This window comes from Rhinoderma darwinii, chromosome 2, assembly GCF_050947455.1.
Source record: "Rhinoderma darwinii isolate aRhiDar2 chromosome 2, aRhiDar2.hap1, whole genome shotgun sequence".
Lineage (NCBI taxonomy): Eukaryota > Metazoa > Chordata > Amphibia > Anura > Rhinodermatidae > Rhinoderma > Rhinoderma darwinii.
In genome coordinates, this window is record NC_134688.1 from 191,873,239 (window position 1) to 192,449,954 (window position 576,716).

A 576,716-nucleotide genomic window follows, 5' to 3' on the forward strand; every position below is an offset into this window, starting at 1 on the left:
CATAAGAGCTCATATCACAAGGGTACCTGAGATATTCCAGACAATGGCAGAGGCACTGCCACGGATGGGGCTAGATGTGGCAGGTTGCGCCAGACGTGGCGGATGGTACCAGGAGTTGCAGATGACACCAGACATGGTGTATACTAGCAGGCGTGGCAGGTTGCGCCAGACGTGGCAGATGATATCAGGTATAGCAGGTGACACCAGACGTGGTGTATAATAGAAGGCGGCACAGCACGACTCCAACACTAGACAGGCTCAAGAACTAAACACAACACAGGATACAGGTAGCAGGGCACAGGAACACTGGGAGCAGGTTAACATTAAGGGACTATTTGCAATATGAACATGGGAAAACTACAACAACGCTCAGGCAAGGAGTGGAAGTGCAGAGCTCTTTTTATAGTCCAGGGTGCTCTGAGGTTAGGTTAGGGAACTTTTTAGAGAGTGTGCGCGCTGTCCCTTCAAGGCCGGGGACGAGTGTACACACACCCTACCGCACAGTACAGGATGGGGAGGCCGCGCTAACTGGCGTCACCGGGGAGGAAGACGCTGGCAGACAACTAGAAAGTTGCGGTTGCGGCTGTTCGCCGATGGGGAGTGGCAGCGGTCCGCAACTGCAGTCATAACAGTATCCACCCCCTTACGCCCCCTCATCTTGGGTCTGGAGCGTAAGAGGAATTTTTTTAATGAGGGTAGGTCCATTAATGTTCTCTTCTGGCTCCCAAGACCTCTCCTCAGGACCAAACCCTCTCCAGTCCACCAGATAGAAAGTCCTCCCTCTTACTCTCTTGCTGTCCAGAATCTCCTTCACCTCGAATACATCAGAACAATCACTGGGGCAGATTCAAGAGCTTTACTGTAGCGGTTCAGAACCACAGGTTTAAGGAGGGATACGTTGAACGAGTTGGGAATCCCGAGAGTAGGAGGCCCCCCCCGAAGTTCATAGGATACAGGGTTAATCCATTGTAGAACCTTCAAAAGAAACCTGGGAGCAAATTTGTGGGAAGGCATCTTGAGTCGAATGTTTCTCGAGGACAGCCAGACTTTGACTCCAGGTGAGAATTGTGGAGGAACTTTTCTTCTTTTATCGGCATACTTTTTCATGCGGTCCACTGCTTGGAGAATCTCAGCCAGATGTGAGTAAAAGAGCCAAAAGAAGAGTTAGCTGCCGGTACTTGAGTCATGGCTGGCACAGGAAGAGGAACTCGAGGATGCTGGCTGTACACAATGTAGAAAGGAGATGAGGCAGTAGTCCAGTTTAGCGTCTAGCAGGTTGTACAGGACTCTCCATAACTTGGATGTAAACAGTACACCCCGGTCCGAGACAATATGTAGATGAAGTCTGTGTAGCCAGAAGATGTGCGAAATAAACAGACTTACTACACGAGGAGCAGACGGAAGACCAGTCGGTGGACTAAAATGTGCCATTTTAGAGAAACAATCCACTACTACCCAGATCGTAGTACACCCAGCTGAAGGAGGAAGGTGAGTGATAAAGTCCATAGCGATATGCTGCCAAGGGGCATCAGGAACGGGCAGTGGGTAGGAGCAGACCAGCAGGTCTGGAGCGGGAAGACTTGTTCGAAGCACAGTTCGTACATGAAGAGACATAGTCCGCAACATCTTTAGGCAGCGTGGGCCACCAGTACTGACGGGCTATGAAGTCCTGAGTCTTTCGAACACGTGAGTGCCCCACCAATTTGGAGCTGTGTCCCCAGCGTAGAATTCTCCTCCTTTCTGCAAGGTGGATAAAAGTCTTTCCAGGAGGAATGTCTCTAATTTGCAACGGGCTAGCAAAAATAATCCTAAACAGGTCTATAATATATTGTGTAATCTCAGAGCCATGAGTCTCAAGTGATCGAAACAGGGCGTCAGCCTTCACATTCTTATCAGCAGGACGGAAGTGAAGCAAGAATTGAAATCTAGCGAAGAACAACGACCACCTGGCTTGGCGAGGATTTAGTAGTTGTGCTGACTGTAAGTACGTAAGGTTCTTGTGGTCCGTATAAATGATAATAGGGTGAACCACGCCCTCCAGCAAGTGTCTCCATTCCTCTAATGCCAACTTGACGGCCAGCAACTCCCGATCCCCGATGGAATAGTTGCACTCTGCCGGAGAAAATAATTTTGAGAAGAAGCCACAGGCCACCATCTTGCCCTTAGAATTATTTTGACATAGTAGTGCTCCATCACCAACGGAAGATGCGTCCACTTCCAGAAAGAACTGCCGAAATGCATCAGGGTGATAGAGAACGGATGCTGAGGTGAAAGCGCTCTTGAGCTTAGTAAATGCTGATTCTGCCTCTGGAGGCCAAACCTTGGCGTTCACCGCCTTCTTGGTGAGGGCCGAGATTGGAGCAGTCAGAGATGAGAAGTTCGGGATAAATTGCCAATAGAAGTTTGCGAATCTCAGAAATCTCTGTATGGACCTAAGACCCTGTGGACGTGACCACCCTTGATGGATCTCATCTTCTCTGGGTCCATCTTGAGGCCACAGTTAGATGCAATGTAGCCCAGGAAGGGCAGAGAGTTTCTCTCGAACACACATTTCTCAATTTTAGCATATAGGCGATTCTCCCTCAACCTTGACAGAACTTGGCGAACGTGCTTCCGATGTGTCATCAAGTCAGGTGAGTAAATCAGGATGTCGTCCAGATAGACCACCACACAGACATACAGCAGGTTCCGGAAAATGTCATTTACAAATTCCTGGAACACAGCTGGAGCGTTATACAGTCCAAAGGGCATCACAAGGTATTCGTAATCTAAAAGAGAGGAAACAAAACACGGCGCCACATAGTGAACATTACCCAGGAGAATTGTAGAGACCAGAAGAGAACATAAAATGTGCTCACCTTGTAGTGTTCGTACTGGCAGGTACAACACTGGGAATTGCAGATAACTATGGGGATAAATGCTGCTGCCTGGTCCATAAAACACAACAATTGAAGTTGTTGCCAATACATAAGCAAAAAAGAGGGGGGAAAAAAAAGGACCACAAAAGGCGCTGCTAATAAGAGGGAAATTTAAAATGAACGGTGTTCATAATTTTAATAGAAATATAAGTCGACAAGCTATGCGTTTCAACGCCGGACAGGCGTCTTCATCAGGCCGATACATTTGTGGCGATTGAAAGCAGTTTAAATACACAGCAAAATACAATCAAGAAAGAAAAAATATATTTTTTGAAACAGAAAAAAACGCCAAAAAGACAGGTCAAAGATCACTCACTAAATCACAATAAATGTAAATCCCAAAAAGTATCAAATTTACGGTAAAAGAATTTAGATAACCACATAATAATATTTTGTCACTGAAATATAAGATACTTTAAATTACCAAGGTATGTTCAAAACTACAAGATTATGAAGAATGGTAAGTAGATCGGTACTTAAAAAAACTTTAAAAATATAAAAGTATCAAAGCAACAAAACATCATAAAAAACAGTATATGGAAATACTTAAAGATTAACACACAAAGATAAAACACAGGCGGCGCTGAAATAGCGTCCCTGGCGTCAAGGCAACTATGAGTATACGGTGGCCGAGGTGAACCAAAAAGGATCATGGAACGCAAATTGACACGCAAAGGGAAAAATGAAGGGAAAAAAGGACTGAAGGATTATGCTCGTACTAACATAACGTCTTTACCTATTTAACTTACCTATTTTCCTTTATGATTATCTGCCTCTGGTCTGAGCATTTCTCTACACCTTCTGATGTAAATGTTATGTTAGTACGAGCAAGTCCTTTTTTCCCTTTCCCGTCTGTGTTTTATCTTCTGTCTTTTTTGGATCATATGTCTCCTTAGATCGTCTATACGAATACCATTTTGGGTGAGCTTTATTATTATTTTTTAATTGTGTTAATCTTTAACCCCTTCCCGCACCTTGATGTAACTGCACGTCAACTTCGCGCACCTCGACGTGCAGTTACGTCTGTACTCTGACAGTTAACCGCCGCACGGCACTACACCGCAGCGGCGGTTAACTGCTTAGGGTGTATGCCCTGCATTCCCTGTTGCCGATCAGCGGCCCATCGCTGCTGATTTCAGCAGTTAACCCCTTCGAAGCGGCGGTCGATTACGATCGCCGCATTTAAGAAGTATAGCAGAGATCAGCAGCCCCCATGTGAAATCATGGGGGCTGGCGATGGTACCCATGGCAACCGGACGCCAGACAATGGCTTCCGGGCTGCCATGTACAGAAGCCTATGAGGACCAGCCGGAGGGACAAGTGGGACAGGTAAAAAAAAGATAATAAAAATGTTTTATAAAAGTTTAAAATAAAAGTTACATAAACAAAAATTGCTTTTTTTCCCCTATAATAAGTCTTTTATTATAGGAAAAAAATTAACACGTTAAAAAAGTACACATATTTGGTATCACCGCGTTCGTAACGACCCAAACTATAATGTTATTTTTCCCGCACGGTGAACACCGCAAAAAAAATATGTAAAACACTATGCCAGAATCACTATTTTTTGGTCAACACCCCTACCAAAATATACAATAAAAAGTGATCAAAAAGTCGCATGCACACCAAAATAGTACCAATAAAAACTACAACCCGTGCCGCAAAAAACATGCCCTTACACAGCTTTTTTGACTGAAAAATAAAAAAAAGTTATGGCTCTCGGGAATATGGTGACACAAAAAATAAATGATTTTATAAAAAAGTGATTTTATCGCGCAAATGCTGCAAAACGTAATCGTATCGACCTGCAGCATAAAGTAAAATTGTCATTTATAGCGCAGGGTGAACGCCATAAAAAAAAAAAAGAATAAAAACCATTGTCAGAATTGCTGGTTTTTGGTCACCTTGCTTGCCAACAAATGGAATAAAAAGTGATAAAAAAAACCCGCATGTACCCCAAAATGGTACCAATGACAACTACAGATTGTCCCGCAACAAATAAGCCCTCACACAGCTTGGGTGAAGAAGAAATAAAGAAGTTCTGGCTCTCAGAATATGGTGATGCAAAATGTGCAGAGTGTTCAAAAGCGGATAAGATTGGGCACTATTTATCACTGCGACAAAGGGCACATATCTGCAGATTATTATTTATTTACACCATTATTATACCCTCTTATTATACCCCTGATGCACTCTGCCCAGCTTACATATGCCCCCACATTATAAACTGAAATACCAGCAAAAACGCCAAACAGTACTACTACCAAGCAAAATCTGCGCTCCAAAAGCCAAATGCCGCTCTCTCCCTTCTGAGCCCTGCAGCATGCTCAAACAGCAGTTTACATCCACCGATATGGCATCGCCATACCCGGGAGAACCTGGTTAATATTTTATGAGGTATTGGTCTTCAGTGGCACAAACTGGGCACAGTAAATTGTGCACTAAAATGGCATATCAGTGGAAAATTGTAATTTTCACTCCGCACTACCCGTTACGCATTAACCCCTTTGTGCACCACAACTTAATAGCATGCCGTGGTGTGTGTGGGGGGGGATGTATGAAGCGGGCTCACGCACTGAGCCCGTGCCATACGTTGCGGGTGTCAGCTGTGTATTACAGCTGTCACCAAGGACTAACGGACAGGAACAGCGATCGCGCTGTTACAGGCGCTTGTAAAAATTACAATATACTGCAATACATTAGTATTGCAGTGTATTGTCCCAGTGATATAATGATCGCTGGTTCAAGTCCCCTAGGGGGACTAATAAAATGTGTAAAAAAAAAAGTAAATAAATTTGTGAAAAAAATTAAATAAATATTTAAAGTCCAAAAGAAAACCCTTTTCCCAACTTTTTCACTAAATCAATATAAAAAATACACAAAATTGGTATCGCTGCGTCCGTAAAAGTCCGAACTATTACAATATACCACACGGTGAACGCTGTAAATAATAAAGAATTTAAACTTGGTCACTTCAGCTCTAAAAAAATGTTAATAAAAAGTGCTCAAAAAGTTGTATGTAACAAAAAAATGGTACCAATAAAAACTACAGTAGGTCCCGCAAGAAATGAGTCCTCACACCACTTTAGTGACAGAAAAATAAAAACGTTATGGCTCTTGGAATGTGGGGAGTGAAAAACGAAAATAAAAAAGCAAAAAATGGATCAGTCCAGAAAGGGTTAATTAATTTCTAATGAAAAAAACATTTAGGACAACATGTGGGATATTCCAAAAAATACAATATTTGAAGCAGCACAAATCCCATTATTAGGAGCGGTGTCATGCTGTAAAATCAGACAAACCCAGTCTGACGTAATGTAATCTTCAGAAAAAGCGTGGTTGAACAGCAGCACACGTCTCCCAAGTTTTAATCAATATGTTCTTTTATTGGTCAAACATCCAGTAAACAAATGGCACCGTTTCGACCCGTGACAGGTGGAGGGTCTTTCTCAAGCCTGTCTCAAGCCAGGCTTGAGAAAGACCCTCCACCTATCACGGGTCGAAACGGGGCCATTTTTTTACTGGATGTTTGACCAATAAAAGAACATATTGATTGAAACTTGGGAGACGTGTGCTGCTGTTCAAACATGTGGGATATTGTCATACTCGTGAGAAATTGCTTTACAAATGTTGGGTGGCTTTTTCCTCCATTATTCTTTGTGAAAATGAAAAAATTCAAAATTTTAGAGGGAATAATGTTGATATTCATTTTCACGGCCTAATTGTAATAAATTCTGAAAAAGACCTGTGGGGTCTAAATGCTATTTATACCCCTAGTTAGATTCCTTAAGTGGTGTATTTTCCCAAATGAGGTCACTTTTGGGGTATTTTCACTGTTTTGGTTTCTTAGGGGCTTTGCAAATGCGACAGGACACCCAAAAACTATTCTAGCTAAATCTTAGCTTAAAAAGCCAAATAGCCAAATAGCGCTCCTTCACTTCTAAGACCCGCTGTGGGTTCAAACAGCAGTTTATTACCACATATAGGGTATTTCCGTAATCGGGACAAATTGCTTTACAAATGCTGGGGCGTTTTTTCTCCTTTATTCCTTGTAAAAATAAAAATGTATACGTTTTTTCAGAAAAAAAGTAGATATTGGTGTCTCCAGTTCATTGCAAACATGACACGGCACTGAAAACGAATCCAGCAAAATCAGCGTTTCCAAAATCCAAATGACGCTCCTTTTCTTCTGACTAATTCAAATACGTTTAGCATAAAAACTGTAGGGTCAAAATGCTAACTATACCCCTAGATAAATTCATTGAGGGGTGTAGTTTCGAAAATGGGGTCACTTTTCTTTGTTTTCTTTATGTTTTGGTACCACAAGACCTCTTCAAACCTGACATGGTGTCTAAAATCCTCTAGGTGCTCCTTTGCTTCTGAGGCCGGTGCTTCAGTCAATTACCACACTGGGGCCACATGTGGGATATTTCTAAAAACTGAACAATCTGGGCAATATATATATTGAGTTGCATTTCTCGTGTAAAACCTTCTGTGTTACAGAAAAAACTGTATTACAAATGAATTTTGGCAAAAAGAAATGAAATTTGTACATTTCACCTCTACATTGCTTTAATTCCTGAGAAACGTCTATGGGGTTAAAACACTTTCTGAATGCTGTTTTGGATACTTTGAAGGGTGCAGTTTTCAAAATGGGGTGAGTTATGGGGTCTTTCTAATATATAAGGCCCTCAAAGCTGCTTCAGAACTAAACTGGTCCCTGAAAAAATGCGCTTTTTAAATTTTCTTGAAGATATGACAAATTGCTGCTAAAGTTCTAAGCCTTGTAACAACCTAGAAAAATAAAAGAATGTTCAAAAAATGATGAAAACAAAGTAAACATATGGGATATATGAAATAGTGACTATTTTGTGTGGTATTACTGTATGTCTTACAAGCAGATACATTTAATTTTAGGAAAATGCTAATTTTTTCAAATTTTCTCCAAATTTTGGTGTTTTTCACACAAATATTACATTTATCAACCACATTTTTTTACTAACAAAGTACAATATGTCATGAGAAAACAATCTGAGAATCACTTGGATAGGTAAAAGCATTCCAAAGTTATTACCACATAAGGTAACACGTCAGATTTGAGAAAATCGGCTTCGTCCTCCAGGCCAAAACAGCCTTAGTCCTGAAGGGGTTAAGTATTCCCTTATACTGTTTTTTATGATGTTTTGTTGCTTTGATACTTTTATATTTTTACATTTTTTCCATGTACCGATCTACTTTCCATTATTCATAATCTTGTAGTTTTGCACATACTTTGGTAATTTAAAGTATGTTATATTTCAGTGCCAAAATATTATTATGTGGTTATCCAAATTCTTTTACTGTAAATTTGATACTTTTTGGGATTTACGTTTATTGTGATGTAGTGAGTGATCTTTTTGGCGGTTTTTCTGTTTCAAAAAATTATTTTTTTCTTTCTTGATTGTATTTTGCTGTGTATTTAAACTGCTTTCAATCGCCACAAATGTATTGGCCTGATGAAGACGCCTGTCCGGCATTGAAATGCATAGCTTGTCAACTTATGTTTCTATTAAAATTATGAACACCGTTTATTTTAAATTTCCCTCCTTTTTTTTGCTAAGGTATTCGTAATGGCCATCTCGGGTGTTAAATGCTGTTTTCCTTTCGTCTCCTTTGGGGAGACTAATCAAGTTATATGCTCCGCGTAGACCCAGCTTTGTGAATACCTTGGCCCCACAAATTCTATCAAAAAGTTCTGAAATGAGCAGCAGGGGATACTTATTATTAACCGTAATTTGGTTCAGACCCAGGTAGTCAATACATGGACGAAGAGATTCGTCCTTCTTTTCCACGAAGAGGAATCCGGCCCAGGCCAGGAGGAAGATTTCCGGATGAACCCTCTCTCTCGAGGTTCTCCTTAACAGAGGTGGACATGGCTAGGATCTCTGACAGGCAAAGAGGATAAACTCGACCTCGAGGTGGTGAATCATCAGGGAGTAAATCAACAGGGCAGTCATAGATGCGATGAGTAGGAAGAGTCTCTGCTTCCCTCTTACTGAAGATGTCCGCAAAACTAGCATAATGAGATGGTAGATCGGAGACTGACAGAGGCAGTGGAGATAAAACAGGTCGAACCTAAGGCATCTGATGTCCCTATTGGAAGACCTCTCAAGAATTCCAGTCGAGAACCAGGGCATGTAGATGAAGCCAAGTCAGAACCAGCAGGACAGGATAGATAGCTTTTGGCAGGACGAGGAAGGTGATCCTTTCCGAGTGAAGAACTCCGGTTTGTAACGTCAGTGGTTTAGTGATAAAGACAATAGGGTTGGGCAATAGTAGTCCATTCACAGAGGCAACAGCCAGGGGCCTCTCCAGAAGAATTGTGGGCAGATGTAGACAATCCACTAGCTCCTGCTGGATGAAATTTGCAACTGCTCCGGAATCCAGATGAGGGGTGTGATGTCTCTCCAGAGATGATGGTCACAGGAATAGATATTTTGGGAGAGGCTTTGACGTTTGGCGTCGTCCCACTTAGGGTTGTCTCCCCAACCAAACCCAGGCACTGGAGTTTCCCGACTTCTGTTGACATTGGCGCACGAAATGCAGACACAGGCCTGAACAGCGTCTTCGCTGTTTCTCCTGTTCAGACAATCTGATTCTGTCTACCTGCATAGGTTGCTCAGGTAGGGCGATAGGATGGGGCAGTAGTGGTCTGTGAAACGAGAGTGCCAGTCTGTGGGAACGTTTCTCCCGACTAACCTCCTAAACACGGTCCTGGGTCCTCATGTCGACCCGGGTAGCCAATATGATGAGAGCATCCAGGGTAGAAGGAAGATCGCAGGCTGCTAACTCATCCTTAATGTGCGAGGACAGTCCTTGCCAAAATGTCGCCACCAATGCCTCATTGTTCAAAGCCAACTCTGCTGCCAGTGTGCAGAAGGAGATACCATACTCTCCCGCCATGGAATCTCCTTGCTTGAGAGTTAGGTAGGTTAGAAAAGAGACACGGCGCCGCAAATGAATATCTGGTATTGTCAGAGAAATGGTGAATGCGGTGATTCCGCTTACCTCGGGTGGTGGACACCTTAAGGTGTCAGTAGAGCTTGAAAAGCTGCAGCCAGGTCCACGTCACAGTCCAAGCAAGTTGCTGTCAATGTTAATAGTGCGATGGGGTTTGAGAAAAAAACGGGACCAACGGCGCTGCTTAGTTTTGTAATAGTAAATCCACAATTATTCCAGTGGGTAAAGGATAAAAAGGATTTATTGGTAATAGGCTACGCGTTTCGATGCCGCACCGGCATCTTCCTCAGGCCTGACAGCAGGCGGCACAGCACAACTCCAACTCTAGACAGGCTCAAGAACTATCCACAAACAAAATAGAGACGAGGCAGCAGTCTCAAAATAAATGGAAATTTATTCACCCACCAGTGCGACGTTTCAGTCCAATCGGACCTTTCTCAAGCATGTGAACATACTAGCAGCAACAATATATAATGTATAAGGACTCATAGAGTCATAAGTGCTCATAATACAATTAGTACAAAATACTTCAAAATAACATGATAAATATAATAAAATATATCATATCGTGGATATTAAAAGATACACAAGATAAGTATATCAAAGGTGTATAAAATAGATACAAGGCTACTGCACAATATACACAAGTAGTTTAAGTGTCTTATTAAATCCAGGTGCACATAAGTGAAACATTAAAATTTATTGTTACATACACTTACGTGTGTGGACTTCCTACATCACAATCTCGGCGTCTCTAACATATTACTGTGCATGTCAATTAAAAACATCTACCACTAGGGGGAGCAGAAGGATCACACGATGCATGCGTGCCAGACAAACAGAAAAAAATTCTGTATAATATCATCTTGACGTCACTGACCTGAAGCACGCGCTGCTTAATCAGGGGTGTACCCGACGCCAAGAACTAAACACAGCACGAGATACAGGTAGCAGGGCACGGGAACACTAGAAGCAGGATAACGCTAAGGGACCATTTGCAATACGAACATGTGAAAACTACAACAACGCTCAGGCAAGGAGTGGAAGGGCGGAGACCGTTTTATAGTCCAGGGTGCTCTGGGGATAGGTTAGGGAACTTTTTAGAGAGTGCGCGCGCTGGCCCTTTAAGGCCAGGAACGAGCGCATGCACCCTATCGCACAGTCCAGGACAGGGAGGCCGCGCCAGCCGGCGTCTCTGGGGAGGGAGACGCAGGCAGATAGCCAAGAAGATGTGGTCGCGGTCGTTCACTGATGGTGACCGCAGTCATAACAATCACTATTACTACAACACTACTACTACTACTGAAAAAACAGAACAACAACAACAACAACAACAACAATACAACAACACTACAACTACAATACTGATACTACTACAACAACAACATTACTACTACCACTACTACAACAACAACACGACTACTACTGCAACAACAACAAACTAATACTACTACAATACTACTGCTATTACTGAACCACTATTACAATGACGATGACAGCAACAACACTACAACACTACAACAACACTACTACTACTACTACTACTACTACTACTACTACTACTAGAACAACAAAACAACAACATCAACGCTGCTGCTACTACAACAACAAAAACACTACAACAACACTACTACAACAATACTACTTCCATGGCCGCGGGCCGTCGGACTCGCTCACCTGCTGACGGCCGAAGCCATGGGTCTGCGAGCGCTGGACCCAGTTTCCTCCTCAGGAGACGCCAGCACTCACTTCCGCTTAACTCGGCCGGGTCCTCGTGCCCGCTCCTAAAGGGCCAGCGTGTGCACCTGAAGTTAATGTCAAAATTAGCCCATGAGTACCCTGGACTATCAGAAGGGCTCAGCCCCTTCCTCCCATGCCTGAGCGTTGTTGTCGTACCCAAAGTTTGTCTAAGCAAATGGTCTCCTAGTGTTTCTCAGTTCCCCGTGTTCACCCGTCCTGTACCTGCATCCTGTATCCCGTGCTATGCTGGTTAAGTACTGTGTTGAGCTAAAGTCGTGCTGTGCTACACCACGCCTGATGTCTGCCTGCTGTCTAGTCCCAGCCGAGCCTGTCTCACTACTGTCCGAGCTGCCACAGGTACACTATACGAACTATAGACTGTGACCTGCGTCCTGTTGGCAGCTGCCATACCATCAAGGTGGTACGGCCCAGTGGGTCCACGTACCCAACGTGACCGTACGCTCAGGCCATGGACCCCGCTGGTCGATCCAAGACCAAGATGACGTCACAAGAGATGCGGATGGATATGCTAGACCTTCGGTCTCGACAGGACCAACTCCTCCAGGCCTTGAACATTCTCGCACATCGGCAGGAGGTGCAAGCTGCCATTCCTCCTACTACACCTCCTGGCAGTGTTGATCCTCTGACTACACCTCCTGGCAGTGTTGATCCCCGATTTTCTTTGCCACTTCCTGATCACTATGATGGAGACGCAGGGACCTGTTGTAGATTTTTGAACCAGTGCCAGATCCACTTCAGCCTGTATTCAAGGGCATTTTCGTCTGATGGCGCAAGGGTCGCTTTCATCATCACTCTCCTCACTGGCAGGGCTCTTGCATGGGCGAATCCTATCAGGGAGAGACAAGGACCAGAGACCCGTGACTTACAGTGGTTCCTCCGGACATTTCACGCGGTGTTTGAGGAGCCTGGACGAATCTTGTCTGCAGCCGCCTCCTTGCTGAACCTACGCCAAAGAGACACCTCCATGGGCGAGTACACCATCCACTTCCACACCCTGGCGGGAGAACTGTTGTGCAACAATGAGGCCCTGGTGGCTACATTCTGTCAGGGACTGTCTCCTAAGATTAAGGACGAGCTTGTCGCTCGAGATCTACCGTCTACCCTGGATGACCTCATCCTTCTGGCCACCCAGATTGATATAAGGATCCAAGAACGGCTCCAAGAAGCTCGTCGGGAGGGAGGTCTCCCTAGTCTGGTCTCTACTTTTCAGCAACCCCTGCTGTCATCAGATGCTGACCCTCCTAAGGAGTCTGTGAGGATTGACCAGTTTAAGCTATCTACACAAGAGAGACAACGCAGATGCACCTCGGCACTCTGTCTATATTGCGACCTCGGAGGCCATCTTGTGCGTCTGTGTCCCCAAAAGCCCCAAAGCCTAGGGTTGGTAGGAGAGACAAACTTGGATAAAGAAGGACTTTCATCTAAATTGTCCATTCCCGTGACCACAATGTCCGGCGCAAAAATGTATCGGGTCTCTGCGTATCTGGACTCTGCAGCTAATTTCATTCATAGAGACCTGGTGGATCTTCTTCAATTACCCACTGCCCATCTGGACAGGCCGTTGATGGTTGCATCTGTAAATGGACTACCTCTGCCAGACCCAGTTGTAGCTGTGACCAAGCCGCTGAGACCCCAAGTAGGAGCTCTCCACTCCGAGCTTTTGTTCTTGGTCTTGTCCAAGGCTGTTAACAATGTGCTCCGACTACATGCCCCAGTCCTGGACTGGAACTCTGGAGAGGTTCTCTAGTGGGGCCCCGAGTGTCTGAACCGTTGCCTGGCACGGATTTGTTCGGCTCAGCCTCCTCTGCCTCGGTCATTGGCGGGATTGCCTGGACATTATGCTGCATTTTCGGGCGTCTTCAGCAAGAGAGAGGCGGAGACGCTGCCCCCACACCGAGCGTATGACTGTACTATTGAGCTGATTCCTGGTGCATCCCTTCCCCATGGTAGGGTATACCCTCTCTCCTTGCCAGAGACTCTGTCCATGACCGCCTATGTTAAGCAGAACTTGGAGAGGGGCTTCATATGGAAGTCTTCCTCCCTGGCAGGAGCCGGGTTCTTCTTCGTAAAAAAAAAAAGGATGGTTCCCTGCGTCCTTGTATTGACTACTGGGGTCTCAACCAGATCATGGTGAAAAATAAGTATCCGTTGCCTTTGATCTCAGAACTGTTTGATCGTATACGTGGTGCCAAGATTTTTTTCCAAACTAGACCTGCGTGGGGTTTACAACCTAATCCAGACTTGCCGGGGTGATGAATGAAAGGCTGCATTTAACACCCATGATGGACACTATGAATATCTAGTAATGCCCTTCGGCCTGTGTAAAGCTCCCACGGTCTTCCAGGAGTTTGTTAATGACATCTTCTGTGATATATTTTGATGATATCTTGATTTTTTTTCTCCAGTTCACCTCTAGGTTCTGGAGAGCCCTCTGTAGATTCCTCAACGTGAGATTGGACTTTTCCTCTGCCTACCATCCTCAGTCCAATGGTCAAGTCGAGAGGATCAACCAGATCTTGGAGAACTACCTACGCCACTTCATCTCCAAGCAGCATGATGACTGGGTGCATCTTCTTCCGTGGGCTGAGTTCTCATATCACAATCACACTAGCGAGTCCACAAAAACCACACCGTTCTTCATTGTCTACGGCCAAAACCCACAAATTCCTCTCCTGGTGCCCGTTATGTCCGAGGTACCAGCAGCTGATTCTGCTTTTAGAGACTTCCTGCAGATCTGGCAGCAGACTCGATCCTCCAACCTACTGGCAGTTGACCGCATGAAATGGAAGGCAGATACGAGGAGAAGAGAACCTCCTCAATTTCTCCCTGGCACGAGGGTCTGGCTGTCCTCCAGGAATATAAGACTGAGGGTGCCATCATACAAATTTGCTCCCAGGTTCCTCAGACCCTTCGAGATCCTAGAGCAGATCAACCCTGTCGCCTACAAGCTTCGGCTGCCTCCTACCCTCAAGATCCCCAACTCCTTCATGTCTCCCTTCTGAAGCCGGTAGTTCTGAACTGCTATACCAAGACTCATAGCCCTGCGGTTGCCTCCAGCGGTCCTTCAGACACCTTCGAGGTTAAGGAGGTCTTGGACACTAAGAGAGTGAGAGGAAAAACTTTTTATTTGGTGGATTGGAGGGGATTTGGTCCTGAAGAGAGGTCCTGGGGGCCAGAGGAGAACCTCAATGCTCCTACCCTTCTGAAGAAGTTTCTCTCTCGCTCTGGTCCCAAGAGGAGGGGGCGTAAGAGGGGGGATACGGTCATGTCTATGGCCGTGGGCCGTCAGGCTCACTCACCTCCTGACGGCCGCAGCCATGGGTCTGCGAGCGCTGGCCTCATCTCCTCCTCAGGAGATGCCAGCGCTCACTTCCGCGTACCTCGTAGGGTCCCGTAGGGTGCGCTTGCTCTTAAAGGGCCAGCGCGCACCTGAAGTTAATGTCAAAATTAGCCCATGAGTACCCTGGACTATAAGAAGGGCTCAGCCCCTTCCTCCCATGCCTGAGCGTTGTCATACCCAAAGTTTTTCTAAGCAAATGGTCTCCTAGTGTTTCCCGTTCCTGTATCCTGTGCTATCCTGGTTAAGTACCGTGCTGAGCTGAAGTCGTGCTGTGCTACACCACGCTTGACGTCTGCCTGCTGTCTAGTCCCAGCCGAGCCTTTCTCACTTCTGTCCGAGCTGCCACAGGTACACTATACGAATTATAGACTATGACCTGCGTCCTGTTGGCCAGCTGCCATACCGTCAAGGCGGTACGGCCCAGTGGGTCCACGTACCCAACGTGACAACTATTACAAAACTTATATTATAACAACACTGCTGGTGCTACTACTACTACTACTACAGCAACACTACTACTACAACATTACACCACCACTACTACTACTACTACTACAAGAACAACAACACTACTACTAATACTACTACAACACTACTATAACAACAACAACACTACTATAACAACAACACTACTATAGCAACAACAGCACTATTACTACTACTACTACAACAACACTACTACTTTAACAACAACAGCAGCAACAACACTACAGCAACAACACTACTACTACAACAAAAACACTACTACATCAACACTACCACAAAAACAACACTATAACTTGTCACGGTGGGTTCGTTTACCCACTGGGCCGTACCGCCTTGGCGGTATGACAGCTGGACAACAGGGCGCAGGTTACAGTCTATAGTTCGTATAAGGTACCTGTGGCAGCTCGGATAGTAGCAAGGCAGGCTCGGCTGGGACTAGGCAGCAAGAAGACGTCAGGCGTGGTGTAGCAGGACAGGCGTGGTATACAGCACGAAACAACAACTGCTGCTGCTGCTGCTGCTACTGCTACTACTACTACTACTACTACTACTACTACCACAAAGACACAAACAAAACTATTACTTCAACAACACTACAAAAATACTACTACTACTACTACTGCAACAACAACACTGCTACCACAACGACACAAACAAAACTATTACTTCAACAACACTACAAAAATACTATTACTACTACTACTACTACTACTACTACAATAACAGCACTAGTACAAGTATGACAACAACACTACTACTACACCACCACTACTAATACAACACTACCACCACTACTACTACAACACTACTACTATTACAACAACACTACCACTACTACTACTACAACTACTACAACACCACGACTACTATAACACTACTACTACAACAACAACACTACTACTACTACTACTACTACAACACAACACAACTACTACTACTACTACTTCTACAACAACACTAGTACTACTACAACAACACTACTACTACTACAACAGTACTACACTACTACTACTACTACTACTACAACTACTACAACAGCACTACAACAACAACAACAACACTACTACAAAAACAACACTACTACAACATTACTACTACTACAAAAATAACACTACTACAACAATACAATAACAACACCACTACTACAACACTAATACTACTACTACTACTACAACACAAACAACACTATTACTACAACAACAACTCTACTACAACAACAACACTAGTACAACTATAACAACAACTCTACTACTACTACAACACTACTACTACAACAACAACAACACTACTACTACTTACTACTACTACAACACCACTACTAAAACAACAACATCAACACTACTACTACAACAACAACACTACTACTACAACACCACTACTATAACAACATTACAACAACAACAACACTACTACTAATACAGCACTACTACCACTACTACAACAACAAACCACTACTACTTCTACTACTACACTACAACTACAACACTACTACTACTACAACAACAACACTACTACAACATTATTACTACTACTACTACTACAACACTACTACTTCAATACAATAACAACACTACTACTACTACTACAACACTAATACTACTGCTACAACAACACTACTACTACTGCAGCAACACCACTACTATAACACTACTACTACAACAACAACACTACTGTAACATTACTACTACTATTACTACTACTACTACTACTACTACAACAACACTATACAACAATACAATAACAGCAGCACTACTACAACAAAAACACTAATACTACAACAACAACAACAACACTACTACTTCAATACAATAACAACACTACTACTACTACAACAACAACAACAACACTACTGCTACAACAACAACACTACTACTACTGCAACACCACTACTATAACAACACTACTACTACTACTACCACTACCACTACAACACTACTACAACATTACTACTACTACTACAACAACAACACTATACAACAATACAATAACAGCAGCACTACTACAACAAAACCACAAATACTACAACAATACTACTACTACTACAACAACAACACAACTACTATACTAGAACTGCAACAACAGTGCTACAACACTACTATTACTATAAAACTACTACTACTACAACAACACTACTACTACTACATTACAACAACCACAACATTGCTACAACACTACTACTACTACTACAATAACAACACAACTACTACAACAACAATACAACAACAACAACACCACTACTACTGCAACAAAACTACTACTACAAAAACAACACCACCACTACTACTACTACTACTACTACTACAACACTACAGCAACAACACAACTACAACAATACTACTACTACAACAACAACAACACTAATACTACTACTACAACACTAATACTACTACTACTACTACTACAACACCACTACTATAACAACAACACTACTACTACTACTACTACTACTACTACAACAATACCACTACTACTACTTAAACAACAACACCAGTACTACTACTACTACTACTACAACAACACTACTACTACTACAACAACACTACTACTACTAATGCAACAACATCACTACTATAGCAACAACAACACTACTACTACTTCAACAACACCACCACTACTACTACTACTACTACTACTAGGTCAGCAACACTAATACTACTACTATAACACTTCTACAACACCACCACCACCACTACTACTACTACTACTACTACTATTACAACAACACTACTGTCACGATCCGTGGGTATGTGGACCCACTAGGCCGCGCCACCGTAGCGGAGTAGCAGCTGGCCAAACAACAGTCCTAGTACAATAGTACCTTTAATAGTCCAGACAGTAATGGAGGCTCGGCACAGATGAACCTGTAGACACCAGACGTGGCGTATATCAGCAGGCGTGACTAGTTGCACAACACGACTCCAACAGGTTAAGGCACAGGAACAGATTTAGCATGGGATACATGACTTAAAGGAACAGTGTCATCACAAATTATTTTTTTATATGTTAAAGATGTTAGTGCTTTATTAAAAACGTTTATATTCATTTGTGTGTTTGTGTTTTACTTTTTCTTATTTTTACACTTTTTCTTCCCTATGGGGGCTGCCATTTTTTGTTCCATTTCTGTATGTGTCGATTAACGACACATACAGACATGGAATACGGCAGCCACAGTCCCATAGGGACTGCGAACGGCTCCCGTCCCATTGACTTCCGTGTACGGCGTCTGTGTGGGAACTGTGCATGCGCCGCTCCCACACAGTCCAATTCGAAATTGGCGCCGTCCGGCGCCATTTTCCTGTGGACCGGAAGTCGCGGCCGGACAGTAATATTACTACTTCCGGTCGCGGCTTCCGGATTTGTGCACTTGGACCAGCGGCAGCAAACGGAGCGGACGGGCCGGAGGGAGCCGCGGCGGCAGGAGCAGGTAAGAGATTTCAATGTATGTTCGTGTTTGTGTGTGTTTACTACTGTATGTAAACCTACTACACTGTGTGTTAGCTCAAAAAATGGCGACACACAGTGTAGGAGGTTACACCGTTCAAACCCCTAGTTTATCCCGGCACTAGCCAGGATAAAGGAGGGGGGATGCTGAGAGCTCACTAGAGCGAGGGCTTTTAACCCAATGTTGCAATGCTGCAATTTTGGGAATAGCTCCATCTAGTGACCAAAAATGGGTAGTATTATAAATTAGAATTAATTTATAATATTTCCTGACTCGTGAAAAAAATAAAAAATTTTTTAACAATGTTTAATCACCCACACACTAAATGTTTAATTTAAAAAAAACAAACATGTTTTTCTGGCAACACATTCCCTTTAAGGACAGTAGATTCCTACCGTGAACCTCCCTCCATATTCCCCACTTACTAATAAAACACAGTCTTCACTTTGGTGGAAAGGCCACAGCAGCCATTTTATTAAACACAATTTTATATACAACAATTCACGTATATAAAATAACATAAATATTATTATAAATAATATTATAATCAACATTCACATTATAATTAACATTATACGCTTAAATGATGAGGAGTCCTTGAAGGCAATCACACTTCCTGAAATCCATTAAAAGGCCTATGGTCTCTGCCCTCAGCCGTACTGCACCTAGCCTGAAGACCCATTATCTTCCAGACCTGCCCCCTTCCTGGGGACCCTGCCCACAGGAATTTAACCAACGGGCTAGGTAAAAACTTCCCCAAGCCCAAATTGCCACCATCATTATTCCAATTTCCTTTACCTCTACCTTCAAGAACTCCTCATACTCCTGCTGCTATGACTAGTAACGTATCCTACCCCCCTGTCTACCTCGTATTAAATTTAGGGCGGGTGGGAAATTTCTTCTTCAGGGTCTTCCTCTGTTGGAAAGAAACCCTCCCTAACTATTCTTTTCCTTTTATACCTTCTACAACTCCTCCTACCCTTGTTTTTTTAAATATCTTATCTTAGTGCACACATTAACCCTTTCTTAACTTTATTTAACACTTGAAGAGGCTCTGTCACCAGATTATCAAATCCCTATCTCCTATTGCATGTGATCGGCGCTGCAATGTAGATAACAGTAACGGGTTTTTTTTAAAAACGATCATTTTTGGCTAAGTTATGAGCAATTTTATAGTTATGCAAATGAGCCTTTCTAATGGACAACTGGGCGTGTTTTCTCTTATTTCCAACTGGGCGTGTATTGTGTTTTTAGCAACTGGGCGTGTTTACTTCTTTCACTGCACAATCACACTGTGCTGTGGATCATGCTGGGCTGGAACAATGAGAAGTGTAGGACACTGATTAGTCACTGATTGGTCAGCATCATACACTCCTCTGTACAACTCCTAGTTGGTAAAAAGTAAAAACACGCCCAGTTGTCCATTGAGAAACTCATTAGCATAAATCTAAACTAGCTCATAACTTGCTAAAAAAATGATAGTTTTTCAAAATAAAAACCACTGCTGTTATCTACATTACAGCGCCGATCCGATTATGTAGGAGATAGCGCACTTATAATCTGGTGACAGAGCCTCTTTAACTCACTACTCCCTTTTCCATGTGTCCCCCTACCCTATGTGTTCAGCTCCTTTCCGGGGTCTTACTTGACCTAAGGACAGTAGATTCCTACCATGAACCTCCCACCATATTCTCACTTACTAATAAAACACAGTCTTCACTTTGGTGGAAAGGCCACAGCAGCCATTTTATTAAACACAATTGTATATACAACAATTCACGTATATAAAATAACATAAATATTATTATAAATAACATTATAAATAATATTATAATCAACTTTCACATTATAATTAACATTATACGCTTAAATGATGAGGAGTCCTTGAAGACATTTACACTTCCTGAAATCCATTAACAGGCCTATGGTCTCTGCCCTCAGCCGTACTGCACCTAGCCTGAGGACCCATTATCTTCCAGACCTGCCCCCTTCCTGGGGACCCTGCCCACAGAAATTTAACCAACGGGCTAGGTGAAAATTTCCCCAAGCCCAAATTGCCACCATCATTATTCCAATTTCCTTTACCTCTACCTTCAAGAACTCCTCATACTCCTGCCATGACAATATTGCATGACTCCCTTATGCCTGATCGTCCCTCCATACACCTAGGGCCCGTTCGATCCCCTCTTGCAAACCCAAAGTCCAGATATCCAACCCCATGGCATTGAGATGCACGCCATCCGGTCGCATAAAAGATGTATCCACCGTCTCCAAGTCCCGATGCCACACCACAATTCCCCCATTACGGGCAACAAATCGTCCCACCGCTTTTTTTACCTTCACCCGTGTCCGGTTCAACGCAGAAACCAATCTCGCCTGATGCCTAACTTTTCTGGGCACTAAATCCGACCAGATTAAGATAATGCACTGATAGGCCACCCATAATCGCAACAAGTCAATCTTGATGTCTCTCACTAAATCCCATGACACCCTGGCACCCAAGTCATTCCCACCTGCATGAATGAGCAGAACGTCCAGCGCCCTGTCCAAACTTGCATAAAATTGCACCTCAGGCAAAAAACGGCTCCACAATAAACCCTGCACCCCTAACCATCTGACCTGGGCCTCCGATCTATCGAACCGCAGCTGGCATCCAACCGGCCGCACATCAGCTCTCAAGCCACCCCAATACACGTACGAGTGTCCCACGATCCACACCAGACACGGTCTGATACCTGAAAAAAACAGAAATTTGAACGACTCATCCAATCACATCCCTTCAACTAAATGAGGCCTTACATACAATTTGTAACGCTCCGACTCCCAACGCCCCATTTTCTTAACCACATCCGGGGCCATTCCCCACTTGGCTGCTTCTGTTACAGCCCCATGCGGAATGAATGTGACCTGTAACTAGCCCCGTCCACCCCAACCCGCCCAAGCACTTCAGAAACTGGTATTTAGACAAAAACAAACCATCTATATGCACCAATAAAGGAAGACCCCCTGTAGGCCGAACTGCAACATATCACAGAAAACACAGGACTGGGCACATATCCGACCCTTCTAGTTGCCTTAAATAAATCATAACCCCCCGCCCTCGCTGAGCTGTCTCAGATCATAACAAACAGCGAGCACTGACCCCTCCAATGACATCCCCAAACAGCAAACCTCCAATTCTTGACCTGTTAGGTGCCACCAGCTCTGAAATCCTGAATGCCCCAAAGAAAGCCAACGAAAATGCCAAACAAAATAAACACGTTTCAAACCTGTCCAAACACACACTCAAGAACTTGCGTCCCAAATGCTCCAGCAATGAAAAAGAAACCAGACGTCTAAGGTCCCTGACCACACAACCCTTCCTAAAACACTTCATGGCTTGCCTAACAAAAAAGGCCTTAGTCACGTCCACTTCGTGTCTACTTTTAAACCTAAATGACAACGCTGACAACTTGCGGCACATTCCCGAGGAAGACACCCCAGAACTGTACGCCCTACCCAGAAAATACAGAACACATGACTCCCGGTCACCCGAGTCCCACCCCATGCTGTTCAACACTGCCTCCCATTCCAGTCAAACCTTGCTATAAGCCATCCACGTGGCTTCACTAACAGACCCGCGAATCAACCTCATTTCTGCGTCTACACCAACTGCCAAAGACGTTCTGGACACTGAATCTCCTCTCTGTCTGCTTCCGGCACCAACTCCCGAAATCTGTCCCACTGAAACCGAGAAAGAGAATCAGCTACCGAATTACAGACCCCAGGAACATTCATTGCCACAAACTGAGCATTCATAAAGTCAGGCCCAACAACACTAAGTGCCGTAACAAGCGAACTACAGGTGGAGAATTTGTGGTCTGGCTATTCACTGCCTGGACCACCCCCATATTATCACACATGAAACGCACTCTCTTATCTCTCAACCTGTCGCCCCATATCTCCACTGCCACCACGATCGGAAATAGTTCTAACAATGCCAAATTCGAACACCACCCCTTCTCTACCCAAACTACCGGCCATCGGTCCGCACACCACTGTCCCTGGAAATACTCCCCAAATCCTTGTGCCCCTGAAGCATCCATGTACAACGCTAGATCTACATTTGACACTGGGCCGCTCATAATAACCGATCGACCGTTATACTGTTCCAAGAAACGTTCGCGCACCGCCAAATATTCCTTCAAAGATTCCGGTAAACAGATAAAATGCAAAGGCGACGGCACTCTTGCAGTCGCCATGGCCAAACACCTGCAGAATATACGGCCCATGGGAATAATTCTGCAGGCAAAATTAAGTCTGCCTAGCAAAGACTGCAGTTCCCTGAGTCTAACCTTCTTTGCCCTGTGTGTGCGTGGCACGATCGACTTCATTTCCACCAATTTGTCTTCTGGGAGGCGACATTCCATTCGATCCGTGTCTATGACTATCCCTAAAAACCTAACCACAGTCGCCGGGCCCTCCGTCTTATCTGGGGCCAAAGGTACCCCAAAGTCATCCGCAACCCTCTGCATAGTGTGCAACAGAACTGAACAAACTTGCGTATCAACTGGCCCGACAAACAAGAAATCGCCGAGGTAATGGATTACAGAAAGAATCTGCGCCTCCTTGCGCACCACCCACTTGAGGAACGTGGTGAACGTCTCAAAATAGGCGCAAGATATTGAGCAACCCATTGGGAGACAGCAATCCACAAATTATTTGCCCTGCCAACAATACCCCAACAAATGGAAATTATCAGGGTGGACCGGGAGCAAACGAAATGCCGCCTCAATATCAGTTTTTGCTAACAATGAACCCCTACCAAATTTACGCACCCACGTTAACGCCGAATCAAAGGAAGTATACGATACTTTACAGAGTTCCGGGTAAATACTGTCATTCACCGACCTGCCTTCCGGATACGACAAGTGATGAATCATGCGAAATTGGTTGGGTTCTTTTTTGGGCACTAAACCTAATAGAGAAATACACATATCCGTTATCGGTGCCTCCGCGAGAGGACCAGCTATGCGGCCTAACAAAACCTCCTTCTGAAGCTTTTCAGAAACCACAGCCGGTCGAGCCAACGCAGTCGACAAATTACGTATAATCCCCCCGGAGCTGGTGACAAACTAGGAATCCGAAAACCCACTTCAAAACCTTCAGCTAATAGCGCCGCGGCGCATCTATTTGGATGCTGCCTTAGGAAAGGCAGCATCTTTTGCACCTTCACTGGTTTCGCCGTTCTTCTGTGTCAAACACTCCTCACTTGCCCCTGCCCTTTTTAAAGCAACGCGACAAACCATGGGATCCTCCACATCCTGAGCACTCATGTTTGTAACAGCAATCTGACCTGAATTTACAGTGCCCTTCATTATATTGCCAACAGCAACCTTTCACGGATGCCGCCGACCGACCTGTTTCTGAACCCGACACGCCGGCTGTCCCATGAAAGGGCTGATTTGGTCCCCTGGGCGCCGCCATAAGTCTCATCCAAAGACTGATGTCTTTGTAATCCCAATGTAGCGAAGGCCGAACGGCCTTCCGTTGTCTAAAATGCTCATCGCATCTAAGCCACGCCGTACCTCCATAAACCCTGTACGCCTCCCCCACTGCGTCTAGATAACAAAAACACTACTACTACTGCAATAACACTACTATAAGGGGGGAATCACACGAGCGTGTATTCGGTCCGTGCGGGCCGCGTGGTTTTCACGCATGGACCAATACAAGTCTATGGGGCAGTACAGACAGTCCGTGCTTTTTGCGCAGCGTTTGTCTGCTGCGCAAAAAGCGCGACAGGTTCAATAACTCTGCGTATTTCGCGCATCACGCACCCATTGAAGTCAATGGGTGCGTGAAAACCACGCAGGTTGCACGGAAGCGCTTCCGTGCGAACCGACTGAAACAGCGCACCCACTGTCAAAAGGATGAATGTAAACAGAAAAGCACCACGTGCTTTTCTGTTTCCGAACATCCAAACGGAGTGTCTTTGCGATGAGCGAAGCCGGACAACTTCACCGGGTTCGGCCGAACTCGTTTTGGCCGAACCCGGCAAAAAAATTATCGGCACACGACGTCAGGAGATAGTCACTGTCCATGGTGCTGAAAGAGTTAAACTGTTTCAGCACCATGGACAGTGACTTCCGATCCCAATATACATGAACCTGTAGAAAAAAAAAAACGAAGTTCTGACTTACCGATAACTCCCGGCTTCTTCCTCCAGTCTGACCTCCCGGGATGACAATTCAGTCCAAGTGACAGCTCCAGCCAATCACAGGCTGTAGCGGTCACATGGACTGGCGCGTCATCCAGGGAGGTGGGGCCCGATGTCGAGAGGCGCGTCACCAAGGACGCGTCACCAAGGCAACGGCCGGGAAGTTCTCGGTAAGTACGAACTTTTTCTTTTTTTTCAACAGGTTTTTCGATATTGTGTTCGGCATTCACTGTCGAGGGTGCTGAAAGAGTTAGCTCTTTCAGCACCTTGGAGAGTGACGTGCGTCGACTAGCCTCATCTCTATGATGGCGGCTGCGCGAAAATCACGCAGTCGCGCATCAGACACGGATGACACACGCAGCTGTCAAATGTTTTTTGCGCGCGCAAAACGCAGCGTTGTTTGCGCGCGCAAAAACGCAACGTCCGTCTGTATCTCCCCTAACTACAACAACAACACTACTACTACTACTACTACTACTACTACGACAACACTACTACTGCAACAACACTACTACTGCAACACTACTACAACAACAAAACTACTACTACAACAAACACTACTACTACTACACTACAACAAAACTACTACTACTACTACAAGAAAATTACGTAGGTAATATATGGGAGACCACCTATCACACATGGAGTATGTGAAAGATAGACCACATTGGTGTAACGACCTGAGTAAATATATGTAGTAGGAGGGAAGGGAAAGAGGAAAGTATGTGATCTAACCTTTATTAGTATGGTTAAAATAAGCAAAATTCTGATTAAAATACCAATGGTGCAATGGGGTATGTGTGAGTGACCCCCAAACTCACGTACCCTGAGGCCAGTAAACAGTATAACAATAATATGTCACTGTAAATATAACCACAATTAAGTATGTACTGCCATGCGGATTGCAAGCAGCGCAGTGTGAAAGGACTCCAGCCAATTGATCTCCCACAGTGGTGCTCCCTTAGTGGAGCAGCAATGTGGTGGGTACTATTGGGACTGGATTGTAATACACTGAGACTGATTGTATGCTACAGCGGCGCCTCAGCAGGGATAGCTGGGACAGCGATGCGGGACAATCGTCCGAGTAATAGACTGTGGTCCGGACAGTGCGGGACCCCGCATCGACGCTGTGCCTTGGTTCGCAGTGCGGCAGTGCGGTTAGCGATGTCCGGAGAAGGAGCGAGATATTCTCGCAAGAGTAAGCCAGCCAAGACCACACTGACAGGTGAGCGGCTGCAGCGGCGCCCCTGCAGACTGGTGGGGCAGCGGTACAGGAGAGAACGTCCGGTGGGATGGACCTGGAATATCGTTCCACAGTCAGTATTGCAGGTAAGCGCTGAGTCACGCTTAGCTGCTAAAGTGAAGCACAGCGGGGTTGCGTGTCAGTTTCACAAAGCTCCGCTGGTGCACTCGTGGGACAGCTGTCAGCTTGTCCAATTTTGGGATGAAATTAGCTATGTACAGACTGGTACTGTACTGAATAGCTAAGAGCCATGTTAATACACCTTGTATTGTTAAAAGTACTAAGCACCCGATGTGCGTTTCGCCAGCATTCTGGCTTCTTCTAGGGGGTGGGGGACCGCCATTACACTGCCCTATAAATAGGGTTAGAATTGATTGACAGCCAGATCGCCCAATCACAGGCCTGAAATACAAATTGATATATAGTTAATATCAGAATGATAAATGACTGAATTGAATGAAGGAATATTTAATTATAGAGTACCATGGTTAGATCAAGGATCAAATAGTGACATTTTATGCATTCATTAGGAACTGTTCAATACGATCAAGGATGCATGGGAAAAGGAAAAGAAAGAGGAAGATTGCAAAGAGGGGCCAGAGTTATAAAGGCATACCAGATCCCTATATCCAAAATTTTCAAATTTGTCCAGTTTAGGTTATACTTGACTTTAAAATGTCTGGCTATTGGAGTCGGGCAAAATGGTTTATTTTTTAACTGACAGTCACTTTGATTTTTGTCGTAATTTACGATAGAGTTAATGTGTTCTCTAATACGAACACATAGTTCCCTCACTGTTTTGCCAATATACTTGAGGCCACAAGGGCATTCAAGACAATAGACCACACCAGGTGTGGAGCATCTGATGTGGTCTATTTCTAAAAGAAAATAATTGTGTTTGAGAATGAATTTAAGTGCACGTAGGACAAAGGTCCTGCGGATTGGATTGTAATGATCTTTCCTTAGTAGGAAGAATTCAACTGCTGGTGTAGAGGGACTCCACATCACATGTAGTTAACCATTCATTTTCCTCCAGGGAGCTACCATCTAGATCTTTAAGGATTTGCATAGCATCTTGGTACTAAGCCATTTTTCACGAGATAACAGGATCAATTCAGCTCCGAATCCTGGTTTTTATCCCTGCAAAATGTGCAGAGCTTGCAGAATTTTGATAGAGAAAAGACAGTTTGTAGATGCCTATGGAATTAACCATCGCATCAGAGACCACATCAGATGCTCCACACCTGGTGTGGTCTATTGTCTTGAATGCCCTTGTGGCCTCAAGTATATTGGCAAAACAGTGAGGGAACTACGTGTTCGTATTAGAGAACACATTAACTCTATCGGAAATTACGACAAAAATCAAAGTGACTGTCAGTTAAAAAATAAACCATTTTTCCCGACTCCAATAGCCAGACATTTTAAAGTCAAGCATAACCTAAACTGGACAAATTTGAAAGGCTAGACTTTGTGTCAAATACGCCTCGGCATCAGAAGGGGAGATTTCGATTTGACACTTCTTAAAAAAGAGTGAATGGATTTTTAATTTGAATACAGTCAATCCATTTGGACTCAACAAAAAATTGGGGTTTGGCTGTTTCCTCTAATTTTGGATATAGGGATCTGGTATGCCTTTGTCACTCTGGCCTCTCTTTGCAATCTTCCTCTTTCTTTTCCTTTGCCCATGCATCCTCGATGGTATTGAATAGTTCCTAATGAATGCATAAAATGTCACTATTTGATCCTTGATCTAACCATGGTACTCTATAATTAAATATTCCTTCATTCAATTCAGTAATTTATCATTCTGATATGAACTATATATCGATTCGGATTTCAGGCCTATGATTGAGCGATCTGGCTGTCAATCAATTCTAACCCTATTTATAGGGCAGTGTAATGGCGGTCCCCCACCCCTAGAAGAAGCCAGAATGATGGTGAAACGCGTGTCGGGTGCTTAGTACTTTTAACAATCCAAGGTGTAATAACATGGCTCTTAGCTGTTCAGTACAGTACCAGTCTGTATGTAGCTAATTTCATCCCACAATTAGACAAGCTGACAGCTGTCCCACGAGTGCACCAGCGGAGCTTTGCGAAACTGACACGCAACCCCGCTGTGCTTCACTTTAGCAGCTAAGCGTGACTCAGTGCTTACCTGCAATACTGACTGGGGAACGATATTCCAGGTCCAATATAAGAAAGGTACAATGCACACCAATTTTTTTCGTTATCCAAAGATAGACTTTTAATATTTGTAATTATGGCAGTTTAAGTGCGACGTTTTGGTCATCTCTGACCTTCATCAGGCACTGTAATATCCTGGGTTCTGCGTAATGGCGCTTAATGTATGGTGGCTTGCCGCATGTGGAGGCGAAGGTCAGAGATGACCGAAATGTCGCACTTAAACAGGCATAATTACGAATATTAAAAGTCTATCTTTGGATAACGAAAAAAATAAAATAATAATTTGCTGTGCCGCACTGTCCGGACCACAGTATATTACTCAGACGATTGTCCCACATCGCTGCCTCAGCTTTCACTGCTCAGGCGCCGCTGTAGCATACAATCAGTCCCAGTGCATTACAATCCAGTCCCAATAGTACCCACCACATTGCTGCTTCACTAAGGAAGCATTACTGTGGGAGATCAATTGGCTCGAGTCCATTCACACTGCACTGCTTGCAAACCGCATGGCAGTACATACTTAATTGTGGTTATATTTACAGTGACATATTATTGTTATACTGTTTACTGGCCTCAGGGTATGTGAGTTTGAGGGTCACTCACACATACCCCATTGCACCATTGGTATTTTAATTTTGTTTATTTTAACCATACTAATAAAGGTTATATATTAACTAGATCACATACTTTCCTCTTTCTCTTCCCTCCTACTACATATACAAAACTACTACTACTACACTACAACAACAACAACACTACACTACACTACTACTACAACAAACAACACTACTACAACAACACTACTACAACTACTACTACTGCTGCAACCACAACAACACTGCTGCAACCACAACAACACTACTACAACCACAACAGTACTACAGCTACAACAACACTATAACAGCAACATTGCTATAACACTACTTCTACTACTACTAATTATCCGGGTCTGCACCAGGACCACCTCTGGAGGTAGCGACATGGTAGTCTTCCCGCAGATAAGTCCACATCCACATATGGGGGTTAAAGGGTGAAGACTGGGGAGGCTACTTAGATAGTGCCCTTAGAGGTGGCCCAACGTCACACCAGTGGAGTATCACAGTGGGTCCTCAACCTGCTGGTCCTAACCATACAGATGTACTGTGGATCCATATTACACTACAAATTCTCTCATGAGAAACAAGCCTTACATAATTGCACATAGGAGCTGACATTAACATTTTCAGTAGAATGCTGGTTTGAAATGTTCACCTGACATACAGTGCTGTGTGTATGTCCCCCCCCCCTTACAGATATCCAATATAATTGCATATTTCTCATTTAGAATCATCAAATCAAATATGATCAGAGTTGAGCTTAGATTCACGTTCAGAACAGGAGGGCTAGCAGACTGAGCCTACAGTAAGCCCAGCTGTCGGGATTGACACTGAACGACATTGAGCAATTTGCAATGTATTGATATACATGCAAATTGCAGAAGCAAATTACAACCAGAAATTGACCTGCGGTGCGTATTTTTCGGACCGCAGCATGTCAATCTCTGCCGCGGAAAGTGGACCGAATTGCTGCGTTTTTCAGGAGATGTCACCATCTCCCAACATGGAGAAAAACTCAGCAAAATCTGCACCATTCTCTGCAGTAAAAAAATGCAGGAAATGGTGCGTTTTTTCCGCAGCGGAATGTCTGCTGCTTTCAACGGAATTGCTGCAGAAATCTTCTGCAGCATCTCCGTTATATGCCTTTTGGTGCTTTCTATAGCTTCTGCCAGCTACCATTTGTACAATCTCTTCAAAAATGGAGTTTATCAATTTGAAGACACATTTTCCTGGCTTGTAGCCAAAAATAGGGAGGGGGATGTGTCTCCCTCCCACATTTACAGCAGCTGTGAGTCAGGTTACTTTGCCTGATTCACCTTGCTGAAATTCTTGGAAGTGCTCCCTCTGGTGGCCAACATAGCAAAACATGTCAAATTATTACTACATTTTTAATACCTCCCACATTATGGAAGAAAAAAAAAATACACAGAAAAACTAAAAAAACAAATAAAAATAAGTAACTTACTTTAAAAAAATGTTTTTATTTGCAACACATTCCCTTTAAGGGTGGCAGTACAGTTAAAACACAAAATTCTGCATCGCCCATAACAAAGCCCCCCCCCCCCCGTTTAAGATATCACAAGCCCCCGAATGTTCACAAAATTAGTCGATGGCTCATCTCCGAGAGCAGGACATAGTTATTGTACCATACCTTGCCGATTTTTTCTGGTAGCACAGACAAGACCCTAACTCAAAGCTCAGCTACATTCAACTATCAGTATCCTGGTAAAACTGGGTTGGGAAATAAATTAGGAAAAATCTTACTTATCCCCCTCCCACCAGTGGAATTTCTTGGGAATTCTATTAGATTACAAAAAAACAAGCTTGCTTTCTACTACAGCTAAAGATTTCCATCTTGTTGCAGAAAGTGTCAGACCAAGCTTCTTCCACTTCATCAGGGATGCAATGTTTGTATTGGGGGTTATGATGACATGCATACTGAAGTGAGATGGGCTCGATATCATTCAAGAGCACTTTATCAGCAGATCCTCAAGATTTGGGGTGGAGTACCTGCTACCCTAGATCATTCCCTACCCCCACAGGTTGTGGAGTCCGACTTGATGGTTGAACCCCAAAAATCTGGTCAGGGTGTTTATTGTATATGAAAGATCAATTCATAATTACTAAAGATGACAGCCCAGAGAGCGCGTGGGGGGCTCACGCGGAATCCTTTTTCGTTCAGGGGTCCTGGGATCAGCTTCAGAAAAAGGAATCCCAAAATTCAAGGGAACTTGGGGCAATCCTCTTTTCCCTAGTGGGTTCGGTCTCTGTAATAAGGGATTACCATACAAAAGATTCTGACCGTGCTATAAAAGTAGCATATATCAACAGCAGGCGGAACCAGATACTGCCCTACTAATGAACATAGCAAATTGTCTCTTTTCTCTTAGAAAATTAGATCCGCTCCCTGACTGCAGTACATCTCAAGGGCTCGGAGAATGTGAAAGCAGATTTCCTGAAGTCACTCTGTAAATCAGGGCGATTGGTGTATGAATCAGGAGCTATTGCAACAAATTTAGAGCTATGGGGAGATTTACAGATAGAACTCTGCTACCCGAGAAAACAATAAGTTTTACTCTGAACCCTTGGGACTCTCCACTAGGCGTAGATGCCCCCTCCCAGTCATGGCCAAAAACACTCTCCTATGCACTTCCCACTATATCTCTGCTCCCCAGGGTCATTCAGAAGATTAGGGAGGAAGCAAGTGTTGTCCTGATAGCTCCCTTTTAGCCCAGAAGAGTCTTGTTCACCTGGTTAAGGAAGTTGTCAGTAACTGGTAACACCCAAGAATCCATCAGAGTGGATCTTCTCAATATGGGCCCTTAATCCAGGACTGTAAAGCCTCCATCTGACAGCCTGTAATTTGAAAGACAGTGTCACGATCTATAGGTGTGGATCCACTGGGCCGTACCGCCATAGCGGGACAGCAGCTGGCAAAACAGTGTACCAAGTCAATGTCTATATAGTCCAAGCACAAGGGTACCTGTAGCAGTTCATACAGTAGTAATGGCTAGGCTCAGATGGGACCTTGGCAGGAGGCACCAGGCGAGATGTAACACAGCAGGCAACTGGTGGCACAACACGACTCCAACTTTCTAAGGTACAGGAACGGTAGCACGGGAACAGTCTAACACTAAGGGACCATTTGCAAGACTAACATGGGCAAACAACAATGCTCAGGCAATGAATGAAAGGGCAGTGCCTTTTTTTATAGTGCAGGTTGATCATGGGCGTGTGTGTGTGTGGGCGTGTGTGTGTGTGTGTGTGTGTGTGTGTGTGTGTGTGTGTGTGCGCACACTGGCCCTTTAAGGCCAGGCGCACCCTACGGGAACTAGTACAGCGATGCAGAAGTTGAGTGTCAGCGTCTCTCAGGAGGGAGATGCCGTCCGGCGCTCACTTGTCCATGGTCGTCGGGGGGGGCAGGAAAGCATGATGATCCGCGGCGGTGGATGTTACGAGCAGATTTTAGGAGAAGCGGTTATTTGACCAAATTATGTCTACTTTACTGGCCAGCAAAAAGAAAGTTACTTCGAATATTTATCGGAGAATTTGGAAGGCTTGGAAGATCAGACCTGACCTGGCCTTTTTATGCAAGGTGGTCTCCACCTTCTATTGCTCCCAAAAAATAGTTCTTACTTTCTTGTGTCAGAACCCTACAAATCCTAGTAAAGCTTCTCAGTTTAGATGTGAAGAGATGTCTTATGAAATATCTAGACGCTTCTAGCAGCTTGAAGTCCTCAGCTTTTTATTCAGTTCCATGACTCAAAAAAAACGGAGTAAACCAAGGATCAATGGATTATCAGAGCTCATTAATCTAGCCTAGCCTACAAATCAGCAGGAAAGGATCCTTCATCTGGGTCTGGGGCAATCCTACTCGCGCTATTTCGACATCATGGGCAGAACGCATGCCTCCATAGGACCAGATCTGTAGAGCAGCTACTTGGAGTTCTCCTAATACTTTTTTCAGGCATTACAAATTGGATCTTCAGTCTAATCATCAATTTGCTTTTGGCAGAAAGGTTCTGCTGGCTGTGGCCTCCCTAGTTATCGAGTCTGCTCCTTCATTGGTGTAGGGGAAAGATATTAGTTTTCCATGAGCTCATGACAGCAACCACCTTAATCCCTCCTTTTGAAAAAACAAAAACAAACATAAAACGATTAATGGTAAGTGTAATCTTTTCTTTTTCAAGAGTGGGGGAGGACGTTCCTGACACCATTACATACAGCTTGAAATGTAGACAGCAAGCCGTACTAGCTGTTCTAAACTTACCAACAGGCGGTGGAAGGAACCAGGGTTAATCAGACCAGGCTACCTTTTGCCAAATAAGTTTTATTGCTCACATCACCTTTAATTTGGACAAAATAAAACACCAATTACAGCCAATTCATAAATGACTTGTATGCACGGACCCCTGTAAGGTGGGCAGGGAATGGCTATAGGACTGCATTAAGGACCTATATTCACTCCATATGTTGCCATATGGTAAATCTACTAGGAGCAATGCTTTTAAGACAATGCCTTTGTTATATTGAATGGCAGAGCGCTTGCTATATATTTTTTTGCCTCATACACTGGACAGATTGCTTACATATATCTCTACTTCGGCAGCTTGTGCAAGGTCTGTCCTGTGTATAGAGCTTGTGTGAGCCTTGTCTATTCAGTAAGGGCTTGTCCACACGTAACAGAATTGCTGCAGAAAATTTCTGCAGCAATTCCGTTGAAAGTAGCAGACTTTCGTCTGCCGCAAAAACTGAGTTTTTGACTGCAGAAAACGCTGCGTTTTTCACAATGCTGGGAGATGGTGACATCTCCTCTGAAAAATGCAGCAATTCAGTCCACTTTGCGCAGCAGGAATTGACATGCTGCTGTCCGAAAAATATGCACCGCAGGTACATTTCTGCTCTGAGTTTTTATGCAGTGTGTGGATGAGATGTTAAATCTCATCCACTATATGCTGCTATTGTATTCTGCTGCAAATACGCAGCAATTCCGTTACGTGTGGACAAGCCCAAGCCCACCATACAGCACCAGTCCTAGCCCGGGCACTACTTTTTGAATTTAGCATTTTCATTTCAGCATTCAATAAAATGAAAACTCATGAGCTGTATTAAGATTGCACCAGTTTTAACAAAAAACAAGCATGAGCTATGACAAATTTATTAAGAGGCACACGTCAGGAGCTGGCCTAGAGTTCCGCTATATTTTATGCCAGTTTCTGGTGTAAAAGAGTAAATGCGTCGGGTCTTTTGCCAAGTTCCGTCCACGTTTTTTTTTTTTTTTAATACTGGCGAGAGAGGGAGAAACGATCCAAAAGTGATTTTTTTTTAACGAAAACTGGTGTAGGAGTATTGTGTTCGGACTGAAGCACCCACCTAATAAACTATGGATTTAAACTACAGGAGATTTGTTAAGTTTTTCACGTGAATGTGCAGAAAGCAAATAAGACAACATATAGGGGTTTATTTAATTACCTATGGTAAAGATGGTTCATCTCTGCTTGACATACCAGATATTGCAATAGAGCAGCTTCCACACTTATACAGGGTTTAGGTATTAGGGTATGTTAACACGTGCACATGCCATTACGGCTGAAATTACGGAGCTGTTTTCAGGCGAAAACACCTCCGGAATTTCGGACGTAATGGCATGTGCAGGCGTTTTTCGCAGCGTCCATTACGGACGTAATTGGAGCTGTTTTTCTATGGAGTCAATGGAAAACGTCTCCAATTACGTCCCAAGAAGTGACAGGCACTTCTTTGACGCGGCCATCTTTTGACAGCGGCGCGTAAAAAAAAAAATTACCGTCTGCACAGTACATCGTAAAACCCATTCAAATGAATGGGCAGATGTTTGCCGACGCTTTCAAGCCGTATTTTCGGCCGCAATTCCAGGCGTAAAACGCCTGAATTACATCCGTAAATAGTGTGTGTGAACCCAGCCTTAGGGCTATGTTCCCCAACCTGTAACAGTCCACCAGTTAAAAAAAAATAAAATAAAAAAAAAATACAATACAACTCCCATCATTGGCATCCTCTGTACATTGGAGAAATGCCTAACCCTGCAGCAATGTTACCTCTTATGGTCACTGACGGGTCCTCTAGCTTGACAAATTCAGAGACATTACATTTTGTTGCGGCCATGCATATACTGTAACCCGTGTCTACCATATGTTGTGTCATTACTGTAAAAGGGTTTCTGTACACTCTTCTATTCACAAAAGTAACATGCAAAGGAAAAATCAGATTAAAAAAAGTAGACAATGATTTCACTCTGAACTTTATTTACAATACTAACATTTAAAAAATAGGGCTGTGTTCTTACAAGTGCACAAAGAAGTTTACACAAATGAAAATCTATTTATGGTTACTTGTCTTTATTCTGGAAGGATACAGGGGGCGTACTTCTGAAGCACAACTTTGATTGAAATCTAACAAGGGCCCGTCACCGGATGAGCCATAGAATGCTCGATCAGCGGCTTTGCAATGACTTTTGTTGATCATTCAATTAAGACATTTTGTAGAATCCTCTGGCATTCCTCAAACGTTTTCTGGAAAGAATCAGCCAACTCCTGGGTTTTGAATCTGGCTGCAAGTTGCTCGATCCTTCCTTCTTCTCCTGTAAAGGTAAAGTTGGACAATTTAGAAGCTTTGTCGAGATGTTATTCTCTGCAGAGCACGGGGAAGGGGAATCACGCACCATCAATTTATTACTCAACATTTAGATACACATTGGGGAGAATTTACGGAGACTGGCGTTTCATATACACGCCTCTTAATAAATTTGGCGCATCTTGGGCTGTCCACGCACCCCTTTCCGCTAACCCTTACCCATTTTTGTTTTCTTTAATGAAAAGTGACAAGAGCGACATAAGTGTTTTGTTTTTTTTTAAATAGTTTCAAATCTATGCGCAAAACAGGTGTGAACCAAAGAGTTTTTGTAAATAATTGTATTCCCTGTGAAATAACTATTTCATAGGAATCATTTGTTAACGGAACATCTTTTCTTAGAACTCTATGTTGTGCCAATCCTGGTATTCCTCCTAAAAATGTATAAATTAGGCTGTGGTCTCAGATTTTCATGCAGTTTTTTTTAGCTAAAGCCAGAAGGTGTTTCAAAAGGATTAAAAATAAAGGAAGAACTTATACTTTTCTCCTAATCACGATGTGTGAACATAACCTTAAAGGGGTTGTCCGAGATACCATCATATTTTCAAAAACCCCTTTAATGCCTGTAATTTGGAAAATGTAAGTATAGTACAAATGTATTTACATTTATAAAGTGGCCCCGTTTCCAGATCCTGCCGTGTGGTACTTGACGGGTGACATCACTCTCTGCCGCTTTGTTGATCTTGAATTATTTTCCGGGTATACGACACGTCACTTGTCACGTGGTGGATATCGGCTTGTTCTTTTGCAAAGCGCATGCGCGGCCCCTGCTGTTATCTCGAAAACAGCAGGGACCACGAGAACAGCATTGACAGCGCATGCGCGTTATGGGCTGTGAAGCAGAACAAGCCGATATACACCACGTGACAAGTCGTATACCCGGCAAAGAATTCAAGATCAACAAAGCGGCAGAGCCAGTGCAGAGAGTGACGTCACCAGTCAAGTTCCCCACGGCAGGATCTGGAAACGGGGCCACTTTGGAAAATGTAAGTATATTACAAACGTATTTACATTTATAAATTACATGCATTAAAGGGGTGTTTGAAAATATGATGGTATCCCGGACAACACCTTTAATGGACAACTGGTACACACACACACACACACACATATATATATATATATACATACACACATACACCTATTCTTCCCCATTTTTCCTTAAAAGTAATGAAAAAACATATGGATTTAAATAAAAAAACACCGAAATAGCTGTTTTTTGCTCACGACACTTCTTCAAAAAATTTAATAAATAGTGATAAAAAAAAAAAGTTCTTATGTACCCCAAAATGGCACCAATAAAAGCAACAGCTCGCCCCACAAAAATAAACCCCCCACACCTGTCAATTGAAAGAATTATCAAAAAACTGTGGCTCTCAGAATATGGCGACACAAATGTAATTATTTTTTTAACAATTAGTTTTTTCTTTGAAAAGCAGCAAAAAATAAAATAAGGAAATTTGATATTGACCCGCAGAAAAAAGTTAACATGCTATTTTTACCGTACGGCTAACGCCGTAAAAACTAAGTGCAAAGATAAAAGGGAGGAATACAATTTTTTTTAATACCAAGTTTCCCAGTACATTAAATGGTATAATAAATGGAGCTGTGAAAAGCCACATGTCCTGCAAAAAAAAAAAAAAAAAGCACTCAAATGGATATAAAATCGATGGGAAAAATAAAAAAAATATGGCTTTTGGAAGGTGGAGGAGGAAGAAACAAAAACATGAAAAACGACTGTGGCAGCATGGAATTAAAACAGGAAATCTAGTCAGAGAGCCGTGCTGTTTTTCATTGGACACTGGGCTGTCGGTTCATAAAAAGAATCCCTCTAACGCAATCAAAAAGAGGTCCACCCTCACCCTTTGAATTCCGCAAGCAGAGTTGATGGTGGCATTCAAAGGTTTCTTTGATCTCCGCCATTAGAGCAGGGTTGTGGCTGTGTATTACAGTTGATGCCACTCTCCTGATCACATAGGTACACGTGCAAAATAACCTACAGCCTGAGGGATGCCATGAGAAATTGAATTCCCTGCATCTGCTCGGTTTCCATCAGTGCTTCTCAAGTATCACCATGTTCTGCTTAGTAAGGCCCCAGTAGAAAAAGTTTGAGAAATCCTGGTTTACAGGGACTAACTTTCAGCAGTAGTAAATTAAAGGGGTTTTCCAAAAGTCATAAATTAATTCCTATCCACAGGATTGGTGATCATTTTCTGATCACTGGGAGTTCCACTGATGGGACTGCTGGACCACAGTGAGGACATTGAATGGAGCGGCGGTTGCGCATGCAGCTGCGACGCCATTCAATATCTATGGGAATGATGGAAACGGCAGAGTACAGTGCTCTGCTTTTTTCCATCATTCTCAGACATTGAATGGAGCGACCAGCGCATGCTCAACCGCCGCTCCATTCAAGCTTCCCCTCACTGCGGGGGGTGCAGTGAGAAGGATCTAGGGGTTCGGGACCCCCGTTGTCATTATTGGTTTATGCCCCAGCAACTAGAAAATTTTCACCTATCTAGTGGATAGGTAAATTAGGATTCTGGGAAAAATCCTTATACTTAAATTTATATGATAGAATTGCTGATCATTAAGATTTATTTTGGACATGCTTCCTTTTCCAGCAAATACTTACCAGAATAATCCTGTGCTGTCCAGACCAGCGCATTATTAGACGTGTTTAAGGGCGCCAGTTTTATTTCTTTTGAGATCACGTGGTTAGCACAAACTTTATGTACTTGATCTCGACGCATCAGAATACGGTAACGCTTCATCTCTTGATGGAAAAGGATTTTTAACTCCCCTACTCCTCTCTCCTTCCACTGATTAACATCTCTATCCCACCGGTACAGCTTTACTCTTTCTTTAAAAAGAATATCTTCATCTTCTTCTCCGGACTTAACTTCCACCTTAGCAAATCATAGAAAAAGCACAGCGGTTATAGTGTTTTGTAGCTTAAAGGTAACAATGTGATAGATCTCCCAATCTTAAAGATTTCTCCTCCCCTATTTGTACAAAACACAGTACAGATCACAATGCTAATCATACGATATTAGCCATAAAGGGGTTTTCCCAATTAGAACAACCGCTAATTGGCAAATTCTAAACCGATCCTGAACACTGGGGCTGCTTTGACCCCACTCCTCATTGGAGAAATGGCTGTACATGCTGACACTTTCCATTGGAACAATTAGGAATAACTGAATCCTGCTCAAAATCCGAGGTCTGATCTTGGCTGGGGTCGGATTAACGTGTCATAAAAGTCTTACTTAGCATTTTGAAGAATTTTCCGAACGTATTCATAGAACCAATTTAGATCAGTTAATTATTGGGTTTTCTAATGTCTGACGTGGCCTTGTCATGTGTTATCATCACTATGGGCTATATTTTCTGATTAAACCATTTCTCTTTGATAGTCTTTTTTTAAATGTATCAGTAAAAAACAAGAAAGACAAACATACTATTTTTTTTTAAACTTATTTCCTTTAAAAAAATGTGTATTTAAAGAAAGATTCACATTTTTACTGTAACGTGTGCAGTTGATATCCGTGTTTAATGAGTAAAACATTTGAATAGCAGCTCCACTAATAGGGAGGAAAACAGGACTGGCAGGTTTCATGTTAGAAAAGTACATTCAATATTACCTCTGGCAATGAAACAATGGGCTCGAAATGCACATCATCGCTGTGAGCCGCATCTTCATCACTTTCACCTTCATTTTCAGACTTTTGACTCTGTACAATAGAGCCAAACACAGCTGCTCCCGTGTTTGCCCACTGGAAGTTTGTATCTGCAAGTATTTAAGACAAAGTTGACAAATATATATCTATATTTTTTTTTCAGAAATATTAAACACAATTTCATATGCTACGGTTTAGATTTTCATTATAGCATATAATGGCTGAAAACTTCAGTGAAACCGGAAAAGTCAGTGAGTTAGCTCACACTTTCACAAAAAGTTCAGCCGCCCCTCTGGAATGCTTATACGCATCCAAGCAGTTCTGAGATTATTTTCTCGTGACACATTGGACTTTATGTGAGTGGTAAAATTTGGTTTATATATTCAGTGTTTATTTATTTTATGAAAAATAGCAACATTTTGAGAAAAATGAAAAAAATAAGCATTTTTCTGATTTTAAACGTATCTGCTTGTAAGACATAGTAATGACACACAAAATAGTTACTAGTTCACATTATAGGTCTACTATATGTTGGCATCATTTTTTTGAACCTTCTTTGATTTTCCTAGGATGCTACATGGCTTAGAACATAAGCCGCAATTTCACTTTTTTTTTTAGGTACCAATTCAGTTCTGAAGTGGCATACATATTAGAAACCCCCATAATACACCCATTTGAAAAAGACCCCTCAAAGTATTCAAAACAGCATTAAGAAAGTTTCTTAACCCTTTAGGCGTTTCACAGGAATTTAAGGCAAAGTAGAGGTGAAATTTACAAATTTCATTTTATATGCAGAAAATCCTTTTTATTCAATTTTTTTTTTGTAAAACCGGTGGTTATAAAAGAGAAATGCAACTTAATATTTATTGCCCAGATTCTGCAGTTATTAGAAATATCCCACATGTGGTCCTTGTGCGGTACTGGACTGAAATGTCAGCCTCAGAAGCAAAAAAACACCTGGTGGATTTTGAGGCCTCCTTTTTTTAGGAATATATTTTAGGCACCATGTCTGGTTTGAAGAGGTCTTGTGGTGCCAAAACCGTGGAAACCCCCCAAAAGTGACCCATTTGGCAAACAACACCCCTCAAGGAATTTATCGAGGGGTATAGTGAGCATTTAGATCCCACAGGTTTTTTTTTTGCTGCATTTTGTGAAATTAGGCTGTGCAATTGATAAAAATTTGTACCTTTATATCTGAAAAAATGTAATTTCAAGGAATAAAGGAGAAAAAGCATCCCAACATTTGAAAAGCAATTTCTCCCGATTACGGAAATACCCCATACGTGGTCATGAACTGCTGGTTGGACAAACGGCATGAGTGCTATTTGGCATGTAGAGTTTGCTGGATTGGTTTCTGGGTGCCATGGCACATTTGCAGAGCTGAGGTACCAGTACAGGGGAAACCCCTTTTCCATTTTGGAAACTAGACCCCTTGAGGAATTCATTGTAGTTTTCTTGTGGTGCATGCGACTTCTTGATCGAGTTTTTAGTCTATTTTTTATTTATTTTTTTAAGAGGCGTGGTGAATAAAAGACCGCAAATCTACTATTGTTTTTAATCCCTTTTTTCTTACAGGGTTCACCATGCGCTATAAATGACATTCACTTTATTTTGCGGACTATAGTTTTTTTTAATGTCTTATGGCGTTTGCACAATCAAATACTTTTTATAAAAAATCATATGCTTTTTGTGTTACCTTATTCTAAGAGCCATAACTTTTTTTTATAGTTCAATCAAGAAAGCCGTGCGAGGACTTGTTTTTTGCGTAACGAACTGTAGTTTCGATCAGTACCATTTGGGTACATGCAACTTTTTTATCTCTTTTTATTCCATTTTTTGGGAGGTGAAGTGACCAAAAATTTTTTATTCTGGTATGGTTTATTATTTTCATATGGCACTGACCGCGCGGGATAGATAACAAAATGCTTCTGCAGTTAAGTCCATTACGGACGCGGCGATACAGATTATGCATAGTTTATTTTTTTTTAATAATAAAGACTGAATGGAAAAAGGGGGATTTTTACTTATGAATCTTTATTTTTATACAACTTTTTTTTTTGTCCCACTACGGGACTTTAAGGCAGGAAGCCCTGATCGCACATGCGTAGTGCAGTCTATTAAAGCGGTCAGCTACTAAAAGACAGCAAGACTTTGTCAGGACCCACTAGGCTTCTGTAGATGGCATAGCCGGAAGCTATTGTTAGGCCTCTGGTTGCCATAGCAACCATCGGCGCCTGCGATCATGTCTGTCAGATGGTGTTTTAACCCCTAAGAAACTGCGATCGCTATTGAACGCGGCTTCTAAGGGGTTAATCGGTCCCTGCTGAAGGAGGTGCGGCAACTGCTTTACGAGGCAGCAGTTGTCACAGCACCTGTATGTGCCGGGAGGGGGCGGAATGGCCACTCCTCCTGTCAAGGTACTATTAGATCATGGAGCGTGAACGATGCGCTCATCCTGACCTAATAGTACGCCCAGGAGCGACATCCACGGACCGATGAGAGCGATCGCCGTCTTCTCTCATTGGTTCCGGGCCGGCAAGCTGTGCTCCTCTGCAGTCTCAGACAGTGGGGATTACAGCCCCTGTTCTCCCGCCGACTCATTTAAGTAGGACATTGCTCTGATTGGTCCGTGAAAATTCACGGACCAAATCAGAGCGATCGCCGACCCAGGATTGCTCTCATTGAGAGCAGTCCCGGGCCGGCTAGCAGTGATGGTCAGCTGTCTGTGACAGCTGTCATCACATCTCTGTCACCGTGCACTAAGACACGGTGACTATGATGTCATAACGAATATATTCATCATGGAGCATTAAGTAACTCTGCTCGTAGATTCGTCACGGAGCATTAAGGAGTTAAGAGATCAAGGTCACAAGACCCAAGAATCAGGGCCCCAGCGGACAGTATCACACATGAGATACAGGGCCCAGCAGACAGTATCCATTTACTTAACCTGCTTGCTCCAAGTCGGGTCCTCTTCGGCTTATGTTGCAGGACAAGCTCCTGATGCACTTCAGTGTCGCAACATTATGTGAGCCGCGCATACAACATCCTGAATAGCGTCAAGATCCAAGCGCCGCGCCCGGAGCTGAAGAGGACCTGACTCAAGAGTGATGTGGGTAAGTATATGGAGGAGTTACTGTAGTAACTGGGCTTGTGTGGCTTACTACATGGGCACCAGTCACTTCAGTAATTGTTGGGAGGGCCATAACTCCCCTTGGCTACAGGGCCGGTCGCAACTGCAACCGATATATAGCTACGCCACTGTATACATATCAGTATTTACTTAATCCTGAAAATTACATTAATTCATAACCTACCTTTGGAACCAAAAGCAAAATCCCCATTATCTGTTGCCAATTCTGCAAATGACATTCCTGATGTAGTGGTTAGGCCAAAGGAGAAGCTGATAGCTGACAAAAAAAGCATACAGACATAGGTAATTAAAGTCAAAAACAAAAGATTTATACATATCAACACAAGAACAATAAGTCACAGCTTGTAAGGAGTTATGACCACTTAGATTTTACTTTATTTTTTTAACTGGTCTAAATGCGTTTGTTTTTTTAATACATTAACCCCTTAGTGTCTAAGCCTGTTTTGGCCTTGTGGACACAGCCGATTTCTGCAAATCTGACATGTGTCACTTTGTGGTAATAACTCCAGAATGCTTTTGCCTATTCAAGCGATTCTGAGATTGTTTTCTCGTGACATGTTGTAATTTATGATACTGAAAAATTTCGTCGTTAAATTCAATATTTATTTGTAAGAAACGCCAAGATTTAGAGAAAATTAGCAAAAATTAGCATTTTTCTAAATTTAAATGTATTTACTTGTAAAACAGATTGTAATACCACACAAAATAGTTACTAGTTTACATTTCCCATATGTCTACTTTATGTTTGCGTAGTTTTTTGAACATTCTTTTATTTTTCTAGGACGTTACAAGGCTTAGAACTTTAGAAGCAATTTCTCATATTTTCAAGAAAATTTCAAAAGCCTATTTTTTCAGGGACCAGTTCAGTTCTGAAGTGACTTTGAGGGCCCTATATATTAGAAAGTCCCCAGAAGTCACCCCATTTTTAAAACTGCACCCATCAAAGTATTCAAAACAGCATTCAGAAAGTGTTTTAACCCTTTAGGCGTTTCACAGGAATTAAAGCAAAGTAGAGGTGAAATGTATTACAAATGAATTTTCGAAGAAAAAAAATGAAATTTGTACATGTTTTTCTGTACCACTGAAGGTTTTACCCAAGAAATGCAACTCCATATTTATTGCCCAGATTCTGCAGTTTTTAGAAATATCCCACATGTGGCCCTAGTGTGATAATGGACTGAAACACCGGCCTCAGAAGCAAAGGAGCACCTAGTGGATTTTGGGGCCTCCTTTTTCTAGAATATATTTTAGGCACCATGTCTGGTTTGAATAGGTCTTGTGGTACCAAAACAGTAAAGACCCCCAAAAAGTGACCCCATTTTGAAAACTATACCCCTCAAGGAATTTATCTATGGGTATAGTTAGCATTTTGAACACACAGTTTTTTTGCTAAATTTATTTGAATTAGTATGTGAAGATGAAAATCTACTTTTTTTGTGAAAAAACGTAGAAATTTAAAATTTTTGCAAGGAATTAAGTAGAAAAAACACCCCAACATATGTAAAGCAATTTCTTCCGATTATAGCAATACCCCATATGTGGTAATAAACTGCTGTTTGGACCCACAGCAGGCCTCAAAAGAGAAGGAGCACCATTTGGATTTTGGTGAAATAGTTTTCAGTGCCGTGTCGTGTTTGCAATGCACTGGAGGGATGAAAACCGTGGAAACCCCCCAATAGTGACCCCATTTTGGAAGCTACACCCCTCAAGGAATTTTTCTAGGGGTAAAGTTAGCATTTTGACCCCACAGTTGTTTTGCTGAATTCATTGGAATTAGTCTGTAAAGGTAAAAATCTACTTTTTTCTGTAAGAACTTAGACATTTTTAATTTTTACAAGGAATAAAGGAGAAAAAGCACCGCAACATTTGTAAAACAAGTTCTCCTGATTACGTAAATACCCCATATGTGGTAATAAACTGCTGTTTGGACCCACACCGGGGCTTAGAAGGGAAGGAGCGCTTTTTGCCTTTTGGAGCTGGAATAGTTTTTGGGTGTCATGTCGAATTTACAAAGCCCCCGAGGGACCAAAACAGTGGAAGCCCCCCAAAAGTAACCCCATTTGGGAAACTACACCACTTAAGGAATCTATCTAGGGGTATAGTGAGCATTTAGGCCCCACACATCTTTTGCAGAATTTATTAGAATTAGGGCGTGTTATTATTTCCACTAAAATGTTGAATTTTTTCAATTTCACAAAGGATAAAGGAGAAAATGCCGCCCAATATTTGTAAAGCAATTTCTCCCGAGTACGGGAATACCCCACATGTGGTCATAAAATGTTTTTTCATTAGAAAGTAATTAACCCTTTACGAACGGATTCATGTTTTGCTTTTTTCTTTTTCGTTTTTCCTCCCCGCTTTCCGAGAGCCACAACTTTTTTTATTTTTCCGTCAATAGAGTGGTGTGAGGGCATAATTTTTGCGGGACGAGCTGTAATTTTTATTGGTACCATTTTTTGGTACATAAGACTTTTTGAGCACTTTTTATTACATTTTTTGGTAGAGCCAGGGTGACCAAAAAACTGTGATTTTGCCGTTTAAAATTCTTTATTTTTCACGGCGTTCACCATGTGAGTTAAATAATGGTATATTGTAATAGCTTGCACTTTTACGGACGCAGCGATACCGATTGTGTATTTTTTTACATTACTTTAGATAAAAAATTTGAAAATATTGTTTTTTTGGACTTTAAATATTTATTTAATTTTTTCCACTAATAACTATTTACTTTTGTTTTTACATATTTTATTAGTCCCCCTGGGAGACTTGAACCAGCGATCGTTAGATCACTGGTAGAATACACTGCAATACTTATGTATTGCAGTATATTGTGATTTTTACAGGCTCCTGTAACAGCGTGATCGCTGTTTCTGTCCGTTAGTCCCGGGTATCAGCTGTAATACACAGCTGACACCCGCAGCGTATGGCGCGGGCTCAGCGCGTGAGATGGTCCATATATCACCCCCCACACCACGACATGCTATTAAGTCATGGTGCGCGAAGGGTTTAATGCACAGCGGATGGTGCAGAGTGAAAATTACAATTTTCCACTGATGTGTCATTTTAGTGCACAATATGTTGTGCCCAGTTTGTGCCACAAATACCACATAAAATATTAACAGGGTTCTCCCGAGTATGGTGATGCCATATCGGTGGACGTAAACGGCTGTTTGGGCATGCTGTAGGGCTCAGAAGGGAGGGACGCCATTTGGCTTTTGGAGCGCATATTTTGCTTGGTAGTAGCTCTGGCGTTTTGCTGGTATTTCAGTTTATAATGTGGGGGCACATGTAGAGTGGGCAGAGTACATCAGGGCATAATAAGAGGGTATAATAATGGGGTAAATAAATAATAATCCACAGATATGTGGCCAGTGTCGCACTTATAAATGGCACCCGATCCTATCCGCTTTTGGAACGCTCTGTACATTTTGCATCGCCATAATCTGGGAGCCGGAACTTTTTTTATTTTTTCACCACCGGAGCCGTGTGAGCGCTTATTTGTTGCGGGACAATCTGTAATTTTCATTGGTACCATTTTGGGGTACATGCGATTTTGTTGATCACTTTTTATGCCATTTTTCGGCAAAAACCATCAATTCTGACAATGATTTTTATTTATTTTTGACGGCGTTTACCCTGGGCTATAAATGACCATTATATTTTATTCTGCGGGTCGGTACGATTACGGCGATACCATATGTATATAAGTTTTTTTTATGTTTTGCAGCGTTTGCGCAATAAAATAACTTATTTAGAAAATAAATTATTTTCTGTGTCACCATATTCTGAGAGCCATAACTTTTTTTATTTTTCAGTCCAAAAAAGCTGTGTTAGGCTATGTTCACACGGAGTATTTTGGGGGAGGAATATCTGCCTCTAAATTCCGTTTGGAACTTTGAGGCAGATATTCCTCTCCCTGCACGCCGATTTTCGTGGCGATTATCGAGCCGTTTTTCGCCCGCGGCCATTGAGCGCCGCGGGCATAAAACAGCGAGAAATACGTTCTCCTGCCTCCCATTGAAGTCAATGGGAGGTCAGAGGCGGAAGCGCTCGAAGATAGGGCATGTCGCTTCTTTTTCCCGCGAGGCAGTTTTACTGCTCGCGGGAAAAAGACGCCGACGCCTCCCATTGAAATCAATGGGAGGCGTTCTCGGGCCGTTTTTGCCGAGTTTTGCGACACGGTTTCCGCGTCAAAAAACTCGGCAAAATACCCCGTGTGAACATAGCCTAAGGGCTTGTTTTTTGCGGGACGGGTTGTAGTTGGTATCGGCACTATTTTGGCGTACATGCAACTTTTTGATCACTTTTTATTGCATATTTTGGGAGTTAACTGCTGATCGGCAACGGGGAATGCAGGGCAGACACCCTGCACAGTTAACCGCCGCTGCGGTGTAGCGCCGCGCGGCGGTTAACTGTCAAAGCACAGACGTAACTGCACGTCAAGGTGCGCGAACTTACTGCTCACCTCGACGTACAGTTACGTCAAGGGGTTAACCCCTTAATGACCAGCTAAATTTTTCAGTTTTTGCCTTTCAGCATTTTTTCATTGACGTGGCTGTATGAGGCCCTGTTTAATGAGGGAAATTTTTTTCTTTTTTTTCTTCGTGGTTGGGGGGGGGGGGGGGGAGGGGAGTTTGGTAGAAAAAATCCCTGTGCAAGCTATGGAATTTATTTTTACGGCGTGAATATAGGAAAGAGCGATTTTCGTCATTTATGCCGTTCACGTTTCACGCTGAACAACCTGTACAGTTAATTATTCAGGTTATTATGGTCGTGTAAATACCCAATATGCAAAATAATGACCTTTTTGGACATTACTTTTTTTTAAAATCCCATTAAGGGATAACTTTATCCACAAACAATTTTTTACTAATAATGTATTAGCATACTCTTTTATGCTAATACATTACACTATGACACAGGCATACTGAGAAGACAGCCTTGGGGTCCTTTTTGTAGGTCCCCAGTGCTGACTGCAAACGGATTCCCTGGTCTTCGATCGCGTCACCGGTGACGTGATTGAAGAGTGGAGTCCCCTTTGATCATGGCGCAGACACGGACCGCAGTGATTAAAGGGTTAAGCAGCTGGGGTCTGAATGTTTTCCTGTCTCAGAGGCGTTCAGCAGGCGGCTCTAAGTTCAGGAGCTGTTAGTTACGGCTCCTGCTTAAGAGGGTGAGCACTCACATGAGCACTCATCAGCATTTTCTACAGCGACGCCAAGAGACGTCGCTGTACACGAAGCACCTGCACCGACTGCTGTCAAAAGACATGGGCAATCGTTAAGGAGTTAAAGATCATATCAGTACTGTATATCAAGACATTGACCGCACATCCAAAATATACACTTTGATCTATAGCCTTTAGTCAAAATTTATAAACGTGAACATGAGGTTCTTTAACATTTAGATTAAAAACTGTATAAGCCCACTTGCCACTTCGCGGTGACCCCTTTAAAGTGGGTCCCCATCCTATTAGTTGCAGCACCGCATGGCAGCCACTGCACCACCACTCCTGCAGAGGGAGCAACTCAGAGGCCCAAAAGCACCAATGCTGCCAGGCCAAGCCAGCTTGGCTCTGAGCCAAGTCCCCCCACAAGTGCAGCACTACAGAAACAGATACCACAACACAGAACCACAACTTGACCCAGGTGTTTTTAAACAGCGGGAGACTGAATAAGGGTTTCTACCTGTTTGTTCTCAAAATGGCCACTGAGACTACAAGGAAAGGTGAGAATTTTCCATCTGTTCAATTTTTTGTGTTGTGTGGCAATCTTTGTTACTGTGGTGCTATATTTGTGGGGTCACGTGGTCCAGAGCCAAGGTGGCTTAGACTGGCAGCATGGGTGCGGTTTGTCTAATGGGTTGCTCCCTCTGTGGTTCTGTGTTGCAGCGACACTGCTTGCCATGCTCTACTGCACTTGATAGAGTAGGGACCCACTTAAGAGGTCGCCGTGAAGTGGCAAGCGGGCTTATACAGTTTCATCAAAATGTAAAACATTTTACAAATTTTGCTGAGCAGCAATAGATCAAGTATAAAGTGGATGAGCGGTGTAGGTTTTCTTCTCTCCCCTTGTAGATTTGTTAAAGGTGTGTGCAAAATATTGATGTAAACTACGCCAGGCATGAGGTGGCGTAAGGAAGAATATAATATGTCTATCAAGAGGCAACAAATTTGTCATACAGTGTACACCATGGTGATAAATTTGGCTCCGTTTCTGCCTGTCTGCTTTAGGATTTATACTCTATCTTTAAGACCGTATTAATAAATCTCCATTATTTCTTTTCTACAGACTATTAATGAAACTAAAATGAAATTCATAAGACATTCCCTTTCATTTTCTAAGGACTGCTATTGTACTTCGGCGTTACCATTCTAGATATATTGCTCTTTGTAGATCACCTTACATACCTGGGGTGGTAGAATCGGGCTTCGTGTCTTCGGGTTTTGTTGAGAAGTCTACAGGTTGCGGGGCAGAGGGGTCTGGCTTTTCTTGTGCGGTGGATGACGTGATGGCGGCTGCAGCAGCTTCATTATTTCCCTTAGTTTCTCTGGTTTCCTTCAATAAACAAGACAAGAACAAAATCACATTCATATAAGAAGCTGCAGTTACACAATGGTCTTCAATGTATACCATTAAATTACATTTCTCACTACGCACAAAATCCAGCTGCTGGCATTTCTGAAGTGTTCAAGTTTACCAGGCAGGGAAGCGACAGGAGAAATGTGTGCATTCATTAAAATGGCTATGCCAATGTCGGGATTAATGGTCATATGTCAATCATTTTGGATTTGGAAATTTACATCCTACAATTATTTTAGATGGCTTTCATTACCAACCAACTTTAAAGTGCAGTTTCCCCACTGTGTATAGAGAACGGCTTCATTAGCATCTCTTATATACTAGATCTTTACCACAGTTGCTCAATTAAAAAGCAGATCTTTATAAACATAAAATATATTTCTATATTGATTGATGGTGAAGAAAAAGAATGACTCCACAATCCCTCTACTATTCTGGATTCACAGGGGACGGAAATGCTGAGGCAGGTTACAGCTCCAGCCATGTGGATGAGATTTTACAGTGTAGCTAAACATTTGACAAACTTCTGACATGTCATAGTGACATGTCAGTGCTCGGACCCCCACCAATCCAAACTTCTGAGACCCCCACCAATTGCTAGAACGAAGCAGCAGAAGTGCTTGTGTGAGCGCTCAGCTGCTTCGTGTCTGTTCGGCTTTTTCTGGAAAGCCGATGTATCAGAGTACGGGCTCATAGACTTTCTATTGAGTCCGTACACCGATACATTTATTTCCGGGAAAAGCAGAACAGACACGAAGCGGCTGAGCGCTCACACAAGCACTTCAGCTGCTTCGTTCTAGCGACTGGTGGGGGGTCTCAGTGCTCGGACCCCCACCAATACAAACTTCTGACATGTCACTATGACATGTCAGAAGTTTGTCAAACGTTTAGCTACACTTTAACCAGTTTCATCCACATGCTGCTGAACATTTTCCGGACGGAAATTAGAGCACGATGCAGAAATGAAAATCCGCGACATGCTCAATCTAGTTCTGGATGTTCACCACTTTCAAAGTAGAAAATTTACGTTCCACGTAAATCCAGACTATTTGCAGTGCCTGTGTGCCATACGTACCAGGAAAGCTATTGATGCAAACGTTACCCAACCCATTCACCCTACAGAGGCCAAGGGCGTCCTTTTGAACTTTTCGGCTGTAAATCCATATTCTCTAATCCATACAGAGACATTTAGTAAAAAAACAAAAAAAACAAAAACAAAACTTATACCAAGCCTATGGGTGATGGATTCCACTATATGCCTATACCATGGTTTCCCTGGGAGGTCGTGTGAAGACCCCTGGGGGGTCGCGAACCACTGACTGATGTCTCGGTTTCAACTGTATCTGCGACATTAAACTGTGACTGTGTGGGGGCAGCTATAGGGGCATTATCCTATGGGGCAGCTTTATGGGCATTATACTGTGTAGGGGCAGCATGTGGGTGTTATACTGTGTGGGGAGACACTATACTGTGTGTGGGCCACTAAAGGGTCATTATACTGAGTGGGGGGGGTCCAATGGGTTGGGGCCCACTCAGATGTGTTTCACCCCCGTTCTAAACCCTTAGCTACGCCTCTGTTGGCCACTAATGGATGGGTCGGTCACATGACCCACCATCAGCAGTCAGTCAGGCCTCCGTGACGCACAGCACCTTGAGCCCGCCCCATTCCCCCTGCACAATTGTTGCCTTTTTTGATGTTGCATGGACTTAGATGCTGGCGCTTAGCTCCATTTGAAAACTAATTACGAATGATGTTGACATACAGTACATCAGACGAAATGGGGACAAGTACGGTAGCGGGGGGTCCCAAACAAAAGTCTTGGGCAAAAGTGGGTCCCAGCCTCAGAAAGTTTGGGAACAGCTGGCCTATACAGTTGCATCTATTGGATGTATACTACAGTAAATCCTCCCAACATATACTTCCGACGAAAGCGGAAAAAGTGTGAAAAGGGTCTAAGAGTTTGAAAGATTTGTGTTGTTAGTTAGGAAAAAGTAGCTGGTCAATAATTATAGTATTTTTTTTTATACTGTCCTCTATCCAGAGTGCAAGACGTGATTAACACACAAAACAGGTATCTTCTTTTTCATGCTAGTAAAGCGCTGTTCACATACATTTTTTGGTTTAAATTTAGTGTGTACGTCGGTAAAGCTCCCGATGTATACGCTAAACGCGGATCTAGGGCTCCGTCTGGTGAATATATGTCCGCACACCTCAAAAAACCTATGGTACGAAACGGCTAAGACTACGTTATTGCATTCCACGGAGGCCGGTAAGAAAACAAAAAACATGTTCAGCGCATGTATTTTTATTTTATTTTATACACAGTAGCCATTGGATGACTGATGCCACTTTATGGCATCCGTTAAACAAATACTGAAAAGCTTAAGACGTATCCACTAAAGGGGTTTTCCCATCAGACATTAATGACATATCCACAGGATATGTCATAAATGTCAGATAGATGCGGGTCCCCATCTCTAGAACGGGGGCCCCCTAAACCCCGTTCTACTGCTCTGTGTTGTGGCTGCCGCGTGTAATTCACTACCATGAATTATGGAAATAGCATGGCTAGCATGGTACACTGCTTCCGCAACTGCCATTCACTACTATGGGAGTTAAAGAAACAGCCTAGCTCAGCAAGTTACATTGTTTTCGTAATTCATGGTCAGGAATTCCACGCGTCAGCCACAACAGAGCGGTAGCACGTGGTTTAAGGGGCCCCGTTCCAGAGATAGGTGCTGATCTGGGACCCGCATCTATCTGACAATTATGACATATCCTGTGGATATGTTATAAATGTCTCTGATGGGAATACCCTTTTAAACGGAGACCATTATACCCTATAGGTGACAGATGCCACTGTTCGGCATCTGTCACAGCCGGAGTTTAACGTACTGTATACGCAGCAGAAAAAAATATCACGTTTATGGACGTACTAAAATCTATCCGCTGACCCATAGTTAAAAACATCACCTAAACCCCCTGACTATATTTGGACCAATCCTCTGGACATCACTATCTTAAACGGGATTCTGTCACATTGAACAGGCAGTACGGTCTGCAGGCAGCATGATATAGAGTAGGAGAAGCTGAGCAAATTCATATACAGTTGAGAGGAAGAGACGCAGTATAACCTGTATTTTATTCACGGAAATACCTGCTCATTCTGGGCTTAGATTCCAGTGGGCGGTCCTACTCACTGATTGACAGCTATCTCTGTATAGTCGCTCATACTGGAAAGACTGTCCATCACTATACCAATCTGCTCAGGTCCTCCTGCTCTAGAACAAGCTGCCTATAGATTTGCCAACATTTTCAGCTGGACAGGATCCTAAAAAGGATTTGCAGATGTTAGACCAAACTTTTATAGTACGAGTTACATGGAAAGGTTTAATAATTGGGATGTGGCCTACTTGTTAATTTTGAACAATGATAGACTACTGCCTGTGTCAGTGATAAGACCAGGAATCGTATTTTAAGAGCTAGCGGACTCCCTGGATATGTGAATGTACTTGCAGTATTTTCAGAACATTGAAGGCAGGTCACTACAGCTTACGCTCCATCCGGAGCCCTCGTGATTTGACAGGAAGAATATTGCTGCATGCACTGCTATTGCTCCCATTAAAATGACAGATCCCAACATGGAACAGGACAGCCCCCATTATAAGTCAATGGGTACAGTTGGGCACTGGTGGTAACCGTTGCATGATGGATTTGACACTGCGTCGAGATTTCCGTTATAAATGGAAACCACAACGCAGATGTGATCAGGGAATGGCTTTGAAAAAGTTCACTGCCTCTAGTCAATGGGTGAAATGTATAAAAACTAGTGTCAATGAAAAGTGGAATAGTTGACCCAGGCAACCAATTAGGTCGCTTTTTTTTTTTTTTTTTTTTTTTAGAAGGGGTTTTGAAAAAGCGATGAAATCTGATTTTCTGTACACAACTACTTTTAAATTGCACTACATTTGATACATCTCCCCTAATGTGTGTTCATTTTTAAACCAACCAGTTCAAAAATGGGGATTACTGGCAGAAACCATTCTAAGTAATATTGCTATCTAGGTCAGTTCTTCGTCCAAGGGCTTATAGGAGAAAAAACATTTTCTGCTTTGAGAATGAAATCAAGCCTGTATTAGCTTGCTTTTAGGACCCATCTTTCAGCTGGCGGGCAGGTAAGTAGCAGAGAAATTGCTTTTAATACAAACATCTAAGTGATGTAAGTAATACAGATGCACACAAGCATCTGTAGAGAGGATGGTAACTCCACAGAAGACAACTGCATCGGTTTCTTTGTTTTGTTTTTTACATTTGCTCACATAAGCAGTGTGTCCCTCATTTATCAAAACGGTCATAGAAAAGACAAAAAAAAAACCCCTGTTCTTGTCCCGCATAGGAACCAATCACAGTGCAGCTTTGATTAAGATTCAGTATAACTTGTAATTTATTTATTTATTTACACCTCTGGTAATTCTGAGCTTAGGAGTCCAGTGGGTGGTCCTAATCACTTATTGACAGCCATCTCTGTATTTACACTCATACAGGGAAGGCTGTCAATCACTGTGTAAGACAGGCCAGAGTGACCAGGGGTTTAATTGAATATAAGAAACAGTAGAAATGATCCAGCGCTAAGTCCAAATGGTAATTAAAAAGGAATCGAGGTTCCCATCTTTATTGGAGTAGTATGAATAAAATAGAAGGAAGACGCAGTCCCAAGAGAAAAAATACGAGCGGGCAACTGTGTGCTAGCCTACGCGTTTCGAGCAGCTCCTGTGCTCTTAATCATGGCAAAGAAATGATTTCTTTGCCATGATTAAGAGCACAGGAGCTGCTCGAAACGCGTAGGCTAGCACACAGTTGCCCGCTCGTATTTTTTCTCTTGGGACTGCGTCTTCCTTCTATTTTATTCATACTACTCCAATAAAGATGGGAACCTCGATTCCTTTTTAATTACCATTTGGACTTAGCGCTGGATCATTTCTACTGTTTCTTCTATTGCATACCGCCAGCCGTAGCGGGGATCCGAGCAGCAAGTCAGGAGACGCAACAAGCTGGTGAGCTGGAGGTTTCCTCCCTTTGCTATTTCTTTAATTGAATATACTGCAAGGTATACGGACCCTTTTGTTACAAAAATATACTAAAACCAGCACACCTACTTCTGTTCTCTAACATGTTGCTCGTAGATTGAACTGCATTTTCAACTTAACAGGTTCCCTTTAAGGTCCCCTCCGATTGGCTGTTCTGGGTAACCAGGGCAGTTTTTATTTTTGCTTGAATTTTTATGAGCATCTAAACTGACAGTTAATTTTTCTATTGGTGACAACGACCCTTTTCACAAAATTCCATGGGAGGTCGTTATGGACAAGTAGTGGGCACCAAGACCACTGATTAGTAATTGTTCGACATGTAATAATCAAACTAAATGATATTGTATGCAGCATCAAAGCCCATGGCAACCATAGCTCTGCTTTTATTTTCTAAACTATAGAAAAAAACAAACTAAAGTGTGGATGAAGAATGCCATGGTAACAAGATTATTACTATCCGAAAATGCTTACATTTGGCCCCCGCTCACAGCTTTTTTTTTTTTTGCATGCAGTTTTGTCAAAACTAGTGGTGGATCCAAAACAGTATAAGGCTGAGTTCACATCTGCATCGCCAATTCTGTTTTTCTGCTCCATCATAGGAGCAGAAAAACTAAAATAGACGGATTGCCGGACTTGTCGCGTGATGGACTCCAAAGCACCACTGTCGGACCCAATTTACTTATATAATCAGCGTTGTATGCTGCACTACTCTTACCGTCAAACAGGATGCTGCTTTCGACGCAGATGTGAACAGAGCCTAAAAGATGTATACTTTTTCTCCTACCACATCCTGCTTTCGGCTGAGAAAAAAAACGCCGTCCTAGAACAAATAAGTTACTGTATCTTGAAAGATGTTCCAATTAGGTCCCCGAAATGTCACTTAGATATTGTAACGTCTGCAGCAGGGGTCTCGGGCACTGTGGCCCCATCTACAGAGGTCACTGTGGCGCCATCTACAGAGGGCACTCAAAAAAGGGGCTGCCCAATCTTTACATTATTGTGTCTGGCAAACGCTTCCAACTGAGCAACCAGACTGCATTTAGCGACAATTAAACTAGCAAATTTCCAGTAAGTTTAAACCTAGCGCTATGGTTCTAGTCCTGTACTATGGTTCTAATAATGTAGTACAGTTATAGTAATATAGTAGTGTTATAGTAGTTCAAATAACTAATTCATTAACAATAATTTTGTATTGTATCAAACGTGAAAGTAATGCGGCCCGTCAACTTAAATTTTTTTTCTATGTGCGGCCCATTTAACCGGCCGAATTTGAGACCCCTGGTCTACAGACACACCTGATATATTGAAGTCTATGTCACAGCGATAGAGATGAACGCAATGCCAGTCTTTTTAAAGTAATTGAATTAAAAATAATCAGTCACATCAATTGCAACAGATTTAGGTATCTGCTGCTTTTTTATTTAGAATAGTGAACACTAGGTACAACTTGTGTTGTCCAGTAGTCTACACTGCATTTCCAGACAGGGACTTGTTAGGGAATATAGGGCATAGTACCCTCAAATTATAAATGGCGTATCCTGGAGGATACAATAGTCTCTTACCCTCTGTGTATAAAACTTTATAAAAGACTCCACTATACTGCAAATTATATTATATGACTTCATATTTTGCCAAGAACACTTTTAAAGGAATTAAAAGTGCATTATAGAAAGTACCTGCAAGAAACAAAAGCTAAACAAGGAAGGCTGAGGGAAAACCAAAAGTCTCAGAAAGCAGGTAGAAAACCGTAGGAACAGGAAATTGTGACGAGAGAGAAAAAAGGACAATAGATAAGGGAAATAAATCTTTATTCATAGATAAGCAGGTACGATGGTATACTTTTAACATTTACAAGAAAATTGTGCGTATAAAAAGCAAGTAGTCGTCCAAGCCAACTTACTGACCGATCAGCTAATCAATTGCGTTAGTTTTGGTATATTTGTAAACACCAAAACAAATTAGAAATAATAGCTGAAGAAAAAAGCAAAAGGAAAGTTATTATAGTGGTAATAGCACTGCTATAAATAGCAGCCAAAAAGATAATCCAAACTTGTACCGTTTTATTTGTAAACAAACTGTATGAGGGGACATGCACCCCTGAGGGTAGGGACACACACAGCGGCAGCCGAACAACGAGCCGACGTGCAATTTTACAGCAAATTGGCGCAGTGATTAAACAATTGTTATTGCACACACGTTTTGGCATCTAAGCAGCCGCTCAACCTGCAAAAAAACGTGTGGCTGGGGTTCTATGGCTACATATTTTGGGATCTCTTCCCAACCCTACTAGCACCACGCCACACCAAGAGGAGTGCATCCCAATACTTATTCTAGAGGTTTTACATTACACTGCCAATCACTTACGCCTTAGGGAACTTAATTTCTATACATTACCTATAGTCTCTCAGAACAAAAAAACAAGGCGGTAGATTAGAACTGCGTATTAAGTCTGGCAAGACCAATCCGGAGCCACCAAATTCGCGGGAATGCCCTCACCTCTTGAGCACTTTGGGCAAGAGTGGCAGTGGATGGAAGCGATCAAGAAGAAAAAAAGCTCTCCATGGTCTGACCAGAGCATCTACTGTGACGGCCTTGGAATCAAAACAAAAACAACCACATCCGGTTAGTACTACCTCCATTGATTAAATACCCTATGGGTAAAGAAATTACTCTCCCAGATCTAGTCACTCGGCTGATAAAATCTGAGGCCCAATTTTCTACTCTTGACATTTGGACTGCAGACAGCACTGGAATATCTTGCTCCCCGCACTGTAGGATTCAAGAGCATTTCAACAGAGAGTTGTCTAACTCCTGGTGCCCCACTGCGAGTTCAAATAAGCATCTACCCTGGAGTTGTTATTCTGGATCCTAACCATCTAACCATGAAGAAGAGAGTCCAGTGGAAAAGGGTTTGGAAGATTGCCATAAATTCCGGCAGCCTGATCTGCAAGGACATTTCTTCCTGCCACCATGTTCTCTGAACTGCGTGAGGACCAAAAACTGCACCCACGCAGACTGGCATCTGTTGAAATGACCAGCCACTGGAGGGGGATGAAAAAAAACCAACCCAAATCGAGATGATCGGTGAGGTCTGCCACATTCACAACTCCTGTTTACCACGATTAAAGAACTGGCCTTATTTTCCTGGAAACTTTTATTCAAGAAATATATTTCAGTGGAGGAGGGACAGCTAATTTGTTGTGCTCACCTGCTGAAAAAGACAGGCCCTTACTGACCTTATATCACTTCTTGATGACCAAGAAGAAAGAATAGACCCTGGATTACACATGCATCTGTGCCAGCGCTCGCAACCCCCCCCCCCCTATTTGCATTATGCCCTATGGTATACATTTTTTAAATTAGTGAAGAGAGACCTTGAATTTGTCTCCAAAAAGAGATATTATTCCAATCTTTGCTTTATTCAAAGGAATGCAATTAAACAACTAAAAAAATCTTAAAGTAGTAGATATAAAACCAGCAGACAAGGGGGGGTAATGTTAATATTTGGCCAGCACAGATAAATGAGCGTGAGGAGTTTCGCCAATTACCTTGTGACCATACTTTTCAAATGTGAAAATGAATTAGACCTACTTCAATGTGGTATTGACGAATGAATCAAATGCAAAGCTGAGGTAGGGTCTGATGGTAAACTTTCCCATTAAGCCTACACATTACCTCTTATCTAATGTCCACAAGGATCCCACCAATCTCCCTAGTCGTCCCATAGTCTCTAGCATCTCTGCTCCGGGACTCCGTCTCTGGGGAAGCCCCTGACTTCACGGTCCATATATGGTAGCGCTCTGCCCGGGACTTTGGCTCTGGGGTTGCCCCTGACATCACTAGCCGTATATGGACAGTGATGTCAGGGGCTTCCCCAGAGCTGGAGTACCGAGGCAGACACTTTACTAGCACTTTGATGTGTGGAGCAGAGCTGAAGTCCCAGGCAGAGTGCTAGTAAAGTCTCTGCCTCGGTACTCCAGCTCTGGGGAAGCCCCTGACATCACTGTCCATATATGGCTAGTGATGTCAGGGGCAACCCCAGAGCCAAAGTCCCGGGCAGAGCGCTACCATATATGGACAGTGATGTGTGGAGAAGAGCTGAAGTCCCAGGCACTGTCCATATATAGACAGTGATGTCAGGAGAAGAGTAGGAGTCCCAGGCAGAGTACTAGTAGTTTTCCTGCCTCCCTACACCACAACTATCACTCTCCACCATGTCTCAGTTACGTTGGTTACATCGATCCTTTGAGTATCCTTCTCATTTCCCCAGCATTTTTGGTGTATTGTCTTGTAAGCATTGATACACACCAGTCGTCATTTGACTGGCTGTAACGTTTACTAGCTACCATCCTTGCTGGTGTGATTCTCAACTTTTATACTTACTTTGCCCAGTCATTTATATTCTAACAATAATAGGTCTTTCCTGGTATTAGACATGTATCCACACTTCATTATTTTTGTTTAATTACTCACAATTTCTCTTCGTACCAATTCTATCTTGTGCAGTATTATTTATGGATATGTTATAACTGGTAAAATCCCTTTATTCTGCCAGGTTCATTGATTACGTCGGCTTTATAATTATGTTTGGTGGATTGTAGGTTGTTCTGTATACCACTGGGTATTACCCAACTGTATATCTCTGTACATGGTCCTCTTTTTAACAGCTTTTTAGCGACTATGTATTGTTTTTAATAGATATTTAATAAAGATTTTCGATTTTGCTATTTTTCTGCGTTTTGGTCCCTTTTGTTTGTGTATAGGCTGTATACTTGTAATTCAGGAGCCCTGCAATATTGTATTTCTTTTTGTTTGCGGTAGATAGTAGGTTTTCTACATGCACAACACCTGATAGTGGGCAGGAAAATCAATGTGTATCAAGTTTTGACTTGTCCCAGTGTGAAAGGATTGCCCTCTAAAAGGGACTTGGAATAGAATTGTGCATATGGAATTACCTTAAGGGTGGATACCTTTCTGCACAACACCCTCATGCAAAAGCAGATAGATAAAAGGAGTGTTCTGGCAAGGAAGAGCCACCTCTGTTCGAATGGAGGCTACCTTGTCAACCAGAAGAAAGACCCTTGCTGTCCTGAGGTTTAGCATCATTCCCAAAAACATTTTCTGGAGTTGGAAACAATGAGTACTTTTCCTTATTGATGATCTATCTGAAGATCTTTCTGGACATTTTGAAAAGATTCAGACTAAAGATTATTCTCTTGGAGGCCGGCCGCCTTCACCAAGAGGTCGGCCAGGAAAGAAAGGACAGCGACTCCCCTGGCGTGAAGACCCGAGAAGACTTGGCAAGCCAAAAAAGGAGAGCAAAAAATTGGAAATTCAGAAAAACATTGGTGGGTTCTAGCGATAGGAATATGGAGGTTGCGAATGTCTATGAAAGAGAGGAATTCTCAGTTACAGTGATTCAATGACAGATTTAAAGGATTCCATATAAAAACCAAAAGTGAACAAAGCGGTTCAAGATCAAGTACAGGATTGGACAAAGATCCGTCCTTCTTAGGAGCTGTAAAAAGAGTAGAACCCTTAAATTCATTCCAGCTGAGGAACTGGTACAATAACTACTCTCCGCAGGTGAAGGGAACACAGTTTGAGAAAATGCAAAAGTTCTATCCGGAGTGCAACATGGAGTAGAGAGAAAGAATCTTCAAAGAGGAAGTTTTAAAAACTAATCAGCACCAACTCTCAAACACCAGCATTGTCTACATAAGTGAGCCAAGTCTCCAAAAAGAAAAGTAGTGTCTCCCCCCCCACCTGGACATTTGCAAAAAGTGGAGACACCTTCATGTTGCTTGTTACACGGGGGCATCCGGGGCCTGGACCGCAGGTGCCAAGCCGGTCTAGGCCTGAAAGATGGCCGTCTGGAGTCATACATCTGGTTCGTCCTCCTGTCTGATTTGAAAATGAAAATATGATCTCCGCAAGTAGACATTGGGAAAACAGCGTAAGCAATGCCACCGGACAGAAGGCCATGTATGGGAGAGGGTGATTCTGATGTAAAGGAGAGCTCTTCTCGCTTGTAGCCTCAGAAATAATCTCAACCAGATGTGTACCAAAAAGTCTGTCACCTATTAAGTGAAGGCCAACTAGGGAATTCTTAGATGCTCGATTCGCTACACAAGATTTAAGCCAACCCAAACACAGGTTGGAGATAGAAAAGAGATGCACGTGCATTGAAACGAGGTGCCTCAAAAATAAACAAAAGCATGGATAACCTGAGGAGGGAGTTCAGGTAACTTCTGCTGCGGCGCTCCTGATCGGATGCCAGAATGAAATTGCTTCCCACATACTGAGCAGGCCTTGCTCAATCAGGCAATGAAGAAGCCAGATGCAGAGCGAAAAATGCAGTAACAAAAACAGATTTAGCTTGAAAAAAACCAACAGCTTGACTTCTTGCCAAGAGGGTAGCTGAGAGAGCCTGCCTAAGCTAGCGGAATAGTAGCGGTCCTTGATAGTCTAGCAATAGGCAGATCGACAGAAGGAGACAGAACACAATGAGATCAAACCACGTTAAACAAAACATCTGTCCAGATGATTCCACTCCTTGGTCATTTCTTTCTCAAATTCACTATGGTTTTTGACAAAAGCTTGTGAGGCCGCTGTAAAGGTGTGCTCCCTCCTGAGAATGGGAGATGGAATCAAGGGTGTCTTCTATAGCAAGTATTGACGCCTACATAGCAGCTAAGAACGGCGATTCCTATTCACACTCTAAATCAGAAGACACAAGTAAGGAAATAGACTGATCCACATTGATCAACATGATTATTGAATACTGCAACGGCATCCCCCTGGAAAGAGCTGGACAAGGAAAGAGACCTGTCCAAGGCACCCCTACACCTCTTGTGGGATCTACTGCGAAAAGCAGACTGAGCATTATCCAAAAGGAAAGGAAGAAGGGTCCCGGAGCTCAGTCACCATATGGGATGGCAAACGCACCAAAGACTGCTCCATGGACTGAGATAGTGAGAAAAGTCCTCTAGGGCCTAAGCAAAAGACATCACCCATTTAGGGGGTGCCACATCCTCTGCAGAAAACCATCTGGGGGTACAGTATAGAAGGCACTGTGGCCAGAATGCGGTAGGCTGGCCATGAGTAAACGTTACCACAACAGCCACAAGCATAAAAAGTATCCTTGCCCACCTGTATAGGCTGATTGGTAACCAGCAGCAATGGAGAGGGAGGAACAGAGGAGGACTGCCTGATTTTCTGACACCCAGGGCATAGGCTGACAAGCTGAAAACTCAAATGCCACTAAGGAAAAAAACAAATGCAGCAGACCTGTGAATCAGGTCATATCTGCAGGAAGGGTATGGCCTGGCTTTATTTACCTAGTGTCGCCTTTAAGTGGCAGGAGAACATACTTCTGGTACTGCGTTCACCAATGACTAATGATAAATAAAATATCGCACTATACCGTCACATGCACACGATGCGTATTACATGCACAGTTGCTACACTATTTTCCTGCGGTAAATCCGCAGCTTAATATAGCACCAGCAAAAGTAAATGAGATTTCGATTGATCTCATCTACACGATGTGGAATATGCCCTCATGTAAATTGACCGGTGGTGCAGATATTTAAATAAATCAATTTATCTTGTGGTTCGGTCTCAGAATTGTATCTGACACGTTTATGAAAAAAAAACAAAAAAAAAAAACAAAACGCTGCAGATAATCCATACCTGTTTCCACATTAATGGGGTTGAATTTTTTCATACTGATTACCTATCCACTGGATAGGCCATCAGTCTATGTTCAGAGGGTGTCCAAAACCCAGACCGATCAGATGTTCTAGCTGCCTCCGGGCACTGGAAGTTATGCAGTGGTCAGCGCCGGAAGCAGATGGCTCCGTACACTGTATTGAGGCTGTGCTGCAGCTCTGCCGCTATACGGTGACAGAAGACATCGGCTTCCGAGACCGACCACTGCATAACTTCTGGTGGCTGGAGGCAACTAATCGGTGCAGGTTTCGGGTGTCTGACCACCACCGATCATAGACGGATGACCTATCCAGTGAAAAAGTCATCAGTATGAAAAACCGGCCGATGCCTGCACAACCCCTTTTAAGTGTAAAATCCGCCTCTAAAAATGCAATTTTAAGGGCAGATTTTACCTGCGGTTTCAATGTGAATTTTCCACATCAAAATCATGTGCATGTGGCCTTATTTAACCCCTTCCCCCTGCTTGCATTCTGGGCCCAAATGAGCAAGCAATTTTTATAGTTTTTCCATCATCACATTCGAAGAGCTATAGCTTCATTTTTGAGTTGACATAGCTGTATAAGGTCTTGTTTTTTGCAGGACAAGTTGTATTTTTTAATAGCACTATTTTGGGGTACATATTTCTTTATTAACTTTTTTTTTGGGGGGGGGGGGGGAGAAAAAAAAGCCTGAAGCTTCGCCACCCTTTTTTGCGTCCTAAATCTACGCCGTTTGCAGTGTGGTATAAACAACACAATAACTTTATTCAACGGGTTCTTACGATTGCAACGATACAAAATTTGTATAGATTTTGTATGTTTTACAAATTTTACACAGTAAAAACACTTTGTTTCTCAAAATTTGTTTGTGTCTCCATATTTGAAGAGCCATAACTTTTTTTTATTGTTGCGCCGATGCAGTTGTACGAGGGCTTTTTTTTTTTTGCGGGAAGACTTGTAGTTTTTATTGGTACTATTTTGGAGTAGATTGCGACTTCTTGAACACTTATTACATTTTTTTTTAGTCAGGATTCACAGAAAACAGCAATTTTTCCAGTGTTTTATTTTATTTTTTACTGCGTTCACCGTGCAGGTTAAATAATGTAATTGCTTTATAGTCTGGGTCGTTACGGATGTGTAACTTTTTTGCTTTATTTTGTTTTTTTTAACAGTAAAGTGGGTTTGTCATTTTTTTTAATTAACTTTAAAAAAATGTTTTTACTTTTTCTACAATTTTTGGGGTGTCTCCCCCCAGTGGCACAAGCTGGGCATGAAATATTTGCCACTGAAATAGCATATCTAGGGAAAAATTGAAATGTTTACTTTGCACCTTCCGCAGCGCAATCATTCATGGAAAAGGCCTGTGGGGTGAAAATGCTCACTACACCCCTTAATAAATGCCTTGAGTGGTGCGGTTTCCAAAACGGGGTCACTTCTCAGCAGTTTTTTATTATTTCACATCAGAGCCCTGCAATTGTGGTCCACTACTTTACCATGTAAAATTAAGGCCTAATTTGGCAATTTACACTGTTTCACTCCTGAGCCTGGTCGAATGTCCAGGCAAAAGATTAGGGCCACACGTAGGGTGTTTCTAAAACTGGGAAACACAGCATAATAATGAGCGGTCTTGTTATGGTGGCACAAGCTGGGCACCACATATTGGCATATCTATGGAAAAAAAAAAATCCCATTTTCACTCTGCAACATCGAGTGCACACCAATTTCTGCCAATCACCTGCGGGGTTAACATGCTCACTACACCCCTAGGTGAAGACCTTGAGGGGTGTAGTTTCCAAAATGGGGTCACTTCTGGGGGGGATCCACTGTATTGGTCCTACAGGGACTTTGCAAATGCGACATAGCGCCCAGAAACCAATCCAACAAAATCTGTATTCCAAAAGCAAATGGCGCTACTTCCCATCTGAGCCCTACTGTGTGCCCAAACAGCATTTTATGACCACATATGGGGTATTGCCGTACACAGGAGAAGTTGCTGTACAAGTATTGTGATACTTTTTTTCATTTATTTGTTGAGAAAATGAAAAAATTTCATCTAAAACTAAAAGTCTTATTGAAGAAAAAGGATTTTTTTTATTTTCACTGCCCAATTCTAATAAAATCTATGAAACACCTGTGGGGTCAAAATGCTCACTACACCCCTAGATGGATTCTTCAAGGTGTGTAGTTTCCTAAATGGAGTCACTTTTTTGGCGGTTTCACTGTTTTGGTCCCTCAGGGGCTTTGCAAATGCGACGTGGTCTCCGCAAACCATTCCTGCTAAATTTGAGCTCCAAAAGCCAAATGGTGCTCTTTTCCCTTCTAAGCCCTGAGTGCCCAAACAACCGTTTATGACCACATGTATTGTTTTACTCGGAAGAAATTGCTTTACAAAATGCTTTTTCTCCTTTAGTCCTTGTGGAAATTAGAAAAAAAAAATTGCCAAACCTACCTTTTCTTTGAAAGAATGTAGATTTTCATTTTCACTGCCTACTTCCAATAATTTTTGCAAAAAACCTGCAGGGTCAAAATGCTCACTATACCCCTAAATAATTTCCTCAAGGGGTGTAGTTTCCTAAATGGGGTCACTTTTGGGGGATTTCCACTGTTTTGGCACCGCAAGAGCCTTTCAAACCTGACATGGTGCCTAAAATATTTTCTAATAAAAAGGAGGCCCCAAAACCCTCTAGGTGCTCCTTTGCTTCAGTCCATAAGTGCACTAGGACCACATGTGGGGTATTTCTAAAAACTGCAGAATCTGGGCAATAGATATGGAGTTGGATTTTCTCGTAAAACTTTGTGATGAAAAATTAATTTCTGCCCAAAAAAAAAATAATTCAGAATTTCTCCTCTACTTTGCCTTAAAGAGGCTCTGTCACCACATTATAAGTGCCCCATCTCCTATATAAGGAGATCGGCGCTATAATGTAGGGGACAGTAAGGCTTTTTATTTAAAAACAACGATCTGTTTTCACCACTTTATTAGCGATTTTAGATTTATGCCAATGAGTTGCTTAATGCCCAAGTTGGCGTGTTTTTACTTTAGACCAAGTGGGCGTTGTACAGAGGAGTGTATGACGCTGACCAAACAGCATCATTCACTCCTCTCCATTCATTTACACAGCGCATAGGGATCCTGATAGATGCTTATGGGCTGTCTTATACTAACACATTAACAATACTGAAGTGTTTAGACAGTGAATAGACATTCCACGGGATGTCTATTCACAATCTCTGCACTTCGTTACTGTGTCTGTGGTAGTTACAGCAGAGGAAGCGTAATCTCTTTGTAACCTGTCAGTTACTGCGTAATCTCGCGAGATTACGCTTCCTCTGCTGTGACAACCACAGAAACAGTAACGAAGTGCAGAGATTGTGAATTGACATCCTGTGGAATGTCTATTCACTGTCTAAACACTTCACTATCATTAATGTGTTAGTATAAGACAGCACATAGCGATCTAAAAGGATCCCTATGTGCTGCCTAAATGAATGGAGAGGAGTGCATGACGCTGATTGGTCAGCGTCACACACTCCTGTACAACGCCCACTTGGTCTAAAGTAAAAACACGCCCACTTAGGCATTAAGCAACTCATTAGCATAAATCTAAAATCGCTAATAAAGTGGTGGAAACAGATAGCAGTGCTTTTTATTTAAAAAAAAACTGTCACCTACATTATAGAGCCCATCTCCTTATATAGGAGATAGGGAACTTATAATGTGCTGACAGAGCCTCTTTAATTCCTGTGAAACGTCTAAAGTGTTAAGAAACTTTCTAAATGCTGTTTTGAATACTTTGAGGGGTGAAGATTTTAAAATGGGGTGACTTATTGGGGGTTTCTAAAATATAAGGCCCTAAAATCCGCTTCACAACTGAACTGGCCCTTGTAAAAATAGCCTTTTGAAGTTTTCTTGAAAATGTGAGAAATTGCTGCTAAAGTTCTAAGCCTTGTAACGTCCTAAAAAAATAAAAGGTTGTTCAAAAAACGATGCCAATCTAAAGTAGACATATCTGGGATGGTAATTAGCAACAATTTTGTGTGGTATTACTATCTGTATTACAAGCAGATACATATAAATTTAGAAAAATGCTAGTTTTTGCAATTTTTGGCAAAATTTTGCCGTTTTTCACAATTAAATACTGAATGTATTGAGAAAATTTTGCCAGTAACAAAGTCCAATGTGTCACGAGAAAACAATCTCAGAATCGCTTGAATAGGTAAAAGTATTCCGAAGTTACCACATAAAGTGAAACATGTCCGATTTGAAAAAAATTGGCTGTGTCCTGAAGGCCAAAACAGGCTGTGTCCTTAAGGGGTTAAGGCTCAGAGCCCATTTTGTCAAATCTGACGTGTCACTTTATGTGGTAAGAACGCTGAAATGCTTATACCTTTCCAAGCGATTCTCAGATTGTTTTCTCGTGACACATTGGACTATGATAGTGGTAAAATTTGGCCGATCTATTCAGTGTTTATTTATGAAAAATAGCTACATTTTGAGAAAAATTTAAATTCAGAAAAATGCTAATTTTTCAAAATTATCTGCTTGCAAGACAGTAAGGCCTCATGCACACGACCGTAAAAACTCCCGTTATTACGGGTCGTAATCACGACCCGTAATAACGGGCTCATAGACTTCTATTGGCGACGGGTGCCTTCCCGTTTTCTCACGGGAAGGTGCCCGTGCCGTTGAAAAAGATAGAACATGTCCTATTTCAGGCCGTAATAACGGCACGGACAGTCCATAGAAGTCTATGGAGCTCTCGTAATAACGGGTGGCTACATGTGTGCACCCGTCATTACGGCAGCGTTGCTAAGCGACGTCAGTAAATAGTCACTGTCCAGGGAGCTGAAAGAGTTAACTGATCGGCAGTAACTCTTTCAGCACCCTGGACAGTGACTACCGATCAGAATAAACCTGTAAAAAAATAAAAATAAAAGACTTTCATACTTACCGACAACTTCCTGCTTCCTCCAGTCCGGTCTCCCGCCCGTTGCCTTGGTGACGCGTCCCTCGCGACATCCGGCCCGACGTCCTGGATGACGTTTCAGGCCATGTGACCGCTGCAGCCAATCACAGGTCAATCACAGGCTGCAGCGGTCACATGGACTGCCGCGTCATCCAGGGATGTCGGGTTGGATGTGAATAGAGGGACGCGTCACCAAGACAACGGCCGGGTAAGTATGAATTTCTTTAACTTTTATTACAGAAAAGGCTGTCCCTTCTCTCTATCCTGCACTGATAGAGAGAAGGGGCTGCCGATTAGTGCAGTGCTATTTTGCCGCCAAAAACGTGCTCGTAAATACGGGTGGAATACGTGTGACACCGGACCCATATTTACGGGCACGGGTTCGTAAATACTGGTGCAAAACGGGTGGAATACGTGTGACATCGGACCCCTATTTACGCCAGTATTTACGGGTGGGAAAAAATACGGTCGTGTCCATGAGGCCTAATACCACACCAAATAGTTACTAGTTAACATTTCCCATATGTCTACTATGTTTGCATTGTTTTTTTGAACATTATTTTTCTAGCACCCTACAAAGCAACAATTTCTCAGATTTTGAATAAAAAAATAAAAAAAAGTACCAGTTCAGTTCTGAAGTGGTTTTGAGCATCTTATATATTAGAAACCACATAAACACCCCATTTTAAAAACTAGACCCCTCAAAGTATTAAAAACCGCATTCAGAAAGTTTATAACCTTTTAGGCGTTTCAGAGTAATTTAAAGCAAAGTAGGTGACATTTACAAATATTTTTTTTTTTGTCAGAGAATCATTTTTATTCCATTTTTTTTCTGTAAAACAGAAGGTTTTACCAGAGAAACGCAACTCAATATTTATTGCTCAGATTCTGCAGTTTTTAGAAATATCCCACATGCGGCTCTAGTTTGATAATGGACTGAAGAACAGGCCTCACAAGCAAAGGAGCACCTAGGGGATTTTGAGGCCCCTTTTTTATTAGGCACCATGTCCAAGAGGTCTTGTGGTGCCAAAACAGTGGAAAATCCCCAAAAGTGACCCATTTGTCAAACTAGACCCATCAAGTAATTTATCGAGGGGTATTGTAAGCATTTAGAACCCACAGGTTTTTTTGCTGCATTTTGTGGAATTAGGCTGTGCAATTGAAAATCACATACTTTTCCGATAAAAGGTACACATTTTTACAAGGAATAAAGGAGAAAAAGCACTCCAACATTAAAAAAGCAATTTCTCCCAAAATACCCCATATGTGGTCATACACTGCTGGTTGGACAAACGTCTGGGCTCAATATAGATTTTGTTGGCTTGGTTTATGGGCGACAAGTCACATTTGCAGAACTTCTGGGGTACCAGTGCAGGGGAAACCCCCTTAAAAGTGACCCTATTTTGAAAACTAGACCCTTGAGGAATTCTTGTAGTTTTTATGGGGTGCATGTGACTTTTTGATCAGTTTTTATTCTTTTTTTTTTATAACGCGTGGAGACTAAAAAAAACAGCAATTCTACTATTTTTTATTTTTTTTTTTAAAGTGTTCACCGTGCGCTATAAATGACATTCACTTTATTTTGCAGGGCGATACTATTACGGCGATACCGAATGCTTCGTTTTTTTTAGGTCTTATGGCGTTTGCACAATAAAATACTTTTTATAAAAAAATCATTTACTTTGTGTTACCTTATTCTAGGAGCCATATCTTTTGTATTTTTCCATCAAGAAAGCCGTGCGAGGACTTGTTTTTTGCGTAACAAAATGTACTTTCGCTCAGTACTATTTTTGGGTACATGCGACTTTTTGATCCTTTTATTCCATTTTATGTGAGGTGAAGTGACAAAAGAACTGTGATTCTGGTACGGTTTATTATTATTTTCTTTTATGGCGTTCACCACGTGGGATAAATAACCAAAGAGTTTTGTAGTTCAGGCCGTTCCGGACGCGGCAATACCAATTATGTATAGTTTATTTAGATATTTAATAATAAAGAACCGATAAGGGAAAAAGGTGGATTTTAACTTTTAAACAACTTTTTTTTTATCCCACTAGGGAACTTGAGGGCAGGAGGCCCTGATCGTAATTCTAATACACTGCACTACATGCGTAGTGCAGTGTATTAGCGCTGTCAGCAACTCACTGACAGCAAGCATAGTGGGTAGGCTTCCGTAGATGGCATAGCCATAGGCCATTGTTAGGCCTCCGGTTGACATAGCAAACGTTGGCGCCCGCGATAATGTCGAGGGATATCAATGGTGCTTTAACCCCTAAGTAGCCATTATTGCTATCGAATGCGGCTTCTAAGGGGTTAATCGGCAGGGACCACCGCGATCGGTCCCTGCACACTGAGCTGTGATACCTGCTGTTTCCGACAGCAGGCTATCAAAGCTCAAACACACGCCGGGGAAAGATGGCGCTGTGTGAAATCAGGTCAGTACTATTACCCAGCTGAGCGCGAACGATGCGCTCAGCATGACGTAATAGCACTGAGCAGGAAGGGGTTAAACAATCACAAAAGTAGCTGCTTACATCTAAAATTAAATACATTCCAATGCTCTCAGAATGGCTAGGAGTTGAACCATTGGCATGATATTAATCAAGCACAAAGACAACAGCAGCGCGCTTTAGCTCAAATGTCCGACACCTTTCAGGCTTTTCCCTGCTCGTCAGAAGAGCCTCCTCTTTACATTTACTACTCAGGAGCCGGCCAGATGAAATAGATTGTACTGTACCTATTGATGGCAGGCAACAAAACATGTAATATGCTGGAATATATTTTCTCCACAGCCAAACTATGCGTTATTTCACTTACAAAAGGGACTTTTACACCAATACAACATTTAAAACACACGCACGGAATGCAATACAGCAGCAAAAATCAGATCCAAAAAAAATGAAGAAATGTTTACGCTATTCACCCAAATAGAAAGGGCACTACAGTCCTTATGTGAGACGGAGGTAGCTTTGGTGCCCAGTATAACTTTTTCCAAGGGATATAAAAGAGCCAGAAAGAATGGATTTGTTAGTCCTATTAACAATTTGTTCATTTAAATCAGTACTATGGTCTAGATCGAACTAGATCTAATTTATATTGTGCAAAGAGGAGAAGATTTCAATTGGTCAACCCTGTGTTCCGCTATCCAGTCAATCTCCATATCATTGCATCAAGTCCTGTTCTAGAACAGTTACAAGCTTTTTACAATGAACTGGAATATTACTGTGCAACAAGTGAACCTATGCGGACTTCTATAGGGAACACAAGTAAGTTTAGCATATCTCCTGAGAACTCCTTAAGCAAGCTACATAAAGCCAGCACACACCAACGCTTGACACCGGAGCGGAAGTGCTCACTGCGCAGCAGCCTACGACAAGTGCCAACAAGCATAGTGCTTACTTCAGACTCCTTCACTTTCCTTACTTCTGAGTTAAAGTCTTCAGAATTCTCTTTATCATCATCCGTGTCACTGCTCACTCCACAGAAAAACGTTGGAGGCAGTTTCAAATGTTCGGCCTTTGCTTTTTCCTTAGCAGTGGGTGTCTTTTCCCAAACAATCACACACTCTCTCTCAGACCCTGCGGTGGCTTCTTCAGTGTAGTCTGAAAAACGAAAAAGGGGGAGAGGAACAAAATGGTAAGTCACATTGAACACTAAGTAAAAACGACTCATTACGGTTTCATGATGGTCACCTATACAGAAAGCTCAATGGCTCACTTCGTTAGATCGGGTTTAACATGCTTATTTTTCATTTTTATTAAGGCAACTCCTCTTCTATTACCATTTAGTGTAATCTAAAACCAGATCAGTTGGCATTAGTTAACTATACCATAACTAAGGCTTCGTTCACATGTGTCAGGGCTCCGTTCCTGGGTTCCATCGGACCTTTCCGTTTGCATTGCCATTGATTTCAATTGCAACGCATCTGTTGCAAATGGTTTCCGTTTGTCACCGTTCTGTAAGGCTTCCGTTGTTTTGACGCAATCAAAACCGTAGTAGACTGTGCTATTAATTCAGTCAAAACAACAAACCTACTGTTTCAGTTTACGGGTTCCCCTGACGGAAAAATTCGATGGAACCCATGAACGGAGTCCCGACACACATGTGAACGAAGCCTAATAGAAAAAAACACCCCTACCAATCAGGGCTTCGCTTTTTTTAAACTGCTCGGGGAAAATTAAAAAAAAAAACTGTTCTGTCGTCGGTTGCTATAGGCAACAAGGCCAGTTTTTTTCTGACAGACAGCTTTGATAACTGATGCCCGATAAGGTGTTAAACTAAAATGGTACTTGTGCAAGACTACAGATGAGAGAAACTATTTTACCCGATTCTAATTTATTACTAATTTTTCTAAAGTTTCAGATTTTAGTGAATCCGAAACTTTTGGTATTTGTCTCGCACAAATCTGTTCAAACAGCCGGCGCTATTTTACAGATCAGGTGGTTTAATAGGACCTCAGGTGGCGGCCCAGCAGGCCACCGCAACCTCTAACACAGCCAATCATGAGGGGTATAGGGTGTGAGTCACTAATGACTCAGTGGATGACCGTGAACGTTGCGTGCGTTGCGGATGGTGGCTTTGTGAAGGCATCTCCCATGTGGCAAATTTTCTCTACATCGCTGGCCGACCATTGCAGTGTGCAAGCTGAATAAGTCATGACTATTCAGGCCAAATATAGGAACTACAGCTCCCCTTCAGCACATGAAGTGGCATCACCTGCTCACATGTAAGAATCTAGCTGACCAGCAATGTCTCTTGTAGCCAGGCCACATCCACAAGTAGTACATGGGCGTCGTTTTATACCGCTTCTGCTGCTCCACCCCTACTCCAAATATTCCTCCTCCTCAATTCTAACATCAGTCATCCATAATTGAATGCCTAGGCAGGAAAATATGCCTCAATTAATCCACTTGTGGCCAAGTTTCTGCCAGTGCAGTCGCTGCAATTGCACTTAGTGGAATCCACCGCCTTTAGGAAACTGATCACATGCGCTCTGCCTCGATGGAGAATACCTAGCCGCAATTATTTAATCAAAGACGGCTGTTCCCCCTGCCTTGTACTCACGTAGTGGTGAATGTGGGCCACTGCATGAAATTGTCGCCCACTAGGTTAATGTTTTGCGCAGCGGCGGTGACAATGCACCATCGAAACAATGGCAGGTGCTAGTGACATCTATACGATTGTGCAGGTCTGATTCCGACACCACACTTCATCTCCTCCACAACGGATATCGTTCCGACCTCAACAGCAACAGGGCATAGCGTTGCCTCCACTCCCCCTCTCTCCTTTCATGTGTAAATTTAAGCGCTGCCATGCTCTCATCCACCTGATGGAGCCTGTGTGAGAGAAGCCACACAATGGCTCAGAGGCCTTTCTGCATCAAATTTTCCGCTTGAGGTCTCCCTGCCTACTGCAAATGGGCAACGTAGTCCATAGTGGCTGCACTGGATTTGGGGAATAGAACGCATGCTCCCTGCATGGCGCACATCATAAATTTGTTCACATCATAGTGTTTTTTTTTGTAAACTTAGCCTGAATTGTAGGCTATATCCAGGAGAGTGTCAGAATATTTAAGCTGTTATGTGGCTTAGAACGTCCTATTGGGCTTGCACCGACAGAACGGTCTGCCTTTGCACCGCTTGACCTGCAATTTTCCAGCTCGCTGGAATTCCATTGTGTATATGCTGGACCATCTACACGAGCAGCGTAAATAGGTCAATGATTACATCATGCACCCGACCAACAACGCAGGGAGCATATGCTATTTTGAGTTCAGGCAGTGACACGTCATCAGGGATGCGTGTCGCCTACTCAGGGCTTTCGAAGAGGCCACCAGGTTTGTGAGTAGAAACAGCGGCATTAATAAGGTCATCCCCCTGATATTTATATTTCAGCAATCGCTCACACTGATGCAACAAGGGATGGAGCTTTCACAGACTATGTCCCATGTGGGAGGACGAGGAGTTAAGACTTGAGGAGAATAAGAAGGAGTTGGTGCTGTAGGGGGATAGTGAGTTTCCACAGGCACAGTTAGGGGATGAGGCTGACATTCATTGGAAGAAATGACGACGACACTGGCCATTACCAACAATCGCACTGCGGGGCGTAGAACGAAACATCTGGGTCCTCAGGTATGCTGGTGAGCATGGCAAGCTGCCGACTACGTCACACTAATCCGGGTATAGTCTGACGTAATCTGCGCAGTAGAGCCAATTCGACCGGTGAAAGTCCAGTGCCGTATCTGAAGCAGGGGCGCGCTCAGAAGAATGCCTGACCCTGTGAAATCAGAGAAGGAACGGACGGACTAGGGAGAGAAGGTAGAGCTGTTTGAAGCAACGGTGATGCGCTCGTTGCTCCAAACAGTTAATTTGCATATAAAGAATAAACTTATATTTCTGCAACAGAGCCACTCATCTGAAAAAAGAAAACCACATTATATTCAGGTGAGGCTACACTATATTACTGTGCTGCTGCTTTTACAGGCCAATTTCTGGTGACAGTATTTAATAGTAGCCTACGCTGCAATATATAGGCAAAGGAAAAAAAAATGCTTGAGCGCTTATACAAGGAGTTTATGAGGGGTTGAATACAGTCCTAGAAGACGCCAAAGTGTTATACACGACTTTTCAACGATATCAAGCCACTTAATATATGACAAATTTGGATAGAATTGGATATTCAGTTAGATAGAATCAGACCCGAAACGCATCTCAGGAAATTTGCTCATCTCTAAAAAAGCACTGTTCTCAATTTTGATATATATTTTATAGAATATATTTTTTGGCTTCAAGTAAACAAGGTTGTTTATTTCTAAATAAAACAACTTCTAAAGAAAATGTGCATTTTTGTTCCAAACTTGTTTTCTGCTAGTAAGATAGAAGGTTATACAGTGCCAGTGAAAAGTTTGGACATCTCTTTTCATTCCATTATTTTTCTTGTTTTTTATTAATGTATTTTCTACATTGTAGAATCATATTTAAGGCATAACTAAGAAGGAACACATATGGAAGTGGTAGACAAAAAGGTTTTAAACAAACCAGAATTAGATTATTTTAGATTCTTCAAAGTAGCCCCCTTTTGCTTTGCCGACAGCTTTGCACTCTTTACCTCATGAAGCTTATTGAGAGAAGGCCGTCACCTGGAATGGTTTTCAATTAACAGGCATGTCTTGCGAAGAGTTAATTTGTTGAATTTCTTGCCTTCATAATGTGTTTGAGACCACTTGTGTTGTGCAGAGGTAGGATTGATACACACATCCTAATGTGGATTCGAACATTAGTTGTATAGGGCTAAACACTGTATGGAAAAGAACCAGTCAACTAAGCTTAGAGAAACGACAGTATCATTATTTTAAGACATTAAGGTCAGTCAATCCGGTAAATTTCAAGATCGAAGGTGTCATCCTCAAGTGCAGTCATGAAAACAAAAAGCTATGATAAAACTGGTTCTCATGAAGACCGCCCCAGGAAAGGAAGACCAAGAGTAATCTCTGCTGCAGAGGATAAATTCATTAGTTACCAAAGTCCGAAATCACAAATTAACAGCACCTCAGTTTAGAGGCCACATAAATGCTTCACAGAGATAAAATACCAGACACATCTCAACATCAACTGTTCAGAGCAGACTGCAGCAATTTGACCATAAACGCCTGATTCTCGCAAAGATGCCACTGCTGAGGAATAACAAGAGGAGAATTGCGTGGGCCAAGAAACACAAGGAATGGACATCAGACCAGTGGAAATCTGTACTTTGGACCGATGAGTCAAAATTTTAGATTTTTGATTCCAACTGCCATGTCTTTGAGAGACAGAAAAGGTGAGTGAATGGTTTTCTACATGTATGTATCCCACCGTGAAGAATAGGTGGTGTGAAGTTATAGCTTTCAAGGAACACTTAACCAGCATGACTACCACAGCACTCTGCAACGACATGCTATCCCATCTGATTTGCAATTAGTGGAACCATAATTTGTTTTTCAACAGGACAATGACCCCAAACACACCTCCAGGCTATGTAAGGGCTATTTGACCATAAAGGAGAGTGATGGAGTGCTGCGTCAGATGTCATGGCCTCCACAATCACAATTGAGATGGTTTGGGATGAGTTGGACCGCAGAGTAAAGGATAAGCAGTCAACAAGTGCTCAGCACCTCTTTGAACTCCTTCAAAATTGTTGCCAAACCATTCCAGGTGACTACTTCATGTAGATGATTGAGAGAATGCAGTGTGCAAAGCGATCAAAGCAAAAAGGGGGCTACTTTGAAGATCATAGAATAGAAAATATTCTGGTTTGTTTACTACTTAATTCCATATGTGCTTGTTCATAGTTCTGTTATGTTATATTAAACACCATATACATCACCCCATATTTAAAAAACAGCAACTTTTTCCTTCTGGTGAAACGACCAAAGGGTTAAGAAAGTGAAGGTCAAATTTAAACACATCGTTTTTTGCAGGAATTCAAGTCATCCTTTCTTTTTTGTAACACAGCAACTCAATATTACACTGAATCTGTAGTTTCTTTGAAATATCCCACATGTGGTCCTAAGTAAGATAACTGACTCAAAAAGATGCCTCAGAAATGGAGAACCTTGTAGATTTTGGGGCGAATTTTTAATTGCAATGCTTTCTAAGAACAGAGGTTTGCAGAGGCCTTGAAATGCCAAACATACCACCCACCCTATTTTTGAGACTACACTCCCCAAGGAATAAAATCAGTAGAATTAGGCAGCGAAAATAAAAAATATATATTTTTCCAATAAGATTTAGTTTTAAATATTTTGTTTTCACAGGGAATAAAGGAGAAAAAACACCACAACATTTGTTAAACAATTTATCTTGAATACAGCAATATCCTCTGTGGTCATAAACGGCTGTTTGGACATATGGTAGGGCTCAAAAGGCAAGTAGCGTCATTTGGAGAACAGATTTTACTAAAATTGTTTGTGGACGTCACGTCGCATTTTTAATGCCCCTGAGGTACCAGTTAAGTGAAAACCCCTGAGAAGGGACACCATTATATAGTCCATGTAGTGAGTATGGGATTCCCAAATATTAATTCAGTGGACACACAGAATGGGCGTAAGCCCTAAGAAGTACAATTGAAAAACACAAAAAGTAAATGTCTTGTTAACTGTATTCTGATGGGGCAGGGGGTGATCCAATTATGTCGATACTAAATTTATAGTTTCGATTTTACAGCTTTTTCACAAAAAAAAAACATTTTTTAAAAATAAATAAATAGAATATGGCTACACAGAAAACAAATTTTTACTAAGAGCCATAACTTTTTTACATTTGCATCGCCAAAGCTGTGTGAGGTCTTGTTTTATGCAGAACAGGCAGTAATTTTTTTGTTGGTACCATGGGGTAAATGGCGATTTTTGGACTTGAAATACATATATATATATATATATATATATATATATATATTTATTTTTTAGTCCTACTAGGGGACATCACTATTTTAATACATTGCACTACTTATGTAATGCAATGTATTACAACTGTCATTTCTACACTGACAGCCAAACTTTTAGGCTCGCCTCTGGCAGGGCCTAGTAGGCTTCCGTACACGGCAGACCTAGAGGCCATTGTTAAGCCTTTGCGGTTGCTATAGCAAACATTTGCACCCCTTCACTCACTTCACAAGCCACAAAACCACTAAGATGCCAGGGTAGCTATTGACCAATACTGGTCGTTACAGCAGAGTGGCAGCTGTAATATACAGCTGACACCTGCTGGTGGTGGCGCAGACTCAGCTTCTAAGTTACTGTATATTTGACAGATGTCAAGGGGTTAACGAAGTGCAAAAGAGGAAGTCGTGTTTATCTCAGGGGTAATCTGAGGTGAAGCTTGAAGACTTGTTCAATATAAAAGCTTTGATTAATCACATTTAGGCCTCTTTTTACACGAACGTGATGCGGGAGCTTATTTGCACCCGTATTATGGACGCAATACCCACACTTCCCACGGTTCACCAGAACGTGAGGTTTATGCACCATATTGGTTATGGTTATGTCCATGCGAAAGCGAACTTACGTTTTTTTCCCCCCACAAACCAGTAAGGGTTTTCAATGATATATTCTAAGGGGGCTGGGCAAGGGCGGATCCTCTAACAAATTTATGTAATTAGCCAGTTTGATTAAAAAAAAAAACAAAAAAAAAAAAACAAACTTGCAATTCAGGAGGATCAGTGTACTATATAATTCTAAAAGGATTGGTTCCAAAACAAAATTTGATAACTGGTGTTTTTTTTTTTTTTATTCAAATTATAGCAGTCAATATGAACAATTTAGAAGACCGATAATTGGGATTACCTGATGCAGCGTGTTGATTTTTGTCTCTCTTATTTTCCTGGTAAAGTTGACCATTTAGTTTCTTTACAGCAGACTCAAAGTCCTCATCTGTTAAAAAGGCAACAGAATATGTCGAATATTGTACAAATAGCATGACTTTTCTTTTTTTACAGTGTATGCTTCTTGTTATAAGGCATGCTTTATACATGGAAGTTTACGTGGTCAAATGTGGGCACAATTAAAGCAGTGAACAGGATATCTTCAAACTCCCATACACACTTGATTCCCATGACTGATACAGTACGCAGCATTGCCACTTATTATATAATGTCCACAAACATAATGAAACGCCCCTGTCTTTATGTGGAGTCAGGCTGTGTGTTTCCTCTGGGAAACACGGGAGGATGCAGTCGTGTTTAAATACATCACGTAAACATTCAGGACTTTTAAAGATGAGAAAAGTGGAATGATGCCAGCAATTGACACTATATAGACAGAAGTATTGGGACATGCTTCCTAACCCCTTCCCTCTTTGGCAAATTTTGACCTTCCTGACTGCCTAATTTTTCAAACCTGACATGTGTTACTTTATGTGGAAATAACTCCGGAATGCTTTCACCTATCCAAGCGATTCTGAGATTGTTTTCCTGTGACACGTTGGACTTTGTTACTGGCAAATTTGCTCGATCCATTCAGAATTTAATTATGAAAAATACCAAAATTTAGGTAAAAATTGCAAAAATTTGCATTTTTCAAAATTTAAAATTTATCTGCTTGGAAGACAAGCGTGGATTTTGCTTGGTAGTAATTTTGTTTGAGTATTACTGATATTTCAGTTTAGAATGTGGGGGCACATGTAAGCTGTGCAGAGTACATCAGGGCATAATAACAGGGAAAATAAAACTATCCGTAGATAGTAAAGCAATCTGTTGTGTGCAGGCCGTTGTCGCACTGAAACTATCCTCTTGTCCCTCTTTTGTAACACTCCACTTTTTGGGGGACTTTCCCTCATTTGTAGTTTGGAAAATTTTGCTGGGAAAGTGTTGCCCTGGTATAATACAGGCACCCTCGCTTCCAGCAGATGTGCTATGTCCCTTCCCGGTTCCTAAATACTAGGGCCCTGAAACTGAAGTAATGTTCCCCTCCGGCCTGCACATCGGGATATTATAGGCTTCCGTACAAGGCAGAGCCGGAGGCAAATGTTAGGCCTCTGGTTGCCATAACAACCACTGGCAACCCAGCGATTATGTTGTGGGGCTGCCGGTCGGCTCAAAACCCCTCAGATGCTGTGCTCTCTTAAGCACAGAATCTGAATGGTTAGTTGGCCTGATCAGAGACTAGCTCCAGTCCTAGACGTTACAGCTGACACCCGCCAATAATGGTGCGGTCTCTGCTTCTGAGCCCGCACCATCACCGCAATGTAATGGTACTGCGCGTTGTGGGAACCCGTGCCGGACAGCGCTATATATATATATATATATATATATATATATATATATATATATATATACACACACACACATATATATATATATATATATATACACACACATATATATACACACACACACACACACGCCTGATTTCAGGAAGGGGTTAATCACCGAATTCAGGCATTTCTTTGAGTCCCATTGCCACAGGTGTATAAAATCAATTGCCAGGCAATCTGCCTTTACAAACATTTGTGAAAGAAATGGTTAGTCTAGAAAGCTCACTAAATTCAAGTGTGGTGCTGTAATATGATGCCACAGTTGCAACAAGTCAGTTTGGGAAATGTCTTCCCTCCTAGATATTACACGATGAAGCGTGAGTGATATTATTTCAAAATGCAGTTACAGGGCAGGGTCGCTGAGTGTGTACAGTGCATAAAAGTCGACAGCGTTTTGCTGACTCAATAACTTCAAGGTTCCAAACCTTCTCCGGCATTAACATCCACAGGACTGTGCCCCAAGAGCTTCATGGCATGGTTTTCCAAGGCCGAGCAGTGGCATGCAAGCCTTACATCACCAAGCACAATGCCAAGCATCAGATAGAGTGGTGTAAAGCACACTGCCACTGGTCTCCGGGATATTGCTATATTTGTTTTTCAGGGGGTGGCCTAGGCCCTCAGTTTCTGGGAACGGAAGTCTTAATGCTTCAGAGTAGCAAGACATTTTGGACAACTGTATGCTTCCAACTTTGTAGGAAAAGTTTGGGGAAGGCCCTCTTCTATCCCAGCATGAATGTGCGCCAGTGCACACATGGTCCATAAATGCATGGCGGGTGAGTTTAGTGTGAAAAACTTGACTCCCGCAGAGCCCTGACCTCAACCCCTCTCGTCCAACATCAGTGTCTGACCTTACAAATGCATGGCAAAGGTCGTCACAGAAGCTCCTGTAGGTGTAATATGTTGGTGACCCAATGCTTTTGTCTACAGTGTATAATAAATAATTAAAAAAAAACAACTTAATACATATGGAAGACATAAGGTAGTATAAAGATGCATTTAAAACAGATGAGCAAATTAGTAACACTCACTGATGTTACATACTGCATTGTCAATAACGCATTTTGCTTATTTGTAAGTAATTACCATCTACATCACTCTCGTCACTGACATATCCAGGTTTATTCTTGTAGCAATAAAATGTTGGAGGGAGCAGGAGTTTTTCTGCTAATGCTCTCTGCCCTGCTGTCGGAGTTAACTCGTACACAATCAACACATCCGGAGGGCTGTCACATCCAAGATCACTGCTACTCTTGACTAAAGGAGAAGGAAAAAAGAAATATATATCACTAATCCAGAATGGAATGCAAACCACAACCATTTTTTATTAGTAAAAAGGCACCAAGTAGTGTTAAATACAGGAAGTAGTAGGAGGTTAACCCCTTAAAGACAGCCAATTTTGGTCTTGTGGACAGTCCAATTCTTTCAAATCTGACATGTTACTATGTGGTAATAACTTTGCAATGGTTTTACTTATCCAAGTGATTTTGAGATGGTTTTCTCCTGACATATTGTACTTTATGTTAGTGGATGCCCCAGATTCCTATGCCCCGGAAGAAGCCGATCCGATGAAACCCAGGATCGGGTTGACTTGGTATGCCACTTTTTTTTTTGCTACATGCGGTTTAAAAACTTTAGTTTGAGAGTACAAATAAACCTTAAATTTACTGGCAGGACTACTCTATTGCCGTTCTTTCCTGTAGTAGGCTCATTTGGAATATCTTAAAGGAGCCCGGGGCAGCAGTACAACTACTGTTCCCAGCAAATCTAGAATCATCCAGTTTACATCTATTGTGCCGGTATATTGTATTATCGTCTTTCCTCAAGGTGGAGTAGAGAAAAAGGAGTTTATGTGGATTGGACTTGTTTGTGAACTCATTGGGTCATCAGAGTGACTATCTATAGCTTTTTTTTTTCTGAGAACAAAACTACAAAAAAAGTAAAAAAAATATATATGTTCCACTATCTGGTTTGAATTAGTTAAGAAAAAAACAGACATTCCCTTAAGGCTATGTTCACACGGAGTAAATTGCAGGCAGAAATTCTGCCTCAAAATTCTGTCTGTGGAGATCGTGCCACACACACACACACCTCCCTCTAGATAACTTTATTTGGGCTCCCTGTATGAGTGGAATCCTGAGCCAGAGCATTGCTGACGCTTTGGCCAGGGATTACTCTGCTGGAAGAGCACCTGACGTCCCTGTCCAGAGACAGTGACATGAATGGATCGTCCTGGACCGAAATGTGATGTCAGGGGCTCCCCCAGAGCCGGAGTTCCAGAGCAGAGCGCTACCAGCACTCAACCTGGGACTACTGCTCTGTTCCTGACATCACTGTCCATATATGGACAGTGACTTCAGGGGCTCCTCCCGCAGAGGAATGCGTGGCCAAAGCTTTGGCAATGCTCTGGCTGGGGATTCCACTTCTAGAGCGAACCCCAATAGAGCCATCTACAGAGAGGAAGGGTGTAGCCGTGTCAATCCCCCTGGGGGGGGGGGGGGTGCACTATCTACAGGGGGCTGTGTGAGAGCATGAAGGAGCACTGGCGCGCTCATCCTTCAGACTTCTCTCTCCTCTCTCGAGGGAGCAGATAGCAGTCTCAGGGGTCGTATGTGGCCTACCTGTGTGAGACCCCTGCTCTATACAGAGCAGCTGTATGTAGAGCTAAATGCTTTTCCTGACTGGTTCCGTGACCGTAGGTCCTGCGTGTCTGACACGCCGGATCCACATGTAATCTATCACATCTAAGTTCATAACTTACAAAGATCAGCAGCACTGGACAGACAAATTTGGTGGGTGCACACCTCTTGGGTCTTAGTCCAATGACCTTGTGTCTCAGTCCAATGACCCTTCAATGTAACAAGCAAATAGACCATGAGACAGCACTACCAAATTTATATATAGTGATCCTCTTTAATTCCACATGCAACGTTTCAGTTCAGTGTGAGCCTCTCTCAAGCATAACAGTTTAACAAAATTATCAAATATATATATGCTTCACAATTACAAGTCTCGTTAAGAGAATTGCATTTTCACTATTTTTAAATGAAAAGTCTCAAAACCAACTTTACTGGGATCATATGGAAATATACAAATACACATTAAAATATATTAAAGTGAAATATTCATAAAGTGCTGTAGTCAGAATTAAAAATAAGGCCACACAATAGTATTGGCAACATACATGTAAGCAAATGAGATATATATATATATACACATAAAAAAATCATTTATATTTGGTAGTGCATTCTCTATTTACTTGTTAACACACAGGACCCGCTGGCATTGAACCAGTCAGGTGCGCGCCTGACTGATTCAGGTCATAGCGAAAAATACAGCTGCTCTGTACAAAGCATACAGAGCAGCGGTATCTCAAGAAATAAAATACATTTTTTATAAAGACTAATTAAAAAGTTATACCTAACACACTGACTGACCTGTTTATTAAAAACTTAAAGAGGCTCTGTCACCAGATTTTGCAACCCCTATCTGCTATTGCAGCAGATAGGCGCTGCAATGTAGATTACAGTAACGTTTTTATTTTTAAAAAACGAGCATTTTTGGCCAAGTTATGACCATTTTTGTAATTATGCAAATGAGGCTTGCAAAAGTCCAAGTGGGTGTGTTTAAAAGTACAAGTCCAAGTGGGTGTGTATTATGTGCGTACATCGGGGCGTTTTTAATACTTTCACTAGCTGGGCGCTCTGATGAGAAGTAACATCCTCTTCTCTTCAGAACGCCCAGCTTGTGACAGTGCAGATCTGTGACGTCACTCACAGGTCCTGCATCGTGACGGCCACATCGGCAGCAGAGGCTACAGTTGATTCTGCAGCAGCATCAGCGTTTGCAGGTAAGTCGATCTTACCTGCAAACGCTGATGCTGCTGCAGAATCAACTGTAGCCTCTGCTGCCGATGTGGCCGTCACGATGCAGGACCTGTGAGTGACGTCACAGATCTGCACTGTCACAAGCTGGGCGTTCTGAAGAGAAGAGGATGTTACTTCTCATCAGAGCGCCCAGCTAGTGAAAGTATTAAAAACGCCCCGATGTACGCACATAATACACACCCACTTGGACTTGTACTTTTAAACACACCCACTTGGACTTTTGCAAGCCTCATTTGCATAATTACAAAAATGGTCATAACTTGGCCAAAAATGCTCGTTTTTTAAAAATAAAAACGTTACTGTAATCTACATTGCAGCGCCTATCTGCTGCAATAGCAGATAGGGGTTGCAAAATCTGGTGACAGAGCCTCTTTAAAGGGAAAAAAAAAAAACCCTCATAGGTGTACATAGCCTATAAGATGAAAATAGGAGGCTTTGGGCAAAAACAGGGGCATACTGCAGGGCACCGCCTTATCTTGAAACATACGGAGCGTGACAAGACAGAGCAATCAGCTTGGAAACGTTCCAAATGAAGGTCACCAGTAGGAGATCAACCGTAACGAGACGTCCCGAAGAAGCTCAAACGGAGCGGACTAAAGAACTCAAGATGAAGTTGAGTGGTCAATAGGGAGGGCAATGTACACGCAATCCCTTGCAAAAAGGTTCGGACATCTGAATTGGATGCCAGAAGCCTGGTGAGAGAGAAAAAAAAAAAACCGCGGCCACCTGTCACCAGATTATAAATCCCCTTTTTCCTACATAATCGGATCGGCGCTGTAATGTAGATAACAGTGGTTTTTATTTTTAAAAACGATCATTTTTGAGCAAGTTATGAGCAATTTTAGATTTAGGCTAGTTTCTTAATAGACAACTGGGCGTGCTTTTACTTTTTACCAACTAGACGTTGTACAGAGGAGTGTATGACACTGACCAATCAGCGTCATACACTTCTCATTGTTCCAGCCCATTGTTACAGTGTGATTGTGCAGTGAAAGAAGCTGGGCTGGAACAATGAGAAGTGTATGACGCCCAGTTGGTAAAAAGTAAAAACACGCCCAGTTGTCTATTAAGAAACTAATTAGCATAAATCTAAAATGGCTCATAACTTGCTCAAAAATTATCTTTTTTTAAAATAGAAACTACTGCCGTTATCTACATTACAGCGCCAATCAGATTACGTAGGAGATAGGGCACTTAGAATCTGGTGACAGAGCCTCTAAATTCACGATCCAACTCCTTCTGGAGGAACGCCAGTAGCTGGGGCAAGGAAAAACGAAGTGGAAAGAGAGGTTTATCCTCGATTCACTGGATAAACGTCGGTGAGAAATACGTGTTGAAGAGTGTTTTCGTGCCCAGAGACGTCAGCATCGCAGCTTCAACAGCTACGCTTGGATGGTAGAGACGTTCATGAGAAAGCAGATCGTGATAGTGTACCAACAACACGGCCAGTCCGGAAAGCCCAGAATGATCGGAATCCCCTCCGCCCTAAACGGCCTGAGAAATTAGAAAAAAGGCATCAGCAGGAAAAACCAAACAACACACTTGTACATCAAGCAGAAATGAACCCAGGGAGCCACCGAGCATGCCTCAGTATCCCGACACTCCAGCAAATTTACATCCCACCTGGAACAAATGCGTGGAAGCACTACCCACTACCCGGAACAGAACTTAAAAATTTGACAAGCCGTGACCGAGATGTCAACGGGTGAACTGCTGAGAGAGCAGTACCGTGAAGCTATGCCCACGCCACATTCTTAAAAGCCTGCCGACAGCGCGGCCGAAATCCGGATCTAGTTTTGGAATTTGAGGTAGGCGAATGATGTGACTTGAAACATGCCGATGGCCAGAAGAGACACTCCGTGACTGAGGAAGGTCGCTCTCCGTTTAAAATGTTGATGGGGACACCAGCCTACTGGTGGAAACAAAGGCTCTGAGCCGTGAGATTTCGGAAGGCATTTCAAAAATCTTTTAGTCTGGAGTCTGCTGAGAGGACCTGCCAAAGGAGCAGAAGAGTAGTGGCCTTGGGTGATCGCGAGGAAGAGCCACCAGAAGAGAGACCGGACGACTTGAAAGGGAAAAAGAATTCAGTGTACCAGAGAATGCAGAGAGCGCTTCCAATGGTAGAGGTTCGCTCCTTGAAGAGGATGAGTATGCAACAAGGCAAAAGGGATCGCCTTGTTGGAGGCTAGCATGGCACCCAGATTCTTCATACAAAAAATAGTAGAGTTTGTAGCGCCCTGCCACATAGCACAGACCCGCTGTTACATGGTGGAAAGTATCACCGAAGCTACATCTGATCCAAGATGGTGTCAAACCCCACTACCAGGAAGGAGAGTCTCAGACAAGGAATCAGACAGGATTTGGAGTGGTAGTCAAATCCATCTGAAACGAGCCAGGGTATCCAGTATAATCTGTGAGGGTCACACCTTCAGGCTTGAATTTTTTCTGGCCTCAGACTTAGTCTGGGGGCAGGGGTGCCTGGAGGAATAGAGCTTGAAAGGAGGCCTGTTCTTGGACACTAAGATTTGATCAGGGCTCCGAGGAATCTGTGAAAGCGACAAAGTCCTGAGTGCCTGGGGTTAGGAACACGGCGGGCCATAGTTTGGAGGTAGAGGAGTGCACTCTCTGTGGCTTCCGACGTTGTACCAGCCCTTTAGCTACACGTCCGGTGACTAGGGAAGAGGATGCACTAGCCACAAGGCGAGCTGTAACCAGAGAAGATTTGCAGAGATACTTGGTAGCCTCTGACAACTGTTAAAAATTCACTAGATCTTCACCAAGTGCTTCTGAGAGGAGACAAGGGCCGAGTTTACGAAGCCACTCAGAGGCTCTGTTGACCCACGCAGTAGAAAAAAAATAGACAGGAAGGCTAAGACGGCATCCTCAAAGGAGGCTTTGAAGAATCAATGCAGAGGTCTAAAGGATCCCAAAGGGAGACAGTCTGCCATAGGTATCGTAGCTGTATTGGCCAGACAGGAGGCCAGAAGATCCACCACTGGAGACGTAGCCTCGGAAGAAACATTTTCTGGGAATGGATATAAGAGATCCAAGCAAATTTCTTATCAGGATGTTTACATTCCTTGGGGACTTTCAGCTCTGAGTGGGAGGGGGAAGCGCTTGTGAGGTCACCTGGGACAGCAGAAGGTAGTCAACTCTGCTAGGAAAGATGGGTCCCTGTCAGTAACAAGTGGAGAGGAGACTGTCCACCGTAGAAGACAGCTTGGAGGAATGCTCCCCATCGAGCGAAGAGTTGGAATCAAAGCTCCTCCTCGGATAAGGGCTACATGTAAGAGAGAAGAAACAGTGCAGAGGTCCCCAAGAGGAAAAATTGATGAGGCAGATAAAACAGAGGTAGGAGGAGACCGCACAAATCGGACCTGCTTAGGCATTCTGCAACAGGAAGAATACAATGACAGGGCCTCCCCAGAGAGTTGGTCGGCAAGGCGAACCAAAATGCCAAACATGGACTAAGAATCATTGAAGAGGTCACTAACGATGGTGGTATACACTACTCATCTGTCCTGTTAAGTCCACTTCATCCTAAAAGCGTAGAACAAGCAGGGAAGTCCCCTGTGTGCCAGTTGCGACGGGAGGTTTTTTACGCGGCCACTTGAAAAAAAACGGCGCATAAAAAGAAGAATAAAAAGTGATCAAAGTGGTACCAATAAAAAGCTATAGCTCGTCCCGCACAAATAAAAAAAAAAGCCCTCGTACCACTACATCTATGAAAAAACAATGGTGTCAATAAACCAGGAAATAAAAAATATGCAGTTGTGCAGGCCTGAGGGGAACATCTTCTATTTCACGAGTCGATTTATCAAGGTCCTAAAATTAGGAAACCAGAAAGGGTAGGGCCCAAACATATCTGCTGAAAGCGAGGATGCCCATATTATATCAGGACAACACTCTCCCAGCAAAATTCCCCAAACTGCAAAGGTGCAGAGTGTGTACCTATAGCGGGATAAGAAAGACCACCATTTATTAGTGTGACAATGGCCTGTGCATATAGGATTGCTTCACAGCGTAACACATCTATGAATTATTTTTTCTTTTTACCCCATTATTATGCCCTGATGTACTCTGCCCAGCTTACATATGCCCCCACATTATAAACTCATTTACCAAAAAAAAATTCCAAACAAAAACTACCACCAGTGAAAATCTGTGCTCCAAAAGCCTAACTGTGCAGCCTCCCTTCTGAGCCCAAATAGAAGTTTACCTCCACATATATGGCATCACCATACCCAGGAGAACCCTTTTAAAAAAAATTGGGGTGCGTCTCCTGTGGCACAAGCTGGGCACGACATATTTTCCACTGAAATGGCATATCTAGGGAAAAATTGCTATTTTTACTTTGCACCATCTGCAGCGAAATCATTTATGGAAAAGACCTGTGGGGGTTAACAAGCTCACTACACCCCTTGATAAATGTCTTGAAGGGTGTAGTTTCCAAAATGGGGTCACTTGTCAGGGGTTTCTTTTATTATTGCACATCAGAGCCCAGCAATTGTGAACCAATACTTAGGAAGTTGCCAAATTAGGCCTCAATTTCACATGGTGCTCTTTCGCCCTTGAGCCCTGTCGAATGTCCAGACAAAAGATTAGGGCCACATGTAGGGTGTTTCTAAAGCCAGGATACGCATAATAATTAGAGAACTGTCTTTTCATAGTGATACAAGCTGGGCACCACATATTGGCATATCTACGGAAAAATGCAATTTTCACTCGCAACATCAAGTACACTAAATTCTGGAAAAACCACATGCAGGGTTAACATGCCCACTACACCCCTAGGTGAATACCTTGAAGGTTGTAGTTTCCAAAACAAGGTCACTTCTGGGGGGTTTCAACTGTTTTGGTCCCACAGGGGCGCTGCAACTGCGAGATAGTGCCCAGAAACCAATCCAGCAAAATCTGCACTCCACAAGCCAAATGCTGCTCCTTCTCTTCTGAGCCCTACCGTGTTCTCAAACAGCAGTGTATGATCACATATGGGGTATTGCCGTACTCAGGAGAAATTGCTTTACCAATGTTGGGGTGCTTTTTCTCCTTTTATTGGTTGAGAAAATGAAAAAATTTTAGCTAAAGCTACACCTTATTGGAAAAAAAAAAAATAGTTATTTAGTTTTTATTTTCACTGCCCAATTCTAATAAAAACTATCATTATGGGAGCACTATAAGGGTATGTGCACACGAGAAGTGGCCTTTACGTCTGAAAAGAGACTGTTTTCAGGAGAAAACAGCTGCGTCGTTTCAGACGTAAAAGCTCCTCCTCGCATTTTGCGAGGCGTCTTTGACGCTCGTAAATCTTGAGCTGCTCTTCATTGACGTCAATGAACGACGGCTCAAATTACGTTACAATGAAGTGTCCTGCACTTCTTTGCCGAGGCAGTCATTTTACGCGTCGTCGGACAGCTGTCAAACGACGACGCGTAAATGACAGGTCGTCTGCACAGTACGTCGGCAAACCCATTCAAATGAATGGGCAGATGTTTGCCGACGTATTGTAGCCCTATTTTCAGACGTAAAACGAGGCATAATACGCCTCGTTTACGTCTAAAAATAGGTCGTGTGTACCCAGCCTCACTATTGCAGGCACTATGGGTTGCACTGTTACTAATGTGGGTAATCTGGGCTAACATTAACCCTATTGGAGGCCACTATCACTAATGAGGACACTCTGGGCAGCATTATTACAATTTATGGAACTATGGTGGGTACGGTTACTAATGGGAGCAATGTGGGGGAGCACTTTTACTAATAGGGGCACTCTAGGAAAGCATTACTACTATTGGGAAGAATAATGGCAGGCAATGTTAAGGAGGCTCTGTCACCAGATTTTAAGTGCCCTATCTCCTACATAATGTGATCGGCGCTGTAACGTAGATAACGGTGGTTTTTATTTTGAAAAACGATAAATTTTGACCAAGTTATGAGCAATTTTATATTTATGCCAATTACTTTCTTCATAGACAACTGGGCGTTTAACTTTTGACCAAGTGGGCGTTGTAAAGAGAAGTGTATGACACTGACCAATCAGCGTCATACACTTCTCACCCTTCATGTCCATTTGTACTCAGCACAGCGTGATCTCGCGAGATCCCACAGTAACTTTACCGATGTGTCGGGAGTGTGAATAGACATCGCGTCCTGGCTGGAGGTGATGTCTATTCACTCTCAAGACACTTCAGTAACGTTAATGTGGGACTTACTCACAGCACAGCGTGATCTCGCGAGATCACTATGTCGGAGTACATAAATGGAGAGAAGTGTATGATGCCGATTGGTCAGCGTCATACACCTCTTTACAACGCCCACTTGGTCAAAAGTTAAAAACCGCCCAGTTGTCTATTAAGAAATGAATTAGCATAAATCTAAAATTGCTCATAACTTGCTCAAAAATTATATTTTTTCAAAATAAAAACCACTGTTATCTACATTACAGTGCCGATCAGACTATGTTGGAGATCGGGCACTTATAATCTGGTGACAAAGCCTCTTTAATAATGCAGGCACTCTGAGGGAGAATTATTACTATTGGGGGCACTATGGGGTAGCGCTATTAATATTTAGGGAAATCTGTTTTGGACCATTATCTTTTAAAGTATTGGTTGAGCACTATTACCATCAGGGGCACTATATACTTACCAAAATCATTTTTTCAGGGTATTTAGTGGACTATCACCTTAGCACAATTATTTTTGGATTTCACACTGGCACTATTACTGTCAAAGGCACCAATTACTGGGCAAAAATATTTTTTAGGGCATAGTGTGGCACGAATTACTGTAGGGGCCACTATTCAGGAGGATTCTGTAGTACAGTATTGGGGGCATTGGGTGTAGCAGAGTATTAGAGGTAGCAGCAGGATGGCACCGTTAGGGCATCAAGATACGGTGTTTGTGTTAAGGGGAGGAGGATGCTGGAAAAGTGAAGAATCTAAGATATCAGTACAGCAAACAATGCAGAGGAGAGTTGTGGCTGTAGGTCTGGGCGATGAAGATGAGGAAGAGAATGTCTACTATTGGCAAAGACGTCACCTGTGAGTTACTGTAATTGTTTTGTTTTCTGCTTGTGACTCTGATCAACATAGTATTCTCGTGTATGTTCTGCTTTAAATTTAAAAAGTAATATCCATCCAGGGACCATGTAATTTAAGACAGTCTTTTTCGGGCGGTCACGTTGTCTAAATTATACTTCAGAATGTTAAAAGGTAACCGGTCATGTTGAAAAAAAAAAAAAAAGTCCCATCTTCAGGCAACATATAATAGAGCAGGATCTGAGCAGATTGTTAAATTGTTTTGATGGAAAAGAATCAGTATAGCTTGTAATTTATTGATCGAACCTCTGCTCCTTTGCTTAGGGGACAAGTGGACTGTCCTAACCCATGATGGAAAAGCTTTCCTGTACAAATGTGAACACAAATAGCTGTCAATCATTGAGTAAAACCGCCCACTGGACTCCTAATTCCAGACTGCGCAAAGGTTTAGATACAATAAATTACACCTATGCTAAATCTTTTCCCTCACAGCTATATAATCAATCTGATCTGCTCTATAGCATTTTAACTACAGATCAGACTGCATATTCAACAGGACTGTTTCCCTTATAGTCAGTATGGACTAAACATCTGCTGCCTCTACTTTTTTCGCAGCACAACCAAATGATATTTAGTCACTATTCACTCAGTGCACAAACCTCAAGGGTACTGGAGAAGAATGTATTTGGCAAGTATATTAAAGATTTCTTTTCCTGGTTCTTAAAAGAGCTTGAAGCAGTTGGAAAATACAATGTCAGAAAATATATTTTTGCAGAAGAAAGAAACCTCACCTCTAGCTGGAACGTGCGGTTGTGGTCGGGCAGATGCTGTAGCAGATGACGAGACCGTAACATTTTGCAAAACATGTGGGGATTGCTTCTTAAAAGCTATTGTAGAATCTTTGGAATTACTAGATGGTGTAATTTCTGGAAGCGTTGAACTAGGTTTTGATGGTTGTTTTTGTTGCTCTTTATTATCGGTCTTTGAGGCATTGAAGCTGAAACCAAACATTGTTCCAGCTCCTGAAGAGCTTCCAAATGTGAAACCCTGCTTCTCTGTACCAAAAATATTTTTCACAGCATCCGACCCAAATACAAACTTAGGAGGGGACACCACAGCTGTAGTGGTCATCTCTGATGAGCCGGGGGTGTTAAATTCTGCTTCTGAAGCAGTGGATGTTACAGATGGAAGATCTGTCCTCTCTCTTGTAGTTTCTTCCAATATGGCCACTGCTGCCTTTCCACATGGCGAAGCTTTTGGAGTTGTGACACGTGCCGAAAACGGAGCGAGCAAACAATTTTTACTTTGTGCAACTTTTGCTTCTTCAAACACTTCTTTGAACAGATCAGCAACTTCCTGAAGCTTAAATCGTACAGCAAAACACTCTACACTACCTTCACCTTCAGCAAAGTCACGAGCTGTCCATGCCCACTCTCTCTGAGATCCAGCTTTCATAGGTTCAATGTGTAGATCAGGTGTTATACGGTGATTGGCACAGAGTTTTAATACTTGATCTCTTCTCATCACTACTCGAGCAGATTTGTTATCATGGTTCTGCAAAATCTTTAAGTCTCCTATACCCCTCTCTTTCCATTGATTAGTACTTTTATCAAACCTATAAAGCTTTGCTCTGTGGCAGAAGAGAGTCTCCTCATTTTCTTCACCACTGGTGACTTCAACTAAATCAGGTAATGGAACCACAGGCTCAAAGTATTGACAATCTCGCTCCTCCTCCTGTGTCACATCTGACTCATCAGTCCCCACAGATACTCTGCTTTGATTTAATTTGCTGGGAGACTTTCCAGGACTTGGGGACGGCTGAAAACTAAAATTGAAACCAGAAGTAGATTCACCAAATCTAAAAAGATTCCTTTTCTCTGGGCTACTTGCTAAAGGTGATGCATATAAAGAGTCATCCAAATTGCCTTCAAGGGCACCTCCCCTCATGTCATAACTGTCCCACTCATAAGTATTAGCTTCTGTGTATTCTGGCATTTTCTTAATCTGGTCTATAGAATCATTGAGATTTGTATCCTCGTCTCTAGGTTTTGTCTGGTCAGTTAAAAAGGTTTTCAAATTCTTAAGTCCACTTTTCATTTCCTCTGCTTTCTTTATCAAGTGAGCAGTCCTTCCAGTATCTACGAGTTTATGAGGAGTCTGAAGAGGTATGTCTAAAAGCAGGCGCTGGCACTCTTCAAATTTGTTTTTGAACTCTTCTGCTTGCGCAGCGGTTTTAAACTTTGCAGCCAGTTGTTCTAACTTTGTATCTCCGTCAGAGAAGTCACTAGCCATCCACATCCAGGCACGGTCTGAACCAGATAGGCGTTTTAGGTTCATGGTTGTTGTGATCAGGTGGTTTGCACACACTTTTAGCACTTGTTCTCGTCGCATAAGCATTCTCAGCTTACCGTTTACTGCGTTCTTAAGAATTTTTAGGGTGCCAACCCCACGCTCTTTCCATTGACCGATTTCTGCATCAAAGCGGAATAATTTCACTCGTTGTGAATAAAGCACAGTCTCATCTTCTTCCCCAGTGACCATCTCCACTTTGTCAGGAAGGTGCACAATGGGCTCAAAATGAATGTCATCACGATCATCTGTTTTGTACAGCTCCTCTAAAGCACCTTGCTCAGAAGAATTTGCTTGTTCTCCTTTATCATTTTTGGAAGCAAACAATTTTTCTCCTGCACGAGAAAACTCCTTTAAATTGGGATCTGTGCTGCCATATGCAAAGCCTTCAGAATTTTTAGAAGGCTCAGAAAAAGAAAAGGTACTTTCAGTCTGACCAAATGCTATTTCACCACTTGATTTTTGCTTACTTTGTTCAGATAATCCAGCATCAGTTCTAGAAATCCCATTGCTATCTCCCATAGCACTCGTTGCATCAGTAGATGCCTCTTTTCCTTGTTCATCTTTTGTATTTGAATCTGCAAGTCCAAACTTAAAAGAACCAGGGTTAAAAGGCATTGTAAAGCCAAAACCCCCAGATTTTTTCTCTTCACTGTTACTTGGTGCTTTAAAAGTAAAAGATGGTTTATCATCACTTGTGCCAAACTTTAAACCTTTCTCTGAAAAATTACATTTAAACCCTGTTGAAGGTGGGCCAAATGGTTCAGAACTTCCTTTTAGTCCAACTGTGAAGGCTGATTTGGTCTCTGATGTTGTGACATTGCTTGCATTTGGATTGCTTGCCTTACAGGCAACACACTCGATTGCTGAACCATCATTTCTAACAAGACACACAGAACAGTCCCACTGACCCACCTTTTTCTGAAACATTGCTTCCAGACTACCATTTTGGACATTGATAGAACTGACGTTAGACTGCTGAATCGGGAGCCCTGTCACATTGCCTGAGGAGGTTGCTTTTGAACTTTCACAAGCGATACATTTTGAAGCATTTGCTTCATTCTGCAGCAAACACGTACTACAGTCCCATTGTCCTTCCTTCTTTGCAACAAGAGACCCAAAATCTTTTAATGAACCAGTTTCAGAGTTGATAAATTTAAACGATGAAGTTTGTGCGGTCGTCTGCAATCTGCTGGATGAATTTGGAGCATCACAGGCAACACATTGTACTGCAGAAGGCTCATTCAGTACTAAACATTCATCACAATACCACTGTCCAGCTTTCTTCAAAAAGGCTGAGCCAAATGAACTACGCGGTGTGCTTGAGACGGTTTTTAATTCAGCAACAGATTTTGGCGTGGCTGGCACAGTTTTTCCATCATTCGGATTTAAAGCGGGACAGTTCATGCATTGTTTGCTAGCGAAGTCATTCTTGTTTGAGCACTTACTACATATCCACTGTTCTCGGCTATTTGCAAGTTTCTCATTTGAACTGGACTTGCTTATTAAAAGGTCTTTATTAAATGAGAAAGCATGTGCCGACAGGTTTAAAGAACTTGCTCCTGTGTGAATAGGTTTGGTGTCTTTTGTAATGGAGATTTCTCTTGAGCATTTCTTGGGTGCTTGGCAAGAAACACATGTAACTGAGGTATCTTTATTCTTTAAAAGACATGTATGACACTGCCATTCCCCTGGTTTAAAACCAAACTGCAAATCAAGGGAAACAGGCTTGGCCCTTATATCCGCTTTTAAATGGTCTTTACCAGGTTTAGTTTGGTCATCAGCATGGTCTTCTGTAGTCTGGAGCAATTTCTGTGCCGCTTCAAATTTCGTTTTGAAACGTCTGGCCTCCTCTGCAGTCTTAAAACGAATTGCAAGCTGCTCTGACTTTGGCATCTCATCAGCATAATCATAAGCATGCCATACATAGGATTTATCAGATGCAGAAAGTGGTTTTAGCTTCATATCTGCATTTATATAATGGTTTGCGCAAATCTTCAAAATTTGTTCTCTTCTCATCAGCAGACGTATCTTGCCAGATACCCGGTGTCTTAAAATTTTCACATTTCCTAAACCTCTTTCTTTCCATTCTTTCGAGTCTACATCAAATCGGAAGAGTTTTGCTCTATTGCAGAACATTTCTTCCTCATCCTCTTCTCCTGTTTTTACTTCAACCTTCTCTGGTAATGGCACTACTGGTTCAAAATGTGGCCCTTCCTCTTCAGCAACATATTCACCAGATACTTCAGAATCATGACTTTGGTTATGCGCTTTCATTGACGGTATATCAAAAGGTGGAGGCACAAAGCCTTTCTTTGCAAAGTTTTGGAAGATAAATCCATTATCCCCTTGCCCAAACACTGCACTGCTTTTATCCGGATTCTGAATTGTTCCATCACTGTAGTTGTTTACAAAGTTCTCGCCAAACCTGAACATATTTCTAGAATCTGTGGCATTTTCAAATGTAGCAGATGGTTTTCCTTGGTCTGCAGTAAGAAGTTTTAAGAGACATTCATTCCCAGCACTTGATGGGGTACCAGATTGATTAGAGGAAAATGTGAAGTCTCCATCATTTGATTTAAAGTTAGAATTAAACTTGAAAGTAGATGGAGTAGACTGCAATGGTGCAGAAAACGGAGCTTGTTTTGATCCTTCAATCTGAATTGGCTGAACAAAACTATTCTTTCCCAACTCTATCTTTGATCCTTCACATTTGGTTGGCTGGGATCCAAAAGTAGTATTTGTGAAATAGCCTGGCTCTGGCAATGCTGGATTTGCAGTGTTTGGAGGTAAACTGTAGTTATAATAACTTTCAGGTTGGGGAGACGAAAGATTAGTTGCAGGTGATTCGAAATGTAACGCAGGGCCAACGATAGCAGTACTCTGTACTGGTGGTGTATGCATGGCATACATGTGTTGAGTTGCCATTCTATTCACTGGATACACAGGGGTCTGTGGGAGAAACAAAATACATTATAAGATGGCATAGCGTAAAAAAAATAAAATTATGTTTTAACCCCTTTATACTAAGGATTGGGTAGTTTATAGATGCACACACAATAGTGCTTCTCTATCTTTTCTACCATTAATCTAAAGAATTCTTATAATATGGAAATACATATTAAAGTGAACTACTCAAGCATCATTTTTGATAACTGGACAAATATAATCTTCCTTATCAAAGTGCTATGCAATTACGGAAAAAAAACACATGTTTAAATTATACAAGACAAACATTTGAGAGCAAAGTTAGTTGGTAATTTGGTCAACTATTTCCATACTAAAATAACAGGATACGTTTGAGTACTCCCGTAAAATCCTTTTCTCATCTAATTCATTGGGGAACACAGACCAGGGGTATATGCTGTTGCCACTAGCAAGATGGTTACGAAATTCTAAATTGTAGCCCCCTCCTACAGGATATACCCCACCTACAGACACTTAGTTAGTCTGTCCGTAAACCGTAGGAGAAGCAAAAACAAGGTAAGTAAAGATAAGCGAAAACGATAGAGGAGAATCCCTCTACTTGACAACTATGAGAACTTTAAACAATTGAGTGTGTCCATCAATGAACTGGATGAGAAAAGGATTTTATGGAGAGTACTAAAAATATTCCTGTTTTATAATTTGTTACATTGGGGGACATGGACCATGAGTACTCCTAAAGCAATCCCCAGAGGCAGGAACAGATAGAGGCGACATGGTTGCTTACTCCATTAGATACCTGCAAGACCTTGCATCAAAGGGATACGTCTCAGGAGAAAAGGTGTGAACCTGATCGAACGTGACAAAATAAACAAGAAATCCGACCTCCGGATGGAAGCTGTGAGAGAAACGTGAGTCTGCACAGTGTGGACAACATCCGGGTTGAGGAGAGAATGACTGGGAGACTGGCAAAATTACGGCAGAACTGACCTCATTCAGATGACAGGCTGAGATCGGCTCCCCAATCAATGCTTCTCAGCCTGGACGCTGAGAAAGCATTAGGTAGAGTCTCCTGGGCGTTCTTAAACTCCTCTTTGCAATGCAGAAATTTTGGGCCTATTTTCTCTAATTATGTACAAATGATGCAAGCTAAAGCATGCACATTCTTCACCATAAATAGACTAAATACTGACCCCCTAAGACTTCATAGAGGGACTAGTCAGGGCTGCCCGCTTTCCCCCCTCCTTTTTAACATATCGCTAGACCCCCTGCTACGCTTGATATATTCTGATGAAGAGGTCCAGGGAATAAAAATAAAAAAACTCCCGGGAAACTCGTATCTTGGCATTTGCGGAGGACGTATTGCTATTTCTTTCCAACCCCAGAAAATCGCTCCACTCGGTCCTCTCACTTATCAAGACATATGGACCACAAATCAGCTTTCACCATTAACTTACAAAAATCAGAAGAATTACTCCTTAACCCCTTAAGGACGCAGCCTAGTTTGGGCCTTAAGGCTCAGAGCCCATTTTTCAAATCTGACATATTTCACTTTATGTGGTAACGTCGGAATGCTTAAACCTATCCAAGCGATTCAGAGATTGTTTTCTCGTGACACTTTGGGCTTCATGTTCGTGGTAAAATTTGGTCGATATATTCAGTCTTTATTTGAGAAAAATTGCAAAATTTAGAGAAAATTTAGAAAAAATAGCATTTTTTAGAATTTAAATGCATCTGCTTGAAAAACAGACGGTTATACCACCCAAAATAGTTACTAGTTCACATTTCCCATATGTCTACTTTAGATTGGCATAGTTTTTTGAACATTATTTTATTTTTCTTGGACGTTACAAGGCTTAGAACATAAACAGCAATTTCTCATATTTTTAAGAAAATTTCAAAAGCCTTTTTTTTAAGGTACCAGTTCAGTTCTGAAGAGGCTTTGAGGGGCCTATGTATTAGAAACCCCCATAAAGCACCCCATTTTAAAAACTAGACCCCTCAAAGTATTCAAAACAGCATTTAGAAAGTTTTTTAACCCTTCAGGCATTTCACAGGAATTAAAGCAAAGTGGAGGTGAAATTTGCAAATTTCATTTTTCTTTCTGAATTTCAATTTTATTCTATTTTTTTTCTGTAACAAAGAAGGTTTTACCAGAGAAACACAACTAAATATGTATTGTCCAGATTCTTCAGTTTTTAGAAATGTCCCACATGTGGCTCTAGTGCGCTCGTGGACTAAAACACAAGCCCTAGAAGCAAAGAAGCACCTAGTGCATTTTGGTGGTGCTTTTTTATTAGCATATATTTTAGGCAGCATGCCAGGTTTGGAGAGGTGTTGAGGTGCCAAAACAGTAGGAATCCCCCAAAACTGACCCCATTTTGGAAACTGCACCCCTCAAGGAATTAATTTATGGTTATTGTTACCATTTTGACCCCGTAGTTTTTTCACAGCGCGTATTTGAATTGGCTGTGAAATTAAAAGAATGACAATTTTTCCAATAAGATGTCATTTTTGATCAGAATTTCTTATTTTCACAGGGAACAAAATGCCCCATTTTGTTGCCCAATTTGTCCTGAGTGCGGCAATACCCCATTTGTGGTGATAAACTTCTGTTTGGGCCCATGGGAGGCCTCAGAAGGAAAGGAGCGCTGTGTGTTCTTAGGAGTCCAGATTTTGCTGGATTGGTTTTCGGGTGCCATGTCGCATTTGCAGAGCCTCAGAGGTATCAAAGCAATGGAAACCCACCAAAAGTGACCCCATTTTGGAAACAAAACCCCTCAAGGAATTTATTTATGGGTGTTGTGACCATTTAGACCCCACAGTTTTTTCACAGAACTTATTTGAATTGGGCTGTGAATTTAAAAAAAAAAAACTTTTTTCCAATAAGATGTAGTTTTGGCTCAAAATGTCTTATTTTCACAACGAATAAAATACCCCATTTTGTTGCCAAATTTGTCCTGAGTGCGGCAATACCCTATTTGTGGCCATAAACTGCCATTTGGGTCCATGGGAGGGCTCAGAAGGAAAGGACCACCATGTGGCCTACTGGGAATTTTCTGGTGCTAAGTCGTGTGTGCAGAAGCCCCTGAGGTACCAGTACAGTTGAAACCCCGAAGTGACCCCGTTTTAAAAACGACACCCCTTAAGGAATTCATCTAGAGGTGTAGTGAGCATTTTGACCCCACAGGTATTGTGTAAAAGATAATGCGCAGCAGATGGTGCAGAGTGAGATTTGCAATTTTCTATATATATGCCATGTCAGTGTCCGATATATTGTGCCCAGCATGTGCCACCGGAGACATACACCCCATAAACTGTAATGTGGGCTCTCCCGGGTACGGCAATACCCTACATGTGGCGGTTATCAGCTGCCTGGGCACACAGCAGGGCTCAGAGGGGAAAGATGAGGAGGGGTAAGCTGTGCGAAGTGGATCAGAGCGAGTAAAACTGGGGTAAATTAAAAATAAAGGGATGGATGATAAATTTTAAAACACTTTCATACAGAGCTCTGGTTTTTCGGGACACGCGTCACATTGATATATTGTGTCCTTCCTTATCCCCCTCTTATAGCAGACTCTGCACCTCTTTTGACTTTTTCCCTTCTTGCCAGTTTGGGGAACTTCTCCTAAAAAGTGTTGCCCTGGTACGATGCCTGTGGCCCCGCTTCCAGAAGTACTGTAAGGCTTCAGGACTTGATCTGACAAGTCCACCCCTCCCATGTACCTATTGTAGTCCAGGATGCAGTCTAGTTTGGGGGTCCCTGTACTGGTACCTCGTACAGGTACATGGGTACTGGTGTGGCATCTCCCTGGTCTTGTACTTGACACACAATATGTTGCTGCTAGATTGTGCCCTGCTCTCACCCCTTCTGAGTGTTTGCCCAAGCAGAGTCTTAGGGAGGCCTCTCAGGTTTCTTCTAGCAGTGCCGCATGACTTCTGGAAGCGAGGCAGTTGAAGAGTGGGACGCTGGTATAAAAATTATCCAGGTAGAGGTGGTAACCCTGGTCCAGCAGTGGGTGCACCAAATCCCACACAATTTTTGTATTAACTCCCAGTAAGGGGGGGCATTCTGGGGGCTGAGTACTGGTGTCCTTCCCTTTATATATCCTAAATTTGTAGGTATACCCTGATGCACTCTCGCACAGCTTATACATCTTCACGCCATACCTTGCCCTCTTACCCGGCAGGTACTCGCGGAATTGAAGCCTCCCTTTCAAATGTACCAGGGATTCATCTATAGAAATACACTTCTCGGGGGTAAATGCTGGGAAAACCGGGCACTGAAATGGTCTAATAGGGGTCTCCGTTTATACAAACGGTCAAAACTGGGGTCATCTCAGGGTGGGCACGGCTTATTATGAGTATAATGTAAGAAGCGAAGTATTGCCTCATTTTTATTTTATTTTTTAGGTTCCAGTTCAGTTCTGAAGTTGCTTTGAGGGGCCCATATATTAGACACCCTTATCAAACACCCCATTTCAGAAACTAGACCCCTCAAAGTATTCACAACAGCATTTAAAAAGTTTATTAACCCTTTAGGTGTTTCACAGGAATTTAGAGCAAAGTAGAGGTGACATTTAATTAATTTAATTTAATTTATTAGGCACCATGTCCGGTTTGAAGAGGTATTGTGGTGCTAAAACAGTGGAAACCCCCCAAAAGTGACCCCTTTTTGGAAACTAGAGACCTTGAGGAATCCATTGTAGTTTTCTTGGGGTGCATGCGACTTTTTGATCAGTTTTTATTCTATTTTTAGGTGGCGTGGTGACTAAAAACACAGCAATTCTACTATTGTTTTTTATTAAAAAATTTTTACAGCGTTCACCGTGCGCTATAAATGACATATTCACTTTATTCTGCGCGGCGATACGATTATGGCGATACCAGATGTTTATAGTTTTATTTTATGTCTTATGGCGTTTATATATAATTTACTTTTTGTGTTACCTTATTCTAAGAGCCATAACTGTTTTATTTTTCCATCAGGAAAGTTGTGCAAGGACTTATTTTTTGCGTAACGAACTGTAGTTTCCATCAGTACCATTTTTAGGTACATGCGACTTTTTGATCTCTTTTTATTCCATTTTTTGGGAGGTGAAGTGACCAAACAATTGTGATTGTGGTACGGTTTATTATTATTTTCTCTTACGGCGTTCACCGCGCGGGATAAATAACGACATCGTTTTGTAGTTCAGGCCGTTACGGACGCGGCGATACCAATTATGTATAGTTTATTTGTTTATTTATATATTTTTATTAATAATAAACTGATAAGGGAAAAAGGGGGACTTTTACTTTTATTACTTTTAAATCTTTTATTTTCTTATTTTTACACAACTTTTTTTTACTTTTTCACACTTTTTTTACTTTGTCCCACTAGGGGACATGAGGGCAGGAGGCTCTGATCGCTATTCTAATACACTGCACTACATACGTAGTGCAGTGTATTAGAGCTGTCAGCTGTTCGCTGACAGCAAGCATAGTGGGTCCTGATTTTGTCGGGACCCACTAGGCTTCCGTCGATGGCGTAGCCAGAGTCCATTGTTAGGATTCTGGTTGCCATAGTAGCCATCACGGCCCGCTATCGTGTAGCAGGCCGGCGATGGCAGCTTAACCCCTAAGAAGCCGCGATCGCTATTGAACGCGGCTTCTAAGGGGTTAATCGGCGGGGACCACCGCCATCGGTCCCTGCACACTAAGCTGTGATAGCCTGCTGTCAGAAACAGCAGTTATCACAGCTCAAGCACGCGCCGGGATTAAATGGCGCCGTGTTTACTCAGGTCAGTAATAGTACTGACCTGAGCGCGAACGTTCTACTTAGCAGGACGTACTATTACTGACCTGAGCGCGAAGGGGTTAAAGAGGCTGTCACCAGATTATAAGTGCCCTATCTCCTACATAATGTGATCGGCGCTGTAATGTAGATAACAGCAGTGGTTTTTATTTTGTAAAACGATCATTTTTGACCAAGTTACGAACAATTTTAGATTTATGCTAATTCGTTTCTTAATAGACAACTGGGCGTGTTTTTACTTTTTACCAACTGGGCGTTGTATAGAGGCGTGTATGAGGCTGACCAATCAGTGATCAATCAGCGTCATACACTTCTCATTGTTCCAGCCCAGCTTATTTCACTGTACAATCACACTGACAATGGGCTGGAACAATGAGAAGTGTATGACGCTGATTGGTCAGACTCCTGTGCAACGCCCAGTTATTAAAAAAGTAAAAACACGCCCAGTTGGTCATTAAGAATTCAATTAGCACAATTCTAAATTTGCTCATAACTTGCTCAAAAATGAGTTTTTCAAAATAAAAAGCCCTGTTATCTTTATTACAGCGCCGATCAGATTATGTAGGAGACAGGGCACTTATAATCTGGTGAAAGGAAAGAGCCTCATTAAAAGGGCCCATCTCCGGCTTCCTGGGCTGCGAGATTGCCACTCAAATGGTCGAGATCTCACATCAACTATTCAGGGACAACCCTTACCAAAAAAAACAAACAAAAAAACACAAATTGTACGCCGATAAACGCACATAAAGAACATCTAAAACACCCATCACACATTTGGCAGTCTTCCACCCTCCCCTTCTCAGGCAGAGCCAACCTAATAAAATCTGTGGCCTCTCCAAAACTCCTATACTTGATGCAATCCCTTCCCATATATTTAAAAAAACGAAAAGACGAAAAGGTAATCATGGCCCTCTAGAGAAAATTCATTTGGAACAATGGTAGACCTAGGATAGCCATGAGGTTCCTCCAGCAAACAAAATTCAATGGCGGCTTTAACTTTCCAAACATTCACGATTATAACCTGGTGGCTAATCTGAGAATTGTGGCAGATTGGAGACAACACCTCGCACTACTCCGAACCTTTCGTGGAGACGCAATTTGCCAAACCCCAGTCTTTATTATACATCTCCCTATTGACAGCCTGACAGACTAGGTACGCCTTAACCCTCTCCTCGGTCATCAAGACATGGCAGGTTGTGCGCAAAAGAGCCGACTTGACTCCCCATGCTTCACTATTGCCATTTGTAAGTAATCCTGACTTTCAACATGGACATCCTGCTGGAATATATACTGGCTGGGAGGTCTGAGATGCATCTCCGATCTATTGCTGACGTATGCGTCCCATCCACTGACATTTGGGGAATTTCAAGACAAATTGCATTTCTCCTCTCAGGCGCCATTTCCATTCTTGCAGGCTTCTAGTTACGTTAGAAAAATCATACACCAGATCTCTCCTGATCCCTCACAAGGCCTAATGGTTGACATAATTCTCAAAACGAAAAATACCAAGAGAATAAATATCATTATATAATAATTTCCTGAGATCTCCTATTGGTTACATTACCCCCACAACAGGTGCACATCCCTGGTTACAACACTTTCCCACACTATCCATCAAGGATATTATGGATAGTTTATACACCGCACGCATCAAGACCTCTTCCATCAGCATTTTACTGGGATATGGCACTGCAGATTGTCTATAGGGCCTACATATCCCCAATGAGAAACTTCTTAATGGGCAGAATTCCCACATTAGCTTGCCCCAAATGTTCTGAAATGAACGCTGACCTCTATCATTGTTTTTGGGGCTGCTCCATTGTCCACCAATTTTGGAAAAAAAAAAAAAAAAAAAAAGAGTTGAAGCCTTTGCATTACAACACTTAGTTATCTTTGTAGCACACTCCCATTCTTGGGCAGTGTTTGTTATTTGACGCTCCTCCGTGCGCTTCAAATGCGAAAAAAAGTTTTAGTTTCTAGCGCAGCCCGTAAGACCACCGTAGAGGAATAACTTTTGCCTCAGGCACCACCCCTGAAATGTTTTTTAGATAGGCTCTCATTTTTTAGGATGGACTGGGTGGAGGCTACGCTGCACAAAGAAACGAGAGATAAACTTATTTTACTTATGGGAAACCTTTTTTGACACACTCCCACCCAGGATAAAACACTTAACACCTGTTTCCAGTATACCACATGGCATCTTGAACAGTCGGTAGCTGGTGCTCCACCAATTACCCTTTCTTTGTTTAACGGTTGTGTAATTGCCTAAACTATACTACTCTAATGATTGCGCCTTTCGCTTGCCTATTAGTGACTGGTGCATCTCATTAAGATAAGCCCCCTCTCCATCACCCCAGTTATCGATATCTACCTTAATGACTCACAGATCTCATCTCTAGATTGAATATGTTGAAAACATCTACATATGTTTCGGATTATCTATTGTAGTGCTTATACTTGGACCTTCCTAATCTGATGGTCTTCCTGAATGTGATGTCAGGTTGCCTACTGGATATGTAGATGTACAATACCAATGACGATTTGTGTCTTCCCACCCTCTGCTCCTCTTCCCCCTTCTTGTTATACTTAAAATTTGTTGAAACCAAATAAAAACATTTACAAAAGAAAAAACCTAATCCAAAAGTCCCATAGGTACAATCCACAGAGAGAAGGCAGCTCAACCAAAAAAAGTGGAATTTATTCACCCACAAATGCGACGTTTCAGTCCAACAGGACCTTTCTCAATATGTGAACATATCATGAAAACACAGTATATAAGGACTAAAAGACATAAGTGTCAATAATACAATCAGTACAAAAAGTATAAAGCACATTACAAAATACATCTCAGTGAATATTAAGTTATAGATATTAATTATACCAAGAGTGCATGTAAACAATGTAAGGCTTCGTTCACATCTGCGCTAGGGTCCCGTTCTGACGGAGCTTTCTGTTGGAACGGGACCCTGACTGACAAACTGAAACCAAAGGTTTGTTTCCATCAAAATTGATTTCAATGGTGACAGATCTGGTGCCATTGGTCTCTGTTGTGCAAGGGTTCCGCGGTTTTGACAGAATCAATAATGTAGTCGACTATAGTATTCATCCTGTCAAAACGACGTGCTCTCCAATACTGCCTCCTACACGCTCACGAATATGGCAGGGACTTTTGGGAGCGCACTAATACACATATGTTTGACTTCTATGCATATAAGTGTCGGTGCTATCCCTCTCTTTGGTGGTTGGAGACTACGTTTACGGTTCTCTGACCTCCTTCTGTCCCTTGCGCTCTATGAGTGTAATTTCCCCCTATTGGATTGTAGCCGTCTTTTGTGTACGGGTCCCGGTGATTAAATAACACTTCAGTGCCTGCCTTCCTATACTAACCTCAGTGGGTATGCATTCACCGTACGCTATTAAAATAATTTCATATAAATTGGCACTTAGTGTTGCGTTGAGGTATGTGCCCTCTTGTTTGCCATTTCAAGATCGCGCCCGCATTATCTATCTACTTAGTACGCATGCACGAATTCACGCTATACATCCGGGACACCGTAGTATTCAGCCAGTTTCCGCGCATGCGCAGAAGCGCCTCGTGGACGCTGCCATTGCGGCGCTATGATGTAGTCTCCTCAAGTGATATAATTTTTAACCATTATTACACAGGTGTAGGTATCAATGGTTATTGATACTTTACACTTCTTACACGTTCCTGCTGGATATGTTTACATTTACTACTGTTTGGTCACTACTGCATCTAATTCACTCCTATGGGAGTACATGATGAATGTCATTTTCACATTTACCTTGTATTTTGATAATGTATGTAACGGATTACTAATTTTGTAATTTTTGATTGGCACTGTTTTATACTGCTGTGTATTTACATGTCTTTTGCTTGAGAAAGGCTCTAGTGCTTGGAGCTGAAACGTCGCACATGGGGCAACGAAGTACCCTCTTTTTCACCTTATACTACGGTGTGCTGCCTATTTTTTTGTTATATATATATATATATATATATATATATATCTCACACATATACACACACACAGATCATATACACACACACACACACACACACACACACACACACACACAGATATCCTATTAGTGCCTGTAGTTTAATTTGCGTTTTCTGCCGGCTTTCTCGGTTTAGCGTCCTGTCCTCATAGTTACCAGGGGTTTGGTCGAATGATGTCTCCTGATTGGCCGGCTACCAGCCTATCAAGAATACAGCGTCTTAATGCACCATAGTTACAGGGGCCGGCCTGAGCTCTGGCCTCTGATTGGTCGTCGGCGCAGCTACCAATAGTAAAGTGAGGCGTCCGTCCTTGTGCTCTTGATGTTAAAGGAACAGTGTCATCACAAATTATTTTTTTATATGTTAAAGATGTTAGTGCTTTATTAAAAACGTTTATATTCATTTGTGTGTTTGTGTTTTACTTTTTCTTCTTTTTACACTTTTTCTTCCCTATGGGGGCTGCCATTTTTTGTTCCATTTCTGTCTGTGTCGATTAACGACACATACAGACATGGAATACGGCAGCCACAGTCCCATAGGGACTGCGAACGGCTCCCGTCCCATTGACTTCAGTGTACGGCGTCTGTGTGGGAACTGCGCATGCGCCGCTCCCACACAGTCCAATTCGAAATTGGCGCCGTCCGGCGCCATTTTCCTGTGGACCGGAAGTCGCGGCCGGACAGTAATATTACTACTTCCGGTCGCGGCTTCCGGATTTGTGCACTTGGACCTGCGGCAGCGGACGGGCCGGAGGGAGCCGCGGCGGCAGGAGCAGGTAAGAGATTTCAATGTATGTTCGTGTTTGTGTGTGTTTACTACTGTATGTAAACCTACTACACTGTGTGTTAGCTCAAAAAATGGCGACACACAGTGTAGGAGGTTAGACCGTTCAAACCTCTCGTTTCTCCCGGCACTAGCCAGGATAAAGGAGGGGGGGATGCTGAGAGCTCACTAGAGCGAGGGCTTTTAACCCAATGTTGCAATGCTGCAATTTTGGGAATAGCTCCATCTAGTGACCAAAAATGGGTAGTATTATAAATTTTGAATTAATTTATAATATTTCCGGACTCGTGAAAAAAATTAAAAAAATTTGAACAATGTTTAATCACCCACACACTAAATGTTTAATTTAAAAAAAACAAACATGTTTTTCTGGCAACACATTGCCTTTAAACTGATCTCATGTTAGAGGATTTATAACAAAAATCTTGTACCCGCCATAGAAAAAGAAAAACATGAGAAAAGACACACACACACACACACACACACACACACACACACACACACACACACACACACACTTTTAACCCCTTAATGACCAGCCTATTTTGGACCTTAATGACCAAGCTATTTTTTACGTTTTTCCATCGTCGCATTCCAAGAGCTATAACCTTATTATTTTTGCGTCGACATAGCTGTATAAGGTCTTGTTTTTTGCGGGATAAGTTGTATTTTTTAATAGCACCATTTTTAGGTACATATTATTTATTGATTAACTTTTATTAACTTTTTTTTTGGGGGGGGGGGGATAGAAAAAAAATCTGAAATTTCACCACTCTTTTTTGCGTCCTAAATCTACGCCGTTTACCGTGTGGTATAAATAACACAATAACTTTATTCAGCGGGTACCAAATTTGTATAGTTTTTGTATGTTTTACTACTTTTACACAGTAAAAACGCTTTTTTTTCAAAATTATTTGTTTTTGTGTCTCCATATTTGAAGAGCCGTAACGTTTTTATTTTTTCGCCGATGCGGTTGTATGAGGGCTTTTTTTTTTGCGGGACGACTTGTAGTTTTTATTGGTACCATTTTGGAGTAGATGCGACTTTTTGATCACTTTTTATTACATTTTTTTTAAGTCAGTATTCACAGAAAACAGTATATATTTCCATAGTTTTTTATAATGCACGTGCGGGTTAAATAATGTAATAATGTAATACATTTATAGTCTGGGTCCTTACGGACGCGGCGATACCAAATATGTGTAACTTTTTAACTTTATTTTGTTTTTTAATAGTAAAGCATTTTGTAAGGGGAAAAGCTGGGTTTTTCATTTCTTTTCACATTTTTTTTTAAAATTAACTTTATTAAACTTTTTTTTCACTTTTTTACTAGTCCCACTAGGGGACTATAATATGCGATTCTGCGATCGCATTTATAATACACTGCAATACTTTTGTATTGCAGTGTATTACTGCCTGTCCGTTTAACACGGACAGGCATCTGCTAGGTCATGCCTGCGGCATGATCTAGCAGGCATTCACTCCAGGCAGCCTGGGGGCCTTTATTAGACCCCCGGCTGCCATTAGAGACACAGACACTCGGCGATCGTATCGCCGGGTGTTGGTGGGAGAGAGAGGGAGCTCCCTCCCTCCAAAACCACTCAGATGCGGTGCTCGCTATTGCGCACCGCATCTAAGGGGTTAAACGTGTGAGATCGATACTAATATCGATCTCACACGGCAGAGCAGGGACGCTCCCAGCCCTCAGCTGCCTCTAGCAGCTGAGAGCAGGGAGATCTGACAGCTCCCTGCTCTGTAAACTTATTCCAACGTAAAAAGTCTATGGCATCGGAATAAGGCCCGTTAGTGACCGACGTAGAAACACGATGGGTCGGTCACTAACGGGTTAATTCCCCTATTTCTATCCTTTTAAACCAGATGTAATTAACAATGTAGTTGTAGCTTTTACTCATGATCATACTTAAATTGTTATGTGCACTATTTGTATTGCCCGTTTTAACTGCTTTTAACTTTTTTTTTTTTCCTTTGTAGATTTGTGATTGGCTATTGAGACTGCCACTCATGACGTCATTACGTGTATTTTGGAGCCTTTTGTATATTGGTCTGATGAAGACGCCACTTGTGTTGAAATGCGTCACCCCATTAAAACTGGAATAACGATTCATTCACTGAATGACTTCTTTCATTTGTGATTAAGTAGCGCTAGTTGGCTGCCATTTTTTTCCTCTGGATTTAATGCAAGTCTACGCGGTGGAACCCTGCTGTCCCACCTGTTAGGAAGCAGCTGCAACTACATCATTCATTGCCTGCAGCCAGTGTTGTGCCTTGACAGCGCACAACTTGCTCAGGTGAGGTTCACTCCTACACCTGTATCATGTTTCTTTTAAATTGCATTGCGCTTTCTGCACCATGAGGCGCTTTTTTCTTTAATTTTATTACAGATTATCAAGTGTTCCAAGAGTCATAACTTTTTTTATTTTGATGTCGACAGCCATAGGAGGGCTTGTTTCTTGCGCGACGAGTTGTATTTTTCATCTGCTTATCTTTTAATAATAATTTTTTTAAAGGGAAGGAATAGAAAAATAAACGCTATTCCAGCAATGTTTTTTGCATTTCAAATTGACGCCGTTCACTATGCGGTGTAAATAACATTTTAGCTTTATTCTATGGGTCAGTACGATTATAGAGATACCAAATATGCATAGGTTTTCTTTGTTTCACTACTATTGCACAATTAAAACACTTAAAAATTATTTGTTTTTGCATTGCCTCTTTCCAAAAGCCGTAACATTTTATTTTGGCCGTTGATTTAGCCATACGTGGGTTTGTTTTTTGCGGGACGAGATGACGTTTTTATCGGTATCACCTTGGGATACATGGGACTTATTGATTAACTTTTTGGTGGGGTGAATGGGAAAACAAAAAAAAAAAAAAAACAGCATGTGAAGTGTTCACCCGGCAGTTTAATTATTGAGTTAACATTTTTATTCGTGTCGTTGCGACCGCAGCCATTCCACATGTGCGTTTTTGTTTTTTTTACACTTCTAGTAAATAAAAAACACTTTATGGCGAAAAAAAAAGTTCTCTTCTATTTACTGTATTTTTTTTTTTCTTTTTAAAAAACTAACGGTTTCATGTTTTTTAGTCCCACTAGGGGACTTGACAATGCGACCTTCTGATCACAGAAATAATGCTTTGGTATACTTAGTATACCAAAGCGTTCTTGCCTGTGAGTGTAAAACTACATGTACGTGATTCTGCGCCAAGGGCTTAATGAGCTAGTCTAACAAGACATCAAACAGCAATCCCTAGTGAGCTCATGGGGTCAAACTATTTCATGCACGGTAAAAAGTAAAAATGAACTTAAACCTAAAACATGTAATTTTGTAAAAAGATGCTAGACGTTAATAAAGATTGAAGGTTCACTTTAGCCATATGATATTAATGGAGAAGGAAAATGTGGGGGTGTGAGGGGTCTTATTCAAAGGTCAATAGCCAAGTTCAATACTGCGGTACATAATACAGGAGGCCTTTCTTTTATTGATCAACATTTAGGCATATTAACCCCTTCCCGACATTTGCCGTACATGTACGTCATGGAAAGTACTGACTTCCCGCATCTTGCCGTACATGTACGCCAAATGTTTGGGACCGGCTCAGAAGCTGAGCCGGTGCCATCATCACCGGATCTCAGCTGTATCTTACAGCTGACATCCGGCTGTAACGGCGGGGACCGAAATTAGCTTCGATCCCCGCCATTAACCCCTTAAGTGCAGCGCTCAAACGCGATCGCTGCACTTAAGGTGTTTGCAGCTCATCGGAACCCCAGTAATGAAATTGCCGGGGTTCCGGTGGCTGCAAAGGCAACCGGAGGCCTAATACTGGCCTCCCGGTCTGCCTAGCACCGAAGCCGGTCAAGATCCGCCCGGCGGCGGAGCCTGATCGGCTTCCGTAGCTGCAGGCAAGATGGCGCCGGGTCAGGAGCTGATCCGGCGTCATCAGCGGTGGAAGTCAGCTGTACTGTACAGCTGACATCCACCTGTAACGGCAGGAACCGGAGCTAGCTCCGATCCCTGCCATTAACCCCTTCGATGCAGCAATCGAAAGCGATTGCTGCATCGTAGCGGTTACTAGCAGATCGCCAGCCCTGACAGGCAATCGGGACTGGTGACTGCTGTTATGGCAACAGGAGACACAATGGTCTCCTGCTCTGCCATTACGGAAGCCGATTTAGGCCCCGCCGGGAGGCGAAGCCTAATCGGCTTGCTGTCAGTGAATGACTGACAGATCTAATACATTGCACTACATAGGTAGTGCAATGTATTAGAAAAAAAAAAATCTGACCGTTGGAACTTCAAGTCCCCTAGTGGGACTTGAGAAAAAGTGTAAAAAAAGTATAAAAAAGTGTAAAAAAAAAGTGCACAAAATAAAAGTTTGAAAACAGTAAAAGTTTCAAGTAATCAAATAAAACACAATCCCCCTTTTACTCTTATCAAGTCCTTTATTATTGAAAAATAATAATAAACCATATGTATTTGGTATCGCCACGACCGTAACGACCGGAGGTATCAAAATATGATATTATTTATTGCACGCGGTGAACAGCGTAAAAAAAACCGTAAAAAACGTTACCAGAGTTTCTGTTTTTTGGTCACTTTGCCCTACAAATATTAGAATAAAAAGTGATCAAAAAGTCGCACGTATCCAAAAATGGTACCTATAAAAACTATAGCTCGTCCCGCAAAAAACAAGCCCTCATACACCTCCGTCGACAAAAAAATTAAAAAGTTATGGTTCTCACAACTTGGCGACAGAAAAAATACATTCTTTTTACAAAAGTAATTTTATTGTGCAAAAAGTTGTAAAACATGAAAAAGTTCTATAAATTAGGTATCGCCGGAATCGTACTGACCCGCAGAGTAAAGTTAACATGTAATTTATAACGCATGGTGAACGCTGTATAAAAAAAAAACCGAAAAAAGCTGTGCCAGAATTGCGTTTTTTTGTTTACCTGGCATCCCAAAAAATAGGATAAAAGGTGATCAAAAAGTCGCATGTACCCCAAAATGGTACCAATAATAACTACAGCTCGTCCCGCAACAAACCAGCCCTCATACCGCTACGTCTATGAAAAATAAAATTAGTTATGGCTCCAATAAGTCAGGAAATAAAAAAATATGCAGTTGTGCCCGAGGGGAACATTTCTTCTGTTTGAAGAGGCGATTTTTCAAGGACCTAAAATTAGGGAACCAGGAAAGGGAGGGCCCAAACATATCCGCTGGAAGCGACGGTGCCCGTATTATACCAGGACAACACTTTCCCAGCAAAATTCCCCAAACTACAAAGGCGCGGAGTGTGGACCAAAAGGGGGATAAGAAATGACACCATTTATCAGTGCGACACCGGCCTGTGCGGAAAGGATTGCTTCACAGCGTAACACACATCTATGGATTATTTTATTGTTTTTTTTTTTACCCCATTATTATACCACCTGACTATGCCCCTTATATACTCCGCCCGGCTTACATATGCCCTACATTATAAACGGAAACACCAGTAAGACTCCAAACAAAACTACTACCAAGCAAAATCCACGCTCCAAAAGCCAAATGGCGTTCCCTCCCATCTGAACCCTACAGCGGCCCAAACAGCAGTTTCCTTCCACATATATGGCATCGTCATACCCGGGAGAACCCTTTTAGCAATATTTGGGGTGTGTGTCTCCAGTGGCATAAGCTGGGCACGACATATTTGCCACTGAATGGCATATCTAGGGAAAAATATAAATTTTTAATTTGCACCATCCACAGCGCATTCATTTATGGAAAAGATCTGTGGGGTGAAAATGCTCACTACACCCCTTAATAAATGCCTTGAGGGGTGCAGTTTCCATAATGGGGTCACTTCCCAGGGGTTTATTTTTATTATTTCACATCTGAGCCTCTGCAGTTGTGAACCAATACTTTGTAAATCGCCAAATTAGGCCTCAATTTTACATGGTACGCTTTCACTCCTGAGCCTGATCGACTGTCCAGGCAAGAGATTAGGGCCACATGTAGGGTGTTTCTAAAACCAGGAAACCCAGCATAATAATTAGAGAGCTGTCTCGTTATGGTGGCACAAGCTGGGCACCACATATTGTCCACATATCTGTGGAAAAAATCCCATTTTCACTCTGCAACATCGAGTTCACACTAATTTCTACAAAACACCTGCAGGGTTAACATGCTCACTACACCCGTAGGTAAATGCATTGAGGGGTGTAGTTTCCAAAATGGGGTCACTTCTGGGGGGTTTCCACTGTTTTGGGCCCACAGGCACCCAGAAACCAATCCAGAAACATCTGCACTCCAAATAGCGGTCCTTCCCTTCTGAGCCCTGCCGTGTGCCCAAACAGCAGTTTATGACCACATATGGGCTATTGCCGTACTCGGTAGAAATTGCTTAACAAATGTTGGGTTCTTTTTTTCCTTTATTTGTTGCGAAAATGAAAAAATTTGCGCTAAAGCTACGTCTTATTGAAGAAAAAGGATTGTTTTTATTTTCACTGCCCAATTATAATAAATTCTATGAAACATCTGTGGGGTCAAAATGCTCACTACGCCCCTAGATGAATTCCTCAAGAGGTGTAGTTTCCTAAATGGTGTCACTTTTTGGGCGTTTTCATTGTTTTTTCCGCTCAGGGGCTTTGCAAATGTGACATGGCCGCCGCAAACCATTCCTGCTCAATGTGATCTCCAAAAGCCAAATAGCGCTCTTTCCCTTCTAAGCCAAGCCGTGTCTCCAAACAGCCGTTTATTACCACATGTGGGGCATTGTTTTACTCGGGAGAAATTGCTTTACAAATTTTGTGGTGCTTTTTCTCCTTCAGTCCTTGTGGAAATGAGTAAAAATAAGCTAAACCTACATTTTCTTTGAAAAAATGTTGATTTTTATTTTCAGGGCCTACTTCCAATAATTTCTGCAAAAATCCTGTGGGGTCAAAGAGCTCACTATACCCCTAGATAATTTCCTCAATGGGTGTAGTCTCCAAAATGGGGTCACTTGTGGGGGGTTTCCACTGTTTTGTCTCCTCAGGGACTTCGTAAATGTGACCTGGCCTCCGCAAACCATTCCTGCTCAATGTGATCTCCAAATCCAAATAGCGCTCTTTCCCTTCTCAGCCCTGCCGTGTCTCCAAACAACCGTTTATTACCACATGTGGGGCATTGTTTTACTCGGGAGAGATTGGTTTACAAATTTTACGGTGCTTTTTCTCCTTCAGTCCTTGTGGAAATGAGAAAAAATTAGCTAAACCTACATTTTCTTTGAAAAAATGTAGATTGTCATTTTCAGGGCCTATTTCCAATAATTTATGCAAAAAACCTGTTGGGTCAAAACGCTCACTATACCCCTAGATAATTTCCTCAATGGGCGTAGTTTCCAAAATGGGGTCACCTGTGGGGGGTTTCCACTGTTTTGTCCCCTCAGGGGCTTTGTAAATGTGACATGGCCTCCACAAACCATTCCTGCTAAACTTGAGCTCCAAAAGCCAAATAGCGCTCTTTCCCTTCTCAGCCTCGCCGTGTCTCCAAACAACCGGTTATTACCACATGTGGGGTATTGTTTTACTCGGGAGAAATTGCTTTACAAATTTTACGGTGCTTTTTCTCCTTTAGTCTTTGTGAAAATGAGAAAAAAAATCGCTAAACCTACATTTTCTTTGAAAAAATGTTGATTTTAATTTTCACGGCCTACTTCTAATAATTTCTGTAAAAAAGCTGTGCGGTCAAAATGCTCACTGTACCCCTAGATAATTTCCTTGAGGTGTGTAGTTTCCCAGATGGGGTCACTTTTGGGGGATTTTGACTGTTTTGGCACCGCAAGAGCCCTTCAAACCTGACATGGTGCCTAAAATTTATTCTAACAAAAATAAGGCCCCAAAATCCACCAGGTGCTCCTTTGCTTCTGAGGCTGATGCTTCAGTCCAGTAGCACGCTACGGCCACATGTGGGATATTTCCTAAAACTGCAGAAACTGGGCAACAAATATTGAGTTGCATTTGTCTGGTAAAACCTTCTGTGTTATAAAAAAAATTGTACTAAAAATTTATTTCTGCAAAAAAATATGAAATTTGTAAAATTCACCTCTACATTGCTTTAATTCCTGTGACATGTGTAAAGGGTTAAGACATTTTCTAAATGCTGTTTTGAATACTTTGAGGGGTGAAGTTTTTAAAATGGGGTGACTTTTTGGGGGTTTCTAATATATAAGGCCCTCAAAGCCACTTCACAACTGAACTGGCCCCTGTAAAAATGGCCTTTTGAAATTTTCTTGAAAATGTGAGAAATTGCTGCTAAAGTTCTAAGCCTTGTGAGGTCATAGAAAAATAAAAGGATGTTCAAAAAACGATGCCAATCTAAAGTAGACATATGGGTGATGTTAATTAGCAACAATTTTGGGTGGTATAACTGCCTGTCTTACAAGCAGATACATTTAAATTGAGAAAAATGCTAATTTTTGCAATTTTTCGCTAAATTTTGGTGTTTTTCACAATTAAATACTGAACATATCGAGCAAATTTTGCCAGTAACATAAAGTCCAATGTGTCACGAGAAAACAATCTCAGAATCGCTTGGATAGGTGAAAGCATTCCGGAGTTATTACCACATAAAGTGACACATGTCAGATTTGAAAAATGAGGCTCGGTCAGGAAGGTCAAAAGTGGCTAAAGAGGGAAGGGGTTAATGAAAACAATACCTTCGTTGGAGTAACATTTGCAACTGGTCGGAGAAGTTGTTGAGGATTATACACCGGTGACTGAGCATAATAGCCAGGATGAGCAGTTGTAGAAACTAAAGAAGAAAAAAAATACATATTGTTTCTTAGCATTACATTATTTGACACAATATTTGTAAGGAACGTAGGTGGGGAAAGAAGTGTTCCCCCAGTCTGCCTACATAAGCAGTGGATAAACATGCAGTCTCAGGTGAAATCGCATCAAAACAGTCATGACATTTTTTTGCCCTATAATACAGAGGTCAGCTGGACAATTATACTAAGTCACTTCAAAAAATATAGGGAGACTATATTAAGGGGTAGTTCAAACTTGTTGCCAATTTCGACGCAGAAACCGCATCGGAATAAGCCCCAAGAAACGCCCCAAACGGCCATTCATTTCAATAGGAGGCAAAGATGGTTTTTTTTCTTTCCTGGGCGGCTTTTGGCCACTTGTGGAATGTTAAACACTTTTGTAAAAGTTTGAAGCTTGCATATATAATCTTTATGGTTAGCCAATAAAGGTATCATACCTACAATACTTCTCTTTTTTTGACACAAAGTATTTAACATTGCATATTGTGTCTGGCTAACACGGTACTACACAATTTTTTACTGTAGCCCGCTTGTGGAAAAATAGCTGCATGCTCTTTGAGCGGTTTCCACCTCTGCGGCACTCGTTTGGGACTTTTTTTTGCATTACTCAATGCCATTAAAAAAAACAAAACAAACCAAGGGAACAATCACAAAACGTAAAAAAATGCTGGCAATTACAAATCTGCAGCTTTTTTCTGCATGACAGAAAATGCCATGTGAACTTGTTTTAAGAATGACATTTCATACACCACTCAAACTGAAGTTGAATGCACAAAAATTTAAAAAAAGACACACACCTTTAATAAATTTAGCTCATCTTTGACTGTCCAGTCTTTCGTATTAATATTTCTTTAAGAGTTGATCATGCCCCTTCCCAGTTGACCCCACTGATTTCTCACCACTTTTGAACTGGCAAATGGTGAGAAAGCAAATTTTAGTGCAAAACTAGCGCAAATCGCTTGATAAAATTTCCATCATAGTTTCGTATGGAAAATAGCCAAGAAGAAAATACATCAGACTCTATATCTGCATACTTATTTAAAAGAACACTCCCATGCAAACAAAAAGTTTATTATATATTAACACGCTATATGTGCAAATATATGCAATTTAACATAAAAAAAAAAAGGATAGCAGACTTTCATGAAACACTTTAAAATTCTTGCCATGTAATCTACTTAGTGTCTTTTCCCTTTAAAGGGAACCGGTCACCAGCATTATACCTATCGAACTTTACTTATCCCTGGCTGGCTGCTATAAAAACTTAATTGCAGATATCCTCTCTCCTAAACTCCTCCTCCGACCGTAAATAATGGTCTGCAAACATTTTGCGCCTTTTATCGTAATAGTCCGGTGTCCCTTTGTGCGCTCACCCCAGAAGAGGACATCAATGCACAAGGAAGGCGAGGAGCTGTCAATCGAAAGTAAGGAGGCGGGGTAAACGTAGAAAGACTTGAGGAACGAAGATCTGACTCTTTTCTTCTCATTAGCATACGGTGTGGGAACACAAATAGTGAATACTAAAGCTACAGAGCCGACTAAGAAGACAATTATAGGTTATATAGAAATGATTTTTCACCCACAACCACCAGGTATTGCTGGTTTAACAGGTGAAATGCTGGTGACCGGTTCCCATAAACTACCTCTCTGTATGCACGGTTAGCACGATACAGTGGATTACTTTACAAATTCTGGTCGACCAGAGAGAAGTTAGGGATGGTGACTGAAATAGAGCACCAGACCTCCTCTCCTTACACTGGCCCAAGCAATGTGGCTACTGGAGAACATGGCCAAGCTCAAGAAGTAGGGAGCTGCGAGAATTTATTCAATAGTATGATAGAGGGGTTCTTGTTACTTTTCTGAGAACTGTAAGGGTATGTGCACACGCAGTGTTTTCAGATGTTTTTCGGGCCGTAAACGCCCCGAAATATGGCTGAAAAATGGGAAGCTGAACGCCTCCAAACATCTGCCCATTGATTTCAGTGGGAAATACGGCGTTCTGTTCCGACATGACGCCCACGAAAAATAAGTGCATGTCACTTCTTGGGACGTTTTTAGAGCAGTTTTTCATTAACTCTATAGAAAAACCGCTCCAAAAACGTCAGTGAAAAAAGTCACGAAAAACGCCAGTTTGTTTAAAAAAACACCTTAAAATCAGGAGCCGTTTTCCCTTGAAAACAGCTTCGTATTTTCAGACGTTTTTGGTTAAACGTGTAAACATACTCTTTGATTGCAACTCCAGGAACTCACTCATATAGCCCAGAAAGTGCAGTTTAAAAAACAGAAACCAGGGGGGCGTGGCCTAGCGGTGAATGTGAGAGGACGTGTGTGACCGGAGCTCCTGCTGTATTCATCCTATAAGGTCCATATATCCCGTAAAATTCGGGGAAAACAGCTTCCCCAGGGTCTTACCAGAGTCTAGAGGTGGAGGAGCACGAGTGCCCGTTCATAATGACGCGCTCAAAGAAGCAGAAGTCGCCGCCAGCGAGTCCCGGGTCCCGCGCTCAAGATGGCGCCGAGGAGAAGGAAGGCCGCAATAGAGGCCTCCGGCAGGAAGTAGTGGAGAAGCTGGAGAGGTTCGCCCGCACGCCGAGAGCAGGGGGGGCGGCTGCACAGCAGCGAAAGTCGGCTGGAGATCAGGCAGCTGGAGGCTCATCTTATGGATCCAGGTACTCTCCTTTGGCGGGGGACATGAGAAGTGAGGAGGAGGAGGAGGAGGAGGAGATGAGTGGCGCCATGCAGGATCAGCCAGGTGCTGGAGGGAAAAGTGGAGCAAGGAAGGAGGAACCCTCCCTAAAGGACATTTTGGCAGCGGTGAAGCAAAATTCTATGGTCCTTAATACCTTAGCAAGCCAGATGGGTGGATTGAAGGAGGACATTTTGCTGCTCAGGAATGATTTGCAAAAAGTAGCGGAACGCACCACTGCCGTGGAGGGGAGAGTCTCAGACATGGAGGATGCGATTCCTCACATAAAGCAGGATGTACAGGCACACTCGCAGGCAGTGGCGACATTGCTGGCTAAGACAGACGACATGGAAAATCGGCTGAGACGGAATAACGTTCGCCTAGTGGGGGTTCCAGAAAGAGTGGAGGGAGCGAATCCGGATGATTTTTTTGAAAAGTGGCTGATAGACACATTTGGCAGAGAGGAATTGACCCCTTTATTTGCGGTGGAGAGAGCGCATAGGGTGCCGACCAGACCCGGCCCTCCGGGAAGGCCGCCGAGACCGGTGCTGATAAAGATTTTACATTATAAAGATAGAGACAAGATCCTGAGGAAAGCTAGAGAGCGTCAAGACATCTCCTTTAATGGGGTGAAAGTGTCCTTCTTCCCGGATTTCTCTATGGAAGTACAAAGGAAAAGATCACAGTTTATGGATATAAAGAGACGCCTAAGGGCGTTACAAGTGCAATATTCAATGATGTATCCTGCCCGACAGAGTGGTGGCGCTGGGCACAACTTCCTTTTTTGAGACACCGAGAGAAGCGGTTAGATGGTTGGATAGCCATGAAAGTCAGCTGAGACCGGCAGAGGGTCGGCGTTGATCCGGAACAGACCGGCTGACAAAAGGAGGCTGGGGATACGGGACTGAACCAGGTGTCGTAGAAAAATTGCAAGATATGGCATTGAGGGTTCCTGGTCATGTTTGGACTTGGAGTTGGAGGGTATGGTTGCGGTGAACGCGGAAGACCGGAAGAGGAGGAATGTGTTAATGGACATTGAGGGGTACCGATATGTTGAAGGGATGGTTGTTTATTTGCAAGGAAAAAGGCAGCGGGAGGGATGGTCAGTTACGCGGGAAAAGTGAATAACGAGTTATGGTATTGTTGAATGTACGGTGGGCGGAGTTGACCTGCCGAAGCTTGTTATGGGTAATGGCAGATACGTTCTGTCGCCCCAACCCTTGGAAAGGGGTAGGTTTACGGGGGAGGTTACAGGGGGGGGAGGGGAGGGAGGGAAAGAGGACCCAGCCGGTCGGATATGTAAAGTTGCGAGAACAGGATAGGATGTGTTGGGATATGTTGAGGGATGATGGGATCACTTAATTGTTTGTCCTGGAATGTACGGGGCCTGCGGGAAGCCAGAAAACGACAGGCGATATTTGATTTTATTAGGAAACAGGAGTCGAGGGTGATAGGACTACAGGAGACACATATGACTAGGGATTCAGTCTCCATGATGCATAGGGCCTGGGTAGGCCATAGTTTTCATTCATATCATACTACATATTCAAGGGGGGTGAGTCTTCTCATACATAGGGCAGTGCCATTTATATGTCATGACTCCTTCCAGGATGGGGAGGGGCGGTACGTGGGGGTACACTGTACGATGTATCATTGGAATTGTGTGCTGGTGGTGTTGTATGTCCCCCCTCCATTTTCTAGCGGATGTATCAAGAAAGTGGTGGAGGAACTGGCTAGGTACCCGGAGGTGCCGTTACTAGTGATGGGGGATTTTAACGCAGTATTGAATACCAATATGGATAAATTCGGCATGACAGGGGGAGGTTTAACAGCGTTTGGCCATCTTGTTGCTGAAATGGGTTGGCGGGACATATGGAGGGATAAACATCCAAATAGCTTTCAGTATTCTTGCGCGTCTTCCACATATCAGTCTTTATCCAGGATAGACCTAATCTTGTGCTCACCGGCAGCGGTACCATTTGTAGCCCAGATAGAGTACTTGCAAAGAGCGTTATCGGATCATTCTCCTTTGGTAATGAAGATAGAGACGGAGGGGAGGACAGGGCGGGGGCAAGGGTGCTGGAAACTCAATGCCTTTTGGCTGAAGTTGATAGATCATAAACAAATTTTAGACCTCATAAAGGAATACTTTCAATTTAATTCGGGAACGGTACCGCAAGAGATACTGTGGGACGCGATGAAGGCGTGGCTGAGAGGGGTGTTCATCCAGCACATTTCGGCAGTAAAAACACGGTCTAGACAATTAGGGGAAGCGCTGTTGGAAAGGGTAACAGAGACAGAAAGATTACATATAGCAGATAACACACCAGACACACTGAAGCATTGGGTGGAGGCGCAGCGGTTGTTAAAACAGCATCAGTTGGAGAGGGCAGATAACAAAAGGATGTTTTTAAAACGCCAATATTATGAGGAGGGGGAAACCACTGGACGGTTACTGGCAAGGATGGCGCAGGCTCAGAGGGAGAATAATTACATACACACTATTAAAGGGGAGGGGGGGAAGTTGGAGACGGATACAGGACAGATTTTGAAAGTTTTTCAGCAGTTTTACTCGGATTTGTATGCCTCTAGGGCAGAGCACACACCTCAACAGCTGGAAGAGTATATAGGGGAGATAGAACTTCCCAGGTTGGGAGGGGAGGAGAGAGGGACATTGGAGGAGCCCATATCTCTGGAGGAGCTCCAGGCAGCCATAGGGATACTAGCCAGTGAAAAGGCGCCGGGGCCGGATGGGCTTCCGGTGGAAGTTTTTAAGGAATATGGGGAGGAGCTCGCACCGCAGTTATTGGCCACTCTGGTAGATAGTTTTGATAGGGGGCGGCTTCCGGAAACAATGTACGAAGCAACTATAGTCGTTCTGCCTAAAGAGGGGAAGGATCCCCAGCTCCCGGGCTCCTATAGACCAGTTTCTCTATTGACGGCGGATATTAAAATCATGGCGAAAGTATTGGCGCTTCGACTAGCTAAGGTAGTGTCTGGGGTGGTACATGAGGATCAGGCCGGATTTATGCCATCCAAATCGACGGCGGTGAATCTGAGACGGCTGTTCTTGAATTTACAAGTTCTGCCGGATAATCATGGGGGGAGAGCCATTCTGTCCTTAGACGCGGCTAAAGCATTCGATTGCGTGGAGTGGAAATATTTGTGGTCAGTTCTGGAGAAAATGGGATTTGGCCCTAATTATATAAAATGGGTAAAGTTGTTGTATGTAGCCCCGACAGCAAAGATAAGGGTGAATGGGGTGTTATCGGATCGGTTCGCGCTGGAGCGGGGAACGCGTCAGGGATGTCCATTATCTCCATTGTTGTTCGCGTTGGCGGTGGAACCCTTGGCGTGCGCAGTGAGACAACATGAACATATTCAGGGGTTGAGATATGGGGGGGGGTGGAGGAACGAATTGCATTATACGCAGACGATATGCTGTTATTCATGGCGGATACCGAGCGCACACTACCGTTAGTGATGGCCCTAATTAAGCGGTTTGGGAAATATTCAGGACTACTCATTAATTGGTCAAAATCGGCTCTAATGCTCATGGACCCGGGGGTTATCCAGACTGGGGAGGAGGAGGTGGAGATACCGGTGGTCACGGAGTTTAAGTAATTGGGGGTTAGGGTGACGGCGAAAGCACAGGATTATATGTCCCTTAATGTAATGCCACGGTTAACAACGATAAAAGCCAAAGTAGAGGCGTGGAATAAGTTACCACTATCGGCTCTGGGTAGGACGAATCTGATTAAAATGATCCTTATGCCCCAGGTGCTGTATGTCCTACATAACTCCCCAGTATGGATCCCCAAATATTGGTTCAGGAGGTTGCATAACCTGTTTAGGGACCTAGTATGGAAGAAGGGGGTACCTAGGATTAAACTGGAAAAATTACAGCTGCCGAAAGAGGAGGGGGGCCTGGCTGTGCCCAATGCTTGGGTGTATTATTTAGCTGCCCAATGTCAGCATTTCTGGGGGTGGGAGCAGGAAGAGACATGGGGGTCCAGTGCGCGCATCCTATCATATCTGGGGGGGGGAGAACCCGTTGGGAGGACTGGAAGCGCACAGATATAAACGGATGGCGAGTACCAGACCCACTCTGCTTCTCATACACAAGGTGTGGTGGCAGTGCAAGCAATTGCTGGGGATAGGAGAATGCACTAAATATACACCACTCTGGAGGAATGCTTATCTGGGGGAATTGGGTAAATTGGAAGGGATGCAGGGGTGGGAGCAGCAAGGTATAATACGATTGAGTCAGTTGTACGAGGGAGGCATACTCAAATCCTTTCAGCAAATGAGGGAGGAGTTTCAGCTGGGCTCCCGCATGTTCTATCAGTACCTGCAGATTAGGCACGCTGTGCAGACACAAGCGGTCAGTGTAGACATGACAATACATGCCGCGGGGGTGTTGGAGCATATTGCAAAAGCAGTAACGTCAAAAGGATTAATTTCATTGGTTTATCGCAGGTTATTGGTGGAACATCTGGGGGATCCTATGGCACCAGTGAAAGCTGTATGGGAGAGGGATGTGGGTCCTATTACAACAGACCACTGGGAGGCGGTATTGGCAGCAACATGTACTTTGTCCATTAATGTAGCACAACGAAGATCACAGTTGTTTCTGATACATAGGGTGTATAGGACCCCGTGGGTGCTGAAACAAATGGGATTAAGAGCAGATGCCAAGTGCCAAGTGCCCTAGGTGCCCGGAGGAAAAAGCAGACATCCTTCATATGTTCTGGACATGCGGGAGGTTGGGGAGTCTGTGGACGGAAATATTGGAGCTAGTGGGGAGAGTGTTTGAGGTACAGATTCCATGGGATCCTGTGGTTATGCTGCTAGGGTATGTTGGAGATTTGGAGGGGGTTAGGATGTCAGGGTTGGCAATCACTAAAATACTATATCAAGTTAGGAAAGGAATAGCAAAGCACTGGCTGGATGCGGAGCCACCATCGAAACAAAACATCATAGGGGCACTTAACTCACAGGTTCTGATGGAATATAGGATATACTCTAAGAGGGGGTCCAAGGCCAAGTTTGAAAAACAATGGGCTAGGTGGATTGATCAATCTGGGTATGCTTCTGTGGAGCTAATGACACTACGGTCACACGTTCAGGTATAGGGCTACTGACGGTGGGGTACACACGGAGAGCAGGCGTAAGATGGGGAATGGAAAAGGGGAAGAGAAGGAGATAGGATTGAAAAAGTGGTATTGAGAAGACCGGCTGGGGGGATACAAGGGGGAGTTGGGGGGAAGGGAATGTTTGGTTGGACATAAATAATTGGGTCTGTGGAAATTTGCTTATACACTGTATGAGAAAGTACAATGACCTGTAAAAATGTGAAGTTTGTTGAATAAAATTGAACTAAAAAAAACCAAAAAAAAAAACCAGAAACCAGACCCTCTCTACATGTGTTGGTATCTGAAATCATAGATTCCCCAGGTGCTGTAGCAGATTTTCATAATATAAGGCGCTTGAAGTTAATATGTACTCCACCATCAGCGCAATACACCAATACTGCGTGTTTCTGATAAAAGTTGGGTTAGAGCAAATAGGTAATTCATTATGGACTTTTTATACACCGCCATATATATGATATGAGATGGTTGGCCAGTTCGTTGAAATCGGCAGGAACGGTCAACATTCGTCTAATATGTATGGCCACGTTTAGACACTGCTTTGCTTACTCTATACGTTTTCTAGTTAATGGTTTGTTCTTGTCATTGCCCTGGTCTGTTAATCTAGGTCTATCTAGAGAACAACTGAGCGGTTATACCAATCCTCTGCCCTACTGTTTAGGAGTTATAACCCTTTGTGAACATTGTGAGAACTGCAAGAGAAATTCTGCATTTTAACATTTATATGAACAGTACTGCCGAAAGTGTACCTTTAACCCCTTCCCGACATTTATTGTAAGGATACATCATGGAAAGATAGTGCTTCCCACCTTTTACCTTATCCATACTACAAATGCATGGCACCGGCTAAGAAGCTGAGTCGGTGCCATCATCGCCGGATGTCAGTGGTGTATTACAGCTGACATCCAGCTGTAATGGCAGGTACCGAAATTAGCTTAGATCCCCACCACTAAACCCTTAAATGCAGCGGTCAAAAGCGATCGCTGCATTTAAATTGTTTGCAGCTCATCGGCACCCCAGCAATGAAATTGCAGGGGTTCCAGTCGCTGCAATGGCAACTGGAGGCCTAATACTGGCCTCCCGGTCTGCCTAGCACAGACACCTTCCAGACCACGCCCAGAGGCAGTGCCTGAAAGGCTACCGTAGCCATCGGCAAGATGGTGCCGGCTCAGGTGCCGAGTCTGCATCATCAGCTGTATGTTACAGCTGACATCCGACTGTAAAGGAAGGACCCAGAGCTAGCTCCGATTCCTGTCATTAACCCCTTAGACACAGCGAGCGCTGCATCTTAAAGGTTGTTAGAAGGTCTGCCGACTGCTGCTATGGCAACAGGTGGCCTAATAATTGCCTCCTGCTCTGCCATTACAGAGGCGGATTAGGCCCCGCCGGGAGGCAAACTCTAATCGGGCTATAAAAATAGTTATTTATTTCACGCGGTGAACAGCGTACAAAACTATACCAGAATTTCAGTTTTTTGGTCACTTTGCCCTACAAATATTAGAATAAAAAGTGATCAAAAAGTTGCATGTATCAAAAAATGGTACCTATATATACTATAGCTCGTCTCGCAAAAAAACAGCCCTCATATAGCTCCAGCGATTAAAAAAAAAAAAAAAAAAGTCTAAACTTTATGGTTCTCAACTTGGCGACAGAAGAAATACATTCTTTTTACAAGTTATTTTATTGTGCAAAGTTGTAAAACATTTAAAAAAGTGCTATAAATTAGGTATTGCCGGAATCAGACAGACCCGTAGAATAAAGTTAACATGTAGTTTATAACGCATGGTAAACGCTCTATATATAAAAAAAAAAAACTATGCCAGAATTGCAGTTTTTTGGTCACCTTGTCCCCCCAAAAAAAAAAATAGGATAAAAAGTGATCAAAAAGTCGCATGTACCCCAAAAATGGTACCAATAAAAACTATAGCTCGTCCCGCAAAAAAAACAGCCCTCATACCACTAAGCCTATGAAAAAAGAAAATTAGTTAAGGCTCCAATAAGTCAGGAAATAAAAAAAATAAAAAAATGCGGCTGTGTAGGCCCGAGGGGGACATTTCTTCTGTTCCAAGAGGTGAATTATCAAGGCCCTAAAGTTAGGGAACCAGGAAGCGGAGGGCCCAAACATATCTGAGGAAGAGAGGGTGCCCATATTATACCAGGACAACACTTCCCAGCAAAATTCCCCTAACTGCAAACTTGGTGTGGGGACAAAAAGGGGGATAAGGAAGGACATTTCTCTATGCGACACTGGCTTGTGCAGAAAGGATTTTTATTCGTTTTTTTAACCCAATTATTATACCACCTGACTTTGCCCCTGATGTACTCTGCCCAGCTTACATATGCCCCCACATTATAAACTGAAACACCAGCAATACTCCTACTAAGCAAATCCCTAAAAAGCCACTTCACAACTGAACTGGCCCCTGTAAAAATAGCCGTTTGAAATTTTCATGAAAATGTTAGAAATTGCTGCTCAAGTTCTAAGCCTTGTAACATCCTAGAAAGATAAAAGGATGTTCAAAAAACGATGCCAATCTAAAGTAGACATATGGGGGACGTTCATTAGCAACAATTGTGTGGTATAACTGCCTGTCTTACAAGCAGACAGATTTAAATTTAGAAAAATGCGCATTTTTGCAATTTTTCACAATTTAATACTGAATGTATCGAGCAAATTGTTAGTAACAAAGTCCAATGTGTCACAAGAAAATCTCAGAATCTCTTGGACAGGTAAAAGCATTCCGAAGTAATTCCCACAAAGTGAAACGTCAGATTTTAAAAACAAAGCTCTGTCAGGAAGGTCAAAAGTGGACAAAGAGGGAAGGGGTTAAGTCACTCATCAGTTATCCCAATACGGTATAGCATATAAAAAAAAATACAAAATAAAAATACTTGGTATACAATAAAGGATTTGTACTCGCTACAAAATCCTTTTTTTGTTGAATTAATTGGAGACCGATATATATAAAAGCACTTGCCATTAGGAGGCTTTAATTAAGTAGGAAAAGTGTTGGCACCGCCCAGGCAGGCCGTACCCTTCCCATAAATACTGGTCTATTTAGTTTGTACAGAAGCAGTAAAGCACCATAACACATCAATAGTCCCAGGGAAACCAATTAAATAACTAGAACCAAAGTTCTGGGCTCAGGAAAACAAAAAAGAGGGCGGAATAGGAGCCCCAGAATGAATTAAACGAGAAAACCAATTTTACAGTGAATACAAAAATCAAATTTTCTCGCTAATGTCATTGGGGCACACTGGACGTCCTAAAGCAGATCCAGAGGGTGGGAAAAATTAGACATTTGCCATGTAACCTGTCTAGTGCACAGCTAGGAGTACCTGGCGACCAAAACTGGCATTAAATACCGCTGGGTTATCAATCTGGGAGAATTTACTTAAGGTAAGTACAGAATCCCAGGAAGCAGCATTGAAAACATGACTGACGTTTGGTGCAATACTGCCAAAATTGCACTGACAGCCCCTGTGTAACAAACGGTAGCCAGAAAGAGAGGAACCTTGCATTAGACTAACAGGCTTCCAGAACCACAGACCTAAGCCAGCGAGTAATGGGTAGCCAAACCCTTGCATGGCCCTTCGGGAATCAGTCAAGCATCTGAACGGCATTCACAGAAATGTATATGCAAACTGCTCTCTCCAAATAGAGACCATGAAAGGAATGCTCCCTCAGCTAGGATGGTGGCAAGGGACAAAAGAAAAAAGACTTACAGGACAGTGCAGCCAGTTCAGATACCCATCTGATCTAAGCAATGGCTACAAGGAAGGCAGCTTTCCAAGAAAGCCCCGAGTGAAATGTTCCACAATGGCTTGAAAAGGGAGGCCCAATAAGCCCCTAGAACCAGGTTGAGATCCCAGGGCTCAGAGCGATGGTGAAAAGGCAGGGAGGCACGGGTAACACCTTGTAAGAATGTCTGTACCTGGGAACGGACATTTCGCCAGGATAGAGCGGAGAGTGGTCTTTTCAGAGAAGCTAGACCGGACTACAGAAAAGACAAGCTTAGATGTGGAACACACCAAGGGATGGAAACTGCATTGCTCACACCAACGGAAATAGGCCTGCAACGTACAGTGGTAAAACTTCGCAATTGAGGCTTCCAGGCTTTTAGCAATGCCTGGATAACAGGTTCAGAAAGACAGCTGACTCTTAAAACTTAGTCTTTTACAGCCACAATGTTAATCAAAGCAGAGATAAAGTGGTTAAACAGCAGATATTGGAAAAGGAGGTTGTGTTGGTGCCTTCTGCTACATGGGGTGTTCATGACTAAACGGACAAGCCGTCCATGAGCAGATTGACTGGGCCAGTCTAAAGACACCAGAACGTATAAAAATGGCCTCCCCGCCTTGATAACTCTGGGCAGAAGTGGGATGGAAGAGGTACAGATGGCAAAACACATCTGTATGTACCCCAGGGCAACAATGCCCTGGGGTCCTGTCACGTAGATTGGAGGAAAATCTCAGGATGAAGCATTCCATCGGATCCAGCTTTTTACGACTCAGTGTGCATGACATTAGTCCTTCCCGGAACGTGGACCACAGACAAAGCTGGGACGTGGAGCTCCGCCCAGTAGAGCCCAACACTGCTATCTGGCTCCTGGCACCGTCTTCAGGTTTCAGAGAGGCGATCTCCATGGAGTGGTCGGTCTCTACCCTTACCAGACAACCCTAAAGAAGTGGAGTCCAGTGCAAAAGGGCCAGAAAGATGGCTCTCCGTTCCAGAAGTTTAATCTGCAGCACAAAACCCTGATTCAACCATGTGCACCGAACCTTGTGAAGACCAAATACCCCCTCCCAGCCAGAGAGGCTGTCAATAGTAGAGAAGACAAGCTATTGGACTGGCAGGAAGGATCGCCCAGAAATATGGCCGGGGAGGTTTCCTACCAAAGCAACTCCCAATGTACCAGTTTGGGCAGAAGGATAGACCTACCAGCAGAATACTGAGATTTGTCCCAGGATGCGAGCGCTGCTCTCTAGAGAGGCTTCGTAATTGGGCATAAGGAATGGCCTCAAAGGCAGACACCATCGCGCCAGTAACCGCATGCAGAAGCAGATAGACTGAGCTTTCCAGTAAAGAAAAGCCACCCAGCTTGAATGACACTGATCTTGTCCACCGGGAGGAGTACCTTAGCTATCCTTGAGTCGAAGATGATGCCCAGGAACTTCATGTTCTGGGCTGGTACTAGGGATTACTTTATCTGTCCAGAATGGTTATGAGACTGTTCAGAGAGGACAAACTTTCCAAAGCATTTACTAACAGGTCGTCCAGGCAAGCGATAACAGCAACAATGATGACCATGGAGCAGTGGCAGGCCCAAAACGAAAACCTGGAAATGCTGGAAACAGATAGTGACGTGTTAGAAATGCTGATGGGCTCTTGGTGGTAGGCATTCAAGGTGTCAACGGAGGAAAGATTTTCCCTGTTCAAAAAAGGCAAACACTGATCGTGGGTATTCCATGCGGAAACTACGTGCGCAGACAAAGCAATTCAATTTCTTCATCCAGGATGGGCATGACTGACATGTACTTTTTGGGGACTGAATACTTTCAAGTAGTATCCTCTGAAACGTTCTGACTGTGGAACAGGGATGTTCAGTTCTTAAATTTTAAACCCTCCCAAACCCTGGCATTATCTACATGGGCAATGGTGTTTTCAGGGGAGTGGGACAAAAAAAAAATATTTTTTTTTTTTTTTTTTTTAACAGCCATGAAAAACAGACAGACTGACTAGAAACAGATGAGAATTTGTGGACACTGATGCCAAATGGACATGAAAAACTGAGAAATTGAGGTTAACGGCCATCTTTTTTCACTGTATTGTGACTATAGCCTAAAAGACTGATGCCAGGAGTCCCATTAAAATGTACCGTGGTCGGGCTGGGAAGTCCGGCGGACACTCGGATCGTTTTTTACAGTCCAATTACGGTCGTGTGAATCCGGCCTTAATGTCATTTATTTGAAAGCCCATCGTGGGGCCGGTACTGACAGGGTCAGACGCTACAATGTCATCTCCCCCAGAGTTCCCGCTCGGCGCTATCTGCAATTTATCCATGAAAGGAAGAGAATGTTTGGTAGGCCAAACTGAGCGTCTGACAAATAGGGACAACTCAATTAAGGGCTCACAAGATAAGAACTTGGAGCCATGGGTAAGCTGAGAGGCCAGATCGGTCATGTCTTCCTGCAATGCTCCCTTGGAGATGCTCTAGTAAAGTGGTTTAGATGGAGGTGAATGCCAAGAGCAGGGTAGACCCTGCTGTCACAAATGCAGATCTAGCCAGTGCATCCAATCTTTTATCGAGAGAATAGTTTAGGGATGCTGCATCTGAAAGCAGAGTGGTGCCCAACGACAGTTGTGACACAGGGGGGGATCCACCGATGGAGAGACTGCCCATTTGGAGATTAAATTCTACTAGAAAGGAAAGAGAATATCTGTCCTCTTGGGAGGTGCTCTTGCGCCAGTCAGTGCTTCCTTTACTTAAAGTATAACATACTCACTGTAATTTAGGAAAACCAGAGCCTGATGCTGATGAAGGTGGAGACACATTTATCCATAAGAGAGGGAGTCATCCTCAAAGCGGAAGATGTCCTTAAAGCACGAATAAAATTTCCGCAGCTGTCAATTTTGTGTCTTGTCCGGACTATTATTCTCAGAGTATGAGTTGGAAAGCTAGTTCCGAGAGCGCATGCTTATGTGCGCGTGACGTTGAGTGGTTGAGACACACGCATGCACGTTTCTGTGTGCGTGCGCACGTGTCTGCGTGTGTGTCACTACTCAACGAAACCTTCGGGTGCATGTGCCTTTTTGGTAACTTTTCACATATAGAAGGGGTTACCGGTATGCGAAAACAGAAGGGGTTAGGTGTCCAGCGTTTGAAGGAAGCGTAGCGCAAAAGGCTGCTTAGTTTCCTGGTACCCTCAGGGGGTTGATTAGGCTGGCAAACCAGGCTGACAGCAACCCTGAAGCTAACAAGGGAATAAAATGGAAAATAAAAAATAAAAGTCCAGCAGACCTAAGAAACAGGTCATGTCTGTCGCCTATGGAAACTAGGTTAAAAAAGTTGGTGTTCCTCCCAGTGTTTTTATAGTCTGGCTCAAGCAACCCGATTGCAGACGCGCCTTTCATCTGGGAAGGGGAATGACCTTTCTTCACTTAGTCCATTCTTCCTTTTTCATCTCATATCTAACATTACAAATAGTTCTCTCCTCTTTGCTCCTACCCCTTAATTCTACACCTCCTCCCTTAATTCCTGTCCTTCCTTCCCTTTCTCTGCTCATTGATTTGTATGTAACTTACTCACATTATTTTTGTTGTGACTATTTTTTGCCGATGCCTGTTTTGTACATTATGAATCAGACTATATACGCATGATTTTGTTTTGATACAGTATGTAGGAAACAGGTCTCTATTTCTGTATTCCTGATGTGAGTAATGCCACTGATGTTTTGTATATATCATATGTCATATGTACATTTGGCTTGTTTTTTCTGTATCTGAAAAATTCTATAATTACTAGATAATGAAAAAAAAAACAAAAAAAACACAACACTGGGAGGATCCAATACTATTCCTACCTAGTGTCAGCCTCCTAGTGGCTAGGGCCAATAACTGTGGTGCAGTGCCCCCAATGGCCTTAACGAGAAATAAGCATTTTTAGTAGTCCGCTCTTGTTGGTGCTAATGTAAGCAGCAGAGATTACATTACTAATACTTTATTAGGGAATTTGTAGTTAAACCTGAGCATTTTGACCCCATAGGTTTATTGCAGAATTTATTGGAAGTAGGCCGTGAAAATGAAAACCTACAGGGTTTCAGGGAGGCCCCTCTGTTTTTTGCGCGCGGTGCCGCATGCTGCAGTATTTCTGGTGTAGAGGCATTTAAATAATGGTATGCCGGTGTAGAAGTTATCCATATAAAGGTGATAACACTGGTCCAGAAGTGGGTGCACCAAATCCGACACTATTTTCCCACTAACTCCCAGGACAGCGGGAGAGGGCATTCTGGAGGTTCAATCCTTGAGTCCTTCCTTTCATAAACCCGAAACCTGTCGGTGTACCCTGAGCTACTCTCGCACAGCTTGTACATTTTTATCCCATAGCTTGCCCTCTTACTTGGCACGTATTGGCGGAATTTTAGCCTCCCCTTAAAATGTACAAGGAACTTGTCTACTGCAATGTTCTATTCAGGGGTGTAACACTTCTTGAAATTTGGTGCTAAATTGATCAATGACTGGCCTGATTTTAAATAGGCGGTCATATGTGGGGTCATCACGGGGTAGGCACAGTGCATGATCATGCAAAAACTTTGAAAATAGCTTCAAAGCGAATCCGGTTCATGGCCATGCGGTAAATTGGGGTGTTGTACAAAACATCTGTACTCCAGTACTGCCTAATCTTTGGCTTCTTCACTAGACCCATATGCAGCACCAGGCCCCAAAATGTCCTCATATCAACTGCATCTACGGGGGTCCATCTGAGGGGTCTAGCATATGACGTGGGGTTCTGGGCAATAAATTCCTGGGCGTATAAAATTGTCTGGGCAACCATTAAATTCACAAATTCCTCACTAAAAAAAAACCTTAAAAAAAATATATATTTCTGTGAGGCCTTCAGTCTCAAAATTGATTCCTGAGTTTCCCACAAAATCAGGTATCGGAGGCTGGGTTCCACATGAGCGCAGTAATTGGGGGGGGTTTCCTCAGCTGATATTCTGGGGCGCATTTGCGGGGGTTCCTCATCACTGGACGATGAAGAAGAGGACGACGACATGATGTATGGGGCAAATTCCTCTTCTCCCTCGCTGGCCTAATCAGTGTCAGCGGCCAGGATGGCGTATGCCTCCTCTGCTGAAAAGACCCTTTGGGATGATTGGGACATTAGGGGGGGGGGGGGGTGTGTAGTGCTTCAACACGTGTAATACTCAATGTATTTTTACACAGGGGGTTGTGTGTGTTGTGCTTTTATATGTGTATAAATGTATAAAAATAAAATTAAAAAAATTTGAATTTAAAGTACTGAATTCAGTAAAAAACAAACTATGGCAATATGAAACTGCAAAAAAAGTTCTGACTTCCTGACACTAAAAAATTATCCCTTACTGTAGTATAAATATTGTACTGTACTGTACTACAGTAAATTTATAGTAAAACTATAAAGCTACACCTATGTAAAATGTAGTGAATGACAGTAAAAATCAGAATGTGCAGACCGACCAATTGTAGCGATCTGGGAGGGGGCGCCAGGTTCCACCGGCCAGTCAGTGCAAGGCAGGTGTGGCACAGTAATCGGTATGTGCCAAAAAAAAGCTGCGATCGCCGATGCGGGGGGGAAGCAATGAGTAAAGATGGCCTCCTGTCAGGGACAGTAGCCATCTTTACTCGGTCACCATGTTCTTACACACAAAACTGTATGATGGATTGCGTTAAGACCATGCCGACCGCGACATATTAGTATGTTGCATGTCACCAAGGGGTTAATAATTTAATGCAAATAATGCAAAGTTCAAACAAAGGCAGACAGAAATGAGTGTAACACTTATAAACTATGGAGTCTTAGGCCTCATGCACACGGCCGTGATTTTCGGGTCGGCCGGCTGCGGACTGTCAACGGACTGTCAGCCGCAGGCCGCCCGCAAATCGCGGGACATGCACATGGCCGCCGCCATTGTTTTCAATGAGCCCGGACCGCAGAACATGGCCGTAATAAGACATGCCCGTTCTTTCTGCGGTCCGGGCTCCCAGGCCGTGCAAGGACCGCAAAAACTACGGTCGTGTGCATGGCCCCATAGAAAAGAATGGGGCCGCAATTCTCCCGTGCATTTTCGGGGGAATTGCGGCCGCAAAAACACGTTAGTGTGCAAGAGGCCTAAAGGTGTGCATCTAAAGAAGTTACAGAAGGAAAGTAGTTACAAAATAGAAATCACACCTGTTAGTGGATCATAATAGCTCTGAGCTAGATGGAACCCATCAGTGGCTGTATCAGCAACAAACCCTTCAGCTGCCCAACGCTGGGATGACATGTTGGTGTTTGAACTATTCATTCTTAGCTCATGGACTTCTTTCTGTAAATGCAAAAGCAAAAAAACATTATACACTACTCAACATTGAAATTGCAACACCAAGAAGGAAACATTTTGGAATCGTGGAAATCACAGGATCGATAGACATGTTAATGATATGCAAATGATACAAAAAAAAAAAATGCAAAATACTCCAAACGTCTTTATTTATTCAGTATAGAGTATGAGCGCCAAAATACACACACTTACACGCTTTGGCAAGCTATCAATGAGGTTATTAATGGTTGTCTGAGGAATGTTATGCCACACTAATTGCACTTAACGACCGCCAATATGCCTCTTCGAGGCAGCCGTTAAGGGTACTTATGCCAGAGCGCCGCCTTTTCACGGCGCTGTGACATAAGCCCGGCACGGGTGTGCTGTGTCGGCTCAAGTGGGTATCGAGCGGTCTAAAGACAGCCAGGCACCTGCTCTAACGGACGGGATCGTTTTCAACATCGATCCCACCCATTTAACCCCTTAGATGCGGTGCTCAATAGCAAGCGCCGCATCAAAGTCGTTTTGGAGGGAGGGTGCTCCCTCTCTCACCCCATCGGCACCCTGCAATTGCAATCGCAGGGTGCCGATGGCTTCTATGGCAGCCGGGGGCCTAACAAAGGCCCCCAGGTCTGCCTGTAGTGGATGCCTGCTATAGCATGCCTGAGGCATGACCTAGCAGGTGCCTGTCCATTTTACACTGACAGGCAATAATACGCTGCAATACAGAAGTACTGCAGTGTATTATAAAAGCGATCAGAAGTTCGCATAGTAAAGTCCCCTAGTGGGACTAAAAATAAAGTTATCAAAAAGTTGAATAAAGTTAATAAAAATCCCAACTAAAAAAGTGAAAACATCCCTTTTTCCAATACTTTAAAATGAAAAAACAAAAAACACATTTAAAACAATATGCATTTGGTATCGCCGCATCCCTAACGACCCCCACAAGGGAATTGAAAACTCGTGTGATGGAACACATTCGGACATAAATGGAATAACAGAGATCAGGTGGATGAATTTGGTGATCGAAGTAAACCCTTAGCGAGACATTTTAGGGATTTCCACAACAGAAATTGGAGACTCCTAAGAGTTAAAGGTAGCGATAGTCTATATGAGGGGAAAAGAGGAGATTTATTTAAACAACTATTACGTAGAGAACTTAAAGAGGCTCTGTCACCAGATTTTGCAACCCCTATCTGCTATTGCAGCAGATCGGCGCTGCAATGGAGATGAGTAACGTTTTTGTTTTTTTTAAAAACGAGCATTTTTGGCCAAGTTATGACCATTTTTATATTTATGTAAATGAGGCTTTCTAACGTACAACTGGGCGTGTTGAAAAGTAAAAGTACAACTGGGCGTGTATTATGTGCGTACATCTGGGCGTGTATTATTTGTGTACATCTGGGCGTTTTTACTTCTTTTACTAGCTGGGCGTTGTGTATAGAAGTATCATCCACTTGTCTTCACAACGCCCAGCTTCTGGCAGTGCAGACACAGCCGTGTTCTCGATAGATCACGCTGTGACGTCACTCACTTCCTGCCCCAGGTCCTGCATCGTGTTGGCCACATCGGCACCAGAGGCTACAGTTGATTCTGCAGCAGCATCAGCGTTTGCAGGTAAGTAGCTACATCGACTTACCTGCAAACGCCGATGCTGCTGCAGAATCAACTGTAGCCTCTGGTGCCGATGTGTCCTCGCTCGTCCGACACTATGCAGGACCTGTGAGTGACGTCACAGCGTGATCTCTCGAGAACACGCTGTGTGTCTGCACTGACAGAAGCTGGGCGTTCTGAAGAGAAGTGGATGATACTTCTCGTCAGAACGCCCAGCTAGTAAAAGAAGTAAAAACGCCCGATGTACGCACATAATACACACCCAGTTGTACTTTAGAAAGCCTCATTTACATAAATATAAAAATGCTCATAACTTGGCCAAAAATGCTTGTTTTTTTAAAAAAAACAAAAAACATTACTGTAATCTACATTGCAGCGCCGATCTGCTGCAATAGCAGATAGGGGTTGCAAAATCTGGTGACGGCCTCTTTAAGAGGATTGTGACATTAGATACTGTGTCACCAAAGGGGCTACATGAGTCTCTAAGCTTTGCATCCTATCTGTAAACAGATCTACACTTTTTATTTTTAATAATTTTCTATATTTTTCCATATTGGTAGTGTATGGAACTGGATGCATACCCCTGATCAACTCTAGTTTCGACATATGAATGAATTTATGTGACCAGTGAAGGATCGACGCAGTAAGGAGAATTCATGAGATGAACTTGTAAAGATGTATATATGATTGAGATTTACTCAAATAATTGAGAGAAATGTGGTGGGTTTTAGGGTTCTTTTCATATGTACTGGTGAAACCGGATTGTTCACCCCTATTTAGATGTGTGTTTACCCTTAATGAATAACTGCTATTATAGTAATTATATCACTATAATTGTTTGTTTTCGTCTATGTAAATATTAGCACTGTTTATTCATTTTATCTACTTGCTTAATTATGGCGGTGTATATGTAGTGATGTGCCTGTCCTTCGCTTCCCTGACCTGTTTGGATTATTATCCGGGCTGTTCCGGGGACTGTGGGAGGGTCACTGTGTTGTAATGAATCACAATTATGGGGAGTGTGGTCAAATCCTATATATATATATATATATATATATTTTTTTTTTAAGTTGGCACTTTAATTAAATTTCCTTTTGCTCCTCGGTAGGTGGTGAAATTGTCATATATGTGTATATTTTATTTGGATATTTGGTCACGATATCGCTCACTCACTAAATGAAAAACGTTATACTTTTTATATATATTTAGAGTTTTTATAATATTTATTATCGTCATGTGTCTTCATCTCACACATTATCTTTGATAATCCCATGCCCTCGTCTGCATTGATGTTGTTTGTGGTTGTGGTGTGCTCAGTGAATTGTCACCGCTCACTGGGACAGTGGGTGGTGGTTTTCGCTGATCACACACCGATGTGTGTGCGCATTTAGATCTATGCATTTACAATGTGTCTCGCAGTGGTGTGGAGTGCTGTGTGCATGCCGCTGTGGGGGTACGGGTGGGGAATTTCCACCGCCGGTGGTCTTCCCTATCCGCTCTTCCACCGTTGGTGCAGCCCAGTTTACGGGATACCTAGTGTCTGCTTAAAATATTCAGTGCCTGACACCTTTATACAAATATGTCGTATAGATAAATAATTTTTTTTATAACTATTGTAACGTGGACTGATGGCTGTTGGTAGATATTGAAATCATCATGAATTCCTTTTGAATTATTTCTCCAAATACTCTGTATATCAGATTCTGATTTTACAACGAGACTACGTTTCTGGCACATAGGGTGATGTGCGCATGATTAGCCGTCTACATGTTGTGCCGGAAGTTGTCAGAGTTTGGGCGGAAGTGCAGATGATGTAGAAATCTGCCACCGCACCGAACGCCCCTGACACGGAAGATAAACGTGGGACGGTCTGATGAATCGCTATGCGCCATTGGTCACCAGTATACAGGATCATTATATAAACATAATTCCAGTACACTAACATCTCCTGACGAAGGCTGCGAAACGCGCGTCGAGGTGTTCCTCTCTGAGATAACGGACAGCCATCATGCCAGCTACAGGTAATGGATATGGATTTATGCTGATCATTTATATGTGCTAGTAATAAACTACCTTATAGACCTTATTGAAGGTGCTCGTGGATATCTGTCTTGAGGCATACTATATGCTCTCCATGTGTGCTGTTGCCTTACCTGCTGTATATTAACATTACCATACATATTAGGCTATGGTGGTTACCTTCCGATGATCTCAGAGTTTTCTTTTTTAAGTACGTTGTAGTATTTGTATGTATATTTATGTGAAATTTTGGGGGGGTATCCATATTTATGGAATAAAATTAATATTTTGTACTAAACACATCTAAAGAATTATTTGTTGTATGGTACGTACATGTGAGACATATATAGGTTCTCTCTATTTTGGATTATGTCTTATGGTTCTACTTATGTCCAAAGAGTACTATAGGTGCTAATCCGTAAAGAGCCCACCTATAAAGCCATTACATTATTTAACCCGCACGGTGAACGCCGTCAAAAACTAAAATAAAAAAAAAAACAATGCCAGAATTGCTGTTTTCTGTTCATCCTGCCTTCAAAAAAATGTGCTAAGTGATCAAATAGTCGCATGTACTCCAAAATGGTACCAATAAAAACTAGGGGAGAGTCCCGCAAAAAACAAGCGCTCATACAGCTGCATCGGCGTAAAAATAAAACCATTATGGCTCTTAACCCCTTAATGACCAGCCTATTTTAAACCTTTATGACCAAGCTATTTTTTACGTTTTTCCATCGTCACATTCCAAGAGCTATAACTTTATTTTTGCGTCGACTTAGCTGTATAAGGTCTTGTTTTTTGCGGGAGAAGTTATATTTTTTTAATAGCACCATTTTGGGGTACATATAATTTATTGATGAACTTTTATTAACTTTTTTTGGGGGGGGGGGGGGTAGAGAATAGAAGAAAACACAGAAATTTCACCACTCATTTCTGCATCCTAAATCTACGCCGTTTACCGTGTAGTATAAATGACAATCACTGTATTCAGCAGGTGGTTACGTTTGCAACAATATTTGTATCGATTTTGTATGTTTTACTACTTTTACACAGTAAAAACAATTTTTTTTCTCAATTATTTGTTTTTGTGTCTCCATATTTGAAGAGCCATAACTTTTTTTATTGTTCCGCTGATGCAGCTGTATGAGGGCTTTTTTTTTTGCAGGAAGACATTTTTATTGGTACCATTTTGGAATAGATGCGACTTTTTGATCACTTTTTTTAAGGTAGGATTCACAGAAATTTTTTTCCATTTTTTTTTATGGCGTTCACCGCGCGGGTTAAATAATGTAATAGATTTATAGTCGGGGTCGTTACGGACGCGGCGATACCAAATATGTGTAACTTTTTTTTACTTTATTTTGTATTTTTAATAGTAAAGCATTTTGTAAGGGGAAAAAGTGGGTTTTTAAAAAAAATTTTAAAAAAATTCATTAACTTTAAGGAACTTTTTTTTTAAACATTTTTACTAGTCCTACTAAGGGACTTTAACATGCGATCATGCGATCGCTTTTATAATACACTGCAATAGTTTTGTATTGCAGAGTATTACGGCCTGTCCGTTTAAAACGGACAGGCATCTGCTAGGCCATGCCTCTGGCATGACCTAGCAGGCATTCACTACGGGCAGACCTGGGGGCCTTTATTAGGCCCCCGGCTGCCATAGAAGACAGACACCTGGCGATCTCATCGCCGAATGTCGGTGGGAGAAAGAGGGAGCTCCCTCCCGCTCACCAAAACAACTCTGACGCGGTGCTCGATATTGAGCACCGCATCTGAGGGGTTAAACGGGTGAGATCGAAACTTATATCAATCTCACCCGTTCGAGCAGGGATGCCCACAGCCACCTCTGGTAGCCGAGAGCAGGGAGATTTAACGGCTCTGTTTATTCTGATGCAGCGCCATGAAAAGGGATATGCATCAGAATAAAGCCCGTTAGTGGCCGCCGTGAAAAGACGTATAGGCAGTTACTTACAGGTTAAAACATGGTGACCAAAAAAAAAAAAATTTGGAAAAAATATTCGTTTTTTACTGTGTAAAAGTAGTTAAACATACAAAATCTATATAAATTTGGTATCACCAGAATTGTAATTACCGACTGAATAAAGTTATTCCGTTATTTATACCACACAGTTAACGGTGTAAATCTAAGATGCAAAAAAGTGGCGAAATTTGTGTTTTTATCTATTACCCCCAAAAAAGTTAATCAATAAATTATATGTACCCCAAAATGGTGCTATTAAAAAAAATTAAAAAAAAGACATTATATATTATAACTATGTCGACACAAAAAACAAAAAAGTTATAGATCTTGGAACGCGGCGATGGAAAAACTTCCGAACGTCCGAAATAGACCGGCCAATAAGGGGTTAAGCACGCAAATCATGAAGATTAGCTTCTGGCAGCTCCCTTTGCAATTGCTGACCAATGATGTCTCCCATCGAGCACGTCTGGGACAACCCCAGAGACCATGCAGGCCATGGTAGCATGTTTAGGCCACGCAGGCGGCTCACCGTAGCACCAGCAACATGCGGCCTGACATTGCCCTGTTGAAAAACCGCTTCTGAGACACTATGGAGAAACGGCAGTACCACAACCAAATCAATGTAACGCCGAGCAGTCTGTGTACCTGAAATGAACACTAAAGGGGTCTAGCTACCGTACATTATGCCACCCACACCTTAATCCCGGGAGTAGAAGCGGTGTGACGTCCGTGATAGCAGACAAAGCTAGAATGGGGTTTAGGGGGCCCCGTTCTAGACATAGGTGCGGGTCCCAGAGGTGGGGCCCGCATCTATGACATATCCTGCGGATAGTTCATAAATGTCCCTCGAGGGAAAACCCCTTTAATGTTAATATCTATATGCCAGTACATTAGCCTGTGTACCGATAGTACACAGGCAGTTGTTAGGACATACCCAAGTATGCCCTAATAGGAAATATGGTCAAAGAGCCCTGGGGTCCTTCAATATGTTGACAAGCAGATGTTAGCGACACCTGCTATTTCCTTGATTTGAATAACCTTATGGCCTGCCCTTATTGGTGTTGCAATTTCAATGTTGAGGAGTATGTATCAATACCTTATTACGGTTTTACCAATATTTGTTTTGTTCATACCTTAACACAATCTGTGTGGGTTGTAGGGGTTAACTAATGCATACTAATCTTAAATGACTGACAGCAAGTGCTTCTTTATGCGCAATGACTTGCATCTATAAATTGGATTTTTGTACTCCCCGTAAAATCCTATTCTTATTAAATTAATTTGGGGACATAACAGACATAGGTCCCTGCCAATAGGAGGCTTGACGCTAGGACAAAAAAAAAAAAAAAAAAAAGTCCTGGCACCTCCAATGCAGGCTATATCCCTCCTACAAGCCAGAAGCCTATCAATTTGCAAAAAGCAAAAGAAAAACAAAAAACAGCAGCAATAGAGAAACACAGATATACAGTGAAGGAAATAAGTATTTGATCCCTTGCTGATTTTGTAAGTTTGCCCACTGTCAAAGACATGAACAGTCTAGAATTTTTAGGCTAGGTTAATTTTACCAGTGAGAGATAGATTATATATAAAAAAAAAAAAGAAAATCACATTGTCAAAATTATATATATTTATTTGCATTGTGCACAGAGAAATAAGTATTTTTATCCCCTACCAACCATTAAGAGTTCAGCCTCCTCCAGACCAGTTACACGCTCCAAATCAACTTGGTGCCTGCATTAAAGACAGCTGTCTTACATGGTCACCTGTATAAAAGACTCCTGTCCACAGACTCAATTAATCAATCTGACTCTAACCTCTACAACATGGGCAAGACCAAAGAGCTTTCTGAGGATGTCAGGGACAAGATCATAGACCTGCACAAGGCTGGAATGGGCTACAAAACCATAAGTAAGACGCTGGGTGAGAAGGAGACAACTGTTGGTGCAATAGTAAGAAAATGGAAGACATACAAAATGACTGTCAATCGACATAGATCTGGGGCTCCATGCAAAATCTCCCCTCGTGGGGTATCCTTGATCCTGAGTAAGGTGAGAGCTCAGCCGTAAACTACACGGGGGGAACTTGTTAATGATCTCAAGGCAGCTGGGACCACAGTCACCAAGAAAACCATTGGTAACACATTACGCCGTAATGGATTAAAATCCTGCAGTGCCCCAAGGTCCCCCTGCTCAAGAAGGCACATGTACAGGCCCGTCTGAAGTTTGCAAATGAATATCTGGATGATTCTGAGAGTGATTGGGAGAAGGTGCTGTGGTCAGATGAGACTAAAATTGAGCTCTTTGGCATTAACTCAACTCGCTGTGTTTGGAGGAAGAGAAATGCTGCCTATGACCCAAAGAACACCGTCCCCACTGTCAAGCATGGAGGTGGAAACATTATGTTTTGGGTGTGTTTCTCTGCTAAGGGCACAGGACTACTTCACCGCATCAATGGGAGAATGGATGGAGCCATGTACCGTCAAATCCTGAGTGACAACCTCCTTCCCTCCACCAGGACATTAAAAATGGCTCGTGGCTGGATCTTCCAGCACGACAATGACCTGAAACATACAGCCAAGGCAACAAAGGAGTGGCTCAAAAAGAAGCACATTAAGGTCATGGAGTGGCCTAGCCAGTCTCCAGACCTTAATCCCATCGAAAACTTATGGAGGGTGCTGAAGATCCGAGTTGCCAAGCGACAGCCTCGAAATCTTAATGATTTATAGATGATCTGCAAAGAGGAGTGGGCCAAAATTCCATCTAACATGTGTGCAAACCTCATCATCAACTACAAAAAACGTCTGACTGCTGTGCTTGCCAACAAGGGTTTTGCCACCAAGTATTAAGTCTTGTTTGCCAAAGGGATCAAATACTTATTTCTCTGTGCACAATGCAAATAAATATATATAATTTTGACAATGTGATTTTCTGTTTTTTTAAAAAATATAATCTCTCTCTCACTGGTAAAATTAACCTAGCCTAAAAATTCTAGACTGTTCATGTCTTTGACAGTGGGCAAACTTACAAAATCAGCAAGGGATCAAATACTTATTTCCTTCAGTGTGAGTTCACCCCAGGAGAAAAACTAAACCACAAAAAACAAAAGTTCGGGTCCTAAAGGAAACAGAGCCAAACATGTCCCCAAATGAATCGAATGAGATGTTACGAGAGCACAAAAAACCTATTTTCTCGCTAATAAGATTTGGGGACAGCGCATCTTGTGATGTCCTAAAGCAGTCCCAGAGGGTAGAAAAAGAAAAGACGTCTCACGCAAACCACCTAGCACACAACAGCTTTAAGTATCTTGCAACCCAGAGTATGCCAAGGAATAAAGCTGGTAGAATTTGGTAAAGTACGCACCAAAAGCCAGAGGACAACCCTGCAGACCTGAAAGGCTGATGCCATACCTCTTAGGAACGAAAGCCCATGTGGAATGTGAATTCACCCAAGAGGAAAGAACTTTGACCATAGACCGGCAGGATTTTGTGATAACATACCAAATCCAACGAGGACCATGTAGTCCATGAGGCCTGTAGACCCTTGTGTGGACCTTGTGGGATTACAAACAGACCGACAGAGGAAATCTGTAGCAGCAAGGTAAATGCACACAACCCTAACCCCATAAAGACGTGATAGGAATACTACAGAGGATGGGCTGAAGCCGAACAGAAAAAAAAGAAGTCCTATTGATGTGGAAGGCAAAGCCCATCTACCAGGAGGCCGACTCGTTTGACCAAAGCCATGTGAGAGCCGGAGACCACGAACCCAAGCCAGATGACCAGCCACTAGTGCGGCATAAAGAAGTGTCCCTTTAGAACTGCAGGAGTCTTTTCCCACCAGATTAGACTCATGTGGACCCGCAGAGGCAGAAGAATGCTTGTGTATAGGAAAGCAGGGGATTTGTTCCAAAAATAGAGAGGATCGCTCGTTTAAGAGGCAGAGTATGGAACTGGACATAAGGGATGGCTTTGAAAGTAGAGACCATTCTTCCCGAGAGCATTCCTACGAAGAAGCGCTACTCTTGATTGAAAGTAGGGTTGGGCGATTTTGCAAAAAATAAAAAATAAATCTAGATTGTTTTCAACACTATGGACTATTTTCGATTTGAATCTTGATTTTCAGATTTTTGTTAAATAAACTGAAAAAAAAAAATACAAAGACAGGGTTTATATGGTACAATGTACAGTATATATGGTGTGGTGCATATATGAGCAGCAGGAGAACAGTGAGACCTTAAGTAAAAAACACATAAGGCCCTAGTCACATCACTTTTTCCCTATGGTTAGCGCGTACGCCTGAAACGACCCAGACATACACATGTCCTTATGTTACAATTAGCGTGGTGTAAATTAGATTACATTTGTTGGGCTGCAGTGGTCACGCTCATTCCCAGAGGTCACGCCTCTTCCTACAAAAGTGTTGTTTGTGGTGCAATAAGGGGCGAGCCACAATTTGGACAGCAAATTGTGACTTTTGTGCCCTTGTGTGACTTCTGGTGTAGAAAGGTTGATTAATTACCCCTAAAGTCTGCATGTGATTTTTGACTGCTCTTTGGAGATAACTTCTGTGGCAAGTCTCTTAGGGCCCATTCACACGAACGTGAATCTGGTTTCAACGCACAGCACACGGCCCCGTTGATGTCAATGGGGCAATTTACACATGCTAGAGTTTTCACGCAGAGAGTCCTTTGCGTGAAACGCACTGTATGTCCTATATTGGTGTGTTTCCACGCACCTACGTGCCCATTGAAGTCTATGGGTGCATGAAAACCACGGACAGCACACGGACACACATTTGTGTGCGGTGTGTGATTTGCGCATCAATTCCATTGAAAAAAAAGTGCTTTGCGAGTGCGTGATAAACACGCAAAGCACACTGATGCAATAACGCAACGGACAGAAAAATGCGCGTTTCTTACGCGCATAAATTTGTCATGCTTGTGTGAATGTAGCCTTAGGCATCATTTACACGAGCGTAATATACGCGCATGCGACGCGCGTGCTTTTCACGCGTGTCGTACGCACCTATATAAGGCTATGGGGCAGTGCAGACAGTGCGTGAGTTTTGCGCAGTGCGAGTGTGTTGCGTAAAACTCACGACATGTCCTTTCTTTGTGCGCTGTTCGCGCATCACGCACCCATCACTTCCGTGCGAACTGCGTGGTTCGCGCAACAGCTGTCAAACTCTGAATGTAAACAGAAAAGCACCACGTGCTTTTCGGTTTACAAACATTCAAACGGAGTGTCATAATGATGGCGGCTGCGCCAAAATCACGCAGCGGCGCATCATAGAATGATGACACACGCAGCTGTTAAGTGCCTGTTGCGCACGCAAAACGCCGCGTTTTTTGCATGCGCAAAACGCACACGCTCGTGTAAATCAGGCCTTAGATTAATGATCAGCAGTACTATACAGAACTAGTATATCACTTGTATATCACCAGCACGGAGACTCCTCCACTGACACTGCTCTTTGCTCTGGCATTATCATAACTGAAGAGAACAAACAACACTTAAAGAGGCTCTGTCACCAGATTATAAGTGCCCTATCTCCTACATAATCTGATCGGCTCTGTAATGTAGATAACCGTGGTTTTTATTTTGAAAAAGGATCATTTTTGAGCAAGTTATGAGCAATTTTAGATTTCTGCTAATTAGTTTAATAGACAACTGGGCGTTTTTTTACCTTTTGACCAACTGGGCGTTGTACAGAGTGTATGATGCTGACCAATCAGCGTCATACACTTCTCTCCATTCATGTCCATTTGTATTCACTGCACAGGGTGATCTCACGAGATCACGCTGTGCTGTCACATACACCAACATTAACTTTACTGAAGTGTCTTGAGCGTGAATAGACATTGCCTCCAGCCAGGACGCGATGTCTATTCACACTCCCGACACTTCGGTAAAGTTTGTGTGGGACTTCATCACAGCACAGCGAGATCTCGCAAGATCACGCTGTGCAGTGAATACAAATGGACATGAATGGAGAGAAGTATATGACACTGATTGGTCACTGATTGGTCAGCGTTATACACTCCTCTGTACAAGGCCCACTTGGTCAAAAGGTAAAAAACGCTCAGTTGTCAATTAAGAAACGAATTAGCATAAATCTAAAATTGCTCATAATTTGCTCAAAAATAATCGTTTTTCAAACTAAAAACCACGGTTATCTACATTACAGCGCTGATCAGATTATGTAGGAGATAGGGCACTTATAATCTGGTGACAGAGCCGTTAATTTACCCAGTTACTGCGGAGTTTCAAGGCTTAAGAAGCTATAGGGTGGCTACAGCATCTTAAGCCATGAAACGCAGCAGGCACTTAATGGGTTAAGAAGCTGCCTGGGAGAACGGGACTCCATATAAAATAATCTGTGTGTAATACTGGGAGTCCAGAGTTAGCAAACCCCAGCCCTCCTCACTGCTGCTCTTGTTCACTGTCGGCATTCATTGAAGTAGGTGCGCTGTGCAGCGGGTCTGCTTGTTAACCAAGCTTTTTTTTTTCTCTCCCCTGCTATTGGGCGGGGTCTGTAACGAATTCACGAATCTGGGCAATTCTAGAATCGTGACAACTTGAAATGGCGAACTAATCAAATGAATTTGATTAATCGCCCAGTCCTAATTGAAAGAATATGATCTTGTCCACAGGGAGAAGGACCGTGGCTGTCCTGGAGTTGAATATCATTCCCAAGAATTTTTTGAGTACTCCCTGTAAAATCCTTTTCTCGCCTAGTCCATGAAGGGACACAGACCATGTATATATGCTGTTGCCACTAGAAGTCGTGACAAAAAAAAATAAAATAGAAATAAAATTTCTGTAAAGAAACAGAATAGAAGGTAAACGGAAACAATATTAAAGCCAAATAAAAAAACGTCCAACTGACAGCCTTATCAACTGTACAAACAAGGGATGGGAGCTCTCAAAGGCCAGGACAAGAAAATGATTTTTCGGTGAGTACTCCAAATCCCACTTTTTCGTTCGTCTCATTGGGGACAAACCAGGGGACGTCCCAAAGCATTCCCTATGGATGGGAACAGGAGGACATGATTATTTAACTCCACAGATGCCTGAAAACCTTGCGACCAAGGGAAGCATCTGCTGATGCAATAAAGTGTGTACCCTGTAGAATTTGGTGAACGTGTGCAGAGACGAACAGGTGGCCGACTTGCACAGCTGAAGTGCAACAGCACAGGAAGCACAAACCACCCTAGTGGAATTGAGCGTAATCTGGAACGGAGGGTCGTTTCCCTTCACCTGATAGTCCTCATGGATGGTCAACCGAATCCATCGAGCGATCATAGCCTTAAAAGTCGCCAAACCCTTCATCGGACCCTCTTTGACAACAAGTAGAGACGAAACTGCGAAAAGAGTAAGTGAGCGAGAGGTAACTCCACAAGGCTTGGACATCATCCAGATTGTGAATTTTCCCTTAGGATGTACCGGAAAAAGGGAAGAAAGACAGCAAAATGATATCCTTGTTAAGGTGGAAGGAGGAGATCACCTTGGGCGGAAAGGAAGGAGCAGTACGTAGCACTGCCTTATCTTGGTGGAGAGTTGAATATGGCAGACGGCGGAGAAACCCTCTGGATATCAGTCACTGCCACAAAAAAAAACAAAAAAAAAAAAACAGCCTGCCAGGTGAGAAGGTGTAATTAGATTTCTGGGAGGGTCTCAAACGGGCCGACTGCAGCACAGAGGAAACCAGTCAAATCTCAAGTATCAATCGGAGGCTGTCAAGAGGGCACTGCGTAAGAAACCACCGCACATCAGACTTGGACGTGATCTATTATACAGTATAGACAATGCAGACACCTACCCCTTGAGAGAACATAGGGCAAGACTGAAATCCAACCTTTACTAAAAGGAACGACAGAATCCTAGACAGAAAAACAAAAAACAAGGGAGGAACGTGCCGGTCCACATGGCACCGCAAGTACGCCTTCCAAGTACGGTGGTAAATGAAGCAGCTTAAGGCTTCAGCATTGCGTGGATCACCCACTCCAAGCAGCACCGTGGTTTTCCATTATTGTCCAATAGATTAAAGTCCCACCTCAGTGACCCGCACCTATCTCTAGAACGGGGCCCCCTAAAACCAGTTCTACCTTGCTTGGCTTCCACTGCCTCCCGGGCACTTCCTGATTAAGAAGCAGTCGAGTTTGAAGCAGTCGAGTTTGAAGCAGTCGAGTTTGAAGCAGTCGAGTTTGAAGCAGTCGAGTTTGAAGCAGTCGAGTTTGAAGCAGTCGAGTTTGAAGCAGTCGAGTTTGAAGCAGTCGAGTTTGAAGCAGTCGAGTTTGAAGCAGTCGAGTTTGAAGCAGTCGAGTTTGAAGCAGTCGAGTTTGAAGCAGTCGAGTTTGAAGCAGTCGAGTTTGAAGCAGTCGAGTTTGAAGCAGTCGAGTTTGAAGCAGTCGAGTTTGAAGCAGTCGAGTTTGAAGCAGTCGAGTTTGAAGCAGTCGAGTTTGAAGCAGTCGAGTTTGCGGAGCTACGCTGTTTCCGTAACTCCCATATAAGTGATGGGGAGTTATGGAAACAGTGTAGCACAGCAAACTACGCGCTCTGTGCTACGCTGTTTTTGTAACAACCATTCACTTCTATGGGAGTGACGGAAAAGCGTAGCTCAGCGAGTTCGACTGCTTCTGTAACTCCCAGCCACCTAATTAGATAGTGGCCGGGAGGCAGCAGGAGCCGAGCAAGGTACAACGGTGGAACCCACATCTATCGGACATTTATGGCATGTCCTAGGGATATGCAATAAATGTCCAAGATAGGAAAACCCCCTTTAAAATATAGATCGTTGGATTCTGTGCTATTTGTTAGGAGATAAAACCATCTATTACCTGGCCAGGTTTATTCATATATATTTATGAACTGTTTTTGTAGTCCTGAAAGGACGGACAATAGTCTAGAAAATTATACTTCTATAGTGGCATTAAATAAATCTGGTTGAACATCTCAGGATGAAGGTGATCCGTCCACCACTGAGCAAATTGCAACCAAATTATCCACCCCTCGGATGTGCACTGCGGAAACGTGGAATTACGCCCACTCCAGAACTCTGGCTGCCTCCACCATTGCTGTTGGCCTTCTCATTCTTCCTTAATTATCTAGAAAGACTCGTGCCATTGTCCGTCTGGACGCCGATCGACAGGACAGAATAGTTGTTTAGTGACAGACAAAGGAATATATCGCGTACAACTCCAAAATGTTGATGGGAAGACAGGATTCTTGACTGGCACGGTACGTCACATACAACAAACGGAGTGTAGTACTCAGTGGTGAGAAATAGGTGTATTTACTGATCGGTATAGGAACCACTTCAAATCATCTGGGACTGGACAAAACAGATCTGTTCTCTCAGAAGTGATTAGACGACTGTCCGAGTGCTGCGATTCTTTGGAAAGGGTCTCTTCAAAATCTCCGTAGTCAGGGAAAACCACTGCTGACACCTGTAGCGGAAGAAGACTTTCTCCTGAGTAGGCAAGGAGACCTCATCCTTGACAAGAAGGGTATATCACACAGCACAGATTAGATTCTGCATGTCAGAAGCCAGCTTTGAATCCCGATCGGACTCAGAATCCCAGTGGAAGCACTCCCCTCCGGAGGCCAGTTGCTGTACTTGCAGGAGAACTCTGAGACTTAAAGAGGCTCTGTCACCAGATTTTGCAACCCCTATCTGCTATTGCAGCAGATAGGCGCTGCAATGTAGATTACAGTAACGTTTTTATTTTAAAAAAATGAGCATTTTTGGCCAAGTTATGACCATTTTTGTAGTTATGCAAATGAGGCTTGCAAAAGTCCAAGTGGGTGTGTTTAAAAGTACAAGTCCAAGTGGGTGTGTATTATGTGCGTACATCGGGGCGTTTTTAATACTTTCACTAGCTGGGCGCTCTGATGAGAAGTAACATCCTCTTCTCTTCAGAACGCCCAGCTTGTGACAGTGCAGATCTGTGACGTCACTCACAGGTCCTGCATCGTGACGGCCACATCGGCACCAGAGGCTACAGCTGATTCTGCAGCAGCATCAGCGTTTGCAGGTAAGTCGATCTTACCTGCAAACGCTGATGCTGCTGCAGAATCAACTGTAGCCTCTGCTGCCGATGTGGCCGTCACGATGCAGGACCTGTGAGTGACGTCACAGATCTGCACTGTCACAAGCTGGGCGTTCTGAAGAGAAGAGGATGTTACTTCTCTTCACAGCGCCCAGCTAGTAAAAGTATTAAAAACGCCCCGATGTACGCACCTAATACACGCCCACTTGGCCTTTTACTTTTAAACACACCCACTTGGACTTTTGCAAGCCTCATTTGCATAATTACAAAAATGGTCATAACTTGGCCAAAAATGCTCGTTTTTTAAAAATAAAAACGTTACTGTAATCTACATTGCAGCGCCTATCTGCTGCAATAGCAGATAGGGGTTGCAAAATCTGGTGACAGAGCCTCTTTAAAGGGGTTTTCGCACTAAGCACATTTATCAGCTATCCATTGGATAGGGGATGAACGTATATTTTTTGGCGGCCTTACCGATTACTAGAACAAGGGTCCCGAGGCCCATTGCCCCATGCTGGACAATAATGAGTAGGATTTTGAATGGAGAGGCGGTCGCACATGTGCGCGGTTTCTCCGTTCAGGTGCCTACAGGGCTGATTTCCAAAAAGTATATACCTGATACATTGTGAAAATGCGATCTTGCACTTTACAGTAATACAATTTTGCATTAAAGCCTAATGGTTTGTAAAATATGCATAAAAATTCACGTTTGTAGCTAAAAGTCTGAACCAAAGAGAGCCACAGATGCACAACACCTCAAAAAAACCAAAACGTATCTAAAAGCCACTTATGCTTATGTCGACATGCACATGACTTTAGATATTCACCAGAACTGAAGAAACCAAAACTCTCCATAATCCAGAGGCCGACAGTCGTATTGACAAATGGACCAATTACGTGCAAGGAGCGATAAGATGTGCAATAACCCCCCTCCCCCAAATGTGAGAGCAGTCTCCTCAGTAATAGGGGTAAAAACGAAAAATGCTGGGGGAGGAGTGCCACTTGAAGGCTGTACAAAGGGAGAGCTGACAATAACGGACATAGTTTTTTTTTATGCTATAACTTGCATCTGTCATGTTTTATTATTTCAGCCAGTTATCAGCCGCAACAAAGTGTGCATGACTAGTTCGGAATTTGAAGGCTAATAGTTTGCCACTTTGTCTAGGAGAATTATTTTTTTTGATGGTAGGATTATTGATACAACATTTTTAATGCACATTTGATTGGCCAGGATTGTATTCTAAAGTGTGTGGAACGATTTAGCGACTAAATCAGTGCTGCAATGATCCAAGGCTTTGTCACCGCTACAGAAAGATTCTATGTTTTAGCAAACACGTACCTTCAAGGCATCAACTTGTAGAACAAGTTTTTCAATAAGTGATCTCTGATCTTCAGCCCACGGTGGTGGTGTTTTTGACAAGGACTATAAGGCAAGCAATAAAACAATACATAAACAAAAATGCAGACACTTGACCATAATTAATATTTGTACAACTTTATTGGAATTAAAGGCTATAAAAACCCTTTCCTTCCATTATTTTTTGCAAACGTATGTATTTTGGCCTATAAATCAACTTTTTAATCTACTATATCTTTTGTGGATAGTTTTTGAGATGCAGCTGCTATGCGTCCACTTTGCCTAGAAGCTGCATCTCAGAGCCTTAACTTAAATTAGATTAGTAGGGTGATCCTGTAAAGGTTTTTATAGCCTGTAAGCATTATACATCAAAACTTGGTACTAATGGAATATATGGTAATACCTTTTGTGCTTTGCTAGGAAACACTGTAAACTTTGAGGGAGATGGAGTAGAATGCTTTATGGCCGAGGCAGACATGAAGGACTGTGTGTCTCTGAAGTTTGGGCTATCAACTTCACCAAGATTTTTCTTCACTTCATCCAGCATCTCTTCAACAGATTCAACAGGTACAGGAAGCTAAAACAAGATTAAAAAAAAAATATATATTTTTTTTTTTATATATGCTGCTACCACTAGAAGGCTCGACACTAAATAGTTGGCCCTCCTACAGTATACATTCTATCTTCATGCACTGAGCTACATAGTTTGTAGAGAAGCAGTAGAAGTAGCAAAACACAAGGCAACAGATAAGACAAATATCAGAAATCAGATAAAAGAACCATGTATGACGGGAAACCTTATCAAGCGTATAACAAAGGGTGGGAGCGGTGTCCCACAATGAACTGGACGAGAAAAGGATTTTACAAAAAGAGTACTAAAAAAAAGCCCCTTTTTTCATTAGTCTCATTGGGTGGGGGGGGGGGGGGACACAGACCGCGAGATGTACCACCACAGTCCCCATGTATGAGAAGCGAAAAAAAGAACGAAAGAATCTACTCCACAGATGCGTGCAATACCTTGCGACCATGGGAAGCACAGATGAAAAAGGTTGTACCCAGTAAGATTTTGTAAACTTGTGCAGAGGCACCCAGGTTGCTGCCTTGCACAGCTAAGAAACTAGATAGCGCACAGCCCAGGAAGCACCAACTGCCCTAGTGCAATGAGTCGTAATTTGGAATGGGAAATTAGCAAGAACCAGACCCGCAAAGCGTGGAAAAAATCCAAACTGCCGAGAGCGCTCCTTACGCTGGACCCGAGGGGGGCAAAAAGGACGGCTAGACAAATATCCTTGTTTAGGTGGAAGGAGACCACCTTTGCCTTTAATCTACTGTATAGAGTGAAATACGGTGGACAACAAGACCGGGCCATCAGCTCAAAAATTATGGAGAGAGGTCGCAGCCACGAGGAAAACCACCTTCAAGGTGAGAAGATGCAATGAGATATCTAGAAGAGGTTCAAATGGAGCGGTCTACAGCGCAGAGAGATCCATGGTAAGATCTCAAGTCGTAATTGGGGAAGACAGGGGGGCACTGCGTGGGCAATCCCCTGCAAGTAAGACTGGACATCGGTTTTGGATGCCAAAGGTCTATTGTATATAGGCAGCGCGGACACTTGCACTTTGAGGGTAAGACTGTGTGAAGGATCGCCACTATGTATATTTGTGTGCTTGCAAAAATTATTATTATTCTTACATAAAGCTTCTCAGTATATCATATTCTGCTATAATGCTATGTAGTATGATAAGATGGCACAAGATGGCGCCGGAGCATGAGACAACACCCTGGAATGCGAAAATAGCAACATGCAGTTTTAACCCACAAACTTCTATAAACGTACTGAACAAATAAGAAAATGGCATGTTTGAACAAGAACCAATTAGCACCTTGGAGGTGTCACAAGATTATATACTGATAATTGACGCCATTTTTGCTATATAAGTTTTGCCTTGTTTTAAATAAAGTTGTTGTGCTCCTATCTCATCGAGAGAGGATATTCTACCTGAGCTCGGCTTCTGGTGTAATTCTTCCCGCGCTACTCGGTGAAAACCAGGCTGACTAACTGGGAACGAGGATCTAAAACTTCACAACTGCAATCCAACAACTTCCTGGCAAAACACTAGATGCCTAGGAAGAAATGCACAAAAGGAGGAAGATGCCGATCCTTACACGCTCCTAAATACATTTCCCAAATGCGTGGTAAATGCTAGCAAGAAAACAAAACAATGGTTTCTGTGCCTTCCACATTGTGTGTATCACCCGTTGCGATAACCCTCATGCTTTTAGAACGGCGGCTTAGATAGCCAAGCCGTTAAACCTAGTGACTGTAAAAATCAGGTGGAAGAGAAAGGGAGGAAACTGCCGGGGAACATCGGCCAGTAGTTACTCTGCCAGTCCGGAGGGACAAGAATGGCTAGAATATACTCAGCCTTGAGCCTCCTGAGGAGCTTGGAAAAAAGGTAGCAGAGGGGGATACAGGTAAAATCAGGCTGAATTAATGAGAATCTGTCACTAGGTTTATATTGCCCTGAGGGCAGCATAAAGTAGTGCCAGCAAAACAGATTCCAATGCCGTATTCCTTGTTAGTAGCGAGTGACAAGCGCTAGATGAAGCGCAAGAATATGGAGAACTACGGAGTCCTCATATTGATGAGCTGCTGTTAGCCCCTCCTACTTGCCGAGGTTGGGAGCTTTCTCCCATGCACAGTATGGGGAGAAAGCTGTCAATCAGCGGCGGGTGTGGAGGGGAAAGTGATACAGCAGTCTCTGGCACGAAGGCAGTATAAACCTGGTGACAAATTCACTTTAATGCAATGGGGCCACCAGAGCGTCGATATTGTATGTGTCGGGCTTCCAAGACCGGGAAAGAGAAGACTATGGCTATGTGGACTTTCTGGCGCCCAGATTCAGAGTACCACACCTGGAACAAATGAGGTCAAAACATCTTGTGATAAGCCACTCAAACTGTCCGCGACTGAAAAAGAGCAGGAAGGGAAGTTCTGCCCACTCCAGAATCTTGAGAGTTTCCACCATTACTGCTAAACTTCTCATTGGTGAGTAAAATAAAAGACAGCCAGAAAGGTTGCCCAGTGGACACAGAAATATTGCCCTCATTTCCGGGATGTTGATGGGAAGATAGGATTCATGATGAGAGGCCTTGAGCCGTGAGATTCCAGAAGGCACCCCCCCCCAACCCCTGAAGGCAGGTGTCCATGTAGAGGACTTGCCAGCGGAGTGGGAGAAAGAAGCGGTCACAAGGGTTTCCTGGGAAGGAGAGCCAACACTGAAGAGAGCACGTACCATCAATTGAACATCTGACTCGGTTCAGTGAATCTGGAAAGTGGTTCCTTTGGGGGAGGGTCCCCCTCTGGAGAGGGCGAGTGTGAAACTGGATAAAGGAGGTAGCCTTGATGTAAGTCACCATGGTGCCTAGAACCTTATTGCAAAAGACAGAGGGCCCAGTCTCAGAGCGTGGACTCTGCTCGAACGTGGACCGCTTCTCCAGAGAACATGGCACCCGAGATGAGTCGGTGACTAATACGACCTTCATGAAAATAAGTCTCAAGGAGTCAGACAAGACTTGGAGACAATAATAATAATAATAATAATAATAATAATAATCTTTATTTATATAGCGCCCACATATTACGCAGCACTTTACAATTTAGAGCGAACAATCCAATCCAAGCGAAACAAGTCAGGGTATCCAGAGTGATCTGTAGACTGGTAAAGGTTGTCCTCACAGGATGGGGACATGAGAATATCGGCCAGATAGGGTACAACTGAAGTCCCTCTGGAGTGATAAAGCACCATAACCACTGATACAATTTTGGTTAGGTGGCTTCAAAGGAGTACAAAGATGGCAGAACTGGGGTCCTTCATTAGGCCCCAGGCTGCCATGACGACCATCGGTACTCCTCCATCGTGTACCCCCCCTGATTCTAACAATTTAAACGCTGTGATTGACCATGGCATTTAAGGTGTTAAACAGGCGGAATCAAAGTGATCTTTGATTCCGCCCATTGCAGTGAGGTGTCGGCTGCCGTCACCGACTGAGTATGGAGCGCGCTCAGCCCGTGAGCCTGCTCCATACTGTCCCCCCCCTTTTAATGACACAGCCTGTTTTGGCCTTATGGACACAGCCAACTTTTTTCAAATCTGACATGTCACTTTTATGTGGTAATGACTTTGGAATGTTTTTTATTTATCCAAGCGCTTTGGAGATTGTTTTCTTGTGACACATTGTAACTTTTTGTTCGTGGTAAAATATGGTCGATACATTCAGTTTATTTGTGAAAAACACCAAAATTAAGAGAAAATGTTAAAATGTATCTGCTTGACAGATCGAAACACCACACAAAATAGTTACAAGTGAACATTTACCATACGTCTACTTTACATTGGCATCGTATTTTGAACGTCCTTTTATTTTTCTAGGATATTACAAGGCGTTTAACTTTAGAAGCGATGTCTCACATTTTCAATAAAATTTCCAAAACCTGTATATTTTTATTTTTTTTAAGGGACCAGTTCAGTTCTGAGGTGGCTTGGAGAGCTCTATATATTACAAGCTCTATATATTAAAAATTCACAGGAATTGAAGCAGAGGTGAAACGTACAAATTATTTTTTTGCACAGAAATTAAACTTTAAATCCTTTTTTTCTGTAACAGGTTTTACCATAGAAACGCAACTCAATATTTATTGCCCAGATACTGTAGTTTTTAGAAATATCCGAAATGTGGCCTTAGTGTGCTAATGGACTGAAGCACCGGCCTCAGAAGCAAAAGAACACCTAAAGGATTATGGGGCCTCCTTTTCATTAGAATATATTTTAGGCACCATGTCAGGTTGGAGGTGGTCTTGTGGTGCTAAAACAGCGGAAACACTCCAAAAATGTCACAATTTGGCAAACTAGATCCCGCATGGAACTTAGAAGGGTATAATGAGAAATTAGACCATTTTTTTTGCTAAATGTTGTGGAATTAGGCCGTAAAAATTAAAAGCATTTTCCACTAAAATGTTGAATTTTCTCATTTTCACAAGGAAGAAAGAAAAAAGGATCTCAACATTTTTTTTTTACGGACCAGAAAAGCAGTTTCTCCTGAGTACGGCAATACTCCATATGTGGTCATAAACTGCTGTTTGGACACACAGCGGGGCTCAGAAAGGCAGGAGCGTGATTTGGCATGATGGTTTCCATGTCACATTTGCAGAGCCCCTTAGTCACTTTTATGTGGTTTCCACTGTACTGATACCTGTTTTGGACACTACACCCCTCAGGGCATCTAGGGGTGTAGTGCGCATTTTGGCCCCTCAGGTGTTTGAGATTTAACTAGAATTAGGCAGTAAGAATAAAAAGTAATTTTCCCAAAAATGTCGTTTGAGCTCCCAGTTTATTTTCACAAGGGTTAACAGGAGAAAAACTACCACACAATTTGTTACTCCATATGGCACATGGCAGACCTCAGAAGGGAAGGAGCGCCAATTGGCTTATGGACAGCAGATTTTGCTGAATTGGTGTTTGTGTGCCATGTCACATTAGCAAAACCGCTGAGGTACCCAAGTAAAGTGGAAACGCCCGAGAAATTACCCCATTTTGGAAACTACACCACTTACTGCATTTATCATTTGCCTGGAAATATAACGGGGCTTAGAAGTGGACAATGCGCATTTGAGGCCTCTTAGCGATTTTTACAGCATTGACCCACACTTGCAGGGCTCGGAGGTCAAATAGTAAAACAAACGCCCAAGTAGTGACCCATATTTTTGTAATTACACCCCTTAAAGCATTTTATTAGGGGTGTAGTGAGCATTTTGAACCCACAGGTGTTTTTTCATTTGAAATTAATGCACAGCGGATAGTGCAATGTGAAAATTGCAATTTTCCACTGATACACCATTTTAGCGTACAATCGGTTATGACCAGTTTGTGGAACTGTAGATATATACTTCAAACTGTTAAGCGGGTTCTCCCGGATATAGGAATGCATCATATGTGAAAGTAAACTGCTGTTTGGGCACAGTGTAGAGCTCAGAAGGGAGGGAGCGTCAGTTGGCTTTTGGAGTGCGGAATATGCTTGGTAGTAGTTCTGTTTGGGGTTTTTGCTGGTATTTCAGTTTATAATGTGGGGGCATGCGTAAGCTGTGTGGAGTACATCATGGTATGATATGGTGGTATTATAATGCGGTAAAACCACAGGTACGTGGCCAGTGTTGCACGGATAAATGGTGCCTAATCTTATCCCCTTTTCGAACACAAACCTGCACATGTTCGCCATATTCTGAGAGCCAGAACTTTTTTTTTTAATGCTTTGCAACAGAGTTGTGAGAGCACTTATTTTTTTGCTTTAGTTTTCATTGGTGCCATTTTGGGGTATATGCAACTCAAAAACCACTTTTTAGTCTTTTTTTTTGGCAAGGTGACCAAAAACAGCAATTCTAATATTGTTTATTTCTTTTTTTTAGTGTTCACCGTGCGCTATAAATTACATATTTACTTTATTCTTTGGCTCGATACGATTAGGATAATACTATATGTATATAGTTTTGTTTTTTTTATGTTTTAGAGCATTTGGATAATAGTCACTTTTTAAAAACAAAAATATATATTTTTTGTGCCACCATATTCTAAGAGCCATAACTAATTTTACCATCAAAAACAGTAGTTTAAGGGCTTTTTTTCCCATGAGATCCCTTTTAATCTTTTATTGGTACTATTATTGGGTACATGCCACTTTTTGATCACTTTTTGTTTTGTGCGAAACAGTTTATTGTATTACAGCGTTCACCGTGCAGGAAAAACATGGTGTTTTATAGTTTGGATAGTTACAAACGCGGCAATACCGAATATGCATACTTTTTTTTTTAATGTTTTCATTTTTTTCTAGAATAAAAGACTCATTATGGGAAAGAAGGCGGTTATTGTTATAAACTTGAAACTTATTTTATTCTTTTGTACATTTTTATTTACTTTTTTTTGTCCCACTAGGGGACTTTAAGGTCTGCATCACTAATCTAGAGTCTAATACACTGCATAACCTACGTAGAGTCACTGACAGCAAGTCTAATATGGCCTGCATCCGGCAGGGCCTGATAAGCTTCCGTACTTGGTAGACCAAGAGGCTTAGAAACCATCGGCACCAATGCAATTAAGTTGCGGGTGTGCCGATTGGCTGGACACCACCTAAATGCCACGGTCGCTGTGGACCATGGCATCTAAGGGGTTAATGGTGGGAATTGGAGCTGCCTTTACAGCAGGGTGTCCGTAGTAATATGCAGATTACAACCGCTGGTGACGGCGCGGTCTTCTGAGCCCGCTCCTTCACTGTCACGTACAGTTACGTGACGTTACGCTAAATAGTTGGCTGCAATGCCGTAACTGAGCGTGACATTTCATTAAGGGGTTAAACAGGCTGTGATAGACCAATTTCTCTTCAGCAGCGAAGAGCAATACTTGGTTACATAGAAGCTAAATGGTTTGGCTGCAGGACGCGTTCTAGGCTGAGGACCAAGAGCAGCCTATTGACAACCTCGGGTAATAAATCAAAAAGACTGCATCAAATAATGTAAATAGAAGATGGGATTACCCTTCCAGTCAATAAAGGATCCGTGGAAACTTCATCAAGAATCTTCATCAGGTAATATTTCTGTTTCTGTAAGCAGTTTTGATATTCCTCTTGCTCTTCTGGGGGTGGAATCTCATTGTCCAAATCCTCTACTTTTTGCTGGTAAACCTGAAAGTAACTACACACTTAAGATGAGGCAAAAAAAAAAAAACCATAAAAAAAGATGCAGTGAAACTAAAACAGCCAGATTCTTGTTTTACTGCTTTTGGCTGCTTTCACAAGAGTGCTTTTTTGTGCCCGTATTACGGGTGCAACACCCAGGCCTCCCAAGATTCATTAGAATGGGAGTTAGAACACCATAAAAGTCTTTGGTGCTTCAACTCCCACCTAAAAGGACGTCTGGGTGTATTGTCCATAATACAGAGGCAAAAAAAGCACTCGTATTACCTCCATGTTAAAGCGGCTTAAAAGAGGTATTCCAGATTAAAAGGGGTATTTAGGATTAGAAAAACAGGACTACTTTTTTCCTAAGATAGTACCACACATGTTCATGGGTTGTGTCTTGTATTGTAGCTCGGCTCCCTTGGGTTGAATTGAACTGAGCTGCAATACCAACAAGGAGCACTGTTTTGGGAAGAAAGGAGACATTTTTTCTAATTCTTCGCAGAATACAAAAAAAAAAAAAAAAGTCTACCTTTTTCAATATGCTTTCTGTATCTTCCTCACTGGTACATAAACAATAAGTTTCTCTTAAATTACAGCAAGCAGAGATCTTCAAAACCATGAGGTAACGATGTAGAAAGTACGTTGGAAAAATATAGGACTTATTATACAAAGAAGAATTTATTTAATTGCAGCTAGTTAGAAGAAACCGATGGCCTATTCTAAGGAAAGTGAAAGGCCATCAATATCGGATTGCTGGAGGTGTGACTTAACATACCCGCCAATCAGCTTTTTGAAGGGGCCTCAGCGCTTATGCGAGCTTCCCCTTTATTCCTTACCTGCTGCGTACTGTGAATCGCTGACACACTTCTCCAATTAAAGTGAAAGAGAGAATGTTGTAATACTGTGAATAGCTACAAGTGTCAGCGATTCACAGTATGAGCAATGACAGGAATGAAAGGGAAGCAGCGCTCGCATGCAAGCGCCGAGGCCCCTTTCAAAACAGCTGATCGGGGGGTTTGCGGAGGGTCCAACCCCGACTGATCAGCATTTGATGGTCTTTCCGGAGGATAGGCCATCAAATTCTTCTAACTGGGAAAGGGATAGTTAAGACAACCCCTTTAAACAAAATAGTAATAACACAATTAAAGCATCAGATGTCCTTTTAAACTCATGTCTACACTGACTGTGCCAAAAGTTGTCTAAATCAAAGTTTCATTAGATAATTGACTTGCTGTTTCACACACCGAAAAATAATTCCAATAGCTTTCAGAACAAGCATACATACCAAAGCAAGATTCCAATAGGAATCCACACTTTTAATGGCTTCTAGGGCTTGTATAGCATCATCAAGTTTTCCTTCAATAAGATCAATTTTTGCAAATGCAATGCCTGCTTCATCTTCCAAATCTCTGACCGCAGATAGCTGTAAAATAAAATAAATTAGAATCAAATATTTTAGAATGAAAAGAATATTCAGGTGCTATAGAAGCCCTCTTGTATACAACTGGATGCCTGCCGGCAAAATAAGCCCTCTTTTTCCAACTATCGTGAACAATGAAATAACAAATCTTTATTATGCTATATAAGCAACCAGACAAACCACATAGAAATTAAAAAGGCCATGCGTGCTGCTGGAAATGATCAGCGTAATGCAATATCTTATGGTACGTATGAGTGTGGATATTCAGAGTGTCAGCGGCTGCAGAACGCTGCACCTACACTAATTGCCCAGTACAAAGATCCAGCAGTAAAGCATGTTTTTAAAATTCAAAGAAGCCCCCCCCCCCGACATGTTTCGATACAAATGTAGCATCATCAGGGGTGTAGGGGCTAATGACGGCGCACCGCGGATTTCCTATTCTTAAATACACTGCAAACATGCAGGTGATGATTCCGTAAGATACAACCAATGGGAGTCGGGTGAAGAGCCAAACCCCCACTAGTGTGATGGACAGATATACAAGCAAATGAAAAGTCACTCTCTGAGCGACCAATAGGAGGCTGTTTTGTAGTGCCTGCGCAGTAGTGAGCACAGGCGCAATGTCAAGGTGTAGCAATGACAGAATTCAGAAAAGATCAAAATGTGCCTAGTGCGCATGCGTGAGGACTCATTCTCTTGCATCTGTATGCCAAGTCCTCACGCATGCGCACTAGGGACATTTTGATCTCTTCTGAATTCTTTTATTGCTAGACCTAGACATCGCGCCTGTGCTCACTACTGCGCAGGCACCACAAAACAGCCTCCTATTGGTCGCTCAGAGTGTGACTTTTCATTTGCTTGTATATCTGTCCATCACTATGGGGGTTTGGCTCTTCACCCGGCTCCCATTGGATGTATCTTACAGAATCATCACCTGCATGTTTGCAGTGTATTTAAGAATAGGAAATCCGCGGTGCGCCGTCATTAGCCCCTACACCCCTGAGGATGCTACATTTATAGCGAAACATGTCGGGGGGGGCTTCTTTGAATTTTAAAAACATGCTTTACTGCTGGATCTTTGTACTGGGCAATTAGTGTAGGTGCAGCGTTCTGCAGCCGCTGACACTCTGAATATCCACACTCATACGTACCATAAGATATTGCATTACGCTGATCATTTCCAGCAGCACGCATGGCCTTTTTAATTTCTATGTGGTTTGTCTGGTTGCTTATATAGCATAATAAAGATTTGTTATTTCATTGTTCACGATAGTTGGAAAAAGAGGGCTTATTTTGCCGGCAGGCATCCAGTTGTATATATTGTCCATGTGCCCACCAACTATTAGGGTCTCTTTCTTTGTTCTTGTGCATCGAAGCCCACTTGCACAAGACCGATGTGTCATTAGGGCCGTTTTTAACGGTGTCCGAGTGGCACCCGATAGTCTTCACGGACCCATTCACTTTAGCGGGTGAATCGGGTCCATGAAAACGGACCCGATTCTCCGTTCCGAGAAAATATAGGATGTCCTATCTTTCCACGGATCACGGACGGGACTTGGCTGGCGCACACGGTCGTGTGCATGAGGCATTAGGGTTTATTCACATATGGCAGATCTGGTACATTCATCTGAATGGGGCTTGCAGAAACCCACGAATGGGATAGATTTTTCAGTAGCAGAAAATGTCTGCAACAAACCTGCAGAAGGTATTGTAAATATACCCGGATAAATTTGCATAAGGTCTGCTTTAGTATTAACAGTCTGTTGTATTTGTGACACTTACCAGAGATAATGAAACGTTTGCTCTAACATAGGGAAAACAACCCCGATTTTGAAACAAATTCACACAACGATATAACAAAGACTCAAGACATATTATACAAAGCTGATACCTTAATATCTTTGCTGTGGAAATGTTTGAACAGAGGGTCAACTGGCTCAGGAATGCTCCTCTTCTGCTTGACTAGATCCAGCAGAGGCAATACTTTCTTCCAATAGTGAACACAGCGGACCATGTAATCCCTTCGGCCATAAAACGAATTTAAATTATTACCCTGCAGAGATGGAAGTTGTGGGGAAAATGCATTATATAGTAGCTATGTGCTTAAATATTCTCTGATCTTACTATGGGATGCATGACAATTATCCACACTTCACAAAGCAAACCTAGTCGCATGACAAGCAGCAAGAGGTAAAGAGGCTACCCCATGTCAATGAACTGGTCAGCAGACACACCAAACCTACATTGTTCTTAGGCCCTGTTCACATGGAGTTTGACACTTGTCGTGGAAACCATGTCGGAAAACACGCCAAAAAGCTGCCAAAACTCCTCACATTGATTTCAATGGGAGGCGGAGTATTTTTTTCCCCGCAAGCGACATGCTTTTATCTTCAGGCGTTTACGTCTCTGACCTCCCATTGACATCAATGGGAGTCAGAGAAAGCGTTTTTGCCTGCAGCGCTCAATGGCCTTGGGCGAAAAACGCCACGAAGAACACTGCAAACTGTGTGCAGGCAGATCAAAACCGGCCTCAAAATTCCAGACAGAATTTTGGCGTAGAATTTTCTGCTTGCAAAAAACAGTGTGAACGGGGCCTTAAACTGAACGTAGACAAAAGGCTGTTGACCAAAATTAACTGGCCAACATTCATCTTTCCAGACTGCTCCATTAACAGCCTGTTTATCTTTACGAAGGGGCACTATTTCTATAGAAGGGGGAGTTAAACGGCTGCCAGACAACGCTGGTGTCATTTATGTGGGAAAAGTAAAAGGATCGGACAGAGTCCATAGATTGTTGCTGAATACTAACTTTAATGGCAGCATCGATGACCATTCTCTAAGGTCTACGGTTAATCTCCTGGAAAGTACATGGTATTACAAGGACAATTCCCCTTGTAGTCTCACAAATTGTGAACTACACTAGTTGTATCCAATGTTCTGGATATTGTAGGTATAAGGTGAACTCTTTTACAACATGCACACTTACTGTATTGCTAAGACTTCTTGCCCAATGTATAAGAAGGGCAGGTTGCAGACCATGTTTTTCCAATGCTCGCAGAATGTTAAGTTCATGTTGGATCACAAGACGAAGCTTTGTTGCAGTACCAGGCCTAAATTTAAGCAGCAGTAAAGTTTATTAAATGTGATGTCAAACGTCTAGACTTATAGTAGTTTTAAAGTAATTACTACAACTTACTGAGCCATCTTATGAGTAAGGCTATAGATTGCATCCCACCAAGATCGCTGCTTGTCAGTAAACAGCTGCTTGCAGATAGGCAATGGTAGACAACGCGGTTGATGTCGGTCATTTAATGTATTAGAATTACCTTGTAGTTGAAGTTCACTAGTGTATACAACTGCCAATAAAAATACCTTGAATGAAAAAGGAATATACAAAAATTATAAGCAGTCGTGCACAAAAACCACAAAGTAGATAAAACCATCATCAGATGTATAAACTTTGTGGTCCCACAAACAAAAAAGGGGGGGGGAGAGATACCAAGCATATGAATTCAAAACAGCCATGGGTTGAGAAAATCGACTAACAGGTAATTATGACAACACTGAGGTTGACCCTCAACAACTATAATAGTATGGCAATCTGCTCCATAGAACGAGCCAGTCGGCTGGGTGTACCGATCCCACTAATCTATCCCCTTAGATGCCGCAATGAAAAGTGGCCACGCCATCTAAGTAGCTAGAAACAGGGGAACGGCCCCCTGTGACGTCGCATCATTCCCCCCCCCCTCCCGCGACGCGAACGCAGGGTGCCGATGTAGAATATAACATATTACAGATACGCTCAGGTCAGCTGCACTGAAAGCTGGTCCTGTGTGTCCGACAGGCAGGATCCGGCTAATAAAAATCAAATCTAAGTTCATGAACATAGATATAATAGTTATTAGCGAATTCCTGCATGTCAGAGTCAGCTAGGACAGCTTGTATGTATAGAGGATACATTGAAGCTGTATCTTAAAAAATAAACTTATTATTTTTTTTTCATAAATAAAACTGATGTTTTGAGTACTATCTATAAAACGACTTTTGTCCGGTTCATTGGGCGACAGACTGTGGGTATATGTGCTGCCACTAGGAGGCCTGTCACTAAGAATTTAAAATTATGGCTACTTCAAAAGGATGTACACTAGCTACAGACACTAAGCCGATTCATTATGTCCGTAAGCAGTAGGAGAAGCAGAAACGAGGTAAAGAGAAGTCAAAACTATATAGAGGAAAATCGCTCCAATTGGAAACCATGAAAAAAACCTTGAACAAACTAGTAGGAACTGTGTCCCCCCTTTAAACTGGATGAGAAAATGATCTTATGGGGAGTACTCAAAAAATCCTGTTTTCTCGTTGACTACATTAGAATACAGTAGGACGTCCTAAAGCAGTCCACATGGATAGGAACAGAAAGAATGGACATGGTCACCTATTCCACAGATGCCTGCAAAAACTTGCGTCCAAGGGTAGTGTCTGCAAAAGCAAAGTTGTGCACGATAGAACTTTACAAAAGTGTGCAAGAAAGACCATCTAGCCACCTTGTACACCTGAAGAGCAGAAGCTTGAATGCACACAGCACAGGAAGCCTGGTTGAGTGGGTTGTAACCAAAAAAGGGGGTACTTTACCCAGATTCTTGTAAGCCTTGCAAATAGCCATCCAAATCCATCGAGCAATAGTGGCTTTAGAGGACGGCAGCCCCTTCTTCGGAAACTCCGGGAGGATAAACAAGGAATCTGACCGACCAGAAGGAAGCGGTTACAGAAATGTAAGTCTGAAAGGTGCGGACAACATCCAGGTTGTGGAGGCAACGATCCCTCGAATGACTGGCAGATGGACAAAAGTACGGCAGGACTATGTCCTCATTTAGGTAAAAGGCTCAGAAGAAATAAGGCAGACAAGAGGGCACCGTACGGAGCACCGCCTTATCCTAATGAAAAGTCAGGAATGGAGAGCAGCATGACAAGCGCCAGTTCAGAAACCCTGAGGAAAGTTACCAGAAAAAATACTTTCCACGAAAAAGGCAAAGGGAGACCTTTCGCAAAAGTTCGAATGGAGCAGATTGCAGAACATCCAAAACCAAGTAAAGATTCCATGAAGGAATCGGACGATAAAAGGAAAACCACGTGAACATTCCCCTGTAAAAAGTCTTGACTTCGGACTTCGAGGCCAATGGGCAACTGAACAAGATAGAAAGCCAACATCTGTCCCATAAGGGAGTTAAAAGAGACAGGCCACCTTGGAGGAAGGAAAAACAGTGGAGAGAGAAAAAAGCAAGGGAGGGAGATTGTGATCCTCGCAGCAACAAAAGTAGGCCTTCCAGGTACGGTGATAAACGCAGGCTTCCGAGCCTTAAACATGGTGATAACACTCTCCGACAAGCCTCAGAATGGCAGCCTCCACAGCAACGTTGTTAAATATAGCGAACTCAAAATTTTGGTGGAAGAGAGGACCCTGAGAGAAGAGGTTGCAACCGAAAGGTAAGGGCCACGGGACATCAGACAGCAGGGACACCAAGTCTCAGAGGGTATCTGCCAGGTCAGCGGTAGGAAGGAGCAAATCGGGGAAGGAGAACCACCACTGGCAGGTACAACAGACAACCAGAGAAAGTAGAATCCTTGATCCAAGGAGTCCAGAGAACAAGGAATGCTCACACGTTAAAGAGTTTGTGTGGAACTGCGTGAAGGGAATGGCTTTGATCGAGGCCACCATGGTTCCAAGGACCTTCATGCAAAGGTGGAGATAGGCCAGCGAAGCCATCCGCAACAAGTGAATCCCTTCCTTAAAGAAAGCCAAACTTTCCTGGGAAAGGGACACTCTTGACTGTCACCCACTCAGGAATACAATTTGTTGGGAGGGGAGCAGATAGGATTTGGAGCAGTTGACAATCTAACTGAAGCGGCACAAGGTGTCCAGAGTGATCTGAAGCGTAGTTATGTTGTCTTCCATGATGGGATACTTGATCAAAGTATTGTCCAGGCACGTTGGGACCAACACTACCATGGTCCAAAAGGTGTGCCATCAGACAGGTGTTTTGTGAAAACGATCGGGGCTGTTGCCAGAGCGAACGGAAAAGCCACAAACTGGTAATGGTGAGGAGGTACTGCAAAGTGCAGGAAGCGCTCGTGTGACTAGCAAATTGTAACATACAAATGCACATCCTTGATGTCCACGGAGGATGGAAACTCCCGCTGTTTCATGGAAGCAATGACAGATTGGAGGGATGCGATGCGATAATGGCAGCTCTTGATGAGCCCGTAGAAACGCTTGAAGTATAGAATGGGTGAAACCGAGCCATCCTTTGACAATAAAAAGATTGGGGTAGAACACCTGAAATATTTGGGTAGAGAGCATCTGAATAATGTCTACTTGAAGCAGTAGTCGACTGCTCAAAAAAAATAAAAACCGCCCGCCCTTGTTGAGAGGCAAAGGAACAGCGAACTGGAAGAAACACTCTGGAGGAAGACTGGGAAATTCAATTTTGTATCCCATGGATACCATTTCCTGTACCCAGGCCTTCCGAAATGCGGGAGAGTCAGAATTCAGAAGTCTGCCCCGCACCCGAACCGGGGCACACTTTCAGGCGGAGTTGGGCTTACCAGCACCGGTCTTAGCAGACTAAGGTCGGGATCAGCAGGAGGGGTGAGCCTTAAGGTACGAATAGACACCGCGTAAACACTGCGCATTTTCCGCAAATACATTTTCCGCAGATTCATTCCGGAAAATTTGCAGCGTTTTACAGTAGCAGCAGTGTGGGTGAGATTTCAGCAAATCTCGTCCCCACACAGCAGAAGAAAGCCACCGAAAAAAATGAACATAAATTGTCTTGCGGTGCAGTTTCTTCAACCGTAGCATGTCCATTAATGTTGCATATTCGCAGATCTTCCGTTTTGGGTTTTCCCATTGAATTTAATTGGGTGCTTAAACCCGTAACATAAACAGTCTGTGCTGCAATATTTGCGGCGGAATCTCAAGAAAAAAAAAACAAGAGCTATACTTACCCAGATTCCCTGCTTTGTCGCCAGTCCGGCCTCCCTGGATGACGTTGTTGGCTATGTGACCGCTGCAGCCAATCACAGGCTGCAGAGTCATCCCAGGAGGCCAGACTACGCGCCGAGAAGAGGGAGGGGGTTGAACTCTTTTCTGCAGTGCCTCTTCGCAGCGGAAGTTCCGCTGGAAAAACTGGTGCGATTTTTCCGGACAAGATTCCCTGCCGTATTCAGGGTGGATACACTGTGCAGCTTGATGCAGTGTATCCGCCCTGAATACGCTGTGTGTGTTTCTACCCTTAAAGGTAGATTTGGCCTTCTGGTCTTGGTGGGACAGTTGTCTGAAAGACAGTGCTGGAAAACCCACGAAAGGACCAAAAATGAGGACCTGCCTTCTTAACAGAAGCGGTCCGTTTGACCCCGTTGTAGGGGAGGCGAATGCACTTGCCAGCAGTAACTTTGGAGATGTCGTCGTCCAGTCTGGTCCTGAAGAGATGGGAACCTGAAAAAGGAAGTGCAGTCAGGGACCGCTTGGAAGCTGTATCTGCGGACCAACCATTAACCAGGCCATCCTACGTATAGCAACGATAAAGGCTGAAGCACCAGACACAGAATGAACAGACTTGATAGTTGCCAGGCACAGGTACTCTAACACAGAGTGTTGATCGGACAGATCAACCAATTCATTCTGAAGACCCCCGGAAAGGAGACCATGACAAATTTGGTGTGCCTGTTTAGCAGTAGCTCTGCAGACATAAAAATAGGATGTAAGGCTTAGCCAGTAGCCCCTAAGACTGACTTCGCCGCGTGGATTCCTTTGCCATCTAGGAGGATCCTTGTACAAATTTTAATTTGCCATTGGCAATATAGCAATATTGGTTAGGCAGAAAACTAGTGTCCACTGCCAAAGACTTTGCCCAGTTGGAGACCCCTTCCTGAAAAGGGAAACAAAAGCCAACCGGCTAGAGTGAATGAACTTCTTGTCTGGGTGTTTCCATTTCTTGGAAACTATGCCGTTAAGCTCAGAACGAGCTAGAAAGACTTTCTGGGACAGTCTACGTTGAAGAAAGGAAACCGCAACAGGCAAAGGAGAAGGTACTGCATCAGTGACCTGTAAAGTGTCAAACTGCCTTAGTAAAAACCCTTCAACAGAAGTGGACAGATTGGAAGACTACTTATAATCTGGATCTGTATCAGAAAGTTCTCCCTCTGATAAAGCCCCATTAGGGGGAGGTGTGTCAGAAAAGGCTGGGGAAAATTAGGTTAATTATGTGAACCTAGCCCATTTTAGTGTCTCATCACGTGAGGTGGCTGGTCGGAAAAGCAAACAAACATGCCCAACATGAACTAGGGGAGGTCCATAAGGTTATCAACACGCCTAGTCGGGGTCAATTCCAACAATACCAGGCGTGGACAACTCTGGGGGTAGCAAGGGTGCAAGGAGCCACAGATGCTTGGCCAGGAGTCCAGCATGCATTATGTAGGGAAGTAGGCTGACCACCGGCTGTAAAACTCACCCTATATGTCTTCATCCTTAATCTCCCAGTTGTGTGACCAGCAGGAGCACCCCCTGAGGTAATTCCCCCTTTATTAAAGGGGAGACACTGATGGGAGAGAGTCTGAGGAGTGCTCTTTAGGCTGGTGGGTGACAGTTGAGCTAAAGCTCTTGTCCCACTTTTCTTAATATAGGCAGGGGGACAACAGCGCATTTGTAGGACGTTACCGTGTACCCGCCTTGGAGGATACAACAGCGAGACTTATGTCAACCCCATTCCTCAGCTCAATAAAGAAATTTAAAAAAAATAAAAAATAAAAATGGCAAAGACCATGGCTAAGACTGAAGTAGCTCAGTGTCTGTAGGTGGTCTTTATCCTGTAGTAGAAGCCACATTCTTATTTTCAAGCCACCTAGTGGTAACAGCATATTCCCACGGTCTGTGTCTCCCAAATGTAAACTTACTAGAAAATAAAATGTGAGTTCAAAAAGATGTACATAAGTCCTCTTTTAAACGATTAGCAGGGATATTTAAAGGCTGTCACCTCTCCTAACCTCTTGAGCACATTTTCTTAGAACTCTACAATGTGCCGCTCCTTCGTTATTTCTCCTATACATTTACGAATACATTGACAACTGGGTGTTAGCAGTTGAAGGTGTGTCCCTACACAGACTGATACTGTCAGGTCCGTGCTGTCAGTATGATACGTGCTCTTGAACAACGGGAATGATTTTATGGGAAACACAGGTAATCAAAACAGACATTTCCGTGATGGTGACAGGTCCTCTAATTGAAAAAAAAATGCCTGATAAAATCTAGAATGAAGATGCAGATAAGGACATTGCAAATAATCTGGGGATTTAAAAAAAAAAATATATATATATATATATATATATATATATATATTTTTTTTTTTTTTAAAAAACATTAAAAAATTGGAACGCAACGTCAACCACTATTTAGACTTAAACATGTATTTCTTATGGTATGTTGAGTACACGTGTATATGATCTTACTCTTTTAAAAAGCACACAGGATACAAACCTATAAAGTACTGTGTTTTGAAATAAATAATTCAAGGTTAAAAAAAATTAAAAAAAAATGTTTCAAAATACCTCAAGATCTAGAATGCAGATAGATTCTGGGTTAATTAATTCAAGCCTTGAAGTTTCCTGAGGTAGCCGAGGAAAAAGCTGCTTAAGCCACTTGTGAAAGGTGGGTAAAGTTGACATAAAGCTCCACTGAAGACCGAGCCAGGTCAAGTGCTGTAGGTTACCATTGTGCACTCGAACTGCACCTAAAACAAAAGAAGCAGACTTATGATTTTGTAATACATTACCACAACTGGAGATATTCTTCATCATTTCTAATAGAGATTCTTGATATATGGCAAGCAGTACCGCTTAACCCTTTAGTGACCAGCCCATTTCAGGCCTTAAACCTTTCAGTATCCAATTAATTTATTTTTATGCTTTTGTTTTTCCTCCCGCCTTCAGAGGTCATCATTTTTTTTTTTTTTCGTTGGCACAGCCATATGAGGGCTTTATTTTTACGGGACAAGTTGTACTTTCTCATGGTACTAAATATTGTGTGTGATGTACTGGGAAAAAAAAAAATTCAGAACGGGGTGGAATTAGGAAAAAACAATATTATGGGTTTAGTTTACAGTGTCCAATTTACGGTGAAAATGACACGTTATCTTTATTCTGCGGGTAAGTACGATCACGGTGATACCAAATTAATATGGTTTTTATGTTTTAATATCTTTAAAAGACATGAACATTTTGAAATAAAAAATTTTTGGCATCACCATATTGTGACCCTCGTAGCTTTTTTTATATTTCTGTGTACGGTTTCTTTTTGTACGTGGAAAGATGTAGCTTTTATTATTAACATTTGGTGGAATGTCGCGCATTCCTTCTTATTACATTTTTTGTGGCAGTTGAAGTGGCAAAAAAACAGATTCGGACATTTTGACCTTTTTCCCAGCTACGGCGTTAACAGTATTGGATCTTTTTTTTAAATATTTTTATAGTTCGGGCATTTTCGGATGCGGGGAACCTAATGTGTTTGGTTATTTTTGTTTATTTATTTTTATGTGTGATCCAGGGAAGGAGGGGGATGATTTAATTTTTTAGATATTTTATTTCAACCCCTTAAGGACACAGCGTGTTTTCGCCTAATGGACCAGGCCATTTTTATAAAACTGACATGTGTCACTTTGTGATAACTTTGGAATGCTTTTATTTTTTTCAAGCGATTCTAAGATTTTCTCGTGACACATTGTACTTTATGTTCATAACTTGTAAGACGGATAGTAATACCACACAAAATAGTTACTATTTAAAATTTTCCATATGTCTACTTTATGTTGGCATTGTTTTTGAACACTTATATTTCCAGGAGGTTACAAGGCTTAGAACTTTAGCAGCAAATTCTCACATGTTCAAGAAAATGTCAAAAGGCTATTTTTCAGGGACCAGTTCAGTTCTGAAGTGGCTTTGAGGGCCTTATATAATAGAAACCCCCTTTAAACACCCCATTTTAAAAACTGCACCCCTCAAAGTAATTGTAACCGCATTTAGAAAGTTTCTTAACCCTTTTGGTGTTTCACAGGAATTAAAGCAAAATGGATGTGAAATTTACAAATACATTTTTTTTTTTTGCAGAAAATCTTGTTTTCGTTTTTTTCTTTAACACTGGTTTTACCAGAGAAACGCAAATCCATATTTATTCCCCAGATTCTGCAGTTTTTAGAACTATCCCACATGTGACCCTAGTGTGCTAATGTACTAAAACACAGGCCTCAGAAGCAAAGGAACACCTAGTGGATTTTGGGGCCTGCATTTTATTAGAATATATTTTAGGCACAATGTCAGGTTTGAAGAAGAGGTTTTGTGGTGCCAAAACAGTGGAAACCCCCACACCCACCACATAAAAGAAACCATTTGGCAAACGACACAACTTAAGCCCTTTAGGACACAGCCTGTTTTGGCCTGGTGGCACAGCCGATTTTTTTCAAATCTGACATGTGTCACTTTGTGGTAATAACTCCGGAATGCTTTTACCTATCCAAGCGATTCTGAGATTGTTTTCTCGTGACATATTGTACTTTATGATAGTGGAAAAATTTAGTCGATAAATTCAATATTTATTCGTGAAAAACAGCAAAATTTAGAGAAAATGTGCAAAAATTAGCATTTTTCTAAATTTAAAGACGCTCGTCACCACATTATATGTGCCCTGTCTCCTACATAAGTGCTTTTTATTTAGAAAAACGATCTATTTTTACCACTTTGAGCGATTTTTAGCTTTATGCTAGTGAGTTTCTTAATGCCCAACTGGGCGTGTTTTTACTTTAGACCAAGTGGGCGTTGTACAGAGGAGAGTATGACGCTGACCAATCAGCGTCATGCACTTCTCTTCATTCATTTACTCTGCAGATAGCGATATAGCTATATCGCTATGTGCCGCCACATACACACACTAACATTACTGCAGTGTCCTGACAATGAATATACATTACCTCCAGCCAGGACGTGATGTGTATTCAGAATCCTGACACTTCTAAATCTTTTCTGTAAGATTACAGCAAGGCAAACGTAATCTCGTTTGAAATGACAGGTTACATCGTAATCTCGCGAGATTACGCTTGCCTTACTGTAAATCTCAGAGACGCTACAGACGTGTCAGGATTCTGAATACATATCCCGTCCTGGCTGGAGGTAATGTATATTCATTATCAGGACACTGCAGTAATGTTATAGTGTGTTTATGTGTCTGCATATAGCTATATCGCTATGTGCAGAGTAAATTAATGGACAGAAGTGCATGATGCTGATTGGTCAGCGTCATACACTTCTGTACACCGCCCACTTGGGCTAAAGTAAAAACACGCCCACTTGGGCATTAAGAAACTCATTAGCAGAAAGCTAAAAAGTTGTAAAAGTTGATTGTTTTTCTAAATAAAAAGCACTGCTGTCAACTACATTACAGCGCCGATCTCCTTATGTAGGAGATAGGGCACTTCTATTGTGGTGACAGTCCCTTTAAATGTATCTGCTTGTAAAACAGATCGCAATACCACACAAAATAGTCACTAATTAACATTTCCCATATGTGTACTTTATATTTGCATAATTTTTTGAACATCCTTTTATTTTTCTAAGACGTCACAAGGCTTAGAACTTTAGCAGCAATTTCTCACATTTTCAAGAAAATTTCAAAAGGCTATTTTGTCAAGGACCAGTTCAGTTCTGAAGTGGCTTTGAGGGACTTATGTACTAGATAGACCGCATAAATCACCCCATTGCACCCCTCAAAGTATTCAAAACATCATTCAGAAAGTTTATTAACTCTTTAGGCGTTTCACAGGAAATAAAGCAAAGTAGAGGGGAAATTTACAAATTTCTCTTTTTTGCCGAAATTCATTTGCAATAAAAAAAAATTGTGTAACACAATGTTTTACCAGAGAAATACAACGTAATATTTATTGCCCAGGTCCTGCAGTTTTTAGGAATATCTCACATGTGGCCCTAGTGCCCTAATGGACCGAAACACCGGCCTCAGAAGCAATGGCGCACCTAGTGGATTTTGGGGCCCGCTTATTTTTAGATTATATTTTAGGCCCCATTTCAGGTTTGAAGCGGTCTCGTGGTGCCAAAACAGTGGAAACTCCCCAAAAAGTGACCCCATTTTGGAAACTACACCCCTCAAGGAATTTATCTAGGGGTATAGTTAGCATTTTGCTATATTTATTGGAGTTAGTCTGGGAATATGAAAATCTACTTTTTTTTCTGAAAAAAAACAGAAATTTTTAATATTTACAAGGAATAAAGAAGAAAATGCACCCCAACATTTGTAAAGCATTTTCTCCCGATTACGGAACTACTGCATATGTAGTAATAAACTGCTGTTTGGACCCACAGCAGGGCTCAGAAGGGAGGGAGCACCATTTGGATCGCAGATTTTGCTGGATTGGTTTTTAGTGCCATGTCGCGATTGCAACACCCTGGAGGGAACAAAACTGTGGAAACCCCCCAAAAGTGACCCCATTTGGGAAACTACACCCCTCAAGGAATTTGTCTAGGGGTATAGTAAGTATTTATACCACACAGGTTTTTTGCAGAATTTAGTAGAATTAGGCCGTGAAAATGAATATAAACATTTTTGTCCACTAAAATGTTGCATTTTTTCATTTTCACAAGGAATAAGAGAAAAAGTCGCCCTAAATTTGTAACGCAATCTCTCCCGAGTATGACAATACCCCACGTGGTAATTTTTTTTTTTTATAGAAATTAACCTTTGCAGGACTGATCCTTTTTTGCTTTTCCATTTTAGTTTTTCACTCCCCGCCTTCCAAATGCCATAACTTTATTTTTCCATGAATTGAGCGGTGTGAGGGCTTATTTTTGGCAGGACGAGCTGCTTTTTTATTGGTACCATTTTTTGGTAAATGCAACTTTTTGATCAGTTTTATTTAGAGCTTTGGTGACTAAAAATAGCGATTTGGGCGTTTTAAATTCTTTATTACGTCGTTCATAATTTTACTTTATTCTGCGGGTCGGTACGATTACGGCGATACCATATGTATATAGTTTTTTTATGTTTTGCAGCGTTTCCACAATAAAATCACTTCTTTATAAAATAATTTATTTTCTGTCACCATATTCTGAGAGCCGTAACTTTTATTTTTCAGTCAAAAAAGCGGTGGTAGGGCTTGTTTTTTGCGGGACGGGTTGTAGTTTTTATTGGCACTATTTTCGGGTACATGCGACTTTTTGATCACTTTTTATACAATATTTTGGGAGGGGTGGTGACCAAAAAAAAAAAAAATAGTGATTCTGGCATGGTTTTTAGTTTGGTTTTTTTGCGGCGTTCACGTGCGGTAAAAATAACACTATAGTTTTATAGGTTGGGTCGTTACGAACGTGGTGATACCAAATATGTGTACTGTTTTTAAACGATTTCATTTTTTCCCTATAATAAGAGGCTACCATGACACCAGAGGCCCGCGATTGCATTTGCTGGCCGCCGATGGGTGACAGAGGGAGATCACTCCCTCAGTAAACAAGATAAATAGATAAACAGGTTAAACGGCCGCGATCAAAGTGAACTTCAATCGCAGGCGTTGGTGCAGGTGCCCGGCTGTCAACAGACAACCGAGCACCGGCTCCAGCCTGCACGGGATACCCGTGCAGGACTTAGACTAGGCCGCCGTGAAAAGGCGACGGCCTAGCCTAAAGCTCCTTAGTGACCGCCGTGAAAAGGCATATTGGTGGTCAGTAAGGGGTTAATGTCTCCATCGCCGAATTGAGATAACTTATTTTTTGCTGACATAGCTGTATAAGGACATGTCTTTTGCTGACAAGTTGTTTTTTTAAAATAACACCATTTTGGGGCACGTATAATTTATGGATTAACTTTTGAAGTTAATGGAGAAGTGATGGGGAAAAAAAAAAAAAGTTGTTGCCATTCTTTTTTGCATCTTCAAGTTTACCATGCGGTATAAACACCAACTTTCAGCCAATCGTTAATGTCTAAAAATTTATTTTTAGGTTGCCATATTTTAAGAGCCATAATTTCTTTGTTTTTCCGTTTATGAAGCTATATGACTGCTAATTTTATTTTTTAGGAGGACCACTTGTACCATCTTGGGGTACTTACAAATTTTGATCACTTTTTATCATATTTTTGGAAACCAGGATTAACAGAAAAACGTAATTCTGGAATAGTTTATTTTATTTTTTTTTATGCCGTTTACCGTACGGGTTAAATAATGTAATCGTTTTATAGTTTGAGTCGTTACGGACCAAATGTGTAGCTTTAATTTCTTCATAAGAAAGCATTTTGTAAGGTGAAAAAGTCTGTTTTTCATTTTGTTTTTCACTTGGGATTTTAATTATGAACTTATTTTTTTTTAGTCCCACTAGGGAACTTGGTGGCCTTGGTTAGTCCCACGGCTATCATAAGAGCCATCGGCACCTCGTGATTGCATCACAGGTGTGCCGATAGGGTGATAGGGAGCGCCCTCCCTCTAAAACCACTTAGATTTTGCAATATTGGCTGCGGCTTCAAGGTGTTAAATTGGCAGGATCGATGCCGATTTCTATCCAGCCAGCTAGACCAGGGCTTATGTCACAGCGCTGCCTTTTCATGGCGGTATGAGTACCCTTAATGGTCACCGAGAAAACACATAGGCGGTCATTAAGGTATTAAAGTGTAACCATCATTTCATTACTATTTTTAATAATGTATAGGACAGGAAAATTCTAATTCAAGGAGAGGACTCAAAAATAAGCCTTACCATGGTCATAATGTCGCAGATCATTTAAGTCTGGTGGCTGACAAATTACATCTCCAATGTCATCAGTGCCAAGATACGAGTTCTCCATTGACAAATGGTCTTCAAACAGAAACTTCAGCAAAATACCTTGACCACTCTTATTAGCAAACGTTTCTGCAATATTTGTGAGGAAGTCATCGTGGCCATGGCTCAATGTCAGTAGCAAGTGTCCTGTTTAGAATGTGAAACAAGAAACATTAATATTTTCATAGAGCTGCAGTACAGGAAATATATAATGGAAACTCATTTAAAGCATACCTAACCTTTCTGGTGACTTCAGAATAAGCTGTCATATGTGGGTACGAGGGTAATAACACCATTTCTGCCCATTTGACTTGTATCCTGCATTTTTTTCAGTTTTCCCCAGCATAGGTTCTATTTAACACCGTCCCAAAATCTGCGTATATACCGTATATGGCGCAGGTCAGGGGGAGGGGGGTATAGAGCAGGCTCATGGGTTGAGTCTACTCCATAGAACAATTGTGTCAGCACTGTGTAACAGACAACACATCAGTAGAACGAGCAAGGCCCTGCTCAAGTGGGGTCACGCTAGTTTAACCCCTTATATGCAGTGGTCAAAAGCGCCCGTGGCATCTAAGTGGATAGAAACAGGGGGGGAGCAGCATGACGTTGCAGGTAATAACTTGCCTGGGTGTAGACGTCCTCCATTGAAAAAGTCCGCTACCTAGTAGACAGAATTTGGGCCAGCGGTGGAACATGTCTCAACCCATAATAGGAAACTGGCTGACTCTGGAAATACTGCTGGGCTAGACGACAGCGGTGGTATTATCAGACTAAACAGGATTGAATGCCCCTCTAGGGGGGTAGTCCAGCGAAGAAGAGACAAGGAAAAGGAGTGGCCCTCGGGAATGGCTGGAGAAAAGAACCCGCTGTAGGGGTGTACAATGTACCAGGGGAAGGAGGATGATCCAGCAAAGTTGGATATCTATCCCAGCAACCCAGAATGGCCTGATGAAGTGGCAAGTGACACTGTAGTAAATACCTCTTAGATGGAGAGAGGAAAGGGCAAGAGGGTGTCTAGGATGACATTAAACATTAAGGCTGTCCCAGTTTCAGAAAGGGAGGAAGAAGTCACCAGGATGTCGTCTAAGTATCGCATGACCACTACAGAAAGAAAACCCTCTGAAAAAAAAAGGTCTTAGGTGCGTTAGATCAAGGAAGGAGCAGCTAGAGCTGCCCATCTTGGGGAATGCAAAAAGACTTGCGTGAATACCCGCCAAAAAAAAGTTCTCCTGATTAACGAAGGCGAAATTGCTCTGGAGGAGGTAGTTCACAGCTTGAAGGCTAGGAGAAACAGACCTAAACAGCGGTTTTGTAGACCGGAGGGCCTACTTCAAGCCATACATTCGAGACGAGACCAATCCAAGAGTGCTAAACGTGAAGTAGCCTGCCCACAGCACAAGCGAGGGCTAATCCACATGCAGAGGTGCTTGCCACCAGTTGCCTCAGAGATAATCTTATCCAGTCCTGTATCAAAGACCAGAGTTAGCAAAGAGGAGGCCTATAAGAGTTTGTTCACAAGTTGAATCAAACAAGACCGACACTAAAAAGTACAGTGGAACTCCTTAAGAGACCTGCAACCAAATGATTTGGAAAATAATTGATATTTCAAAAGGATAAACCCTCATAACGAAGTGACAGGCACCGGTACCGCTATCTGGAATGTTTTCCAGGTTAAAACTGTCCCATATGAGTGATTGGTTGCAGCGGTCACATGCTACTTGCATGTAAACAAGCAGCGGTACTGCCATTGGAGCAACAGCGCTGGATTGCCGGGGCAAGGATAGCAAAGTATTGCTTTTTTGTTTTCTTTCTTTAATTTACAGCCCGTAAGAAAAAAATCTAACTTCCCAGATAACCCCTTTAAGGGACCTTGTTCTGGGTGCAAAGGACAAGAGGATGGCAGAGTTAGTCTGTACTGAGTGGGCATAGGAGGAGGTGAAACACTGCCAAATGCATCAGAAAAGCCTAGTAGGATGCAATATATCCTGGACCTAAATTAGTGCTGCCTATTAGGCTGGATTTTCCCAAATCAAAGTATCAGGAGAAAAACGGGCGAGGGGACAGGTGTTGGCAAAGGAGGAGTGTGGAAAAAAGCTTGGCCCACTACTCCCAAACAGCGCGGCTTAGACGGCCACAATGGAGCCAGGATCTCAAATAGTGCAATTGTCAGGCCGCGTGGCGACATGCCCATGGAGAGAGAGCTGGGCCTGGGGAGAGGTGGAAGAGCCCAAAGGTGGACATGGGGGTCGCAGAGGAACAAAATGCTGTGGCGGGATGCCCAGGCAAGGAGGGGGGAGACGAGGGAGAAGGCCAGGTGCTGAAGTGGGGTACTTGGTAGAGAGAGCAAGCAGAAAGCTGGGTGACCCTTGGGCTGGTCGGTGACCAGAGCTCTGGTGCTCGTCTGGCAGGGGACAAGGGCACGGTAGGATTAGCTGTGTGAAACAGGGGGGGGAAAAAAAAACCTGACTGCTTCATAAGCAGTGAGGTCTGCCTCCTACAGACCGTAAGCTAAAACCGATTAGCTCAGTGTCTGAAGGTATAGCCTATGTAGGAGATGACACGTTTTTGCTTAGTGTTGCCTTCTAGTAGCAGCAGCCTATACTCAAAGCCTTTTGGGTTCCCCAGTGACAAGCCAGAAACTGTTGTGGTTGCTCATATTTTTTATTTTTTTTTAATTTCCCAAAGGTCCTCCTGAAAAATGAAGGGTAGGAACACAGCGTAAACCCTGGCGGATTTTCCGTAACTAATTGCAGAAAATCCGCAGGGTATTACAGTAGCAGCCGTGTGGGTGAAATTTCAACAAATCTCATCCCCACACAGTGGAAAAAAGCTGCTGAAAGTACACACAAATTGACCTGCGGTGTGGTTTCCTCAACCGCAGCATGTCAATTAATGCTACGGAATCACAGCTCTTTTGTTGTGGGTTTTCCTCATTGAATTCAATAGTGTGCTTAAACCTACAACAAAGTGGTGTGCGTTGCGACATTTGCAGCGGAATCGCAGAGATTCCGTCGCATACATTGCAAGAAAAAATAAAATAGCCAGAGTTCCCTGCTTCTCCAGTCTCACATTGTGGTGAGATTTTTCAGACGGCTTTCCCTGCGGTGTTCAAGGAGGATATGCTGCGAAGCTTGACGCAGCGTATCTGCCCACAACACGCCGTGTGTGTCCCTACCCGAAAAGCAGAATCTGATTGGTTGCTAGGGGCAACTACTTAATTCTCAGTAAATCTCACCCAGTATTCAATTGTTGGAACAAGCCCCTCATGCCCGCCGTAATTAATTATTTCCATCAGCATACACACGGAAAGGCGTTATATAGCATGTTCTGAAGGATGACATCTTGCAGTTCAATCATATATCCAAGTGCTTATAAAATGCGGCGTAAAAAAGTTTATAGTTGTAAAGCTGCAGAAACGTTTATATAGATATTGTCCAGCCAACTTTAGTATAATGGTCAATAAAATCATCCAGTACCTGATTGACTCTGACGGTCACAGGCTAAACCTTCAAGAATATTATATGAGCCTTCATCGCCCTTTATCGGCTTATTCCATGGAACCTAAACATAGGAACAAATTTACATTGTTGGATTGAATAAGTAGAAAAATGACTGACCACACAATACTAAAAATCTATTCACCTACCTGGAAAGCAAGAAGATAGCAAAGAGCAGAAGGTTCTAACAAGGCCTTCCACTGAACTTCACTATGTTGAGCCATTTTTAGTAACAGAGTTCCAGCATGCATGTAGTAATGGCCACGCATTTCAGAAAACGTTATAGAGAGATCATCTGTGCCATTCACATGTGGTTTTATTGACAGGAGTGCCTGATCAAAACTTTAAAAAAAATAAAATAAAATATGAGTTAACATATTAAAATTAACAATCCTTTTTAAAGGTAACAACTGATGTATAATCTCAACCCCTTCCTGACATCCGTCGTGTAAATATACGGCGCTGTCGGGCAAGGGTTCCCGCAAAGCGAAGTACCATTATGTCGCGGTGATAGTGCAGAGCTGAGCCCACACCATAACCGCTGGGTGCCAGCTGTAGGTTACAGCTGGCACCATGATGGAACGGCTAGGACCGGAGCTAGCCTCCGATCCGGCTGACTAACCCCTCAGATGCTGATTTTAATAGAGCTTGCAGCATCTGAGGGGTTTTTAGCCACCGGCACCTCAGCAAAGTAATTACTGGGTTGACGGTGGCTGCAACAGCAACTGGAGGCCTAATAATGGCCTCCCGGTCTGCAAGGACCTAAAAGGACCAAGATATAAACTTTTATTTAGTCTAGCTAAAGGATTAATCCTTTTAGCTAGAATAAAAGTTTTATCTTCGTTTATTTCCACACATTTATTTGATAGCCGGGAAAGCTGGGTATTTTGTGTGCTCCTGCACAGTTGTCCTTTTTTGTAGGTAGTGCCACACAGTCCACAGCCCCCTTGTAGATAGAACCCCCCCCCCCCCCACAACACCTTCCAGAATAGATAGGGATAGCGCCACTGTAGCTCCATGAAGGAGCGGAATCCCCATGTGGCCGGGGCTTCCGCCCCTGGAGCACTGCTTGATGTCTCTGTCCATATATGGACAGTGACATCAGTGGAAACTACTGAAGCGGAATCCCCGTCCACAGCTTTTCTGACGCTGTGACAGTCGATTCCACTCCAGGAGAAGCTCCTGTCGTCTGTGTCCATGACGTTATTGGCTTCGTCTGCAACGCTGTAGACGGGGATTCCGCTTCAGGAGTTTCCCCTAATGTCACTGCCCATACATGGGGATTCCACTCCTTCAGGGAGCTACAGTGGCGCTAGTAGATAGAGCAGGAAGATACCCCCCTGCTCTGCTATATTGCCGTCGTTACAGCTATAGCAGCCGCAGCAGCTGCTAGCGGCGCCACCGCCCTCATGCCGGGTGTCGCCGCTAGCAGCTGCTATGGCTGCTACAGCGGTAGCGACGGCCACTAAGTTAAGCGCCCGGGCGGAAAGGCGACTGTAGTTAGTGTGTGTATCCCCGCTGGTAGTTGCAACGGCGCGGGGATACACACACCCGCTGGCACGTCTATAGCAGTGTGGCGGCTGGCACCCGGTGCGATCGCACTGGTCGAACGTATCCAAGGCCGGCCATGGTCCCAAGGAGTTGTGAGGTGAAGATGAGGAGAGCTGGAGGAGCAACCCCCCAATTGTAGAATTATGATGTCAGGGAGGAAAATAAAACCAAGCCCCAACCCTGTTGAAGAAAAGAAGGTAGGAGGATGGAGTCATTCCTTAGATTTGCAAAATAAGACTTAAGTCTTGTGGGAAATACAAGATGTGTTAATATCTATGCTGAAAGCCAGAAGATATGATCTCTTCGGAGAACCACACGACCTCCAGACTGTGGCTTGAACTGTCCTGGTTTCAAACTATGGGCTGGTGGAATACCGAACTTTGAAAGAGTTGGTCATCCGTGATAGGGAGATGCCAGGGGATACTGGCCAGAAAAAAAACCCCAAAAAAAAAACAAAAAAACACGTGGGTGTACCACGCCCACCCAACAAGGCATATTGGATATTGGAATGCCCTGTTTGCATCCGTCTGGGGGAGAAAAAAAAAAAAAAAAAAAAGGGACCTAGAAGCAGCAGAGGGAAAATGAACAGTAGAAAGTACGGATCCCCCAGGGAATGATCGGAGCATCCACTGCAAACACCAGAGGGTGAAATGACCACCCTCTCTGGTCAGAATGGCCTCAATAGGATGAACCCTGGAATGAAAACCATGGTTAGGAAGATTATCCGCCTAGAGAAGAGGGAGCAAGGGTGTCCATTGTGGTTTGAAAACTTACCAAAATGGAACTACACCCAGATGCAGTCCAGGCATGGTATCTCCTGGACTGGAGAACGGCCATGGAGAGCACCTTCATGAACGTCACCAGGTGTCAGGGAAAAGCTACCCACTGACCAGCAAGATGGAACTACAAAGCTATGTTAGCGCCAGAGGACTGAACTAGATATCCACTGTCAAGAAGACCTGATCGCCATTCAGTGATTCCATTAAAAAAAGTGTCGAACCTAAAAAATGATTGGATGAAACTTTAGGTCCAAGATGGGGCGTCCTGACCCATCCTCCTTGGGGTTAACAAAAAAACCTGGAGCAAAAAAAAAAGCAGTCTGGAAGCACAGACAAGCTCAATTTTGTAGCTTGAAGAGTCTACTTTGCAGACCCATGCGAAGATGTGACTAAACCAAGATTTTTAAAAAAAAAAAAACAACAAGGTACCCTGCTCAGTACTCGAGAAGGCCCAACAGAGGGCTGACACATATGAAGGGGAGGATCCTGCAGAACTTGATTATGGAATATGTTGCGCCAGGAAGGAGCTGGCAAAAAGCTGCATTTTCCCACGATAGGGGATAAAAATTACAAAATAGATAAAAAAAATTAAAAAAAAGAAAAGACTATAAAGCTAGAACATTAGGGAGGCATATTAGGTGTCACGATCACTCAGGCGTGAGTGAAAGCACAAGCCGGGGGGAGCCTCAGGTAATCATTCCCGTCGTCAAGGAGACGGCAGTCAGCAACGAGGAGCTCTGTGAGAAATCGATTGGAAGCTGGATCAGCTGCCACAGCTGTGAGTCAAAGAACGCGGTATACAAACAGTCAAAGCAATGGACCTAGTCAAAGTTTGCCTGCGGCCATAGATTATTCGCTAGGGTACTTTCCTGGAGAAGTAAATAGGTGCCACTTCACCAATTATCACTTGTGGGCAAGATGCTCTGGCAATTCAAGAGAGGTAGTGCCTGCCCTGGGGAAAGACATAGGCTTAGTCTGACAAGCCCAGCAAGCCTACCTTTGGCAAAGCTAACACACTTGGCCAGTAGGATTATCAGATCCGGTGTTTGCAGTGGGAGAACCACTTGTCTGGGTGCTTCCATTTTTCTGAGAGGACTTTGGCAAAGCAAGAGTAGTTCGGTAAAAAAGAAAAAAAAAGAGACCAAAAGTCCTCTGAAAGGAGAAACCCTCACGGCTCTAGTGGAGGGTCCAGGGGCTTTGATCAGGAGTTTCACGGACTGAGGCATTAAAACAGTCCATTTGGAGAGTATTCAGCATCGAAGTCTGATTAGAGAACAGAGCCCTCCCCTCTAATAAGTCCTCGCCAGCAAACCTCCGGAGAAGGGCTGAAAACCAGCTGTAGCGCTATTACACAGTCCATCTCGAGGTAAACCCACCCCCGAAGGTTCAGAGGGCAGCCTCCTGGGAAGGTTTGTCAATTAGGCGGCCCAAAATACCCATTGTAGATTGAGACCTCTAGAAAAAAATAAAATGTAGTCTGCTGACAGAGGCAAGGACTGTACCTGGTCCTGCTCAGTAGGAACCAATTCAGAAGACAGGGCCACAGGTGGCCTTCTTGAAACCAAGCAAGCAGGGCAAAGTATTCAACTGAGCACATTAAATTTAGCAGAAGCACCAAGTATAAAAGCAAAAAAAGGCAGTCTGCTGCCAACCGGGCGAGGCATCTCGCCTCTAAGTTCTGACATTTCAACTAGCATTGAATTACACTAGAACATGGGGAGGAAACCTCCAGCTCACCAGCCCAACACTCCTGCTTCGCTGGGGTCTCCGCAACGGTCCACGGTAGATAGTAGTAGAATAGAAAAAATTGATCCAGTGCTGGAGGAGTGTTTTAAAAAGGATAGCTCTGATGAATGATAGCCATTACTAAGAGCACTTGACGTGCTTGAAACGCGTAGGCTCACTATACCTACCGGTTGCTGCCTTGATACCAAGTCTGCCTGTTACCGAACTTTTATATGTTTTGATACGAATAAATTTGGGAATACGTTCCTTTTTAAAACACCCCTCCAGCGCTGGATCAATTTTTTCTATTCTACATTGAATTACACTGTCTAACAAGAGAAGGTAATCCGTATAATACGAATACTCAGTCCACGTAAGGGGGTAATGTGGCTGTCTGATGCTCGCTATAACTGCGTAGCCAAATCAAATACACCTTCAGTTTTTATCAGCTAGACCATGTAAGGGGTCTCTAGCAGTCATGATAAAGCTGTTGAACATGGAGGAAGGTTTGGACGTCTGTTCTGCAGCCAGCGCAGAATTGGAAACTGACTCAACATGCCTCCCATGGACTCCAAACCTTTAATGAGGTCGGATGCCGCCAAGGAAGTTCCGGTCTGGGGGCAGAGCGGTGGGCAACATGCAGCAATTCACTGACAGGTTGGCTTCGTCCCAGACAATTAGTACAGAGGGGTTCAGACTGGCCACACAAACTATTACAGTGGTAACAGCATGGTTAAATCTGCAGACAGGTGTAATATGGAGAGTGTAAACTGGTACAGTAAGGCTGAATTCACAGGATGGAAATACTGCAAATTTACTGCATAGAAAATACAATGGATTACAGTATTATGTGGAGATGAGAAAATCTCATCAACATGCTGCTGAACAAACATTTTTCAGAACAGAAATCAAATCTGCAACATTTGTCACATGTGAATCTAAACTAAAATAAGATTTTCTGAGTGCTCATTGCAACATTTTTCTAAACCAGTCCACTGGGGGGACACGGACCATTGGTATATGATGTTGCCACTAAAAAAGGTGTAAAACTAAGAATTTAAAAAAAATAATAAATTGAAGTGCCTGTCCCTCCTACAGCATATACCCCTATCACAGGCACTGAGCTAGTAAGTCTGTACAGAAGCAGTAGGAGGAGCAGAACACAAAGTAATAGAAAGAATATCAGCACAAAATAAGAGAATCATGTCTGAAGGAAGACCTTATCAACTTCATAACAAAAGGGTGCTAGCAGTGTCCCCTAATGGACTGAACAAGTAAAGGATTTCGTGGTGAGTACTCAAAAGAGCCAATATTCTTGTTCGAATCAGGGGGTGGGGGCAGACTAGGACGCCCCCAAAGCAGTCCACATGGGCGAGAACAGAAGAAGAAAGGATGTAAGTATCTACTCCACAGATGCCTGTAACACCATCTTACGACCAAGTGGCTGGGAGATGTGGGACATAGGGGACTGTGTCCCTGCCAAAGGTACCAAGCATAGGGCCTGCCTATAGCGACGATAGGAGGAAAAAGTGGCACACAGAAGATGCACAAGAAATATGTGCTATAGGTGCACGAAAAGGGCCCACTTATAGCGGGTGGAGAATCCGTAAGGTAGTAATACTCACCTGTCATGAAGTCCAGTTCACCCCCAAATTTGTAGGATCAGCAGGGAAGTCACTTCCGTTTGACAGCTGCTGAGCGGTAGGACAATGATGGGAAGTAAAGGGGAACGACCTTTAGGCGGACTAGCGACAGAGGCGCTTGCGCTCATGTCGTGTGGCACCAGTGCATTGAAATACCGAGCAACCGACCGAAGTTGAGGAAAGTAGGGGGCAGCGACACCCTTTTCCCCGCTAGAAGGAAGAGGGGAAATGCCATGATGGGAAAGAACAAAACCTTTGTCTTATTGGTTGCAAAATCAATATAGGGGAATATTTATCAAAACTAGCAACAAGGCAGAGTAAAGCAGTTGCCCAAAGCAATTAGGTTGCTGCTTTATTAAAAATGAGGTGGAATTGGATTGGTCAAAAAAAATAATTCTCCCCATGCGTATATACACAGTCTTAGAGGTTGGCATCTCACAAACACCATTAGCAGATCTAAATTGAAAGCAGCAAGATATTGGAAAGACAAAAGCTAAATTAATAGGACTTTAAAAACATTGTATGCCAAAATAAACGGGGGAAGCAACGCCAAAAGTCTGGCATCGCCCAAAGTTGCAATAGCAGGAAATAAACATGGATAACAATGGCGCCGCTTCTGGAAAAATATGTTTTTTTTCTAATTAAATACAACCCCTTACAAGTCTATTCTGAAAACTAAAACTATAAGGCATTTTATAGCCATGAAAATCACAATTATGCAGGAACAGTGTAAACAAGCTTGTTTACTTGGGATAACATTCTGCTAGCACACACAAATGTATAGAGTAAACCTACTTTTCAAGTGCCAGCCTGCTTTCCGGCACATCTCTAGTGGAGAGCGTTAGAAAGACCACGTCTGAATGTGCAAGTAACAGTTCTTTGTTAAATGTTCTCCAGTTGTTTTTCTCAGAGGATGGATAACCAGATAGGAATTCCTGGAATATAGATGAAAACAAAAAGGGTAATGGTTAAAGAAAAAAAAGGATAAGTAAGATGCTGTTTTTATGCAGCTCAAGGGGAATCTGTCAGATCATTTTGACCAACCAAACTGCCAGCGTTTGGGGTCTTTTGAAAGCATGCGCCCAAATGCCTTTAGATTTCTTTCCATTTCCTTGTTTTGATCAGATAAGGGTCTTTATTTCAATATGCAAATAACGTTGGAAGTGCCACTCGGACAGTCTGAGCCATCTAAGCCTGCCTAACTTCTCCCCCGGTTCATGATTGACGGCCACTATGCTCTGCAAAGGTTCACTTCATAGAAGTCTCACGCACCTGCTGCTCCCGATATGCCTGGTGCATATCGTCAAAGGCCGATTGCGCATGCCGAGAACAGGACTTCTATGAGAACTGTGAAGTTTGAATAGCGTGGGGACGTCAATCATGAGCCGAATTAGGGGTTGGATGGCGTGGAACACCCAAGTGGTACTTCCAACATAATTTGCATAATTATTGCAGTAAAGATTATCAAAGGAAAACCCGGAAATAAGAAAAAAATGAAAGTTATGTATGATTTCAAAAGACCTACCAAATGCTGGTACAAGTTGATCAGATAGATTCCTTTTAATAAGGTGAATTATGAGAGAAGTTACCCTCCAATGACCTTACACAGTTCTTGAGTATGCCAGTATAAAGCATTTTTTTCACCATCTCATCTTTGTATTCACCAGAGAAGCTTGGTACAGCCACAAAATGCGTTATATAAGAAGCTATGCGCTAATTGGAGTTCTACATCTCTTCTCTGAAGCAGTGCACATTTTGTAGCTCCCTCTTTCTACAAACAAAATCATTGTGCATAGAAAGCTAAGGGCCTGTTCACATCAGCGTTGGCTTCCGTTTATCTGTTCCATCAGAGGAACAGATGAACGGAAGGCCAAACGGAAAGCAGCGCTTCCATTTGCATCACCATGGATTTCAATGCTATTTTTTGTTTGTTGGTTTCAGTTTGCCTCCGTTCCGCTAGGTTTCCGTATTTTTTTCACAGAAGCAATAGTGCTGCCGACTACATTGTTTCGGTGGAAAAAAAAACACAGAAACCTAGCGGAACAGAGAAACAGAAACAAAAAATACCATCAATGGTGATGCAAATGGAATCCATTCTCTCAGACGAACGGAAATCCTAAACGGAAGGCAGCACTGATGTGAACAGGTCATAAGCCACTTTGTAAAATCACTTGCTTTACTTATCTTGTACCATGTTTTAAACACATGTTTTATGGGCAAAAAGGTCAATGCAGAATTCAGTTGGATACCAATTACCAGAGAGCAGCGCATTGTGAGAGCTCAGAGGACAGATCATATGGAGTCCATTACACACAGTTAGAACTATGTTATTTGGACAGGTCAGACAGAAGAATGGACCAAACTAAACCATCTGAATTTAGAAAAGCAGCTATAAATATGAATGGAGAACACAATACCTCGAAAATGCAAAAAGTTTTTTCTAATACTCACCTTAAAACCCTTTTCTCGTAGAGTTCATTGGGGACACAGACCGTGGGTATAGGCTGCCGCCACTAGGCAGCGACACTAAAGTGTTAGCTAATTTGTACAGAAGCAGTAGGAGCAATAAGAGAAGCCAACAGAAGGTTAACCGTAAACCTAGAAAAAAAAAAAAAAGCTCTTGATAGGTCGAACCCGAACAAGAGGAACCAGTAAATGCCCAAATACCAGAGAGGAGGAAGAGAAAAAAAAAAAAAAAAAAAAAAAAAAAAAGCAGGGCCCTCCAGTCAAATCTACAAGAAGAACATTTGACACTTTTCTCGTTTGAGTTATTGAGGGACACAGACTATGGGATGTCCTAAAGCAGTCCCCTGGGGAGGAACTAGAACATTGCACAACACGTCGAGTTACCCACTGCTACCTGCAGGATCTAAAAACCAGAAAACCACTTGGGGATGTAAAAGCATGCAACTCCGTAAGACCGAGTAAGGCGTGGACAGTTACAGGAAGCGCTCCTGATGAGCAGAAGACAGATTTCATGACAATCCACGGGCCTCCACAGGGCTTAAGGAATGAGCTCCAACTTTAGTGCATTGCCTTGGATGACAAGGAGAGCTGTGACCACATAGAGATGTAGTAGAGAGCATTCTCTAAAATAGTAAAAAAAAAAAAAAAAAAAAAGTGGGCAACTGCGTCACTTCAAGACCAGATCGAGAACCTCAGGAGTTATGGGCCGAACATAAGGGGAGATGAGGGGAAACCTATCGGAGAGTAGTCCGACCGTCAAGGAGGAAACAAAGGCCAAGCCAACGACCCAAACCCTGCTGAGGAAAAGACAAAACCTGATCAATGAAAAAGGAGTGTGTAGACATTCCTCAAAACTAGTGTAAACGAGGCTTCCATGTTCTGTGAAGAATATGAGATATGCGAAGGTTATCTGGCATTCAGCAAGGGTTGCGATGACTCATCCAGAGAAACCACTAGATCTCAGGGCTATGGCGTGACGTAGCGTGATGCCAAACGTAGTGACTCGAAAGGGCTAGGAGACTGATCCGAGAGAGGAGGTAGTCTCAGAAGTATGTGCCAGGGAAAAAAAAAAATAATTGTCCGAAAAGGATAATGAGGGACCACAGTAGTCAAGGAAAGACTTGTGCCAACAGGATTATGTTAGTCCTTAGCCGTTATACGCTTTAAAATCCTAGGGGGAAGAGGCAGGAAAGGGAATAAGTACATCAACTACACCAGAGAAAGGTTAAAAAGATGACTTGCATGGGTGCAGTATTCTGCTAAAGTCATCCACTGTCCAGAAGACCACTACCAGAATTGGAACCACAAAGGGAGCAAGAACCCGGCTCTCAACCCACAATAAGAACGTGGTGGACTCTGGAAGCACTGCCGAGATGTAGGTCAACTTAAAAGTTCAAGTAGGTGACCGCATTGACCTAGTCAAACGAAAAGGGAGTAGACACCCCTCTAGGAGAGTTCAGTGAGGAAATGACCAGCAAAAGAGCAGCCCTGGGGAAAGGAATACCACTTATGGGGTACACAACATACTACCAGAAGAAAATAGAATGATCCAGTGAAGGGAGATTGATCCCAGCGTGCCAGAATCTTATGATAAAGCAGGCAAACATGCTTCCATGAAAGAAAAAAAACACAGAAGACAATTTATTATATCTGTAGAGTGTCTAGGATGATTTGAAGGTGGTCGGATATTGTTCAAGCATGGCATGATAGAGAACCTCCTATACCAAAGGACTGCCAAGAGAATGGTGAGCAACCAAACCCCCTCTGGCACGAGGAGCAGATGCCAGGCAAAAGAAGCCTAAGGCCAAGTTCACTCTTACGTTGTATAATCAATTAGGCTTCGTTCAGATCTGCGCCAGAGCTCCGTTCGTTTCGTCAGAACGGTCCATCAGAACGGAACCGTGACTGAAATGGAAACTTTAGGTTTCCGTTTGAATCACCATTGATTTCAATGGTGACGGGGCCGGTGCAAAAGTTTTCAGTTTGTCTCCGTTGTGCAAGGGTTCCGTCGTTTTGACGGAAGCAATAACGTAGTAGACTACGCTATTCGTTCAGTCAGTACGATGGAACACTTGCACAACGAAGAAAAACGGAAACCATTTGCATTGCATCCATCACCATTGAAGTCAATGGTGATGCAAATGGAAAACTATGGTTTCCGTTTGTTTGTCAGGGTTCCCTTTTGACAGAAAGTTCAGACGGAACGTAAGAATGGAGCCCTGACGCAGAAGTGAAAGAAGCCTTAGGGCTCATCCACATGGTCTGGAATTGCAGAGTTTTTCCAGCCGGAAAAAGCAAAAGCGCAGCAGAAGCATAGTGGATGAGACTTAACAAATCTCATCCACACACTGCGTAAAATTTCAGAGACTAAATTGACCTGCGGTGCGTATTTTTCGGACCGCAGCACGTCAATTCCTGCTACAGAAAGTGTGCAGAATTGCTGCGTTTTTCATAGGAGACGTCTCCATCTCCTAACATTGGGAAAACCGCCGCAATTTACGCACCATATTCTGCCGCTAAAACCGCAGGAAATTGTGCGTTTTCGCCGCAGCGGAAAGCCTTTGACTTTCAACGGAATTGCTGCAGAAATTTTCTGCAGCAATTCCGTTTTGTGTGGACAAGCCCTTATTCTGATCCGTTTTAAATATTAAAATAACGGATAAAAACGGATCCGTTCAAAATCAATGGGATTTTTATTTGAATCCGTTTTGCTTTCGTTGTGCAAGGGCCTGTTCACATCAGCTTTACCCTTCTGTTGAGGGGTTCCGTGGGAGCTTTACGTCGGGTTAACCCCTCAAAACGGAAACCTTAAGTTTAGACCTTAATTGTCTGCCTGATGTCTGTAATAACTGTGCAGCAATGTCCGTTGCACGGTCTAGCAAAATAGGGTAGTCTGCAATACAATTACTCCACCTAAGCAGCAAATAATATGGCATACTACGCTCAGTTACTATACAATCAAATCCGCAGCGGAGGAGGCTTGCAAAACCAGTGAAAGGAACAGGGAAGGGGTGAGCTGGGAAGTAGCACCCCTATATTAAGGGCTTCTGCTCCTGGCCTCAAGCGGAAAAGGAGTTTGGGAGCAAAGTAATACCGAGCTATGCAAGCATAGGAGGGGACAGAAACTACCCAATGCATTAGGAGAGGAGTGCAACTCAGTGGGCTGCAATAAAGCCTGGGCCTAAATTAGTGTTATTGCCAGGCACAGATAGAGAAGAAAAAAAAAGCAACGCAAGCCCGGCCAAGGGATAGGTGGACGAAACAGTACACAGGAGGGCAGGGGGAGGACGCAGAGGATTTGAACACCGCAGTGCGAGTTCCAGGCAATAAACCGGGAGATTCAGCTCCCTCTAGAGTTCCTCTTCAGCTCCCAGGTGCAAACCAGCAGTGTCATCCCTTCAGTGTGCCTCTGTCGAGCGGAAACCCTGGTGGGAAGCAGGCAGAAAGCGGATGAGCTATGGGCTGGTGGGTGACAGAGGAGCTCTTGTGCTTTTGTTCCATTTGTCTTTTTTGCCAGGGGCACAATAGCGCGATAGGATTGACACGGTGTGCCCTGCCCGTAGTTTGAAGAATAGGGAGACAGCGTCAATCCTGCTTCCTAACCTAGAGGAAAGAAAAGAGACTGCTGCATAAGCAAGGAGGTCTGACTCCTACAGACACAAGCTAAAAATGATTAGCTCAGTGTCTGCAGAAGGGCTATAACTGGTGTAGGAAAAGCGGACACTATTAGTGCTTAGTGTCACCTCCTAGTGGCAGCAGCTTATTCTCACAGATTATGTCCCCAATAAATTATATTTCAACTAGAACAGTTATATTCAATGTGCAGATGATATAAACAGAGCTTGTTAAAGTGGTTTTCCGATAATCATTATCACCCTATCCACAGGATAGGTGATATCCGATCAGTGGGCGTCTAACTGCTGGGACCCCCACCAATCACAAGAACCTTGATATTCCTGGGGGCCCAATAGGAACGGAGCGGTAGTGGGCATGCTCATCCAGTGCTCCATTCATTTCTATAGGGCTGCCGAAGTTGGCGCTCCGCAGCCCCATAGAAAAGAGCGGTGGTCGAGCATGCCCACTACCGCTCTATTCCTATGGGGCTCCCAGGAATGTCAAGGTAAGTCTGTTCTCTTGATCGGTGGGGGTCCCAGCAGCTGGACCCCCACCGATCAGATATTTATTACCTATTTTGTGGACAGGTAATAAATAAGGATTATGGGAAAACCCCTTTAAAAACGGCTGCTACTATTATTCACACCAATGACGGCCTCTGGAGCTTTTCAGAACTGGAGAGTTGAAAAGCGGTTATTGATAGACATTTTTCAATCAGCCTCTATCCCTTATCAAAAATGGCTCCTTACAATAGGTTGCATTCTGTTGCACAGCAAATGTGGAGACAAACTATTTAGCGTCCCCTAACAGTAGCATTTTAATACAGATTAACCCCTTGAAGTCAAAGCAATTTTTAGCTTTCATTATTCCCTCCCTGCCTTCAAGGAGCCATAAGCTTAGTAGTGGGCAAGAAAAAAAAAAAAACTCCCAGCAGATAGTCATCTTGTATTAGGTTTTTCCATGTTTTCAACTGTATCTGCAACCTCAGGATGCAGATAAAGTTGAAGCTTATGATCGAGAAGGGGGCCGTCCGTTCCCTGCTCTATTTACTGTGTAACACCTGCCCCTCAAGGCACTGCGCAGACAGGGGCGATGAGGTCACTGCCTCACGCCTGTCTGTGCCGAGCAGTGAATGGCTTGACACGCCTATTTTCAGAATCCACTGACTTCTGCCATGTACCGGCGTTTCAGGTATCCTATTGGTCCACGGTGTCCTCTATACCCGCCCCATTTACTTTTTTTCCACCTCAAAATACCACCCCATTTACTTCTGGTTTAGCCTCAATGTCTGCCCCACACGGTAGATAGGGGTAATATACAGGATTTATGGGGTAATATTCAAGGATGATGGCGGGCTGGTACATACACGGATGATGGGTGTCCCTGTATATAACCCCCATAATCCCTGTGCGCAGGCATGGCGGATAGCTGGTATACGCAGGCATGGCGGCTGGCATGGCGGAGGTTACATACAGGAATGATGGCTAGCTGGTATATAAAAAGGGATGATGGGGGTTATATACAGGGACCCCCATCATCCCTGAATAGAACAGCCCGCCATCAACCATCTCTGTATATTACCCCCATCAAATGTAAAGACCATTGGGGTGGGCACTGTCCGCTCGCCGTGGCGCTTGGGCATTGAGGCTAAGCAAGAAGTAAATGGGACGGGCATTGAGGAAACCATGGTCCAATAGAATGCCTGAAACGCTGGTACATGGCAATATGCGCCGAGCCACACAGACTAGAGGGATCTCCTCCACTAGTAGTTTGAAAAGGGTTCGGCAAGTATGTATTTTTATTAGGCACTATTGGGGCATTATACTCTGTGAGGGGCGGTGTCGGGGGATATATTCTATACAGTAGTATATAGCAGGCTCAGGGGGATCTATAGTAATTCAATGCCGTTGCATGCAAAAAGGGGTGTGGCATAAAAATAGTTACTAAATCGTAATCTAGGTTACAAGTTTAATTAATCGGAATTTTGATGTAGGTCATAATCATCCAGCCCTACATAAGCTTAGTTTTTGGGTTTCATCTTTACAGCTTTGGTGAAAACAACAATTTAACATTCTACTGGTCAATACAACTACGGTGATAGCAAATTCATATAGGTTTTTTTTTTTTTATCTCTTACGAAGTTGACAAAAAAAATAAAAAGAAAATTTTTTAACTTTTAATATTGGGTATAAACTACTAAAAACTTTATCAAACTATTTTTAAAAATGTATTAGTCCTCCTAGTGAACTTAAATCAGCGGTGTATTGCAGTGTATTGTGATTTTTGTCAACTCCTATTAAGCCACGCATTAGGCCCCCAGGCTAGCATGTCAACCATCCGCACCACGCGATCGTGTAGCGGGGGGGGGGTGGGGGTTTGGTGATGGGTGGTCAGTGGGGGCTGCCCACTTTTTCTAACGGTTTTGTCGCTATTGACTGCGGCATCTAAGTGGTTAAACGGCCAGAATCAGCGTTATGTCAGATCCTGGCCGTTAGTGCGAGGTGTCAGACGTAATACATTGTGTCAGCTGTAATACAAACCTGACACCCGCAGTGTATCAAACAGGCTCAGTCCGTGAGCCTGCTCCATACTCCCCCCCTCTCACTGTGATGCACAGTCTCATCATGGTGTGTCAAGGGGTTAATATTGTTAAATAGAAGACTTCAATTGGGTGCAGTGCCATTTCTGACATGAATACTTCAGGAGATAAGTATCAGTTTGGTTACCTTTAAGACCTGTACAACACATGAACACCACTCTAACTGGCTGCGAAGAGCTCTTCTTTCTGGCTTGAGACAATGAATTACGGCTTCATCTAGTCTCTTATTGGACCGAAATAACTCCACCAGTCTGATATTCACATAGACATCATCAGGGCGTGCAAACAGCTCAGACTGGATTAAATCGAACAAACGATTCCACCCAGCTTCACCTTGTGAGTTTAGCAGCTGCTCCTAAGAAGAAAAAACAAGTAGACAAATTAAAAAGAACAATTTCAGGAGAGAAAATACAATATAATTATAAAAGTATTTTAATCCTGTAGAAGCAGCAAAAAGATTCTCTTTTAAAGTGACACTTCAAGCAGATGGTAGATAAAGTAGAAACAGCAGCTCACCGGGTCACTCCAAAATGTCATGTACAGAGAAAATGCACCAGTCCGTCCCATTGGGTTAGCTTATACCCAACCAGAACTTGGCAAAAAAAAAAGTGCAAAGACGTCAGAATTCATCCAAAGTCAAGTGCTTTATCCTACACAAAGACGTTTCAACCCCAAATTAATTGAAAGACTGCATTTCGGGTCAAAACGTCACTGTGTAGGACGTTGAAAGAATAGAGTACTTGAATTTATGAATGTTGATGTCCTTGCTAGGGATGTCACGATACCAGAATTTGGACTTCGATACAGATACTTCGTTTAGTATTGCGATTTCGATACCAAGTCGATACTTTGCCAACAGTAATAAAAAAAAAAAAAAAAAAAAGTTACCTTTTCTGATGTGAGGCGCAACGTGTGATGATGAATTTAACCTCCATTTGCCTCACATTAATAGTAATTAACCCCATCATGTTTCTCAGTCAATGTGTTAACGTGAAAGGTACATTAATTACTATTAATGTCAGGCACAGAGGTTAAATTCATCACACCTCGTGCCCCACAATAAGTGATAGAAAGCAGTTTATTTTATTTTTTTACAGCGTCCACATCATAAATGACGCAAACAAATTGTTGTGCAGGTTATTACGGCCGCGCCAATACCCAATATGTGTATTTTATGTATTGAGACTTATTTGAATGTTTATTGTAAAAAAAAAAAAAAAAAAAAAAAAAAAAGGCGTAAGTGTATTTTTTTAATTTAATATTACTTTATGGTTTTACTTTATTTTTAAACTTTAATGTACTGGCATATAGCTATATACTGATAGTAATGTACGGTATATATCTATATTACAGTACATTAGCATGTGTACTGATAGGTATGTCCTAACAACTGCCTGTGTACTAAGTATGGCCTAACAACAGTAAATATGGTAAGACAGCCCTGGGGTCCTTCAATAGACCCTGGGCTGTCTGCCCATATATGGTATGGCCCTCGATCGCATCACAGGTATTCCCTGTGACACGATCCAGGGGCATCCCCCCTTCTGACTTTCCCCTAAATGCTGCAGTCCGCTGTGATCGCAGCATTCAGGAGAATAGCGGAGATGAGGTTTCTCTGATCTCCCCCGTTATAGAGCGAGGCTGTGGCTGTGTAATACAGTAATTGCCCCGCTCCTGACATTAAGTGCACGCGCGGTCAGCATGAGGTGATGCGGCTGGTGCTAAAGTAATGAGCGGCAGCACAGCCACGGAGGACAGAACACGGGGGTGTTTTGCAGTGCGGCCGCCATGTTCTGTCTTCAGTGCCGGCAATCATTAGTGCAGCGCTGGCCGCATCACATCATCCTGACGGCGCGCACTTGTCATCAGGACTCAGGAGTGCGGCAATGACTATTACATAGCTGCAGCCGCGCTCTCATTCATTCATGTGTTACTATACTTAGCTGTGCGGCCGCACAGCTAAGTATCGAAATACATGAAACAACGGTATCGAACCGTTTGGGGATGCAAAGTATCGAAACAGTATCGAAGTTTCAATGCATCGTGCATCCCTAGTCCTTGCACTTTTTTACCAACTCCAAGAACAGAGTCCTTGCTTAAAATGTCAAAGGCTTAGTGGTGCAATTTCATTACCAGTACTCAAGGAGATCGTTTTTAATCAAAACCTCCAGATGACCGCTTCCAAACATGGTCAAGGTTCAGTAGTCGAAACTATTTCCTCAAGACTGTTAGTGCCTAATCGTAGGACAGTCATTTATGGAAAATTGGTGATGGCCGACTGCTTAAAAATGCAGCGCTCTGCAGGAAGAGGAGCATCAGGTCAGGAAGACCATTTCCTTTATTGGGTAAGTATTTTATTTTTAACGAGAAGCAGCTTATTTACAATTAGAAACCTAGCACTAAATAATGTTGGAGTTCGGTGGACTGGAGAGCTCCGTACCGGCTTCATTAACAGGACGGAAAATAAATTATCGCTTACTTTTAGTCTGTAAATGACGGGATCTCCTGGAAACAGCTTGGCTGCTCTTTCCACCCAGTATTCTGCTCTACCATCTGTAACATTGATCGTGCATATTAACTCGGCAATCTTAAGAACAAGATCCTTCTGAGTGGGATTTAATTCCAACGAACGCTAGAAAGAAAATGAAAACAAGTAAAAAAAAAACCACTACTTATTCATGCCGGTAATGTTTTGCTGTTACACGTGATCAGAATCAATGGACAGTTTGTAAGCCATCAAATTACCTTGTAACAGCTAACAGACTTTTCCACATTCCCCTCAATTTCAAACAGGTGTCCAAGAAACCGGTGAGCTTTGGGATCTCTTTCCTGGACATTAATATATGATGATACACACCTGAAATATCAATTTTGGTTTACTAAAACATGACTGAAAACCCAACAAAGGAGAAATGGACAGTTTTAGGTTTTGGAAAAATGAATGCACAGATCTAGAAACATTACACAAAACAGCAGACTAACAGAACCAAGGCATATCTCCTGGACATTGAGCCTCCAGCTTACGACAAGAGCAGCAATCCATTTCTACTATATGTAGATCTGTATGTAAAGATCTCTGGTGACCCTTCCTTTTTCTGACATTTTAGTCACTCAGATTTAAAACACACTTTTACTGATATGTTACAATCCTTTCAGATCTAGAAACAGTGATCTGATTTGAACGTAAGGGTATGCTCACAGCGCTAAAAAAAAACAAAAAAACCACCATGTAAAACGTCAAATACGCTAGCGCTTCTTGTAGGGATGTCACTACACCAGAATTTGGACTTAGATACCGATACTTTGTTTAGTATTGCGATTTTCGATACCAATTTCGATACTTTGCCAACAGTAATAAAAAAAATAAAAATTCTTCCGTTTTCTGATGTGAGGCGCGACGTGTGATGAATTTTGAACGCGCCTCACATTAATAGTAATTAATCCCATCATGTTTCTCAGTCATAATGGGTTAATGTGCGAGGTACATGATGGGGTTAATTACTATTAATGTGAGGAACATGGAGGTTAAATTCATCGCACCTCGAGCCTCACATTAATAAGTGAATGAAAGCCGTGTTTATTTCATTTTTTTACAGCGCACACATCATAAATGATGCAAAAACATTGTTGTGCGCGCCATTACTGAATGTGTGTATTTTATGTATTGAGACTTATTTTAATGTTTATTGTAAAAAAGGTGAATGTGTGTTTTTATTTAATATTACTTTGTTTTTACTTTATTTTTAAACTTTAATGTACTGACATATATCAGATATGTGCCAGTACATTAGCCTGTGGACGGATAGCACACAGGCAGTTGTTAGGACATACTTGGGTATGTCCTAACAACAGGAAATATGGTAAGACAGCCCTGGGTCCATCAATAGACCCTGGGCTGTCTGCCCATATATGGTATGGCCCTCGATCGCGTCACAGGAATTACCTGTGACGCGATCCAGGGGCATCCCCCCTTCTCATTTTCTCCTGAATGCTGCAGTCAGCTGTGATCGCAGCATTCAGGAGAATAGCGGCGGAGATGAGATGTTTCTCTGATCTCCGCCGTTATAGAGCGGGGCTGCGGCTGTGTAATACAGCCATTGCCCCGCTCCTGACATTAAGTGCGCGCGCGGTCAGCATGAGGAGATGCGGCCGGCGCTGCACTAATGAGCGGCGATTCAGGCACTGGGGACAGAACATGGGGGTGTTTTGCAGTGCGCCCGCCATGTTCTGTCTTCAGTGCCGCCGCTCATTAGTGCAGCGCTGGCCGCATCGCATCATCCTGACCCCGCGCACATGTCATGACTCAGGAGCGGCGCTGTAGCTGAATTACACAGCCGCAGCCGCGCTCCCATACATTCATGTGTTACTATACTGAGCTGTGCGGCTGCGCAGCTCAGTATCGAAATACAGGAAATAGCGGTATCGAACCGTTTAGGGATGCACAGTATCGAAGTTTCGATGCACCGTGCATCCCTAGCTTCTTGTGACACGCTTATTAAAAAAGGCGCTTGACATGCTCATTAAAATATAGGCCTTTCACACTTTCTGCGTGTTCGACGCATTTTGTGCACGCTTTATGGCGCATAAATAGAAATTCCATTCACATGTGCCCCGTTTTTGGCACGCTTTACATGCCAAAGACGTGACGCTATTTATTTTTTTAACACAATTTAAAATAGTCACGTAAAAAAACGTGTTGTTTGTACGGACTTTCCTATGGATTTTAATGACGCACAATCAAGCGTTTTTGATGCGTATTTCGTCACGTAACAGGGCTTAACACGCTCTGCAACCACAGAACTCACCTGCAGCAGATCTTGCAGAGAGGTGAGAAAAAAAAACCAGCTTTAAAGAGGATCTGTCATAGTTTAGTAAAGCCGAATCTCCTAGCTAATCTAATAGGCGCAGTCACACTGATAATGCTAGTGAAAATTGTGTCCCAAAAAGTTGATTTTAGAAATTGAGCTTTTTTCTAAATATGCAAATGAGGCTATACTAGACAAGTGGGTGTCAAGACCAGCGATTCTCCTGAGGTGGAGCTACCTCACAGCCTCTGACACTGTCCTATCAGCATGAAGCTGCTTCACACAGTGTGAGAGACTGAGGCGAGGGTGCTCACTTCAAATAGCCATATCTCCGGCTGTGGACCACCTAGAACAGTGGTTCTAGTGGCATATGAAAGAGGAGATTCTTATCTTTCATAGGTCACCAGGATTGAAGTTGAAAAAACCAGAGATATCACCAGTTGAAAACACAGTCTGGAATGGAAGCTACATACTATATGATCACACTGTGTTGCTGGGCAGGGAATGGGCAGAAGCTTTAGGACACTGATTGGACAGAGTCATACAGAAAACATTACACCACCCAGAGTGAAAAGAAAGCCTAACCTCCCATTTGGCAAGTATAGCCAAATTAGCATATTTAGAAAAACGCACATAACCTTAAAAAAGTTTTAAAAAATAAATAAAAATTACATTGTAGTTATCAGCATCATAGCGCCTATTAGATTAGTTAGGAGATGGGGCATTAACAAACTAGTGACAGATCTTCTTTAAATCTAACTTCAAAAGCAAGTGTGGGGGCTTGCAAGAGTGTTGTGTTTGGTCTTAAAGAGGCTCTGTCACCACATTATAAGTGTCCTATCTCCTACATAAGGCGATCGGCGCTATAATGTAGGTGACAGCAGTGCTTTTTATTTAGAAAAACGATTTTCACCACTTTATTAGCGATTTTAGATTTATGGTAAGGAGTGTCTTAATGCCCAAGTGTGCGTGCTTTTACTTTCGACCAAGTGGGCGTTGTACAGAGGAGTGTATGACGCTGACCAATCAGCGTCATGCACTCCTCTCCATTCATTTAGGCAGCGCATAGGGATCATGCAGGATCCTTATGTGCTGTCTTATACTAACACATTAACAATACTGAAGTGTTTAGACCGTGAATAGACACTCCACGGGATGTCTATTCACAATCCCTGCACTTCGTTACTCTGTCTATGGTAGTTACAGCAGAGGAAGCGTAATCTCGCGAGATTACGCTGTGCTCTGCTGTAACTACCACAGACACATTAACAAAGTGCAGGGATTGTGAATAGACATCCCGTGGAGTGTCTATTCACGGTCTAAACACTTCAGTATTGTTAATGTGCTAGTTACTCCGAACGCTCGTCTCCATACATAATGTCGGCAGCTGACAAAGATAATATTTTCAGAATTTAAACCGATACGATCAGCTGATGAACGAGCGTTTGCTCGTTCATTTGCTGATCGGTCCGGTTTACACAGGGCAATCGGGAACAAACGTTCTGTGAACGCTTGTTTGACCGCTAATTGGGCAGCGTAAAAGGGCCTTTACTTTGTTTTAAGTTACTGAATCTGTGACATGCCTCATAGTGTACATTGTAATTAGTACCAAAGGTAACAGCTCCCGATAGATGAAGGTGGCTTGGCAGTCCCCAATTCCAGAGCCTACTTTGCTTCACAGTTACAGCATTTCAAGGGATGGGGAGTGAGACAACTGAGGGATTCAAATGGTAAATTGCTGGTTCATTTACAAAAGGTGAGGGGGTCCCTATTTACCCTGTTAAAATTGCATAAGTTTAAACTTAAGCCTAACTAAGTGCCCACGGTCATACTCATGCATAAGATATGGTGGAAACAGCGAGACTGGAGGGTATCATTGGGGTCACTAAATTGACGCCACTGTGGAATGCCCGTTCGTCGACTACAGGGCATTTACTAATGGGAACGTTGTGGTATTAGATTTGTGACACTAGGTGTCTTTACATTGACAGAATAATTAACTTTTTTCCCTCTGCATCCCACGCTCACAACGTTTAATTTTTACTCGACGCAGCTGTGTGAGACTTTTTTGTGGTAGGAGTTGTACTTTATGCAGGTGCTGGTTTGGTACATTTACATCGTTTTTTTCCAGCATTTTTCCAAAATAAAAGTATATAATTTACACACTTTCTTTTTACAGCATACACCGATAATAGACGACAGTATCAGTTTTCTATTCAGGTTATTACGGTTGCGAAAATACCTAATATGTGTATATTATTTTATGTATCGGGATGTATATTTATTGCAAAACTGGGCATTTGTGTATTTGTTTTTAGAGATTAACTTTAAAATTACATTTTACTAAATTTTTTAACTTTCATGTACTGGCATATATCTTTATGCCAGTACATTAGCCCTAGTACTGATAGTATACAGGCACTTTTTAGGGCATACCTAAGTATGCCCTAACAGGAAATGTGGTCAGAGAACCATGGGGTCCTTCAATGGACCCTGGGCTGTCTGTATATATATATAAAAAGGTATGTCCCTCGATCGCATCACACGATCAAAGGGTGGGTTCCCCCCCGGGTGGGTCCCCCCCCTACTCATTTTCCTTTTGAATGAAGTGGTCAGCTTTAAAGCAGCAATCAAGGGGATACAGCCATAGCCCCACTCCTGATCGCACGGGCACACTTGCTGTGCCTGTGTGATCATCATGATGTGATGCTGCCGGCGCCCCACTAATGGGCAGCAAGCACTAAAGACAGAACAAGGGGATGCTTTGCATTCTGTCTTCAGGGTCGGCACCCGGCCATACCACATCATGCTAGTGTCTAAATTCATGTATTACAATAGTAGGCGGTGCGTCCACAAAGCTTAGTATCGAAATACATAAATTCACTTATTCTGTACCATTGGCGGATGCACAGCATTTAAACTATCAATATTTCGATGAATAGTGCAACCCTATGCAGAGCCACATTTAAAAGATTAAAAACAGGCAAATTACTGGGTCCAGAAGGCACCCCTGTGTTTGAGAAGAACAGTGATAGAAAGGCCATTATTTCTGATGTTTCAGGATTCTATTATGACAGGGTCTGTTCCACAGGACTGGTGCATAGCAGACGTGGTGCCAATAATCAAAAAGGGGTCAAAAAGTGAGCCCATAAACTATAGACCTTTAAGTTTAACCTCCATTGTGGGTAAAATGTTTGAAGGTGTTTTTTTTGTTTTTGTTTTTTAAGAGATGTTATCCTGGAGTATTTCAATGAAAATAAAAAAGGTATAACTCCATATAAGCATGGGTTTAAAGGGAATGTGTTGCCAGCAAAACATGTTTTTTGTTTTTTTTTAATTAAACATTTAGTGTGTAGGTGTTTAAACATTGTTCACATTTTTTTTATTTTTTTCACGAGTCAGGGAATATTATAAATTAGATTCTAATTTATAATATTTCCCATTGCTGGTCACTAGCTGGAGCTATTCCCAAAATTGCAGCATTGCGTGTGGTAAAGCAACCACATTGCTTTTTGCTGCAAAATTGGGAAAAAAGCACTCGCTCTAGTGAGCTCTGAGAATCCCCCCCTCCTTTATCCTGGCTAGTGCCGGGATAAACGAGTCTAACCTCCTACACTGTGTGTTAGCTCAAAAAATGGCGACACACAGTGTAGTAGGTTTACATACAGTAGTAAACACACACAAACACGAACATACATAGAAATCTCTTACCTGCTCCTGCCGCCGCGGCTCCCTCCGGCCCGTCCGCTCCGTCTGCTGCCGCTGGTCCAAGTGCACAAGTCCGGAAGCCGCGACCGGAAGTAGTAATCTTACTGTTCGGCCGCGACTTCCGGTCCACAGGAAAATGGCGCCTGACGGCGCGCATTTCAAATTGGACTGTGTGGGAGCGGCGCATGCGCAGTTCCCACACAGACGGCGTACACAGAAGTGGATGGGACGGGACCCATTCGCAGTCCCTATGGGACTGTGGCTGCCGTATTCCATGTCTGTATGTGTCGTTAATCGACACATACAGAAATGGGAAAAAAATGGCAGCCCCCATAGGGAAGAAAAAGTGAAAAAATAGAAAAAAGTAACACACAAACACACAAATAAATAAAAACGTTTTTAATAAAACACTAACATTAAACTGACATGAAAATTTTTTTTGTGGTGACACTGTTCCTTTAAGTGTAATGGTCCAGTGAAACTAATCTGATCAGCTTCTGAGAAAGGAAAGCGCTAAACACTATCGGGGTGATTCATTGGATAGCATACCTGGATTTTTCAAGAGCATTTGATACTGTACCACACAAAAGGATATTACAGAAATTGTGAAAATGCTGGGACTGGAAGAAAACGTGTGTAAGTGGTTAAAGGAACAATGTCACCAAATATATTTTTTTTATATCAGTTTTATGTTAGGGTTTTATTAAAAACGTTTATATTTATTTGTGTGTTACTTTTTTCTATTTTTACACTTTTTCTTCCCTATGGGGGCTGCCATTTTTTTTTCCATTTCTGTATGTGTCGATTAACGACACATACAGACATGGAATACGGCAGCTCCAGTCCCATAGGGACTGCGAACGGGGCCCGTTCCATCCACTATGGTGTACGCCGTGTGTGTGGGAACGGCGCATGCGCCGCTCCCACACAGTCCAATTTGAAATGCGCGCCGTCCGGCGCCATTTTCCTGTGGACCGGAAGTCGCGGCCGGACAGTAATATTACTACTTCCGGTCGCGGCTTCCGGACTTGTGCACATGGAGCAGCGGCAGCAGACGGAGCGGATGGACAGGAGGGAGCGGCGGCGACTGGAGCAGGTAAGTGATTTATATGTATGTTCGTGTTTCAGTGTGTGTTTACTACTGTATGTAAACCTACTACACTGTGTGTTAGCTCAAAAAATGGCGACACAGTGTAGGAGGAGGTTAGACCATTCAAACCCCTCGTTTCTCCCGGCACTAGCCAGGATAAAGGAGGGGGGGATTCTGAGAGCTCACTAGAGCGAGGGATTTTTTCCCAATTTTGCAGCATAAAGCAATGTGGTTGCTTTACCACATGCAATGCTGCAATTTTGGGAATTGCTCCATCTAGTGACCAGTGCTGGGAAATATTATAAATTGAATCCAATTTATAATATTTCCTGACTCGTGAAAAAAATAAAAAAAATTAGAACAATGTTTAATCACCTACACACTAATTGTTTAACTAAAAAAAAAAAAACATGTTTTGCTGGCAACACATTCCCTTTAAGGAACACTCAATGATAATAACCACCCTCTGTTTTCTAACCGTACATACTCATATTGGGTCACCATTACTAGTGTTGTACCACAGGGCTCAGTATTGTGCTTAAATATATTTATTAAATCGGTAGAGGGATTGCACAGTAAAATATACATTTTTGCAGGCGATATGGTGTGTAAGGTAACAAATGTGGACAGTACTCTAATACAAATGGGCCTGGATAAGTTGGGAGGCTTGGGCAGAGAAGCAGCAAATAAGATTTAACACAGACATGGAAAAAGACTTAGGAACTTTAGTAGAGTAAGTAAACTTTACTGTAGCAACTAGTGTTATAGAGCTGCTGCCAAGGCAAATACCATGGGGTGACTCAAAAGGGGCATAGATGTGCATGACAAGATCATAGTACTACCACTTTATAAATTACTAGTCAGACCCCCACATGGAATAGTGTGTACATTTTCGGGCACCAGTGCACAAGACATTGAACCCGCTCAAGCGTTTCTAAAGCCGGCAGCTGAAGTAATAAATGGAATGGGTGGGCTACAGTACCCAGAAACATCATCAAAACTAGAGTTAATTAAGATAATAAAAAAATAAAATAAAAAGACTGCTCAGGATTGACCTCTTAACTATGAATAAATATATCAAGTTAGTATAAAGATCTCATGACCTATTTATACCTAGGACTGTATAATAGGGAGGAATCCTATACGTCTATAGGAAAGGTTACATTAAAATAGAAGATTCTTTGCTGTAAAAGCAGTGAGACTATGGAACCCAGGCATGGTGAATTCACTAAACAGGGGCCTGGATGCCTTTCTTCAGTGTAATATTACAAGTTATGGTTACTAGAAAACGGGAGATGGACGCTGAACCAGGGATTTATTCTGATTGCCGCCTTTGGAGTCAGGTAGGATTTTTTCCCTAAAATAAGGAAAATTTGCTTTTGCCAGATGGGGCTTTCCTCTGGACCAAGAATTCAGAATAATAGGCTGAACTGAATAGATGTGTATGTCTTTGGGTTACAAACCATGAAAGTAGGAATATTCAGCTCAGACAGTCATACCACGAACAGAAACACCGCTTAAAGGGGTATTCCTGGACTTTCCCTAGTGCAGGGAATGCTATAAAACTATTCAGTACTCACCCCTAAAAAGATCCCAGCCCCCCTCGCATCAGTGCAGGCAGCTCTTGCAGCAGTCACATTGTGGGAAGCCATTAACTGACCTCAGCAGTCATGTGCCGTTCACAGCGGCCTCACCACTAAAGCCAGTGATTGGCTGCAATGACACGTGATCACTGCCGGAGCTTCTGGGACCAAAGTAAAAAAGGAGCTGCTGCATTTTAGAGGTAAAAACCAGATTTTCAAGCATTCCCTGCCCAGTAAAGATTTTTTTAAATGCCCAGATAACCCCTTTAAAATCAGCCATTACAATGCAAATAGTAATATAATAAATGCAATTTTACAGATTAGAATATTAAGATGAGATAATTGAAAAATATAAAAATTAAAAAAGTTTACCTCTTAGAAAGGTCATATTCTTTAGCTTCATAGTACAACTTGGCAATAAGAAAGCCTTTCATCGATTTCTGAAAGATCAAAATGGAAAAAGAAAATAAATAAATAACTCAAAACTAGCACGTGGGAATGCATATTTCAGGAAATTAATGGAACTGGGATAGAGGTAGAGAAAAAAAAAAAAAGCGGGTATCTTGTAAACCGCGACCTTGATAAACTCCTGCTTCATTGTCAGATGACACAAGCACACTTAAAGGGAACCTGTCACCAGCATTTCACCTATTAAACCAGCAATACCTGGTGGTAGTGGGTGAAATATCATTTCTATATAACCTATAATTGTCTTCTTAGTCGGCTCTGTAGCTTTAGTATTCAGTGTTTTAGTGTTCCCACACCGTATGCAAATGAGCAGAAGAGAGTCATATCGTCATTCCTCAAGTCTTTCCGCGTTTCCCCGGCCTCCTTACTTTTGATTGACAGCTCGTCGCCTTCCCCCAGCACACAAAATCCAGCGCTTGTGCATTGATGTCCTCTTCTGGTGTGTGCGCACAAAGGGACGCCGGATTATTACGCTAAAAAGCGCAAAATGTTTGCAGACCGTTATTTACAGTCGGAGGAGGAGTTTAGGAGAGGGGATAACGGTGATGAACTTTTGATAGCAGCAACCAGTGATGGATAAGTGAAGTTCAATAGGTGAAATTCTGGTGACAGGTTCCCTTTAACCTCTACTCGACATACCCTGTAAATATATGGCGCAAGTTGAAACAGAAAGTATGGAGCGGGCTCAGAGGCTGAGCATGCTCCATAAGACGCGGGTATTGTCTGTATGTGACAGCAGGACACTTAACTGCAACAGGTGGGATCAGAGATTACTAAAATGTCACTTGTTTAACAGCTAAAGTGGAGCGGGTAATCAACAACGGCATTTAAGCCGTTAGATAGAGGCGGCGACCCCTTCTACAGCCCAACAGACCCCCCCAACCCCCCACCGATGGTTGTCAAGGCAGCCTGGAGCCCAACAACAACCCATTGTCTACCATCCTGGGGCTCCTATTAAGCTTTGACAGAAGCAGGGCTTAATAGGAGCCGGTAAAAAACACTATATACTGCAATACATTAGTTCAATCCCCTAGGGGTACTAACAAAAAATATATATATTTAAAAAAAAAAAAAAAATCTAGAACGTGATCAAAAAGTAGTATGTGTCCCCAAAATACTTCCGATAAACTCACAGCGCTCAGACGGAAAAAAAATTATGGTTCAACAAGAAATTCTTTTTTTTTCTTCCTTGTAAAAGGTAGTAAAACCTACATGAATTTTGTATCGCTGTAATTGTATTGACCCAAAGAATAAAGTTAACATGTTTGTACCGGATGGTGAACGCCATAAAAACAAAACCCCAAAAAAATAAAAAAAACACGGAGGAATCACGGGTTCTTTTCCCATTCCAGCCCACAACATTTTTTCCCAGCTTCCAAGTACATTATATGGTACAATAAAGGGACATGAAAAACTACAATACGTGCTGCAAAAAACAAACCCTCAGAAGTCAATGGGAAAAAATTAAAAAAATATAAATTATGACTTTTGGAAGGTAAAAAAAGAAATCTGAAAGGGTTAGAGACGTTTACAAGTCCAAAAATTTTTTTCTTTTAATTGGTGAGCGTTAAGTACATTCACTATACAACCCAGTTCCGGCTCCTGTACACGGATTCCACTTATCGGATAAATTGGTTTAGGCAACAGGAGGGAAAGGTTGTTTGCGTCTTGCAGTGTCTGCATAATATACCATGAGTAGCTCCCTAGCGGGTCCACCCTCACACTATGCCACCTACCCAGCTGGTAGAAGTATGCACAACTCCAAAATACAGTACACAGCCTGTAGATGCGCTAGTACATGGTCTCATAAGCAGAAAGTTTACACATGAAACCGGAATGGCTTTCTATACCTCCTGTATGTTAAGTAGCACTCCGGGCAAAACTAATTCATTATATAAGACACAGCAGCCCCTGACAGGTGATACACCACACAGATTCTTTGGTGGCCTGTGAATCCCCTGGCCATGCACTTCCACCCCAGGGCCTGCACTAGGCAGAATACAATTTATCAAAACTTCCCTTCAATGCAAATATTGCCAAGGGAATTGCACAATTTGTTAGGAAGATTCCTTTGCAATATAGGATCAGGACATGGAGTAATTCATAATTATAATTAAATCCAGCACAGTGCACACTACATATATAAGTCACCGCTACTTCAGTTTCCATAAGTATGTACAGGCTGGAAAACACCAGGCTGAAGAGGAAACCTTTGAAATCTGGGAGTCTACTAGCTGCTTTTTATAGGGTGTTCATTTGGCAAGAGTATTTGAAGCATCAATGTGAAAATAGAAATAAAAATCAGCACAAAGTAGTGACGTGTCACTTTCATGAAGCATACTTATCAGCGTTTTTATTCAGCGGCTTAAAAACAGACCTTAAAAACAGACCTTTTATAGACTACACTTCCAATCAATAGAAAGCTCTTTGCAGGCGTATTTCAAACGTACGGTATGTACATTTGTATGGTAGCACGGGGCGGCCGTCAGACGCAATCATGGGTCGCGATCACAGGTACGGTCGTGTGCATGGGGTCTTAGGGATTTCCTTGCTCTTGGAGACATCGCTATCCTTCGACCAAGGATCATTTTCTGACCATCCCATTTTGACAGGACTTCCTGCTATAGCCAGCAAGAATGTGCCTGGGCTCCCATCACCGCAGGTATGCAAGATATCGGCTATACCAGCAGTGACATAGCTTTCCTTATAGTCACTGCCGCTATGAATTCTATAATAATCTTGAGCTTTTCTACTAGTAGAAACAACTTAATTTGAGTTGAGTCTAGAACAATTCCCATTAAACCAAAATCTGTGACGGAGAGTAAATCAGGAGAATCCTGACTTGACGCCATCAAATTATTTTAAGTATAAATAGAACTTTCTCCACCTGATGAATTAAATAATCTGGGATGCTGCCGACATTCACAAAGTGGTCTGAATATGGAATGAAAAAGCTATTGGACACTAATGTGGGCCTCCAGTTTGGTAATCCTCGGTGTGAACGAAATATCAAATAGGAGGGCACAAAATTGTAAATGTGTCAGATTGGTATTCAGATATATTGATATTAGGAATCTTTTGCATTATCGATAAATATGCCATCATATAACAACTCCTGTACAAAAGTTTCAGCGTTGACTGTCTCCATTGCGAATCACTGGTATTTTAAGAATTTGTTCAGGGGTTTCAGGTTTATTATGTTCCTGAATGACCCATTTGTTTTTTTGTTTTATTCTTTCACCAAAAACCAGATCGAGTAGAACCTATGACCAAATTCCTGAGGAGTAGAACCAGTACCCCCAAGTCCTGAAAAGACTGAACTTCTGTAAGTCAAGCTCTGTGACCGTCATTTAACCCCTTTGGGATGAAGTCATTTTAGTTTTGCACTCCCTAGCTTTTCTAAGGCTACGTTCACACGCTTCGCAAAAAAACGTTTGAGAACACGGAGCTGTTTTCAAGGGAAAACAGCTCCTGATTTTCAGCCATTTTTACCAACTTGCGTTTTTCATAGCCGTTTTTCTATAGTCTATGAAAAACAACCGCGTAAAAAAAACCCCTGTCTGAACAGAAATCAATGGCCAGATGTTTGGAGATTCTGCTTCCGATCCTTCAGCCGTTTTTCGGACGTTTATGGCCCGAAAAATGGCTGAAAACACTGTGTGAACATACCCTGAGAGTGGAAAAGGATTCTAGAATTTTCTCTGGGAAAACTTTTAGGAAACCCATATCCTCAAATGGAAGAGAGGATGTACATGACACTTTGGAAATAGGATCATCAATATAATGACGTCTACCCCAGAAAGTGGTTTCTTCAAACAGACATTTGCACTTAACCGATTTTGGTATGTAAGCTTTTCCATTTCTACCTTAATCAAAGAACAGATATTCTTGTGAATGGGAAATACACATTTTCTGCAGTTGCCCAGAACATATTGTCCTGAATGAAACGCATCTCTTTAGGGTCTTCAATTTTCTTTGTTCCCCTAAGAGTTAAGAAGCTGATATCTATCTGGAGGTCGAAATGGGGTGGGGGGGGGGGGGGTTTACTAATTTTAGCATTAGCAGAGGAGTCTGATTCAGAGTACAATTCACCATCATAACTTCCCTCATCAGAGGAAGAGAAGTTAGCTACCCAAGTAGTTCGGAGCTTGTCGCTTTTCTTTGAAAAAGGGCCTTAAAGAGGCTCTGTCACCAGATTTTGCAACCCCTATCTGCTATTGCAGCAGATAGGCGCTGCAATGTAGATTACAGTAACATTTTTATTTTTAAAAAACAAGCATTTTTGGCCAAGTTATGACCATTTTTGTAGTTATGCAAATGAGGCTTGCAAAAGTCCAAGTGGGTGTGTTTAAAAGTAAAAGTCCAAGTGGGCGTGTATTATGTGCGTACATCGGGGCGTTTTTAATACTTTTACTAGCTGGGCGTTCTGATGAGAAGTATCATCCACTTCTCTTCAGAACGCCCAGCTTCTGGCAGTGCAGACACAGCCGTGTTCTCGAGAGATCACGCTGTGTCGTCACTCACAGGTCCTGCATCGTGTCAGACGAGCGAGGACACCGGCACCAGAGGCTACAGTTGATTCTGCAGCAGCATCAGCGTTTGCAGGTAAGTCGATATAGCTACTTACCTGCAAACGCTGATGCTGCTGCAGAATCATCTGTAGCCTCTGGTGCCGATGTGTCCTCGCTCGTCTGACACGATGCAGGACCTGTGAGTGACGTCACCGCGTGATCTGCCAGAAGCTGGGCGTTCTGAAGAGAAGTGTATGATACTTCTCGTCAGAGCGCCCAGCTAGTAAAAGTATTAAAAACGCCCCGATGTACGCACATAATACACGCCCACTTGGACTTTTACAAGCCTCATTTGCATAACTACAAAAATGGTCATAACTTGGCCAAAAATGCTCGTTTTTTAAAAATAAAAACGTTACTGTAATCTACATTGCAGCGCCTATCTGCTGCAATAGCAGATAGGGGTTGCAAAATCTGGTGACAGAGCCTCTTTAATGGAATTACCATCAAAGTTTTTACACCCTTAACAAGGGAAGGGTATTCTTCTGCCATCATACATACAGTACTGTGCAAAAGTATAGGGCAATTGTGGGGAAAAAAAGCTGCAAATTAAGTACGCTTTCAAATATAGAAGTTAGTGGGGGGTTTTTAACAATACAAAATGAATGAACTCAAATTTATATTTGGTATGACCACCCTTTGCCTTCAAAACATGATCAATTCTTCTAGGTACACTTGCAAAGAGTCTTGGATTTTATGGGATCAGTCAGGTGTATGATTATCACTGGTTTTGCATAATTGGTTAATGATCAATTACAGATGTAGGTTGAAACAGTCATTAACTAACAGACAGCTGTGTAGGAGGCTTAAAACTGGGTGAGGAATAGCCAAACTCTGCTACAAAGGGGAGGTTGTGGAAGACCACCATGATAGACTGGGCACAGGAAAAAGAGACATGGTAGTTATACAGCATTAGCAAGGTCTCAGGCAAAAACTTCAAAGCAGACTGGGGTTTTAAGATGTGCTGTTCAAGCGCTTTTGAAGAAGCACACAGAAACAGGCAATGTTGAGAACCATAGACTAAGTGGTCGGCCAAGAAAACGTAGTGCATCAGATCAAAGACACATCATGCTTACTTCCCTTTAAAAAGGTAAGATGGACAATCCTGCCTTTCCTGCTGGTAAGGCTGGTCGCTCCTTCCTAGGTAGGTCACCCACCAACCCCTTGTATTTTGCACAGGTTCTATCTGCCTCCTCTCTTCTCCCTTTAACCTCTATCTGCCCCGATGACGTGCTCTCTCCTCGCCGTATGTATGAATACGCCCAGTTGAAGCACTTTTATGGAGCCGTTAATCGACGCGCACACCTCCACCGGTTGTTAACTGACTTTGAACGCCTCTGTGTCTCCACCCAACCCCCTACCCACGCCATCTCCACATTATACAAACTACTACTTGCACAGCGATCCCAACAACTCCCCTCCTTCTGCGGGGCTTGGGAGAGAGAATTACAGACTACATTTACAGAAGCACAGTGGAAGAGGTGTTTCACCCTTTCTCAAAAAGCCTCTATAGCCAGTAGGGCCCAGGAAACTAGTTACAAAATTGTCTCTAGATGGTATCGGGTCCCGGCGGCTCTGCATAAATGGTTTCCATCTGTGCCTGACAGTTGTTGGCGGTGTGGTGCTGCGGGAGGCTCCATGTCACATGTCTGGTGGAGTTGCCCCTTGTTGAGGAGTTTTTGGGATGCAGTACTTAAAGGAACAGTGTCATGGCAAATAATTTTTTTATATGTTAAAGATGTTAGTGCTGTAATAAAAACGTTTATATTCATTTGTGTGTTTGTGTTTTACTGTTTCTTATTTTTACACTTTTTCTTCCCTATGGGGGCTGCCATTTTTTGTTCCATTTCTGTGTGTGTCGATTAACGACACACACAGCCATGGAGTACGGCAGCCACAGTCCCATAGGGACTGTGAACGGCTCCCGTCCCATTCACGTCCGTGTACGGCGTCTGTGTGGGAACTGCGCATGCGCCGCTCCCACACAGTCCTATTCGAAATTGGCGCCGTCCGGCGCCATTTTCCTGTGGACCGGAAGTCGCGGCCGGACTGTAATATTACTACTTCCGGTCGCGGCTTCCGGACTTGTGCACATGGAACAGCGGCAGCAAAGGGAGCGGACGGGCCGGAGGGAGCCGCGGCGGCAGGAGCAGGTAAGAGATTTCAATGTATGTTAGTGTTTGTGTGTGTTTACTACTGTATGTAAACCTACTACACTGTGGGTTACCTCAAAAAATGGCGACACACAGTGTAGGAGGTTAAACCTTTCAAACCCCTCGTTTATCCCGGCACTAGCCAGGATAAAGGAGGGGGGGATGCTGAGAGCTCACTAGAGCGAGGGCTTTTAACCCAATGTTGCAATGCTGCAATTTTGGGAACTAGCTCCATCTAGTGACCAAAAATGGGTAGTATTATAAATTTGAAAAAATTTATAATATTTCCTGACTCGCGAAAAAAATAAAAAAAATTTGTACAATGTTTAATCACCTACACACTAAATGTTTAATTTTTAAAAAAAAAACATGTTTTTAGGGCAACACCATGCCTTTAAATTAATACTAGAGGTTACCGGAGTTTCTGTTCCCGATTCCCCAGAAGCTGCTCTGTTATTTATGTTCCCTTCCCGATGCCAATACACGTTTATAAAAGTTCCCTAGCTAGACATCTCCTTCAGGCGGCAAAGTCAGTGATCCCGCGCAGGTGGAAAACTGCAATGCCTCCAACATTAGATGAGTGGTTTCGGGAGGTTGCCGTGATACAGCACATGGAACACTTGGTAGCTCACTCCCCGGCAGTTGTGGTAAAATATAAGTCGACATGGTCGCCATGGATAGTGTTCCTTTCGTCTTCTTCATACCTCACGGCCGTAACCTGAGTTGGCCTATGCCCCTGTGAAGTGTACGGTGGTGCTTATTTTCTGTTGGCTGCATTCATAATACCCCGGAACAGGAGTCCAGGATCCTCTTGCCCTCGCCCTTCCCTCCTTTCCCTCCCTCTCTTGGGGCCTTTTCTATTCGTTCTTTTCCCCTGTCTAGGGTAATGTGCCTCTCCTTCTCGGCTTCAATTAAGTGGCCTCAACGTATGCTCTGCTGCTTTGCTCATGAACTCATTCATGCTACTGACGTATACTGAATAATGTTCTTGAATGGGGATGTGATGCACATTTCTGATTTTGTTTTAGTGGGTTTTTGCTTTGGTCTTTGACCTTGTTTGTTTGTTAATTTACTGTGTGGAGGCCTTCCCTCCACTATGTCTTGTAACTTTGTGTACTGAAACTTAATAAAACTTTGAATAAGAAAAAAGGTAAGATGTCCAGCATTTCCATCAGCTCAGAGCTGGCAGAATCCAGTGAGACCCAGGTATACCCATCTACTGCACAGAGCAGTCTGACAAGAAGTGGTCTTCAAAGAAGAAATGCAGCCAAAAAGCCAAAACCTACGAGGTGGAAAAAAGACAAGCGACTCAACTATGTACGAAGACATAGGAACTAGGGTGGAGAAAAATGGCAGCAGGTGCTTTAGACTGAGGAGTCAAAATTTGAAATATTTGGCTGTAATAGAACGCAGTTTGTTCACCGAAGGACTGGAGAGCAGTACAATAATAAGTGTCTGGCATTGGGGATTTGGTCAGGATCAATGGTGTCCTCAATGCTGAGAAATAAAGGCAATCACTTATCCATTATTCTAGATCGTCAGGGAGGCATCTGATTGGCTCCAAATGTATTCTGCAGCAGGACAACAAACCCCAAATATATAGCCAATGTCATTAAGTACTATCTTCAGCGTAAAGAACAAGGAGTCCTGGAAGTGACAATATGGCACCACACAGAGCCCCGATTACAACATAAGAGTGTGTCTGGTATAACATGAAGACAAAAGGATTTGAGGAAGCCTACATCCACAGAAGATCTGTGGTTAGTTCTCCAAGATGTTTGGAACAACCTCATTGCCGAGTTCCTTAAAAAACTGTGCAAGTGTACCTAGAAGAATTGATGCTGTTTTGAAGGCAAGGGTTGGTCACACCAAATATTCATTTGGATTTCTCTTTTCCATTCACTTTGCAGTGTGAATTTTTTTTGTTTTTTTTATCAATTAAAGTATAGCTAAACGTTCAACAAACTTCTGACGTGATATGTCAGAAGTTTGGATTGGTGGGGGTCCAATCGCGGAAACCCCGACCAAACGCTAGAACGAAGCAGCTGAAGCACTCATGTGAGCGCTCAGCTTCTGTTCGGCTTTTTCCAGAAGGCGATGTATCGGAGTACGGGCTCATAGACTTTGTATAGACTCATTGTCCATACAGCGATACATTTGTTTCCGGAAATAGCCGAACAGACACGAAGCAGCTGAGCGCTCACACGAGCACTTCAGCTGCTTCGTTCTAGCGATTGGTGGGGGTCTCCGTGCTCGGACTCCCACCAATCCAAACTTCTGACATGAGATGAGTAAAAGGTACAGTATCATGTGCTGTAATGGCACCAGGCTCGAAAGAAGAACGGGTTCTCCAAGTTGTTTTTGCAAAAGTACTCTTTATTGGAACGACATATCGTTCCAATAAAGAGTACTTTAGCAAAAACAACTTGGGGTACCCATTCTTCTTCTTAAAAGCCTAGCGCCGTTACCGCACATGATACTGCACCCTTTACTCGTCTCTTCATCACACATTTGTTTGCAGATGAGGATTTATCGACCGAGGGACCGCAGTGGGTGGCAGCCGGCAAAGACATCGTACATTCCACTAATGGTCTCGGAGGAGTGCCGCTGATCCCTCAACATTTTTCTCTTAATTCTGCAAACTTCTGACATGTCACTATTACATGTCAGAAGTTCGAACGTTTAGCTACACTTTAACACACCTATTTAAGGCATTTTTACTCTGCAGCATTTCACCACAACTGACTAAAACTTTTGTACAGTACTGTGTGTATAATTTATATTTTATCAGCATCATCATGAACTCAAAAAAAATGAAAAAAGTTTGGACTTTATTAGCCCACCTGCAACGTTTCAGTCCTTGTGTCCAGGACCTTTCTCAATACACATACAAACAATCAGAGCAAAGTAGTTTGGAATAAGTAGCTGCCAGCTTCTTTTTGCAAATACTGCATGCTTTGTTATCAATTTTCCTAGGACAGTGTCCCCCAGAATCGACTACATGCAGGCTGCTCTACAATGCTTGGATACCTACCTAACAGTGTTCCCTGGGTCTGGCTGGCTCCTTTCATTGAAAGAAAACCAAGCACTATTTTGGCTCTAAAGCTTGGGGTTCCACATCACAGCCTGCTTGGCAAACTTCCAGAAGAGCCGCATCAGGGACACGTCTCTGCGCGCACAGCATGACCCCCACGCTGGCAACAGGAAAAACAGAGGAAGTCAGCTCCGTGCTGACGTAGGAGAAGCCCCTAGGATCAGGGCCAGCTGGACGTCTCTCCTGGAGCCAGATTTACAACTCCAGCCGGGAGACTTACGCTGCTGAAACTCCTGAGGGTACCATAGCTTCTGATCCCTCTGTAGCCCTGGAGTCCCCAGCCCACCACTTCCAGGTAGAACCATCATTTTTTTTTTTTTCTCTGAGCTCTAGAACAGCACTCATCCAGGTCTCCCTCGAAGGGACAGGAAACTACTGGGGAGAGAGAGGAGTTGCCTCTTTATATCCAGATTTCATGTCCCTGGGAGAAGGTCCCTCCCTCATGGTGCTGTCATGGGAGAGAAACTAATTAGCATAAATCTAAAATTGTTTATAACTTACTCAAAATTGATCGTTTTTCAAAATAAAAACCACTGTTATCTACGTTAAAGCGCCGATCAGATTATGTAGGAGATAGGACACTTATAATCTGATGGCAGAGGCTCTTTAAATAACTGACAGCATACATTAAAGTCAACGGGTATGTGAAAGAAAAAACGAACGACATCCAAGTGCTGTGCGTTTTCACACATCATTTGCTAAAGAAATGCAGAGGAAGAAAACGGATTAAAACAGATAACACATGTAACCCACACTGACGCAACACAGACATTCAGATGCCTGTTTTTAGCAAATGAAAACTTGACACGTGTGAATAAGGTCTTAGAGTAACACTTCTACAAATTTCTTTCTTCAGCTTAAAATCTATGCACTGTGATTATATATTGCAGATATAAAAAGCTCAGTAATGGTTTAGGCCATGTTGTCTCTTAACTAAATAACAGAGGCCATAAAGCTGTGAAAAAAGGACCGCATCAACTCAATAGTTTTGACTTCTGTCTACATTAAGGGTATGTTCACACGCAGTAACAAAATATGTCTGAAATTACAGAACTGTTTTCGCCTGAAAACAGCTCCTGATTTTCAGAAGTTTTTGTTTTTTTTAACAACTCGCATTTTCCGCTGCGTATTTTACGGACGTTATTGGAGCGGTTTTTCAATGGAGTCAATGAAAACGGCTCGAAAAACTTCCCAAGATATGACATGCACTTCTTTGACGCGGGCGTCTTTTGACAGCGACGCGTAAAATGACACCTCGTGGGAACAGAACATTAATTTGTCTCAGGTGATATAAATTAGACTGCAGAACTCAGTTTGAGCTTGGCTCTGTCTGAGCTTGATGAATTAAGTGGCTTGTGATATAAGTGGAGTTCTTAAAACAGAGTTAAAAAGAGGAGTTAAAGCCCCAGTAAGTACTCTTCTTTTCTTTTACTTTGACAATTGTTCACTGTTTTGTTGTAACTCGGATAATGGATAGAAAGATTGGAGGTTTTCTTCAGTGCACAGTTTGCCATATGTATGCACGACTGGAGCCGGAGTCCCAGGGTGAATATCTCTGTGGCAGATGTGAGCATGTTGTTCACCTGGAAGCTCGCATTAGAGATCTGGAGGAGCAGAATGCAACACGGAGGGCGATAGACAATCTTAAGCGGAGCATGCTGCTGACAGAACATGCAGTTAGTGGGGTAGAACTGGAGGGTGAAGACATGGGTGAGCAGGATCAGGTAAGTAGCTGGGTTAATGTAGTTAGGGGCAGTAGAAAGGGGTCAAAGAAAAGCCAATCCTGTTTCTGACATTCCAGGCAAAATTGCCAAGTTGGGTGATGATGCGAGGGTGTCAGTCTCAGAAATGGCAGCCCTAGTGGATACGGATCTCCCTAACAGCCGGAAGAATAGCCCATGTAGTAGTCGGCGGGATGGTAATGCAGGTAAGCCAAGACAATTGGTAGTTGTAGGGGATTCTATAATCAGGAAGACTGATAGAATAATTGCTGTCTCCCTGGTGCCAGGGTTCGGCATGTGGTGGAACGGGTGGACAAATTGCTTGGAGGGGCTGGTAATGATCCAGCTGTCGTGATCCATGTGGGTACCAAAGACAGACTAAATGGTAGGTGGAGGAGCCTTAAGAATAATTTTCAAGAACTAGGCTACAAGCTGAAGGGAAGGACCTCCAAGGTTGTATTCTCAGGAATACTGCCTGTGCCATGTGCATTACAGGAAAGACAGCGGGAGCCCAGGGAGTTAAATGCATGGCTGAAGTCTTGGTGGAGAGGAGAAGGCTTTGGGTTCCTCGAGCACTGGGCTGACTTTTCATTGGGGTACAAACTGTATTCTGCAGATGATTTGCACCTAAATGGGAGGGGGTCCGCTGTGCTGGGGGAGAGAATTCTAGCTGGGGTGGCAGAGTATTTAGACTAGGGCTGAGGAGGGAGGTCAATGTAGAAAATAAAGGGGTAGTCAGGTTAGAGAGGGGTCAGACTATATTGGTGGGGGAGAAACAGACTGCGGGGAGAGGACTAGACAACTGGATAGGGAGATCTTTTCATTACAAAACAGCTGTGAAAATAAAAATGCCCAAATAATGTCAAATAATCTAATTTCTGATACTGAAACATATAAAGGTAAGTTAAAGTGTATGTTCACAAATGCCAGAAGTCTAGCAAGCAAAATGGGGGAGCTGGAGGCCTTGGTACTGGAGGAAAATATAGATATAGTTGGTGTTGCTGAAACATGGCTAGACTCTTCACATGACTGGGCTGTAAATCTACAGGGTTTTACACTGTATCGGATAAACAGGGCGAATAGGAAAGGTGGTGGTGTATGTCTGTATGTGAGAAGTGATATGAAGGCGGTGTTGTATGTCTGTATGTGAGAAGGGATATTAAGGAGAATGTGAAAGAGACAATAGTGGGTGAAGATTGTGAGGAGGTTGAAACCTTGTGGGTGGAATTACAAAGGAGGTAAACACTGAAAATGTTGGTGTAATCTATAGACCCCCCAATATAACTGAGGAGATGGAAGGTCAGCTATATAAACAGATGGAGCGGGCTGCACAGGCGGGTACTGTAGTGATAATGGGAGATTTTAATTACCGGGATATTAATTGGTGTCATGGTTCGGCTTCAACTGCAAAGGGGAGACATTTCCTCAACCTGTTGCGGGAAAATTTTATGGGCCAGTTTGTGGAAGACCCGACTAGAGGTGAAGCTCTGTTGGATCTGGTCATTTCTAATAATGCAGATCTTGTTGGGAACGTCAATGTTCGTGAAAACCTCGGTAACCGTGATCATAATATAGTTATATTTTACCTATACTGTAAAAAACAAACACAGGCTGGGAGGGCAAAAACACTTAATTTTAAGAAGGCCAATTTCCCCAGGATGAGGGCTGCAATTCAGGGTATAGACTGGGAAGAACTAATGTCAAATAATGAGACAAATGATAAATGGGAGATTTTCAAATCTACTTTGGGTAATTATAGTGCAAAATTTATTCCTATAGGTAACAAGTATAAACGACTAAAATTAAACCCCACATGGATAACACCTTCTGTAAAATGGTCAATACAGGACAAAAAAAGGGCATTTGAAAAGTACAAATCTGAGGGTACAGCTGTAGCCTTTGTAAAATATAAAGAGCTTAATAAAATCTGGCATATGGAGTTTAATGTAGATAAATGTAAAGTTATGCACCTGGGTACGAACAACCAGCATGCATCATATGTCCTAGGGGGCGCTACACTGGGGGAGTCACTTGTTGAGAAGGATCTGGGTGTACTTGTAAATCATAAACTAAATAACAGCATGCAGTGTCAATCAGCTGCTTCAAAGGCCAGCAAGATATTGTCGTGTATTAAAAGAGGCATGGACTCGCGGGATAGGGATGTAATATTGCCTCTTTACAAAGCATTAGTGAGGCCTCATCTAGAATATGCAGTCCAGTTCTGGGCTCCAGTTCATAGAAAGGATGCCCTGGAGTTGGGAAATATACAAACAAGAGCAACTAAACTAATAAGGGGCATGGAGAATCTAAGTTATGAGGAAAGATTGAAAGAACTAAACCTATTTAGTCTTGAAAAAAGACGACTAAGGGGGGACATGATTAACTTATATAAATATATTAATGGCACATACAATAAATATGGTGAAATCCTGTTCCTTGTAAAACCCCCTCAAAAAACAAGGGGGCACTCCCTCTGGCCTCATGCACACGACCGTGCTCGTAATTACGAGCACGGGCGGGCACGGCCGGCCACGGGCAGTCGGCCGCTTTTGCGAGCCGTGCTCCCATTATAAAGTATAGGAGCACGGCCCGTAAAATGAAAAAATAAAACATGTTCTATTTTTTTTAACGGCACGGGCACCTTCCCCTGAGAAAACGGGAAGGTACCCGTGACTAACAGAAGTCTATGGGCCAGTTATTGCGGGTCGTAATTACGACCCGCAATAACGGGTGTTTTTACAGTCGTGTGCATGAGGCCTCCGTCTGGAGAAAAAAAGGTTCAACCTGCAGAGGCGACAAGCCTTCTTTACTGTGAGAACGGTGAATCTATGGAATAGTCTACCGCAGGAGCTGGTCACAGCAGGGACAGTAGATGGCTTTACAAAAGGCTTAATTTCCTAGAACAAAAAAATATTAGCTCCTATGTGTAGAAATGTTTTACTTCCCCTTTCCCATCCCTTGGTTGAACTTGATGGACGTGTCTTTTTTCAACCGTACAAACTATGTAACTATATGTAACATCGTAAAACCCATGAAAGCAATGGGCAGATGATTGTAGGCGTAATGGAGAAGTTTTTTCAGCCGTAATTTGAGCTGTAAAACGCCCGAATTACGTCTGAAAACAGTGCGTGTGAACATACCATTAGGGTTGGCTCATAAGTAAAGTCTGTACGTTCTATTTCAACAAATCCACCTACTATGCATCCAAAAGTGCCATTTACCTGGTACTGGAAAACATGCCAGTACTACATGGAAGCGCTTCCGTGTGATTTTCACGCACCCATTGACTCCAATGGGTGCGTGATGCGCGAAAGACGCTCAAATATAGGACATGTCGTGAGTTTTACACAGCGGACTCACGCTGCGTAAAAATCAGACTGTGAACGACCCCATTCACTAACATAGGTCCATGCGAGGCGCGTGAAAATCAGGCGCGTTGCACGGACGTATTATACGTTCGTCTGAATAAGCCCTATCGCTTCCTGCAGATTTGCAAGGAGGGACAATGTCATAGTTTCCCCTATTCTAGTCCAGCAATCTAACATTTATCACCTATCCAGTGAATAAGCATTTCTGAAGCAATACCCTGCAGAAAAGTAGTATCACCACATATTAGAAATAGTAACTGTAAGGCTGGGTTCACACGAGCACATTAACGTCCGTAATGGACGGACGTATTTCGGCCACAAGTCCCGGACCGAACACAGTGCAGGGAGCCGGGCTCCTAGCATCATAGTTATGTATGATGCTAGGAGTCCCTGCCTCTCTGCAGGACAACTGTCCCGTACTGTAATCATGTTTACAGTACGGGACAGTAGTTCCACGGAGAGGCAGGGACTCCTAGCATCGTACGTTAGTATGATGCTAGGAGCCCGGCTCCCCGCAGTGTGTTCGGTCCGGTACTTGCGGCCGAAATACGTTCCGTCCATTACGAACGTTAATGTGCTCGTGTGAACCCAGCCTAAGGCTTAGTTCAATGTTTTTTTGGTACAGATTTTAACACGGAGCCGCGTCTGAATCAGCACCAAAAATACAGAATAAATTTTGAGGCAGACTTTAAATTGCCAGTGTTGACGCTTCTTTTTATCCGTCTTAGGGCCGATTCAGACGACCGTGGCATTTTTGCGCACGCAAAACACGCAGCGTTTTGCCTGCGCAAAAGGCACTTACGTGCTCCGTGAGGCAGCATCATATGATGCGTGGCTGCGTGCTTTTCGCGCAGCCGCCATCATTAATACACGCCATTTGGATGTTTGTAAACAGAAAAGCACGTGGTGCTTTTCTGTTTACATTCATCCTTTTGACACCTGTTGTGCAAAACCGCCAGAACGCACGGAAGTGCTTCTGTGCGACCTGCGTGGTTTTCACGCACCCATTGACTTCAATGGGTGCGTGATGCGCGAAATACGCCGAGATATTGAACATGTCGCGCTTTTTACGCAGCGGACAAACGCTGCGCAAAAAGCACGGACTGTCTGTACTGCCCCATAGACTTCTATTGGTCCATGCGTGCCGCGTGAAAACCACGTGGCCTGCACGGACGCAATTCACGTTCGTGTGAATCCACCCTTATCGAATGCAAAACTCTACAAAGAAACACTCCAAACGAGCGCAGTGAGTTTATTCTGCCTCCCATTCACTTCAATGGCAGGTCAGAGGCTCAAGGGAAGTTAATGGCGCTTTTTTTTTTTCACGACCACCCAAAAGCCACCTGGGGGGGAAAATAAGCCTCTGCTTTCCATTGAAATCAATGCGAGGCATTTGTGGCCACTGATTCCAGCATGGTTTCCACGTCAAGATCAGCACAAATAAAATGGTATGTGAACTAGCCCTTAAGCTGAACGCACACGCTGCGTATTACATGCAGATTTTCATGCAGCAAATCCGCAGCGTAATACAGTACCAGCAAAGTAAATGAGATTTCAAGAAATCTCATCTACACGGTAAAGATTTTTTCAGCACGTAAATTGACCTGCGGTGCGGATTTCAAAATCACTCACTTTTTTTAAATGTACTTGATGAAACACGTACAGCACATGGATGTGCGTCAGTGTGCTGTCCATGTCTTTCACGCACCCATTGATTTCAATAGGCGACTAGGTGCGTTAAAACCACGCATGTGTGAATAGCCCCATTGAAATCAAAGGGCCCATGTGCTGTGCGTTGTTTTAAGGCACAGACAAGAATCACACTCGTCTGAACGAGCCCTTAGGGTCAGTTCAAAGTTTTTTGGCGCCGATTCTGATGCGGAAGCCGTGCCTAAATCTGTGGTAAAATTCAGAAATCACCCCCACTGATTTTTATGGGAGGCAGTCGTTTTTTTTCCCCGAGCATCTTTTGGCCATTCGCAGGAAAAATAAAAAAGTGGCATGTATTTTCCAGACGCAGTTTTCACCTCTGACCTCTCATTGAATCAATGGGAGGCAGGAAAAAAAACAAATGGCGTTTTCTTTGCAGGATTTTTTGCCCACGGTCATTTCATCAGCTTCAATGGCTGCGGCCAAAGAACACAATACATGCAGGCAGTTCAAAATCTGCATAAAAATTCCTGAAGGAATTCGGATGCAATTTTTTTATGCCTGCAAAAAATCTCAAATGTGAACAGGGCCTTACTCTGCCAGATATGAAGTGTTGTGGGCATCTCAAATGTGAACAGGGCCTTACTCTGCCAGATATGAAGTGTTGTGGGCATCTCAAATGTGAACAGGGCCTTACTCTGCCAGAGATGAAGTGTTGTGGGCTGTCTGACCTGGAGGACCCCAACCTCTCCTCGAAAACATAACAAATAAGACTCATTGCCTCCAACAGGACGGTGATTGGCTGGTGCCGTCTCCACCTGACAAACGGACGCATGTTTCCCACTGCCCCCCACAATACAAATCAGAAAGCATGGGTGGCGCCGCACAAACAACGAATGTGCTCTGATCACCCGAGCTAAGCGAGGCCAGCAGCGGTCTACCCGAGTACAGGAGACCTGCTAAGAGATGACACCGGCACGATGGAGTTCCGGCGAGAGCAGAATGCCGGCTAAATGCAAGAAGGAGGGCGCTCACCTCCCGGGGAGAAGCAGCGCTGCTCTGAACGCTGTCGATGTATTTCTGTATATCGGGCTTGCTGCGCCTCATCTTCACAATGCGCCTCCACACTCGGCCCTTACGAGCCTCTCACAACACCGAAAACTTCCCGGATGGCGCTCACGCTGAACTGGCGGTCAAGCGGAAGTGACGTCACTAAGTATCATTCACTTCCAGGGTAGGCAGCGTACAGTGAATAGAAACTGATAATACGTGCCGCGCGTAGTGACGTCACTGCCTGGATCCACGCTCGCCCGCTTGAATTGAGAGCTGTCACGTGACTAAAAAACTAGAGATTCTGCGTGTGGCCGGCAGTACGGGGCAGGCAGCTGGGTCGTTCTGCTCTGTGCGTCGTTTAGACAACCCTGGGTTTAGGACTAACGAGCGGCGCTTTAGTACACGTGCCTCGGAAGCCTAGCTGCAAATATAAAGACACAACCCAGTGACTCCCAATCTTCTTACTGGGGGAACCACTACTCTGGTTTCTCCTTCAAAGGAGCAGGTAAAAGGGTCTATCATTCTATAGTCTGGTCTAGATTTGTTGGCTGCTTTGCTTGCCCTCTTTCCACACGTCTCAGGGTAGGCTGAAACAACGTCATGATCGAAATCATTTCGGCACCTGACCCCGGAGTCTGTAAACGTACCGAAAATCGGCTAAAAAATCTGAAGCTTTACGCCTACAAACATTGATTTCAATGGTATATACGGTGTTCTGTTCCGATGAGGCGTTTTTTTACGCCGCTTTCCAAGAGCCATAACTTTTTTTATTCTTCGATGTCGCCATATGAGCGTTTTGTTTTTTTGTGGGACTTTATTTCTACCGTTTTGGGGTACATGGGACTTATTGATTAACCTTTATTATTATTTTTTGGGATGGGGATGGGAAAATAAACAATTTTGTGTTTCTTTTTATACGGCATTTACCTTGCAGTTTAAATCATATGCCAACTTTATTGTTTGGGTCATTACGGTCACGGCGATACCTATATGTGCAGTTTTTATTTGTTTTTTACACTTTTACTAAATAAAACCACTTTTTTTTTTTAACTCGTTTTATTTAGAAATACAGTACAAAGGTATACAATTCACAGCAAATATTACCGAAGGCATAATTATCACATTAAAGAATCATAATAAATACAGGTGCACTGAATAATGTTTTGGACAGGAGAATTGCATTGATAATCACCAAGGAAAGTATACATGCCCATTGTCTGCCATCTCAAATGCGGAAAAAATCACACACATATGGAATATTGTACAATATATGAAGCGGGTGTATACATGGTGCAAAATATATTAGTATAGATACATTATTATCCCAGTAATATGTGAAAGACCACCTATCACACATTTGTATGAAAGATAGATCACATTGGTGTGCACCACCTAGGTATTGTATATGTTGGAGGGAAGGAGAAGAGGAAAGTGTGTGATCTATTAATATATAACTTTTATTAATGTTCATTAAAATTCACAAATTAGATAAAATTCCAATGGTGCAATCGGGTATGTGCGAGTGACCCCCAAACTCACATACCCTTAGGCCATATGAACAGTATAGCAAATTGTGTCACTGTGCCTGGATGCGGGGCGACAATACAGTAAGCGCTGTATGAGTGAGATATTCTCGCAAGGTGAAGCTGCCGAGACCGCACTGTCTTGTGAGCAGCCGTGAAGGAACCCCAACAAATGATCGGAGCAATAGTGCAGAGGAGACCGTGCGGTGGATTGTCCGACAGCGATCAGCAATCAATGCAGCAGGTAAGTGTTGGATCACACCCATCTGCTGGCATGAGGCACAGTGGGGTATTCCGCCCCGCATCCAGGCACAGGGAACATAGTCCGACGACTCACTGACACCTCTGCCCCATCTGACAGTTGGGCGCCGTTGCAGTGTATAAACAAAAGCCATCTACCACGCTGCTGCTCCGGTCACAGGGAGCACCATCGTGGGAGATTATTTGGCTGGAACCCATTCACACTGTGCTGCTTGTCAACCGCATGGCAGCACACTAATAAATATGTGATTTTCACAGTGACGCAACTTGGCAGTACACATTCGAATGTGAATCCACAGTGACACAATTTGTCACACTGTTCATTGGTCATCCTTGGGGGGTTCCGTCACGGCTGTTCATTAGACAGTGCGGTCTCGGCCGGCCTCACTTTGCGAGAATATCTCGCTCCTTGTCATGCAGCCCTTACTGTATTGCCGTTGGCTGGAACCCATTCACACTGTGCTTCTTGTCAACCGCATGGCAGCACACAATTAAATGTGATTTTCACAGTGACACAAGTTGGCAGTACACATTCTAATGTGAATTTCACAGTGACACAATTTGCTATACTGTTCATATGGCCTAAGGGTATGTGAGTTTGGGGGTTACTCGCGCATACCCGATTGCACCATTGGAATTTTATCTCATTTGTTAATTTTAATGAACATTAATAAAAGTTATATATTAATAGATCACACACTTTCCACTTCTCCTTCCCTCCAACATATACATTATTATCCCTGCAGTATGGAGTCTCTCAGATCTAAGTATCTATGCGGATCATAATTAGTAAGCGGAGATCTACACCAAGTTCCCCAGATCCTTTGAAATTTGTCTACACAACCTCTGTGCCTACCGTGTTTCCCCGAAAGTAAGACAGTGTCTTACTTTCTTTTTATCCCCAAAAGCCCCACTATGTCTTACTTTCGGGGTATGTCTTATATTGGAAAAAAATTGTCGCATTATTATTTATTTTTTTTTCACAAACTTTATTTAACTGTTTTACTTTTTTTTTTTTAGTCCCACCAGGGGACTTCACTATGCGATGTGCCGATCGCATATATAATGCTTTGGTATACTTAGTATACCGAAGCATTATTGCCTGTCAGTGTAAAACTGACAGGCAACCTATTAGGTCATGCCTCCGGCATCGCCTAACAGGCAGATGCTGAAGGCAGACCTGGGGGTCTTTGTTAGACCCCCGGCTGTCATGGAAACCCGACGGCGACCCGCGATTTGTTTGCGGGGGCGCCGATCGGGTGACAGAGGGAGCTCCCCCCTCTGTCAAACACATTAAATGCCGCTGTCACTATTGACAGCGGCATTTAATGGGTTAAACTGCCGGAATCGGCGCGCGCTTCGATTCCGGCAGTTGCAGCAGGAGCCAGGCTGTGTATAACAGCCGTGCTCCTGCCGCTGATCGCGTGGGTACAGTCTCAGTACCCGCGCCATCACAGGACGGCGCAGTGACGTATGGAGAGGGGGGCGGCGCGGAAGTGGGCAGGAGGCGGCAATACCCCCGTGTTTCCCCGAAAGTAAGACATATGTCTTACTTTCGGGGTACGGCTTATATTAGCCGACCCCCCTGAAACCCCCGATACGTCTTACAATCGGGGGTGTCTTACTATCGGGGAAACACGGTATATAGAACATTTTCATAGGGGAGAATGGAGTTCACTAAAGATTTCCATTTGGATAACTTGGGTGGTCTAGGATCCATCCAGCGCATTGCAATGGTTTTCCGTGCCATAAACAGCACTTCTCTAAGGAAGATTCTAGTATAGTATGTCCATTGGTCTTCAGGTAAAATTCCAAACAAGCATACCTGTGGGGTGTTTGGGACTTGACCCTGTGTCACCCCTTTCACTAACTCCACCACCTCCCTCCAAAAAGAATAAACATGCTGGCAATCCCAGATCATATGGCAGAAGTCCGATCTGGGATAGCGGCACTTATGGCATTCTGTACTCGGGTATCGTCCCATTTTGTACATTCTCACGGGTGTAAGGTAACTTTGATGAATAATCGATAGCTGTATCATTTTATTGTTAGCTGCCGGTGATACGGTAAGTGGAGAAGAAAGCACCTCTTCCCAATCACTATCTCACTCCTAGTGTACTCTTGCAGCTTTTTAGCCGCCGATTGTCCTCTTGTTGGGCTCATTGCTCTCCTCCTGTCTGCCCTCCGCCTCCCAGATCTCCTGGATGTGATTTTGGAAGATCAGGATAATGTCAGGATAGCTATGGCACGAGATCACTGCGGAGCTACAGACTCATACGACTGTTCCCGCTTTGCGCCAGGCCACGCCCCCAATAAAACCACTTTTAATTAACCACTTTTATTTTTTTTCTGTGTACCTTTATTAATAATTTTTAATAATAAAAGTTTGTATTGAACCAATATGCATCACAACACATGAATCCACAGGATCAATCATATATTATCAAGTATATCAAAGTGCTGGTTTGAAATTTTACAGCACAACATAACATAAAACCAGAATAACATGGTCTATTTAAAGTAGTATACAATATCAGCATCTATCTGTATCACATCACATTGCTATGATATCCTGAATCTTTCCATTTATCCCAATAAGAAGCCTTCCTATACACACCTCGAATCGAGGCCAGTGAACATTACATAACACAATTATTACTCACATAATGTACACGTTTAGGAATAGTAGGTACAGTAACAATTTCCAATATTTTGCAATCAAAATGTTTACCGATAACATCATATGAAACAATATTAGTCTATCATTATGAGCAAAGTCAACCAAACCTACATGTAACAATTCCAGGGCCGGTGATAACGCAATTGAAATTCCCATAATAGATTTTAAAAGACTCTCGATTCGTGTCCAGGAAACTTTAATAGCCAGACAACCCCAAAAAATATGAGGTATCGTACCTCTAGAGGCAAGGCACCTCCAACACTGTTCAGAGGAAGAAGGATATATAAGAGACGGACGATGAGGAGTATAATACCATCGATACAAAATTTTCCTTGAAGCCTCTAAATGTGTCGCACACTTTGAAAGGGAGCATGCCAATTTAAACGTAGATTCCCATTCCTCCGTAGTAATAGAGATGTCCAAATCCGTCTCCCATTTTGCTAAGCAGGCTATTGGCTTTTGAGAAAATTTCAAACAGAATGCCGCATATAGTCTAGAGATACCCTTGGCCGTTCTAGTCAAGTTCCTAAATGCCATTTCCTCAACAGATCTAGGAACAACATCATATCTAGGAAGAGATTTCAGCAGATGTCTCACTGGTAAATATTTATAAAAATCAGTCCTAGGAATTCAAAATTTATGGCATATATCAGCAAACGGTAGAAGCTGACCATGGTCCAAAATATCAGAAACTACTTCAGTCCCTGCATCAATCCAATTTTGCAATACTATATCAGGAGTTAGAAAAGGAATAAGTCGAAGAGGTAAATCAAGACACCTCATCGGAAAAATAGGAGCATCTACACAGAACTTTTTCCAAACTCTAAATCCTGTGTCCAATGTTAGAAATTTAGACTTGGGAAGTTTATCACCCTTAGCTAACATCCACAATTGAGCATCAAATGAAATATTTTCATGTAACTCCTTTTCCATAGATATCCAATGTTTCTTAGGATACTGGATAGACCAAAACCTGCTTTGATTTAAAATCACCGCATAATAGTAATGAGACATCTGTGGAAGATCCAAACCCCCCTTACCAATAGGCCTGTATAAGACTTCTGCTGAGATTCGGGGACGGGAGTTCTTCCAAACATACCTATTCACTATACCTTGAAGTTGTTTTAGAAAAGCTTTAGACAAAAAAATAGGTAAATTCCTAAACATGTATAATATTTTTGCCAACACCATCATTTTAATAGCGGAAATACGACCCACCCATGATGCTTCATATTTTAAATAATTAGCCAGGTCCTGCTCAACTTGTTTTAGTAACGGAAGATAATTATGTTTATGAAAAAGGGAAGTGGGATAAGCAAATTTTATACCTAGATATGGTATGGAATCTACTGCCCATAGGACCGCATATTTGGTTTGTAAAGACCTCTGAAGAACATCTGGTATATTCATACCCAATATTACTGACTTACTCACATTCAATTTATAGTATGAAACTGAACTAAACTGTTCTAAAATCTTAGTAACTGCTGACAGACACCTCAGGTTTAGACATTGCAATAATTACATCGTCTACAAATAAGCCAATTTTATGATCTGTTGCACCTACTTTAACAACACTAATCTCAGGATTTGAACGAATTAAAGCTGCCAAGGGTTCCATCACCAAAGCAAAAATAAGCGGGGATAAAGGACAACCTTGCCTTCTCCTATTAGTAATCCCAAATTTTTTGGAAGAATATCCTGATGTATATACCAGTGCAGACGGAGAAGTATAGAGAGCCATAATACTATGGTGAGCCACCCCATTAATACCAAATTTGGACAGAATTTCCCCCAAATATCCCCAATGAACCCGATAAAAGGCCTTCTCCGCATCAAGGGAAAGAAGCAAAGAAGGCACCCGATCTCTTTCAACCAAACCTAATAAATTCACAAACCTCCGAGTCCCATCTGAAGAAAGCCTCCCCCTTACAAACCGCACTTGATCCTGATGTATCAGATCAGGCAGCACCTTAGCTAATCGTTCCGCAATCATTTTAGAGTATAATTTAAGATCTATGTTTAAGAGCGATATGGGCTTTAAATTACCTGGTTTATCAGGAGACTTCCCTGGTTTTGGCAGAATCACTACAGTAGCTTCTAACATTTCTTTAGGAAATACCCCTCCCCATTGAACTGAATTGAATACCTCCAACAGAAAAGGCACAAGAATAGAGCTAAATTTCTTATAATAATCAGTTGTGAAACCATCTGGTCCCGGAGCCTTATTCGGCTTCATGTTTTCAGTACGGGACAGTTGTCCGGCAGCGAGGCAGGGTCTCCTAGCATCGTACATAAGTATGATGCTAGGAGCCCGGCTCCCTGCACTTTGTTCGGTCCGGGACTTGCGGCCGAAATACGTCCGTTAATTACGGATGTAATGACCTCATGTGAATCCAGCCTTAGGGACTGCTATCTCGGAAGAGGAAGTTCACTTAGCGATCTCTTCGACGCATAATCAAAAATCCCCTGGGCCTGATGGTTTTCCCATAGAGTACTATAAATTACTGTCCCCAGACATTGTCCCACATCTCACGTATTTATTTAACAAGATTTACCATGACAACCTCACTCTTGACACTTTTGCTGATGCCAGAACTATACGACTATGTGCACACGTGAACTGTCTTTTACGTCTGAAAAGACAGACTGTTTTCAGGAGAAAACAGCTGCGTCGTTTCAGACGTAAAAGCTCCTCGCATTATGCGAGGCATCTTAGACGCTCGTAAATCTTGAGCTGCTCTTCATTGACTTCAATGAAGAACGGCTCAAATTACGTTGCAAATAAGTGTCCTGCACTTCTTTGCCGAGGCAGTCATTTTACGCGTCGTCGTTTGACAGCTGTCAAACGACGACGCGTAAATGACAGGTCGTCTGCACAGTACGTCGGCAAACCCATTCAAATGAATGGGCAGATGTTTGCCGACGTATTGTAGCCCTATTTTCAGACGTAAAACGAGGCATAATACGCCTCGTTTACGTCTGAAAATAGGTCGTGTGAACCCAGCCTACTACTCCCAAAGCCAAATAAACACCCAACATTACCTCAGTCATATAGACCCATATCCCTGCTCAACCAGGATTACAAACTCCTGCCTAAGATACTGGCAAATAGAATACAGACTTTTCTCCCCAGTATTGCACACCCTTTACAGATGGGCTTTGTTGCCGGCAGATACACTTCCAAAAATATTTGCGCTGTGATTGCGGCGACAATGGTAGCACAGGAGGACGGACACCCCCCGACCATGCTGCTGAGTTTGGACGCAGGAAAAAGCATTTGATAAAGTCTCCTGGCCTGTGTAGACGAAATTTTGGCCACACGTTTTTACAGTATCTACGTTCGCTGCAATCATAGGCCAATACGAATATACTTATAAACGATTATCTTTCCCAAACTATAGATATATTCAGGAGGTACGAAACAAGGCTGTCCTCTTTCACCCATTTTATTTGTCGTTAGATCACTTACTTTGTCATATATCGTCGTCATCCTTATTTAGAGGTATACTTATCGGGAAAAGTGAGCTAAAGGTCACAGCATATGCAGATGACCTACTACTTGTGAGTTAGAGTCCTGGATGAACTTCAAGCAGTTGGGAACCTCTCCGGCTATACTCTAAGGCCTCATGCACACGACCGTATCCGCAAATACTGACCGCAAATACAGTTCCGTATTGCTTTATAGTCATCAGCAAATCATCAGCAACATACCCATTTCTGCAGAATGGTATCCGCAAATATGGTCCGTAGTGCATCCGTATTACATCCATATATACGGATCCGCAAAAAAAAGAGGTTTGGTTGATGGGAAATCCCCTTTGTGTCGCTTAGCAACACTTCTGTATTTGCGGATGGCTATCCGTATTTGCGGACGCACCTCCGTAGCCATCCGCAATTTTGGTTTCCCCCATAGACTTCTATGGAGGAGTCCGTGCCGCAATTGCGGACCAAGAACGGACATGCTCCATAATTCCCGGCACAGTTCTGCGGAACGGACACTCATCCGTAGCGATACGGAAAGGTGTTCGCATTCAATGGAAGTGAATGGGTCAGTTTTTGCGGACCGCAATTGCAGTCCGCAAAAACGGAGGCTTTTTACAGTCGTGTGCATGGGGCCTAAGGGTATGTTCACACGGCAACGCCAATTACGTCTGAAATTATGGAGCTGTTTTAAGGCGAAAACAGCTCCTGTATTTCAGACGTAATTGCTCGTACTCGCGTTTTTCACGGCGTCCATTACGGACGTAATTGGAGCTGTTTTTCAATGGAGTCAATGAAAAATGGCTCCAATTACATCCCAAGAAGTGACATGCACTTCTTTGACGCGTGCGTCTTTTGACAGCGGCACGTAAAAAAAAAGCCTGTCTGAACAGTACATCGTAAAACCCATTGAAATGAATGGGCAGATGTTTGGAGCCGTATTTTCGGGCGTAATTCCAGGCGTAAAATGCCTGAATTCCGTCCGTAAATAGGGCGTGTGAACATATCCTAAATGTGGATAAAATAGAGGCTCTACTTTTGAAGGGCCCTTCTGAACCCTTATGGACATCCGGTTTCCCCTTGAAATGGTGTTCAACCTACGTTAAATATTTGGGAGTACAGATTACAAGATTGCCAGTAAACCTATACAACCATAATATCACCACATATTTTTCTACCTTAGAACAAACTTTAAAACTTTGGAAACATTTTTCCCTCTTTCATGGGTAGGGCTAATATCCTGAAAATGGTAGAATTCCCTAAACTCCTATATATCTTTCAATCATTACCCATATACCTCACACCAAAAATATATAAATCAACTTTATCGGGGATTCATATGGGCAGGAGGGAGACCGAGAATTCCGTTTCACGTTCTTCAACAGCAGAAATTCAATGGGGGTTTAAACTTTCCCAACATTAGAGTCTATAACTTGGCCGTATTTGCCAGGGTTCTATCTGATTGGGCACAAAACACAGCATACTATACCACTCCACAGATAGACCAAGCGTTTATCCTACACATTTCACTCATGAACTTTTTGCATTTGCCTTATGATCAATTACCTCAGAGTAGAGATGAGCGAACCGGGACAACCGAACCCGGTTTCGGTCCGAACATCGGGAAAAGTTCGGTTCGCAGCGAATCCGAACTTCACCGGGTTCGGCCGAACACGTTTTGACCGAACCCGGCGGAGATAGTCACTGTCCAGGGTGCTGAAAGAGTTAAACGATCGGCAGTAACTGTTTCAGCACCCTGGACAGTGACTTCCGATCACAATATACATCAACGTGTAAAAAAAATAGAAGCTCCTACTTAGCGATAACTTCCTGCTTCTTCCTCCAGTCCGACCTACCGGGATGACGATTCAGTCCAAGTGACCGCTGCAGCCAATCACAGGCCAATCCCAGGCTGCAGCGGTCACATGGACTGCCGCGTCATCCCGGGAGGTCAGACTGGATGACGAGAGGGACGCGTCACCAAGGCAACGGTGACGCGTCCCTCTCTTGACATCCAGCCCGACCTCCCTGGATGACGATTCAGTCCAAGTGACCGCTGCAGCCTGGGATTGGCCTGTGATTGGCTGCAGCCTGTAATTGGCCTGTGATTGGCTGCAGCGGTCACTTGGACTGAATCGTCATCCAGGAATGTCGGGCCGGATGTCGAGAGGGACGCGTCACCAAGGCAACGGCCGGGAGACCGGACTTGAGGAAGCAGGAAGTTCTCTGTAAGTATGAACGTCTTTTTTTTTTTTTTTTTTTAAACATCATTTTTATTAACAGTTTTCACATTTTCTTACAAACATTTCACGCAAAGGTTGCATCATGAGTGCGCAGCACTCAACTATCATTAAATTAACCTTGAATTAAATACAACATAACATACAAACATGGCATAAGTGTCGATCTTCATATAGACCGAAAACATGACTTCCCCCATCCCCGACACGACTTAGGTCATCAATGAGTATCTACTTATCATTTATTCCCCAACTAGATCAAAGTTGCAAACCCCCTAAAGTGCCTGCCAAGAGCTGCGTATAATACCACTTTGTGTGCCTGAAAGGCGTAACAATTTCCACTACCTCGGCTGCTGTGCACTGCGATTCTATGAATATTTGCCATTTAGCGAATAGCTTCTTGGTTCCCGTTTCCTTCCGTCTTTCCACCTCCACCCTCTCAAGAACTAATAACTGTTTCAGACGAGACACAATCAGGTCTAACCCCGGCGTGTCTGTTTCCAGCCATTTACTCAGGAGGCATCTCAAGGCCACCAGTAAAATCGTGTGCACCAGCAGGGGAGGTGATCTCACCCCTCGAGCACCCTCTTCCTCCGGTGGCCGCGCCTGATGGAACAATAGCGCTTGAGGCGTCATTTGGAGGTTCGTTTTCCAATGATCCGCAATATATTTGTGTACCATCTCCCAAAATCGCTTCGTATGAACACACCTCCATACTCCATGCCATAAATTCGTCAAGGGTGTGTTGCATTTGGGACAACACGTAATGCGGTCGGGGAAGGATTGTGAAGGCAAAATATTAAAGCCATATATAGCTGAATGCATCAATTTAAAATAGGTTTCCCTCCAGCTCTCGTTTATAACACTCTTCCGTACCGTCTCCCAACCCCCCAATATGATCTCACCTATACCTGGATCTTGAGTCCACCGTTCCCAGACTTTGAAACTAACCCTTGATTGTGGACGAACAAAACCATCTCCCAGTGCTCTATACAACCCTGAAATAGTCGCACGCCCAGTCGTTGGACCTATGACCTCATCTAGAGTGTGCGAGGTGGCTTCCTTATTCAAATCCCTGAGCCTAGAGGTGCAAAATGCTCGTGCCTGAAGAATTTGTCAAAAATTAACCCTACCTTCTAGGGGTCTGAGTTTAGTGGTGATTTCCGCCCCGGTTAACCATCTCCTTTCCTCTATATGCATAAGATCCCCTGCGTTATTAATGCCTACCGTCCCCCAAGAGGCAAATCTGTCTCCCTTGCCTACTCCCGGTAAAAATTCCGGGTGTCCGCTCAGCGGCATATGTTTCGATACCAGGTGAGGTAGATCAAAATGCTTACGTACCGCTTTCCAAGCTAGTACTGTATCTCTCAATACAATGGAGGTTTTGAGACGGCACGGAAGAGAAGCAACTCTACAATGTAGCAAAGCCTTCAGGTTCCAGGGTGAGGCATACTCCCCCTCCAGATCTAAGTTGGAATAATGGCTCGTTTCGTGAAGCCAATCTACTACATGACGAAAAAGACATGCCACGTTGTAGCCCCTGATATTCGGGAAGTTCACACCCCCTTCTTGTTTGCCCATCATGAGCTTGGCGAGTGCAATGCGAGGCCTTTTTCCTACCCATATAAATTTTGTGAATGCGGAAGTCAGTTTAGAGACATCCACATGTTTCAATAGGAGAGGGAGTGTTTGAAAGGGGTATAGCAATCTGGGGAAACTAACCATCTTAATCAGGTGGCACCTCCCCAGGAGGGATAATGGCAATTGGCACCATTGGGTGAGTTCCGCTTGTATTTTTTTTAAATAACGGGGGATAATTTAGGCCATACAGGGTGTCTGGCACCTTGCCTATCTTGATGCCCAGATAAGTAATGCAGTGTTCAACCGGGGATATCCCACACCCCAAGGATTGCCAAAAGGTCTTAGGCAATGGTTTGCCCAACTCCAGCAGTTCGCTTTTAGCTAGGTTGACTTTATATCCCGAGCATTGCCCAAATTCCTGTAAAAAGTAAAAAACCGGCATTAAATGCTCTTGAGGATTTGACATAAAAAGTATAACGTCATCAGCAAATAGGGCTAACTTAACTGCCAGAGACCCTACCTGAATACCTCTGAACATATCGGATTCCTCCAGGAATCTAGCCATAGGTTCCAGTGCTAGATTGAATAACAGGGGCGACAGGGGGCATCCCTGCCGGGTTCCTTTATGCAATTGAAAGGGATTCGACAGAAATCCTGAGGAGTGAACGCGGGCCTGTGGATTATTGTAAACACCCTTCAAGAAGAACCGGAAGGCTCCCTGGACATTCATTTTGTCCAGCACCATCCCCAGCCATTCCCACTGTATGTTATCAAAAGCTTTCTCTGCGTCTAGCGCTAAGAGTGCCGGCCGGGTACCTGGCTGGGGATCGTGCCTGACTGTTTCTAGCACCGTCAACACTTTGCGTAAATTAGTCACTGCTGCCCTGCCCTTTACAAATCCTACTTGGGATTTTCCCACCAGTGTGGGTAGATACGTAGCCAGACGATTGGCCAAAACTTTTGTGAGTAATTTCTGGTCTTGGTCTATCAGTGATATAGGACTGTACGACCCCGGGTCAAGAGGATTCTTCCCCTTCTTGGGTAATACCTTTATATGCGCTATTTTGGCCTCTGCTGGGAGAGCACCGGTCTTTAGTAAGATATTATAGTATGCCACCAAGGTAGGGCTAATTTCTTCTCTCAGAGATTTAAAAAACTCTCCTGTAAATCCATCTGGACCCGGGGCCTTTCCGTTGGATAAGGTCTTAATGTTGCTCTGGATTTCCTCTAAGGTAATCTCTGCGCTCAAGTGGTCGTTCTGCTCCTGAGTGAGCCCTGGCAGCTTTACCTTCTCCAAAAATTCCCTACCTTTTTGGGGGTCTATGGGCGTGTCTGAGTAAAGGACTTGATTGTATTTACTTAATATAGTGTTAATTTTTTTTGGGTCTGATGTAGGATTTCCATTGGAGTCGTTAAGTGTTGAAATGTGTGACGGTGCAAACCTCCCCTTCGCTAGTCGCGCTAATAATTTGTCCGCTTTATTGCCGAAACGCATTAGATCTGCATCAAATTGGGACCGATAAATACTTTCTCTTTTGTCTAACCACTGATCAAATTGCCGCTTAGCTTCCCTCCATTTCTCCCCCAAAGGCGTTGATGGAGAGTGTAGAAATGCTGTGTATGCACACCGTAATCGGTCGCTCGCTGCCTTGTACCCTTCGGTAGTACTGCGTTTAAGAATAGACATAAATTGCATGATTTTCCCTCGTATTACCACTTTGGCTGTACGCCAATACAATGACGGATCCGAACGATGTGATCCATTATCCCCATCAAATTCCATCCACCACCCCTTAAGCTTCTGTAGAAAGCCCTCATCCTTTGCCAGAAAGGCGGGGAACCTCCAAATAAAATCCGTTCCCCTAGCTACTGTGTCGGCCAAAGTAATGGTAACCGGGGCATGGTCCGAAATAACAAGATCCTCAATCGCCACTTCACGTAATCGTCGAGATAATGCCTCATTAACTAGCAAGTAATCAATACGCGACCATGACTGATGGACATGAGAAAAATGTGTGTATTCCCGCGCATCAGGGTGTAGACTCCTCCAAGCATCTGTTAGGGCAGTGTGTCTTAAAAAGTCTGGCAAGATCTTATCCCTATTTCTCTGCGAACTAGTCCCTGCGCTCCTATCTTCCCTGGAGGACCTTACAGTGTTAAGGTCTCCCCCTAGAATTAAAAGCCTAGTACGATCCTGCTGGAGTTGGGCTTCCAAATGACCAAAAAAACCTGTGTTAACCGTATTTGGGCCATACACATTATGAATACTAATAGTTTCCTCTGCATGTTCCACCACTAGATGGATCCAACGGCCCTCATCATCACGCTCCTGGGACACCAGCGTAAACGCAAAATTTTTATGTACCAAAATTATAACTCCCGCCTTACCCTCCCTTGCCGGCGAGCCAAAAACCTGGCCCACCCAGAATTTTTGTAAATACTTAAATTCTGGCTCGGTAAGGTGAGTTTCCTGTAATAGGGCTACATCTGGGTGTAATCGTTTCATGTGTCGCAAAAGTTTGGTCAGTTTCTGTGGGGACCTAAGCCCTTTAACGTTCCATGAGATTATTTTCATGTTATTGGGCAGTGCATAAGATGAGCTAAAATGTCTAAAAGTCGTGATATGTTCGGGGAGTCAGGTCCATCTTTTCCCAAAAGCCATGCGTAAACATTAAGAACGTAGCCAAAACCCGGCTTAGAAACCAAAACTAAACTCCATATCAAGGCCATCAGGCCATTACCTAAAAAAAAACGAAAAATCACCTGCGGCAAGGGTCACCAGCCCCTTAATACCCATTGGCGTAAGAGACTTCACTTTTTTCTGTTGTGCCAAAACACGTCCCTCCCTCCCCCTCCCCCCCAGACCTGCATATATATCACCTTCAATGAGTAAGCTGCACCTGCCCTTGCCACCTCATTAACCCTTTGCCGCCTGTACACAAAGTTATACATTCTTATACCATCGGTTTAACATCCTAGAGTCCGTTTGGACTATAACATAACATGTCAAAATGAATCCTGCTTCACCTCTAGGTTTCCCTGCCTCCTTTTCCAAGATCCCCTACCGAACCTTCCCCAAATATGCGATCTGTGGCAGATATAACTAATCCCTTGCGTAGGGGAGGCATTGTATCATTCCCGGTCGAGCACGCCCACAAGGAGAGATCTCAGAGCCTGCCCTATCTCACTCTCTAATCCCCTGTAGTGAAAATGCGGGAAAATACCAAAATGCATACATTATAACGCTATAACATTAGGTCAGCTGCTGACCGGTACAAGGTGCCTTATAAGACCGCCAAATGCCGCCCTCAGAACTTTTAAAATTATCTGCAAACTTATCTGCAGCCGATCGGAACCTGCGATTGATCTACAGCGTCCACATGACCATCATCACATCAGATAAAATGGTGCTGAGAAAACTTCGCCCGTCAATCAGGAGACGTAGATCGGGTGCGGTCTCGCGTTCGCCTCTGCGGTTTCGGAGAGTCCCCTCCATTTCCGGATCGACCCCCCCCCGGGATCTTCCTGGTGTGGGCATTAAAGCTTCTGCCCAGGTTCGCTCCATATCTAGTCGATTCCGTTTGGCTTCTCTTGACTTGCGATTTGGACTGTGTGTTGGACTGCGATGCTCCTCGTGCTGGGGTCTGTGTCTGCAAAGCTCTGTAAGTGCGTCCTCCGCTTCCTTCGGTGTGGTGAAAATCTTGGTCCGCCCGTTTTCTTGAAACACCCGTAAGATGGCTGGGTACTGCAGGTTAAAACGTATTTTCGCTTGGAACAGCGCGGTACAGATCTTGCTGAAAGAAAGCCTTCGTTTTGCGACCTCCGTAGAATAGTCCTAGAAAAGTAGCACTTTCATGCCCATTATTTCCAAAGGACGCGATCTGCTGCGGAATGCCTTCATAAGTGCCACCTTATCATTGTAATCCAACAGCTTAAAGATTACTTGTCTGGGACGAAGCGAACTGTGGTCATCGGCTGCTGGGAGATGTCTGGGGTCCGGCCCCACCCTGTGTGCCCTCTCCACCCGGCAGGGACGTGGAAGACCTAACGCTGCTGGCAATGTCCTCTCACATAATCGCTGTAAATCAGAAGGGATAGCCGCTTCTTTCAGACCCACCAGTCGTAGGTTGCTCCTCCTGGAGCGGTTTTCCAGATCCTCCACCTTGTCCCCCCAACTGCGTAGTAGCAGACAGCACCACTTTAAGTTTGGATTGCAGGCGCTCATTTTCATCCTCCAGCAATGTCATACGCTGTTCTAATTCATCAGTCCTGGAAGTGACTTGTACCAGCTCCGCATGCACGCGGTTCAGGGAATCTTGCACCGTTTTTTCCAATGCCTTTTGCAGGTCTGGCGCTATCTGCTTGGCCACTTCACGGGCCAGGGCTATATAATCAATAGGTGTAGGATGAGAAGAGACTATGGGCTCTGCAGGGCTTGAAAGCTGGGACTGAGGGTGCTGCAGCTCATCTTCCTGTGTGTATAGCAGGGGAGCAGTGGCGGGAAGCGCCGCCATCTTACCTCCCTTTTCCACGGCCGCGGCTGAATCTTCCATGGCTGGCTTATGCGCACTTCTGAGGAGTAGACAAGCAGTAGAAGACTGAATTCAATGAAATGCTCAGCCCTTAGTCAGTCTTCTACTGCTTGTCTGTATGTTCATTACCCTGCACATAAACCAATCACGTTCTCCGAATATTCACAGCGCAACCAATCTGAAAGTTTACAGTGCTTGGGAATAAGTGACTGGGGCAAAAGAGGATGGAGGCGCAGCCTTATATAGTGGATCGAGCGGGTTCCCTAGCAGCATTTAAAAAAACCAGGATCCTGACCTGTCCACAGAGTTTAAGGCAGCACAGAGTATTTCAGGAGATGAGTGTACGGATCTTGTGCGGGGTGGTGACTTGCCAATCATGTGAAGGTGTTATTGAGGACAGGAGTGGAGGAGAGGTAACAGACTGAGAGCTACGTAATGGTAAGAACAGAGTTCACAGCAGCACAGAATATTTCAGGAGAGGAGCGTGCAAATCTTGTGCGGGGTGGTGACTTGCCAATCATGTGAAGGTGTTATTGAGGACAGGAGTGGAGGAGAGGTAACAGACTGAGATCTACGTAATGGTAAGAGCAGAGTTCACAGCAGCACAGAATATTTCAGGAGAGGAGCGTGCAGATCTTGTGCGGGGTGGTGACTTGCCAATCATGTGAAGGTGTTATTGAGGACAGGAGTGGAGGAGAGGTAACAGACTGAGAGCTACGTAATGGTTAGAGCAGAGTTCACAGCAGCACAGAATATTTCAGGAGAGGAGCGTGCAGATGTTGAGGAGTGTATGACGCTGACTGGTCACTGATTGGTCAGCGTCATACACATAAACACGCCCAGTTAATACACAATGTGTGTCCCTACGGTAACCGATTACAAACAAACCCTGTGATTGGCTGCAGAGGCCGCTGCAGCCTGTGATTGGCTGCAGAGGACAAGGCAGCCTGTGATTGGCTGCAGAAGCGGTCGTGTGACGTGCGTGACCGCCACAACAGCCTGTGATTGGCTGCAGCAGCGACATGGATGAAACGTCATCGCTGGAGGCATGTAAGTATGAACGTATTTATTTTATTTTTTTATTACATTAAAATTGTATTTTCCGCGCGCCGAGCATGTACTGTCAAGGTTGCTGAAAGAGTTAGTGCAGCCCATTAACTCTTTCAGCACCCTGGACAGTACCATGCTCGGCGCACGGAAATTACAGGTTCGGTCAGAACTAGTTCGGTCCGAATCGAACTTTTTCGTGAAATTCGGCGAACCAGCCGAACCGAACTTTTCATAAGTTCACTCATCTCTACCTCAGAGGTCCAAAACGAACACACAATGAATTGCAATATGGAAAACTTGGCATAAAATGCGTCTGATGATGCACCTGGATACACAGTTCTCGCCGGTCCTTACTCTGGTAAAAACCCCAAAATTTCAAGAGGGCAGTTCTTACCACACATTTGTCGCTTGGCATAGCGAGGGCATTACCTCAATATCTGACTTGTTACATCCTACACAACATACAATGCTTTCTCTTCCAGATCTTCAGATTAAATTCCCACGTGTCTCTTCCCTTTTTTAACTATTTACAGGAGCAAAGTTACACGAAATTAGTAATAGGTCGAATCTCCCCTAACGAATGGACATCTTCATTTCAAAGAATGATACTTAGGCCTGCGTCTCGGTCTGCTCAGATATAAAAAACATATCGATTGCTCCATATGGCCCTAGATTATACCACAACAAATACAGGTCTGGCGAAATGGACCACGGATGACCCTTCCTTAACCCCTTCGGTAATTCTACGAGATACTATTGATGCTTATAAATTCCTACCTTCAGCGAGGTACGTTGAGATGTGGCTTAAGGTAATATACAGGGTGGGCCATTTATATGGATACACCTAAATAAAATGGTAATGGTTGGTGATATTAACTTCCTGTTTGTGGCACATTAGTATATGGGAGAGGGGAAATTTTTCAAGCTGGGTGTTGACCATGGCGGCCATTTTGAAGTCGGCCATTTTGTATCCAACTTTAGTTTTTTCAATGGGAAGAGGGTCATGTGACACATCAAACTTATCGAGAATTTCACAAGAAAAACAATGGTGTGCTTGGTTTTAATGTTACTTTATTCTTTCATGAGTTATTTACAAGTTATGGGTGACATTATGGGTGTCAGGTCCGAGCATTCCTAGATGAACAGTTTCCTGGAAAGTGGATTGGTCGTCGTGGGCCAGTTGAATGGCCCCCTAGGTCTCCCGATCTGACCCCCTTAGACTTTTATCTTTGGGGTCATCTGAAGGCAATTGTCTATGCTGTGAAGATACGAGATGTGCAGCAACTGAAACTACGGATACTGGAAGCCTGTGCTAGCATTTCTTCTGTGGTGTTGCTATCAGTGGGTGAAGAGAGGGAGAAGAGGGTTGCATTGACAATCCAACACAATGTGCAGCACTTTGAACACATTTTATAAGTGGTCAGAAACTTGTAAATAACTCATGAAAGAATAAAGTAACGTTAAAACCAAGCACACCATTGTTTTTCTTGTGAAATTCTCGATAAGTTTGATGTGTCACATGACCCTCTTCCCTTTCAAAAACTAAAGTTCGATACAAAATGGCCGACTTCAAAATGGCCACCATGGTCAACACCCAGCTTTAAAAGTTTCCCCCCTCCCATATACTAATGTGCCACAAACAGGAAGTTAATATCACCAACCATTCCCATTTTATTTAGGTGTATCCATATAAATGGCCCACCCTGTATAGAGCATACCTGACCCCGCAGAGGGGTCACAGAATGGGGGTATACACATCCTCCAACTGTTTTAAGTGTGGACAATCGGAGGCTAACCTGTACCATGTGGATGTGCCCGCAGATTCAGGGATTTTGGGAGAGAGTTTAAAAATTTGCAATGGATAATATGTCGGGACCTTTCCTTTACAACTCCACATGGGCAATTTTGGGACATATTGAGTTGGATACACGGGAACACACCAGAAAGGAGATTCACATAATACACAGAATTGCAGCAGCAGGTAGGAAAGCAATATTGCAGGTGTGGAATCATTCACAGACACCGACTTTGCACATCTTTTTGGATAAGCTATCCTTTGTGATGAAAATGGACTGGGTTGAAGCATCACATCACAAGGAAAAAAGGTACTAACATTTTTTCAGATATGGGGGTGGGGAATACATAACATTAGTGCCTCAATGTATCAAATATAAGATACGCACATGTTTTCACCCGACAACATGGTACCAGAAACAAATACTGATGGGGAAGTTCGGTTGTGATACTTAGATATGTACACCAGAGGACGTAGAAGGTGATACTTTCTGGGGAATAGCATGGAGACGACCGACAGGGATTGTGGATGCGGGGTAGAGGGAAATAACATTTTGGGATGAGAGAGGCGGCAGGCTAATATGTGTTGATTTTTGTTAAGTTAACAGTTATCCACTTCAGTGTATTTCCCGTGATTTGGCATATAATGTAAAAGTATAACTGTCGACTTGTGGGATTACGGGATGATGGCGGGGGGAGTGGCAGCCATGCTGGGAACTAATTATTGTGCTAGTGCTCACGAAACTGGAGCCGCTGACTTATACTCAGCGGATGCATATAACTCCGACAGTTTAGTTTAATATAATAGATGCCCCAGCCAATTGTCCTGCAGGTAGCGACCTTGGTATCGGAGGTTCGAAACGGTGTCCGCGGGGCTGGCGCTCCACTATGCCTTATGAAATTTATAATATTGGAGGTTTGGAATAGATACTGTATTGTTGTTAAAATGTTGAAAATGGAATAAAGACAACTTTGAAAAACAATAAATTACTTCCAATGGTGAAGAGAGTGTTTCATGTAAGGAGTACCATTAAGGCTATAGCACATGCTGTACTATTTTGACAGACTAGCACAGCACTCGTACTCCCACTTGTTCCCCAATGTTTTCAACTGAAAACACATTTTATTAGGCGCATATTATATAGTTCTATCCTGTAAAGAATTCCTCCCAAAATACAAAACCAATAGGAAAAAAAAAGTATGCAAAATAAGAGTGAATAAATTGTGTATACATATACATATATATATATATATATATATATATATATATATATATACACTACCGTTCAAAAGTTTAGGGTCACTTAGAAATTTCCTTATTTTTGCAAGAAAAGCACAGTTTTTTTCAATGAAGATAACATTAAATTAATCAGAAATACACTCTATACATTGTTAATGTGCTAAATGACTATTCTAGCTGCAAACGTCTGGTTTTTAATGCAATATCTACATAGGTGTATAGAGGCCCATTTCCAGCAACCATCACTCCAGTGTTCTAATGGTACATTGTGCTTGCTAACTGTGTTAGATGGCTAATGGGTGATTAGAAAACACTTGAAAACCCTTGTGCAATTATGTTAGCACCGCTGTAAACAGTTTTGCTGTTTAGAGGAGCTATAAAACTGACCTTCCTTTGAGCTAGTTGAGAATCTGGAGCATTACATTTGTGGATTCGATTAAACTCTCAAAATGGCTAGAAAAAGAGAGCTTTCATGTGAAACTCGACAGTCTATTCTTGTTCTTAGAAATTAAGGCTATTCCATGCGAGAAATTGCCAAGAAACTGAAGATTTCCTACAACGGTGTGTACTACTCCCTTCAGAGGACAGCACAAACAGACTCTAACCAGAGTAGAAAGAGAAATGGGAGGCCCCGCTGCACAACTGAGCAACAAGACAAGTACATTAGAGTCTCTAGTTTGAGAAATAGACGCCTCACAGGTCCTCAACTGGCAGCTTCATTAAATAGTACCCGCAAAACGCCAGTGTCAACGTCTACAGTGAAGAGGCGACTCTGGGATGCTGGCCTTCAGGGCAGAGTGGCAAAGAAAAAGCCATATCTGAGACTGGCTAATAAAAGGAAAAGATTAATATGGGCAAAAGCACACCGACATTGGACAGAGGAAGATTGGAAAAAAGTGTTATCGACAGACGAATCGAAGTTTGAGGTGTTTGGATCACACAGAAGAACATTTGTGAGACACAGAACAACTGAAAAGATGCTGGAAGAGTGCCTGACGCCATCTGCCAAGCATGGTGGAGGTAATGCGATGGTCTGGGGTTGCTTTGGTGCTGGTAAAGTGGGAGATTTGTACAAGGTAAAAGGGATTTTGAATAAGGAAGGCTATCACTCCATTTTGCAACGCAATGCCATACCCTGTGGACAGCGCTTGATTGGAGCCAATTTCATCCTACACCAGGACAATGACCCAAAGCACACCTCCAAATTATGCAAGAACTATTTAGGGAAGAAGCAGGCAGCTGGTATTCTATCTGTAATGGAGTGGCCAGCGCAGTCACCAGATCTCAACCCCATAGAGCTGTTGTGGGAGCAGCTTGACCGTATGGTACGCAAGAAGTGCCCATCAAGCCAATCCAACTTGTGGGAGGGGCTTCTGGAAGCATGGGGTGAAATTTCTCCCGATTACCTCAGCAAATTAACAGCTAGAATGCCAAAGGTCTGCAATGCTGTAATTGCTGCAAATGGAGCATTCTTTGACGAAAGCAAAGTTTGAAGGAGAAAATTATTATTTCAAATAAAAATCATTATTTCTAACCTTGTCAATGTCTTGACTATATTTTCTAGTCATTTTGCAACTCATTTGATAAATATAAGTGTGAATTTTCATGGAAAACACTAAATTGTCTGGGTGACCCCAAACTTTTGAACGGTAGTGTGTATGTGTATATATATATATATATATATATATATATATATATATATTTATTTTTTTAATAATACTTTCCTCTCCTTAAATCTCTTGTCATTTGATTTTGGAAAATGGCTGCGCGATCCACCCAATAAAAAGGGTATTAGTGTAGTCAGCCATACAGAGGTACAGTAGGGCACCATAGAAGCCATATGGGTGCCCTATTATGGCTCCGTACAACTCGGATGTTATAATATACGAATATAATGGTGTGCTTGAGGCCTAAAACGCAAAACTAATCATATGTACTTCAACTTTGTAATATGGATCATATTAAAGTTCACCTGTACATTTTTTTAAACTTTTGATTGTTGTATTCTTATTGAAAATATAAACATATTCTTAATGTATAATAATTAACTATATTCTATGGTTTTCCTCCTGTTGTCCCATCTTCATTATCTCCTTCTGGTTTTCCCGCAGTTACTGGAGCTCTGCATGCGCGAGTTGCTGCTGGCCACGATGAATAAGAGTTTAGGAATTGGATGTCTGCAATACAATGTTGAGGAGACACAAGAGCTTCTGAATGCTGATTGGATGAACTACTGAGCACATTCACAAGCAGACGTGCCCCACAACATGAGGACTAAAGGAATTACTCTGGGCACAGTTCCCTTGGTTCACATCAGAACCAAAAAGTGACCGCCCCTTTCGCACAGCCAGCCATAGTGGAATGAACATCTATGACTGGAACAAGACCATTGGGGATAACTTTAGACTGGACTAAGATAGAAACACAATTTATATAGCGTTTGAATTGTATTTCAATGTAGGATTCAGATATGTATTTTTTTTTCTTCGTGCCAAACTGATGGGTACAACGTACAATCGTATTGCAGCCCCTATAAATAGTGAAAAAAGGGTGTTCACCTCATCTATTGTATAGGAAACAGAGTGCCAGTTTAACCCCTTAATGACCAGCCTATTTTGAACCTTAATGACCAAGGTATGTTTTACGTTTTTCCATCGTCGCATTCCAAGAGCTAGAACTTTTATGGGAATAGAAAAAACCCCAGAAATTTCGCCACTCTTTTTCGCCACTCTTTTTCGCGTCCTAAATTTACGCCATTTACCGTGTGATATAAACACAATAACTTTATTAAGTGTGTTGTTATGATTGCAACTATACTAAATTTGTATAGTTTTTGTATGTTTTACTACTTTTTTATTGTTCCACCGATGCAGTTGTATGAGGGCTTTTTTTTTTTTAGCGGGACGACTTGTAGTATTTATTGGTACCATTTTGGAGTAGATGCAACTTTTTGATCACTTTTTATCACATCTTTTTTAAGGCTGGATTCACAGAAAACAGCAATTTTTCCATTGTTTTTTATTTTATTTTTACGGCGTTCACCGTTCGGGTTAAATAATGTAATAGCTTTATAGTCGGGGTCGTTACGGATGCGGCGACACCAAATATGTGTAACTTTTTTACTTTATTTTGTTTTTTTAATAGTAAAGCAGTTTGTAAGGGGAAAAAGTGGGTTTTTCATTTTTTTTTAAATTAACTTTATTAAACTTTTTTACTAGTCCCACTAGGGGACTTTGATATGCGATTATCCGATCGCATTTATAATACACTGCAATACTTCTGTATTGCAGTGTATTACTGCCTGTCTGTTTAAAACGGACAAGCATCTGCTAGGACATGCATCCGGCATGACCTAGGAGACATTCACTACAGGCAGACCTGGGGGGCCTTTATTAGGCCCCCGGCTGCCATCGGAGACACAGACAACAGACAATCGGTGATCTTATTGCCGGTGGGATGAGAGGGAGCTCCCTCCCTCTCTCCAAAATCACTCAGGTGCGGCGCTCGCTATTGAGCCCAGCATCTGAGGGGTTAAACGGATGAGATCGATACTAATATCTATCTCACACGTTCGAGCAGGGATGCCCCCAGCCCTCATCTACCTCTGGTAGCTGAGATCAGGGACATTTAACGGCTCCCTGCTCTGTTTATTTATCTTGATGCAGCGCCATGAAAAGGCTATTGCATCAGAATTAAGCCCGTTAGTGGCCGCCGTGAAAAGACGTATTGGTGGCCACGAACGGGTTAAAGGACTGAATGGCGCTGACCTGCAATACCAGACCCAATATTTGGACACGAGTGGTGCTTTATCTTGGAGAACTCATTCATGTTTCTTTAATCTCATACATCTACATTGTACATATAGATATAATCCATATTAAAAAAATAGTAGAGTAGGGGCGTGGCTTAGCGGTGCATGTGAGCAGTAGCAGGAACCGGAGCTCCCGCTGCCGATATCCTAAATACTCATCCTGTGGCTGAATTTTACTAAGGGTGACATACCTGTAGTAAGAGGGGAGAAGGAGGAGACCATTTTGAAGCTGCGATGATCCGCACTAGGAAATCCAAGGCGGCAGAGGACGGTGAGCTGAACGCGCAAGATGGCGCCGACACGTGCACTTTTGCAGAGGGCAGGGATGTGAGAGGGGCGGCGGCATCCCGGCTGGAGCGCTTTGCAAGGCGGACACCCACGATGTCGGGTGGAGGAGAGGAAATGGCCGGAGGCTCAGGGTCCAGATTTGAGCCGCTGCGGACACAGATGGAGTCAGATGAGGAGGAGACTGGAGAGGACGCTTCCGGCAGCTCGGGAGGAGGCCCGGATCGAGGCCCGCAAGGCCTGCACAAGCCTGGCCCCACACTGGTAGATGTCTTCTCGGCGGTAAGCCTATGTAACGCTACGCTTGCTAAACTTACCTGCCAGGTGGGAGGGGGGGGGGGAATAAAGGAGGATATCTCTATTATACGCCACGATCTACAGAAAGTGTCGGAGCGTACAACGGCGGTGGAAGGCCGTGTCAGCGAGCTGGAGGCTAGACTGCTGCCCATGAGGAGGGATGTAAATGCGGTGGCTGTGGATGTTACTTACCTTCTGTCTAAGGGTATGTGCACACTATGAGAGGCTTTTACGGCTGAAATGACAGACTGTTTTCAGGAGAAAACAGCTGCCTCGTTTCAGCCGTAATTCCTCCTCCTCGCATTTTGCGAGGCTTGTCTAACAGCCGTAAATTTTGAGCTGTGCTTCATTGAGTTCAATGAAGTACGGCTCAAATTACGTCTGAAAGAAGTGTCCTGCACTTCTTTTGACGAGGCAGTCAATTTACGCGTCGTCGTTTGACAGCTGTCAAACGACGACGCGTAAATGACAGGTCGTCTGCACAGTACGTCGGCAAACCCATTCAAATGAATGGGCAGATGTTTGCCGACGTATTGTAGCCCTATTTTCAGAAATAAACTAGGCATAATACGCCTCGTTTACGTCTGAAAATAGGTCGTGTGAACCCAGCCTGAAACTGATGAATTGGAGAACCGTCTACGTCGCAACAATGTGAGGATGGTGGGAATACCTGAGAAGGTGGAGGGGTCCAACCCGGACTCCTTTTTTGAAAAATCGCTATTGGAGGTGTTTGGAAAAGAGTCGCTGACTCCACTGTTCGCGGTGGAAAGAGCTCATAGAGTGCCTACTCGACCTGGCCCACCTGGACGGCCGCCAAGACCTGTTCTGGTAAAGCTACTTCATTATAAGGATAGAGATTTAATTCTTCGGCAGGCCCGGGAACGGCAGGACATACGGGTAAACGGTGTGAAAGTGTCATTCTATCCGGATTTCTCTGCTGAGATTCAGAAAAGGAGGATGCAATTTCTGGACATTAAAAAACGACTGAGGACTCTTCGTGTTCAGTATTGATGCTGTATCCTGCGAAGCTTCAGGTGGCGGCGCTGGGATCCGTACAATTCTTTGAGAACTCAAAAGATGCGCTAAGATGGCTGGATAGTCATGAGGATCGCCTTAGTCAGAATCGGGAGGAAGCTGCGGTGTGATCCTAAGATGGATGGCTCTGGCGGGGACTCTGCTATGGAAAGATGAAGATGCGCTGCAAAGGGGAATAAGGCACTGTTTTCTGCATTTGTATGTTGTTATGATTTGGGGCTGTAGACTCTCTTTCTCTACTGGTGGGAGGGGGGGGGGCAGAGATGTCAGTTAAATTGATGCATCAGCTATTTGAGTCACAGAAATGCTATCAATATATTGTGGTGAGGTGGCGGGAGGTTCATGGTTCCTAGGTATATATTGTGGGAAAATATGTGTTTCTACAATGTGATTGGGAAGCTGGAATGTCATACTGGTGGAGGTTTCTTCGCCAGCCCGGGCCCTCTTAGGAGGGTAAGTTTATGGAAAGTTGGGTGGGTTGAGGAAGGGAAATGTTTTGTGGGGAGGGGGAGTTTGAAACGCAGTACGCTCTGAATATCACTGGATTAAGCGGTTATTACCACTGTCAGATGAAAGAAATGGCTAGATGGGAGGTAGGGTAAATTTCTTGTCCTGGAACGTGCGAGGTATGGGGGAGGCAACAAAACGACGGGCTATATTTGATTTCCTGTAAGGGCAGTCCGCTGGTGTGATGGGATTACAGGAAACGCATCTTACCACTGATACTGTGCAACAGGCACATAGGGTTTGGATTAGGCACAGTTTCCACTCCTTTCATTCCACATACTCAAGGGGGGTTAGTCTTTTGGTCCATAGGGATGTACCTTTTTGCTGTCTGGCTTCCTTTAGGGATGGGGAGGGCAGGTATGTTGGGGTACATTGTAAATTATTTAACTGGGAATGTATTATTGTGGTACTGTATGTGCCTCCCCGTACTCTGTGGTTCCTATACGAGAGGTGTTGGAGCGGCTGGCTGGTTGGCCTGTGGTTCCGACCATACTAATGGGGGACTTCAACAACATAATGGACAAAGTGCGAGATAAGTTTCCGAAGGGGGGGGGGGGGTGGGAGATGTTGATCTGACGCGATTTGGGAAGTATATGGCAGAGGTTGGGTTCACGGATACAGTGAAGGAAATAAGTATTTGATCCCTTGCTGATTTTGTAAGTTTGCCCACGGTCAAAGACATGAACAGTCTAGAATTTTTAGGCTAGGTTAATTTTACCAATGAGAGATAGATTATATTTAAAAAAAAAAACAGAAAATCACATTGTCAAAATTATATATATTTATTTGCATTGTGCACAGAGAAATAAGTATTTGATCCCCTACCAACCATTAAGAGTTTAGCCTCCTCCAGACCAGTTGCACGCTCCAAATCAACTTGGTGCCTTCATTAAAGACAGCTGTCTTAAATGGTCACCTGTATAAAAGACTCCTGTCCACAGACTCAATTAATCAGTCTGACTCTAACCTCTACAACATAGGCAAGACCAAAGAGCTTTCTAAAGATGTCAGGGACAAGATCATAGACCTGCACAAGGCTGGAATGGGCTACAAAACCATAAGTAAGACGCTGGGTGAAAAGGAGACAACTGTTGGTGCAATAGTAAGAAAATGGAAGACATACAAAATGACTGTCAATTGACATCGATCTGGGGCTCCATGCAAAATCTCACCTCGTGGGGTATCCTTGATCCTGAGGAAGGTGAGAGCTCAGCCGAAAACTACACGGGGGGAACTTGTTAATGATCTCAAGGCAGCTGGGACCACAGTCACCAAGACAACCATTGGTAACACATTACGCCGTAATGGACTAATATCCTGCAGTGCCCGCAAGGTCCCCCTGCTCAAGAAGGCACATGTACAGGCCCGTCTGAAGTTTGCAAATGAACATCTGGATGATTCTGAGAGTAATTGGGAGAAGGTGCTGTGGTCAGATGAGATTAAAATTGAGCTCTTTGGCATTAACTCAACTCGCCGTGTTTGGAGGAAGAGAAATGCTGCCTATGACCCAAAGAACACCGTCACCACTGTCAAGCATGGAGGTGGAAACATTATGTTTTGGGGGTGTTTCTCTGCTAAGGGCACAGGACTACTTCACCGCATCAATGGGAGAATGGATGGAGCCATGTACCGTCAAATCCTGAGTGACAACCTCCTTCCCTCCACCAGGACATTAAAAATGGCTCGTGGCTGGGTCTTCCAGCACGACAATGACCCGAAACATACAGCCAAGGCAACAAAGGAGTGGCTCAAAAAGAAGCACATTAAGGTCATGGAGTGGCCTAGCCAGTCTCCAGACCTTAATCCCATCGAAAACTTATGGAGGGAGCTGAAGATCCGAGTTGCCAAGCGACAGCCTCGAAATCTTAATGATTTACAGATGATCTGCAAAGAGGAGTGGGCCAAAATTCCATCTAACATGTGTGCAAACCTCATCATCAACTACAAAAAACGTCTGACTGCTGTGCTTGCCAACAAGGGTTTTGCCACCAAGTATTAAGTCTTGTTTGCCAAAGGGATCAAATACTTATTTCTCTGTGCACAATGCAAATAAATATATATAATTTTGACAATGTGATTTTCTGTTTTTTTTATATATATAATCTATCTCTCACTGGTAAAATTAACCTATCCTAAAAATTCTAGACTGTTCATGTCTTTGACAGTGGGCAAACTTACAAAATCAGCAAGGGATCAAATACTTATTTCCTTCACTGTATATGGCGTGCTAAGTGGCCCTCTACTACGCAATATTCTTGTGTGTCATCTACATATGGATCGTTATCCCAAATAGATTTGATGTTTAGTAACGGGTTGGGGATCAGGTGTGTGGAGGGGGTGGAGTATTTGCCACGGTCGCTGTTTGATCACTCCCCGATGTTACTGAAGGTCCGAACCAGTCCGCAGGTGGGGGGATTAAGAATGCACTGGAGGCTGAACCCGTTCGGGATACAGTTAGTGGGGGAGGAGAAAATAGCTAGGAGCCTGCGGGAATATTTTGAGTTTAATAAAGGTACGGTTCCTACGGATGTCCTATGGGATGCTATGAAGGCGAATATAAGGGGGTGTATATCCGGGAGATCACTATCATAAAGAATAAATCACGACAAGTGGGTGAACATCTGATGGGTAGGGTGTCATTAACTGAGGAAAGACATCTCGCCAATAACACGGCAGAAACGCTGGCTCAGTGGAAGGTAGCCCAAAAATTACTTAGGGAGCATCTGATGGAACAAGCGGCTAATAAAAGATTGTTTATGCAACAAAAATACTATATGGAGGAGGGAGAAATGACGGGCAGACTGTTAGCTAATATCGCTAGGCCTCCGCAGGAAGGCGCGTTCATTCACCAATTGCAGGATAAAGAAGGAGCACTGGTAGGGGAAACAGGGGATATATTGGGCGTGTTGAAATCATTCTATAATGAGCTGTATTGCTCCAGGGTAGATTACTCAGAGAATCTTCTGACAGACTATCTGGCAGGTATGACGTGGGTTACTTTAGGAATGGTTGAAATAGAAAAAATAGGACCACCGGCGCTGCTATATGGAAGTGAGCAATATGAAGACTTAGGCAAGCATCTAAATAAGGGACTTTGTCAAACAGGCTACTTGTTTCAACACCGAACCGGTGTCTTCATCAGGCCAATTCAGACTATGCGGTTCCAGCCTATTTATACACACCAAAAGGCAAAGAAAGACCGCCAGAACAAAACAGGTTAAAGGTCACGGGGATAACAGAACAGTAACTATCAACGAAAGTATACATATGCTGTGATCAAAGACATTTAAAACATGAGAAAATGATAATGGTGGTATTTTAAACGGACTTCAACTATTACAAATGTGTATCAATTATGCCGAATATGACTCGTTATGCCGCGTAGATAGAGATGTAACCAAACAGATTATTATACATAAATATTGTGGATATTCATTAAAGGGCAGTAGAATACTACATTTGTCAAATAAAGGTGTATGTTTTTTCTAAAGAAAGAGAGTATTAAAGTGAAAAATAAAAAAGCCGCTGACACAAGCGTCACTGGTTGTCAGAGCGACAGAAGAACTACGGCAGCCGAGGATGGACAAAAAACAAAACGTTGGACCGCATGATGAACCGCAAATACAGCGGAACTAGCAGTAGACAGGACAGACGGGCAGAGAAAGACAGATGTTACGAACAGTAAGTAGTAGCAAATACGGGGTAATTGAAATGCTATTGGATTAAACTTCGCCCTGAAATACAACTCATGTATAACAGACCATAGGATGTGACATGGATAAAACAAATTACAGATAAAACAATGAAATGGCCGTAATTAACATTAATGCACTGACCAGATATGTAAATGTCCTAAAAGATGTATATAAAAATAATGTATAGTCGGGATTCATGCCATCAAGATCCACTGCGGTTAATTTACAGAGATTGTTCCTGAACTTGCAGACAGATGCTGGAGACACACGGTGTAGGGCAGTGCTGTCTTTAGACGCCGCTAAGGCGTTTGATAGTGTGGAGTGAGGGTATTTATGGGCTGTTTTGGAGCGGTTTGGTTTTGGGAGGAATTTTATTACATGGGTAAAATTGCTGTATAAGGAACCGGTAGCTAGAATCAGAGCCAATGGAATGATGTCGGACTCTTTTAGGCTGGGGAGGGGGACACGACAGGGCTGTCCACTTTCCCCGTTACTGTTCGCTCTGGCGATCGAGCCCCTGGCAAATGTAGTGAGGCAACATCCGGGTATAGAAGGGTTTCGCTGTGGGGGCTTGGAGGAGCGCATAGCACTAGATGCGGACGATCTTTTGTTGTTCTTGGGGAGGTAGACCGGTCACTGCCGGTAATAATGACTGTATTGGAAAGGTTTGGTAGATTTTCGGGGCTGCAAATTAATTGGAATAAGTCAGCACTGTTGCCACTTACGCCACTGGATACGTCATTGGAGGTGGGGGGAATCAATGTACCTTGCGTCACAGTTTAAATACCTGGGGATTAAGGTCTCGGCGAGGGTGCAGGATTTTGTCGCTCTGAATGTGAAGCCATTATTGGGCAAACTAAAAGATAGGCTTGGGCTGCCGCTTTCAGCGTTAGGTCGAGCAAACCTGATTAAAATGATTCTGATGCCTCTGGTTCTTTATGTTGTGCATAATGCCCCAGTGTGGTTGCCTAAGTACTGGTTCAGGAGAATACATAATCTGTTTAGGGACTTAGTGTGGAAAAGGGGGATCCCTAGGATCAAATTGGAAAAATTACAATTACCAACGGACCAGGGAGGTTTAGCTATCCCAAATGTGTGGATATATTATCTGGCGGCTCAACTGCAACACTTTAAAGGCTGGAAGAATAGGGAAGAGTGGGACTCTAGTGGGGAAACTGCTGTTTTATTTGGGTCAGCGCACGGATATGCTGGAGGCCATGGAGTCTCATAAATTGCAGAGGGAGGCGAGGGGGAAATCGACTTTGCTATTGATACATAGGGTATGATAGGAATGTAAGAAACTATTGGGCGTTACAGGGTGTTCCAATTACATGCCTATATGGGACAACCCATACCTATGGGAATTCAATATCTTGGACGGTTTTCAGGAGTGGGAAAAACAGGGGTCAGATACGTATACCAGTTATATGAGGGAGGAAGTCTCAAACTGTTCTCACAATTGCAGGAGGAGTTTGGACTCCCACATCGGATGTTCTACCAATACCTCCAATTACGTCATGCTGCACAAGCCCAAGGTAGATCGGTGGAATTGAGCTGCTCCACTATGGGGGTGGCGGAACAGGTATTAGGGGCAAAGGACACAAAAGGGATTATCTCTGTGCTATATGGTACGTTGCTTTCCAAACTCCTTGGAGACCCACTGGTGGGGATCAAACGTAAACGGGAAGGAGACGTGGGGGTTTTAACAGATGACGAGTGGGAGGAGATACTTGAATCGTCAAAAGTACTCTCCATTAGTGTATCACATAGGAGGTCGCAACTTTTTCTCCTACATAAGGTGTATAGGACGCCTAAGGTGTTATGGCAAATGCGGCTTAGACCAACGATGGAGTGTCCCAGATGTTCGTTTGATGGGGCAGACTTGAAGAATATGTTCTGGAGCTGTCCAATGCGAAATTAATATTGGAGGGAGGTTAGAGGTATGGTAATGAGGGTGTATGGGAGGGATTTTCCGTTGGACCCCAAGATCTTTCTCTTGGGCTGTATGGGGGAGGGGGGAGGAGATGGGGCTGAATTACTGTCTATTAAAAAGGTTTTGTACCATGCAAGAAAAATGATAGCAAAATATTGGCTGCAAGCGGATCCCCCGGAGGTGTCTGAACTGGTAGGATATGTTAACCACACGGTATCGTTGGAACATCGGATATATTTTATATTTAAATGTAATGGATATTCTGTAACAAACATGAAAATGTATTCTTCTCTGGTTTGCATGAGATGTATAAAATATGTTGTTCATTCAATAAAAACTTGTTTGATTTAAAAAATAAAAAAATAAAAAAAAATAAAAATAGTAGAGTAACTTTGTAAATAAATTGCCTTCCTTACATTGATCCTGAGTTACAGCCTGTATTCTAATCCAGGGCTGCATTCAAAATTCTGCAGGCTTCAGAGTGGAGATCTCCCAGGATTTTATGCTAGCTAAAGGTCTACACAAAGCTTGCTGTGGTGATGCACATTCTAAAATGGTTCACAGAAGAACATACAATATAAAAAAAAAAAGCTCAGAAACAAATTTACTTTAAGTGTATAGATTTTATTAACGATTTATAAAAATATTCAGAGAATATTGCTGCTCTAGAACCGGAGTTCGTTTTTTGTTTTTTTTTGTTTTTAAAGGGCAAGCTAACAAAACACCTCTATGTGATCTATAGTTTTCTTTAACACCATCAAGCAGGTTTTTGCATACCTGCAATTCTATAGCTTCTAATGAACTCAAGTCTCAATATAAAGACAGAATGGCCACAAGTTCTATAAAAGTTTTAGCCGTTTCTCAGTAGGTGACAAACATCTTGGATATCGGTGACATATGGGTGTGTAAAAAGGTGAATAAGTAATCTTACACGTTAAAGTATATATTAAGCATTACATATAAAGTCAGGAGTACATAACAATAAGTATGTTGATAATTAGGATTAAAAATACTTCACATGTTCAAGATAAAAGCATGCTGCCAGGAAATGAACAGCACTGTGTTTACTGCATAGTATAAATCATCAAAAGCTCAAAATTGCCATATATATTTAAATAGCATAAGTGACTAAAGGTATAATGTTAGGCGGAATTGGAGGTTTAAGGCACAAAATAAACAATACAAAGCAATGAATGCAAATGACATGCAGATTGCAGAGCACAAGTGAAATTCAAGTAATTCTCAATGCTCTGCGGTTACATTCCATGATTCCCTTTTATGATATAACACGGAGTAGGAAGGAGTTTGCGGTCTACCACACATGGGTAAAGGCACTAGTTATGCATTGGTTGTGCAAGGTAAGTCCAAAATGCAGTCAGACATCAAGCCCCCCATAGGAGCATGACGGGCAGGTTTCTAGTCTATTTCAATGGATATTTTCATACTCGAGATGCTGTACAAGTCTTAGAGTACATATTTAAGAGATATTATGATCTGCAGTGTGGAATATGCTCAACAACAGACCATAGGTGACCCATCTGTCAGATTCATAACAGGATAGCAGGATTCAGACACATCTGGCCTAATCTGGGATCCCATGACGCGTAGGATCTGGGATCCCGTGACGCGTAGGATCTGGGATCACGCAGTCTATGGCCAGTTTGCGCTCTATGCACACGCATATGAGCTTACTCAGTAAATCAGAGGGTGAGCTGTTCAGTCACATACAGTGTTCTAGTAGAGTAATACTGTTCTACACATGTTGACATGAGACTATGAATAACAATACATAAGACATTGGATTCTGCTGCTTTGTATTGCAGCAAGGCAGGAAGGTATTAATGAGGTGAAGGAATAAATAGCCTGTGCATTGTAGTTTAATACAGTTATCATGCAGATAAATATATTGCCGTGAATGTTAGTACAGGTAACAGCCTCAGTGAATAGCACAAAGTCTAGTAGGATGGTGACCATTGCTCGACTAGCATGCTGCACGCTGCTGACAATCTTCTATACCATACACAGGAAATTATTATTTTCTTGCTAAGGTTTCCGAGAGCTTTTTGAGCCGTTTCTTCAACTCCAGAGGGAACTTCTCGTAGCATTTCTTACAGACCGGCTTCATGTCAAATTCCACAAACTTGTTCCTTAAAAAAAATAAAAAATATTAGAATGTGTGATGACTAACGGCCATAAAACAAAACAAGTCCAAGTTATTAAAAGGTATTCTCTCCTAAAATTTAATGCTGGGAAAAATTCTGCTTTATCTGGTCACATGTAGCTCTTGAAAAGAGGAGTGACAAGATAAGCCACCGTTGTAGCTCCCACAGGGGTTGTCACCTTGCTCTCCAAACTGCTGAATGGCAAATCTGAATAGTTCTGCAGAGATCAGTGTCAAAATCATGTAATAGACTGCAAACAATACAATATCCAAAAATGGCGACGGCACTCTGCAAACACAAAGCCTACATATACCTGGAGATGGTAAACCAGCATTAAACTACTTAAAATCAACCAGGGCAGAATGAGAGGAGTGCAAGATCAAAAAATGGAGGCAGTCACTAACCCCATATATATGCAAGATCTAAGAGAAAACATATGTGGGGTTAGTGACTGCCTCCATTGTTGTTCTTGCACTCCTCCCATTCTGCCTTGGGTGATTTTAAATAGTTTAATGCTGGTTCCTACCATCCCCAGGTATATGTAGGCTTAGTCCCAGTTCTAGGGGTACGAGCAGCTTAGGGACCCACTTATAGAGGTCGCCTTGTCGTGGCAGGTGGGCTCACACAATTTGATAAAAATGTGCGCTAAGAACCTCAGTATTGTTAGTAGATTCAGCAGCAATGCATATTTATTTATTGTGTTTAGGTGGCATTGGTGTTCGCAGAGTACTGTCGCCATTTTTGGATATAACTGTAATGGCATCCTTATGTGTTGTCAACTAACCTACCAAAAACAGACACAACTAGAAAATGGCTTAGTAGATTTTCTATTTTTAGATGAAAGCTCCTCCACTCACAGACAGGAGTATCTATACAATACCAAGGAGGTTATTCAACCACAACATTTGCAATCCGTTAAAGTTCTAACACTATTAAAACACATGCAAAAAAAAAAAAAAAGGAGCACGCTTCGGAATGACCACAGACCTAAATAATGAACAGTCTTTTCAGCTATGTCCCACGTGATTTGGTCAGTTCAGAAATGAAGGACAGTTTCTCTGTGAACAGACTATAAATTTGGCCTTTACCACATGCGGACTGGTTTTGTTTTCTGCAGTGCCACACAAGCCTCTGTCTATTTCTATTCCCCATGTGTATTACATACCGTAGTTCCACTCAGACATAACTGCAAAGACAACCTTATAGATGCACAGTACTAAGAAGCTATGGAGTGAGGAACATAACGCCCCCCCCTCTGCTTTACCAGTGAATAGATTTTAGATGACATTTGAAATATCCACCATTCCCACTAACCAGCAACTCTACAGTTATGGTAGTTATTGTATAAAATTGGTGGTCACCACGATTTTTCATGAAAAAAGTTGTGACTGCCATTGTCTGTACTAATAATACCATAGCGACCATTGTGAATTTCACCTTGTACCTCACTGGTATTCTAGTCACACAAAGCGGAGAATAGAATATGCATCCTATGTGAAATGATCAGGCTTATCGTATGACTATGTGAGGGCGAGAGAGAATGAGTACTGGGAGAAATTGTGAGCCAAGGTTTATTTCTTTACATATTTTTACCCTTTAAATATTTGCTTCTAGATGAAAGCTCCTCCAGTCACACACGGAGTATCTATACAGTACTAAGAAGGTTATTCAACCACAACATTTGCAATCCGTTAATGTTATAATATCTTTAGATATTTGCTTATTTATTATGATCGAATCCGTGAAGGAAAAAAACGTAAAGGCAGTGGAAACAACTGTACTTCCCCCATCCTAGCCTGGATACTGGAAACACCATGACTTCCACGTAAGCAAAGATCGGGCATGCATTTTGTAGATTTGACCAACGACGACAATACTGTAGCTAGTAGGTGTACAAACAGTATTGAGTTCAGCAAATCCATGTGAACTTAAAGTGTAGCTAAACGTTTGACAAACTTCTGGCATGTCATAGTGAGTGACATGTCAGAAGTTTGTATTGGTGGGGGTCCGAGCACTGAGAACCCCACCGATCACTAGAATGAAGAAGCTGAAGTGTTCGTGTGAGCGCTCAGCCGCTTCGTGTCTGTTCGGCTTTTTCCGGAACGCCGATGTATTGGAATACGGGCTCTTAGACTTTCTATGGAGTCCGTACACGGATACATTTCTGGAAAAAGCTGAACACACACGTTGCGGCCGAGCGCTCACATGAGTGCTTCAGCTGCTTCGTTCTAGCGATTGATGGGGGTCTTAGTGCTCGGACCCCCACCAATCCAAACTTCTGACATGTCAGAAGTTTGTCAAACGTTTAGCCACACTTTAAACCAGAGATTAGTAGGTGAATAGTAACACGCAGGCAGGCCACTAACCCATGTGACAAGTAAACAGTGATCACAGACAGGATCCTTTTTTCTTTTTGTCTTGATCTTTGGCATCTTTTGATAACTTGGAAAGCCGTCGCTTAAATTCATCCGGCAACTTTTCATAACAGGGCTTGCAAGTGGGCTTTAAATCTATCTCTACAAACTTATGCCTTAGTGAGTGACAGGAAAGGAAAGAGCAGAGGATGTAACACAAAGAAGGAGTAAGAAACAGCATAGATTCAGTATGAAAAGATTGCTGAAAACCAAGACCCTGATACATACAAGAAACATCTGTCAGGAGATCCTGATTTGGAAATAATACATTTGTATTTAGAGGACACTGCCAGTAAGTATTCCTTTGTAGTCCAGCAGGGGCAGAGGAGGCCAGTAGGTCTATGCTCAGTGTTTATGAAATTTAAGTGGAACTCCACTGGCTGGATTATAGCGGACGTAAACTATAGCATCTTCGTAATAAATGCAAAGTAAACTTGTTTCCGTTTTTTCATTTTTTTCTTACACTTGCGGTGTAGGGGAAATCTTCTGCTACCCGGAAACAATTTTAGGAGCAGGCTAGCTGTAGTTGACAAAACATAAGATGTATTTATTTTCCTCCCCCATTTAAGGATTTGGGAATACCAGTACAGGTGCCTGATGTTCATTAAGCTATGGGTTTCTAAAATTGTCTGGCATATGAAGTCTTAAAGAAGCTCTTCGGGACTAGAATATCAACGGCTTATCTTTAAAGGCTATTGACACCTAGGATCAAAATTATTCTTTTTTTTTAACATTTGAATTTCATGTATTACAATAATGTCTACACAATAGAAGGTAGGCCATTCATTTTGGAGGTTTAACCGGTCCACTAACTTGAATATGCAGACGAGAATGTGTTCATGTAAAGAATGAAGGGAAACTGTGCCGCATCCCCCTGCCTAAAGGATAGGCCATCAATTTTATAGTCCCGAAAAAACCCTGTTTAGACAATGTGTGTCAGCTGTAGCATTAAACCAAGCTACTCTACAAATGTTGAAATCAAGTTTCATGTGTGATTTACAGGTGATTTATCTGTGACTTCGTTGTCACAGATGGGAATACTTGACTTATAAGTCAATGATTTTCTATGAGAATTGTTAACGTGTGACGCCTGTCATGTGACTGCTGTTGCCGTGTAGTCCTAGTCTTATACAGTATTTATCTGCTCTTATAGGGGTTATGTGGGGACCAAAAACCATTAGCAGTGTACTCACTGCAGTATGTGAGGACACTCACTAATATACATTCCAGTCCGTCGTGCGGATTCTGAGATTTCCATAGATTTTTTATAGCACTGCCGGGGGACCGGAAGTGTAGTTGTACAGGCTTCTTTGATGACGATACGACTCTTCACGTGACCGGCCCCGCTGTACTCTATGTACAAGCAGTAGTACATCGATCACATGGAGTACAACTAAAAATTTTTTTTAGTAATGGCTAACCCTTTAAGAGCATGTCTCTAAATGTATACATATTACAGAATAATGCACATTGCTGTCCCTATAAGACATTTCCTATTAATTTAACTAAATAGAAGATGACCATGTCGCCTTTGTACTGATCATTAGGCGTCTATAAAAGTAATTTTCCTTATGAAGATCTTTAGTTGCATTAATAAACTTACTTGAGGGTTAACTTTGTGTTGCAGGTGGAACACGCAAAACAGTTCACACACCAGGCCTTGTTCAGTGCAGACACAACTGTAGAAAAACAAAGATTATTAGTTTTTGTTTTTTTTAACAGTTAATAAAGCAGTACTATGCGGCATAATATACACATCAAGAAAAGTCAATGAACATCAGTCTAGGGAATTGAGCTTTTGAGCAATTTAAAGTGAAGCTCAGCATTATATTTCATCACTGTTGCATTTGTAAAAATATACGGGGGAGGGTGGCTTGATGGCAAACCAGGAGGCCGCATGTAGTGAGGGCTCCACACGGTCCAGTGGATCGGAGGCCACCCTCTCCTTATTTTCCCCGGCACTCTGCTCCAGTGGAGATATCTGGGGTCCCTGCTACACCCTGAACAGTTGGACCCGTAAATTGGTCGTTTGTGACAACATTCCCGTTATGGCCTATCTCCGGACCCGAAGCTGTGGCCTAAATTTTGGGCGGCCGCCGCATCCATTACAAGGGGGGCTCACGCTGGTCGCGGCTGCCATTTTGGATCCACCCCGGCGGTCCTTCCCTGCAACTTCTGCGACCAGACACCATGGGACTGAAGAGAGTCCTGGTGAGTCCCCTCCATGGAGGCACCCTATCCTCTGTATATTAACCCATTTGTCATTTGGGCTCCCTGGCCTGGGTGCTCCTCAAACCTGCAGGCCCCCACCTATACATGGTGATCCAGAGGCTCCCTGCCCTGTTATATTCAGGAGCTCACTGGGACAGTGCCGCTGAATCCCTGTTACACTGCACCTCCTCGCATCTACCAGTGCGGTACATGTGGGCCCCCTATTCGCCTGGACCGCTTGGACTGCTATATTGTGATTTGCGGTCTAAAACATTCTGTGGCTTTTTCTACTGTGCTGTCGACCAGACCGTTGCTCTGTTGCCAAGATACCACGCCAACACTGTTTGTGGGTTACCAGCAAACGCACTGTTTTGCTGACTTCAACGGGTCCCCCTGCCCGATGAAGACCACCTTGGGTCCCTATACCATTTTCATTCTCCTGTAATGTAACACTAACATTGTCTGGGTGCAGAATACCCTCCCAGGGTTAGAACTACATATTAGTGCGCCATACGCTTATTTTCACAGCTAAACCCTCAGCCATGGCACCTCTGAAATCACAATCTAAATCGCCCGTGAAGCTGGACCAATTTTGCAGAGCTGACTCCTTAGTGTCTACGCCATCTTCCTCACAGATCGCTGACCAAACCCCAGTGGATCCAGATCAGCCGATCGCTGCTCTGCCGGAGTCTAACCCTGACACATTAAAAGGTACTGGCGGCCATCCATACATGCCAAACCACCCTAACCATGCGTATTGAGGAAATTAAAGTTGATATTTCTCTCCTATGCCAAAATGCACAGCACACCAGAGAAAGGGTGACGGAGGTTAAAAATAGAGAGTCAGTACTCTGGAAGACCAAGCCCCACCAATCTCTAGAAGTCTTAGAGATGTTGAAAAGGGCCTCACCAGACTACGTCAGTGCCTGGACGATCAGACTGAGGCGCTGAAACCTTCGCTTTATAGGCCTGCCAGAGGGGTTGGAAGGCTCCTCTCCTGAATTCTTCTTGGAACACCTGCTCACTACCACCTTTGGCAGGGAGAAATTCTCTGTTATGTTTGCTGTGTAGAGAGCGCACCATATTTTGTCCAAACCTCCGCCTCCAGGAGCTCTGCCATGCACTTTTATTACTAAACTCAACTACCGGGACAGGGACACTATCCTTAAACTCACCATAGAAAAAGGGTCAATTCCATATGCCAACTCACAGATCTCAGTTTACTCGGATTTATCTATTGAGGTCCAGAAGAAGAGAGCTTTGTCCCTCACTGCCAAGAAAAAGCTCAAAGAACTTGATCTCAAGTACGCAATGCTGTACCATGCACAGCTGAAAGTTCTGGTGGACGGCATATCGCATTTCTTCACCACTCCCCAAGAAGTGGCTGGAAACTCGTCCTCGTGGTTCTCCTCGTTGTCCGGATGCTTAATTGCGTAGATTTGTAGCGGTGTATCTTTACTGTCCCAAGCTTCTAGAATACTTCTTGTCTCGGACGCTCTATGATGGAACTGTGGATTATTCGTTCACCGTATGGACACCTTCATTCTTCAGTATCCTTTTTCTACTAAGGGGGGGGGGGGGGTTGCACCCTTCCATCTCATGCTATTTGATAATTACGGTTTGTAATTTGTACTACTGTTGTTACGACTACTTCTAGTTTAAGTGATCCAAGACTTCATGCCTGCGTGCATGATAGTAATGAGGGGATTTGTTTCCACTTGTTTATTTTTTGTACATGTTTATTTCCACAATGCATATTGCACTTCTAACTGTTCCAGGTCTCAGGTATATTATGCTGCTCTTGTACTGGCTCATACTGAACAGTGGGGCCCAGGTTTGCACTCCTACCCTTTACCATCTCTTCTGACTTAGTATCTTTTTTAACATGGAATGTGAGTGGTCTTAACGACCGCATTAAGAGGGCCCTTGCTAGTACACACTCCCCTCCTGACGGCTGTGGACTCTGCGGAGTATCTTTCCAGGTCTGTTTCCTGGCCGTCTACATATTAGACTCCCTAATATACACCCAAAAAAAACAAAAAAAACTTAACTCCTTTTGGCTTAAAATTCTACCCCTATCTGACTATTTACAGTCTAAGTGGCATCAGTTTTTCCTTGACAATGACGGTAGCGCTTTTCCTTTGTGTGGAAGTCCTTCAAGCATATGCTCGTGGGGCACTCTCTGTGGCAATTAACGATTTGAAGAGGGGCTTGGCACATAACCAACTCCAGCTGGCTAATGACGCTTTGGCGGCTGAACTTCAGTATATCCATAATCTGACTGGGGATCATAAATCGGAATGGCTTTGCAAAGTTCGTTTGTACCAAATCTCCTTAAATAATAAGGCTCAGAAGAAAAGCCTTTTCCAAAAAATCATATTATGAACATGGTGAAAAATGTGGTAAACCCCCAGTAGGGAACCCCCAGTGATATTACAGCTGGAGATCTCAGATGGTACCCACTCCTCTGATCCACAGGTAATTTTATCAGCCTTTCGCTCATATTATGAAACATTATATTCCTCACACATTTCTGCCTCCTTCACAGAAATCACTGAATTTATAGAGCAGATAACCCTCCCCTCACTATCGCCTGCTCACAGGGATTATTTAGATGGCCCCATTACGGTACAGGAGATTCTGGAGTCCATGGCCTCCTTCCATCTCCTGGATCATTACCAGTTGGCATTGTACTCTGGGGAATTGCCACGCTCAATGAGGGAGGCGACGATAGTAGTACTGCCTAAGCCAGGCAAAAACCCAATATTATGCGATTCCTACCGCCCCATTTCACTCCTCCGGACGGACGTTAAAATTTTAGCAAAACTTTTGGCTAGGCGACTTAGTACGGTTATGCTGTCTGATACATCCGGATCAGACGGGGTTTATGTCTGGCAAAGCCACGGCCATTAACCTTCGCAGACGGTTCACTAATTTGCAGTCCACTCATGAAGATGTTGGCGCTCGGGTCATAGATTCCATGGATGCTGCGAAGGCCTTTGACTCAATAGAATGGGATTTCCTCTTTTTAACTCTTGCAGAGTTTATAAAATGGGTTAAATTATTATACTCTGCCCCATCCCCACAAGTGGCAGTAAATGTCTGGACTTCGGACCCCTTTCCCTTATATAGAGGTACCCGACAAGGTTGCCCGATTTCCCCTTTATTATTTGCGCTGGCAGTGGAACCTCTCGCTGAAGTACTCAGACAAGAACCCCGTATTATAGGTTTTAACCTCCTCCTGTACAAGAAAAGGTCAGCATGTATGCTGAGGACACCCTGTTATATCTCGCTGACCCTGGGGTGTCCCTGCATATAGTACTTTCTATGATGACACATTTTGGTTCCATGTCTGGTTTATCCATTAATTGGTAATTTAACCATTAGATATATCGGCCCCGGTTGCCTCGGCGATCTCTACCTAACTCCTCTAGTCCCCTATGTTACATATCTTGGTATACAGATTTCCAGATCAGTTTTGGATTTCGAGGCATTAAATATCACCCCTTTGATCTTTTTACGTAACAAAATTGCCAGATGGAACCAATTGCTCCTATCTACAGCTGCAAGAGTTAGTTTAGTTAAAAATGACCCCAATGCATAAAATCCTGTCTATTGTCCAGCAATCTCCCATATACCTCCCAGCCCGTTTATTACAGCATATTGAAAGTATACTCACTTCCTTTGTGAGGAATAACAGTACGTCTCGGGTGGCCAGCCTGCGTCTATACACCCCATGGGATGAGTGTGGTGTATCTTTCCCCAGTGTTAAATGGTACTATATAGCTGGTCAGTTGTCTCACCTGGCAAGATGGGGAGCGGCCGAGCGTGTGAGAGTTCAGAACCTAAATTATTTCCCCATTTAGTGCACATTACTCTCACCCTTTGCATATCTTGTTTCGTGGCCGACTGCATACAGGTGGTAAACTACGTGACCACCCGATCCTGAACCAGGCCCTACTGGTGTGGGATGTTTCCCAGCGCATGTTCTACTCCACTGGCATCACTAGGCACACACCTCTATGGCACTGTAAAGCTCTCCCAGAATTGTTACAGCTCTCCTTTGATATACACTTACACAAGAATGGTATTTGGTATCTCTCCCATATGTATTCTGACTCTGGTATTAAGACCTTCCCAGAGCTGCAGGAGGAATTTGATCTCCCCTCTTCCCAACTGTTCTCCTATTTGAGAGTTAAACATGCCCTTGAGACTCAACTGAGCCCCAGAGAACTAACGTACCAAAGCTACCCGCTTCCTAACTTTCTGCTCCCTCCCCCTGTTAAACACTTCATTTCTCATCTTTATGGCCAATTGTCTGGCAAGTTTAGAGAATCTATGCTCAGTCTGCGGAAGATGAAATGGGAGGGTGATGTAGGGCCACTGACTGAGGATGAATGGGACAGAGCCCTCTCCTCCCCTAAATCTGTATCATGCAATTATAATGAGCGACTCACACATTTACATACTGCATCGGGCGTATTCTACCAGCTCTAGATTACATCGCTTCCGACCAGACTACCCTGATGAATGCCTTAAATGTGGACTAACCTCGGGTTCCTTTTATCATCTAGTGTGGTCCTACCCTATGGTAGCCGGGTTTTGGGATCTAGTTATGAAATTTCTGAATGAGGAGATGGGGTCTCCTATCCCGCTGTGCCCCAAGTCCTGTCTATTCCCTCCTGCCCCGTGCGGAATAGGACTCCCGTCATATCCATACATTTATTGTGGAGACATTATATTATGCCAAGAAGCTGTTAGCCAAAACTTGGTTGTCCGGTCGTGCCCCTGTATTTGCAGAACGGCTGTCTCTGGTTGGTTGTGTGTTACCCCACAAGAAATGGTTATTCCGACATAGAAATTGTCCTCTCAAATTCACCAAAATTTAGGATAGATGGCTGCAGTCTCCTGCTACTGTCTGCTCCCAACACAGAATTTCTAGCTCGCCCTTCAAATTTGTTTGCTGCTGCGGACGTGGCTCTTATTTGGCCCGTATCCAGTTGGCCCCTCTTAGATTCCATGTATACATTATGCATTATAGACCTCCACTTTCAACGCAGTATAAATATAGGTCCTGACCTTCCACTGAATGTTACCTGATGTGTTTATGTTATACTTTTATGCCTCTATACCAGTTAGTTGGTTAATTCCTTGTTGTATGCCTTAGGCAGTGATCGGCTCTACACGCTGGTTCACAAATATTTAAACGAGTGTATAATTACCAGATTTTCTGCTTGCTTTGTTTTATTTTGTATGCAATTATTTCTTATGACATTTACTTGATCACTGTCCTAAATGTCTGAACTTACTATATTGAATTATGGTGTTCTTTTTATACTCACAGTGCACACACGTGCACACACACACACACACACACTGTAGTTGAAGTCCATTGTCAGGAAGTTACTGTTGTTCTAGGACTACGCAACCAAAAATTCACATCGCGATTGTTTGTAATCTGGTTTTGAATTCAATGGTGACAGGCTTACAGCTGCAACACTTTCTAAAATGCGTTGGTATTTAAAAACGTATTTATTTCTGTTGCTTATATAGCATCAATATATTCTGCAGCGCTGTACAGAGGTTATCACTGACTGTCCCTATTGGGGCTCACAATTTAAAATTCCCTATCTGTTTTTTTTGTTGAGGGAACCGACTAAAAGAATAAAAAATATATAATTTTTCATTTTAACTGCCAAAACAAGAAGCCGGAGGTTCGGACACAAATATTTCAAGAACACTGGAGAAGATATATCAAAGCTGGTGCAAAGGAAAAGTGGAGTGGATCCCCCTCTTTTTTCAAAGGCCTTAAAGGCCAATGAAAGTAGCAATCTGATTGGTTTACTATTCATCAGTTTTGATATATCTCACACAATGTGTTTAAAAGACAGCAGACATAAGAAACTCAAATACAACTAGAGGATAATCTGACAGATTAATGTGGTCCCAAAAAAAAAAGTTACAAAAAGGTTTTACTATCATTTATGCAAACCAGCACCACATGGCATATATACTGTGATTTTTTATGGCAGCCTTTTTTCCTATGCTCTGCGTCGACAAAGCTATGAGGGCTTTTTATGGGGTGACGGGCTGTAGTTTTTATTGGTACTATTGTGGGGTTAATGCAACTTTTGATCACTTTCTGTTCCATTTTTTGAGAGGGGAGGACCAAAAAAACAGCGACTGGCATTGCTTTTCAGGTGATTTTTTTACAGCGTTTACCATGCAAGGTAAATAACATGAGCGTTTTTGGCCAGGTTCACACGGGTCAGATACGCTGAGTAAAACTATACGATGTGTCCGACCTAGAACCGGCAGCAAAAAAAAAAAGAGAAAAATATCGCGAATGTCGGGAAGGGGTTAAAGAATAACTGGACTTTCAGAAAACTTTTGATATGTCATAGCGGCATATCAGGAGTTTTAATCAGGTTCTGAGACCCCTACCATCACTGAAACAAAAGAAGCAGAAGTGCTCAGCAGCATCGGCTCTCCTGGTCAGCCTGAAAACGGGCTCAGAGACGTTTCATGTGAGCCAGTCTTCAGGCTGACGAGAAAAGCCGATCTCGGCCAAAGGTGCAGAGCGTTTGGCTGAGCGCTTCTGCCCCTCAGGGCTTAGTCACACAAACATCAGGAAACGGATGTGAAAAACACCAGATTTTCACCCGTGCGGGTTCAGTTTTCACGGATCCCCATAGATTTGAGTCTCCACACCCAGACCCCCACCAATCAATGCTTCTGATAGGTCACTGACATATCAAAAGTTTTTTTAAAGTGGTTTAACCCCTTCCCGGCATCCGCCGTGAACATAAAAAAATTATTTTACAGTCTATCTTATGTTACCATACAAATATGGCATCTGGTATCTCACTATAGATGGGCTATAGATGGGCACGATTACACATAACACACCAGAAGAATTATCCACCTTAGCAGCGGGTTTCCCTTATGTACATGTTCAAACACTTTCCTCATATAGCTCTTCACTATTCCACCGCCGGTCTGGACCAGCCTAACTTTGTGCTAAACCACTCTTGGAAAGAAAACTTTTTAAAAACACTTACCATCACCTTCGATTACACGATTGCAGTGGAAGCAAACATCTCCAAAGAGCTGAGGGAATAAAGGAAAATTTTAATAAATATAATATGCATTTCCTGCCACATAAAATGTTGTCATAAGGCTCGATGATTTTGCATTATAATGATGATTTTCAATTATAATCTATTTTCCTTACTAAATGGACTATAAAACATATTAAGACAGGGCTGGGCAATATGGCCTAAAAATAAAATCTCACCAGAATCACCTCACATTGCGGACATGGGACTAAAAATAGGGCTGCATTGATTTATTTGCCTTCATGTAGTGTATGTGTTCAAGTGCGTGAATAGTAAGCGTGCATGTATGTATGTATGTATGTATGTATGTATGTATGTATGTATGTATGTATGTATGTATGTATGTGTGTGTGTATGTGTGTGTGTATGTGTGTGTGTATGTATGTATATATGTATATGTATTAATTGTTAATGCAAAAAGGTGAAGTCTGCATCCAATCCGCAACAAAATCTGCGACAAATCCCCAATGTGTGAGCTCATCTGAAACAAAATCTGAAGCTTGTAACTGCACCCGAAGGCTATTTTCTTAGACTAAAAATCAGTTCCATTCATCTGAATGGGGTTGTTTTTGCAGCAGGTGTATGAATTTCTGCAAGTTCCATTTAGATAAATGGAACAGATTTTCAGTCACAGAAAATTGCTGCTACACAATCCGCTGCGTGTGACTGCACCCTTATGCTGGGTTCCCACAGTGGAAATTTGCTGCAGATTTTGCCTGCATTTTCTAAGCCAAAACCAGAAAGGGATCCAGTAGAGCAGACCTACAAGGCCTTTCTTTATATATTTCTTCTGTTTAGGTTCCATTCCTGTTTTGGGCTTAAAAAAAACTGCATGCAAAATCTGCACTGTGGAACGCAGACTTCGGGTCAGTTCACATGGCGGATTTTGCTTCCCGGGTCCCACTGCAAAATCTGCCACGGAATTATTCCTCCTCCCATTCACTTCAATGGGATGTTCGGGCAGGATGCTTTTTTTCCTGCTAGCTGAAAAAATTAATAAAATCGGGAAAACCAATAAAGTGTCCAGCTCCCATTCAAATTCTGCCGTGTGAGCATACCCTAATAGTTCATGCTGCCCGCTCACTTACTACATACATGGATGCTTACTATGTACACACACACTTGAACACATAGGCACACATTATCGAAAGGTATGCCAAGATGTACCAACACATATGCATTCTTCTCATTTACCTTACACACATGTTCACTATACATAGGCATGCACACTCCCAACACAGGAACACACACTACTTACAAACGTGCTATATAGATGCGCACACTCATTACATACAGTCAAATAGAACACACAGACAATTATCTATTCTTCTTTAAAAGCAGCAGCCGCCACGGTTTTCTCTACTAATCAATACCTTGTGGATGTGACTACCCGCGCCCAAGGGTAAGCAGAGGTAGCAGGGGTGCAGTAAATGCAGACCTCAGTTTATACAGTATACAGGGCACAGGGAAACTGGGGCTGATGGGCAGTAGTGTTAGATGTCACACACAGCCGCTCATTAGCGGTGACGCATAATACTACTGCTCTGTATACAGTGTAAACCTAGGAAGAGTCCGCATTACTGCACACCCACCAAGGCTGCTTACCCATCTCTCTCTCGATCTATCTATACACACACATAAAAAAAATAAAGAAACACATTATGGGTAAGGAATTGTATGTGGCAGCCCATAATACAGTATGAGGAGTTGACAAGTAAAAGAAAGCTCCATCGACATGGACAGGCATGGAGTCACTGACCTGGTTGTAATGAGTCTCACAGTACGCCAGACCCTTTCTCTCATAGTGACGATGGCCCAGAAATGGCTTTTCACACTTCGCACACACAAAGTGCTGCAGAAAAACGGTAGAAAACATTAAATCTTAGCGGTGGTTCCGATTATGCTTCTTAAGTGCGTTAACTAGATTTTAATTATGTTTAAAGGAGTGTATTATTTCTGTTGCTTATATAGTACCAACATTTTCCACAGCGCTGTACAGCTTATTGCCATTTACATTAGTCGTTGGCCTCATTGGGGCTCATTAACCTATCAGAATGTTTTTAGGGTGTGGGAGGAAACCAAACGCAAACACGGGGAGAACATACAAATTCCACGCAGATGTTGTCCTTGGTTGGATTTAAACCCAGAGCCATGGTGCTGCAAGGCAACAGTACCAACCACTGAGCCACCGCGCTGCGCAGTTCTCCAGAGTGGAATTGGTCGTTTTATGGGGGATCATTGGGACAAAATATTAGGGGCTCCAAACTCAGCCCTCCACTTGTCGCTCTGATGTGTCCATTTCCATAGACTTCCATAAGCTGCAAGCTTGGCAATAGTTACATTAAGCACAAGCGTGTTCAGAGGCCTCACCTATATTCCGGAGAACAGGGTAGGTGCCAGCTCCACACTATACCTTTTTAATGGCAGAAAATGTTTTGGTAAAAATAAATAACGAAACAAATTAACAGTCACTCGCTTAAAAGTCTATAAGAAAAATTTCTCAGAACTGCAGCGATCTGGATTCATGTCGATTATATATTCATAGTTTTTATGCAAAAGCTACAATGCATTTTAAGCTTGGTTAGCTTTTAAATTCTTATTCTTACCTCCACATGCCATTGCTTTCCCATAGCGTTCACCACCCGACCTTCAATTGGTCTCCGGCAGGCTCCACAGATTGGAACGCCCATTTTGTCATGGCACGGCAGGCAGTAGAGTTCTCCTTTCAGTTCCCGAGCATCAGATGTGAGCTCCTTACTAAAGAAACCGTGAATTGTCAGATATCTATTTGAAGCATATTTTTAGTAGAGAAATACCAATCCATACCTAGATCCATGTTTAAGTGAGGAAACTTTACCTTGGAGTATGATGCTGCTTTTCCTTAAAGGGTTCTCCTGGCATTTTACATTTATGGCCTGTCTCTAGAACAGCTCATAAACCCCTTCATAGCCTACCAGGCACATATCTGTACACATCCATAGCGGCTGTGCCTGGAATTGAAGTTCCCGGACCCATTCAAGTGAATGAAACTGCTACGGACATGTACACTGCACTGTGCCTGGTAAACACAGTAGAGGCCACGGCGCTCCTTGCTGCTGCCCCTTCAGTAAGTTGACTGGCAGGATTACAGGAGTTGGTTACAAGCCATTAATATAAAATGCCCGGAGAATTTCTTTAATAATGACATTAGCTGGTGTCGTTATATTATTTTGGAAAATACACAGTTATAGGGTAGTTCACACAGAGTTTGTTGGCGCTGTTTCTGACGCGGAAACCGTGCCAAAAACGCCTCCCATTGATTTCAATGGGAGGTGGAGGTGTTTGTTTTCCACAGGCGGAAAAAAACAGCGACATGTTATTTCTTCAGGCGTTTCTGTCTCTGACCTCCCATTGACATCAATGGGAGGCAGAGAAAGCGTTTTCTCAGCATTTTTTGCCCGTGGCACTCAATGGCCGTGGCCGAAAAACGTGGCAAATGGCGTGCAGGCAGGTCAATATCTGCCTGAAAATTCCAGATGCCATTTTGAGCCAGATCTTTCTGCCTGCAAAAAACTCTGTGTGAACAGACTACTGAATATGCAGTCGCGATTTACAAAACTAAGAGAAAAGCTACAATAAAGAGAAACACAACTGTGTCTACATGATTAGTCATACCCGCAGTTGGCACAGTTAAAGTGATCCGGATGGTAAGGATCATTCTTGAATATTAGCGGCTGCTCATCGATAATGGCGTGGCACTTCTGGCAGATGTATTTCCCCAGGCCACGGGCTTTCTCTCGATTGTGACAGGGACGACACAGGTGTCTGCAAGAATAAACTCCATGTTTAAACTAGTTATGCAAACAGCAAGTAATGTGGCTGTCACTTTACCTGGTTTGTTCGTATTATCAATGTTTAAATGGTCACTGTCATGTCAACAAACTTATTCCTATCTGACGGCCACTAACTATTATGCAAACTGCAACTGACATGTTAAAAAAGTTTTCTACTACTGTAAAAAAATTGCATTAAAATTACCAACCACTAGGTGTCGCCCTTCTTCCTATCTTGCGGTCCACTGCCACTTAAAACAATGGACAGTACATGGACCTATGCAATTCAATGAGGCTATTCAGACATGATTTCTCACGCAGCGACTCACTGTACCATCCTATTCTAGTCAATTTTTGCAGACCACGCGCCCATTGAAGTCTAGGGGTGCATAGAAAAAGAACGTACAGCACATGGATATCATCAGTGTGCCGTCCATGTTTCACGCAACAGTGGCTAAAGAAAGGCGGAGAAAAAAAATAAAAATGTAAAAATGTGCACCAACACTGACAAAGTGGATGCCACACGGAACAAATGATGGCACACAGAACTGCAACGCATGAAAAATGGTGCGTTTTTTAAAACTGACACGTTCGGGTGAATCAGGCTTTAGAGCAGACATGGGCAAACTACGGCCCGCGGGCCACATACGGCCCGTTAGGCTTTTTAATCAGGCCCGCCGAACTTGTCCAAATTATAGTAAAAACCTCTTTTTTCCCCCTTTACCTGCAATGCCCACGTTTTCCCAATAGATGGCGCACTCAAAACACATTGACCGTTGTTAATGTGGCGCGTATTTCTCTTTATTTCACTTTAATTTTCACTTCGTTTCACGTCACCATTAAGCCCTTCGGTTTTCAAAGAGTACAATATCAGCCGTCACTTTGCCACGAAGCATGCAAACTATGCTAGCAAGCAGTCAACACAAGAACGGGCAGCTACTGCTCAGAGGTTGGCAGCTAATTTACAGAGGCAACAGAACTTTTTTCTTGATAAATCACAGTGCGTATGTTATTTTAATCTATTTACATTTCCTTCTCCCAGTATCTGCGAAATAGTATGTAAATGCCATATCTTGCATATTCCTTGAGACAAATTTATTAACTGATAAGGGCTATTTTTCACATTTGAAAGACAGTTAATAAATTGGGTTGTAGTGTTCTTACTGTGCTATGAGGTTTGCACACACTACATTTAATGCTTTAGTATATCCGGCCCAAACACTCCCTCCAAATGCTCCTGGCCCGGCCCCTCTGTCAAATTTTAGAACCCATTGTGGCCCGCGAGTCAAAAAGTTTGCCCACCCCTGCTTTAGAGAGAGCCTGCAGAAGAGAAAACTGCTAAAAAATGCAAAATACAAGTCACAATGGCCAGAAATAACATTATTCCTTATGTTCACACATCTGACAGCTTCTTTTGAAAAGTTAGGTACGTGTTAAGAGTTCCTGTCATGGCTGACAGATAACTGCCATAATTATGTAACCACCTCTTAGGCCCCATGCACACGAACGGAAAAATTGTCCGTAATTGCGGAGTGCAATAACGGACCCATTAAGTTCTATTGGCCGCGGACACCTTTCCTAAGTCAGCCTGAAGTCTAATGTAAGGCCCCATGCATACGGCCGTGCCTGTAATCACGGCCCGCGATAGTGGGCACGGCCAGCCGCCCGCATTTTCGACCCGTGCTCCCATACAAAGTATGGGAGCACAGCTCGTAAAATGCAAAAGAACGGACATGTTCGATAAGGGCCTGTTCACATCACCGTTCATTTCCGTTCCGGGGTTCCGTCGGGTGAACCCCGCAACGGAAAGTCAAACTGACAGCACAGCTTCCGTTTCAGTCACCATTGATGTCAATGGTGACGGAAACATCGCTAATGCTTTCCGTTCGTCACCATTCCGTCTGGTTTCCCGACGGAATCAATAACGCAGTCGACTACGCTATTGATTCCGTCGGAAAACCGGAAACCAGACGGAATGGTGACGAACGGAAAGCATTAGCGATGTTTCCGTCACCATTGAGATGAATGGTGACTGAAATGGAAGCTGCGCTGTCAGTTTCACTTTCCGTTGCGGGGTTCACCCGACGGAACCCTCCGACGGAATCCCGGAACGGAAAGTGAACGGTGATATGAACAGGCCCTAATTTTCTTAACATTTTCTACGGCACGGACATCCATCCGTAGAGATACGGAAAGGTGTCCGCGGCCAATAGAACTGAATGGGTCCGTAATTGCGGACCGGATTACGGTCGTGTAAATGGGGCCTAAGTAAGTACTAGAATAGCGGCATGGATGTCGGGAACGAGAATAACATGATTAGAATAGAAAAATAATAAAGCTTTTGGCCATTTAACGTGTGTAACAAAGTGTCATGGACCCACCCTTCTTTTTGGTACTAGAAAAGTGTTAAATACCAATTTCAAAAAGTTCGGCTTGTGTAAATCCTTTCATTGCCGAGCTGTATGCCACATTAGCAACGTACACAACACATGGCGCATTGTAAAAGAGTCATGTGTTTAATGTAAACCCCCCCCCCCCTTTGCTTTCACTGCTTTGAACCCCAGATCAATGAACAGGGGCAGCTAAACAGGTTACGTAAGCCTGTACATTAGTAGAATTGTACATGTAATAAGCAAACACATAGCCATGTTATAAGAAGAATGAATAGTACAGTGTGATTAAGAACATCCCTGTCCGAATCTCACACTGTATATCTTTACCATATATATGTATATATTCACCATGAAGCCCGCCGTATAGAAAACCCTGTCTGCTCAGCCTAGACTCACCTGCCTGCATTCTTGACAAAGCCAATGTCTGCCAGGACTTGCTGACAGATATCGCAGCGGAAACACTCAGGGTGCCAGCTATTATTCATTGCCTTGATAACACGGCCAATGATGAATTCACCTAGAGATGGATGAAAGGTTAACCTTTATTAATGCGGCAGAAACACAAACAGCACATACTGGAAATATCAATAAAATCAAAAAGATAATGTGGTAATAAAAACAGTCAAACAAAGCAAATATAATACAGGAAAATACACAAATGCCTATCAAGGCTTTAAAGAAACAAAAAAAAAAAACAACTGAACAAAAGTTTTTGGGAAAAAGGGTTCACCAAAAACATATATATGTTAAGTGGGAACAGAATTTTAGAAATTTTTGCAAATTTATCCAAAACTCATAAGTTCCGCAGGTACATAATTATTCAGACCCTTTGCTATGAGACTTGAAATTTAGCTCTGGGGGCCTCCCATTTCTCTAGATCATCTTTGAAATGTTTCTACACCTTGATTGGAGCCCACCTGTGCTAAATTCATTTGATTGGACATGATTTGGAAAGACACACCCCTGTCTATATAAGGTCTCACAGCTGACAATGCAAATCAGAGCAAAAACCAATCTGTGAGGAGAAAAGAACTGCCTGTAGAGCTCAGAGACAGAATTGTGTGGAGGCGCAGATCTGGAGAAGGGTACAAATAAGTAAATCGGGGGAGAAGGGCCTTGGTAAGAGGCGACCAAGAACCCAATGGCCACTCTGGCAGAGCTCCAAAGATACTTTGTGCAGATGGAAGAAACTTCCAGAAGGTCAACTCAGTGCTGAGTAAAGGGTCTGAATACTAATGTCAATGCCTGATTTTAGTTTTTCCTTTTCAATAAACGAGCAAAAATTACTAAAACATTCTGTCTTCACTTTGTCGTTATGGGGTAATAATGAGTGCAGAATGATGGGGGAAAACTTTGTTAATGTAGGAACTGCTTGGTGCCTTTTCTGTGTGCTTCTTCCTCCAGACATCATTCGGATCGGGTGAAGGAGAGTTTTCAAGTGTGAGCAGGAAGGACATAAATATCTCCGTAGTGTAAATCGTGACAATACCGCAGCACATTGGCAATACCAGTATACTAACCAACCCTACCAGGCAGGCCATATTTTGTTGATTGCCATATATATATATATACACACACACAATCATTATAATTGGGTCACAAGTCAGAACTCTACAAAACGAGTGTGTAACCTAACACTGAGAAACCCGGGCCGCTGCCTACTAGCTACACCCTCTTACACGTAACAGTGACTTCACATAAAAAGAAATAGGATTCAATTCAGAGATGTGATAGACCACCCTATGACATCTGCAAGATTAGTTCTGCAGTCATGGGTGACATAGGTCCCAGGCGGTTTTGTTTTCTTTTATTTCTGTTCTTGTTTTTTGTCCTTTTATTGTAATGGTCATACATACTTCAAAGTAAACCAATAAAAGCACCATTGTTTATGGCATCTTGTATTCATGGAATATACTTTGTGTTCTCATGACTTGACTTTCTGTATGTACATTTCCTTGTTCCAATGTGATGTATTTTACAGTCAGAGATGTGTGACTGATTTTATACTTGTTACTGCAACAGTTCTTAATAAAACGAGTTTAAGATTAGTTCTACAGTGTAATCTCCCATCTAGAGGTGGCAAAACGGCAGTAACCGTATGCTCTAACTGACAAGTGCTGATATAGATTACCCAAATGATAGGAACCACCTAACATTCTCCTGTATTTATATGGACATGTACACAATTGCCTGCCCAAAAGCAAAAAAAGATTGAATTAAAAAACATAATACATACACAAAGCACTTACCGCATTGATGGCAACAAGGGGCAAAGAGCATTTGGAAATCATGTTCACAGTACTTCCGTCCCTCAAACTGAAATACAGAATACATCATAAATACATATGCATACACACACGCAAAAGTTTTAGGCACTTGTGGAAAAATGTTGCAACGTAAGGCCCCATTCACATCGCATTGAGGTTTGTGCTATCCGCGAGTATAAGTTTTTTTTTTTATAAGAATGTGGACCATTGAAAACGCATTCAAACGTGTGCCATTTCCTGCTTACGTCTGCTTTTTAATAGCGTGTATGTTTAGCGTATACTCATACGTGGGTTTAAGTTTGTCAGTTATTTACCTAAAAATAGTATTGTTTTTTTAAAGTAAACACAGATAGAAAAAACAACAAGGATAGATTTACTTTATGTAAACGGATACCAACATATAGCATTACGTTTGCATATGTCGTCCATTGAGATCAATGCTAAAAAAACAAAGAAAGAGATACGTCACGTATACTTTTTTTTTTTTAATTACAGAATAGCGTAGCAGACTACGCTTTTCAGTACTTTAAAAAAAATAATATCCCAACGGAAACCATTACAAGCAGACCAAACAGATGCTATTTTGGTCTACGTTTGACCCATTAGAGTCTATGTATACGCCGAGCTATAAGTTTCAATACTTTTTTTTATTGTTTAAAAACGTATACGCTCGACGGATAGCACAAACACAATGTGAATGGGGCCTAAGAAGGTTTTGAAAATTAGAAGCGTTACGTTTTTTTTTAAAGTGTAGATAAACGTCTGACAAACGTCTGACATGTCATAGTGACATGTCAGAAGTTTGGATTGGTGGGGGTCCGAGCACTGAGACCCCACCAAATCACTAGAATGAAGCAGCTGAAGCGCTCATGTGAGCGCTGAGCCACTTCATGTCTGTTCGGCTTTTTCCGGAAATCAACGTATCGGGGTAAGAACTTAAAGAGGCTCTGTCACCAGATTTTGCAACCCCTATCTGCTATTGCAGCAGATAGGCGCTGCAATGTAGATAAGAGTAACGTTTTTATTTTTTAAAAACGAGCATTTTTGGCCAAGTTATGCCCATTTTTGTATTTATGCAAATGAGGCTTGCAAAAGTACAACTGGGCGTGTTTACAGTAAAAGTCCAACTGGGCGTGTTGAAAAGTAAAAGTACAACTGGGCGTGTATTATGTGCGTACATCGAGGCGTGTTTACTACTTTTACTAGCTGGGCGTTCTGATGAGAAGTATCATCCACTTCTCTTCAGAACGCCCAGCTTCTGGCAGTGCAGACACAGCCGTGTTCTCGAGAGATCACGCTGTGACGTCACTCACAGGTCCTGCATCGTGTCGGCCACATCGGCACCAGAGGCTACAGTTGATTCTGCAGCAGCATCAGCGTTTGCAGGTAAGTAGCTACATCGACTTACCTGCAAACGCCGATGCTGCTGCAGAATCAAATGTAGCCTCTGGTGCCGGCTCGTCTGACACGATGCAGGACCTGTGAGTGACGACACAGCGTGATCTCTCGAGAACACGGCTGTGTCTGCACTGCCAGAAGCTGGGCGTTGTGAAGAGAAGTGGATGATACTTCTCATCAGAACGCCCAGCTAGTAAAAGTAGTAAACACGCCCCGATGTACGCACATAATACACGCCCACTTGGACTTTTACTTTAAACACGCCCACTTGGACTTTTGCAAGCCTCATTTGCATAAATACAAAAATGGCCATAACTTGGCCAAAAATGCTCGTTTTTTTAAAATAAAAACGTTACTGTAATCTACATTGCAGCGCCTATCTGCTGCAATAGCAGATAGGGGTTGCAAAATCGGGTGACAGAGCCTCTTTAATAGAAAGTCTATGAGCCCGTACTCCGATACATCGGCTTTCCGGAAAAAGCCTAACAGACACAAAGCGGCTGAGCGCTCACACAAATGCTTCAGCTGCTTCATTCTAGCGATTGGTGGGGGTCTCAGTGCTCGGTCCCCCACCCATCCAAACTTCTGAAATGTCACTATGACATGTCAGAAGTTCACAAACGTTTGGCTACACTTTAACAAAATACATGAACAGAAGAGAAATTTAAATCAAATCAATATTTGGTATGACCACCCTTTGCCTTCAAAACAGCATCAATTCTTCTAGGTACACTAGCAAAGTCATGGATTTTATGGGATTATAGTCCAGTATATGATTAACCAATTATACCAAACAGGTGATAATGATCATTTTCATATGTAGGTTGAAACAGTCATTAACTAACAGACACAGCTGTGTAGGAGGCTTAAAACTGGGTGAGGAACAGCCAAACTCCGCTACAAAGGTGAGGTTGTGGAAGACCGTTTGATGTCACCAAGGCAAGACTGAGCACAGCAACAAGAGACACTATAGTTAGGGGAGATACAGACGGACGTTGCGTTTTTGCGCGCGCAAACAACGCAGCGTTTTGCGCGCGCAAAAACCATTTGACAGCTGCGTGTGTCATCCGTGTATGATGCGCGGCTGCGTGATTTTCGCGCAGCCGCCATCATAGAGATGAGGCTAGTCGACGCCCGTCACTGTCCATGGTGCTGAAACAGTTTAACGCTTTCAGCACCATGAACAGTGACTATCTCCTGACGTCGCGTACCGATAACTTTTTTGCCGGGTTCGGCCAAAACTAGTTCGGCCGAACCCGGTGAAGTTCGGTTCGCTTGTCCGGCTTCGCTCATCGCAAAGACACTCCGTTTGGATGTTCGGAAACAGAAAAGCACGTGGTGCTTTTCTGTTTACATTCATCCTTTTGACAGCTGGTGCGCTGTTTCAGTCGGTTCGCACAGAAGTGCTTCCGTGCAACCTGCGTGGTTTTCACGCATCCATTGACTTCAATGGGTGCGTGATGCGCGAAATACGCAGAGTTATTGAACCTGTCGTGCTTTTTGCGCAGCAGACAAACGCTGCGCAAAAAGCACGGACTGTCTGTACTGCCCCATAGACTTGTATTGGTCCATGCGTGCCGCGTGAAAACCACGCGGCCCGCACGGACCGCGTGAAAACCACGCGGCCCGCACGGACCGCGTGAAAACCACGCGGCCCGCACGGACCGCGTGAAAACCACGCGGCCCGCACGGACCGCGTGAAAACCACGCGGCCCGCACGGACCGAATACACGCTCGTGTGAATCCCCCCTTATACTGCATCAGCAAAGTCTCTCCCAGGCAAAGATTTCAAAGCAGACTAGGTTATCGAGATGTGATGTTCAAGCTCTTTTGAAGCACAAAGAAACGGACAACATTGAGAAACATAGATGCAGTGGTTGGCCAAGTAAACTTAGTTCAGCATATCAAAGACATCATGCTTACTTCCCTTTGAAAATTGGAAAATATCCAGCATAGCTATCAGCTCAGAACTGTCAGAAAGCAGTGGGACCCAGGTACACCCATTAACTGTTTGGGGGAAGTCTGGTCAGAAGTGCTCTTTATGAAAGAATTACAGCCAAAAAGTCATACCTTCGAAGTGGAAACAAGGCCAAGTGACTATGCACGAAAACATAGGAACTGGGGTGCAGAATAATGGCAACAGGTGCTCTGGACGGATAGGTCACAATTTGAAATATTTGGCTGTAACAAAAAGGTCAACAGTGAAGGACAGTGGAGATTCAAATTTGGAGCTGCATTTCAGCAAATAGAGTATGGAATTTGATGTGGTGTCAGCAATGCTGAGAAATACAGGCAGATACTAATCCATCATGCGATACCATCAGGGAGGCATCCGATTGGCTCCAAATGTATTCAGCAGCAGGACAACGGCACCAAACATACAGTCAATGTCATTACGCTGAAGATAGTTCTTAAAGGACAGGTGTCGCGGAATTTTTTTTTTTTATATAAATTAGCTTTTAGCGTGTTATTAAAACACATTTTATTTATTTGTGTGTGCTTTACTTTCTTTTTTCTAACTTTTAGGCTATGTTCACACGGAGTATTTTGGGGGAGGAATATCTGTCTCAAAGTTCCAAACGTAATTTTGAGGCAGATATTCCTCCCCCAAAATACTCCGTGTGAACAGCAATTATCGCGCCGTTTTTCGCCCGCGGCCATTGAGCGCCGCGGGCATAAAACAGCGAGATATACGCTTTCTCCTGCCTCCCATTGAAATCAATGGGAGGCGTTCTCGGGCCGTTTCTGCCGAGTTTTGCGACGCGGTTTCCGCGTCAAAAAACTCGGCAAAAGACCCCGTGTGAACATAGCCTTACTTCACTATGGGGGCTGCCATTTTTTTTTTAATCTCTGTATGTGTGGATTAACGACACAGAGATGGAATACGGCACATACATCCCCATAGAGAATGCGAACGGGAGCCGTTCCATTCACTATGGTGTACGCCGTCTGTGTGGGAACGGCGCATGCGCCGCTCCCAAACACTCCAAAAGGAAGGTCTTCCGCAGAGCGAAATCCGGCGCCATTTTCATGTGGACCGGAAGCCGGCCGGACAGTAAGATGACTACTTCCGGTCGGGGCTTCCGGACATGTGTTCAGAAGCAAGGACTAGGAGCGGACGGAGCGGCGGCGGCAGGAGCAGATAAGTTAAGTTTGTGTATGTTCGTGTTTTACTGTGTGATTACCACTGTATGTAAGCCTACTACACTGTGCATTCACTCAAAAAATGGCAGCACACAGTGTAGGAGGTTTGAACATTCAACCCCCTCCTTTCTCCTGGCACTAGCCAGGATAAAGGAGGGGGGATTGTTTGAGGACGCTAGAGCGAGTGTGTCTTCTCCAATTTTGCAGCATAAAGCAATGAGGTTGCTTTACCACATGCCAATGCTGAAATTTTGGGAATTGCTCCCTCTAGTGACCAGCACATGGAAATATTATAAATTAGAATCTAATTTATAATATTTCCTAACTTGTGAAAAAAATTAAAACAATGTCTAATCATGTATATACTAACTGTTTAACAAAAAAAAATAATTCTAGCGACACATTCCCTTTAAAGAAGAACAAGGAGCCCTGGATTTGATGATATGGCCCCCACAGAGTCCGGATCTCAAAATCCGAGTCTGTCTGGAATTACATGTGGAGGCAGAAGGATTTGAGAAAGCCTACACCCACAGAAGATCTGTGGTTAGTTCTCCAAGATGTTTGCAACAACCTCCCTGCAGAGTTCCTTCAAAAACGGTGTGCAACTCTACCTAGAAGAATTTATGCCGTTTTGACAGCAAGGCGTGTTCACACCAAATATTGATTTTATTTAGATCTCTCTTCTGTTCATTCATATTTTTTTAATCAATTAACAAAATGCAAAGTATTAACACTTCTATTTTTTTTTTAAAGCATCCTTACTTTGCAGCATTTTTCCTCAACTGCCGAAAACTTTTGCACAGTACTGGAACTATATACACAGTTGAGTCACATTATTATGACCACCTTCTACTTTCGACGTTGGCGGCGCGTAGCCCATGAAGGAAGTGATGTGTCGTGGGCTGGCTTGGTGGGTATATAAGGTGTGCGATAGGCTGTCTGAACACATCACTTGTTGTTGTCATTGGTAAAAGGGGCGATCAGAATTGCAAAAAGGGATGATTATTGTCTTTCGGGCCAAGGATGGCTGTATTTCTCAAACAACGCAGTTTGTTAACTGTTCGCGTACTGCTGTGGTGAAAGTGCATCGTGAGTGGACAAATGGCACCATTGGGAATAACCAACGTGGAAACTGCGGAGAACCACGTGCCATTGATGCGAGAGGTGAACGTCGGCTACAAAGGCGTGCGAGGGCCGAACGACACGCTACAGTGGAGCTCTTTACCGTGAAAATCAAATCAGGAGGCTACCAGATCTGTGTCTACAACAGTTCAGTGAACCCTACTGTGTATGGGGCTCCGAAGCAGACAGACTGTCACTATACTAACAAAAGGTGCATTGGGAAAAAAATGTTTTAATTTGCACGGCAGTATCGGAATTGGACCACCGATGACTGGCAAAGTGTTGCCTTCTACGATGAGTCAAATTTTCGGCTTCATCGAACGGATGGATGTTGGCGTGTCAGGCAAGAAACAGAAAAAATACCCTGCAACTATTGCTGGAAGAACACAAGCTGGTGGTGGCAGCATTAGGGTCTGGGGAATTTTTTCATGGCGTTCTCTGGGCCCACTCGTCCATGTGGAAGGTACGCTGAACAGATTTTGGTATGAATCCATTATTGCGGATCACGTCCACCCATACATGCGGTTTGCCTTCCCTGGGGCAGATGGAATCTTACAACATAATGCGACGTGTCACGCGGCTAGAAATTTCCGACAGTGGTTGCAAGAGCACGACTGAGGCTTCAAAGTACTTTGCTGACACCTTAATTCGCTAAACATGAACTTCTGTGAGACCACCTCGATTGTCTTGTTTGCTCTATGGATCCTCCCCCACGCACCCTCCAGCAAATGTGGGACGCACTGCAGTCAGCATGGCTCCAGATACCAGAGACAACCTACCAGCACCTTACTGAGTATGGAGTCTCTGCCTGCCCATCTAGCTGCTGTCCGTGCTGCACACGGCGGTTACTATTGCTTCCGGCAAAACTACGGGTCCAGTGCACAACAGAGACAAACTGAAACCAAGGGTACCGGATCAGTCACCATTGAAATCAATGGGGATGGAAACTGAAACCTCTGGTTTTCGTTCATGTCAGTTAAGGGTCCCGGTCTGATGGAAAGTGCCGACGGAACATCAGAACGGGACCCCAACGCAGATGTGAACAGAGCCCAAGTCAGATGATTATGCCACATTATAAATAAACAGATTGAAATTTTTCATCTGCGTTTTTTATTTCATTCAATATGAATTTATAATTTTCATAGGGCTCTTTTTTCAAGCCCTTTAGGCGGAGCTTGAATGTGGGCAGGAATCACGGTCCCGTTTAAGTGAAAAGGGCAGTGCTTCAATACCTTTCAAAGCCGCCATGCATATAATGGCGTGTGCAAGTATGAATGAAAATGAATCCATGTAAACAATGAAGAGGCTGTGGTGCTCGTTCCATCAAACGGCAAGGATGCCGAGAGTCTGACCCCCCCCCCCCCCACCGATCTAACATAGGACTTATCCTAAAGATAAATCCATCAATTTTAAAACCTGGATATCCTCTTTAACAGCAGTCATATGGAGGATAGGAACCCATTGACTTCTATGGGAGTTGTTTTAGGCATGCTCTGAGACCTGTGCAGAAAGGGATAGGAGGGAAGCTGTGTCCATCACCTATTGTCAATGGTGGATCCGGTGTTATCTATATATAGGTGTTAACTTTCATGGTTATCTTGCCTGTGATGATAAAGAGGTGACAGCTGAGAGGTGATCTCTACAGAACAGGAAGTGTCAATCAAATAAATGTAGGTCGGCCGAATTTGCCAATTTTGGCGGGAACAGCCGACTATCTTAAGCGTATGCCGGTTTTTCAGACTCTGCCCAGGACAGCAGATGTCAGGGATAGAAGGGTCAGGCATGTTGAATTTCAGCATGCGTGATTCTTTTGTTAGTTATTAGATAAGCCACTGCCAGACGAGTCTGTCAGCAGCTTTTTCGCTGAAAACGCATGCACGCCCCGCCGAGCAAAAAGTGCATGGAGGAGTTGGGAAGAATAGCCATCGGCCGAACGAGCGGTCTAAAATGTATGAGAAGCTTTAGGCTCAGTGGAGTGAAAACGGAAGATTCCCTTTAAAGGAACACTGCAGGAAAAACAGATAGTGAGTTATGCCTAGTACAGGGTCTGAGGGGGCGGAGCATGACAAAAATTCAAACAACAACAAACACTTAAATCATGCATCCCCCTACAGGCCCTGCACTAGACATAACACAACGTAACCAGTTTTGCCTTGAGTGCTCCTTTAACGTTTATTACATTGTATTTCTGGTTGATTCTCAGAGCTGTAACACTGGGGAGGATTTCCGGTATTGTGGTACTGCAAGAAGCACAAGTAACTAAAGTGTAACCACATTAGACAGGGGCACCACCCAGAATTAGCAACTTGGTGTAGGCAGTAATAGAAGCTCATTATAGAGGATGTCAGTAATATTACGACGCTACAACTGAAACTCTTCGTTCTCTATAGGAACCAGCTCACAAAAATAATAAGGACAGAATGATTATAAACTAAAAGCAACTTAACAACTAGTGAGGAAAGGGTAGCTGCTATCTACCGGTCACTGTCCTATTAATATCAAGGTAAAAAGGGGCTGGAAGATTACTTACAATTACACTCAACCTTCTAAGTTGTAGAAAAGCCATATCTTCAAACTATTATTGTACTAAAATCCCATAAAACCACTTCTATGTGGTGACATTACTTATCGGTAGCCTCAAATGGCTACATTACTGCCTTTCCTGAGAAATTTGGGTGCAGCCATATTGGTCAGCATAAACTTTATCAGACATAGATAATGTAGATCTTAGAAATGGCATCCTTGCTATTTTGCTTTGCTATTTTAGGGGAAAATTGAAGTACATAACTAGAAGTGGAAAAAAAAGCAGAAATAAGACCGGAAACCGACACATTCTTTCTAACATATGTAACTTCCTGCAAAGCCAATGCCCATATACTGAAGATGATGCACTTCAGCTTTCCATGCCAGCAAAACCAAAGGAACAACGTCAACATGAGAAAATCCCTGAGAAGATTTTCAATACAAGTTCATTAAAAAAAACATCTAACGAAGGCCAGATTCACACAGGCGTGTGCATTTTGTGCGCACAAAAAAACGATGTGTTTTGCGTGTGCAAAAGTTCAGTGTGGCATCTGTATATGTGCGTGGCTGCGTGATTTTCGCGCAGCCGGCATCAGTATGACACAGTAAAGGAGGGGCTTTTAGGTTTCCCTTCACTTCTTTACCTACTGGAGCGCGAATCACGCGCGCCACCCGGAAGTGCTTCCGTGTGCGATTTGCACGCACCCATAGACTTCAATGGGTGCGTGCTGTGCGAAACACGGGCAAGTATAGGACATGTTGTGAGTTTTACGCAGCGGACAAACGCTGCGTGAAAATCGCGACCTGTCAGAACGGCCCCATTGACTGACATAAGTCCATGCGACGCGCGTGATTTCCACGCGCGTAGCACGGACGTAATACACGTTTGTCTGAATAAGGCCTAAGGCGGTGTTCACATCTGCGTTCCGGGCTCCGTTGTTCTGCTCCATCATAGCAGAACAACGAGAATACCTGCAGCTCGTGATCCGTTGCATGACCTAAACAAACCATGCTCGACAGAACTAAATGACTAATCAGTTCTGTCGGGTTGCCGCCATTTTATCCGGCAAAAAACTGAATCTGGAGCCTCTTTCATAGATGTGAACACAGGCTCTGTTTACATCTTGTTTTGGCCTTATGTCAGCATATAGCGAAAGATCGTGACCCATATTCCGAATGTATTCTTAGGGACCCATGCGCTAGGTATATAGGCTAAAGGCGAGTGACCTTTTGGCATACACTAAGACGCTATGCATTGGCATACTTTTTTATTTTTTTGGGAGGCATAGTCTGCGGCGCTTTCCTACACAGAGGCATATAGTAAAGAAAAAAAATACCGCATGGTATAAGTGTTCTTTAACAATAGGAAACTTATGCCAATGCATGCCATTCGTGATCCTACCGAAAGCAAAGACGAGATGTGAACAGACCACATTCACTGACACACACTAAACAAGGCCAAAATCCTAACCACATCATTTATTCACAAAGCAGCAGTGGATTCATGATATCCAGTATGGACACATCACAATACATGGAAGCCTGAATGCAGAAGATGCCTCATAACCATATACATTCCCTTATCTGCACAATGCAAGTTTCCTTAGCCTGTACCAAGATAAACCATGAATATTTGTGATGATTATGTATATGGTTCATGACTAATAGAAAAGAGAATGAATACACATATGTTACACATTGGCATGGTACGGTTTGTAACAACTCTTATATTTGATCAGTCTACCCTCATTCCCAGTAGTGGGCAGCCAGATCCACCACAGATTTGTCCATCAGACCTCATGCCAAATCTGTAGTCACATCTTTCTAAGCACAATTCTGATTGGCACATTAAAAACAGGAAAAATAAAATGGAGCACTCATTTGCATATAGCAAGGTGCCCAGGGCATAACCACTAGATCCATCCAAGCACTGGGACAACACGCTGGGTATAAATAGAAGTTCACATCGTAATAATGGTGTATAAATGAAATTGCTGTTACCTCGTAGAAGAGCCCCTCTGGAAATTGCTGGAAGCACTGCGCGCACACGAAGCACTGCTCATGGTACAGTTCTCCATTACTGTTTACGATCTTCTCTGCAGGGGCAAAGCCAGACCTACAGCGCTCGCACATGGCATTTGCCAGGGCATTTGCCATGTTGCTGTAAGAGAGAAGAGAAAAAAAACATTAGTAATTCAGATTCTTGTTTCCCCACTAAGAATAGTCTAAAAATAAATATGCTCTGGTCCATAAATGTGTATTCAACTGGCCGTACACAATACAATATTCATAAATCAATATTCACTAAACACCTTTTCCCACAATTAGCAAAAAATTTGTGTTGAAGGCCGTGAACATCGAACGATATGCTGGTAAAACATGTCAACAGATACCAGATGCTGGCAAATCGCTTGACTGGAGAGATTTTTAAGCTAATCCATGTATTCTTATGGAAAGCGATTTATCTCACTACGAAAAAAAAAAAAAAAAAGGCCAGGTGTACCCCCTCATAACAAAGGGTGTGTATGCTGCGGTAAAGATCGCAAAGTTTACAACCTAGAATACGAAGGGTAATCAAGACGGATATCCATCAAATGTTGCTTTGATTTAAGGGGGTTTTACACTGGGTGATTATCGGGCAGACGAACGTTCATAGAATGCTTGTTGACGATAATTGCTCTGTGTAAAGAGGGCAGCGATCAGCAGATGAAGGGGCAAACCCTCGATCATCTGCTGATCGTAGCGTTTTAAATGTGTAAAGTATTATTATTGTCGGCAGGACATCTCCCTGTGTAAACAGAGACGCGCTGCCAACATGATAGTAATGTGTGGAGACGAGCGATCAGAGTAAGGACCACTCGTCCCCATCCATAGCTCCGTATGACAGGAGCAAACGAGCACCCATCAACGATGTCCCGTTGATCAGTGCTCGCTGCACCGGTCGACAGCCGTCCGGTGTAAAAGGCCCTTTAGTGTGTATATTCATCCGGATTGTCCACCACATAAAACGGCCACCAGAAAGAACAAAAAAAACAGACCCCACCTCGTTGCTATAGCAACATATCCCTGCTCTGTTTCCAGGCGTTCTGCGATGACGTTTCATCACACGTGACCGCTGCAGTCTTATTCGTTGCAGGGGTCACGTGATAAAACATTACAGGAGTCTTCCTGGTTGCAGAGCTGTCGAAAAAACAGGGACACTTTGCTATGGCAACGCCACGAAAGAAGAGTATAGACACGGCCTTTTTTTACCTACAGAATTGGCTGCTAATATACAGCGTAATTGCGGCAAATTCTGCATCCAATGGCACTTCTTGCGGAATTTGACTCCCCCCCCCCCAAAAAAAAATGTGCAACAAAAATGTGCATGCTGCGGATTTATCATTTACATTTATGCAAGTATTCTGTGCGTCATTTTTCTGCAGTGTGTGGATGAGATTCGTTTACATCTTATCCACTTTCCGGCTACTGTAATATGCTGCGGAAATTTCCGCTGTGTGTGGCCCTACCCCAAGTTTACTGAATACTATCACTTGTACTACAACTGGACAAAGTCTAGAAACAGAAGAACGATGAGAAGAGTTTATTCACATGGTTGTGTTACTCCAGGACATGTAAACATGAGGCGAGCACAACTGGTGGGAATTCTGGTATTTGGACTTTTCTGAGAGGTTGCAACTCTGGGAGCCACATTTTTCTTACAATATGATCGGTTACCCCTTATCAGATGACATCACAGTATAAAGAAAACAAATGGTGGCACAGCACCACACTGATCTCAATCCTCAAGGTAGGTTAAACCGCTAACATCACAATCCAAAAGCAAAGTAGACCGATGCAGTATACAATTTAGAAAAGCCCAAGTGCTTTTTTTTTTATCAACGCCTAGAACTACGTGGGGGTTTAGAAAAAAAAACAAAAAAAAACAAAACAAAAACGTACAAGCTTTTTCAAATCGGATACTGTAGTCTACTTTTGGACATCACAGGATAGGCTTTCCAAGCACCATTGCCATAACATGTTCGTGAAAGCGGTTTTAAGTGTCATTCTACAGAATTGGCCAAATAACAGTGTGTGCCATATTCTCGGAGAATGTGTAAGACCAATGTTGGACAAAATGAAGCATTACTAAAAGATGGCAATATAATGGTTGGCATAGGTGGCTACTTCATTGCATCAACAGACATCAACTTATACAAAAAACAGCTTAAAGTCTTCCAGTAAATGGCTGTACGCGCGGGAGATGTCTCGCCACACTTAACGGTCATTGAGAAATCTGCTCATTCCGATGCTCCATGAGAAAAAGGAAGGACTGCACACTCAAAAGAATATGCATGCTATATACGTCGCATTCTTATCCAAATCATTCAATAATTCCCCATACATAGCCCTGTACCCAGTTATTGCTTTAGTGTGAAACATCACACAATGTTTGGCCAGCTTTATGCTCGGTTCTCTGGTCAAGCTCTAGAAATGGCGGACCACCATACACTGCTCCCTGAAATGGGATTAAAACTGAAGACAGAAATGCCATAGCATTACAAGCGTACCAAAAATAACTGAAACAAAGGGAAAGGAGGGTAGGGATGGACTGCGTACACCAGCTTGTGGGTACGGATCATAGGATGTAATAAGCATCAACAAAGCTTCATACAAACTGGCAGTATCTAACCATACAAGTGCGGATACAAGCCAGTAAGAGGGGGGAGACCCAAGATAGTAAAACATTTTTAAAATGTGAAAAAAAGTAAGTATCTTTCAGCTATGAGCAGCTGAAGTCACAGGCCTCAGTGAGTATCCCCATGCCAACACTCCCTGCCCCTGTACTCTGCCAGCTCAGTGTAGCTCTAGGGACATGGGGCTTTACACCAATCATGTTTTTGTTTGAAACAAAAAGAAACACAACAAAAAACAAATTAATCCATCAAATTATAAAATCAAATTGTGGACATATCGGTCAACATGAGATCATAAATGAAGATAAAAACGTAAAAAAACGAAACATCCCGATACGGAAATACACAGATTTGGCCATGCTCAAAAGAATGGTCTTTAAACCACTTGCATGCAAAGATATCCCACGCCCTAAAAACAATTCACCCATCATTTTCAATCCCAATTGTACACAATCTAGCAATCTCCGTGCAGAATGCTCTGAAATGGGAGTCTTCACTCCATTGTTTTTTGCAACCACTCGAGACTGCACTTTTTCTAAGTGGGTCCAATGTTTCCGGACTAGTGGATCAGCTTGGCGCAATCTTTCGGCCTAATAGACGCACCGATTTTCGTCCCAACCTTACAGATTGGATGGGATGAATTTTTCCTGCTTCCATGACCATCTTTTAAACATACTTTCCTCAGTGTAAACTAATGGCACAATCTTTCACCCAGGGCACTTGTCACACGTCAGATATGCACAAAAATGAGGCAATCCAGTCAATAATCCAGGTAAAGCCTCATCTCCACTTACAATCTGGCATAGAAGTCACAGATTTCTTTGTAAACTTTTACATCGCTGCGTCTCCTCTGCAAGTTTGACACTGGTTTTTCATCTTCTCCCCCACCTTCTTGTGGTACAAAGTTGCCGATGTCCTCCATAGGAGGCAGTTCTCCATTCTCAGGTATGTCAGGGTGCATCCTGGACTGAACTTCCATCATTTTATTTCCTCAGGAGGTTCTCAAAACTAAAAAATGTCTGAAGGTCTCCGAGTTGGTAGAGGACGGGCGAACCAGGAACAAGTGTTCCAAACTGTACTCCAGACCCCAGCAGTCAGACTGACTCATAGGGAGATACATTACAGCGCTGCCCACATTCCACAGCACAGATTCCAACTAAGGCTGTGGAGCAGAAAGCACGTCACTCGATAGGTGGGACTCAGCCTGGACTCAGCTGCTCATGGTTGTTGATGTTGAAAATTCCATGACCTCCAAAGGGTGGGAGACTGACAGTAAAAGTAGAGCTCAGACTGGTTTATGGTTCTTCTGCAGAGACATCTCGGTCTGTGGAATCTCCTGGTCTAACTTCAGCTGGAGTATACAATCCACTCACAAGACCCCACAATATACACATATACTGGAGACAGTCACTTAGAAAAGTTAGTACTTTATGTAACGATTAACCCCTTTCTGCTCCATGATGTACGTTTAAACCATGGGTGACTAGGTCTTTGTCCACTGTGCCGTACATTTATGACAATGATGGTGCAGCCTCAGCTAAGCCTGCTCCATCAACAGCGGGTGTCAGCTCCTACTGGCTGACGCCCTGCTGAAATTGCCAGAATCGGAATTAGCTCTGATCCTGGCTGTTTCACCCCATTAGATGCCGCAGTCACTGGTGGTTGGTAATGGGAGGGCGCTCCCTCTGCACCGCATCTCCCCCCCTGTGACCGCGTTGTGCCTAAGGTTGCTATGGCAGCCGTGAAGCCTAACAACGGCCTACTAGTTTGAATATACAGAAGCCTGTTAGTGTACTGCCGGTAGTGTAATGTATTGTACCATCGATCAGAAAATAAAGTCTTCAAGCTCTCTAGCGAGAAGTTAAAAAAAAAAGTTTGAAACTTACAGCTGGGACCCACATCTATCAGACATTTATGCCATATCCTGTGGATATGCCATAAATGTGTAAGATGGGAATACACCTTTAAGGGGTTAAATAATATACAGTTTAATTTTAGATCTTCACGTTGGACCAGTGTTGAGGGATATAGTTCTAGAACAATTCCCCAGTAGAGTATTATTAGCAGAGATTGCTGCGTGGGCCCTCTCAGATTACTACCTAGCCACCTGTTCTCTCCAACTCGAAGGCCCTGTTCACACGGAGGAATTCACGGGGACACCAAAAAAAAAAAAAACGCCTCAAAATTCCTTCAGGAATTTTGAGGCAGATTTTGACCTGCCTGCACTTTCTTGTGGCATTTGTCACTCGCAGCCAGTGAGGGTCGCGGCCAAAAAAACTGCGAAAAGCACTTTCTCTGCCTCCTATTGATTTAATGGGAGGTCAGAGGCGGAACCGCCTTTTTTTGCCGCCGATTCAGACGTGGTTTCCGCGTCAAAAATCAGCTCCAAAAAACTGTGTGAACCCGGTTTGAGTTTTTTGCCGCGGAAACCGTGGCAAAAAACGTCCAAAATCGCCTCCCATGTATTTCAATGGGAAGCGGAGGAGTTTTTTTTCCCTTGAGCGTAAAAAACAAAACATTCCCGGGAAAAAGACGCTACATGCCCTTTCTTCGGGCGTTTCTGTCTCTGACCTCCCATTGACGTCAATAGGAGGCAGAGAAAGCATTTTTCGCTGAATTTTTTGCTCATGGCGCTTAATGGATGCGGCCGAAAAAAGCAGCAAACTGCGTGCAGGCAAGTCAAAATCTGCCTCAAAATTCCTTTTTCCTGCCTGCAAAGAACTCCATGTTAACAGGGCCTAAAACCTAGTTCAAACAGAGAAGTTTGCAGGCAACCGGAGACCTAACAATGGCCTCCTGGTCTGCCACGTATGGAAGCCCATTAAGTCCCGCCCAGAGGCGGCACCTAATAGGCTTGCTGTCAGTAAACAACTGACCACTCTAACGCATTGCACTACGTGGGCAGTGCAATGTATTGGAATAAAGACAGAGGTGCAGGCCTTCAATTTCCCTAGTGGGACAAAAAAATTAATAAAAATGTTGAATAAAAGTGTAAAAATAAAAGCTTTAAGTTAAAAACAAAAACACTGCCTTTTTTCCTATAAAAAGTCTTTTATATGATTTTCTTTTTTTTTAAAAAAAAGTACACATATTGGGTATCACCGCGTCCGTAACCACCCAAACTGAAACTATAGATCAAATTTTTCCCGCACGGTGAACACCACAAAAAAATAAAATACAATGCCAGAATTGCTATTTTTTGGTCACCACCCCTTTACAAAACATACAATGAAAAGTGATCAAAAAGTTGCATGTACCCCAAAATGGTACCACTGGAAACTACAGATTGTCCTGCAACAAAAAAAACACAGCTCCGGTGGAGAAAAAAAATGTTAAAAAGTTCTGGGTCTCAGAATATGGAGACACAAAATGTGCAGGGCATTCCAAAAGCGGATAAGATTGGGCACCATTTATCAGTGTGACACTGGCCACATATGTATGAATTTTTTTTAACCCATTATTATACCCTCTTATGCACCGATGTAGTCCGCACAGTTAACATATGCCCCCACATTATAAAACTGAAATACCAGTAAAACCCCAAACAGAAATACCAAGCAAAATCTGTGATCCAAAAGCGTAATGGCGCTCCCTCTCTTCTGAACCCTACAGCGTGAACAAACAGCAGTTTACGTCAACAGATATGCCATCGCCATACCCGGGAGAACCAGCTTAACATTTTATAAAGGTATTGGTCTTCAGTGGCACAAACTGCTGGGCACAACATATTATGCACTAAAATGGCATATCAGTAGAAAATTTTAATTTTTACTTTGCACCATCCACTGCGCATTCATTTCTAATGAAGACACGTGGGGTCAAAATGCTCACTACACCCCTTAATATGCCCTACGGGTGCAGTTCCTGAAGTAGGGGTCATTAATTGGGGGTTTGTTTTACGATTTGAGCTCAGAGCCCTGCAATTGTGGGCCAATGCTGTGAAAATCACCAAAATGGGCCTCAAATGCGCATGGTGCTCTTCACTTGAGCCCTGTCATATGTCCAAGCAAAAGATAAATGCCTTGAGGGCTGCAGTTTCCAAAATGGTGTCTTTTGGAGGGTTTTTTCTAGGTTTTGGCAGAAGACTTTCTCAAACCGGACATGGTGCCTAAAATATGTTCTTAAAAAAAAAAAGAAATAAATAAGGCCCCAAAATCCACTAGGTGCTCCTTTGCTTCTGAGGCCGGTGTTTCAGTCCATTAGCGCACTAGGGCCACATGTGGGATATTTCTGAAAACTGCAGAATCTGGGCAATAAATATTGAGTTGCATTTTTCTGGTAAAACCTTCTGTGTTATATAAAAAAAAAAAAAATTACTACAAATGAAATTTGTAAAAAAAAAATAAAATAATTTGTACATTTCACCTACACTTTGCTTTAACTGGTTCCCGACCGCTGGCTGTATTTTTACGGCCTACGGTCAGGGTCCTTAAAACCCGAGCCATAGACTTTTTACGGCTCGGGTTTTAACTTGCTGCCCGCACGATCGGGCAGCTGAATGTCGGGTCTCCGGCTGTCAGTAACTGCTTTCGCTGCTTCTGTCTTCTCCGATGTCTTTTTACACAGCGCTCAATGAATGCTGTGTATAGGAATAGAGACAGCAGCAGCGCCGCTGTCTCTATTCCTCCCGGTGATCATGTGACTGGTCACATGATCGCCAGGTGCCGTTACTTACAGACTGCTGCTGGGTCTAACAAGACCCAGCACAGCCCAGTTAGTGACAATCGTCACTATGAGAGGGCTGATTTCCCCTGTAACTGGGGCTGCTGTGCAGCTCCAGTTACAGTGGAAAAACATGGTGTAAAAGAAAGAAAAAATATATATAAGTTTCCCCAAAGGTCTTTTTTGACCTTTGGGGAACAGACCATAGTAATAAAAAAATAATAAAGTGCAAAAAAAATTTAAATAATAAAATACACAAAATACCCACCCCAAAAAAAAACGTTCCCCCCCGCCAATCATTGTTGTAACGCTATCGCTGACCCAATTACTCTAATATAAACATGTAATATATTAGAATTTACGGTAGACAATGACGATCACAAATAAAAGGTCTATTTTAGGGTAAAACTATGTTATTACCCAAAAAAATAGCTGAAACGTAAAAAAGCTTATTTTTTTACTATTATTTTCAAACTTTATGAATAAAAATTCTAAAATAGCAAAAAAGGTGTGTGTAAAAACGATAAAAAATGAAACCTGCATTGTCTACGGAAAAAACGTCGCAAAAATCACGTCGTTAGCCCAACAAATAAAAAAGTTATAGCCATTTAACTAACACGTGCTAAAAAGGGCTAAACGATGTCTGGTCCTGAAGGCGCAAAATAGCCCGGTCCTGAACTGGTTAATTCCTGTGAAACGCCTAAAGGGTTAAGACTCTTTCTGAATAATGTTTTGAATACTTTGAGGGGTGCCGTTTTTAAAATGGGGTTATTTATGGGGACTTTCTAATATATAAGGCCCTCAAAGCCACTTCACAACTGAACTGGTCCCTGAAAAATAGCCTTTTGACATTTTCTTGAAAATGTGAGAAATTGCTGCTAAAATTCTAAGCCTTGTGATGTCATAGAAAAATAAAAGGACGTTCAAAAAAACTATGCAAATATAAAGTAGACATATGGGAAATGTTAATTAGTAACTATTTTGTGTGGTATTACGATCTGTCTTACAAGCAGATGCATCTATATTGAGAAAAATGCCAATTTTTCTAAATTCTCAAAATTTTGGGTTTTTTCACAAATAAATATTGAATTTAACAATCCAATTTTTCCACTAACAAAGTCCAACATGTCACGAAAAAAATCTCAAAAATCGCTTGGATAGGCAAAAGCATTCCAAAGTTATTACCACATAAAGTAACACGTCGGATTTGACAATATAGGCGGTATCCACAAGGCCAAAACGGACTGTCTCCACGGGTTTAATAACCCACACACCACTGCAAACATGAGAATTTTATAGTGGGTTTCCAGTTGTATGCAAAGAGTAATCCCTGCATAATGAAAGGTTCTGCATCTTTCTAATATACGTTGCTTTTAAATTCCTTAGCATTTTCAAGATCTTGTTTGCCGTAAGTAGATGAAAACATTTGTGTTCAGATCCAGAGGCTAGACCCACTCACAGCGGAGAGTCTGATACAATTGTATCCTGTCTTCTTACAGATGCATTTGGCTAGCATTGTACATGGATTGTAGCAAATGGGAATCCAGTTGAGATTTTGATGCCTAGCAACCGTTACTAAATCTTTCAACTTTTTTATACAACTTAAAAAAAAATAACAAATATTATTATTATTAATAATAATAATAATAATAATATATATATTTATTAATAAGAAAATAATATTATATACATACGAATTCCCAGGGTTAACAGATATGATCAATGGTAACAGTGCTATTACTATGTGACATGTAGACGTATAACTGAAACGGGGATTAACATCCTCTACTGGAAATCCTCTTCTTCCATGCCTGCAATCCTTATAGGGCTGTATTCTCTTTCACAGCCAGACTCTCTGGCATTGGATTGCATGGCTTATTATAGAAATGACTGCACACACATAACCTCCAAGCCTGACCTTCATAGAAAATGGGAAAAATGGAGAGGGAGCGGGAACCACTATTCTAAGTGGTAAACAATAGAAGGCCTCGTAAAGAGAGGTCTCCATAAAGTACATACAGTTGATCAAAATGTGCACCTTTTTGAAAAATTTGGTTTGGCAGCAATAGATCACTGTGGAAATTGGATGTGTGGTCCTCGCCACTGCCATCAAATTTGTGCCGATCAAGGAACAGCACTGCAGGATGGTTATATATTGGTTACATGATGGAATCTCCAGTTAGGCTACATTCACACGACAGGGAAAAATAGCTGTTTGACGGACATATTTATTTTCTTTTTTTCTTTTTTTAACAGCCATCAAATGGCAGTCTTTAGAACAGTGTGGTTCTATGGCTGTTGTTTTAACTGTCCGTGAACACTGGCTGCCAAAAAATAGGACGTCCTATTTTTGGCTGTTTTCACGGCTAGACGGCCCCATAGAACTTAATGGATCAGTTTTTAATGGCCGTTTTGATGGCAAAAACTGATCCTGGTCCCCAAGATGACTCCCTGTGAACAGCGCTACTTTAAGTGCGGAGCACGGGGAAGTCCTTGATGTCACGGTCTATATATAGCCAATGAAGTCAGGGTCTCCTCCTGGCGACGCTACACATTTTTTTTTAAGCCCATGAAAAATGGATGACAAACGAACATTAAAAACAGACAGACTGGAAATGGGGGACAGTCTTTCATGGCTGTTTTGCATCAGCATGTCTCCAAATTGACAGTTGATCAGTTTTTAATGGCTTTTTTTTCCATTGTGTGAATGTAGTTCTAAGAGTATGTTAACATCTCAAAGTACGCCTGAAAAAAATGGTAGCTTTATTTATTTCAGTTACTTATATAGCGCCAACATATTAAACAGCGCTGTACAGAGGTCCTCTTTTACTGTCCCCATTGGGGCTCACAATCCAAATTCCCTATTGGTATGTTTTCGGGGCTGAACGCCTACAAACATCTGCCCATTGAAATTGGGAAAAACGGCCTTCTGTTCAGACGGGGTGGTTTTTTTTACACCCATTTTAAAAACGGCGCGTAAAAAGAAGGGAGCATGTCACTTCTTGATCAGTTTTTGGAGCGTTTTTTCATAGAGTCAATAGAAAAAACGTCTAGAAAAAAAAAAAACGCCCCAAAAATGTTTTCAGCTTTAAAAACACCTGAAAATCAGAGGCTGTTTTCTCTGAAAGCAGCTCCGTAATTTTCAGCCGTTTTTACTGGTGCGTGTGAACATACCCTTAGGGCCTGTTCACATCACCGTTCGCTTTCCGTTCCGGGGTTCCGTCGGAGGTTTCCGTTGGGTGAACTCCGCAGCGGAAAATGAAAGTGAAACCACAGCTTCCGTTTCAGTCACCATTGATATCAATGGTGATGGAAACATCGCTAATGGTTTCCATTAGTCACCATTTCGGCAGGTTTCCGGTTTTCCGACGGAATCAATAGCGGAGTCGACTGCGCTATTGATTCCGTTGGAAAACCGGAAACCTGCCGGAATGGTGATGAACGGAAACCATTAGCGAGGTTTCCGTCACCATTGATATCAATGGTGACTGAAACGGAAGCTGTGGTTTCACTTTCCGTTGCGGTTCACCCGATAGAAACCTCCGACGGAACCCCGGAACGGAAAGCCAGCAGTGATGTGAACAGGCCCTTAGAGATCATCAAGTAGCAATGGTTTCATTTTATTAGACTTCTGTATCCATAGTGAGCCAAACATTGAACACCAATGCATGTATAACAGGTGTATATAATCTTTCTTCATGGAGGATTTACATAGGACAATTACTGTTACAATCATCTATTATATACCTATTATATACAGTTGACCAAAGACCAGTTAAGCAGATTACACGTTGTATTGAGTGAAATCTTATTTGTGCCAAAGGAATACCAGGAAAGGCGAATATATGAACACATATTTTCCCCTAAATATTGGACCAGAGTAACATTTCCCTCCCCCACAACAAATCGAAGCGACGAGTAACTGGCAGCTTGTTATTTGGCATTTTTGGAAGGCAACTGCCCATCCTCACGAACCTCTGTACTAGTGGAACGGAAGGTGACGTTTTGGCTCAATCCTGTTCATTTGCACAACTATTTGATACCATGCCTTTCTATTCAGTTCACCAGATTGGAGTTTTGTATATAATGACCTGATTTTATTGATTTTTATTATTCAATTGGATTCTTTTACAAGAAAAGAGTTTTAGAAAACAAGCCCCATCAGTCACAGGCTACAGGTCATGGAAAAAACATGGCTTTTGTGCAGTAGGGCATGGCCCGTGAAGGCGGTGACTGCATTCCTCACATACTGACACCCTAAGGCTACAAAAAAAAAAAGAAGAAACAATTCAGTTAGTGGTATATATCCAATGTGCGTATGCGGCTCAGAAACTAGAGGTGGTGCTACAGGTAGTACAGGTAGGGTACTACACAGCTACAATACCCAAATATCCTTTATGGTATAAATGGTAACATCATTGTAATGATTTCCTAGTTACATGTTGGCAAATGGGCTGAATTTACATGAAGATTTTGACACCAAAGCAAACAGAAATCATGATTGTTGACTATTGGGAAAATGTAAAGCTCTGAAACAGCCTAATGGCATGTTCACACGGCATCTGTACGAAGCAGAAAAATACGGAGGCTGTTCAAGAGAACAGTCCATAGGAAATGGCCAAAATCTGCCTCAAACAGAAGTGACATGCATTTTATTTGGTTTATTTTTTTACACAAGGCGTAGCAACGTAAAATTACACATAGCGACGTGTAACGACATAAATTTACACCTATGCACTACCCACCTTTTAACCATTGAAATCAATGCCAAGCTGTTGGCAGGTGTTTTCATGCCGCATTTTGGAGCGTAACGCAACAGTTTTATGCTTTGAAAAACGAAACTGTGTGAACCTACCCTAAAAGACTAAATTATCATCGTTAGACACACCGGGCAGATCCGGCGGACATCCCATACCAGAGACATCTACAATCAGCGACAGTGATGAAGGCCGTGGGTCGGCCGAAACGTTCTATCAAGTCGCTTAGTACTACAATACCACCATTTTGTTGCAATAAAACTTAAATATAGTTTGCATCTTGATCTCTCTTGTACTTTTGTGTGTGCTGGGGTTAGATTTCTCTAAAATATTATCGTTGTCGGCAGCACATCTCCCTGTGTAAGCAGCGAGACGTGCTGCAGACATTATAATAATGTATGGGAAAAAGCGATCGAGGTAAGGAGCACAGCTCCTTGTGACTGGAGCAAACAAGCGCCAAACAAAATTGGCCGGTATAAACCTTTAGGAAAACGCATCTGTGCTTTGAATTGGGCTATTGGTGGATTAAGAACACAATTAACTTTCTGAGCACACAGATCATGTGTTATTTGGATTATATTAATTTTACTATGTCTTTAACTTACGCAACTGTATTGTTGATGTTTATTGTAAACATGCAATTGGTGCCACCACCGTGATTACATAAACACACCTCAGTCTGTTGCTTTGTCCACCCCCTATGCTTTACATTAAAGCTCTGCCAGTTCACATATGCGGTGGAGGCTCAGATAGGGGCTTCCGTCGCAGATCTGGCCGAGGTTACCGGAAACAATAGCGCAGCACCCCAGGAAAAAAACAAAAAACTATGGAACCCATTAGGCCGGATTCACACGAGCATGTTGGGTCCGTGATGTACAGACCGTATCTCGGCAGTATTTCCCGGTCCGAAAACACTTCAGGGAGCCGGGCTCCTAGCATCATAGTTATTCATGACGCTAGGAGTCCCTGCATTGATGCGGGAAAACTGCCCCATACTGAAAACATGATTAAAGTACAGGACAGTATTCCCACAATGAGGCAGGGACTCCTAGCATCATACGTAACTATGATCCTAGGAGCCCGGCTCCCTGAAGTGTGTTCGGTCTGGAAAATACTGCCGACATACGGACCGTATATCACGGACCGAACATGCTCGTGTAAATCCGGCCTTAAAGTTAATGGGTTCCATCGGCCGCCGGTGATATCCGTGGTGCAACGGAACCATCACTTCTGGTGTTCGCTTGGTCTGCTCCTCTGACTTGGTAGAATGGAAACCTCCGACGCAGGTGTGATCATAGTAACTAGTGTATAAAACGCGCCCACTAGGAAGTCTGTACCAAGAAAATATTTTCAGCACGATAGAATCTATCGATCTATATCTATTAGAATAGAACGATTATAAGCTACAAGCAAATAAACAAACTAGTGACAAAAGCTCATCAGGTAACTACCGCTCAGCCATAACATTAAAACCACTCACAGGTGAATGGAAAAACAAATCCGGTCATCAACGCTACCTGTCAAGTTCTTAGGCCCCATCCTTAACTAACATATTTTTGCGGCTGCAATTCACCTGAAAATCTGCAGGTAAATTGCGACACCATTCATTTCAATGGACCCATGCACACGACCGTGGTTTCCACGGTCCATACATGGCCCAGGAGCCGCAAAAAGAACTGACATGTCTTATTACGGCCGTGTTTTGTGGTCCATGCGCATAGAAATTAACGCACGCGGCCATGTGCACGGCCTGCGATTTGCAGGCGGCCTGGCGGGTGACACTCCGCAACCGTCCGACCCGAAAATCACAGGCGTGCACATGGCTACGGTAGTGCATGAGGCCTTAGGCTTTGTTCACATCTGCGTTGTGCCTTCCATTCTAGTGGATCCATCAGAGGACCACAAGAACAGAAGTAAACGTTTCAGTCAAAAAACTCATTGATCTCAATGGGTTTTATTTTTGTATCAGTTGTGCTCAGTTAGGTCCAGTCGGTTTCCGTCTTTTTGACTGAAGCAATAGTCTGCTGCGCCATTGTTTCCGTCAAAAATTACGGAAACCTACCTTTGTTTTTTTTAACATTGAAGTCAATAGATGACGGATACAAACTGATATGCCATCCGTTTGTATCAGTTATGTATTACGTTTAACGGATCCGTTTTTTTTCTGCACATGCGCAGACTAAAAACGAAGGGAAGAAAGATGCAAAGATAAAAACGGATCCGTTAAATACGGAGTATAACTGATGAAAAATTGACACAAATGGAAAGAAGTCCGTTTTTTTTTTATGGATCCGGTAAACTGACCCGTCAAAAAAAACTAAAACATTTTACCTACTCTTGCATTCAGTTTGGCATCCGTCAGTCTGCCACTTTTTCAACGGATCCGCTAAAACGGATGCCACAATGCAGATGTGAACAAAGCCTTAAAGTTGATGTGTTGGAAGCAGAAAAAAAAATAGACAAGCATAAGAATCTAAGTAACTTTGACTAGGGCCAAATTGTTATGGCTGGAAGACTGGGTCAGAGCATCTCCATAACGGTTTGGGGTGTTCCAAGGAAGGACAACTAGTGACCGGGTCATGGACACCCAAGGCTCATTATTACAAATTGGGAGAAAAGGCTAACCAGTCTGGTCCGATCCCACAGAAGAGCTACTGTAGAACAAATTGCTGAAAAAGATCAAGCAGACTATGACCGAAAGGTGGCAGAAGTCAGCGCACCACAGCTTGCTGAGTTTTGGGATGCATAAACACAGACTGGTCAAAGTGCCCATGCTGACCCCTGTCCAACATTGAAAGCTTCTACAATGAGAACACGAACATCAGAACTTGTCTATGGAGCAATGGAAAAGGTTAGCCTGGTCTGATGAATCAAGTTTTCTTCTACATAATGTGGACGGCCGTGTGGATCGCTTACTTGTGGGGGAGAGATGGCATCAGGATGTACAATAGGAAGAACACAAGCCGCTGGAGGCAGTGTAATGCTCTGCTGGTAAGCCTCGGGTCCTGGCATTCCTGTGGATGTTAGTTTGACACGTACCACTTATCTAAAACAAGTGCACCCTTTAATGGCAACATCCCTAAAGGCAGTGGCCTCTTTCGGCAGTATAATGCGCCCTGCCACACTGCAAAAATGGTTTCTCTTCGAGGAACATAAACTAGACAAAGAGTCAAGATGTTGACTTGGCCTCCAAATTCCCCAGATCTCAATCTGATCGAGCATCTATGAGATATGCGGAAAAAACGAGTCTGATCCATGGACCTCACAACTTACTGGACTTAAAGGATCTGCTCTTAACGTCATGGTGCCAGACACCACAGGATACCTTCAGAGGTCTGCCTAGGTCAGAGTGGTTTTTGTAGCACGAGGGGGACAGACAATATTTGGAAGGAGGTTTCAATGTTATGGCTAAACAGTGTATCTTAAAATCTGAGAAAATGAGCCTCAATGAGGCTCAGCAATATTTGTCATTCTGGCATCTGCCATCAATAAACAATATTGAATAAAAACTGACACCTGCATAAGGATCACCGCATGTCAAGAATGATTAAGCACAGAATCATGTATACACAACCTACGCAATATCCTGCTTCACCCAGATTTACATATTGTACAGCTAATAAAAAGGAGATGTAGAGTAGAACAGCTCCAACTGCCTCAATATAGCGCTGTTCACACTGGCGTCATAAACTTTATTTGTATAGGACCCATGATGGACGTGACAGATCCATCTTGTAACAGCTCTTTCAGGTGTCTGGACTGTTATTCTGCCTGTCAGGGGCAGCGAATGTCTAACAGAATGAAACCATGACATTAGAATGAACAAAGCCTAATGCAGTGTAAGTTCAGTGTATGCGCCGGAATATTCTCCTGGACTCCTATGGGCCTGATGAAAGTGTGGTTATGGTATACGTCTGGCCAGTGTGTTCTGACATCTCTCTACACTTTTTCATACAGTTAGGGGGGATTCACACGAGCGTGTATTCGGTCCGTGCGGGCCGCGTGGTTTTCACGCGGCACGCATGGACCAATACAAGTCTATGGGGCAGTACAGACAGTCCGTGCTTTTTGCGCAGCGTTTGTCTGCTGCGCAAAAAGCGCGACAGGTTCAATAACTCTGCGTATTTCGCGCATCACGCACCCATTGAAGTCAATGGGTGCGTGAAAATCACGCGCACCACACGGAAGCACTTCCGTGGGACGAGCGTGATTCGCGCAACAGCAGTGAAAAGGATGAATGAAAACCGAAAAGCACCACGTGCTTTTCTGTTTCCGAACATCCAAACGGAGTGTCTTTGCGATGAGCGAAGCCGGACAAGCGTACCGAACTTCACCGGGTTCGGCCAAACTCGTTTTGGCCGATCCCGGCAAAAAAATTATCGGTACGCGACGTCAGGAGATAGTCACTGTCCATGGTGCTGAAAGAGTTAAACTGTTTCAGCACCATGGACAGTGACTTGCGATCCCAAAATACATTAACCTGTAAAAAAAAAACGAAGTTCTAACTTACCGATTACTCCTGTCTCCTTCCTGCAGTCCGACCTCCCGGGATGACACTTCAGTTCAAGTGACAGCTCCAGCCAATCACAGGCCAAGCACAGGCTGCAGCCAATCACAGGCTGCAGCGGTCACTTGGACTGCTGCGTCATCCAGGGAGGTGGGGCCCGATGTCGAGAGGCGCGTCACCAAGGACGCGTCACCAAGGCAACGGCCGGGAAGTTCTCGGTAAGTAGGAACTTTATCTTTTTTTTTTACAGGTTTTTCGCTGTTGTGTTCGGCATTCACTGTCGAGGGTGCTGAAAGATTTAGCTCTTTCAGCACCTTGGACAGTGACGGGCGTTGACAAGCCTCATCTCTATGATGCCGGCTGCGCGAAAATCACGCAGCCGCGCATGACACACGCAGCTGTCAAATGTTTTTTGCGCTCGCAAAACGCTGCGTTGTTTGCGCGCGCAAAAACGCAACGTTCGTGTGAATCTGGCCTTAGGAAGAAAAAAAAGACGGCTACGCTTTTCTACACTTTTCAGGTATCAAGCAAAAACAAACAAAGAAAACAAAAACCAAACGATAATCACTTGAGCTTGTCAATGTGGATGGCATACACTTACATACGTCCAAAATCATACATTACAAGACTCTACCGGTCATATGCGGAACTTTTAATAAAAAAAAATCACAAGGACAACAGTAAATAGGCGTCAGCAACAATAAATCTTGACAGTCAAACAGATCAGGTGACAAGGTTTTGATTGGAGTTGAAAACACACACGCACCTTGAAAGCCATCCGCTGACCAGGTTATCATATATGTTTCATTTGAATATACTCTACATAAACAGCAAGGCCCACCTTTTGATATACTCCGGGTAATCTCCCTCCAGCATAGTGCAAAACCGCCAGAAGGAAACAGATGACCAACGTTTACCTGCAATACCCCCAAATAAGGCGTGGCTTAAGATGCTTCGCCCGCGCCATACACGGCGGGTGCCAACGGTTTTAAACAGCTAATACCCATTGGCATCAGTCGGGATCTTAGCACTCCAATCCTGCCCGTTTAACCACTCAAACAGTAGCATCTGAAGGGTAAGGGCATGTTCACACGCAGTGACAAAAAACATCTGAAAATACGGAGGGGTTTTCAGGCGAAAACAGCTCCTGATTTTCAGATGTTTTTGTAACTATTCGCATTTTTCGCAGCGTATTTTATCGCCGTTATTGGAGCTGTTTTTCAATGGAGTCAATGAAAAACGGCTCCAAAAACGTCCCAAGAAGTGACATGCACTTCTTTTTTGTGGGCATCTTTTTACGCGCCGTGTTTTGACAGCAACGCGTAACATTAGACCTCGTGGGAACAGAACATCGTAAAACCCATTGCAAGCAATGGGCAGATGTTAGTAGGCGTAATTCGAGGCGTAAAATGCCCAAATTACGGCTGAAAACAGTGCGTGTGAACGTGCCCTTAGACAGAGAGGGGGCTCCGGATGGTGAATGCGGTTAAATAAAAACCCAAAAGTACTGAGGTTTTTTTTCCCATCCCACCAAAGAATTTGTTTTCAGTTTCCCAGTACATTATAGAAGTACAATAAATGGTACCATACACGTCACAAAAAAAACAAACCCTTATACGGCTATGTTAAACGGGAAAAAAACAAAAAATAAGCAAACAAAACAATAAAAAAAAAAAATGTCACGGCTCTTGGCACGAAATGATGGAAAAATAGTCTGTCTCTAAGGGGTTAAATGTTGATCAATCTGTGCATTTCCACTGGGTGACTTGTTACGAAAGCGGAGGTGCAAAGTGAGGTGGATTTCATTACAGTTGGATATGTTTGTTGTGTAGACCGCTCTTTGTCAGCAGAAATTGCTCTCTTACCTGTGGCTCTACACACTATAGTTCTAAAATAAGATTATACCGCTCCAACAGTTTTAAAGGGATTTTTTACACAGGCCGACACTCGGCGGGTACAGCGATCGCTTGCTCCTGTCAGACGGAGCTATGGATGGGGATGTCCCCATACATTATCATCACGTTGGCAGCGCATCTCTGTTTACACAGGGATATGTGCTGCCGACAACGATAATCTTTTCTTTTTTACAACTATACGACCAGCAGATGATCAAACGTTTGCTCGTTCATCTGCTGATCGTCCCCCTGTTTACACAGGGCAATTATCTATGGACGCTCGTCTGCCCGGTAATCATCCTACCGTTTGGATCATTCATCACAACGCAGATTTTATTCCCATACAAGGATAAAAGTGTTTTAAACATGTAGTAAAATGTATAAAAACGGCACACCAAACACATCCAGCCCGACCCTGGGTTTCACCCTACCGGCTTCTTCTGGGACTTGTAAGAAGCCGGAAGGGCGAAACCCAGCGGTCGGGCTGGATGTGTTTGGCGTGCCGTTTTTATACATTTTACTACAGGTTTGAAACTCTTATCCTTGTGAGTGGGGGGGGGGGAATAAAATCATCTGTTACCGGATATAACTGCGTGCAGTGGCAAAAGCTTGGACGTTCTGAAGTAGCCCTCGTAGAACTACAGGAGGAATGGTGAAACCTTTTTTGGGACTTCATTAATTTTTTATCTGCATACGTGCTGGGGAAAGGGCATTTACCGAGGACTTTTCTTCTAGGCTGTTAATATCGGACAATTGTCATTCCGATTTCTATCAATCGTAGCGGAGATTCCTACAAATCGTAATGACAGTTATGTGTAATCAGATTGCAGGTAAAACTAGAATGTGTAGATCCACAAGTAAAATAGAGCAATTCCTGCTGATAAAGAGCGGTCTACACAACAACAACTGTAGTGAAATCCACCTCACTTTGCACCATTGTATCCTACAATATCAGGCATTAGCACAACATTAGACGTCCCTACTACAGCAGACGTGCTGAGAAGCATTCCAGCTCCAGGGATCAGCCTGCCCATGGCAGGTCAGAAGTAGTTCTACCACATTCTTCTCTCTGAAGCCCCTTCAGTCAGCACTGGCAGCCTGTGTGGAGCATAAACAGGATCCAACATGCTCCAGGATATCAGTACTGAAAAAAGGCCAAGGCAAGAGGCAGCGCTGCGGTCAGAGCCACGCCACATTCTCAGCCTCCTCCTAACACCTGAGTGCTGGACATTTCATACAACCGACAGAAACCGGCAATAAAGGAGCTGCGGTTTAACCCCTAAATACAAGCAGTCAGACAATGCTACAGGTATTGTACATTAAAAAGCTGCTCCACTTACACAATGTCAATACTGTAGATCTCTATAGCTGCAGTCTATGAATCTTGCAAAGTAACTGCAGCAAAAGGGGTGGCATTTTTTGCATATTTCATAGCAAGTTCAGAATATAATGACGCCACTGAACTAAAATAGGAAATCCACAAACTAACGGAGAGTGTAGGACTCACCTTAGTTTATCTTCATGGAATCCATTAAGCCCCAGACTGTCAGGACGCTCCTTTCTTCTCCTGTACAGGTCTGACTGTGACAACGCTTTCAGCTGCAATGCACTCATTTTTTTTTTTTTTTTGAGAACACAAAAATGTAAAACTAGAGAGAAAAAAAAAAAAAAAAGTATCTTAAGCGTAGCCTGCAGAGATAGCAGAGTGGTGTGCCCGCACACCTGCACGATTACAGGCTCCGAATTCTTTGCCAGAAGCACTGAGAGCGGCTTCCTGTTTCTCACAAGCACACACCCTTCATCGAGGCCACTACGGTATGCTCCCCTTATCACCTACACACCTATGGGACGCTCCACAACTGCCTGCTATTTGGCTGGAGGCGGCCCTACTGGCTCCTCTTTTGTCCTCAGTCTCTGTGCACACAGTGTCATTGTTGTGCTAAGTGGACAGTCACCCACACATCATAATGTCAGATTTATGCATGAAAGGACACAACTAGCAGAGCCAACAGTAATCTATCCCTATAGTGACACAAGAACACGTGACATCATTGCTGGTAATGTACGGTCAATCTTCTAGATCACATTCTTAAGGCTGGGTTCACACTGTGCACCTTGGTTGCATTTCTACCATGTATTTTGTGTTTCGGTTGTTGAACTCCAATTGAGAGACACGGGAGTTCATCTAACTAAACAAGAAAAAGCATGTTAAAAAGCACAACGAAAACGCAGTGTGTGAACCCGGTCTTACAACAGTCACTTACCAGTACATAGAAAACACCTAATATTCTGAGAAGTACACCCTGTGTGGGTCTAAATGTTCTCAATTATTCACAGAGCTCTAGATATGTTGTAAGAATGCTGGACAGTAGGTTGACAATGTTTTGCTAAAATAAATGCGGTTTTGGGGTATATTCAAATGAGGCAGATTTGTTTTTGACATTTCTGCAACGAAAATCTGTCTCAGAGTTGGAGCAGTCACAAATGTCTGGAACAAATCTGCTGCACAGAGAGAGGGTGACAATAGAGCTCCCCCTCGGTACTGTCCCCCCTCAACTTTAGTAGTAAAATAGTGTCTCCCACGCTATCCTACACTTCCACAGTCAGTAGATACCCCACTTCCTCTGTCGCCACATTATAAGTGCCCTATCTCCTACATAATCTGATCGGCGCTGTAATGTAGAGAACAGTGGTTTTTAGTTACAAATACGATCATTTTTGCCAAAGTTATGAACAATTTTAGATTTATGCCAATTCGTTTCTTAATACCGAGTGGGCGTTATGAAGAAGAGTATGACGCTGACCAATCTGCATTATACACTTCTCTTCATTCAGGTTTAGCTGTACTCACAGCTTCGGTAAAGTTTCTGTGGGTGTATGTGACAGCACAGCGTGATCTCGCGAGATCACGCTGTGCGGTGAGTACAGCTAAACATGAAAGAGAAGTGCTCGCGAGATCATGCTGTGCAAGTCCCACGGAAACTTTATTTAAGTGTCGGGAGTGTGAATAGACATCGCATCATGGCTGGAGGCAATGTCTATTCACTCTCAAGACACCAGTAAAATTAATGTGGGAGTAACTGACAGCACAGCGTGATCTCACGAGATCATGCTGTGCTGTGAGTACAGCTAAACATAAATGAAGAGAAGTGTATGACGCTGATTGGTCACGGATTGAGTCAGCATCATACACTTCTCTTTACAACGTCCACTTGGCAAAAAGATAAAAAATGCCCAGTTGTCTTAAGAAACTAATTAGCATAAATCTAAAATTGCTCATAATTTGCTAAAAAATTATCCTTTTTAAAAAAACAAAACAAAAAAAACACTTATCTACATTACAGCGCCAATCAGATTATGTAGGAGATAGGGCACTTAAAGAGGCTCGGTCACCAGATTATAAGTACACAGCCTACTGTCACTAAGCATAGCATCCCCCCACTTCTACAGTAGTTACAACAAGGACTCCCTTCCCACACACACGCTTGCGACAACCCTCATCTGGCAAGAAGCTACACACAAGCACCTATTGCTGGCTGCTGTACGTAGCTTTCTGCAACCAGACTATGGCAAGAAGAGCATAAAGCGCGATCATACGAGAGCTGCTGTGTGTACTCTGCCTGGCAGTAGCATACAGCTCCATGCATTCAGCACCAGCCACCTAATGCATGAATGGCAGGGTGCCATGGCATCCTGGTTTTGTCCAGCCCAAATATACATTTATTGGATGCGTTTTAAAGCTTTGGTTGGTTGGTTGTTCTCAAACTTGACATTTATTTAGAGGTTGTTGTGAAATATAAACGGATGCACAGTTAACCCCTTCTCGCTGCAGCCACTTTGAAGGGCCTATATATTAGAAACCCCCATAAATAACCTCATTTTAAAAACTGCACTCCAAAGTAGTCAAAACAGCATTTAGAAAGTTTCTTAACCCTTTAGGCGTTTCACGGGAATTAAAGGGTAACTAAACGTTCAAACTTCTAACATTTCATAGTGACATGTCAGTGCTTGGTCTCACATCAATCAAAACTTCTGGAGACCCCAACCAATCACTAAAATGAAGCGGCAGAAGTGCTCGTGTGAGCGCTCAGCGGCTTCTTTTCGGTTCTTTTTTCCGGAAAGCCGATGCAGCGGCGAGCACACTTGTCAGGAGCGGGGCAATGGCTGTATTACACAGCCACAGCCTCGCTCTGGCTACATTCATGTGTTACAATACTAAGCTGTGCGGCCGCACTGCTTAGTATCAAAATACATGAATTAACGGTACTGAACCTTTTCAGGGTGCACGGCATTAAAAGAGTATCGATATTTTGATGCATCATGCAACCTGAATCGTGAGCATTTCGACCCCACAGGTGCTTCATAGATTTTGTTAGAATTGGGCAGTGAAAATAAAAAAATAGTAATTTTCATTTTCTCAACAAAATGAGAAAAAGAACCCCAGAATATGTAAAGCAATTTCTCCTGAGTGTGGCAATACCTCATATGTGGTCTTGCTGTTCGGACACACAGTAGGGCTCAGAAGGGAAGGAGTGCCATTTGGCTTTTGGAGTGCAGATTTTGCTGGATTGGTTTCTAGGTGCCATGTCACATTTGCAAAGCCCCTGTGCAACCAAAACAGCCCCTGTAGAACCACAGAAGTGGCCGCATTTTGAAAACGACACCCCTCAAGTCATTCACCTAGGGGTGTAGTGAGCATGTTAACAGGTGTTTTCCAGAAATTAGTGTGCACTCGATGTTGCAGAGTGAAAATGGCAATTTCTCCATAGATATGCCATTTCAGTGCCCAATATGTGAACAGCTTGTGCCACCATGAAAAGACAGCTCTCTAATTATTATGCGGTTTTTCCCGGTTTTAGAAACACCCTACATGTGGCCCTAATCTTCTGCCTGGACATTCGACCAGGCTCAGGAGTGAAAGCGTACCATGCGAAACGGAGGCCTAATTTGTATTGGTTAAAAATTGCAGAGGCTCTGATGTGAAATAAAAACCCCCTGAGAAGTGACCCCATTTTGGAAACTACACCCCCTTAAGGCATTAACCCCTTCAGGACACAGCCTGTTTTGGCCTTGTGGACGCAGGTGATTTTTTCAAATCTGACATATGTCACTTTATGTGGTAATAGCTTTGGAATGATTTTACCTTTCCAAGCGATTCCGAGATTGTTTTCTCGTGACATTGTACTTTACGTCTGAAAAAATTTGGTCGATAAATGCAGTATTTGTGAAAAACACGAAAATTTAGAGAAACTTTGCAAAAAAATAGTATTTTTCTAAATTTAAATGTATCTGCTTGCAAAACAGATAGTAATACCACACAAAATAGTTACTAGTTAACATCCCCCATATGTCTACTTTATGTTTGCATAGTTTTTTGAACGTCCTTTTATTTTTCTAGGACGTTACAAGGCTTAGAACTTTAGCAACAATTTCTCACATATTCAAGAAAATTTCAAAACCTATTTTTTCCAGGGACCAGTTCATTTCTGAAGTGGCTTTGGAGGGCCTTATATATTAGAAACTCCCCATAAAACACCCCACTTTAAAAACTTCACCCCTGAAAGTATTCAAAACCGCATTAAGAAAGTTTCTTAATCCATTAGGCGTTTCACAGGAATTAAAGCAAAGTAGAGGTGTAATTTACAAATGTAATTTTTTTCTGCAGAAATTAATTTGTAATAGAAAAAAATCTGTAACACAGAAGGTTTTACATGAGAAACGAAACTCAATATTTATTGCCCAGATTTTTAGAAATATCCCACATGTGGCCCTGGTGTCCCGATGGACTGAAACACCGGCCTCACGAGCAAAGGAGCACCTAGTGGATTTTGAAGCCTCCTTTTTATTACAATATATTTTAGGCACCATGTCGGGTTTGAAGAGGTCTTGTGGTGCCTAAACAGTGGAAACCCCCAAAAAGTGACCCCATTTTGGAAACTACACCCCTCAAGGAATTTATCTAGGGGTATAGTGAGCATTTTAACCCCACAGGTTTTTTGCTGAATTTATTGGAATTAATCTGTGAAAATGAAAATCTACATTTCTTATGAAGAAACAGACATTTTTAATTTTTGCAAGGAATAAAGGAGAAAAAGCACCCCAGCATTTGTAAAGAAATTTCTCCTGATTACGGCAATACCCCACATGTGGTCATAAAGTTATGTTTGAACACATTACAGCCCTCAGAAGGGAAGGAGCGCCATTTGGCTTTAGGAGCTCAAATTTTGCTATAATGGTTTTCGGTGCCATGTCGCATTTGCAACGCCCTGGAGGGACCAAAACAGCGGAAACCCTGCAAAAGTGACATTCACTATCAGAATCCAAGAGAGCAAATGCCCCTTCGACGGTATATAACTTGTGTGCCATTTTTTTACGTATTTTTTTTTTAAACTTATTTTTGTAACAATTTTATTAAAAGTAACAAAGAAAAAGTCCACTAATCAATTGATCAATACATTTATAAACGACCCTAACAATATCTAGAATTAATAGAACTGTAAAATATAGGAATAAATTATTTTATCTAAATGTGTGTATATGTATATATTACGTATACATATATAATCAATTGAATCTATACAACTAATCAATCGTTGAACGACCAATAATTAATAACTTTATGAACGACCCTATCAATTTGATATGTAGAATTAATAAAATTAATAATTTATAGGAATGTTTGTGTGTATATATATATATATATATATATATATATATATTACATTATAGATATATATCTAATTAATTAAATCACAACTAAATTATGACAACCCTAATAAATAAATTTATGAGCAACCCTAACAATAAATCAGTGTATTTAGAATTTACAGACGTGTAAAACATATGAAGAGATTTATATAAGTATGTGTGTATGCGTATATATTACATGTACGTATATATCTATATGATGTTCTAGATATAACATCCCTATTAATTTTTAGTATTAACAAGTTTAATATTCAAATATATGTCTATATACAATATATAGTGTGTGTATATATATACATATTACACACACATTATACATATTATACACACATTACAGAAGCTGGGCGTTGTGAAGAGAAGTGGATGACACTTCTATACACAACGCCCAGCTAGTAAAAAAGTAGTAAACACACCCCGATGTCCGCACATAATACACGCCCAGTTGTACTTTTACTTTTCAACACGCCCAGTTGTACTTTTGCAAGCCTCATTTGCATAAATACAAAAATGGTCATAACTTGGCCAAAAATGCTCGTTTTTTAAAAATAAAAACGTTACTGTAATCTACATTGCAGCGCCTATCTGCTGCAATAGCAGATAGGGGCTGCAAAATCTGGTGACAGAGCCTCTTTAACTTATTTTTTCATAGACGTAATGGTATGAGGGCTGTTTTTTTTGCAGGACGAGGTGTTTTTATTTTATCACTTTCTATCCTATTTTTGGGGGGGGCAAGGTGATAAAAAAAAAACAGTAATTTTGGAATCGTTTTTTAAAGTTTATTTTTTACAGTGTTATAAATTACATGTTAACTTTATTCCGCGCACCAGTACGATTCTGGCAATACCAAATTGATAGCGCTTTAGGTTTTACAACTTTTTGCACAATAAAATTACTTTTGTAAAAAAAACAAAAAAAAAAACATTTCTGTCGCCATGTTCAGAGAACCAGAACTTCATTTTTTTAGCTGACGGAGCTGTATGAGGGCTTGTTTTTTTGCGAGACGACCTATAGTTTATATAGGAACCATTTTTGGATACATTTTGGTAGGCAAGATGACCAAAAAAACAGCAATTCTGGCATTGTTTTTTAGTTCTTTTTTCAACGGCATTCACCGCACAGGAAAATAACATAATATTTTTATCGTTCAGGTTGTTACGGCCACGGTGATGCCAATTATGTATGTTTTATTTTATTTTTTCAATAATAAGAGGACTTGATAAAGATAAAAGGGCGATGCATTAGAACGGTCAGTCGTTCACTGACCGCAAGACGATTCACAGTCGCTCACTGACCGCCTAACCAGCTTCTGTAATTGGCAGTCCAGCAGGCCATCGTTAGGCCTCCTGTTGCCATAGCAAAAAAAATAATAATAATAAAAAAAAAATATAATTATACTGAAGAGAAAAAAGTTGATGGCTGCAAGTCCGTCTTCTCTAGCCCACGGTGATCAATCATTTGTGAAGCCGTGTCTGGCTACACAAATGTAGCAATACATGCCGGTTATTTAAATGAATGGCCATCCATTTAACGCATGGATGGGCTGGGTTTGTCAGACAGGAGGCGGTCTTACAGGGTGACTCTCCCACTCTGGCTCATAGATGAGGGTCCAGAGCAGGCAATCCCCCACCGACATCCATATTCACTAATAGGGCACATGTTTAATGAAAACCACCTCAGTCTAACCCCTTTAAATTAGTAAATTCAGCAAAATCAGAATATTGCAAGACATGACTTATAATGCATAATCTGTTGCGATCTAAAAAAGACACACAAAATAGCAACAGAGGAAAGTTGGCCAAACCTGACATCTTCGGCTTACCATCTTATGGGTATGGGAATGTCCCGACCCTCCCCCGATTGCAGATGTTGAGCGAAAGAAGGATTGTGCATGTTAAATCTTTGTTCGCGTTTTAGATAAGCCACATGAACAAAAAGGTAATTGAACAACCTACAAGAACCTCTAACCAAAACAATGGCGTAAACAGGGGTCCCTTTTATACAGGTAGACAACCTAAACGCGAACCACAAGGGAACATAGCCCCTGAACAAAAGGTGTCTGGCAGAGTGTAAGTCCTCTCTCCCCGTCCGGCCAACAGATACCTAAAGTGTATGGGCAGCTCCAGGCTCTTGTGTAGACCAGTGGTGGTCAGTGGTTACAGCATACAACTCACAATAAACTAATATGGTCTACAGAATAGAATAGTTTCATATACACTAGAATAGTTCGTATTCACACCCCACCACTACTCTTCTTTATACAAGGTCCTGATGAGGAGCACTCCTCATCATCAGTGCTGCGTCACACATTATGTCTTGATGCCGCCTTGCGTCAGGGCCTAGTATAAACTGCAGCATGCTGAGGGAGCCTCAGGGGACCCATAGACGAGCATTCTTCTTATAGTCGGATATGGGAAATGGGGGGGTTGTCTGATGGGGGGGGGGTGGCAAGGTATGGGACTACCTTGCTACGCCCCACAGATTTTCACAAATTTTTTTGCATTGTTTTGTAGACATTGTTCGAACTAGGGATGTCACGATACCAGAATTTGGACTTCGATACCGATACTTTGTGTAGTATTGCGATTCTTAATACCAAAACGATACTTTGCCAATAGTGATAATAAAAAAAAACAAAAACAACGTTTTCATTTCCTGATGTGAGGGACGAGGTATTATGAATTTTGAATCTCTATGTGCCTCACATTAATAGTAATTAACCCAATCATGTTCCTCAGTCATGACTGAGGAACATGATTGGGTTAATGTGTGAGGTACATGATGGGGTTAATTCCTATTAATCTGAGGCATATGGAGGCTTAAAATTCATAATACCTCGTGCCTCACATTAAGTGAAAGAAAGCCGTTTTTATTTTAGAGTAATCATAAATGACACTATAGATTTATTACGGACACAACGATACGAATATGTGTATATCTTATGTATTGAGACTTATTTTAAGGTTTATTGTATAAATATATATATATATATATATATATATATTTTTTTTTTTTAAATTTAACATTACTTTATTTTTTTTACTTTTTATTTTTAAACTTTAATGTACTGGAATATATCTATATGACAGTACATTAGCCTGTGTACTGAAAGGGCATACCCAAGTATGCCCTAACAGGAAATATGGTCATACAGCCCTGTGGTCCTTCAATGGATCCTGGGCTGTCTGCCCATATATGGTATGTCCCTCGATCACGTCACAGGGATTCCCTGTGACACGATCCAAAGGGCATTCCCCCTTTCTCATTTACCCCTTGATGGTGAGCTTTGATCGCAGCTTTGATCTCATCATTCCGTGGATTAACGACGGAGATGAGAGATTTCCCTGATCGCCGCCGCTGGGCTGCGGCTGTGTAATACAACCATTGCCCCGCTCCTGACAACAAATGTGCGTGCGGTCAGCATAGGGTGATACGGCCAGCGCTGCACTAATGAGCGGTGGCACAGACACTGAAGACAGAACATGGGGGTGTTTTGCAGTGCATCCGTCATGTTCTGTCTCCAGCGCACTTGTCAGGACTCAGGAGCGGGGCAATGGCTGTATCACACAGCCGTAGCCCTACTCGGACTACATTAATTTGTTACAATGCCAAGCTGTGCAACCACACAGCTTAGTATCGAAATACATTAAATAACGTTATTGAAGCGTTTGAGGGTGCACGGTATCGAAACCGTACCGAAGTTTCGATGCATCGTGCAACCCTAGTTCGAACCAGTTAGGGCTGCAGTCTACCAAGAGGCTCAGGGAGGAAGCAGGGGACAATGCAGGATTCTTTTCGATGTGACTTATGGACACGTAGTGGTGACATGCCACCAGCACTTATAACACAGAATCTCTCTCCAGCGTGGGGGGCAAAAAAATAAAATCTAAGACTGGAAAGTTAGAAAATAATAAAAGAGGAGGCGATGATAGACTCAAAGCAGGGCATTGTTTCTAGTAAAGAACTGCTGATAGTTACTCAGAGGCTATGACCAGTTTCCTGTCATTATCAGTATTGCTTGGTGATCGGTTATCATATGACCCATCCCATTGTTGTAAGGGGTGAGGCACTTTTATTAGCATGTGAGAATTAGCCATGAATAAAAGTCTGTTTATCTACGGCTGCCCATACATCTTCATTTCTCAGAATTAGGCTTCGTCCACATCTGCGCTAGGGTCCCGTTTCGACGTTCCGACGGAAAGCTCCGATGGAACGTCGAAACGGGTCCCTAGCGCAGATGTGAACGAAGCCTAAATTTCTAGAAAAAGTGACATTTTTGCCCTGAAGTTAGGGTATGTTCACATGGCCTATTTACGGACGTAATTCGGGCGTATTAACCCCCGAATTATGTCCGAAAATGCACCTCGATAGCGTTGACAAACATCTGCCAATGGGCTGACGTTTGTCTGTTCACACGAGGCGTATATTTACGCGCCGCTGTCAAAAGACGGCGCGTAAACAGACGCCCGCGTCAAAGAAGTGACCTGTCACTTCTTGGGGCGTAATTGGAGCCGTTATTCATTGACTCCAATGAAAAGCAGCGCCAATTACGTCCGTAATGGACGCGGCGTTCAAGTGCCTGCACATGCTGTTACGGCTGAAATTACCGGGATGTTTTCTCCTGAAAACATGCCCGTAATTTCAGCTGTTACGGACGCTGCCGTGTGAGCATACCCTTAAAGTAGTAAATATTCGATCATTGCAAGGTCGATCATTGAAAGGTGCTACTAGGAACAAAGACAGCCTCTGTCAGCAGTACATTGACAGAATACAGGAATAGGGATCGTTCACACTTACATATTACAGGTCTATATTAAGTCCGTATTTTTCAGTGAATAAAAAGGTTGATTTAATTGCTTTTATTCACTTTTTTTTTTATATGCGCACAGATTTATTTTTTTTTGTTTTGTTTTTTAATATGCCGCATGTTCCAATGGATCTGTAATGGTGCCTTTTTTAGCCCACAAAAAGTCAATAGGTTGAATTTAAAAACACCTGTTCTGTATTTGCATAGTTCACATGTGCGTATTTATTCCGTTTTTTAGCATCCGAAAACTCGGCCTGGAAAAATCTGCTCCGGTTTTTTTTCCAAGTGGTTTTGCACCACACGCATTTGACACATTTTTGCTGTGTTTTCTTTTACATATTTCTTCAGACATAGGGAAAAAAAACGCACGTTTTTTCTTTTGCCGGAAACCGCGTCAAAAAATGCATCAAAAAAACTCAGGGCCTTAAGTGTATTCTGGTTGTGAAGAGTTTTTACCAGTTTTCACCAATCCGCTGGGTAGGTGACAACTGGACGATTGTGGTGTTCCAATCATTAGAATAAAGGGATGTGCACACACAAACTCAATAATGTCTGAAAATACGGAGCGGTCTTCAAGGGAAAACCGCTCCTGATTGTCAGAAGTTTTTTAAGCCACTCGCATTTTTCGCTGTGTTTTTTACACCCGTTTTTGGAGCGGTTTTCAATAGAGTCAATATAAAACGGCCACTTAAATAAACGGCCTGTCGGAACAGAACGCCGTTTTCCCATTGCAATCAATGGGCAGATGTTTGGAGGCATTCTGCTTCCGATTTTTCGGCCTGAAAAAACGGCCAAAAATAAGCCATGTGAACATACCCTAAGGGGTCCCACTTCCACCGTTTGAATGGAGCGGCAGACGAACAAAGAGCGCTGCATTCACTTTCTTTGGGACTAACAGATAGCCGAGCGCTGTACTCGATCTCCTTAAATCCAATAGAAAGTGAATGGAGCAACAGTGCCATTGCTCAACTGCTGCTCCATTCAAATGGGAGACACTGGGACCCACCCCCGATTCTGCAGTTTTCAGAAAATCCCATATGTTGCCCTCATGTCCAACTTGTGGATTTTGCGGTCACCTTGCTTTTTTTTTTTACCAGGCACCTTTTCATGTTTGAAGAGGCCTTGCTTGACGTGCCAAAACATAACCTGAAAAAGACCCCGTTTTGGAAACTACACCCCTCAAGGAATCTAGATTCTAGTGAGCATTTTGACCCCACAGGTGTTTCTATGAATTTATTAGAATTGGGACGTGAAAAAAAAAACAAAAAAAACAAAACATTTTAATATGTAGTTTTAGCTTGAACATTTTTCATTTCAACAAGGAATTCAGAAGATAAAACATCCCAAAAGATGTAGGCAATTTCTCCCGGGCACAGCAATACAACATATGTGATCACTCTGCTGTTTAGAACGCAGATTTTGCTGGAAGGGTTTTCTGACACCATGTCACATTTGCAAAGCCCTGAGATACCGATACAATGGAAACCCCTAAAAAGTGACTCCATTTAATAAACTACAACCCTCAATTTATCTATGTATATAGTGAGAATTTTGACCCCACACATCCGCCGCAGCCCTTTTTCAGATTTTCATTTTCTCCTCCCCACATTCCAGAAGCCATAACGTCTTTATTTTTCCATCGATATAGTCCTATGAGGGCTTGATTTTTGCGGGACGAGTTGTAGTTTTTCGTAGCACCATTTATTTTGCCGTATAAAGTACTAGGAAACGGGAAGAAATTATTTGTGGGGTAGAAAATGAAAAAAAAAAGCGATTCCTCCACTTTTTTTGCACGCCGTTTTTACGGAATTCACTGTGCACTTAAAACAACATGTTAACTTTATTCTGTGGGTCAATACGATTATGGCGATACCAAATATATATAGTATTTTCTATATTTTACATGTCCTAAGTGTAAAAACTAAAATTTATTTTGCGTCGCCAAATTCCGAGAGGCATAAGTTTTTTATTTTTCCGTCGATTAAGTGGTATGAGGGCTTATTTTTTGCGGGATAACCTTTAGTTCGATTAAACTCTCAAAATGGCTAGAAAAAGAGAGCTTTCATGTGAAACTCCACAGTCTATTCTTGTTCTTAGAAATGAAGGCGATTCCATGCGAGAAATTGCCAAGAAACTGAAGATTTCCTACAACGGTGTGTACTACTCCCTTCAGAGGACAGCACACACAGGCTCTAACCAGAGTAGAAAGAGAAGTGGGAGGCCCCACTGCACAACTGAGCGACAAGACAAGTACATTAGAGTCTCTAGTTTGAGAAATAGACGCCTCACAGGTCCTCAACTGGCAGCTTTATTAAATAGTACCCGCAAAACGCCAGTGTCAACGTCTACAGTGAAGAGGCGACTCCGGGATGCTGGCCTTCAGGGCAGAGTGGCAAAGAAAAAGCCATATCTGAGACTGGCTAATAAAAGGAAAAGATTAATATGGGCAAAAGCACACAGACATTGGACAGAGGAAGATTGGAAAAAAGTGTTATGGACAGACGAATCGAAGTTTGAGGTGTTTGGATCACACAGAAGAACATTTGTGAGACGCAGAACAACTGAAAAGATGCTGGAAGAGTGCCTGACGCTATCTGTCAAGCATGGTGGAGGTAATGTGATGGTCTGGGGTTGCTTTGGTGCTGGTAAAGTGGGAGATTTGTACAAGGTAAAAGGGATTTTGAATAAGGAAGGCTATCACTCCATTTTGCAACGCCATGCCATACCCTGTGGACAGCGCTTGATTGGAGCCAATTTCATCCTACAACAGGACAATGACCCAAAGCACACCTCCAAATTATGCAAGAACTATTTAGGGAAGAAGCAGGCAGCTGGTATTCTATCTGTAATGGAGTGGCCAGCGCAGTCACCAGATCTCAACCCCATAGAGCTGTTGTGGGAGCAGCTTGACCGTATGGTACGCAAGAAGAGCCCATCAAGCCAATCCAACTTGTGGGAGGGGCTTCTGGAAGCATGGGGTGAAATTTCTCCCGATTACCTCAGCAAATTAACAGCTAGAATGCCAAAGGTCTGCAATGCTGTAATTGCTGCAAATGGAGCATTCTTTGATGAAAGCAAAGTTTTAAGGAGAAAATTATTATTTCAAATAAAAATCATTATTTCTAACCTTGTCAATGTCTTGACTATATTTTCTAGTCATTTTGCAACTCATTTGATAAATATAAGTGTGAGTTTTCATGGAAAACACAAAATTGTCTGGGTGACCCCAAACTTTTGAACGGTAGTGTACGTGTGAATATACCCATCGACTGTTAAGCACACAAGGCTGGGTTTTCACATTGTGGTAAAAATGCAATTTTTTCCCACATATCGCGGCAAGAAGAGCATTTTGACCGCGATGTGTGAAACCAGCCTTGTGTGATTAGTGAGCGTGAAGCTACTGGACCCCATTGAAGAATCTAACTGTGCCACCCTCAGACTACGTGCTACTTCTAATACTGGTGTCTTATGCGGTGGAGACAGATTTTTTTTTTCCATATAAAACTCTATAAAGGGGGAAAAAAACCCTCTCAAACATGGCAAAAAAAAAAAAGCTATAGGAACTGCATTGTGACTTACAATGGGGTCTCGCCGTGGTGTCTGTTGTTTTGACAGGAAGATTAGCGTTGTCTGCAGTACTATTCCTTACATAAAGTCGGACGTGATTTGTAATGGAGCTTCTGCCTCAAATGTGAACAGAGCCTTACATGCCCGATCCTTCTTTCCTCGGATGACAGATGCCGGGAGATGGTCAGACTGCCCCTTTAAGATCCTTTTGCACCGGCCATTATGGACCGTTAAAAAAATTAGTGCCGTTCAACGAGACAGCTCGTTAATCGTCAGTTGTTTACGCTTTTCACAAGGAGAAATGATTGGTTATATATGGGGACGGGCGATCAATACTACGATATTTATTGCTGCATAAACTATATACCAATAAACCAGCGTTTGCTAGTTTATCGGGCGACTATTGCCCTGTTCATATGAACGCTGATTTGCCTGATCGTTGACCCATGTAAAAAGGGCCTGTACACACTAGAATGTCAAGACCATCCTGCCTAAATAACTTCTAACCACTTCAGAACTATAGAATAAATTAGGGATGGGCAATTAAATCGGAAAGAAATCCAAACCAAAATTCAGTGCAGATAGCAGGGGTCATCTTGCGAATTTTGTTTTTCCGGTTTCAACTGTATCTGCATCCTCAGGACGCAAATACAGTTGAATCCTATAGTAGAGTGGGGGAACGTCAGTTGCACTTCTGCCATATAATGGCGGCCTTAATGCCTGTCCCATTTATTTCTCGTTTAGCCTCAATGCCCGGGAGGATGGGCGTCACGTACGGGCGTCACGAACGGGAACGATGGGCGTCACGTACAGGGAGCCTCATCCTCCCTGTCTATACCAGCCCGCCATCATCCCTGTATACAACCCCCATCATCCATGTATATACAATTAAATTTAGCAGTGGAAAAATGCACTGAATTCTGGCGTTTTTGGAGTCGATCTTCAAAACGTTTTGATATTTACACGCATTTGAAGCGTATTGTGAGGCGTATTATTATTACAGTTTTACAAGGCAACTTTTTTAAATTCAGCAGCATAAAAACACGCATAAGGGTTTGTTCATATGTGCGTTGGGCTTCCGTTCATGGGTTCCAGAAGACCTTTCCATCAGGGAAATCCATCAAGGAAAACCATCGATTCCTTTAGCATTACCATTGATTTCAATGATAACGCTTCCGTTGCAAATGGTTTCCGTTTGTCTCCGTTCTGTAAGGTTTCCGTTGTTTTGGCGGAAACAATAGCGTAGTCAACTGTGTTCCCTTGACTGAAAGGCCTGTGGGAACCCATGAAAGGAAGCCCGATGCAGTATTTTCGAACGTAATAGAAGTCTTTTACGCTCCAAAATACACCTGAAATTCAGCTGTGTGAACATGGCCTAAATGTGGATTACTTCTAATGTATAATTTCATATCACAAATATTACATACACATCTTACCTACTCATACATATGCTTGAATTCGGTAAAACAGACAGTTTCATACGTTTACTTCCTTAATTATTGTCAAACCCGGACACCCCTTTGACACTGAAACACCGCCATCGCTGGGTTCAACCAGCACAACGTCCAGGTCTGAAAGTCATTGTTTGGGTGCGGTCATCGGGGACCTGAACATATCAGATCCCTGGACCAGAAGCTCTTAGTTGCGGTCGCAGACCTAAACAACCCCCATGCCACAGGAACGCTGCGATCACCAGTATAAGGGTATGTTCACACTGCTTATTTTTGGCCGTTGTTTGGGCCCTAAACGCCCGAAAAATCGGAAGCAGAACGCCTCCAAACATCTGCCCATTGATTTCAATGGGAAAAACTGCGTTCTGTGAAAAAGTGCATGTCACTTATTCAGACGTTTTTAGAGCAGTTTTTCATTGACTCTATAGAAAAACAGCTCCAAAAACGAGTTGCTTAAAAAACCGTCTGAAAGTCAGAAGCAGTTTTCCCTTGAAAACCGCTCTGTATTTTCAGACGTTTTTGGTTAAGCGTGTGAACATACCCTAAGAGTGTTCTGGCCTGACAGTAACTAACAGCCTCTGGTCTGGATGACGTCATCAGCACCTAAATAAATGAGCTGTTAAATATAGTATAAAGTAAAATTGAAATGAAAAAAAAAAAAAAAAAAAAAAGCTTCGCTCCCCAAAAAAATTCATACCTCTCTGAACCCACATCCACAAAATGAGGTAGCCTGCGTAACAAACATTTTTCATGGGTATCAGGTGCTTAAAGAGGCTCTGTCACCACATTATAAGTGGCCTATACTGTACATGATGTGATCGGCGCTGTAATGTAGATTACAGCGGTGTTTTTTATTTAGAAAAAATTAATTTTTTTTGACGGAGTTATGACCTATATTAGATTTATGCTAATGAGTTTCTTAATGAACAACTTTGCGTGTTTTACTTTTTGACCAAGTGGGCATTGTACAGAGGAGTGTATGGCGCTGACCAATCAGCGTCATACACTTCTCCCCATTCATTTACACAGTACATAGCGATATCACTATGTGCAGCCACATAAACACACAGTAACGTTACTCAAGTGTCCTGACAATGAATATACATTACCTCCAGCCAGGACGTGATGTGTATTTAGAATTCTGACACTTCGCGAATACAATCCCTACACTACAGCACAGGAAGCGTAATCTCGCGAGATTACGCTGTAAACTGTCATTTCAAACGAGATTACTCTCGCTATGTGTTGTGTAAATGAATGGAGAGAAGTGTATGACGCTGATTGGTCACTGATTGGTCAGCGTCATACACTCCTCTGTACAACGCCCACTTGGCAAAAAAGTAAAACACGCCCAGTTGTTCATTAAGAAACTCATTAGCATAGAGCTAAAAATAGGTCATAACTACGTCAAAATTGATCATTTTTCTAAATAAAAAAACACAGCTGTAATCTATATTACAGCGCCGATCACATCATGTACAATATAGGGCACTTATAATGTGGTGACAGAGCCTCTTTAAGCATTCAAACGTCACGTTCCCGTCACGCAGAATGTAGATTATCCCCCTCCACAATTTTTTGGGTGTTCTACCCCAGTACTATTTACGCCTTCATAAAAAATTCTGTACAGAGACTGCGTATAAAGTTGAGGTGGGAGATAGATGTAAAACTCAAATAGTATCTTTGACCGTGGCGCTATAGCGTCGTCATACGTTACACAATGTCACTATGCATGGGAGAAGTAGAGGATACATTTTTTTGGGTAAAGATTATTGATTGGACAAGCTACATTAAAACAGAACATGAAAAAAAAAACTGACCATCTTTCCTTTAATAAGGCTTCTTTCACACTGGCGTTCCTATCAGTTTACCTCTCTTCCGTCAAAGGAATAGAGGATCGATACATTAAAACGCAAAGAAACGGTTCCGTTAGAATTACCATTGATTTCAACGGTAGTACGCTGGGTTTCAGTTTTTTTGAGCGGAAACAAAAAAAAATGAAAACCTAGCGAACGGAGAAAAACGGAAAGCAACAAACAAAAGAATTACCATTGAAATCAATGGTAATTCTAATGGAACCGTTGCTTTCAGTTTAATGTATCGATCCTCTCTTCCTCTGACGGAAGACAGGCAAACTGATTGTAACGGTAGCGCGAACTTAGCCTAAGACCTACAAAATTAAAATGAGATTATCTCCAAATTTTCATTAATAGGAAAGCCCCATGTGTCCCGCAAAATATAAAAATAAATCAACCTTAGAATACAGCATTCCAAAATGGTGAACGTTTGCTCTGGGCATCGAGGGCGAACACCCCTCCCCCGGTTCGGAGTTGAATATCTTTACGTAGACCACCTACCTTAAGTTTAGACACAATTAGAAAACTTCCACCGCAATAATGAGACTGACATTCGTCACGCTCTTACTATTCACGGCTGGGACTGCGATCAGAGCTTCCAAAGTATACATTTACTCAACAGCGATTGCCACATACATCTGTTTCCTGGGCAGTGCTTCCTTCTGAAGGCCACGTTCATTTAGAAAAGATCTGCATTTACTAGTTTACCATTTACCATGCAATACTGTACAGCACAAACCAGCAGCAATTCAGCTTATTGAGTAACAGGGATCCGTCACCCTTCCACTGCCAGGGGCTTCAGGGACAGTTTTCAGCATTAAAAAAAAAAAAAAAAAGCAACCTGAATGAACACAAAAATAATGGAACCCCATACCCATGTATTTTCTGAAAATTGAGCCTTAAGAGCTTTGTGCACAAATAACAGAATTACGGCAGAAAATTTCTGCAGCGATTCCATTGATAGTAGCAGACTTCCCACAGCAGCAAAAACGCACCATTTCCTGTGTTTTTGACGGCAGAAAATGGTGCGGATTTTGCTGCGTTTCTCACAATGCTGGGAGATGGTGACCTTTCCTCTGAAAAACGCAGCAATTCTGTCCACTTTCCGCAGCAGGAATTTACATGCTGCGGTCCGAAAGATACGCACCGCAGGTCAGTTTCTGCTCTAAATATTTACGCAGTGTGTGGATGAGATTTGTTAAATCTCACCCACTTCGCTGACACTGTAATCAGCTGCGATGCTGCAATGGGAGACGGGAAAAAACGCTGTGAACACCCAAAGCGGTTTATGACGCAATTTATGTCAAAAACCGCTCGCGGTCTTTCCCTTTGCCTGTTGAAGAAATAGGTATAACCACATAAAAATTTAAAAAAAAATTCACAGCACAAGACGTTTGTGGTGCAAAACCACATAAAAAAAAAAAAACTGGAGATGATTTTTCCAGGCAGCATTTTTTGCCTGCAAAAAACTGTGTGAACATAGCCTAGGATAAGAACAAAACAAAAAAAAAAAACCTTACATTACTTGGGACATAGAGGCCACTTGTACTAAAAGCTGTAATGATGGCCATACACATTAGATCAGGGGTCTCAAACTCGGCCAGGTAAGTGGGCCGCATATAGAAAAAATGGGAAGTTGACGGGCCGCATTACTTTCAAATTTGATACAATACAAAATTATTGTTAATCAATTAGTTATTTGAACTACTATAACACTATATTACTATAATAATAATAACACTACATTACTATAATAATACTGCTAGGTTTAAAATTTGAGATATTTCTCCACGTGCTTATTTCAACAATCCAGCTTTCCAGTTTAAGTGTCGCCAAATGCAGTCCGGCGGCTCAGTTAGCACACATGTCAAGATTGGGCAGGCCCTCTGTAGGTAAGGCCGCCACCAGTGCCCTCTGTAGGTAAGGCCGCCACCAGTGCCCTCTGTAGGTAAGGCCGCCACCAGTGCCCTCTGTAGGTAAGGCCGCCACCAGTGCCCTCTGTAGGTAAGGCCGCCACCAGTGCCCTCTGTAGGTAAGGCCGCCACCAGTGCCCTCTGTAGGTAAGGCCGCCACCAGTGCCCTCTGTAGGTAAGGCCGCCACCAGTGCCCTCTGTAGGTAAGGCCGCCACCAGTGCCCTCTGTAGGTAAGGCCGCCACCAGTGCCCTCTGTAGGTAAGGCCGCCACCAGTGTCCTCTGTAGGTAAGGCCGCCACCAGTGCCCTCTGTAGGTAAGGCCGCCACCAGTGCCCTCTGTAGGTAAGGCCGCCACCAGTGCCCTCTGCGGAGGCCGCCACCAGTGCCCTCTGCGGAGGCCGCCACCAGTGCCCTCTGCGGAGGCCGCCACCAGTGCCCTCTGCGGAGGCCGCCACCAGTGCCCTCTGCGGAGGCCGCCACCAGTGCCCTCTGCGGAGGCCGCCACCAGCGCCCTCTGCGGAGGCCGCCACCAGTGCCCTCTGTTTATATCAATAAAAACCACAATTCCACAGAAAAATAATGCGGCAGTGCAAAAACAAATTAGAGGAAAATAAATAAATATGTGCTTTTTGTAGGACAATAGTAGTAAAGAAAAAAAAAGAAAAAATACATTTGGTATTGCCGTAATTGTCCTGACCCATAGAATAAAGTACCATGTTATGCTGCACAGTAAGGCCCTGTTCAGATTGAGTTTTTTGCAGTCAGAAAGGTTTGATCTGCCTGCACACCGTTTGTCGCTATTTTCACAGCGTTTTTCGCCCGCGGCCATTGAGCACCGGGGGAAAAACGCAGTGAAATATGCTTTCTCTGCATCCCATTGAGGTCAATGGGAGGTCAGAAACGTAAAAGCCCGAAAATAGGGCATATTGCTTCTTGGTCCCGCGAGACGTTTTTTCCCGCTCGGGGGGGGGACTGAAATCAATGGGACGCATTGTCTGCCGTCTTTTGGCGCATTTTCCGACGCGGTTTCCGTGTAAAAAAAACATGCGAACAGGGCCTAACTGGCGTAATTTTAAAACGCAAAAAGCAATGGTGGAATGGCTGTTTTGTTTATTTCCCCTAGAAAGAGTTAATAAAGTTAATCAATAAGTTACATGTAGCCCAAAATGGTGCCATTGAAAAACACAAATCATCCCGTAAAAAAAATAAAAAAGATTTACACTTCTGGCTCTCAATGCAGCGACGCAAAAACAAAAATAATTGTACTAAGGGGTTTATAACTATATTAGCAAGAAATATTCTAATACTAAAATATCCTTCACAAGAATAACATCTCCATATGTAGCCTTATATTTAGAAGTATATTGGGTAAGTATTTTCTGAGTGCTGTATTATGGAGTGTTTTCATCTGCATAGTCTCCCATATTGCAAAAGATGTTTTTATTGAGACAGTGCTGCCCTCTACAGGACATGGAGCGGTGTGTCAGATCAGGAGAACACAGCAAGTGTCAGTATCCTTAAAAGGAAATCTTATACTCAGCAACTACTGGTAAGGAAGGAAGCCAGGGATCGGCCACGTCATGTTAAGCAATAAACATAGAAATATCTTGGACACAGGATAGATTTATTATGTCCTGTAAACCCAGCACAGTTGACTTTCCCCTCATTTATCAAACAGCTGAGAAATTGTGTAGATGACGAACATACATTCATTTGTCAACCCATGGCCAAAGCTAGACTTTAGAAGTGGCCATACAAATTAGACCTATGTCGGCCGAACCTGCCATTTCTGGTGGCAGTGTCCCAACTCTCCCGACGGCAGATGTTGGGGGGGTGAAGGGTCAGGAACGTTAGATTCAAACTTGCCCGATCCTTTTGTTGGCAAGGAGGTAAGCCAATGCCATCGTCTTGAAGGAAGACTGTGCCACTAGACTACCAGTCCTCCACCAACACTGTAAAAATCTATCAAAATCTCATAATCAGCGTGACGAGGGACCGGAAAGTATATTAGCGAGTGTACTCAAATACTGCAGTAAGTACACTGCTAATACTTTTTGGTCCCCACAGAACCCCTTTAATCCTTCTAAATGTAGGGGACTCGCCATCAACGTCCCCGTCGATATGCAAAATACAGGCAACCCTGTAATAAAAAGCCCTACCACCCCCCTGATGTGTCCCAGCCTAGTCAGACCACATGCCCCAAAAGTGGTGACCCCCAACCGGTGTCCTAACCCTACTATGACCGTTAAACGGGTTCACCGGGCATTTTATATTGATGGCCTACCCTTAGGAGAGACCATCAATATCAAAATTGGTGGGGTCGAACTCCTGGCACCCCCACCGATCAGCTGAATGAAGGGTCCGCGGCATTAGTCACCTCGGCTTCTTCAGTGTTTACCAGGCACAGTGCTGTGCACATCCATAGCTGCTGCTCCTGGTATTGCAGCTCAGTCCTATTCACTGGAGTGGGACCAGAACTGAAATCCCAGGCTCATCCGCTACAGAAGTGAACAGCAGTGTGCCTATGAACTGGGAAAAGGCTGCTGCGGCGACGAATGCCGTGGCCCCATCAATCAGCTGATCGATGGGGGTGCCAATCTGAGATCGATGGCATAGCCTAAGGATAGGCCATTATTATAAAGTGCCCGGAGAACCCCTTTAACAGGGTCATACGAGGGTTAGGACAGAGGTTGTGGTCCTACATCTATTTAAAAAAGGTTATACTAAATGGAGGGGGGTAGTACAAAAAAAGGAATACACTAATGGGGGAAATTTACGAAGACTCATTTCACATGCCAGTCCTAATATAAAGAGCACTGGAGTAAAATGTGCCTAATTTATTAAGTGGCGCACACCGCTTAATAGATTAGGCGCATTTATTGTTGTTCGTGCACCAGAAAGGGATATCTAAGCCAGTTTCTGCCGTATATTTACGGAGCTAAACCCCTTTTTTAAAGTGGCGGATTAAAATAGCAAAAAGTCGATAATTATAGCGCAAATACGGCATGCAAAATTACTTGCAACTTTTTAAAACAATAAATACTGGAGTGTAGCCATTGATAAATTCCCCCCTAAATCTACTGTGAGCAGATCAAGAAGTCAAACTTGGCTGCCCACAGAAGAAATCAGAAAAACAGAACAAGAAAAAATGGTGGCATGCTCCAGTGAACTCTGTATGTACCCAGGCGTTCTACCGCAGAAGTTCTAAAGGAGCCATACAGTCGCCACGCATTGCCATACAGGCGCCGTGAAGAAAAATCTGGTGTGAGCATGTGCCCCAACTCCTGAATCTTAATTTGATTTTGTATTGTCGGTCACTGGAGAATTTGTCTAGATTATAAAATTGAATTCAAGTAATTCCCAAATATATGGTAGCACTGTGGCTAGGGAAACCTCTAAGGTTTTCAATGGATACTCCACTTTCTCAGACTCCAGGGATTTTCCCAGAATTTACAATTCTCACCTATCCACAGGATAGGTGATAATTTTCTAAACACTGGGGGCACCACCGCCGAGACCTCATCAATCGTGAAAACAGGGGTTTTGATCCCTCAGATTCTCCCCACTGCAGCCCCCGCAATGAGGAGCTTGAATGGAGCGGCAGTCAAATATGCGCCCATTGTTCCATTCAATGTCTATGAAAATGATGGAAACAGACCAGCTCTGTACTCCGAATAGAGCGGAGGCGCGAATGCTCGACCACAGCTACAAGCAATGCAGTCGAGCAGTGAGGAGGAACAGAAGGTTTAGGACCCTCGTTTTTACTATCGGTCGCGGTCCCTGCATGGGGCCCCCAGTGCTCAGAAAACTATGACCATTGTGGATAGGTGATATTTATGATTCGGGGAAAACCCCTTTAAAAGGAGCACTAAACCTAGAAATGAATGAGAAAAGTGAACAGGCGATAAACTCGCCCACATGTTTTATCAATCTGCAGGATCTTCTGCCTGTCCCTGAAAAACAGTGTTGTAGAAATCCTGCGGAGAACACAGGGGTTCATTTCCTGCTGAACTCATCCACTTTCGGATAGTAAACATTTGAGGGGCAGGGTTTGTAAGGAGCCGTAATATAGCAGTCTCAATGAAGTCTTCGGGTACATGACCCTCCTTGGTTCTACTGAACCATCCTTACATTACCATAGAACCCTATAGCAATCTAAGATCGGTAGCAATAAACTATGGGGGTGTCCATGTGTTAAGGGGGTTTTACACTGGACGATTATTGGACAGACGATCGTTCATTGAACGATCGTTGCTGATAATTGCCCTGTGTAAATAGGGCAGCGATCAGCAGATGAACGAGTAAATGCTCGATCATCTGCGGATCGTATGGTTTTAAAAAAGTAAAATGCCGGCATCACATCTCCTTGTGTAAACAGAAAGACGCGCTGCTGACATGATAATGTATGAGGACAAATCGATCGCAGTAACAACCGCTCATCCCCATCCACAGCTCCATGTGACAGGAGCAAACGAGCGCCGATCAACTATGTCTCGCTGATCGGTGCTCGCTGCACCGGCTGATTATCAACCAGTGTAAAAGGGCCTTTAGGGTAACAATACATACCATATAACGTGTCTGTAGTATAGTGGTGTGAAAACTAGCCACAAATAAAGGATATATACACATGTCAGTGGAAGTTCTCCCAAGATGAGCTTTTGTTTGTGTCTTTACGTTCTACCCTATATATTCGAGAGATTATTATCTATTCAGTTATAAAACGGACAATAGATAGCTAGAGGCAATGTGAAGAATAATGAACAACGGTTACAGCTGAACAGTAAGAAGCGGAATGTAAAACAACCATGTGCATTATGAGCCTACACAAAGGACCTATTTGTTGCAATGGTATAATAAGCACATGTGACATTATACCCAAACTATAACCATCTGTATCTCGGATGCCAAGAGGACCCCTGCAGCTTTACAAGTCAGTTCCGGCAGAAGCAGCTACTGCAGCCATTACAGTGTAGACCCACTTGTACGTAGAACTATTTCCTGTGGGAATAAACGTAAACGGACGAGGTAAAGGGTTTATCACACTAGGATTCTTTTACATTGCCCGACATGGGCCGCAAAAACAAGCGCCCATCAACGAGACAGATCGAGCAGAGTTAGCTTGCTCCTTTCACAAGATTGGGCATGATTGCACACCCGATCATTGGCACGTATAGAAGGGCCTTTACTCCACATAGCTTCATTAAAACAGAGAGCAAGCTTAACTAAATCATTTTGTGGAACTGTTTATTGCTCACAATTCATTTGGACATTTTAAGGGAGCCGCAAAGTAACATTTTCTGAACAGTATTTAACATGTCTTAATGTGACCACCAGAGGGAACACTATGTAAAGTGTGAGCAAGTCTTTGATTGGCCACACACTAGTGAGATGCCTGTATACAGGAGTAAGTATTCATTCACACAGTACAGTTTTGGTGCGGTTTTTTTTAGGCTCTCTCTGTAAAGCCTTATGTACACAGTGCAGATTTTTATGCAGTTTTTGAACCCACAACAAGGAGTGGATTTTAAAGGGAAGTATATTGGAAAGATTCTACTCTTTTTTTTCATCCACTCCTGGTTGTGGTTTTAAAAACTGCACCATAGATTCACTGTGTGAACATACCCGAACCAAAAGCAGGACTGGATTCCAAAGGGTGTAAAAATTTAAAAGAAACCTTTTCTTCTCTGGTTTTGATCACAGTTTTGGCAATAGAAAACTGCACTGTTCTAATGTGGTCTTATTCCGGTCTACAGACCGCTCACTATTGTGTGGCCACTGGTAAATCAAAGACTCTGATTGGATGGCAGAGAGAGCGCAAACTATTGGCAGCCATGTCTCCACTTGCAGTATATACCTTCTTGAGAAATAAGGTTTGCCATATATAAGATGACCACGATTAGTGAGAAGAGATAGGGCTGCGTGGTAACACTTGTATATAAGTTTGGCGCTGATATAATACGGTGTTTCCCTTAAATCTTTTGCCCGCAAGAAAGATGGGAGCATTTGTAATATTTAATCTAACACGCAAGTGCCAGGAATACTCTCCAACGGAGGTCGCCAGTGGGTTGTGTGCCGTGTACACACTACAGCTCGGGATAGTGGAGGCTTCTTTGGGAGAATGTGCAGATCGGGCAAGCAGTGTCTTCGCAGTGGTGACTACGGGACGCCTACTTTGCTAACATTTGAAATCGCCATATAGATTTAGACAATGTAGAGGACCAATGCAACGGTGAGCCTAATCAAGTTAGCCCTCTTGCCACTCAGATGCCATGAAAAACCGCCTGAGTGCCACTCGGTGGTGTGAAAGAGGGCATATTCATTGCACTAAATGTATGCACCCGGTTACAGTTATGATGCACATAGCACTTTTATCATTTTAACGGCAAACTATTTATACAGTTTATAATCACTGAACACTTTTCCTGCACTGAATATACATAAGATTTATGTACTAGTACGATCCGAATGATAATTGAAAATGAGGTCCGGGCGATTAGACCCCCACCCCATCGTCGCTAAAACAAAAAGGTGCAGAAGCGCTCAGCTCTGTCTTCCGCCTAACAGGGAGCGCCAATCACAGCCGGAGAAGCAAAGCGCTTCTGAAACTTTATTTTAGCGACGGTGGGAGTGGGGGGGTTTAAGCAGCCGGACCCCCACTGATCCAAACTTCTAATAGGTCTCTATGACATATCAAAAGTTTGCTGAAGATACAGTTAGGGCTTATTCACACGAACACTGAATACTTCCATGTGACGGCCGTTGAAACAACGGCCGTCACACATATGCACGTATGTCAATGGGGCCGTTTCAACGGGCCATGTGAATGGTCCGTTGAAAAATAGAACATGTCCTGTTTCCTTCATCTTTCACGTATCCCCCCATGGACTCAAGTCTTTGGGGATCCGTGAAAACAGGTCCCAGACAAGGTGAAACTCGGACGTGAAAAAGGGCCATATTACATGTCAGAGTTTCCCCACGTTCATTCGGATGTTAATCAGAGAATGGAGATGATAACTGGCGGCAGCAACGGGATATCTGAAACGCCGGTATATGTGAGAAGTCCAGCGGAATCTGAAAATATGCGCCGAGCCACATAGAACAGAGGAGAGAAGGGATGTCCTCCACTCGTTGTCTGAACAGGGTTAGGAGAGCATGTATATTGTTAGGTACTATTGGAGCTGTATGGGGCAGCTATGGGGGCATTATACTGTGTGAGGGACAGTGTCAGGGGTATATTATATACAGTAGTATACAGCAGGCTCAGAGTATCTATATTAGTTCAATGGTCTGGCATGCAAATAGGGGGCGTGTCAGACAATAGGGGTGTGGCCTAAAAAGCATTCATTAATCGTAATCGAGGTTACGTGTTCAATTAATTGTGATTTTGGTCATAAAGCGCCCAACCCTACACATGGGCTTTTATGGGGCCATTTTGATCCTCCATATGGCTCCAATTTCATACAGAAGTTTTTGTTTTTCCCATGCAAATCCATAAGAAAAAAAATAAAATAAAAATTGTGCCATGTTCCATCAGACGACATTAGGGCCAGCTCACACAGAGTTTTTTTTAAGCAGAAACCGCGTAGGAATACACGCCAAAAAAGCCAACCGCCTCGCGGGAAAAAGGGACATGCCCTATGTTCGGGCTTTTACGCCTCTGACCTCCCATTGACATCAATGGGAGTCAGAGAAAGCATATTTCGCTGCGTCTTATGCCCGCGGGCGGAAAAGGCTACTAAATACGCAGTGAAAATTGGCGTGCAGGCAGAGGAACATCTGCCTCAAAATTCCAAACGGAATTTTGAGGCAGATTTTCCTCCTGTAAAAAACTCTGTGTGAACCCAGCCTTACGTATTCTCCACTAGAAACATTTCTTCTATGGAAGAATGTTTCCAACATGGGTGTCCATGAGGCCTTAGGCCGGATTCACACGGGCGTTGCACATCTCGGATATGAAAAACTGCGGTTTTTCACGTCCGAGGTGCATCCGTGCTCTGCGCTGTGGGATGCGATATCACGCATCCCTACATAGACTAGGGTCTATGGAGGGATGCGTGAAGCGTGAAAAAATAGGACATGTACTATTTTCTCACGGACCCTTCACACGGTCCATTGAAAACAGCCGTGTGAACGGCCCCAATGAATTACATAGATCCGTGTGACGGCCGTTGTTTTGATGGCCGTCACACGGACGTATAACACGTTCATGTGAATAAGGCCTTCGTGATACTATAATTACACGTGATATTCAAAAACTTATTTCCCTTGATTTTTCTTGCTTACATGTAAAAACCAAGGAATCTTAAAATGCAGTTGCGCTTTGATCTACAGCCTAGACGAAACCTCAAATACATTGTACATCAGTTTTTTGGTGCTGATTTTGACGCAGAGACCGAAATCGCCCCTATTGATTTCAATGGGAGGCAGAGGCGTTGTTTTTTCCCCCGGGGGGCTCTTGTGGGGAAGAAAAGCAGCATGTCCTTACTTGCCGCTGTTTCCGCCTCGGACCTCCCATTGAATCAATGGGAGGCAGAAAAAACCCACGCCGCTCATTTCCGAGCATTTTTCGCAGCATTTTTTCCCCCACGGTCCTTGCATTAGCTTCAATGGCCATGGGCGAATAAACACATAAAAAACAGGTGCAGGCAGTACAAAACCGGCCTCAAAATTCCTGAAGGCATTATTCTGAGGCAGATTTTTTCAGCCTGCAAAGAACTCCGTGACAACAGGTCCTAAGAAAAACCCCAATGTACAACTGTAAATACATATAACAAACAGCACCTTAGGTCAGCAATCAATACATGGAAAACAAAGCACGTCCACATCTATATACATACAAAATAACAAATACATCCACACTTCATTTAGCTGGCGAGTCACTTGGGAATCACCCCTGCTCAGTAGCTCTTTCTGGGAATTTAAAGGGGGTGACTGGTTCTAGTAAATAAAGTTTGATGATATTATAAAGAAAAAACAAAACACTAATTCCTAGTATCCGTACCTTCCGTGGTAAACAGCGTGGTGGTCTGACATCCAAAACAGATGTGCACGCACGTTCTTGGATAGAGGGGGCGAGCTGCAGATGGCTTCACTCTGTAGGGCTCGCTTCCTGCTGCTACTGTCCATACATCATGTGCGATCACTGTACACAGTTTCCAGGCCTGTTTACACATCTCATACCCTAAGGGTATGTTCACACGCTTAATTAAAAACCTCTGAAAATACGAAGCTGTTTTTAAGGCAAAACAGCGCCTGATTTTCAGACGTTTAAGCAAACTCGCGTTTTTCGCTGTGTTTTTTTTACTGCCGTTTTTGGAGCTGTTTTTCTATAGTCAATGAAAAACGGCTCTAAAAACTGCTCAAGAAGTGACATGCACTTCTTTTTCACGGGCGTTTTTTTAACGCGCCCGTTTTTCAAAACGGCCTCGTAAAAAAAACGCCCCATCTGCTTCCAATTTTTCGGCCCGAAAAAACGGCCGAAAATAAGCCGTGTGAACATACCCTTAGACGGGGTTGTCCAGGAGCAAAAAAACATGGCTGCTTTGTACTAAAAACAGTGTCACGTGTGTCCACAGTTTGTGTCTGGTATTGTAGCTCAACTCCATTGAAGTGCATGGGGAGTTGCAATACCACACAACCTTCGGACAGTTGTGGCACTTTTTTGGAAAAAAAAAATCAGCTGCCAGGGCTGCCAGCGCTGGCTCGCCAAGGGAAAAAATAAATAAATAGGTAAGTAGTGAGCTTTTTTTTGTATATTTTTGGACATTCGCAGCAAAAAAAATGAACTGCGTCTTTACCAAACACCTTTGTTTGCTGCCATATTATTTAATATAGTGCTTGATGCATACTTTTTGCCGACACAGACAGTAGAATTATCAAGTCCCATACCCAAATTATTACCGTGCCATCAGCCAAAGATGCTTGTGATAGAATAAAAGCAGCAATTTTATTAAAGATCTGACATTGTCCTAACTCTGCTGAATGTCTGGATGTACAGGACTTCAGCTTAACACAAGCTTTTGTTGGCAGCTTTCTTCTGCACTCAGCAGATCAGTTTAGATATGTGGCACTACCACACAGCCCAGTGTTGAAATAGACATTCTACAATCACGCTTTACTGTGCTTTTCTGCCTCCAATAAAGAGAATGCAAGTTTAATGACCAGCCGGACGCAGCCATGTCCTTAGACTCGGGTGATGTAAGTACGGTTCAGTTGTGGCAATAATACAGACACTTCTGTGAGGGGGCGGCATATCAGTTTGGTCTCGTCTCACTTTCTATTAGGCCGGATTTACACGAGCGTGTGCGTTTTGCGAGCGCAAAAGGTACTTAACAGCTCCGTGTGTCGCGTATGATGCGTTATTTTCGCGCAGCCGCCATCATTATGACACTCTGCTTGTAAACAGAAAAGCACGTGGTGCTTTTCTGTTTTCATTCATAGTTTTTACTGCTGTTGCGCGAATCACGCGCGTCACACGGAAGTGCTTCCGTGTGTTGCACGTGATTTTCATGCACCCGTTGACTTCAATGGGTGCGTGATGCGCTAACAACGCACAAATATCTGACATGTCGTGAGTTTTACACAGCAGACACGCTGCGTGAAACTCACGGACAGTCTGCACGGCCCCATAGACTTACATAGGTCCGTGCGAGGCGCGTGAAAATCACGCGTGTTGCACGGACGTATATCACGTTCGTCTAAATAAGCCCCAAGCCATATTAGAGCACATGGCCCTCATAGGGGCACGGTAGCTATATCAAAATCTGAATGGCCACCATGTGTTCGTACATTTTTCCTGGAGCAGGCCCTGCAGGCGTATCTTCCCCCAGCATTAACATCTGATCACCAGGCTGGATCCGCATCAATCATCTCAATGCCGGACTGCTTCATCACAAGATGAGACAACCCCTTCAATAATGGGAGCCTGCTCGGGAGTAGCTCCTTTTATTTCCTAATTTAGACTTTCACAATCTTCATTATCCTCTGACCTACCACCTCCAGACCGGTCATAGCACAATATATTACACACCATCCCAAATGCTTGGCAATGAAGCAAAACTCCAATAAATGTTGCGCCAGTTCCAGAAAACAAAACACACCGCAGTCCCAGCACCTTGTGGATTATTTCACACTCTAAGGCGAAGTTCACACAGAGTTTTTTGACGACTTTTTTGACGCGGAAACCGCGCCGCAAAACTCGTCAAAAACAGCCCTAAAATGCCTCCCATTGATTTCAATGGGAGGCGTTGGCATCTTTTTCCCGCGAGCAGTAAAACAGCCTCGCAGGAAAAAGAAGCGACATGCCCTATCTTCGGGCGTTTACGCCTCTGACCTCCCATTGACTTCAATGGGAGGCAGAGAAAGCGTATTTCGCGGTGTTTTATGCCTGCGGCGCTCAATGGCGTGCAGGGAGAGGAAGATCTGCCTCAAACTTCCAAACTGAATTTTGAGGCAGATATTCCTCCTGCAAAAAACTCAGTGTGAACATAGCCTTAGGCCTCATGTACACGACCGTATTTTTGTCCACCTGTAAATACGGGTCCTTGTTCACACGTATTCGACCCGTATTGCACCAGTATTTACGGACCCATGCCCATAAATACGGGTCCGGTGTCACCCGTATTCCACCCGTATTTACGGGTACGTTTTTGGCTGCAAAACTGCACTGCACTAATCGGCAGCCCCTTCTCTCTATCAGTGCAGGATAGAGAGAAGGGACAGCCCTTTCCGCAGTAAAAGTAAAAGAAATTCATACTTACCCGGCCGTTGTCTTGGTGACGTGTCCCTCTCTTGACATTCAGTCCGACCTCCCTGGATGACGCGGCAGTCCATGTGACCGCTGCAGCCAGTGATTGGCCTGTGATTGGCTGCAGAGGTCACATGGGCTGTAACGTCATCCCAGGAGGCCGGACTGGAGGAAGAAGCAGGGAGTTCTGGGTAAGTATGAACGTCTTTTTTTTCTACAATTTTATCTATATTGTGATCGGTAGCCACTGTCCAGGGTGCTGAAACAGTTACTGCCGATCGTTTAACTCTTTCAGCACCCTGGACAGTGACTATTTACTGACTTCGCCTAGCAACGCTCCCGTAATTACAGGTGCACACACGTAGTCACCCGTAATTACGGGAGCCCCATAGACTTCTATGGGCCTACCCGTGCCGTAATTACGGCCTGAAATAGGACATGTTCTATCTTTTTCAACGGCATGGGCACCTTCCCGTAAGCATACGGGGAGGTACCCATGGCCAATAGAAGTCTAAGGGCCCGTAATTACGGGAGTTTTTTCGGTCGTGTGCATGGGTCCTAAGACTATGTTCACACAGAGTTTTTTTGACAAGTTTTTTTACGCGGAAACCGCAAAACCCAGCAAAAACGGCCTGAAAATGCCTCCCATTGATTTCAACGGGAGGCGGGTGCGTCTTTTTCCCGCGAGTGGTAAAACCGTCTCGCGGGAGAAAGAAGCGACATGCCCTATCTTCGGGCGTTTACGGCTCTGACCTCCCATTGACATCAATGGGAGGCAGAGAAAGCGTATTTCGCGGTGTTTTATGCCCGCAGCACTCAATGGCTGCGGGCGAAAAACGAAGCAAAAATCGGCGCGCAGGGAGAGGAAAATCTGCCTCAAACTTCCAAATGAAATTTTAAGGCAGACTTTCCGCCTGCAAAAAACTCAGTGTAAACCCAGCCTAAAATATATATATTGATCATCATTCCTGAAACCACAAGACGTCCTTCTGACAAGAGAATAAAACAGCTGCATAGTCATAATTCACTCCATACAATGAGGAAGGGGAGTTTTCAGACATTACATGCAGGTTCTGCTGAACAACACGGCTCCATGCACATGACCAGATTTATCATCCATCCGTAAATACGGATCCGTAGTCATCCATAAATCATCCGCATATACGGTCCGTAATGAATCCGTACTTACGGATCCACAAAAAAAAACCTGGGAAGAATCTTGGATAATCCCCTGGCGTCGCATAGCAACGCTTCCGTAATTATGGATGGCTAAAAACGCACATTCGTAGCTGTCCGTAATTACGAAGCACCCATAATCTTCTATGGGTAGTCCGTGCCGTAATTACGGACAAAAAAAATAGGACGTTCTAAAATTTATCTGGCACGGAGACCCATCCGCAAAAATACGTAACGCTGTCCGTAGCGCATAGAAATGAATGGGTTCGTAATTACGGTCCGTAATTATGGATGAAAAATACGGTCGTGTGCATGGGGCCTCAGGCTTAGTTTACATCTGCGTTGGAGGCTGTGTTAGGGGCCTCCGTCGCAGATCCATCCAAGTTTACCAGAGATCACTGGAGACCATTGCGCAGCATGCTGCACTATTGTCTCCGGTAAGACGACAGACACCCTGACGGAACCTATTAAAGTTAATGGGTTCCATCGGACGCCGGTGACTTACATCGTGCAATGGAACCGTTCCTTGTGTTATTACCTTATTCTGCCCCTCTGACGGAGCAGAACAACGGAATTGCCCGACGCAGGTGTGAACATAGCCTAAGACCTCATGCACACGACAAATTTTTATTTGCAATTACGGAACCGGAATTGCGGATAAAATACTGACACATTCATTTCTATCGGCCACGGACACCTTCCCGTATATTTACAGATGTGTGACGTCACGATACCAGAATTTGGACTTCCGATACTTTGTTTAGTATTGCAATTTCGATACCAATTCGATACTTTGCCAACAGTAATAAAAAAAAAAAGTCCTTCCATTTTCTGATGTAAGGCACGAGGTGTGATGAATTTTGAATGTGCCTCACATTTAGGCCTTATTCACACGACAGGGTCCCGCCCGAGCCCGAGTGTCGGCCGATAAAATCGGCCATTTTTCCCGGCCGGTGTGTACGTTTTACATCCGCTCCAGGCCGGGCAAATCTGGACAGTGACATCAGGGGCAACTCCTGAAGGAGAATCCCCATGTGTTCGCTTCAGGAGTTTCCCCTGATGTCACTGCCCAGATATGGACAGAGACATCAAGCACTCTGTCCAGGAGCGGAATCCCCGAACACACGGGGATTCCGCTCCTTCAGGGAGCTAAATCGGGGCTAGCACATAGCAGAGCAGGGAGATACCTCCCTGCTCTGCTATAGTGGCGTCGCTACAATAGTAGCAGCCGCAGCAGCTAGCGGCGCCATCGAAGCTGTCGCCGGGCCAGGGCGTTTTTAAAACAAGCAGGGGAAGGGAGCCAGCTCAGTGCTCCCTTCCACCTGCTGTACACCCCGGCCCTGCCACACAGTGTACAGCCATTCGTCCGAAAGGCATCAACTCCTCCTCCTCACATGCACTCTGCGCTGTGAGGAGGGAGCGAGCAACGGAATACATGGCCATCACTCGGGACACATTCCAGTGATGGCCGTGTATTACCCAGCCCCATAGACTTCTATGGGAGCCGGTTGGCCGGGTAAACGGCCGAAAATAGGGCATGTCCCATTTTTTGACGGCCAGGTTTCCCGGGCCGACAAAAAATAAAAATAAATAAAAATAAATCGGTCGTGTGAATAGCCCCATTAGGGGTCTATTGTTCCTAATGCAGCCGGGCGACGGCCGATTTATGAACGGCCGTCACCCGGCCGGGAATCCCTGTCGTGTGAATAAGGGCTAATAGTAATTAACCCCAACATGTTTCTCAGTCATAATGGGTTAATGTGTGAGGAACATGGAGGTTAAATTCATCGCACCTCGCGCCTCACATTAATAAGTGAAAGAAAGCAGTTTATTTTATTTTTTTACAGCGCACACATCATAAATGATGCAAAAAAAATGTTGTACAGGTTATGGCGGCCGCGACAATACTGAATATGTATATTTTATGTATTGAGACTTATTTTAATGTTGATTGTAAAAAAGGTGTAGGGGTCTTTTTTTTAAAAAAAATTTAACAATACTTTGTTTTTACTTTGATATATGTCAGTACATTAAAGTTTAAAAACAGATATGTGCCAGTACATTAGCCTGTGGACGGATAGCACACAGGCAGTTGTTAGAGCATACTTCGGTATGTCCTAACAATAAGAAATATGGTAAGACAGCCCTGGGGTCCTTCAATAGACCCTGGGCTGTCTGCCCATATATGGTATGGCCCTCAATCGCGTCACAGGTATTCCCTGTGACGCGATGCATAGGTATCCCCCCTTCTCATTTTCTCCTGAATGCTGCAGTCCGCTTTGATGCTAGCATTCAGGGGAATAGTGGCGGAGAGGAGAGGTTTCTCTGATCTCCGCCGTTATAGAGCGGGGCTGCTGCTGTGTAATAAAGTCGTTGCCCCGCTCCTGACGTTAAGTGCGCGCGTGGTCAGCCTGAGGTGATGAGGCCGGCGCTGCAGTAATGAGCGGCGGTTCAGGCACTGAAGACAGAACATGGGTGTGATTTGCAGTGCGCCCGCCATGTTCTGTCTTCAGTGCCACCGCGCATTAGTGTAGTGCTGGCTGCATCGCATCATCCTGACGGCGCTCACTTGTCAGGAGCGGGGCAATGGCTGTATTACACAGCCGCAGCCCCGCTCTCATACATTCATGTGTTACTATACTTAGCTGTGCGGCTGCGCAGCTAAGTATCGAAATACATGAAATAGCGGTATCGAACAGTTTGGGAATGCACAGTATCGAAACAGTATCAACGTTTCGGGGCATCCCTTGTGTCCGGGCCGTAGAAATGAACCACAAAAAAATAGGACATGTCCTATTTTTTGCATTTATGGACCGTGATCCTATACTTATTACGGTGAGCACGGTTCGCAAAGGCGGATGACACTCCGCGGCCCGTCTGTGAAGTATTTACTAACTGTAACTACTACCGTAAACAGAACCTGAACTGGACCAACCTGCAGGGATGGGCCATATGTCAGGTCTAATTGGGCATTAGGAGGGGCAATTAAGATCTTGCCCTTCTTAAAACGGAAAGTGAATGGATTTTCAAAATGAATTTGGTCAACCCTTATGGTCTTAATGAGAATTTTAATTCTGGATGCTTTCGTTGGTTCAATTTATCTTTGATAAAATCATGTCCCGGTCCTTTTGATCACAACCTAGTTGAATAATATTTCACAGTATGACATATGTGACTATTTATGGTAATATGCTCTAAAAACATTTTTTAATGCTGTGGATAACCTATAAACTATTTTGTGCTACATACATCAGTGCTTATAATTTAAGGATTTTCTTCCCCTGCCGTAGTATGATAATCTCATTAAGAACCACAAAAAGAATAATCATAATTGGTTACTTGCTTTATAAAGCAAGGAATGGATTAAAAATGGCATGTACTCAATTTGTACAGTGTGCCAATATTTATAAGAAAGTAAGTCACAAATTAAAGCTCTCATTCATTCAATGTGCAAGGCCGCGATTGGCCCCAAGGAGGTGAAGCTGCCCTAGAAGGACGCGCGTCAGGTGCTGTTCAGTTTAATCCTATCCCAGTGTTCCACCTATAATGAGAACCTTTCAACACTAGATCCGGACACGTCGTCTAGCGTTCCGAATGTTAGGGTATGAACAGTGTTAGGGTATGAACAAATACCGTATTAAAGTAGAAGCAGTGTGGGTGAGATTTCAACAAATCTCCTCCCCACACAGCGGAAAAACCGCACATAAATTGGCCTGCGTTGCGGTTTCCTCAACCGCAGCATGTCAAATAATGATGCAGAATCACGGCTCTTCGGTTGCGGGTTTTCCCCATTGAATTCAATAGGGTGCTTAAACCCACAACCCCAAGTGGTGCGTGTTGCGACATTTGCGGCGGAATCACAGCGATACCGCCGCAAAAAATCGCAAGTAAGAAGAAAAAAAAAAAAGTTATACTTACCCAGAGTTCCCTGCATCTTCTACAGTCCGGCCTCCTGGGATGACGTTTCATCCCATGTGACCACTGCAGTCAATCACAGGCTGCAGCGGTCACATGGCCTGCAACGTCATCCCAGGTGGGCAGACTACGGGCAGGGAAGAGGGAGGGGGTAAGTACGAACTCTTTTTGTTTCACCCTGAACACACTGTGTGAACACTGTGTGTGTTCATACCCTAACAGCGTGCAGTCCTCAGCACCAGAGAGCTGGGTCACGTTCAGCGCATCAGTAGCAAACACACCGCTTACACAGCGTGTTGTATTTGCAATAGACGTAACTTGAACACGCTAAGGGTACTTCAGTGACATACCGCCTAACATTGCTCTTAGCAAGGCGTGTAACTGCGAGCGGCTTTGTAACATTAATGAGCCGAGACATAATTGATCTATCAATCAATACTGTCCTACGGTTAGACTGACATTGGTGATCTGCACCGCTGTCCTACTGTGGCCTCTTAGCGAGGCGCCGATGCAGACTACCACGTCTGCTGTATAGTGTATCCTAAAATCAATGTATCATTCAACCACTGATTGTTTTGTATCTTTACATTTAATGCCTGTCTATTAATATTCACATGAAAATCAGGGGGACAATTTATTATTGCTGGCTAATTTTATACAGCCTGGTGGTGTGACAGTGGGTGTCACTTACACGTTCAATTGTAACACAAGGAGTTTAAAAAAATTTAAAAAAAAACATTAATAAAAAAAAATCTTTTTATTCTTAGAACAATAATGCCTACCTGAGATAGTAAATGAGAAAGGGAATAGAAGGGTAAATTGTGTGGTCTAACAAAAAACTATGGAGGAATAGTTTGTTTGTTTTTCCAATTCCAACCCACAAATAATTTTTTTCCCTTTTCCTAGTACATTATATGGTACAGTAAATACCATGAAAAACTACAACAGGTTCCGCAAAAATCAAGCCCTCATGCAACTATATCTACGGGGGGGGGGGCAAAACACAACTTATGGCTTTTGGGAGGTGGGGAGCAAAACACGCTGGCTGCGGCAGACCCCCCTATAGCAGCAATTACCGCCACCAAAGACAATCTGTAGCTGCAAATTAGATTAGCAAAACATTGAGGAGGAATTTTGAGCCATTATTCCCTTCAAATGCGTTTGAGTTCATCAATATTCCCTGCACAGCCCTCTTCATGTCACGTCACAGCATCTGGATAGGGTTAAAGCGTTCCTATGTTTTCAGGTGACTTTAGAATAAGCGGTCATATGTGTGTACATGAGGGATAACACTATTTCTGACCATCATATCACTTGTATTATGCAGTTTAAGCCATTTTCCCCTCTGCAAGCGCTTTAATTCTTAAAGGGGTTTTCCCATCAGAGACATGACATATCCACAGGATATCCTCAGAAAAAGCATGGTTAAACAGCAGCACACGTCTCCCAAATTTCAATCAATAGATTATTTTACATTACGTCAGACTGGGTGTGTCTGATTTTACAGCGTGACACCGCTCCTGATATCGGGATTTGTGCTGCTTCAAATACCACACCTATCTCTAGAACGGGGCCCCCTAAACCACGTTCTACTGCTCTGTGTCGTGGCTGGCGCTTGTGATTTCCGACCATGAATTACGAAAACTCTACGCTGTTTCCGTAACTCCCATAGTATTGAACGGCAGTTACGGAAGCAGTGTAGCAAAGCGAGCTACGGAAATTACATCGGAAAAAACCGCACCACATTGTATTTCAGACGGAAGGTGCTGCGGGTTCCAGATCAGCTGCACAGTTTTTATGCAGCGTATCCGACACGTGGGGCCTTCAAAATCTTGAGTATTTACAAAGGGGCTCGACTTTTTTGTAGTGAGATCTACACATACATATCTAGAACATATAAGGCCCCCTGCCCATGACCGTGCCCGTAATCACTCTCTGATCACTGGCACAGCCGGCCACGGACAGCTACCCGCATTTGTGGGCCGTGATCCCATATAAAGTATGGGAACATGGTCTGTAAAAAGCAAAAAATAGGACATGTCCTATCTTTTGCGGAGCCTTTCTAGGGCAGACACTTTCCCGGAAATATACAGGAAGGTGTCCGAGGGCAATAGAAGTGAATGGGTTCGTAATTACGGATGAGTTCTACGGTCGTGTGCATGGGGCCTTAGTCTGTTTCCACATATGCAGTTTTTCGTTTCTATATATACATTTATTTTTTTTTAATTACAGTAAAATGCTCTATTGTAATCGTTAAAAAAAAATAAAATAAAAAACTATCTACATGAATCTAGCCTTTGGGCGTTTTCGCTGGATTTGCCTAAATATTCAATTGCTCCTGGAAAGGCTCAAGCTTTTTTTTTTTTTTTTTTTACTGCTTCAAGTCATTAGGAACACTTAAAAGGCCCAGGCCAAGTCATTTTAACATTGGAATGGAGTCAATAAAACACTCCCTGCAAAACATCTGCTGTAGAGAGTAATACATTACACCTAATGAGCAGTCTCTAGGAAGAGCCTGATCGCGTATGTCTGTACTTTATCTCGGGCACCGGATGACAAGCAAAACCTGTGTCTGCATAACTTGCCTCAAAAATGGATTTCTACATTAAAAGTAAAGCACCATGTTTAAGAAATGACAATCAGTAAGGCCTCAATGACGGTTCCGTGAATCACGGAGCGCACACGGATGGCTTCCGTGTGCAGCTCGTTGTTTCATGGACCAGATCAATGCAAAGGCCGAGACTGTTCCCTCAAAAACGGGCAGGACCTGCACTACTTTTGACTGAACGGCCGCACGGTTCCGTTAAAACAATGGAAGTGTGAATGGCCCCATTGAAATGAATGTGGCAGGGTTCTATCAGTTAAAAAAACGGATAGCACCCTGACCAAAAAAACTGAAGTGGGCATGAGGCCTTACTCATAAGACAACATACGAACCGTTCGTTTAACTAGAGGGAGTGATCCTATAAAAACCCTGCAGGGAATTTAAAGTACCGTGTCATTTAAAGGGATTGTCCAACTATAGTAACGACATCACTTACTTATTGGTGGGGTTCTGACTACCGGAACCCCCACCAATCCTTAGAACGAAGAGGCCATAGCGCTTGTTAACGGTTGTGGCTCCGTCACAGTGTTTCCCAGTACAACAATGCTACCAGATACCGCTTTGCATGGACCTGCAAATGAGCGCTGATGTTATGGCATATTCCTAGGCCAAATCATCATCATCATCATCATCACTTTAAAGGGGTATTCCCAAGATTAACATTTATCACCCATCCACAGAAGCGATAAGTGAGCGCAGGAAGAAAAATCACAACACGTTAAGCCGGTTTTACACAGCCATTTTCTGTCTGGCAATGAGAACTGATCAACGATATAGCCTGTCGCACGGCGCTAGCTTAGCTCCGTTTACATGGAGCGATGGTCGAAACGTATGGGGTTGATTGATCATCAATACGATAGTTTCCATACATTTTGCATCTTCTGTTTACAAGGAGAGATGTGTTGCTGACAAGCGACCACTTACTTTGGCCGCATAAAAGATGCAAACAGATGCGAACATGAGCGTTTGCTTGTTCATTGGCGGACATCTGGATCACAAAGATTTTTGGTCTACCCAGTTTGGGTGACTTTGTGAAGATCATTGCACTTGGACAGACATAAGTAACATTCTGACATTTTATTTTTAGGAGGTTGTGTGTGTCTCCGGCTCTGCTTGAGTCAAGCTTTTAGCCATGAACATTACTTTTTATACAACGCTAAACTTTGACGCAAAATGACATGAGTGCAAGACCAGGATCACACACACAGTTTTGATGGCGTTTTTTGGAACAGTTTGCGCCAAAACCAGAAGTGGCTCCATAAGGAAGGAAATATATGAAGAAAAGACTGATGCGTCTCCTTTCTTTTTTATCCAGTTCTGTGTTTGGCTCAAAAACCTGAGCCAAAAACCGTATGTGTGTGATCCTGACCTAAAGGCTGGGTGACATTTTTACAATGTGTAAGAGGTCTACTTTCATCAAATACATTGCTATGGGGGTAGAATATGATTTTTTGATCTTATAATTCAGGTTTTGTGAATGTCAAAAGTGTGAAAATGGTCATGGCAGTGAAAAGTTTAAGATATCCAGCATTCTGTAAATATACCATCCAGAGAGGCCAATGCCATGCCATCAGCAGTTTGTAAATGGCGCTGCATTTTACCAACTCTATCTGAGGTAAAAAGTTTAACGCGCGTAAAGATTATAAAGTGGGAGTTCAGGCGCAGTTCACACTTCAGCGCTAGTGAATGGCACAGCTTATGGAATTTACGCATCAGTGATCGTTTATGTACAGAACACAATAGAGACGATGAATACTGGCGCATCAGTCCCTGCCCCAGGGCAGCGCGCACGCGCTCTACTAGTGAAGAAGCTATACATGGCACTCGTTTCTTAAAACCTAACACTGGGCGCAAATCCGAATCCCAGTATTTTATATAGGTGGAATACAGCTCTATGATTATACTATTGGGAACCGGTTTGACAAGGATACGGCATAAACCGGAATTGTTCCTGTAAAAAAAAAATAAGTGGCAAAAGATAACAACCCTAAGGCTAGGGATTTATGTACTGCACGTGGAGACTTTCCTATCTGCTTACACAGTACCAAACATTGCTTGATGGTAACGATCAGCGCGCGCGTAAGATCGCCACAGAAGGACCGATCCAACAAGCAACGCAGCATTTTTCAAAAATGATGGGAATGCGGAGAATGAAGGCAAATGGACGTTACAGCACATGTACGACAGCTGAGTAAACTCTAGGATATTTGTGCTACTTCAGATGGGGACACCTCCTCCTAAAACTCTCTCAAGTCATCCACTTTAAAACCATTGGGACTGAAACAATCTGGTCCCGATTTACCACATACGGCTTTCATTACCTCCTATTAAAAGTCCTCCAAAATATATTACAAAGAGAAAAGAGGTCATTGCAACAAAAGCGCTTCAAGGGGAAATTTTGACAATGTAAGTTTGTCACCACAATAAAATCTGATGAGTCTTCCCATAGACTAGGACCTAGCCCACAGAACCATTGCTGGCAGATCTTGCCCTCAACGTAATGTTTATGGGGCGGTCAGACAGTCCCAAGATGTCGGCTAGCGGGCGAAACAAGGACAAGTCATATACATAGGATGCTCGGAAGACAATATTTTTTGACTACCAAATAAACGTGGCATAACGGGTATGATTCAAGGGGGGGATTAAATAACTGGCAGTCAAATTTCTAAGGTGCATGCTAGCTTTATATTATATTTCTACACGAGATAAGCGGCGCCAGAGTTGCTATATTCCCTGCGCAATTTAAAGAGGCTCTGTCACCAGATTTTTCAGCCCCTATCTGCTATTGCAGCAGATCGGCGCTGCAATGTAGATTACAGTAACGTTTTTATTTTAAAAAAACGAGCATTTTTGGCCAAGTTATGACCATTTTTGTAATTATGCAAATGAGGCTTGCAAAAGTCCAAGTGGGTGTGTTTAAAAGTAAAAGTCCAAGTGGGCGTGTATTAGATGCGTACATCGGGGCGTTTTTAATACTTTTACTAGCTGGGCGCTGTGAAGAGAAGTAACATCCTCTTCTCTTCAGAACGCCCAGCTTGTGACAGTGCAGATCTGTGACGTCACTCACAGGTCCTGCATCGTGACGGCCACATCGGCAGCAGAGGCTACAGTTGATTCTGCAGCAGCATCAGCGTTTGCAGGTAAGATCGACTTACCTGCAAACGCTGATGCTGCTGCAGAATCAACTGTAGCCTCTGGTGCCGATGTGGCCGTCACGATGCAGGACCTGTGAGTGACGTCACAGGTCTGCACTGCCAGAAGCTGGGCGTTCTGAAGAGAAGAGGATGTTACTTCTCATCAGAGCGCCCAGCTAGTGAAAGTATTAAAAACGCCCCGATGTACGCACATAATACACGCCCACTTGGACTTTTACTTTTAAACACACCCACTTGGACTTTTGCAAGCCTCATTTGCATAACTACAAAAATGGTCATAACTTGGCCAAAAATGCTCGTTTTTTTAAAATAAAAATGTTACTGTAATCTACATTGCAGCGCCGATCTGCTGCAATAGCAGATAGGGGTTGCAAAATCTGGTGACAGAGCCTCTTTAAGGCGGGTGGGGGGGGGCAGATAACTTGTCTGACGGATGGTTTGACCAAGTGTTATCCCATTTCTATGGCCACCGTAAAGCGGATTGTTGCTGGCAGATCGATTACATTTTTTTTTTTTATAGCATGGAGAGGTCTCATCGAGCTGCCGCCCAACCTATCCAACTCCAGGAGATTCTGGAAGCGGAACGTACGTGTCAATGGGGGACTGATGATGTTATTTACTGGCCCAAAGATATTTCAGCAGGCAATTCTCCTATGGTCTTGAACGTACATAGACTTGTAAGGTCCATCCAGCACATCTGAGGAGCAGCTGGCCAGACCGCAGAGGTCACTGAACAACCAGAAGAGATCCTACGGTCAGACGCCATCAGCCCTATGCTCTTACAATGACTGCACCGCCAAAGGAATCAGGGACATTCCACACATTCATTATACGTTCCTTGTAAGGACAACATTTACTGATGATATCTCAATAGCATTGTTACTAAAGAATAGACGCTTTATATGGCGGGCAGCTCCATCAATGCCAGTCATGTCACTACACAGTACAACACGAGAATTATGGGACCTTGCCAGTGTATGCGGGGTGTGGTGTTAGCTTATTACTCCAATCTGCTCGTACCAACAGGGATCCATTCAACCAATGTCATCCTAAGAACTGAGTAGTAAAGCACTAGATGCACAGCTGGCACACTATGGGCACATGCCCGTTGATTTCGATTCTATAAACGATTAGCTGTAGAGATCAGGATGGAAACAGAGTGACCTACAGTAATAAATGTGATGATTTATCCCCACAAAATCCACAGCATGAAGTTGGAAGCAGTCCCGGCACAATGTGCCCCAAGTGATCCCATGCAGGGGCTGCTCTCATATTGGGAGGGGGAGGGGGCTGGGAAGTGTGGGGCCCTGCAATAATGACAGATGCCAACTCTGCTAGAACTTCAACAGCAGCTGCTGCTTTACATTAGCCTGTGTGCCCCTGCCCAGATGCCATCACACGATACAAAGTCCCAGAGGCCGGGTGTATCTACTCCACATGTGTACGCTGCACGGACTAGTCACAGGAGCCCTCCTCACGCGGCACCAAGTAACTTCTGAGACCGCTAACAAATCACTCCCAATGTTATAGACCGACACGAGAAGCGGTAAACGACAAGCAACTTTCCCCGGTGCGTACAGTGCAGCTGGAGGCTGCGGACTGTGACTGACCCCATCCCTGGTCCCAGAGCTCTTTACCTGTTCGTCATCTCCACGACGCCCAACATGAGGGCCGCTCGTTCGGTTCCGTCTAGAATGATGGGGTACGGTAAGCGCCTCAGAAAGCGGGATGGGCAGAGTCCCGGGAACGCGCACTCCCTCCTCCCACTGCAGACTACTCCACGCCCGGCTCTGACTCACCTCCGCCCACCATGGGCTGCCAATCACCCGCGGAGGAGGGGTTGCCATGGTGACGGGAGGAGGCAGGATGTAGAACACGCCCCTCTTTTTTACTCCACAGGTTATTATAACAGCAGGCCGCTTACCATATCCGGGTACTGCCGGCGGTCACGCCCACTAACCTTGGTTGATGTTTTCTAGCCCAAAAGGGTGATGTCATTTGAGGCATTTCCGCGCCGTTAGCTCATCGGACTCCTCTCCCTATGCGCTCTGCTAACATGTCACCATCTATAGACTGTGCTGCCCCATACTGTAGAGGAGACATCGAACGTACTGCAATTTACCGCACCGTTCTGCTATGCTGTAGTGAAAGGGACTTAAAGGGGAAATGTACTAGTCCTTCTCAATGAATTAGAATATCATCAAAAACTTAATTTATTTCAGTAATTCAACTTAAAAAGTGAAAGTCCTATAGTCTATAGATTCATCACACACAGACTGATCTATTTCCAGCATTTTTTTCTTTTAATGTTGATGATTATGGCTAACCGTTAATGAAAACCAAAAATTTAGTGTTTCAGAAAATTTGAATATTGGTTAAAACTTCAAGATTGTAGCATTATGGTGTCACACTCTAACCAGCTAATCAACACAAAACTCCTGCAAAGGTTTCCTAAGCCTTTATATGGTCCAACAGTCTGGTTCAGTAGGCTACACAATCATGGGGAAGACTTGACAGTCGTCCAGAAGACTGTCTTTGACACCCTCCACAAGGAGGGCAAGCACAAAAGGACATTGCTAAAGAAGCTGGCTGTTCACAAAGTGCTGTATCCAAGCATATTAATGGAAAGTTGAGAGGAAGGAAAAAGTGTGGCAGAAAAAGGTGCACAAGCAACAGGGATAACCGCAGCCCTGAAAGGAATATCAAGAAAAGGCCATTCAAGAATCTGGGGGAGATTCACAAGGAGTGGACTGCGGCTGGAGTCAGTGCTTCAAGAGCCGCCACACACAGACGTATCCAGGACATGGGCTTCAACTCTCAATGTCAGAAGCGTCTTACCTGGGCTAAGGAGAAAAAGGTCTGGTCTGTTGCTCAGTGGTCCAAAGTCCTGTTTTCAGATGAAAGTAAATTTTGCATTTCATTTGGAAATCGAGGTCCCAGAGTTTGGAGGAAGAGTGGAGAGGCGTCAGTCCAAGTTGCTTGCGGTCCAGTGTGAAGTTTCCACAGTCAGTGATGGTTTAGGGAGACATGTCATCTGCTGGTATTGGTCCTCTGTGAATTATCAAGTGCAGAGTCAATGCAGTCGTCTACCAGGAAATTTTCGAGCACTTCATGCTTCCCTCTACTGACAAGCTTTATGGAGATACTGATTTCATTTTCCAGCAGGACTTGGCACCTGCCCACACTGCCAAAAATACCAATACCTGGTTTAATAACCACGGTATCACTGCGCTTGATTGACCAGCAAACTCATCTGACCTAAACCCCATATAGAATCTATGGGGTATTGTCAAGAAGAAGATGAGACACCAGACCTAACAATGCAGACAAGCTGAAGGCCGCTATCAAAGCAACCTGGGCTTCCATAACACATCAGCAGTGCCACAGGCTGATCACCTCCATGCCACGCCGCATTGATAACCCCTCAGCAGTGCCACAGGCTGATCGCTTCCACGCCACGCCGCATTGATAACACATCAGCAGTGCCACAGGCTGATCGCCTCCATGCCACGCCGCATTAATAACACCTCAGCAGTGCCACAGGCTGATCGCCTCCATGCCACGCCGCATTGATTACACCTCAGCAGTGCCACAGGCTGATCGCCTCCACCACGCTGCATTGATAACACCTCAGCAGTGCCACAGGCTGATCGCCTCCATGCCACGCCGCATTGATGCAGTAATTCATGCAAAAGGAGCCCCGACCAAGTATTGAGTGCATATACTGTACATACTTTTCAGTAGGCCAACATTTCAGTTTTAAAAATCATTTTTGAAATTGAGGTTATATAATATTCTAATTTTCTGAGATACTAAATTTGGGGTTTTCATTAACTGTTACCCTAATCATCAGCATTAAAAGAAAAATATGCTGGAAATAGATCACTCTGTGTGAAGAATCTATAGAATATATGGGTTTCACTTTTTAAATTGAATTACTAAAATTTACATTTTGATGATATTCTAATTCATTGAGAAGGGCTAGTACATGTGAGAAGAACACCTTAGTGTAGCCCGTCATCCACCACTGCCTCGGAGTCTTTCTAGAAAGTTCAGGCCCCTTTGGCACAGCTCAGAGATTTCTCATACTGGAAATCTGACATAACATTCTATAGTGGGGTATTGTGCCAAACAATCTGCAGTAGTTGCACCAAATTTATTAAGAATAACACGATTAGCTGCAGTAACGCACAGCTTCGGCTCTGCTCACATCTGCATCATTGCCTCCATTACGCTGTGTTAGATCCATTGAACAACAGATCCAAACATCGCCCAATGGACCCCATAGATTTTTTTTTTTTACTGGGATCCATCGGCGGTTCCATGGAGGATTTCATCAATATTCTTCCAGTCAAAAGTAAGTGGACTGCCAATGATCACGTGATCAGCAGAAACAGACTAGAGCCACTTGGTCTGAGACCCTGATCTACTGTACAATACAGGCCCAGATACTGTCTAAATCCCCAGACAAAGAGACCAGTCTTATAAATTGCACAATATAGGTGGGGAGGGGGTTGACTGCTACAGATTTTGTATTGCGGCCCAGTAGCACCTATGTTTCTCCATGTAACGGAGGTAGGGATGTTAAAATATTACCGAAAGGAGGACTCATGACTTCATGGGGGATACAAGTTTTTTTAGAAAAAATATTTTCATAAAGAACCCCACCACCCACCCAAACCACAATATTAGTCAGACCCTGATGAGCCAAAACTTTTTTTTTTTAAATCAGACAAGTTTTTATTGAAAATACAACATGAATTATACATCCTTTTCATTTCTGATAAAGTACAAAGAAATCAGTCAACAGGAGAATAAGCAAAGTAACAGCATAACATCTTGTGCTTAGAACAAAATTCCTGTAATTTACATTACACTTTGCATTTCATCATCATTAGTTGTACCAGTATATATATATCCCCTTCCCTAACACCCGAACTCCCCCCCCTTCGCAGTACCTCCTCTGTTCCTTGATTCGCCAAGTCCCTCCACCTCTTCCCTCCTTCCTGTATGCCAGCCCGTGATCTCACCATACCTTAAACATATATATGCGTCAGTCCACCTTCAAATCTCATCTAATGTGCCGCATTACTATAGGTGTTCACCCATTTACTCCATTGCTTCTCATATTTATGTATTGCCCCTCTTTTTAGATATATTCGGTGTTCCAGTGATACCGTGTGATTAACATATCCAACCAGCTCAGACCCTTCCGGGGGATCCGCCTGCAGCCAATATTTTGCAATTAATTTCCTAGCATGATACAGAACCTTTTTTATAGCCAGTAATTCTACCCCATCTCCTCCTTCCTCCCCCATACAACCCAATAAAAAGATCTTAGGTTCCAGTGGGAAATCTCTACCATATACTCTAGATACCATTCCCTTAACTGCTTTCCAATATACATTCAGCCTCGGGCAACTCCAAAACATATGTTTTATATCTGCTCCATCAAACATACATCTGGGACAGTGGCGTAGCTATAGGGGTCGCAGCGGTCGCAGTTGCGACCGGGCCCATAAGCCTGGGGGGCCCACGGGCCCCCGTTGCCATACAGCATGTTTTCTAACTAAATCTTCTGTGCCGCGAAGCCGGCACTTCCGGGTTACGGTCACATGGTACACTTAGTGTACCATGTGACCGTGTTGTCACGTGACACGGCTTCCAGACAGAGCAGAAGAGTCGGTGCGGAGGACTCCAGGTAAGCTGCAGTGTAATGTAATGTATTGTGTTGTAACGTTATGTATTGTAATGTCTTGTAATGTATTGTGTTGTATGCGGTGGAGAGGGGGGGGGGAGCGTTAAATCACAGCCCCCCCCTCCTCCACCGCAAACTGCACAATACAGTATAGTACACGAGTGTATGAGAGCGGGGCTGCGGCTGTGTAATACAGTCACTGCCCCGCTCCTGAGTCCTGACATGTGCGCGCTGTCAGGATGATGTGATGCGGCCGGCGCTGCACTAATGAGCGTCGGCACTGAACATGGTGGGCGCGCTACAAAACACCCCCATGTTCTGTCTTCAGTGCCTGAACCTGCGCTCATTAGTGCAGCGCCGGCCGCATCTCCACATGCTGACCGCGCTCGCACTTATATCAGGAGCGGGGCAATGGCTGTATTACACAGCTGCAGCCCCGCTCTATAACGGCGGAGATCAGAGAAACCTCTCATCTCCGCCGCTATTCTCCTGAATGCTGTGATCAAAGCTGACTGCAGCATTCAGGGGAAAATGAGAAGGGGGGATGCCCCTGGATCGCGTCACGGGGAATTCCTGTGACGCGATTAAGGGACATACCATATATGGGCAGACAGCCCAGGGTCTGTTGAAGGACCCCAGGGCTGTCCTACCATATTTCCTGTTAGGGCATACTGAGGTATGTCTTAACAACTGCCTGTGTACTATCCGTACACAGGCTAATGTACTGGCATATAGCTATAGGCCAGTACATTGAAGTTTAAAAATAAAATAAAAACAAAGTAATGTTAAATAAAAAAATGACACATTCACCTTTTTTATAATAAACATTAAAATAAGTCTCAATACATAAAACATACACATAATCGGTATTGGCGCGGCCGTAATAACCTGCAGAACAATTTTTTTGCATCATTTATGATGTGTACTCTGTAAAAAAATAAAAATTGCTTTCTATCACTTAGGCCCCATTCACACGACCGTGCCCGCAATCACGGCCCGCGATTGCGGGCACGGCCGGCCGCCGACTGCCACCCCCATTTTCGGACTGTGCTCCCATACAAAGTATGGGAGAACGGCCCGCAAAATGCAAAAGGACGGACATGTTCCATAATTTTCGGAACATTTCTACGGCACGGACACCCATCCGTAGCGCTACGGAAATGTGTCCGCGCTCAATGAAAGTGAATGGAGGTTATTTACGATCGTGTGCATGGGGCCTAATTGTGAGGCACAAGGTGCGATGATGAATTTAACCTCCATGTGCCTCACATTAATAGTAATTAACCCCCATCATGTACCTTACACATTAACCCATTATGACTGAGAAACATGATGAGGTTAATTACTATTAATGTGAGGCACATTCAAAATTCATCATCGCACCTCGTGCCTCACATCATAAAATGGAAGAACTTTTTTTAAAATTGTTATTACTGTTGGCAAAGTAAACGAAGTATCGGTATCGAAGTCCAAATTTTGGTATCGTGACATCCCTACACTGTGGGTCGCGTCCCCCTGGGGGTTCGTGAGTCACTCACCGAGGTCCCGGTTCCAATCAATGCTGGAGCAAGGAGCTGACATCTCCTTGATCCAGCATTCCCTGTGCCGTGAGCGGCTCGACACAGGCAGGTGGGATGTAGCGACATCATCGCGCCTTCCTGCGCCGAGTCACTCATAGTACACACCGGAGGAGGCGAAGGATCCTCCACTCGACGTGGGAACAGGGATAGGTAAGTAATTATGCACATATGGGGGCATTATACTGTATGGGGGGGCTGATATTGCGGGGGGGGGGGGCATTATACTGTATGGGGGGCTGATATGGGGAGCATTATACGGTATGGGGCTATTATGGGGGGGCAGTATACGTTATGGGGCATTATACTGTGTGGGGCCAGCTATGGGAGCGTTAACTGTGTGGGGGAATTATACTATGGGGGCTGTTGGGCAAGGCATCTGGGCATAGGAGCGTGCAGGGGTCTGATGATGATGGTGGTGCTGGGGAGGGGTAGGGGGGCCCAAGCTGAATTCTTGCACCCGGGCCCATGAGCCTTTAGCTACGCCCCTGATCTGGGACACTCTTTTGTTGTTCTAATTCGCATTTGCCACAACACCTTAGGTGTCCTATACACCCTATGCAGCAGAAAGAGTTGCGACCTCCTGTGTGCTACACTAATAGAGATTATTTTGGGCGATCCGATTAATTCCTCCCATTCTTCATCCGCTATCGTCCCTACATCCTCTTCCCATTTACGTCTAGTCTCCACCAACGGATCTCCTAGGAATTTAGTAAGTAGCATACTATATAGCACCGAAATAAGCCCCTTAGTGTCCTGGGCCTCCAGCACCTGTTCCATCCCTCCCATAGTGGAGCAACTCAAATCCACCATCCTCTCTTGTGTCTGCATCGCATGCCTGAGCTGAAGATATTGGTAGAACCGCCTATGTGAGAGTCCAAACTCTTCCTGTAGCTGCGCAAAAAGCTTAAAGGAACAGTGTCATCACAAATTATTTTTTTATATGTTAAAGATGTTAGTGCTTTATTAAAAACGTTTATATTCATTTGTGTGTTTGTGTTTTACTTTTTCTTATTTTTACACTTTTTCTCCCCTATGGGGGCTGCCATTTTTTTTTCCATTTCTGTGTGTGTCGATTAACGACACATACAGACATGGAATACGGCAGCCACAGTCCCATAGGGACTGCGAACGGCTCCCGTCCCATTGACTGCAGTGTACGGCGTCTGTGTGGGAACTGCGCATGCGCCGCTCCCACACAGTCCTATTTGAAATTGGCGCCGTCCGGCGCCATTTTCCTGTGGACCGGAAATCGCGGCCGGACAGTAATATTACTACTTCCGGTCGCGGCTTCCGGAATTGTGCACTTGCACCAGCGGCAGCAAACGGAGCGGACGGGCCGGAGGGAGCCGCGGCGGCAGGAGCAGGTAAGAGATTTCAATGTATGTTCGTGTTTGTGTGTGTTTACTACTGTATGTAAACCTACTACACTGTGGGTTAGCTCAAAAAATGGCGACACACAGTGTAGGAGGTTACACCGTTCAAACCCCTCGTTTATCCCGGCACTAGCCAGGATAAAGGAGGGGGGAATGCTGAGAGCTCACTAGAGCGAGGGCTTTTAACCCAATGTTGCAATGCTGCAATTTTGGGAACAGCTCCATCTAGTGACCAAAAATGGGTAGTATTATAAATTAGAAATAATTTATAATATTTCCTGGCTTGTGCAAAAAAAAAAAAAAAATTTGAACAATGTTTAATCACCCACACACTAAATGTTTAATTTTTTAAAAAAAAAACATGTTTTTCTGGCAACACATTCCCTTTAAGAGTACCTCCTTCATATATCTGGTGCACATATCTGATCCCTGCTTGTTCCCAATCCTGAAATCCTTCCAAAATATTAACCTCCCATAGATATGGATTATCCCATAAAGGCATATAATTGGAGCATCCTGCAATCCCCAATATCTTCTTACTTTCCCACCAAACTTTATGTAATAGTAGCAGAGTCGGTTTCCCTCTCGCCTCCCTCCGTAATTTATGCGACTCCATGGCCTCTAATAAATTCGTTCTTTGACCCAGATAGTATACCAGTTTCCCACTAGAGTTCCACTCCTCCCTATTCTTCCATCCTTTAAAGTGTTGTATTTGGGCTGCTAGATAGTATATCCACGCATTTGGAATAGCTAACCCCCCCTGTTCTGCTGGTAATTGTAGCTTTTCCATTTTTATCCTGGGGACCCCCCTTTTCCACACTAAGTCTCTAAACAAATTATGTATTCTCCTGAACCAGTATTTAGGCAACCACACTGGGGCATTGTGCATAATATAGAGAACCTGGGGCATCAGAATCATTTTGATGAGATTTGCTCGTCCCAGTGCTGACAGCGGCAACCCAAGCCAGACTTTGGTCCTATCTGTTAATTTATTCATTAATGGTATCACGTTCAACTCGACAAAGTCCTGCACCCTTGCTGATACCGTAATCCCCAGATATTTAAATTTCCGTACACACGGCACTTCAGTTCCTCCAATCATCAATGGTGTATTCCCTGGCTGGAGTGGTAACAACGCCGACTTACTCCAATTAATTTTTAACCCTGAAAACCTGCCAAACCTCTCCAATATCGTCATTATCACTGGCAGTGAAAGATCTATCTCCCCCAGGAACAGCAGTATATCGTCCGCGTATAGTGCTATACGCTCCTCCAACTCTCCACAACGAAACCCTTCTATCCCCGGATGTTGTCTTACCATATTTGCTAGTGGCTCAATCGCTAGTGCAAACAGTAACGGAGAAAGTGGGCACCCCTGTCTCGTCCCCCTCTCCAACCTAAAAGAGTCCGACATCCTTCCATTTGCTCTGATCCGAGCCACCGGTTCCTTATACAATAATTGTACCCATTTAATAAAATTCCGTCCAAAGCCAATCCGCTCCAATACAGCCCATAAGTAACTCCATTCCACACTATCAAACGCCTTGGCGGCATCTAACGACAACACTGCTCTACACCGCATATCCGGAGTATCTGTCTGCAAATTTAAGAAAAGTCTACGTAAGTTAACTGCTGTAGAATGTGCTGGCATAAATCCCGACTGATCCATCCCTACTATTGTAGTCACTACTCAAGACAACCTATTAGCTAGTACTTTAGCTAAGATTTTTATGTCTGTGGTCAACAGAGATATCGGTCTGTAAGAGTCAGGTTGCGTCCGATCTTTCCCATCTTTAGGAATCACAACTATAGCAGCTTCATACATTGTCTGCGGTAAACGCCCTCTGGCGAAACTATCCTGGAACACCTCCAGTAACTCTGGCAGAACCGTCTCTCCATATGTTTTATACAGTTCAGTGGGTATACCATCTATCCCTGGGGCCTTTTCATTCGCCATAGAACTCACCGCTTCCTGTATTTCCTCTAAAGTAATTGATTCCTCCAACCCCTCCTTCTCTTCCTCTCCCAAAGTAACCCATGTCATTTCTGCCAGATATTCTGACAGAAGATCCTCCGGATAGTCCACCTTAGTGCGATATAGTTCCTTATAAAATGATGTCAACACACCTAATATATCTCCTGTTTCCTCCACCAGAGCCCCACTTGCTGTCCTTAACTGATGTATGAACGCACTCTCCCGCGCCGGCCGTGCGATATTTGCTAACAATCTGCCCGTCATCTCGCCCTCCTCATAGTATTTTTGTTGCAAAAACAATCTTTTATTAGCTGCCTGCTCCATCTGATGTTCCCTAAGCAATTTTTGAGCCGCCTTCCATTGGGCTAAAGTTTCCGCATTGTTATTGGTAACGTGGCTCACCTCTGTTATTGTCACCCGGTCCGTCAAATGTTGACCCATTTGCCTTGTCTTAGTTTTTATGTGGGTAATCTCCCTTATATACACCCCTCTTATATTCGCCTTCATAGCATCCCACAGAATATCTGTAGGAACCGTACCCTTATTAAAGGCATGGTGTTGCCCTAAAAACATGTTTTTTTTTAAAAAATTAAACATTTAGTGTGTAGGTGATTAAACATTGTACAAATTTTTTTTATTTTTTTCGCGAGTCAGGAAATATTATAAATTTTTTCTAATTTATAATACTACCCATTTTTGGTCACTAGATGGAGCTAGTTCCCAAAATTGCAGCATTGCAACATTGGGTTAAAAGCCCTCGCTCTAGTGAGCTCTCAGCATCCCCCCCTCCTTTATCCTGGCTAGTGCCGGGATAAACGAGGGGTTTGAAAGGTTTAACCTCCTACACTGTGTGTCGCCATTTTTTGCGGTAACCCACAGTGTAGTAGGTTTACATACAGTAGTAAACACACACAAACACTAACATACATTGAAATCTCTTACCTGCTCCTGCCGCCGCGGCTCCCTCCGGCCCGTCCGCTCCCTTTGCTGCCGCTGTTCCATGTGCACAAGTCCGGAAGCCGCGACCGGAAGTAGTAATATTACAGTCCGGCCGTGACTTCCGGTCCACAGGAAAATGGCGCCGGACGGCGCCAATTTCGAATAGGACTGTGTGGGAGCGGCGCATGCGCAGTTCCCACACAGACGCCGTACACGGACGTGAATGGGACGGGAGCCGTTCACAGTCCCTATGGGACTGTGGCTGCCGTACTCCATGTCTGTGTGTGTCGTTAATCGACACACACAGAAATGGAACAAAAAATGGCAGCCCCCATAGGGAAGAAAAAGTGTAAAAATAAGAAACAGTAAAACACAAACACACAAATGAATATAAACGTTTTTATTACAGCACTAACATCTTTAACATATAAAAAAATTATTTGCCATGACACTGTTCCTTTAAATTCGAAGTATTCTCTCAAGCTCATGGTTATGGTCTCCTCCCCCACCAAGCGTATCCAAAATGGGTTGAGCCTCCAGTGCATTCTCAGCCCCCCCGTCTGTAAACCTGTTCGGAGCTTTAGCAACATTGGAGAATGATCAGACAGCGATCGTGGCAAATATTCCACCCCCTCCACACATTCCATCCCTATTCCATTATTAAACATTAAATCTATTCGGGACAGCGATCCATATGTAGATGATACACATGAGTATTGCGTAGTATACGGCCACTTTGCCCGCCAGATATCCGTGAGCCCAACTTCCGTCATGTATTTACCAAACCTTGTCAGACAAACATCTCTCCCCCCCCCCCCGTTTGGAAATTTATCCCACCCTTTATCCATTATATTATTAAAATCTCCCATCAATATGGTCGGTATCATAGGCCAGCCAGCCAGTTTCTCCAACACCTCTCTCATTGGTACCACAGAGTACGGGGGAGGCACATACATCACCACAAGTATACATTCCCAATTAAACAATTTACAATGCACCCCAACATATCTCCCATCCCTATCTTTAAAGGAATCTAAACAGCTAAACGGTACATCTCTATGCACTAGGAGGCTAACCCCCCTCGAGTATGTAGAATGAAAAGAATGAAAGCTGTGTCGTATCCATACCCTATGTATCTGTTGCACCGTATCAGCAGTAAGATGAGTTTCCTGTAAGCCCATCACTCCAGCGGCCTTCCCTTTCAAATAGTCAAATATAGCCCGCCTTTTAGCTATCTCCCCCATACCTCTCACATTCCAGGACAACAGATTTACCCTACCCCCCATCTGGACATTTCTTGCTTTTGACAGTGGCTATTCCCATTACCTCCAGTGGCTATCTGAGTGTACTGCGTTGCAAACTCCCTTTCCCTCCAAAACCTCTCCCCTCCCCCCACCCTAACCCCCCCAACTATCCATAAACATACCCTCCTAAGAGGGCCCGGGCTGGTGAAGAAAACTTCACCTCTATGACCATACAGCTTCCCACTCACTTTGTAAAAACACATTCTTTTTCCCCTACAGTGTTAACCTCAAAACCAAGAGCTTCCCGCTACCTCCTCCTCAATAAACAATTAGTATTTTTAATGACTCCAACATCTCAGTCTGCCCTTGAACTGACAGCACTTTCCTCACCTCCAACTATCAATGACACATGAACTGCAGCCTAACCTTAGACCAACATAAAACTGCATAAAAACAAGGCCTTATGCCCTCATGTAACTCATCTTCCTCCTTTCATAGCAGAGTCCCTTCTTTAGCCATCCGCCTGTTGATCATGCCGCCGCTTCCTCTCGATTGTGCCGTAGGCGATCATCATGACTATCCAGCCATCTGAGTGCATCTTTCGGATTTTCAAAGAATTGCACAGATCCCAATGCCGCCACCCGAAGCTTTGCAGGATACAGCATAGAATATGGAACCCGATGATTCCTCAGCCGCCTTTTTATGTCCAGAAATTGCATCCTCCGCTTCTGGACTTCTGCAGAGAAATCCGGATAAAAAGACACCTTCACACCGTTCACCCGAATAGATGAGCCAAAACTTTACCCCCTAGATCAAAATGAGTAATATAACAGGGAGCCCACCATTAAACTTTACTTTAGTGCAAATAAACTCAGAAATGTGAAAAAAAATAATGCTATTATACAAATATAATGCACAAAAAGCCTAAAAAAAGTGACAGCTGTGAAACCCAGCACACCGTGTCTGGTCATGAACAGGACAATTCCCTGGTCCGAAACGGCTTATTATGCCATCTTTTATGGACGTTAATGTACTTGTGTGAACCCAGCCTAAAACGCCTCAAAAAACGTCTGAGAAGAAGCCTCAAAAGAAGCTCCAAAATTCATTCTCAGCTTCAAAAACGCCTGAAAATCAGAGGCTGTGTTCTCTGAAATCAGTTCCGTATTTTTCAGACGTTTTTTGTTAAGCGTGTGAACATACCCTTACCCCTAGCTTTACCCTGGCATCTGTAGACTATCATATAGTGATTGTTTTTTCAGAATATAGAAAGACGTTTCCCATAAGTTTTGATCCACGTTCTATATATCATTATGTTGGTGAAATTTAGTCATCTGTAAATTTTTTAACCATTTTCCCAAATTAACAGAAGTTCCTATTTCTGCTTTGTATGTGAGATTCTTTCACCGGTTTCCTGTAAGTAAAGGGTAACTAAACTTTAAAAAAAACTTTTGACTTGTCATATTGACATGTCAGATGTTTTGATCAGTGGGTGTCCGAGCGCCGAGACCCCGACCAATCTCTATAAGCCGTTACACCACTCGCCTTTCCGAGGTAAGCCGCTAAGAAACAAAGCGGCACAGCGCTCACGTGAGCGCTTCTGCCACTTTGTTTTAGCGATCAGTGGGGGTCTCAGTGCTTGGACCACCACCAATCAAGACTTCTGACATGTCACTATGACGTGTCAAAAGATTTTTAAATGTTTAGTCACCCTTTTACCCCTTAGTGACCAGCCTATTTTAGGCCTTTCTGACCAAGCAATTTTTTAAGTTTTTCTACCGTCTCATTCAAAGTGCTATAGCTTTTTTATTTTTGCCTCGACATAGCTGTATAAGGTCTTGTTTTTTTCAGGACAAGTTGTATTTTTTATTAGCACGATTTTGGGGTATATAGAATTTATTGATTAACTTTTTTTGGGTGGGGGGGGCGATAAAACAAAAACCCAGCAATTTCACCACACTTTTTTGCATCCTAAATTTTTATGCAATTTTTAAATTGGTATAAATAAACACAATAACTTTATTCAGCGGGTTGTTACGATTGCAACGATACCAAATTTATATCGATTTTGTATGTTTTACTACTTACACAGTAAAAACACTTTTTTTTTTTCAAAATTTGTTTTTTGTGTATCCATAATTCAAGAGCCATAACTTTATTTTTACGCTGATGCAGTTGTACGAGGGCTTTTTTTTTTTGCGGGACGACTTGTAGTTTTTATTGGTACCATTTTGGAGTAGATGCAACTTTTTGATCACTTTTTTTTTTGTAAGGCAGGATTCACAGAAAGTAAAACATCACTTATTAAATCTGCATTAAAAATAAAGAGAGCACTGGGCTTCCGTCCTATATTCCACCTAAAATAATTGGTTTATTATGGGGGAGTAGTTGCCATACAAGAACAGACCAATGGAGGGTACATCTCAGTCTGAATTCACACTTGCACATTCAGTCTAGCAATCTAATTCCTGCCCCACATTTGGTATGACACTCAGAATGTCCATAAGCGTATTAATCTATGTGGTCCTGCGTGTCCCTGATAACGCAGGATCTGGCGGTCATCGATCACAAATTGTGGTGCTGGCTTTCGGGTGGAAATTCAGCTGCACAAACCAGCGCTTGGGGAAAAAATAAAATAAAAGCCTATACTTACCCTGGGCCATTCCCTGCGAGTTCTTGGTCAGACCCGTGAGAACCCGGCCTAAGTGTAAGGAAACTCGTTTCAGCTGCAATGTGGCCAAGACCCCAAACCAACATGCGGTTTTATTACAAATCGGCATGGTTTTTACATGAGTTAATGTCCACATATGGTGCAGCGGCCGCTACGTGTGGCCTCACCCTAAATATCTGTGCTCCTAGAAAGCAATATACGACTTATTGCTTTCCCCATAGGAATTCGATAGGGCAGATTTTATTGCAAAGATTTTCTGCAACTGAAAATCTGTAGCATTCATCTGAAAGAAACTTGCAGAAATCCATGCACCTGCTGCAGAAACAACTATTCAGATTAATAAAACGGATTTTCAGTCACAGAAAATTTCTGCAACAAAATCTGCTACGTGTGACTGCACCCCAAGGCTAGTTTCCCACGCAGTGTAAATGCTGTAAAAACTCCACAGCATTTAGAGTAGCAGCAAAGTGGATGAGATTTAAACAAATCTCATGCCCACGCCATTTTTTTTTTGTTTAACTTCAATTAAAAAAAAAAGTCTATACATATGTCCCTGGCGTTGTTATAGCGACGGCTCCTTTTCTTCCCGGCTGATCTCCGCACAACCCGTCCTCCTGGGATGACGTTTCAGCCCATGTGACTGTTGCAGCCAATCACAGACTACAAGGTCACATGGGCTACATGGAGAAAAGAGGGACATGTTGCTATGGTAACACCAGTGAGGTAAGAAATGTCTTGTTTTTTTTCAGCTCTGTTTTCCGTAGCAGTGATGCTGATCGAAAATCTGCACCACAATTTAATGCGAGTTTTCGTCCGGAATTCTCTCTGGGCAAAAATTCTGTTGTGTATTCGGAACAATAGTTGACATGCGGTGGAATAAAACTCCATTCAGAATTTCAATTTACAACCGCTTTTTCGACGTGTTTTATACACAGCGTGTGGATGACATTGGTTTAATTTAATTTACTTTGCGGATACTGTAATACGCTGCAGAATTTTTGCACAGAAAATCTGGTCATTAAAGCGGGGAAATACTCTGGTTATGAAATAGTTAAATGGATAGACATATGTAACAGTTCTGCAGAAGAGAAGCCTGTCAGTCTGATGGCTCCTGCCAGGGACACTGCTTCCTAGGATGATGTCATCCATGCCAATATTGTAATTCATCTAATAGACTATATTGGCATGACTAAGTGCACGGTTGTTTTTAAAAACAAAACCTAAAAACCGACACCGTGTGAACAGTGAACCTGGCCTTACAGATCCATGGAGGTGTCCAGGATACACTTAGGAAAGGCAGAGGAACAAGATATAATAGTGCCGATACACCCTGAAGAAGCAAAAGGAATAGAAGAAAATCAACGTGCTCCACGGCAACATATTGCGCACCATGTGTTACTCTGCGGTCTAATATGAGATAAGCTTGTTAGTTCTTCATTGTCAAATGATATTTTCCTGAATGTGTCAATGAAATAGGTCATTTTTAGGACATGCACCCCAGTAACGCACAGCGTCACCTGCATTTAGAAATCCACCCAGTGTGACCCTAATCTGCTTCCTGGGCACACAGGTAGGCCCAAAATGTGGGCCCCATTCTATGTGTGCAGCAGCTTCGAGCTGTGAGAATGATAGAAAACTCACACAAATGACCCCATTTTGAAAACTACACTTAGGGTATTTATCGAGTGGTGTAGTGAGCATCTTGACTCTTTATATGGAAATTAGGTGTTGGGTGTTGTATTCTTTGGACAACCCCTACTCGTTAGGCCCTGTGCACATCATGTTTTTTTTGTTGGCCTATGTTTAACGTATGATGTGACAGATGTCGAACAGTGGCATTAGTCACCATAGGCTATAGTGGTATCCGTTATACAGACACACCATGACGTAGGGTCATGAGAGTTTATGACGTATCCATTAAACGGATACTATTATAGTCTATGGGTGGCGGATGCCAATATTAGGCATCCGTTTAATGTATCAGTTACCCATAGACTCAAATGGTATCCGTTTAACATACATCATGAAAAGCTATTTAAAAGCCTATGAAGTATATGTTAGAACTGTGACGTATGCCATACAATGGCATATGTCCCACATAGGCACCCATGTTGAAAAAAAAATATCACTATGGACAACGGCCGCGGGTAAGTATTGATTTAAAGGGGTTTTCCCATGAAGGACATTTATGACATATCCACAGTATATGTAAAAAATGTCAGATAGATGCAGGTCCCACCTCGGGGACCCTGCACCTCTCTCTAGAACGGGGCCCCTTAAACCCCATTCTAGCTTTGCCTGATCTCACTGACTCTCGGCTACTTCCTGGTTATATGGTCGGGAGTTACGAAAACAGCGTAGCTTGGTAAGCTACGCTGTTTCTGTAACTCCCATAGTAGTGAATGGCTGTTACGGAAACAGCGTAGCATGCGCGCTATGGTGTTTCCGTAACTACCATTCAGTTCTATGGGACTTATGGAAACAGAGTAGCTCAGTGAGCTACGCTGTTTTCGTAACTCACGACCATCTAACCTTTTTCATGGTCGTAATTCACCTCATTCCGCCGCAACACAGCAGTAGCACGGGGCTTAGGGGGTCTCGTTCTGGAGATCGGTGCAGGTCCGAGAGCTGGGATCCGCATCTATCTGACATATCCTGTGGATATGTCAAATGTCTCATGGAAAAACCCCTTTGGCCCCATGCACACAAACTGATTTTTGCGGCCGAAATTCACCCGCAAATCTGATTTCAATGGGCCCATGCACATGACCGTGGTTTCCACGGTTCGTGCATGGCCCAGGAGCCTGGATCGCAAAAAGAACTGACATGTCTTATTACGGCCGTGTTTTGCAATCCAGGCTCATAGAAATTAATGAGCACGGCCCGCGGGTAACACTCCATGGCCGTCCGACCCGAAAATCACGGCCATGCACATGGCTACGGTTGTGTGCATGAGGCCTTTAACTTTTTTTTTTTTTTTTACAACCACTGCTTTCCACAGCAGATATTTTGCCCAAAAACCTGCACCACAATTTAGTGAGCTTTTTCTAGCGTCATTTCCTGCAGGTTCTAGATACGCTGCGTACTTTTACGCAGTGTATCTGACCCGTGGGAACCCAGCCTAAGGGTATATTCACATGTAGCTTAAACACTGCATAATTTCCAACCTGATTTTTTTTGTGCAAAAATTCTGCAGCGTATTACAGTAGCAGCAATGTGGATAAGATGAAACAAATCTCATCCACACTCTGCACGTAAAAACCCACAGAAAAAGTCAGACATTAAAATTCTAAACTGAATTTCATTTCACAGAATGTCCATTGTTCGTGTTGCGGATTTGTTGAGGATTTTACCCTTTGCAACGCAGGGTGATATCCGCATCGAATTTACTACAAAATCCACGACGTGTGATCTCAGTCTAAGGCTGGATTTAAAAAAAACACGTATTTATTGCAGATTTTTGAGCCAAAGCCAGAAGTGGTTTCAAAAGGAATGGCAAATATAAAGAAAGAGCTTCTAACTCCTTCCTCCTGGATCCACTTCTAACTCTGTTGCAGATTTTGATACAGATGTTTTTAACCAAACACGCAATGCATGAATCCAGCCTAAATGTGCAGGTGCTAATCTGGTGAAATGTTGATTATGGGAAATCCTCTCTAGGTAGCCACGATGCGGGCGAGCTGCAGTAGTGAGCACACTGTTTTACAATGCAGTTTTTAGCTTCGCAACGTGCTTCTGGGCAAAAGTAAATAAATTGCAAAATGACAGCAATTCGCTGTAAAATTCACAGCCAGTTTTGTCGTGTGCTTCTCTCTACAAACCCTCTCCTTGGTGTCATTGCAATTCATCGGTTGTACCAGGAAAAAGCTATTTGTGTATCGTAAAAAAAAACTGAACATTACCAGAAAACTGCGCCAGCTGTCACTGTGACCAGCATTTTTTGCCCCATTGAACTCCCCTACAGTAAAGCTTCTATTGTAACTATACTGGATCTCTTCCAAGTAGAACGTTACCTTTTGATTAACAGGGTGTAGGAATCAGACTTTGACCTTAAGAGCTAGCAAACTGGTTTGATATACTTTATAGATAGGAATCAGATAAAACCTAACTAGCAAAGAGGATATACTCTATTTCTAGCACAGGTAATGTCACAAACCTGATACGAAGATCCACTTCTTTGCTAATGGAGGAACAGGAGTTGAATAAAGTCTATAGAATAGGATTATTCATAATCACAACATAGTGACAGTCCTTCAGAAGAAGCACACTACTCCAAGCTGGGGTGGAGACATTAAAAGGGGTGTTACATTTCAGGATTTTCCAGCTAGTAAAAATTGATGGCCTATCTTCAGGATTGGCCATCAATAGCTGATCGGTGGGGGTCCAACTGGTCAGACATTTTGAAGGAAGTTTCTCCCATTGATAGGCCATCAATTTTTACAGGCTGGAAAACCCCTTTAAAGGTTTTCGCAATTTGTAATATTTTTTTTTAATTAAATTCTTATTTTTTTAGTAAACACGGTGGAGTTTAGCAAACCAGGTCCATAAATGTGTTTGTTTTTCCCACTATAGTAAGTGATTATTGATTGACGGGACCCCAACAGACCCTTATAATGAAGAAGCCTTAGCTGGTGCTGTGGCTCAGTGAGTTGTCCTGCACTTGAATTAGGCGGAATTGCAATTTGCTGCACAGCAGTTGGCCAGGTAGTTTCTTTCTGCAGATGAGCACGCGTCCCAGATGTCAGACCGCCATCAAACATAATCTTATAGCATATGCCATAAAAGAATATGATGGAAATACACCTTTTAAGTAGATTATTGTAGCTTCAAACATAAGTACACTTAAGTTTATTACACTAGGCTAAAGACACTCCAATCTCTTCAGAGCTCCAGAGTTCTACTGAAACAGATAAAATACAATATAGGGCATCCAGGAAGAGGTTGTAATTCATAGAGAAAGCAGATTTGACCTGACAAAGCATAAGAGAGAGAATAGGAACTCATGCTGAGAAATTAAAAAGGTCTTTATTAGCATAGATATTACAGTATGCTGGAATTGCAGGTTTTATTCACAGTTTATATAGCCTTTCTTCATGAATATCCACTGTTGAACACCATTTTGGTTTTAATATAAATGGGTTCAAAATTCTGAGATGATCATTTTTTTCGAAGATATTTTTATAGCAGTCAGAGCTTTGTTTTTCTGATACGAAGCTCCAAAACTCCTGCATACATATCGATTTAAAACAGAACATGCTAGCTACCTGCAGCTGCCACTAGAGGAGAATAGTGCACACTGTTAAGAGAACCTGTCATCCACATTATGCTGCCCTCACTGTGCATAGGGAGACATCTGTCAATCAATGGAGTATGGGCGGAGCTAGCATATAGTGGATGTGGAGTTAGTGGCAGCTCATAAACATGCCGAACTCATCTCTGGTGGAGTTGCCCAGGCTCTGCTTTACGTAAGCAAATAAGTGACAGACCTCTGAAATCAGAGTTGGTCACTACATAATGCTTCCCCTTAGCGAGGGCAGCATAATGTGGATAACCAGTTCCCTTTAACCCCTTCCCACCTTCCAAAATCCATAACTTTTTTATTTCTCCATTGATAGAGCAGGGCTGTTTTTTTGGGGGGACGAGATGTGGTTTATCACGGCACCATTTAGTCTACCATATAATGTACTGGGAAACTGGCAAAAAATTATTTGTGGGGTGGAACGGGGAAAAAATAACCGTGATTCCTCCATTGACATGTTTTTTTTTATTCTGCTGGTCAAGGCAATTACGGTGATACCAAAATCATATAGTGTTTTTGTTTAGATTTTACAGTTACAAGGAAAAAAATAGTTAAAAAAATTTCAATATTTTGTGTCGCCATCTTTTGAGAGCCATAACTTTTATTATTAAGTCGATTGAGCGGTGTGAGGGCTTGATTGTTGTGGGGTGAGCTGTAGTTGCCATTGGTACCATTTTGGGGTACATAAGACTTTTTGATCACTTTTTATTTCATTTTTTTTTTGCAGTGTTCACTGTGTGGGTTACATAATGGTATATTGTAATAGTTCGGACATGGCGATTCCAGTTATGTTTTGGGTGAAAAGTTTTTGTTTTTTTTAGAACGTTTACTTTCTTTTGTACATAAAAAAAATATATATTTTTTTGTTTAGTCCCCCGAGGTGACTTGAACTAATGATCGTTGGATTGCTTGCACAATTTACTGCAGTACTAACGTATTGCAGTATACAGTGCCCACCAAAAGTTCCAGAACACCCTCATAACTTTTGAACGGCTCGAGGTAGAGGGTTGAAATTTGGTGGGATTTAATGGTGTCATAAAATCTACCAGTTAACCACCCCCTTGGGGGCTCATTTGAAAGCTCTTTTCAATACGAAAACAATGCCGCAATCGATTTTGAGCTAGGATATTTAACTCCTTAAGGACACGGCCAATTTTGGCCTTGAGGACAGAGCAATTTTTTTACATTTCCCTCTTTGCATCATAACTCTTATTTTTTGTACGACGTAGTTGTAGGAGACTTTGTTTTTTTGCGGGACGAGTTGTACTTTATGTAGGTACCATTTTTTGGCACAAATACATTATCGTTTAATTTCTATAAATTTTTATTTTGGCGAAAATGCAGAAAAAAAAAAAAAAGCAGTTGTGCAGCAGTTTTAATATTTATTTTTACACCATACACCGATCATCATAAATAATGTTATACATTTGTTGTTTAGGTTGTTACGGTTGGGGCGATACCAAATATGTCTATATTATTTCTTTGGAACTTAGGTTTTAAAAAGTTTATTTATTATAAAAAAATGTGTGTTTGTGTATTTTTTTTTACCTTTTATTTATTTATCATTAATTTTTTTTTGCATTCATTTAACTTTTTTTTTTTTTTTTAATACCATAAAGGGATTTATCATTTTGATATTGTAACTAATGTACTGGCATAGATTTATATGCCAGTACATTAGCCTGTGTACTGATTGTACACAGGCAGTTGTTAGGACATACCTCAGTATGCCCTAACAACAGGAAATATGTTCAGAAAGCCCTGGGGTCCTTCAATGGACCCTGGGCTGTCTGGCCATACAAGTTATGGGCTTTGATCGCGTCACAGTTATCTTCTGGGACGCGTTCAATGTGCAGTCCCCTCTTTGAACGCCGCGATCAGCTTTCATCGTGGCGTTTAAAGGGTTAACAGCGGAGAGATGTCTCTCTCCACTCCGCTGTCAGAGCGGGGCCGTGGCTTGATCGCCCGCAGAGACGGCTGTCACACAGGACGAGTATACTCGTCCTAATGCGCAAAGTGCTCGCCGCAGGACGAGCATTCTCGTCCTGTGTCGGCAACCAGTTAACTTGAAACTTATCTTCATTATCGGCTACCGCCGGTGTTAGCATTACCCAAAATGTACCGCACTGGTAAAATCCTAAGAGTGCGTGAGTGTGCGTATGAGCTTGGGAATATCACATCAAGGTGACTTTAAATTACGTATTATTACAATCGGCCTCGGCGATACAAAATGGACATTGTCTACGATGGTAACATGATTTCATGTGGACACATTTCGGTAGTCACTTGTTGTGCTCCACTCGAGACAGATGTATGAGGATGATCATGTAAAGTGAGCAGAACACCTAAAGCTTTTTCATCATTACCAGCAGATTTGGGTGTTCCGGATCTTGGTGCGTCTTTAATTGAACCGGTTATTTCGAAACGATGAACAGTTCTTTTAACAGTTGACAATGAAATTGGATCAAGGGTAGGATAAGGGCATTGAATAAAGCCGCTACTTCTCGATAGGATCTTATTTTTTCTTCCCTCTCATCATCAATATAGTGATCCTTTCCGTTTCGGTCAAATGCATTTTGTGATATGACAATGGAAATGTACAAAAATGAAAATGACTCTCCGAATTAGCGCTCTCTGAAATTCACAAGCGACTACCAAAATGTGTACACATGAAATCATGTTACAATCGTACACAAGGCCAATTTTGTATCGCCGAGGCCGATTGTAATAATACGTAATTTGTCACCTTATGTGACATTCCCAATCTCACACACATTTACAATTTTACCCGCGCGGTACGATAATGAAGATAATAACTTTAAAGTTCAATATCTCAGCGAAAAAAAATCCCATCTCAATATGGTGTGCGGTATAGTTTTCACATTGAAAAGAGCTTTCAAATGAGCCCCCACTCAACCCCCACCCCCCCCATGCCATTTAAGATTTTGCTGCCCCTGCCACCAAGGGGGTGGGGGTGTTTTTTTTTGGCATTAACTGGTAGATTTTATGACCCCATTAAATCACACCAAATTTAAACCCTCTACCTCGAGCCGTTCAAAAGTTATGAGGGTGTTCCAGAACTTTTGGTGGGCACTGTATAGTGTTTTTTACCATTAAGCTCTGCCTCTGTAAGAGCACAAAGATTGCAGACGTATGGCCCTTCATTAGGCCTCCAGACTGCTATGGCACCGTCTGATTTTCTAACGGCTTAAATGCCGCAGTCGCTATTGACTGCGGCATCTAAGAGGTTAAACGTGCAGGATCATAGTAATCTACGATCCCGCCTGTTACAGTGAAGTTCCGGCTTTAACCAAGTAGACACCCGCAGGCACAGCCCGCTCCATACTTTCCCTTCTGATGACGGGTAGGGGTTTAAAATAAAGAAGACCATATGCAATAAGCTCCCTCTGGCAGCAACCAGAATGTTAGGCTTTATATCTATGCAGGTGACGTGGAGCTCTGTATTAGAAACTCAAAGCTCCAACCACTAGAATATATTATGAACAGAACTTTGGACCTAAAAACAACATGATAAAAAGGTGGAGAATCAGTTCAAGCTGGTGTCACCAAGGCATTTTAGAAATCTGTGTATTTCCAAAAAGAAAACTCAGGATAGCAAGCTTAGCCAGATTCTATGGCTACAACTAGGGTACGCTCACCGGTTTGCACAACTTCCCTATACTTCACTGGAATGTCTCACAAAGTAAACATTTCATTGTGGAGCAAAAAAAAAACTCATACAAGTCCAAATATTTTTACTCCGTAACGCAACATTCATGGTGAGCCCATTTATTAACTTATGAGCTGTCTCAGGGTACATTTACACGTGGCAGATTTGTGCTGTTTTTTTGCTGCAATTATCGTAAAAAAACTGCAAAAATGCCACAAAACGGTCTCGTGTGAATGTAGGGTTACATCTATTTAATTGATCTTCAAATGCACAGAGATCTAAACCTGATTGACAGCAACTTTGAGGTCAAAAGATGATTGCATACTTAAATGTTGATCTTCAGACAACCCCTTTAACACCTATCTACAGGGTAGGTGATATATGTCTGATCAATGGGGGCCCCCATTGCTGGGATTCCCATCTTTAATTAGAACTGGTGTCCTGAGCCCTCCGTTCCGTCTCCCTGCACAACTTCTGCGCGGATAACTTTGAATAAAGTGTCCATCAAGCATGTGCCCCTCCATTCAAAGTCTATGAGACTGCCAGAGGCAGTACCACTCTCAGATGTTTCCGACAGCCCCATAGACATTAAACGGGGTGCAGGCTCGACCGCTGCTCCATTCAAACTCCTCAATGCGGTGGGAGTCATACATTCAGACATTGATCACCTATCCTATTGATAGATAATAAACTATGATCTTGGCACAACCCCCTTTCATTTTAGAGGGACTTTCACAGAGGCACAAACTAAATGGAAACCCATTCACTGTAACCAGACAAATAAACACAGCATACAGATTTCACTCTCCTTCATTTACTAAAGCATGTGCACTAGATTTCCATTCTGACGACACAGCTTGGTTTACATTCTGAATGCCAGTCTATAAAAAAAAAAGCTGCTACGCCTAGAAAGTAGTAATATTTGCATGCCTGTACAATAAATGTCAGTTACACGAGACAAAGTATTATGAGTCCAAGCATAAACCTTTTACAACTAATACATTTAGTTGTTCAAGCAATTTATAATCATTAGTCAGATTAACAGATTACCGAATACATAGATTGGACTGTGTAAAGATTGATTAAAAAGTCTTCCAATTAAAACCATTTCCCCACTTACAAAACAACCTGAATTTACATGGATAGATTTCTGTAAAACTCTAATGAACTTTGTAGCAGTCAGTCAATCTTCCAAATTTTGGGTATAGGTTTCTAGGTTATTTCTTCAAAATGCGGGTGGGACAATACAAAAGCCAGCCAGCTGTATGACAAATGTAAACCATACTTCTACTGCTACACCGGCTGTGAGGATGGGGACTACTTCTAAATAATAACCACTTAAAGAAGCACTCCCAGCTAAAATGTTTTGGGACGTCAGTCTCAATTAATTCCTATTAGGGTTTGTCCACACGACAGCAAAAACGCACCACTTCCTGCAGTTTTTATGGCAGAAAATGGTGTGTATTTTGCTGCGTTTCTCACAATGTTAGGAGATGGAGACGTCTCCTCTGAAAAACGCAGCAATTCTGGCCACTTTCTGCAGCAGGAAAAGACATGCTGCGGTCCGACAAATACGCACCGCAGGTTAATTTCTGCGTGGAATTTTTACGCAACGTGTGGATGAGATTTGTTAAATCTCATCCCCTATGCTGCTACGTTTGTTCCCTCCGAAAATCCGGCCGGGAAAAACGCGGCAATTCCGCAGCGTGTGGACGAGCCCTAAGACTCACATAGAGGTTCCCATAGAAATGAATAGAGAGACGGACTTCCGGGCCACACAGCAGACGCTGCAAAATTCAGGTAGTTCGAGCAGGGGTCATGTGAGTGAGCAGTTGCCTGGAATGGAGACTGAGGGTATGTTCACACAAGGTCATTACGTCCGTAATTGGCCGACGTATTTCGGCCGCAAGTACCGGACCGAACACAGTGCAGGGAGCCGGGCTCCTAGCATCATACTTATGTACGATGCTAAGAGTCCCTGCCTCTCCGTGGAACTACTGTCCCGTACTGAAAACATGATTACAGTACGGGACAGTTGCATAACTATGATGCTAGGAGCCCGGCTCCCTGCAGTGTGTTCGGTCCGGTACTTGCGGCCGAAATACGTCCGTCAATTACGGACGTAATGACCTCGTGTGAACATACCCTAAAGCTAAACGATAAAGCCAAAGGTAAGTTTTCTAACCCCAGTATCATTTATACCACCTCAATTGCAAACGGTGTGGGCCGAAATTTTTTTGCTGGAAGTGCTTCTTTAACGGTCTCAGATTGAGAATAGAGAAATGTACGATAAAACTCAACGTGAAGTTGTAATATTTTAACATGAATAGGAGATTTTGCAGAAGGGTCTTCCTGCGTCATGTGGTTACAAAGGCTACAAGACGGCCTGCTGTCCCGGCTACACTTTTCAGCAGCTTTATACACTAGATTTCACATTTAAAAAGGCATTACGAGGTATACTGCACTCCCAACATGAAGCTAGGCTTCTCTTTAACTAAAACACGGAAGTAGCTGTATACGCTGCTTTCACTTAAAAAAACAAAAACGAACTCTTCTTTGACTAGAAGTTTAAATAAAATATTAGAGAATTGCATAAACAGTTATTTCTCCGCTATAGATACTCCGTATTTGTTAGAAGGGTCCCTTGACAATAAGCAAATCACAAAGTATCCCCCTGCTTGGAGCCCCAGCAGTCAGCTACATCTGTGGGGAAGGAAACCTGTACGTTTTTCATTTCCCTGCCAGTGTAATAGGGCCTTAAGACAAGAAAATCCATATATGCTCCCAATTACGTTTAATGGACCAAGGTGCTTTGTTGTGGCTTATAAAATAACCACTTATAATGTGGTGACAGAGCCTCTTTAAGTGCCCTATCCCCTACATAAGGAGATGGGCGCTGTAATGTAGGTGACAGTAATGCTTTTTATTTAGAAAAACAATCTATTTTTACCACTTTATTAGCATTTTTAGATTTATGCTAATGAGTTGCTTAATGCCCAAGTGGGTGTATTTTCACTTTAGACCAAGTGGGCGTTGTACAGGGGAGTGTATGACGCTGACCAATCAGTGTCAAACACTTCTCTCCATTCATTTACACAGCGCATAGGGATCCTGTTAGTATAAGACAGCACATGGCGATCTAACACATTAACAATACTGAAGTGTTTAGACAGTGAATAGACATTCCACAGGATGTCTATTCACAATCTCTGCACTTCGTTACGGTTTCTGTGGTAGTTACAGCCGAGGAAGCGTGATCTCGTTGTAACCTGTCATTTACCGCCTAATCTCGCGAGATTACACGTCCTCTGCTGTAACTACCACAGACAGAGTAACGAAGTGCAGAGATTGTGAATAGACATCCCGTGGGATGTCTATTCACAGTCTAAACACTTCAGTATTATTAATGTGTTAGTAGAAGACAGCCCATAAGGATTTAGCAGGATCCCTATGCGCTGCCTAAATGAATGGAGAGGAGTGCATGACGCTGATTGGTCAGCGTCATACACTCCCCTGTACAACGCCCACTTGGGCATTAAGCAACTCATTAGCATAAATCTAAAACGCTAATAAAGTGGTAAAAATAGATCGGTTTTTTAAATAAAAAGCACTACTGTCACCTACATTATAGCGCCGATCTCCTTATGTAGGGGATAGGGCACTTATAATGTGGTGACAGAGTCTCTTTAAGTAAACAGAATAAGAAGGTCAGTGTAAAATAAATCTACGTAGTCTGTTAATAAACCACTTTGTACCGACACTAAATGTACATATAGAAGAGGTAAACATCATATCAAAGCTTACAACACAATAGCTGGAGTGATTCAGATAAACGCAGAACACATGTGGAGAACAAGTAAAAGCATTGTAATTAATAGCAAATTCCTAGAAGTTTATCTTTATTTTCTAAACCCAACTACAAAGGATACGTTATCTACGCAGCTGTCATTTGACACAGTGCTGTGTATATGCATCCCCCTTTCATTCATTTTTAAGGTCAGCCGCTATCCTTAGATCACTGTAAAAAGCTACTCATCGGATTCATATACATTCTTTGGTTCTCATCAGATTATGTAAAGTAACACATAAAGCCATAGAATATATAACAAATTTCCGGCTTGCTATAGAAAAATTGAAGAAAAAAAAAATAATCTGCAATAGAAATGATTTTGTACATATGGTTTTCAGGCCATGGAATCGAAATATTATCCTAAAGAAAACATAAATTAAAGAAGAAAATACAGTAAACCATTGTAAGAAAGTGTTCTGTGCTTATTATCTTCCCACTAAATACTGTTGTTTTCAGTTTGAATAGACATTTTACGAGATTCCAGTTTCATAATGAAGACAGTTACACAAAGATGTAGAAATAAGAAGGAATCAACAGATAGTGCAAAAATGGAAACTTTGTTATGGACCCATCTATGACCGTAGAACTACCGAAGGCCTGACCAGCTGTGGAGATAGGAGGCCCATCCAGCTGGCTGTGAAGCCGACTCTTCTTCTCCTAAAGAGCAAAAAGAAACATTCAAATGTTACGATTAAATTAGGAGCCCCGCATGCTTGTGACTGCTGAAATTAAAGAGGCTCAGTCACCGGTTTATAACGTCCCTATCTCCTACCTAATCTAATAAACGCTTTGATGCGGATAACTACTCTTTGCTTGTTTTTGTAAAAACTTTTATTATTGACAAAGTTCTGATCATTTTTATATTTATGCAATTTTTTTTCTAAAAGCCCAACTGGGCATCTTTTTTTAGTTTGACCAAGTGGGCGTTGTAAAGAAAAGTGTAGGACGCTGACAAATCAGCGTCATACACTTCTCTTCATTCATGCCCAGCTTTATTCACAGCACAGCGTGATCTCGCGAGATCACGCTGTGACGTCACTTACTCCCGCAGTTCCTTCACCAGAGCAACGGGAGAATGACCAGACATCGCCTCCAGCCATGCCGTGACTGCTGCGGAGGACGATAATTGTCCAGGCTCGGCAGGAGCCGATGTCTGGTTATTCTCCCGTCGCTCCGGTGAAGGAACTGAGGGAGTAAATGACGTTACAGCGTGACCTCGCAAGATCACGCTGTGCTGGGAATACAGCTGGGCATGAATGAGGAGAAGTGTATGATGCCGATTGGTCAGAGTCATACACTTTTCTTTACAACGCCCACTTGGTCGAACTAAAAAAAATGCCCAGTTGGGCTTTTACAAAAAGTTTGCACAGATGTAAAAATCATCAGAAAAAAAAATAAAAACAGTAGTTATCAGCATAAAATCGTGTATTAGATTAGGCAGGAGATAGAGAAGTATTAAACTGATGACAGAGCCTCTTTACAGAGGCTCTGTCACCATAGTATAAGTGCCCTATCTCCTATATAAGAAGATCGGCGCTGTAATGTAGGCGAAGTAATGCGTTTTATTTAGAAAAACAATCTATTTGAAACCACTTTATTAGCGATTTTAGGTTTATGCTAATAAGTTTCTTAATGCCCAAGTGGGCGTTGTACAGAATGGACGTGATGTTTTTTTCAGAATCCTGACAGGTCTGTAGCGTCTCTGTAAGATTTACAGCTAGGCAAAAGTAATCTTGCGAGATTACGATGTAACTTGTCATTTCAAACGAGATTACGCTTACCTTGCTTGAATCTCACAAAAAAAGAGTCAGAAGTGTCAGGATTCTGAGTACACGTGACGTCCAGGCTGGATGGTCATGTGTATTCATTATCAGGACACTATAGTAATGTTATAGTGTGTTTATGTGGCTGCACATAACGATATAACTATATCGCTAGTGCAGTGTAAATGAATGGAGAGAAGTGTATGATGCCGATTGGTCAGCGTCATACACTCCTCTGTACAACGCCCACTTGGGCATTAAGAAACTCATTAGCATAAAGCTAAAAATCGCTCATAAAGTGGTTTAAAATAGAAAGTTTTTCTAAATAAAAAGCATTACTGTCACCTACATTATAGCGCCGATCTTCTTATATAGGAGATAGGGCACTTATAATGTGGTGACAGAGTCTCTTTAAGACGGAAGCCCAGAGCACATTGGAAATTATTAAGCAACATTATCTAGAATTCTATAGCAGAACATGGCAAAAATAGAACACAGAGCGCATCAAATGTGTTTTTGCTCGTTTGTGTTTTTCTAAGCAATGTTTTTTGGAGAAAGTGATGGGGCTATGATAAAAGGTACACCATTTTTTTTTGTGTACATGTACTTTAGCCTTAAGGAAGAAAAAGGTGTGAAATGTGCCATTTCATAAATTTGGAATAATTTGCTCCATTTTCATTAATATGTACACGTATCTATTCGAAGACACTAGTGATAAATCTCCCCAGTCCCCATATTTCCCAAACCACCCATGCAATGCATCATTGTTGTCACATCACAATAGTGTCCTACCCTGAGCAATGGCAAACAGTTTTCCTTTCTCTTCAGGACTCAGTTGCAACATAGTGTCCATGACGGGGAGAAGACGTTGCCTTTCACTGCCTGCCTTGAGGAAAATGAATTGCAGCAGAACATTTTTGAGATATTCCAAATTCGCAACAGACTTTTCTCTTTCCTGATTTCTTTCTAGACGGCGGATTTCACTCTTGAAGAGCTATGAAAAGAAAATGTGGTCCAACAAAAAGGAGAACACTGAGACACATGTAATAAATGACACAACTTGAACAATCTCTTTTCAGATCACAGCCGCCCAACAATCATATCAGGTAGGTCCAGATGCTGAGATGCCCAGCGGATACGCATATAGCCCGGGAAGATACGGGCAGCCACACATTTCTGCTGTAGCAGTCAGTCTTAAATGGCTTTTGTTCCAATTAATGGCCGTGCCGAGTTCTCCGGAGCAGTTCTTGGTTCTGGCTAATAGAGAATGTTCCAAACGGCGACTCCTCTCTACGACATGCCCAGTTGGGACAGTCCTCTTAATGCATACAGTATACCCCTCCCATGAACTTGGAAAATTAGCATCCCACATCATTAGAACTTTCTATGAAAAATTATCTAGACCGTTTATGAATAAATATAAATAATTACATGCTAAGCAGAGAAACAATGTGGCCACATTTTTTTTTGCTATGCTACCTTATTGTTGAAGAGTAAGTGCAGACCTTTACATTTTACAGCAAGTCTATTTAACAGCCCTCAGTGAACTTACTATAGAAAAAGATCGTTCTAATACGGTAAATTGAGAGAGAACAGGACTTACTGTTATTTGCTCCATGAGCATGGCATTGGTTGCCTCGGTCTCATGCAGTAGACCACTCAGATGTTCGACGCTCTTTGATGTTGTGCTGAGCTGCTCTGTTAATTCTTCCTTAGAAAGTTCTGGCTGCCACTGAGGAATGTCTGCAGCTAAAAACAAATTAAAAGCAATTCATCAAATACAATGTCATCACGTGAACAATTTAAGAGTTTTCACAGCGGTTAGGGTAAGGCCTCGGAGCGGCATTCAAGCGGCCACCGCTATCAAATGGAATGTTAATGGCCGCGCATTGTTGCGGGTAAAACGTCTCTTTACCTGCAAAAACCACGCGGGCATAAAGGGTGTATTCATTAACTGCTACACGATTTTCCAGGTAAACAGCCGTTTTACCCGCGGCCATCAACAAGCAAATGGACAGCCGAATTTGGTGCCGGCGCGGCGGTCGGCCTTGTCAACCCTGTTGAACCGACAAACCTTTGTTTTAGGATTGGAATTTACAGAACACAATGCCAATAGTTTGCCTTCGGTCATGTCTACTAAGCACTTGCACACAAACTCGTTCAGTAATTGTGCCCTCGCAGGTCCACATATTAGTGATTGCCAGCATAAAAGCTCTAGGTGGAATGGCTTCGTTTTTCTGCTTTCCTCTGACGCAATCCGATCAAACTGTGCAGAGAGCAGTCGTTTTTTTTTAGATTTTAATTTGATATGTCATTTATTTAGATTTAGTAGTCCAATCCTGTGGTAAAAAGGTCTTATTGGCTTCATATTTTAGAAATAAAAAGGTTTACCGGTTTTTAAATCAGAAGAGTTGAGCAGCTGCTCTAGTGTAGCTACGTATGTGCTGGCAGAAGACACAGATTCATTATCCGTTGTTTCCATTCCTTCTCCTTCCTCCCTGGCAATGGAGTATAAATCCAGGATATGAAGATCAGCTGGTCTTCTTTCCCGTGAGCTCTTCAGAGAATGCTGAGAACCTGAGGTGCCTTAAGACAAAATGTAAAAATATACAGAGGAATGCCTAACTATTAACAATGAACACAAGAAAATGTACAGCAGGGAAATGCCTTTCCCTTCCTACTACTCTCCTCTTTATGGGAGTGAGAAGATAAAAAGACAAAAAACAAAACAGAAACAGCACAACCACATCTACTTCATAGTAATTCATATAGGAAAATCCAAAAATTCCAACAGCCCAAGTACAGAGCTACAAGATCACCTGGAATCCAGGAAGGAGAAGATCAGAAGAACGAGAAATAACCAATTAGGAGTCTCCTAAGGGTATGTTCACACGTGGACGTCCGTTACGGCTGAAATTACGGAGCGGTTTTCAGGAGAAAACAGCTCCTGAATTTCAGACGTAATTGCTCGTACTCGCGTTTTTCGAGGCGGCAATTACGGACGTAATTGGAGCTGTTTTTCAATGGAGCCAATGAAAAACGGCTCCAATAACATCTCAAGAAGTGACATGCACTTCTTTGACGCGGGCGTCTTTTTACGTGCCGTCTTTGGACAGCGGCAAGTAAAAAAAAAAGCCTGTGTGCACAGAACATTGTAAGACCCATTGCTTTCAATGGGCAGATGTTTGCCGGCCCTTTGGAGCCGTATTTTCGGACGTAATTCTGGCGGTAAAACGCCCAAATTACGTCCGTAAATAGGGCGTGTGAACATACCCTAACTATAAAGTTTTAGTAGCAGATTTTATGTCCACATTTTATGGTGTCCTTTGTTCTACCCTTACAAGGTAGTTTTATACCTTTTACTATGGCTGTCCGATATTCCTGTCAATTCCCGTTAATCCTGGATTACACATTTAACTCTGAGGAACTGGATTTTTCTCTGTACACTAAAGAGCACATATAAAATAGCACATGTAACTTGTGACACATTTCTGAAATACTCTGCGCACTTGCGAAAATTGATAATCTATATATCCGGAAACACATGTTTGTTCTCATTTGTCTCCCACACGGTTCCCAGCTGAGTACACGTTACTACAAGCATAATCATTTTAAAACACAACAGACAAGGTAAGAATTCCAGTTGGTACCATAAAGAAAACAAAAAGATAGTAAGGCAGATTTAGCAATATATTTACTATAAGTTTTCTGGAGTAATGCCATTTAGAAATGGGCCTATCGGTCCAAATGGCATATTTATGAACCCCCACATCACTTTTTCATTACATTTATGAAGGTTTTCCGCATTACTAAGGATACCAGACTTAATCATTAAACATATACAGTATAATTCCTATAATCTGGCATCCATGGGACTGAATAGATGTCAAATATTCTGGATTATCAGGATTTATTTGAAACTTACTTGTAATGGCAACCTCGCTCTTAAGTTGGAAAAGCTGTGCTTCCACTTTAGACAGCTGCTGCTGTAAAGTTTCCACAGTCTTCCTATGATCATCCTGCAAATGTCTCACTTGGTCCCTAAAATTGTTCCGCTGTGCCTCATTTTGGGCACTTAACTGACTGACCGTTTCAGCATGCTCGGTCTTTAGGATCATGTTCTCGGACTGTTGTGTGCATAGCCTAAAAAAAAGTAACGTAAGAGAAAGTCTATAAACCACAAGAAGGAACAAAGTCTAAAGCTACAGTAAGCGCAGAAAGTTACAGTAAACAAAGGGGTTCGTATATAAAAATGAAAGCTTCAAATTCAATTTGGAAACAGAAAAATGGTGCGGTGAGACATTGGCTCAAAAAAGTCTCAGGATGTGTGAGAACAAGACAATGACACCTTCCACGATACAAAGGTTTCACAGTTTTCCATACTTTACAATGTCAGGAAAATGTTTCTGAATGTGTCTCAATATATCTGTAAAGCTGAATACTAAAGCTACAGAGCCGACTATGAAGACAATTATAGGTTATATAGAAATTCTTTTTCACCCCCTACCACCAGGTATTGCTGGTTTAACAGGTGAAAAGCTGGTGACAGGTTCCCTTTAAAGAGAACCTTTTACCTGCCCATACACGTGCAGCTAAGTCAACCATGTAATAGGCAGGGTTGCACAAACACGGTCTAACATGAAAAAAAATTCCTATCTTCCTCCGTTATTTAGATATCTGTGCAGTTATATTTGGCGCCCGATATGTAAATAAGCTCCTGAACTGTCAATGTGGCGTTTCTATCTAACTAAATGGCAAGGGGGCGTGATGTCTTCACTCTGACACGGTCTAATCAGACTTGTGGTTCTGCAGAGAGCACTCTCCGTGCGTGTGTTCTCGCAGGGAGGGAACACAGCGCAAGCCGTCCTGACACAGTCCATAGCCGTTTGGACAGTGTCAGAGCGAAGAGATCACGCCCCCTTGCCATTTAGTTAGATAGAAACGCCCCATTGACAGTTCAGGGGGTTATTTACATATCGGGCGCCAAATATAACAGCACCGATATGTAAATAACGGAGGAAGTTAGAAAAGTTATTTCAAGTGAGACAGTGTTTGTGAAGCCCTGCCAATTACATGCGGCACATGTATGGGCCGGTGAAAGGTTCTCTTTAACTTCATTTTATTTCACGGACATAATGCTTTGGTATACCTTAGTAAACCAAAGCATTAATGCCGGTCAGTGGTACAGCCTAATAGATCTCCTTTGTAAAACTGACAGGCAAACAGCCATGGAACAGCCTTTGTTAGGCCCCTGGCTGCCATGGCAACCCATAGGCGTCCCCGTTATCTTGTCGCTGGCGGGCTGTGTTAGAAGAGGGAGCCTAAATGCCACAATCGCTTTTGATCGCGCCATCTTAGGGTTTAAACGGCCTGGACTGGGGGTAGCTCTGATCTTGGCCGTTGCAGCAGGATGTCGACTATATATTGCAGCCGGCACCAGCTCCAGATTGTACGGGCACTTGTCCTGTGCCTGTTGTGCCACCCAATGGTCATAACTGTACGCTCATTTGCGGGAATGTACGTCTAAAACTGCCCTACAGTTATGTCCGTTTGCAGGGAAGGGGTATATTTAGCAGTTACGATCATTAAGCATGGATATCGTGTTCTGTGTAAAAGAGCTCTGTATACTGTATTAATATAGCAGTTACCAATCGGGAACGGCTGTATCAATACCAGTATATAGAGCTCTTTTACACAGTATATGAGATCTTGCGATAACCAGCAACATCTCGCAATACTCGAGCCTGCTGTGTCTACTCGCAGGGGATGCCCGGAACATCAAATAAGGAAGTTTGGGACCCAACTCCTGTAGCGATTCAGGTCATGTGCATAGTGAAAGTACGTTCATACCGATTTTTATTTACATTTGTTTTAAAATTACATAAATTTAGGAAAATAGTACTTTAATAGGGTATCTTTTTATTAATAAAACAATGTGCCGTGATGTGTACACTTTAACAACAGTTAGGTGTGGTTTATAATGTTCAGTTAAACTCTTAAAGTGTCCATTAAAGTGTACCTACACTTTTACATATCTTCTGATATTTCAGAGGCATCATGGAGGTACTGCATAGACATAAAAGCTCCACTGTCTTCAAGCTATAAGCCAAAGGAGCACAATGGAGGCCCCTTCATTCTAGTGATTCTTTTACACTGGCCGATATGAGCCGTGAAAACAAAGCGCCAATCAACGAGACAGCTCGATCGGCGCTCGTTTGCTCCTTTCACAAAGAGCAAGGATTGGTTACGTATGGGGACGAGCGCTCATTAGTACGATCGTTCGTCCCCATGCATTTCCATCATGACTGCAGCACATCCCTCTGTTAACACAGGGATACGTGCTGCAGACAGCGATAATATTTAGTGCAGCATAAAAGATGCGATCAGCCGATGAACAAGCGTTTGCTCCTTCGTCGGCTGATCGTTGCCCTGCTTACACAGGGCAATGATCGGGAATGAGTGTTCATATGAACCCTCGTTTTCCCGATCAGTGGCCTGTGTAAAAGGGTCTTAAGCCACCATGGAAATTATGAAGCTTAATGCAACAGAATGAAACACAAGTGCCTAAAGTAAACATTTCTAGTTTGTCTTGTAAAAGAAGGACTCACTTTTCCCTCAACTCGGCCTCCTTGGTAACAGTCTCCTGCAGCATCTTATTGTGTCTCTCCAGCAGCATGTCATGTTCTGACTGCAGAGAATGTAGCTCTGCTGTGTTCACCTGTAAAATGCGCTGTGTTTCTTGGAGCTTGGTTTTCACTTGATCCAGCATTGCCTGCAAATGCTCCCTGAAGCCAAGCAAAAGATTAAAATGCGCTAACAGTTCAAAATATGATAAGAAAGAAAAACACAAATATGCAGTTTTGCTTTAGTAATAGCATTAAAGTCACTCTGCACTAATAGGTCATTTCGGTTATATATACACTATATTTTCAATGGCACCTGGATGAGTTATTGCTATTTGTAACTCCTGGGAGGCTCAGAATTCTCTCCAAATTGGGCCTCGTTAGGGCACAATTGTGGCGTGACCACTTTCTTGCAGCCGAATACATTGGGAAGTGAGCCACCACTTAGGGTTGTCAAATGCTCACACTGGTGACCTTTCCACTCATTTTGGAGCTTCCGATCCTTGGAGTGTATGAAATGAAAGGACCATTTTCTTTAATTTTGAACTAAATCGCCTCTACATTGTAAACCGTATTGTAGTCCAACTCATGAAAGGACCATAAAGTTACCTTTCTGTTTTGAAAGCATCTTGTTCAACTTGGGATGCAGATTTATTCTTCTGTTGCTTTAACACATTGTGAACACGGACTTTGTAGCCTTCAAAATCAGCAGTGACTGCAGCCTGTTCAGCCTGCAAAATAAAGGAATAGGGAAAATTTTTACTTTTTATGTCATTATTCATTTACAATCTAAGGCTGGATTCACACGAGCATGTTCGGTCCGTAATTGACGGACGTATTTCGGCCGCAAGTCCCGGACCAAACACAGTGCAGGTAGCTGGGCTCCTAGCATCATAGTTATGTACGATGCTAGGAGTCCCTGCCTCTCCGTGGAACTACTGTCCCGTACTGAAAACATGATTACAGTACGGGACAGTTGTCCTGCAGAGAGGCAGGGACTCATAGCATCGTACATAACTATGATGTAGGAGCCCGGCTCCCTGCACTGTGTTCGGTCCGGGACTTGCGGCCGAAATACGTCCGTCAATTACGGACGTAATAACCTCGTCCCCTACAACCATGATCTGTACAATCTCACTCTTATACCTACTGTAGTGTAGAAATAGAACTGTGCACTTTGCGTCTTGCAATACAATCACGTTGAACGTGCGGTCCAATCTGCCGGCAGCATGTTATAGAGCATGAGGAGCAGAGCAGATTAATATATGGCTTTGTGGGAAAAGCATAAACAATAGTAAGGTTACAAAACTCACTGAGCGCTTTATTCATATATTTTCAGCTTCCGTTTGGTCCTACCATTATACCACATGACCCCCAAACTGACTCTCCCGCTTCACACAGCAGACGCTGTGGGAATCAAGTCCGTTTCTCTATCCATTTTTAGGAGACGGACATTGAGCGTCTTATAGGAATGAATAGAGAAACGGACTTCCGGTCCACATAGGAGACGCTGTGGAAATTGGAGTCAGATCTGGGATCAAGTGGTCTAACAGATGGACCGAACAGAGGATCAAGATACATGAAAAAAGCACTCAGTATTTTGTTTATGCCATCTCAATTACAATGTGGTGCATTTTTTCTGGGAGTGCTTCTTTAAATATCTGCTTATTCTGGTCTTGGTAGTCTAGTGGAAGGTCCTACACCGTGATTTACAGCCTTCCCTGAACGAGTGTTAATACAGAGTTCACGATCAATCACTGAGTAGGACCACCCACTGGACTCCTAAGCCAAGAATGAGCATAGATTTTTAAGTGAATAAATTATTATTATTAAAAGTTATACTTTGTCCTCTCTCACAAATAAAAATTGTTGTACTCACCGCTCAGCTATCTCTGGCAGTCCCATATAAAGTGAATGGAGCAGTACCGCTCCATTCACATTCTGGGGCTTGCTAATCATTATGAGAAAATCCCTTTAAGGTAAAGAAGGCTTGCCGCCTCTGGAGATTGAACCCCCCCCCCCAGACAGAAGGAATGCCCCCTTGGATTTGAGGGGATTTTACATTGAACAGCTTTTCTCCATATTTTTGGTACAGGTTATTTATATACTTATACAAGTTAGACGTCTTTTTTCAAGACTAAATGTATGTAATTCTTTTAATGTTTCCGTATAACTTAGATTCTCCATGCCCCTTATTAGTTTAGTTGCTCTTGTTTGTATATTTCCCCACTCCAGGGCATCCTTTCTATGAACTGGAGCCCTGAACTGGACTGCATATTCTAGATGAGGCCTCACTAATGCTTTGTAAAGTGGTAATATTACATCCCTGTCCCGCGAGTCCATGCCTCTTTTAATACACGACAATATCTTGCTGGCCTTTGAAGCAGCTGATTGACATTGCATGCTGTTAGTTTATGATTTACAAGTACACCCAGATCCTTCTCATCAAGTGACTCTCCCAGCGCAGCTCCCTCGAAGACATATGATGCATGCAGGTTGTTGGTACCCAGATGCATAACTTCACATTTATCTACATTATAATCTCCTTTGCCAAGTGGATGCCCAAACACTTAGTGTGTCCAAGTCAATTTGTAATTTCTGAACATCTTCCATAGTCTGAACTATACTACATAGCTTAGGGTCATCTGCAAAAATAGAAAAAGTACTATTAATCCCATCCTCTTTATCAGGGGTAGACAACCTTTTTGTATGGTGTGCCAATAAAAGAAAAAAATAAATAAATCAATGAAGTACTCTGTGTGCCACGCAAACATGAAAGTCATAAGATATGTGACAGTTCATTTTACATTTCAGTGTGACCTTTTCCCTGACTTTCTTTGCAAAGGTGATCCATCTGTGGTGCATGCAAGACTACTAAACACCAGCGTGGGGTGTGCATATAGGAAACTGGCTAATGAACACCAGTTAGGGGGAACTGCACACAGGAGAGACCGTGGCTACCGAATACAAGCTTGGGGGCACGGCACACAGAAGAGAGCAACTGCTGAACACCTGCTTGAGGGGTGCACATAGGAGAGACCACGGCTACTGAACACCAGATTTGGGGGGTGCACATAGGAGAGAAAGCTGTCAAGTTTTGCTAAGTTTTTCTTTTACCTAGTGGTTACTGAACTCTGTTCTTGCGGCACTGATCACCAGGAGAGCTAGCAATGCTGCATTTTGTGCTTGCCAAGTATTTGGCAGCGACAAACACAATGAAGCACTGCTCTCTCTCCAGGTGTTCAGCGCTGCCAAGCACACAACGGTTCTGGACACTGGGAGAGGGAAGTGTGCCAGCAAGCCATGCCCCAGGTGCCAGCTGTGGCACCGGTGCCACAGGTTGCTGACCCCTGCTCTCTCCCTCATTAATAAATAAGTTGAATAATAGCAGTCCCAGCACTGAACCCTGGGGTACACCACTTATAACAGGTGACCATTCAGAGCAGGAATCATTGATCACAACTCTCTGGACATGGTCCTTGAGCCAATTTTTAATCCAATTACAAACTACATTTTCTAAACCTATAGTCCTTAATTTACCCATGAACTTCGATAATAGCTGGATCCTTTATATCAGAGACAGGCAGGACGCGCATTTACTGAAGTCGTCAGTCCTGCTGAGCTGCCGGATTCGTCTGTAACCCCAAGATACAGCTTCTATGTATACAAGTTATATCGAAGCTGTATCTCAAACAGTAACATTTTTAATAAAACTCAATTCAAAACATGTTTAAAATAAAACAAAATGATAAAAAAAAAAAAAATGCTTTCAAAAGTAGTTTACACTGCCTCTAAAGCACTCCTATTTAGCATTTGTATTGTTATTTGACATTAGTTGTTCCCTTACATCCTGAAGTACAGCCCTCAACCTCAAATTGTCCTTTTTAAAGAGGCTCTGTCCTCACATTATAAGTGCCCTATCTTCTACATAATGTGATCGGCGCTGTAATGTAGATTACAGCAGTGTTTCTTTTATTTAGAAAAACGATACATTTTAAAGTTATGACCTATTTTAGCTTTATGCTAATGACTTTCTTAATGCCCAACTGGGCGTTTTTTAGCTTTTGACCAAGTGGGCGTTGTAAAGAGAAGTGTATGACGTTGACCAATCACCGTTATACACTTCTCTCCATTCATGTACTTTGCACATAGCGATCTTGCGAGATCATGATGTGCTGTCACTTACTCACACATTAACGTTACCGAAGTGTCTTGAGAGTGAATAGACATCGCTTCAAGCCAGGATGTGATGTCTATTCACAATCCCGACACTTCGGTAACGTTTGTGTGGAATTTACAGCACAGCAAGCGTAATCTCGCGAGATCACGCTGTAAGCGGTCATTTACAGCGTGATCTCGCGAGATCTCAAACTTGCTCTCATTAAGTCCCACACAAACATTACCGAAGCGTCGGGATTGTGAATAGACATCGCGTCCTGACTGGAGGTGATGTCCATCCACTCTCAAGACACATCAGTAACGTTAATGTGTGAGTAAGTGACAGCACATCGTGATCTCGCAAGATCACTATGTGCTGAGTACATGAATGGAGAGAAGTGTATAACGCCCGCTTGGTCAAAAGCTAAAAAAGGCCCAGCTGGGCATTAAGAAAGTAATTAGCATAAAGCTAAAATAGGTCATAACTTGGTCAAAATTGATCGTTTTTCTAAATAAAAAAACACTGCTGTAATCTACATTACAGCGCCGATCACATTATGTAGAAGATAGGGCACTTATAATGTGGTGACAGCCTCTTTAAAATGAAATGTTTTTGCCTTCCCAGCTTGTATTTGTTTTTTTATAATTTAGGCAAAATTAAATTATATTGTGATCACGGTTACCGAGGTTTTCATGAACAGTGACATTCCCAATAAGCCCTGCGTTGTTAGAAATCAATAGATCCAAAAGAGCTTCACTTGTCAGACCCATAAATTATCCTGCAAAAAGTTAAAGGATTTTCTCCCCTTTGCAGATAAAGCAGATGACCCCCAATTAATATCTGGGTAGTTAAAATCTCCCATTATTACTACTGTACCAGAATGTTCATCTCTCACTCCATTTTTGTTTGTACAGCTGACCTTCCATCTCCTCAGGGATGTTAGGGAGGGAGGGGGGGGGGGGGTTTCTATCAATTCCACCCAGTAAAGTAAAAAAAAATAAGAAATTATCTTAATGTTTCACCTCAGATTAAAGAGATCCGTGTATATCTGGGCTATATGCATCTATGGTATTTCATAGCACAAGGTGCGAGTGACATGTAGTATATATCAGAGAAACCCAGTGTCTTGGTAATGGTTCACATTCTTACATGGAGGAGTGGAAGACAGGAAATGTCACTGGTTCAAACAAAGCACTGTACAACAGGAAGCGCGAGGTCAATGGGTAGCAGATGTGAGCAGTGGGAAACCGCCAGCACAACTTGCTTCATTCAGCTCGACAGACGGAGAGCCAGCATGAAAGAAGACCTCAAAATATATGCAGTGTATGCGAGATCGGACAGGACAATGTAGTGGAGGCCATGAAAAATGCACAACAAGAATATCTACAACCAAAATAACAAACTTTTTAAAGGGGCCACTTTAATTCATACGGCCTGGCCAATTGTTTACATCAAACATCTTGAAAACGATGACCAATTGAAAACACAATATATTAGAAAGTTAAAGATCTTTCCATGATACAGTGATGAAACCATATTTACATAAAACCTCTTTTAGATCTCAGCCATTTCACATATGTTATTGTCCACCTGGATGATGTCAGTGCAGCCCCGCAGTACGATCGCATTCAATACTGAATTCCTATGGCATACTACACTAGTAAACAATTCCATCTAGAGAAAATGAGTATAGCCTACTGCACAAAAAAAACCATTACATTTCATAAAAATCAATGCGAATACATTTTCTAGTCACGGAGACATTGGAATCCAATTCAGCTGGTTTCTTTCGCCCTTTTGTGCAAAACAAAGACTAAAAATGACACATGCAGGGGTTTAATGGCGGTTTTACCCTTTATAAACAAAAAAAAAAAAGGCAGGAAAAGGATCACGGGAAGGGTAGAAGGGCTAAGCTTTCCTTACCATTTCAAATCTTTATCCTTCAGCATACCTCCCAACATTCACATTTTCCCCTGTTAAGCCACGCCTCTATCCCCGCCCATAGCTGCCCCCATACAGCATAATGCCGTGGTGGTGTCCGGGTTGCAATGGAACCGTTGTGTCCGGCATTCCCCTCTTCGGCTCCTCTGACAGAGCAGAACAACGGAATGGCCAGACGCAGATGTGAACATGTGGCCTAAGTACCAACTGCTCTAAAGTGCAATCTGGAGAGATTCAGTTGAGTGACAGATTCCAAGTGGCAGGCTTCAAGGAGAGGAACATCTGCAGAAGGTTTTTTTTTCCACATTTTTCTCATTTCATTATTTCCCATGTTTTTACTTCGCTCTCTTAAGGCCCAGTGTTTGAAGGTCTGACACCCCCCACTGTTTACGCACTAGACAAGTTTTCATGGTTCAGCACTTTTGAAATTGCTGCCTCTTACTATTTCTAATCATAACCCATTGCTGGAATTTTACAATATCGAACACAGCTAAATTCCTAAAAATAGCTGAAGGGAGGAAAAACCTGTAAAATGCATAATGGACAGGGGAAACAGACACTATAAACAGTTAGATCGGAATGATATGGATTAAAAAATAGGGAAGCTATGGAGACAAATACAGGACTAGGGAACTGGGAACCAAGGTGACAAATGTTAGCAAGATATGACGAGGGAGACACTGTATATATGAAGTAACAAGGCAGCAATTGATAGGACACTGACCTTTTAAATTCTATTTGCTTCAAGTTAATGTACAATATCTATGTCACTTCCCATGGTTAATGTTACCGACTATTTACATTTCAAGGGCAGAGGCATGATCAGTGATCCCAGCGTAGCTGCTGCAGCCCTCTTCCAAACACTGTATTGCGGCTCTGCCTATTCAGATTGGCTACTGTGTATAAATACAAGCTTACCAGGATTTCTCTGCATAGAGGGCTTAATTTTATTACTGCACATATACACCACCTTAAAAAGAGTCTGCAAGGAGTTTCGCCCCCCCCCCCTCCATACACATTGCTAACATCTCTAGATACACTAGATAGGTATGCCTTAACCTGTCTCCCCTACACCTATGTGCGCATTGTGCATTGTGGCTGAAAACTTCATCCTGGAAAAGGTGTTTTAATCTTCACTCCCTGAATAGGAAACGTCCAGTCCGCCTGCTGTAATTCGTCCCCTGCCCCTCCCCACTGCTCGATTGACCGCTCTACTAGTTCCCAGCCTCATACGATGTGTGATCCAAGAGCTGTCACTCAAGAGCAGAGGGGGGGATTTGGGGTGGAATTACAGTGGAGAGTCGCACACTTCCAATTTAGCATGTGAAGATTAAAACGATTATTCCTAAAATTCCTTCTCCAGGATGAGGATTTCAGTCACAACGCCGACATAGCTAGGCCTAAACTGGTCTCCCCATAGCTAGTCGTGTTAGCAGTGTGGGGGAGCGGGGGGGGGGAGCGACAAAAGCCCTAACAGATGTCCTCTAAAAGGGAGGGGGTGGCGATCATGTAGATCTGCTTTAATTATGCATAGCAGGTAAGAATTTGTATGTTAATCCCTAACCGCAACAGCCAGTTTTGGCCTTTCTAAAAGAGAACCGTTTCTCAAATCTGGTGTCGATTTACGTGGGAATAGCTTTTGTAACGCTATTACCTATCCAAGCGATTCGGAGATATTTTTTTCGTGACATTTTGTACTATGTTAGTGGTGAACTTTGGGGGCATAGCTTTTTTTCTACATTTTAATTTCTCCGCTTGTAAAACAGATAACCATACCAAACAAAATAGTTAATTAATATAGGTCTACTTTATGTTGGCATCGTTTTTTAAATCGATTTCCTTTTTTTTCTTAAAGCGAAGTGTAAATTAAATGTAAAAATTTCACTTTATAGTAGTTTCTAGTTTTAGCTCAAAAGGTTTAATTTTCACAAGGGAAATAGAAAAATAAGCCCCCCCCCCAATTCATTACGCAATTTCTCCGGCGTACAGCAATACCCCATATGTGGTCATAAACTGCTGTTTGAGCAGATGGCAGAGCTCAAAAGGGAAGGAGCGCCATTTAGCCTGTGGAGCACAAATTCTGCTGGATTGGTTTTAAGGTGCCATGTTGCAGTCGCAAAGCCCCTGAGGTACTAGTACAGTGAAAATCCCCAAAAATCTACCCTATTTAGGAAACTACACCCCTCAAGGAACTTGTCTAGGGGTGCAGTGAGCATTTTGACCGTGCAGGTAATTGATCGCTTTTATTAGAATTGGACCGTGAAAATGTAAAATTTTTTCCAATAATATGTAGGTTTAGTTAGAAATTTAGCATTTTCACAAGGGGTAATTGAAGAAATTGTATAACAAAATATGTGGTGTTTTTTCTCTGGAGTACGGCAATACCCCATATGTGGCACTAAACTGTTTAGGCACACGACAGGACTTAAAAGGGAAGGAGAGCCATTTGGCTTTTGGAGCGCAGATTTTGTTAATTTGGGTTTGGGCGCTATGTTACATTCATCAGTTCTGTGGAAACCCCAGAAGAGTGACCCCATTTTGGAAACTACACAACACAAGGCTTTTTCCAAAGGGTGAGTGAGCATTTTGACACACAGGTGAAATTAATGCGCAGTGGATGGTGCAAAGTGAACATTTTTCTCGCAATATGCCCTTTAAGTCCCCAATATGTCGTGCCCAGCTTGTGCCACTGGAAACACACACCCCTATAAATTGTTAAATGGGTTCTCCCGGGTATGGCAATGCCATATATGTGGATGTAAACTGCTGTTTGGGCACAGTGCCAGGCATGCAAGGAACGCCATTTGGCTTTTGCTGCATGTTTTCTTTTGCTAGGTAGTAGTTTTGTTTGGTGTTTCAGTTTACAATATGGTTGCATATGTAAGCTGGGCGTAGTAAATAAGAGCATAATAAAGTGGTGTAATAATATAAAATAAAAATAATCCATAGATGTGTGGTATGCTTTAAAACCATCCCTTATGCACAGTCCAGAGTCTACATCATTTTCGGGACCTCCTTTTTGCAGTTTGGGGAACTTCACTGGGAAAGTGTTGCCCTGGTACAATCAGGGCACCCTCGTTTCGAGCAGATGTTCTTGGGCGCTCCCCTTTCCTGGTTCCCAAATATTAGGGCCTTGATAACCACCTCTTGAAACTGAAAGAATGTTCCCCTCTGGCCTGCACATCAGGATGTATTTTCATCCCCTCCTTACAAAAGCCATACCTTTTTTATTATTCCCCATCGGCAGTCGTATAAAGGCTTTGGTTTTTATTGGTACTATTTTGGGGTACATGCAACTTTTTTTTTTAAAAATTTAGGAGGCAAGGCAACCAAAAATAGAGCAATCTCCTGATTACTGTGCATAGGGAGAAAAGTGCGGTATCAGTGGTGGGAGTGTTAATACATGAATATACTTAGGCCTCATGCACACGTGATTTTCGGGTCGGTCGGCAGCGGACTGTCAGCCGCAAGCCGCCTGCAAATCGCGGGCAATGAACATGGCCGCGGCCATTATTTTCAATGAGTCCAGACCGCAGAAGTTGGCCGTAATAAGACATGTCCGTTCTTTCTGCGGTGCGGGCTCCCGAGCCATGCACGGACCGTAAAAACTACGGTCGTGTGCATGGCCCCATAGAAATGAATGGGGCCGCAATTCTCCCGTGGATTTTCAGGGGAATTGCTGCCACAAAAGCACATTCGTGTGCATGGGGCGTTAGACTCAAGCTTGTAGTGCTGGCCACGTGCACATTAACTGATAAGTGACAACATGCTACAATCAGAGTGTCTGTCACTTATCATATGCTATTTAGTATCCACCAAATATGCAGTGGGTAAATAAAGAGCCTTCATACCTTTGCAGCCGTGCACTCCTCTTGAAGGGCTAGTAGTTTTTGTTGGTATGTATTAGCTGCTCGATGATGCTGCTCGGTCAATGCCCTAAGTTGCTCTTGTACTTTGTGCTTTTCCGATGTCAGTTCTGCTACTTGAATCTAGAAAAAGTAAATCAGCCCAAATAATAGATGGTATGACTGTACATATAGTTTTTCATAGCTACATTGAAAAATGGAATCTTGACCCTGGTTGGTTGTTTAGGTTCAACGAGGGCACATCTTTCCGGAGACCATTTTGATACATGAAGCATATTGTATATTATGGATCTCCACAGGTCTGGAGTATTTCACAACAATATTTGCCATCATATCTATCTTAGAAGTTGCAAACATTTGCATTCTTCATTGATATTAATGGTGACAGATCCTGTGGAAATGGTTTCCGTTTGTCACTGTTGTGTAAGGGTTCCGTCGTTTTGACGGAATCAATAGCGCAGTCGACTATGGTATTTATTCTGTCAAAACGACGGAACCCTTAAACAACGGTGACAAACGGAAATCATTTGCAACGGATCAGTCACCATTGAAATCAATGGTGATGCAAACGGAAACCTATGGTTTCCGTTCATGGGTTCCTCTGACGGAAAGGTCAGACGGAATCCATGAACGAAGTGCTGACGCAGATGTGAACGAAGCCCAACAGGCCTAAAGGACATCTTACAGGAAAAACATGAACTGAGGGCCAGGTTAATAACTTTACCTTGTAAGCTTCCACGTGTTGCTGACTCGCCTCCAGTTCCCCTTTCAGTGAGGCTTGGAGTATCAAATGACCAGATTCCTGGGAAAGACCATGAAATAAGTATATCAACAATAAGCTAAAATATAAACTAAATCAGAAAACAATCATCCGCACGGCATGTGACACCACTGTACTTACAGCCTGCTTAGAATCCGTAAGCTCCTTTTTTGTCTTAACCAGCAGTTGCTTCATCTTTGTACTGCGCTCCTCATGCTGTTCCACCGTTGCCTGTAGTGATGCTAGTAAACAAAATACAGGAAATATAAAAAATTCAAGTTTAGTTTTTGGGTGTTTTTCCCCATTTTTGGAGTTCAAGTTCTATTCACATGCAGTGGGTTTGTTGCAGACATTTCTGTGACTGTCCTATTTACCTAATTGGGGTTTGCAGAAATCGATGCACATGTTGCAGAAACAACCCCATTCAGACGTATGGAATGGGCTTTTCAGTTGCAGAAATTCCTGCAACAAATCGGCCAGCTGTAAACATACCATAAGGCCTTGTTCACTTCGTGCAGATTTTGCATGCATTTCTTAATCCAAAACCAAAATTTGGATCGAGGAGAGCAGACGTATAAGTCCTTCCTTTATATATCTCTTCAGCTTAGGTTCCGTTCCTGGTTTTGGCTTAAAAAATATATGCCAAATATGTAAACAAAGCTTTAAAGAAACAAAAACCTACAGCAACCAGTCAACAAAAGGTCTTTCCTCTGCACACATTACGTTATTTTCTACCTACTCACGTTACTCTTAAATGTAAACCAATTTGGACATGGATCTTTGGCAGAAGCAATCAGAATAGATTTCCCACTGCAGTCCATTATTCATATAGCTGTAAAATTACTATTTTTAATTAGAACAAGAGGAGACAAGTGGTTTCATTTCTGGCGACACTTCTCTCCACGTGAAACAAAAGGATGTAAAACGCCATTCACATTAGTTTGTTTGTGGCCATATAAAATTAGATTTTGGATGGGTGATCCAATATGTGCCAACGCACATTAGTCCCTCAATGTCTCTCATGAGGGAAAAAAAAAAAGGATTGGATAGGTTGGATTTTAAAGGGGTTGTAAAGAATTAGAAAACATGGCTACTTTCTTCCAGAAACAGCGCCACACCAGTCAGTGGGTTGTGTCTGGTATAGTAGCTCAGCTGCATTGAAGTAAACAGGACCGAGCAGCAATACCCCACACAACCTGTACACAGGTGTGGCACTGTTTTTGGAAGAAAGAAGCCATGTTATTACAATTCTGTATAACTAGAAATTAAGACATCGATATAGTACAGAACAAAATGTGCTTAAAGTGTACCTCCAAGGTTTGGCCCAAAAAGAATAAAAATACATAGCTTAATCCTACTTGGAAATACAATTAAAAACACTGTATAAATTGTACTCCTGTCTGCAGTTATCCCCCATGGTTCTTTTCTAGCCATAGATGTTCAGCTATGGCTGGCTGTGCAAATGGGCGGTCACTGAGTCCTGACGTGAGCTAAGGGAACGGTGCCCTGCACTGTTCCCTTAGTTTTCGTGTTGCCAAGAACGTCTGCTCATGAACGCACTCGTCATGGCATCCAATCAGCGCTCAGAATCTACTGCCTCTCTCTCTCAGTGGCCGCTATTCTATACTAACAGAAGCCTGAATCGGGAGCACACACTCTTCCTGCGTGACTCCCAAGACGCATCTGTTCTCCCTAGAATCTGTATCCGGCGTCTGTTGAGCTGGATACGGATTACTCTTGACAACGAGCGTACAGAGCTCAAGTAACAGCAGGCAAACCAGAAGGAGATACGACTGAAGACAGGACCACAGGAGGAAAATCATAGGATATTGGTAATAACTATACATTATGAAAAGGCTTCTATTTTCAATGCGAAAACGGCAACGTAAAACTTTAAACTTTACAGGTACACTTTAAGGCCCTGTTCACACAGAGTATTTTGACAAGCTTTTTGGAGCGGAAACCGCTCTGCAAAACTCGTCAAAAACGCCTCCCATTGATTTCAATGGGAGGTGGGGGCGGTTTTCTCCCGCGAGCAGTAAAACCGCCTCGCGGGAGAAAGAAGGGACAAGCCCTATCTTTGCGCGTTTAGGCCTCTGACCTCCCATTGACATCAATGGGAGGCAGAAAGCGTATATCGCTGAGTTTTTTTGCCCGTAGCACTAAATGGGCGCAAGCGAAAAACGTGGCGAAAATCGCGGCGAACGACATGCAGGAAGGACAAAATCTGCCTCAAAATCACTAACGGAATTTTGAGGCAGAATTTTCCTCCTGCAAAAAACTCAGTGTGAACGAGGCCTAAAGGAAAATGGGCTTTCTGCATTGTGTTCACTGACAAACAAATAAGCATACAACAAACAATACATTGAGGATTTTCTGCAGAAAGATCCGCAGAGACAAGATTCACACATCTCCAGAGTAGATCTATAGAAGGGTAGAGGAATGGCTTGTCATAACAGGATGAGATGATGTCTAATGGAAACGGTGGAGGAATTTATCTGCAGAATATGAAGAATACGCTTCTTACATATTTCTTCTTGTTGAATTTCCTGTTTCTGCTTCTGCGCACGGATCTCCTGCGCCAAGTCTTGCAGCTGGCTGCTCTTACTGCTAATGTTTTGGTTGAGCTCTTTGACCAAGCGTTCGTAATCAGCCATTTCCATGTCCATCAGTGAGCTTTTCTGAGCATCCTGAAACAAACAATGATCATCAAGACAAAAATATATTTTTCTACAATAACGAATGGTAGTTATTCCCTTATAAAGGTGGTCCCCCAACCAGTGGCTCAGGAGCCACATGTGGCTCGCACCACCCTGCTTTGTAGCTCGCCGTAGGATCCCTAAGTTGTGGCAATATGCTACAATAGGATATCCACATTAACAATATTACAGACGTATACTATGCCCAGAAGAGTGCCACTGTGAGTGGTGGAATACCAACGTGGTAAAATTTCAAACTGAAATATTTACCTACAAATTTACATTTCCAGATTTTGTGTTTCTCCACGTTTAGTATGTTAACATTTATTAACTTAAATGGGGCTCCTGACCATCACTCATAGTTGGGTTGGGGACTGCTGCCTTATAATAATAGCATAAGCTTACTGATGAGACCGGTTTTTAAACAAGGATGCACCCACAATTTCTTACTTCTAATTATCTCTCCTTATGTTTTCATTATGGGCTTCTTTTACCATTTGCTTCAAAGTTATTTTAGATTCTGGAGTAAATTTAAGGGCTATCAATTTTGGGGAGGACTATCCTGCAATAATCATTGTCTAACAAGAAGTCTTACATAAAGTATTAGATTACCCCAGGAATTTAGAATTGTAATCCATTGAAACAGGTAATATTTGCGTTGTTGAATGTTCTAACACTGAACTCCTTAAAAAGGGGTTGTGAGATTTCAGCAAGATCACACATAGATCAGTTCTACATAGATCAGAGTATATGACGCTATTTGGTATGCTATGGTTAATCTATACTTTGGATATGTATTGCTCGAATGACTGAATATAATATTGTTTTCACTGATACAACATATGTAAATTTGTTGACAAATTATTTGTGTGTTCATGGGATAGTATTGGTATATGCAGGTCTCATGCCGTATTCCTTGTGATTACATCAAGGGAATGGTGTGGACATTATTAGGCTTGAGAAAGACCAGAGGTCGCATTAATGCATGTACAGACGTCATGGACGCCTGTTCAGGCAATATTACGCTTTAAAAAAAGTCTCATGCGTTTTTATACGCATAAGACTGAAGCTAACTAAACCAGAGCGCAGAAGAGCGGAACTAGTGCGGAAGAGCGGCGGAGCCAATGAGAAAGCTTCTTATTTACAGCCAAATGGTAGGCTGTGCTGGCAGCAGCGAAAAAGCTGTTTGCGAAGCAGGCTGCAGCTGATTGGACAGTCTAGGCACACTACTGCATTGCAGTGCGACGTGAGGCGGTGAGTAAAAGAGCGATGTAAGCCCTTATTCACACGACAGGGTTTCCCGGCCGGGTGACGGCCGTTCATAAATCGGCCGTCACCCGGCTGCATTAGGAACAATAGACCCCTAATGGGGCTATTCACACGGCCGATTTTTTGACGGCCCGGGAAAAGTGGCCGTCAAAAAATGGGACATGCCCTATTTTCATCCATTTACCCGGCCGCCCGGCTCCCATAGAAGTCTATGGGGCTGGGTAATACACGGCCATCACCGGAATGTGTCCCGAGTGATGGCCATGTATTCCATCGCTCGCGCGCTCTCTCTCCTCCTCCTCACAGTGCAGAGTGCATGTGAGGAGGAGGGTCTTTTTGCCCGGCCGGGGATTGGGGATTCCGCTACAGGAGAAGTGCGTGACTACACCGTCCATATATGGACACAGCGAAGTCACTCACTTCTGCAGCGGAATCCCCGAATCTATGGCCGGGCATTCCGCTACAGGAGAAGTGAGTGATTACACTCTCCATATATGGACACAGTGACGTCACTCACTTCTGAAGCGGAATTCCCGACCTGTGGCAGGGAATTCCTCTCCAGGAGAAGTCAGTGACTACACTGTCCATATATGGACAGTGTAGTCAGTGACTTCTCCTGGAATGGGGGGGGGGGGGATGGGTGCAACCTACAGGGGGCAGGGTGGCATCACCTACAGGGGGCAGGGTGGCATCACCTACAAAAGGCTGTGTGTGGCAACAAATTTAAATGAAATTCATCTGATTTTAAAACGGACAGGGAAAAAAAAACGGATGCAAAACGGGTCAAAATCGGCCGTTAAAAACGGCAACACGGCCCGGAACGGAATTGGAACGGATGCAAACCGGCCGGGAAAAACGGCCCATTTTATCAGTCGACACTCGGACCCTGTCGTGTGAATGAGGCGTAAGGGAAGTGGCGGCACCTCTATCAACTGCACACTGGTAAGCAGCTACTTCAGGTCATCATGTACAGAACGGGGACTAATCTACTGCTTAGATAAGCATCTATATGTAGGTGGTGCTTTGGGAGCAGTAGGTTAGGTATGTAAAAGGTCTGGGCCTTGCTTGGGTTAACCCCTTAACCCCTTAGTGACCACCAATATGCCTTTTCACGGCGGCCCAGTCTAAGTCCTGCACGGGTGTGCCGTGCAGGCTGGAGTTGGGGCTTAGCTGTCTGATGACAGCCGGGCTCCTGCTCCAATAACCCATTAAAAGCTGCGGTCAATAGCAACCGCGGCATTCAACTTTTTTTTTACAGAGGGAGGAAGCTCCCCCTCATCCATCGGCAGCCCGCAAATGCAATCTTGGGTCTCCAATGGGGTGCCATAGCAGCCGGTGGCCTGATAAAAGCCCCCAGGTCTGCCCTGGGCACATGCCTATTAGGACGTGCGAGTGGCACGTCCTAATAGTTTGCCTGTCAGTTTTACACGGACAGTATACCAAAGCATTATTGCCTAAGTATACCAAAGCATTATAGCAGCGATCTAAAGATCGTTAAGTAAAGTCCCCTAGTGGGACTAAAAAAATAAATAAAAGTAAGTAATGTGAAATAAAAATTCTTAAGAATTACAGAAAAAAAACAACAAATAAAGACCCTTTTTCCCCATAAAAAGTTGTTTTATTTAGTCAAAGTGTATAAAATAAATAAAAGTACACATGTGTGGTATCGCCACGACCGTAATGACCCAAACAATAAAGTTAATATGTAATTTAAACCACAAGGTGAACACCGTAAAAAAAACATTGGCGAAATTGCTATTTTTCTCCATTGCCCCCCAAAAAGTCATAATAAAAGTTAATCAATAAGTCCTATGTACCCCGAAACAGTACCAATCAAAACTACGTCTTGTCCCGCAAAAAACAAGCCCTCATATCACTACAGTGACGGAAAAATAAAAAAATGACGGCTCTTGGAAAGAGACAATGCAAAAACAAATAAATTTTTATTGTGCAAAAGTCATAAAACATAAAAAACCTCTACATATATGTGGTATCGTCATAATCGTACCGACCCATAGAATAAAGGAAACGTGTTATTTACGGCACACAGTGAACTGCGTGAATTTAAAACGCATAGAACAATGTTGGAATTTCAGGGGGTTTTTCTATCCCTCCCCCCTAAAAAGGAAAAAAGTTAGTTTGAGGAGTTTTTAATTTTCGAATTTCCCTCCCCGCCTTCCATAACATTTCTATTTCTTTGTCAACATAGCCATATGAGGGCTTGTTTTTTGTGGGACAAGTTGTAGTTTTTCGTGGCACCATTTATTGTACTGCATAATATACTGTGAATCTGCAAAAAAAATAATTTGTGGGGTGAAATGGGCAAAAAACAGATTACACCATTTTGGGGGGGGGGGGGTTGTTTTTACGGTGTCCATCAGGCGGTAGAAACTACATATTCACCTTATTCTACAGGTTGATACGATTACGGCGATACCAATTTTATATGTTTTGTTTTAGGTTTTACCACTTTTAAAAAAATAAAACTATTTGCTAAGAAAAAAAATGTTTTGTGTGGGGTTTTAGGGGGTCTGGTCTGCATTTAGGAGGTTTGGTGTCTGTAATAGTTTAAGGGGTCTGTATTTACGGGGCCTGTGGTCTACTTAATCCGCCACTGTAGGGTACCACACTTATGTTCAGTGTATCCACAAAAGAACTCCAATAAGTAGATGTGAACACTGGGTGGTTAAAGGCAGTTTTTTTTTATCTACTTGGCCTGCTGCTTTAACTCATTGGAGTTCTTTGTGGATGTTTAAGGGGACAGAGTCAAATCCCCTGAGACTAGCACCCGCCATACAAGCCTTTTTTACAGCGTGGCTCCTATTTTTGGGATTGGATTATGTTCGGTGTATGATGTAAAATATCAGTAGAATTATCTACATTCTCTGCTTACGCATGGAAGCATTGTTATCAGTTATAGTAAGGTTTTCCTGCATAAATAGTAATTATTTAACACCTCGTATGCCTTATTAAGACTTAAAGCAAAATATGTGCTCCTCCTTCGCTAAAAATACCCCTCAAAAATGCGGAGAGTATTTTTACCCTATTGGATAATATGTAGTGCTGCCTCTGAGAAAGTCCCTGCTGTGATGATGGGCTGAAGCTGCACTTTTTGCTATGGATGTGTCATGTAATAAACACCTTTTGGAACACATTGTACAAACTATTGTAAGGAAATGGAGGAGATTTGTGATTTAATACGGGATTATCCAGGAAAAGGGGAGCAGACCCTTTTTCGCTAATATAAAAGGAAAAAAAAAAAACTAAAACCCTAAACTATTACTACTTGCTTAAAAATGTTACCTTTCTGACGAGCTCAAAGTCTTGTGTGACTTTCTGCAGCTGTTTCTTCTCTTTCTGTAGCTGCGCTTGAAGCTCCTCAACCTGTTTAAGCGTACAGTTTTGATCCTGAAAGTAAAAAGGATGCCATACATTCTTAAGTATTGCTTTATATTAAAGAGATGTCAGATCTCCTCACATTAATACTTGTAATTCCCATAAAAACAGATGCAGAGAACAAAAGATGCTCCAGAACTGTTATTCCTCCTCCAATCATATGAATAAGGGCCTGTTCACATCAGCGTTGCCCTTCCGTTGTGGGGTTCCGTTAGGTTAACCCCTCAACAGAAAGGCAAACAGAAACCTTAGCTTCCATTTCCCTCACCATTGATCTCAATGGTGACAGAAACGTTAATGGTTTCCGTTGGTCACCGATGTGACAGGGTTCCGTTGTTTTGACAAAATCAATAGCTGTCGACGGCGCTATTGGTTGTGTCAAAACAATGGAACTCTGTCACAACGGTGACTAACGGAAACCATAAACAAAGTTTCCCTCACCATTGAGAGCAATGGTGGGGGAAACGGAAGCTACGGTTTCAGTTTGCCTTTCTGTTGAAGGGTTAACCTGACGAAAACCTCAGACGGAACCCCTCAACGGAAGGGCAATGCTGATGTGAACAGGCCCTAAAACAACTGGGCGTTGCCAATCCTTTGGTCCCTAACACACGGACAGCACGGATTAAAGAATAGGAGTCTAACCTTTATCACAAGAAATAAAACAGAACTGTACTAGATCATGAAATCCAAAGTATAGGTAAATTCTATTTAAATTCCTCCAAAACAAAGCCACATGAAACTCTCCATACGTTTATGCACCAATGAGAATTAAACCCCTTTCCCGACATCCACTGTATATATATCAGAGAAACAACTTAATAGGAGCCTATAAAAATTACGATTATATATATATATATATAAAAAAAAAGGAAACATGGCTGCGGAGGGTCGATTTAAATTAAATCCAATTTTATTATATCACCACACTTCTACTATGTATTATATTTACCTTTACTTTCTGCTCTTTTATTAACTTTTCAGCTTCTAAATCTCTCTCGAATGCAGCTTTAGCTTTCTGAGTTTCCAGTATCTGAACTTCAAGTAATTTATTGTTGGACTGCAAAGTTTCCAAACGAGTGACCAGGTCTTCACGGACAGAGTTCATTTTTTCTTGCTGAAATACAATGGCACTTGGTTTAATATCCTGCATATGCTGTACAATTTCATGAAAAAAATGATGTTCCTTATTTTAGTGTGGCTAAATCTGTGTGCTGTAAATTGTGCCTAATTATACATTTGTACACAAGGAATGCAATGGCATGATTGGCTATGATTGTTTTCTATAAATATTTCTTAAAAAAATGAAAACAAAAATAATAAAATTGTGTATCCCTTGTAATGAGGACTACTTGTGTAGAGTGGCGCCACCTGTGTGGTAACAGCGATATGGAGCCTCTGCTAGTATGGAAAAGTTGGATATTCTAGTTTAGTAATGCCCTATCTCCTAGCTAAACTGAAAGGCACTGATAATTTTCACTAGCGTTGTGTCCTAATAAGTATAAAATTAAAAAAAAAGAAGGTTAGGAGCTTTTTTCTAAATACGCAAATGAGGCTATACTAGACAAATGGGTGTCTCCTGAGGTGGAACTACCTCACAGCCTCTGATTTTCCTATCTGAGGCTGGAGGTAAGGGGGATCACTTAAAATAGCCATATCGCCGGCTGTGGACCACCTAGAACAGTGGCCCAAGGGTGGAATATGAAAGATGAGATTCTAATCTTTCATATGTCACCAGGATCGCAGTTCTAGCTGTGAAACAATAGGTCTCACCAGTTGAATACACAGTTGGGAGTGGAAGCTGTATACTATATGATCCGGCTGTGTTGCTGGGCAGGGAAGAGGAGAACTGTATGATGATTGGACAGCGTCATACAGAAAACATTACACCGCCCAGAGTGAAAAGAAAGAGTAACCTCCCATTTGGCAAGTATAGCCAAATTAGCATATTTAGAAAAATGCACAGAACTTTGCAAATAATAAACGTTTTTGAAAAAATAAATCGCACTGTAGTTATCAGCATCATTGTGCCTATTAGATTAGTTAGAAGATTGGGTATTAATAAAGTAGTGACAGTCCTCTTTAGTTCTTTAACAGGTTAGGCCTCATGCACACGACCGTAAAAACTCCCGTTATTACGGGTCGTAATTACGACCCGTAATAACGGGCTCATAGACTTCTATTGGCGACGGGTGCCTTCCCGTTTTCTCACGGGAAGGTGCCCGTGCCGTTGAAAAAGATAGAACATGTCCTATTTCAGGCCGTAATAACGGCACGGACAGTCCATAAAAGTCTATGGAGCTCTCGTAATGACGGGTGGCTACATGTGTGCACCCGTCATTACGGCAGCGTTGCTAAGCGACGTCAGTAAATAGTCACTGTCCAGGGAGCTGAAAGAGTTAACTGATCGGCAGTACCTCATTCAGCACCCTGGACAGTGACTACCGATCAGTATAAACCTGTAAAATATAAAAATAAAAGACGTTCATACTTACCGACAACTTCCTGCTTCCTCCAGTCCGGTCTCCCGCCCGTTGCCTTGGTGACGCGTCCCTCTCAACATCCGGCCCGACGTCCTGGATGACGTTTCAAGCCATGTGACCGCTGCAGCCAATCACAGATCAATCACAGGCTGCAGCGGTCACATGGACTGCCGCGTCATCCAGGGATGTCGGGCTGGATGTGAAGAGAGGGACGCGTCACCAAGACAACGGCCGGTAAGTATGAATTTCTTTAACTTTTATTACAGAAAAGGCTGTCCCTGCTCTCTATCCTGCACTGATAGAGAGAAGGGGCTGCCGATTAGTGCAGCGCTATTTTGCCGCCAAAAACGTGCCCGTAAATACGGGTGGAATACGGGTGACACCGGACCCATATTTACGGGCACGGGTTCGTAAATACTGGTGCAAAACGGGTGGCATACGTGTGACACCGGACCCGTATTTACGCCAGAATTTACGGGTGGGGAAAAATACGGTCGTGTGCATGAGGCCTTACCGACTGCTGGCTGTGTTTTTACGGTCAGTGTCTCTGAAGTCCGCGATATAGTCTAATTACGGCGGCATTTCAGAGAATGTGCACGCGCAATCGAGTGCACACAGCCCTGTGCCCTGACTGTTGCCAACGGCACTGGGCAGAGTATCAGGGACCAATCTGTTGGTCCCTGATCATGTGATTGCTGTGAAAACGATCACATTTGTTTTTATTTTGAAACTTCTGGCAGCGAATCTCTTGCCGCTTTTCTTCTCCGCACACATTGTTTCAGTGTGAGAAGACAATAAGTAGAGAGAAATCGCTCCTAGAAGAATAGTTACAAAAAATACACCAATACGGGTAGGAGTTTGGCTGCGCATCTGAATGGCCGCAGTGTAAAGGTGCTCAGTCATTAGTCCTCCTTTAGTAGCATCCCACAGCATGGTATTCCTCACAAGCCACTTACCTAGGTTGCCCGAGTTCATGGGTGAGGAGGAACGGCGAGAAGTCTGGGCCGCGCAGCCTGCTCTGCACCATCCTTGAAAGATGGCGCCGGTCAACGCTCTCCTATGGCGTCTGCTGAACAAGACAGAGGGGAGGCACATTCTTCATGTCGCTCGTCTCCTACCTGCAGCAATGTCTCGCAGCATGCAGAGGGAGGTAAGGACGGCAGCAAGTGAGGTCCCTCGCCACACGTCTCCCCTTCATCCAAGTGCCCGGCTTATAAAAGAAGCACGCTCACGGCCGACGCAGGGGATAGCGCCAGTGTTGAGGACTCCCTGCCTGTCTCAGAATGGGACTTGAATACACTTTCCCCTACCGAGAATCCAGTCACTGAAGTGGCTTTTAAAAGGTATGCTTCTTTGCAGAAGAATCTATGTACTGATATGGGGAAACGGGATTTCAAAGGGACGTTGAGGACTTGGGTAACCGCACTTCACACCTAGAAAACAAGCTGGATGACTTCTCCATTGCTCACAACGAGCTTGTAGATGCTCATATTGCTGCGGAGGATGACATAAAATGGCTTAAAAGGGAAGGTGTCACGAAAAAAAATGTTTTTCATATAATATTGCTTTTAGTAGGTCATTAAAATACATTTTTATTTATTTGTGTTTTTGTGTTGTACTTTTTACTTCTCTATGGGGGCTACCATTTTTTTTTTCATCGCTGCATTTGTTGATTAACGACACACAGAGATGGAATACGGCACATACATCCCCATAGAGAATGCGAACGAGTGTCGTTCCCTTCACTATAGCGTACACCGTCTGTGTGGGAACGGCGCATGCGCCACTCCCACACAGACCAAAAGGAAGGTCCTTGGTAGAGTGACATCCGGCGGCATTTTCATGTGGACCGGAAGCTGCGGCCGGACAGTCAGATGACTACTTCCGGTCATATGTTGAAGGCAGCGCAGACGCAAGAACTAGGAGCGGAGGCTGCAGGAGCAGGTAAGTTATGTTTGTGTATGTTCGTGTTATACTGTCTGCTTACCACTGTATCTAATCCTACTACACTGTGCATTCGCTCAGAAAATGGCGGCACACAGTGTAGGAGGTTTTAACATTCAACCCCCTCCTTTCTCCTGGCACTAGCCAGGATAAAGGAGGGGGGATTGTGTGAGGACACTAGAGCGAGTGTGTCTACTCCAAATTTGCAGCATAAAGCAATGAGGTTGCTTTACCACATGCCAATGCTGCAATTTTGGGAATTGCTCCCTCTAGTGACCAGCACATGGAAATGTTATAAATTAGAATCTAATTTATAATATTTCCTGACTTGTGAAAAAATTAAAACAATGTGTTTATCATTTATATACTAAATGTTTAACTGAAAAAAAAAATTCTAGCGACACATTCCCTTTAAAGACAAGGTTACAGACCTAGAAGACAGGTCACGTAGGAATAACAGGAAGTTTCGGGGAATACTTGAGAATGTTCAACCTCCTGATATAACGGTGTTCCTGCAAAATCTGTTTAAAGTCCTTACTATGGCTACTTCTGCGAATTTTGTCATAGATCGTGCTAATCGTATTCCTAAAGCGAAGTCTGCACCAGAAAATGCCCCTCGAGATGTGCTTACGAGAGTGCACTTTTATCCCATCAAAGACCGCTGGTTGCAGGCTGCACGCAAAATGGCCACCCTGCCTGATCCATATGCCTCTGTTCTGCCATTTCCGGAACTCTCAGCTGCTACATTGCAGGCACACAGCTAGTTTTCTCCGGTGACGAAGGCCCTTCAGGCGGTGGCGATTGCTTACAAGTGGGGATTTCCAACAAAGTTAACCATCAATCGGCGAGGCGTGTTTCATACGGTGAGCTCGGTGGAAGATGGTCTATCACTGTTGCACAAATGGAATATTGCTCTATCTGGCTCTCTTCCTATCACTGCTTCTGCTACTCCTCGGAAAATCCATGACGACTGGAAGAAGGCTGGCAAACGAGGACACCACTCCTTTTTAGAGTTGTAGTTTTTATTGGTACCATTTTTTGGTACATAAAAAAAGTGATCAAAAAGTTGTATTACATTTCTTTTTGAGAGCTAAGGTGACCAAAAAAAAAAAAAAACAGCGATTTTGGCGGATTAAAATTATTTACGTTTTTTACGGTGTTCACCGTGCGAGTTACATAATAGTATATTGTAATAGTTCGGCCTTTTACGGACGTAGCGATAGCAATATTGGTTATTTTTTTTACATTACTTTAGAAGAAAAGTTTTTTGTTTTTTTTAACATTATACTTTTTTCTCTCTCACTACTAATAACTTTAATTGTTCTACAAAATTTTATAAGTCCCCTTAGGGGACTTGAACCAGCGATCATTGGATCACTAGTACAATATACTGCAATACTAATGTATTGCAGTATATTGTTATTTTTACAGGCTTCTGTAACCGCACGATCGCTGTTCCTGTCCGTTAGTACTGGGTGTCAGCTGTAATACACAGCTGACAAACGCAGCGTATGGTGCAGGCTCAGCACGTGAGCCGGCTCCATACATCAACCCCGGGACCATGACGTGCTATTAAGTCATAGTGCGCAAAGGAGTTAATGCACAGCGGATGGTTCAAAGTGAATATTGCAATTTTCCACTGGTATGCCATTTTAGTGCATAATGTTGTGCCCAGTTTGAGCCACTGAAGACAAATACCTCATAAAACGTTAAGCGGGTTCTCTCAGGTATGGCTATGTGGGCGCAAACTGCTGTTTGGGAACGCTGCAGGGCTCAGAAGGGAGCACAGCTTTTGGAGCACAGTTCTGTTTGGGGTTTTGCTGGTATTTCATTTTATAATGTACTCTACCCAGCTTACACATGCCCTCTACATCAGGGCATAATAAGAGGGTATAATAATGGGGTAAATAAATAATAATTCATAGAGGTGTGGCCGGTGTCGCACTGATAAATGGCGCCCGATCTTATCCGATTTTGGAACACTCTGCACATTTTGCATCGCCATATTCTGAGAACCAGAACTTCTTTATTTTTTCACGACCGGAGCCGAGTGAGGGCTTATTTGTTACAGGACAATCTGTACTTTTCATTGGTACCATTTTGGGGTACATGCGATTTTTTTGATCACTTTTCAAAAAAAAATTTTGCAAGCCGGGTGACCAAAAACAAGCAATTGACAATGTTTTTTAGTTTATTTTTTTGCGACGTTCACCGTGCACTATAAATGTCAATTTTACTTTATTCTGCCGGTCGGTACGAATACGGCGATACCATATTTATATAGGTTTTTTTTATGTTTTGCAGCGTTTGCACAATCATATCACTTTTTTATAAAAATAATTTATTTTCTGTGTCACCATATTCTGAGAGCCGTAACCTTTTTATTTTTTAGTCAAAAAAGCGGTGTAAGGGCTTGTATTTTGCGGGACGGGTTGTAGTTTTTATTGGTACTATTTTCGGGTACATGCGACTTTTTGATCACTTTTTATTCTCTATTTTGGGAGGGGTGGTGACCCCAAAAAAAAATATAGCGATTCTGGTGTCGTTTTTTATTGTTTTTTTTGGGGTGTTGATCGTGCGGGAAAAATAACAGTTTTATAGTTTGGGTCATTATGAACAGGGCGATACCAAATATGTGTACTTTTTTTAACGTGTTCATTTTTTTCCTATAATGAAAGTCTTAAAGGAAAAAAAGCATTTTTTATTTATATAACTTTTTTTTTAAAACATTTTTATTACTTGTTCCGCTAGGGGACATTTTACTTGCAGTTTTGATCGCTGCTAGAGTACATTACACTACCTACGTAGTGTAATGTATTCTGTCATTGTGACGTGACAGTCACACTGACAGGAAGCCTAGGAAGACCGGCCGGAGGCTGCTCCTCTGAGGCTTCCGTACATGACAACCCGGAGGTCATTGTCTGGCCTCCGATTGCCACGACAAAGATCGGCAGCCCCACAATCACTTAGTGGGAGCTGCCGATGTGCTTCAAACCCCTTCAATGCGGCGATCATAATCGGTCGCCGCATTTATGGGGTTAATTGCCGAAATCCGCTGACGGGCAAGACTGGAGTGTCAGCTGTCGGGGACAGCTGACCTCCCGGTTCCCGGACACTGTCCGTCAGGACAGTGTTCGCCGGGAACAGCTCCGCAACTGTACGTCCTGGTGCGGGAAGCAAGCACTCTGCAGGACGTACAGTTGTGGCGCAGCGCGTGAAGAGGTTACAGAGATTTTCAGTAGAAAACCAGAGACTTTCTATAAAGATAATAAATCCCTTGAAGAAAACTTTGTGGGGTCTACTTGTGTGAATGAAGTCATTTATGGGGTGTTTTTAATGTTTCAGCAGCATTAGGCCCCCCAGAAAACCGTACGCGGCTATAAAATCAACTGCAGAACTGTTGGACCCAAAAAAAAAAAAAAATGATGTGCACTGACAAATGCCATTAAAACTAAGCCCTATTATTGTACCCGTTACAAACCCTACCCCTTCTTTTGAAACATATAGATGTATCAAAGTAACATTCGGCTTTTGGTCACTTTTTATGGAAAGGGAGGAATCCTCGAAATCGTATGGATAAGCTTATGGCTACTGAGGAGAGGGGTGGTATTAATTTGCCTAATATACAGGGATACAATTTGGCTTGTTTAGCACGACATGTAATAGATTGGGTTGCACGGACTAGTTATCATTCTGATCATGCTCTTGAATCGCATTTTTGTGCACCATGGGACCTCTGCACGCTTCTACACTCATACCTCTAAGCCATGCCTAGGTCCATAAAGCAATCTTTGATATGTAGGGATACTTTCATGGCTTGGAGGGCTATGAGACGGAGCTATGGTTTATCCTTTCGAAGTATCTTCCTCTATGGAATCATCCGGAATTTGTTCCAGGTAGGGACAGTAGTCTTTTTGCAGAATGGAGGGCGAGGGGTATTCTTAGAGTGGAACATCTACTTCATGACACGGATCCGAGGTGGCTTAGTGGGCAAGAGTTGATAGCTAAATTTGGGCTGAGGCCTTTTCAATGTATTCAATATGCTCAGGTCCAACATTTTTTGGGAATGCACTACGTGATGTTAGTCGAGAAGTGATCACATGGATAAAGCTATTTTTCAGGATACTGGAATGATGTCTGTCTCTCATATATATTGTAAAATTAGGGATAGCTTGATTGTTATTCCGCCAGAACAATTCTTTACAAAATGGGAAGAACAACTTGGAGACCGTGACCTTAGGGATAAAATCCTGATAGGTTGGGGGTTCAGTTCGGAAACGTGATGAGGGAGGTGTGGCGGGACACTCAGTTTCGTATACTGCATAGGGCAATCTTTAGTTTTAACCTACCACCGAGTCCTGCCATGTCTGATCGCCTGGTGGCCTGTCCCAAATGTCATACTAGTAGAACAGACCTATTCCACGGTTTGTGGCAATGTTCCGCAATTCAGCCCTTGTGGTCTCGGATCCGTGACATGATGGATACACTGTGGCGATTGTCTTTGCCAATGTCTCCTGTTCCACTATTGGGAGGAGGAGATGGATGGTGGCAGAGCGGAAGGGAGGCACCTGCCTCAACTGTTTCACCTGATCTGTTTGGTAGTTAAGCAGTTACTGTTACAACACTGGTTGCTATCAACAGTACCGACTATGCAAAATGTACTGAACCAATTAAAACAATGTTTACACATAGAAAGATTAGACGCAGAACGTATGAAAACCAAAAACGCACTAAGAACTTTTTTACAAAGTGGAAAGCATTTCTGGTGAGACATTTATCTGACTCGGAACTTCAATAGGCGGTGTCTCCCTTCACGCTAACTACATGGTAATCGTTGGAAGCTTTAAAAGGATACGTTGGGTCGTCTGCATTTACGTGAAAGCTAAAATTCTTACAAGGATTGTTCATGATTTTCTTTTTCCCGGGAGGGGGGGGGGGTAGGGCTTTTATACCCCCTTTTTTTTTTTCTTGTCTCTTCATTTTACTATTTCATGTTTATGGGACAATGCAGTGTGTGATTTCTTTGATTGTTGTATTACTTATTGATGTAATATTGTTTTTTGGGCCTGTGTGTCCATATTTGTTGTATGGTTTTGTATAACTTGAAGAAAAAAAAAAAAAAAAAAAAAAAAAAATTGTTAAAAAAAAACCAGAACAAAAAACGAAGCCCTATCTGTCCTTTAACCCCTCCCCCTGCTTGCAATCTGGGCCCTAATGACCAAGCAATTTTTTCAGTTTTTCCATCGTCACATTCGAAGAGTGAGTTTTTTTTTTTTTTTGCGTCGACATAGCTGTAGAAGGTCTTGTTATTTGCGGGACAAGTTGTATTTTTTTAATAGCACCATTTTGGGGTGCATATTTATTGATTACACTTTTTTTGTGGGGGGGGGGGGGAATAGAAAAAAAACGTACATTTCGCCACACTTTTATTGCGTCCTAAATCTACGCCGTTTACCGTGTAGTATAAATAACACAACCACTTTATTCAAACGGGTTGTTACGATTGCAACGATACCAAATTTGTATAGATTTTGTGTTTTACTAATTTTACAAAGTAAAAACACTTTTTTTTTCAAAATGATTTGTTTTTGAGTCTCCATATTTGAAGAGGCATAACTTTTTTATTGTTCTGCCGATGCAGTTGTATGAGGGCTTTTTTTTTTTTTTGCGGGACGACTCGTAGTTTTTATTGGTACCATTTTGGAGTAGATGCGACTTTTTGATCACTTTTTATCATATTTTTTTTAACCGGTTAAGGACTAGGCTGTTTTACAGCTAAATGACCAGAGCAAATTTCACAGTTTTGCTATGCGCTTCTTTAGATGACTATAACTCTGTAGGTGAATAAAGTTCATCTTTCAAGTTTACACTCTTTTTAAAGGACAGATAGGGCTTTGTTTTAGTGGCATTTGTCAGTATATATCATTTTTATTTTTTTCTCTAAAGTGGGCAAAATTGGAAAAAAATGCAAGAATTTAGCAAATGCGTCAGTTTAGGCTAGTATTTTTCACACACGGTATAGTCCACGGACAAAATTCATCTCCTTTCACATTCTTCCACTTCTCCCGTGCATGGGGATACCAAATATGTGTGCCTTATTCACTGTGCGGGCATGTGCCAGGGCTTGGCATAAAAGGAGGCTTTTTGGCCTTTTCGGTCCAGGAATTTTGCATTTGATTTTATAGCAGCATACTGTTTTCTGGGGGGTGTAATGCTGCTGAAACATTAGAATCACCCCATAAATGACTTCATTCACACAAGTAGACCCCACAAGGTTTTCTTCAAGGGGTTTATCATATTTTTAGCAAGTCCAGTTTTCTTCTGAAAGTTTCTTGAATAAGATGGAACAAAATAAAATCAGCACTTTTTTAGCAAATGCGTCAGTTTAGGCTAGTATTTTTCACACACGGTATAGACCACGGCCAAAATTCATCTCCTTTCACGTTCTTCCACTTCTCCCGTGCATGGGGATACCAAATATGTGTGCCTTATTCACTGTGCGGGCATGTGCCAGGGCTTGGCATAAAAGGAGGCTTTTTGGCCTTTTCGGTCCAGGAATTTTGCATTTGATTTTAGAGCCGCATACTGTTTTCTGGGGGGCCTAATGCTGCTGAAACATTAGAAACACCCCATAAATGACTTCATTCACACAAGTAGACCCCACAAGGTTTCCTTCAAGGGGTTTATCATATTTTTAGCAAGTCCAGTTTTCTTCTGAAAGTTTCTTGAATAAGATGGATCAAAATAAAATTAGCAATTTTTTAGCAAATGCGTCAGTTTATACCAGCATTTTTCACACACGGTATAGACCACGGTCAAAATTAATCTCCGTTCACATTCTGCCACTTCTCCCGTGCACGGGGATACCAAATATGTGGCCTTATTTATCACATAGAGATGTAGGAGGGCGGAGGATAGAAGAAGATTATTTCACATATCGCTTTTTTTCAAAGCTGGTTTTACAAAACTCAACAGAGTTTCTAGAACACTTCCAAAATATCTGCTCTTGAAGCAGAAATCCCAAAATATTCATCTAGGGGTATAATGGGAATTTATTTTTTGGGGTTTTCTAAAATAAGAAATTGCAGGTTAATGCAAATGGAGCTCTCCAGCAGATGAACTTTAGAGAATATGCAAACATGACATCCACCCCCCCCACCCACCCATTCCCTCCCTCACCCACCCATTCCCTCCCTCACCCTTGGAGTAAAATCATGGGAAAAATAAAAACGTAATGTAGGGCAAATATATTTTCAACAAATTAACTAAAATCTAATAATTCAGAACAGTGTGGTATTTTTTAAAACATGGCTCAATGCACAGGCCTGGTTGTGAGGGACATGAGGGACAGAAATATCGGGAATCTTTGCGGTGCCCGTCTTTTCTGCAGACGCGGCACTTTTTCTGGGGGTTGCTTCTGGTTGGTGTTGGGGGAATCCGACTGATGAAGTGTCTTTCAGTCAGTCGCGTGACATCCTCAGACTGGGGGCATTCTCGGGTGTCCTGAACATCAAAAATGAGGCCTTCAATAATTTTTTCCTGGAAATCCAGGTATGTGTCTCTGCCTCTGTTTTTTTTGTAGAGCACAAATGAGTTGTGGATGGCCACCTGTAACAAATAAATGGCCACCTTTTTGTACCAGGTTTTAGTTTTGCGTTTTACTAAATAGGGCTGTAAAACCTGGTCGCTTAAATCCACCCCCCCCCATGTACTTGTTATATTCGGACACGCTCACTGGTTTGTGCTTGTCTGATGTTGCCCCTCTTTCCCTCACTGCCACTGTTCCTGCGGTATGAATCGTGCTTAGCACATACACGTCTTTGCGATCCCTGAACTTGACCGCCAGCAATTCTTCAGATGCATAAGCACAGGAGTCCCCCTTTACCATGCGCTTCCCCACTAATTGCTGTGGAAAACCAATTCGGTTTTTGCGCATGGTACCACATGCCCCAGTCCTTGCAGCATGCAAATGCCTAAACAGGGGCACACTCGAATAAAAATTATCACAGTACAGGTGGTACCCCTTGTGAAGCAGAGGCTGCATTATCTCCCACACGATCTTACTGCTGGTGGAAAGATCAGGGGGGCATCCAGGAACATTTATTGTGCGGTCCCGCCCTTCATAAATCCTGAAGGCGGTGGTATATCCTGACCCGCTTTCACACAATTTGTAGAGCTTAACGCCATATCTTGCCCTTTTGGAAGGTAGATATTGGCGAAAGCTAAGTCTGCCATGAAAGTTGAGGAGGGATTCGTCCACACTTACATTCTGCTCAGGGGTGTAGAGTTGCAGAAATAAATTATTCAGGGAATTTATTAGCGGTCTTATTTTGAACAACCGATCCCGGTTTGCATCGGTACTTGGGGGGGCCTGTGCGTTGTCATTGAAGTGGAGGAACCTCATTATTGTCTCATAACGAGACCTGGGCATTACTGCAGAATATACTGGGGTGGCTTGGGCGGGTCTTGTTGACCAGTAAGACCTAATGGAGGGCTTTTTGACAATACCCATATTTAGGGTGAGCCCCAAAAAATTTTTTAATTCCTGCAAATTGGTGGGCGTCCAATCTCTGGCATGGGTGGATGAAGGTTTCTGCCTTATATATTGCGTGGCATATAAATTTGTTTCGTGGACAATCTGATTTAGGATGTCGTCCGTTATAAATAAATGGAAGTAATCCATTTGGACAAAATTTGTATTGTCCACGGTTATGCCAGGAGTGGCCGTAAATCTGTGGATTCTAGGCCCAAAAGATGGGGCAGGTGCCCATACAAGAGCCTGAACTGGAGGGACCAGGCTGTCCCGTGCTACAGCGCTACTTGGCCCTGCGCTTTCAAGTTCTGCAGTTTCGACTGCATCAGGGACAACGTCCCCTGAAGATGAACCTGAAGTGACGCGGTCATCGTCACTACCTAAAACAGGTTCCATCTCGGACGCCATCTCTGATGCGGTCTCCGACTCAGACTACAGCATGGCGTATGCCTCCTCGGCGCTAAACAACTTCCTCGCCATAACGTAACTAACACTAAACACTAACTAAACAAATTTTTTTTTTTTTTTTATAAAACACACAAACTAACTGCTATATATATCTACACTACCGCTAACAAAAAAATAAACCGCTATTGCTATATATATTATATATATGTGGATATATATATAATTATATACTCCCTACCGGCCTATTCTAATAGAATAAAAGAAAGAAAAGGTAGATAGATAGAAAAAAAGATAGATGGATAGATAGATTGTATAGATAGATAGAAATCTATCTATACAGAGAATGTTTTAGAGTGTAACTGTATTTTTTTGTAACTGTAATCTTCTGGCAGCAATTCTCCCGAGTCTCTTCTTCTCCTCAAACTGAAACAATGTTTGAGGAGAAGAAAAGAGGCAGGAGATTTACTGCCAGAAAAGTCAAAATAAAACAAATGTGGTCGCTGTGATAGGTTGTCACAGCGACCACATGTTCAGGGACCATCAGATTGGTCCCTGATACTCTGCCCAGTGCCCAGAGCTGTTGGTAACAGCGAGGGCACAGGGCTGTGTGCACGCGATCGCGTGCACACTGTTTTCTATGCAGAAATGCATGTGATCGCTGTGATTGGTTGTCACAGCGATCACATGTTCAGGGGCCAAAAGATTGACCCCTGACATTCTGCCCATGGCTGTTAGCAACAGCCAGGGCATAGAGCTGTGTGCACGCGATCCCGCGTGCACAGTCTCTGAAGTGCGGCCGTATATATACTATACGCCGGACTTTAGAGACCCTGACCGCTGGCCGTATAAATACGGCCAGCGGTCGGGAACCTGTTAAAGTCAGGAGTCACAGAGAACAGCAATTTTTCCATAGTTTTTTTTTTATTTTTTACGGCGTTCACCATGCGGGTTAAATAATGTAATAGCTTTATAGTCGGGGTCGTTACGGACACGGCGATACCAAATATGTGTAACTTTTTTGCTTTATTTTAAAGCATTTTGTAAGGGGAAAAAGTGGGTTTTTAATATTTTTTTTAATTAACTTTATTCAACTTTTTTACTAGTCCTACTAGGGGACTTGAATATGCAATCATCCGATCGCTTTTATAATACACTGCAATGCTTCTGTATTGCAGTGTATTACTGCCTGTCCGTTTAAAAATGGACAGGCATCTACTAGGCCAGGGGTCTCAAGCACGCGGCCCGCATGCGGCCCCTGGGGCTGTCATCTGCGGCCCGCGGGACACAGAGCCGCTAGTATCGGCTCTGCTCCGAGACTCTGGAATTCCCTGACATCGCTGTCCACATATGAACAGCGATGTCTGGGGCTTCCCCAGAGCTGTAGTCCCGGGCAGAGCGCTAGTACAAGCTCTGCTCCGGGACTCTGGAATTCCCTGACATCGCTGCCCATATATGGACAGTGTGTCAGGGTCTTCCCCAGAGCGGAGTCCCGGGAAGAGCGCTAGTTCCGGCTCTGCTCCGGGACGCTACGGAATTCCCTGACATCGCTGCCCATATATGGACAGTGTGTCAGGGTCTTCCCCAGAGCGGAGTCCCGGGCAGAGCGCTAGTTCCGGCTCTGCTCCGGGACGCTGCGGAATTCCCTGACATCGCTGCCCATATATGGACAGTGTGTCAGGGTCTTCCCCAGAGCGGAGTCCCGGGCAGAGCGCTGCTATCGGCTCTGCTCCGGGACGCTGGGGAATTCCCAGGAGCAGGAGTCCCAGTCTAGAGGGGGCACTGCTGTGGCGGCATCTACAGGGGGCACTGCTGTGGCGGCATCTACACGGGGCCCTGCTGTGGCGGCATCTACACGGGGCACTGCTGTGGCGGCATCTACACGGGGCACTGCTGTGGCGGCATCTACACGGGGCCCTGCTGTGGCGGCATCTACACGGGGCACTGCTGTGGCGGCATCTACACGGGGCACTGCTGTGGCGGCATCTACACGGGGCACTGCTGTGGCGGCATCCACCGAGGGCACTATCTAAAAAGGGGCTGCCCAATCTTGACATGGGTGCTAACTGAGCCGCCGGACTGCATTTAGCGACACTTAAACTGGAAGGATGGACTGTTGAAATAAGCACGTGGAGAAATCTCTAAAATTTTAAACCTAGCGGTATTATTATAGTAATGTAGTGTTATAGTAGTTCAAATAACTAATTGATTAACAATAATTTTGTATTGTATCAAATTTGAAAGTAATGCGGCCCGACCACTTCACATTTTTCTATATGCGGCCCACTTACCCTGCCGAGTTTGAGACCCCTGTGCTAGGCCATGCCAGAGGCATCACTTAGCAGGCATTTACTACAGGCAGACCTGGGAGCCTTTATCAGGCCCCTGCTGCCATCGAAGACACACTCGGCGATCTTATCGCCGGGATGAGAGGGAGCTCCCTCCCTCCATCTCCAAAACAACTCAGATGCGGCGCACGCTAGTGAGCGCTGCATCTGAGGGGTTAAACGGGTGAGATAGATACTAATATCGATCTCACCCGTTCGAGCAGGGAGATTTAACGGCTCCCTGCTCTGTTTATTTATTCTGATGCAGCGCCGTGAAAAGGCTATTGCATCAAAATAAAGCCCACTAATGACCGCCGTGAAAAAGCGTATCGGCGGTCATTAAGGGGTTAAAAAAGGGAGCGGAACACAGGTTCATCCTGTCTGCTGTGTTCAGGTAACCATGGAGACATTCTCTCCTCCTCTCACCTTTGACCTTTTCTGGGAGGGGCTTCCCCTCTCCCATACACAGAATAAGGACCTTAAAAATCCTGTGCAGTCATATTGTAGTAGCCATATTGAAAAGGTCAACACAGGCATGGGGTAAATTTTCCATTGAGATTGGTGGGCAGAGTTGGCTTAATAGAAATGATCTTGATGCCACAACTACTTTATATTTTGCATAACTCTCCAGTATGGATTCCCAATTCTTTGTTTCACAGAATGAATCAAATCTTTAGGGGGTTCATTTGGGGGCGGGGAACTCCTAGGATTAAGTTGGAGACTTTGCAGTTGGCTACTGATGAGGGAGGTCTAGCGGTCCCTAATCCTCAAATATATTTTTTGGCGGCGCAATTGCAACATCTTAAAGGTTGGGGAGGTTCAGATCATGGGAGGTCTAGCGGAGCCGTATGTTCTCATTTGTTAGGTCAGGGGACCTTATTGTCCCTGCTTGAAGCACATCGTTTTAGACTTCCTCCCAGTCCTATGCTGACGGTTTCTTTGATTCATAAGATTTGGTGGAAGACCCTGCATTTACAAAATATAAACGGGGATTACTAAATTCACCCCTCTGTGGCATAATGTGCGGTTGTGGGAGTTGTATCACTTACAGGGGTTCGACCTGTGGGATAATCTTGGGGTTAAGTATGCTGCATAATTATAAAAAGATGGTTTCCTTAAGTCCTTTCAACAATTGCAGGAGGAATTTACTTTACCCAATATGTTTTTTTTATCAGTATTTACAATTGCGACATGCCCTGAATGCACAATATGGTGACTCTCCTCCGGAGGTACCGACTTCAGTAGTTATACGCGTGCTTGAGACTGCAGGTAGTGTGAAGGGTGTCATTTCGTTCTTGTATGGTCAATTACTGCCTTCTGTATCGCAATCACCTTTGGAGAAGATGAGACTGAAGTGGTCGCGTGATGTAGGTCCTATCTCTGAGGAGGTTTGGAAAAGTATTTTGGCTGATGTCCCGTTGATTTCACTTAATGTGGCTCACCGCAGGTCTCAGCTCTTTTTACTTTATACAGTTTATGGCACCCCGGTGCTTTTGCAGAAAATGGGTCTCTGGACTGATGTGGGGATGTCCTGCTTTACAGAGGTATTGGGAATGGATTTTTGTATTGATAAAGGGGTTGTTTAGTCTCCAGATGTCACAGGATCCACTGATAGGGGTTCTGGCTTATGTGGACGATCTCGAAGTTACTGCTCTCCAAAAGTTGGCCATTCAAAAAGTACTGTATCAGGCTCGTAAGCTGATAGCTACACGGTGGTTGGACTCTTCTGCACCTCCTTATGGTGAATTAGTTAATAATATGAATAGTATTATATGGATGGAGAGGGCAATTTACCCCAAACGTGGTGCACTTAAAAAATCTGAGGGTCAGTGGACTGTGTAGTTGCAGACACCAGGGTTGCCATCGATGTCTCTTCTGAATACGGTATCTGTAGGGCTAGGATGGGTACTATTTTGTTAGAGGACGACAGGTTAGTAGGGGAATATTGGAATGTTCGATGCAACTTGATAAAATGATAAAGTGCATAGTACTCATTGCCAGGGGGTGGGATGGGGCGTTAATGTTTCATGTGATATTTGTTTGTACTATATGAAAATCTGTGTTAATAAAAACTATTTGATTAAAAAGAAAAAAGGTCAACACAGACTGGGAGATTCACCAAGACTGCGCACTCGCCTTTTAATGAATGTCACATCTTCGGCTCTCCGTGCAATACAATGAAATCTGTACTAGCCAGGAGAAGGTGTAGATTTCTGCTATACTTCACGCCAGTTGCGGGCATAAATTAAGGTAAATGTATCAGGTCACGCTCCCTTTCGCCAAACTTGGCCCACTTTTTTGAAAAAGTGGAAAGAGCGGGGAAACAGCTTAAAAGTCTCAATCTTTGCGACTTTTCGGCTGTTTGTGACATTATCAACTGTTCTACGCCAGAAATGTTGTAAACTGAGTGTCATTAAACAGTCATATACATATATGATAACTATTACAGCACTACATTTTAACAAATATCTCAGCGTAAGCACACAAACTGAATGCTTAATGAGTGGTCTTATCAGAACATATGGACGGCATTAGAAAAAAACATTTTCTCCAGTTGCCCCTAGTTTCCGTCAGCAAGTTAGAGGTTCTTATTTATGGCAGTCTATAAGCTGCATTTGACACACACTAAGGCTCGGAGTGTATATTCTGATGACATGTATATCCGTGTTTAGCTGATAATCCAATACTAAAGAGCAGGTACACTTTCAACCTCCGTAAACTCTCACAGGACACATCAACTCTATTCCAGCACTAAGGAGTGGGAGCATCTTGCTGCATCACCAGTGCTGAACTGTGTGGACCAATATGAGCTGCCCTCAAAATGCAGTCAGGGAGGGAGAATTCAGCGGTCACGTACATGCAGCTTCCTGGGTTTCTATGCAGCATTTGCTGCATAGCAAATGACTGGGCCAAATTATTATTCACGAGGGAGTCATAAGATTAATATATATGTATTTCCTTTAAACGCTGATAAATAATAAGTGGTGTACCCCAGGGTTCAGTGCTGGGACCACTTTTATTCAACTTATTTATTAATGATATAGAGGATGGGATTAATAGCACGATTTCTATTTTTGCAGATGACACCAAGCTATGTAATATAGTTCAGTCTATGGAAGATGTTTATGAATTGCAAGCGGATTTAAACAAACTAAGTGTTTGGGCGTCCACTTGGCAGATGAAGTTTAATGTAGATAAATGTAAAGTTATGCACCTGCGTACCAACAACCTGCATGCATCATATGTCCTAGGGGGAGCTACACTGGTGGATTCACTTGTTGAGAAGGATCTGGGTGTACTTGTAAGTCATAAACTCAATAACAGCATGCAGTGTCAATCAGCTGCTTCAAAGGCCAGCAGGATATTGTCGTGTATTAAAAGAGGCATGGACTCACGGGACAGGGATATAATATTACCACTTTACAAAGCATTAGTGAGGCCTCATCTAGAATATGCAGTTCAGTTCTGGGCTCCAGTTCATAGAAAGGATGCCCTGGAGTTGGAAAAAATACAAAGAAGAGCAACAAAGCTAATTAGGGGACATTGAGAATCTAAGTTATGAGGAAAGATTAAAAGAACTAAACCTATTTAGCCTTGAAAAAAGACGACTAAGGGGGGACATGATTAACTTATATAAATATATTAATGGCACATACAAAAAATATGGTGAAATCCTGTTCCATGTAAAACCCCCTCAAAAAACAAGGGGGCACTCCCTCCATCTGCAGAAAAAAAGGTTCAAGCTGCAGAGGCGACAAGCCTTCTTTACCGTGAGAACGGTGAATCTATGGAATAGTCACCGCAGGAGCTGGTCACAGCAGGGACAGTAGATGGCTTTAAAAAAGGGTTAGATCATTTCCTAGAACAAAAAAATATTAGCTCCTATGTGTAGAAATTTTTCCTTCCCTTTTCCCTTCCCTTGGTTGAACTTGATGGACATGTGTCTTTTTTCAGCCGTACTAACTATGTATGTAACTATCTAACTATATTGACCAGTCCTACAAATTCTGGATGCATGAAACAGTTTCTCCATTTAGTAACACTGCGCTATAATATCCTTTTCACATATTTGGCTTCTCTTAACCTTTTTAATTGTTAAACTGGCTACAAGAGGAGCCACTTCTGCTGCTGAACCCAAGGCTGAGACACAAGCACAGACTGCCAAATGAAACAAGATCAGGCTGTTCTGTCCTCAAGTCTGTGTGGCTGGAACGCTCCCAACGTATTGTAGTCTATTATTCAGTAAGAAGATGACCGCACGCTAGAAAAGAAACCCTCCAAATGCATTCCCTGTTATGCCTAATGCTATTCCTTTTCACTTAACCTGGTCTTCCAGTTCTGCTCAGTTTCTGACTTTAATAACTCTCCTCTGCCGCTCTCAGACCACAACCTTCTCTCCTTTACTATCAAAAATTCTCTGCCTCCTCAGGGCCGACATATCAGACATACAGAAATCTACAGGCCATTAACACTCAGTAACTCAGTCTTCGTTGTCCCCTCTCTCTTCCCTCCTGTCCTAATCTGGCTGCTAAACATTACAATGAATCTCACAAAAATACTTTGGATGAAGGAGCCCCCCCCCCCACACACACACTCTAAACCACTAGTCACAGATGACGACAACCCTGGCACACACCTCACCCCTTTCTTCAGCGGTGCTCGAGGTGCGCTGAACATCCGTGGAGAAAATGGCAAATGTCAGCAGATTTCCTCCATTGCAAATTCATGATTATAAACTTACAACTCTGATCTTCACTGTGCCAACCAAGTCTATTTCACCTCTCTGATCTCCACACTATCTAATAATCCAAAACACTTGGATACATTTTACTCTTTCCTAAAAGAGCCTCTGTCACCACATTATAAGTGCCCTATCTTCTACATAATGTGATCGGCGCTGTAATGTAGATTACAGCAGTGTTTTTTATTTAGAAAAACTATCATTTTTTGACGGAGTTATGACCTATATTAGATTTATGCTAATGACTTTCTCAATGGACAACTGGGCGTGTTAAACTATATGGCCAAGTGGGCGTTGTACAGGGGAGTGTATGACGCTGACCAATCAGCGTCATACACTTCTCTCCATTCGTTTACACTGCAGATAGTGATATAGTTATATCGCTATGTGCAGCCACATAAACACACACTAACATTACTGCAGTGTCCTGACAATGAATATACATTACCTCCAGCCAGGACGTGACGTGTATTCAGAATCCTGACCACTTCTGTAGCGTCTGTGTGATTTACAGCACGCGCAGTCTCGAGAGATTACGCTGTAAACTGTCATTCACAGTGAGATTTCGCTGTGCTGTGCTGTAAATCACAGAGAAGTGCAGAGAATTGGTCAGGATTCTGAATACACATCATGTCCTGGCTGGAGGTAATGTATATTCATTGTCATGACACTGTAGTAATGTTATAGTGTGTTTATGTGGCTGCACATAGCGATATAGCTATATAACTATATAACTATCTGCAGTGTAAATGAATGGAGAGAAGTGTATTACGCTGATTGGTCAGCGCCATACACTTCTCTCCACAACGCCCACTTGGTCATATAGTAAAACACGCCCAGTTGTCCATTGAGAAACTCATTAGCATAAAGCGAATATAGGTCAGAACTCCATCAAAAATGATCGTTTTTCTAAATAAAAAAAACACTGCTGTAATCTACATTACAGCGCCGATCACATAATGTACAATATAGGGCACTTATAAACTTATAATGTTGTGACAGAGCCTCTTTAAGTCTTAACCCCTTAGTGACCGGCCTATTTTAGACGTTAATGACTAAGCCATTTTTTACGTTTTTCCATCGTCTCATTCAAAGAGCTATACACTTTTTTTTTTTTGCGTCGACATAGCTGTATAAGGTCTTGTTTTTTGCGGGACAAGTTGTAATTTTTAATAGCACCATTTTGGGGTACATGGAATTTATTCATTAACTTTTATTAACTTTTTTTTTGGGGGGGGGGGGGGGAAATAGAAAAAAAAACAGCAATTTCGCCACTTTTTTGCGTCCTAAATTTACGCCGTTTGCCGTGTGGTATAAATAACACAATAACTTTATTCAGCGGGTTGTTGCGATTGCAACGATACCAAGTTTGTATAGTTTTTGTATGTTTTACTACTTTTACACAGTGAAAACACATATTTGAAAAGCCGTAACGTTTTTATTTTTTCGCCGATGCAATTGTAGGAGGGCTTTTTTTTGCGGGACGACTTGTAGTTTTTATCGGTACCATTTTGGAGTAGTTGCGACTTTTTGATCAAATTTTTTTTAAGGCTTGATTCAAAGAAAACAGCAATTTTTGCATGTTTTTTTTATTTTATTTTTTTACAACGTTCACTGTGAGGGTTAAATTATGTAATAAGTTTATAGTTGGGGTCGTTACGGACGCGGCGATACCACATATGTGTAACTTTTTTTACTTTATTTTGTTTGTTAATAGTAAAGAAGTTTGTAAGGGGGAAAAAGTGGGTTTTTCATATTTTTTTTTTCACTTTTTATTAAACTTTTTTACTAGTCTCACTAGGGGACTACACTATGCAATAATCCGATCGCATTTATAATACACTGCAATACTTCTGTATTGCAGTGTATTATGCCTGTCAGTGTAAAACAGACATGCATCTGCTAGGCCATGCCTCCGGCATGACTTAGCAGGCATTCACTACAGGCAGACCTGGGGGCCTTTATTAGGCCCCCGTCTGCCATCGGAGACACAGACACTCTGCGATTTTATCGCCGGGTGTCAGTGGGATGAGAGGGAGCTCCCTCCCTCTCTCCAAAACCACTCCGATGCGGTGCACGCTATTCAGCACCGCATCTGAGGGGTTAAACGGGTGAGATCGATACTAATATCGATCTCACCTGGCAGAGCAGGTACGCCCCCAGCCCTTTGACAGCTCCCTGCTCTGTTTACTTATTCCGATGCCGCGATGTAAAAAGTCTATGGCATCGGAATAAGGCCCGTTAGTGACAGACGTAGAAACACTATGGGCCGGTCACTAATGGGGTAAATTGCAAATGCCTATCACAGATCTCAGTGCTGAAGACCTGGCCATTTCAAAGTTAAAATTAATAACATCTTGCATTATATCTCGCCGTCCCCTAGTAACATCGACCCACTTTCTACCAACACTTCCTCTTCTTCACTTTGAGTATTTGACCCAAAAACATAAGTCTCTAGGCTCCTGTCTCTTCTCGTCCTACACTCTAGTAAGGGCAGACTCTGTAAAGTCTCAGATTTAGCCGTCAGTAGATCATCTAACAGCAACTACTCTATGGACTCTTCTGGATCTCTGTGCAGCCTTTGACACTGTAGATCACAAACTCCTACTTACCATGCTCCACTCTATTGGCCTTCAGGACACTGCTCTCTCTTGGTTTTCTTTTTATCTCTTGCCGCTCGTTCAGTGTTTAATTTGCTGTCTGTACGTCTTCTGCTGCTCCTCTTGCTGTTGGAGTTCAGTCATAGGTCCTCCTCTCTTCTCTCTCTCTCTACTCAGCCTCTATTGGAAGCCAAATCTGCTGATACTTTGCCCAGTACCATCTCTACGCTGATGACAGACAATTATATACCTCTTCCCATGACATCACCGCCGCTCTAATACAAAACACCAGTGATTGTCTGTCCACTGTCTCTAACATCATGTCCTCTCTCTATCTGAAACTGAATCTTTCTAAAACTGAGCTCCTTGTGTTCCCACCATCTACTAATCTACCTAAACCGGATGTCTCCATCTCAGTGTGAGGCACTACCATAACTCCTAGGCAGCAAGCCTACAGTCTCGGGGTTATATTTGACTCAGATCTTTCTTTTACTTCGCACATTCAATCACTTACACGCTCCGGTCACCCGCACATCTAAAACATCTCCAGAATTCGACCTTTTTTTTATTGCGGAAACAGCCAAAATTCACATTGTCGCTCTGATTCACTCTCATCTCGACTACGGTGACTCTTTACTTATCAGTCTTACCCTCACTAAACTCTCCCCTCTCCAATCTATCCTTAATCCAGCAGCCAGGCTCATCATTCTGACCAGCCGCTACACCAATACGTCTACTCTGTGCCAGTCACTACACTGGTTGCCCATTAACTTTAGAATACAATTTAAACTTTACTCTCACCCACACAACTCGCCACAGTGTTGCACCTCCTTACATCTCCGTCTACCACCCTACCCGTGCTCTATGTTCTACCAGCAATCTTAGATCCTCATCCTCCATAATCAGAGCCTCCCACTCCCGTCTCCAAGATTTTTCTCATGCTGCACCAGTCCTCCAGAATAAGTTACCCCAGACAATCAGATCAGTTCCCAACATCCACAGAATCAAGCGTGCCCTGAAAACACATTTTTGGACAGGCCTATAACATTTCCTAATCTGACTCCTTTCCTTGGCCCCACTATTAGTCATTAGAACCCGACCACTTCATTCAGCAGTATCCCCCCCCCCTCAATACTTGGACCCTAATGCACTTCATAGTAGTCCACACACAGATACTGGTTGGTGACCGGCTCATGAAGCTTTATGTGAACTACCCTAGGTGTATAAAAGATGGCTGGACCATTGTACTGAACAAGCACTTTTTATCTCCTCCATTTCCTCATAGATTGTAAGCTCTTGCGAGCAATATCTTTTTTGTATTGTTAAATTATTTTTGTCACTATGTAACGTGTGATATTGTCTGAATTGTAAAGTGCTGTGGAATATAGTAGTGCTATATAAAGATTATTAATTTTCCATTTCACTTTAAATGGATCGTTACTGTGCACAAGGTCAGTTGTTTTAATTAACATTTTATGTTTTGAGGATATACAATCAAAGCACAGACGTTTTTACGTTAATAATATTTTACATTAACTTCAAATAAAAGGTACAAGTTAGGCTCTCTTCACACCAGCGTCTAGGTATCTAGTGGAGTATTTACAGCTAAAATCCAGACTTTAAAGGGGTACAAGAACAGCGCTGCAGACTGCAGTCAGGTATGCAGATGGAAGCCCAAAAAAAAAAAAGTATGAACGGAGCATAAACAACAATAGCAATGTTTAAAAAGACGTCACCTCTAGAGTGGCAGCTCTCAGCTGACGTGAAAGCTCTTCCAGCTGGTGCTCTATGGATTTGACTTTCTCCTTCTCCAATTCTAGCAGCTCCACTTGTTTGTCATACGCTACCAATAAATTCTAGAAGAATAGAACTGACAATTAACACTTTCTGATCAATAGATGGAACAATTTGAGTTACAGACAAAGGTTATTCTATTGGGGAGGCCAGGGTTACCATATTTGACAGCTTTTCCCAATATGGGCTGCGTAATGTAAAAACATTAACATCATGATATCATCAGAATACTCAGTAACATCATATATTTACATTCTCCCACATTTCCACAAAAATAAATGTGAAATAATATTACAAATATATACATGCCATACCTGATAACTCTCTGCACCTTGAACAACATCCTTCATGGAAGAGGTCAGCTGTCGCTTTTCTGCTCTAACTCGCTCCAAATCTTCTTTTATTGACTGGACCTTAAAAGGAAAACCACATAAGACGACTAGTTTAACATATGTTGTACCTTGGATTTCATATCATGCGGAACTTCGGTTGAGCTGTCCAACTTCTATCAGAGAAAACATTGTTAAGGCTTTAAAAAAAACAACCTCTCAAGTATTCAATAAAGAGGACCACGGTTACAAAGATGCAGCTTTTTTCTGGAAACTGGATTGCTACAGTGAACGGTACCACATGGCCTGTCTACCAGCAATCATGACATCACGGATTCATAGTTCTCCTGTCCATCTTCATGATGTAGATCAGACACAGCAGCTGTTGCCGGGGTAGTAGATTGTGGCTTATTAGGAGTGGTTTTTCATATGCTTTCTAAATACATCTTATGGGCAGAAATTGCTTTATGGCATTGCTGTATGGTACTCTTAGGCCTCATGCACACGACCGTATTTTTGCAGCCGCAAGCCATCCTCATTTTAGAGGATAAATTGCAAACCTATTCTTTTCTATGACCCCATGAACACGACCGTGATTTATACAGATCGGTGCGGTCGTCACAATTGCGGAACACAAAAACTCAGGACAAGTTTTACGGTCCGCAATTACGGATTCACCAATACTGGTTAATTGTTGTGGATTCGCAAGTCTTGATATGACACACGGATGCACAAGGGTCTTTTGTGGCTTGATGGACCGCTACGGACCTGTGGATTTTCGGACCGCAAAACCAATGCGGTCGTGTGCATGAGGCCTTATAGTACAATGCCATATATTATGATACCGGGCTGTGTGTACAATAATTCTTTAAACTCCTAGTGGCAGCAGACTATACCCCGTGTCTTCTATGTCCCCCAATGAACTAGACTACAAAAAAATATTCTTACTGCTATGTCTAGAAATGCAAAGCACAGCTCAATGGATTATATGGAGGGTCCAATACTGCACACCTAAGTAGTGTCTCAAGTCCAGTAAGAAACAAACCCAATGTTTGTCTGCCATTATACAACAGAACATTAATGGATTCTTTACCTCCTTTTTATTAGCATCCAGCTCTTTCTTTGCTTTAATAGCGACTGCTTTAATCTTATTACATTTCTCTTCTTTTACCTTCGATTCTCGCTCTAAATTCTCTGGAATTAAAGAAAATAACTGTTAACATGTTGACTGTGGGAAAGAGCGAGAACCTAAAATATACACAGATTTTCGAGCATGTTGCGATTTTTAAGTCTAAAGCACACCCTATACGTTGCCATGGATTTCACATTTTAAGATGGAAATTATGAAGTCTGTGGCAAACTTATAACAAAATCTGCATGAAACAGTGGACGCATAGCAAAATCCACAGCGGTAAGATACTGAACACCGATGATTGAGAATGGAATGGTTCTCAGGGAATGCAGACTTTTTTTCTCTTCAAACCACAACATGTCTTATGGGTAACGATTTACCCATTAACTTCAAATGGGAAAAACAGAACGGAACAAGATAATCTAGAGAAGGGGTCTCAAACTCGGCCGGATAGGGCCGCATATAGAAAAAATGGGAAGTTGAGGGGCCGCATTACTTTCAAATTTGATACAATACAAAATTATTGTTAATAAATTACTTATTTGAACTACAACAACACTATATTACTATAATAATAATAATAATAATACCACATTACTATAAAGATTAATACTACATTACTATAATAATAGCGCTAGGTTTAAAATTTGAGATATTTCTCCAAATGCTTATTTCAACAATCCAGTTTTCCAGTTTAAGTGTCGCTAAATGCAGTCCGGCGGCTCAGTTGGCAGCGTTTGGCAGACACAAGTCAAGATTGGGCAGCCCCTTTTTAGATGCTGCCGCAGTGCCCTCCGCGGATGCTGCCGCAGTGATGTCAGGGGGTTGATCAGAGCTGGAGTCCCGGAGCAGAGCCACTTCTAGCACTCTGCCTGGGATTCCAGCTCTGCTCCTGACATCACTGTCCATATATGGACAGAGATGTCAGGGGCAACCCCAGAGCTGGAGTCCCGGACAGAGCGCTAGTAGGCTCTTCCTGGGACTCCAGCTGTGGCCTTGACATCACTGGGACTCCTGCTCTGGGGAATTCCACAGAGTCCCGGAGCAGAGCCTGTACTAGCGCTCTGCACGGGACTCCGGGGAAGCCCCAGACATCGCTGTTCATATGTGGACAGCGATGTCAGGGAATTCCAGAGTCTAGCGGCTCTGTATCCCGCAAGCCGCAGATGACAGCCCCAGGGGCCGCATGCGGCCCGCTGGCTGCGTGCTTGAGACCCCTGATCTAGAGTCTCTAAATCAGAAAACATTAGGAGACTGTGGAGATAGTAGAATTTTATATATTTTTTTATGTTCGGTATTATTCTGGAGATTTCTACCTGTAACCTTTTTACACAGTCTTCTGTGGCATCTGATAATCCAGAAACCTTAATAAATTTGGTATGGGGTACATCTCCAGTTTGATACATTTACATTTTTACAGCAAAATTTGATTGTGTGTATAATATATAGATTTTGTGTCCAATTTAACTTCTCTACAGTAGGTTGCCACTACGTACAGACACAGCAATAAAGACTAACAGTAAGATATAAATTTAATTTATGTACCGATTTTATTTTGAAGATCTGCTATAAGAGATTTCTGTTGAAGATCCAATGATTTTGAAAGCAAATCCTAAAAAAGGAGAATAAAGCAAATAACAGCTTTCAACCGGTTGACAAGTGCTAAAGTGTATGTAAATTTGCTGCTTTTCAATACATAAAACACGAAGACCCATTAACTCGAAGACTATAAAATATGCAGTAAACAATACATCTCAAGCTTTAAATAGCGAGAATGCATCAAGTGTTCACATTACAGTAAGTGATAATGAAGTTATACTTGTAATAACCGGCAGAGCAATAGATGATGAAAGTTAGAATTGTAGAAACGCTATATTCCAAATGTAGCTACTTCTATTAATGCCATGAAGAGGAGAACAGTTTGTCTTCAGCGTCAGAAAATCAATTTACATGTCTGCTTTATTTAGCTTTTAGAACAAACCAACAAATATTACAGTGTGCCTCAGGTACCGAGGTCTGTTGCAGAATATATTCTGACAGTTTAAAAAGCAGTTCCCAAATAGAATTGTATTATGGGATCTCTCTTATTAGCAACTTAAAGGGGTTGGCCGGAATAAATTTTATTTAGGTTTTAACTTAATGTGCTTAATTGTGCCACCGTTTCTTATTTCTACATTGCAGTCATGTGACCGCAGCTAGTGTCAATTTTTTATTTCCTGTGACGTTCACGGTCTGCTCAGCCAGCAGAGCAGGAAACTATCCACATCCTGCTCTGCCATTCACTCCTCCCAGAGCGGAATCCTCGACCAAAGTCTTTGCCAACGCCCTGGCTGGCGATTCTGTTGCAGGAGGCGTCCCGGACGTCACTGCCCTTATATGGACAGTGAAGTCAGGGGCTCCATCTATGAGCGGAATCCCTGGCCACGGCATCAGCAACGCTTTGGCCGGGGATTCTTGCACTCCAGGAGAAGCCCCCGACTTCCCTGTCCATATAAGGTCAGTGACGTCAGGGGCACCTCCTGCAGTGGAATCCCCTGGCCAGAGCCGGGGATTACGCTCATAGAGGGAGCCACTGACGACGTAACGGTCTATATATGGACATTGAAGTCAGGGGCTCCTTCTGGAACGCTGGAATCCCTGGCCAGTATCTCCGACACTCTGGCCGGGGATTCTGCTACTGGAGGAGCCCTTGGCGTCACTGTCCCTGTATGGACTGTGACGTCAGCAATGCTCTGGGTGGGGATTCCCCTCCTAGAGGGAGACACAATGGCATCATCTACAGGGATGATGGGAGGTATACACAGGGATGATGGGAGTACATCAGGTTTATCACTAACACATGATTTTGTAATGTGTCCTTAAAAATTTTGGTCTGTCCGTGATTTTTAGCTCAGCTGCCCAGAAATTACTATACAGGGATGATGGATGTTACACGCGGGGATGATGGGCATGGTAGGTTACAAGACTGGAAACAGGACCATAAGCAAGGGATGTAAATAAAAACAGAAAGAGCAGCCGTGACGATTGAGATCAAACAGAAACTGGTTAGAAGGTATGTAGGGGTTTTTAGGGAAGGCAAGCCAAAGGCTGGGGGACACTTTTTAAGTAAAATCTACTGTTGAGAATCTCCCTATGGATTCCAGCAGAATAAAGAGCCATTTACAATAGTCCATTGCAAACTGCTGCTTTGTTGACAAGCTAAAAGGGGGCTGAAGTAAATTTGCTCATCTCAGTAAAGCCCTACAGTAGATATGAACAGCTCCCATAAATTCCAGGATTTAGAGGGGTATTCCAATTATGGCATATCCACAGGATAGTAGCGTCAAAGCTGAGCTTTACGTATAATTATGTAAGACTGGCGAGTTCTTTACTAGAAGAACGTCAGGTTTCGTCAATGTGGTTTGCCTATTTAAACACAAACCTGTAGTAACACAATGTGGGAGTTATGAAAACTGGCCAACTCCACCACTTTTCCTTTAAAACAAAGTGGACAATCAGGTGGTAGCTTTTAGTTATAAAAACAGCCTCCGAAAAATGTGAGCTGTAATCGGATTAGGATTAATGATCAAGTCGTAGCCTTCATCGGGTGTAACATTCAGTTCGCATCCCCAGCCCTGTAGATAAACATCCTGGCCAAGGTTAAATACGGAGGCACACGTTTTTTTTCATGGACTAAACTTAAATCCATGAAAAAATAATAATAATGTGGCATGTTCCAATGCATTTTGTATAAAGGAGGCCTTATGGAGTGCCTATGGGCATCTAATTTGGACCCATAAGGACTTCATTTACAGCCATACAGGATAAACTTTGTATGTGTATATGTTAGTTATACCTCTTTCCATCAAATATTATTGAGGCAAATAAAAATAGTAGTAGTACTGTAGATACTGCATTAAGGCTATGTTCACACGGAGTATTTTGGGGGAGGAATATCTGCCTCAAAATTCCGTTTGGAACTTTGAGGCAGATATTCCTCTCCCTGCACGCCGATTTTCGCGCCGTTTTTCGCCCGCGGCCATTGAGCGCCGCGGGCATAAAACAGCGAGAAATACGCTTTCTCCTGCCTCCCATTGAAGTCAATGGGAGGTCAGAGGCGGAAGCGCCCGAAGATAGGGCATGTCGCTTCTTTTTCCCGCGAGGCAGTTTTACTGCTCGCGGGAAAAAGACGCCGACGCCTCCCATTGAAATCAATGGGAGGCGTTCTCGGGCCGTTTTTTGCCGAGTTTTGCGACGCGGTTTCCGCGTCAAAAAACTTGGCAAAATACCCCGTGTGAACATAGCCTAACAGGGACAATAGAAGATACTTTTAGAAAGTGTCAAGTACATCTTAATAGTGCCAAACACATCTGAATGAATACTTCCCATGATAATCATTCTGTGGAGCCAAAACCTCAACCTAAAACTGTATAATCTCATATGGAGTCCAGGAATTGTTAAAATATATGGAAGTGTAAAATGATGTTCCTTACCTCAGCATTAGTCACTTCCTGTGTAGAAGTAGCCCCTTTGTTTTCTACCTTTAAATCCTCTTGTGCTTGTTCACTAGACTCTATGTCAGTATTTTTTTCTTTCTGTACAGCATTCATTTCTAAAGTTACATTTTCAATACGAGAAAGCAAGTCCTGATTATCCAGTTGTGATTTTTCAAGCGCATATTTCATCTGGAGCAGATCTCCTTGGAGTGCTTCCTTGTCTCGAAGCGTTTCCTCCAGTTCCTCTTTCAATAGTACCTTTTCTTTCGAGTAGTCACTTAATAGAGCCCTTAGATCGGAGCACTGGATATCATACTCTTCATGGAGCCTCTCAAGCTGAACAGATGTCTCCTCTTTCTGTGCGCGTAAATTTTCCTTTTCTTCCTTTAGTAGCAAAACTGCTTTGTTAATATCTTCAAGCAGCAGAACGTCCTCATCTGTGCACTCAATGGTCAGTATGTCCTGAAGAATACAAAGCTGTTCTTTAAAGGTTTCTATATGGTGCTCTTTACTCACAAGCAGCCTAGCTATTTCATCTTTCTCCTCTGTTATCAGTCGTGCTTTCTCTCTCAAGTCCTCTAGCTCCTCAATAGCAGCGGGGCAATGACTGTGTTCAGAAACAAGTCTATCAAAGTCTTTAGAATGAACTTCCTTCTCTTCCCGAAGTTGTAAAACTTCGTCTTGCCACCTTCTGGAGTCTGTCGCTATCTTCTGATTGTCAAGAAGCAAATGGTCTACTTGCTGCTGGAGATTTTGGAATTCCTCCATACTCTGTCCGGTAGTGCTCAATCTCTGGGTCAACTCCTCAACCGTTTGCTCCAACTGTTCAATGAGCTTGACGTGAGTTTCTGCTTCCTGCTGGAAGTTCAAAGCCTTTGTCTGCTCACTTATAAACATTTCCTGAAGTTCAAGAAGTTCTTTGCTCGCATGCTGCATTCTAGAAGAGATCTCGGTGTTTTGCTTGGTTTTCTCCTCTATTTCCAGTTGGAGATCTTTTAACAGTTCTTCTTTCTCCTGTAATGAAGCGGTGACCTCTTGAGTTCTTTCTTGCCACCAAGTAATCTGAAGGTGCGGATCTTCCGTGTCACTTTGATTGGATGGCAACACCGATTCCTGGAGTTTTTGTGTCAGTTCTTCGACAGTTTTCTTGAGTTGTGCATTTAGCGCCGCCTGGCTCTCAGCCTTTTCCTGCCATGCCTCCACAGTGACTTGCTCGCTTTTGTACATTTCTTGCAGTTTCTGGATCTCTTCATCGAGAGCAGATCTCTCAGCGTTTTGTTTGGAATCTTCGTTTACTTGAAGCTGGAGACCTTTTATAAACTCCTCCTTCTGATACAGAGAGGTTATATTGTCTTCATTATTCTGTTGCAACGTCGTGATCTTGAGTTGGAGTTCTTCATATTCACTTTCCTTTGACGACAACAAATCAACTTTACTCTGGAGCTGATTCGCAGCTTCCAGGCAGTCATTTTTGTCCTTGTAAGCAGCTCTCAATTTCTGTTGTAGCTCATGGACATCTGTGGCCTGCTGATGCTTCATACTTTTAAACTCTCGGCTGATCTTGCCAGCAGAATCCTCAAGTTCTGCCTGGAGACTGACAAAGGTTTCCCGCAAGTTCTCATAGCCGTTCACGGCTTCTACTTTTTGTTGATGAAGTTTTTCACATTGCTGTTGTAAAATTTGTATGTTATGCACATAAGACACTTTTTCCTCTTCAAAACGTGACGTTGTATCTTGTTTCAGCTCATCCATTTCTTTCTTGTGCTGGTCTCTCATGCTGTGAAGATCTATAGCTTTTTGCTGGGCCAGCTGTTTATAGTCCGTTTTTGTAGACTCCAGCTCTGTCTTTAGTTTTTCTATTAGACTATTATACTCCTCTATAGCAAGCTGAAGTTCATTTATCTTAAATTCCAGTTCCTCTCGTTCATGGAAATATTCACTTTTTAAGTGTTGTACTTGCCTCTCCAGACTAATCTTCAGATTGTTTGTGTATGTGAGTTCATCTTTTAAGAGACATTGCTGAGACTCTAATTCTTTGACAACACATTTTATCTGTTGGACGTTTTGCTCTTCAGATACCTCACTATTTCTTTGGTTTGACTTATCCTCTTGCAATACTTTCTCCTTTTCAAGATACTGATTAATTGTTTCTTGCAATGTCGTTTTCTCCTTGTCAAAGTCTTTGGTGGAAGTTTCCAGCTCATGCATTAGACTTGACGCTTCGTCTTTGTGCAGAGCTTGTAACTCCAAGATCTTGGCATGAAGATCCTGAATCTCACAGAAGTACTGTTCTGAAGCTGCTTGAGAATCCCTGAGTTTGGTTATTCCATTATTCTTTTCTTCAGCAACATCATCTAAATATTTCTGCAAATTAGATATCTTATCCTCATAGTCGTGACAGATCTGTTGAAGTTCTTTTTCCATTCTTTTTATTTGTGCCTCTTGTTCTTCTTGATGGCTCAGTCTCTCGGTAAACTCTTTCTGTTTCAATAGTGCATCTTGTAGTTCTCTCTTTAAAGTATCTACATCTTCTTTATGATTACTTTGGGACTGCGATAGGTCGCTCTTTAGTACTGCAATTTCTTCTACCAGATTATTGTTGGAGTGCTCCAGATGTTGTTGTAGTTCACTAGCTTTCTTGGCAGAATCCTAAAAAAGACAATTGCTACATTTGGTAACATGCCATGATATGCAATTTATTTTTTGCTTTGAAAAAAAAAAAAAAAAAAAAAGTTTACTTAAAATATTATCTACACCAAGACTTAGCAGTGATATCACAGAACGTGTGGAATTACAGAGCTGGGAAAGCAGTGGATTGGAACACTGAAGAATTAGTTAAAAGCTATCGCCCCCCCTATAAACAGACACACTCAGATCAGCCAAGTGCACATATTTCATTCACTAGGGTTAGGGGGAAGAAAGGATTGGGCATTGCCCAATCCTTGTTTCACAGTCTATTTGCCCTGAGATTGTCGGCTGATCCCATTTATCTAATCTATACGGCCAGGAAAGCAGCACACCAAGAACCCACGTTTGCGTTTTGTCTGAGTAGAGCTGCTTAAAGCCAGGATTTTAAATAACCCCTGACTTTTATAAGGGTTGTAGCATGATTAAATATCACATTTCACACATTTTGTAATTGGATTCACATAAAACAAAAATACTTAATGTCTAGATTGAGATTACATTCCTGTTATGGTGCCCCCTGTTCTTTTGTTCCCTTCTCAGAACATCCATGTATCCAGTGCTGGTGAGAAGAAGCCGCTTCCAGTGTGCCAATTCCTATTGGCTGGCTAGAACAATAGCAGTAATCCCTCTGCCACCCGTGTACGAGAAGATCTACAAAGTGGAACGGAGCTACTGGCCATATGCATTCACAAGCACTAGACACATTAGGGTTAAAATGAACAACCGTCAACCGCAAGCGGCCGAAATCACTCCCCCGTGCGGTGGCAAACGGCTGCACGATTAGCACTAAAATTAGACGGCCATTTGCCACTGCAAGGGTGCATGGTTTTGGCCGCGTGCAGCTGTTGCCCTGTGACTTTGTACCCTTAGGTGGACATTCAGAGAGAGAATAAAATGAACTCCAGGGGGCACCATAACAAGTATGTAACAGCAAAATTTAGGCATAAGAAAATATATAATTTTTTTGGTAAATGATTCCAATTGTAAAATGTTTATGTTTTGAATGATCTAACAGAATAATTAATTGTGGAGAAATCCCCTTTAAATATAAAACTAAACTATTATACTATATAGCAGTTTTTAGTTTATGTCAAAGGAGTTGTCTGTATTGGACAGCCCCTTCTCAGAACAAAGCACCATGGGCCTTGCTTCTCTATCACTTGGCGGCCATTTAAACATTGGGCAACCATGTAATTCATAGTCGCTTTGGATCTGCCACTTTGGCTCTGCTCTAGCTCATATAGTAGGTCGATAAAAGGGCATATGGCAAGGACATCAAGAAACCCCCTTTAAGCATTAACTTTCCCTCAGGTTTAAAAAAAAAAACAAAAAAAAAAACAACTATTTTTTTTCCTTTATATTAAATACCTCAGATTCTTCTTTTGATTTAATTAATTCTTTCTTCATAGAAACCAACTGTTGATGAGTCTCTGCCTTTTCCAGAAGAACATCATCCAGTCTATCAGTAAGAGCCTAAAAGAAATACACAATGGATTCTATTGACATAATAAGGATGTTAGGTCATATACCTTCTACTGGATTGTATCATGTCAATGGTAGAATGCATTTATAAATACTTTCATGGTAAGAAAAACACTTTCAGGCCCCATGCACACGGATTTGCCCATAATTTCGGGCACGGCCGTCCGCATTTTCGGGCCGTGCTCCGATACAAAGTATGAAAGCACGGCCCGTAATACACTAAAAAAAACAGACATGCTTTATAATTCCCGGCACGGACACCCATCCGTAGCGATACAGAGAGGGTGTCCACTGAATGGGGCCATAATTACGGCCGAATTTACGGTTGTCTGCACGGGGCCTAAATTAACAAAATCTAAGCCAAAGAACTCAGTGAATCAGATCGCACATAGAGTTCAGAACAAACAGATCTTTGCATTTTAATAAGGAGTGTAATTCTGGCCTTAAAGGGGTTTCCCAGGATTAGAAAAAAAGGGTCTCCTTTTTTACCCAGAGACAGGGCCATGTCTGTTCATGTGATGTCTCTGGTTTTGCAGATCCTCTCCATTCCAGTAAATGAAGCAGGCCTTCAATATCAGTCACCGCTCATGAACAGACATGGTGTTGTTTCCGAGTTAAAGAGGAACCCCCCCCCCCCAAAAAAACAAACAAAAACCTAATTTCTAATTCTGAATAACCCCTTTAAAGAGGACCCATCACTATCATTACCCTTGGAATATGCCACTTTCGCTTTTCCCAATTGCCCCATCAGGCTAACAGGTTACCCAGGCACGTTCCCAGTATCCGCAGTGGCGGATCCCCATATGGGCGTTTCGGGCGGTTGCCCGGGGCCCAATTCTTGCAGGGGGCCCATAGCTTCCCACACCGCACACAAGTGAAACAAAACTCTCCAGGGCTGCTGCTGCCGGCCGCATTCTAAAGGCGGGGGGAATGTGCAGGGGGAGTCAATTGCGGCCAGGGAACAGGGGCACAGCACATCAGCTGTAGAGAGCAGACTGTCAGAGATTGTGATGGGCAGGTGCTGGAGTCTCCCTGACAGTCTGCTCCTCTGTGCTGCTGTGCACTGTCCCTCCTGTCTAAACCTCCAGCAGCTGCCTGATAACGGCAAAACTGAAACTAGAGGGTGAAGGACCTGTGGTGACGTCACAGTCACATGATTAAGGTCCTGGAGGCTGCCAGAGACAAGCACCGCAGAGGAAGAGACTGGTAAGTGTGTGTGTGTGTGTGTGTGTGTGTGTGTGTGTGTGTGTGTGTGTGTGTGTGTGTGTGTGTGTTCGTTAATGTAAGTCTATATAGTGTGTGCTGTGTATATAGTGTCTATAATGTAAGTCTATGTAGTGTGTGTGTGTGTATGTGTGTGAGTGTGTGAGTGTGTGTGTGTGAGTGTGTGTCATAATGTAAGTCTATATAGTGTGTGCTGTGTTTATAATGTAAGTCTATATAGTGTGTGTGGTTTGAATATATAGGGTTTGGTGTTAGTGTGAATTGTATATAGGGTGCTTAATCTCACATTTTTTGTGTGCAAAATAATTTCCCACCCATAGAGCCCTCTGCAGTAAGTCAGATGCTCAGAACCCCCCCCCCCTGCAGTATAATCTCCCCCATGGAGCCCTCAGTAGTTATTATACTTAGGGGGGGGGGGGGGGTCAGAGCGTTTGATTGACTGTTCAGGGTTCAATAGGGGAATAACTCCTTCCCCCCCCCCAAGAGCCATAAGGGCGGATTTACACGAACGTGTAATTCGTCCGTGCAACGCGCGTGCTTTTCACGCGCGTCGCACGGACCTATGCAAGTCTATGGGGCAGTGCAGACTGTCAGTGATTTTTGCGCAGCGTGAGTCCGCTGCGTAAAACTGACGACATGTCCTATATTTCTGCGTTTTTTGCGCATCACGCACCCATTGAAGTCAATGGGTGCGTGAAAATCACGCACCCATTGAAGTCAATGGGTGCGTGAAAATCACGCACCCATTGAAGTCAATGGGTGCGTGAAAATCACGCATGCCACACGGAGGCACCTCCGTGAGACGTGCGTGATTTGCTCAACAGCAGTATAACTATGATTGCAAACAGAAAAGCACCACGTGCTACAAACAGTGTCATAATGATGGCGGGTGCGCGAAAGGCACGCAGCCGCGCATCATATGGTGATGACACACGGAGCTGTTAAGTGCCTTTTGCGCGCGCAAAACGCCGCATTTTTTGCGTGCGCAAAACGCACACGCTCGTGTAAATCCGCCCTAAGTGTCAGACACTTAGACCCTCCCATAGGGCACTCAGCAGTCAGTCAGATGCACTGGGGAGGGGTGTCTGACTGCTTAAAGGGTAACTAACGAAACATTTTAAAAAAAAATTACATGTCATAGTGACATGTCAAATGTTCTAATCGGTGGGGGTCCGGGCACTGAGACCCCACCAATCGCTGAAACAAAGTGGCAGAAGCACTCAGGTGAGTGCTTTGCCACTTTGTTTCTGATCGTCTTTCCTCTGATTGCAGAGCATGCGGTGTATGGGCACAACAGAAAGTCTATGAGTCCGTACACCGCGCCGAGAAAAGACAGTCAGAAATGAAGTGGAACAGCGCTCACCCGGGCACTCCTGCTGCTTTGTTTTAGTGATTGGTGGTGGTCTCAATGCTGGGACCCCCATGAATCAAAACTTCTGATATATCACTCACTATGACACGCCAAATGTTTTTTAAAAGTTTAGTTACCTCTTGGGGACTGAATTTATTGGTTTGAGTTAATGTATGGGCCTGGGGTCTTAATTTGCTTAGGGGTCTGGGGTATAAGACAATTTATGGTGTTTATTTCTGAATTTTTATGTTGCTATAGACGCTGAAAATGGCTACAGAATCAAGGGGAAAAGATTTCTCATCAGGAAACTCTGCAGTCATCAGGAGAAGTCGCCATAACGGTCTGTGTCAGATGGAGAAGAAAAGAGAACGACCCATCAGTGAAGACATCTCCTGTGAGTCATTGCATTTATCTGTCACCTCTCCTGACATGTCTGTTATCGGAAATCCTTGTATACCACATAAAGTCTTTGTGTACCCAGGACTAATAGACAAATGCGTGTTACCATTCCCCTTGTCAGGAGGATGTGTCCCTACACAGTGTGATACGGTCAGCGATGGTTGGAGACTGTCAGTGTGTAGGGACACAGCCCTTAGACAAGGGGAATCGTAGCACTCATTTGTCAATGCTTGCACAGAAAGGTGGTGTTTAATATAGACATGACGTGGCAGGGCGGTGGTGGAGAAGGGGGCCCAAGCTTGTGGAACAGCCCAGGGCCCATGGTTTACTTAATCCGCCACTGAGTATCCGGTGACGTGATTTACATGAAATCGTCATCACCAATTTCTCACAAAATTATGGCACCTTGTATGCTGGGGTTTCACAAGACTTCAGAGATGCGGCAATGTAAAAGATCTTAACCAGCAAAAATGACTGGGACAGTGGCCTGTCGATTTTGTTAAATTTGAATTTTTAATTTCTTTTTATAGTATTGCAAGTTTTATTTTTTTTTTTTTACATTGACTTTGTTAAACAGGTTTCTTTTCTGTCTTTTTTCTTTAAACTGTAATGGAATATCTTTGTATTTCAATACATTGTTTGTGCATATAAAATGCCCAGGCTTCTATTAACCCCTTAGTGACCAGCCTATTTTAAACCTTAAAGAGGCTCTGTCACCACATTATAAGTGCCCTATCTCCTATATAAGGAGATCGGCGCTGTAATGTAGGTGACAGCAGTGCTTTTTATTTTTAAAAAAACGATCTGTTTTTACCACGTTATTAGCGATTTTGGTTTATGCTAATGAGTTGCTTAATGCCCAAGTGGGCGTGTTTTACTTTAGACCAAGTGGGCGTTGTACAGCGGAGTGTATGATGCTGACCAATCAGCGTCATGCACTTCTCTCCATTCATTTACACTGCACTAGCGATATAGTTAAACTTTTTTACTAGTCCCACTAGGGGACTTTACTATGCTATCATCCGATCACTTTTATAATACACAGCAATACTTTTGTATTGCAGTGTATTACTGTCCGTCCGTTTAAAACGGACAGGCATTTGCTAGGCCATGCCTCTGGCAGACCTGGGGGCCTTTATTAGGTCCCCGGCTGCCATAGAAGACACGACACCCGGCGATCTTATTGCCGGGTGCCGATGGGATGAGTTCTGTCCCTCTCTCCAAAACCACTCAGATGCGGTGCTCACTATTGCGCGCCGCATCTGAGGGGTTAAACAGGGGAGATCGATACCGATCTCATCCGTTCGAGCAGGGATGTCTCTTTTTCATAATCTAAATTTTTATTAAGAATTTTAGAAAATACAAAAGCAAACAAGCCAAAGAAAACATCTCAATATACATACATGTTATTATTTGCATTGTCTATAGTTCTCTTAGGTAAGACATTACAACATATTACACACACACACCTTATCTGCGAAATTCCCATCTCAGGCTATAGGCATTGTCTCTCCTTGATAAGGTCTCATCATAAAAGTATATCCAAGGCTTTGTGTAAAGTGTGTGATATCATTCTAAGTCCCCCGAAAGGAGGGAGGAAGAAGAAGAGGGAAAGAGAGAGATAGGGAAAGATCAAGGAAAGAGATAGACGCCCAGAGCTAAACGCCCTGGGCCACCCAGAAACTCCCCGTGTCCCACCTGCCCAGTGGGGGCAATGAGAGGATTGACTGGGAAGGAAAGAAGGGGTTCCCTTCTCCCAGACGGAAGCCCCTGAATTAGCAGACTGCTCCTGACCGACCCCTCTATAGGGGGGTTCCGCCTAGCCATTTAGCAAAGTGTGGACCAGATTTGAAGGATGACCATGCACTCCACAGAGAAAGAACCGCACCAAAGCGATCACTGTCCTCTGCAACCAGAGATTCCAATCGACATAAAGAATCCATCTCCGCTACCCATTCGACAACTGAAGGCGGCACAGTGGACTTCCAATGTCTAGGAATAACTGTTCGTGCCGCAGTAAGGAAATGCCGTAGTAGCCCCTTCCTAATACTCGGCAAAGGGCCCGGAATTAGGGATAGCAAAGCCATCTGAGGAGTGGGCACCATCTGTGTACCTTCCACTTCTGTATAGATTTCAAAAATCGCTTTCCAGAAGGTCTGCAATACTTGACATGACCACCAGATGTGCAACATTGTTCCGGTCTCAGTCCCGCACCGCCAACACAAATCTGACACCTCAGGGTACATTCTGCTCAGAATCTGTGGGCAACGGTACCATCTAGTCAGTATTTTGACGTTTTTTTCCTGTGCATGACATGCCACCGGCATTTTGTGAGACAGGAAAAATATTCGATCCCAATCAGCCAGTGACAGGGTTACTCCCAGTTCTCGCTCCCATGTTCTGACGTATGCAGGAGGCTGATCATCACAGGCCTCTAGAAGTAAGGTATACAGGTTAGATGTCACTCGGGCCGGAGGCTCGGTTTGAAGCAACGACGACTCAAATGCAGTGCTAGTGACGATATGCATCCCGCCCGGTAGGGCCGCACGTAAGAAGGTGGACAATTGGGCATGTTCCATCCAAGAAAGCGTCCTCCCCGGGCAAGTCCCGCGCAACTCGGACAAAGGAGGGAGCCTCCCCCATCCGACATAATATCGTGTTTTCAGAAGAGGACCAAATCATAAACTGTTTCGTATTGACAGCTGGTAAAAATTCTGGGTTATCAAACAGCGGGCTAAGGAGCCCGGGTCTATGTGAAAGGCCCTTTCTAACCATCAGTCTCTCCCATAAAGTGAGGCAGTGCTGGGTTAGCAATGGCAGGGTCGCCAGCGCCGGCCTATAATCAGGAAGAATCCATGGCAACGATCTAAGTGAGAGCACGACTATGGACTGCTCAATCTCTACCCACTGTTTCTTGGATCCATTATGAAACCAGTCCACCACCCTTGCGAGTACTGCGGCCTGATAAGTGATCAAGTCCGGGAGTCCAGCTCCCCCCTTCAGTTTTGGACGGGACAATGACTTCAGATTAAGGCGTGGCCTCAAAGTGCCCCACACAAAGTTCCAAAAGGCTTTCTCCAATGCCTTAAAAAATGTTCCGGGGATTAATACTGGGAGAGCCTGAAACAGATATAAAAACCAAGGGAGGATGTCCATTTTGATAGCGTTTATGCGGCCAAACCATGAGAGCTGCGCTCGATCATATGAATGTAGATTTTTAAGAGTGGTTTTCAGTAAAGGCTGATAATTGAGAGTGTAAAGATCTACTAGGTCCCTAGGAATCTGGACTCCCAAATATTTGATTGACCTCGCCTGCCATTTAAAATTAAAGGATGACTTTAAGAGCTCCAGTGTCTCAGAAGATAAGGAAATGTTGAGTGCTTCAGTTTTCGTATAGTTTACTTTAAAGTTGCTGACCTGGCCAAATACGTCGAATTCTCTAATGTTTACTGGTAAGGAGATCACAGGGTTTGTCACGAAAAGCAGGAGATCATCGGCATATAGAGCCAATTTATGACAATCTCCACCTATTCCTATCCCTGTTATATCTGGGGAATTACGGATAGCCACAGCTAAGTGCTCCATCGTGATGACAAAGTAATGGTGACAGGGGGCATCCCTGTCTAGTGCCATTGGCAATCGAGAATGTTGTGGAAAGTACCCCGTTTGCCCTAACTCGTGCAGTAGGTGTCTGGTATAGGGACAGTATCTTATCTAGCATAATGGGGCCAAGCCCAACCTGGGTTAGTGCCGATTTCAGGAACCCCCAATGTACCCGATCGAAGGCTTTTTCCGCATCAACCGATATTAAACATGTGGGTAGAGACTTTTTCAGGACATAGAATATTAAGAGAGTGGTTTTATTGGTATTATCCCTCGCCTCTCTGTGTCGAACAAATCCCGCCTGATCTCCGTGGATACAACGTGGTAGGAGTGGGGCTAGTCTATTTGCAATGGCCTTAGAATAATGTTTTACATCCACATTTATCAGGGAGATTGGACGGTAATTAGAACAAGCCGAGGGATCTTTCCCTGGTTTGGGGATCACAGTAATGGTGGCCGCTAACGTTTGCGGAGTGAATGACATGGAGGTTGTAACTGCATTATATACCTTAGTCATATAGGGAAGAAGTTTAGTAACAAAAGGTCTTGTAAAAGGACGCCGGGAATCCATCCGGACCCGGACTTTTACCCGACGGAGATGACTTTATGATTGCCTGTATTTCCGATTCCAAGAAGGCCTCCCCTAGTGAGGCCGTCTCGGTCTCCTCTAAAGTCGGCAACGCCGTCTGTGCAACATAGGAATCAATCCTCCGTTGGAGGGCACTTGGAGACATGTCTGCCAAAGGCCCCTTGAGGTTGTATAGGGCCTGATACTAGTCCTTAAATGTATTAACAATGTCTTCTGGCTTATGTTTGACCTCACCCTGTGTCGTTTTTATCGCCGGAATAAAGGACTGAGGAGCCCGTGGGTGTAATTATCTAGCTAATGCCCTCCCGCATTTATTAGGATGTTCGTAAGTGAAACACCTCATCCGGTCTCGAAACGACGCATGCGCCTGGTCTAATAAATTTCTCAGCGAATTTCGAGCTTCTAGTAGCTCTGCTAAAGTCTGGGGGTGTTGGGACTGTTTGTGAGTGGTCTCTAGAGTCCGTATCTGGGACAAGAGCTTTTCAATTTTGAAAGCCCGTTCCCTTTTTAGTCTCGAGCCTTGCTGTATAAATATACCTCTTAATACACTTTTCAACGCCTCCCACTGAACCGACAGAGGAGTGGAGTCCACCTCATGATGATCCAGAAACTCCGAGATGGATCTGTTAATCGCCGTTTGGCATACCGCGTCCCTTAAAAGATGGGGGTTCAACCGCCAATGCCATTCCCGCTGTTTAGTGTCTGGGAGGGTAAGAGACAAGTAAACCGGCGCATGATCCGCCCAAATCATAGTTCCAATCTGAGACTTCGGGGACCAGGAAAGTAGATGATGACTAATAAGAAACAAATCTATCCTACTGTACATGTCATGTACCGGAGAATAAAAGGTGTAGTCCCGTGTTTGGGGGTTGAGAATCCGCCAAATGTCTACCATTTGCATGGCGAACAGCTTAGACTTAAGGGAAGCCAATTGAGAAGCGGAAACGGAGGATCTGCCCGAGGAGGAGTCTGCAACCCTGTCCATTGTGAAGTTAAAGTCTCCTGCAGTTACCAAGAGACCCTCTGCAAATTTGGAGAGTAAAATTTGCTGGGAGGCCTGATGCTGCTGCAGCTCCTGTGTTTGCACTTCAATAGCTTCCACCGATTCATTAATATGTGTAATGTCCTCTTTCAAGGAACGGATCTCATTTTTGCAAACCGCTTCAAGGCGGGAAATATAGCCCTCCATATCCTGTTTAGTGGGTATGGCCGCCATTTGTGCCTGCAGCTCAGGGCCCATAATACGAGTTGGTGCCGGGTTAGAGGCTGACTCACCCCTCTGAGGTTCCGAAAAGCTATCCTGCGGCTGGTCTGGAGGAGTTGCCTTTCCCAGAGGCGGCGTCCCTGAGGTGCCGGTGCGGTCCGCCATATTGGAGAGACGGGCCGGAGATGCAGGCAGGCCCGGGTCCGAAAAATAATGAGGTATACCGCTCCTCGTCCTTGTCTGATCGCTTCTTGCGGGTGTCGGGGGTTTGGTGCGTGATCCCCTTCGCATTAGTGCGATGTGTGTCGCAAATAGACGCTGTTAATCGGGCTTGGGAGCAGTCAGGCGCTCTTACACCACGCGTCTCACCAGCTCCATGTCCAGGCCACGCACCCGCCTCCCATTGATTTCAATGGGAAGCAAAGGCGTTTTTTTCCCGCGAGTGGAAAAAAACATTTGCGGGAAAAAGAAGCGACATACCCTATCTTCAGGCGTTTACGTCTCTGACCTCCCATTCACATCAATGGGAGGGAGAAAAAGCGTATTTCACGGCAAACGGCATGCAGGCAGATCAAAATCTGAAAAGTGATTTTTGAGGATTAATTTTCTGCCTGCAAAAAACTCAGTGTGAACATACCCTTAGGCTATATTCATACGATAGGGGGAAAAAACCGTCCATTAAAAACTGATCAACTGTCAGTTTTTCATGGCCATTTTGCATCAGTGAGTCTCTACATTTTCATCCATTTCCGGTCCGTCTGTCCGTTTGTAATGGCCGTTTGACATCCGTTTTGCATCAGTTTTTCATGGCCATTAAAAAAAAAAAAAAAGAGGAATTTCATTGGTCAGGCTTTTTTTTGTCCCAGCCCCCTGAAAACACCCAAAGGAAGGTCACATGTTCACCTAGACACTCTTTACAGCCTCCCTGTATATGATGCCGCCACACTCCTCCCTGTATATGATGCCGCCACACTCCTCCCTGTATATGATGCCGCCACACCCCTCCCTGTATATGATGCCGCCACACCCCCCCCTGTATATGATGCCGCCACACCCCCCCCAGTATATGCCACACAGCCAGACATGAATGCCATACATACTCACCGATGCAGTGCTGTCTTCTACAGGTAAGGTCTCTCGTCTTCACGGGATCTGCAAAGGCGTCATTGCGTCGCCTTAGCAGAACCCGTGAAGACGAGAGACCACACCTGAAGAGGTCGGCGCTGCATCGGCGAGTGTCCCCGAGCCGCCGATAGCCAGTAAGGGAACTAGTAGTTCCCTTGCCAATCCCCATGTCACAGATACATTTTTAACGGTTGTTACATGTATTGACAGCCGTTAAAAACAGATCCATTGACTTCTAGGGGGGCTGTCATGTCCTATTTTTTGACGCCCATTATTCACGGACTGTTAAAAAAATGGCTATGTGAATACACCCATTTTTTCACGGTCGTGTCAATAAGGCCTTAAAATAAAAAAACACACGTGTTCAGTTTTGTCTAGAAAGCTCCAATAACGATGATTAAAATATACCTGTACAACGTCATCTGTCCCTCCTGTAATTGGTTTGGATTTCAATTCCTCCACTTCTTTCTCTAAATCTGTAAATTAGAAACCGTAACAAGTGAGGACACGGCAGGTAAAAAAAATCAGATACATCTCAAACAGTGGTGATCAACTTAGTAAATCAGGCGGGCCCTCAGAAGTGGTCCTTGACTCCACCCAAGGGCCACACATTATATTCAAAGTTCAAAGAGGAGGCTTCATATTGGTGCATTCATATAATTATAGGAAATACTGTAGGAGATCAGGAGCATGCTCCGCTGTTCTCTTGTTGTATATGTATATTTTTTCTGTTTTCCTAGTTTTGCTTTGAAGTGGATTTTTAATCAAAAGTTGTTTTTTCATATTTTGTATTTTTTTGTTACTTTAAGCATTTTAGGCAGGTTCCTGGAGGCCTTTGTTTGGCCCACGACTGCCATAACAACCCATCCGATGGGGTTAGAGAGGGAGCTAAATGTAAAGCGTGATCAACATAAACAAGAGGTCACTTCAGATGAATTCACACAACAGTGAAAAATTGCCTTTTTTTGTTAATGGCAAATTATCAGAACAATGAAGTTCTATGGGTGTATTCACACAGCCGGTGTGTTCTATTTTTGACCGTTTTAACTGGCCGACGGCCCTCATAGAACTCATTGGATCAAATTTTAAACGCCCATTTTTAAGAAATCAATCCTTGTGACGGTCGTTAAAAACTGATCATGGCCCTCACAAGAGGACCCCCTGGCACAGCGCTACTTTAAGCACTGAGCCCAGGGATGCCTTTAAAATCACTTCAGGGGCTCCTCCTGGAGCTGAATCCCCAACCAGAGCGTTGAAGATGCTCTGGCTGAGGACTTCATTCCTAGAGGAAGCCCCAATGGTGCTATCTACAGGGTGTGGTATGTTTGTAGTGCTATCTTTAAGGGGGTGTAGCACTATCTACATAGGCTCTATGTGGGAACTGGCACTCTATATGTTGGCCACATAGCACTAGGTGGGCACTGTCTACAGGGGCATTGCAGCACTACATGGGCACTGTGGTGTTTTCAGGTGGTTGGGACAAAAAAAAAAAAAAACTCAGATTAAAAAAAACAAAAAACGGATGGATTTTATTTAATGGCCATGAAAAACGGAGGGCAAACGGACATTAAAAGTGGTTATACGGACTTAAAGGCTACACTCACACGACAGTGAAAAATGGCCGTTTTTTTTAACATCCCATGAATATTGTCCATCAAAAAAAATAGGACATGTCCTATTTTTGGCCGTTTTCACGGCCCGACGGCTCCCACAGAAGTCAATGGATCCGTTTTTACCGGCTGTTTTTCAGGAAACAATCCTTGTAACGGCCGGTAAAAACTGATCCTGGCCGAGGATTCCCCACACACAGAGCTACTTGGACAGTAATGTCGGGCTTTCAACTATGAAGTCCGATGCTCTGGCCGGGGACTCCAATCTTTTAGACAGCAATCCCCCCAAGATAGCACCACTGTAGCACCCTGTAGGAGCGGAATCCCCGGCGGCCAGACCCTGCTCTGGCCAGGGGTTCCGCTCCTGACGTTACTATCCATATATGGACAGTGATGTCAAGGGGCTGCTCCTAAAGCGGAATCCCTGGCCCGCTATGGCAGGGGATTCCGCTCCTGGAGAAGCAACCCGGCGTCACTATCGATATATGGACAGTGACGTTGAGGGGTTGCTCCTAGAGAAGAATCCCCGATCCGCTATGGCTGGGGATTCCACTCTCCTGACAAAATAGTCCACATATGGACAGAGATGTCAGGAGCTCAGTCTATGAGAGGAATCCCCTGTCCTGGGAAAGCCCTGGACGTCACTGCCCATATATGGACAGTGACATCAGGGGCTACCTCTGGAATCCCCGGCCAACGCTCTGGCCACAGGATTCCTCTACTGGAGAAGCGGTCACTTTCCACATATGGATAGTACCGCCAGGGACTCCCTCTAGGAGTGGAATCCACGGCCAGAGGGATTCATTTCCTACACAGCTACAGTGGCGCTATCTACAGCAGGGGGTTGGTGCTATCCACAGCGGGGGTTGCGCTATCTACATGGGCACTGTGGAACTATATGGGGGTGTGGCACTATCTACAGGGGACACTGTGGTGCTATGAGGACACTATCTACAGGGACATTGGGGCACTATGTACATGGGCACTGTGGTGTTTTGACAATAAAACCAACAAATTAAATCCATGAGATCTTTTTAATGGCCATGAAAAATGGATGGCAAATGGCTGACAAACGGCCATTAAAAACGGACAGATGGACTGGGGATGGATAAAAATTTGGAGACACACTGATGCAATACGGCCATAAAAAGCGGACAGTTCATCGGTTTATAGTGGGCATTTTTTTTTTTCTCCACTGTCGTGTGAATGTAGCTCTATCATCCATGGTCTAAATATATATCAAGAATTGACCCTCTTTTTCCATACAATATTTTTATATGCTGTTTTTAACGTTATTAGTGGTGATAGGCTGTTACTATTACATGGTGGAGGGTATTTAATCCGCCTGGATTATGCAGTACGAATGCTGAAGAAAGGGGGAGGTCCCCCAAAACGTTGAACAAATGGAACCATGGAGTAATGTTTTACTACACTTTCATATTATCTTGGGTTTAGCGATTATGAAAATGAACTTTTGCTAAATGTTTGCAGTATATTTAAATATTATTAATAAAAAGGTGTTTGGAGGTAAGAAAGTCCTCATTTTGCATAGAGTGAATACGTGGTTTCCATTTTAACACTGGAATTGTGCGGTTTCTGACTATAAAGTGAGAGAATGAGCTTGATCCCTCTGTTATACTTAGGTGCCGCAGAACAGCACCTATTGGTGATGGCGCAGGCACAGTTCCGGCATGATAGCACAACATTTTTCCAAGAACAATACGCTCACTGCAGCATGCTATTAATTCAAGGGGCTAAATATGCTCAGTCTTATGCCAGGATCACACACACCGTTTTGATGCAGTTTCTTGAGCGAAACCCAGTAGTGAACACAAAAGAAAGGAGATGCATCAGTATTCTCTCTTACTTTTCCTTCCTTTTGGAGCCACTTCTGACTTTCACTCAAAAAAACGGAGCTAAAAAACTGCATCAAAACAGTGTGTGAGATCCAGACTCTAAAGGGAACGTGTCGCTAGAAATGTTTTTTGTTTTTTTTCAGTTAAACAATTAGTATATAACGGATTACACATTGTTTACATTTTTTCACAAGTCAGAAAATATTATAAATTAGATTAAACCAACCGCATTGATTTCTGCTGCAAATTTGGGGTGGACACACTGTACTCTAGTGTCCTCACACAAACCCTCCCCCCCCCTCCCTTCTTCTGGCTAGTGCCAGGCAGAGGATGGGGTTTGAATGTCTTCAAACCGCTTATATGGTGTGCCGCCATTTTCTGAGCGACTGCACAGTGGTAGGAGGTTCTAACAAGCAATACAATTACAAAAAAATAAAAAATCATGACACCTTCCCTTTTAAGTAGTGGTCTGCTTTGTATATCCAGGTCCTTCAGCATTATTTGTATAGCAGAGTAGACACAGGCGAAGATATGATATTCCCTAATGTATACAACATCCATACCTGAACATCGTGACTTTACTTTCTGAATGAGCATCAGCTGCTTCTTTGCAAATTTGATGAGATCTTCTTTAGGAAGGGAGTCCAGCTAGAAAACAATTTATATAAAACATCTTTGTTGGTAGTGGGCATGTCAAATAAATAGGATACCATTGAAAGCACAAAAACGTTACAATCATTGCTTTAGGATTGGCTGTTCAGGTAATAATATATCAAATGTTTGTTAATACTCGTACTGTGTATAGTAAGGACAAGATTAACATGAGAGCAGAATTTTACACATCTACTTGTTTTGGACCCAAATTCCATTTTAGGGGCATTATGGTTTCAGCAAAAAAAAGCTTATTCTTTGTATGATTAAAAGTTATACAACGTTCCAATATACATTCTGTATCAATTCTTCACAGTTTTCAAGATCTCTGCTTGCAGTCCTTCACTTTGAACCTTTATTCATTCCTTCTATGATATATTCACACATTGCAATCAAATCACATTTGTCAAGATTTTAGTGAAACTGCAAAAACCTCAATGTGTGAATAGGCCCTAAATGTCTGCCCTGGTCATGTGATGGACACATAGGTGCATGGTGGCTCGTCACAAAAAAGATCTTTGTACGGTCACCAATCCCGCACCAGTGTGATTTTAACATAGGGCTCTTTCACACTACGGTTCAGCTCAGTTTAGCTCTCTTCCGTCAGAGGAAGAAATGAACGAGAGCCCAAACGGAAAGCATCACTTCCGTTAGAATTACCATTGATTTGAATGGTAATTCTTTTGTTTCAGATGCATTCCGCTAGGTTACGGTTTTTATTCACGGAAGCGAAAGTGACGCAGACTGCACTTTTGCTTCAGTCAAAAAAACAGAAAGATCTATTAAGGGGTTCTTCACATCTACCACTTACCTTTTTTAAAAAAAAACAAAAACACAAAATATCTTTTAAAAAAGGTATTGCATGTATCCAATCAATTATTTAACCCAATGTTATTTGTCCGTGGTAGGCCCAACGCACACTAACTTATTTTTTCCCGTAAATACGGGTCCTTTGTCACCAGTATTTACAGACCCGTTTTCTCTACACTAATCAGCAGCCCCCTCTCTCTATCAGTGCTGGATAGAGAGTAGGGGCAGCCCTTGCAGGCAGAGTTTCCGCAGCGATAGAAAGTAAAAGAAGTTCATACGTACCCCGGCCGTTGTCTTGGTGACGCGTCCCCCTTTTGACATACAGTCCGACCTCCCTGGATGACGTGGCATTCCATGTGATCGCTGCAGCCTGTGGTTGGCTGCAGCGGTCATATGGGCTGAAACGTTATCCCAGGAGGCCAGACTGGAGGAAGAAGCAGGGAGTTCTGGGTAAGTATTAACTTTTTTTGTTACAGGTTTTTGAAGTTAACATTAGACATCTATATTGTGAGCGCCGCGCATAGTACTCACTGTCCAGCGGTAGTCACAGTCCAGGGTGGTGAAAGAGTTACTGCCGATCAGTGCAGCCCCTTCTCTCTATCCCGCACTGATCGTTTAACTCTTTCAGCACCCTGGACAGTGCCTATCCCGACGTCGCCTAGCAACGCTCCCGTAGTTACAGGTGCACACACGTAGCCACCCGTAATTACGGGAGCCCCATAGACTTATGGGCCTGCCCGTGCCGTAATTACGGCCTGAAATAGGACATTTTCAATTGTTTTCAATGGCCCGGGCACCGTAACCAATAGAAGTCTATGGGCCCCTAATTACGGACCGTAATTACAGGCGTTTTTACGATCAGGTGCATGGGGCCTAACTCTAGTCCATTGTTCCCAGGCTCCTCCAGCTTTTGGGTGGTCAAATGCCCTCCCATCATGTGACAAGTAAGATTCTAGGTGCGCGTTCACAATGCTACTAAGTATGCAATTACTAGCAGCATAGTAAATAGCAGATCCTAGTCACTTCCCTAACCCCACAATAGCAAGCCCTGCTGCACCAAAGTTCCTCCTTGGACTCCCCTTTTCAATTGACTCTGTATATAAAAAGTTATTAAATTAATAGCGGACAAAACTGATAATGCTTCTGCTTGACAGCCCACGACGAAGCTGGGAAACCATCAAAAAATGCAAACCTGAGATGCTCCATGCTCAGATTCACCTAGACTGCCCAATGCCACTGAGATTCTCTTAGACCTGTCATTACTATAACCTCCAAGTAGCAGCAGCAAGATCCAGAACGTATGTGCAGCCACACGGTCATCACAAGTGCTATCTGCACAACGGGTTCCAGCAGAATACAAAAGACCAGGCAGGTCCAGAAGCCAAAATGCAGCAATAATAATAATAAAAAAAAAAAAAAAAAAAAATCACCAGCACAGTGGGATTCTAATGCGCAGAACAGGACAGCTCCACGGCTACCGTACATGTCCAGTAGTGGTCGTATTCACTTCTATTACAGAGGAAAGAGGTGGCCGAGCTGGGAGCTACTGTGCATGCAATGTGCGCTTCCGCTAACGTGGCCAGACACATGGGAAAATATACACGCGCAATTTCTCAAGCACGGCTAGAGCGATACAATTATGGGGACAGGGGGTGGACAAGAAAGGATATCTCATTGGCACTGTAACTTAAAGGGGTTGTACCAGAGTAAAAAAAATGATCAGCTATCCACAGGTTTGAGACCCCCCTCCCCATTTCCACGATCAGTGGAGGTCCCATGATGGGGCCTCCAGCGATCAGACAATTATTACCTATCCTATGTATAGGTGATAAGTGTATTCCCAGAATCGACCATTAACTACTATTGGGAAGATGGAAATATCCCTTTAAGAAGGGCACCACAATGAGTCTTGACCAGATATGTAATGCTTCCATTTTTGGAGGTCTTTTTCGGGCTGCTGAGGTGGATTATAGATGTAAGACATAGTCCAAACATCTTGATACAGGAAGTCGAAAAAAGGGAATGAGAGTCTGAGATCATTTTAGTACAAAACGAAGGTCACACATTCCATCAATAAACTTGATCAACTAGTTTCTATTCACATCAATAAACTTGATCAACTAGTTTCTATTCACAGAGTGTTGAGTAGAACAACGGCATATATTGATGGATTTACCTTGGACTTTCCTGCTCCAGGGGTGACTGGTGATGAGACGCCATCCTGACTGGTGTCCTAGCGTAAAGAAGTAACCACAGTACATTAGAAATTCTATATACACCAATACCCAGATCAGTTAACATTACTTCATGAAATCTGCTACTTGTCCCTAACATTTACATTAAAGACTATGACCGTTATTGTTCCACTACAGAAATATTGGCTTCTGAAGAGGTTTAACAGGTTCTCCACACGTCTACACTATCATTTTAGGAAATAACTTGTGAAATAATGAAAAGGTATGTCCACCTGTACCTGGTGACATGGAAGATCACATGACCGCGTCGTGGAGTGATTGGCCACTATAGATGGTCAACGGAAATATGAATGGGGCCAAGCAGACTGTTGGCACAAGCAGGGTGATAAATCCCATAAACCCAAATCATTAAACCTGGAAAATCCCTTTAAATGATCTGCTGACAGACAGCTCTTTCTGTATCATAATGGTCAGAATACTATGGACTCCGCCTGTGTACGGTCAACACGTCAAGCAGAAGGTGGTTGTGCGATGACATGGGGAACAACGTTCTTCTGCCACTGAGAGATTTCAGGATGCCAACAACAGTGAAATTATTTGTGCCTTCTTCATTCTGAGGATCAGTGGGGGCCTCGGCAGTCAGACCCTCACAGATCAGTATATGACGACACATCCTAGCAATATATTATCATTTATTATAGTATTGTGAGAAAACCCTCTTTAATCTACCCCTTTGTGCATGTTTCCTCTCCTCCTCTGCACACAAGTCTTCTATTGTAGTCAATGAAAGGTCCTACATCATAGTTCTCAACCTTCTTATGGCAATTTACAGGGATCCCCAGACTCAATGACACTATCATGTGTCTCTGTGACATAACCTAGTGCTATGTGGTCCCCTCACATAGGATAGGCTTAGATCCCCCACCTCAGTGTACTCCCATAAGGGACACTAATGGTATATTTATAGCACTTACTATTTATGAATTCTGAGCCGTACGTCCCAGCAGATGGATTATCATCGATCAGATATTGATAGACTGTTCTATTACTAGGCCATCAGGGTCTGTATGGGGAAATCTTTACATGAAGTGCACTAACTTTATATAGCAGTGGAAGTTCTGCGATCATCCCACCACGATAGGCTTAGATACACCGGCACAGCGCGGCAGTGTACATTATAACTAGTATTACATGACAGGGATGTGGTACTGTGTGCTCTCCTCAGTATCACACATGATAGGCTTAGATACACCGGCGCAGCACAGCAGTGTACATTATAACTAGTATTACATGACAGGGATGTGGTACTGTGTGCTCTCCTCAGTATCACACATGATAGGCTTAGATACACCGGCTCAGCGCGGCAGTGTACATTATAACTAGTATTACATGACAGGGATGTGGTACTGTGTGCTCTCCTCAGTATCACACATGATAGGCTTAGATACACCGGCGCAGCGCGGCAGTGTACATTATAACTAGTATTACATGACAGGGATGAGGTACTGTGTGCTCTCCTCAGTATCACACATGATGGGCTTAGATACACCGGCGCAGCGCGGCAGTGTAGATAACTAGTATTACATGACAGGGATGTGGTACAGTGTGCTCTCCTCAGTATCACACATGATAGGCTTAGATACACCGGCTCAGCACAGCAGTGTACATTATAACTAGTATTACATGACAGGGATGTGGTACAGTGTGCTCTCCTCAGTATCACACATGATAGGCTTAGATACACCGGCTCAGCACAGCAGTGTACATTATAACTAGTATTACATGACAGGGATGTGGTACAGTGTGCTCTCCTCAGTATCACACATGATAGGCTTAGATACACCGGCGCAGCGCGGCAGTGTACATTATAACTAGTATTACATGACAGGGATGAGGTACTGTGTGCTCTCCTCAGTATCACACATGATAGGCTTAGATACACCGGCTCAGCGCGGCATTGTACATTATAACTAGTATTACATGACAGGGATGTGGTACTGTGTGCTCTCCTCAGTATCACACATGATAAGCTTAGATACACCGGCTCAGCGCGGCATTGTACATTATAACTAGTATTACATGACAGGGATGTGGTACTGTGTGCTCTCCTCAGTATCACACATAAGCTTAGATACACCGGCTCAGCGCGGCATTGTACATTATAACTAGTATTACATGACAGGGATGTGGTACTGTGTGCTCTCCTCAGTATCACACATGGTAAGCTTATATACACCGGCTCAGCACAGCATTGTACATTATAACTAGTATTACATGACAGGGATGTGGTACTGTGTGCTCTCCTCAGTATCACACATGATAGGCTTAGATACACCGGCTCAGCACAGCAGTGTACATTATAACTAGTATTACATGACAGGGATGAGGTACTGTGTGCTCTCCTCAGTATCACACATGATAAGCTTAGATACACCGGCTCAGCACAGCAGTGTACATTATAACTAGTATTACAAACTGTATTCTGCAGATGATTTGCACCTAAATGGAAGGGGGTCCGCTGTGCTGGGGGAGAGAATTCCAGCTGGGGTGGCGGAGTATTTAAACTAGGGCTGAGGAGGGAGGTCAATGTAGAAAAAAAAGGGGTAGTCAGGTTAGAGAGGGGTCAGACTATATTGGTGGGGGGAGAAACAGAATGTGGGGAGAGGACTAGACAACTGGATAAGGAGATCCTTTCGTTACAAAACATCAGTGTAAATAAAAAGGCCCGATTAATGTCAAATCACATTTCTGATAATAAAAGTGAAAAACTGACAGGCAAGTTAAAGTGTATGTTCACAAATGCCAGAAGTCTAGTAAGCAAAATGGGGGAGCTGGAGGCCTTGATACTGGAAGAAAATATAGATCTAGTTGGTGTTGCTGAAACATGGCTGGACTCTTCACATGACTGGGCTGTAAATCTACAGGGTTTTACACTGTTTCGGAAAGACAGGACAATTAGGAAAGGTGGTGGTGTATGTCTGTATGTGAGAAGTGATATGAAGGCGAGTGTGAAAGAGACAATAGTGGGAGAATACTGTGAGGAGGTTGAAACCTTGTGGGTGGAACTAGAAAAGGGAGGTAAACACTGAAAAAATTACTTTTGGTGTAATCTATAGACCCCCAATATAACTGAGGAGATGGAAGGTCAGCTATATAAACAGATGGAGCGGGCTGCACAGGCGGGTACTGTAGTGATAATGGGAGATTTTAATTTCCGGGATATTAATTGGGGTCATGGTTCGGCTTCAACTGCAAAGGGGAGACATTTCCTCAACCTGTTGCAGGAAAATTTTATGGGCCAGTTTGTGGAAGACCGGACTAGAGGTGAAGCTCTGTTGGATCTGGTCATTTCTAATAATACAGAGCTTGTTGGGAACGTCAATGTTCGTGAAAACCTCGGTAACAGTGATCACAATATAGTTACATTTTACCTATACTGTAAAAAACAAACGCAGGCTGGGAGGGCAAAAACATTTAATTTTAAGAAAGCCAATTTCCCCAGGATGAGGGCGGCAATTAAGGATATGGACTGGGAAGAACTAATGTCAAATAATGGGACAAATGATAAATGGGAGATTTTCAAATCTACTTTGAGTTATTATAGTGCAAAATTTATTCCTATAGGTAACAAGTATAAACGACTAAAATTAAACCCCACATGGCTTACACCTTCTGTGAAAGGGGCAATACATGACAAAAAAAGGGCATTTAAAAAATACAAATCTGAGGGTACATCTGCAGCCTTTGTAAAATATAAAGAGCTTAATAAAATCTGTAAAAAGGTAATAAAATTAGCAAAAATACAAAATGAAAGGCAGGTGGCCAAGGATAGTAAAACAAATCCCAAAAAATTCTTCAAGTATATAAATGCTAAAAAGCCCAGGTCTGAACATGTAGGACCCCTAGATAATGGTAATGGGGAGTTGATCACAGGGGATCAAGAGAAGGCAGAGTTACTAAATGGGTTCTTTAGCTCTGTATATACAACAGAAGAAAGAGCAGCTGATGTAGCCGGTGCCAGTGCTGTTAATATATCAGTTGATATACTGAATTGTATAAATGTAGATATGGTGCAAGCTATATTAAATAAAACAAATGTGCACAAGGCCCCGGGACCAGATGGGTTACACCCTAGAATTCTTAAAGAGCTTAGTTCAGTTATTTCTGTCCCCTTTTTCATAATATTCAGAGAATCTCTAGTGACTGGTATAGTGCCAAGGGACTGGCGCAGGGCAAATGTGGTGCCTATTTTCAAAAAGGGCTCTAGGTCTTCCCCGGGTAATTATAGACCAGTAAGCTTAACATCCATCGTGGGGAAAATGTTTGAGGGGCTATTGAGGGACTATATACAGGATTATGTGACAATAAATAGCATTATAAGTGACAGCCAGCACGGTTTTACTAAGGACAGAAGTTGTCAAACTAACCTAATCTGTTTTTATGAAGAGGTAAGCAGAAGCCTAGACAGAGGGGCCGCTGTGGATTTAGTGTTTTTGGACTTTGCAAAGGCATTTGACACTGTCCCCCATAGACGCCTAATGGGTAAATTAAGGACTATAGGTTTAGAAAATATAGTTTGTAATTGGATTGAGAATTGGCTCAAGGACCGTATCCAGAGAGTTGTGGTCAATGATTCCTACTCTGAATGGTCCCCAGTTATAAGTGGTGTACCCTAGGGTTCAGTGCTGGGACCACTATTATTCAACTTATTTATTAATGATATAGAGGAAGGGATTAATAGCACTATTTCTATTTTTGCAGATGACACCAAGCTATGTAATATAGTTCAGTCTATGGAAGATGTTCATGAATTGCAGGCAGATTTAAACAAACTGAGTGTTGGGCGTCCACTTGGCAGATGAAGTTTAATGTAGATAAATGTAAAGTTATGCATCTGGGTACCAACAACCTGCATGCATCATATGTCCTAGCGGGAGCTACACTGGGGGAGTCACTTGTTGAGAAGGATCTGGGTGTACTTGTAAATCATAAACTAAATAACAGCATGCAGTGTCAATCAGCTGCTTCAAAGGCCAGCAGGATATTGTCGTGTATTAAAAGAGGCATGGACTCGCGGGACAGGGATGTAATATTACCACTTTACAAAGCATTAGTGAGGCCTCATCTAGAATATGCAGTTCAGTTCTGGGCTCCAGTTCATAGAAAGGATGCCCTGGAGTTGGAAAAAATACAAAGAAGAGCAACGAAGCTAATTAGGGGCATGGAGAATTTAAGTTATGAAGAAAGATTGAAAGAATTAAACCTATTTAGCCTTGAAAAAAGACGACTAAGGGGGGACATGATTAATTTATATAAATATATTAATGGCACATACAATAAATATGGTGAAATCCTGTTCCATGTAAAACCCCCTCAAAAAACAAGGGGGCACTCCCTCCGTCTGGAGAAAAAAAGGTTCAACCTGCAGAGGCGACAAGGCTTCTTTACTGTGAGAACTGTGAATCTATGGAATAGTCACCGCAGGAGCTGGTCACAGCAGGGACAGTAGATGGCTTTAAAAAAGGGTTAGATCATTTCCTAGAACAAAAAAGTATTAGCTCCTATGTGTAGAAATTTTTCCTTCCCTTTTCCCGTCCCTTGGTTGAACTTGATGGACATGTGTCTTTTTTCAGACGTACTAACTATGTAACATGACAGGGATGTGGTACTGTGTGCTCTCCTCAGTATCACACATGATAAGCTTAGATACACCGGCGCAGCACAGCAGTGTACATTATAACTAGTATTACATGACAGGGATGTGGTACTGTGTGCTCTCCTCACTATCACACATGATAAGCTTAGATACACCGGCTCAGCGCGGCAGTGTACATTATAACTAGTATTACATGACAGGGATGTGGTACTGTGTGCTCTCCTCAGTATCACACATGATAGGCTTAGATACACCGGCTCAGCACAGCATTGTACATTATAACTAGTATTACATGACAGGGATGTGGTACTGTGTGCTCTCCTCAGTATCACACATAAGCTTAGATACACCGGCTCAGCACAGCAGTGTACATTATAACTAGTATTACAGGACAGGGATGAGGTACTGTGTGCTCTCCTCAGTATCACACATGATAGGCTTAGATACACTGGCTCAGCGCAGCAGTGTAGATTATAACTAGTATTACACGACAGGGATGTGGTGCTGTTCGATTCCCTGAGACACCATTGCCAGCCATAAGAAGCAGGAAAAGTTGTTCCAGGACACAGATGCAACGAGTACACGATCCTGTGTACGCGGCACTCCGTAACCACCATTCTGCGGAAACACGTGCACACTATACATATACATCACACAGCTTCTCTGTGCTGCGCCTCAATCTGAGGTAACAGCTCAGACCCCAGAGATTCTCACCTCCATTTCCGCAACTATTCCAACAGTAGATGCTAGATCCTTGTTGGGTGAAGGACCTTTGATGATGTCATGATCATGTGACCAGTCACATGCCTGGGAGGAGTCAAGCTCTGTGCTGTGCTGGATTCTGTGACGTGTCAGCAGGTGACTGGACAAAACAGGTTCTTACGCGTCATGATCCTGGAAAGACTGGTTCACTGCTGTGTGCAGAGATGGTCATAGAACTGCTGAGAACTACTAGTCCTCGATGAATTAGAATATCATCAAAAAGTGAATTTATTTCAGTAATTAAAAAAGTGAAACCCATATATTATATAGATTCATTACACACAGAGTGATCTATTTCCAGCATTTTTTTTTCTTTTAATGCTGATGATTAGGGTAACAGTTAATGAAAACCCAAAATCTAGTGTCTCAGAAAATTATAATATTATATAAGCCCAATTTCAAAAATGTTTTTTAATACCGAAATGTTGGCCTACTGAAAAGTATGTACAGTATATGCACTCAGTACTTTTGCAAGAATTACTGCATCAAAGTGGCGTGGCATGGACGCGATCAGCCTGTGGCACTTCTGAGGTGTTATCAATGCGGCGTGGCATGGAGGCGATCAGCCTGTGGCACTGCTGAGGTGTTATCAATGTGGCGTGGCATGGAGGCGATCAGCCTGTGGCACTGCTGAGGTGTTATCAATGCGGCATGGCATGGGGGCGATCAGCCTGTGGCACTGCTGAGGTGTTATCAATGTGGAGTGGCATGGAGGCGATCAGTCTGTGGCACTGCTGAGGTGTTATCAATGCGGCGTGGCATGGAGGCGATCAGTCTGTGGCACTGCTGAGGTGTTATCAATGTGGAGTGGCATGGAGGTGATCAGTCTGTGGCACTGCTGAGGTGTTATCAATGCTGCGTGGCATGGGGGCGATCAGTCTGTGGCACTGCTGAGGTGTTATCAATGTGGCGTGGCATGGAGGCGATCAGCCTGTGGCACTGCTGAGGTGTTATCAATGTGGCATGGCATGGAGGTGATCAGCCTGTGGCACTGCTGAGGTGTTATCAATGTGGCGTGGCATGGAGGTGATCAGCCTGTGGCACTGCTGAGGTGTTATCAATGCTGCGTGGCATGGAGGTGATCAGCCTGTGGCACTGCTGAGGTGTTATCAATGTGGCATGGCATGGAGGTGATCAGCCTGTGGCACTGCTGAGGTGTTATCAATGTGGCGTGGCATGGAGGTGATCAGCCTGTGGCACTGCTGAGGTGTTATCAATGCGGCGTGGCATGGAGGTGATCAGCCTGTGGCACTGCTGAGGTGTTATCAATGCGGCGTGGCATGAAGGCGATCAGCCTGTGGCACTGCTGAGGTGTTATCAATGCGGCGTGGCATGAAGGCGATCAGCCTGTGGCACTGCTGAGGTGTTACGGAAGACCAGGTTGCTTTGATAGCGGCCTTCAGCTCGTCTGGATTGTTGGGTCTGGTGTCTCATCTTCCTCTTGACAATACTCCAGAGATTCTCTATGGGGTTTAGGTCAGGCGAGTTTGCTGGCCAATCAAGCTCAGTGACACTGTGGTTATTAAACCAGTTATTGGTACTTTTGGCAGTGTGGGCAGGTGCCAAGTCCTGCTGGAAAATGAAATCCGCATCTCCATAAAGCTTGTCAGCAGAGGGAAGCATGAAGTGCTCTAAAATGTCCTGCTAGACGGCTGCGTTGACTCTGGACTTTATATAACACCCGGTGACTCTGCAGCTGCCTTTCCGCCCGGGCGATCCTCTGCTCAGTAGCGTAACTACCGCTGTAGCAGCCATAGCGGCTGCCATGGGGTCTGCAGCATGAGGGGGCCCGTGAGGATGCCACATTTAATAGTATCTGCGTCCTATTGAACACTATGGCAGAGCAGGGAGGTATCTCCCTGCTCTGCCATTTCGGCCTATCAGGTTCAGGGAAAGGATTCCTGCGCAGGCCGACGTGATGACGTCACTGGATCAAGCTGGCCTACGCAAGGATCCCGTCGGCGTCGTGGAGCAGCTCCATTCGTCGTGGGAACGGGGCCTAGCTGAGTGTAATTTTTTTTGTATTTGTTTGTGGGGCACTGTCTACAAGGGGCAGGTGGGGTGCTTTATGGCACTATTTACAAGGGGAAGTGGGGTGCTGTATGTCACTGTCTACAAGGGGTGGTGGGGAGCTGTATGGCACTGTCTACAAAGGGGAGGTGTGGGGCTGTATGGCACTGTCTACAAGGGGGAGGTGGGGGGCACTGTCTACAGGGGGGAAGTGGGGGGCTGTATGGCACTATCTACAAGGGGGAATTGGGGGCTGTATGGCAGAATCTACCGTGGGCTTTATGGCTCAATCTACAAGGGGCACTATCTACAAGGGGGGCTGTGTGTGGCACGGTGTGGAAGGGTGACATTACACTGTGTGCAGGCCACTAAGGGGACAATATACTGTGTGCGGCACTTAGAGGGCATTATACTGTGTGGGCACACTTAAAAGACAAAATACGGTGTCCTTAAAGGGGTTATAATATATTATATTATTAAATATTATTATAGTGTATGGGGCAGCTATGGGGGCATTATACTTTGTGGGGGGCAATATACTGTGTGGGGGCATTTAGAAGACATTAAACTGTGTGGGGGGCACTAAAGGGGGCATTATACTGTGGGGAAGCATTATACTTTTTTCTGGGACATTTTTTTGAGGTGGTGGGGCGCGCCGAAAGAAAATTTTGCATGAGGCGTCATCTATCCTAAGGCCGGCCTGTGTACAATAAGCACATTCATCAACCATACATACTGTATGGTTTGTACCTGCTGGGGTATGAAAGGCTAAGGTATGAAATGCTAATCCCCCATATCCTCATAACTTTACTATGTTCTTTCCTTCTCTTTTTTTCTAAATCTGGTTCCCCTGTTCTTCTAGCTGTTTTCGTTCCACAAATTGGGCGATCCTTCACCTTTCACCACGTGACTACCGTTTTACAATGGAAAACTGCATTTCCGATCATCCCTGTCCCTCTTCTCCCGGCATCTCCCAGACCTCGCCTGTACGCTGCTGACGTTGTCCACTCCTCTACGTCCTCCTTAAAGTGTGTGGAAACATGAGCAGGGTACGCATCGCTATGATAATTGTAGTAAAACCTATGTTTCTCTCTCCCCGATACCCATCCCAAAGTTACAACATTTTAAAAATAATAAAAATATAAAATTATCTACTTGTCTAACTTTTTTCAATGCATAAATCACGCATATGTATGATATAATTTTTTTATGGTAATTCCGCTCCAGGAGAAGCCCCTGACATCACTATCTGTCACGGTCACAGGGTATGTGGACCCACTAGGCTGCTCCGCCATAGCGAAGAGACAGCTGACCAGGTCTCAGTCTATACAAAAGTCTACAGCAGTTCATAACACTCAGGTGTCAGACTCAAACACTAGTAGGCAAAGGAACAAGAACACAGCACGGGATACAGGAACGAGTAACAGGGCACGGGTAACAACTGGAACGGGAAACACTAAGGGACCATTTGCAAGACAGACTTGGGATAAACTAACAACGCTCAGGTAAGGATCAGAAGGGCTGGGACCTTCTTATAGACCAGGAAATCATTTGGTTGATGATGATGATGATTATTTTCATGTGCGCGCAACCTACCGGACACAGCGGACCGGAGCGGAAGTGAGCGCTGGCGTCTCTAGGAAGGAGATGGGGACCAGAACTCACAGATCCATGGCTGCGGGCGTCGTGAGGTGAGTGCACCTGACAGCCCGCCGCCATGGACGTTACACTATCCATATGTGGACAAGGACATCAGGGGCTCCCTTTAGTAGCGGAATACCCGGCAATGTCGGCAATGCTCTGGCCAGGGATTCCACTCCAGTAGGAGCCCCTGTCCACATATGGATAGTGACGTCAAGGGCTCCTCCTGGAGCGGAATCACCGGCCAGAGCTTGATACCAAAAAAAATTATATTATACATATGCGTGATTTATGCATAGAAAAAAAAGTTAGACAAGTAGATCATTTTATTTTTTTATTATTGAAAATATTGTAACTTTTGGATGGGCATCAAGGAGAGAGAACTCTAAAGATAGGTTTTAGTACTATTATTATTGCGATGCGTGCCCTGCTCACGTTTCCGCACACTTCAGAGAAGATGTAGAGGAGTAGACAACATCGGCAACACTCTGGCCAGGGATTCCGCTCCAGGAAAATCCCTGACGTTCCTGCCCATATATGGACAAGGACATCAGGGGTTCCCTCTATGAGCGGAATCCATGGCCAGAGTGTCGACAACGCTTTGGCCGGGGATTCAGCTCCGGGATGAGTGAATGGCAGAGCAGGGAGCAGATAGTTTCCTGCTCTGCCATAGTATTCAATTGTATCTGCGTCCTGAGGGCGCAGATACAACTGAACATGGCAGTTGCCGGGACACGTGTCTGGGACAGTGATTTGCCGGGACTGTCTCTGCAAATTCGGGACAGTTGGCAACTATGGGTTCAAATGTGTTCTTTTCTGCGCACACCGGGTTGCACGTGAAACACACCTGAGCGGGTCTGATTCATTGCCGAGGAAAGTGAGAATCTAACGAAGCGCATTATCCATGCTGGCCCTGTACTGTGAGAACGGGCAAACCGCGCGTGCCCAAAATCACAACACAGGGAGAGAAACACAGAGATAGCGGCGGGGTACTGTGCATGCGTGATGAGGAGCACATAGAACTACTGGAGGACGTCTCTAGTGGAAACCAGCTATACACAGATGCTTTTGACTAGGTACTTGGGGGGGGGGGTTTGATTGTAGCCAAAGGATTTTCTTTTGAGAAAAAAATAAAATGTGTAATTTTACATGTCCGATCTGTCCACAGTGGTAAAATACTGCAGCAGCCATATCGATTGGGGTGTCGGGAATGAACCCAGGCTCACGCTGTAATCATTTGTTCTAGACGAGATTACATGTAAGACTCATAGCATTATTGCTATATTCCAGGCAATGACTAAGTCTACATATTTAATTCTTGTAATTTTATGCTAATTTAATATCTATCCACGTTAGTGTAATTTTGCAGTGTATCGTGTGCTGCATACATAATTTGATCTTTACCAGCAGTTATTTAGTTGTCTAATGATTATGTCTGTCATGCAGTAACAAAGTGTAGTAATTGTCGCGTTTGCTTAAAAAATGTAATAATTTATTAAGAGTTGACATGATGCCCAGAGCAAAACGTTACCTTTTGGAGTGCTGCATTCTATGTCCATTTTTTTTAATTATTTCTTAGTCTACCCCAAATATTTTCTTTTTTATGGGACGTTGGGTATGTTCACACGCAGTGTTTTCAGGCGTATTTTGGGGCATTTACGCCTCGGAAAACGCCTGAAAAAACGGAAGCTGAACGCCTACAAACGTCTGCCCATTAAAATCAATGGGAAAAACAGCATTCTGTTCATACGGGGCGTATTTTTACACCGCTGTTTTAAAAAACGGAGCGTAAAAAGACACTCCGCAAAAAGAAGTACATGTCACTTCTTGAGGCGTTTTGTGGAGCTGATTTTCCTTTCAACACTATGAAAAACGCCTCAAAAAACGCCTTTAAGGCTGTGTTCACACTGAGTTTTTTGCAGGAGTAAAATTCCTCCTGCAAAAACTGCTCCAGTAGGTTTTTGCACAGTGGTTTGACAAAAACTCGTCAAAACACTCGTCAAGGTTTTTTTTCCCTTTTCCTGACTGATTGAAATGGGGTTTTGGAGGCGGAAACCGCCTCAGGATGGGTCATGACGCTTCTTTTGACTGCGACACAGTTTTTTTACTCGCGGTAAAAAAACTCGTCCAACTCCCATTGAAATGGGAGCCATTTTCGGGCATTTTTTGAGGAGTTTTTTGGCGCGTCAAAAAACTTGTCAAAAAACTCTGTGTGAACAGGGCCTTAAAAGAAGCTTCATTTTCAGCTTCAAAAAAGCCTGAAAATCAGAGGCTGTTTTCTCTGAAAACAGCTCTGTATTTTCAGACATTTTTTAGTAAGTGTGTGAACATAGCCTTAGGGTTTTCTTATTATATAAGATTAGAGCTGATATAAATAAATTTTTTGGTCTAATTTGAAACCAATTTCTCGGTTAAGGTAGATTGTTCAATGAACAATATTTACTCCACAAATTAATCCTTTAATTCTACCGCACATAGCTATGTCCTATATATACATTGTGTAACGTATGACGTCGCTATAGCACTTGGAACAAAAATCCTATTTCAGTCTTAAAATATATCTCACTGCCTTAACTTAAAGAGGACCTGTGCATGCGCCTCACAGATTCTGCCGCTTTTTATTTCTTTCTTCTAGCCCCCACCATTCCTGAGATATCGGTGCTGTTAATTCTGGTGTCCGTTATGCAAATGAGGCCTATGACCCCTTATAAAGTGACAGGTGTTACCCGCCTACTTGACAGTCAGAGGCCTTATTTGCGTATCGGGCACAAAAACTAACGGCACCGATATCTCAGCAACGTTGGGGGCTAGAAGAAAAAAATAAAAAGAGGCAGAATCTGCGAGGCGCCTGCAATCTAACTAAGCTGTCAGCTGTAGTTTTTTTTGGCAGGTGGCAGGTTCTCTTTAAGACACAGCATCTGTATTTTTTTTAGTAGAGGTGCAAAAGCAGATAGGGCAAGGGGTAACTATTCTATGTTTGGGATATCATACATTCTGTTTGACAGAAATGTAATCATGCGTGAGCACTGATGTCCATGCAAAATGCATTTGTGTCCCGCAGGATGTCTAATATTGGTGCATTTGGGTTCAGACAGGATGGTAAGGGAGCTTTTTTTATTATTTAACTTTTTTTTAAATTATTTTTATTTTTACAATGTATTATATTTATTTATTTTTTACTATGGGGCGTGTTAAAAGGGAACAAGGGAAGTGATCTAATGTTAACAGCCTATGTATTCACAGACATGTAGAGAAGACCTTTTTTCTGCATGTCTCTGAGCCCCCTCTGCACAGAGATACGAAATATTAAATGATTAATGACGTCACTGAATTTCCTAGTCACTGCCTGAATGCAGACGTGGTGGCATTTACATTTGGGGACACAGTGCTCTAAATGTTCAGCAGTTTTAGTGACAGGGAACTGACTATTTCATTTCCATGTAACAATACGGGGTTGGGCTGACAGTGTAAAAACCCCATCCTGTCAATAGCACTGTGCGTTCCTGCGCAACAACAAAAAAAGGACATCAATTAACAGTCTTCTGGCACAGGGAATGTGCCATTAGCCATTTAATTTACAAGGGGTTGGGCGGGAAGAGGTTAATGGATTAGTTGCGTTATACATTTTTTCTTTTTTTTTCTTCTTTAGATAGATTCAAAACATGAATGTGCAAACATATGTCATTACATTCCAACCATTTGCACATTTCACAAAAAGGGAGTGAAGTGCTTAAAGGTGACCCCCTTTCTCAATGTAGGAGCGGGTCTATCACACATGTGGATATGCCATAATTCTCTAAGTTGGATATCCCCCTATAATGGTGGTATTGATGTCAGTTCTGAATAGTGTAGTGGCGTACATTATAGTACTTTCAAAATATGATATCCAGACGTAAACTTATCAAACGTGTGTCTTCATATGTTTATCCCAGGAAAGTTATAGTATAGAACATATACATCAGATGTACCTGTCAATCACAGTGTGAATGAAATAAATATTAAGACTTGCAGCTTTGTATGATACTACGATCCTTACTTACAGTGTCGTACATCCTATAAAGGCTCATGACCACGGCTGTGTTATAGCTCTGTACAACCTCCGAGTTGTGCGGACCCATAATATGGCGTCCATTCAAGTATATGGGCCCTTACTGTACCTCTATATGCCCCCAACTTCATATATAGGTATTTGAAGGTTTTCTAGGACAGAGAAAATATTGTGACCTGCTCCATAAGATTCTGTATGTACAGTGGTAATATCTCTATAATTATGACACCCCAGAAGCCATGTGTATGAGCCCTGATCTTCACAGGCCGTGTGCCAAAAATAAAAAATTGATAGGGGATTTAATGACTTGTCTTTTATTGACTGAGAATAAGACTACGCCATGAATACATTTTTCTTGTCTGAAAATAGTCACGTGGCCGCAGTTCTTGGAGCAGTATCATAAAACATATTAACTGCTTCATATAACTGATTGCTGAAGAAAAGTGACAGCTGTCGATGTGTCTCAGGAAGGTTGCCCGACTTGATGTAGTGATTTCATTTTCTCATCTGATGCCTACGGATTCTAAGAAGATTTTTGGTACACTGGCCTGTTTTTCATCTGGGCTTCACGTAATAAGTGAATTACATCGCACCAGAAGCAGATAATCAGATGGAAACTACCGCTGGATGAGGCAAACAAACACAATTTACAGTTCATTCTATAATTGTAGAGCACTGAGAATACAGTATGTGGTGTAGAAGTGTTTGGTATGGACTGAAAACATGATACTGGTACATTTTTGTAAAAATTATTTTATCTATATCTTACAAGCAGTATATTTATGTTACCTATTTTTTTTTCTGTTGCTGATGTAGCCCCAACATATTCCACATCACTGTACAGAGATTACCATCACTTATAATAGTCCTTGTCCACAATGGGACTCACAATACCAGGATGCACACGACGGCCAATTTCACTGGAAGCCTATTGACCTTTCAGCATGTGTGCAAGCACCCGCAAGAAGTTTTTGGAAGGTGGGAGGAAATCGGTAGAAAGTCACACAAACATGAAGAGGACATACAAACTCCGCAGATGCCTTTGGTCAGACACTAATCCAGGACCCCAGTGCCAGTCTGCTGCCGCCTTACCTACGGAATCGAATGGAGCATGCCATGTTATTTTTCTACATTTGGATTTGTACAGATTACGACAGAAAAAAACCGAATGTAATGGAAGGCATACGGAGGCCCATACACCCATGGGCGTAACTAGGAAAGACTGGGCCCCATAGCAAACTTTTGACTGGGGCCCCCCATCCGCTGGGTAACACACAACCCCCCCTTGTAGATAGTGCCTCCGTATAGATTCCACCACACAGCGCCCCCCTATAGATAGCACCATACACAGCCCCCTGTAGATAGCGCCATACACAGCCCCCTGTAAATAACGACTTACAGGCCCCCTGTAGATGACGTCTTACAGCCCCAAAACGCCCACTGTAGATAACGCCATACAGCCCCCCTGTAGATAACGAGATACAGACCCCTTGTAGATAACGTCATAGAGACCCCCCTGTAGATAACGCCATACAGACCCCCCTGTAGATAACGCCATACAGAGTCCCCACTGTAGATAACGCCATACAGAGTCCCCCCTGTAGATAACGCCATACTGAGTCCCCCTGTAGATAACGTCATACAGAGTCCCCCTGTAGATAACGCCATACAGACCCCCCCTGTAGATAACGCCATATAGCCCCCCCCCAAAAAAAACGGCCTATAGTTTGTCCTACAAAAGACATGCATCCCCTATCCACAGGATAGGGGATACATGTGTGATCGCTGGCAGCAATAAGGGGAACGGGGGACCGAAAGTCCCCCGAAGTTCTCATGACAAACCTCTGACTTCTGGCGTCTGCGCAGTTCAATAAAAATGAAAGGTGCGCTGGTCATGCATGTGCACAAGCGCGACAAGTGCACCATTCCTTTCTATGGAGCTGCAGACAGCCCCCGGAAGTCCGAGGTTTGTCATGGAGAACTTCGGGGGAATTTCGGTCCCCCGTTCTCCTTACCGCTGGGCGTCCCAGCGATCACACATGTGTCACCTCTCCTGTGAATAGGAGATGCATGTGTTTTGTAGGAACAACCCCTTCAGTGGCGTCGCGCTGTAGCAGCCATAGCAGCTGCTAGCGGAGCCTCCGGCCATGGGGGGGGGGCCCGTGCCGGCGGGTGGCACGGGCCCCCTCATGCTGCAGGCCCCGTAGCAGCCGCTACGGCTGCTATAGCGGTGGTTACGCCACTGCATACACCTTTATGGCAGCCATATTATAGCTCCATACAAAATGTAGTCGTAATGCGGCAGTGTGCATGAAGCCTTAATGTAATAATTAGAGATGAGCGAACCGGGACAACCGAACCCGGTTTCGGTCCGAACATCGGGAAAAGTTCGGTTCGCAGCGAATCCGAACTTCACCGGGTTCGGCCGAACACGTTTTGACCGAACCCGGTCAAAAATATTATACAAATCGGCAGCCACTTGTCTCTATCAATCACTGATAGAGAAAAGAGGCTGCGGATTAAAAATAAAATAAAAAGCATTTCATACGTACCCGGTCGTTGTCTTGGTGACAAGTCCCTCTTCTTCCTCCAGTCCGACCTTCTTTTCTGACGCGGCAGCCTGTGATTGGCTGCAGAGGCCGCGGCAGCCTGTGATTGGCTGCAGCGGTCACATGGGCTGTAACGTCATCTAGGAATGTCGGGCTGGATGTCGAGAGGGACGCGTCACCAAGGCAACGGCCAGGATACCGGACTGGAGGAAGCAGAAAGTTCTCGGTAAGTATGAACGTCTTTTTTTTTTTTACAGGTTACTCTATATTCTGATCGGAATTCACTGTCCAGGGTGCTGAAACAGTTACTGCTGATCAGTTAACCCTTTCAGCACCCTGGACAGTGACTATTTACTGACGTCGCCTAGTAACGCTGCCGTAATGACGGGTGCACACATGTAGCCACCCGTCATTACGGGGCTTCACGCACACGACCGTAAAAACACCCGTTATTACGGGTCGTAATTACGACCCGAAATAGCGGGCCCATAGACTTCTGTTAGCCACGGGTACCTTCCCGTTTTCTCACGGGAAGGTGCCCGTGCCGTTAAAAAGATAGAACATGTTCTATTTTTTTATTTTACGGGCCGTGCTCCTATACTTTATAATGGGAGCACGGCTCGGAAAAACGACCGGCTGCCCGTGGCCGGCCGCGGCCGGCCGTGCTCATCTCCTGAAATACTCTGTGCTGCCTTAAAGGGAATGTGTCGCAAATTAAATCTTTTTTTTTAAGTGTCGTTAGTTATTTCTATTATATTTTTTACGTTTTTTGCTGTATCTTTTATTTTTTTCCGTATGGTGGAAAGTATTAAAAATTAAATAATAATTTGACATGTTTTCCAATGTTGGCCACCAGGGGGAGCACTTCCCAGAATTACAGCAAGGTGAATAAGGCAAAGCAACCTGACTCACAGCTGCTGTAAATGTGGGAGGGAACCTTACCCCCCCTCTCACAAGCCAGGTAAAGGTGTCTTCAAATTGCTAAGCAGTGTCTGGCAGCCATATTGGGTGTGAATCTGCAGCTGGAAGAAGTTCTAGGACACACCAAAAGGCTAAGTGTATGTTCACACGCTTACTAAACAAAGAGAAAACCGCTCCCGATTTTCAGCCATTTTTTAATCAAACTCGCGTTTTTTAACGGCCGTTTTTGAAGCTGTTTTTCTATAAAGTCAATGAAAAACGGCTCCAAAAACGTCCCAAGAAGTGATCTGCACTTCATTTTGGTCGGGCGTCTTTTTACGTGCCGTTTTTGGAAAACTACCACGTAAAAATCGCCCTGTCGGAACAGAACGCCGTATTTCCCATTGAAACCAATGGGCAGATGCTTGTAGGCGTTCTGCTTCCGATATTTCAGCTGAAAACATTGTGTGTGAACATACCCCTAGGGTATGTGCACACACTAACTGCATTTACGTCTGAAATGACAGAGCTGTTTTCAGAAAAAACAGCTCCGTCATTTCAGACGTAATTGCTCATACTCGCGTTTTGCGTGGCGTCAATTACGGACGTAATTTGGAGCTGTTCTTCATTGAATTCAATGAAAAACGGCTCAAATTACGTCCCAAGAAGTGTCCTGCACTTCTTTGCCGAGGCTGTTATTTTACGTGCGGTCTTTTGACAGCGACGCGTAAAATTACAGGTCGTCGGCACAGTACGTCGGCAAACCCATTCAAATGAATGGGCAGATGTTTGCCGACGTATTGGAGCCGTCTTTTCAGGCGTAAATCGAGGCGTAAAACACCTCGTTTACGCCTGAAAATAGGTCGTGTGAACCCAGCCTTAGGCCTCATGCACACGACCGTAAAAACTCCCGTTATTACGGGTCGTAATTACGACCCGTAATAACGGGCTCATAGACTTCTATTGGCCACGGGTACCTTCCCGTTTTCTTACGAGAAGGTGCCCGTGCCGTTAAAAAAGATAGAACATGTCCTATTTCAGGCCGTAATAACGGCACGGACAGTCCATAGAAGTCTATGGAGCTCCCGTAATGACGGGTGGCTACATGTGTGCACCCGTCATTACGGCAGCATTGCTAAGTGACGTCAGTAAATAGTCACTGTCCAGGGAGCTGAAAGAGTTAACTGATCGGCAGTAACTCTTTCAGCACCCTGGACAGTGACTACTGATCAGAATAAAGAGCAACCTGTAAAAAATAAAAATAAAAGACGTTCATACTTACTGAGAACTTCCTGCTTCCTCCAGTCCGGTCTCCCGGCCGTTGCCTTGGTGACGCGTCCCTCTCGACATCCGGCCCGACGTCCTGGCCGTCCCTGGATGACGTTTCAGCCCATGTGACCGCTGCAGCCAATCACAGGTCAATCACATGCTGCAGCGGTCACATGGACTGCCGCGTCATCCAGGGATGTCGGGCTGGATGTGAAGAGAGGGAAGCGTCACCAAGACAACGGCCGGGTAAGTATGAATTTCTTTAACTTTTATTACAGGAAGGGCTGGCTGTCCCTTCTCTCTATCCTGCACTGATAGAGAGAAGGGGCTGCCGATTAGTGCAGTGCTATTTTGCCGCCAAAAACGTGCCCGTAAATACGGGTCAAATACGTGTGACACCGGACCCGTATTTACGCCAGTATTTACGGGTGGGAAAAAATACGGTCGTGTGCATGAGGCCTTAGAATGATGAAAGTGAAGTGAATGACTTTTCAGTTGACCGGTTCACACGCCGTGTATTTGACATGTTTTTTTTTTGCACATTTTACGTGCAAAAAAACCACATAAAAACCGCTTGATTACACTTGATTTTGCGTGTTTGGGGGATGTGTGTGTGTGTTCTCGCCGCTGATTCTTCAAAACAGCTCTGCCACACACACACGGGAAAAGTCTTAAAGGGGTCGTCCAGGAAAACATGGCGCCGCACCTGTCCTCAGGTCGTGTGTGGTATTACAGCTCTGTCCTATTCACTTCAATGGAGGTGAACTGCAATACCAGACAAAACCTGAGGACAGGTGCGGCGCTGTGTCTCCAATCCGGACACCCCTTCTGTCCTGAGATGACCCGACGGGGGAGGCGGGTGTCAGAGCCACCCACCGCCATCACCGCAGACAGAACCACAACTACGGCATGAGGGCAGGGCTTGTCCTGAGTGCACTGTCTCTTGTTATGGACAGAGTTATAGTCACATGAACCCCGTCTGATGAACCGGTAACCTAGGTCCGCTCACATGACAGAGGGGGTCACCAAAAACCCTGTGCACCCTCAGCCCGTCCATCCAGCCCTTTCCTGGTTATATCTGCGTCTGGGAAAGCTGGGTGACCAACATTACCCCTCCTACTGGAGTGTTTAGGGATGTGACTAATGAACCTCTTCACACTCCAGTAGGAGGGGTAATGGTGGTCACCCAGCTTTCCCAAACCCCTGAATGATAAATCTCTCTAGTTGTGCTGAGACTGAAAGGTTCATTAGTCACATTCCCAAACAGTCTCAGCACAACTAGAGAGATTTATCATTCAGGGGTCTGGGAAAGCTGGGTGACCACCATTACTCCTACTGGAGTGTGTTTGGGGATGTGACTAATGAATCTCACACTCCAGTAGGAGGGGTAATGGTGGTCACCCAGCTTTCCCAGACCCCTGAACGATAAATCTCTCTAGTTGTGCTGAGACTGAGAGGTTCATTAGTCACATTCCCAAACAGTCTCAGCACAACTAGAGAGATTTATCGTTCAGGGCTTTCCCAGTACAATTTCATCGTGTGTCCTTCACACAAGAGAGGGAGGGGAGGGGGGCCGTCGGGGGGGGGGGGGGGGGCCGTTTCGGGGGGGGGGCCGTCGGGGGAGGGGGGGGGCGTCGGGTGGGGGGGCCCGTCGGGGGTCACGAGAGCGGGGGTCTGTGAGGTAGAGAGTGGGACATGCAGAGACACACATCTTACCTGCAGTGCAGCTGGTCTTCAAGATGGCGCCTGCTCTCTCCCTGCAAACAGCTGCTCTGCTCTGTGTAACTCTGACCTGCGTCTGCGCAGGACAGAGCCATAGTGCAAAGTCAATGGGACGGCTCCCGTTCATTGACTCCTATGCACTGTAGCTACCGTATTCCATCTCTGTATGTGTCGTTAATCGACACATACAGAGATGAAAAACAAAATGGCAGCCCCCATAGTGAAGTCAAAGTGTGAAAAAAGTAAAAAACAAACACACACATAAATAAAAGATTTTATAATAAAACACTAAATGCAAATTGATATCAACATTTTTTTTTTCGTGACACCTTTCCTTTAAACTCTGTGGACAGGTCAGGATCCTGTTTCTTTTAAATGCTGCTGGGGAACCCGCTCGATCCACTATATAAGGCTGCGCTACAGTGCAGCATTTAAAAGAAACAGGATCCTGACCTGTCCACAGAGTTTAAGGCAGCACAGAGTATTTCAGGAGAGGAGCGTGCAGATTCTGTGCTGCTGTGAACTCTGCTCTTACCATTACGTCCTCAATAACACCTTCACATGATTGGCAAGTCACCACGTAATGGTAAGAGCAGAGTTCACAGCAGCACAGAGTATTTCAGGAGATGAGCGTGTGGATCTTGTGCGGGGTGGTGACTTGCCAATTATGTGAAGGTGTTATTGAGGACAGGAGTGGAGGAGAGGTAACAGACTGAGAGCTACGTAATGGTAAGAGCAGAGTTCACACCAGCACTGAATCTGCACGCTCCTCTCCTGAAATACTCTGTGCTGCTGTGAACTCTGCTCTTACCATTACGTAGCTCAGTCTGTTACCTATCCTCCACTCCTGTCCTCAATAACACCTTCACATGATTGGCAAGTCACTACCCCGCACAAGATCCGCACGCTCATCTCCTGAAATACTCTGTGCTGCCTTAAACTCTGTGGACAGGTCAGGATCCTGTTTCTTTTAAATGCTGCACTGTAGCGCAGCCTTATATAGTGGATCGAGCGGGTTCCCCAGCAGCATTTAAAAGAAACAGGATCCTGACCTGTCCACAGAGTTTAAGGCAGCACAGAGTATTTCAGGAGAGGAGCGTGTGATTGGCTGCAGAGGCCGCTGCAGCCTGTGATTGGCTGCAGAGGCCGCTGCAGCCTATGATTGGCTGCAGAGGCGGTCACGTGGGATGAAGCGTCATCCCTGGAGGCCGGCCTTCTGACGTCATCCTGATGTGCGTGACCGCCACTACAGCCTGTGATTGGCTGCAGCGGCGACATGGATGAAACGTCATCGCTGGAGGCCTGACAGGAGGAAAGTAAGTATGAAATTTTTTTTTATTTTTTTTTTATTGCATTAAAATGTTATTTTCCGCGCGCCGAGCATGTACTGTCAAGGTTGCTGAAAGAATTAGTGCAGCCCATTAACTCTTTCAGCACCCTGGACAGTAGCATGCTCGGCGCACGGAAATTACAGATTCGGTCAGAACTAGTTCGGTCTGAATCAAACTTTTTCGTGAAATTCGGCGACCTAGCCGAACCGAACTTTTCATAAGTTTGCTCATCTCTATGATGAAATGTGGTATTAGGAGCCCCTGCTGTGTTATTTTTCTTTGGCAACATGTGCCTCTGTTGGCATTTTTTGGCCTTTTATCTTCCCGTAGACCTTTACAAATGCAAACAAAATGAGATCGCATGTGCTATTTTTTTCTACTTGTAGTACCATCATCCTTGAGATATTTTTAAATTCTATTTCTTAATAAGACAGAAAAAAGGCAAAAAAAAAAACTGCACATTTAATTTGAGATTAAAGGGGTTTCCCCATGAAGGACATTTATGACATATGCAGTGTGAATGCGTCCTTATTTCAGTTCTACCACTGCGACACATTGATTAATCTGCCCTTTTGTGTGTGAGGCAGGGTACTCACGTCGCAATTTAAATGTGTTTTTCCCGTGAATCCCTGCCAAACCGCACCATTTTTCTGCGATTTTACAGAAATTGTGGCAAAATAGCATGACTTGGCCTGAATGCACAGCAAAAATGCATTTATATCACGACGTGAGAACCCAGCCGAATAGGTTTGTATTCCAGGTTACACCATACAGAAAAACCCCATAAATGCTACTCTTCGACATTTACACTTAAATAATAAATCGCACAGTAAACGTAAGATCGTGTGAACTTATGTCTAGACAGTTTTATTCTAGTTTATGAAGCAGAAAATAAGACAGATAGTAAGATTAAGTGCTTACATGTGTTTTTGTAAAGCCTACGGAAACTGGTTATAAATGGCAGCATCGAGCATGAGAGCTCAGGAATAAATGCAGGGACAGATCCATAAATCATAATGAAAACAGGCACAATATTGCTCTGACATGAATTACCTTTCATGTCCATCCACTGCGACTGCTTATATTACTAGGCTTAAAAAATGACTTTACAAAGTAGATTTTTTCTGGCTCTTCCAGGTTGTGTGGTTGGTATATGGTTCATCTAGTTACCCATCACACTGTGATATCAACACACAATATCTCCCTGCTTATAATATACATTATAATGGCTATAATAACCCTGCACATGATAGAACCAGTTTCATGTCTTACTTTCCCTATCACCACGTTTGCTTTTATGGAAACCGGCTAAGGATCTTTTGACATCTGCGTAGTTAGTTTTGTTTTTATGTTTCGTCATAGAAAGAGAAAAGCAAAATTAATAGAAGTGCTGGATCCATCACATGACGGACACCAATGGCGCCTGATGGAACCCATTGACTTTAATCCGTCTTTTAAATCACTTCTGTCATTTTACCGGACAAAATAAAGCCTCCAACGCAGAGTTTTTTGACAGGATTAAAAAATCTAATTTTGAGGCAGGGGGGGAGGGGGGCTAGAGAGGTGATTTGGGGGTATTCTTGGCGCTGATTCTGACAGGGTTTCCGCGTCAAAATCAGCGCCAAAAAACGGTGTGTGAACTGACTCTTAACCCAGCCTAATTGCGTCATTCAGTCATCCTCTTGATACTATGCCATATCAGTTTTCCATCTACCATAACTTTGCATCTCAGCTATAATTCGTGTTGACTTAGAGGTTCTTATATTTCCTTTGGGTCACTAATGACTTTTCATAGTGTTTTCCTCTATGTAAATTACATTTCTTCAGCTTAGTTCCTGAGAATTACTGTTTAAACAGGTTGTTCAACAGCAAATGAATAAGAAATGTCATTATTACAGTACCAAGCAACAATCATTTTTATAATGTCACTGAAACGAATCAAAAGTGAAATACCAGAAAATATAAATAAAATGTTAGGAAAATTATAAGTAGGAACAATAAACAAAAGAGAAATTAGGAATGAATGCTACATGAATGATAAAAAATATATACTTTTTTAACCTCTTCTCGTCACCCTGAATAAATTAATGGGCTAATAGAGTGATCCTCGTGTCATTAGGCCGTTATTTTACGCCCTGTTTGATGGCTTCATTTTTAGTTTTAGATGCATTTGAGCAATAAAAGCAATTGTTTGCAGAAGTGGACATAGCCTTTAACCCTTTAGTGACCACCCCAGTTTGGGCGTATTGACCAAACGATTTTTTTTCCATCATTGCATTTCAAAAACCATTACTTTATTTTTGCGCAGACAGCCATGCGAGGGCCTGTTTTTTTACAGCGCCATCGCACCATTTTAGGGTACATATAATATATTGATGTACTTATTTTGCGAAGGTAATGGGAAAAATAAATCCCGCTATTCATTTTTTGAATGTTAAATTTACATGTTTACTGTGTAGTATAAATAACATCAATTTATTCTGCAGGTCGTTCCAATTACGGCAATACCAAATTTATATAGTTTTTTATGTATTTTTTTTTGTGTTGCTATATTTAAAGAGCCATAACATTTTTATTTTTCTGCCGATGTAAATGTACGAGTGTCTATATTTTGTCGTTTTTATTTGTACCATTCTGGGGGACATATACTACTTTTGGATCACGTTTTTTTGGAACACAAAATAAAAAGTAAACAGCAGTTCTGGCATTGTTTTTTATTTTATAGCGTTTATTGTGCGGCTATATAACGTAATATTTTTATAGTTTGGGTCGTTAGGAATGCGGCGATTCCAATTATGTGTAGCTTTTTTATTTATTTTTTCTAATATAGCAGGGGAAAAAATGGGTTTTTAATTTTTTTTTTTACTTTTTCACTATGCGATCGTTAAATTGCTTTTATAATACACTCCAATACTTTTGTATTGTAGTGTATTATGCCTGTCATTGTAAAACTGTCATTCTATTAGGCCCAGCCCCTGACAGGGCATAATAGGCATACACTGCTGACCTGTGGGCCTTTGTTAGGCCCACAGCTGTCACGGAAGTCATTGGCACCCAGCGTTCATATAGTGGGGGGGGGGGCAATAGGGTGACAGAGAGAGCCCTCTGCATCTATAACCCCTTAAATGCTGCAAGTTGCAATTGACCGTGGCATAAACAGGGTTAAACGGTCATTAAGGGGTTAAGTGCAGATTTATAAGGATTCTATAGTTTACACAGTGTTCATTTGAATGAAAACTAACTGCTATACATTTATGTAATGTCCTTGTTTTTGATGTCCACGGGCTGAAATTTAAGAAAAAGAGAACCGAGAGCTCCATCAATGACCTAGTCAAAATAAAAATCAGAAAAGCAATCTTTATATGGTGCTCAATACCCAACTAATTACCATATTGTAGAAACAGAAAACAAAAAGGTGCAGAGTTGGGCCTAAACCATGAGCATTCAGACTGGATCAATATTTTTCGAAAATATATATTACTTTATTCAAACCACATAATTCAATTATTTAAAATGACATAAAGTTCATTCATGATACCACTTTATCCACGTCAATGCATATATAAAGTACTGACCAGTAAGTACAAATCAATATATAGCAATAATGTCCCAACTCATAAATAAATACACCGTATGGACAAAAGTATTGGGACACACCTCTTCGTTATCTAATTCAGGTGTTTCATTCATTGCCACAGGTGTATAAAATCCAGTATCTAGCCATGCAGTCTGCCTTTACAAACATTAGTGAAAGAATGGGTCCCTCTAAAGAGCTCACTGAATTTGAGCGTGGCGCTTTAATAGGATGTCACCGTTGTAACAAGTCAGTTCATGAAATTTCTTCCCTCCTGGCTGCATTGTGCCAACTGTAAAGTTTGGTGGAGGAGAGATAATGCTATGGGGTTGTATTTCAGGGGTTGGCCTAGGCCCCTTAGTTCACCTGTAGAGAAATCTTAATGGTTTAGTATACCAAAACATGTTGGACAATTGTATGTTGCTATCTTTGTGGGAACAGTGTGCAGTTCAGCCCTTTTCTGTTCCAGCATGACTGTAACCCAGTGCACAAAGCAAGATCCATATAGGCATGGTGGGGGATTTTGGTGTGGAAGTACTTGGCTGGCCCGCACAGAGCCCTGACCTCAACCGCATCTCACACGTTTGGGATAAACTAGAAGATTGCGCGCCAGGACATCCAACATCAGTGTCTGACCTCACAAATTCTCTTCTGAAAGAATGGGCAGAAATTCCCACATAAACACTTTTTTTTAGAAAGACATACCAGAAGAGTGGAAGCTGTTTTAGTTGCAAAACGCCATATTAATGCCTATGGATTTAGAATGGGAAGTCATGAAAGATCCCGTAGGTGTATTATGTAGGCGTCCCAATACTTTTGTCCATATAGTGTATGTATCTAGAAAATATGAATAATTCTAGTGATAATATACATATAATGGAGAATACAGGAGATATAAATATTACAAAATATTTAATGTACCAATAGTTGATATAGATTGTAGGGTTGTCCCAATACCAGAATTTGGACTTCGATACCGATACTTCGTGTCATATTGCGATTCTCGATACCAAAACGATACTTTGCCAACAATAATATTAAAAAAAATTCTTCCATTTTCTGATGTGAGGCACGTGGTGTGATGAATTCTGAACTTCCATGTGCCTCACATTAATAGTAATTAACCCCATCATGTTCCTCACAGTCATAATGGACAACATTGGGTTAATGTGTGAGGTACATGATGGGGTTAATTACTATTAATATGAGGCACATGGAGGTTTAAAAATCAACACACCTCGTGCCTCACATTAATAAGTGAAAGAAAGCAGTTTTTATTTTATTTTTTACAGCATACACATTGGGTCTGGGCAATTATAACCTAAATCAAAATCACGATTAATTGAACATGTAACCTCGATTACGATTAATGAACTATTATTCAGGCAACACCCCTTTTTGAATGCCGCACCCGCTATTTGCATGCTATGCCATTGAATTAATATATCCCCTGAGCCTGCTGTATACGAATGTATATAATATATCCCCTAACACTGCCTCCACACAGTATATTGCCCCTATAGTGCTGTCCACACATTATAATGCCCCCACACAGTATAATGCCCCTATAACTGTCCTCCACACAGTATATTACATACATAGTTACATAGTTAGTACGGCTGAAAAAAGACACATGTCCATTAAGTTCAACCCAGGGACGGGAAAAGGGAAGGAAAAATTTCTACACATAGGAGTTAATACTTTTTTGTTCTAGGAAATTATCTAACCCTTTTTTAAAGCCATCTACTGTCCCTGCTGTGACGGCTCCTGCGGTGACTATTCCATAGATTCACAGTTCTCACAGTAAAGAAGGCTTGTCGCCTCTGCAGGTTGAACCTTTTTTTCTCCAGACGGAGGGAGTGCCCCCTTGTTATTTGAGGGGGTTTTACATGGAACAGGATTTCACCATATTTTTTGTATGTGCCATTAATATATTTATATAAATTAATCATGTCCCCTCTTAGTCGTCTTTTTTCAAGGCTAAATAGGTTTAATTCTTTTAATCTTTCCTCATAACTTAAATTCTCCATGCCCCTAATTAGCTTCGTTGCTCTTCTTTTTATTTTTTCCAACTCCAGGGCATCCTTTCTATGAACTGGAGCCCAGAACTGAACTGCATATTCTAGATGAGGCCTCACTAATGCTTTGTAAAGTGGCAATATTACATCCCTGTCCCGTGAGTCCATGCCTCTTTTAATACACGACAATATCCTGCTGGCCTTTGAAGCAGCTGATTGACACTGCATGCTGTTATTGAGTTTATGATTTACAAGTACACCCAGATCCTTCTCAACAAGTGAATCCACCAGTGTAGCTCCCCCTAGGACATATGATGTCCTAGGCATGCAGGTTGTTGGTACCCAGATACATAACTTTACATTTATCTACATTAAACTTCATCTGCCAAGTGGACGCCCAAACACTTAGTTTGTTTAAATCTGCCTGCAATTCATGAACATCTTCCATAGACTGAACTATATTACATAGCTTGGTGTCATCTGCAAAAATAGAAATAGTGCTATTAATCCCATCCTCTATATCATTAATAAATAAGTTGAATAATAGTGGTCCCAGCACTGAACCCTGGGGTACACCACTTATTACCGGGGACCATTCAGAGTAGGAATCATTGACCACAACTCTCTGGATACGGTCCTTGAGCCAATTCTCAATCCAATTACAAACTATATTTTCTAAACCTATAGTCCTTAATTTACCCATTAGGCGTCTATGGGGGACAGTGTCAAATGCCTTTGCAAAGTCCAAAAACACTAAATCCCCCCATAAGTGCCCTCCACACAGTATATTGCCCCCATAACTGCCCTCCACATATTATATTGCCCCCCAAACTGCCCTCCACACAGTATAATGCCCCATAGCTGCCCTCCACACAGTATAATGCCCCCATAGTTGCCTTCCACACAGTATAATGCCCCCATAGCTGCCCACCACACAGTATAATGCTCCCCATAGCTACCCTCCACAGAGTATAATGCCCTCCATAGCTGCCCTTCACATAGCGCTCCAATAGTGCCTAATAAAATACATACCTAACCCTGTTCCAACGACGAGTGTAGGAGATCCCCCTGCTTCTCCAGTCTGTGTGGCTCGGCGCAGACAGGCGCGATGACATCACTGCCTTGCGCTGAGCCGTTCGCGTTTGGCGATACATAGTGAATTGTAGAGCAGGGACCTTACAGCTCCACGCTCTAACATTGGATGGAGAAACAGATGATACCGGGAAAAAATAATTGAAGAAGCAAAAATGCGCAAGATGATGTTGGTTAATTGCGCTGAATTTCAGTTTCGGTTATTTTTCGATTAGTTGCCCACACATCATAAATGACTCTTAATTTTGTTGTGCAGGTTATTATAGTAGTGATGATACCGAATGTGTATATTTTATGTATTGAGACTTTTATGTTAATGTTTATGGTAAAAAATGTGTGTAATTTTGTGAAATTGTTTAATTTATTTAACATAACTTTTTTTTTTCTTTACTTTTTTTTTTTAAACTTTAATGTACTGGCATATATCTATATATGCCAGTACATTAATCTGTGTACTGATAGTACACAGGCAATTGTTAGGACATACCCAAGTATGCCCTACAGGAAATATGGTCAGACAGCCCTGGGGTCCTTCAATGGTATGTTCCTCGATTCCCTGTGACGCGATCCAAGGGGCACCCCCTTTTCATTTTCCCCTTGAATGCTGCAGTCAGCTTTGATCACAGCATTCAAGGGAATAGCAGCGGAGATCCAAGGTTCCTCTGATCTCCCCGTTAGAGCGCGGGTGCGACTGTGTAATACAGCCATTGCCCTGCTCCTGACAAGTGTGCGCGCGGTGATACGGCCGGCGCTGCATTAATGAGCGGCATTGCCGGCACTCAAGACAATACATGGGGGTGTTTTGCAGTGCGCCCACAATGTTCTGTCTTAAGTGATGGTGCAGCGCCGGCTGCATCATCTCATGCTGACCGCACGCTTGTTGTCAGGAGCGAGGCACAGTCGCAGCCCCGCTCTGACTACATTCATGTGTTACAATACTAATCGAAATACATGAATTAACGGTATTAAACCATTTGAAGGTGCACGGCATTGAAATATTATCGATATTTCGATGCATCGTGCAACCCTAAAAGATTGAATATGATTCTAATAAATGTCACAGTAGCCACTGACATAGCTACTTTATGTAGAGGAGCTGGTGTAATCCATAATAATTTTATATTAAACGGAGAGACCGGGGAGGCAGCCCCAGTTGGATATGGAAAATTATAAATTGGTATACAGTCACAGTAGCTACAGTTGTGTGCATACACACCTTGATGTGGAGAGACTGCAATTTTAAATATGTATCTTCCTCAGAGTTAGGCCACCTAAGTTAGGTCCAGAATTATTTGGACAGTGACACAAGTTTTGGCATTTTAGCTGTTTACCAAAACATATTGAATATACTGTTATGTAATCAATATGAGCTTAAAGTGCAGACTCTCAGCTTTAATTTGAGGGTATTCACATCCTAATTTGGGGAAGGGTTTAGGAATTACAGCTCTTTAATATGTAGCTGCCTCTTTTTCAAGGGACCAAAGGTAATTAGACAATTATCTCAAAAGGTATTTCATGGGCTGCATGGGCTATTCCCTCGTTAATCCATTATCAATTAAGGTAAAAGGTCTGGAGTTGATTTCAGGTGTAGCATTTGCATTTGGAAGCTGTTGCTGTGAACCCACAACATGAGGTCAAAGGAGCTCTCAATGCAAGTAAAACAAACCATTGTTAGGCTGAAAAAAATGAAGAAATCCATCAGAGAGGGAGCACAAATGTTAGGAGTGGCCAAATCATCAGTTTGCTACATTCTTGAAAAAAGGAGGGCACTGGTGATCTCGTGAACTCCAAAAGGCCTGGACGTCCACGGAAGACAACAGTGGTGGATGATCGCAGAATCCTTTCCATGGTGAAGAAAAACCCCTTCACAACATCAACTCTCTCCTGGAAGTAGGTGTATCAGTATCTAATCTACCATAAAGAGAAGACTTCATGAGAGCAAATACAGAGGGTTCAACACAGGGTGCAAACCATTAATCAGCCTCAAAAATAGAAAGGCCAGATTAGACTTTGCCAAACAACATCTAAAGAAGCCGCCCAGTTCTGGAACATCACTCTTGGACAGATTAAACTAGGATCAACCTGTACCAGAATGATGGGAGGAAGAAAGTATGGAGAAGGCTTGGAACGGCTCATTATCCAAAGCACACCACATCCTCTGTAAAACATGGTGGAGGCAGTGTGATGGCATGGGCATGCATGGCTACCAAAGGCACTCGGTCACCAGTGTTTATTGATGATGTGACTGAAGACAGAAGCAGCCGGATGAATTCTGAAGTGATCAGAGATAAACTTTCTGCTCAGATTCAACCAAATGCAGCCAGGTTGATTGGACGTCGCTTTACAGTACAGATGAAGAAAGACCCAAAACATACTGCGAAAGCAACCCAGGAGATTTTTTAAGGCAAAGAAGTGGAATATTCTGCAATGGCCAAGTGAATCACCAGATCTCAACCCGATTGAGCATGCATTTCACTTGCTTAAGACAAAACTCAAGGCAAAAAGACCCACAAACCAGCAACAACTGAAGACTGCTGCAGTAAAGGCCTGGCAAAGCATCACAAAGGAGGAAACCCAGTGTTTGGTGATGTCCATGGGTTCCAGACTTCAGGCAGTCATTGCCTGTAAAGGATTCTCTACAAAGTATTTAAAAAAAAAACATTTTAGTTATGGCAATGTTAATGTCCAATTACTGTTAAGGATCTGCCAGGTACTTCATCTAGGTATACTCCTGGGATTAATCAATCCACACCTGAGGCCAGACCTGTTCGACTGACACCATCTCCCACCAACCAGGGTGGCAGGCTCAGGAGTGGGAGAGCCTATCGCGGCCTGGTCTGTCGGAGTTAGCTCCGCCCCCTGTCCTTTATTACCTGCCCTGTTCTCTCCCTTTAGTGCTTGTAATTCTTTTGGATTCCTGGCCCCACTGCTGCTTGCTCCAGCCTGCTTCTGCCGTGCTTCTGCCTTGCTGCAGTTCTGCTTGACCTGCTTTGCTTTGCCCCTGGCTTGCTTCTGTCTCCTTGCCCGCTTGGGTGTACTCACTTCGTCCTGGTCCTGACTGTCCGTTCGCCGCTCCGTTTCCTCGTGGCGTTCCGTGGCTACTGCCCCTTCCCTTGCATGTTCCCTGTTTGTTTTCCTGTGCACTTAGACAGCGTAGGGACCGCCGCCCAGTTGTACCTCGTCGCCTAGGGCGGGTCGTTGCAAGTAGGCAGGGACAGGGCGGTGGGTAGATTAGGGCTCACTTTCCCTTCACCTCCTTCCTGCCATTACATAATTACAAGCCCTTACCTAGTCTACCATTTCTCCTACGCTGACGCTATCATGGACCCCCTTGAGACCCTGACCCAGCAGATGCAGGGCCTCTCCCTACAGGTCCAGGCCCTGGCCCAAAGGGTCAATCAGGGTGACGCTGCTTTAGTAGTACCCCTCACCTCACCTCTAGAACCCGACCTCAAGTTACCTGACCGGTTCTCAGGGGACCGTAAGACGTTTCTCTCCTTCCGGGAGAGTTGCAGACTGTATTTCCGCCTAAAGCCCCACTCCTCAGGTTCCAAGAACCAGCGGGTGGGTATCATCATATCCCGACTCCAGGAACGGCCCCAAGAGTGGGCCTTCTCCTTGGCTCCTGACGCCCCTGAACTTTCCTCTGTTGATCGTTTTTTCTCTGCCCTCGGACTCATTTACGACGAGACTGACAGGACTGCTTTAGCCGAGAGTCAGCTGGTGACCTTACGTCAGGGTAGGAGACCGGTTGAGGAATACTGTTCTGATTTTAGGAAGTGGTGCGTAGCTTCTCAGTGGAACGATCCGGCCCTAAGGTGCCAGTTTAGGTTAGGATTATCTGACGCCCTGAAGGATCTGCTGGTTAGCTACCCCTCGTCTGACTCCCTTGACCAGGTTATGGCCCTAGCAGTACGACTTGACCGACGTCTCAGGGAACGTCAGCTAGAACGCTTCAGTGTGCTCCCCTCTGACTTTTCTGCGATCCCCCCCGAGGTCCCGTCTCCTCGCCCCTCCACGGAGGACTCGGAGGTACCTATGCAACTCGGGGCCTCCATGTCCCCTCGACAACGTAGGGAGTTTCGCAGAATGAATGGTCTCTGCTTCTACTGTGGGGACGACAAGCATCTACTGAACACCTGTCCCAGGCGCAAGAATAAGAAGCCGGAAAACTTCCGCGCCTAAGTGATCATCGGGGAGGTCACTTGGGCGCACAGGTATTTCCCGTTAATGTGAAACGCAATAAAATTTTGCTTCCCTTTCAGGTCTCGTTTGCTGGCCGGTCTGCCACGGGCAGTGCTTTCGTGGATTCAGGGTCATCTGCTAATATCATGTCTGTGGAATTTGCTATGTCTCTAAAGATGCCTTGTATTGATTTACCTTATCCTATTCCTGTAGTAGGAATCGACTCAACTCCCCTTGCTAATGGTTATTTTACTCAGCATACTCCTGTTTTTGAACTCCTGGTTGGCTCCATGCATTTGGAGCAGTGCTCTGTACTGGTGATGCAGGGATTATCGTCTGATCTGGTTTTAGGCCTTCCCTGGTTGCAGTTGCATAATCCCACGTTTGATTGGAATACTGGGGATCTCACCAAATGGGGTAATGAATGTCTTATGTCATGTCTTTCTGTTAACTCTATTTCTCCCCGGGAGGAGGTAAACACGCTTCCTGAGTTTGTTCAGGACTTCGCCGATGTGTTTTCTAAGGAGGCCTCCGAGGTGTTGCCCCCCCATAGAGATTACGATTGCGCTATCGATTTGGTGCCTGGTGCCAAGCTTCCTAAGGGTAGGATATTTAATCTTTCATGTCCTGAACGTGAAGCCATGAGGGTGTATATCCAAGAATGCCTGGCCAAGGGTTTCATTCGCCCCTCGACTTCTCCTGTAGGTGCTGGCTTCTTCTTCGTGGGGAAGAAGGATGGTGGTCTTAGGCCGTGCATTGATTATCGTAACCTGAATAAGGTCACCGTAAGGAACCAGTACCCACTTCCTTTGATTCCGGATCTTTTTAATCAGGTTCAGGGAGCCCAATGGTTTTCTAAGTTCGATCTACGGGGGGCATATAACCTTATCCGCATCAAAGAGGGGGATGAGTGGAAAACTGCGTTCAACACACCCGAGGGTCATTTCGAATACCTGGTCATGCCCTTTGGGTTGTGTAATGCCCCTGCTGTCTTCCAGAATTTTATTAATGAAATCCTGAGAGAGTACCTGGGTAATTTTCTTGTTGTGTACCTTGATGACATACTGGTGTTTTCCAAGGACTGGTCCTCCCACGTGGAGCATGTCAGGAAGGTGCTCCAGGTCCTTCGGGAGAATAATCTGTTTGCTAAGACTGAAAAATGTGTCTTTGGGGTACAGGAGATACCATTTTTAGGGCAAATCCTCACTCCTCATGAATTCCGCATGGACCCTGCCAAGGTTCAGGCTGTGGCGGAATGGGTCCAACCTGCCTCCCTTAAGGCGTTACAGTGTTTTTTAGGGTTCGCCAACTATTACAGGAGATTTATTGCCAACTTCTCGGTCGTCGCTAAGCCTCTTACGGACCTTACCCGCAAGGGTGCTGATGTCCTCCATTGGCCCCCTGAGGCCGTCCAGGCCTTTGAGACCCTCAAGAAGTGCTTTATCTCGGCCCCCGTGCTGATTCAGCCCAACCAAGAGCAGCCATTTATTGTGGAGGTTGACGCTTCCGAGGTGGGAGTGGGGGCCGTCTTGTCCCAGGGTACCAGCTCCCTCACCCATCTCCGCCCCTGTGCTTACTTCTCTAGGAAGTTTTCGCCCACGGAGAGTAACTATGATATTGGCAACCGCGAACTTCTAGCCATTAAATGGGCTTTTGAGGAGTGGCGGCACTTCCTGGAGGGGGCCAGACACCAGGTAACGGTCCTTACGGATCACAAGAATCTGGTTTTCCTAGAATCGGCCCGGAGGCTTAATCCTAGACAAGCTCGGTGGGCACTATTCTTTACCAGATTTAATTTCTTGGTTACCTATAGGGCTGGGTCCAAGAATATTAAGGCTGATGCTCTGTCACGTAGTTTCATGGCCAATCCTCCTTCTGAGAAGGATCCTGCTTGTATTTTACCCCCTGGTATAATCGTCTCTGCCACGGATTCTGATTTAGCTTCTGATATCGCGGCTGATCAGGGTGCAGCTCCCGGGAACGTCCCTGGGGACAAACTGTTTGTTCCCCTGCAATACCGGCTGAGGGTACTCAGGGAAAACCATGACTCCGCTCTATCTGGTCATCCTGGCATCTTGGGCACCAAACACCTCATTACCAGAAACTATTGGTGGCCTGGGTTGCCTAAAGACGTTAGGGCTTACGTCGCCGCTTGTGAGGTTTGCGCTAGGTCCAAAACCCCTAGGTCCCGACCTGCGGGCCTACTACGTTCCTTGCCCATTCCCCAGAGACCTTGGACCCATATCTCCATGGATTTTATCACCGATTTGCCTCCATCTCAGGGCAAGTCGGTGGTGTGGGTGGTAGTCGACCGCTTCAGCAAGATGTGCCACTTTGTGCCCCTTAAGAAGCTACCTAACGCCAAGACGTTAGCTTCTTTGTTTGTGAAACACATCCTGCGTCTCCATGGGGCCCCAGTCAATATCGTTTCTGACAGAGGGGTACAATTTGTTTCCTTATTTTGGAGAGCTTTTTGTAAAAAGTTGGAGATTGATCTGTCCTTCTCCTCCGCCTTCCATCCCGAAACTAATGGCCAAACGGAAAGGACCAACCAATCCCTGGAACAATATTTAAGGTGTTTCATCTCTGACTGTCAATTCGATTGGGTCTCATTCCTTCCCCTTGCTGAATTTTCCTTGAATAACCGGGTCAGTAACTCGTCAGGGGTCTCCCCGTTTTTCTGTTATTTCGGGTTTAACCCAAGATTCTCCTCCGTCTCGCCTGGTTGTTCCAATAATCCTGAGGTAGAGGATGTTCATCGGGAACTGTGCACTGTCTGGGCCCAGGTTCAGAAGAACCTAGAGGCGTCCCAGAGCGCACAAAAGATTCAGGCGGATAGTAGACGTTCTGCTAACCCCCGGTTTGTCGTCGGGGATTTGGTCTGGTTGTCGTCCAGGAACTTGCGCCTTAAGGTCCCGTCCAGGAAGTTTGCTCCCCGATTTATTGGACCTTATAAGATCATTGAAGTCCTCAACCCTGTATCCTTCCGTCTGGAGCTCCCCCCATCATTTCGCATACATGACGTCTTCCATGCCTCCCTCCTTAAACGCTGCTCCCCGTCCTGGTCCCCCTCGAGGAAACCTCCTGTTCCCGTTCTCACCCCTGAGGGGGTGGAATTCGAGGTGGCCAAGATTATGGACAGTAGGATGGTCCAGGGCTCCCTCCAGTACCTGGTCCATTGGAGAGGATACGGGCCGGAGGAGAGGACTTGGGTACCTGCCCGTGATGTTCACGCTGGGGTATTGATCAGGAGGTTCCACCTTCTCTTCCCCACTAAACCGGGTCCCCTTAGTAAGGGTCCGGTGGCCCCTCATAAAAGGGGGAGTACTGTTAAGGATCTGCCAGGTACTTCATCTAGGTATACTCCTGGGATTAATCAATCCACACCTGAGGCCAGACCTGTTCGACTGACACCATCTCCCACCAACCAGGGTGGCAGGCTCAGGAGTGGGAGAGCCTATCGCGGCCTGGTCTGTCGGAGTTAGCTCCGCCCCCTGTCCTTTATTACCTGCCCTGTTCTCTCCCTTTAGTGCTTGTAATTCTTTTGGATTCCTGGCCCCACTGCTGCTTGCTCCAGCCTGCTTCTGCCGTGCTTCTGCCTTGCTGCAGTTCTGCTTGACCTGCTTTGCTTTGCCCCTGGCTTGCTTCTGTCTCCTTGCCCGCTTGGGTGTACTCACTTCGTCCTGGTCCTGACTGTCCGTTCGCCGCTCCGTTTCCTCGTGGCGTTCCGTGGCTACTGCCCCTTCCCTTGCATGTTCCCTGTTTGTTTTCCTGTGCACTTAGACAGCGTAGGGACCGCCGCCCAGTTGTACCTCGTCGCCTAGGGCGGGTCGTTGCAAGTAGGCAGGGACAGGGCGGTGGGTAGATTAGGGCTCACTTTCCCTTCACCTCCTTCCTGCCATTACAATTACTTTTGAGCCCCTGAAATGAGGAGGTTGTGTAGAAAAATGGTTGCAATTCCTAAACATTTCACAGGATATTTTTATCAACCCCTTGAATTAAACCTGGAAGTCTACACGTCAATTGCATCTCAGTTGTTTCATTTCAAACCCAATGTGGTGGCATGCAGAGCCCAAATCATGAAGATTGTGCCACTGTCCAAATAATTCTGGACCTAACTGTATATCTGTAATCTGGAAAGATGAATGGCGTATGCTGGTATTTCCACAGATCCCACGATGGGTTGGGCAGAGAGACGCCGGCACTCACTTTCGCATAGTTGCACTAGTTCCCGCGCTCGCGTGCAGCCTTAAAGGGCCAGTGCACACACATGAGGAAAATCTGTAATAGCCCATGATCATCCTGGACTATAAAAAGGGCTCTGCCCCTTCAGTCATTGCCTGAGCGTTGTTGTGTTTAACCACGTTAGTCTTGGCAAATGGTCCCTTAGTGTTATACAGTTCCTGTGCCCTGCTACCTGTATCCTGTATCCCGTGCTATATCTGTTCCTGTGCCTTAACCTGTTGGAGTCGTGTTGTGCCACCGGTCACGCATGCTGATATACACCACGTCTGGTGTCTACAAGTTCATCTGTGCCGAGCCCCCATTACTGTCTGGACTATTAAAGGTACTCTTGTACTAGGACTGTTGTTTGGCCAGCTGATACTCCGCTACGGCGGTGCGGCCTAGTGGGTCCACATACACGCAGATCGTGACAGGTATGTAGGTGGACTCAGTTTCTTTTTGCTGCCAGTTTGTGAGTGTGCAGATAGGATGAGGGAAAAAATCTGAGCAGGCAAGTTGAACCCTACTGTCAATGCTGGCTGTTCGTCAATTCCCCAAATCACTTGAATGCTTCTTTGGAGACCCGGTTGCAGACCCGAATGTAGTGGAGCTGCAGTAGATAAGGCCCCATTCACATTGCGTTTGTGCTATCCGCCGGGTGTATACGTTTTTTTTATAAAAACGTGGACCATTGAAAACGTATACAAACGTGTACCATTTTCTGTTTACGTCTGTGTTTTTTATAGCGTGTACGTTTAGCATATACTCATACGTCGGTATACATTTTTTAACACCTTCCCGACCGCCCACTGTCTTTTGACGTCAGGCGGTGCGGGTGCTTAATCTACAGAGACGTCTTTTGGCGTCGCTGTAGATCAGGCTGATGAGCGCTCGTGAGAGCACTCATCCTCTAAGCAGGAGCTGTTACTAACAGCTCCTGATCTTAGAGCAGCCTCCTGAACACAGCTAGGGTCGGCAAACATTCGGACCCCAGCTGTGTAACCCTTTGATTACCGCGGTCCTTGACCGCGGCATGATCAAAGGGAATTTCCCTCTTTGATCGCATCACCGGGATTCCAGTGATGCGATCAAACACCGGGGAATCCCTCTGCAGTCAGTCCTGGGGACCTACAAAGGACCCCAGGGCTGTCTGTTCCGTGTGCCTGCTGTTCGGGCACACTATGTGCTGCCCGATCAGCAGCCTGTGTCATAGTGACACAGTGTAATGTTTTAGCGTACAGAAGTATGCTAATACATTACAAGTAAAAAATAAAGTTACAAATAAAGTTATCCCTTAACCTGAAGAATTAATCTAACGGGTTATTTAACGTGAAACGTGAACGGGATAAAAAATAAACAAAAAAAACTATTCTGAGAATCGCTTTTTCCTATATTCACGCCGTAAAAAAATTTTTTTTTACCCCCAAACTGTGGGAAAAATAAAATACTATTTCTCTCGCATAAAACAAGGCCTCATACAGCCACGTCAATGAAAAAATAAAAAAGTTATGGCTGCTGAAACGCAGAGAGGCAAAAACAGAAAAATTTAGCTGGTCATTAAGGTCTTTTCAGGCCCGGTCATTAAGGGGTTAAAGTCAACAGATAGAAAAAAAAAGATAGATTTACTGTATGTAAACTGATACAAACGTATAGCATTGCGTTTGCATATGTCGTCCATTGAGATTAATGCTAAAAAAAGTTAAGTTGCGTATACGTTTTCTTGAGGTATAGAATAGCGTAACAGACTATGCTTTTCGGTACTTTCAAAAAACAGTATCCCAATGTAAATCATGACAAACCTACACCAAACGGATGCTATTTTGGTCTACGTTTGACCCATTATAGTCTATGTATACGCCGAGCTATACGTTTCAATACTTTTTTAAAAAACATATACGCCCGGTGGATAGGACAAATGCGATGTGAATGGGGCCTAAGAGGCCTTTGCCTTCTTTGATTTTCTCCCTCATCCTATATGAACACTCACATACTGGCAGCAAAAGGACACAGTGAGTCTGCCTACGTACCCATCGTGGGATCCGTGAGTAATACCAGCAATACCAATTCATATTTATTTATGAGTTGGGACATTATTGCTATATATTGATTTGTACTTACTGGCCAGTACTTTATATATGTATTGACGTGGTTATAGTGGTATCAAGAATGCACTTTATGTCATTTTAAATAATTCAATTATGTGGTTTTAATAAAGTAATATATATTTTCTAAAACTATTGATCCAGTCTGAATGCTTATGAAATTTCATATTGCTACACTTCATGAATGAGCTGCGTATATAAAATCCTCACTGGAGTAGTGTACATAGCGTTCTATTCTAGTTGTATGGTGGAGTCTGTACAGTAAAACACATGCTGCTCATACTGTGCCGCTCCCTAGATCTTGGCTTGAAGGTCAACTTTTTAAAACAAGTATATGAGCAAATAGTACAACATTTAGCATTTATTAACAGAAAACGAAATGTTATTAGTATAAAATCCCTTTTTATAAGAGTATTAAAAGTTAGTGAGTGTTTGTAATAGGGGATATAGTTACATACTCGACTCTTAGGGTATGTTCACACGAGGTCATTACGTCCGTAATTGACGGACGTATTTCGGCCGCAAGTACCGGACCGAACACAGTGCAAGGAGCCGGGCTCCTAGCATCATAGTTATGTACGACGCTAGGAGTCCCTGCCTCGCTGCCAGACAACTGTCTCGTACTGAAAACATGATTACAGTACGGGACAGTTGTCCGGCAGCGAGGCAGGGACTCCTAGCGTCGTACATAACTATGATGCTAGGAGCCCGGCTCCCTGCACTGTGTTCGGTCCGGGATTTGCGGCCAAAATACGTCAGTCAATTACGGACGTAATGACCTTGTGTAAACATACCATTATTATAACTGTTTGTTGAAGTTGCATATTCTGAAGTAGTGCTGCTTCTTTGTTATTGCGCTTCATTAATGCCAGTCTTATAGAACTGGTAAGAAAGTTCCTTATCAAAACTATCAGAAATGTAGCTGTCATCTAATTATTTATTGCTTTAAGCTGTGTAAATTGTTAGATTTAGTAGTACCAGATGGTGGCTGCACATGTATACATTTATTAGATGTGAAACTGTAGCCAGATGATGCTCCAGTGGGCTGTGTGGATCCCCTGCATCTGTCTAAACACCTTTACACGATAGGAAAAAAAAAACAGACTATGTGATGAGCACAAGAGTATCAATAAATAATGATAATGATGATAATAATAATAAATCTATCCATTTTTAATTACAATTATGAGTTATCTCATATAATGTTTTTATTGCCTTTTTGTATTCTGTTGCATCCAATTTAGAATACTATGATTTATTTTTTATGGGGGTATGTATGGCCGGATTGACATGCATTAGTATTCTGTATCCATGTGATACACAGGGTCGGACTGGCCCACCAGAGAACCAGAGGATCCTCCGGTGGGCGCAGGCTCTGACACAATAATGGGCCTTAAAGAGGCTCTGTCACCACATTATAAGTGCCCTATCTTCTACATAAGGAGATCGGCGCTGTAATGTAGATTACAGCAGTGTTTTTATTTAGAAAAACCATCTATTTTTACCCCTTTATGAGCGATTTTTAGCTTTATGCTAATTCGTTTCTTAATGCCCAAGTGGGCGTGTTTTACTTTAGACCAAGTGGGCGTTATACAGAGGAGTGTATGACGCTGACCAATCAGTGACCAATCAGCGTCATACACTTCTCTCCATTCGTTTACACTGCACTAGCTATATCGCTATGTGCAGCCACATACACAAAGACTAACATTACTGCAGTGTCCTGACAATGAATATACATTACCTCCAGCCAGGACGTAATGTGTATTCAGAATCCTGACACTTCTGAATCTTTTCTGTGAGATTTCCAGCAAGGCAAACGTAATCTCGTTTTAAATGACGTTAAATGAGATTACGTTTGCCTTGCTGGAAATCTCACAGAAAAGATTCAGAAGTGGTCAGGATTCTGAATACACATCACGTCCTGGCTGTATGTAATGTATATTCATTGTCATGACACTGCAGTAATGTTACAGTGTGTTTATGTGGCTGCACATAGCGATATAACTATATCACTATCTGCAGTGTAAATGAATGGAGAGAAGTGTATGACGCTGATTGGTCAGCGTCATACACTTCTCTCCACAACGTCCACTTGGTCTAAAGTAAAAACACGCCCACTTGGGCATTAAGAAACAAATTAGCATAAAGCTAAAAATCGCTCCTAACGTGGTAAAAATAGATAATTTTTCTAAATAAAAAGCATTACTGTCACCTACATTACAGCGCCGATCTCCTTATGAAGGAGATAGGGCACTTATAATGTGGTGACAGAGCCTCTTTAAAGGTCCAGCAGAAGACAACCCCATTTGGAGGTGACTTTGGAGCCAATCACTTGTCACTAGGGTCTATCTCTCATGAGTTGATTCACAAATGACCTATTAGATCTTATTGATGATATGTCCTGTGGGTACAATGATAACAACAAGGACTATGATGAAATAGACATATTCTATATAGATGGAGGATGGGCCCTCAAAATCATATCCTCTCGTGGGCTCAAGGAATCCCAGTCTGATGCTGGTGATACAGATCCCAAATACAGTGTGCATAAAGCCTAAGGGCATGTTCACATGTGGCAGAGTTTTTCCGCTGCAAATGTTGGTGCAGATTTGGGGCAATTACGCAACGAATCTGCACCAACATTTGCATATTTGACGGATAATTCAGACGTTGCAGAAAAGACAGCGGACTTGCCACAGATTTCAGTTTTTGCATTGCAAAGGCTGAAATCCGCAGTGAAATTCCGCTTCTTCTCCGCAACAGACAGTGCATGCTGCGGAGGGAAAATTCTGCACCGCAGCCTATGGTCGGCAGCGGAGTTTTCCGCAATGTCTGAACTAACTTGCCTAAAAATGTATTGAAACAAATGTAAAAAACGGCCGCTGGAGAATTCCACTGCAATTCCGCCACGTGTGACCATGCTCTTAGTCCATGAATATCTGCTTGTTAAATCTCCCAGCCTAAAAACATTAGTAACGCTCTGTTCACATGACATTCGGGCCTTACATTTGACGTGCACTTTGAAGCATGGCGTTGAACATATTCCTCCAGATATATGCAATTGTATGCCTATACAGTTGCATATGAATGCCATTGACTTCCATTGTAAAAAAAAAACCTAAAAAACGTGTACCAAGCAATATACATTTACATGGGATTCATTGAAATTGAAAAGCATAGTCAACCCTCATTGATCATACATTGATGGCTTATCGTAAGGATAGACCATTAATGTAATATCCTGGAAAACCTCATTAAGGCTCGAACCCCCATAGATCAGAAAGTTATAGCATATCCTAGCGGTATGCCATCACTTTCTATGATGGAAAAACCCCTTTAAGGGGCAGTTCACACAGCATTTTTTGGACCTGATTTTGATGCGGAAACCACATCAGAATTTGTGCAAAGACCCAACCCAAATTGCCCTCCATTGATTTTAGTGGGAGCCAAAGGCTTTTTTTTCCTGGGCATCTCTTGAACGCTCGCTAAAAAAAAAGTGACATGTTCTTTCTTTTGAGCGGTTTCCGCCTCTGACCTTCCTTTAAAATCGATGGGAGTCAGAAAAAAACTGCAGCACTCGTTTGGAGCGTTTTTTTTTTTTTGCCGCAGCTCTTGACACAAAAACCGTCTACGGTCTTTGCATTAGATTCATAAGGCTAAAAGAAAAACGCAGGGGAAAAAAAGCTTCAGAAAACACTGGAATTTCAAAATCTGCCACAAATTTTCTGAAGGAATTTTGAGACAACTTTTTTCTGCATGTTAAAAAAAACGCAGTGCCAACTACCCCTATTACCACAAAGGAACTTACTGTAGGTCTGCATGTTTTTTTTGGGTGTTGTACAATTGTTTTGGTGGCTTATAACATTAATAAGACTGATTCAAACACGAGGAGAACTTGCAAACTCCACGCAGACGTTGCCCTGGGTTGGATCGAGCCAACGACCCCAGTACTACAATTCAATAGTTTTAACCACTGAGCTACCTTGCTGCATTAGTGGTATTTTCGACCACATACAGAAACATGTATTGGATTGTTTTTTTATGTGTGCAAATTTTATTTAGAACTACCGTGTTTCCCCGAAAGTAAGACAGTGTCTTACTTTCTTTTTATCCCCAAAAGCCCCACTATGTCTTACTTTCGGGGTATGTCTTATATTAGAAAAAAATTGTCGAATTTTTTGCACTTTACTTTATTATTTATTATTTTTTTATTACTATGGTCTGTCCCTCAAAGGTCAAAAAAGACCTTTGGGGAACTTTATATATATTTTTTTCTTTCTTTTACACCATCTTTTCCCCTGTAACTGGAGCTGCACAGCAGCCCCAGTTACAGGGGAAATCAGCCCTCTCATAGTGACGATTGTCACTAATAGGGCTGTGCTGGGTCTTGTTAGACCCAGCAGCAGTCTGTCACTAACGGGACCCGGCGATCATGTGACCTGTCACATGATCACCGGGAGGAATAGAGACAGCGCCGCTGCTGCTGTCTCTATTCCTATACACAGCGTTCATTGAACGCTGTGTAAAAACACATTGGAGAAGACAGAAGCAGCTAAAGCTGCTCCTATCCTCTCCTCAGGGTCCCCGGCAGTCACTGACAGCCGGAGACCCGACATTCAGCTGCCCGATCGCGCGGGCAGCAAGTTAAAACCCGAGCCGTAAAAAGTCTATGGCTCGGGTTTTAAGGAGGAGGCGGCATTGACAAGTGCTGGGGGTGACGTATGGAGAGGGGGGCGGCGCGGAAGTGGGCAGGAGGCGGCAATACCCCGTGTTTCCCCGAAAGTAAGACATATGTCTTACTTTCGGGGTACGGCTTATATTAGCCGACCCCCCTGAAACCCCCGATACGTCTTACAATCGGGGGTGTCTTACTATCGGGGAAACACGGTAGGAGAAGCAAGGTTGGATCCAGCACGAAGCATAAGATAAAATGGAAAGGAATTTCCAAGTTTAATGGGCCAATAATTTGGCTGGTTAAAAAATCAGGATCTGGGTACACAGCGTGACATCTTCAGCCATGATTAAGGACGCTCGCAGCGTCTGAAACGCGTAGGCTTTCAACCATCATCACAATTTTTCCTTACACTAACAGGATGTCACGCTGTGTACCCAGATCCTGATTTTTTAACCAGCCAAATTATTGGCCCATTAAACTTGGAAATTCCTTTCCATTTTATCTTATGCTTCGTGCTGGATCCAACCTTGCTTCTCCTAGTTCTGTCTACTCAACGTGTGCCGACACGAGGACCCGTGCATGATTTCCTAAAATCATATATACTACAAAGGTGAGCTGGAGGTGTCTTTCTTTTTCTATTCGTGTTTACAAATTTTATTTACTTTTAAGTTATAACATATAGAACCAGTAGGTGGCAGTGTTAGTAATACAATATGTTGGTTGTTTGGAAAATGCTTGCAAACAAGTGCAACTAAACGTCTACAGTTTTAAGTATGGTAACGCCCAAATCACAGTCCATGTACGCCGCGAGTGCTGCACATGCACAGCCGCCTACTATGTGAAAATGGGCTCCAGGAACATGAGGATCTTGAGATATATGGGGTTTGATTTACGAGGCTCCTGACAATTTGATGCTTAGCAGATGTCTGACTGATCAGACACTATGACTGTACTCTAGTAATTTTTGGCCAAGTATTTCCACTAAAAATGATTCTTTTTGTGGTATCATCCTTTCTCCTGACTTCCCCATTGACCTGTTTAAGCCAAAATGACATGTGATTGAAGAAAAAAGCTTAGGGTGTTCTATATATGAAATTGTTGAAGTAGTTTGAACTAAATTTTGCTCCAAATGTAAGAAACAATATTTTAACTGTACAGGATGTAATCTGTGTAGGATATAAAGTGTACCTCCAGTTATTTGCCAAACACAGTATGGTACAGACTCACTTATGTAATAAACTACATTATTCGGTTTTATTCTCTTCTTCAGATGATTCACTTTAGGGTTAATTTTTTTCAGTTTGGTAATTAATCATTCAAAGGTGGCATTAAAGTGATGATACATACTGAGCTTAACAGAGCATTTAAGGACAGATGTGATGCACGCAAGATGCTATGACTTTCTGAAGCTAAGCCTAAATGTATGGATCCTGATGCATATCAAAGTACTCAATGCAAATCTTATGTAGTGCACTGTGCACCACTATTGTTACGCTCAGGTACTGTAAAACTCTGCTTGGTATTTAGTTAACTAGATTTCTGTGCAATTACATTTGACACAATAGACATTGGGAATGTATCGTCCACCATAAAACTTAGCAATTGTCAAGAACCTGCCTCCCAGATCTATGTACAGCTGACCATAAGATTTAAGACAGTCGAAAAGGCGCATTTAGAAATTGACATAGCTGTTTCCATAACTCCTGATAAGTTTAGGTAAGAGTTTCTGATAATTTGTTGCCACCTTTCCTTAGGTAGGTAAGATCAGGGGATAATCTATTCCTATAGCGAAGGCCGGGTTTACATGTAGTGTAAATACTGCTGTCAAAAAATATTTTAATTATCTTTATATGTGTGAACCTAAAAGTGCTATAGACAGTTGTCACTGGAGCTCACAGATCTGCTGACACAAGAGCCTACATGGGGGGATGGCTATTCTATTTCAAGTCGTTTAGTTTATGGCTTTGCATTTCAGCTGTTACAAAGGCAACGTGAGAAAACGTGCTGACATTGTATTTCTTATGGCTAAAGATATATGTGGAGTTTTGGGATATTACCATATTTAGAATGCTCATGCTTTGCAAGTACGAGGTCACCGCCTACTCTCATTTTCTTATAAATAAAGATGGATTGCCCCCTGTGGGCAGAGACTGTTTTGAACACCAACCCATGCGTGTCATTGTGTCTCTGGCCGGCCACTCTCTGAACCTCCAGGAGAGAGAATATCATTCAATTTGAAACTCATAGACAAATGCAGAAAATGTCCGACGTTAACTGACATACTAAATTCTGCAGCGACATTACTTGGAGGCTCTTGTCCGGGATTCTCAACACAGATCGAAGGCGACAATCGAAGTTGGATGACGGCTAAGATAACGGAGAACTGCACACAAAACCGGTTAGTAAGAAATGTTATTCTTACTGTGCACTTCTTTCTTGTTTTAGCTGCCGTCCAGGTATTGTCTCTTTTGACTATTTGGGAACCATGAACACCATTTGTCTATGAGTAGTTGTATGTGTGAATTATAGGAAGAGGTGTGTGAGTGGACACGAATCTGTGAGTGTATCTGTGAGAGGCTGAGATAAGGGAGCGTTTGTTTTCTGATCCCAAAACATACAAAAACAACCAAATACCGAGATAACACTAAACGGCCTGTCCGAAGTTTTCCCTCCGGCCCCTGGGTTTAGTGTGTATTAAGATCAGGTTGCAAATTGATCCTTGCAGAAGTGACGGGTAACCATCCCCGCCCAAGTGATTGTTAGGACTTTCGCGTATACAGACTGTGACCCATAGGAGGCGCACCTGGCCGGAAGTAAGAGTACGTATGTGGGCTAATCCTCGGATGCTCAACCTGAATGAGCTGCTGATTGTTAACTAACATCTCTGTAACTAGAAAGTTTATAGAATATCCACGGGCCCCTGAGACAGTAAAATAGTTATAAATCACACCCATCCCTTTAAATACAACATAAAGTATAGTATACTGAGGGACTTGCAAGTTAATTGGCTGCTGTTTAGGAAACCGATCAGATATACGCGGTTGCCCTACTGATCAGCAGAAGTGCATAGGGAACCCCCATGACAGACTAAATATAGGCCGAAGGGTTAAGTAGGCCAGATTGAAAGAGACTGAAGAGTTAGTGCGGATGTGGCCAGCTTTGTCTTGACCCTGATAACTTGCTGCAGCGGGACATCACACAGCAAACGAAAAGTCAAGATAAGGTTGACTACATTAGTAAGTCTGGGATTTAGCAGAGAGGCATGGGGAAATCTGGATCGAAGTATGCCCAAGGTAAAGGGCTGGCCAGCCGGGAATTGGGGCATAACACCCAAGGTACAGGGTGGGGAAAAACAGCAGCAGAAATTGTCAAAGAACGATGTGGGGACGGTGCAGTAAAGAATATGGTAAAAATAACTAAGAAAGCAGGAATGCCCAAACATGGAGTTCTCAGTTATACTAGATGGGATGATTTCTTGAGAGATGAGGGGCCCTGGATTAATAAACATGGTTATAGGGAACAAATAGAAGCTTGGTTGAAAGTGTCAAAGGAAATGAAAGAGGAGGGTTATACCGAGAGATTAACGGAAAAGGCAGGACAGCAGATTTATTTTTATGAACAAAATGATGAGGAAGAACATAGTACGGCTAATATGACAGGGAGGCGTATGATTGATTTTGATGCGGCCATAGCATCAGGAGGACATAGTAGATTCGCCTCTCCTCTTGTGCCACCTCCATCTCTCATGCCATATACCTCAACCCCTACCCCTTCTGCTCCCTCCCTTTACCCATAGTTGCCCAAATCCCCTCCTTCTGATATAGAAAGTAGTGGTATGGCACAGCAGGGACCACCTCCTTATACAAATACACAAAGAAAACAGTCTAAAAAATATGGTTCAGGCATATGTATTCATTGCCAACAAGGCACTAATATAAATACTAGTCAAGAATGTATAACTTGCGCCCTGACAGCAGCTGTACGGGCGGTTCAGAAAGCCCCCACAGGAACTAGTACATCTAATAGTATGGTGTCCACATTATCACCACCCCAGATTTCGGGCCCTTATTCTGCTGTAAATTCCTTCCCTGTGATCACCCAGACCACACAAGGTTCCTCTGGAGGAATTGCATGGACAACCTGGTACAGACCATGGTCACCTTCAGAGCAAGTAACCTTGGTTTCTTCTTTACCTGACCCATACAAAGACCCTGTAGGATTTTACAGAATGTTCCACATGTTAAGAGAAACTTATAAGGCTACATGGGCTGACCTGGCTAGTTTAATCTCAGCCGCGAGGGGTCTCCCGTTTCTCAAACAGGTGGAACGCCATAAAACAGGGTATGAAACCATTCTTGTAGAAACTGAGGACTCTGGAGAACAGTTCCTGGAGGTTCTCAAAGGCTGGGTGGATAACAAAATCCAAAGTGGGAGTTTTAGTGTACAAACCCTCAGACAAGAGACTGATGAGACAGCACAGAATTTCCATACTAGATTGCAGATGGCTTTTGCAGATCAGGATCATGATCTAGACACCCCCAGGGATAAAGGATTGTTTAGAAGCTGTTTTATCAATGGTCTTAGGGCATCCCTGCGAGATGAGTTATTTAAGTTAAGGCCGGAATGTTGGGAGGTAGATGTCAGTCAATCCTTGCAAGTGGTTAAGGGATTAGAAGAACAGCTGCGTAAACGTAAAAAACCTGCCACAGTTCAGACAGTTATGATAGTTAAGCCAGATCAAGAAATCCAAAGGTTTCCTCAACAGAAGGGTTACTATAGGCCCCAAGGTCAAAGACTGCAAGGTCCCAGAGTATGTTATAACTGTGGTGAGGAGGGTCATTTCATAAGGGATTGTTATTACCCTAGAAAACCCCGAAACAAAAGGGAAGCACTCGGGAAAATAGATCTCAGGCCAGGGGTATCACAGTACATGATTAACTGTTATCCCAATGACACTGTGTGTGAATGCATAAATATAGGTCGGCCAATGAAAAATGACATATTGTTTGATGCTCTAAACCTCACCGACTGTGAGGGAAATTATATGAAATCTGTATCCTGTGTGGGGATAAGAGTAGCAGCTGGCAGCACCCAGTGCTCCGAGACTGTTAGTAAATGGTTAATGCAGGGCCTAGATAGTGCAATAAAAGGTAACTTAACTAATAAAGAGGTGGCATCAATAAATGCCACCGGACGGGACATAATTTTGTCCTCCTGGATTGCAGGAGTGTTTAACCACTCAGGAGATGTGCTTCCACCCAACATATACTTCATATGTGGGCATAAAGCATATAAGTGGTTGCCACCCGGGAGGCCAGGAGTATGTACCTTAGCAAGGATACAACCAGCTACTTGGATATGGGAAGATAAAGATTTCCCCTATGGTAATGTTCCCCAACACATGTTATTAAAAAGGGAAGTACAAAAGAAGGCCAGGCCATTAGTACATGTACCATGGCAGGAAAAGTTCGGCCTAGCACTAACACTTTCAGGCTTATCTATAAAGAATGCTCACAATATAGAAAGACTGGCCGAGCTATTTGATAATGTAACTGATTATATATTCGATAGTTTAAACATAACATCAGCCATCATAGGACAATTAGTCTTAGTAACCAATCAACACACTATGGTACTTGATTATTTAACTGCATCACAAGGGGGTATGTGTCAAATTGTTGGACCAGCCTGTTGCCATTATGTAGATCCCTCAGGACTGGTACAGCATGACATAGAACAAGCCCAGAAAGTAAAGGAAGAATTTAGGAAAGCTAATTCTAAAGAGGACTGGAATATTGATTGGCCCGACTGGTTGAGCTGGTTAAACCCAGCCAATTGGTTTAAAGGAATTGGAGGCTGGGTTTCTGGAATAACTCATGTGGCTGTACAGGTATTAGTTTTTGTTTTGCTGGGATATGTTTTGTTTAAACTTATAATATGTTTGATTACAAAAATAACAAAAGTCAAGAGAACAGCACAGGATATTAAAATTCATGTGGTCCAGACCACCCACCACCCTAAGAACCGAGGTGGGAGGAAACATTCAGAGCCACCTGTTTACGTGACACTAAATGCTTCCATACCTGATAAAGTGATCTGTCAAGCCGTAGAAAACCACCAAGATAGATGGGTTTGCCCGAATTGTGAAACCTGTAATTCCCTAAATCTTCAGGTGTGTACAGTATGTAACGCTGTGCACTCACCTATTGCTAGACACGTATCCTGAGTATTCATCTCGCAGTGAATGGCATTAAAAATGCCCTGGTTTAGGGGATCTAACCAGAACGTAATCTCGGACGAATATTCTAATACATGGCTAAGCAATTTATGTTCAAAAGAAGGGAATTGTCAAAAAATATTTTAATTATCTTTATATGTGTGAACCTAAAAGTGCTATAGACAGTTGTCACTGGAGCTCACAGATCTGCTGACACAAGAGCCTAGATGGGGGGATGGCTATTCTATTTCAAGTCGTTTAGTTTATGGCTTTGCATTTCAGCTGTTACAAAGGCAACGTGAGAAAACGTGATGACATTGTATTTCTTATGGCTAAAGATATATGTGGAGTTTTGGGATATTACCATATTTAGAATGCTCATGCTTTGCAAGTACGAGGTCACCGCCTACTCTCATTTTCTTATAAATAAAGATGGATCGCCCCCTGTGGGCAGAGACTGTTTTGAACACCAACCCATGCGTGTCATTGTGTCTCTGGCCGGCCACTCTCTGAACCTCCAGGAGAGAGAATATCATTCAATTTGAAACTCATAGACAAATGCAGAAAATGTCCGACGTTAACTGACATACTAAATTCTGCAGCGACACTGCGTATTTTCCGCAATGGAATTAGTTGCGTAAAATCCGCAGCATAATCGAGTAGCAGCAGAGTGGATGACATTTGAACATATCTCATTCACACGCTGCGTTATTGAAGCAGAAAAAACACTCAGAAATTGACCTGTGGTGCGGGTTTTTATTCTGCAGCATGTCAATTGTATTTGCGTAATTGCTGCTATGTTGTTGCAGGTTTTCCCAGTTGAATTCAATGGGGAGGTAAAACTCGCAACAAATAGCAGGTGATGCGATTTTTGCATCAGAAAAGCTGCGATTCTGCCGCAAAAATTGCAACTCAGAAAACATCAAAACTTATACTTACCCAGAATTATGTGCTTCTTCATCCAGGCCGGCCTCCTGGGATGACGTTTCATACCATGTGACCGCTGCAGCAAATCACAGGAGGCCGGTCTGCAGGACGTCAGAGGGTTAGTATGCACGTTTTTTTTTTTCTGTTTTCCGCAGCGGACATTCCGGCTGAAAAACTGCATCACTCTTTGTCTGGAATTCCCTGCTGCCGCCAGGGTGGATACGCGGTATACCTTTACGCAGCGTATACGCCCTGTGTGAACTTACCCTTAAAATGCAGTACTATGAGCATAAATTGCACCCAACTTTGTTGTTGGTTTATTTATATTGGTGGTGCCCACCCTCTAATTTGTCCGCAGTCGAGAGAAAGTCTTTTATATTAAATCTTTTGGGCTTGAGAATCTGAAGATGTTTTTGGACTGGATCTGTAATGATGGGGTAACGATACAGATAGGTGAGCCCTAATCTACCCGCCACTCAGTCCCTGCCTACTTGCACGACCCATCCTAGGCGACGACGTACAACTGGGCGACGGCCCTTACGCTCAATATGTGCACGAGAGACAAACAGACAAGGGTACACAAAGCTAAGGGAAACGGGGCAGTTGCCCACGGCAACACCGTGAGCAACAAGAGTAGTGAACGAGCCGAGTCAAACCAGGAGTGTACGAGGTACCAAACACAGAGCAGGAGCGTAGTCAGTATAGCCAGGAAACAAGAGAGAATCACAGGCAAAGACAAGAAGCAAATGAAGGTATACATAGACCGAGGGCGGGAGCTAGAACCGTCTGGCCAGGCTGTGATAGGTTCTCCCACTCCTCAGCCTACCAGCCTGAGTGGTAGCAGATCGAGTCACTCTAACAGACCTAGGAGCAGATGCAGACTGATTAACCACGGGCGTCGACACAGAAGCTGTGTCTGGCAGATCCTTTACAGTACCCCCCTTTTATGAGGGGCCACTGGACCCTTCCTGGGTGGACCTGGCTTATTGGGGAAACGAAGATGGAACCTCCTGAGCAATACCCCAGCGTGAACATCCCGGGCAGGTACCCAAGTCCTCTCCTTAGGCCCGTATCCTCGCAATGGACCAGGTACTGGAGGGAACCTTGGACCATCCTGCTGTCCACAATCTTGGCCACCTCGAATTCTACCCCTTCAGGGGTGTGAACAGGGACAGGAGGTTTCCTCGAGGTAACCAAGGACGGGGAGCAGCGTTTCAGGAGGGAGGCATGAAACACGTCGTGTATTTGAAAAGACGGGGGTAACTCCAGCCAGAAGGAGACAGGATTAAGGACCTCAATGACCTTGTACGGCCCTATAAACAGGGGAGCAAAGTTTTTGGACGGAACCTTAAGGCGCAAATTTTTTGAAGACAGCCACACCAGTTCCCCAACCACAAACAAGGGGTTAGCAGAACGTCTTTTATCTGCCTGAGTCTTTTGTATGCTCTGGGACGCCTCTAGGTTCTTCTGAACCAGGGCCTAGACTGTGCACAGTTCCCGATGAATGACATCTACCTCGGGTTTGTTGGAACCACCAGGTGAAACGAAGGAGAACCGTGGATTAAACCCAAAATTACAGAAAAAGGGGGAGACCCTTGACGAGTTACTGACCCGGTTATTAAGGGAAAATTCGGCGAGGGGAATGAAGGAGACCCAATCATATTGACAGTCAGAGATAAAACACCTTGAATATTGTTATAGAGACTGATTAGTCCTCTCAGTTTGGCCATTAGTTTCAGGATGGAAGGCCGAGGAGAAGGACAGATATATCTCCAACTTTTTACAGAAAGCTCTCCAAAACAATGAAACAAATTGTACCCCTCTGTCAGAAACAATATTGACTGGAACCCCATGGAGATGCAGGATGTGTTTGACAAACAAGGTAGCTAACGTCTTGGCATTGGGTAGTTTCTTGAGGGGCACAAAGTGGCACATCTTACTAAAGCGGTCTACTACAACCCACACCACCGACTTGCCTTGAGATGGAGGCAGATCGGTGATAAAATCCATGGAGATATGGATCCAAGGTCTCTGGGGAATGGGCAAAGAACATGGTAAAACACAAACAGAAAAAATGGGACATAGATATCATCAAAACCACAAAAAAGGCCATACTTACTAGGTAGGTGGGTGGGTGAAAACCCGTTCCCCTCAGGACGCAGACGGGTCCAAGAATGCTGCAGAAGGAGTGTGCATTAAATAGTGATAGCCCCTCCCACTAGTCTTGAGGGGAGTGGCGAACTAAGTGCTCAAAGGTGTGCGATAAATGAGTGTCAGTGTAGTGCTAGGGTGTGAATGGATGGTAAAAAATAAATATGTATGTATGAAAGTGTCAGAACTGTGTAATGTAATAAAAATAAATAAATAAATGTGATGAATAGGGGTCAGTGCTGTGAATAGTACATGGGGTGTCAGTACTATGTGTAATACGTGGAGGGATAATGTGCTGGTCGTCAGGCATGGCGTATCTTGTCGAATAACAGCCTATTTGTAACGCCGCTAGTGTTAGCTAAAGCAGGCTGCTCTGCATTCCAAACCAAACGCCAGCACATCATGCCCTCCCAGCATATAAGACCCGGCTGCGTCCTGAAAAAAAGTGTAATATACGTAGTAAGAAATATCCATGAAACATGGGGTATTAGTTGTTATTTTGGCCAAAATACGCAAAGCTCGCAACCCAACGTCAAGGGTCCCCTGTGCCTTGCGAGTCCCTAACCAGAACTTTTCGTTCCTAATTTAAAAACACAAACAGAAAAAATGGGACATAGATATCATCAAAACCATAAAAAAGGCCATACTTACTAGGTAGGTGGGTGGGTGAAAACCCGTTCCCCTCAGGACGCAGACGGGTCAAAGAATGCTGCAGAAGGAGTGTGCATTAAATAGTGATAGCCCCTCCCACTAGTCTTGAGGGGAGTGGCGAACTAAGTGCTCAAAGGTGTTCACACCCTAGCACTACACTGACACTCATTTATCGCACACCTTTGAGCACTTAGTTCGCCACTCCCCTCAAGACTAGTGGGAGGGGCTATCACTATTTAATGCACACTCCTTCTGCAGCATTCTTTGACCCGTCTGCGTCCTGAGGGGAACGGGTTTTCACCCACCCACCTACCTAGTAAGTATGGCCTTTTTTGTGGTTTTAAAGAACATGGTAAGCCAGCTGGTCGGGACCTGGGAGTCTTGGACCTAGCACAAATTTTACAAGCGGCGACGTAGGCCTTAATGTCTTTAGGCAACCCAGGCCACCAATAGTTTCTGGCAATGAGGTGCTTGGTACCCAGGATGCCAGGATGGCCAGATAGTGCAGAGCCATGATTTTCCCTGAGTACCCTTGGCCGGAATTGCAGGGGAACAAACAGCTTGTTCTCAGGAAGGTTCTCGGGAGCTGAACCTTGATCAGCCGCAATTTCGGAGACTAAGTCAGAATCAACAGAGGATATTATTATACCTGGGGGCAAAACACAAGCAGGATCTTCCTCCGAAGGAGGGCTGGCCATGAAGCTACGCGACAGTGCATCAGCTTTAATATTTTTAGACCCAGCCCTATAGGTGACCACAAAGTTCAATCTAGTAAAAAACAACGCCCATCGAGCTTGTCTCGGGTTTAGCCTCTGGGCAGATTCTAGGAAGACCAGATTCTTGTGGTCGGTAAGGACCGTTACCTGGTGCCTAGCCCCCTCCAAGAAGTGGCTCCACTCTTCAAATGCCCATGTAATGGTTAAGAGTTCGCGGTTGCCCACGTCATAGTTACTCTCAGTGGGCGAGAACTTCCTGGAGAAGTAGGCACAGGGACGGAGATGGGTGAGGGACCTGGTACCCTGAGACAAGACAGCACCCACTCCCACCTGGGAGGCGTCAACCTCCACGATGAATGCCTCCATTTGGTTAGGCTGAATCAGCACTGGGGCAGAGATAAAGCACTTCTTAAGGATCTCAAAAGCCTGGACCGCCTCTGGAGGCCAGTGGAGGAGATCAGCACCTTTGCGAGTAAGATCCGTAAGAGGCTTAGCGATGACCGAGAAGTTAGCAATGAATCTCCTGTAATAATTAGCAAACCCCAGGAAGCACTGTAACGCCTTCAGGGAGGCAGGTTGGACCCATTCAGCCACAGCCTGAACCTTGGCAGGTTCCATGCGGAATTCATGAGGAGTGAGGATTTGACCCAAAAATGGTATCTCCTGCACCCCAAACACACATTTTTCGGATTTAGCAAAGAGTTTGTTTTCCCGAAGGGCCTGGAGCACCTTCCTGACATGCTCAATGTGGGAGGACCAGTCCTTGGAAAATAAAGTATGTCATCAAGGTACACTACAAGAAATACCCCCAGGTAGTCTCTTAAAATCTCATTTATGAAATTCTGGAAGACCGCGGGAGCATTACACAACCCAAAGGGCATGACGAGGTATTCAAAATGACTTTCGGGCGTGTTAAACGCAGTCTTCCACTCATCCCCTTCTCTGAATCGGATAAGGTTATAAGCCCCCCGAAGATCAAACTTAGAAAACCATTGGGCCCCCTGAACCTGATTGAAGAGATCAAGAATCAAAGGAAGGGGATACTGGTTCCTTACAGTGACCTTATTCACGTTTCGGTAATCGATGCATGGCCTAAGACCACCATCTTTCTTCCCTACGAAGAAGCCAGCACCTACCGGAGAAGCAGAGGGGCGAATGTAACCCTTGGCCAGGCATTCCTGGATATACTCTCTCATGGCTTCACGTTCGGGACAAGAGAGATTAAATATCCTACCCTTAGGGAGCTTAGTTTCTGGTACCAAATGGATTGCGCAATCGTATTCTCTATGAGGAGGTAACACTTCGGAGGCCTTTTTAGAAAAAACATAAGCGAAGTCCTGAATAAACTCATTTAGAGTGTTCACCTCCTCAGGGAGAGAAATAAAATTAACAGAAAAATAGGACGTCATGCATTCATTACCCCATTTAGTAAGATGTACCCCAGTACTCCAGTTAAACGTGGGATTATGCATCTGCAACCAGGGAAGGCCTAAAACCAAATCGGACAATAATCCCTACATCACCAGTACAGAACACTGCTCCAAATGCATGGAGCCAACAATGAGTTTTATGCTGCGTAAAATAACCATTAGCAAGTGGAGTGGAGTCGATACCCACTACCGGGACAGGTTTAGGCAAATCAATCAATGGCATAGCTAGAGACATAGCAAATTCCACAGACATAATATTAGCAGAAGACCCTGAATCCACGAAGGCACTGCTGGTGGCAGACCTACCCTCAAAAGAGACCTGAAAGGGAAGCAAGATCTTATTAGGTTTCATATTTACGGGAAATACCTGTGCGCCCAAGCGACCTCCCCGATGGGCACTTAGGCGCGGAAGTTTTCCGGCTGCTTATTCTTACGTCTAGGACAGTTGTTCACTTGATGCTTGTCATCCCCACAGTAGAAGCAGAGACCATTCTTCATGCGGAGCTCTCTACGTTGTTGGGGAGACACGGAGGCCCCGAGTTGCATTGGTTCTTCTGAGTTTTCCGTGGAAGAACGAAGCAACGGAACCTCGGGAGCCATCATGGGGGAGCCAGAGGAGAAGGCATAAAAACTTTCAAGTCGTCGTTCCCTGAGACGTCGGTCAAGACATACCGCTAAAGCCATAACCTGATCTAGAGAGTCAGAAGAGGCATAGCTAACTAACAGGTCTTTCAGGGCGTTCGACAGACCTAATCTAAATTGGCACCTCAAGGCAGGGTCATTCCAGCGAGAAGCTACACACCACTTCCTAAAGTCAGAACAGTACTCTTCAACGGATCTCTTACCCCGACGTAAGGTCACCAGCTGACTCCCGGCAAAGGCAGTCTTGTCAGTCTCGTCATAGATGAGCCCGAGAGCGGAAAAAAAAGGTCAACAGAGGAAAGTTCAGGGGCGTCAGGAGCCAAGGAGAAGGCCCAATCTTGGGAGCCGTCCTGGAGCCGGGAGACAATTATACCCACTCGCTGTCTCTCAGAACCTGAGGAGTGGGGCCTTAGACGGAAATAGAGTCTACAACTCTCCCGAAAGGAGAAAAAAGTCTTCTGGTCCCCTGAGAACCGGTCAGGCAACTTGAGATGGGGTTCAAGAGGTGAGGTGGAGGGCACTAGCTGGTTAGCATAACGCTGGTCGCACCTCTGAGCCAGGGCTTGGACCTGTAGGGAGAGACCCTGCATTTGCTGAGCCAGGGTTTCAAGGGGGTCCATTGTAGTAGGAACCAGGGTAGAAACGGTATATGGGCCTGTGATTATGTAATGACGGGGTAAGGAGACAGACAGGTGAGCCCTAATCTACCCGCCACTCAGTCCCTGCCTACTTGCACGACTCGTCCTAGGCGACAGCGTACAACTGGGCGACGGTCCCTACGCTCAATACCTGCACGGGAGACAAACAGACAAGGGTACACAGAAGCTAAGGGAAATTGGGCAGTTGCCCACGGCAACACCGTGAGCAACAAGAGTAGTGAACGAGCCGAGTCAAACCAGGAGTGTACGAGGTACCAAACGCACAGCAGGAGCGTAGTCAGTAAAGCCAGGGTCAAAATGAAGCTGAGGTCAATAGTAATAGCTGGAACAGCAGAGCCAGGAAACAAGAGAGAATCACAGGCAAAGACAAGAAGCAAATGAAGGTATACATAGACCGAGGGCGGGAGAGCTAGATCCGTCTGGCCAGGCTTTGATAGGTTCTCCCACTCCTCAGCCTACCAGCCTGAATGGTAGCAAATCGAGTCACTCTAACAGACCTAGGAGCAGATGCAGACTGATTAACCACGGGCGTCGACACAAAAGCTGTGTCTGGCAGATCCTTTACAGGATCCTGACAGTTTCCACAAGATGTACATTATTTAGATGCCTTTACCATGTTTTTTTTGTTTTGTTATGTTTTTTTACACAGTATAAATTATGTTATAAATATATTGTACAGCTTTTTATTGTTTTATTGAATTTGTGTATTAATAAACTGTATTTAAAAATGTGTTTGCATGTTTTATTATAATACTTTTCTTTATTTTATGTTACATTTTGTATCTTAAAGGGGAATTTTTTAATTCTAAGAATTATGTTTGTAATATACTGGCCTATACACTATATGGACAAAAGTATCGGGACACCCACAGGAGTTTTTATGACATCTCATTCTAAATCCATAGGCATTAATATGGAGTTGGCCCCCTTTTGCAACTAAAACAGCCTCAACTCTTCTGAAAGGGCTTTCTACAAGATTTTTGATTTTATGTATTTGAATTTTTGCCCATTCATCCAGAATAGCATTTGCAATTTCTAGTTCACCCTAAGGGTTTTCGCTGGGATTGTGGTCAGGGCTCTATGCCGGTCAGTCAAGTTCTTTCACACCAAACTCACCCACCATGCCTTTATGGACCTTTTCTTTGTGCACTGGGTTACAGTCATGCTGGAACAGGAAAGGACATTCCCCAAACTGTTTCCACAAAGTTTGAAGCATACAATTTTCCAATATGTCTTGGTAAGCTGAAGCTTTAAGATTTCCCTTCACTGGAACTAAGGGGCCTAGGCCAAGCCCTGAAAAACAACCTCATAGCATAATCCCTCCTCCACCAAACTTTACAGTTGGCACAACTGCTAATGTAGGCAGTTGGCAGTCAGGCAGGTAATGTTCTTCTGGCACTCGCCAAACCCAGAATTGTCTATTAGACTGCCAGATAGAGAAGCGTGATTCATCATTCCACAGAACAGGTATCCACAGAGTCATCGTTCAGTGACGGCGTGCTTTACAGCACTCCATCCGACGTGGTGACCCTGCTCTGTAACTTTACGTGGTTTGCCACTATGTTGCTGATTTGCTGTCATTCCAAAACGCTTCCACTTTTTAATAATACATCTCATAGTTGATTGTGGAATATCTAAGAGAGTAGAAATTTCATAAACTGATTTGCTGCCATGGTGACATCCTATTACAGTACCACGCTGAAGTTCAGTGAGCTCTTTAGAATGACCCATTCTATCACTAATGTTTATAAAGGCGACTGCAGGGCTAGGTGCTAGATTTTATACACCTGTAGCAATGGGACTGAATTCAATGATTAAGAGCTGTGATTAAGAGCTGTGTCCCATAGTGTACCTCTAGCTATGCAGACAAGGATTCTACTGTACTAGCTTTCCCTACTGCTTGGCCACACTGTTGACTCATTTCGAAGCTGTCAGAAATGTGTATCACTAAATCCTTTTCTGCTGATGCCCTGGCTAAAACAGAACTGCCAATACGATATTCAGACAGAGGATTCTTCCCAACTGCATTATTTTAAATTCTTCCCAACTGCATTGAACTGCAGTTTCCATTGTTTTGACAATTTTTTTTAGTAAAGCTAAATAATTTTCCATGTTACAGACACCTTATAGCAACCCTATTACACACTTTTGTTTTATCGACAAACATACCTTACCTACCAAACCTCGTCCTCTGTCACTTACAAACATATTAAAAAGAATAGGGCGCAAAACAGAACCTTATGGTACACCACTTGCCAAATGTCTCTTCAGAATGCACACTACTAACAACAACACTCTGATTTCTGTCTTTTAGTCAACTGCAAATTATGTGGAACTAGATCAAAAGTTTTGCTAAAATCAAGATAGCCGAATCCAAAGCACCACCTTCATTCAACACTTTTGTGACATAGTCAAAGAAATCAATTAGATTAATTTGACATGATCCGCCATCAGTAAAGGGTACAACATTGGCTATTCTCCAATCGTCAGTAATCACAAATTGAAGTTCTCTCGAAGAACTCTGAGGCAGATGCCACCTGAACCCATTGTCTTCACCTAAAACATCATCCTCCAAAAATGCTGGAGCTGAATCCAAACAAATAAAGGTAATATTATGGCCAAAAATATTATGATTTTAAAAGCCTCCTTCTGAAACTACTAAACAAAAGGTAGCTATTAAAATGGTCAGCGACAACCTTTTCCCATCAATATAGTTATTTTTCCCATTTATATATATTTTTTATACAATACAGTTTTTATTCTTTATGTCAGTAATATGCCTACTAAAGGTTTTATTTACCTCCTTAACAGATTTGGTTATTTCTTCCTTGTTTTGTGCTTTATCAGCATTGATAATATGTTTTGCTTATGTCTAATTTTATACAACTCTGTGTCAGCTACGCTTCTGCTTTTTCTTTTTTATATCTCTTATAGGCAGACTTCTTTTCTTTTACTATATTACTTACTTTTCTGGTAATCCATAATGGTTTCCTCCTTTTAGTTTTGGTAATATGTTTGGCATATTTCTTAGTTACCTTTAAGGGAGTCTATCAGATGCTTTAAGGCTACTAAGTTAATAGCAGCACTGAGTAGGGGATTTGTGCGCATGTGCATACATACCCTTGTTGTGCAGATAGACTTAGAAGTACAGAGAAAAATAATTTTGATCACGTATTCATATGAGCTTGCAAGTGCCCAAAGGTGGTCTCAAGCCAACATGTGCTCCGCGCTGGTCCATCGGGGGTCAGTGAAGGGGGGGGGGGGCTGTTCCGGACTTATACAGAACGCTCTGCAAAGGGAAGTCTGAAACTGTTCGCCATTTTGCAAAGATGCATACAGGAGACCAACTCACTACCAGCCAGAACTTGATGTCTATTCAGAATCTTGACACTTCGGTAATGTTTGTGTGAGATTTACAGGACAGCAAGCACGTGATCGCTGGGTTGCAGGTGGCTGCAAAGGCGATCGGAGGCCTAATACTTTCCTCCCGGTCTGCCAGCAACGGAACTCTCCTATGCCCCGCTTAGCGACGGGGCCTAAAATGCTTCCGGTACCATCGGCAAGATGGCACCGGCTCAGCTTCCGGCTCAGAAGCTGAGCCGACGTCATCAGCAGTGGGTGTCCGCTGTATGTTACAGCGCACACCCCGATGTATCGGCAGGAACCGGAGCTAGCTCCTATTCCTGCCATTAATCCCTTCGATGCAGCGATCCAATGCGATCGCTGCATCAAAGTGGTTTGTAGCAAATCGGCAGCCTGCCATGCGATGGCAAGGCTGGTGTCAAAGATATTTTTATATCTTTATATGTGTGAACCTAAATTGCTTCACATGGATGGACAGTTGTCACTAAAGCTCAAAGAACTGCCGACACAACAGCCTATAGGGGGGGGGGGGCGGTTGCTATTCTATTCTAAGCCTTCTGGTATATGACTTTGCTGTTACAAAGGCAACGTGGCAAAACGTGATGACATTGTGTTTCTTATGGCTAAAGATATATACTGAAGAGGGGATTGGGATTCGGGATATTACCATATCTAGAATGTTTACATTTGCAAGTTGAGGTTACCACCTACTCTCATTTTCCTATAAATAAAGATGGATCCACCCCCTGGGGGCAGAGACTGTTTGAACACTGACACTGCATGTCATGGTCTCTCTTCTGTCGGCCGGTCTCTCTCAGATCCACCAGTGAGAGAGCATTCACTAATTTGGAACTCATAGACAAATGCAGATAATGTCCAACGTTAACGGACAAAGTAAATTCTGACACTGGTGACTGCTACTATGGCAACAGGAGGCCTAACAAATGGCCTCCTGTCTGCCATTACAGAAGCCGATTAGGCCCCGGAGCCTGATTGGCTTGCTGTCAGTGAATAACTGACAGTTCTAATACATTGCACTGCATAGGTAGTCAAATGTATTAGAACATTAATCAAACAGTTGGACCTTCAAGACCCCTAGTGGGACTAAAGAAAAGTGTCAAAAAAGTGTAAAAAAAGTAAAAATAAAAGTTGTAAAACATAAAATAAAAGTTTCAAGTAATAACATAAAACACGATCGCGCTACTTCCCTTATCAAGTCATTTATTATTGTAAAAAAATAATAGAACCATACATATTTGGTATCGCCGCATCCGTAACGACCTGAACTATATAAATATTATGAGTACCTATACAAATTGTAGACCCTTGGCTTTCGCCGAAAAATTATGCGTCCACACAAATTACAAAACGAAACTCAATACATATGAAAGATTGCAAGGACAAATAGCATATCCAAAGAATAAACAACACATAGCACAAATAATGTGCCTATGACCATATAAAACAAACTTTATTTATAATGCACATAACAGCAAATTGGCCATCACAAGATAAAAACAGTATTACACACGTTAAAAAGGAAAGTGTGGAGAAACAACGTAAATAATCCATGTAAGATGCTAGCACAATGTAAACATCATGTGATGTGGTACAGTACAGAAATCGACATCAAAAGATGATATATCATAAGCCAAATTATAGAGCAAGAAGAGGAAGCCGTAGATGTATTATACACCTAGCCACAAGGCACAAAATTGTGCACACCTATACAGAATACAGGGCTAGGGCTGAACAAATAAACCCAATACTGGCCCTACTTCATGGGCTAAGAGAACTGTACAAACCCGTGGATTGCATGGTGGATCATGCACGAAATAACTCCTCACTGACCGCCCCCGACGCGCGTTTCGCCGTCAGCTTTCTCAAGGGGTACTGACTGATAGAATAATGGTCAACTTAAATAAGGGACGCAAAGGGAGGGGATTGTAACCCTGTCCAATGAATGCAGAGTATACACAGCCTATGGGTATTATAATCAGGGTAAGGGTATGCCTACCGTGATATACATGGCCAGAGATGTCAACAAAAACTGGGAGCTACACTCGTGCTTGTGAGCGCCATATTGCCCCCGTCGCGCATGCGCAAAGACGCACATCCGGGCATCAAAAGTCATGGCCATAACTGTAGGTCGCATACAAGTTCGTACTGCGCATGCGCATAGAAGGAGGGGCTGTCATGGCCATATTCAATTGTCTAAAGGGTGGACGGTGGCCATCTTTAAGCCTGGCAAATATGCCAGAAAGCCTAGACATAAAAATATGGCGGTGGCCATCTTGGAACCTGGCAAATATGCCAGAGACCCGAACATACAGAAATAGGGAAGTATATAGAGTGGCGATACCGTATACAGCACTTAGACTATCCACCCCAAAACAAGGAGTGGACAGTAAGTAACAGCGATATTGCCCAGCAGCCATAATTTCAGAATGATCCCACATAACAGAATATATACATCGATAATTCATATAAAGCACCCATAGTACCGATATGGACATACCATATAAATATACATAGATAAATACATACATATATACATCAATACAGGCATTATTATACATATATACAACATGAAAGAATATATACCATACACAAAAAACTTCATTTAGATCGACAATAAAAAAAATTATAATAAGAAAATATATATATATATATATATTTGTATCTATATAGATATGAATAGGTGAATAATACAAAGAAATACATGACACATGACACGTGAAAGTGTAAAAAATAAAAAAAGAGAAAATTACAGGAGTAGAGTGGGAAACTTATATATAAGACTGCACCTGAAAAATATATAACCGTTGTTAGTCATGCAGAGAATAAACAACATTATTGATATGACTAATGATATCATGTGCTATATGAAAAAAATGACGTGACCTACACTACCGTTCAAAAGTTTAGGGTCACTTAGAAATTTCCTTATTTTTGCAAGAAAAGCACAGTTTTTTTCAATGAAGATAACATTAAATTAATCAGAAATACACTCTATACATTGTTAATGTGCTAAATGACTATTCTAGCTGCAAACGTCTGGTTTTTAATGCAATATCTACATAGGTGTATAGAGGCCCATTTCCAGCAACCATCACTCCAGTGTTCTAATGGTACATTGTGTTTGCTAACTGTGTTATAAGGCTAATGGATGATTAGAAAACACTTGAAAACCCTTGTGCAATTATGTTAGCACCGCTGTAAACAGTTTTGCTGTTTAGAGGAGCTATAAAACTGACCTTCCTTTGAGCTAGTTGAGAATCTGGAGCATTACATTTGTGGGTTCGATTAAACTCTCAAAATGCCTAGAAAAAGAGCGCTTTCATGTTAAACTCGACAGTCTATTCTTGTTCTTAGAAATGAAGGCTATTCCATGCGAGAAATTGCCAAGAAACTGAAGATTTCCTACAACGGTGTGTACTACTCCCTTCAGAGGACAGCACAAACAGGCTCCAACCAGAGTAGAAAGAGAAGTGGGAGGCCCCGCTGCACAACTGAGCAACAAGACAAGTACATTAGAGTCTCTAGTTTGAGAAATAGACGCCTCACAGGTCCTCAACTGGCAGCTTCATTAAATAGTACCCGCAAAACGCCAGTGTGAACGTCTACAGTGCAGAGGCGACTCCGGGATTCTGGCCTTCAGGGCAGAGTGGCAAAGAAAAAGCCATATCTGAGACTGGCTAATAAAAGGAAAAGATTAATATGGGCAAAAGCACACAGACATTGGACAGAGGAAGATTGGAAAAAAGTGTTATGGACAGACGAATCGAAGTTTGAGGTGTTTGGATCACACAGAAGAACATTTGTGAGACGCGGAACAACTGAAAAGATGCTGGAAGAGTGCCTGACGCCATCTGTCAAGCAAGGTGGAGGTAATGTGATGGTCTGGGGTTGCTTTGGTGCTGGTAAAGTGGGAGATTTGTACAAGGTAAAAGGGATTTTGAATAAGGAAGGCTATCACTCCATTTTGCAACGCCATACCATACCATGTGGACAGCGCTTGATTGGAGCCAATTTCATCCTACAACAGGACAATGACCCAAAGCACACCTCCAAATTATGCAAGAACTATTTAGGGAAGAAGCAGGCAGCTGGTATTCTATCTGTAATGGAGTGGCCAGCGCAGTCACCATATCTCAACCCCATAGAGCTGTTGTGGGAGCAGCTTGACCGTATGGTACGCAAGAAGTGCCCATCAAGCCAATGCAACTTGTGGGAGGGGCTTCTGGAAGCATGAGATGAAATTTCTCCCGATTACCTCAACAAATTAACAGCTAGAATGCCAAAGGTCTGCAATGCTGTAATTGCTGCAAATGGAGCATTCTTTGACGAAAGCAAAGTTTGAAGGAGAAAATTATTATTTGAAATAAAAATCATTATTTCTAACCTTGACAATGTCTTGACTATATTTTCTAGTTATTTTGCAACTCATTTGATAAATATAAGTGTGAGTTTTCATGGAAAACGCCAAAATTGTCTGGGTGACCCCAAACTTTTGAACGGTAGTGTATATACAAATGTTATAAATATATATATTAACTAATAAATATATAGTAACCCAAAATCCATATGTGTATATACTATATTAAATAAATGTGTATCCAATATTAAATATATAGTAACCTAAAATCCATGTATATAAACAATAAAGTACATAATTCTATTTCCTGTGATAAATATACAATGGAATAAAGTGTCGTGTGTATAGATAATAGATAAAAAAGTGAAATATATGAGTTTGTACATAATATATATATAATTTAATATAATATAGTGTATAGGTATAAACATGCAAATATATTGATTGTTACACCAATAAACACATGTAATGCTAAAAATATAAATACAGTAAGTACATAAAAAAGATTTTTTTGTAAAATATATGTATATAATGAATATGATGTAGTGCAGAAATACATCTGTGCCAATAAATAAATTAATGTACAATTGGGCACATGTGAGAACAGAAATGGATACAGCACACATAAGAGTACCAATACCTACCCCTTGAGAAAGCTGAAGAGCTATTAGGATGCCAAATATATACATGATAAAAGACGACATATATGCATAAAGAGGGAAACATAGACGTAGAATAACATTCCCATATATGAAGAAGGCCCACAAGTGGCCATATCCCACAAAGAGGGAAGAAAACAAGCCCTCAGTTTCAAAATTGGACATCATAGACACCCTCCACTATTGAACTTGACAGATGGACCGTAGGCAGCCATACCATCTGTAGAGAAATTGAGATATATTAAAAGATGGTATGCAATAATCCTAATAAGCATACCTAAATATACAAGTTACACCAACAAAGGGTTGCGTCCCCAACGTGTTACCATAATCACAAGATATTTATCTACCACAAATTATCCCATCACTCAGTAATAAATACAATAAAAAACAGTAAAAAACAATGCTACAGGGCCCACATAAAACATCACAAGAAAGAAGCGAAGGACATCTTTTCATTTAGACCATATGGTGAACTGGTATTTAGCTTCGTTATCCACTTACACTCGATGCGCTCAAGTTTTCGAAAGGTGTCCCCACCACGTGTTCCAATGATGATTTTATCAATGTCATGCACTTTCAGGTCTTGCCACCTGTTGTCATGATGGTCCCAAAAATGTCTGGGGATAGATTTCAGTTTATTAATCGTCTCCCAATCATTTCCCTCAATTTTTCCAGCCCTTTTAATATCTCTGACGTGTTCCTGAACTCTCATTTTAAGTTCTCTTGTAGTCATGCCAATGTAGGAAAGGCCACATGGACATGTTTCCTTATAGACAACCCCAGACGTACTGCAATTGATAAAATGCACAATTTTGTAACATTTTGTATTTTCAGAGTCAGAAAATACATCCGTTTTAACAATCAAATGGCAGACGGAGCAATGGCCACAGGGGAATGATCCCCACTTTGGTCCCTTGGAACCATACAGATAGAAGTTGGAGTTTGGAGCAGTATAGTGGCTCCGGACTAAATGGTCACTTATGGTCTTGCTCCTTTTAGCTGTAAGTTGGGGTCTGGGGGGTAACAATCTTTTGAGATCAGGATCTGTCAATAAAATAGGCCAAAACCGAGTCACAATTTTATGCATCTCAGACCATTGCGTATTGTAAGTGGTAATAAGTCTTACCGTGTCCTCATTGTTTTTCTTTTTACGATGTTGTTGAATAAGAAGGCTATTGCGGTCAGTATGATATGCTCTCTGGTATCCTCTCTCAATATAATTTTTGCGATATCCCCGTTGTGAAAAACGAGCCTTCAGACATTGGGATTCACTTTCAAAATTAGATTGTGAATTACATACACGTCGTGCTCGTAGGAATTGTCCTGTAGGGATGGCACGTATGGTATGTGAGAGATGGAACGAGGATGCATGTTGCATGCATTGGTGTTCAAGATGACTAGAAACCGATCGAGTTCAGCACGTGTACTCTGCCAAATGAACAGTATATCATCAATAAAGCGCATCCAGCTAACAACGCTGCCCGAACCATATCCATAGCTAATCTCACAATCTCTTGTTCCCAAAAGCCTAGGAATAAGTTGGCGTATGAAGGTGCAAAAGTAGCACCAATCGCTGTCCCACGTAACTGTAAATAGTATTTATCCCTAAACAGAAAGTAGTTGTGCTCCAAGACAAAACGTAATAGGCAGATAAGAAAATGAACCAGTTCCTGATCAAGATCACCTGACCGAAAAAGTATGAAACCGCGGATAGACCCAAATCATGGTCAATGCAGGTGTAGAGGGACTCTACATCGCAGGATACCAAAAACATATCCTGCTCCATTGTTACACCATCAAGACGTTTTAACACGTCCATGTAATCCTTGATGTATGATTGAAGACCCTCCACACAAGGGCGAAGATAAAAGTCTAAGAAACGACATACGGATTCGCATAGACTCCCACAACCCGATACAATCGGTCGACCGGGTGGTCTCTTTTGATCTTTGTGTACCTTAGGTAACAAATATAATGTGGGGGTGATGGGAAATTTCACAGTAAGTCCATCCAGGACTTTTTTAGTGATAATATTGTCCCCAAGTGCATCCTCAAGCATATGATTCAACTGTTCCTTAAACATCTCAGTAGGATTAGAAATCAGACGTCTATAACACCCTACATCACGCAATTGTCTATATGTGTAAAGGATCTGCCAGGCACAGCTTCTGTGTCAACGCCCATAGGTAATCAGTCTGCACCTGCTTCTATGTGTAAAGGATCTGCCAGGCACAGCTTCTGTGTCAACGCCCATAGGTAATCAGTCTGCACCTGCTTCTATGTCTGTGAGACTGACTCCATCTTCCACCACTCAGGATGGCAGGCTTAGGAGTGGGAGAGCCTATCACAGCCTGGCCAGACGGAGCTAGCTCCCACCCTCTGTCTATTTATACCTGCCTTTCCTGTTCCTCCTTGCTTGTGATTCTTCTCGTTTGGTTTCCTGGCCCTGCTGCAGCTTCTGAACTATTTGACCCTGCTTCATACTGACCCTGGCTTACTGACTACTCTCCTGCTCTGCGTTTGGTACCTCATACACTCCTGGTTTGACTCGGCTCGTTCACCACTCTTGTTGCTCACGGTGTTGCCGTGGGCAACTGCCCCATTTCCCTTAGCTTTGTGTACCCTTGTCTGTTTGTCTGTCGTGCACTTACTGAGCGTAGGGACCGTCGCCCAGTTGTACCCCGTCGCCTAGGGCGGGTCGTTGCAAGTAGGCAGGGACTGAGTGGCGGATAGATTAGGGCTCACTTGTCTGTTTCCCTACCCCCATCATTACATAATCACAAGCCCATACCTAGTCTACCCTGGTCCCTCACACTACTATGGACCCCCTTGAGACCCTGGCTCAGCAAATGCAGGGTTTCTCCCTACAGGTCCAGGCCCTGGCTCAGAGGGTCAACCAGCCTGACGCTACCATGGTAGTGCCCCTCACCTCACCTCTTGAACCCCACCTCAAGTTGCCTGACCGGTTCTTAGGGGACCGGAAAACTTTTCTCTCCTTTCGGGAGAGTTGTAGGCTCTATTTTCGCTTAAAGCCTCACTCCTCAGGTTCTGAGAGCCAGCGGGTGAGTATAATTATGTCCCGGCTCCAGGAAGGGCCCCAAGAATGGGCCTTCTCCTTGGCTCCTGACGCCCCTGAAGTTTCCTCCGTTGATCTTTTCTTTTCTGCTCTCGGACTCATTTATGACGAGACTGACAGGACTGCCTTTGCCGAGAGTCAGCTGGTGACCTTACGTCAGGGTAAGAGACCTGTTGAGGAGTATTGTTCTGACTTTAGGAAGTGGTGCGTAGCTTCTCGGTGGAATGACCCTGCCTTAAAGGGGTTTTCCAATCCTTTTTTTTTTTTTTTTTAAATCAATGCAATGTTCCTCTATTAATATATTAGTGCACTCTGACTATCTTTTTCTTGATAATAAATGGTTTTAGTAACACTACTCCCTATTGTTTACCTTGAGAGGTTTGTTTTGCTCAGTAATTTCATTCCTCTTCTCTTCCTGTGTTTCTCCTCCCTGCATGCACTGCTCTAGTCCCAGCATGCAATGTGCATGCAGCAGTGCACTTGCTCCGCCTACTACACCCAGCTCTACTAACTTCTGCAATCTCAGTCTTCATTTTGGTGCTCTCATTCTATTACTGATAGCACAAGCTGAAATCACTGGATATCTGCGTTTTTAACCTCTTAACGCCGAAGGGCGGATATATCCATCCTCAGCAGCTGCGAGTTCGCGCAGGAGGACGGATATATCCGTCCTGTAATCGTGCGGGTACTGTCACTGTACCCACGCGATCAGCGGCAGGAGCACGGCTGTTATACACAGCATGGCTCCTGCTGCAACTGCCGGAATCGAAGCGCGCTCCGATTCCGGCAGTTTAACCCATTAAATGCCGCTGTCAATAGTGACAGCGGCATCTAATGTGTTTGACAGAGGGAGGGAGCTCCCTCTGTCACCCCATCGGCGCCCCCGCAAAGAAATCGCGGGTCGCCGTCGGGTTTCCATGGCAGCGGGGGTCTAACAAAGACCCCCAGGTCTGTCTTCAACATCTGCCTGTTAGGCGATGCCGGAGGCATGACCTAACAGATTTCCTGTCAGTTTTACACTGACAGGCAATAATGCTTTGGTATACTAAGTATAACAAAGCATTATATATGCGATCGGCACATCGCATAGTGAAGTCTCCTGGTGGGACTAAAAAAAATAATGTCAATCCGTTAAATGAAGTTGGTGGAAAAAATAAATAAAAATGACAGTGAAAATCAAATAAAAAAGTGGTTTTATTTAGTAAAAGTGTCAAAACAAATCACACATACACATATATGGTATCCCTGCGATCGTAACAACTTGAAAAATAAAATTAACACATTAATTAAACCGCCGAATTAACGGCGTCCAAAAAAACCGCAAAAAAACAACGTCAAAATTCGCTCTTTTCTCCCATTCCCCCCATAAAAAATTAAATTAAAATTAATCTATAAGTCCTATGTACCCCAAAATAGTACTAATGAAAACTACACATTGTCCCGCAAAAATCAAGCCCACATTCGGCCACATCGACGGAAAAATAAAAACGTTACGGCTCTTGGAATACGGCGATGCAAAAACAAGTAATTTTTTTCTAAAAGGCTTTTTATTGTGCAAACGTAGGAAAACATAAAACCTTTACATATTTGGTATCCCCGTAATCGTGCCGACCCATAGAATAAAGTTAACATGTTATTTACGCTGCCTAGTAAACGGCGTAAACTTATAACGTGAAAATCAATGCTGGAATAGCTGCTTCTTTTCAATACTCTCCGAAAATAAAGTTAATAAAAGTTAATCAATATATTATAAGCATCTAAAAATGGTACAATTACAAAATACAATTCGTCGCGCAAAAAACGAGCCCTTATACGGCTATGTCGACGGAATAAAAAAAAAGTTACGACTCTTGGAATGCGACCGCGAAGAAACAAAAAATAATCCAAAGGTCATTAACGCGCAAAATGGCCTGGTCATTAAGGGGTTAAACGGTTTGAAGAGGTCTTGTGGTACCAAAACAGTGGAAACCCCGAAAAGGTGACCCCATTTTGCAAACTAGACCCCTTGAGGAATTCATTGTAGTTTTCTTGGGGTGCATGCGGCTTTTTGATCAGTTTTTATTCTATTTTTAAGTGGCGCGGTGACTAAAAAACAGCAATTCTACTATTGTTTTTTATTCTATTTTTGTTACAGCGTTCACCGTGCGCTATAAATGACATATTTACTTTATTCTATGGGGCGATACGATTAGGGCTCATTTACACGAGCGTGTTATACGTCCGTGCAACGCGCGTCGCAGGGACCTATGTTAGTATATGGGGCCGTGCAGACAGGTGCGTGATTTTCACGCAGCGTATGTCCGCTCTGTGAAACGCACGACGTCCTATATTTGTGCGCTGCTCACGCATCACGCACCCATTGAAGTCAATGGGTGTGTGAAAACCACGCATGTCGCACGGAAGCAATTCCGTGGGACAAGCGTGGTTCGCGCAACAGCACTGTAAAGGATGAATGAAAACAGAAAAGCACCACGTTCTTTTCTGTTTACAAACATCCAAATGGAGTGTCATAATGATGGCGGCTGCGCAAAAAAACACGCAGCCGCGCATCATAAAGGGCTGACACACGGAGCTGTTAAGTGCCTTTTGCGCACGCAAAACGCCGCATTTTTTGCTTGCGCAAAACGCACACGCTCGTGTGAACCCGGCCTTACAGTGACACCAGATGTTTATAGTTTTTTTTTATGTTTTATGGCATTTGCACAATAAAATACGTTTTGTAAAAAATAATTTACTTTTTGTTTTACCTTATTCTAAGAGCCAGAACTTTATTATTTTTCCATCAATAAAGCCGTGCGAGGACTTATTTTTTGCGTAACGAACTGTAGTTTCCATCATTACCATTTTTAGGTAGATGCGACTTTTTGATCTATTTTTAATAAATTTTTGGGGAGGTGAAGTGACCAAACAATTATGATTTTGGTACGGTTTATTATTATTTTCTTTTATGGCGTTCACCGCGCGGGATAAATAACTAAACAATTTTGTAGTTCAGGCCGTTACGGACGCGGCGATACCAATTACGTATAGTTTATTTATTTATATATTTTTATTAATAATAAATGACTGATAAGGGAAAAAAAAGGGGATTTTTTCACTTTTAAAACTTTTATTTTCTTATTTTTACACCTTTTTTTGAACTTTTTTTGAACTTTATTACTTTGTCCCACTAGGGGACTTGAGGGCAGGAGGCCCTGATCGCTATTCCAATACACTGCACTACATGCGTAGTGCAGTGTATTAGAACTGTCAGCTACTCACTGACAGCAAGCATAGTGGGTCCTGACGTTGTCAGGACCCACTAGGCTTCCGTCTATGGCATAGCCGGACGCCATTGTTTGGTGTCCGGTTGCCATAGTAACCATCGCCGGCCGCTATCGTGTAGCAGGCCGGCGATGGCAACTTAACCCCTAAAAACCCGCGATCTTTATTGAACGCGGCTTTTAAGGGGTTAAACAGCGGGGACACAGCGATCGGTCCCCGCTGTAGGAGCTGCGGCAGCTGCTGTACGAGACAGCCGTTATTCCCGCAACTTCATAGTCCATTGCTAATTTCACAGAGCATGCGTGGTGGAGTGTGTTAACCATGCATGCTCTAATCAGATAAAGAAGCACGTGGTACGGTTACGTCATTTATGTAACCGTACAGTGTGAAAGCCGGAAACCGGAAGTAAGGTAGCAGACCAAATGGACGGGTCTGCACAGGAAGTGCAGATTTTGCTTTACTAAGGGGGCGGTGACGGAAGAGGATATACGACTCTACAGCCATCTGATGAAACGTAAGTACATTGTAAAGTTGTATATTTTTCATTGTTTAATTTAAATTAATGTAATTTTTTACTTCTGGAAAACCCCTTTAAGGTGCCAGTTTAGGTTGGGTCTGTCGAACGCCCTGAAAGACCTGCTAGTTAGCTATCCCTCTTCTGACTCCCTAGACCAGGTTATGGCTTTAGCGGTACGACTTGACCGACGTCTCAGGGAACGACAACTTGAAAGTTTTTGTGTTTTCTCCTCTGACTCCCCCATGATGCCTCCCGAGGTCCCGTTGCTTCGCTCTTCCACGGAAGACTCGGAGGTACCTATGCAACTCGGGGCCTCCGTGTCCCCCCAACAACGTAGAGAGTTCCGCAGGAAGAATGGTCTCTGCTTCTATTGTGGGGATGACAAGCATCAAGTGAACACCTGTCCTAGGCGTAAGAATAAGCAGCCGGAAAACTTCCGCGCCTAAGTGATCATCGGGGAGGTCACTTGGGCGCACAGGTATTTCCCGTAAATATGAAACGTAATAAAATCTTGCTTCCCTTTCAGGTCTCTTTTGGTGGTAGGTCTGCTACCGGCAGTGCCTTCGTGGATTCAGGGTCTTCTGCTAATATCATGTCTGTGGAATTTGCTATGTCTCTAGCTATGCCTTTGATTGATTTGCCTAAACCTGTCCCGGTAGTGGGTATCGACTCCACTCCTCTTGCTAATGGTTATTTTACACAGCATACCCCTGTTTTTGAACTCCTTGTTGGCTCCATGCATTTGGAGCAGTTCTCTGTACTGTTGATGCAGGGATTATCGTCCGATTTGGTTTTAGGCCTTCCCTGGTTGCAGTTGCATAATCCCACGTTTGACTGGAATACTGGGGAGCTTACCAAATGGGGTAATGAATGCTTGACGTCATGTTTTTCTGTTAATTCTATTTCTCCCCCTGAGGAGGTGAACACGCTACCTGAGTTTGTTCAGGACTTCGCTGATGTTTTCTCTAAGGAGGCCTCCGAAGTGTTACCTCCTCATAGAGAATACGATTGCGCTATCGATTTGGTACCAGGAGCTAAGCTCCCTAAGGGTAGGATATTTAATCTCTCTTGTCCCGAACGTGAAGCCATGAGAGAGTATATCCAGGAATGCCTGGCCAAGGGTTACATTCGCCCCTCTACTTCTCCGGTAGGTGCTGGCTTCTTCTTCGTAGGGAAGAAGGATGGTGGTCTTAGGCCATGCATTGACTACCGTAACTTGAATAAGGTCACTGTAAGGAACCAGTGATCCCCTTCCTTTGATTCCTGATCTCTTTAATCAGGTTCAGGGGGCCCAATGGTTCTCTAAGTTTGATCTACGGGGGGCGTATAACCTTATCCGCATCAAAGAGGGGGATGAGTGGAAGACTGGATTTAACACGCCCGAAGGTCGTTTAGAATACCTCGTCATGCCCTTTGGGTTGTGTAATGCTCCCGCGGTCTTCCAGAATTTCATAAATGAGATTTTAAGAGATTACCTGGGGGTATTTCTTGTAGTGTACCTTGATGACATACTTGTATTTTCCAAGGACTGGTCCTCCCACATTGAGCATGTCAGGAAGGTGCTCCAGGTCCTTCGGGAAAACAAACTGTTTGCGAAGACCGAAAAATGTGTGTTTGGGGTGCAGGAGATACCATTTTTGGGTCAAATCCTCACTCCTCATGAATTCCGCATGGACCCCGCCAAGGTCCAGGCTGTGGCGGAATGGGTCCAACCTGCCTCCCTGAAGGCGTTACAGTGTTTCTTGGGGTTCGCTAATTATTACAGGAGATTTATTGCTAACTTCTCGGTCATCGCTAAGCCTCTTATGGACCTCACTCACAAAGGTGCTGATCTCCTCTACTGGCCTCCTGAGGCTGTCCAGGCTTTTGAGGTCCTTAAGAAGTGCTTTATCTCGGCCCCGGTGCTGGTTCAGCCCAACCAAATGGAGCCATTTATCGTGGAGGTTGACGCATCCGAGGTGGGAGTGGGGGCTGTCTTGTCCCAGGGTACCAGGTCCCTCACCCATCTCTGTCCCTGTGCCTACTTCTCCAGGAAGTTTTCGCCCACTGAGAGTAACTATGGTATTGGCAACCGTGAACTCTTAGCCATTAAATGGGCATTTGAAGAGTGGCGCCACTTCCTGGAGGGGGCTAGGCACCAGGTAACGGTCCTTACCGACCACAAGAATCTGGTTTTCCTAGAATCTGCCTGGAGGCTAAACCCGAGACAAGCTCGATGGGCGTTATTTTTTACCAGATTCAACTTTTTGGTTACCTATAGGGCTGGGTCTAAAAATATTAAGGCTGATGCGTAGCTTCATGGCCAGCCCTCCTTCGGAGGAAGATCCTGCTTGTATTTTGCCTCCAGGTATAATAATTTCCTCTATTGATTCTGATTTAGTCTCTGAAATTGCGGCTGATCAAGGTTCAGCTCCCGGGAACCTTCCTGAGAACAAGCTGTTTGTTCCCCTGCAATTCCGGCTAAGGGTACTTAGGGAAAATCATGACTCCGCACTATCTGGTCATCCAGGCATCCTGGGTACCAAGCACCTCATTGCCAGAAACTATTGGTGGCCTGGGTTGCCTAAAGACGTTAAGGCCTACGTCGCCGCTTGTGAGGTTTGTGCTAGGTCCAAGACTCCCAGGTCCCGACCAGTGGGCTTACTACGTTCTTTGCCCATTCCCCAGAGACCTTGGACCCATATCTCCATGGATTTTATCCTCGATTTGCCTCCATCTCAAGGCAAGTCGGTGGTGTGGGTTGTAGTAGACCGCTTCAGTAAGATGTGCCACTTTGTGCCCCTCAAGAAACTACCCAATTCTAAGACGTTAGCTACCTTGTTTGTCAAACACATCCTGCGTCTCCATGGGGTCCCTGTCAATATTGTTTCGGACAGAGGGGTACAATTTGTTTCATTGTTTTGGAGAGCCTTCTGTAAAAAGTTGGAGATTGATCTGTCCTTCTCCTCTGCCTTCCATCCTGAAACTAATGGCCAAACTGAGAGGACTAATCAGTCTCTAAAACAATATTTAAGGTGTTTTATCTCTGACTGTCAATATGATTGGGTCTCATTCATTCCCCTCGCCGAATTTTCCCTTAATAACCGGGTCAGAAACTCGTCAGGGGTCTCCCCCTTTTTCTGTAATTTTGGGTTTAATCCACGGTTCTCCTCCGTTTCACCTGGTAGTTCCAACTATCCCGAGGTAGAGGTCGTTCATCGGGAACTGTGCACAGTCTGGGCCCAGGTTCAAAAGAACCTAGAGGCGTCCGAGAGCATACAAAAAACTCAGGCAGATAGAAGACGTTCTGCTAACCCCTTGTTTATGGTCGGGGATCTGGTGTGGCTATCGTCTAAGAACTTGCGCCTTAAGGTCCCGTCCAAGAAGTTTGCTCCCCGGTTTATAGGGCCGTTCAAGGTCATTGAAGTCCTCAATCCTGTCTCCTTCCGACTGGAGTTGCCCCCATCTTTTCGAGTACACGACGTGTTTCATGCCTCCCTCCTTAAACGCTCCTCCCCGTCCTTGGCTCCCTCGAGGAAACCTCCTGTCCCCGTTCTCACCCCTGAGGGGGTGGAATTCGAGGTGACCAAGATTGTGGACAGCAAGATGGTCCAAGGCTCCCTCCAGTACCTGGTCCATTGGAGAGGATACGGGCCTGAGGAGAGGACTTGGGTACCCGCCCGGGATATTCACGCTGGGGTATTGGTCATGAGGCTCCACCTTCGTTTGCCCAATAAACCAGGTCCACCTAGAAAGGGTCCGGTGGCCCTTCATAAAAGGGGGGGTACTGTAAAGGATCTGCCAGGCACAGCTTCTGTGTCAACGCCCATAGGTAATCAGTCTGCACCTGCTTCTATGTCTGTGAGACTGACTCCATCTTCCACCACTCAGGATGGCAGGCTTAGGAGTGGGAGAGCCTATCACAGCCTGGCCAGACGGAGTTAGCTCCCGCCCTCTGTCTATTTATACCTGCCTTTCCTGTTCCTCCTTGCTTGTGATTCTTCTCGTTTGGTTTCCTGGCCCTGCTGCAGCTTCTGAACTATTTGACCCTGCTTCATACTGACCCTGGCTTACTGACTACTCTCCTGCTCTGCGTTTGGTACCTCGTACACTCCTGGTTTGACTCGGTTTGTTTACTACTTTCCTGCTCTGCGTTTGGTACCTCGTACACTCCTGGTTTGACTCGGCTCGTTCACCACTCTTGTTGCTCACAGTGTTGCCATGGGCAACTGCCCCATTTCCCTTAGCTTTGTGTACCCTTGTCTGTTTGTCTGTCGTGCACTTACTGAGCGTAGGAACCGTCGCCCAGTTGTACCCCGTCGCCTAGGGCGGGTCGTTGCAAGTAGGCAGGGACTGAGTGGCGGGTAGATTAGGGCTCACTTGTCTGTTTCCCTACCCCCAAGTGCCTTGCGTTTGGCCCATGATAAATTGTCATAGCCCCGTTGCTGTGGAAGTTTACGGAGTTCATCAGTAACCATTTTGACAAACATGTCAACTGATGGGTTAAGAGACAAGGATGGAAATGTGGTGGACCGAGGGCGAATAGATGCTGGGAATTTGTCATTGCTCACCTCCTGTTCCTGAAGCAGGGATTCTAGCGCCCGGACCGCTTCCAATTCCTCCTGTGCTGTAAATAAGTTGTGAGGATCATTTTTAGAAAAATGTTTTTTGTAAATTAATTAACGTGCAAACAGGAAAACATCCTTAATGGCTGTGAAATAATCAAATCCTGATACAGGACAGAAAGTTAAGCCCAAAGAGAGCACAGAAATTTGACTTGGAGTTAATACTTTATCTTGCCTCCTATATTTTCCTCCACAGAATGAAACTTTCTTTTAGTTGGAGTCTGTCTCTTTTCATATCTCCTAGTTCTCATGGGGACACTCCCTTGTGATGCCCTAGAGGTTGTACTTTCAAATGAAGATACGGACTCCGAACGTACCATCGTGGAGGGACCCCTCCGTTGCCATTTATATACTCTTTGCTCTTGAAAGTCCAACATATCCCGTTGGAATTTTTTGGATTTAAATTCTTTTATGTCATTTTCACATTTACTATACTCAATGCTCAACTCGTGCTCGAATTTAGCAAGGAGTTCAGGATTCAAATCAGTTTTGATTTTGTCCTGTAGAGGTAATATAAATTTTTCGATATCTTCCAATTGTTTTTTGTCCCAACCAATCAGAAGTTCTATGAACTTTATATTATGATAGTTGTCCCTCGCAGTGAACGTCGTAAAAAATAATGCCAGAATTGCTTTTTTTTTTGGTCACTTTGTCTTACAAAAATTGAAATAAAAAAGTGATCAAAAAGTCGCATGTATGCAAAAATGGTACCCATAAAAACTATAGCTCGTATCGAAAAAAAAAAAGCCCTCATACAGCTCCATCGACGAAAAAATTGAAAAGTTATGGCTCTTACAACTTGGCGACAGAAAAAATACATTATTTTTACAAAAGTAATTTTATTGTGCAAAAAGTTGTAAAACATAAAAAAGTTCTATAAATTAGGTATCGACGGAATCGTACTGACCCGCAGAATAAAGTTAACATGTAATTTATAACGCATGGTGAACGCTGTATAAAAAAAACAAAAAAAACTATGGCAGAATTGCTATTTTTTTATTACCTTGCCTCCCAAAAAAAGGATAACAAGTGATCAAAAAGTTGCATGTACCCCAAAATGGTACCAATAATAACTACAGCTCATCCCACAAAAAAACAGCCCTCATACCACTACGTCTATAAAAAAATAAAATTAGTTAAGGCTCCAATAAGTCAGGAAAGGAAAATATGCAGTTGTGCAGGCCCGAGGGGAACATTTCTTCTGTTTCAAGAGGTGAATTATCAAGGCCCTAAAATTAGGTAACCAGGAAGGGGAGGGGTCAAACATATCTGCTGGAAGCGACGGTGCCCGTATTATACCAGTACAACACTTCCCAGCAAAGGTGCGGAGTGTGGACCAAATGGGAGATTTATCAGTGCGGCACCAGCCTGTGCAGACAGGATAGTGTCACAGCATAATACACATCTATGGATCATTTTATTGTTTACCCCATTATTATACCACCTGACTATGCCCCTGATGTACTCTGCCCAGCTTACATATGCCCCACATTATAAACAGAAACACCAGTAAAACTCCAAACAATACTACTACCAAGCAAAATCCACGTTCCAAAAGCTATATGGTGCTCCTTCCCTTCTGAGCCCTACAGCGTGCCCAAACAGCTGTTTACTTTCACATATATGGGATCGCCATACCTGGGAGAACCCTTTTAACAATTTTTGTCGTGTGTGTCTCCAGTGGCATAAGCTGGGCATGACATATTTCCCACTGAAATGTCACATCTAGAGAAAAATATAACATTTTACTTTGCACCATCCGCAGCGTAATCATTTATAGAAAAGACCTGTGGGGTGAAAATGCTCACTACACCCCTTAATAAATGCCTTGAGGGGTGTCGTTTCCAAAATGGGGTCACTTCTCAGTGGTTTCTTTTATTATTTCACATCAGAGCCTCTGCAATTGTGAACCAATACTGTGTAACTTGCCAAATTAGGCCTCAATTTCTCATGGTACTCTCTCACTCCTGAGCCCTATCGATCGTACAGGCAAAATATTAGGGCCACATGTAGGGTGTTTCTAAAACCGGGAAACACATCATAATAATTAGAGAGCTGTCTTGTTATGGTGGCACAAGCTGAGCACCACATATTGGCATATCTATGGAAAAAATAAAATTTTCACTCTGCAACATCAAGTGCATACTAATTTCTGAAAAACACCTGCGGGGTTGAAATGCTCGCTACACCCCTAGGTGAATACCTTGAGGGGTGTAGTTTCCAAAATGGGGTCACTTGTGGTTTTTTTTCACTGTTTTGGTCCCACAGGGGCTTTGCAAATGCGACATACACTACCGTTCAAAAGTTTAGGGTCACTTAGATATTTCCTTATTTTTGCAAGAAAAGCACAGTTTTTTTCAATGAAGATAACATTAAATTAATCAGAAATACACTCTATACATTGTTAGTGTGCTAAATGACTATTCTAGCTGCAAACGTCTGTTTTTTAATGCAATATCTACATAGGTGTATAGAGGCCCATTTCCAGCAACCATCACTCCAGTGTTCTAATGGTACATTGCGTTTGCTAACTCTGTTATAAGGCTAATGGATGATTAGAAAACACTTGAAAACCCTTGTGCAATTATGTTAGCACCGCTGTAAACAGTTTTGCTGTTTAGAGGAGCTATAAGACTGACCTTCCTTTGAGCTAGTTGAGAATCTGGAGCATTACATTTGTGGGTTCGATTAAACTCTCGAAATGGCTAGAAAAAGAGAGCTTTCATGTGCAACTCGACAGTCTATTCTTGTTCTTAGAAATGAAGGCTATTGCATGCGAGAAATTGCCAAGAAACTGAAGATTTCCTACAACGGTGTGTACTACTCCCTTCAGAGGACAGTACAAACAGGCTCTAACCAGAGTAGAAAGAGAAGTGGGAGGCCCCGCTGCACAACTGAGCAACAAGACAAGTACATTAGAGTCTCTAGTTTGAGAAATAGACGCCTCACAGGTCCTCAACTGGCAGCTTCATTAAATAGTACCCGCAAAACGCCAGTGTCAACGTCTACAGTGAAGAGGCAACTCCGGGATGCTGGCCTTCAGGGCAGAGTGGCAAAGAAAAAGCCATATCTGAGACTGGCTAATAAAAGAAAAAGATTAATATGGGCAAAAGCACACAGACATTGGACAGAGGAAGATTTAAAAAAAAGTGTTATGGACAGACGAATCAAAGTTTGAGGAGTTTGAATCACACAGAAGAACATTTGTGAGACGCAGAACAACTGAAAAGATGCTGGAAGAGTGCCTGACGCCATCTGTCAAGCATGGTGGAGGTAATGTGATGGTCCGGGGTTGCTTTGGTATTGGTAAAGTGGGAGATTTGTACAAGGTAAAAGGGATTTTGAATAAGGAAGGCTATCACTCCATTTTGCAACGCCATGCCATACCCTGTGGACAGCGCTTGATTGGAGCCAATTTCATCCTACAACAGGACAATAACCCAAAGCACACCTCCAAATTATGCAAGAACTATTTAGGGAAGAAGCAGGCAGCTGGTATTCTATCTGTAATGGAGTGGCCAGCGCAGTCACCAGATCTCAACCCCATAGAGCTGTTGTGGGAGCAGCTTAGCCGTATGGTACTCAAGAAGTGCCCATCCAGCCAATCCAACTTGTGGGAGGGCCTCCTGGAAGCATGGGGTGAAATTTCTCCCGATTACCTCAGCAAATTAACAGCTAGAATGCCAAAGGTCTGCAATGCTGTAATTGCTGCAAATGGAGCATTCTTTGACGAAAGCAAAGTTTGAAGGAGAAAATTATTATTTGAAATAAAAATCATTATTTCTAACCTTGTCAATGTCTTGACTATATTTTCTAGTCATTTTGCAACTCATTTGATAAATATAAGTGTGAGTTTTCATGGAAAACACAAAATTGTCTGGGTGACCCCAAACTTTTGAACGGTAGTGTAGGGCCCAGAAACTAATTCAGCAAAATCTGCACTCCAAAAGCCAAATAGCGATCCTTCCCTTCTGAGCCCTACCGTGTGCCCAAACAGCAGTTTATGACCACATATCGGGTATTCAAAATGAAAAAATTGCTAACTACACCCCTAAGTGAAGACCTTGAGGGGTGTAGTTCCAAAATGGGGTCACTTGTGGGGAGTTTCCACTGTTTTAGTCCCACAGGGGCTTTGCAAATACGACAAAGCAACCGGAAACCAATCCAGCAATCCATCTGTACTCCAAAAGCCAAATGGCACTCCTTCCCTTCTGAGCCCTACTGTGTGCCCAAACAGCAGTTTATGACCACATATCGGGTATTGCCGTACTTAGGAGAAATTGCTTTACAAACATTGTGGTTCTTTTTTTCTTTTATTTACTGAGAAAATGATAAATTTTGAGCTAAAACTACGTCTTATTGAAGAAAAAGGGATTTTTTGTATTTGCACTGCCCAATCCTAATAAAATCTATAAAACCCCTGTGGGGTCAAAATGCTCACTACACCCGTAGATTAAGGGGTGTAGTTTCCAAAATTATACTAAAAAACAAATGCCAGAATTGCTGTTTTCTGTTCATCCTGCCTTCAAAAGAATTTGATAAAAAGCGATGAAACCGTCGAATCTACTCCAAAATGGTACCAATAAAAACTACAAATCGTCCCGCAAAAAAAAGCCCTCATACAGCTGCATCTGTCAAAAAATAAAAAGTTATGGCTCTTAAATTATAGTGACACAAAAAGCAAATAATTTTGAAAAAAATGTGTTTTTACTGTGTAAAAGTAGGAAAACATAAAAAAATCCTTATAAATTTGGTATCGCCGCAATCGTATCGGCCCGCTGGATACAGTTATTATGTTATTTATACCACACGGTAAATGCGTAAAATTAAGATGCAAAAAAATTGGCGACATTTTTTTTTTTCCCGTACCCCACTAAAAAAGTTATTAAAAAGTTAATCAATAAATTATATGTACCCCAAAATGGTGCTAATATAAAATACTACTTGTCCCGCAAAAAAAAAGTCCTTATACAGCTATGTCGACACAAAAATAAAAAAGTTATAGATCTTTGAATGTGACGATGGAAAAACGTACAAAATTGTTCGGTCATTTAAGAGGCTCTGTCACCACATTATAAGTGCCCTATCTCCTACATAAGGAGATCGGCTCTATATTTTCACCACGTTATTAGCGATTTTAGCTTTATGCTAATGAGTTTCTCAATGGACAACTGGGTGTGTTTTACTATTGACCAAGTGGGCGTTGTACAGAGGAGTGTATGACGCTGACCAATTAGTGTCATACATTTCTCTCCATTCATTTTCTCAGCACATAGGGATCCTTTTAGATCAGTATGTGCTGTCTTATACGAACACATTAACCCCTTAGCGCACCAGGACGCACCGGTACGTCCTGCATTGAAGTGCTTTTAGCCACAGGGACGTACCGGTGCATCCTGGCTAAAAACTGTCACCCTGTCAAAGGACAAGGTGACAGAACTGTGCCGTCAACTGTTTATGACAGTTGATCGGCACAGTAAGACGGCAGGAGACCATTCAGAGCGGTCTTCTGCCGGCGATCGCTGTGATTGGTCAGTCAAAGCAGACTGACCCATCACAGCTCTATGACGTGTGTATGTGATGACGCTGACTCAGAAGCTGAGCCAGCGTTATCACCACCGGGAATCAGCTGTCCGACGCCCCTCTGAAACGACCAGGACCGGAGCTAGGCTCCGATCCGGCCGATTAACCCCTTCGATGCATCAATAAACGTGATCGATGCATCGAAGTGGCTTGTAGCCTGTCGGCAACCACGATTGTTGCCACGGGCGCGGGTGTCAGCTGTTTGTCACAGCTGACATCGTGCCCTAACGGCCAGGACCGGAGCAAGGCTCCGATCTGGCCGATTAACCCCTTAGATGCAGCTATCGCTGCATCTATAAGTGATTAGATCGTACCCTATGGTTGCTAATGACAACCATCGGCACCCGCGGGTGTTCCGATGGTTGCTATGGCAATCATAGCCTAACAATTGCTTCCTAGTACGGAAGCCTATTAGGCCCCGCCGGGAGGCGAAGCCTAATAGGCTTGCTGTCAGTGAATAGCTGACAGCTCTAAGGCTGGGTTCACACGTGGCGGAATTTCACTTAAATTCCGCTGCGGACACTCCGCAGCGTTAATCCGCAGCGGAGCCGTTTGTCCATTGACTTACACTTTAATTTAGCAGTGTTCGTTTAGACGAGGCGTAAAATTCCGCTGCGGAGCATAGGCTGCGGAGCGGAATTTGGTGTCCGCAGCATGCTCTGTCTGTTGCGGAGCAGTGGCGGACTCATGGCGGAATTTCTCCATTGACTTCAATGGAGAGTCAAAATTCCGCAATGAAGTCCGCAGATCTTATGTGTGCTGCGGAGCGTATAGGTTTTACTACCATGACATTTCTTCATTCTGGCTGGACCTATGTATTTCTAGGTCTACAGCCAGACTGAGGAAGTCAATGGGGCTCCCGTAATGACGGGAGCGTTGCTAGGAGACGTCTGTAAATAGTCACTGTCCAGGGTGCTGAAAGAGTTAAGCGATCGGCAGTAACTGTTTCTGCACCCGGGACAGTGACTACCGATCTCAATATACATGTATCTGTAAAAAAATATATAAGTTCATACTTACCGAGAACTCCCTGCGTCTGTCTCCAGTCCGGCCTCCCAGGATGACGTTTCAGTCTAAGTGATGGCTGCAGCCAATCACAGGCCAAGCACAGGCTGCAGCGGTCACATGGACTGGCGCGTCATCCAGGGAGGTCGGGCTGGATGCCGAAAGAGGGACGCGTCACCAAGACAACGGCCGGTAAGTATGAAAATCGTTTACTTTCACTAGGGAAAGTGCTGTCCCTTCTTTCTATCCTGCACTGATAGGGAGAAGGGAAGCACTTTTCCCGCAGTCCGCAGCAGCTAGTCCGCATCAATGTACTGCACATTTTGTGCAGATCCGCAGCAGAATCTGCAACGCAGATTCTGTGCGGCATTGATGCGGACAGTTGCGGAGGAAATCCGCCACGTGTGGTCATGCCCTAATACATTGCACTAGGTAGGTAGTGCAGTGTATTAGAATAGCGATCAGGGCTTCATGCCTTCAAGTTCCCTAGTGGGACAAAAGAAAAAAAGTTAAAACAAGTTAATAAAAATGTTGTAAAAAAATAAAAAAAAAATACGTTTCATGTTAAAAAACAATATAACAGCCTTTTTTCCTATAATAAGTCTTTTATTATAGGAAAAACCAAAAAACATAAAAAAAAGTACACATATGTGGTATCCCCGCATCCGTAACGACCCAAACTATAAAAATATCACGCTATTTTACCCGTACGGTAAACACCGTAAAAAAATTAAATAAAAAACTATTCCAGAATCGCTGTTTGTTAGTCACTACCCCTTGCAAAACAGAATAAAAAAAGGGATCTAAAAGTTGCATGTACCCCAAAATTATACCATTAAAAAACGCAGCCCGTCCCGCAAAAAACAAGCTCTCCCACCGCTTTTTTGACGGAAAAATAAAAAAGTTATCGCTCTCAGAATATGGTGACACCAAAAATAAATTATTTGAAACAAAAGTGATTTTATCGTGCAGACGCTGCAAAACATAAGAAAACCTATATATATATGGTATCGCCGTAATCGTACCGACCCGCAGAATAACGTAAAATTGTCATTCATAGCGCATGGCGAACGCCGTAAAAAAATAAACAATAAAAATCATCAGAATTGCAGGTTTTTGGTCACCTGGCTTGCCAAAAAAATGAAATACAAAGTGATCAAAAAATCGCATGTACCCCAAAATGGTACCAATGAAATTTACAGATTGTCCCGCAACAAATAAGCCCTCACCCAGCTCCGGGGGGAGAAAAAATAAAGACGTTTTGGCTCTCAGAATATGGCGATGCAAAATGTGCATAGTGTCCAAAAGCGGATAAGATTGGGCGCCATTTATCAGTGCGACACCGGCCACATATCTGTGGATAATTATTTATTTACCCCATTATTATACTCTCTTATTATACCCCTGATGTTCTCCGCACAGATTACATATGCCCCCACATCATAACTGAAATACCAGCAAAACCCCAAACAAAACAACTAGCGAGCAAAATCCACGCTCCAAAGGCCAAATGGTGCGCCCTGCAGCGTGCCCAAGCAGCAGTGTACGTCCACATATATGGCATCGCCATACCCGGGAGAACCCGCTTAACAGTTTGAGGTATTTGTCTTCAGTGGCACGAACTGGGCACAAAATATTGTGCACTAAAATGGCACATACCTGTGGAAATTTGCAATTTTCACTTTGCACCATCCACTGAGCATTCATTTCTAATATATAAAAAAAACAAAACCTGTGTGGTCAAAATGCTCACTACACCCGTTAATAAAATGCCTTCAGGGGTGCAGATTCCAAAATGGGGGTCACTACTTGGGGGTTTGTTTTACTATTTGACCCCAGAGCCCTGCCGTTGTGGGCTAATGCTGCGAAAATCACCAAAATAGGTCTCACATGCGCCTTTCACTCCTAAGCCCTGTCATATGTCCAGGCAAATGATAAATGCCTTGAGGGGTGTAGTTTACCAAATGGGGTCACTTCTAAGGGTTTTACACTCTACTCTGGTACCTAAGAGCGCTCTGCAAATGCGACATGGCGCCCCTACACCAGTCCAGCAAAATCTGTGCTCTAAAAGCCACATGGCACTCCTTCCATTTTGAGCTCTGCCATGTGCCCAAACAGCAGTTTAGGGCCTCACATTGGGTATTGCCGTACTCGGGAGAAATTGGGTAACAAATTATGTGTTGTTTTTTCTCCTATTACCCCTTGTGGGGGAAAAAATTGGGTGCAAAACGACATATTTTTGGGAAATTTTATTTTTTTTCATTTTCACTGCCTGATTCTAATACAATCTATGAAACACCTGTGGAATAAAAATGCTCAGTACACCCCTAGATGATTACCCTGAAGGGTAAAGTTTCCAAAATGGAGTCACTTCTCAGGTGTTTCTACTGTACGGGTACCTCAGGGGCTCTGCAAATGCGACATGGCGCCCAAAAAACAATCAACCAAAATCTACATGCCAAGTAGCACTCCTGCCATTCTGAGCCCTGCAGTGTATCCAAGCAGCAGTTTATAACCACATATGGGGTATTGCCGTACTCGGGAGAAATTGCTTTACAATTATTGGGGCGCTTTTTCTCCTTTATTCCTTGTGAAAATTAAAACAGTTCAACATTTTAGTGGAAAGAATGTAGATTTTCATTTTCACTGCATAATCCCAATAATTCAGCAAAAAAACTGTGGGGTCAAAATGCTCACTATACCGCTAGATAAATTCCATGAGGGGTATAGTTTCCCAAATGGGGTCACTTTTGCCGGGTTTGCACTATTTTGGCCCCTCAGTGGCTTTGCAAATGTGACATGGGGCCGCAAACCATTCCAGCAAAACTTGAGCTCCAAAAGTCAAATTGCGCTCCGTCATTTCTAACTTCCGCCATGTGTCCAAACAGCAGTTTGTTACCACATATGGGGTACTGCTGTGCTTAGAAGAGTTTGCTTTACAAATATTGGGGTGTTTTTTCTCCTTTATCTGTTGTAAAAATGAAAAAATCTGAGCTAAAACTACATTTTATTAGAAAAATTTTGATTTTCAATTTCACGGCATAATTCCCATAGATTCAGCAAAAACCATGTAGGGTCAAAATGCTAACTATACCCCTAGAAAAATTCCTTGAGGGGTGTAGTTTCCAAAATGGGGTCACTTTTGGGGAGTTTCCACTGTTATGGTCCCTCCAGGGCTTTGCAAACACGACATGGCACCGAAAACCATTCCAGCAAAATCTGCGCTCCAAAATCCAAATGCCCCTCGTTCCCTTCTGAGCCCTGCCGTGGGTCCAAACAGCAGTTTATTACCACATATGGGGTATTGCCGTAATCGGGAGACATTGCTTTACAAATGTTGGGGTGTTTTTTCTCCTTTATTCCTTGTAAAATCTAAAACATCGTATGTTTTTTCAGAAAAAAAGTAGATTTTCATTTTCACAGACCAGTTCCAATAAATTTAGCAAAAAACCTGTGGGCTAAAAATGCTAACTATACCTCTTGAAAAATTCCTTGAGGGGTTTAGTTTCCAAAATGGGGTCACTTTTGGGGAGTTTCCACTGTTATGGTCCCTCCAGGGCTTTGCAAACACGACATGGCACCGAAAACCATTCCAGCAAAATCTGCGCTCCAAAATCCAAATGGCCCTCGTTCCCTTCTGAGCCCTGCCGTGGGTCCAAACAGCAGTTTATTACCACATATTGGGTATTGCCGTAATCGGGAGACATTGCTTTACAAATGTTGGGGTGCTTTTTCTCCTTTATTCCTTGTAAAAACGAAAAGATCGTATGTTTTTTCAGAAAAAAAGTAGATTTTCATTTTCACAGACAAGTTCCAATAAATTTAGCAAAAAACCTGTGTGCTAAAAATGCTAACTATACCCCTAGAAAAATTCCTTGAGGGGTGTAGTTTCCAAGATGGGGTCACTTTTGGGGGGTTTCCACTGTTTTGGCACCACAAGACCTCTTCAAACCTGACATGGTGCCTAAAATATATTCTAATAAAATAGAGGCCCCAAAATCCACTAGGTGCTCCTTTGCTTCTGAGGCCGGTGTTTCGGTCCTTTACCGCACTAGGACCACATGTGCGATATTTCTAAAAATTGCAGAATCTGGGCAATAAATATTGAGTTGCATTTCTCTGCATTTCTCTGGTAAAACCTTCTGTGGTACAGAAAAAACTGTATTACAAATGAATTGCTTTATTTCTTGTGAAATGCCTAAAGGGTTAAAATAATTTCTGAATGCTGTTTTGAATACTTTGAGGTGTGCAGTTTTTAAAATTGGGTGTTTTATAGGGGGTTTCTAATATATAAGGCCCTCAAAGCCACTTCAGAACTGAACTGTTCCCTGAAAAAATAGCCTTTTTAAATTTTCTTGAAAATGCGAGAAATTGCTGCTAAAGTTCTAAGCCTTGTAACGTCCTAGAAAAATAAAAGCACGTTAAAAAAACGATGCAAACATAAAGTAGACATATAGGAAATGTTAACTAGTAACTATTTTGTGTGGTATTACTATCCGTTTTACGAGCAGATACATTACAATTTAGAAAAATGCAGATTTTTGCAAATTTTCTCTAAATTTTGGTGTTTTTTACAAATAAATATTGAATTTAACGACAAAAATTTTTCAGTATCACAAAGTACAACATTTCACGAGAAAACAATCTCAGAATCGCTTGGATAGGCAAAAGCATTCTGGAGTTATTACCACATAAATTAATACATATCAGATGTGCAAAAATCGGCTGTGTCCACAAGGCCAAAATAGGCTTAGACCTTAAGGGGTTAATGATACTGAAGTGTTTAGACAGTGAATAGACATTCCACAGGATGTCTATTCACAATCCTGGCACTTCGTTAATGTTTCTGTGGTAGTTACAGCAGAGCAAGCGTAATCTCGTTGTAACCTGTCATTTACAGCGTAATCTCGCGGGATTACGCTTGCTCTGCTGTAACTACCACAGAAACATTTACGAAGTGCCGGGATTGTGAATAGACATCCCGTGGAATGTCTATTCACTGTCTAAACACTTCAGTATCGTTAATGTGTTCGTATAAGACAGCACATACTGATCTAAAAGGATCCCTATGTGCTGAGGAAATGAATGGAAAGAAGTGTATGACGCTGATTGGTCAGCGTCATACACTCCTCTGTATAATGCCCACTTGGTCAATAGTAAAACACACCCAGTTGTCCATTGAGAAACTCATTAGCATAAAGCTAAAATCGCTAATAACGTGGTGAAAATTGATCGTTTTTCTAAATAAAAAGCACTGCTGTCATCTACATTATAGCGCCGATCTCCTTATGTAGGAGATAGGACACTTATAATGTGGCGACAGAGCCTCTTTAAGGTTTAAAATACCTTCGGTATTAAGGGGTTAAATCTCTTGTTGTTTATATGAGAGTGTTTTGTCTCTTGTGAGTTGGAGCTGATTTCCTTTGAGCTCGATATATGAGTGTGAACAGATCTGTGTCTCAATTACATAGTTCAAAGCTTTTTATGAAATATTTTAGACAATTAATTATGCTTATCATATTCATCCAATAACAAACTATACACAGGAAGCTCTTGCATTGGTTTTAATGCAGTTTTTTTTTAAATTATTATTAATCCATCATTTTATTTATATAGTAATTTACAAGAAAAGGGTCATTTCATTCACATCAGCAAACTCTTTCATAGATACCACTTTCACAGGCACGCACTGAAAGACATCAAATGCCTAAAGGGTATGATTCAATTTACAAAAGAATAATGTTCTGGGTTAAGGCATTACACAGGCAGGCTATGAAATATTGGGTTAATTTATGAAGATCGACATACCCCTGAGAGATAAGACCGTTTGAAGAATAAGTGTAGCATGCACACCTTTTGGGGAATATGATGCCGCTACTAAACAACATCAGATTGTAAAGCTTAGTAAATCAGTCAAACAACATTTTGATTTCAATAAACTTACACCAGAACCTACAAATAGATCTGCCTAACTCATATTATCTGTTGTATATATTTTATTCTTGTTTTTATTGTTGTCTGGAATTCAAATGGAAGGAAAGGTATAAAGAAATGTCTGACACATCTCCTTTCTTTTGTGTGGACAGTTGAAGATTTGATTCACATGTGGCTGTACAGTAACTTAAAAGGCTCTGTTCAGGACGAAATATGGGGAAAAGGTATTTTGGCCTGGTATGTGTACCATGGGATAAGGACCTGGGCACACTACTCCTTTATTGTTGGAAATGGTAGCTGCGTCCATTGGGTATCCCGAATTTAAAGTGGTCCGTTTGTTAACCTATGAGTTATTAATAAAGTTTTATTTTGAGCTAATTAATTATGTTGGCAGTGGGAGGCATTGGTCTCTTATGAATAAGATATGCACAATTACATTGCTTACAAATGAAACTGTCATGTGGATATGTAGGCTCATCGCTGGATTACCGCCCATCATCTTGCAAGAATAAGCTCACCATTTTCATAGCTATTTTTTGTATGCACACGTTATTGGCATGAATAAATAACATTTACAACATTCTGGGTTCTGGGGAGAGAGGCTCCTTATCTGACATATTTTCTGAGGATGACCTTTTGGTTGGCAAGGCCGCATATGGTGTGAGCCTTGGTGTGGCAGACAGATGTGTGCCCGCGGATTGGTCAGTACCTTTGTTTGCACATGGTTTGACATCCTGTAAAAGAGGAGAGGGGGTTCTGTTCTCTCTTTGGGTGCAGAGGCTGGGTTACAGACAGATGAAGGTTGCCTGTGTCACGTTGGGTGCGTGGACCCACTGGGCTGTACCGTCTTAACGGTATGGCAGCTGGCCAACAGGACACAGGTGAAAGTCTATAGTTCAAATAGGTGTACCTGTTGTAACTTCAGACAGGCTCGGATGGGACTTTGGCAGCAGGCAGACACCAGGGTGGTGTAACAGGACAGGCGTAGTACTCAGTGCAGCACGGCTCCAACTCTATACGTCACTTGGTTCTGGATAACACGGGACACAGGATACCAGAAGCAGGAACGGGAACACTGGTAACTAGGAAACACTAAGAGACCATTTGCAGAGACGAACATAGGTAAACGACAACAACGCTCAGGCAATGCAGGAAGAGGCTGGCCCTTTCTTATAGTCCAGGGTGCTCATGGGCTAATTTGGTTCTTTAATTGCACCCTACGGGACAGGGCCGAGCGAAGTGGAAGTGAGCGCTGGCGTCTCCTGAGGAGGAGATGCGACCCAGGGCTCACAGATCCATGGCTGCGGCCGTCAGGAGGTGAGTAAAGCTAACGGCCCGAGACCATGGGCATTACAGTATCCCCCCCTTGCGCCCAGTCCTCTTGAGGTTCTCCTCTGGCTCCTAGGACCTCTCATCAGGACCAATCCACCAAATAATAGGTTCTTCCACCCACTCTCTTGGTGTCCACGATCTCCTTAACTTAAAATGTATCTGATGAACCACTGGGAGTCACTGCAGGACTACGAATCTAGGAGTAGCGATTCAGGACCACAGGCTTCAGAAAGGAGACATGGAACGAGTTGGATATCTTGACGGTAGGAGGCAGCTGAAGCTTGTAGGAGACAGGGTTGATCTGTTGCTAGATCTCGAAGGGTCCGAGGAACCGGGGAGCAAACTTGTATGATGGCGCCCTCAGCCGGATATTTCTAGAGTACAACCAGACCTTGGTACCTGGAGAAAACTGGGGAGGTTCTCTTCTCCTTGTGTCTGCCTTACGTTTCATGCGTTCGACCGCCAGCAGAATGGAGGATTGGGTGTGCTGCCAGATCTGCACAATGTTCCTAAAAGCAGAATCAGCTGCGGGCACTTAGGACAAAACGGACACCGGGAGAGGAATTTGTGGCTGTTGGTCGTAGATGATGAAGAATGGTGTATTTCTTGTGGACTTGCTTGTATGATTATTGTACGAGATCTCGGCCCAAAGAAGAAGCTGCACCCAGTCATCATACTGCTTGGATATGAAGTGTCGTAGGTAGTTCTCCATGATTTGATTGATCCTCTCAACCTGACCATTGGACTGGGGATGGTAGGCTGAGGAAAAGTCCAACTTTACATTGAGGAGTTTACAGAGGGCTCTCCAGAAACTTGAGGTGAACTGAACCCCCCGATCAGACACGATATGCCGAGGCAAGCCGTGCAGGCGGAAGATGTATTGGATGAAGAGGGCGGCCAGTCGAGAAGCAGAAGGTAGACCGGTCAGTGGAACGAAGTGAGCCATCTTTGAAAATCGGTCTACCACCACCCAGATTGTACTGCATCCCGCAGAGGGAGGCAGGTCAGTAACAAAGTCCATTGCTATATGCTGCCAGGGAGCATCAGGCACAGGCAGCGGTTGCAGCAGGCCAGCAAGTTTGGAGTGATTAACCTTGTTAGCTGCACATACCGAGCAGGATGAAACAAAGTCCATGATGTCTTTGGGCAGCGTGGGCCACCAGAAATGACGGGCAATCAGGTCTCGGGTCTTACGGGTACCCGTGTGACCTGCCAGTCTGGAGCTGTGTCCCCTGTGGAGGATTCTCCCTCTGTCTGCCAGGCGCACAAAAGTCCTCCCGGAGGGATGTCTCTAGCTTGCAGAGGGTTGACCGAGACAATGCAAGACGGGTGAATAATACTTCGTGGAGACTCTATGGTGTCCTCTGTCTCGAACGACCTGGACAAGGCATCGGCTTTCACATTCTTGTCGGCTGGACGGTAGTGGAGCTCAAACTGGAACCGGGCAAAGAACAGCGACCACCTGGCCTGATGAGGGTTCAGCCGTTGGGATGCCTTGAGATAGGTGAGATTCTTGTGGTCAGTGAATATCAAGATAGGATGAACTGTGCCCTCTAGTAGATGTCTCCACTCCTCCAGAGCCAATTTGATGGCCAGTAACTCCCGATCCCCAATCGAGTAGTTGCATTCATACCTTTCTTGGTGAGGGTGGAGATAGTAGATGTCAGTGAGGAGAAGTTTGGAATGAACTGTCTGTAGAAATTGCCGAATACCAGGAAACGATGAATGGACCTCAAGCCTTGAGGATGTGGCCATTCCAGGACGGCCTTTACCTTCTCAGGATCCATCTTGAGGCCTTAATCTGAGATGACGTAGCCCAGGAAGGGTAGAGCATTTCTCTCAAACATGCACTTCTCCAACTTGGCGTACAGGCGATTCTCGTTTAATCGCAGCAAAACAGTCATACGCCCGGTGTGGGGCAGCGTCTCCACCTCCTTCTTACTGAAGACATCCGAGAACATAGGATAATGAGAAGGCAATCCTGTCAATGGCTGAGGACGAGTGTCATGTCCGTGGCTGCGGGCCATCAGCTCCAATCTCCCTCTGACAGCCGCAGCCACGAGTCGGCAAGCGCTGGCCCCAGCCTCCTCCTCAGGAGACGCCAGTGCTCGCTTCCACTTACCTCAGCCGGATCCCGTAGGGTGCGCTCGCACGCTCGTGCCCACTCTTAAAGGGGCAGCGCGCGTACCGGACTTTGATGAACATCTGGCCGTGAGTACCCTGGACTATAAGAGGGGTCCAGCCCCCTACTTTGATGCCTGAGCGTTGTTGTTGTTTCCCTAGTTTGTCTATGCAATGGTCTCCTAGTGTGTTCCTGTTCCTGTTCCCTGCATTCCATACTATCCTGGTCGAGTACTGTGCTGAGCCTTTCGTGCCGTGCTGTATACCACGCCTGACCTGCTTCACCTCACTTGATGTCTACCTGTTGCCTAGTCCGAGACGAGCCTGCCTTGCTACTGTCCGAGCTGCCACAGGTACCTATATGAACTATAGATATTGACCTGCTCCCTGTTGGCCAGCTGCCATACCGCCAAGGCGGTACAGACCAGTATGCAGACCCTTCATGACAGTACGCTCAGGCCATGGACTCCGCTGGTCGATTCAAGACCATGACGATGTCTTAAAAGGTGCGGGCGGATATGCTAGACCTTCAGTCTCGACAGGACCAACTCCTCCAGGCTTTGAACATTCTTGCACGTCGGCAGGAGGCACAAGCTGCCGTTCCTCCTACTACACCTCCTGGCAGTGTTGATCCTCAGACTACACCTCTTGGCAGTGTTGACCCGCGTGTTTCTTTGCCACTTCCTGACTACTACGATGGAGATGCAAGTACCTGTCTGGGATTTCTGAATCAGTGCTAGATCCACTCAAGCCTGTATAGTAGGACATTTTCGTCTGATGGCGCAAGGGTCGCTTTCATCATCTCTCTCCTCACTGGCAAGGCTCTTGCATGGGCGAACCCTATCTGGGAGAGACAAGGACCAGAGACCCGTGACTTCCAAGCCTTCCTCCGGACTTTTCGTATGGTGTTTGAGGAGCCTGGTCGGGTCTCATCTGCAGTGGCCTCTTTGATTAACCTACGCCAAGGAGACACCTCCGTGAGTGAGTACGCCATCCACTTACGCACCCTGGCGGGAGAGCTGTTATGAAACAATTAGGCCATGGTGGCTGCATTCTGGCATGTACTGGCTCCTAAAATTAAAGACGAACTTGCCGCTCGAGATCTAATGCCTACACTGGATGACCTCATCCTTCTGTCCGCCCAGATTGATATACGGATCCGAGAACGCCTCCAAGAGGTTCGTCGGGAGGGAGTCCTCCCCAGTCTGGCTCCTACTTTGCAGCAACCCCTGCTGTCCTCAGATGTCGATCCTCCTAAGAAGTCTGTGATAATGTACCAGTGTAAGCTATCCACCCAGGAGAGGCAACGTAGACACACTTCTGGACTCTGGGTAAGAAAAGACTTCCGTCTAAATTGTCCATACCTGTAACCATAGTGTCTATAAAGTCTATAGTTTGGATAGGTGTACCTGTGGTATCTTCAGACAGTAGCAAGAATAGGCTCAGATGAGACCTTGGTAGCAGGCAGACACCAAGCGTGGTGTAACCAGGAAGGCGTAGTACACAGCACAGCACAACACGACTCTAACTCTAAACGGCACTTGGACCAAGATAGCATGGGACACAGGATACAAGTAGCAGGAACGGGAACACTCGGAACTGGAAAACACTTAAGGGACCATTTGCAGAGACGAACATAGGTAAACGACGCTCAGGCAATGCAGGAAAGGGCAGGGCCCTTCTTATAGTTCAGAAATAATGGGCTAATTTGGTAACTAATTTAGGTGCTCGCGCTGGCCCTTTTGTCACGATGCGGGGTGTGGACCCATTGGGCCATACCGCGTAGCGGGATGGCAGCTGGCCAAACAGGTAAAGTACGGAATTCAATAGTTCAGTGAGGATACCTGAGGCAACGTAGACAGTAGCAATTCAGGCCCATCCAGGACCAGGTGGCGGAAAGACGGCAGGTGAGGCGTAGCAAAACAGGCGTAGACTGCAGCACAACACAGTAACAGCACAGCACGGCACTAGAACTGGATAACACCGAAAACAGGATACGGGATACAGGAACAAGGTACACTGGGAAACTGGAAGTCACTGGGAGACCATTAGCACGACAAACTACGGGTAACAAACAATGCTCTGGCAAAGAGCAAGAGGGCAGAGCCCTTTTTATATCCCAGGGCATCCTGGGCTAGATTGCAGACTTCCTGCAATATGCACGCACTGGCCCTTTAAGACCGTGCACGTGCGGGCACGTGCGCCCTCCGGAGACAGTCTCGATGTCCGGAAGTGCGTGCCGGCGCCTCACAGGAGGACGACGCTGCACACAGGTAGGATGTCCATGGCCACGGCCGTCGAGGTTTAAGTCAGAACGACGGGCCGTGGCCATAGACGTTACTCCTTTAAGACCAAGCACAAGCGGACACAGCAGAGTGAAGCAGAAGTGAGCGCTGGCGTCTCCTGAGAAGGAGATGCGGGCCAGCGCTCACTGATCCAAGGCTGCGGCCGTCAGGAGGTGAGTAATCCTGACGGTCCGCGGCCATGGGTGTTACAATCTATTAATATACTGTATAAAGCAGACCTTTCTCAGCTACCTGGCACAACAGCACTGCAGCGTTTTCAAACTTAAGATCAGTGGGGGCCCCAGCAGTCGAACTCCCACCAATTGGTAAGTGATGGCATATTCTTGTGACATGCCATCACTTTCTGTGATGGTAATAACTCTTTAACTTCTTTATTGCCCTACAAGTAAGATTGCAGCATAACTCAATGTCAAGCAGCAGCTGCAAAAGCAAATACTATTTTAGCATGTATAAAAAGAGAGCTAAACACCCACGATCCAAATGCAATATTGCACCTCTATAGATTTATTGTAATTATATCACGAATATATAGGTATATCTGGAGAGGATTCAAAAGCCGGCTATATAAGAAAGGGTTCATTACAGTTAGGGTAGTTAAACTATGGAATACCCTACGACAAGATGTAGTAATGGCAGATGCAATGACACATTTGCAAAAAGTCTAGATTATTATAAAAACAAATGGCATTAAGGATTATAAATAATTTAGCAATGAATGGATGTATAATTTTTCAGAAAAAGGTTGACACATGTCTATTTTCAACCTGCTTAACTATGTAGGAATGAAAACATGATGAAAATGCTGCTGCTAAATTCATGTCTATTGTAATAAATACTATATAACATGTTGTAAAATTACCTGATTTAAATAAAGATGAAATAAGCTTTGTGATGTACTCTCTTGTATGATATATTCACCAATAATCTTAAGACAAACTGCTATTTAGTTTTCAAACTTTGATTGTGTTTTTCCCATTTAATCACCTAAAGTGCCTTCAAATGAAAAATAAAATTGACACTGATGCAATAATCCAGAAAATAAAACATTTCTATGATATGAGTTTTCTTCTTTTAGTAAAATAAAATGAAAAATATAAGCACTTTGCTGACACAATAGCAGAAATTCCATGGGTGCTTTGTACTGTGCGCAGTGGTACAAGTACAAGTGGAATGTGCTGCTATACGACAAGCAGTGAGGACAAATGATTGGCATACTGGATTGCACTACCGCTGACAGACGTATCAAATAAAAAAACAGAACTCTGATAAATAAAACATGTCTCAGCGTGATCCAGTTCTGAGAGTAAAGCAGCTGAATAATTAAAATTAGCTTTATTTGTTTATTTGTTACAAGTCTCTCATGCAATATTGTATTTCAGTGCTTCTCCAGGGCAACAAACTTGTTGAATTAAAGAGTGACCTATTTTGATGGAAAGAGTGAAACTAGTTATAGGGGTTTTCCCATGAAGGACATTTATGTCATATCCACAGGATATGTCATAAATGTCAGATAGATGCGGGTCCCACTTCCGGGATCCACACCTATCTCTAGAACTGGGCCCCCTAAACCCCGTTCTTGCTGTTTGTACTCACGCTGACTCCCGGCCACTTACTGATTACATGGTCGGTAATTATGGAAACATAATAAGGCTGGATTCACACGAGCGTGGCGTTTTTGCGCATGCAAAAACGCAGCGTTTTGCGTGCGCAAAAGCCACTTAACAGCTCCGTGTGGCAGCATCATATGATGCGCGGCTGCGTGCTTTTCGCGCAGCCGCCATCATTATGACACTCCATTTGGATGTTTGTAAACAGAAAAGCAAGTGGTGCTTTTCTGTTTTCATTCATCCTTTTGACAGCTGTTGCGCGAATCACACTGTTCGCACGGAAGTGCTTCCGTGCGACATGCGTGGTTTTCACGCACCCATTGACTTCAATGGGTGCGTGATTCGCGCAAAACGCCCAAAGAACGGACATGTCGTGACTTTTTTTCAGCGGACTCACGCTGAGTAAAAATCACGCACATGTCTGCACGGCCCCATAGACTAATATAGGTCCGTGCAACGCGCGTGAAAAACATGCACGGACGTATTTCCCGTTCGTCTGAATAAAGCCTAACTCGCTGAGCTACGCTGTTTCCGTAACACCCATAGAACTGAATAGTAGAGAGTTACGCTGTTTCCGTAACTCCCGCCCATGTCCGGACCATGCAATCAGGAAGTGGCCGGGAGTCAGCGTAAGCACAAAAAGCTAGAACAGGAATTAGGGGGTTACGTTCTAGAGATAGGTGTGGGTCCAAGAGGTGGGACCCGCATCTATCTGACATTTATGACATATCCTGTAGATATGTTATAAATGTCCTTCATGGGAAAACCCCTTCAATTTTGGACATGTTACTCCTTTTGTAGGTGCATTTTGGCTTTATTGCTATTCTACTACATATTGAGTTATAGCTACAGTTTGGCCATTTCATATACAGTGGATATATAAAGTCTACACACCCCTGTTTAATGTCAACTATAATCTGTACAATTATATTGAAAAACAAACTGAAATCTTTTAGGGTGGAAAAAAAATAAAGAATAAAAATAATGTGGTTGCATAAATATGCACACCCATAAACTAATACTTTGTTGAATTACCCTTTGACTTTTTGACAGCATTCAGCCTTTTTGGGTAGAAGTCTATCAGCATGGCACATCTTGACTTGGCAATTGTTACCCACTCTTGCTTACAAAAGCGCTCCATCTCCTGTGTACAGCCCTTTTCAGGTCACCCCACAGATTTTCAATTTGATTCAGGTATGGGCTCTGGCTGGGCCTTTCCAAAACATTGGTCTTCTTCTGGTGAAGCCATTTTTTTGTTGATTTGGAGGTATGCTTTGGGTCGTTGTCATGCTGAAAGGTAAAATTCCTCTTCATCTTCAGTTTTTCAGCAGAGGCCTGCAGGTTTTGTGCCAATGTTGCCTGATATTTAGAACTGTTCATAACTTCCTCCATCTTGACTAAAGCCACAGTTCCAGCTGCAGAAAAACAGCCCCAAAGCATAATGCTGCCTCCACCATGCTTTACTGTGTGTATGGTGTTCGTGTGGTGATGTGCAGTGTTGGCTTTGCACCAAATATACCTTTAATGATACTGTTGGCCTCCTGGTAGCCTCCCGGACCAATTTTCGTCTTGTCGTTTCATCAAGTTTTGAGGGACGTCCAGTTCTTGGTAATGTCACTGTTGTGCCGAATGTAATCCACTTCTTGATAACCGTCCTCACTGTATTCCATGGTATATCTAATGCCTTGTAAATTCTTTGGTACCCTTCTCCTGACTGATGCCTTTCAACAATCAGATCCCTTTGATGTGTTGTAAGCTCTCTACGGACAATGGCTTTTGCTGTCACATGCAACAAAGAAAATGTGGAAAAAGTTCTGAAATTATTCATCTTGTACTGATTTTGTAACATGACAAAAACCTGGCATTTCAACAGGGGTGTGTAGAATAGTTATATCCACTGTATTCTACTTGGGAATTGCATAAATAACAATTCCCTAGTATCAGGTATTATCAGAATGGCTGCCTTTACAAGAAGAAATATCTTAATAATTCACAGGGTGAACCCCCTAATAACTGGGCCTATATGTTAATCTACAGTATAAGTATACCTGATTGTAAAGGATCTGCCAGACACAGCTTCTGTGTTGATGCCCGTGGGTAATCAGTCTGCACCTGCTCCTAAGTCTGAGAGAGTGACACGATCTTCTACCAGTCAGGCTGGGAGGCTGAGGAGTGGGAGAGCCTATCACAGCCTGGCCAGACGGAGCTAGCTCCCGTCCTCTGTCTATTTATACCTGCATTTCCTGCTCCTCCTTTGCCTGTGATTCTTTTCTGTTTCCTGGCTCTGCTGCTCCTGCTATGATTATTGACCTTGCTACATTTTGACCCTGGCTTTACTGACTACGCTCCTGCTCTGCGATTTGTACCTCGTACACTCCTGGTTTGACTCGACTCGTTCACTACTCTTGTTGCTCGCTGTGTTGCCGTGGGCAACTGCCCCATTTCCCTTAGCTTCTGTGTACCCTTGTTTGTTTGTCTGTCGTGCACTTATTGAGCGTAGGGACCGTCGCCCAGTTGTACGCCGTCGCCTAGGACGGGCCGTTGCAAGTAGGCAGGGACTTAGTGGCGGGTAGATTAGGGCTCATCTGTCTGTCTCCCTACCCCGTCATTACATAATCACAGGCCCATATACCTTTTCTACCCTGGTCCCTGACACAACTATGGACCCCCTTGAGACCCTGGCTCAGCAAATGCAGGGTCTCTCCCTACAGGTCCAAGCCCAGGCTCAGAGGTGCGACCAGCGTGATGCTAACCAGCTAGTGCCCTCCACCTCACCACTTGAACCCCATCTCAAGTTGCCTGACCAGTTCTCAGGGGACCGGAAGACTTTTTTCTCCTTTCGGGAGAGTTGTAGACTCTATTTCCGTCTAAGGCCCCACTCCTCAGGTTCTGAGAGCCAGCGACTGGGTATTATTGTCTCCCGGCTCCAGGACGGCCCCCAAGAATGGGCCTTCTCGTTGGCTCCTGACGCCCCTAAACTTTCCTCTGTTGCTCTTTTTTTTTCCGCTCTCCCGCTCATATATGACGAGACTGACAAGACTGCCTTTGCCGAGAGTCAGCTGGTGACCTTACGTCAGGGTAAGGGACCCGTTGAAGAGTACTGTTCTGACTTTAGGAAGTGGTGTGTAGCTTCTCGCTGTAATGACCCTGCCTTGAGGTGCCAGTTTAGATTGGGTCTTTCGAACGCCCTGAAAGACCTGTTAGTTAGCTATCCCTCTTCTGACTCTCTAGATCAGGTTATGGCTTTAGCGGTACGTCTTGACCGACGTCTCAGGGAACGACGACTTGAACATTTTTGTACCTTCTCCTCTGGCTCCCCCATGATGGCTCCCGAGGTTCCGTTGCTTCGTTCTTCCACGGAAAACTCGGATGAACCTATGCAACTCGGGGCCTCCGTGTTTCCCCAACAACGTAGAGAGCTCCGCAGGAAGACTGGTCTCTGCTTCTACTGTGAGAATGACAAACATCAAGTGAACAACTGTCCTAGGCGTAAGAATAAGCAGCCGGAAAACTTCCGTGCCTAAGTGACCATCGGGGAGGTCGCTTGGGCGCACAGGTATTTCCCGTAAATATGAAACCTCATAAGATCTTGTTTCCCTTTCAGGTCTCTTTTGAGGGTAGGTCTGCCACCGGCAGTGCCTTCGTGGATTCAGGGTCTTCTCCTAATATTATGTCTGTGGAATTTGCTATGTCTCTAGCTATGCCATTGATTGATTTGCCTAAACCTCTCCCGGTAGTGGGTATCGACTCCACCCCACTTGCTAGTGGTTATTTTACGCAGCATACCCCTGTTTTTGAACTCATTGTTGGCTCCATTCATTTGGAGCAGTGTTCTGTACTAGTGATGCAGGGATTATCGTCCGATTTGGTTTTAAGCCTTTCCTGGTTGCAGATGCATAATCCCACGTTTAACTGGAGTACTGGGGATCTTACTAAATGGGGTAATGAATGCATGACGTCCTGTTTTTCTGTTAGTTTTATTTCTCTCCCTGCGGAGGTGAACACTATACCTGAGTTTATTCAGGACTTCGCTGATGTTTTTTCTAAAAAGGCCTCTGAAGTGTTACCTCCTCATAGAGAATACGATTGCGCAATCGATTTGGTACCAGGAGCTAAGCTCCCTAAGGGTAGGATATTTAATCTCTCTTGTCCCGAACGTGAGGCCATGAGAGAATATATCCAGGAAAGCCTGGCCAAGGGTTACATTCGCCCCTCTACTTCTCCGGTAGGTGCTGGCTTCTTCTTCGTAGGGAAGAAGGATGGTGGTCTTAGGCCGTGCATCGATTACCGAAACTTGAATAAGGTCACTGTAAGGAACCAGTATCCCCTTCCTTTAATTCCTGATCTCTTCAATCAGGTTCAGGGGGCCCAATGGTTTTCTAAGTTTGATCTTCGGGGGGCTTATAACATTATCCGAGTCAAAGAAGGGGATGAGTGGAAGACTGCGTTCAACACGCCCGAAGGTAATTTCGAATGCCTCGTCATGCCCTTTGGGTTGTGTAATGCTCCCGTGGTCTTCCAGAATTTTATAAATTAGATTTTAAGAGACCACCTGGGGGTATTTCTTGTAGTGTACCTTGATGATATACTTGTGTTTTCCAAGGACTTGTCCTCCCACATTGAGCATGTCAGGAAGGTGCTCCAGGCCCTTCAGGAAAACAAACTCTTTGCTAAATCCAAAAAATGTGTGTTTGGGGTGCAGGAGATACAATTTTTGGGTCAAATTCTCACTCCTAATGAATTCCGCATGGACCCTGCCAAGGTTCAGACTGTGTCTGAATGGGTCCAACCTGCCTCCCTGAAGGCGTTACAGTGCTTCCTGGGGTTTGCTAATTATAACAGGAGATTCATTGCTAACTTCTCGGTCATCGCTAAGCCTCTTACGGATCTTACTCGCAAAGGTGCTGATCTCCTCCACTGGCCTCCGGAGGCGGTCCAGGCTTTTGAGATCCTTAAGAAGTGCTTTATCTCTGCCCCAGTGCTGATTCAGCCTAACCAAATGGAGCCATTCATCGTGGAGGTTGACGCCTCCGAGGTGGGAGTGGGTGCTTTCTTGTCCCAGGGTACCAGGTCCCTCACCCATCTCCGTCCCTGTTCCTATTTCTCCAGGACGTTCTCGCCCACTGAGAGTAACTATGACGTTGGCAACCGCAAACTCTTAGCCATTAAATGGGCATTTGAAGAGTGGCGCCACTTCTTGGAGGAGGTTAGGCACCTGGTAACGGTCCTTACCGACCACAAGAATCTGGTCATCCTAGAATCTGCCTGGAGGCTAAAACTGAGACAAGCTCGATGGGCGTTGTTTTTTACTAGATTCAACTTTGTGGTCACCTATAGGGCTGGGTCTAAAAATATTAAAGCTGATGCACTGTCGCGTAGCTTCATGGCCAGCCCTCCTTCAGAGGAAGATCCTGCTTGTGTTTTGCCCCCAGGTATAATAATATCCTCTGTTGATTCTGACTTAGTCTCCGAAATTGCAGCTGATCAAGGTTCAGCTCCCGGGAACCTTCCTGAGAACAAGCTGTTTGTTCCCCTGCAATTCCGGTTAAGGGTACTCAGGGAAAATCATGGCTCTGCACTATCTGGCCATCCAGGCATCCTGGGTACTAAGCACCTCATTTCTAGAAACTATTGGTGGCCTGGCTTGCCTAAAGACGTTAAGGCCTACATCGCCGCTTGTGAAATTTGTGCTAGGTCCAAGACTCCCAGGTCCCGACCAGCGGGCTTACTATGTTCTTTGCCCATTCCCCAGAGACCTTGGACCCATATCTCCATGGATTCTATCACCAATCTGCCTCCATCTCAAGGCAAGTCGGTGGTGTGGGTTGTAGTAGACCGCTTTAGTAAGATGTGCCACTTTGTGCCCCTCAAGAAACTACCCAATGCCAAGACGTTAGCTACCTTGTTTGTCAAACACATCCTGCGTCTCCATGGGGTTCCTGTAAATATTGTTTCTGACAGAGGGGTGCAATTTGTTTCATTGTTTTGGAAAGCTTTCTGTAAAAAGTTGGAGATTGATCTGTCCTTCTCCTCGGCCTCCCATCCTGAAACTAATAGCCAAACTGAGAGGACTAATCAGTCCCTAGAACAATATTTAAGGTGTTTTATTTCTGACTGTAAATATGATTGGGTCTCCTTCATTCCCCTTGCCAAATTTTCCCTTAATAACCGGGTCAGTAACTCGTCAGGGGTCTCCCCCTTTTTCTGTAATTTTGGTTTTAATCCACGGTTCTCCTCCGTTTCACCTGGTGGTTCCAACAATCCCGAGGTAGATGTCGTTCATCGGGAACTGTGCACAGTCTGGGCCCAGGTTCAGAAGAACCTAGAGGCGTCCCAGAGCATACAAAAAACTCAGGCAGATAGAAGACGTTCTGCTAACCCCTTTTTTGTGGTCGGGGATCTGGTGTGGCTGTCTTCTAAAAATTTGCGCCTTAAGGTCCCATCCAAAAAATTTGCTCCCCGGTTTATAGGGCCGTACAAGGTTATTGAGGTCCTCAACCCTGTCTCCTTCCGGCTGGAGTTACACCTGTCTTTTCAAATACACAATGTGTTTCATGCCTCCCTCCTGAAACGCTGCTCCCCATCCTTGGTTACCTCGAGGAAACCTCCGGTCCCTATTCTCACCCCTGAAGGGGTAGAATTCGAGGTGGCCTAGATTGTGGACAGCAGGATGGCCAAGGCTCCCTCCAGTACCTGGTCCATTGGAGAGGATACAGGCCTGAGGAGAGGACTTGGGTACCCACCCGGGATGTTCACGCTGGAGTATTGCTCAGGAGGTTCCATCTTCGGTTCCCCAATAAACCAGGTCCACCTAGGAAGGGTCCAGTGGCCCTTCATAAAAGGGGGGGTACTGTAAAGAATCTAACAGACACAGCTTCTGTGTCAACACCTGTGGTTAATCAGTCTGCATCTGCTCCTAGGTCTGATAGAGTGACTCGATCTGCTACCACTCAGGCTGGTAGGCTGAGGAGTGGAAGAACCTATCACAGCCTGGCCAGACGGTTCAAGCTCCCGCCCTCAGTCTATGTATACCTTCATTTGCTTCTTGTCTTTGCCTGTGATTCTCTCTTGTTTCCTGGCTCTGCTGTTCCAGCTGTTACTATTGACCTCTGCTCCATATTGACCCTGGCTTACTGACGAAGCTCCTGCTCTGCGTTTGGTACTTCGTACACTCCTGGTTTGACTCGGCTCGTTCACTACTGTTGTTGCTCACGGTGTTGCCGTGGGCAACTGCCCCATCTCCCTTAGCTTCTGTGTACCCTTGTCTGTTTTTATGTCGAGCACATATTGAGTGTAGGGACCGTCGCCCAGATGTACGCCGTCGCCTAGGACGGCTCGTGCAAGTAGGCAGGGACTTAGTGGTGGGTAGATTAGGGCTCACCTGTCTGTCTCCTCCCTCGTCATTACAGTGGGTCCACGTACTCAACAACTTATCCAAGAAACTGTAGACCATTTAAAATCACAGAGTGGGTGTGGCCAATGCTGAAATGTGTCACCCGTAAAAAGCTCCTATCCTCTGTTGCACTACCCACTACAGAGTTTCAAAATGCCACTGGAAGTGACATCAGCACAAGAACTTGCACTGGGAGCTTCATGAAATGGGTTTCCATGGTCGAGCAGCTGAACTCTGGAGCAGGAGAAACGTGTTCTCAGTAGTGGTGAATCATGAGTACGTTTTTTAAGCTTTTGGCTAGGCCCCTTATGGAAGGTAATGGTTATCTTACAGAATACAGAGGCATTTTAGACAATTGTATTCTTCCACCTTTGTGGCAACAGTTTGCCTTCTCCTAATACCACTAGTCATTGTTCTTCTGGAAAAGGAATGAACTATAGGTGAAAAACACAATCTTGGCTTTTTTTATGGACACCTGGTTGTTTCTGGAGTACTTATAGAAATGTAATGTGCATGTAATGACGGGGGTAAGGAAACAGACAAGTGAGCCCTAATCTACTCGCCACTCAGTCCCTGCCTACTTGCAACGACCCGCCCTAGGCGACGGGGTACAACTGGGCGACAGTCCCTACGCTCAATAAGTGCACAACAGACAAACAGACAAGGATACACAGAAGCAAGGGAAAAGGGGCAGTTGCCCACGGCAACTCCAAGAGCAACAAGAGTGGTGAACGAGCCGAGTCAAACCAGGAGTGTACGAGGTACCAAACGCAGAGCAGGAGAGTAGTGAACAAGCCGAGTCAAACCAGGAGTGTACGAGGTACCAAACGCAGAGCAGGAGAGTAGTCAGTAAGCCAGGGTCAATATGAAGCAGGGTCAAATAGATCAAGAAGCTGCAGCAGGGCCAGGAAACCAAATGAGAAGAATCACAAGCAAGGAGGAACAGGAAAGGCAGGTATAAATAGACAGAGGGCTGGAGCTAGCTCCGTCTGGCCAGGCTATGATAGGCTCTCCCACTCCTAAGCCTGCCATCCTGAGTGGTGGAAGATGGAGTCAGTCTCCCAGACATAGAAGCAGGTGCAGACTGATTACCTATGGGCGTGGATACAGAAGCTGTGCCTGACAGATCCTTAACAGTGCATTTATATGTGCAGGTTTTGTGACGTGACAGTCATCACCAAATCGCTCCAAAAAAACAACTCACTGTGGTACCGCAAAAATGTTGTTGTTTTTTTAAAACTAAACTGCAGCATTTTTGCCACAATTTTGTAGAAATGTTTTGCAATAAATTCCGCTAAAAAGATGCCACAAAATTGTCAAATGTTAATAAGTCACATAAATATGGGGTCTCTTGAGTTGCAGTCTGTATTCACAATTGTATGTACCTTGTCCATGTTCACCAATGCATTTCAGATTCCTAACTAAAAACTGTTGACGAGGCTGTGAGGTTTCGTTTAAAAGGTCAGTCTTAAAATATCAGGCTAGTTGTGGGGTTTAACGCAAAACTTCCATATAAAATATATACGAGTCTTCTTTTCTATCTCATTGATCATATATACTGGAGTCTCTGGGCACAAAAGGTAACTTTCTGAATTTTTCTCTCTCTGGATTAATCTCCAAGTCTTCACCTTCTATCATTGCTAATAGCTGTTCTGGCACAGGCTGCGCATAGCAATATTTCTTGATTATTGTAAAAGAACTGGCTCAAGTACATGTACATCAAAATCCTGGCGATGTCACTGCAGGATACAACGCACGGTATCGGTAATGCTGTAAGCAACAGCTATAAAATATACGGATGGCAGAATACAGAGCTGCAATCCTTGAAGATTAACCTTAAATTCTATGTCTTTTTGCCTACTCTTCTAATTTAAGTTCTGTGAACTTCCTGTATTTCAATATAGAACCATAACAATATGGATCTACAAGAAAATGCAAGTACTTGACGAAATTATGTTTTTGTATTTATACAGGGTCATAAATAAAATACTTTTTATCTACAATTTAGAAAAATATCACCTTTTAGCACTGCTCTACAGATTTATATTTGTCAAGACTCATTTTATTTCTTTATAAATCTTTAAAATAGTCTGCATTGCCACAATCTCAATACTGGCATCATGCTTTCCGCTCTTTGGAAATGCTCATGGCCAGTTTCACGCAAACGTATTTGTAGGCGTTCGTAATACGGATTGCAACTCACTAGTATTACATCACTAGTATTATAACTCACCAGTATTACATCACTATTACAGATCTATAATAGTAAGTTCACATGCAGCATATATTTTGCAGAAATTTCCGCAAATTTTCCACACACATTAATGGGGATAGCAGAAATTCATGAACATGCTGCAGAAACAACCCCATTAATATATATAATATTAATATATGGAATGGATTTTCAGTCGCAGAAATCTCTGAAACAAATCTGCCTTGTGCAAACATTGCCTAATACTGATGATCTGTCTTCTGGGCAGGAATTACCGTATTTTTCGTACTATAAGACGCAGATTTTAACAAGAATAAATCTTGCTAAAAAATACCTGCGTCTTATAGTCGGCAGTCAAGGGACCCGGCAGCGCCAGGCCCCCTGACTGCTTCATTACTTAACCCCTTCCTGACCCGTGATGTGCCGGGGATGATGTTTTGAGCGGGCTCACGCTCCTAAATAGATTTCCTATTTAACACTGATAGGCAGTAATGCTTTCATATTCACTGCCTAATGTCACAAAATTCTTCAAAAAACCTGTGGGGTCAAAATGCTAACTATACCCCTTGAAAAATTTCTTGGGGGTGTAGCTTCCAAAATGGAGTCCCATTTGGGGGGTTTCCACTGTTTTGGACCCTCCAGGGCGTTGCAAACGCGACAGGGCACGAAAACCATTTCAGCAAAATCTGCGCTTTAAAATCCAAATGGCGCTTCTTCCCTTCTGAGCCCTGCCGGGGTTCCAAACAGCAGTTTGTTACCACATATGAGGCTTTGCTGAATTTGGGAAAAATTGCTTTACAAATGTTGGGGTGCTTTTTTTCCTTTATTCCTTGTAAAATTAAAAATTTCTTGTATTTGACTACAGTTTTTTTTATTTTTACATCTGAGATGTTGTATCAATGTATGATTTATTCTGTTTGCAAAATTTTAAATAAAAATTATTTTAAAAAAATGACAATTTCTAAGTTTTTTCTGAAAAAAATAGATTTTCATTTTCACAGACAAATTAAAATAAATGTCTAAAAAAATCTGTGGGGTCAAAATGCTAACTATACCCCTAGATAAATTCCTTGAGGGTGTAGTTTCCCAAATGGTGTCACTTTTGGGGGGTTTCCGCTGCTTTGGCAACATGAGACCTCTTAAAACCTGATATGGTGCCTAAAAGATAAACTAATAAAAAGAAGGCCTGAATGTACTAGGTGCTCCTTTGCTTCGGAGGCCTGAGTTTCACTCCATTAGCACACTAGGGCCACATGGGGGATATGTCTAAAAACTACAGAATCTGGGCAATAAATATTGAGTTGCATTTCTGTGGTAAAACCTTCCATGGTACAAAAAAAAATGTATTACAAAAAATGTTGTTTGTAAATTTCACTTCTACTTTGCTTTAATTCCTGTGATTTATCGGGACTTTCTAATGTATGAGGCCCTCAAAGCCACTTCAGAACTGAACTGGTCCATCAAAAAATAGGTTTTGTACAATTTCTTGAAAATGTGAGAAATTGTTGCTAAAATTGTAAGCCTTGTAACGGCCTAGAAAAATAAAAGAATGTTCAAAAAATGATGCAAACATAAAGTAGACATATGGGGGATGTTAACTAGTAACTATTTTGTGTGGTAGAGCTGTTTTACAAGCAGTTACATTTAAATTTAGAAAAATGCAAATTTTTGCAAATTTTCTCTACATTTTGGTGTTATTTACAAATAAATACTGAATTTATCGACCATATTTTTTCACTATCGTAAAGTACAATATGTCATGAGAAAACAATCTGAAAATCGCTTGGATAAGTAAAAGCATTCCAAAGTTATTACCACATAAAGCGATACATGTCATATTTTAAAAAATAGGCTGTGTCCTGAAGGGGTCCCTAAAACCCCTGAAGACGCTGCTTCTGTGGCAAAACATTTTGGGGGGCTTTACTTGTCTGTTAGTGCAATGTTAACCGGAGCTGATTCTTCATATAATTGACTATAGTTAGCAGTTATACTCAGTGTCAACTTTGCATTGGGTTATATCTCTCATGTTCTATCGACAGATTTATGTCTGCAAATTGCATGTGCCAGTTCACATTGTAGTTTTACATTTTCATGTTGTTTGTCTCTTCTTTCATAAAGGTATTTAATTTATTGTACTATCCTATCCTATTCTATTAGTAAGTAGTTGGGAAAAAAACGGGTTCCTATTGCCTCGGCAATTTTTCTATATATTTATGTTTTTCACCTGCCAACTACTAGGGTCTTTTCAAATTTTTCTGAAGGGGTTAAAACACAAAATACAATGGAAGAATGATGTTTTTATTTCCATTTCCCCCCAAAAACTTTTTAATAAAAGTCAATCAATAAATTATATGTTCCCCAAAATGATGCCATTGCAAAATACAACTCATGCCACAAAAAAACAAGACCTCATGTTGAAATAAAAATGAAAAAGTTATGGCTCACTGAGTGCGACGATGAAAAAAAACGGAAAAAATTGCTCGCTCATTAAGGCCTAAAATAAGCTAGTCACTAAAGGGTTAATAAGGAAAATATTTTCATGCAGAGTCTTCAAGCAAAGTGTACGATTGATGATTTGACCATCAATAAACGTGATGATTCAGGGCTTATATTGCGAATGACATATTATTTTGTTCTTCTTGGCTTTCAGGTAGCAGGTCTCATGAATATACAAGTCTGAAATTCATTTGCAGTCAAACTGCTGTGAATAATTTCATCCATCTTTTCCTGAAAATGTTTTCGTTCTTCTGATGGAGTTGCAATTGTCATAACAAATCTGACCTAAAGGCATTGTGTCTTCTTATACAAGTTTTGCTTCAGTAGTCTGGAACTTACAAGCTATTTAGGTAAGCCTGTGTAGTCTATTCATTTGCAAGAAATATATAGGACAGGAAACATTACATCAATACACATAGATTTTGAAATAATATTTGCATAGTCCACATTTGCAATGTTAATAAATGTTAATAGAAACATGCATATTTTATTTCTGCATATGCAAGGACAGCTTGAGTGCTTGCAAATATTAATTTTTACAATTCTAGTTCAAATGAAAATTTGTAGTGATACAGTTTACTATATTACTTCACAACGACACGCAGTGATTATTTTTAAATACGGTACATTATAATAGTGAGAAATGCACGCATGTTATCTTGACAACGTACAGTTAAAAGTAAACCAAAGAATTAAAGAGCTTTTTTACTTATAGTTATATATGTATACATGGATGCAATCTACAAATTTTCTGCCACTGCCAGCATGACAAGTTCCACAACATGATCACCAAGTTCCCCTCAGTGTGTGAGAGCTGCTGGGACTTTTAGGACCAACATCAGTCCTATATGTGTCAAATCTAATAACACAGGGCTGTTTTCCGCTGTAAATTGCAATAAATAAAATAGGTAAAAACGTTATAATCCGGTGTTGTGTATTTGTTTACACATGCTTGTCTATACTGTTCTGGATAAGTGGTGTATATCAACTTTAGAAGGGTTTTCCTACTATAATGTTTCATGAACAATACAAAAACTACAAACCAGGATGAATCTTCACAGACATACAATAAAACAGGAGGTGGATACACCCGTGGGAAAACATTTCTCTGGACCAGACCACAGTTTGGCAGATCTAAAGGTACTCATTCTGAAGGGTCATTTTAAAAACAACAGAGAAAGAAAAATTTGGGAATTCAAGATGATGATAAAATTCCAGTCATTGACACAAGGCCTCAATCTAACACCAGGATTTATGAGCCACTACATGGACACATGTCACATCCCCCATCAGACTGATCCAGATGCCTTAACTCCTAAGTCATCACCCCTATAACCTCAGTTTTATTGCCCCGGCTTATCTTAAGGATATATCACTTCATGTACTAATTGTCTTTGTGTAACATCTAAATGTTGTGCTTTTTTCTAAGTCATTCATTTGTAAACTGCCTGAAGAAGGAGCCTCTGCGCTCTGAAAGCCGCATATAGAACTTTTATGGTTAGCCAATAAAGGTATCATACCTATTATACTTTTGTCTTTTTTGACACAAAAGTATTTAACATTTCATATGAACTATCAATAGAATAGGTCATAAAATATTGATTGGTGAAGAGCCCACATCTGGGTTCTACAGGATCAATGTTTTACAACTTATCCTATAACTAGGTCATAGATCATATAAGTGTAAAAAGCCCTTTAACGTGCTTGCCTATGGTATCACTGCATGTAAATAAACACACCCATATCAATAACATGAAACGCGTTGCAAATGAAGGTTGTCACCAATAGTTGCTAGATGTTCCAGACCTGTTTCTGCACGGCAATTCCGCCTCAGCAGAACCCATAGTTCAGCCATTGCTTTTCTTCTGCAAGTAAGTCTATAAGGGCCTGTTCAGATGTGGCAGAATTTTTCCGCTGCAAATGTTGCTGCAAAAATTTGTGGCAAGTATGCAACTAATCTGCAGCAACATTTGCAGATTTGACAGGTAATTCATACGTTGCAGATATCACAGCGGACATGCCGCAGATTTCAGCCTTTGCATTGCAAAGGCTGAAATCTGCAGTGAAGACCAGCTGCTTCTCCGTTGGTGGCCATAAATGCTACGGAATAACAATTCTGCACCGCAGTCTAAATTTCGCACTGTTCTTTTCAGGAAAGTCTGAACTAAGTTACCTAAAAAGGTATAGAAAACTGCTGCAGATTTCCACTGCGGACTGTCCACAGCGGAATTCAACAGCAATTCCACCACATCTGAACGTGCCCTAACACTACGCCGTTAAAGGGGTTCTACAATATATATTTTTTTATTTTATTCAGCCCTCTTGAAGAATACCATGTTTGAAAAAAATGTTGCCCACGGAACTGAATGTTCCTGCATGTAAACATCGCAGCAGTGCTCAAGTCTGTATATGTCCCCCCTCCCTGTCTGTGCAATGTATATTGCACACAGAAGCTTTCCCCGCTGCAGCCGTGTCACATATGCAATATTTACATGCAGCAGAACTCAGTTCAGTGGGTGCCGTAGGGAGCGCATATTTTTACATTATTAAATGTACTTATATTAAATGCCCTCTTATTCTTCAAGCATAAAAATAGCCACCTAGAGGTGTAAATACATTGTCATGACTTGCAAATACTAATTTATGAAGTCACCTTTTTAATGACAGGTCAAAATGACCTATGATGATATATAATTTGGAGATCATCCTACAAAGTAGACTGCCGAACATTGATGTGTTTTTGTAAATGTTATACAGCCATATACATTACCATATCTGAAGGACGTATTTTATGATGTAATACATCTACAAATATACGCTATACAAAAATAGCATCTTTCTGGGAGACGGCAAATTCAAGTTCTGAAGAAAGAAATGAAATCTCTCGGCTGCATTGATAAGTCTTTTCACTGGTCATTTAGAACGCAGCTTTCCTGTATTGGCTACATAATGTAATTAACATTGAGGTCTTTGTGGCTCTTTTTGAGAAATTAAATACTATGACTCACTAGGGCATTATCTGAACAAACCTCTCAGGATAATGACTTAATCTCTGAGATTGCTATCTGGCACCAAGCCGGCATAGCAACGAACTAAAAGCCAACCATTAATCTTATTTAGAAGTTCTCGTGAAACATTCATCAGACACTATTGTACATCCAAGAAATAAATCCCTGATGGGCAAGCTTAAAGTTAGCAGTATGTTAGCGTCATGTCTTTGCAACTATAGACATTAAAAGAGATCAATGTTGTAAAATAATTTTTATTTATTAATAAACAGAGAGAAGGATTTAGAGATCTTCAAACAAAATAGAAACGGCAAAATCTCTCAAAAGAGAGGAGTATGGATTTGAAAATATAATTTAAATAGATCAATCGTCAAGAAATACAACGGCAAAGGCTTACAGAATATCCTTGCGACATGCCATAACATTAGAAGATGAGAATACCGCTTTAAAGGCAGTTATAGATGCAAAGATTTGGCAAAGACAGATGTTTAGATATTGATAAAATTCAATGTGCAATTTGTTGTACTAAGGCTTCGTTCACATCTGCGTCGGGGTTCTGTTCATTGGTTCCATCAGACATTTCCGTCAGGAGAACCCATGAACGGAAACCATAGCTTCGATTTGCATTACCATTGATTTCAATGATAATGCTCCAGTTGCAAATGGTTTTTGTTTGTCTCCGTTTCATAAGGTTTCCATTGTTTTGGAGGAAACAATAGCGTAGTCAACTGCGGAAACCATTTGCAATGGAAGCATTACCATTGAAATCAGTGGTAATGCAATCTGAAGCTATGGTTTCCATTTGGTTTCCGTTCATGGGTACCCCTGACAGAAAGGTCTGACGGAAGCCATGAAAGGAAGCCCAACGCAGATATGAACGAAGCCTAAAATGATAAAACTACAAGTAATGAGTTAATGAGAGAAGTAAGATTATCAAGTAGCTGCCACACATGTACTGATGCAAATGAATCCTAAAGGGATTGTCAAGGATTATGTATTATTTTTTTTTTTGTGCTTAAATTATTAATGAAATAAAAATTTGTACTGCTTCCCCAGCAACGTGGTCACCCTGCAGTCATATGGGCTGCAGCTACCAGACATTCTTAGTGACTTTTCTTACAAAATAATAATGCAAAAGAGGCGTGCAGGTACAAAGGGAAGGGGTAAAGTATAATAAGGAGAAGAAAAATTTCTCCAGTGTTGCTTTCAGTAACCACGTTATTAGAAAAAAATTATATCCTAATAGATTTTTATATTAATTGTTTAATTTATTATTTTTGAGGCTCCCCTCGGCTTACTACGGTTGCATGTAAACATTGTAACCGATGCTCAGCCCAGACATGGCCTCCCCCTCTCCCCGTACATTGTACAGCGCACAGTTCTGTAGAGCGGTCATGTGTCCTTATCACGTGGCTGCTAATAGTATTAGATCTGGCGCTGTATTTGTAACAGTATACTGGATATAAGTGGCCACATGCCACATGCTACATGTACTGGCGGAGCCGTGGCTGGAAACGTTACATGTAGCCAGCCAGAGGGGAACATCATACTCAATCCCTCTTATGGGCTCATGCACATGGCCATATAACAACTCTGTTTTGCACAGACCCGTTATAGGGCTGCCATAGGTGCATGAGGCATCTACTTTACCTCAGTATGCCTCTGATTTCATACATAGTTTTCTTCTGTTGGATTCATATAGAATGCTCCATCTGACTCTGTATGTATGGAGGCATTGCTTCAAGGGGAAAATATCTCCATACTTGGAGTCCAATGGAGCCTGCACAGGTATATGCTAAAGGAGCTAAATAGACTACGTGCACTGCCGAACAGGCTCCGTGCCAGTGTACATGAACCCTAAGGTTTATTTGCATAAGTGCATATGTGGCAATCACTTGATAATCTTATTTTTCTCAGTTATAGTTTACTTGCGTGTAGTTTTATCATTTTATTTATGCTGTATTGCACTGATGTCCTTCTTGGTTTGTGGGAGATGTAACATTAGACATACTTATACATTGAATACAGTCTGAACAAGCAGAAATGCAGTGTAGAGAATAGGGGAGGGATGTAGAAGTAACATTCTAAGCCTGAGACATCATAGAATACGAGATAGGAGGTTGATATATAAATCGATTGGAAAAAGCAAGAAAGAACCAGTGAAGGGTAGTGATTATTCATTTTAGCCAAAAATAGATTTTACCACACCATGCTTAGTCCACATATGCATAGTAGAGCCGCCAGAGCCTGCTATACTCTGAGGTTGTACGGAGCTATATTGTGTGCATAAGGCCTTAGGCTGTGTTCACATGTGCGTTGTAGGCTCCATCGCAGATTCTGTAAAAAAATTTAGACAAATAACGCGCAGCGTGCTGCTATCTTTCTTTCAGTAAAATGACAAGCACCATGACGGAATACTGACAGACTTCATTAAAGTGAATGGGGTCTCTCGGACGCTGTTGGTGTCTGTGATGTGATGGATCCGTCACAGCATTAAATTCCATTTGTCTGTTTCTATGATGGAACAGAAAAACGGAATAAATAGCGCAGATATGAACATAGCCTAACTCTGCCTAATTTCTCACCTTATTTTCACAGGGGTCACATTTAATGGTTAGGGCAAATTCAATAATGCAACTGGTCATCTCAACAGTACATGACTATCTTTCACAATCAATGTACGACTGGGCTACCTTGAGCCCGCCAGGGGAATTAAGGGCCCACTGTCCAGCTATACAGAACGTATGAACACCCTTTTTAATTGCATTATAAACTTTGCTGGTGCTCATGAGCCCGGTTGTGGCTGCCACCCATTATCATCTTGGGCCTTTTGTCCTGTTAAGCCAGTTCAACCCTGTTAACAATATAATGATTAAACCATAATAATTTTTATAACATAACATTTCATCACGTTTAATTAATATTTTTTTCACATACACAACTGGCACATTCTAAATAACTACCAAAAAGCCCTTGAATTTTAAATGATTTTAATAAAGCAAAATGTAATTCCAGCTCAGCTGACGCAGCAGTTGTTAGCGGTAAGATGCCAACAGATGGCATCTTTTGGAAATGATTACATAACAGCGCACTTAATAAAGACTGAAAGATGTGTATTCAAATACAGGTTGCAACACAGCTGGAGAGCTCCTTTCGTAAAACTCTGGATATTTCCCCAGCAAGAGTAGCTTCTGCCTGGTGTATTATTATAATTTTCTGAATATATATATATTGCATTACTATCATAAGAAAAATAATATTAATTAGAATTTTTTGAAAGCACTATCACATTAGAGGCCATAGGGTCAAAAATTGTATCTATTTTTATGATAGGAATCCAGAACTACAGATTGGACTATGCATAGTGTAATATTCCTATGACATAAGGTTCTCTAGATTTTATGTAAATAAAGCTTAACTATCATATAATCAAAAATGTTGCAACTTTCTAATATATTCTATTTTAGTTCCTCATTTTCATGATCTCTGATTGTTGCCCTGTTTCTTGGCTGTGAAGTGTTATCATAGGGACCCTGAAACGTATGGCAACCAATTCGAATTCAGCTTTTATTTTTTTATTTAATAAAAGCAGAGTTTTGATTGGTTGCTTACTATCCAGTGTCCCTGAGACATCATAGAGTCTTCAAGAGCAAAACAGGAAATACTGTGGTGACAGAAACATAAACGCTCATCTCAGAGGACACCTGAAACATTAACCATGACATAGAACTGAGCTGCAGTACCAGGCATATCTAGCATAGGGACTGAGCTAGCTGCAGTACCAGGCATAGCTAGCATAGGGCAGGGGCGTAGCTAGGGGGAGGGCAGGCGGGGCATGTGCCCCGGGCGCAAATAGAATGTAGGAACGGGGGGGTGGCGCCAGTGGGACAGCTGCCGCTACTGACATAGGTCCTAACCGCCGGATCAGGAGGGCCAGTCCAGGTTTCTTACCGCTGTCCAGGGGCGTCTGAAAAATGTCGCCAGCCACGACCCCTGTGAGTCCCGTGAGCTGCCTACACACAGCGGGACCACGTCACTATGACGCTGGGCGTAACAGAGTTCTGAGTGGAGCGATGGAGCAGGGCGTTGAGCACCACGGCACCAAGCGGAGCAAAGTAAACACAGTGGTGAGTATAAAGTAAAAGCAATTTAGTGCCTGGGAACACTAGTGTTAGGGGTTGTCCCACAACCACATGTATCTCCTATCCATTGTATAGGGGATATATCATACAGTGGTCAGACCCCCAGCGATGAGAACAGGGGACCCAAATTCCCCTGAATGAGAATTCCTTAATTTATTTTTATGGAGCTGCAGGAGACATTTGTCCCATGCAAGTGAATGGAGCGCTGGCTACTTCAGGGGAATTTCAGTCCTTAATTCCCATCGCTGGGGGTGCCAGCGATCACACATGTGCAGGGGCGTAGCTGGGGGGGGGGGGCGGGCGGGGCATGTGCCCTGGGTGCAACTAAGAGGGAAGGTAGGGGGGGCGCCAGGACCGCACTGTTCATGACGGCGGCCACTCTGAATACACCACCCCCTTCTGCACTGTAGGCGATAAATGGCCGGGTACGTTTCGTGCCCGGCCATTCACCGCCTTTCAACTACTCAAGCGGCGCGATTACTTCTTTGCGCCGCTTGCGTCATTGAAAGGCGCTGATTAACAGGGCAAGTCATAGTGTCCTGCCAATCAGCGCCTTTCATAGGCACAAGCGGCGCGATGACAGCATAGCTCCTTCGTCTATGAAAGGTGCTGATTAGCAGGGCAGAATGACTTGCCTTGCCAATCAGCGCTTTTCAACGATGCAAGCGGTGCGAGGACGTCATCGCGTAGCTTGTGTCGTTTAACCCCAGCAGACCTGTTCAGAAGAGAGCAGGTCTGCATTGCCACCGGATGGCGCAGGAACGGGATTAAGGTGAGTGTGTAAAGTTTTGTTATTTTGTATCCTAATAAAAATGTGAGTGATATTATTTACAGGGGAGGCTCTAGCTACAGTAGGGTCTATATACAGGGGGGGGCTCTATCTACAGAGGTCGGCTCTATCCACAGATATGCTATATACAGAGGTCGACTATTTCTACAAGGGGGGCTATGGACTATCCACAAGGGGGGGCTATATACAGGGGTGGGCTTTAGTGGAGCACTATACAGGGAGCTATATGTGAGGCACTATATACAGGGGTGGGCTATATGTGCAGCACTAATTATAGGGGGAGATATATGCAGGGCACTATCTACAGGGGTGGGCTATATGTTGGACACTGTATACAGGGGTGGGCTATATGTGGAGCACTATCTACAGGGGTGGCTATATGTGGGACAGTATCTACAGGGGTGGCTATATGTGGGCACTATCTACAGGGGTGGCTATATGTGGGACAGTATCTACAGGGGTGGCTATATGTGGGTACTATCTACAGGGGTGGCTATATGTGGGACACTATCTACAGGGGGCTGTATGTGGGGCCCTATCTACAGGGGCTCTACGGCGGTCACTATCTACAGGGGGATCTATCTAGGCCACTATCCACAAGGGGCTCTATGGGGGACACTTTCTACAGGGGGCACAGTGTGTGTGTGTCTGTGCGCGACACATTGTATGGTGCGATTATAATTAGAGGTGCAGTGTATGGTGCTATTATATTTAGGTGTGCAGTGTCTGGCTCCATGATAACTGTATCTTTGTTTATAGGTGCATAAATGTTTGAACATTGAGAAGCTGAAGACATCTGAGTTGCAAATGCAGAAATGGGTGGTGACCAGGAGAAGTCATCATAGAGGTCTGTAGATCAAAATAGTAAGGATGCACTCCAATCCGTTGGTGTTATTTAGGTTCGGGTTGTACCCCACTCACGGATATATAGAATAAACCCAAAAGCACTCAAAGATACTCGACTGTATTGATTTCCAAGGAAGAATTATTTATTTTCATTCATTCCAAATGGTATTTGTACAGGACAAAATGTATTTAATGCAAGCGATACACAGCTCATTACAGAACCAAGCTCAGTACATATATACAGTGCCAGAACCAAGCTCAGTAGATATATACAGCACAAGAACCAAATATGTTCCCTTGGGAGTTCCCTAATTTTCTTTAAAAAGTGGCCTGTGTCCAGGATAAAAGAGGGTGTCGTCTTGATTAAGTGAGTAAGGATTTTTTCTAAAAAGATAGAGAGTGGGGGGAGGATGGAGTCTGTCGAGGCTACTATAGGCCTACCAGGTGGATTTTGTAGAGACTTATGGATCTTGGGTAGAATATAAAACACTGGAATTATTGGGTGGGGATTCTGTAAAAATGTATACGTTTTGTCATCAATCGTCCCCCGGCCTCTATACTCTTCCAAGATAGTGGCAATTCTAGTACGGATCCCAGATGGATCTTTCCTTTAACTTGGAATATAGAATGTATCATTGATATAATTTTCAAAGTTTCTTTTTGTCTTATGCTATATGATATATGTGATGATGTATTATTTGCTTTTCTTATAGCGATTGTGAGAAAGGCCTTGGTTGGGCCGAAACTTTATAAACGCCTATCGCTTGCATTAAATAAATTTTGTCCTGTACAAATACCATTTGGAATGAATGAAAATAAATAATTCTTCCTTGGAAATCAATACAGTCGAGTATCTTTGAGTGCTTTTGGGTTTATTCTATATATCATAGAGGTCTGGACCGGATGGAGAAAAAAAGAGAAAAAGAACAACTAGAATTTGAGCTCGTCACTGGTGAGTTACTTAATGTAAATGTTTATTCTGCCTCTAATCTACTAGTAACTGTATGATCTGCATCGAGATGATGGGTGGTATGATTTTTATTGGGAAACAGCAACTCCCAGAATATCCTTATCATTGTTTGGGCCATGCTTGGAGCTGTATACAATTTAGTGCAAACCTATACTGCAGGAGTTGCACTAAATTGAGCTATATTTGTGCTGGTGTTGTATTTATGTACTGAGCTTTGTCTTGGCAGTGTAGGTATGTACTGAGCTTGGTTTTTGTGCTGTATATATGTACTGATCTTGATTCTGGAGCTGTATATATGTACTAATCTTGGTTCTTGTGCTGTATATATCTACTGAGCTTGGTTCTGGCACTGTATATATTTACTGAGCTTGGTTCTGTAATGAGCTGTGTTCTGGTGTTGCATATATGTAATGAGCTTTTTTCTGGTGTTGTATATATTTACTGAGCTTTGTTCTGCTGCTGTATATATGTAATGAGCTTGGTTATGGTGTTTTATATAGAACTATATTGCTTGTAAAATGTAGAAATGATTTTATGCTCGAGTTACATAAAAAAAAAATTGGAAAAAAATGACACCTCATTGATTGTTAGGGAAAACAAACATGGCGAGGGGGAAGGAGATATCGGGAAAGAGGTTCGGGGGGGGGGGGGCCAAACTGAATCTTTGCCCCGGGTAATGGAGAACCTAGCTACGCCTCTGCATAGGGACTGAGCTGCAGTACCAGGCGTAAACAGCCTGCATTGGAATAATTAGTATGAAGGTCAAAACAAAGGCTTATGATATTGTATATGCTATCGAACAGTATATTTGTATCTCATTTGTATTACGGTTCAGTCTAAGTACACCTTTGAAAAAAAAATGTTTATCAGTGTGATTGGTGCAATTTTGTAATTACATTTTTTTAAAAATAATTTTTACTTTTTGAGATACAGCTGCTTTGTATCCTGTATACAAAGCAGCTGTATCGTGCACTAAAACCTGTATGGGCACATTCAGACGTGGCGGAATTGCTGTTGAATTCCACTGGGACAGTCCACAGTGGAATTCTGCAGCAGCCGTTCTTTACATTTCTTTCTATACATTTCTAGGAAACTTAGTTCAGATGTTGCAGAAAATAACTGTGCGGAAATCAGGCTGCGGTGCAGAATGTCCCCTCCGCAGCATGCTCATTACATTGCGGAGAAGCGGAATTTCACTGCGGATTTCAGCCTTTGCAATGCAAAAACTGAAATCTGTGGCAAGTCCGCTGTGATATTTGTAACGTCTGAATTACCTGTCAAATATGCAAATGTTGGTGCAGATTCGTTGCGTAATTGCCCTGAATCTGTACCAACATTTGAGCGGAAAAATTCTGCCATGTCTGAACATGGCCTATCTGTCAGGTCAGTGGCACTGATGGGTTCATTGTCAGCGGGTCCTGCTTGTCCCTGACATGTGATCGGTAACAGCTCGATCCTGTGTGTCTCCCGCTCTCACTGAACCCGTCCTCAGTGCCGCTGATCTGGATACACACTCACGCACGCGCACACACGCATGCGCACGCACGCACGCACACGCATGCACACTCACGCACACGCACACACACGCACACACACACACACACACACACACACAGACACACACACACGCACACACACACACACACACACGTATTATTGTTTTCAAAGGTGTACATAGCTACATGCTAGGCTACTACTTGGAATAATTAGCCAAGGATATGGTTTACTATATAATTAATTTCATTGTGTATTTCAGACATATTATAAATGGCAGCTTCTATATTTGCTACTACATATGCCTAACCAGTAGGTCTTCAGTACTGCGATTCCTAGTAACATGATCATTACCAATTAAACACATTCAGGTTTCAGTAATAGAGTATAAGGAATTATGCACACAGTGGAGTGCACTGAGGCCATATAGAGCAGAATGACCTCTGTATGCTGCTGTACAGGCGTCGTTGGGTGCCGTATGTTTGGAGACATTTTTCACTAGAATAATGTTCTAGCTGAGAAACCCTCCATTCATACACACACCATGTAGCTTGCCACCATTTACCTTCTTTTCAGATTCTTACGATATTCGACAGCAAAACTGTCTGTATGCCTCTATATGAAATCGGAGACATATGGAGGTACAGTAGATGCCCAATGTATGACAGCCCTATTATGACTGTACAGAAATAGTATAGCCACAACAAAATGAATGTGTTACATGTGGATTTTGCGCAGATTTCTGCCATGTGCATTGCATCTCAACTATATCTATTTGAAATTTTTTAAGAACATTGCACAGAACTAAATATGAGGTAAATGATAATAAAAGTCTTGAGCCTCTGACTCATCTCCAAGGCTATGGCCCCCATAAATACTGTTGTTAATACTTGTCAAATCTTATTCATGAACACTCTGTAACTAATATCTCCTGACTATGATTAACAATCCACTTGTGAAAAATCTACTGACTTGATCAAGGTTATTCATAAACACTCATTTCATGAGACACTGAAAAAACAGGTGAAGGCGGTTGTAATGGTTAAATTAGTATTTGCAGTCTGAGGCTATATTCACACGGAGTATTTTGACGAGTTTTTGGACGCGGAAAACGCGTCGCAAAACTCGTCAAAAACGGCCCGAAAATGCCTCCCATTGATTTCAATGGGAGGCGTCTGCGTCTTTTTCCCATGAGAAGTAAAACTGCCTCGCGGGAAAAAGAAGCGACATGCCTTATCTTCGGGTGTTTACGCCTCTGACCTCCCATTGATTTCAATGGGAGGCAGAGAAAGCGTATTTTGCGGTGTTTTATTCCCGCGGCGCTCAATGGCCGCGGGCGAAAAACGCAGCGAAAATCGGCTTGCAGGGAGGAAAATCTGCCTCAAACTTCCAAACTGAATTTTGAGGCAGATATTCCTCCTGCAAAAAAACTCTGTGTGAACAGGCTGGGTTCAGACGACCTATTTTCAGACGTAATGCAGGCGTATTACTACCTCCATTACGTCTGAAAAAACGGCTCCAATACGTCGGAAAACATCTGCCCATTACTTTCAATGGGTTTGCCGATGTACTGTGCCGACGACCTGTCATTTTACGCGTCGCTGTCAAAAGACGACACGTAAAATTACAGCCCCGTCAAAAGAAGTGCAGGACACTTAGGCTGGGTTCACACGACCTATTTTCAGGCGTTAGCGAGGCGTATTATGCCTCGATTTACGCCTGAAAGTACAGCTCCAATATGTCGGCAAACATCTGCCCATTCATTTGAATGGGTTTGCCGACGTACTGTGCCGACGACCTGTCATTTTATGCGTTGCTGACAAAAGACGGCGCGTAAAATGACTGCCTCGTCAAAGAAGTGCAGGACACTTCTTTGGACGTAATTTGAGCCGTTTTTCATTGAATCCAATGAAGAACAGCTCCAAATTACAGTTGTCAATGACGCCTCGCAAAATGCGAGTACGAGCAATTACGTCTGAAATGACGGTGATGTTTTCTCCTGAAAACAGCTCCGTAATTTCAGACGTAATGGTCGTTATCGTGTGCACATACCCTTATTGGGACGTTTTTGGAGCCGTTTTCTCATAGACTCTATTGAAAACAGCTCCAAAAACGACCAAAAAAATGCAATGAAAAGGTCGCGAAAACGGCGTGAAAATCGCAGCGAAAAACGTGATTTGCTCAAAAAAACTTCTGAAAATCAGGTGCTGTTTTCCCTTGAAAACAGCTCCGTATTTTCAGAAGTTTTTGAATGGGTTTGCCGACGTACTGTGCCGACGACCTGTCATTTTACGCATCGCTGTCAAAAGACGGCGCGTAAAATGACTGCCTCGTCAAAGAAGTGCAGGACACTTCTTTGGACGTAATTTGAGCCGTTTTTCATTGAATCCAATGAAGAACAGCTCCAAATTACGGTTGTCAATGACGCCTCGCAAAATGCGACTACAAACAATTACGTCTGAAATGACGGAGCTGTTTTCTCCTGAAAACAGCTCCGTAATTTCAGCCGTAATGGTCGTTATCGTGTGCACATACCCTTATTGGGACGTTTTTGGAGCCGTTTTCTCATAGACTCTATTGAAAACAGCTCCAAAAACGACCGAAAAAACGCAGCGAAAAGGCCGCGAAAACGGCGTGAAAAACGCAGCGAAAAACGTGATTTGCTCAAAAAATGTCTGAAAATCAGGTGCTGTTTTCCCTTGAAAACAGCTCCGTATTTTCAGACGTTTTTGGCTCAGCGTGTGAACATACCCTAAGGG

At 43.2% G+C, this 576,716-nt stretch overlaps 3 protein-coding genes and 1 long non-coding RNA gene across 10 annotated transcripts; 1 reads left to right on the plus strand and 3 right to left on the minus strand.

Annotated features, from left to right (window-relative positions):
- Positions 1 to 35,429: 35,429 nt before the first annotated feature.
- On the minus strand, positions 35,430 to 221,635 carry LOC142742665 (E3 SUMO-protein ligase RanBP2-like). 2 transcript variants are annotated; one of them, XM_075852663.1, is made up of 28 exons: positions 221,459 to 221,635; positions 203,771 to 203,838; positions 194,958 to 195,069; positions 194,692 to 194,844; positions 192,340 to 192,567; positions 184,328 to 184,467; positions 177,984 to 178,176; positions 177,814 to 177,898; positions 174,275 to 174,484; positions 168,084 to 168,265; positions 161,680 to 161,855; positions 161,470 to 161,593; positions 160,376 to 160,537; positions 158,350 to 158,487; positions 156,921 to 157,067; positions 149,740 to 149,913; positions 149,319 to 149,402; positions 132,186 to 132,321; positions 114,301 to 114,395; positions 90,517 to 95,026; positions 79,886 to 80,056; positions 77,335 to 77,421; positions 70,440 to 70,618; positions 49,078 to 49,225; positions 42,832 to 42,924; positions 39,479 to 39,624; positions 38,470 to 38,743; positions 35,430 to 35,784 (listed from the first exon to the last, which is right to left on the minus strand). In XM_075852663.1, the coding sequence occupies exons 1-28, from the start codon at positions 221,528 to 221,530 to the stop codon at positions 35,666 to 35,668; spliced, it is 8,406 nt and encodes a 2,801-aa protein (XP_075708778.1). In that variant the 5' UTR covers positions 221,531 to 221,635; the 3' UTR covers positions 35,430 to 35,665. The 2 variants fall into 2 exon arrangements, with proteins under 2 accessions (XP_075708778.1, XP_075708777.1); XM_075852662.1 differs by having other exon boundaries at positions 70,416 to 70,618.
- LOC142742666 (uncharacterized) lies at positions 221,575 to 244,703 on the plus strand. Its single transcript, XR_012881420.1, has 2 exons — positions 221,575 to 221,981; positions 243,972 to 244,703. It is a non-coding gene; the product is annotated as an uncharacterized LOC142742666 (long non-coding RNA).
- Positions 244,704 to 254,026: 9,323 nt separating this feature from the next.
- On the minus strand, positions 254,027 to 349,441 carry LIMS1 (LIM zinc finger domain containing 1). Of its 6 annotated transcripts, XM_075852666.1 has the most exons (11): positions 349,019 to 349,174; positions 305,992 to 306,133; positions 285,989 to 286,148; positions 275,783 to 275,849; positions 273,930 to 274,050; positions 270,983 to 271,132; positions 269,935 to 270,085; positions 269,088 to 269,180; positions 267,272 to 267,320; positions 259,603 to 259,678; positions 254,027 to 255,570 (listed from the first exon to the last, which is right to left on the minus strand). In XM_075852666.1, exons 2-11 carry the CDS (start codon positions 306,096 to 306,098, stop codon positions 255,456 to 255,458), a joined length of 1,089 nt encoding a protein of 362 aa, XP_075708781.1. In that variant the 5' UTR covers positions 306,099 to 306,133; positions 349,019 to 349,174; the 3' UTR covers positions 254,027 to 255,455. The 6 variants fall into 6 exon arrangements, with proteins under 6 accessions (XP_075708781.1, XP_075708782.1, XP_075708784.1 ...); XM_075852667.1 differs by lacking the exons at positions 305,992 to 306,133; positions 349,019 to 349,174 and adding an exon at positions 349,342 to 349,441; XM_075852669.1 differs by lacking the exons at positions 305,992 to 306,133; positions 349,019 to 349,174 and adding an exon at positions 349,181 to 349,253.
- Positions 349,442 to 375,462: 26,021 nt separating this feature from the next.
- On the minus strand, positions 375,463 to 460,134 carry GCC2 (GRIP and coiled-coil domain containing 2). Its single transcript, XM_075852671.1, has 23 exons — positions 460,071 to 460,134; positions 453,682 to 453,738; positions 450,608 to 450,692; positions 446,987 to 447,054; positions 436,970 to 437,074; positions 432,911 to 435,562; positions 429,984 to 430,050; positions 428,400 to 428,500; positions 427,292 to 427,390; positions 426,920 to 427,039; positions 403,103 to 403,267; positions 402,061 to 402,165; positions 397,317 to 397,479; positions 394,931 to 395,031; positions 394,754 to 394,831; positions 394,015 to 394,152; positions 384,673 to 384,794; positions 384,049 to 384,225; positions 381,366 to 381,583; positions 379,832 to 380,026; positions 379,044 to 379,189; positions 378,233 to 378,434; positions 375,463 to 376,334 (listed from the first exon to the last, which is right to left on the minus strand). The coding sequence occupies exons 1-23, from the start codon at positions 460,074 to 460,076 to the stop codon at positions 376,264 to 376,266; spliced, it is 5,241 nt and encodes a 1,746-aa protein (XP_075708786.1). The 5' UTR covers positions 460,077 to 460,134; the 3' UTR covers positions 375,463 to 376,263.
- Positions 460,135 to 576,716: the final 116,582 nt, after the last annotated feature.

Coding starts and splice junctions, on each gene's coding strand:
- LIMS1 (XM_075852665.1), bottom strand. CDS start 289,645: ATGATGGAAGTTCAGTCCAGGATGCACCCTGACATACCTGAGAATGGA. Junction 286,149..289,457: donor TGTGACTTCTATGCCAGATT/GTAAGTGGAGAT, acceptor TCTCTCTTACAG/CAACATGGCAAATGCCCTGG. Junction 255,571..259,602: donor AACACAAAGTTAACCCTCAA/GTAAGTTTATTA, acceptor ATTTTTTTTAAG/GAACAAGTTTGTGGAATTTG.
- GCC2 (XM_075852671.1), bottom strand. Junction 435,563..436,969: donor AATCAAAAGAAGAATCTGAG/GTATTTAATATA, acceptor TGTCTTTTTTAG/GATTCTGCCAAGAAAGCTAG. Junction 394,832..394,930: donor TTACGGATTCTAAGCAGGCT/GTAAGTACAGTG, acceptor GGTCTTTCCCAG/GAATCTGGTCATTTGATACT.
- LOC142742665 (XM_075852662.1), bottom strand. CDS start 221,530: ATGAGGCGCAGCAAGCCCGATATACAGAAATACATCGACAGCGTTCAG. Junction 203,839..221,458: donor GCGCTGCTTCTCCCCGGGAG/GTGAGCGCCCTC, acceptor TTGATCTTTCAG/AAATCGATGAAAGGCTTTCT. Junction 168,266..174,274: donor TCTGCGACATTATGACCATG/GTAAGGCTTATT, acceptor CTTTTGTTTTAG/GTGCAGTTCGAGTGCACAAT.